This window comes from Oncorhynchus nerka, linkage group LG16 (genome assembly GCF_034236695.1).
Source record: "Oncorhynchus nerka isolate Pitt River linkage group LG16, Oner_Uvic_2.0, whole genome shotgun sequence".
Lineage (NCBI taxonomy): Eukaryota > Metazoa > Chordata > Actinopteri > Salmoniformes > Salmonidae > Oncorhynchus > Oncorhynchus nerka.
Window position 1 is genome coordinate 26,419,137 of NC_088411.1, and position 576,716 is coordinate 26,995,852.

Below are 576,716 nucleotides of genomic sequence, written 5' to 3' on the forward strand. Positions count from 1 at the left end.
GTGTGTCATGTTTAAAAGAGAAACATTTAATTGGCATGATGACTACTAGGCTTTAAATCTAACTCCAATTTTTGAATATTTTTTTCATTTGAACACACACAGGTAAACGCATATTCTGCGTTGTATCGCTGCTGTATTAAGTGTGTGTGTGTGTGTAGCACTTCAGTACCATTATCTTGGTTTTGTTGTAGCTTGTTGCATATGCTTTTGGAGATGGTGGTGCTGGCTGGGGAGTTGTGCATGTTTATCAAATGTAATTTGTACAGTACTGGTCTGACTCTTAGTAATAATCAAATAAGGTAATATCAATGACAAACTTGCAATACAAATCTAGAACAAGATTCAAACTAATAAAAACATTGTAAATGTCAGTTTATTTATCTATAAGAAATTCATCCGCGTATTTCTTCGAGGGAAATATTGTCTTAACGGTTGCTGCATAATCCATCACAATCGCCCGTGTACCTCATTACATGTCCACCAGGGGGAGACATTTACCTTGGAATAGTATTTCATTTGTTAAATTGCGATACGCACTGCTAGCTGAGAATTAGACAACTAAATGGGATAACGGATAGTTTTATATTAATCATTGAAGTTCGCACTATCAATGAGGATTAATAATGCCTATAAGAGAGGCAGTACCAACTCTTTCCTCGTGTATTTTATTCAATTTCATTGTCTACTTGTTATCAGTAGTGGTCATGCTAATTTGACTACATCTAAATAAAAACAGTTATTCCAGTCATGGAGGGTGAAACCTCAACCAGGGATAGGACATGGATAAGAACAGCTGATCATTGCCCATACAAAGAGGTATGTATCACCTTCATAAAACAAGCAGCTCGAGCTACTACACAACACAGAGCATTGGTGTCAAGTTTAGGCCAGCCAGCCTTCAGCTCATCTCCATTGTGTGACAAGTCACGGATAGACCATATCACACAGCAGGCTGTTGCTTCTCTTTCCGGTTTAGAAAGGAACAGTTTACCGTTTACACTAGGAACAAAACGAAAGCTAACGGTAAACGAAACAGGGAGGGTCCCACCTGAATTTGTCTAATAGAAACTTGTTTAAGTTGCAAAACGATTTCCATTTGGAGTAAGCTTTCTGTTGCATAAGGTTTTGCAACCAAGTCTGTCTAATGAATACATCCCAGGGCACTCTACTCTGTTTGCCCTTCATATTTGAATCCTTGTGTAAGGCCTCTGTTTGCCAGCCACCACTGTATTATACTAGAGGGTTAAGCAGATCCAACAGACATCCAAATTAGTGCTGCGGGAACCAAGACAGTTTGTTTGCCTTTCACCTGTGGCCTAGACACAAATAATGCTATAGAAGCCTGGGGATGTGCAGTTACACCACCAAATAAAACCTGTGTTTAGCTTATGGTCTTATGGTCACTCGCTCTGCAGTTTGGACAGAATTTACAGTTTTATAGCTTCATCTAACTGTCTACGCGTTCCTCACAGCCATAATACAGTATGTGTATTGCATTGCTTAATTGTACGTTCTCTATGGTCACCATCTACAACCTAGATTATACAGGTCCTACTTGAAAGTGGTTTGAGGTTACGAGGTTCACACTTCGCACTGCATCCGTTCTCGCCACATCCCATTGACAGAAAAAAGCACACGCCCAAAAGCATGCCCCCCCCCTGTTTAGAATACACACAAATGGGTCTCTCGCTCTCTCTCTCTGGCCTGATGGTCTGGTCAGTATAAGTGCTAGGGTCACGAATGAGCCATCACCAGGCAGTGGGCGAATGGGCCAGCTTCCCAATCCAAGTGTGGTAGGCCTGTAGCCTGGGCCAAACAGGACCAGGCCAGGTGGCCCATAACGGTCTCATTAGAGCAGATGTGAGGCTGTGGCCGTCTGCTGTGCTGCTGTGGCTGTCTCTGCCCTCCCCTTCCTCTGCTGCTTCTATTGGCCTGAGAAGCCCAGCAGCTGTTTACTGAGGGGCAGCCTAGGCCAACGCCTGCCTGATCCCTGACCCTCACCCCCTAATGGGGGTAGGGAGGCAGCAGATGGGGGTGGGTCGGAGGAGGGGTGGGCCTGCCTTGGGTAGAGTGAGGCTGGGTGGAAAGGGGGAATTCATGAGGGAGTAGTAGTGGTGGCTGTTGCTCTGACTGGGTGGAAAGGGTTCGAGTTGATTGGACGTATGATGGGGGGTAGGGGTTGGGGGGGATAGGGGTTGGGGGGTTCACCGCAGCCAGGGTCTCTGACAGTCAACACAAGGGCAAAAGACCTGGGGGTGAAAAAGCCTTCTTGTTGAGTTTGAGTGACTGGAAGCGTCCATTAGTCATTGCACATGTGTATCTATTTGTTTTCTGTGGATGATAATGAGACAGATTGGTAGAAAGCCTGTCTACAGCAGGGGTTGTTGTGCACAGTAGCTTTGAAATCCTGCCTGATACAATATCTCCTGTCAATATATACTATGTCAATGGTTTTATTTGATGGTAAATAAAACAAACTGTACAACAAAGAAACATTACAAAATCAGGATTTCCAAAACTTTCACAGCATTAGATTTACATTTGAGTCATTTAGCAGATGCTCTTATCCAGTGTGACTTACAATTAGTGCCTTTCCCCTCTAATCTCCATATAGTGCGACTCAGTGGTGGTCGTCATCGGCCAGAAACAGAAACAACATTCTGTCTTGAGTAACAGCAGCAGCATGAGGCTGTGGCTGCATGTGGCTGGACATTTGCCGTCCCTGTGTCTCCAGAACGGACAGGTGTTGGCGTCAGCAGTGTCCAGACTCGTTCCGGCAGCTGCTGCGGCCACAACCCCCTCCCCCCTCTGACAGATGTAGCCACACCACCCGGCAACTTTATGGACCCTGGGCTGTTTTGACTTTAAATATTTGCCCAGGAGGGACAGCCCTGTTTGGGCAAGGGGTTGAAAAGAGCTGGGTGGCTTCTCAGCGTCACGGAAATAAAACCTACAGAAGATACTTAGACAGTTGACTTGACACCACAGAAGGGTGTTTGGGGAAAACACAAATTCCCAAGTCTTTGCAAGTCCATTTTGGAATGTTAACAGGCTTGGAGAACAATTTGATATTGTGGAACAGAGGAAGATTGGCCCACTAGTCAAAATGACAATTATACAGAAGTGACATTTACCATCTAATGTCATCACATTTAGTGCAATGATTATTCTGTTGAAATAGTTTAGTATTGTAAAGAAAAAAATCAGAGAAACGGGAAAAAGTAGCCGCACACTTCATGAATGATGACAGCAGAGTGGATGTACAGTTAAATGTTCTACAAGGCCTGAATTCTACTGCCATTCAAGAATCTTTTTTAAAATCATTTTATAGTGTGCAAATCCTCCTTCCATGAGTCTTGACTCATAATCCTAAACGCCTATGAAGGTGACATCCAACCTTCAGGTTGTTTTTAAAGGCATTATTGAAGTCTCTTAATTGACTCTGTAGATTATACCATTAGAGGAAAGGTATATCTTTATTTTAAAGACACTGTAGACTGGGATTAGAGCTAATTACAGTCAAAAGGGTAGAAATCCGGTGCTGATCTTGGGGAAAAATGTAATCCAGCTGGATTCAAAGTCTCTGAGGGAGATGTGGAAAGCACCTTGTTCCACCATCTGGGACAGCAGACAAACCCTCAGCCCCATTAAGATACCACATTAAGGGGCTGCTGGTAGTTTCAAGATACAGCAGACAGGAGTGCACCTAGCAATACATTTTACTGTCCGAGAGAGAGAGCGGTGGAGGGAGATAAACTTTCTTCGCACAGTGAAATTCATCTTGAAACGTAACTTCTGAACACTGCCAAACAGATGCTAGTACAATTGCTTCCCCCTGCAATCTAAGTATGGTGCCCATATGGTTGCAGCTGATGGGGGTGATTGTTGGTATTGTTCACTTTGTCAGCAATCCTGGGAGATGTAGGAGCTCTAATGATAATGCAATGTGCAGATGTGGTCGGGGAGAGGACGCCGTCGTTAACTCACACAGCCGTCTACAGAGGCCCACTCCTCCTTACATTATGACAGATGCTGTCCAGCCTGCTCAGAGCTGACCTTCTGTAGGAACAAACACTTCTCTGAGGCTTCCACATCACAGCTGTACAGGTGTAACAGAGACCGGTTAGGAGACCGACTGAAACTGAAGCATTAGATTTCAAGCCTTTCTGATCTGAGTTAGTATTGGCCTTTGAGTAAGTTATGGTCTGAGAGGAATTACCAGAGGTGTGAGTAATGGTCTCCCTGGGAGGACTCTGTATACCTGGTTCCAGAAGAATCTTGTTAGATATGCTAATTGCCCCAAGCGGTGGACACTAGTGCATAGTCAATTAAATAAGTCTGAATATAACACAACTAGAGGAGGTGAAGGTTGAGAGCTGATTTCTTATTTTACACAATTCCAGCAACAGAATCATGCTTATATTATCACAATATCTTCAACTTCCATTTGCTCCTGTCAGATGTTGTCTAGGAATGCTATGTACAAAGCACGTATAAGGCCTTTTCCTTATGGACAACATGCATACAGTACCTGTGTTGCACAATGCACTTGCAACCCGATATTGGACAAATCTCCCCATGTCACATTTCAACAGTTCCCTTTGATATCCGACTGATGGTATTATGTTGCCTTAAATAATACAGCAGAATGTGTTGCATTGGCTGTGCCAGGTCCTACAGGCTGGGCCCACGTCTCTCCCTCTCTAACCCAGATCAGGATGCAAGCATTAATCCTGGGAGTGGGCCTGGGGCCACCCCAGCACTGCTGCAGGTTGGGAGGGGGCGACAGATGGGGCCTGCTTTGCCAGAGCTGGGAGGGAGCGGAGAGGTTGGCATCTTGGGGTGAGAGAACATAGTGACACTCCTGTTCCTGCACTGAACCAGGCCTGAACCACACAGGCAGCATCCACACACGCTCAAACACAAACACTATGCAAGGATACATAGGTTACAGGAATTAAGGGCTTACTACTCTCACACACAAACACCTTATCGCTGCTCTGCTTATTACAGTGCTACAGTCTGAGTACACTGTACCTGTCATAGAAAAGCAGTGGAATGAAACTATCTACAACAAGCAGATTAAACAATACAGGTAATGGGTACATTCAGATGACTCATGGCTCATATACAATGGTGGTAGCTCATATACAATGGTGGTAGCTCCCACATGTCACTGTACATCAGAGGTGCTGGTGGGAGGAGCTATAGGAGGACGGACTCATTTTGATGGCTGGACTGGAATAAATGGAATGAAGTCAAACAGTTTCCATATGTTTGGTACCATTCCATTGATTCAATTTCAGCTATTACAAAAATCCCGTACTCTTATAGCTCCTCCCACCAGCCTCTACTGTACATGGAAGGGCATCATTTTGATACACCTGTCCTCCTCCCTGTCTACTGTAACTGTCACTACCTTTGTTTAGCAGTGATTTGTAAAGTTATGATGAACGATATTAGACTGGGAGGAAAGCTGGATTCCTCATCTCCCACAGCTGCCTGCCTGCTCCCTGGAGACGCCCTCTCTCTTGGCTCGCCCCCGTGTGTGTGTGTGTGTGTGTGTGTGTGTGTGTGTGTTGCCTGCTGAGTCACACCTTTGCAGCAGGAGAGGTCTGGAGCAGACTGACGTGTGCAGGGGGCTCTCATTTCAGTCTGTCCAAACCTTTCTCACACACACACACTCTCTCTCTCTCTCTCTCTCTCTCAACACTGAGCCGATCAGTAATCAGTGCCACAACACCAAGGGCATCTACAACACAACAGCTCTGATTGGTTAGGTAGGGATAGGCTTAGGGAAGAGACACGTCAGTATGTTGTGGAGTCTGAATAGTCCACTACGTACTGTTTACTTCGTTGTGTACTAACAGTACTAAATGTTGGTACTAAATTTGGCTATTTTTGACATATTGGCTACAAAGAAAATTCTGCAATAAGCTAAAAATATCAACATAATAAAGCCTCGACCATACTGACAAAGTGCTCTACAGATGAATTGCAGGAGGCTGTGAAGGATTCATTCAGTATTCAAGTGTAAAAGCTACATATTTAGGTTAACAAATATTGTATCGTTTACTGTAAAGATATTCAGTGTTCTGTCAAAATATGTACTGTAACTTCAGTTGGTGTTGAGGGGAAATACATGGAATATATTGACAAGAAGTCAAGCTGTTGTTTCAGACGAGGTACAGTACAAAGTTCTCCCTGGTAAAGGATAGTGACCTCTCTGTCATAGCCATCTGTACAGCACGTTCCCATGCTCACCCTCCTCCTGCCTGTCATAGCCATCTGTACAGCATCATGCTCACCCTCCTGCCTGTCATAGCCATATGTACAGCACGTTCCCATGCTCACCCTCCTCCTGCCTGTCATAGCCATCTGTACAGCAGGTTCCCATGCTCACCCTCCTCCTGCCTGTCATAGCCATCTGTACAGCAGGTTCCCATGCTCATAGCCCTCCTCCTGCCTGTCATAGCCATCTGTACAGCATCCTCCCCTGCCTGTCATAGCCATATGTACAGCAGGTTCCCATGCTCACCCTCCTCCTGCCTGTCATAGCCATCTGTACAGCACGTTCCCATGCTCACCCTCCTCCTGCCTGTCATAGCCATCTGTACAGCACGTTCCCATGCTCACCCTCCTCCTGCCTGTCATAGCCATCTGTACAGCACGTTCCCATGCTCACCCTCCTCCTGCCTGTCATAGCCATCTGTACAGCAGGTTCCCCCTGCCTGTCATAGCCATCTGTACAGCAGGTTCCCCCTGCCTGTCATAGCCATCTGTACAGCATCCTCCCCCTGCCTGTCATAGCCATATGTACAGCAGGTTCCCATGCTCACCCTCCTCCTGCCTGTCATAGCCATCTGTACAGCACGTTCCCATGCTCACCCTCCTCCTGCCTGTCATAGCCATCTGTACAGCACGTTCCCATGCTCACCCTCCTCCTGCCTGTCATAGCCATCTGTACAGCACGTTCCCATGCTCACCCTCCTCCTGCCTGTCATAGCCATCTGTACAGCAGGTTCCCATGCTCACCCTCCTCCTGCCTGTCATAGCCATCTGTACAGCAGGTTCCCCCTGCCTGTCATAGCCATCTGTACAGCAGGTTCCCCCTGCCTGTCATAGCCATCTGTACAGCACGTTCCCATGCTCACCCTCCTCCTGCCTGTCATAGCCATCTGTACAGCACGTTCCCATGCTCACCCTCCTCCTGCCTGTCATAGCCATCTGTACAGCAGGTTCCCATGCTCACCCTCCTCCTGCCTGTCATAGCCATCTGTACAGCATCCTCCCCCTGCCTGTCATAGCCATATGTACAGCACGTTCCCATGCTCACCCTCCTCCTGCCTGTCATAGCCATCTGTACAGCACGTTCCCATGCTCACCCTCCTCCTGCCTGTCATAGCCATCTGTACAGCACGTTCCCATGCTCACCCTCCTCCTGCCTGTCATAGCCATCTGTACAGCATCCTCCCCTGCCTGTCATAGCCATATGTACAGCAGGTTCCCATGCTCACGCTCCTCCTGCCTGTCATAGCCATCTGTACAGCACGTTCCCATGCTCACCCTCCTGCCTGTCATAGCCATCTGTACAGCACGTTCCCATGCTCACCCTCCTCCTGCCTGTCATAGCCATCTGTACAGCACGTTCCCATGCTCACCCTCCTCCTGCCTGTCATAGCCATCTGTACAGCATCCTCCCCCTGCCTGTCATAGCCATATGTACAGCACGTTCCCATGCTCACCCTCCTCCTGCCTGTCATAGCCATCTGTACAGCACGTTCCCATGCTCACCCTCCTCCTGCCTGTCATAGCCATCTGTACAGCACGTTCCCATGCTCACCCTCCTCCTGCCTGTCATAGCCATCTGTACAGCACCTCCCCATGCATCCTCCTCCTGCCTGTCATAGCCATCTGTACAGCATCCTCCTCCTGCCTGTCATAGCCATATGTACAGCAGGTTCCCATGCTCACCCTCCTCCTGCCTGTCATAGCCATCTGTACAGCACGTTTCCATGCTCACCCTCCTCCTGCCTGTCATAGCCATCTGTACAGCATCCTCCTCCTGCCTGTCATAGCCATATGTACAGCAGGTTCCCATGCTCACCCTCCTCCTGCCTGTCATAGCCATCTGTACAGCACGTTCCCATGCTCACCCTCCTCCTGCCTGTCATAGCCATCTGTACAGCACGTTCCCATGCTCACCCTCCTCCTGCCTGTCATAGCCATATGTACAGCAGGTTCCCATGCTCACCCTCCTCCTGCCTGTCATAGCCATCTGTACAGCACGTTCCCATGCTCACCCTCCTCCTGCCTGTCATAGCCATCTGTACAGCACGTTCCCATGCTCACCCTCCTCCTGCCTGTCATAGCCATCTGTACAGCATCCTCCTCCTGCCTGTCATAGCCATCTGTACAGCACGTTCCCATGCTCACCCTCCTCCTGCCTGTCATAGCCATCTGTACAGCATCCTCCTCCTGCCTGTCATAGCCATCTGTACAGCAGGTTCCCATGCTCACCCTCCTCCTGCCTGTCATAGCCATCTGTACAGCATCCTCCTCCTGCCTGTCATAGCCATCTGTACAGCACGTTCCCATGCTCACCCTCCTCCTGCCTGTCATAGCCATCTGTACGGCATCCTCCTCCTGCCTGTCATGGCCATCTGTACAGCATCCTCCTCCTGCCTGTCATGGCCATCTGTACAGCATCCTCCTCCTGCCTGTCATAGCCATATGTACAGCAGGTTCCCATGCTCACCCTCCTCCTGCCTGTCATAGCCATCTGTACAGCACGTTTCCATGCTCACCCTCCTCCTGCCTGTCATAGCCATCTGTACAGCATCCTCCTCCTGCCTGTCATAGCCATATGTACAGCAGGTTCCCATGCTCACCCTCCTCCTGCCTGTCATAGCCATCTGTACAGCAGGTTCCCATGCTCACCCTCCTCCTGCCTGTCATAGCCATATGTACAGCAGGTTCCCATGCTCACCCCCTCCTGCCTGTCATAGCCATCTGTACAGCATCCCCTCCTCCTGCCTGTCATAGCCATATGTACAGCACCCTCCTCCGTTCCCATGCTCACCCTCCTCCTGCCTGTCATAGCCATCTGTACAGCATCCTCCTCCTGCCTGTCATAGCCATATGTACAGCAGGTTCCCATGCTCACCCTCCTCCTGCCTGTCATAGCCATCTGTACAGCACGTTCCCATGCTCACCCTCCTCCTGCCTGTCATAGCCATCTGTACAGCATCCTCCTCCTGCCTGTCATAGCCATATGTACAGCAGGTTCCCATGCTCACCCTCCTCCTGCCTGTCATAGCCATCTGTACAGCACGTTCCCATGCTCACCCTCCTCCTGCCTGTCATAGCCATCTGTACAGCACGTTCCCATGCCATCTCACCCTCCTCCTGCCTGTCATAGCCATCTGTACAGCACGTTCCCATGCTCACCCTCCTCCTGCCTGTCATAGCCATCTGTACAGCATCCTCCCCCTGCCTGTCATAGCCATATGTACAGCACGTTCCCATGCTCACCCTCCTCCTGCCTGTCATAGCCATCTGTACAGCACGTTCCCATGCTCACCCTCCTCCTGCCTGTCATAGCCATCTGTACAGCACGTTCCCATGCTCACCCTCCTCCTGCCTGTCATAGCCATCTGTACAGCATCCTCCCCTGCCTGTCATAGCCATCTGTACAGCAGGTTCCCATGCTCACCCTCCTCCTGCCTGTCATAGCCATCTGTACAGCACGTTCCCATGCTCACCCTCCTCCTGCCTGTCATAGCCATCTGTACAGCACGTTCCCATGCTCACCCTCCTCCTGCCTGTCATAGCCATCTGTACAGCACGTTCCCATGCTCACCCTCCTCCTGCCTGTCATAGCCATCTGTACAGCATCCTCCCCCTGCCTGTCATAGCCATATGTACAGCACGTTCCCATGCTCACCCTCCTCCTGCCTGTCATAGCCATCTGTACAGCACGTTCCCATAGCCTCAGGTTCCCCTCCTCCTGCCTGTCATAGCCATCTGTACAGCATCCTCCTCCTGCCTGTCATAGCCATCTGTACAGCACGTTCCCATGCTCACCCTCCTCCTGCCTGTCATAGCCATCTGTACAGCATCCTCCTCCTGCCTGTCATAGCCATCTGTACAGCACGTTCCCATGCTCACCCTCCTCCTGCCTGTCATAGCCATCTGTACGGCATCCTCCTCCTGCCTGTCATAGCCATCTGTACAGCATCCTCCTCCTGCCTGTCATAGCCATATGTACAGCAGGTTCCCATGCTCACCCTCCTCCTGCCTGTCATAGCCATCTGTACAGCACGTTTCCATGCTCACCCTCCTCCTGCCTGTCATAGCCATATGTACAGCATCCTCCTCCTGCCTGTCATAGCCATATGTACAGCAGGTTCCCATGCTCACCCTCCTCCTGCCTGTCATAGCCATCTGTACAGCAGGTTCCCATGCTCACCCTCCTCCTGCCTGTCATAGCCATATGTACAGCAGGTTCCCATGCTCACCCTCCTGCCTGTCATAGCCATCTGTACAGCATCCTCCTCCTGCCTGTCATAGCCATATGTACAGCAGGTTCCCATGCTCACCCTCCTCCTGCCTGTCATAGCCATCTGTACAGCAGGTTCCCATGCTCACCCTCCTCCTGCCTGTCATAGCCATCTGTACAGCAGGTTCCCATGCTCACCCTCCTCCTGCCTGTCATAGCCATCTGTACAGCATCCTCCTCCTGCCTGTCATAGCCATATGTACAGCACGTTCCCATGCTCACCCTCCTCCTGCCTGTCATAGCCATCTGTACAGCATCCTCCTCCTGCCTGTCATAGCCATATGTACAGCAGGTTCCCATGCTCACCCTCCTCCTGCCTGTCATAGCCATCTGTACAGCACGTTCCCATGCTCACCCTCCTCCTGCCTGTCATAGCCATCTGTACAGCATCCTCCTCCTGCCTGTCATAGCCATATGTACAGCAGGTTCCCATGCTCACCCTCCTCCTGCCTGTCATAGCCATCTGTACAGCAGGTTCCCATGCTCACCCTCCTCCTGCCTGTCATAGCCATCTGTACAGCACGTTCCCATGCTCACCCTCCTCCTGCCTGTCATAGCCATCTGTACAGCACGTTCCCATGCTCACCCTCCTCCTGCCTGTCATAGCCATCTGTACAGCATCCTCCCCCTGCCTGTCATAGCCATATGTACAGCACGTTCCCATGCTCACCCTCCTCCTGCCTGTCATAGCCATCTGTACAGCACGTTCCCATGCTCACCCTCCTCCTGCCTGTCATAGCCATCTGTACAGCACGTTCCCATGCTCACCCTCCTCCTGCCTGTCATAGCCATCTGTACAGCATCCTCCCCTGCCTGTCATAGCCATATGTACAGCAGGTTCCCATGCTCACCCTCCTCCTGCCTGTCATAGCCATCTGTACAGCACGTTCCCATGCTCACCCTCCTCCTGCCTGTCATAGCCATATGTACAGCATCCTCCTCCTGCCTGTCATAGCCATATGTACAGCAGGTTCCCATGCTCACCCTCCTCCTGCCTGTCATAGCCATATGTACAGCAGGTTCCCATGCTCACCCTCCTGCCTGTCATAGCCATCTGTACAGCATCCTCCTCCTGCCTGTCATAGCCATATGTACAGCACGTTCCCATGCTCACCCTCCTCCTGCCTGTCATAGCCATCTGTACAGCATCCTCCTCCTGCCTGTCATAGCCATATGTACAGCAGGTTCCCATGCTCACCCTCCTCCTGCCTGTCATAGCCATATGTACAGCAGGTTCCCATGCTCACCCTCCTCCTGCCTGTCATAGCCATCTGTACAGCAGGTTCCCATGCTCACCCTCCTGCCTGTCATAGCCATCGGTACAGCAGGTTCCCATGCTCACCCTCCTCCTGCCTGTCATAGCCATCGGTACAGCAGGTTCCCATGCTCTCCCTCCTCCTGCTTGTCATAGCCATCGGTACAGCAGGTTCCCATGCTCACCCTCCTCCTGCCTGTCATAGCCATCGGTACAGCAGGTTCCCATGCTCACCCTCCTGCCTGTCATAGCCATCTGTACAGCAGGTTCCCATGCTCACCCTCCTGCCTGTCATAGCCATCGGTACAGCAGGTTCCCATGCTCACCCTCCTCCTGTCTGTCATAGCCATCGGTACAGCAGGTTCCCATGCTCTCCCTCCTCCTGCTTGTCATAGCCATCGGTACAGCAGGTTCCCATGCTCACCCTCCTCCTGCCTGTCATAGCAATCGGTACAGCAGGTTCCCATGCTCACCCTCCTCCTGCCTGTCATAGCCATCGGTACAGCAGGTTCCCATGCTCACCCTCCTGCCTGTCATAGCCATCTGTACAGCAGGTTCCCATGCTCACCCTCCTGCCTGTCATAGCCATCGGTACAGCAGGTTCCCATGCTCACCCTCCTCCTGCCTGTCATAGCCATCGGTACAGCAGGTTCCCATGCTCTCCCTCCTCCTGCTTGTCATAGCCATCGGTACAGCAGGTTCCCATGCTCACCCTCCTCCTGCCTGTCATAGCCATCGGTACAGCAGGTTCCCATGCTCACCCTCCTCCTGCCTGTCATAGCCATCTGTACAGCAGTTTCCCATGCTCACCCTCCTCCTGCCTGTCATAGCCATCGGTACAGCAGGTTCCCATACAACCCCCCCCCGCCTGTGGACCCTTAAGGTCGCACCAAGCGATGTGCCCAGAAAAGTGCTGAGTTGCACACATCAAAATCCTGCCAAGACCCCTATCAACATCACACGCCCTCCTGCCCAGTTATCTGCACTGGACAGAACTGCTACCAACAGCTGGTAAAGTCGAGAGAGCACTCAGCCCGCAATGCCACAATAATGTCTGCACTCTGCACATAGTCTGCCCCATTTTCATAGAATAAGATTTATTTATTAGTATCTTACGTAGTCGCTAACTTAGTATTACCATGCCTGAGACAAACAATAACCATGTATTCTAGGATTGTGTTACATATTACAATATCTGAGTATCATGTATGTCACACAATTTCTACAGATGAAACATGTTTCAACACATACAAATAAACATGTTTCAAAACATACAAATACATGTGTCAAAACAAATACTAATGACACACAATTAACTGCATTCCCATGCAGTCCACTCTTTCCTCTTTCCATCCAATGCCTTAGTTGTGGCACAACAATTTTTCTCACTCCTCGAAAGTCTCACACAAAAGAGATGTAGGGAGTTTAATCTCATCCCATACGAGCCTGCGAAAGAGTTAGTGGGGGCCGTTGTGTGTTTGTGCGTGTGTGTGGAGGGGGGAGGGGTATGGTCTGGGCCCCTCTAACAGAGACACTGACATTCAAGTTCGAATTGCGTCTTCTTTTGTTCATGGGTGCAGTCAGAGCAGATAGCTCTCTGGGACCACATCCCCCCCCCCCTCCCTCTTTCCCCACCAAAACTAACCCCCTTGCACCTCTCTCTGCCAGCCTGCTGGCTAGGAGCACAACTGCATTGTCTGGGTGGAGACGGCGCTTGTTGCTAGCCTTCTGTCTCTATGCTGAGCGCTTGACAATGGCTGCTTTTTAAATACGCAGACAATCGATAGAAAGACACATTCCTCCCTCCTGTCTGTTATTGTAACCTTACAAAAGCTCTGCCCTTGTACACTTCTTTTTTCTGAAGACTTAATGTGTCACTCAATCCGTTTGAATTCCACGGCACAACTGCAAACATTTCATTTCATGGCATTTGGCATTGAAAAATCTGTAAGTTTTAGATTTGTATGGTTATTGGTTAGATCATTTTTATTCCCTCTTTATGTACAATATTTGCTCTCTAGATATTTTACCTCAATTAAAATCCTTCTGCAAAGGTTAAGGTTGTCATCACAATTGAAGGTTTTCTCAAGTATACTGATGCAACAGTATCCCCTGTAGCTTCATTACAATCTATTTATTGCAAGACTTCTAATTCTTTAACCTCAACAGTGGTGCCAAACATTCATCTCAAGCAAATCAGCCTTTTATGGTGAAAAGGTGTCCTAAACTCTTTTACATCCATCCATTTTTGCTTAGTACAGTTAGACACTTAGTACAGTCCTAGTTTGTTCTGATGTTTGTAACTTCACAGCCATAGCTGGCCTTGTAGAAGCATGTGCTTGTCTCTCCCCAGCCCAGGCGCTCACAGCTTGGAAGAGGGCTGGCTCACACAAACTTCTGTGTTTTAGCTGCTACAGACAGTCGCCCAAGCTGGTCGCCGATTCCAACATGTTGAGCCACTACCCTTCGGCACAGCCAAATGTTTCTGCAGCTGCCCTTTTGTCCCCGTTCCTTAAGTAAACAAAGGACAGATACAAATTAATGACCTAAATTCAGAGCAAAACACTCAGCCCCATCTGAGAGCAAATTGTCTTCTTCAAGCAGATGTTCAGGAACAGTGTAGGAAGCAATAATGTTACAGGTTCATTATTTTTCACTTTTAAAACAATACATAGTTACTTAGGGCCATTAATTAATAGGGGTTATATTTTTGTATTTCTAATTACTATTATGGGGAATTGAGTGTCAGCGTGACGTCATTGCTCCTGTCTAAGGAGTGTGACATTCAATTAATTAAATAATGAAAAGGGGGCAAATGTGATCATCAAATCAAATTTTATTTGTCACATGCGCCAAGTACAACAGGTTATCATGAAATGCTTACTTACAAGCCCTTAACCAATAATGCAGTTCAAGATTTAGTTAAGAAAACATTTACCAAATAAACTAAAGTCAAACATAATAAAAAATAACACAATAAAAGAACAATAAAGAGGCTATATACAGGGGGCACCAAGTCAATGTGTGGGGTAATACTACATGGACAAGTGAAAATAGTTAAGTCATTTAAAAAATAAAGGTGTAATGAATAGTTAAACCATTTAGAAAGAATGTTATGCCTTGATATAGTTCTCTTTATAGTTAACATGAATAATTTAAAGAGTTACATGTTTCTTAAACAATATCATGCCTGTGAAAACAGAAGAAAATCTACCAGTAATTAGGAGATGAGGGTGTTAGTCTTGGTGGGGGTGGGGGGGCTTACAGCATATGACCATCTGTAGCGATGCCCTAATGAATAACACTCACGTACTTCAAAGTGGTCAGTCTTTAATGCATCTGTAAGGCCAGGTTTGCAGAGCAGCAAGACATTAGATAAAGCTGATTTGTTTCTTGGAAAACTGTACTTGAGGAGCTTTGGCAGGAGGCTGTATGTGTTGAGGGGGGTGGTTCTCGACAAGCTGCTGCACTTTTTCTCAGGTCCAGCCCACGCCTTACCCAGTGCAACAGCTAGATATATCAGCACCACACACACGCACTGGCCATGCAGGGCACCACACTGTGCCCAACCTGGGCCCAATCTAGATCCACAGCCTCCCCACCCACCCACACACCCACCCACACAACATGGCATAGAAAAAGAAATGATGCCAATGCTTCTCTTACTTTCATTGCTGAAAAATATAGTATATAGAAATGCATTGTACAGAATCATCCACTATAGATACTGTTATGAAGAGCAATGCTAGAATATGTTGAATAACTCATGTGTAGGTATATCTTAGATAACCCATTACATGATACACTTAGGGTTGTGTGTAATTGTAACATTTGATTGAGCTTGTATCTAATACATATAGGCAGGCCTCTGGATTCTAGTCTGTTATAACACAGACTAAATGGGAGAAGAAAAAAAATCTATTTCTACAGATTACATCTTCCTTGTGTTCAAATATGACTGTGGCTCTAAGCTATATTAATAAGCATTTAAGTAATCTTCCAAATGTGCTGTAGTTTTGTGCCTGATAATGCAACACCGACTGAATGGTACCCATGTTATTTACTCGGTGACAAATTAAATACACAAATTCACATTGGAATTGAGTTAAGGTTCTTATAATTTATTGCAGTTTGCACACAATTTGAAAATTTCAACAACAGCACACCAAAAAAGTACAAAACTAAACAGCCTTAGAATTTACTCCCCTTGAGAACATAAAACATACTATGATTGTCAAAGCTAAAATGTCTAAATCCAGAAAAAGAACAATGTCAAAGAAACAAAATCTCGCAGGGAAGCAAATATATTTGAATCAAAATCTGCTTCTTTTTCAGACAGTGATTGTCCTTTTCAACAGATGTATTTCTATTCACCCTCATCTCTTCGTATATCGTCTTCTACATTTATGTTTTTCCCCACTGGACCTTTCCTGTTTTCAAGTAACCAAAGTTGGATTGATGATAAATGGAGATGCTTATCAGGTCATTTCACAGCTTACTTTCTTCTATTTTAAAAATGTCAATAAACAGTCCAGTTACAAACTTACAGTGTTAACAACGTGGAGAAAAAAAGCTGTTTACAGTAGTTTAAGGCGGTCAAGTACAATAAGAAAAGCCATCAATAATTGTAAATAAGTCTTCAAATAGAGTTAATCCACAAGTGATATTTTCCATGATATATTTGTGGTTGCAAACAGATCAATTACCACTGTGCAAAATGCCATGACACTGTGTGCAGTTGGCAAGGAGCACCCATGTCACCAGCTGATGCTGCCACCACCACATCCACTGAAGAGCAAACCAAACCCCCGGGCCAGTGTGGGCATGCCAGTATCTCCCCACAAGTGCGGACATTCATAGCTCTACTTACTATCATCGGAGTTTGGGTATAGTTAAGGTTTTGCTTTTGTTTGACAGTTCTCAAGAATGGGCATTTACTTGATTCCATGATCTTTCTACACAAAAATATTTTGAGTGCAGATTTTTTCCCCCAGAATGTTCATTCATTAAAAACAAATAAAAAATAAGTTCTAAATAAAATATTAAAATAAAAAAACAGTTCAAATTTAATTTAAAAAATGATAAATTATAATTTAAAGTTAATTCAATAATTTCACCTCTTGAATGTAATAGTATCCATGATTTCTTGAATCTATAATTTAACTATAATTTTCATAAAGGCATCTTTTCAGCATAAATCTCAGTTAAATAAGCTTTAAAAGGTGCAGTCAAGCATGCCAATTCTCCCCCTTCAAAAGTAAGGATTGCGCTTTCAGTACAAAACACGCACGCGTGCGTACATACAGTACGTACATAGGAGCATCCAAACACATACACACAGACATAGAAATTAGGAGCGTGATGTTAAGCACAGTGCTGCTCTCCGATTCTTCAGCTTGGTTTTGAAACAGAATAAACCTTCATAAGTACTCTGATATGAGCAGGTGAGTCTCTCTCTCTGATAGAAAAGTGTGACACATTTTCATTGGCCACACAATTAGAAACAAATGAAAATATAAATAAATCAATTACCCACAATGCTTACTTGATGTCAATGAGAGAGCAGAAAATACCAAAGAAGAACGTTAACTGGATAGATACAGCAGTTGGGAACCTTAACTCCCTGACCACCATGCAGCAGAGTAGACGGTGACGAAGTGCTGTGTGGACGGGAGGCAAACACACTAGTGGAGATCTTCTGTAGATGAGTTTGTTAGTTAGGTCACTGCTGGCATTCTGCCCACACTGCCCACCTCTGTCTGACGACAAGCTTCACCTCACATACCGTTACACAAACTCAAACCCAAGACCAGTGCATTGACAAAACAAATCTTCACAGCCCAGCAGAACATTTTAAAGGAGTCCTAACGGACTCTCAAAAGGAGCAGAGAAAAGAAATAAACTACTTAAGAATATAATTAGTTAATTTAAAATACACTCCTCAAATGCAACAAAAAAAACTACAACAAAAGGTCAATAAATCATATTCATGCATTTTCCATAGCTGTAAAATTCACTTTTTTTTTAACAGACTGCACCCTTGGAGTATTCACATAGTCTGTTCTATATTTGTTCAATTACAGTGTACAGTAATACAGCAATTCACATTTCAAATATACAGGTTGGACTTCATGCAATAACAGATCCCATTTTCCAAAAATAAATCCATATAATCACTACAGAAACCGATAGAATACAGCCAACTTAAATTAAATTCTGTTCAACAAAGGATGTTTTAAAGCTGCAGATAGAGATTTAAGAAATTCTAAAATAATCATTTATAAAGGGTTTTAGAAAATACTTCAATTAATGTGAAAAATGAAGCTGTACATTGCATGAGTGCCATTTGTCTTTCATCAGTCAAGTTTCCTATCACAAGTCAAAATGTACAAGAGCTTAAGGAACAGAAGCTTGTAGCTATATTTAAATCAGACCTCTTTGCAGAGTAAAACAATTTAAACGCACACACATTCACACAGATTAAATTTGAAAATGAAATTAGAGTAGTGCACTATACACACATGTATGCATACACACATGTATGTGTACTGGTATATATTCATGATCACAGTACCCGTTTAGTGTATTCTAATAGTCTAACTTCAGTGTGTATTACCTGAACACTTCATATGGTTGTCATTGAAGGTGTGCCTTAGATTAAGGAGTGTATAGACATGTGTATATACACAAGAAATCTAAAAATAACTAAACACTGGCTACTGATTCCAGCGGCCATGTTTACATACATTTTTTTCAACAAAATCAGAACAAATAAAATAGAACAAAACAAAGGACTGGAACAGAAAACAGTAGTAACACGTTCATGTGCTATTAAAGTGCCATTTAACAAGATTTTGCAATGTTACGTACAAGAAACATGACTGATTCAGACCCCTCTCCCACCCATACCCTGCTCCAACTCCCCTTACCTCTCTGCCCAACCTTCACTGACACCTGTCTCATTTAGCTTAAAAACAAAGTCCTGATCATTTCAGCAGGCTTCACTTCCACAGTTCTTGAGAACTATCCTCTATGGCCCAGTCCCTGTGGAGGTTGGGGAGGTTGAGGCCTTCGCTCTTGACAGAGAGCGAGTTGACCAGTTCGCAGTGGAACTTGCGGATGTGGCGGTACAGGTCCCCGGACTGGGTGAAGCGCCGCTCGCACCACTTGCAGGCGTGCGGCTTCTCTCGGGTGTGCACCACAGCGTGCCGGCTCAGGTTGTGGGAGTACTGGAAGCTCTTACCGCACGTGGTGCACGTGTACGGCTTCTCCCCGGAGTGAGTCCGCTCGTGGCGCTTCAGGGTGTACATGCAGGAGAACGTCTTGCCGCAGATGGAGCAGGTGGGCACATTGACATCGCTGGCGGGCTTGGCGCGCACACCCTCCTGCTCGCGAAAGTGTGTGCTGAGGTGGATCTGGAGGATGTGCGGACTGGGAAACACCTTGTTGCACAGGGGGCACATGAAGATCTGAGTGTGAGGAGCGTTCAGCATGTTGGACACGTAGGGCAGCAGGGCGCTGTCGATGCTGGCAGCCTCGACCTGGGCCCGCTCACTCTCTCCCCCCAGCATGTCATCATCACTGACCTTGTCGTCACGCTCCAGCTCGCTGGCCAGGGAGGCATCACGCAGGGCCGAGAGGTGGGCCTCCAGGCCCAGGCGTCTGTGAGCATGGCTGCCGACCCCGTGGTGGTTCAGTCCTCCGTTGGTTCTGGGAGGGGTTGCTTTGGGCCCACTGTGGTCCATCTCATAGTCGCCACTCACCAGGCCCTCATCATCTGAGCCTGTGTTCTTCTCCTGCTTCACCTGGACCAGGGTGCCCTGCAGGCTGTCGGGCGTCACCCGGCCACAGAAATAGGGGTTGTTGGACAAGGCCTCGCTGGGCCCCGTCAGGCTGGACTTCACAGACAAGTCCAGGACACAGTCCGCATCTGCCGACACTCTGCGAGAGCTACGGGAGCTTCGGGAGCCACGGGAGCCCAGGGATCTCCGGGACAGGGAGCCAGTAGAGCTGCTGGGGCTGCCGGCAGGGGACTGCAGTTTGGGGGGACTGACATGGGTGTCAGCCTCCCTTGGGCTGGTGGCGGTGGCTGGGGTGCCCGCGCGGTCAGAGGGCAGCCTCATCCACAGGTTACTGGGGTCCTGCTTGGCCTCCAGGTCCTCATCGTCACTGGGCAGTAGGTCGGCCGTTGCGGGGTGGCCCGTGCTGCCCTCAGAGAAGCTCTCTACTTTGTCAGAGCAGCTGGAGGCGTCTTCCTCCTTCTTGGTGCTGTCTGCCTCCGCAGTGGCTTTGTACTTCAGCTTCTTCTTGCAGACCTTGACTATGTCGTACATATGTAGGAAACTGGCTGCAGCCAGCACGTCCTCCACGGGCAGGGCTTTGAACTGGAGCTTCCCCTCGTACATGAACTCCAGCAGGAGAGCGAACGCCGGGGCTGTAACAATGTCGCTGTTCAGATGAACAATGTCCCTTTTGTCGAGCTGGTCCTTGTAAAAGAGATGGAAGTACATGCTGCATGAAGCCAGCACTGCTCGATGGGCCCGGAACTGGGCATCGCCGACCAGCACAGTGGAATCACAAAGGAAACCCTGATGCCTCTGCTCACTCAGACACTGTAGCAAATGTCTGCTGTGGTCTGGGAACTCCATGCTGTCTTCATAACCTAGAACAGACAAGATGTTAGAGGCACATTATTTTAGAACAGCTACTGTTTTGTTTTCAGCTTGGAGACAACCTGTCTGGATCCACTCATATCTTACTCTCTCACCTCATGCACACACAATTGCACTCACTCACAAGTTAGCCTACACATGAAATCCTTGGCATTTTAAACTATATCTACAAAACTAAATGTTTCTAAAATATCACCAGAGACATTTTCCTTTTAAAGTCTAACATGTTTTACCATCAATAAATTCAAACTTTCAGACACAAACACCAAATAAAAAACTGATAAAGTCTAATTGCGCCATAAACCTAAATGTTTCCAGATTATATTTGGGAGAGGTGTTGCTCTAGACTGCGATCTATGGCCGTTCCACATGATCACAGAGAGGCTTCAACAGCTGAGCTCCTCCTGGTCACACAGATGCCCGCCTGCCTGCTAACTGAACTGCTTCCACGCTTTTACTCTCTCAGCTCCTAGTGTGGTTATTTTTAATAACCCACTTTGGACTGGCCTGGCCAGCCTCTTTAGGTAACAGGCTTTCAGGTACACAAACAGTCCTCACAATACACAAGCTACCTATTCCAGAGGCCTAAGTACACTGAGAATGACGACTGTAGACACGGAATTTAAGGGTTTGAAAAACAAGTTGCCTTGTTGGTAAATTACAAAGGGTATTTATTATTAACTCCCACTGTTCGTTAGATCCAATTAAAAAAAGGAGAATCCTATTCATAAAATATATTTTATTAATATTTCTCTGAAGTTTTTCTAAATAAACTTTCATAATAGCAGATTCAGACATTTGAATGAGACCCCCCCCCACACACCTGTTAACCAAATAGCTTTTTCTTGTCTCAAATAATACATGAGCCTGAACATCAACCAAAGCAGTTAAATAAACCCATTTCAATGTGAGTGAACAAGTGTGCGATCCCCCTCATTGGAGCGGAGTTCAGATTTTCTTTAATGAGAGGCTTACAGGGACAAGGATGTCCAACCCCCCAGCAAACCCCCACCACCCCACGCTCCCCCTCCCCAAATCTTTCAAGAAACTGCACATCCTTCTCAAAGAGACCAGCACTGAAGATTTAGAATACAATCACTCTAAGTGCCCTGAAGTCACATCAATCCTAATCCTTAAAATGTCTAAAAATAAAGATAGCAGGACAACTCACAAGGTAGCAGCGATCAAATTAGGGGTCTGCGAGGACAGAGAGGGACGGACAAGGAGGCTTACAAACATCTGATCCAGCTGACTGGGGCCATATGGCAGCTGCTGCCCAGATAAAGAGATTAAGACTAGAAGGAGTGCGATTACAGCTGTCTAGCCAATTCAGGCAGCTCAAATCTGCAAGTTCTAAATTAGTCACCACCAACAGAAAAAATGAACACAAGCCTGGGAAAGAGGACATTGGGCTTTCAAGTAATTTCACAGCCATTTAGATTTAAGACATTGACTTATTCTTAGTAAAAATGACCATATTGATTTTTTTTTTTACATGGTTCTGGGATGTTTATCCAGAATAACTTTGATGAAAAAGATCAAACATGTTGATAGTAGCAGAAAGTAATAGTGTGTTGACCAGACAATAAAAACATGTTAAATTGCTTTTTTAGTTCACACAAATTAAGAAATATATTTTGGTTGAAACAAATAAAAATAATTTCCCCAAAAACAGATAATAATTTCAACATACATTCAACAATCAAAGGACCAACAATCAACCCCAAGCCCAACCTGCTCACAACAAACCAGAGAAAAACTACCCACAAACAAATGGATCAGTTAAAATCTCACTTGGAAACCTCTTCCTGACAACAAAAAACACCAGGCTCCTGCTTAGCTACAGTACACAACTACTGTACACATACAAATATTTCACTTCCCTTTCCATCGAGTTCTGACTAAAAGTAGCCAGACACTGGGAAAAGCCAGAGCTTCCCGTACAAAACAAAACCATCCCAGTGCCCCGGACCCTTTCCCATAGACAGTACCTGCAGTATGCATCAACTTGATTAAGTCCGCTGTAGTAGAAAAGCTGGGCCGGGCTGCAGCTCTTTTGCAGAATCAATGAGGGGGTAGGAGAGAAAAAAAGCTAACTGTGAGAGACAGATGCAAAGTGGAGGAGATGTTGGAGGGGAATGAGATACCTCCTCCTGCACACAGATCCGCACACACACTAACTCCCAGTCTGTGCGTTAGAATAAAAGACTGGGGGATGGCAGCCTGTCAGCTGCTCTGACATCATGTTCAGATGGAAATGCTACCTCCAGCTGTGCTCCTTTTACAGCCATATGCTACTCCTCTACACTCTTGCCACCAGCCTCTCCTTTATACAACTTTGTTTCTTTTTCTCTCCTCTCTCAAAAAAAGGAGGTAAATGTAGTGAGGTGCTTGTGTGGAAAACGAGCCAACTTCCCCCTACCTCTTTACTCTAAAGTAAAGGAGAACTTTAGAAAATAGGTCTGTGTGAAATCCAACACTTTTTCTAACCTAGTTTCCCAGACTAGTTTCCTGCTCAGTGAATTTAAATACCATCAAGTTTTTTTGCTGCCTGCTCAACTTCCAGTAACCATAAACAAAGGCCAGCACAGCACATTTGCAACTGACAGACCCACGCAGCTGATATTGTTTTCGACTTCTTTACGGTTCACTGCCCTCACCATTACCATCATTCATTTCCCTAACCCTTCATACAATTGACAGAAAAAAAATGAAAAAGTAACAATGGGAACAATAGTATAGACCTCATGAGTGAGATTCTAAACAAAAGCTACACTATTCCTTGTTGGGCCGGCTAAAACTGACTACAGCCTCGGCTTTCTTTGGTGAAAGTATTTCACTCTTCCGTGTGAATTTTTCAGGTGGTCTTTTTATTCCACAAGGAATTAATTTATTTCTCTGCTATGCGAGTGGATCACAACAACGCATCTATATACAGTCAATTATTATTCATATCAAACAATAACAGTAGGCTAAATTACATATTCACATTATTGTGTAGGCTTTATAGATATGAACTTAATATCTATAGATATTCAAGATATTCAACATGTTCCTGTTGACATAAGGGTATTAAAATCCACACGTTTATTATGAATATTTACAAGATCAAAACCTTTAGGAATCAATTGCTATATATGCTGAGTGTAGCCTATACTTAAGAACGAGGAGGAGAAACAGGAATATATAGGCTACAAGAACAAATCTCTGGCCAGATATCTTATTATGTTATTCATACATAACCTTCAAAGTTTCAACGACTCTGCATGCAAAATTGTAAAATTAGAGTTGCAACTAAATAATTAGGCTACGATATTACTGATTCCGGATATGATAACTTTTCACAGAACATGTTCCTTTCACAGAAAATGGTAGAATGCATCATTAAATAGCCCTAGTGAACGTTGGTAACAATGTTGCAACATTAATATTACAACTTGCAACACACACGCACACACACACACATCACTCTAGTCTAGACTATCCAATGATACATCATTCATTTCAGCATTGCATTTTCATTAGGCTATTTTACCATTGCCTTTTATCGTAATAGCTGTCTACAAATAAATATCCAAAGCCAAGAAACAACTGTCAGAAATGAGCCATTACTTCTATAAACTTCATGAAACCGGACATGACACGTTACTCTCGATACGAGCAACTATATCTGATCAATGTGTCTGTCAAGCTCTGTAGACAACTTAGTCCTCGAGGGTGACTATAGGCTGGCTACCAACATGTATCTGTGCTCCTGGTTACAGAATGTAAGACCGTCGCCAGCAACACAACAGAACATTCGCAAGACTACAATATCTCGCGCGCGCACACACACACACACACTGACCCAAGCAATCAAGCTAGCTAGCCATGGTGGCAGAAAGTAAACGTTCGATCAGTAGTATTGCAGTTCTGTAGCAGGCCCCGATGCTATGCAGACCATGGCACTACAGGGTCTCGAAGGAGCTAATATAGCAACTATTATATGAACGCAACACACGCTACAAAGGATTGTTACTTTTTCCCCTTCCATTCTTTAACCCCCTTTCATCACCCTTAATCGGACTCTGGTATTAAAGGCACTTACAGACAACAAGCTCCAATGTCTTCCTGTTTCCTTCGTCAAATCCTCTTGGGGTTGAAAAATAACTAGATTGACTTTCAACAAATTTCCATAACAACCTGCAGTGGCAAAAAAGACGGAGCGAGCGAGCGGAGAGAGAAGGGCTGCGGCAGCCAGATGTTTCCGAGCTGTTGCTACTCAACTCCAGCTACGGGAGAGGCGTCTGACTGGCAGCACAAAAGCCAATAGTGCTCGTGATAAGAAAAATGAAGGCAAATTGGAAGCAGCCGCTGAAGGGGGAAGAGGGAGGGATATCTTCTCGGCGTAGGTTGACACCAGGCAACAGTGAGAAGGCAGAAAAAAGGCTAAGCGAACTGGTTCCCTGAACAGACTGGCGCAGAGCACAGAGTGAGCGCAAGGTGTCGTGGGTACTGTAGTCAGGCTTCGACTAGTGGAGCGTGGAACAGGTGCATTACGTTATTCATATTCTTGAAAGAAAAACTTTTGTCACCGGTAACACAATTAGGACTGCAACGACAAGGTCTGCGAATATAAGGCAGTTGACGCGTATAATGACAGCGTTGTGGAAGCATGCAAAGTAAATCAAGGTATCATTAATTTATTTGAATAAAGTGATTTTCTTTCTAGGCTATTATTTCAGACTATAGTAATGTTTCTATCGCCATGGTGTAGCCTATAGGTTTTGCAAGAATAGTAACTTAGTTAGTCAATGCATACATAACGTCATGATGAATATGGTAGCCTGCCCTAGTAGTCCTGGGCTATATAGTATAATTTAGGCCAGGGGTTCTCACACTTTTTGGGGCCTGGGACCCCTTTTGTTATAGCAAATTCCCCCATAATCAGAACACAACTCGAGTGAGATAAGAAAAAAATGTATACAAGAAATTATATATCGACACCCGACGAACCAAGTTTCGGGCCCTGGGAAATTCGTTTAATATGTTGTTATATTCATTAAAAAATATATAATGTCAAGAAAAAAAAATATATATATTTATATGAGATCACTTTGAGAACCCTTGATTTAGGAAATAATAAACCATCATCAGTTTTATTCGATAGTGATAGTGTGTCTCAGGGACATATAACCATGTCTTGATTTTATGTCGAATACGTCCACTCTCACGGCAATATTTAGCCTAAAGCATTTCAAAACGAATAGGCTACTTTGTATTTTTATTTGTAGTAGGCTATATTGTATGTTATCTTGTAGCCTATAACCCTATAACTTCATTAAGAGAGGGGCAACACTATGTTTAACATGCGTGTCTCCTTTGATGTGAGCCTTGGGCTATATTCTGAGACTTGTGAAAATATTATAGGTAATAAACACGTTATAAAACATTATATACTGTGTTATTAAGGAGGTTCAAACTTCAGTCTATTTCTAGCCTTTTAATTAGTGCATCCAGTTTTGTAAGCAACGTGAAAAGTTGCACTGAGTGCCAGAGCAGTAATCACCCATGCAGGACCGTAAATCTGGGGCACAAGAGAATCAGCTTGGGACTAGAATCAGATCGAATAAAGATGTAGTGCCCAAAAAGTTTATGTATTGACAGGTATTTCCTGAATGTTCAAAGTGGTGTGATGACATGTATTATGTATGTTCCATATGTTTAAAAATACAAATAGCAGGTTGTTTGTGTTGAGGCTTAGTGGAAATCCAGTCTGGACATTTAGATTCCTAAATTCGTCCCAGTAAACTAATTGGCGTTACTAATACAGTTCAAAACCAACCACACAGTCCTACTACTACATGTAGCCTAATGTATTCACAGTGTTGAATCAAAACTAAATCACATCTTTAAATGCAAGTAATGACCTCATTATGTGACCCATTAGTGAATGTTACCAGCATTGTTTGTAACAGATTACAATCTAGTCGTTGTTCTCTCTGGAACATACACAATTCTGAGTTTTGGTATTATTATAGGAAAGTTCTGAGTAATTATCACATAAAATGATGTGATGATATGTCAATATGTACCCTATTTTAATAACTACTTATTTATCTTCTAAAGATTTTAGACAACAAGCAGATAGAGAAAATACCCATTTTTAAAAAGTTTTTCCATATTTGAACAATGTTTTTAAAAAACGTGCTCTTTCTTTTGATAAAGACTCTATTTGTGGATGGCATGAGATGAATGATCTGTATGGATAATTCGGTTTCACTTTTTCACAACTGAAATGTGTATCATTAATAGAGGTACAGTACAAACCAGATGCTGTCAAAATAACTGTTTGTAGTGTAAACCTGAAGCCAGTTGTGTGCTCCTCCATCATTTACAATCCCATGTGATTTACATAAACCTTTTAACTTTACAACTCCTTTTGATCCCAACATTCTTTTTGAGTCAACAGATGCTGGCTGGAACAGTGTTGTGCCAAAAACAGAGATGTTTGATATGGTGTAATACTTTCTGCAATTCCCTGTTCAAAACCTATGTCAAAGATGTGAAAAGATAACTCTGTTGCCCATTCAAAGATTACTTTTCATTGAGCAGTGAAGGATTTTGAGAAACGTCCTTTTCACACCTAAACATATAAAGGATGAAAATGCTTAGATTTGGCACCAGTTTAATTTTGAGCAACATGATGTATGTGAATATTAAACATTTCACAAATGCGTTGCATTTCTTTGCAACTAGTATTGATAATAAAGCATTTATTACCTTCCTATAGGTGTCTTTAATATAAGGTTGGATATTGACATATAGCAGCAAATTCATTTCTCTGCTATTTTTCATTTCAGGAAAAGAGAGAGCGAGAGCTCAGTGAGAAAAGGCCTGTCTCTATCTACAGTTATTATACTACAGCCTTCTGCATTCCTTCCTCTTGGGGTCACTGTGGATTCCATGTTTGGACCCCACTTCTCTCTGATCGTCAAAGTACAGGCAGAACATAATTGATAATGATCGACACTCGCTATTGCAGTCAAATATTCAACATACATTTAGTTAATGATGATAAATTCATAAATAGTGCATCATGATAAATCAATTATTGATTTATTCCAAAAGGTATACCTTTTACTGCAGATGACATAGTGATTTGTCAATGTTCCTTATAAGGTCTTGATTCATTTGTTTCGTTGATGCCAAAAGGCAATGTCTTTTATATACTCTCACAAAAGTTATGTTAGGATTTTGTTATGTAGTTCTATTCGACATTGCAAGCTAAAAGAAGAGGCAACTTGTTCTTGAATTGTGGTGTCATTTGGTCATGGCATTTTGGAAAAAAGCACTTTCTAGATGTACCATAATACAGACAACAAACATCTTCCCATTTTATCAGCTAATATGATAGCTTAATGACATTAAATACTTTTTTTACCATTATGATAACATTGTGCCACCCAATTGAGTAGGCCTAGCAACACCAATGATGGTAACACCAATGACAAAATGTAGGTAATTTAGGATTTTCTTCAATGAAGGCCACAGATGCTCAAATCGATGGTCATTAACCTTTAGAAATCATTTATGCTATGATGATTAATCATTTCATTTAAATTGAGTAACACCAATGACACTTATTATTTACACATCATATGATCAATAGAATCCTTAAATGATTGACATACTAAAAGGGTGTGGTCCTTGTATATCTTTGATAGCAAGTTGGCGCTGCAATGGATGGCAGCTGTCTTACAGAATCGTTACCAATTCTGCTATTTTGTGTTTTTTTTACGCTGATCTTGACTTTATTTTATACATAATGTCTCCGCCATCATTTCCTATAACTAAAAACAGCTTCTGGACTTCAGAACAGCGATCACTAACCTAGATTTAGACTAACATTTCTACTTCAATGAGTTGGCAGCTCTGGATGTTTTGCTTACTCCGGACCAGGCCCTAATCTCAGGGACTCGAAAGTGGAAGCGGCAGTGAAAGAGAGGCAAGTGAACCGGTACCCTGACAAGATTATGAAGGCGAGCAGATAGACCGCCATTGCCCACTGATCTATTGGCCGAACGTGCAATCACTGGAGAGAAAGTTGAATTAGCTCCATTCGAGACTATCCTATCAACGAGATCTGAAAAACTGTAATATTCTACGTTTCTCAGAGTTGTGGCTGAACGAGGACATAGATATACATCTCACTGGTTTTTCTATGCATTGTCAAAACCGGACAGCAGACTCGGGTAAGAAAAAGGGAGGAGGGGTGTGTCCCTTTGTTAACAACAATTGGTGCGCAATCTCTAATGTTAAGGATGTTTAGAGTTTTTGCTTGCCTGAGTTAGAATAGCTCATGATAAACTGCAGACCATACTATTTACAAAGATAGTTTTCATCTGTATTTTTCGTAGCTCTATTAACCACCACAAACCATTGCTGGCACTAAGACCACACTCAACAAGCTGTATAGGACCATAATCAAACAAAAAATGCATATTCAGAGGCAGCGTTTCTCTTCGCCGGTGACCATAAGTCTATCCTCTTGCTTCCTGCTTACAAGCTAAAACTCAAACAGATTAATCCAATAACATTGAGGAGTTTACCACATCAGTCACCGGCTTCATTAACAAGTGCATCGAAGACAGTGACCGTACATTCATACCACAACCAGAGGCCATGGATTACAGGCAACATCTGTATTGAGCTAAAGGGTAGAGCTGCCGCTTTTAAGGAGCAAGACACTAATCCAGATGCTTTTAAGAAATCCCGCTATGACCTCCGACCAGCCATCAAACAGGCAAGGTGTCAATACAGGACTAAGATCAAATTCTACTACGCGACGGATGTGGCAGGGCTTGCAAACTATCACGGATTACAAAGGGAGACCTAAATAGTGCTAAATGCCTTCTATTCTTGCTTCGAGGCGAGCAACACTGAGCCATGCATGAGAGCAGCAGCTGTTCTAGACGACTGTATGATCTCGCTTTCCGTAGCCAATGTGAGTAAGACCTTTAAACAGGTCAATATTTGCAGGGCTGCAGAGCCAGATGGAATACCAGTACAGGTACTAAGAGCTAAGAGTGTCTTCACTGACATTTTCAACCTATCCCTGACCCGGTCTGTAATGCCAACTTGTTTTAAGCAGACCACCATAGTCCCACTGTGCCTAAGAACGCCAAGGTAACCTGCCTAAATGACTATCGCCCCGTAGCACTCACATCTATAGCCATGAAATGCTTTGAAAGGCTGGTCATGGCTCACATCAACACCATCATCCCAGACACCTTGGACACACTCCAATTCGCATATCGCCCCAACAGATCCACAGATGACGCAATCTCTATTGCACTCCACATTGCCCTCACCCACCTGGACAAATGGAATACCTATGTAAGAATGCTGTTGATTACAACTCAGTTTTCAATACCATAGTCCCCTCCAAGCTCATCACCAAGCTCAGGACCCTGGAACTGAATAGGTCCCTCTACAACTGGATCCTGGACTTCCTGATGGGCCTCCACCAAGCTATCAGGGTAGGAAACAACACATCCGCAACGCAGAACATTATCACGAGGGCCCCTCAAGGCTTTTGTGCTTAGTCCCCTCCTGTACTCCCTTTTCACCCACGACTGCATGGCCACGCACAACTCCAACATCATCATCAAGTTTGCTGACGACACGGCGGTGGTATGACTGATCACCAACGATGAATGAAGCAGCCTATATGGAGGAAGTCAGAGATGTGGCAGTGTGGTGCCAGGGACAACAACCTTTCCCTCAACGTCAACAAGACAAAGGAGCTGATCGTGGACTACAGGAAACGGAGGGGTGAGCAGGACCCCATCGACATCGATGTGGCGGTAGTGGAGCGGGTCGAGAGCTTCAAGTTCCTTGGGGTCCACATCACTAAGTAATTAACATGGTCCACACACACCCACACAGTTGTAAAGAGGGCATGAGAGAGCCTCTTTCCCCTCAGGAGGCTGAAAAGATTTGGCATGGGCCCTCAGATCCTCCAAAAGATCTACAGCTGCACATTTAAAAAAAAATTAAATCTCTTTTTTTGGGGGGGAAATATAAGTACAAAGCAATAATGAAACCCATATAAACAGAAACACAATACAACCACCACACTTGATACACACCACACCTACCCACACCTGCCCATGCCTGCCCACACCTGCCCACGAACACACAAAAATACACACTAGCTTCCCCTATCCATACACATACATACATCAAATTCCCCTCATATGGAAATGTCACAATCCTCAAAATGGTCAATATAAGACTTCCAGACCTTATAGAACACATCCCTTCTCTGCCCAAATTGATAAAACACAGAATCTAATGGAATATAACTACTGTACATACTTCAGCCCTCCAGATCGTTATTGATGGTCCTCCAGTTCGTTATTGATGGTGAGTATGATACTTTCCAATTAATAGCTCTAATTTTTTTCTGCAGCAATTAGACCTACATTACAAAACGTTCTTTGATAATGGTCACCAATATTAACATTTCCCAACAGACATAATCATGGAGATGGATGGGTATAAATGACTAGACACAATGATATGATAGCACAGACGTACTCCCAAAATGGTATCAGTTTGTCACAGGGTCACAGCATATGTAATAGGACTCCTTTTGAGTTTTTTTGCATCTCCAAAGCAAAAATGAAACCCATTTCTGGGTGCATTACATACATGCATTCTGGCATGAGCGTGGTAAGTCCCAGTGTTGTGGTACTCGAGACCGGTCTCGAGACCACATAGTGAGTGTCTCTGTCACAGATTCCCCCGGTACTTCTGCTCATTCCGTTCACCAGCTCCGGAGGTCTACGTCACCGGCCTTCTAGGCGTCATTGAATTGGATTCATTACCACCAACCCCGGACTGTCTTGTCTCATTATGCACACCTGGTTCCCCATTTCTCCTAATTTATATGTGTATATATGTACCCTCTGATCCCCATTGTCCTTGTCGATTATTGTCACATGTCCGTTGGTCTGTTTTTGTGCACTTGTTATTATGGGTCTCGTCTCGTGTATTATTCATAGGTTTACACCTCACTCTTTTGTTTGGGTTATATCCCTGTGTTATATACAGTACATAGCTATCTCAATTATCTTGTACCCTTGCAAATTGACTCAGTACTGATTTTTTATCTTTAACTCCGCATTGTCAGAAAAGGACCCGGATGTAAGCATTTCCCTGTTAGTCTACACCCGTTGTTTATGAAGCATATGACAAATATTTGATTTGATTTGTAGTGAGCGATTTTCAAGGCTCTAACATCAATTACATATAGCTTAAGGACACATATTAGTAACAGGAAAAGTATTTTAATAGCCTTTTTTATTTATTTTTATTGAATTATACAATATATTTGTCACGAATCCCGTTTCCTGAGTGTTTTTTTGCCTGGGTTCTGTCCTGGAGTGTTTTTTCCGGTGTCCTGGAACGCACCCTGTCTGGTTGCCGGGCAATGTGGCCAGTTGGGAGTTCTGATTACCCGCACCTGTATCCCATCAGCTATCTGCACACCTGGTCCTGATCATCATCTCTCCTCTTCATAAGCCCGGACCTGACATCCATTCCCTGCCGGATCGTTAGCCATGAACATTACTCACCCGGATCATTTACCCCATTCCCACCTGGTCGTCGGATGATTCCGCTACCCCATTGGATCCACCTATTTACTCCCATCAACTCACCACCGCTGCCCGCTACGCCACCTGGATATATCTACCCATTTACATTCACTTGTAAATAAATACTCACCTTCTTCCTACTCTCCTTGTCCTGGTCTGCTTCTGGGTTCGATTTTGAAAGAACGTGACAGAACGATCCGGCCAAGGATGAACCCAGCGGACCTGGACTCCGTTTGCCATGCCATTACCCAGCAGGGGAAGACATTGGGACAACACAAGACGGCGCTACAGGAGATAGCGGGTTCAATCCAGAATTTATCTGCAAGCTTGACACAAATCCAGGATCAGCTCAGTTTGCCGGCGATTCATTCACCACCTGTTTCACCCATCTCACCTGCCGTGTCTGGTGCGGTTTCCTTCCGTGAACCCAAGGTACCGACGCCTGATAAATATGAAGGGGATTTGGGAAGATGCCGTTCGTTTCTTATGCAGTGTGGGTTAGTTTTTGATCTGCAGCCCCATTCCTACGCCACTGACAAGGCTAGGATAGCCTTTGTTATTGAACTGCTGCGTGGAAGAGCTCTGGAATGGGCTTCAGCCGTTTGGGAACAACAGGAGACCTGCATGGCTTCATACCAGGAGTTCACGGGAGAGATGAGAAATCTTTTTGACCATCCAGTCCGAGGTAAGGACGCAGCTAAACGTTTGTTCACTCTTCGCCAAGGAGCTCGCAGTGTGGCAGACTTTATGATCGAGTTCAGGACATTGTCTGTGGAGAGTGGTTGGAATGAGGAGTCACTACAAGCGGCTTTTTACCAGGGGTTGTCGGAGCAACTCAAGGACGAGCTGATATCCTATCCAGAGCCTAGTGACCTAGACAGCTTGGTCACTTTATCTATTCGGGTAGATAATAGAGTCCGAGAGAGAAGGAGGGAGAAGCAGTGGGGCCCATCCAATCAATCAGCAACTCGGTTACCATTCGGTTCAGGAAGTGAACCAGAACGTATTGATCGTTATTCCCCACACGGGATTAGTGGAGGGGTCTTGCCACCAGATCCTGAACCAATGCAAGTGGGGCGACACGGGCTAACTAAGGAGGAGCGCCAACGTAGACGTGAGACCAACAGCTGTCTCTACTTTGGTAGCTCGGGACATTGCATCTCCGCTTGTCCACAGCGCCCGTTAAACTGCCCGGCTCGCTAGTTTTGGGAGGAATTTTAGCGAGCCAGTTTCAACCTCTCAAAGATCCTGTCAGACCCCGTTTTCCTGCGACCCTTATGAATAAGGATCAGAGCTTAGAGATGAACGCGTTTATCGATTCAGGTGCCGATGGCAGCTTTATTGATGCCGACCTGGTGGAACAGCTGGGGCTTTCCAAGGAGCAATTGCCGGAAGCCATTGAAGCAACCACTCTGAACGGCAGTAGTCTGGCACGGATCACTATGAGGACTGAACCGGTTAAGATGTTGTTGTCGGGGAATCATTCAGAGTTTATCTCCTTCTTCATTCTGTCCTCGCCCCATGTTCCTCTGGTTCTTGGTTACCCCTGGCTGAAGGAACACAATCCCTCGTTTGATTGGGTGACGGGTAAGGTAACTAGTTGGAGCATTGATTGTCATGCTAACTGCCTTAGGACTGCCTGTTCTCCTGCCGTTTCCAGTCAGGTCAGTGACTCTGCTCCTCCTGATTTGTCCCTGGTTCCAGAAACATATCACGAGTTGGGTGAAGTATTCAGTAAACAGAAGGCTCTGTCCCTTCCTCCCCACTGACCTTATGACTGTGCGATTAATCTGTTTCCTGGAGCTGCCTTTCCCAAGGGACGGTTATACAGTATCTCTCGACCTGAACGTGAGGCCTTGGAGACCTACATCAAGGAGTCTCTAGCTGCAGGTCTCATTCGACCCTCGTCATCACCTCTGGGAGCAGGATTTTTTTTTTGTGAGCAAGAAGGATGGCTCTCTTCGACCGTGTATTGATTATCGGGGTTTGAATGATATTACGGTCAAGAACAAGTATCCCCTGCCCTTGATGAGCTCGGCTTTCGATTCTTTACAGGGTGCTACGGTTTTTACGAAGCTTGATTTACGTAATGCTTATCATTTGGTTCGGATCAAAGAGGGGGACGAGTGGTTGACTGGGTTCAATACTCCGATGGGACATTTCGAGTACCAGGTGATGCCGTTTGGACTGACCAACGCTCTTGCTGTGTTCCAAAGTATGGTGAATGACGTTCTGAGAGATATGATTGGTATTTTTGTGTTTGTTTACCTGGATGATATCCTCATCTTCTCGAAGGAGCTTTCTAGCCACGTTCAGCATGTCAAGCAGGTCCTGCAGCGGTTATTGGAGAACCGTCTGTTCGTGAAGGCTGAGAAGTGTGATTTTCACGCCCACACAACGTCCTTCCTCGGGTACATCATCTCCAGGGGAGAGATCAAGATGGACCAAGAGAAGGTTCGGGCGGTTCGGGATTGGGTCCAGCCCGGTACAAGATTGCAGCTCCAGAGATTCCTGGGGTTTGCGAATTTTTATTGGAGGTTTATCCGTGATTACAGCCGGGTGGCCGCCCCTTTAACTGTACTGACGTCTTGCACCAGAGAGTTCTGTTGGTCTCCTGAGGCAGACCGAGCATTTCTAGATTTGAAGAGTCGATTCACCAACGCCCCGATTCTTTCTCAACCTGACACTTCCCGTCAGTTCGTTGTGGAGGTGGATGCGTCTGATGTGGGGGTGGGCGCTATCCTGTCCCAGCGTAGCTCCACTGACGGTAAACTCCATCCCTGCGCCTTCTACTCTTGTCGTCTTTCTCCAGCTGAAAGAAACTACGATGTGGGTAACCGGGAGCTTCTCGCTGTGAAGCTTGCCTTGGAGGAGTGGCGTCACTGGTTGGAGGGAGCGGAGCAACCGTTTGTGGTCTGGACTGACCACAAGAATCTGGCTTACGTGCAATCGGCTAAACGTCTCAACTCCCGTCAGGCCCGGTGGGCTTTGTTTTTTGGACGCTTCAATTTTTCCCTGACGTTCCGACCTGGGTCGAAGAACGGGAAGGCGGACGCCCTGTCCCGGATGTTCTCCAAGACGGAGGAGAGTGGGGCCAAGACTGAGACGATTCTTCCCCAGAACATTGTCGTGGGAGCCGTTACATGGAGGATTGAGGAGGAGGTGATGGCGGCTCTTCGGACACAGCCCGGGCCCGGTAACGGTCCACCCGGTCGGTTGTTCGTGCTTGAGTCGGTTCGTTCTGCTGTCCTTCAGTGGTCCCACGCCAGCAAGATAGCTTGTCACCCTGGTGTTGCTCGGACTATAGCGCTACTGCGCAGACGATTTTGGTGGCCTGCCATGGGAGAAGATACCCGAGGTTTGTTGCCGCTTGTCCTGTTTGTGCGCAGAATAAGAGTACCAATCGGGCCAGCTCTGGGCTTCTTCACCCCCTACCTATTCCCCGGCGACCTTGGTCGCATCTGGCCCTGGATTTTGTCACGGGGTTGCCCTCTTCTGTTGGTAACATGGTTATTCTGACCATTGTGGATAGATTCAGCAAGTTTGCCCACTTTGTTCCCCTCTCCAAGCTGCCTTCTGCCACTGAGACGTCCGAGATCCTGGTTAGGGAGGTGTTCAGGGTCCACGGGTTGCCCTGTGACATTGTTTCTGACCGTGGTCCTCAGTTTACCTCTGCTGTCTGGAAATCCTTCTGTTTGGTCATTGGAGCTACAGTCAGTCTCACATCTGGATTTCACCCCCAATCTAATGGTCAGGCGGAGAGAGCCAACCAGAAGATGGAGTCCACGCTGCGCTGTCTTGTTTCCTCTGATCCCACCTCTTGGTCATCTCAATTACCCTGGGTCGAGTATGCTCATAATACTCTCCCTTCATCTGCCACTGGGATGTCTCCCTTCCAGTGCCTGTACGGTTACCAACCTCCCTTGTTTCCTTCTCAGGAGCGGGATCTCTCGGTTCCTTCTGTCCAGACCCACATTCGTCGTTGCCACCGCACCTGGCATCGGGCCAGGAAGGCCCTCCTCAAGGTTTCTGACCGGTATCAGATCCAGGCGAATCGTCGCCGTATTCCTGCTCCCGCTTATACCGTCGGAGATAGGGTTTGGTTGGCTACACGGGATCTTCCTCTACGGACTGAGTCGAGGAAACTGTCACCGAAGTTCATTGGTCCGTTTGTAGTGGAGAAGATCATTAATCCTGTTGTGGTCCGACTCAAGTTGCCTGCTACACTAAGAGTACATCCCACCTTTCATGTCTCCTGCCTCAAGCCGGTTCTCCTCAGTCCTCTGTTGCCCCCTCCTCCTCGTCCTCCTCCTCCTCGGATGATCGGAGGTGGTCCTGTCTACACGGTGCGCCGCATCATGGACTCCAGACGGCGAGGTCGAGGGTTCCAGTATTTAGTGGATTGGGAAGGATATGGTCCTGAGGAGAGGAGTTGGATTCCTCGGTGTCAGATCCTTGACGATGACCTGCTTCGTGACTTTTACCGCCTCCACCCTGGCGCTCCGGGTAGTCCGCCCGGTGGCGTTCGTCGGAGGGGGGGTACTGTCACGAATCCCGTTTCCTGAGTGTTTTTTGCCTGTGTTCTGTCCTGGAGTGTTTTTTCCGGTGTCCTGGAACGCACCCTGTCTGGTTGCCGGGCAATGTGGCCAGTTGGGAGTTCTGATTACCCGCACATGTATCCCATCAGCTATCTGCACACCTGGTCCTGATCATCATCTCTCCTCTTCATAAGCCCGGACCTGACATCCATTCCCTGCCGGATCGTTAGCCATGAACATTACTCACCCGGATCATTTACCCCATTCCCACCTGGTCGTCGGATGATTCCGCTACCCCATTGGATCCACCTATTTACTCCCATCAACTCACCACCGCTGCCCGCTACGCCACCTGGATATATCTACCCATTCACATTCACTTGTAAATAAATACTCACCTTCTTCCTACTCTCCTTGTCCTGGTCTGCTTCTGGGTTCGATTTTGAAAGAACGTGACAATATTATATACTTGTTTACTCTCTAGGATTCAAATATCTCTAAATCCCCAAAATATTTCACGACAACTCCACTCATCACTATTGGGACAAGCCAATTTAATTGCCTTACATAAACAAAGTTTTGCAGTATGAAGGACTTGCAATATGTTCTATCATTGCTAAACAGTTTAATATAAACAAAAAGACGTATTATGTGTAACTATTTGCTTTTTAAATTGTTATTCATGGCGAGGGACGCAAATGCCACCACAATTCAAAAAAGACCCAAGAGCACAAAAAGAAAATCGCATTTTAAGCAAGGACAGTCTGTCAGAGGGTCTCTTCACATGAGTACACAACATCCTCCTCAATGTCCTTCAGACCTCCAGAACACTTTCCAAAGAGGGTTCTGACATGGAACCCAAAAGGGTTCTTCCTGGAACCAGAAAGTGTTCTCCCTTTACCATATGAAACTTAACATATCATCATGAATGGAGTGTCTCGGATGTACGTACAGAATAATACGAAATGCTCTGAGACCAGGCTGCTTAACCTAGTAGGCCTCCACTCAACATCCCATTTGCCCAGGGCAGGGCAGGGCGCCCATGATAATTATGCTAATAGATATAGCTTGGAGGTAAGAATGTTATGGGTGGCGCCTGCCTGCCTGCCTTTGGATAGGATTAGGCAGATGTTGATACACAGCCACCTTTGATGAGATTAGCTTTGGTTGCATCCACCAACACAGCTGGCCAGCCTCTCTCTCACAACCAGGAAGCTCTTTCAGAGAGCCAGTGGATCCTCACTACCAAGCCCAGGATAGAACCAAGCATCAGGCCATGGATGCCACTGGAGAGTCAAATATGTATTACATCTACAGACTGGAGAGGCAGCTAGGAAAAAGAGATAATATTACATATATATTCCTTCAATGGAAAACATGTAGTAAATTGGAATGAAAAAGGGCATTTAATAGTAAAAGTATTACTTAATAGCAGTTCACTATAAGAAAATTGAAGGTGGTGTTGAGAGAGAAAGAGGAGCTCTTCAGAGAAAGCTATCCCTCAAAGGACAGTAGAGAGCAGAGTTGTTTTTCTCATGACAAGCCTCTTCTGAGAGGACCGAGCCATGCCAATTTCAACAATCAACGTTCATAACAATTAACATTAAGCACCAGGCCATATGGTGTGATCCACTTTTACCCTGGAAGTACAGGGCCATAAATTAAGGTTTACAACTCAATGATGGAGAACAGGAGAATACATGCGGGCAGCACATTACTGAGGTCTTGTGTCTGAATACTTCGACTAACTTTAATGTCTATTTTAATGTCTGCCTGTACAGTAGCCTTCAATCTTTAATTATGGTTGTTTTTCTCTGAAGTGTCTTGCAATGTTTAATGTCCTTACAAGAAAGCTAGATTTGATTTCGACTTGGTCTAAGTACATAGAGAATACACAGAATATTTTATTTCCATCTTTTAGTGGAAGTGTCATTTCATTTCACACTGAGCCCCAGAGCTGAGCTTCAGATGAATAGACTGTGCTGAGCATAAAGTGACCTGCCCTGAAAAACACCTGGCTGCCTGCCCCACTGCTCCCCAACATAATGGCAGCCATACAGCCACCATGCTTTCTAATATATTGCTATGCCACTGGCCACAGTCTGTGTGAAGCCTCAGAGCCACACAGGCCAAACCATTTTCTCTTGTGTTAGTGGATAAGAGGATCACTTGTTTGAATGTGATGGATACTCCTGCCTCTTTCTCCATAGGGATGATGGATGGTACTACCGTATACACTGGGAGGTGAAAGATTCCCCAAGCCACCTTCCATATTGCACCAACATAGAGCCCTTCCTTCGCGGTTGAGGGTGAGTGTGTCTGGAATGAAACAAGAACAGGAAAACCACCAGAGGAGAGAGGAAAGTGGACTTGTGTCACATGTGAAACGAAGAGTTAATACAATGCATATGAAGTTTTGTATAATGGATGGATGTGCTGGTAAAAGTACAGGGATGGTTGAATCATGATGGGAAGCTTATAGAAAGAGAAAATATAGCCTTAAAATAACCTAAAACGAATGTTCAGGTAACCAGTCATGTTGAGCTGGGGGAAGTTGGGAAGAAGAGCTGGGCTTGGGGAGTTGATTAGCACCCACTAAAGACAATATTGCAGATTGTAAATAATTCATGAATTATCCATTTCGAAGGCACCCATCTCATTGGGCCAGAGGAACAGCTGCTGTCTCCCAGAGCCCAGAGAAAGCCTCTTGAGGTGCAGCATCTGTTTAGGGAGGGGGGGGGGGGCTCTCTGGGGTGTAGGCATCAGGAGACACAACTGTGTGCTTAACTTGTTTATCAACAGATGGCGGGGCCCATTTTTTTAGACATATCTGTTTTGGATTAACGTTTGTCAATCAAGCATCTCTCATGATGACAGCATGGTGCTGGTGAAATTTACAGCAACGTTTAACTCTGTAATGGACGGCGGCTTTGTGGTTTGATTTATTGTAAGATTAGATGGGTCTAGTTGATAAACCCCATCTAATCATGCATTTGTGATGTGTGTTTTGGATTCTCTTTCTCTTTAATATGAAGGTATTACAAATGTTAGCCTCCGAGCTAATTTCCTCACACAGCTGTTGTCTAATTCCGACATCTGGACAGGGTGCAGTGTCCCATGCCAAATGTAGGCCCTGTGGGCCCTTTAGAAACTTTAACACTTTGAAGTGGCAACAGTGCTTCATTATGTGACAGTGCAGTACAACCAGGTGTTTGCAAATTCTAGCCAAGATTGACATAGCGCAGCAAGAATGTTGTTAAAAGGTTAAAAATGTCACAGTCCTTACTTAAAATCGCAAAGGTACCCAATTAATTTCTAGCTGTCTATATCTTCAAAAGTTGTATTGGAGGAGAGAATAGTTTACTTCAGAGTTATAACGTCAGACACTGCCTTACTCTGAGGGAGTTGACCAACCGATGTTCAAGATCTGTGTCCTCTATCCTCACTGCCACATGGCATGGAAATTTCCATTGACACAGCAGTCCCAACGATGTCCCCTCTGGAAATGTGGCTATGGATAAGCCAGCACTCCCCTCTCATCTCCCTGCCCAGTATGGCCTTCAGGGGGGATGTTTTCCAGGGGTAGGCAGAGGACAGATGCGGCGGCAGCCCTCGCATTGCTGGAGGAGGAAATGGCTGACTACCTCTTGGCTTGGAGGCGCCATTAACCAATTTGCCTTCCAGATGTCCATCAGTGGGCAGGGGCCAGTACTGCACAGCTCTGTCTGTCTGAGCTGCCTAGCCACGAGAACACCATACATCTGGTCCAGTTCTTTTAGTTCAGTCAGGTAGTCACTCACTGACTCACTCACTCACTCACTCACTCACTCACTCACTCACTCACTCACTCACTCACTCACTCACTCACTCACTCACTCACTCACTCACTCACTCACTCACTCAAGCACTCACTCAAGCACTCACTCACTCATGATTACTGTATCTAATCGTATCACATTGAGTAGCTTCTGTATGGTGCCACAAGATGAATCCCAAATAAAAACAGCTTTCCAGTAGTAGTCATACAGTAATGGTGGCTCCATGTGGGGAGTGCCAAACAAGAGGGGGGGCTGTGTAGGAGTATTTTATGCTCTTACCAATCTGTCTCCTCCTACACTGATTGATGAAAGGCCTACCTATGCTGTTTGTGTGTGGGTGGGTGGGTGGGTGGGTGGATGGATGTGTGTGTCATAGCCACAATCACAACCTCAGCCAGTGTGTGTGAACATTTGCATTGTGGAATGAATTCCCAGGAATGCCTAACCTGCGCCAGCTGTTGGAGACAAGCTACCTTTGCCAACAGTGCCGGCTCTGCCCACTGGATCATCAGTTCCAGCACTTCCATCTGTATCATTTGTACCAATTCTACCCTCTCTGCATCTGGACCTTCTATAGAAAGCCTTCCAACATTGCTGGCCATGGCTAGCCTGCCAACTGTGCCAGATGTTCGAGCTGTAAGCCCCAGGCTAAATGAATGTAGTTCTCTGCTCATTATTCAGGACAGGTAAATTGCAAGTGCCCCTGTTTTTAGGTTTCTCCCCAACAAACCATCCATCAGTGGGAAGACTTCAGTTTATGTTAGTGGTTGAAGGCATTTAGGAAGGGGGTGGGAGGCAGATGTGGCTTTCATGAGGCCTTAGATTTCAACCTCAGATGTGTTAGAGTGGGTTTGCAAGGACAAATATATGAAACTTATATAATAAACATTTAGTAAACATGAGACATGGCCATTTGTGGAAAAACATGTTAATGGCATAAACAGAGTCCGAAAATGAGCTTCATCATCTGCATCGTTTAGGTATTGGGCGGATTGGGGTATGTTTTGCTGTGGTGCCCACTAAGATGGCATCTGCCAGGGTTTATCAGCATGGCCTCCATGTGCAGGGCTGCACGCGGCTTAGAGCCTCCTGACAGATGGTGAGAACCTCCTGGTCTGGACATCCTGCATGGAACTATCTTCTACTGCATGGCAACCATTGTCCACTGTCCAATGACACCAACGTAAACAACAACTGGACAACATCCAAAATGTGGCGTGGGTTAGTGATATAATCAAAAATAATAATAATTAGCAAATTCAGGTCATTTGCAAATGATTACAAAACAATGACACTAAAATTTGTCTAATTTCTAAATCTACATTTGAATGAGAATAATAAAAACATTAAAAAAAATATAATCCACTGTTCCATTTCGCAAGCATATTTCTGAGAGAATTGCCAAGAGACATGCTCTCAATCACACTGTTGATTCCACATGGCATTTTTCTGTGACACTGGTGGAACTTACTGTAAATACTCTCTCAGTGGGTTATACTGTGAAGGCTCTTCCCAAGGTACCTCCAGAGAGTTCAGACCTCAACAGTGTGCTAATTCCATGAATGCTGATGACCATATGGAGGGCATATACCCTCTGCTTTCTAACCACACCTGCAGCATTAAACATACCTCCTCTACAGGATCTTAATTTGATCACCCTTTTGGAGGAGAAATAAAACACTAGTTTGAGTTTTAAAAGGCTTCTGAAGTTTGTAGTTTCCACTTGGAAATTTCAGACTTGATTTTTCTTACGGAAAATGTATCAACCCCTACGAAAATGTCCATTAATTATAATCCACATAATTATTCACATTTCCTGTTGCTGCAGGATTATTTTCCTGCTGAAGTAAACTGGCTCAAAAAAATAATATCTGTAGACATGTTCTCAAAAAACATAGTGATGCTTCAACTAATGTGCAACATGAAGAAAGTTTTCCATATTAATACTTGGATACAATGCTTTCGGGATGTATTCAGACCCCTTGACTTTTTCCACATTTTGTTACGTTACAGCCTTGCTCTGAAATGGATTAAATCATTTCCCCCCCTCATCAGTCTACACACAATAACCCAGTAATGATGATGCAAAAACAGGGTTTTAGACATGTTTGCAAATGTAATAAAAAAGAAAAACTGAAATATCACATTTCCATAAGTATTTAGACCCTTTACTCAGTACTTTGTTGAAGCACCTTTGGCAACGATTACAGCCTTGAGTCTTCTTTGGTATGGCTTGGCACACCTGTATTTGGGGAGTTTCTCCTATTCTTCTATGCAGATGCTCTCAAGCTCTGTCAGGTTGGATAGGGAGTGTCGCTGCACAGCTATTTCCAGGTCTTTCCAGATATGTTCAATCGGGTTCATGTCCGGGTTCTGGCTGGGTCACTCAAGGACATTCAGAGGCTTGTCCTGAAGCCACTCCTGCGTTGTCTTGGCTTTGTGCTTAGGGTAGTTGTCCTGTTGGAAGGTGAATCTTCGCCCCCAGTCTGAGGTCCTGAGCGCTATGGAGCAGGTTTTCAACAAGGATCTCTCTGTACTTTGCTCCGTTCATCTTTCCCTCAATCCTGACTATTCTCCCAGTCCCTGCCACTGAAAAATATCCACACAGCATGATGCTGTCACCACCATGCTTCACCGCAGGAATTGTGTCAGGTTTCCTCCAGATGTAACGCTTGGCATTCAGGCCAAAGAGTTCAATCTTGGTTTCATCAGACCAGAGAATCTTGTTTCTCATGTCTGAGAGTACTTTAGGTGCCTTTTGGCAAACTCCAATCAGGCAGTCATGTATCTTTTAATGAGGTGTGGCTTCCATCTGGGCATTCTACTAGATCAATGGAAACAGGATGCACCTGAGCTCATTTTAAATTCTAATAGCAAAGGGTGTGAATACTTATGTAAATAAGATATTTCTGTTTTTTATTTGTACTACATTTGCTAAACATTCTAAAACCCCTGTTTTTGCTTTGTCATTATGTGTCATTATTTCTTGTGTGTAGATTGAAGAGGGATATTCATCCATTTTAAAATAAGGTTGTAGCGTAACAAAATGTGGAAAAATGGAAGGGGTCTGAATACTTTCAGAATGCACTAAATAACAACTGAAAAATATATATAGTGTTTAAATATGTTGAATCTACAACAGTATTTTGTGGCTTTGCGTCGTGGTCATATCGTCCATCTACATCAACCAATGGATGGCCTACATCTTTTCTCTTGTCTCTCTCTATACCACAATCACAGTGTCAAAGGTAGTGCCACTATTGTCAATATTGTTCTTTGGGAAATAAACATTTTGATTTAAAGTTTTATTTGACTCAAGAGAGGTTATAACACAGACAAATTGTTGTCTGGCAACTGTGCTCCCTCACGCCTCATGCATAGGAAAACAGATATTTGTTTCCAAGTTTGCAGTAAGACTTTGGGAAGATTCCCCTAGCTTCCCTAAGGACACTGTGGGCCATAGGAAGAATGCCTTGAGGGGGACCAAAGACAAACAATGCAGGCTTCAAGACAGAGACAGAACCACCACAGAGGCGAGTGGTGGTGGTGGTGGGAGGAACGGATGTTATCCAGTTGTTGAAAACTAAACACAGTCTGGATGTCCAGATGTGTGCACCACAGCCACTATTCCCCAGTGAGAGGTCATGATGGCCCCACCGGAACCGCAAAGTCAACAATGTTCCCAAAAAACAACACATGATAATAAAGTATTGAGGATGTGAGGGACTCTGGGGCGTTCCAGCTGTGTGTGTTAGTGTATAGGAAGTCTTATCCAGCCGTGTTGACTCAGGAGACTGACGGAGGTCCCACAGCGGTGCCGAGGCAGCTGGGAGACCCAGGGGACTGGGAGTCGGGACAGCACAGTTCTCCCTAGTGACCCCCCACATGTCCCTAAAGAGTGGAAACTGTTCATTTTGCTCTGCCAGGGGTGGCGGTGGAGGACACATACCCTTTAAAGTGTCCATGAAAGATAGAAAGGTCAAAGCCAGTGTCATTATAAAAAGCAGCGATGTGGACATACCATCTTTCAAAAATCTCACTCACTAGGTTGGCCTTATGTTTTCCTCTGTTGTCATTATCATAGCATTATGGAGTCTTTAGCTCTGGATCAAGCCCCCATGGTGAGGATATGCAATACAGTTCATTTATCTTCATTCTCTTCCAGAGAAGAAGGTATGCCTGCCTGTGCCCACCATCACCTAAGTATAACCTTGACACATGGCTTGGTTCCCAGACGTTGCACCATTGACTAGAGGACCAATGTGTGATGAGATTTGATGGCACCCAGTGGCACGACAGCATGCAGCTGAAAGCAGTGAAAACGGGAGTCACGGGGAGAGCATACAGCAGCCCGCTGCCTCAGGATCTTTGTGGCACCACTTGCAAGATGACACTCCAAATGCCTCCTTCATGTAACAGCTGCATTGGCCAGAGGCAGACACGGAGAGGTCGACCCTCTGGTTTGTCCAGAAGACCTGCCGCGGGCCACTTTGTCTGGAAACGACTCCGTTAATGGAAGTTAGGTAACATTTATGATATGTCAAGATTGGTGTAGTTTAGCAATACATCTATCTTTCATTGATTGGTGTCTCCCCACAATCATATTGTGCCGATATGCACCATATGCAGTGGCTATATGATTTGTTATGTTTGATTTGATGTGTCAGTGTGCCATGTGAGAAATAGGGAGTATGTAATATGCCAGGCTTACTAACAGACGCTGTCTTACATTGTAAAGCTCACGTCATAGCAAACATATAGAGCACAGCAATCTGTGGTGAACGTAGTAATAACAGACACAAACATATGTTTAGATGTTTTAGACAAGTACTTACTGTATGTATGGGTTTAATCTCAAACCTAAATGATGTAACTAAATCATTACTCTCATTTATGATCATCCAAAAGATAGGACGTTTGAACGTTTGCCATCTGAAAGTATTTGAACCGTTCCAACATGGAACTAAATTGAGGGCAGAACAGAGGAGAGGGGGCTGCAGCTGCAGTCAGACCCAACCTGTGAAGGCCAGATTGTGCTGGCCTTGGGGAGAGCAGGGGGATGCAGGAGGACAGGGACAGCTTGAAAAGGAATAGAGACTCTCTGCAGTGGAGACCTGAACCCTTCTGTTTCTCTGGCTCTGGCCAGAAGTGTCCCTGTCATGTACAGCGCGCGTGCACACACACACACACACACACACACACACACACACACACACACACACACACACACACACACACACACACACACACACACACACACACACCCTGGAGTTACCTTCCTGAGATGTCCATCTCTCCATCTCTTTTCTCTCTTGTCATCTAGCTAGATCTGAGCTTTCTGATTAATGAGTATCTTGGACAATCATTAGTCTTAATTAATGCCTTTAAAAGTGATCTCACGGCCTGAATACTCAGGTCTGACGTTCAAGGGGGATTTAATGTCTAAGGAGGTTGGCTTGTTCTTACCTGTGCCAATAAACAACCCTGGGCAGCTACTGCATTTCAAAACAATATACAAGAGTTAATTACAACGTGTACTTGGATTGTCACAAGTAGAAAGAATCACATCCCCTCTTTACCTATACTGTATGTATTTGCATCATAGGTCAGTATCAAAACACCTCTAAAGAACCTCAAGGGCTGGTATTCTGAGAGAAGTACTTCATGTTTCAGAAAATAACCAACTAGTTGACAATTTTAAAGAAATTAAAGCTATAAGCTACATTCCATATTCTATGAGAGAAAACATGTTAGGAAAACAAGTGGAATTCTCCTGGTGCGGTCTGTTCATTAAAGCATGCTGTCAAATGTGTCCCACATGGTCCTTATCTCTACCTCCAACCCAGCCATGACACAAACATACACACACACTACCCAGCTAGCACATTTGGTTCCTTGGAAGTTGTGAGAACTGTTTTTGGTTTCCCATTGGTTCTGGGAACGAAGCCATAAGTTTCCTGACTGGTAAAACAGATGATGTTGTTTTCTCTATACATGGAGTGTCACACCCTGGCCATAGAGGCTTTTATTCTCTATTTTGGTTAGGCCAGGGTGTGACTAGGGTGGGCATTCTGTTCCTTTTTCTATGTTTTTGTATTTCTTTGTTTTTGGCCGGGTATGGTTCTCAATCAGGGACAGCTGTCTATCGTTGTCTCTGATTGAGAACCATAGTTAGGTAGCTCTTGCCCACATGGGTTTGGTGGGTAGTTGCTTTCTGTTTTTGCACCTGACGGAGCTGTTTCGGTTGTTCCTTTTGTTACTTTATATTTAGTGTTCAGTTCTATTTAATTAATGACGAACACGTACCACGCTGCTCTTTGGTCCTCACCTTCTTCCACTGTGCCTCCAGGATGGAGCAAGCATGCCATGTCATTTTTTTTTACTCATAGAAAGCTGTTCATTTTTGTCTATTCAAACAGACCCCATTTCAATGGAAACAAGAGCTAATTAAGGCACAGCTAACACACCAGAACACAAGATAGAGGATAGAGTTTTGTTGATGCTGTTCTTTGAACGTTACAAGTGTTTTCTTATGGTTTTTATGGAAAGTTTTATTCTTAGTGTTCTGAGAACATTACTTTTGTAACGGTCGTCGTATGAAGGAGAAGAGGACCAAGGTGCAGCGTGGTATGTATCCATATCTTTTAATAAAGAACTTGAACACTGAACAAAAACAATAAACCGGCAACCGAAAACAGTTCTGGCTAGTGCAGACACACAACAGAAAACAGTTCTGGCTGGTGCAGACACACAACAGAAAACAGTTCTGGCTGGTGCAGACACACAACAGAAAACAGTTCTGGCTGGTGCAGACACACAACAGAAAATAATCACCCATGAAACACAATAGAAAACAGGCTACCTAAATATGGTTCTCAATCAGGGACAACGATTGACAGCTGCCTCTGATTGAGAACCATACCAGGCCAAACACAGAAATAGCAAATCATAGAAAAACTAACATAGACAACCCACCCAACTCACACCCTGACCATACTAAAACAAAGACATAACAAAAGAACTAAGGTCAGAACGTGACAACTTTAAATAGAACAATGAGGAAACCTGCAGAAATCGTTTTGCTAAAGTACTGAAATTCCTACAGCACAACATTGTTTCTTAATGTTCTGAGAACATGACTTTAAATATAATCATGAAGAAGCCTGCAGAAAACGTTATGATGAAGTACTGAAATTCCACAGAATGTTGTTTCTTAAAGTTCTCTGAACGTTCTGGAAATATGACTTTAAATAGAACCATGAGGAAACTGAAACTGAAAGTACTGAAATTCCCCCCAAGAAGCACATGGTTCTCAGAACGTTATGTGCTACCTGGGTAGGGTTTAATAGCGGGAACTGGGTTACTGAGATATACAGAGATTTCCTGCCCAAACCCATTCTCGTTTCCGGGATAAATAATGGCGAGAAACTGGTAAATTATAGGCTGATAAATTATTTCAATGAACAGCATGACGGGAAATGGAACTGTCTATACAGATCAGTGCTCAGAAAGATGGCCAAAGCCTACCCTTCTCAACAATCCGTTGAACATATCACAACTGGTGAGAGGATATGCCGAGAAACAGAACGGTAAATTAGCCAAGATGCAAAAATACAAAATATGCACGTGCAACATATCAACTCTCTGGCTTCATTCATTTACCTTGACATTTTAGTCATTTAGCAGAAGCTCTTCTCCAGAACGACTTACAGTTAGTGAATTAATCTTAAGATTGCTAGGTGGGACAACCAAATCTCAGTCATAGTAAGTACATTTTACCTCAAAGTAGCTATCAACAAAGTCAGTGCTAGTAATGGGGAAAAAAGTGTTAGTTCACAACGAGCTTCTTTTTTTATAGGGTGAGGGTTGAGGAGGAGGTGCGAGGGGGGTGCCGTGAGGTTTTTTAAGATACTCTTTGAAGGACCTGCGCTGTTTCCTGTGTGAGGTAGGGTCGTATTCTACGGATGTTGTAGATCATGAACCTGCATGAGTGAGTCACTGCAATGTTTGCAGAGAACTACAGGGTGTTAACCAGTGTCACGCCAAGGTTCTTTGCACTCTGGGACGGGGACACCGTGGCGTTGTCAAATGTGGTGAAGAGGTCTTGGGAGGAAGGAAGAGCAGCTCCATCTTGTTGAGGTTGAGCTTGAGGTGGTGGATCGACATCCAAACTGAGATATCTGCCAGGCACACAGAGATGCATGTCGCCACCTGGGTGTCAGAAGGGGGAAGGAGAAAGGTAGTGAGTGTCATCCGCATAGCAATGTAAGGAGAGACCATGTGAGGATATGACGGAGCCGAGTGCATTGGTGTATAGAGAGCCCTGGGGGACACCAGTAGTGAGAGTACGTGGTGCAGAACCAGCTCCTCTCCATGTCACCTGGTAGGAGCAGCCTGCCAGGTAGGATGCAATCCAAGAGTGTGTAGAGCCTGATACGCCCAGCCCTGAGAGGATGGAGAGGATCTAATGGTCCACAGTTTTCAAAAGCAGTGGTTAGATTTAGGAGGATAAGAACAGAGGAGAGAGAGTCAGCTCTGGCAGTGAGGAGAGCCTCCGTGACACAGAGGGGAGAGAGTCAGCTCTGGCAGTGCAGAGAGCCTCCGTGACACAGAGGAGAGAGAGTCAGCTCTGGCAGTGAGGAGAGCCTCCGTGACACAGAGGAGAGAGAGTCAGCTCTGGCAGTGAGGAGAGCCTCCGTGACACAGAGGAGAGAGAGTCAGCTCTGGCAGTGAGGAGAGCCTCCGTGACACAGAGGAGAGAGAGTCAGCTCTGGCAGTGAGGAGAGCCTCCGTGACACAGAGGGGAGAGAGTCAGCTCTGGCAGTGCAGAGAGCCTCCGTGACACAGAGGAGAGAGAGTCAGCTCTGGCAGTGCAGAGAGCCTCCGTGACACAGAGGAGAGAGAGTCAGCTCTGGCAGTGAGGAGAGCCTCCGTGACACAGAGGAGAGAGAGTCAGCTCTGGCAGTGCAGAGAGCCTCCGTGACACAGAGGAGAGAGAGTCAGCTCTGGCAGTGAGGAGAGCCTCCGTGACACAGAGAAGAGAGAGTCAGCTCTGGCAGTGAGGAGAGCCTCCGTGACACAGAGGAGAGAGAGTCAGCTCTGGCAGTGAGGAGAGCCTCCGTGACACAGAGGAGAGAGAGTCAGCTCTGGCAGTGAGGAGAGCCTCCGTGACACAGAGGAGAGAGAGTCAGCTCTGGCAGTGAGGAGAGCCTCTGTGACACAGAGAAGAGCAGTCTCAGTTGAGTGACCCGTCTTAAAGCCTGACTGGTTAGGGTCAAGAAGATCGTTCTGAGAGAGATAGCGAGAGTTGGTCAGAGACAGCACGCTCAAGTGTTTTGGAAAGAAAAGAAAGAAGGGATATCGGTCTGTAGTTTTTGATGTCAGAGGGGTCGTGTTGTTTTATTGAGGAGGGGAGCAATTCTGGCCATTTTGTAGTCAGTGGGGATGCAGCTAGTGGTCAGGGATGAGGTTATGAGGGAATTAAGGAATGGGAGAATGTTTCTAGAAATGGACTGGAGAAGGGAGGAGGGTATGGGGTCGAGCGGGCAGGTTGTCGGGTGGCCGGACTTTACTAGTCACAGGATTTCATCTGGAGAGAGAGGGGAGAAAGAGGTCAAGGTGTAGGGTAGTTCTGTGTGAGTGGGACCAGTCGGCTCATTAGGTTGAGTGAATGAGAAGTGGATGTTGTCAACCTTCTTTTCAAAGTAGTTGACAAAGTCGTCTGAGAGAGGGAGGAGGGAGGGGGTGGAGGGTTGAGGAGTGAGATTTGATTTGATTTTATTAGGACCTCTTTTAGTCCTCATTTGGACTAATCTTCCAAGAGTCCTTAAACATTAAAATACAATTTATAATACGATCACATTTTCACATAAAACACACGGTTACAAACAGACATAATACACTGACATACTGACCAGATAAATACTCTAACAGTCTAAAAAGATAGATTGATTCTTCATCTACCATAGTCCAGCACAACTTTCCTATGTATTATATTTAAATGGTTTTCAAGCATTGTTTGAATTTATATTTTGAAAGGTTTCTGGTTTGCTCAGATAAATTATTCAATTTCTTTATTGCTCTAAATCAAAATGTTATTTTGCCTAGTAGTGAAGTCTACTGACACCATTTGTAGACTAAAAGAGCAGCTTTTTTGCTCATAATATGAGCATCAATCCATTTGACAATAGCTTATTTGGAAGAATGGGTGTTTACATTATCGCTCAGTAAATGAATTTGCTTTGTAAAAAAATCTGCAAAATGATTGGCAATATCAGCTGGTTTTGTTATTGTTCTCCTGCCAACCTCCACACTACATGATGGGTATGATGAAATAGATGTACAAAGTAAGCCCTTAACTGTATTCCATACTTTTTAGAATATTGTTTTTGTTGTCAAATACAATAAAAATTCTTACGATTTCATTTAACTGCATAATTACGTAGTGTTCTATAACTCTGTTCATCAATTTCTAGTTCTGATTTGTCTGCTAAGACTTTTGCCATATTTCTTTGAGAAAAAGCCTCACCCAGTTCATCATCAATCCATGGAGATGGACTATCCCCAACTGTACTCTTTCTTACTGGGGCATGATGGTACATTACCTCAGTGAGCAAATCAATAAAAGATTCTGTAGCGTGATTTAAATCATCCTCTAGATAAATCAACTCCCAGGGTACAGCAGCCAAATAATTGTTCAATAGCTCATGTTTAAATGTTTTAAAAGAATGGGGAAAATAGTTTCCTATTGTTAGAGGCACAGGCTTGAAATTTAGAGTGGTAGAAAGTGGCTTTAGCAGTGGTTACAGAGGAAGAGGAGGGAGTGAAAGGATGATAGGTCCCCCAGAAGTTTAGATTTCCTCCATTTTCACTCAGCTGCCTGCAGTCCTATTCTGTGAGCTCGCAATGGGTCACACAACCATGGAGCAAGAGGGGAGAGCCGGCCGGGAGGAAAGGGGACAGTGCGAGTCATAGGATGCAGAAAAGGAGGAGAGTAAGGTGGAAAAAGGCAGAATTAGGAGACAGGAGGGAGAAGGATTTAGCAGAAGGGAGAGATTATAGGATATAAGAGGAGAGAGTAGTGAAGATTGCGACGGCGCATGAATATCTTGGTAGGGGCTGAGTGGGTAGGGTTGGAGGAGAGGGAGACAGAAAAGGAAACAATTGCCTGCCTTGTGAGTGGGAGGGGACTGGGAAAGAGTGAGGTCAAGAGGCAAGGAGGAGAAAGAAAGAGTTGGAAGGAAATGAATCGAAATCAGACGTTGGGAAGTTGAAGTCACCCAGTACAAAGAGTGGTGAGCCATCGTCAGGAAATTAGCTTATCAAGGTGTCAAGCTCATTGAGAAACATTAAGGGCACCTGGTGGGCGATAGATGACAACACTTAGGAGAAATGAGTAGCCCTGTGCCACCACCATGACGACCAGATGCTCTCTGACTATGAGAGAACACGTAGTCAGATGAAGAGAGAGGAGCTGGGGTAGTAGTGTTCTCTGGAGTGATCCATGTCTCCGCCAGGGCCAAAAAGTATAGGGACTGAAGGACAGCATAGGCTGAGATGAACTTGGCGCTCTTGACCACGTATTGGCAGTTCCAAATGCTGACAGAGACCAGGAATTCCACATGGGTTGTACGAGCAGGGCACACTAAATTAGAAGGGTTGCAGCCAAGGGATGTTGAGTGTCTGTAACGCTTACAGGGAGAGGAGCGAACAGGTATAGAAAACACATAGTTGACAAAGTTACAAAAGAGCAAAACAAGATTATCTGAAAATTACTAGGTAAGATACTCAAGGGAGAGAGTGGTGTTGAGCCTTCCTCTCTTTGCTTCCTTGAATAACTCCGCAGAACAACTCGGCAGAACCGTCTTTGTTTTGGCGATAATCTTAATTTTGAAGACGAAACTGCTGCTGACACTGCTGCCGCTGAGAAAACAGGGGAGACTGAAGTACTAATACTAATTGCTCATTTCCTAGCAAAGGTTGAGAGCACACCTTCCATACTCTCCCTCCAAAACAGCCAATGATTACTAAAACAACAACAGTCACAAATTGCCCTGCCCCTTATTCCTGGTTGATGTCCCAACAATCAACTGCAAGTTATGAGCACTCAGAAATTCACACACCAGAACCAGGAAGACAGACAGGAATTCAAGTAGCTGGCCCTAGCTAGCAAAAAGGCAGTACTAGACAACAACAGAATAAGACAAAAAGTATTCTTATTACTCCTGGAGATATCAGGAGTCCTCTAGTTATAGATTCAGACGTTAGAGCAGTCATCACAGCGCTAGCAGTCTACCATTTATTCAACATAATGTCCCCTATAGAAAACATCCCTTCGGCTACGTGCATGGCTTCTATAAATATAATTGCTTACTATACAGTGCATTCGGAAAGTGTTCAGACCCCCTGACTTTTTCCAGCCTTATTCTAAAATGGATTAAATAGTTTTTTTCCCTCATCAATCTACACACAATACCCCATAATGACAAAGAAAAACAGATTTTCAGAAATGTTTGCAAGTGCGTTAAAAAAAATAAACAAATATCACACTTACTTATGTGTTCAGACCCTTTACTCAGTACTTTATTGAAGCACCTTTGGCAGCGATGACAGCCTCAAGTCTTCTTGGGTATGACGCTACAAGCTTTTCACACCTGTATTTTGGGAGTTTCTCCCATTCTTCTCTGCAGATCCTCTCAAGCTCTGTCAGGTTGGATAGGGAGCGTTGCTGCACAGATATTTTCAGGTCTCTCTAGAGATGTTTGATCGGGTTCAAGTCCGGGCTCTGGCTGGGCCACTTAAGGACATTCAGAGACTTGTACCGAAGCCACTGCTGCATTGTCTTGGCTTAGGGTTGTTGTCCTGTTGGAAGGTGAACCTTTGCCTCAGTCTGAGGTCCTGAGCGCTCTGGAGCAAAATATTTTTTTTATCAAGGATCTATCTGTACTTTTCTCCACTATAGACCACCAAGTGCTAACAATCAGTATCTGGATAATATGTGAAATGTGAAATGCTTGATAATGTATGTGATATCAACCGAGAGGTACATTTTCTGGATGTTTTACATATTGACTGGCTTTCATAAATCTGCCCACTCATGAAAAAGCTTTAAACTGTAACCAGTGCCTGCAACCTGGTTCAGGTTATCAGTCAACCTTCCAGGGTAGTTACAAACAGCACATGAAGGAAATCATCAACATGTATTGATCATATATTTACTAATGGTGCAGAATTTAGCTTGAAAGCAGTATCCAGATCCATCGGATGTAGTGATCACAATATAGCAGCCATATCTAGGAAAACTAAAGGTTTTGTAGTGATTCCTATGTAGTTGACGTAAATTATATTTGTTGGTATGTAATGAGGAGCAAACAGACACTTTACTTGACACATTTATGAAATTGCTTTTTCCAGTTACTATTAAGCATGCACCCATTATGCACCCATTATGCACCCATTATGCACCCATTAAGAACATGACTGTAACAACTGTTCAATCCTTGTGGACTGATGAGGAATTTAAAAAATTGTATGGTTGAGAGGGATAAGGCAAAGGGAGTGGCAAATAAGTCTGGCTGCACAACCGATTGGCAAACATATTGCAAATTGAGAAATCATGTGATTAAACGGAATCAAAATAAATACAAATCTACACTATGAAACAAAGATAAATAACACAAAGAATGATGGTAAAAAAAAGCTTTGTAGCACCTTAAATTATATTTTGGGAAAAAAGGCTAACTCAGCCCCATCATTAATTTAATCAGATGGCTCATTCATAACAAAACTGACTGACATTGCCTGACTACTGACTGACTACTTTAATGACTTTTTCATTGACAAGATTAGCAAACTTTGGCATGACATGCCAGCAACAAACGCTGACACTACATATCCAAGTATATCTGACCAAATTATGAAAGACAAGCATTGTAATTTTGAATTCCGTAAAGTGAGTTTGGAAGAGGTGAAACAAATATTATTGTCTATCTACAATGACAAGCCACCGCGGTCTGACAACTTTGATGGGAAAATACTGAGGATAATAGCAGACAATATTGCCATTCCTATTTGCCATATTTTCAATATAAGCCTACTAGAAAGTGTGTGCAACCAGGCCTGGAGGGAAGAAAAAGTAATTCCGCTACCTAAGAATAGTAAAGCCCTCTTTACTGGCTCAAATAGCTGACCAATCAGCCTGTTACCAATACTTAGTAAACTTTTGGAAATAATTGTGTTTGACCAGATACAATGCTATTTTACAGTCAACAAATTGACAACAGACTTTCATTACGCTTATAGGGAGGGACATTCAACAAGCACAGCACTTACACAAATGACTGATGATTGGCTGAGAGAAATTGATGATAAAAAGATTAGGGGGGATGTTTTGTTAGAGTTCAGTGTGGCTTTTGACATTATCGATCATAGTCTGCTGCTGGAAAAACGTATGTGTTATGGCTCTACACCCCCTGCTATATTGTGAATAAAGAGTTACCTGTCTAGCAGAACACAGAGGGTGTTCTTTAATGGAAGCCTCTCCAAAATAATCCAGGTAGAATCAGGTATTCCCCAGGGCAGCTGTCTAAGCCCCTTACTTTTAACAATCTTTACTAACGACATGCAACTGGCTTTGAGTAAAGCCAGTGTGTCTATGTTTGCGGATGACTCAACACTATAAACGTCAGCTACTACAGTGACTGAAATGACTGCAACACTTAACAAAGAGCTACAGTTAGTTTCAGAGTGGGTGGCAAGGAATAAGTTAGTCCTAAACAGTGCCGATTTTAGCATGTTGGTGGGGCAAAAAAATAAAAAAGTGGGATGCATGCCGGCAGAGCCCATACACAAAACAACACAAAACAATACATTAATTGCACTATAAAAGTGACAAACGGTGCCCATAAACTGTTAGGGCCTACATAAAGCTGTCCCAACAGCAGTCCCAACATCTTACCACTGCTACACCTGGCTATCAGCGGAGCCTTGTCTGGCAGCGAAACAGTTAATTCAGCCTCATTTACTGCCTTTAAAAAAACATAGCTGATACGGCTGACTTGCTTATACAAATGTAGTTTCTAATGACAATTGAGATGTACAACTATGGCATAAGGGGAAAACAAGCAGATAAGAGGCAATCTGTAATTTCGATTAAGACATTCATGAGCGAGCTAGGACGGACGTAGTCAATATAACTATTTGTTTAGCACTTTTGAAATGTACAGCGACAGAATTCAGAACATTGGCTGTTCTTACAGTGTTTTCCCTGTACACCAAGTCAGAAGCTTAGGATAAATAAAGGGGGCATATAAGCAGACAATGAAAGCTCTGACAATATTTGATGATTATATTTCTCTAAAACAGGTTATAGGCTACATGTGCAGCACCAAGTCAGAACAGTAGGCGAAATTAAGAGGGGTAAGTAGACCAAATTATTAGGGTGAGGCATATGGGCTACTAACATCTTACTACACAACATACACTTAGTATTACTTTCTTAGCTACAGTATACACATCTCCCTGGCATATTACATAATTTATGTAGCAGCATACAATACAATTTTGGACTCACGTTGTTGTGCTGTGCTCACTTGAACAGGAAGGTGGCACGTCGGTCCTTTGCGGGCAAATTTTGTCATCAAAGTTTGGCATTCACTGGATTTATGGTGCTTTCAAGACAACTGGGAACTCAGAAAAAAACAAGGTTGAATCATGATGACTTCATTGATCTTCAGGTCGTAGCTCTAGAAAGATGGACGGATTTACAATTCCAATTTGAATGACCATTCAAAACGTATTTTCCAAGTCGGAGCTCATTTATTCCCGACTTCCCAGTTGTCTTGAACTCACTGATGTCAAGTTTTCACAGTTCCGAGTTAACAGTTGAATGTTTATCATTTTAAACTTGGAAAAGAGCCCCTTAATCCCAGATTTGGGACCACACAGCCACTCCACTGAATAGCAGGCTAGTGATTACTTTGCAATGCTTGCATTGCAGTTGCCACTGTCACTGATTCCTTCCAAACCACTCATTGTTGAATTTGCGATTTCCAACTTGTTGTGTAAAGTTTATGTCCAATGGACGATGAGCACCGATAGGTTTTATCTATAATTTCTCTTCATTATTTCTCTTCATATGACAAGGATTAAAAAGGATATGCCAGTAGATTGTCGACTTGATTCATAATGATCACTGCTAGCTAAGATTTTGAAAGTATGATGTTGACAATCAAAGCTACTGTACATACTGTATAACGTGATTCAACGTAATTTTATCTGTGGCCAATGACCTTGTTTCATGCCCTGGCCATCGAGAGGCTTTTATTCTCTATTTTGGTTAGGCCAGGGTGTGACTAGGGTGGGCATTCTAGTTTCTTTATTTCTATGTATTCTGTTTCTATGTTTAGGCCGGGTACGGTTCTCAATCAGGGACAGCTGTCTATCGTTGTCTCTGATTGGGAATCATACTTAGGCAGCCTGTTTTTCTACCTTAGTTGTGCTTGCTGTTTGGGGTTTTAGGCTGGGTTTCTGTACAGCACTTTGAGATATCAGCTGATGTACGAAGGGCTATATAAAATAAATTTGATTTGATTTGGTAGTTGACTTTGTTTGTGTCCTGTATAGCCTTAGTAAGCTTCACGGTCGTTTTTGTTGCTTCTTGTTTTTGTTGGCGACATTCATAATAAAAAAGAAATATACGCTCACCACGCTGCACCTTGGTCCAGTCATTTCCCTGACGACGTTCGTGACACCCTGAGCCTTCTTGGATGGGCACTTCTAATGTAACTGTATGGCAGCACCCAAGGGGCTAGAACTTTCTAGCTCTACCCTTAGACTTGGCGGTGATGTGGTGTTCCCCATGCCAAAATAATATGCAAAACAGGCAACTGCCCCACCTGCCCTGAATGATGGGTCGCCACTTGTCCTAAATATTTCTAAAACTAAAAGCATTGTATATGGGACAAATCATTCACTAAACCCTAAACCTCACCTAAATATTGTAATAAATAATGTGGAAATTGAGCAAGTTGTCATGGTCAAAACATATTGATACAGTAGGTAAGATGGGGAGAAGTCTGTCCATAATAACGTACTGCTCTACCTTCTTAACAGCACTATCAACAAGGCAGGTCCTACAAGCCCTAGTTTTGTCACACCTGGACTACTGTTCAGTCATGTGGTCAGGTTCCATAAAAAGGGACTTAAGAAAATTGTAATTGGCTCAGAACAAGGCAGCCCGGCTGGCCCTTGGATGTACACAGAGAGCTAAAATTTATAACGTGCATGTCAATCTCTCCTGCCTTAAAGTGGAGGAGAGATTGACTTCCTCATTACTTGTATTTATGAGAGGAATTGACATGTTGAATGCACCGAGCTGTCTGAACTACTACTATTCCATATCAAGAAACTGATGCAAGCAGTAAAATTTGATTTAAAAAACAGATAAAATTACACCTCATTGAACAGCGGGACAGTGAAGCAACACAAACATAGGCACAGAGACATACATATACACACACACAACAACATACGCACTATACACACGTGAACACATTCATTTTGTATTGTAGATATGTGGTAGTGGTGGAGTAGGGGTCTGAGGGCACACAGTGAATATATTGTAATGTTTTTAAATTGAACAACTGCCTTAATTTTGCTGGACCCCAGGAAGAGTAGCTATGGGGATCCATAATAAATACAAACACAAATACAAATCTTTCCCTCAATCCTGACTAGTCTCCCAGTCCCTAGTCCTGAAAAACATCCCCACAGCATGATGCTGCCACCACCATGCTTCACCGTAGGGATGGTGCCAGGTTTCCTCCAGACGTGAAGCTTGGCATTCAGGCCGAAGAGTTCAATCTTGGTTTCATCAGACTAGAGAATCTTGTTTCTCATGGTCTCATGCTCCAAGAGGGCTGTCATGTGCCTTTTACTGAGGAGTGGCTTCTGTCTGGCCACAGTACCATAAAGGCCTGATTGGTGGAGTGCTGCAGAGATGGTTGTCCTTCTGGAAGGTTCTCCCATCTCTACAGAGGCACTCTGGAGCTCTGTCAGAGTGACCATCGAGTTCATGGTCACCTTCCTGACCAAGGACCTTCTCCCCCGATTGCTCAGTTTGGCCGGGCGGCCAGCTCTAGGAAGGGTCTTGGTGATTCCAAACTTCATCCATTTAAGAATGATGGAAGCCAATGTGTTCTTGGGGACCTTCAAAGCTTCAGAAATGTTTTGGTACCCTTCCCCAGATCTGTGCCTCAACATAATCCTGTCTCGGAGCTCTACGGACAAATCGTTCGACCTCATGGCTTGGTTTATTTTCTGACATGCACTGTCAACTGTGAGACCTTATGTAGACAGGTGTGTGCCTTTCCTAATCATGTCCAATCAATTCAATTTACCACAAGTTGTAGAAATATTTCAAGGAGGATCAATGGAAACAGGATGCACCTGAGCTCAATTTCGAGTCTCATAGTGAAGGGTCTGAATACTTATGTATAAGGTATTTCAGTTTTTTAAATGTATTTTTAATACATTTGCTAAACATCCAAAAACCTGTTTTTTTACCCCTCTTTTTCTCCCCAATTTCGTGGTATCCAATTGTTTTAGTAGCTACTATCTTGTCTCATCGCTACAACTCCCGTACGGGCTCGGGAGAGACGAAGGTTGAAAGTCATGTACACAACAAAATCAAGGCGTGCTGCTTCTTAACACAGTGTGCATCCAACCCGGAAGCCAGCCGCACCAATGTGTCGGAGGAAACACCGTGCACCTGGCAACCTTGGTTGCGCACTGCGCCCGGATATCCCTACCGGCCAAGCCCTCCCTAACCCAGACACCGCTAGGCCAATTGTGTGTTGCCCCACGGACCTCCCGGTTGCGGCCGGTTATGACAGAGCCTGGGCGAGAACCCAGAGTCTCTGGTGGCACAGCTGGCGCCCTTAACCATTGCGCCACCCAGGAGGCCCCAAAAACCTGTTTTTGCTTTGTCATTCTGGGGTATTGTGTGTAGATTGATGAGATTTTTTAATACATTTTAGACTAAGGATGTAACATAACAAAACATGGAAAAAATCAAGGGGTTTGCATACTTTCCGAAGGCAGTGTATGTGCAGGCTACACACAGCCTCTCCACGCAGTTATGGTAGACAATGTCCAATCTTAATTTCCATGTCCATCTCACATTCAAATCTCCACTAACATGTATTATGTGGCACTGGCAGTGGCTCCAATTCGAACTGTTTCTAATCACAAAATGGCTGATACACTGTTCCCACAAAAAAACGCTTCAGGAAATAGACATTTGCAACATTCTTTCATGATATTATGCTAACAAAAGTGGGAGCACGGTGGGATACTGGTCAGATTCGTGGGCAATTGATCAACTGCTGAATCTCCGCTAACCTAGGCTTGTTTGTTTAGCAGAGAATCTTATGTTCCCTGTGACAGTCACCACAATAAGCAGGTTATCATGAAGTAAAAACAGCCACAACCTTCCCAAATTTCCCCAAAAACCAGGTGCAAATGGAGAGAAAAGGGTCAACAAGCTGCCTGACATCTTTCAGTCCAAGGTCGACTAAAACACATTTTCACTAGACATCTTAAATTTTACCAGTTGGCCAACAGTGTTTCATAGGCCTAGGCTATCTACGCTACATGAACGAAATTAGCCCAAAGGCCAGCAGATGTTGATATTGAGTCATTTCATCTTACTGTCCAAAGGAAATATATGCAGCCGACAATATACTAATTTCCCCCGTGGACCGGTTCGTACATAAACATTCTCCATTCAGGCTGCAAAGGCGTCGATTTCCTCCTTAACTCGATTTAATGTTGAAAAGGAGGGAAAAACCCAAATGTTCCACCGCCATGGTAGGGTGGCTTATGCTACCCTAGCATTCTAATGCTACCCTAGTTCAGACCAAGGGTAAACAACAGACTACTGCAACCTGATTGGGTGAACGCGAACAGCCACATCCGTGACTAGCAAATAGGTGGTGGAAAATGATGTTCCATAAAGAAAGTACGCATATTTTCCAGTTTTTTCCCACTTTATCGACAATAAATTGAGTTAAGGAGGTAATCGACGCCTTTGCAGTCTGAATGGAGAATGTTTTTTGTATGAACTGGTCCAGGGGGGATACGAGTGCATAGCTGGCTCCATACTTTCCCTTTGGACGGTAAGATTAAACAGCTCAATATCACCATCTGCCGGCCTTTGGGCAACAACAAAATAGTGTGAGGAATTTGAGAGAACTTTGAGTTGATTTAAATTGCAATGAATACAAAAATAAAAAGATAGATTAATGTGTATATTTCTCCACTTACAATATTATAATGTCCAATTTTTTTTTGCTGGTATTATATGTTTTTAAATAGCACTTCTGGTTTGAACAGGAATACCGAGATTCCCGGTAATTTCATGCAATTTTCTCAGGAAGCAAAATTGGTAGACTCTCGGGAAAATATGAAACTCTAACACACACACTCTGCTGTCCCATTACCACGCCAATGCCGTGGCCCACCGGGACGATGCCCAACTTCGACCTATGGCCCACTGTGCCCACTTTGCTCTCACCAACCTGGACCCCCGTTTCCCTGTGGGTGGGAGGGCACTCTGCCAGCTGAACCCCTCAACATTCCACAACAACAGCAGCGCTAGAGCTCAGGCGGTCTGCCAGCCAAGGGGCCCCAGTCCAGCCATGCCCAGGGAAGCTTTATCTCTCTGCCCTTTCATGTCTGTCCAAGAGAGGGGTCACTGGGGCCCATGTGGCCCTGGATAGAGGGAGGGAGGGACCCGGTGAGAAGGGGGACAGCTGCAGACAGACAGGCAGAGGGAGCAGAGCAGCTGTAGCCACAGTTAAAGGTGTGCAGCAGGAGAGCTTTCTCAGAGGGGAGAAAATATGGTCAGAATTGTCAATTCTGGGTCAGCTAACAACAGCATTCAAGTGATAAATGTGGCCCCAGAGTGATAGAGGACAAGATGAAAATCTAAATAAAGTGTTGGGCAATTCTACGAAAATGGAATTGCGCTGAGACTAAAAATGTTCACTTTAATATGTACTGTATCCCAAACAAAAAAAACTGATTTCAAAGTTTAACAAACCATGCAACTCTATGCAAAAGGACTACTTTTAACATGTTTTTATTTGACAAAAACACATTTACTGGAAGAACTTTTGCCAATGCAAAATTTGGTAACAGAATTTTAGTCAAATCTCCCTCAGTTTTTTATGTGACCACGTTTTCCAAAAATATCTGCTCTAAAATTCTAAGATGTCTGCTGAAATAATTGGCTGTCAGCTATGACATGACACCTTGACTTTGAAAACATCTATTTTGGTTATTGAATTGAAGTGGATTTACACCCGGAAACTGAATTGCGGTTACAGATTTCATCATGGGTCCCTGATCTGAACTACACAGAAATGCATAATTATGGATATGAATGTCATTCTCTTCATGGTGATGTATACTAAAAAGGTGCACAAAGGTAGAAATATGCAATATCCTCCTTTTCATATTCGGGTATTATTCTACACCCTGGCTATTATTTTAATGAGCACCGCTCATTAAGTAGTACTTTCAAGTATTTTTACTCAAGTAATTTACACCACTGTCTACAGTACAGTACAGGACTGTACTTTACTGTACTTTACTGTACTGAGCAACACTCTACGCAACTTTTTAAAACTTTACTTTGCTGTACTGTGCTCTACTGTACTGTACCATGCTCTCCAAACTTGTGAAACATAGATGTCTATGATTGGTTCAGATTAGTTGAAAAGTAGTTGGAAAATGGTCATTTCGTCCTGGCCTTGATTTCAACGTCCCACAGACATCGTTTTTTGGTACGGTCCGGACTCAATTTCAATGTCCACATATGTTTGGGCCGGACCGTACCAAAAAACAATGTCTGTGGGACGTTGAAATCAAGGCCAGGACGAAATTACCATTTTCCAACTACTTTTCAACGTCCATGGACGTCCGGTGTCGGTCGGTGCTCAGTGGGTAAGGATGCTGGTTACAGGAAATGGAAAGTGAGGGGGCTCATGGGCCGGTCAATAAGAGCCTGGAAAGGTGACATTTACTGGAGAGAGAGAAGAGAGAGAGGCATAGAGAGAGAGGGAGGGCTTGTCCAGACTTGCTTTGACCACCAGATGACAGAAAGACAAAGAAAACAGTTATGAGCAGAACATGCCAGGGAGGACAGTAGCAGGTGACCCTAAGAGCTGAACATAACAGTTTGTCAGTGGAAGGGAGGACTTTAGCAGGTGACCCAACTGTGTTTTGTGACTACTGTGATATCCTATTGTCTCCAATTTAATTTGAATAATTCCATTAATGATTTTTCTGAAATTCTATTACCAATATCGTAACATAATTCATGTTTGAATCACTTAATAACTCAAAAAATTAAATAGATACCAGCAAAAAAACTAGAACTAATTGGTATGTCTACCTTTACTTGTGTCACGTTCTGACCATAGTTCTTTTGTGTTTTCTTTGTTTTAGTGTTGGTCAGGACGTGAGCTGAGTTGGCATTCTATGTTGCATGTCTAGTTTGTCTATTTCTATGTTTGGCCTGATATGGTTCTCAATCAGAGGCAGGTGTTAGTCATTGTCTCTGATTGGGAACCATATTTAGGTAGCCTGTTTTGTGTTGGGTTTTGTGGGTGGTTGTCTTCTGTCTTTGTGTCTATGCACCAGATAGGACTGTTTTGCCCCCACCCACCCACCCATTTTGGTCCTCCTCTCCTTCAACGGACGAAAACCAATACAACTTGTTACTTCTGTGCGGTTATCCTCCCTTCTCATGAGGGAGAGAAATTAGAAAATGTCTTAAAGATACAGAATTAGTTGGCAGGGATCTTTACATTTTAGTGTTCTGATGTTTTTCTACTACCTTAAGACTTTTTCTCATAGATTTCCATCTGTTTGACTAGAAATCAAAGTATTTGCTTATTCCTAATATTTAGGATAGAAAATGGTTGAAACATTTGTCTTAATAAAAAATTCAAAAACAGAGTCTTAGCATTCATTTGACACCACATTTGTATGGTCCTACGAACTTCACATGTTGATGTTTTGCATGGAAATGCCCTTTTCCAGCCTACATATTCTAACTCCAGATTAATCACAATGGGCCTAATCCCTGATTTAGGAATGTATTCCTTTTCTTACGCACTCTGTTCTCAGTATTTGGTATTCAGGTTTACATTTTTCAGTCGCATAACACGCTCTGCAGGTGTGGTTACCTTGAGCGCTCTAAATAAATGTAATTCAACCCCTGAAAACCCTCCCACTTGCTGGCCAACAGATTTTCTCGTGGAGTTTTTTAGTACATTTATCTTCAGTACATTTATCCCTTTAAATATAGTGTACCTTTAATTAGAATTTTGTTGACAGACACAATAGAATAGATTAAGAGAACAGGGTCAGAATATAGGAATCAATGAAAGAAAGCCATCTATGTATATTCCTCTCAGTTTCAGCACCAACTAGTAGATTTAAAAATACTCTGATCTTGTCGATTATTTAAGCACATTTTAGTGTTAGGAAAGTATGTATGAAAACAAAATGGTTTGGAGAGCCAATTCGCACAAAACATATTGATGAAAAAAGTTACATCGGTTTGATTCTTCCTGAAAGTTTTCATACTAAAGTTCAATCCATAAAATATTGGAAGGTGTAAAAAAAAGTGTACAAATAGGGTTTAACAATAATACTATAAATCTACTCCATTTCAAATATGCTACATGTCCCAAAATATTGCACGTCTCTCTATATGCACAGAGAGAAAAGTGTATAAAAACAGAATTATGTTTCATTTACGCACGCTTATCTCGGGTCAACAAGAATTTACAATTTGGTGTAATTTGTGTGTTTGTGTGAAAAAGATTCCCTTTTGAGTGGATGAGGTATTATGAATTTATGTGTGTAAACATGTTTGTGTATGTGTGTGTGTCAGCATTTTCATGTGTGTGCACGTTCTTGTGTGTGCACGTCTGTGTGTGTGCGTGTTAGTGTGAGAATGTGTTCACATCACATGTCTGTTTGTGTGTAAGTGTGTGCAGGGAGGAACACCCTTAGCCCCTGTGTGGTGGTCAGGTTGAGCTCCCCCCTGAGCAGACGGATGGCAGAGGGAGGGCGTCTGTTGAGCCCATAGCCCTGTGAACACACAATACAGTGTGGCACACTCGCCTCCAGCTCCACCTGTGTAACAGCAGAGCCCCAGCAGGCCTCTGCCCCCTATACTACCTCTGTGTCCTTCCCTCTGCCATCTGGGTCAGTCAGGGAGCCTGGGCCTAAGCCACAGTCTGACCCCCCACACCCCAGGCCTCACGTGGAGTTGTGAGGGGATGGAGTCAGCCTCTGGGACCCAATGCCCACAAGGCTTCCTCTAGCGTACCTGACTGGGACAGTTCTAGAGCAGCTGCTGTCTGTAGCCTATATCAAGCTCATCATCACCACCTGAAAACAAAATTGTTGGACCAAATCATTCAACTTACACTGTCTCATCTACGTATGAGATTGAGCAGAAACTTTGTTTGAATAAAAATATTTAGAATATACTAATAAGACAAGCAAGTGTGGATTGTAAATATAAATATATTTTTTGACAGTATCTATTCATCTATGAATCATTGCTATTAATGGGTGAAATATGTCAGGAGAGAAAATAATTACAGACAACATTGAATGAGAGATTAAGCACCTACCATATCATCTAAGTTAACTTAGTTTTCTATACATCCCCTCTATGAATGAAATCAAGCCTTCATAATATTACAGAATTATAGGCACTAATTTAGGCATGACACATCATGAAACTCGGTAACACTTTCTACACAGTAGTAACTGTAATAACAATATAGTAGTACTATGTAATGCCATGGTAATATGTGATTACGCATCTTAAACTTGCTTTCTAGTAGAGTGATAGATCTATAACCCACATTTCTATGTGAATTTAGTGGGGCCACACAAAAAGTTACATATTGGCACATTAACTCTAAGCAGGGTGCAGTTCAATCTTTCACCACATGGGTGGCTGGTGTACTAGTTTGCACTAATCTGAATAGAATTGTATTAGAGAGAAATCAGATATGAACTACAGGCAGCTAAGGTTATAATATCATGATGAAACTGAGACAGAACAGCAATAGTGATTACATCCAAATGAAAAAGATATTATTGTAAATGTTAAATATGAAACAAAAAGACAGAAAACAAAAACCAATGTACTTCTTGAAGAAAATAATAATAAATAAAAAACTGGGATATAAATGAATGAATTAATGAATCAGCTATAAGCTATAGTTACTACTCTTCTAACCTTAGAAATACCCCCTCAAGCTACAATGGTAAACTATAGCAAAATATACCAAAAGAGACAACCACACAGCAGTTTTCAGCTGTCGGTGCAACACAATGTAGAACTTCAACAGAGCTATTTCCAGATGTTAAGGTGAAACAGATTGATCGTCTGTTAATGTGAATCAGATCAGTTTATGTTGTTTTCACTTCCTGTATGATGTCTCCTCACATGCAGGCACGGAAACCTCCACTACAGAAACAGCAGAGATAAATATAATATAATTTAATAGCTCTATAGTAACATTCTATTATATTATTATATTACTTATGGCAATTGCAAAAACGTTGTTGTAGATTTTGTCGCACTTTGTGAAAACTATGTGTCCAACTTTCTAACTACGTCCAACAAGTGAGTATCAGATGCATATTAACAATGCATATTAACATTACATTATATTTCAGGCAAAGCAATGATCATCATTCATGATTTCACATATTCTTTCACTTACCCTATGTACCTTAGGCTACACGGCACATTACATAATGATAGAATTGCATAATCCTGTATGAAATGTTGGGGATTACACTGCAGCATAGTAAAAGGAAAATAAATAACTCAGTATGTGTGTGTGATATGGGCTGTGTTGGAAATATACAGAGGGATGCGCTTCTTATCAAAGTACCTGATTCTCGCGAGGGTTGGCTTAGCAGAGAGAAACACGGAGGAGAGTGAGCAAAATAAGGAACAGACAACCACCCAGCCAGCCTGGTGTACAGAGCAGACGGGGACAGGGATAGACAGAGCCAGGAAAGCCGTCCGAGAAGTGGCTGGGCGTGACGTCACGAGTTTTCGGAACGTCAACAACAACCTGCAGCATCAGAACCTGCCAGCGGCGGTTCCCAGTGGGCGGTTCCTGGGGTAAGAGGAGTTGCTGTCGCTTTTTTCTGCCACCACAACCTCTCTGTATTGTTTGAAGCCATTCCAGCAGCGACACAGTTCATCCTCTCGTTGTGTTTCCGGCCAAAGCGGCTTCTCTCTCATTTATTCACACGCGCACAAGAAAAGCGCGAGCTTAAAAAAGTACAGGCACGATAGGGGAACCCATTGCTCTCCCCACGACTTCCCGCGCCAGTCAGGTAATATCATTATGACAACAACCATAGTTATGCTACAAAACGGTTGAAAATATACTTCTGATACTGTGTTTATGTGAAGTTAGTAGTATTCAAGAATGGTGGAAGCTATGTCCACTGACAGCTAACGTTAGCCAGAGAGTGTTTGTAAGTGCTTTCTACGTGAAGATGATGCTGATGCTGCAACGAGGCTGGGAGTGCGAGACAGTAGACAGGAGGGAGGTGGAGTGGTCTGGGTCGGGATCTGGCCTAGAGTGTGTGCTTTTTCTCAGCATTGCTTTCTGCCCCCCCCCCCCCTCCCTCCTCCAATAAAAAAAAAAACTATAAATCTCGAGGGAATAAATTGTTTACGTCAGGCATTAAATATTATATACAGTCAAGTATCTGAATAGTTTGGAATAATGTATGCATGCCTGTAAAGTCGATTCTTAATTATTTAGCTCATCTGCTAGCAAGCTATTGGCGTCATGCGTTTGCTTGACAGCTCTTGAGGTGAGATGATGCAGTTGCTACTGTTGTGCTGGCAGGCTATCATTGGGCGCGTTCAAGGAGATTTTGTGAAGTTGGTGTCACCGCCTTTCAAAGTGTGTTGCATTATGGGGTTACAAATTGTCTGACTTGCGCCAACATGTTGACTGCATTGCAGTTGCTCCTCACCAACTTCAACCTGGAGCAATCGCCTGCGTTGTAGGAGGATCTATTTTCAACCAATCGTTATGGTGTTTTTGTTTGAGCCAGCGACGAAACGTGAACAAACTTTTCTTTGATTCATATATACAGTGGATATATACAAATACATAATATTTAAGACCTCTCATCAATTGATTGTACAGACATATGATTTCAGTTTGAGTGTGTGATATGGGGGTTAGAGACATGTTTATTTGGAGAACTACGTTGACACTGCCATGCATCTGAGCCTTGCTGTTGGAAAACCACAACAGTGTCCGACTTTCCACTGTCGCAGATGCACCTCCCCCGACCTCACTCATCGACTTTCGTCTACAGTGGGCTGCATCAGCCTAACAACTGGAACATGCTCATTTTCAAAAAGCAGCCACATTGTTTCCATAAACCCTTTGAACCCTATGTCAATTTGATACTTTGTGTGCCAACAATGTTTGCTAAAGCTTTTGTTTGTTTATGTCTGCATTTCTGCAGCACTCTATAATAATTCAGACTGATATAATTCAGGATGTCTTGACCCACTCAACTATGTGACACTGTCACTTTATAATGAGGACTAACATTTGGAGTGAAGATGGCTTCCCCTAGAGCCCTCATATACCCCTACCACTGCCCATAACCACTGGTACAGTGATAGGCTTTGTCATTTTATGACAACTAGGATTCTAATGCAGCCTCCATGTAAATCATACAGTAGGCTATAAGAGTTGACAAGTGATACTGAGGTAATTCAGTATCTGACAAGATAAGAGGAACTCCTGGAATCCATCAGACATCAGCATCCGCCAGTGTTCAATCACACCTTTTCATTTCCTTAATTTCAAACCCAAACACCGGTCTCGCTCTCTCTTGTTACTCTCTGTGTGATCCTTATGAATTTTCATTCTCTGTTCAGGCACTGTTCTGCTCCTTTGGTATTATCCTAATCCATGTCTAATTCAAAAGGCACAAATACAATAGTATGTTTAGTCTTGTGAGCTAGTCTGTGCAGATGATAATGGCAATAGATTTGTATTTGATAGACAACTCATTTTGACTTGGCTTTACTTCCATATCAGTTTTTTTTCTCCAGAGTTTCTTAGAAGGGAAATGCCTTTGGACAACAGCTGCTGTCCTGGGTCTGTTCTAAGATGTTTGATGCTAAAGGAAGTGGAAGTTAGGAAGTGTGTGGCTAGGCTTAATGTACTAAGTGCTTCCAGAAGCCATCTTGGGTTACAGAGCAGTAGGCCTAGTTTTTATCTGGATTCTTAAGTGCGCTGCAGGAGTCGTGTAGAGCAACATGATATCCCTCCGCTAAGGAATCACTTGTACCCTTGACCAGGGTCTTGTTCATTAGGCACAAATGGGAGCATCATTTAAATGCATTTCAGAACCACTTCAAAATCTATTTGATGCATCTTAAGGAGCTTATGCAGTCTGTTGATAAACAAATTAAAAACATGCCAGCCAGGGCATGTGCATACTGTTTGTTTAGACTATACTGTCTACAGAATACAATAATTCTAATCAAGGCTTTTAGACATAGGTCAGCAATTTGTATCTTTCTATTATTTCAGCTATCTGTCATGTTCTGTATTACATTAGTGATGGGGAAAGATGTATGCGGTTACATATCGGGATATTGTTGGGGACGATATATCCTATAGTTTTGACTAGAGGTCGACCGATTAATCGGAATGGCCGATTAATTAGGGACGATTAATTAGGGACGATTTCAAGTTTTCATAACAATCGGAAATCTGTATTTTTGGGCGCCCCATTTGCAGATTTTTATTTATTTATATATATATATATATATATATATATATTTTACACCTTTATTTAATCTTTATTTAACTAGGCAAGTCAGTTAAGAACACATTCTTATTTTCAATGACGGCCTATGAACAGTGGGTTAACTGCCTTGTTCAGGGGCAGATCGACATATTTTCACATTGTCAGCTCGGGAGATCCAATCTTGCAACCTTAACTAGTCCAACGCAATAACGACCTGCCTCGCTCTGGTTGCACTCCACAAGGAGACTGCCTGTTACGCAAATGCAGTAAGCCAAGGTAAGTTGCTAGCTAGCATTAAACTTATCTTATAAAAAACAATCAATCATAATCACTAGTTAACTACACATGGTTGATGATATTACTAGATATTATCTAGCGTGTCCTGCGTTGCATATAATCTGACTGAGCATACAAGTATCTGACTGAGCGGTGGTAGGCAGAAGCAGGCGTGTAAACATTCATTCAAACAGCACTTTCGTGCGTTTTGCCAGCAGCTCTTCGCTGTGCGTCAAGCATTGCGCTGTTTATGACTTCAAGCCTATCAACTCCCGAGATGAGGCTGGTGAAACCGAAGTGAAATGGCTAGCTAGTTAGAGCGCGCTAATTGTCGTTGTGTTGCTGGTTCGAGCCCAGGGAGGAGCGAGGAGAGGGACGGAAGCTATACTGTTACACTGGCAATACTAAAGTGCCTATAAGAACATCCAATAGTCAAAGGTTAATGAAATACAAAATGGTATAGAGGGAAATAGTCCTATAATTCCTATAATAACTACAACCTAAAACTTCTTACCTGGGAATATTGAAGACTCATGTTAAAAGGAACCACCAGCTTTCATATATTCTCATGTTCTGAGCAAGGAACTGAAACGTTAGCTTTCTTACATGGCACATATTTTACATGGAACATATTGGACTTTTACTTTCTTCTCCAACACTTTGTTTTTGCATTATTTAAACCAAATTGAACATGTTTCATTATTTACTTGAGGCTAAATTGATTTTATTGATGTATTATATTAAGTTAAAATAAGTGTTCATTCAGTATTGTTGTAATTGTCATTATTACAAATAAAAAAAATGGTCCGATTAATCTGAATCGGCTTTTATGGTCCTCCAATAATCGGTATCGGCGTTGAAAAATCGGTCGACCTCTAGTTTTGACAATATCACAATATTATTTGTGCGCTAGTTAGCTGTACCTGCACCAAAACTCCAGTATTTCTCCTTCATAGTTTGTTCTCCATCTAATTTTTAGATATGGAGCCAATTTGTTTTCAGGTCTTTTATTTCCACGACTGATTAAAACATGTTTCTCATGACTCTCTCTTGTCCCTCTGCAGCAGACATATGGTGAGCAACATGTTTGGAACATCGAAGCGCAATACATATTGTATCGGCACCAAAGTATTGTGATATAATTGTATCGTGAGGTCACTGGCAATTCCCAGCCCTATATAATAACACCATGACGTTTCTCTTATGTAGGCTCTGGGAATGTGGATGGTCTGTCTGGGATAGTAGGCTATTTGCTTAATAGGCTCTCAATGGGAGGAGGCTGCGGGCAATTCCACTGTAACTGAGTGATGCTGAGACAGTGCAGATGCAAAATTTGGTAACAGAATGACTGTACAAACCATCATTCTATTACCCAACTTTGCATTTGCACTGTTCTTCAGGAAGGCTAAATGTGTTTTTGTAAAATTTTCTGTGGAAATTGTTAAAAGTAGTCCTTGTGAATAAAGTTGAACTTTGCAATCATTGTTTTTTGTTTGACATATATTTTAAAGTGAAAAAGTGAGTCTCAGCATCACTCTGTTACTGTGGAATTGCCCATTTGGCTCCTGAAATAGATTTAGGCTACTTAATCCTTCTGTAGTGATTCTTGGGGGAACAAGGCCTGTCATAGTTAGGGTTGCAAAATTCTGGGAATGTTCAATACATTCCCTGGTTTTCCCAAAATCCCGGTTGGAGGATTCCCGGAATCAGGAGAGAATAGGCAGGAAATCCCCAGCCGGGATTTCGTGAAAACCAGGGAATTCACAGAATTTTGCAACACTAGTCACAGTGTTTGCATGATGAAGCATTATGTTTTTGCACACTATCTATCTAGTTTAGAGAAAGAAAACATTTGAGTAAATTCAATGTTGTTGTAAATCCCCCAAAACGGAATCAAGCCAGGCATTAGCCAAATAAGTGTTTTTTGTCCAGAAATGCTTGGGTGCTTGTATCATTCTAGGTATTCTTTATTTCCTGAATTTCAGCAGCTGTGAATTAATTGATGTGTACCTAGCCTATATTCTTGCTGCTGTATGCTCCAGCCTCCAGGGCTGAGGGAATTGTAAATGCTTCATGGTGTATTTTTGAATGGAATGAGGCGTTTCAGATTCTTTTTCTGCTTGTATCCTCTAGGTCCACCCCCACAGTGAGAGTCAGGTCAGCCTCTCACTCTATAGTTTACTTAGTAGTTCTGATTTGAAAGTGTTTTATTTGTAGATGTGTTGATGGGCAGTGGGCACTAATTGGCCTTTCATATTGCTATGGGAACTAAGTACAACCCAGTGTTCGAGGTTACATAGTCACTATTGGCTCCATGTGTATGGCTCCATGTGTATGGCTCCATGTGTTCAGTGCCTTGTGAAGATAATTCAGGTTGTTTTTTTACTAGTACAGGGCACCCTGCAGCCTGTAATAATAATATACTGTACTTCTAGAGATTCTGGGCCTATATGTCTACAGAATCTCTAGGAAATCAAATGTCTTCTGTCTGCTATTACCATGTCTACAAACTGGCCTGTTCCTCAGGATAAGCATTGATAGTTATTCATGGTGTATAATGTCTGTTTAATTCCCTTGTGGCAAGTGTGTCTAGTAGTTCACACTGGCCTTATCTGATGCTCACTGCATGCTCTGCAGGCATGTGCTTCATGAGTTGATTTTGCTGTCATCTCACTCATTGGCTGATTCCTTTGTTTTCTTCAGTGGATAGGATCTGTAGTGTGAGTGTTGCCTATAAAGATAGGCTAGGTATGGATTAGTCTAGTGGGTGACAGTACAGTATTGCCCATTGGAGAGTGATCACAATCAACTGGAGTTCAGTGAATTTCCCTAATATTGGTGTGCTGTTCATTTTGATTCAGGGCTGTTCCCTGACATGGCGAGATTGATTAATGGTGTATGGCTGGCTGGTACCTCATACTACTGCACATTGATCAAGTACTGATACTCCCTTCAAAAACTATTTGATGTAGTGCCATTCTTACCTATTTTATTCCTGTTGTTACTATTTTTTAAATATTTTTTACTCTGCAGTAAAGTCTACACTCGTATTCGGCACATATGACAAATGCAATTGGATTTGAGTTGATTTGGCTGGCTCTTTCTGGACCCTCCCTCCGCTCCCCTCTCCATCAGGGCTGCGAATTGGCAGGGACCTCACAATACAATATAATCATGATTCTATAGATATTGTGATTCGATACTGAGATTTTATTGCGTTTCGACGTTCCAAATATATTGCTCTCTATATGTCTGCTGCAGAGAGACGAGAGCCATGAGAAAACGAGTTTTGATCAGTCATGGAAATAAAAGTGCTGAAAAGATGTTGGCTCACTATTTACAAAGAAGATGGAGAACAAGCTATGAAGGAAAAATACTGGAGTTTTGGTATAGGTACACCATCACTACTCTCCATCCCCGTGTGTTAAATGAAATTACTATCTCAACGTTCTCCCTCTGACTACATCAAGACATTGAATTCAGCGTTGTTGGTTTTAGCACAGCTGAAGACTGTTCTGCGGTGACAGGCTTACAACAGCAGGGCTGGGGCTTCGTCACACTGGATCTCAGCTCGCCACCGTGTCTGTCACTCAATCTGTCTGAGGCGGAGGGAGGGTGCAGGGGAACATAGTGGAATGGTGGCCAGCAGCACACAATGCTGCCTCTGCCACACATGAAGAGCCAGGCATGATATCGACAGTCAGCTCTCGGTCCTTCTTCCGTCTCTCTACTACTATAGACTAGTACTACACAGACTTGAGCTATCAGACAGGCTGAGTCACCACATCCTCTATGACTCCTTTTATTATTTTATGTGCTCTGTCCTTTATACTATAGTCATTCATTGACAGGCATATGGAATCCAGCAGCGTTCTGTGCAATGCAATGATTGGGAAGCTCCGTAACCCATAAGGCTGTGGCTGAAACCCCCTCCAGCCCCATCATATACCCATTGTGTACACCCCAGTGATTTTATAGGCTTCAATGTGCTACACAGCCAGCCAATAACAGATCTTTCTGGGAGGCTCCATCTCCAAGTTCACTTTTATGTTTGGGTGATGCCAGGGTGGGTTCATCTTTTATAAAACATGGCACACAATTTGATCTGTTTTTCTCCCTATAGGACTGCTGTTATCTGTGGGCTGCTTTCACAGCTCAGTCCAAAATACATTTAGAATTCTAACCTCACTCATTACGATGCTAACAAACGTTCCCTAAGCAATAGGCTATTACTTCAAGTGTTCAGCACAGCAATTCGGAGACAATGAAATTGAAATATGATCTATTGTCTTGAAATGCAATCTATACATTTTCATGGATTAAAGAGCCTCTAAGGCCCCTTTGATTATTATAAGGAGGCATTATTTGATATTGATCTCAGGATAATAGATTCTGTTATACCACCTAGGAATTTGAAATGAGGCATGCATGCCTTGCTGCCCCTCACTGAACATTTTCTTATGATATATTTTGGTGGAGGATGTTGGCAGTTGTAAAGTACTCTAAGGATACAGTACTCTGGTTGCATGGTGCTACAGTACGGTGCTACAGTATGGTGCTACAGTACGGTGCTACAGTATGGTGCTACAGTAGGATTCTAACACTCTGATCACAAGGTTTCAGTTCAGAGTCTCTCACATTTTTCTCGCACTATCACCATCTATACAGTATGAAGTATAAAGTTACCTGTGGGATTTTCACCTGTAAGAGATGCTGTCAACCAACAGCTACTGCCAAGTGGCTAACGTTAGTACTGCGCGGACCCTGTTAGCCTAGTACACAGTGTCTTTACAAATGACTGACATTTTAAAGGTTATCTTCATTGATGCCTCCCCTCCCTTGCCTGTCCCTTCAACACTCAGCCAGAATCTGGACCATATCAACAGGATAGTAACGTAAATATCTGGACGAGGTGAGCAGGGTACTCACTAATGATTATAACACCCTGCATGTACTGTACATTGTATTCAATAAGGAGGTTCATTTCACTCACCTCGTCAACTCATTGTCCACTCAGTTAGTCGGGTTCATTCATACAATTGGGGTCAAAAGCACCTTTAGTAAGACACAAAGTCAGATACAAGACATTTGCTATCTGGTTTGTCCAGTTATTTGGTTTTCCAAGAAAAAAGGGACGTTCAAGGGAAGTGCTGGCCTGGGTCTTAGAACATACAGTGCCAAGAACAAGGGAAAGGGGACAGTATATTAAATCATGCCAGTACTTGTGATAACCCGAGGCCTACATATCTCCACTCCAGCCAGTGTTCACTTTGAGGACTACATAATGTGTATGTTACTCATGCTGCTGTAGACTGTCTCGTACACACACTTCCATGTCAAATGTTAGGCTATATTGTAATGTACTTGGTGGCATCAGTAGTTTTAAAGAGACTGTAATTGTTAGTCGGCAAAGTATTGTGCATTATACAGTGGGGCAAAAAAGTATTTAGTCAGCCACCAATTGTGCAAGTTCTCCCACTTAAAAATGTTTTCCCTCATTTTGTCTGTCATAGTTGAAGTGTACCTATGATGAAAAATACAGGCCTCTCTCATCTTTTTAAGTGGGAGAACTTGCACAATTGGTGGCTGACTAAATACTTTTTGCCCCACTGTAAATGCGTATCACGTTATATAGGCTACAGAACCTTGGAAACCAGGGTGACATTTCATTAAGTTAGCATCATTTGCACTGCCAATACCACGGTAGCTCTCTCAAATTGACTTAACTAGATACCTAAAGACCTGTTGTGTGACTGTACATCTAAAAATGTCACTGAAGAAAACGAGAGCCAAAACAAATAGCAAATGCATCTGCAGAGGAATTCTGCCAAACAGTTTAGCTCTACTGTTTCCTGTAGCATGTGTCAGTAATCCTGTGTGATTTTGCGATGTAGTGAAGGTGTGAGTTACTCTACTGTGACAGACAGTCCGGTGTGGGAGAGAGAGTATTGGGTGGATTGTGCATACCCCGGCTCTGTGGTAGACACTCGGTGGATCATGTTGATGCGGCTCTAGCTTAATAAATGACTGTGGGTCTTCCGAGTGTTCACCACAAACTGCCGTCAGGAGATTTGCTCTAAAAACCATTGCTTGACTTGGATTGATATCGGTTCCGGTGCTCATTTTGGGTGCCGGTACTGTTTACATTTAGGTGCAGGAACTCCACAATACTTTTTGAGCTAATATTCTATAAGAGGAACAGGAGCTCAAGCAGTAGAACATTTTTAGGTGCTGGTACTCAGCTTGGGTGAGCTCCTACCTAAGTCAAGCACTGCTGATAACTGGCACTTTTGTGGAGTTGTGTGTCATTTATTCCCCAGCCTGATATGACTAGGCTTTTCTTAGATGTGTCAGCAGGTCTGATCTGAATACTGATGCTAGGCAGAGCTCGACAGTGGAATACACTAACTTTGATTTATTAAGCTAGCCTATGGTGAGTCTTTACACAGTACAATGTGGCAAGGCAAGGTTCTATGGCACCGCAATTGACATGCTTGCAGGTTTGATTCTCTCTGGACTGGCTATCGGATTTGGTTGAATTCCTTGTACATTTCACAGTACTCTTCTGGTCCTTGATGTAACATAGACATTCAAAAAAACTATTGTCTGTCAAATCCTTTCTTTGCAAATGAAGTAAACAGGAAGTAACAGGCGACCATGATACATTGATGCATTGTTGCACATTTTGGGGAATATTCAGAGGTGGAAACTTTCCGTGGGAATACATGGAAATTAACTGAAATATATATATATATACAAATTAATATTAATACCATTTAAATTTAGATGTTTTTTTATATTGGATACATTTACCATATCATATGGAGACAGAAACATAAACCTTTTACCTTATCATAAGTAGACATAATAGAAATACAAAAACAATTTGACTCTTCACATGGGATGATTTCACTGAACAACAAAAGAAAGGGAATATTGAATGATTCCCAATGATCCACCGCATCTCCCAAAAACGTTTTCAACATACATCTGTAAAATGATAGTCTAGAAACTAAAGCTTTGGTTGTCTTCCTTTCAGGCTTTCATGTCTTCTCCCTGGACCTCCTCAATGTCCACCTCTTGAACATCAGACTCTGAGGCCTCATCTTCACTGTCACTTTCCAACCCTGTTGAGGATGGCTTGTGGTCAGGCTCAAAAAGCCTCAAATTTGCCCGGTTGGCCACTAATTTTTTAACCCTTGTATTGGTCAGCCTGTTGCGTGCTTTGATGTGTGTATGTTCCCAAACAAGGACCAGTTGCGATCTGAGGCAGCTGATGTTGGTGAGATTTGGAGTTTGATGGTGGCAACAGGGGAAAGAGCCTCAGATCCACAAAGTCCCTTCCAGCAGGTGGCTGATGAGATATGTTGGCACGACTGCCATATTGCATCTCCATCCCAAAGCCCTTGCTTGGAAGTGTCCTTCGCCAGACTGCCAAGAACCTTGCCCTCATCCAGGCCAAGGTGGCGAGACACGGTAGTGATGACACCATAGGCCTTGTTGATCTCTGCACCAGACAGGATGCTCTTGCCAGCATACTTGGGGTCCAACATGTACGCTGCGGTGTCTATGGGCTTCAGGCAAAAGTATTCACACTTTTTGCTATATTTCAGAACTGCAGTTCCTCTGCTTGTAGCAATAGTGAAGTGGGCAGGGCTGTACGGATTTCTTCACTTACATCTGCAAGCAGAGTCTGAACAAAATACATAATCCGGGAGGATCCTCTTGATGGGGCTGTCCATATCGGCAGACTGTGATATGGCCATTTCTTGGAGAGACACTTTCCCCTCCATGAGACTGTCAAACATGATGACAACACCACCCCAACAGGTGTTGCTGGGCAGCTTCAATGTGGTGCTCTTATTCTTCTCACTTTGCTTGGTGAGGTAGATTGCTGCTTTAACTTGATGACCCTTCACATACCTAACCATTTACTAGGCTCTCTTGTAGAGTCTATCCATTGTTTACAGTGCTATGATGTCCTTGAGGAGCAGATTTAACGCATGAGCAGCACAGCCAATGGATGTGATGCGAGGGTAGGACCTCCACTTTAGACCAAGCAGCCTTCATGTTCGCAGCATTGTCTGTCACCAGTGCAAAACCTTCTGTGGTCCAAGGTCATTGATGACTGCCTTTAGCTCATCTGCAATGTAGAGACCGGTGTAACTGTTGTCCCTTGTGTCTGTGCTCTTGTAGAATACTGGTTGAGGGGTGGAGATGATCTAGTTAATTATTCCTTGCCCACGAACATTCGACCACCCATCAGAGATGATTGCAATACAGTCTGCTTTCTCTATGATTTGCTTGACCTTCACTTGAACTCTGTTGAATTCTTCATCCAGCAAATTAGTAGATAAAGCTTGTCTGGTTGGAGGGGTGTATGCTGGGTGAAGAACATTCAGAAATATCTTCCAATACACATTGCCTGTGAGCATCAGGGGTGAGCCAGTTGCATACACAGCTCGAGCAAGACATTCATCAGCATTTCTCTGACTACGTTCCACCACTGTGTAAAAAAAACATCTGATTTCAGAAGGACCATGAACTGTTGCTTTGTCTGTCACCAGTGCAAATACCTTCTGTGGTCCAAGGTCATTGATGACTGCCTTTAGGTGTCTGATTCATAATTTTCACCCTGAATAGTAGTAGAGGGACTTTTGTCAGTGGTTGCTTGTTGTGAGCGCTGAGGGAACTTTATGCACTTGGCCAGATGATTCTGCATCTTTGTTGCATTCTTCACATATGATTTGGCACAGTATTTTCAAATGTACACAGCCTTAACTTCTACATTAGCTGCAGTGAAATGTCTCCACACATCAGATAGTGCCTGTGGCATTTTCCTGTAAAGATTAGGAAAAAAATCGTAAAAATCCCCCAAAACAATTCCATGTAGATAAATAGTTAAGCAGTTAGATTAAACAACTCCTTTGTAAGATAAATGTTTTAAAATGAAACATGTATGGAAACGGCTGAATTAATACTCCTCAGTTAGCAGGCTAAGGAATGCTAAAACCCACATGGTAGCAAACACTAACTAGCAGAAATTGTTAACAAGTTCAAAATTATTTAAACACACTTTGCTGTAGGCTACTATTTACAAAAAAATCATGTCATGAAAAATATGTTCACCCCACCCAGTATTGTAATGAAATTTTACCATAAAGCATGTCATCCTTGGCTCAGACAGTGTAGTAGTGTGGGCTCAATAGCATCTCATTAGTGTGCAAGATCTTGAGAATACATGTGATGGAAGAAAGCACTGTGCATGCAGAGGGTTGCAATTCCATTGAATTGGGGATAGTTTAACCAAAATATGCCACAAGACCTAGAATTGCCTTGTGTGTATCCCACAAAAAAAGGTTCACTGTTATAAGCTTTTTTGATGAATTTAAGCAAAATTCCCCATATTCCCTGGCTTAACGTCCCATTGTTCTTAACTGACTTGCCTAGTTAAATAAAGGTAAAATAAAAATAAAAAAATGCAAAATTTCCAGAAGAATTCCGCGAATTTACCAGAAAGTTTCCGACCCTTTGCAACCCTAGTTATGACACACACATAAAATAGCATTTGTGTATAGTTTAAGGCTATGACATACTGTCCTGTATATTATGTAGCCTACGTTTACAGTACAGTAATCCAATGAATGAATATTGTCTACTGGTCAGACACTTCTGAATTGGTGAACGTCAGAGTGACCACTGCTTCTAATACTGTTTGGAACAATGGTTATGTTGCGTCTCCAGTGAAGACCAGGCACACTACTGTAGCAGTACTAGAGATCGTCACATGACTCTCTGAGGCTTCTGTTGTAGCTGGTCATTAGGTCGATAGGTTAACTGGCGCTTTGAACTCCTCTGTGTCGAACAAATTTGATTGAACAATTTAGTGGGTCTGTAATGTTTTGAGAACATGCTGTTTTCAGAAGTAGTAAGTAAGTAACCACTCTGGCAAAATCAATACTGGTCTAGTGGTCTTGGGAAATCAACTCCTGCTGTTGAACATTAAACACATAACCTAGTTAAAGGGATACTTCAGGAATTTGGCAATGAAGCCCTTTACTTCTCCAGAGTCAGATGAACTCATGGATATAATTTACATGTCTCTACATGCAGTTTGAAGGAAGTTGCTCACTAGCATTAGTGCAATTGCTAACTAGTGCACAATGACTGGAAGTCTATGATAACTGCTAGCATGCTAGACTTCCAGTCATTCTGCTAACCCTAGTTAGCATTGGCTTACGAATCAAAGTTCCTTTTCGATAAGATGATAGCTTAGATAAATCAGACTTGAGTCTCCAGCTGGAGACGTGAAGAAGAGGCTCACTCAACAGCCTATTCGATGGAAGTTTTGAAAGGTAGCATAGGGTCATTGACAACAGTGTTATTTTTAGGAATGGCGTATCGTATCCTAGAGTTTCAGAGGTCAGTGATGTGCCCCCACAGCCCACACAAGCCTCTCCCCGGCCACTACAGCCTCCATCCTGTTCTCCTGGCTTCTCACCAGAGGCTCCAGCTGCCCACCCACCACCCCCTCCAATACTACCACCGTTTATGAATGAATCCTCAGGCCTTAGCTCAGATCAGATGAGAGATGAAGTAACTGAGTGTCGTACTGTTTTACTCAGGTTTTTAATTTAGCCCTCTAGTTAAGGTGCTGGGGGGTTTGAACTCTAATAAGGAAGAATGTTTCCTCTGAGTGTGCTTACTAGTCTAGTCATTAGTGGAGTAAAGTCAGCAAGGTATTAGATTATATAGCATAGGTGAGAAGAGACACTTTGTTTGTCTTTCCTGTTTGTCTGTTTCATCAAATCCGGGGTCAGCTTGATCTTCACCCTGTTCATCCTTGAGTCTAAACCGGGTGAGGGGGGGATTGTTTTAAGATGGTCATACCAAGGATCATTTAGCTATTTGATTTTGAATTGTAGGACCCCCTTAAGGTATAAAACATTTATATATATTTTTGGGGGGGAGGAAACATATTGAATTTGTCCTTACTGCTATTTGGCCATAGAAACGCATTGAATAACAGCTTCCTACATGGATAAATAGATAGTCCAAAAAATGATCAAAAGTAAGTTTGTTCTGTAGTGTCTGTCCTATACCTGAGAGATAAGAAAGATCAGAAAACTATTTTTTCTGTATTTATTACATGTATTTAACCCCTTGTACTTCCATACATCTTTTTAACAGGTACTTGGCTACCTTCAGATTGTGTTCGTGAGAGTCTCATCTTTCGTTAGAGGGGTCATAATAGTTTGTAGGCAAAACCGTTCGTTTGCTACAGATGTTTCCTTGAGAATACCTTTTTTTAAATGTTATCATGGTCTGACAAACCCGGTGGATTGAGATGTAGCCCAGGTCAAACCGTTCGTTTGCTACAGATGTTTCCTTGAGAATGCCTTTTTTAAAGTGTTATCATGGTCTGACAAACACGGTGGATTGAGATGTAGCCCAGGCCAAACCGTTCGTTTGCTACAGATGTTTCCTTGAGAATACCTTTTTTTTAAAATGTTATCATGGTCGGACAAACACGGTGGATTGAGATGTAGCCCAGGTCAAACCGTTCGTTTGCTACAGATGTTTCCTTGAGAATACCTTTTTTAAAATGTTATCATGGTCGGACAAACACGGTGGATTGAGATGCAGCCCAGGCAAAACAACTGATCAGTTTAAACTGATGGATTTTGATGGGGATTTTTTTATTAGCGGACATCGACTCTATGGGGTTAATAGCATAATCAATACCTTTTTTGATGCTTGATTGACTTTGTTTTATCTTATTGGCCATTTAGACTAGAGGGAACATTTAGGTTAGATGTTTGTCACTTTCTTTTATCCTGTTTTGAAAGAATATACGGATATAAAAAGACCAATAAAGACAGGAACATTGCAATATAGCTATTTAATAATAAACAGCATAGGAATGTGGTCCAGGGAAGAATAGGAAGTATCAACAGGAGAGTCCAACTGCTGAGGGGAAAACAATGCAACAAGGGAAAAGCTGCTTTGGTGGGATGGAGGGATGTTATTTGGCTTCACAATGACTGCTGTTTGTCATGTCAGATTGTGTAAGAATGAAGGGGGAACGACAAGGAGAGAGAGAGAGAGAAAATAATCCATGTATTATTTCCCCCCCTGTTACTTCCTTCCAGGCTGAGTCACCACTGGAGAGTGGGAAGGTCTGGAGAGAGAGAACGAGAGAGAGAGGGGAGGGAGAGAAGAAACAACCACGAGAGGAAGAGAAGACGCGACACACCACTTGTATGTGAGTGTGTGAGAGAGAGCGAGAGCGACTGAGCGAGCTGCCGGGAGAGCGCGAGTAAGGGAGGACGAGAAACACCGCCGGCGTCGAGGCTGGGAGGCACCATGAGCGATGTCACCATCGTCAAAGAAGGCTGGGTGCAAAAAAGGGGTAAGTAGTACCTCTCCTCTTATGGGCTGTTTTGTAACCGACTGGGATGAGTGAGAGTGAGAGAGAACATGGAGATGTGTGTTTGAGAGTGAGAGAGAGAAAATGGTAAACACATGGATGGGTGATTATTCTGTGTGTCTCCCCAGAGACAAGTCTCTTTATTATGGTTGGCTGGCTGCATTACGCCAGGGCATGGCTTCAGTCTGATTGTGTCTGAAGAGAACAGTGTGTGTGGGTGTATGAGAGGAGGGGAAGTGGGAGCACACAGCATGTGCCTGTAGTATGTACATGGTTTTCTGAGTGTCTGTCTGAGCTTAGCTTGCTGTGGTTGCGTGCGTGTGTGTGCGTGCGTGTTTGGCTGCTGTTGTTAAATGAAGGGGAAGGAGTGCCCCAGTGTTGATGTTGCAAGGCTGTTTTACTCCGATTTGACTTGGTCTCCCCTACTGTGTGTGGAATAGAGGCAAAATTGTATTTGCCTTAAGCTGTTGTCTGCTGCCGGCTTCTGCTTCTACTAGACATGAAACAACCTCCCTTGTCCCTGACTCAATGCTGGTGTCCCTTTCTGGTCCTAGTCCTTCAGGGGTGCTGTGCTGAATCTGACATAAACCCTGAGGAGAGGAGAGAGAATTAATTTAATTCAGTTAATTAATTAATCAGTTAATTTAATAAAGTTTGTGTTAGATTTAGTTTTGAAATATTTCAGCTTTTATTTTCATTGTTTTTTATGATCTTTTTCCTGTAAAGCACATTGCGTTGTATTCCATGTCTGAAATGTGCTGTATAAATAAAGCTTGATTTGATGTTATGCACTTGGCCTGTTGCACAACAGCTCTGACATGTGAGGAGCATGTCATCTCAGGGTCGTGGGTCACTGGCCGGTTTCTCTGTTGAGATCTTTTGATGAAGATGGACAAGACATCACCCCTGGTCTACACTGGTCTTGGTGCCTTGCTCACTCTCTGTCTCGGTCTCTGTCTGTTTGATGGCCTTCTATATCCCCTCAGTCTGTGCCCTGAGTGGGTGCCCTGAGTGGGTGCCCTCTCTGACAGATTGTGAGTGTTCAACATTTTTCTCGAACCACCTAAAAATTCTCAGTGCTGTACTAAATTAGAGACAGCCTTAGTTTGCCTTACATCCTTAGTTTGTGTGTGTGTGTGTGTGTGTGTCTATCCAAGCATGTGAGCAGCAATGGCACTGGCTGGCTCCAGTCACTCTTGCCACCCCATTTGGTTGAATTATGAGCCCCTAGTCCATGTCTGACACACTTGAGTTGATTTAGAAGACTCCAGGTACACTCCTCCAGCTCCTGCTCTCTCATTGAGCTGCTGCCTAAATAGATTTTTATGGACAAAATACAAGTGGTGAAGTGGATGGTCAGTGGACCTTAATGTCTGATGTGATTTGTGGGGTTTCTGACCCCTAGGGCTTCGGCTACAGACTACAGACTTATTATAATAGGATCTCTAGCTGTCTTGGTCCTCTGTAGCTTAGTTGGTAGAGCATGGCGCTTGCAACGCAAGGATAGTGAGTTCGATTCCCGGGACCACCTGTATGTAAAATGTATACATACATGACTGTAAGTCACTTTGGATAAAAGCGTCTGTTAAATGGCATCTATTCTAGATGTGATGAGCCACAGTCTGTTCTGGGGTTTTAGGCCTGCAGCACAGTCACATTGTGTTCTGTCTCTAAAGCTCCCAGAGCTCATGTCTGTCTATCAAAATGGAATGCAGCTTTTTAGGAGGCGTCTGCATGCAATTTTCCAGACCATAGTACAGAACCATTATTCCAATGCTTTTGTGGTCTTACACAGTGTCAAGGCTTGCAGTTTAAGTGCTATTTGATGGTATTGAAGTATTGATCCACTCAAAGCAGAATTAGCCTAAACCAAGAAATTAGCTTAAGGACAAAGCTTGTTTTTCATCAGACATGATTGAATCAAGGCTTTAAGCTCTGCAAGGGATTCCAGTGAAATGCATTGGGGGGGAGCAACCAGAGGCACGGGTGGGAGCGAGAGTGCTGTTGAGTTATCTGGGAAATGTCTGAACCTTAGAGCTTTATAATGCTAGCTGTGCAGAGGTCATGTGAGTGTGCAGCCGTTGCATCGGTTTCAATGCAAATCACACGGGTAGGTGAGTGAAAAATAATGTAGTGTATGACACAACACCGTTTGAGCACACTAGTAAGATTAAGCATAATCACACCGTGTGTGTGTGTGTGTGTGTGTGTGTGTGAGTCAACTTCTCGGATCCTCCCAGATGTGCACATGCTCCAGCGCTGTCCATTCCATCCCATATAAAGCCATGTGGGAACCTGGGGGATCCGTTCAAACTTCCCTCCCTCCCTCCCTCCCTAGGAGGGGAGGGGCCACGCCTTCCTCCAGCCATGCAGCCTGCAGATGGGGAGACGAGAGGAGCCTCGGCCCTAAGCTGCCTGGGAAACAGAGCACGTTTGTTGGGCTTGGACTCCGGCCAACATGACCTTGTTCACCCTCTCTTTCTCTGCCCCTCCCTCTCCTCTCTCCATCCTTCGCTCATCTATTTTCCCTCCGCGCTCTGTCCCACTCCATTCTAACCGCCTGCCTTCCTGCTTGTGTTTCCCTTGCTGCAGTAAAGTTATTTTGTCCCTGGCCTGACACAGGCTGTGTCTACTGGGTGAGTTTGTGAAAACAGAGCTGTGATACAAGGGGAAAGGGGGGCGTCTGGCGGTGACATAATTTCCTGTTTACGGACCAGCTGAATGGGTCTCTCTGAGAGGGGGCCAGCTGAAGAGAGGATGATTGACCAGCTCCTCTGTCCTCCTCCCTGCATTACATCCCTCCATCCATCCATGCTCTCACACTCAATTCACTAAGTGCTGATTGAACTCTGGGCCAATGATGTCCTCATCCCCTGGAAGCAGCAGATCGGAGACGAAGGTAGAACAATACACTACTAGGCTCTATTCAGTCCAAATCTGTAAACGGGTTTCCCTGTTCAATCAAAAGCAGCATTCTTCCATGTGTGTATTATTGCAACCCAAAGTGAATTGTTTTCAGCTACTTCCTGAAATCCGGTCACTGGGTTTGATGGAATAAGTCCAACTGCTTCTGGGGCTCACTTATAGACATGTATTAATATAATTCGATGACTTTTGCAGTGTGGATCTCCTAGATATCTCCCTCACAGATCTACATGGATTCTCTCTAGCATATGGTGAAGCACAGAGGGAAATGGATGGCATCTGCACCATTCAGATAAGCATCCCACATGGCCCCCTTGGATTGGTTCTGGATGGCGTGTCTGTGTCATCATCTCTGGTTAAGAGCAGACCTCCCTGTCCCTGTGTGTGTGTGTGTGTGTGTGTGTGTGTGTGTGCATAATGAGTGCTCTGGGGCTGCTGGGATCACATGGCTGCTCTGCTGCGGTCTCAGTCAGAACAGTGATGGAACACTGTGTACTGCAGGCGTTATGACTGGGGAAAAATGGGAGTGGGGGTGGGAGGGGGTGGAAGCTGTGCGGAGGCATGAATGAAGCTCTGTCTCACGCTCTCTCTGACTCTGACCTTGGTGGTACCAGCTCTGCTGACTGTGCTGTACCTTCAGTCACCTCTGGCAGGGAGAACCCATCTGACCCCACACAGAGCAACACTTCAGTGGCCATTGCACCACTCCTCTGGCTCCCCTCTCTCCCCTTCCGCCCAGGCCTCATGGTGGGGTGGGGGCTGCTAGTGTGAACTCCTTGGAAATCTCCTCCATGACTCAGAAGAAAGTGAGACACAGACAGCAGCCAATGTGATGTGACCTGTCTGGTCTGTTTCCATAATTTGCTATCAACTTATCACACTTATGGTACATGTCTAGCTGCTCCTCCCCTCTCCAAGAGCACTAGTAGATAATACAGTGTGGCTTCACTACTATCAGACCTGTCTGCCTCCAGTCTTGTCCTCATGATGGGCCCCAGCGTGCGTCTGCCTGCCTGGTAGCGTGTTCCATCTACGCATATTAAGTGGAGGAGTGCAGCCTCCACAGTCACGACTCAGCCTTTCGTGCATGTCTGTGTGATGCATCAAGGACACACACGCACACAGACAGACTTACTGTATATACAGAAAATTGTCTGTCTGGCTGTCTCTCTAGCTGGCTGGCTGTCTGTCTGGCTGGGAGAGGTCTTGCTTGCTGACTGGCTGGGTGGCTTGCTGGCAGTCTTGTATGTGACTAGCTGGCTGGGAGAGATCTTGCTTGCTCACTGTCTTTCTGGCTGGGTGGCTGGCTGGTTGGCTGTCTGGTAGAGTTCTTACTTGCTTGCTGTCTGGAGAGGTCTTACTTGCTAGCTGACTGGGAGAGGTCTTGTTTGCTTGCTTTCTCTGATTAGCTGGCTGACTGGCTGGGAGAGGTCTTGCTTGCTGACTGACTGGCTGGCTGGCTGGCAGTCTTGTCTAACTAGCTGGCTGGGAGAGGTCTTGCTTGCTTACTGTCTTTCTGGCTGGCTGGGAGTGGTCTTACTTGCTGGCTGGCTGGGAGTGGTCTTGCTGGCTGGCTGGGATTGGTCTTACTTGCTGGCTGACTGGGAGAGGTCTTGATGCTGGCTGTCTGTCTGTCTGACTAGCTGGCTGACTGGGTGAGGTTTTGCTGACTGTCTGTCTGACTGGCTGGGAGAGTTCTTGTTTGCTGCTGTCCAGGGAGGGGTGCAGGCCAGAGGAACAGGGTTAGGGTGCTGCTGACTCACGGCCCAATCCAGAACCATGACTGCAGTGTGTGTGTGTGTGTGTGTGTGTGTGTGTGTGTGTGTGTGTGTGTGTCTGGATGGCCCAGGGCCGGCCTTCTCTAATGATTGTGCTGCATTATTATTAGTCATCAGCCTGCTGACTGATGTGGTCCATGTGTTCTGATCCTCAGATAGTGGATCACATAGTACTAGACTCAGTGCTCTTCATGTTGCTCTACCCTCATCCATCCCTCAGTCCAAACTGCACTCTGTGTGTGTAAATGTCTGCTGCGTGTCTTGTCTGTGTGTTGAGCCCTGTCTGAGCAGGAGAGAGGAGGACTAGGGAGGTTGAGGTGTGATGCATTTAGACTCTAAATGCTATTGCCATGTCTGTGTTGAGGGTTGAAGTGCTTGATCTTTACCAAATGTGAAAATGCCCAGCATGTGCTTACTCTTACTTTGTACTTGTAACCTGTAGCAGGAAATGTATAGGACAGGATCAATATCAATATGACATGTAATTTAATGTCTGTAGGCTACATGTTTCAAACAGACCACCATAGTCCCTGTGCCCAAGAAAGCGAAGGTAACCTGCCTAAATGATTGCACTCACGTCGGTAGCCATGAAGTGCTTTGAAAGCCTTGTCATGGCTCAGATCAACACCATCATGCCGGGAAACACTAGACCCACTCCGCTTCAGATACCGCCCCAACAGATCCACAGAGGACCCGATCTCAATCGCACTCCACACTGCCCTTTTCCACCTGGGCAAAAGGAACAGCTATGTGAGAATGCTGTTCATTGACTACAGCACAGCGTTCAACACCAGAGTGCCCACAAACTCATCACTAAGCTAAGGATCCTGGGACTAAAGCTCTCCCTCTGCGACTGGATCCTGGACTTCTTGATGGGCCGCCCCCAAGTGGTAAGGGTAGGCAACAACACAGCTGCCACGCTGATCCTAAACATTGGGGCCCCTCAGGGGTGTGTGCTTAGTCCCCTCCTGTACTCCCTGTTCACCCATGACTGCGTGACCAAGCACGACTCCAACACCATCATTAAGTTTGCTGACGACACAACAGTGGTAGGCCTGATCACCGACAACGATGAGACAGCCTATAGGGAGGAGGTCGGAGAACTGGAAGTGTGGCCAGACCAACAACCTCTCCCTCAATGTGAGCAAGACAAAGGATCTCCCTGTTTATCCCATGACTGCGTGGCCAAGCATGACTCCAACACCATCATTAAGTTTGCTGACGACACAACAGTGGTAGGCCTGATCACCGACAACGATGAGACAGCCTATAGGGAGGAGGTCGGAGAACTGGAAGTGTGGCCACACCAACAACCTCTCCCTCAATGTGAGTAAGACAAAGGATCTGATCGTGGACTACAGGAAAAGGAGGGCTGGACAGGCCCCCACTCACATCGACAGGGCTGTAGTGGACTGGGTTGAGAGTTTCAAGTTCCTTGGTGTCCACATCACCAACAAACTATCATGGTCCAAACACACCAAGCCAGTTGTGAAGAGGGCACGACAATACCTTTTCCCCCTCGGGAGACTAAAAAGATTTGGCGTGGGTCCCCAGATCCTCAAAAAGTTGCACCATCGAGAGCATCTTGACTGGTTGCATCAACGCCTGGTATGGCAACTGCTCGGCATCTGACCGTAAGGCACTACAGAGGGTAGTGTGTACGGCCCAGTACATCACTGGGGCCAAGCTTCCTGACATCCAGGACCTATTGTCAAAGACTCCACAATCACCCAAGTCATAGACTGTTGTCTCTGCTACCGCACGGCAAGCGGTACCGGAGCGCCAAGTCTAGGACCAAAAGGCTCCTTAACGCTTCTACCCCCAAGCCATAAGACTGCTGAAAGCCATACATTGACCCCCCACCCCCACCCCACCCCTTTGTTTTTACACTGCTGCTACTCGCTGTTTTATATCTATGCATAGTCACTTTACCTGGACTAACCTGTACTCCCGCACATTGACTCGGTACCAGTACCCCTTGTATAATAGCCTCGTTATTGTTATGTCATTTTATTATGTTACTTTAAAAAAAGAAATCACTTTAGTTTATTAAGTAGATATTCTTCTTAACTCTATTTCTTGAACTGCATGGTTGGTTAAGGGCTTGTAAGTAAGCATTTCAAGGTAAGGTCTACACTTGTTGTATTTGGCACATGTGACAAATAAAATGAGATGTTTGATTTGATTGATTAAGGCTTACTGAATCAAAAGCTTGCTTTGATAAAGTTGGCTTTATTAGTTGTAACAGTCTAATGATAATGGAAGAGTTATTACTGGCCATACACTAGATAAGTAACAGAGCATTCCTCCCAAAAGGAGCCTCAAAGTTAGTTTTTTCAGAGAAACACTCTCTACTTTTTAATTAGCAAATGGTTGTTTTCATCTAGATAGTCAACATAATTTCCCATTATCTCCTTTCTCTCCTCTCTGAATGAGACTGTAACTCTCACTGAAGACATATTTCACTGTCTGCAGTCAACACATTTATCAAAGTAGTCAGAACAACAACAGGGACGCATCGAGCAGCTTAAATTACTTCATTAGAACATTCCTCTCCCTCATTAAACATTCCTGGAATGTTCTGTCTGCTTGCTATCATCACTGGCACTCAATCATCTTCCGCCTTCCGTCATACCATCCAGAGAGTCTTCTCACTCATTCTCTAGATCCAGTATCCTCCTGCAAGGCTAATATCCACAGCATAGACCAGCTTAAATGTCAAGATGGTACATGCTGGTCATGCTGGTGTGACCAACATGGCCTAGCTAGTTAGGCTGGCTGACCAGCTGGTGATGCTGGTGACCAGCTCATGCTGGTATGCTTGTGACCAGCTCATGCTTGTACTAGATGCTGTTGATGCTAGTATGCTGTTGACCAGTTTATGCTGGTATGCTGTTGACCAAGCTGGTCTATACTGGTCCAACATGGTCTAGCTCAGGGATGGGCAACTTTAATGGGAGTGGGGCCACAAAAAAGTGAACTCATGCGGGGCCGCAGTGGCTCACGTGTCTGAAAACCCGCATCCATACCCACACATGCAGTCAGAACCGGCCCTAGCCTTTTGGGGGCCCTAAGCAAAATTTTGTTGTCCCCCCCATTTGACCATGATTACTACAAATGGATATGGTCTAGTGGCCAGCTAACATACCAATCTAAAAATGTTTTGCTTTAATGGGCTAATTGAGTGACAGTCAGTGACTGACATAACGTAACTGCTGATGCACAAACAAATTTCGAAATTGTGCCTTGTGTATCCTACTATTCTAACTCTAAACAGTAAGTTGAGAGCAAGACTGAGTTCCCTTTTGTTCCGTGGGCTTACAAAAGGGGGGCTGCCAGTTACCCATCCCAGGTCTAGCTGGTCAAGCTGGTCTGGCAAAACCACACCTATTATCATATTTCCCAGCATGCTCTATTGCAGTTAGATTTTTCAATATCTTTTTGGTTTGTTGTGTTTTTGCATGTACATTGATTTGATGAATTAATCTTATTCTACACAAAGATAAATAACATACATTTTGGTGGACTTATTAGCACACGGTACTGAAATGGTTGTTCCCATTTTGATGGTTTCGGTAGTCTTATTTACTCCTCTTTCTAACCCTGGCAGTCATTCTGAATGCAGATTGTGGGCGAATAAAAGTTTAAATAGTTGGATACCAACATTTTAATAGGAATAAAACATGACTTTGCAAGCCAGCAGAATGTGACTTGCAGGCCTGTTTTGGCCACTGTATTAGGTAAAAACGAAGCCCTCAAATGAAGGCCTTATGATATGTCATGTACTGTCTTTAAATAATAAAGCACTTAGATGCTGGTCACCATTGTCCAAAACCCATCGAAGTCACCAGCGTAGGCACCAGCAAAGGCACCAGCAAAATCACAAGGCACCAGCGAAAACCCAGCGAAGGCAGGTGACCAGCATAATCAGCCTATTCTGGTCTATGCTGTTTTTTGTTCTATAGCAGGGCTGCCCAACCGTCTTCCTGGAGATCTACCGTTCTGTGGGTTTTCAGTCCAACCCTAATTTAACACACCTGATTCTACTAATTACCTTCTCAACCAGACCTTAACTAACTGAATCAGATATGCTAAATTAGGGTTGGACTGAAAACCTACAGGAAAGTAGATCTCCAGGAAGAGGGTTGGACAGCCCTGTTCTATAGGGTTCCATTGGTACGTATTACCAGGCCCTTGTTTCTCTGCTCATATGCTGGCTCAAACTTGGTGTTTGGTGTGAAGAGTTGCAGGATCATAGAGTTCACTCCTGTAATGATGAGCTCAATGTCAAGAGTCTGATGACTCAAGAGTCAGGAGGAAAGAGGAGTGAGTGGGGGAGAGAGACCACTCAGCCATGTCTGTCTGTGCTCTTTCCCCGTCCAGTGCTCAGGTTTCAGGGCAGACAGGACAGGACCTCTGTTCAGGGTCTTATCAGGGACGGACATCTTGGCTAGTGTGACCGTGTCAGCTGCCACCCGCTTGAATGTTGCCATTGAAGGGGAAAAGGAGCAGGGGGTGGCCCATACCTATGGCACTGTTAGGCTGATCCTCGGTCTGGGGGGCAAGGCTTAGAGGCGAGCTGTAGGAATGGAGGCTGGTTTGACTCAAGATGTTATTACTTTTTTGGTTCAACCTCTGAGGAACACTCTTGGTATTGATTGGCTTTGGCTAAACTCATGGGTGTCGATCTGAGAGAACACGTTGTACCCCGGAACGGGTCTCTTGCTTGAAACGGCCTTTTACACAAAGCTCAATGACTTTAAATGGAACCATGAGTAAACCTGTAGGAAACGTTTTACTGAAGCAGAGAGGGAATGTTTTTTACTGTTCTTCAACAACGTACAACTGTCAGCCTGTGTTAAAATATGCTTAAAATTATTAAAAGGCAAACAAGTGATTGCATTGAGTTGTTTTTGGGAAATTAACATAGACATGGTTTTAAAAAGGTAGTGGTAATATCAAATCAAATCAAATGTATTTATATAGCCCTTCGTACATCAGCTGATATCTCAAAGTGCTGTACAGAAACCCAGCCTAAAACCCCAAACAGCAAACAATGCAGGTGTAAAAGCACGGTGGCTAGGAAAAACTCCCTAGAAAGGCCAAAACCTAGGAAGAAACCTAGAAAAATTCAGTTCCTAAATTCCTAAATTCAGTTCCGAAATTTGTAGGAGCCTTAACTTACCCTGTCCTACAGCTCAACTTAACTTACCCTGTCCTACAGCTCAACTTAACTTACCCTGTCCTGCAGCTCAACTTAACTTACCCTGTCCTGCAGCTCAACTTAACTTACCCTGTCCTGCAGCTCAACTTAACTTACCCTGTCCTGTGGCTCAACTTAACTTACCCTGTCCTGCGGCTCAATTTAATAACTTACCCTGTCCTGCGGCTCAACTTAATAACTTACCCTGTCCTGCGGCTCAACTTAACTTACCCTGTCCTGCAGCTCAACTTAACTTACCCTGTCCTGCGGCTCAACTTAACTTACCCTGTCCTGCGGCTCAACTTAACTTACCCTGTCCTGCGGCTCAACTTAACTTACCCTGTCCTGCGGCTCAACTTAACTTACCCTGTCCTGCGGCTCAACTTAACTTACCCTGTCCTGCGGCTCAACTAATAACTTACCCTGTCCTGCGGCTCAACTAATAACTTACCCTGTCCTGCGGCTCAACTTAATAACTTACCCTGTCCTGCGGCTCAACTTAACTTACCCTGTCCTGCGGCTCAACTTAACTTACCCTGTCCTGTGGCTCAACTTAACTTACCCTGTCCTGCGGCTCAACTTAACTTACCCTGTCCTGCGGCTCAACTTAATAACTTACCCTGTCCTGCGGCTCAACTTAATAACTTACCCTGTCCTGCGGCTCAACTTAACTTACCCTGTCCTGCGGCTCAACTTAACTTACCCTGTCCTGCGGCTCAACTTAACTTACCCTGTCCTGCGGCTCAACTTAACTTACCCTGTCCTGCGGCTAAACTTAACTTACCCTGTCCTGCTGCTCAACTTAATAACTTACCCTGTCCTGCTGCTCAACTTAATAACTTACCCTGTCCTGCTGCTCAACTTAATAACTTACCCTGTCCTGCTGCTCAACTTAATAACTTACCCTGTCCTGCGGCTCAACTTAATAACTTACCCTGTCCTGCGGCTCAACTTAATAACTTACCCTGTCCTGCGGCTCAACTTAATAACTTACCCTGTCCTGCGGCTCAACTTAACTTACCCTGTCCTGCGGCTCAACTTAACTTACCCTGTCCTGTGGCTCAACTTAACTTACCCTGTCCTGCGGCTCAATTTAATAACTTACCCTGTCCTGCGGCTCAACTTAATAACTTACCCTGTCCTGCGGCTCAACTTAACTTACCCTGTCCTGCAGCTCAACTTAACTTACCCTGTCCTGCGGCTCAACTTAACTTACCCTGTCCTGCGGCTCAACTTAACTTACCCTGTCCTGCGGCTCAACTTAACTTACCCTGTCCTGCGGCTCAACTTAACTTACCCTGTCCTGCGGCTCAACTTAATAACTTACCCTGTCCTGCGGCTCAACTTAATAACTTACCCTGTCCTGCGGCTCAACTTAACTTACCCTGTCCTGCGGCTCAACTTAACTTACCCTGTCCTGCGGCTCAACTTAACTTACCCTGTCCTGCGGCTCAACTTAACTTACCCTGTCCTGTGGCTCAACTTAACTTACCCTGTCCTGCGGCTCAACTTAACTTACCCTGTCCTGCGGCTCAACTTAATAACTTACCCTGTCCTGCGGCTCAACTTAATAACTTACCCTGTCCTGCGGCTCAAGTTACCCCATACCCGGGTTGTGCCAAGATACTTTTTTGCAGAAGCTATGTGTTCAAAACTGCGATGTTTACATTAATTTGTATTATTTCCAGGGATACACAGCATCCTGAAATATATGTAGATCTTTGTCAGAAATAAAATGATATTTCCCTTGATACAGTGATGCTGCCCCTAGGCACCATGGCAACTATAGAACCATACAGTATAGAAGTACTGACATTTCCCAAAATGAATGTTGGTTCTTAAAGTTCTCAGAACTTTCCCAATGTCAAACCATTTGGGGAACATTCCTAGAATATTGTAATTAAACGTAACCATGTGGGAAACATTCTGTTAAAGTAATGAAATGTTTTTTTGTCAAGTTCTTTAAATGTGGTGAGAGTATTCCAAAGCTAAGCAAATATCCTGCACCATTCCCAGAAAGTTGTGGGAAGGTTCCATGCAACATGTAACATTTTACATTGTCGTCATTTAGCAGACACTCTTATCCAGAGCGATGTGCAGTTAGTGCATTCATCTTAAGGTACCTAGGAAAGACAACCATATATCACAGTCATAGTAAGTACAACATATAAGTGCTTTAAATACTCATAGGACAACAACACTCTCACCAACCTCTAAGAAACATATGGTTCTTAGAACATTTTGTGCTAGCTGGGTTGTAGAGCATTTGGACTCTGCCGGTCTATGCTGCATTGACATACGTATGGTGTCTTCCATAAGCCTATCCCTACCTAGCCAATCAGAGCTGTTGTGTTGTAGACTCACTCGGTGTTGTGGGTGTGTAGGACCTCCTTTGTTTTTCATCCGAGGATATAGTGGCCATGCTCATAAATATGTAATCAGCTGTGAGCCATTAGGAACATTGGGATACCATGCCAGAAGTCTTCATGGTTGATGCCACACACGCATGCAGTATCTGCTGACCTGAACTATCAGTTTAGGCAACAGATACTGATCAGTCGTGGTGATGACGCGTTTGCCTTTAGCAGTGGAACATCCAAACTATACGCTCACTTTTCATTAAGTGTCCCACTCCGGCATCAGTATGGAATCAGACGTGTGCACGCTGTTCTGTGAGGAGCAGTTGGTTGGGACCATACAGTATACTGAACAAAAATACAACATGCAACAATTTAAAATATTTTACTGTGTTAAAGTTCATATAAATTAATCAGTCAATTGAAATAAATTCATTAGGCCCAAATCTATGGATTTCATATGACTGGGCAGGGGCACAGCCATGGGTGGGCCTGGGAGGGCATAGGTCCACCCACTGGGGAGCCAGGCCCAGCCAATCAGATTGAGTTTTCCCCCACAAAAAGGGCTTTATTATAGACAGAAGTACTCCTCAGTTTCATCAGCTATCCAGGTGGCTGGTCTCAGACGATCCCGCAGGTTAAGAAGCCGGATGTGGAGGTCCTGGGCTGGCGTGTTTACACGTAGGGCTGTGGCGGTCATGGAATTTCGTCAGCCAGTGATTGCCAAGCAAATAACTGCCGCTCTCACTGTAATTGACCGTTCATTAACATAAACACATTCAGCATCTCAAGCCACTGACGCAGACCTTTGGAACATCTACATTTTCAAAAGTCTAATAATAATGTAATATAGCCTACACCTTCACAATAAATCCAGAATTTAGACCGGTCTAAAGAAGCATGATATGAAGTAAATGGAGTCTATTTCAGAAGAACAGAATAGATACTCTGAGTTGTCCTTATGTTAGGTCCTCATCTGGCTGTTGGCTACGCTAGTTCATTTACCAGACAAGATTTGCTTGCAATTCCCCTGCATTATTTGATGTAATTTTATGGTATGAAGAATACAATTGAACAAAGCTGAATAAAATAGATAGGATGTTTTCTCCTAACGATTTGAGGGAGTGAGCACACACTGCTATTCTGTGTTGAATGGTTAACAAAGAAACAGGTCCTCCTTTACGCTTAATTTAGAGTTATTAATGTAACTTTAGTTGTTCTACAAATTTTGGGCTATATGTTTTGATTTTTTTAATACATTCTAATTCGGCATGATACGACTCTAACAATGATTTGAAAAAAGTTGCATGAAAGGCGTGAGCTCTGTTTTTTTGTGCAGGCTTTACACACTTCATCAGCCTCTCATTCACAATTTGACAAGCACTTGATAATGCCTCAAACTTTCTGGCGTCATCCCCTTTGTGTGGCTGTAATGCCCCTTAAAAAAAATCCATGTCTTTTGCTGCCAGTGGCTGTTGTGCGCTTGGGCTGAATATAATAATTATAATTCACTTCTCTCTGAGTGCTGTGTGCTCCAAAGCACCTCTCACTCATATGGCTCTCCATCACGTGATCGGGTCTTTCTCACAGGCTACAAGTGGAGACCGACACATTGGGGATGCAACTGCACGCATCCTTATCCAATTCTGAGGTGCATATTGAAGATATTGGAAGAACCGTCCACATTTACTTGTCGTCAGCCAACAAGATGAGTAGGCCTAACGAACAGCAAAAGCACTAGCCTACATTAATCTACTATCCCCATAGTATAAAAGTTGACCTATTGTGTGCAATAAATAAATATTTCAAACATAATCTGGGACAGTTGTGGTATGCGATAGATCCCAAATTAATACAACCACTATCATCAAAAAACCTAATTTACGCAATGAGGCTGACGCACCAGATCAGAACGTTAGTTGTGATACAAACCTTATCAAAACATATAGGCCTATGGGCTAGACTACATGAGGTGTGAGACTATGATTTGAAAAAGTCACAAAAAAAGGCATTGTTTCTTTCCTTACGCTGGGCATCATTCACAAGTGGTAATATATAATTCACAAGCAATAGGCTAATATTGTCACCCATCAGACTATTCTTTATTTAATCTTGTCTTTGCAAAATTTGTTTTGATTTAGAATGGACCATTATCAGGCACCTGTCTCGAAACAGGGTTATGGGAAAAAATACAGGTCATCTATGCACGTAAATAGCGAATGGAGGATGCTTTTTCCATGATCATTTTTTTAATGCCAGCCAGGTAGGCTTTACTCCTGTTGTAAAGAGAAGCAATGTGCTTAATATTAGGAAAGTTGAGAAATAAATATTGTAGGACTACCTCATAGAAAGCTGATGGGATCCTTCTCTTTTTAATAGAGGCCACCATTGTTTTCTCACGCAATTGCCTAGCCTATAGAAATGTTGCACATCATGAGTTTATGGGCTCTCATGAAGTGTTTCATGAGATTTTCGATTACGTTTGCATTGATGTCAGAGTGGTTAGAGGGACAATAGAATGCTGAGTACCAGGCAGTTAGCACATTTGGTAGGCTACTAATGACCAACAGCAGCGTCAGAGCTTGGAGAAACCTAATTGATCACGTGGAATTTGACTGCCTTCATGACTCGTGACCACTGGTGTTTTGTGGTAATATGGTCACTGTAATAGCCCTAGTTACATGTGGCCTGCGGTTGTGAGGCCGGTTGGACGTATTGCCAAATTCTCTAAAACAACATTGGAAGCGGCTTAAAAAAAGGGCCCGACAGACAGGGCTGCCGTGCTTCTAGCTCTTAGGAAACTTTGCAGTATTTAGTTTTTTTAATGTGTTATTTCTTACATTATTAGCCCAGGAAATGTTTCATGTTATTACATACAGCCTGGAAGAACTCTTGGATATCAGAGCGGCGGTAACTCACCAGCATTACTACCAGGAATTTCCCAAATCGGATCCTTTGTTCATACCCTCCAGTGCATTGTAACTGATTCCAGAGGCTGTTCCAAAACACCGCCGGTGGAAAAGAGGTACTCGGAGTGGACTTTTAGTCTGACTCAGGAGGTGTGCACACCACCTACCGATCTGAGCATATTACTCGCTAATGTTCAGTCTCTGGATAATAAAGTTGACGAGCTCAGAGCGAGGATTTCCTTCCAGATCGATATCAGGGATTGTAACATACTCTGTTTCACGGAAACATGGCTCTCTCGGGATATAGTGTCTGAGTCCGTTCAGCCAGTTGGGTTCTCAGTTCATTGTGCAGACAGGAATACATATCTCTCTGGGAAGAAAAAGGGCAGGGCTGTATGTTTCATGGTGTGATTGTGATTAGAAGTAGACCGATTATGATTTTTCAACGGCGTTACCGATTATTGGAGGACCAAAAAAAGCCGATACTGATTAATCGGACGATTGTTATATATATATATGTACGTATGTATATATATGTACCTATGTATATGTATATATATATATATATATTTGTAATAATGACAATTACAACAGTACAGAATGAACAATGAACACTTATTTGAACTTAATATAATAAATAAAATAAATAAATAAATAAAATAAATTTAGTCTCAAATAAATAGTGTGTCTCCTTCCTGAGCGGTATGTCGGCTGCGTGGTCCCATCGTGTTTATACTTGCGTACTATTGTTTGTACAGATGAACATGGTACCTTCAGGCGTTTGGAAATTGCTCCCAAAGATGAATCAAACTTGTGGAGGTATTTGGCTGATTTTCTTTTGATTTTCCCATGATGTCAAGCAAAGAGGCAGTGAGTTTGTAGGTAGGCCTTGAAATACATCCACAGGTACACCTACAATTGACTCAAATGATGTAAATGAGCCTATCAGAAGCTTCTAAAGCCATGACATCATTTTCTGGAATTTTCCAAGCTGTTTAAAGGCACAGTCAACTTAGTGTATGTAAACTTCTGACCCACTGGAATTGTGATACGTTGAATTATAAGTGAAATCATCTGTCTGTAAACAATTGTTGGGAAAATGACCTACCTACCTACCTACCTACCTACCTACCTACCTACCTACCTACCTACCTACCTACCTAAATACATTATTTTTTAATATACCTTTATTATTCCCCGCAAACCCTACCACCCTTCCCCCAATTGGAGTAAGAAACAATAACACTTACGCTTCTACCTTCATTTTATACATATTATACAGAATTTACTGGCACAATCTATTTTACAATAGTTATATTATATTTTTGTTCAGTATTTGAACTGTAGACAGCATCCAAGATGGCCAACGGTTGTTTTCAAAGTGTGCTTCTATTACTTAACCCTAGGGTCTTGGTTGGGACCCTGGGGCCTTGGCTCTCACTCACATTCATCATAGTTAGGCTGTCAGATGACTGCCATGTATGTAGCACATCTGACTACTGTATGATGCTGGACTACATTCGACTAGGCAGGCAGGCAGGCTGTGCTGCTAACAGCCCAATGAGAATATGCAAAGTCAACTAAGTCTTCAGCGGATGTCATATGAGGAAGAAGGGAAGAAAAAATATCCTGTCATCTTTCCCTTTTTTCATGTGTTCTAACTTTCTGTGTGAAGGTAGTCCTTTCTGTGTGAAAACAGCTATGCATCTCAAGCTTCCCCTCAACTGCTAATCTTCCGGCAGCAGACCGGAGAAAAGCCACATTTTCAATGGCAGAGAGCTGCTGCTCATTTCTATTTGGAAGAAGGCAGAACAGAGAAGTGTTTGCATCTGGCAGGTAGGCACTGGAACTGGAACCCCAGAAAGACCAGTCATTTCTAACTGAAGGAAGGAAGGAAGGCATTTAGACTCCTGTTTAATTCAACTTTTTTTTTAAACCATAGATTTTCGTCTGGGACGAGTTAGGATGGGACATTGATACACCAGGTATATGATTCGATATGATTTTAGAATGGTAACCCAGGAGATTAATGGCTGTGTGGGTTGAGGTGAGGCTTCCTGTCGAAGGTCACATCCACACTTTCCCACATTAGCACTTAGGCTACACAGAGTTCTAAACTGTATAGGCCTAGTATCTCAGAAAAGGAAATCCTAGATGCATATTATCGATGTCTCTAAGACATGCTATAATGAGAGGCAGTAGGATGTTAAAATACATAAACCAAAATGATGATCCACACTTCTCTTTAATCATGGCCAGAAGATGCACTATAGCATGTGTAGAATAAATGGATGTGTGGGTGGGTGTGTCTATGCATGGGAATGCCACTGTGCTTACCTGTCAGTACAAACCCCTCAGCAGTGTTGAGACATCAGTGATGAGCGAGTGGGCATTGGGCTGCTGTGCACCCATCCCCTCGCTTCCAGCTGGACGGCCATCTTGGCTCGGTGAGTTCAGTGAGTTCAGTGCTGCTGGAGCCGAGTGGATCAGGTGGCAGTGCCAGACCGCTCTGATATCAATCACCCGCTGCCGCTGTCTTTGTGTCGCCCATTTCTCTCCCTCTCGACTGCAGCACAGAGTAGACAGTCAAAACACTCGTCTCTTTCTCCTCTTTCCTTACCTCTCTGACTTTCTTCCTCCCTTTCTTCTTTTGCATCTCTCTTTTATTCTCTTCCTCTCTCATTTACATACAACAGTGATAAACATGCGCACTCACAGCCAGCTTGCGCCAGCCACACTCACAGCCAGCTTGCGCCAGCCACACTGACAGCCAGCTTGCGCCAGCCACACTCACAGCCAGCTTTCGCCAGCCACACTCACAGCCAGCTTGCGCCAGCCACACTGACAGCCAGCTTTCGGCAGCCACACTCACAGCCAGCTTGCGCCAGCCACACTGACAGCCAGCTTGCGCCAGCCACACTCACAGCCAGCTTTCGCCAGCCACACTCACAGCCAGCTTTCGCCAGCCACACTCACAGCCAGCTTTCGCCAGCCACACTCACAGCCAGCTTGCGCCAGCCACACTGACAGCCAGCTTGCGTCAGCCACACTCACAGCCAGCTTGCGCCAGCCACACTCACAGCCAGCTTGCGCCAGCCACACTCACAGCCAGCTTGCGCTAGCCACACTGACAGACACTGGGGGCTTTTGTAGTGAATGACATCCACACCCACATCCGGAGGAAGGGATACAGTGCGGTTTAACAAACTGTGTACATTGTTGAGCAGTGACTCACTCACTTCCAACTGTGTGGAGGCAGTCACCAACAGAATGTTGTATCCTTCTATCTGTGACAATCACAACAAGGCCCATACCCATCTATGTAGGCCCTTGTGACAGACCTACATTAAAATGTTACTGTAAATTGAGTTCCTGGCCAGTACGCCAAAACTACCTCAATACTGTCTGTGGTGGTTAGGGACACATTCTGAACCACACATAATGTGCACTTTAAGCTGCATCTTCACAACCCTCACAAACTCTTTTTAAGATGTCAAAAGGGCAAAGCTTAGACTTAAAGCCCTGACAGGCCAAAGGGACTGCCTACTGGTGACGTGATGACCACCTTCCATCCACTTCAGCTGCATTAGAAAGCTCCTTTTGACTGATCCCCTTGTTGTTCCCTGTTTTTTTGTACACTGCATTTTTAATCATCCTCTCACCAGCTCCATTCCAGAGGTGATGCTCTCTCAGGTACATCTAGGGGAGGTATGTAGGTAGGAAACCAGGTAACCTGGCGGTCACAGCTTTGGGCCAGTAGCCTAAAGGTCACTGGTTCGAATACCTGAGCCGACAAGGTGAAAAATCTGTTGATATGCCTTTGAACAAGGCACTGAACCCTAATTTACTCCAGGGGTGCTGTACTAATATGTCTGACCCTGTAAAACAACACAATTCGCCGCACCTATCTGGTGTATGGAACAATAAAACATATTTAAAAAAAACTTTGAACCTTATACAGTCAGTGCATGTGGCAGTAAAGCAGCCAAATCCCTCATTACCTAGTTAATGTTCCTAAAGGCCACAGAGCCCAGGATGTTAATGTGATTATGTGGAGCTCAGGGCTAGTAATCTAAGATTGTGACGTTATTGAGGCTGCTTACCCTGTGTGTGTGCTTTACGCAAGACAAGCTTTCTCCCTGCAGCCCATCCCCAGCCCTGCCGACGCAGCACAGCTTCCAGCCACTCCAGACGTCTCAGTCACAGCTTCCACAAGCCATGTTGCCTCTGTCATCATGCCACCAGCCACACTAAATAATGTTTAGCCCCCACTCCTCTTCTACTAACTGGTAATAGAACTTAGATATTGTTCTTGACCATATGTAGAATTGAACAATCACAGTAGGCTGTGGGAGAAAAATGCCTACAACTGGCTGACATTAAGTGTCATCCCTTTAACGACAGTGGAGGATTCAGGTCACTGTATTCCTGCTGGTCTCTCTCTCTCCTGTATCAGCCTCTGGCATTAAATCTACATGGCGGGTGCTCTAAAAGGTTAGTGCTCCATAAAAGCAGCAGGGAAGGCCTCTCTTTTTAAAGGGCGACAGAGAGGGACAGGCTGGCCCGGCCGTCGTCATCAGCATGCAGACAGTGGTGGGCCACATCGATTGATGGTGCTGCTCGGCTCGCTGCTGGCTGGAAGGGTGGATGAGCGAGACAGTGGTGGCAGAGGCTGCCGGGGAGGGTGGGAGGACAGAGGAGACGAGAGGGGAGGAATGGGTGCAGGGCTGGATACGCGCCCCACCACCAACCAGCGGGCCTGTCAACTTGTTTACGCACCAGCTGAACTGATGACCAGAAGCAAAAGGACTGGCTGGGCTGAGACCACTGCTGCTTTAACGTGACGGGAAAACACTGGGAGTCTAGCAGGCAGGCACACACACGGACGCTACATGTACACACACACACACACACACAGGTCTGCCATACATCATCAGTCAGGCCTGGTGGGGGGTTGTTTGGAGATCTTTCAGGGTCACCCAGGATGGAAGCACCTGTCAAAATAGGGATGTTTTCTCATGTTTCTTCAGCCAAGCGTCACCTGAAGTATTGGGGACCTTGGACATGACTGGTATTCACACAAACTCTGCATTGGTGCAATGTCATCAAGCTTTGCCTTTTATAGCCAATGTACAAAGTAAACATTTCCTTGGTAATACTTTGTTGGTTACATTTCTTTGTGTCTCCCAGTATACTGAAAGCTGCAAAGAGGGTGTTTCAGTGTTGTCTGACAGTGTTGTCAACTAACTAGCTTGTTTGGAGAATCCATAAAGGGACCCGATATACAACCCAGGGATGTTGAAGCTAGAGTCTTCAATTGAAACAATAACAAAGTGGACACCCAGCCTCTGTTTTGGTGAAAAGCTGAGGAGAAAGCCTGGAGAAATGTAACCACTCTTAAATTCCGAGACCAAGCTATGGATGCAAGGGCTGTTATATCAAATGCAAGGACTGTGATATCAAAATGATAGATTTAACCATGTTTTGAGGCTATACAGGGTTTGTTTACATATACATTGTTTACATTAACATTAAAACAAGCTTATATTTTGAGTTCTGATTGGGTACGACAGTTGAACTAAGCTCCTAAGGCATTTATATGTTATATTATTCAAGAATAAATGGATGTATATCACTAATTTAACAAAAAATGGATGTAGCAACTATGGATTTTAATGAGTTATAGCTGTTCTGTCTCCTCTGTGTAGGAAGTGCTGCTGGACAGGAGTTACAGCTGTCAGTGACATGCTTTACAGCCATAGCCCGGCCTAGAGCATAGCCACCTGCATCTCTGTAAGCCTTAAGGGAACATGTGATCTCATTATGTTCAACATATTTACCCTCACATCCCTTCCTGCACTACAACATTATGCAATATATAGACTACTAGATTAGTGTGTGGCAGTGTATCACAACCCCCCCATCGTTGTTTACCTACAGTCATTGTAAGTCAGTTATTGTGAAGGCTGTCTCATGTTCTGTGAAATTGGGTCTTGAGTGACTTTTAGAGAAATTGCCTTTGTGTTTTAAGCTGGTCGCATCAGAATTAGCTAAACTGGCTACCAAGCTCTGACCCATCTCCCGCTAAGACAAAATGGGGGGTTTCCCCCACACTTTTCTCACCTCCGTTGAGGTGTCATTTCCTCACCCAGCTCACCCCTCAGCTCAGCTAGCCTTCCCCTCCATTCCCACACCCTCCTGGAAAACCCATCAGAGAAGGGGAACGCTGTGACATTACTGCTGATGAAGCTTCCTCCGGTCTGTACATTAATAGTATCACAGTATCAGCATCACATTACATGCTTTACATTATTCAGTATCAAGGGGAAATGGAGGGACGGTATCCTGCTGGGATGTGACCAGGAAATGACAGTGTTAACTGTCTTAGCCCGTGGTGCTGAAATGTTCTGAACACTACTCCCTCTGCCAACAATAGAGGGGGAGGAGAGAGCAGAGCTGTCACTCTTCACTTCCTGTTAAGGCAGGAAAGCCTGTATTTGTTCCCTCGGCCTGTAAGCCCTAGCTAATGAAAATGAATGGCTGATTAATGAAGGCAAATTATTCTGAACAGACAGAGGGATTGTATGTGCTCGTCTTTGAGTGTTTCACATCTTGTTCTATCTTTTCATAGACAGACATTTTCTTTATTTCCCCTTTTAATTTAATTATCCATGTACTTTCATACTTATGCAAGTTATTTTAGAGAGTATATTTGAGTTTACAATGTTGTCGAGGAAACTCATTGAGATTGTCCTCCGTTGCAGAATAAATTCCTAATCTTTTCTGTCCGTGATGCCTTCCTGAAGTAGCCATACAACAAATGACCACGCTCATTATTTATTTCATGGGGCCTCGTGATTAGATAGGGCTACAGCAAAACTTGAAATACATAGCCTATGCGATCCCATAGGCAGCGTGGTTTATAACAGCCAAATTCAACAGGTGAACAGACAGTTGATATTTTACATTGTGTTCTGTATGCAACTACTGTAAGTATCCTAATCTAATGTCAATGTTTTTCAGTAGGCTAGTCAATGTTTCAGAATTTGCAGGTAGTCCAGCATATATGAAGGTTGGGGGTAATGTCAATGCAAAGCATTGTTGAATACAAACATTCTGCTGACAGGTCCACAACAATTAGCCTTGGTTTTCTTTCAGAAACTGGCAGTCTTTCGCCAAATATGGCATGCATTTTTACCTCAGGTCTGATTTATAACAGGAAACATGCATATGTATGGCATGTACCAAGTTTATAAATCTCAATCCTTTTAGACGTACAGTACCAGTCAATAGTTTGGACACACCTACTCATTCCAAGGTTTTTCTATTTGTGTCCAAACGTTTGACTGGTACTGTACGTTAGTGGGGGCTCCTCAGAGGAATTTCCTAAAAATAAAACCTGTGAAACATTAAAGTTAGCCTTTTTAGATAAAACTATACTGAATATATTCACATCACCAAATTATGGATTAAAATAGGTCTACAGTAGCCTCAACAGCACTCTCTGGAATAGCACCTTGGTGTAGATTGAGGGCAGCTAGTTTCCATCCTCCTCTGGGTACATTGATTTCAATACAAAACCTAGGAGGCTCATGGTTCTCACCCCGTTCCATAGACTTACAAAGTAAGAGTAACTACTTCCAGAGGATGTCCTCCAACATACCAGAGCTCTTGCAGCAGTATACCATATTGTACTATATACTGATATTGATGCATGGAACTGTTTGTTTTATTTGTATTTCAATGTTTGGTTTGTTAAATGTGATCCGCAACTCTGGCGTGTATAATGTCAGTTTGTATAGTTCACTCCGTTTTCTACTTGAGTCATTTCCCTTTCCTCCTGCTGCTGCATGCCAACAACCACACCAAGCCCTTCCCGCTGTCGCCCAAGGAGTTAGCAGTTGCTCGACAACGGAGTCACGAGCACTTTCTTGCCGTTCACTCTGCATGGTCAGGTTGATGCTCCGATGTTGGTGACATGCTGATTTCCACAAGTGTTCAATACACTATTAGTTTGTGTATCTTACTGTCTGCAAACTACTATCCTGTAGTTTGTCTTTACTTAGCAAGGTGTTGCTAATGCTAATTGCTTGTTAGATGGCTAGCTACCTTGCTAAATGTATTAAGAGTCAAAGCAAACATAGCTAGCTAGCTAATACTGCCTGGTACCAGTGCTGGCGTAGGCCTAGATAATCATGTTTGTGCAACGGTATCTTATCAGAGAGGAATAGGCAAAGCATGAATATGTTGTCCAACTAGCTAGCTACATGAAGTGAGAAAACATGTAATGTAACATCTAATTAGTGACACCTGGAAACACTGACCAACACTTGGGTTCCTACCCTGTCAATTATTCCTCCTTGGTTTATTAATTCGTTGTCATGTCAAACAAGAATCTATTCAAGGTGCTGCCCACTATATTCCAACTATAGAATTAGCATACTCGTTATATTTCCATGAGTCCAACAGTTCATCAATTAACTAAGCCTATATTTTTTGGCCCATATCATGCTGTGTGGCACAGTGTGGAAATAGTAATAAAAGTGCAGGAAATGCAGAAATAGTTGAAAATGGTGAAGATGATTTTTGCTTGGAGTTGGATTGAACAGTATAAATGGAGAAAGCCCCATTGAAATAACTTATAATAGGGTCATGAACATTTAGAACTTTAAAATACCGTAATTCTGTCAAAAATGTTAAAATATCGTGATATGATATTTTTCCATTTCGCCCAGCCCTATGTCCACCCAATCAAAGGATCAGAGAATGAACTTATACTGAAAGCATAAGCTACAGCTAGCTAGCACTGCATTGCATAAAATGTGGTGGGTAGTTGACTCAAAGATTGAGAAAGAAAATAGTTGAACAGTTTTAAACAAATTAATTTCTTAAATGAAGGAGTGAGAGAGGGAGGGAGGGAGAGAGCTAGTTTTATTTAATTGTATTTATTTTAAAAAACGTACTTAGCTAGCGAATGCAGCTAGCTATTTTAGCCTACTCAAACACCTGGCTCAAACAGAGAGGGATGCTATGTTAGCTATCTGGTTAAGGCTATCCAAAACTGGAACTCTTCCAAGTCAAGTTAAGCTTATGGTTTTATAAAATTATTGCCACCAGGGCCCACCGGTGTAACTGCTGAACTGCTTGCTGTACACTGTACTGCATGATTGTAGCAGGTTTACTAGCGCGTTAGTTATAGTAGCTGTGTTGACTATGACATAAGCTAATATGGTGACAACGATGTAGGCTGTCTGTAGCGGTTAGCGAGTGATCAGGGGTGTATTTATTCCTCCGATTCTGTTGAAAACCCTTTCTTAAATGGAGGCAAACAGAACGAAAACAGGGATAAACATACTTGAATTTGTCCAATATAAACACTTGTTTGCAATGGTTGGACTAATGATCACACCCTAGATCAGCTAGATGCAGGCAAGAGTGTGCAAGGTGGTATTTGTCACCTTGATGTCACTGTCTATCACCTTGATTACTCAAATTCTTCTCTCAACCCGTGCACCTACTTTGTAAACTTTAATTTATATGCTAGGTTGTAGCAACCTCATGATGGGCATATGGAAAATTTGAGTATAATGTAATAGCCTAAACCCATCGATGTTACATTGAACTGGGTGAATGGAATATGAATGACAGTCATCCAATATGTTGTAATAGAAATAAGGCCATGCCCATAAAAAAATGTTCGTCCTCCCTAATTTTAAACATCACCGACTGCCACTGAAGTACGTATTCTTTTCAGAAATGGCACAGGCAGATATTTAGTGTAAAATTTACGCAACGGTTATAAACGAGGCCCCAGGGGTGGTGATTGTCACTGTAGCGTGAGCTAGAAGAGGTGCGGCGTGTCCCGGATTCACCCTGCTGTATTCCCCAGCCAGTCTGAGTCGACAGCGGCAGAGGGAGGCAGACGCACAGCGCGGGGACGGTGGCGTGAGGCACGGGCTGCACCGTGCACGACTTTCCCTTGCCAGTCCCCTCAGAGCCAGACAGACGGCACTCGGTAGCCGAGCAGGGATCTAGCTGGGATTGTTATTGTCCTTGAGGTGTGTTTCACAGACAGAAAACAAAACAATCGGATGGGAGTGCTGCGGCAGAGGCACCTCAATGGGAATGAGACCTCAGAATAGTAGCTACCTGGCACTCACCCTTTCTCACAGAAATCTGTCACTAGGTATACAGTCTGGCAAAACGTTTAACAAGGCAGCATTTTACAGACGAACTGTAGTTCATCAGTGGTTCCCTGTGTGACTTATCCACACCCCTCTTTGTGTTCTAAGCCTTAGTGACAGTACATAAAGGACATGAAACTACTGTACATAGTATCCAAAACCACTTCCAGTACTGTCAACATTGACAGTGGCACATATTGTTGGACCCACCCTCTATTGGCAGTATGTTTTGAACCTTTCACCTCATTGAACACAAGTCATTAGATTGGATTGTCTTTAGTTTGTTGATAGCTTTTGGGCACAGGGAGCTCCTGGCCAGGTTACCCGCCACCCCTCAGACACTCCAGAAATTCCTAGTCAAAGGGGGTGAAGCGGGAGGAAGCGGGTCCATTAAGCAGCTAGAGAGGGCAACAGGGCCACCACCAAATCCATCCCACAGAACGATGCTCTGGGGAGCCCCACCTCCCTGCACTCTACCACTCTACCAATTTCATATGTTGGACAGAGGGAGAGAGGGTGGGAGAGAGTGAGAGAGATGTAGAGGAAATGAAATGCACTCAAGCCATCTCATCTGTAGGAGGGAGGGAGGTAGATAGGAAAGCATGTGAGAGAGGGATAGAGAGGAGAGAAGTCTAGAGAGAGACGGAGGAAGTGCACTCATTCTGAAAGCTATCAGGAAACTGTTTTCCCCCTTGCTGCCGGAGATGAGACGGAAGCTTTCAAAAAACATTTTACTATGTCTGTTTGAGTGGAGGATGTTTTTTTCCCCCAGCTCCTTTGTCTGGCGTTTAGACAGCATGTTTCTATTTTCTTGTTTACTCGCTAGGCAAAGCCATTGTAAGGTTTGCCACACTGCTTTTGCGTTTCTTTAACAGAACTGATTTTCAGGTAAAGTAAAGCTAGGGTTTGTCTTCTAAAAAGGCTTTCCCTTGATTGTACCTGTGTCCTAGTGTATACTGTGCCTAACTATTCATCTTCAACTCACATGTCTTCTTCCATCACACATTTATTGAAGTCCATTCATTTGTTTAGAGGGGACAGTTCTATGCTAATTTTACAATGAAAAGTAGTAGGCCCAGCGTTTGCCAATCACATTGAGCTTATCTTAGATTCAACACTGACACCAACCATTCCCCAGTACAGTAATGGTAAACCAATACCACCCTCTCTCTTGCCGTTTGAGTTACTAGTCCTAGCATATTAACCCTGCAGCGCTTACAGTATAGTACAGTGTAGCGTTGACCCTGACTATCCCTGACCAGGCAACATGTTTCCATCCCAGCAGGTAGTGGGCCCTCACACAGCGTCAGGTAGCCCCCCGAGAGTGTTAAACTCACTCCACCGTAGGGCTGTGACGGTCTTGGAATTTGAGGTTACGGTAATTGGCCAGGCAATGTACATGGTCACTGACATAACTGTTCAGGGGAGGTCACAAGGATGCTTGTTCTCTTGTTTACATGGATATGCTTCTTAATTAAAACCTCCTTGAAACAAGCCATTGTACTTCGTTATTATCATGGCATTTCATTAGGATTATTCAGGTTATTACTTAGAAATATAAAATCAACAAATGAAGGAATACCAGGTTGGAGAGCATTTGTCCCATTTTTGTATTGACACATGAACGGAGTGAAAATAAGGATATATGCCTACCTTGTCCTTGAATGGTTTTTCTGCGTAAAGAACAATTCAATACAGATCCTATTTCGACACACAAAGCCATTCAAATGAAGTCCGATGGGTTTCCCCAAAATATTTGCATAACGTCACAAACCCCTAATGATGCGGTCATTCGATGTCAGTGGCATTGACATCTGTTCTTCAAAGAGAGAACGGCGTAATGAGGGAATGTAGCCTAAGCTACTGAAAACAGACCTTTTATAAGATGACATCATGACCTTAACATGTGATTCGTTTTAAAGAGATGGAGTCCAGACAGGCTAATTTCGTCAACTTTCTGAATGCACATGCCCATAAAAGCACCCGTCAATCAAAGCCACCAGTGTATGTCAGACACGAGCAAATATTTCTCCTTTCCTTTAAACATATTGAAATATCTTGGCCTACTTTAGGCTTTCCTGAAAGTAGGCTATAACATTGACAAGGAAAGTATGAAGGGGACAGCTATGCTATAGTATGAAGATGAAATTCATCCCTGACCTCATCAACTCAACTCATCCCTGACCGCTGGCTACGTCCCTTCTGTCTTCAAGAGAGCGAGAGTTGCACCCCTTCTGAAAAAACCTACACTCGATCCCTCCGATGTCAACAACTACAGACCAGTATCCCTTCTTTCTTTTCTCTCCAAAACTCTTGAACGTGCCGTCCTTGGCCAGCTCTCCCGCTATCTCTCTCAGAATGACCTTCTTGATCCAAATCAGTCAGGTTTCAAGACTAGTCATTCAACTGAGACTGCTCTTCTCTGTATCACGGAGGCCCTCCGCACTGCTAAAGCTAACTCTCTCTCCTCTGCTCTCATCCTTCTAGACCTATCGGCTGCCTTCGATACTGTGAACCATCAGATCCTCCTCTCCACCCTCTCCGGCGTGGCCCACGCTTGGATTGCGTCCTACCTGACAGGTCGCTCCTACCAGGTGGCGTGGCGAGAATCTGTCTCCTCACCACGTGCTCTCACCACTGGCGTCCCCCAGGGCTCTGTTCTAGGCCCTCTCCTATTCTCGCTATACACCAAGTCACTTGGCTCTGTCATAACCTCACATGGTCTCTCCTATCATTGCTATGCAGACGACACACAATTAATCTTCTCCTTTCCCCCTTCTGATGACCAGGTGGCGAATCGCATCTCTGCATGTCTGGCAGACATATCAGTGTGGATGACGGATCACCACCTCAAGCTGAACTCGGCAAGACGGAGCTGCTCTTCCTCCCGGGAAGGACTGCCCGTTCCATGATCTCGCCATCACGGTTGACAACTCCATTGTGTCCTCCTCCCAGAGCGCTAAGAACCTTGGCGTGATCCTGGACAACACCCTGTCGTTCTCAACTAACATCAAGGCGGTGGCCCGTTCTTGTAGGTTCATGCTCTACAACATCCGCAGAGTACGACCCTGCCTCACACAGGAAGCAGCGCAGGTCCTAATCCAGGCACTTGTCATCTCCCGTCTGGATTACTGCAACTCGCTGTTGGCTGGGCTCCCTGCCTGTGCCATTAAACCCCTACAACTCATCCAGAACGCCGCAGCCCGTCTGGTGTTCAACCTTCCCAAGTTCTCTCACGTCACCCCCGCTCCTCCGCTCTCTCCACTGGCTTCCAGTTGAAGCTCGCATCCGCTACAAGACCATGGTGCTTGCCTACGGAGCTGTGAGGGGAACGGCACCTCAGTACCTCCAGGCTCTGATCAGGCCCTACACCCAAACAAGGGCACTGCGTTCATCCACCTCTGGCCTGCTCGCCTCCCTACCACTGAGGAAGTACAGTTCCCGCGCAGCCCAGTCAAAACTGTTCGCTGCTCTGGCCCCCCAATGGTGGAACAAACTCCCTCACGACGCCAGGACAGCGGAGTCAATCACCACCTTCCGGAGACACCTGAAACCCCACCTCTTTCAGGAATACCTAGGATAGGATAAAGTAATCCTTCTCACCCCCCTTAAAAGATTTAGATGCACTATTGTAAAGTGGCTGTTCCACTGGATGTCTTAAGGTGAACGCACCAATTTGTAAGTCGCTCTGGATAAGAGCGTCTGCTAAATGACTTAAATGTAAATGTAAATGAAATGGACAATTATTCAAATACACACAAACCATGTCCATAGCCTGTTTATCAGCGACACTGATTATTGATGAGGATGTTTTTTCAAATACTGTGAGGAACTATTATAATTTGAATGGATGTAAAACCACTTACTGTGTGAGGTGAACAAAAAATGACTGAGAAGCCCAGCTGGGCACTTTCCTACATTTGACATTCGCAAAGCAGGACAGGAGCTTCTATGCAGGCTGGTTTCTTTGTCAACATTTAACAGGACAGAGAAACCAGACACATGCTCATTGCTCACATGGAGCGTGTAGGTCTAGATGATGGTATGAAATAAACCAAAACTTGTTTCTCACAAGTGTAAGAGGTTGGTTTACTAAGAGAATGAGAATGGTAAAGTACTGTAATTAATACATGCAATTAACCAAATATAATGTAACCAAATGAAAGGGATTAACTGTAAATTGCCTGTTTTACAAATAGTAGGCTAACACATGGGCATTCATAAAAGGGCATTGTGGGCCGACACTGTATTAGGGTTGGGCGGTATACCGTATTTTACCATTGATGCACAGACTGGTTTGGGTTTTTACTTTACCTTCTATAATGGTATTTTAATATTTTTAGTTTGTTAAATGTGATAGGCTGTGTGTAGTAGTTTACTTATTGGAGGTGTACCTGTGGATGTATTTCAATGCCTACCTTCAAACTCAGTGAAACCTCCCTGTCACACAGTCCCTCCCTGTCACACAGTCCCTCCCTGTCACACAGTCCCTCCCTGTCACACAGTCCCTCTCTGTCACACAGTCCCTCTCTGTCACACAGTCCCTCCCTGTCACACAGTCCCTCCCTGTCACACAGTCCCTCTCTGTCACACAGTCCCTCTCTGTCACACAGTCCCTCCCTGTCACACAGTCCATCTCTGGCACACAGTCCCTCTCTGTCACACAGTCCCTCCCTACTCCACAGTCCCTCCCTACTCCACAGTCCCTCCCTACTCCACAGTCCCTCCCTGTCACACAGTCCCTCCCTACTCCACAGTCCCTCTCTGTCACACAGTCCCTCCCTACTCCACAGTCCCTCTCTGTCACACAGTCCCTCCCTACTCCACAGTCCCTCCCTACTCCACAGTCCCTCCCTGTCACACAGTCTCTCCCTACTCCACAGTCCCTCTCTGTCACACAGTCCCTCCCTACTCCACAGTCCCTCTCTGTCACACAGTCCCTCCCTACTCCACAGTCCCTCTCTGTCACACAGTCCCTCCCTACTGCACAGTCCCTATCTGTCACACAGTCCCTCCCTACTCCACAGTCCCTCTCTGTCACACAGTCCCTCTTTACTCCACAGTCCCTCCCTGTCACACAGTCCCTCCCTGTCACACAGCCCTCTCTGTCACACAGTCCCTCCCTACTCCACAGTCCCTCTCTGTCACACAGTCCCTCCCTACTCCACAGTCCCTCTCTACTCCACAGTCCCTCCCTACTCCACAGTCCCTCTCTACTCCACAGTCCCTCCCTGTCACACAGTCCCTCCCTACTCCACAGTCCCTCTCTGTCACACAGTCCCTCCCTACTCCACAGTCCCTCCCTGTCACACAATCCCTCCCTGTCACACAGCCCTCCCTGTCACACAGCCCTCTCTGTCACACAGTCCCTCCCTACTCCACCGTCCCTCCCTGTCACACAGCCCTCTCTGTCACACAGTCCCTCCCTACTCCACAGTCCCTCTCTACTCCACAGTCCCTCCCTGTCACACAGTCCCTCCCTGTCACACAGTCCCTCTTTACTCCACAGTCCCTCCCTGTCACACAGTCCCTCCCTGTCACACAGTCCCTCCCTGTCACACAGTCCCTCTCTGTCACACAGTCCCTCCCTGTCACACAGTCCCTCCCTGTCACACAGTCCCTCTCTGTCACACAGCCATCTCTGGCACACAGTCCCTCTCTGTCACACAGTCCCTCCCTACTCCACAGTCCCTCCCTACTCCACAGTCCCTCCCTACTCCACAGTCCCTCTCTGTCACACAGTCCCTCCCTACTCCACAGTCCCTCTCTGTCACACAGTCCCTCCCTACTCCACAGTCCCTCTCTGTCACACAGTCCCTCCCTACTCCACAGTCCCTATCTGTCACACAGTCCCTCCCTACTCCACAGTCCCTCTCTGTCACACAGTCCCTCTTTACTCCACAGTCCCTCCCTGTCACACAGTCCCTCCCTGTCACACAGCCCTCTCTGTCACACAGTCCCTCCCTACTCCACAGTCCCTCTCTACTCCACAGTCCCTCCCTGTCACACAGTCCCTCCCTACTCCACAGTCCCTCTCTGTCACACAGTCCCTCCCTACTCCACAGTCCCTCCCTACTCCACAGTCCCTCTCTACTCCACAGTCCCTCCCTACTCCACAGTCCCTCTCTACTCCACAGTCCCTCCCTGTCACACAGTCCCTCCCTACTCCACAGTCCCTCTCTGTCACACAGTCCCTCCCTACTCCACAGTCCCTCCCTGTCACACAATCCCTCCCTGTCACACAGCCCTCCCTGTCACACAGCCCTCTCTGTCCCACAGTCCCTCCCTACTCCACAGTCCCTCCCTGTCACACAGCCCTCTCTGTCACACAGTCCCTCCCTACTCCACAGTCCCTCTCTACTCCACAGTCCCTCCCTGTCACACAGTCCCTCCCTACTCCACAGTCCATCCCTGTCACACAGTCCCTCCCTACTCCACAGTCCCTCTCTGTCACACAGCCCTCCCTGTCACACAGCCCTCCCTGTCACACAGCCCTCCCTGTCACACAGCCCTCCCTGTCACACAGTCCCTCCCTACTCCACAGTCCCTCCCTGTCACACAGCCCTCCCTGTCACACAGTCCCTCTCTGTCACACAGTCCCTCCCTACTCCACAGTCCATCCCTGTCACACAGCCCTCTCTGTCACACAGCCCTCTCTGTCACACAGTCCCTCCCTACTCCACAGTCCCTCTCTGTCACACAGTCCCTCCCTACTCCACAGTCCCTCCCTGTCACACAGCCCTCTCTGTCACACAGCCCTCTCTGTCACACAGCCCTCTCTGTCACACAGTCCCTCCCTACTCCACAGTCCCTCTCTGTCACACAGTCCCTCCCTACTCCACAGTCCCTCTCTGTCACACAGCCCTCTCTGTCACACAGCCCTCCCTGTCACACAGTCCCTCCCTGTCACACAGCCCCTCCCATACAGTCCCTCCCTGTCACACAGCCCCTCCCATACAGTCCCTCTCTGTCACACAGTCCCTCCCTACTCCACAGTCCCTCCCTGTCACACAATCCCTCTCTGTCACACAGTCCCTCCCTACTCCACAGTCCCTCCCTGTCACACAATCCCTCTCTGTCACACAGTCCCTCCCTACTCCACAGTCCCTCCCTACTCCACAGTCCCTCCCTGTCACACAGTCCCTCCCTGTCACACAGTCCCTCCCTACTCCACAGTCCCTCCCTACTCCACAGTCCCTCCCTACTCCACAGTCCCTCCCTGTCACACAGTCCCTCCCTACTCCACAGTCCCTCCCTACTCCACAGTCCCTCCCTGTCACACAGTCCCTCCCTACTCCACAGTCCCTCCCTGTCACACAGTCCCTCCCTGTCACACAGTCCCTCCCTACTCCACAGTCCCTCCCTACTCCACAGTCCCTCCCTGTCACACGGTCCCTCCCTGTCACACAGTCCCTCCCTACTCCACAGTCCCTCCCTGTCACACAATCCCTCTCTGTCACACAGTCCCTCCCTACTCCACAGTCCCTCCCTACTCCACAGTCCCTCTCTGTCACACAGTCCCTCCCTGTCACACAGTCCCTCCCTGTCACACAGTCCCTCCCTACTCCACAGTCCCTCCCTGTCACACAATCCCTCTCTGTCACACAGTCCCTCCCTACTCCACAGTCCCTCCCTGTCACACAATCCCTCTCTGTCACACAGTCCCTCCCTACTCCACAGTCCATCCCTGTCACACAGTCCCTCTTTACTCCACAATCCCTCTCTGTCACACAGTCCCTCCCTACTCCACAGTCCCTCCCTGTCACACAGTCCCTCCCTACTCCACAGTCCCTCCCTACTCCACAGTCCCTCCCTACTCCACAGTCCCTCCCTGTCACACAGTCCCTCCCTGTCACACAGTCCCTCCCTACTCCACAGTCCCTCCCTACTCCACAGTCCCTCCCTGTCACACAGTCCCTCCCTACTCCACAGTCCCTCCCTACTCCACAGTCCCTCCCTGTCACACAGTCCCTCCCTACTCCACAGTCCCTCCCTGTCACACAGTCCCTGTCACACAGTCCCTGTCACACAGTCCCTCCCTACTCCACAGTCCCTCCCTGTCACACAGTCCCTCCCTACTCCACAGTCCCTCCCTACTCCACAGTCCCTCCCTGTCACACAGTCCCTCCCTGTCACACAGTCCCTCCCTGTCACACAGTCCCTCCCTACTCCACAGTCCCTCCCTACTCCACAGTCCCTCCCTGTCACACAGTCCCTCCCTGTCACACAGTCCCTCCCTACTCCACAGTCCCTCCCTGTCACACAGTCCCTCCCTACTCCACAGTCCCTCCCTACTCCACAGTCCCTCCCTGTCACACAGTCCCTCCCTGTCACACAGTCCCTCTCTGTCACACAGTCCCTCCCTGTCACACAGTCCCTCTCTGTCACACAGTCCCTCCCTACTCCACAGTCCCTCCCTACTCCACAGTCCCTCCCTGTCACACAGTCCCTCCCTGTCACACAGTCCCTCCCTGTCACACAGTCCCTCCCTGTCACACAGTCCCTCCCTGTCACACAGCCCTCTCTGTCACACAGCCCTCTCTGTCACACAGTCCCTCCCTACTCCACAGTCCCTCTCTGTCACACAATCCCTCTCTGTCACACAGTCCCTCCCTACTCCACAGTCCCTCTCTGTCACACAATCCCTCTCTGTCACACAGTCCCTCCCTACTCCACAGTCCCTCTCTGTCACACAGTCCCTCCCTGTCACACAGTCCCTCCCTGTCACACAGTCCCTCCCTGTCACACAGTCCCTCCCTGTCACACAGTCCCTCCCTGTCACACAGCCCTCCCTGTCACACAGTCCCTCCCTGTCACACAGCCCCTCCCATACAGTCCCTCCCTGTCACACAGCCCCTCCCTGTCACACAGCCCCTCCCATACAGTCCCTCCCTGTCACACAGTCCCTCCCTGTCACACAGCCCCTCCCATACAGTCCCTCCCTGTCACACAGCCCTCTCTGCTCAAGGTTAATCACCACATGTGGCCCCCCCTCCGCCTCAATTTGTATGTTTTTATATTTCCTCCTATAGCGTGACATTGTCATGTACAGAGACTGTGAAGTGTCCGAGGGCAAGAGGGCAGGCAGGGAATATATTTTTAGTCCTAGCAGCCCACCAACAGGGCCCAGGCTGCTGTAACTAGTTGTAGCTGTAGCTGGGTATATGTGCATTTGGCTGCAAGGCTGACAGAACTAATAATGTCTCTGTAAGCAGCCCTCTCATCATCATACCTCTCCTCAGACACTGATGGGCCTTCTGCCTACAGAGTCTCCCAGCACCACTCCTTCCCTCACCCATAATGCAGCACTCCCAGCCCTGGCTTGTCCCTTTTATTACATTTTGTCTATTGGCCAGGCTTGACTCTTCTGTGATGGCCAAAGCCATTCGACTCATTCATTTATGGTGCTTTGGCAGGGCCTGACCCGCACTCAAACAAGGATCAATTCATGGATTCTCATCGCCCACATAAACAGTATTGTGCTAGTTAGTGAACCTGACATTCTAATCTCAAGTTGTCGTTGCCTATAATGTCATACATATGTTTGAATATACATTGGCCTGGCCAATGGCTGCAAACACCTATTTCTATGAAATAAAACAGTCCCTTGCTTAGAAATAGAAATGTGTACTTTAGTACCCTACAGTATCTAAGGGTGTATGTGGTGTACAATAAGGTTTCTGTTCTCTCCTGACATTGTGCCGAGAACGGATCTATATTCTCTGGTTTCTGTGCTGTGCTTGTCAGGGAGTCAGCTTCATGATAGGGACAGTAACCCTAGTCACAGCCTCTATAGGCCAGAGGTCATGTTGGGTCATAGGCTGAGGACAGGGAGGAACGGAGCAGGGAAGGAGAGAGGACAGGAAGGGGTAGATGGAGGAGCGAGGGGGAGAGGACTGGGAGGAGAGATGGAGGAGGGGGAGAGAAGACAGGAGGGGTAGATGGAGGAGCGAGGGGGAGAGGACTGGGAGGGAGAGATGGAGCAGGGAGAGGGCAGGGAGGAGAGAGGACAGGAAGGGGTAGATGGAGGAGTGAGGGGGAGAGGACTGGGAGGGAGAGATGGAGCAGGGAGAGGGCAGGGAGGGAGAGAGGACAAGAAGTGGTAGATGGAGGAGGAGGGGGAGAGGACAGGGAGGGAGAGATGGAGCAGGGAGAGGGCAGGGAAGGGAGAGAGGACAGGAAGGGAGGGATGGAGGAGCGAGGGGAGAGGACTGGGAGGGAGAGATGGAGCAGGGGAGAGGGCAGGGAGGGAGAGAGGACAGGAAGGGGTAGATGGAGGAGCGAGGGGGAGAGGACTGGGAGGGAGAGATGGAGGAGGGGGAGAGAAGACAGGGAGGGGGTAGATGGAGGAGCGAGGGGGAGAGGACTGGGAGGGAGAGATGGAGCAGGGAGAGGGCAGGGAGGGAGAGAGGACAGGGGGAGGGAGGGATGGAGGAGGAGGGGGAGAGAAGACAGGGAGGGAGGGATGGAGGAGGGGGAGAGAAGACAGGGAGGGAGGGATGGAGGAGGAGGGAGAGAAGACAGGGAGGGAGGGATGGAGGAGGGGGAGAGATGACAGGGAGGGAGGGATGGAGGAGGAGGGAGAGAAGACAGGGAGGGAGGGATGGAGGAGGGGGGAGAGATGACATGGGATGGAGGAGGGGGAGAGAGAGGACATGGAGAGAGGGATGTAGCAGGGACGGAGAGGACAGGGAGGGAGGGAGAGAGGACAGGGAAGGAGGGAGGGAGAGAGGACAGGGAAGGAGGGATGGAGGAGGGGGGAGAGAGGAAATAGAGGGAGAGATGGAGCATGGAGAGATACTTTCATGCTCTCAGGTTCCCTGAAGAAGTTGTTTCAGAGACCACAGATGTTTGCAGTGTAGTGGAGCAAAAATCTCAGTTTTTTTGGACCACAGGAGGCTGCTGGAACAGAGCGAATGGAATGGTATAAAACACATGGATACCAACTAATTCTGCTCAAGCCATTACCATGAGCCCGTCCTCCCCTTATTAAGCTGCCACCAACTTCCTCTGTTCTGGACATCCAGTAAGTTAACATTTTAGAACAACACAGTCATAAAACATTCACCACCAAGCGAGTACACTGGTCCTCTTTTAGAAAGAGAGGAATGCCACAAGATGTCATGTAAAACATCCTACCTTGTCTCAATGAATAGTGTAACAAGATGGGATACTCAGAATTGTAGATTCACATAATTGTAGGACATACTCTAAAATATTCTTACTGTCTCTCATACTGTAGCAAAGAGTTATTTTCCTCTGTGTTTTCACGCACCTAAGCAGATCCTCCCTTCTGGGTTTTAGGAGGGTGAAGTGGCACCTCAGTCACTCTCCTCAGGTGAGAGGAGCTAACTCTTTGCTATGAGTAGCTCACTGTCTGCAGGCTGCTATTTTTAGCTGGGATTATTACTACTTACTCCATGACTCTTTCCCAGGCAGCCGCTCGCCCAGTGCTGAGATTGAAGTGTGTAGCATCTCGTTCTAACCGGCTCTGCCTCCGTGTGTGTACACCCTTAATCAGGAAGTCTCTAGGAGGAAGACGGCATTATGGATTAACACAAGGGGAATGCTGCGACATAAGCTGTCCTCCCCTCGTCGGCTAGCACAGCATTTCCCCCCTGTTTCCACTGCCTCGTCAGAGCAGCGCGTCGACTGATAAAAGATTATCTTGATGATAGACAGCCAAGGCCGCCCGCTCATTCAACAGACACAACAAAAGCTATAGAAAGCTAGTCCACGACTAATCTTGGAAACCCAGTATGAGAATCTTGCGTATTTGCGTTGGATCCTCAATTAAATTCTGGGGGCAGATGTTAAGATAAATATACTAATGCGACTTGTGAAGTATCAACCCCCCTAAATGGAAACACTCTGTAAGTTCCAGGCAATTCTATGGCAAAATGCCCCCTCTCCTTCCAAAATTCGAAAGATGCAGGCATCTGCAGAATTGTGATTTGTCCAAATGATCAGTGATGAAAAAGCAGCATACCTAAACAAAGATCCTTGTTAGTTGTCGCATCACACAGTCTGTTGACAGACGCTATTACCATTGATATGTTACGTGTGTCTGTCCACGAGAGCCATAACAGATGCCATAACCACTGACGACTTGGTTTCCTCAATCAGTTGTTCTTTTATTCTCTAGCTAGCTAGCGAACTTGCCCCTCTAATCCTCCTGCTTTACTAAACCTTAGATTATTCAGTCAGGGTGGGGGAAGTCGCCCTCCTCTCTGACCCTGGGGGCCCACCACCCCGCATGGTGTCCCCAGCTGCAGTACAGGGGGACTGGCTGTTTGTCTGGGTCCCCAGCATTCAGCACTGGTTTTGGCAGCGAGTGCGGCAGCTGCACAGCTGTGGCGGGCTGTAGGGAGGTGAGTGTGGTGAGGGAGGGCAGGCAGGCGGGTGGTAGTGGTGCGCTGGTCAGTTGCTTATTCACCTGTCCGCAATTGCTAGTAACCCATCCGCAACCGCCCGACTATATGCGATAAAGATCTGAGGCCCGCACCCGACGTTAACCCTTTAATATAGAAAAAAACGCTCTAGGCTACAGTCAGATTTTTTGGCAGAGGGTAGAGGAATTTTCTTTTGCCTGATTTAGATATATTTATGCTTATAATTTCCAACATTTTGGTAGACTATTTGTTAGCCTACAATTAGTTACATGCAGCTTCACTTCTGTCACATGTTGCCCTAGAAGACTAAATAAACCCTTGCTCACCAGAATAGTTATACAGTTTTTTACAGTCACTTTGGCACTAATATCAGAACCTTGTGGTCATTTTTCAAAACTCTAGACACAACTCAAAACAGTCATCACTCGTAACACAGGCTGTCCAATGTTCAAAACATTGCACATTGCATTGTGCATTCATATATTTAAAGATACCTTGCACTTGCAGAATCATTAGTTCAAATAGCTAATTTATTATGAAATACCATAGAAATGTGAATTCAGATCAGCCACACACAAGATACGGATAGTTTCACCGTGTAGTTGTTCGTACATTCATTAAATATTGTAGTATGTGATAAATGTTTCATTATGGTACTACACGTAAATACATCACTGTAAAATAACTAGCATAAAGTAACTAGCATAAAGTAACAGAGAGAATACCTCAGACACAGTGGAATCATTGAACAAAATCTGAAATGTATTGTTGAAATACAATAAAATCACAACAGGTTTCTTTGAATTAAAGGAAAAATAATTAGCTACAAAAAAAACTACAGTGCTCCTCACCTGACTTACTGTAAAAAGCAAAACAAAGGATTGATTACTGTACTTCTATATTTCCATCAACCCTGTCTTGTGGATTTGGCCACAGGTTCTCATCCACATCACAATGGATGTTTTCATTAGCCAAACATCTTGGGAAGAATCTTCGGCAGGGTGAATCCAGGCCTGACACTGGTCTGCCGTGATGTCATTGCATGCGTCATCCATGGCCTGGAGAAGGGCGGCTTGTTCGTGAGGGTGCCCGTCATATACCTTCCACCTCCATGTGGAGAAAAAATCCTCAATCAGGTTAAGGAAAGGAGAGTATGGGGGTAAGTACAGGGTGGCAAATTGTGGATGGGCCTGAAACCATGCTTGCACCATTTGAGCATGGTGGAACCTGACATTATCCCACACAATGACATAGGTCACGCCATCAGCTCTACAGACCTGATTTGGCTCATCAAGGAAGGTCACAAGGAGAGCTGCATTATATGATCCAATACGAGGTCTGTGTCTCACCACACCATCTTCTGATATAGCCTCACACATGGTGACGTTGGCCCCATGTTGTCCAGGTACTTGGATGGTATCGCGCTGGCCAATAAAATTCCGACCTCACCTCATTGTCTTGGCCAGGTTGAAGCCTGCCTCATCCAAAAAGATGAATTTGTAATGGTTTTCATCAGCATCCAGCTCCATCATCCTCTAAAAATACATTTTGGAAAGAGAATTACTGATTACAATGATGTAGAATTTTTGGGCAATTTTTTTCACAACGGGCATCTTGAAACTGAACACGCCTGAACATACTCAGTCCTCAGTTGCGTCACTCTGTCTGCATTTCTTTTCAAAAGGCACACGGTATAGCTGTTTTAGAGACACCTGGTGCCTTTTCAGCGTGCGTGCAATAGTTGACAAGCTTATGGCTTCCACATTGTTGAACATGTCGTCGTTGTCCAAGATATGCTGCCGAATTTCTGTAAGGCGAATATCATTTCTGGCCCGAACCAAATTGACCACAGCCATCTCTTGTTGGTCAGTCAGAATTTTGCAACTGCCTCCCCTAAATGGCCTAGTCTCAATTCTGTTGGGAAAATTACAGTCGGAACACATTTAGTCACATCACACACTCTGTGGTACACATTGCCATGCAGTATATAGTCATTTGACAATTGAGAGTAACCTAAAGTTTAGTGCATGCTGAAGACTTACCGGTTCTCATTGCGGAAAGTTCTGATGATTGAGGCCACGGTTGATCATCTGAGGTTTGGTTGAATCATTGTAGCTGCCTCAGTCATTATCCTGTCATGATTTACAACATTACATGGTCTACAACTATTGCTTGGATTTCATAGGACATTCTTTGCTGTTGCTGCCTCTGTCTTGATCCATGGCCTTGTCCTCTACCACATTTCCCCACAACTCTCAAACGAGGCACACGTCCACCTCTCAGAAGGGGTGCTTGTCCCCTGCCATTCCTTTGACCACCATGTCTTCCTCATCTTCCTCCTTCCACTGCTTGACCTCTTGTGACCTGGATCACCTACTGGCTCCGTGTTATTGCTATGTTGTTGTAGGTGGATACCACTCATTTCACTATATACTCGTACCACCAATATGAATTCAATCAATATTAGGTACACCTGCGTGTTAACACAAATAGTCTGCTCCTTCGAACAGCGAATCATGTGGCTGCCTGCAACTCAATATATAGAGTATATAGAGTAGAGAGCTTTAGTTGTTTTTCGACCAAACAGAATGGGCAAGATGCGTAATCTAAGCAAGTTTGACCGTGGTATGATTGTTGGTGCCACACATGGTGGTTCCAGCATCTCAGAAACAGCTGCCTTCCTGGGATTTTTACGCACTACAGTCTCTAGAGTTTACAGAGAATGGTGCGATAAACAAGACACATTCAGTGAGAGGTGGTTCTGTGGACAAAAACACCTTGTTGAGTTGATGAGAGAGGTCAGAGGAGAATGTCCAGACTCATTCAAGCTGACAGAAAGGCCACAAATGCTCAAATAACAGCCATTTAAAACAGTGGTGTGCAGAAGGGCATCTCTTAACGTACAACACCCGTGAATAATTCAGGCTGTTGTGGAGGCAAAAGGGGGGTCCTACCCAGTACTAGATAGGTGTAGCTAATAAAGTTGCCGGTGAGTGTACAGTAATGTGAAATCTGAAAACATGGTCTGGAAAAGTGGTACATGGGACCATGGAAACAGTGTCTGATAAAGAATGATGATGAAATATCCATAGATAACGTGGACCAATTGGTTCATGTTCCACAGTAATTGGTGTCAGTGGATCTCATTATCCTGAAACTTTCATGATCTAAACATGGAATATTGTTTGTCAGTTTCCATAAAACTCTGCATTAAGAGTAACGCAACAGTTACTTATCATTTTGAACAGTTGTGTCAATTGATAGTTAGATCGTTGTAATGAAATTAATAGACAGTCATCTCAGATGTAATGTGTGAATTGCATTTTGAAATGGTAATACATTGATGTTAAGTTTTCATTTTGAACAGGTGATTTTAGTTCAATGAACAAATTATCTTAGCTTTATGTGTATTGTATCCAAGCAATTGGAAAAAGTGTTAAGAGTTTTTTGAAAAGTTTTGTGTCTAGAGTTTTGAAAAATGACAGCAAGGTTCTGAAGTTAGTGCCAAGGTGATTGTAAAAATGTGTAACTCGATAGAATGAATGCTTCAGTCTAGTTTACATCTGGAAAGTTCTCTGTCATCTCTGCTTCCTTCACGGCGCAAAGACGTTTAGGTGACAAGGGAGAAAATGAAATAACTTTTTTATTTTTTTTACGGTAAGATTTTCTGTGCAACATTTCCAAATGACATCAGTTTGACCGGTTATAAGGAAATGGAAAGCTCTGAAAATGACCCAACATATTTCTGATAAGATTTAAGCATGGCTTGGATGCATATTTTATCTAGTTGAAATACTATCAGGTTTTATGATGCTGATAGATACCGTCTGTAGAGGTGCTGTCTTTAACTGCACATTCACATTCTCCCAAGAGGCTGAAAGAAAGAAATCATATTCCTCCACTGCTGTTCCAGAGTCAAAATGTAGCCTTCATTTTGCTGCAAGAAATGCTGAATTCTGTAGGAGTTAATATTAAGGCTATGTGAGAGGTAGTTCCCTTTACGTGCCATAGGTCTATTTGAAGTCACAGTTTTGTAACTGTCGAATTTGTATAGAATTAGACATTTATTTTTTGAAGGTATTATTTTCTCTTTATTCAACCCGCTCAGGTATATAACCACGGGGAATGCGGGTTATGAGTCAACGCGCGCATCACTAGCGGGCGGGGTATGGAGTCCCAGAGGGGATAGAGAGAGGGCAGGGCACAGCCCCCTTTAGGAGCTGAAGGGTCTCCACTGCTCCCTACTCCTCTCAACCAGGCCCCCTTCCCCATTGTAACAGAGCTCCTCCTGGTAACAAAGCTGGCCGCAGGGCACACAAAGCCCCCAGATGGCACTCAGAGATGGGGACATATCAATAATAATGGAAACCAAACAAAAAGGCTGGCCAAGCCAGTGTGAGGATTAGGGCGCTACTTGGCCCTCCTTTACCCTGCCCAGTGTGACTGCGTCTGGAAGGGTGTTAACCCCCCTTTGAGTGGGTGGCAATACATCTGCACTCAGCCATGTCCTCATGCCAAGTGTATGGATGAAATGCCTGGTACAGTACGTGTGCATTAACAGGGGGGACACACTCATTGTAATCCGGGCAGACATTTGATCCATTTAACAATTTAATACTTGGATAGACAGTTTAGTTAAAAACAGGCAGATTATGAAAATGAAGGAAGTGTTTTTTACACCATTAGCTTTGATCCATTCTTCATCATCCATCCTTTGTTCTGTTGATGCAGATGGTACCAAGTCAGAAGTGAGGGAGGCGCCTCCTCCAAGTTGAAAACACACAGTCAGAAAGGAAAGATGAAAACACACAAATGTGACCGGATCTTCTGTCACCATAGAGGGGACACAAAGGGGGACCAAGAGGGGCAGGGTGAGGGCTGGCCAGGTGGCAGGTGGAGCTCCCTGGGGACGTGAAGCTGATCTCGTCGCAGCACGGAGGGGCCTCACCCCTCTCCCTCTCTTTGTCTCTGAGAGATAGGTTATTTTCTTCCTTCTCTTTCTTCTCTTGTCTTCCAGTGGATTTGTTTCATACAGCTGGTCTGGCCCTCATCGTTAATGAGGGAGTGACTGGAGCCACACAGCTGCCCCACTCCCACACCACAACGACAGGTCTTATCTGGTATAACTAGCACCAATCAAAGAGCATGTAGCATCTATGAGGGGCACATTCATATCTGTCTCTATCACCCCACAGCAGAGAGAGGCTGGTAAATAGACTAACATCTCACCGGTTTAATAGAAATTGACAATGAGCAATAGTTCATATTCCCTTGACGGAAATTCTTTTTTTGTTTGTTATTATCTTAGTATTAATATGAATGCTAATGTCAATGCTAAGGTACTGTAAGGTTAATGTACCTTAGCTGATGTGCTTAGTGGGTCTAGTACGCTATGTTAGACTTTACTTGACAAACCTCTCTAAAAGAAGCTCTGCTTTCCCATCTGGTCTAACATCTACTGGCTGGCTGACTGGCTATCACCAAGTCCATTAATCATCGTCCAATCTCAGGGGAAATATTTCACTTAAGTGACTGAGCCCAGAGTACATTCACATGCAGACAGACAGTCACACATGGCAACTGTACTTGCACACGTATCATCTCCTAGCCACATACAAATATTGGAACAGTGACCAATGAGATTGTGCGTGAAGCAAAACAGTAAACTAACTTTGTACGTTGCTTGTGTCTAGGGCTGGCAAAATTACCGTAGAACCATGTAACCGACAGTTATGGATGAAGACTATGAAAATAAAATAACCCTCAACCATTTAAAAATGTACAGTACCAGTGAAAAGTTTGGACACACCTACTCATTCAAGGGTTTTTCTTTATTTTTTATTTTCTACATTGTTGAATAATAGTGAAGACATCAAAACTATGAAATAATACATATGGAATCATGTAGTAACCAAAAAAGTGTTAAACAAATGAAAATATATTTTATACTTTAGATTCTTCAAATAGCCACCCTTTGCCTTGATGACAGCTTTGCACACTATTGGCATTCTCTCAACCAGCTTCACCTGGAATGCTTTTCCAACAGTCTTGAAGGAGTTCCCACATATGGAGCACTTGTTGGCCGCTTTTCCTTCACTCTGCGGTCCAACTCATCCCAAACCATCTCAATTGGGTCGAGGTCGGGTGATTGTGGAGGCCAGGTCAACTGATGCAGCACTCCATCACTCTCCTTCTTGGTCAAATAGCCCTTACACAGCCTGGAGGTGTGTCACCAGCAAAGCATCATCACACCTCCTCCTCCATGCTTCACGGTGGGAACCACACATGTGGAGACCATCCATTCACCTACTCAGCATCTCACAAAGACATAGCAGCTGCAAACAAAAATACAAACATTATCAACTCATCAGACCAAAGGACAGATTTCCACCGGTCAAATGTCAATTTCTCGTGTTTCTTGACCCAAGCAAGTCTCTTCTTTCTGGTGTCCTTTAGTAGTGGTTTCTTTGTAGTAATTTGACCATGAATGCCTGATTCACACAGTCTCCTCTGAACAGTTGCTGTTGAGATGTGTCTGTTACTTGAACTCTATGAAGCATTTATTTGGGCTGCAATTTCTGAGACTGGTAACTCTAATGAACTTATCCTCTGAAGCAGAGGTAACTCTTGGTCTTCCTTTCCTGTGGCGGTCCTCATGAGAGCCAGTTTCATCAAAGCGCTTGATGGTTTTCGCGACTGCACTTGAAGAAACTTTCAAAGTTCTTGCAATGTTCCATATTGGCTCACCTTCATGTCTTAAAGTAATGATGGACTGTCGTTTCTCTTTGCTTATTTGAGCTGTTCTTGCCATAATATGGACTTGGTCTTTTACCAAATAGGGCTATCTTCTGTATACCCACTCCTAACTTGTCACAACACAATTAATTGGTTCAAATGCATTAAAAAGGAAAGAAATTCCACAAATTAACTTTTAACAATGCACGTCTGTTAATTGAAATGCATTCCAGGTGACTACATCATGAAGCTGGTTGAGAGAATGTCAAGAGTGTAAAGCTGTCATCAAGGCAAAGGGTGGCTACTTTGAAGAATCTAAAATCTAAAATATATATATATAACAACAAAATAATTTGGTTACTACATGATTCCATATGTATTATTTCATAGTTGTGATGTGTTCACTATTATTCTACAATGTAGAAAATAGTACAAATAAAGAAAAACCCTAGAATGAGTAGGTGTGTCCAGGCTTTTGACTGGTACTGTATATCTTTATTTTTACATTTTTTATGAACCGCTGACTGAAGACAGGACCGCTGGGCATTTGTGCGGTTGAGTCAGTTTCTGAGAACACATGGACTCTTACCAACGTGATTAAGCGTTGTTGCCCTTGCTAAAACAAGCAAGGTGTTGTAGCAAATTATGAATAGAATGGGCTTAGAACATCTAACCCTGGCAATTTGACTGCTAAACTCATGGGTTCACTTGCAAGGGCTGCCTGATATTGTGATGCAATAAATTCCATGGTAATGTAGAATGTCCATTCAAATGATGTTAACTGATGTAGCTCATGCAATGGAATGTATTTTATGTTATGACAGTTGAGTTGAATCAACAAATCAACCAACTTCCTGCTTTGCTCCTATGGGTATACTCGCAATGGCCGCCAGTCCACCCATTATGGCATCATTGACTTGAATGGGGACGGCCGTTCTATTCATTCTATTTCTATGGCAGCACATGCAAGAAATGAGAAAATGTGCGTCTTTAAATGTATATATTTTCTATTTGAACGGTTATTACGGAGACAGCAGACATTTGGCTGGCCAATTACAATCATCCACAATTCCATGACCATCACAGCCCTACTTGTGTCATACTCCTAAAGAGGTAATTTTGACATTACCAACGGCTTTATGGCTCAATGACTTCTCTTCCGTGTACATGACAGAGAACCGGAACCAACGGTTGAGTGGTGTAATGTTGAAATGTGTTGTTGCAACCAAGACACTCTTTGCCTCTTGTTTCTCTCTTCCCTCTTCCTACTCGAGCGGTCTCTTCTGGGCACGCTCCCCAGACCTGAACCCAGAACTTCACTGGCTGATAGACAGGAAGTGAAAGTGCCATGGGAATACCAGCCTTTCAGGAGCGCTGAGGAGGAAGTCAGGACTAAGTAATAGCAACAAAACACAACAAAGCCTTTTGTACAACACTAGGGAGGTGACAGGAGAACTAATGTCAAGGTAGTAACATGGTGCTGTTCAACTGACCAAATGTTGTTATGACACCTAGGCACATTGTAGGTCCTCATCCATGTTTGTATCTTCCTGCTTGTAGGATGTGTCCTTGCTGTGCTAGATTAAGTGGAGAACTGAAAGATAGTTTGAAAGCATCTTAATGGTTCAGGCTTCCTGGCAGTACAACTGTCCTGACATCAGGGCTTAGACAGAATTGTAAAGTGTAAATAAGGACTGTTTTATGTTTGTGTACAAGTGTGTACCCTTGTGACGACCCTCCCACTCTGTCTGCCATATTCTCTCTTTGTTCTTGTTTTCTTATTAGGATGCCGGTGGGCGGAGTTGGGAGGGTCGTCAGCTACATGGGAAACACCTGGGCCCGGTGTGAAAGTGACTTAACAGATCAGACAGGTCATGATGTGACCCAGGAGACAGGACAAGGGACAGTCAGTTCTATTAATAGGGAAAACCTGATCATCCTGACTGGATTAAGTCAGTGTAATGATTCTACCTACAATGACGGAACTGCCGGAGCAAGGAGGTACATGATAGTTCATACAGTGGGGCAAAAAAGTATTTAGTCAGCCACCAAATGTGCAAGTTCTCCCACTTAAAAAGACGAGAGAGGCCTGTAATTTTCATCATAGGTACACTTCAACTATGACAGACAAAATGAGAAAAGAAATCCAGAAAATCACATTGTAGGATTTTTAATGAATTTATTTGAAAATTATGGTAGAAAATAAGTACTTGGTCACCTACAAACAAGCAAGATTTCTGGCTCTCACAGACCTGTAACTTCTTTTTTAAGAGGCTCCTCTGTCCTCCACTCGTTACCTGTATTAATGGCACCTGTTTGAACTTGTTATCAGTATAAAAGACACCTGTCCACAACCTCAAACAGTCACACTCCAAACTCCACTATGGCCAAGACCAAAGAGCTGTCAAAGGACATCAGAAACAAAATTGTAGACCTGCACCAGGCTGGGAAGACTGAATCTGCAATAGGTAAGCAGCTTGGTTTGAAGAAATCAACTGTGGGAGCAATTATTAGGAAATGGAAGACATACAAGACCACTGATAATCTCCCTCGATCTGGGGCTCCACGCAAGATCTCACCCCGTGGGGTCAAAATGATCACAAGAACGGTGAGCAAAAATCCCAGAACCACACGGGGGGACCTAGTGAATGACCTGCAGAGAGCTGGGACCAACGTAACAAAGCCTACCATCAGTAACACACTACGCCGCCAGGGACTCAAATCTTGCAGTGCCAGACGTGTCCCCCTGCTTAAGCCAGTACATGTCCAGGCCCGTCTGAAGTTTGCCAGAGAGCATTTGGATGATCCAGAAGAAGATTGGGAGAATGTCATATGGTCAGATGAAACCAAAATATAACTTTTTGGTAAAAACTCAACTCGTCGTGTTTGGAGGACAAAGAATGCTGAGTTACATCCAAAGAACACCATACCTACTGTGAAGCATGGGGGTGGAAACATCATGCTTTGGGGCTGTTTTTCTGCAAAGGGACCAGGACGACTGATCCGTGTAAAGGAAAGAATGAATGGGGCCATGTATCGTGAGATTTTGAGTGAAAACCTCCTTCCATCAGCAAGGGTATTGAAGATGAAACATGGCTGGGTCTTTCAGCATGACAATGATCCCAAACACACCATCCGGGCAACGAAGGAGTGGCTTCGTAAGAAGCATTTCAAGGTCCTGGAGTGGCCTAGCCAGTCTCCAGATCTCAACCCCATAGAAAATCTTTGGAGGGAGTTAAAAGTCCGTGTTGCCCAGCAACAGCCCCAAAACATCACTGCTCTAGAGGAGATCTGCATGGAGGAATGGGCCAAAATACCAGCAACAGTGTGTGAAAACCTTGTGAAGACTTACAGAAAACGTTTGACCTCTGTCATTGCCAACCAAGGGTATATAACAAAGTATTGAGATACTTTTGTTATTGACCAAATACTTATTTTCCACCATAATTTGCAAATAAATTCATATAAAATCCTTCAATGTGATTTTCTGGATTTTTTTTCTGATTTTGTCTGTCATAGTTGAAGTGTACCTATGATGAAAATTACACGCCTCTCATCTTTTTAAGTGGGAGAACTTGCACAATTGGTGGCTGACTAAATACTTTTTTGCCCCACTGTATATATAGCCTACTGTTGGTCATTTGTTGGTTTGTTTTCCATACCCTGCTAAACAACAGTAAGTTTACATGGTGCCAGGACAACAACCTCTCCCTCAACGTCAGAAAAACATAGACCACAGGAAATGGAGGGCCGAGCATGCCCCCACATCACTAAGAATCTATCATGGTACACACATACCAGCACTGTCATGAAGAGGGCACGATAATGCCTCTTCCCCCTCAGGACACAGAAAACATTTGGCATGGGCCCTCAGATCCTCAACAAGTTATACAGGTGCACTGTTGAGTGCATCTTGACTGGCTGCATCACAGCTCGGCATCCGACCGCAAGGTGCTTCTGAGGGTAATGCGTACGGCCCAGTACATCACTGGGGCCGAGCTCCCTGCCATCCAGGACCTCTATACCAGGTGGTGTCGGAGGAAGGCCCAGTACATCACTGGGGCCGAGCTCCCTGCCATCCAGGACCTCTATACCAGGTGGTGTCGGAGGAAGGCCCTAAAAATGGTCGAAGACTCCAGCCACCCAAGTCATTCTTTTTCAATAAGGCCAATCAACAGTTTGTAGTAATGAGTCTTCTTGAATAAGACAGGATGAGTTGAATACACTTCGGTTCTAGATAGTACCTTGTCTTTTCTAACAGGGTTGTTTGGCTTTCCCCATAGGAGAACCCTTTGAAGAACGCCATTTTGGTCATCTTTTTCGAAACCCTGGGTTCTACCAGGAACCAAAAAGGGTTATCTTATGGGGACTGCCAAAGAACCCTTTTGGAACCCTTTTTTCTAAGAGTGTAGATTCAGTATGAGCTAAGGTAAACGGTCATGTTGAGGACAGGACACCACACTGATGTACAATGTATCCCGATGCTCTCCACTCTTCCTTTGCTTTTTCATACAGTAGGCTGTCAAAAAATGACACTATACAAGACTAGCCAGCTCAATGAAAAAGGAAAGAGGAAGTCTCTTCAGAGCAGTATGTTGTAGGTTGAAAGAGGGGGTGTGTTTATTTAATGTGTCTCAATGTGAGAGTTTGTGGCTGGGGATTGGGAAAGGAAGGATGTGTGTCTGGCAGGCTCTAGCTTGTGTTCCAAATGGTACCTTATTCCCTATATAGTAAACTACTTTTATCACGGCCCACAAGGCTCTGGTCAAAAGTAATGCACAATGTAGGGAATAGGGTGCAATTTGGGATGTAGTGCTAGACTCGGGCCCCCGATGTGTCTGTAAACGGCCCAGACAGTGACCTTTTGAGTCTCGGGCTTGTCTGATAGTGAGTCAAGGCTTCACTAATTGGTATGCTGGGTGCTGGGCCGGAGCACAGTTAAGCATTTTTCTAGCAGGACAAAGGCAAGGATTGTTTGGGTCCGAAGCAAGTCTTCATTGTGACCCCCCTTCTCTTCTCTCATCCAATCCCCCTTAAAAAAAGACAACTGTCTTAGTGTTCGGAGAGTTTCACCATTGGGATGCAAATTTGGAAGTCTATGGTGCCACTAACCCGATAAAACAAACATTTCTTTATAGGCTTCCGTCATCGCTTCCTGTTTTCACCCGGTTGCTTCAGTACTAGGCAATGACTGCCTACTGTAACAACCAAGAACAACAGCGACAAGAAACTCGTGACTTTCTATTTTTCTTTATGGTTTGAAGTGTCCGTCCAACTGTATTGTCACATTCGCTGCTTCTGCCAAGACAATGCACTCTCTTGTGTCATTGCTCTTGCTTTTACTTTATGGCTTGAATAAGTGTGAAGTCCTGTGATATATTGGTCCAATGTCTAAAGGGCTTGTCTAAGATTCACCTCTGTGTCAGGCCATTGAGGGCAGGTTGGGTAGTTGGGACTTGCCTACTGCCTACCAGCAATGTCAGAATTGGATGGACACAGTATTTATCCATTCACAGACGAGCTTTATAGAGGGATCAGATATGGACATGTGTTGCGGGAACCACAAAGTGCACAGCTGTTTGAGTCTCACAAACAGGACAGCCCCATCTGAAGCAAAGGAAGTAGGACAGACTTTATTCCACCATATCCCACTGAGACTGTAGTTCCTAGAAGGAGGTAGATGTCCTGAATGACTTGGAACATTTAGTCTGGGTTGATTCTTGGGCTGTGGCAGTCATGACATTTTGTTCGCCGGTAATGCAAATGACTGCCGTTCTCACAGTAATTGACTGATAATTAACAAACATGTTTAGCATCTCTGTGCCTCCACTCATATAAGCTGCTGATGTTTTTTTATATTTTTTAAACAACCTTTATTTAACTAGGCAAATCAGTTAAGAAGAAATTCTTATTTACAATATTGGCCTACCCCTGCCAAACCCGGACGACGGCCTACCCCTGCCAAACCCGGACGACGGCCTACCCCTGCCAAACCCGGACGACGGCCTACCCCTGCCAAACCCGGACGACGGCCTACCCCTGCCAAACCCGGACGACGGCCTACCCCTGCCAAACCCGGACGGTGGCCTACCCCTGCCAAACCCGGACGACGGCCATCCCTGCCAAACCCGGACGACGGCCTACCCCTGCCAAACCCGGACGACGGCCATCCCTGCCAAACCCGGACGACGGCCATCCCTGCCAAACCCGGACGACGGCCATCCCTGCCAAACCCGGACGACGGCCTACCCCTGCCAAAACCGGACGACGGCCTACCCCTGCCAAAACCGGACGACGGCCTACCCCTGCCAAAACCGGACGACGGCCTACCCCTGCCAAAACCGGACGACGGCCTACCCCTGCCAAAACCGGACGACGGCCTACCCCTGCCAAAACCGGACGACGGCCTACCCCTGCCAAAACCGGACGACGGCCATCCCTGCCAAACCCGGACGACGGCCTACCCCGGCCATCGTACACCATCACAACACACCCATTATTTAAAAAATGTATTTAACCTTTATTTAACTAGGCAAGTCAGTTAAGAAGAAATTCTTATTTTCAATGACGGCCTAGAAACAGCGGGTTAACTGCCTTGTTCAGGGGTAGAACAACAGATTTGTACCTTATCAGCTGGGGGATTTGAACTTGCAGCCTTTCGGTTACTAGCCCAATGCTCTAACCACTAGACTACCTGCCACCCCATTATATAGTTAATTTAGCAGAGAATAGATGTTTATCCATCCCATTCCATTATTTTCTATTCTATGATTTTATAGTAAGGAGAATCCGTAGCGGTGCATGGGTACTGGGGAAGCCAAGCCTCTGATAATTGTGTTGTTTACTCTATAACCTGTTAATTCATATGCCCTGCGACTGTGAAATATAGACTTAAAGGCAGAGACAATAAGAAGACAGTGGCAGTATAAATCGAACCACACCTTTTGTTTTATGACAAAACCAGATAGCAACCTCTGTCCAGTGAAGTCCAAAATACATATTGCATGTACAGTAATACAGTTACCTGACCTACAGCATGGTCAAGCAAGTTAATGTTTCCAACATTTTCGGACTACTAAACAACTATTGATTTAGAACCTCGGCTTAGTCTAGTACAGTGACAACTGAAAGATACGAAAAACAATTTAGTCCAATCAACGTGAGCTAAATATGATGTGGCTGTCCATGGTCCTGATTTCTGTGTGCGTATTGTGTGCACGTTCATGCAAGTAGAAAAACATGTTGACTCACCTTACTTGTAGAGAAACACAAATGCCATCCTCTCTTTCATGTTCACTCTTGTCATACAGTGCACGCTTTAATTTGTTGTTGTCCTAGGTTACCTGGCTAATGCTTGCTCACTAGCCTGACTTCCATTCATGGGCAACGTTAGCTAGTTAACATTAGCCTTCTACATCTAGATACATATCAAACTTCCATCTTCTCAGGCCAGTGGCATGATGTATGAATGTATGGTTGGATCAGAATCGCTGTTTTAATCATTGGCCAGTATGGAGGTTTAAGTAAAACCACAAGCCAGAATCCCTCTCTCCTTCCATTAATAAAAGGGAACGTCCCATTTTAGCTAGCTGGCTAGCGAAAACACCAAGAGATGCAACAATTCACGTTTTTCTGTCAATGACGTATGCTCTCAATGGGATTTGATAGGATGCTCGCTGGCTTCCCTTGCCTTCAATGCTACGGTTGGCAACAATGTCATACTCGTTTGGACCAGACAGCATCAGATAGATGGTCTACAAGTAGAGAGACAGAGGGGCTCTGTTTCGCTCGCTCGGATGCTTTCTCCTGTGAGATACATTCAGCCTCTTTTGAATTGATGGAAAATTATGGAACACCGAGAGACGAAAGCTAATTTATTGGTACATTTTTGGGGGAGGCTTGGCTTCCCTTGGCATCCATGAATACACAGAGAAGAATACAATTGAATAGAAATTATATTTTTCCCATTCCCGAGCGAGTGTGCATATGAAGTGGCTATGTTGAGCGTGAAACTATAATTAGAAATAGATTCTATACACTAGATTTAAAGTTATTTGGCAACTTTAGTTGTGAGTGATACAAACCTTAGAATGTCTTAGAAATCAAAACATATATGGCCTGCATGATGCAACTACAGTGCATTAGTAGTTCAATGCCACAGACATTTTTTTGGTACCCTTCCCCAGATCTGTGCCTCGACACAATCCTGTCTCGGAGCTCTACAGACAATTCCTTTGACCTCATGCATTGGTTTTTGCTCTGACATGCACTGTCAACTGTGGGACCTTATATAGACAGGTGTGTGCCTTTTCAAAATCATGTCGAATCAATTGAATTTACCACAAGTTGTAGAAACATCTCAAGGATGATCAATGGAAACAGGATGCGCCTGAGCTCAATTTCAGATCTTATAGCAAAGGGTATGAATAGTTATGTAAATAAGGTATTTCTGTGTTTTATTTTTAGTAAATTTACACACACATAAACTGTTTTCACTTTCTCATTATGGGGTATTGTGTTTATAGAGATGAGGAGAAAAAAATATTTAATCAACTTTAGAATAAGGCTGTAACGTAAAAAAAATGGGGCAAAAAATGGGGAACATCAATAGTAACATGCTTTCATAACAAAACATATTTAATTAAACTGTTGACAGCCCCTCTCTCTGCGTGCTCCAGAAAGGAATGGAGAAAGAAGGAGATGGAAACACACAGTGGTGAGATATTCTGTAGCTAAATGTAATGTCAGCCTATTTAATTATGAAAATATAATATAAAATACAAATTCACTATAATTGTAGGCTTGCTAGCCTACTCTGCAAGCCATCCTGCAAAATCAATGAACCAACCGCATCGCCTAGGCCTATATGTTCTCTCCTTGCCAGAAGATACCGACCCTACCGATACGCTTGTGTAAACTGAGCTGTACTGGTGTCAGAAAGCTATCATGATTACATTAACTTAATGAACAAAACGGAAGCGTTTATCCCGCTTATACCACAGTTACCAAAGAAAACAATACTAAAGCACACATTTACTGGTTGAATTCTTATGATTTAAAATATTTTTATAAGCAAATTCATACTATATCTCATCTTCTCATCTTTGGTTGCTAGAGACGCTACCCAGTCGTTTGTTCGATTAGTTCTATATTTAAGGACGCGACCCAGTCGTTTGTTCGATTAGTTCTATATTTAAGGACGCGACCCAGTCATTTGTTCGATTAGTTCTATATTTAAGGACGCGACCCAGTCATTTGTTCGATTAGTTCTATATTTAAGGACGCGACCCAGTCATTTGTTCGATTAGTTCTATATTTAAGGACGCGACCCAGTCGTTTGTTCGATTAGTTCTATATTTAAGGACGCGACCCAGTCGTTTGTTCGATTAGTTCTATATTTAAGGACGCGACCCAGTCGTTTGTTCGATTAGTTCTATATTTAAGGACGCGACCCAGTCGTTTGTTCGATTAGTTCTATATTTAAGGACGCGACGCAGTCGTTTGTTCGATTAGTTCTATATTTAAGGACGTGACCCAGTCATTTGTTCAATTAGTTCTATATTTAAGGACGCGACCCAGTTGCTCGTTCTATATGTTCCGTTGCCATGCTCACCAGCAACGTTCTTATCCCTTGCTTGCTTGCTAGGTAGAAGACTAGCTACGGCTAACACAGTCACAGCCTCTGCAGACAGATTAACAGCAAAGTAGCTGCATTTGCATTTGTTTAAACTGTTTTCTATTGATATTCATTTGGATACATCCATGACAATGAGCTAATGATGCCCAATTTTGCCTGGCAAAGTGCCTTCTCGTCAGGACACTTGCCGTCACTGTTCATTTTGAGATCACATTGCATATCAAACACTAGGCTAGAAGCTAGCTAAATAGTTTGTTGCCAATATGACAACCAAATTCAAAATGTCAATTGCTGGAAATAGCTGGTCAAACTAGAAATGTGGGAGGATTTGACATCATAGCGCCACTTGTGTCATGACTACAGTAGGGCCCAGAGAAATTCATTTTCATCACTCACTACGTTAGGTCATCAGATGGTCCAAAAAATGATGTTTCTGAAAAAAACAAATCAGTTGCTAGCTAGCTACGTTTTATTCGTTGGACCTGCGCTTATCCAATTTTGGTTTGTGGGATTGTTGGTTTAGCTTTCTGTAACTTTGTTGCAAGTACGGTCTGCATGTGCACATGCATATTACGTCATGATTGCAAGGTGTCCAGGTATCTTTTCCAACTGTCCCATCATCTGGTTTTAATGTCCATTCTAGAATCACCTTCTAGCCAATCAGAAATGAGTATTCAACAATGCTGTGGTATAATTGTTGTATAATGGAACAATCATTATTTTAATTCAGGCTTGTTTTTCAGGCTTGGGCTCATATAAAGGCCTATGCGTATGCATAACCTCTAATATGCATATGGGTGTTCTACATGCAACCTCTTAAATGCTTTGAATGAATCATCACCTTAGAAAGCACTGTCCATTTCGTTGTGTTTGGCTCTGAAACAATATCCACTACGTCTATGCTTTCCACTCAGTTTCAACCTGTTATTGACTCATGACTGCTGGTGTAGCGATAATAAGGTCACCCCAACAGGCCTAGTTGATTCCATCCTGTTTGACTTTAGATCTCCTTAGGCCACCAAGCATTAGCAGGGGAGGGATGCTTAAGGGGGATGCTTGTAGCTCCTTGGCAAATTACAATTATGTCTACAGTACACCACAAAAAGTCCAAACATGGTTCTCTTTTATATAGGCCTATATGCACAGGCTATATGATTTCTCAGTGCATTACTGGACTATTTACATCAACCACAATCTCTGTTTGTGACAGTTGTTATCAGAAAGCACTTTTCCATCTGACACTTGTAGTTATGCCTCCAGGATATATATGTACAGTTATTTTAGAAGTGGGAAAAACCCTAGACCAATCAATCAATCAGTCAATTTATCATGTAGAAATCCCCTTCCATGCCCTTATTTTATAAGCCATGACTGGACTAACTTGTGTAGGCTGTCAGAATCTTTTAACATGGTGGATTAATTATTTAATGGCTTTTTGGGCAAGAGGGCAGTGGACGCAAGAGAGGCACTGAAGGGCTCAGCAAACACTTGCGCACGCCCCGAGTGTGTGGCCATTGAGGCAGCACGCCAAGCGCACGTACGTCAGGACACAGGGTCAATGTGCTTTTAATGGCTCTTAAGTGTAAGGAGACAAGCAGGCTTTTGTGGGGAGAGGGCCTGAACAACACACTTGCCTCTTTTCTTCAGGAGCTTTGTCAGGAGCTTTGTCTGTCATGGTCGGGTGGATGTGGAGAGAAGTGTGTGTGTGTGTGAAGGAGAGATGAGTGTGGCTGTGGAAAATGGACACTGGGCAGTTTGCTCACCTACCTATGGACACACAAACACACACTGATTTGTTCTCCCATGTATGTACTGTATATAGTTTCCAGTTCTATGATGATTCTTTACATTTCTCTAAGCATCTCTCTCTTTCTCTTCTTTCTCCGGCGCTGCCTCTTCACCCTCACCAACTCTGGGCCTGTTCATAAAGGTAAGTGATATGAACATATATATTTCTGGGTGAAGGTGATTTCCCCTGGTGCACCTAAAACCCCTTCATAGCCTAGCAACCCGTCACAGAGATGTATCCATTCACATCCAGTCCACAGCTCATCTGTTGTAGTCCACAGCTCCTCTGTTGTAGTCCACAGCTCCCCTGTTGCAGTATCATCCAGTCCACAGCTCCGCTGTTGCAGTCCACAGCTCCTCTGTTGCAGTATCATCCAGTCCACAGCTCCTCTGTTGCAGTATCATCCAGTCCACAGCTCCTCTGTTGCAGTCCACAGCTCCTCTGTTCCAGTATCATCCAGTCCACAGCTCCTCTGTTGCAGTCCACAGATCCTCTGTTGCAGTATCATCCAGTCCACAGATCCTCTGTTGCAGTATCATCCAGTCCACAGCTACTCTGTTGCAGTCCACAGATCCTCTGTTGCAGTATCATCCAGTCCACAGCTACTCTGTTCATTCAAATGTGCTGAGGGACTTTTTAAAAATAGTTTCCTCGTGTTATTGCCTAGTTCTTACTGCTTTGTCTCATCTTGAGTAGGGCTCAGTTCAGTAATAGCTGTGGAATGGGGACAAGCTGAGGTGTATTGTGGAGAGAACAGGCTGTTCTGTGCAACAGAGGTGATGGCTGTGCTCTGTGAATAAGATAGGAAGACTATGTTCCTGATCAGACACTGCATGGTGGTGTTGAGGTGCCATGCCCTGGGAATATAATGGCACAACAAAATGCCTCACTTCTCCACCACTAAATCTTGTCCCAACTCATGTCAGCAAGAACTATAGGCAGAGACGAAAGAGGTATTATGTTTCACGCTATGGGTACTCTTACTTCAGCCCACTATTGATTCCTCTGTCATACAATTCTCTACTGATTCACACATATACACACATTCACCACATAGTCACACATGGCTTTCCGTTCTCAGCCGGGGAGAGATGACTGTGTAGTAGACTGACCCCTATTGGTTGCCAATCAAATGAGGGAACCCCTAGGTAGACAAGTCAATTTGACACATATTTCGTTGCAGGGCTCTTTGACACATAGATGGAGGGGTAATCAGCAATCCAAACACAGTTCTGCCAATACACATTTTAACTGTGGAGCGACAGAATGTAAGGAAATAGGAATTATGGTCTTCCATAATCATTGCTCCACAATCACCTCGTATCTGGTTTAATGTAAACCATGCTAAATATTATCGGTATAGTACAGTCGATATGACATAACTGAATACAGGCAGGCTCACTGGGCAGGTTCCCTGAGGTTGTCCCTTTTCCTCCTCCACTCTCCCGTTAGTATCACCATCAGCACATAGACAGAAGCAGGCTTTCCTCTGAGCACGATCCCCCATCCATAATTCATACATCCCCCCCTGACTGCACTGCACGTCTCAACTCCTAACACAACTTTATACAATGGCAACAGGAGCGCTCTCCTCTCTGCAGCAGCAGCAGCCGCCGCCGCCGTGGCCCACTGGCTAATTATAGCCGCCGCAGCTGCTTTCAGAGCAGAAAGGCCTCCCTAACAGTTTGCACTAGGGTGGTTGAGAGAGGGAGGGGAGAGGAGGGGGAGGAGGTTGTGAAACGGAACACCTGTTTGTTATGGGGAGAGAGGGCCTCCAGATGACTGCTGTCAAAGCCCCTGGATCCAGGGAGGGGGGAGAAGGGGGAGTGGGGGAGAAGGATGGTGTTTACTCTGGCTTCCTGGTGAGTCTGATGAGGTCTTTATTTATTACAACTGCACACTCATCTACATTATAGCTTGTTGTATTTGACTTCTTGAGTCTTTCTCTCTTTCTCTCTTCCTCTCCCCCTCTAATCCCCCCCCTCTCGCGCTCTTTCTCTGTCTCCATTTCTCTTGCACTCACATCCCCTGATAGTATAGGCCAAAACACTTGAGTGTGTGTAGTACCAGTCAGTGGCTGTACTTGGGTGGGGTTGGTTTTAGGCTTGGGAGAGGTGTATTAGTCTTATCCCTCCCTCTGTGGTTCACACTGCCCTCTTGCTGTGGCTGGGGGTGGTGGTGGGGTTGTCCCTACCCCCTCTGATGGCAGGCTGGCTGTGTGAGGAGGGGCGGGCCAGGGGAGCGGACAGGTTGATTAGCACAGGCGCCCCCTGGGGGTCAGGCCTCCTCAGTAGTGGAGCATCTCTCCCGGTCGGTCTGCCCTCACCAGCCCCCCACCCACCCCCTCACCCCAACTGGCAGCAGCACAAGGCAGTGCAGCTGTGGAGGTATGCACAGTTAGAGAGCCTCCCCCTGAATGAGCCAGGTGGTATATTATAACAGGCACTCTGTGAGGTCTCTGAGATCTAGCCTAGTCTAGGCTATTACAGTTACCACTGCTGTGTTCAGGCCATATAAAACCACCAGCACTGGTGAAAAAGGTGGGATCATCTAGCAGGATTTTAAGGTGCAGGCGCAAGGCCTATAACAAAGAGATTTAGTTGTTTAGCTGTCTAGTTGTAGAGTGCTGTCACATCTGTTTTTATGGGTCATATCCAGTCAGAGAGGAAAGGTTGAACAGAGTGTCACCAATGATCAGAGGAAGTAGAACCCTGAAATAGCCAGTGAAAAACAACTAGCTCACAGTAACATCCGGACAGACAAGTCATCTGACATTCATAGTTCTATAACTTTTCAGGAAACATGCTGTACAGCTGAGCATATCTACTGTCTCAATATTGGATATACTGTACAGTACACCAACCACTCCAGGAAGTACAGTACACCAACCACTCCAGGAAGTACAGTACACCAACCACTCCAGGAAGTACAGTATACCAACCACTCCAGGAAGTACAGTACACCAACCACTCCAGGAAGGACAGTACACCAACCACTCCAGGAAGTACAGTATACCAACCACTCCAGGAAGTACAGTATACCAACCACTCCAGGAAGTACAGTACATTAACCACTCCAGGAAGTACAGTATACCAACCACTCCAGGAAGTACAGTACACCAACCACTCCAGGAAGTACAGTATACCAACCACTCCAGGATGTTTTTAACCTGCTATAAAGTGGCCCACCACATTGAGCAGCACAAGCCTTGGCTTGTGTGACCCGGAACAGCTCATTGGAACGGGTCATTGGCTTATGCGAGCCAGAACGGGTCATAGTGCGAGCCGGATCGGCTGGAGCAGCAGAGCCACACTGGTAATCCCCCATGAATTTCAGCATGCTAATCACAGGCCGGCCTGGCGGAGAGTAAATGCCAGAGGCCAATCAGTGAGACCGCTGGGGTGAGGGGGCGGGGCCGCGGAGTCTGGGGCCGGAGGACTACTAAGCCTTAGCTAGGGACAAGGGGTTTGAAGGGTTCTGGGGATTTCAGGGGTCTTAAGAGTATTGCTGGGGAGCATGTGGCTGGGTTTTTCAGGCATAGGGGAAAGCTAGGAGGGAGAGAGAGAGATGGAGAGAGATACTCTGCACTTTGAGCCCCGGGGTGGGCAGGTGGATAATGGAAAAGTGTCATGGGCGGATGAAGCTACGGCTTTCCAATTACCATGCTATTGTGGGCACAAATACAATTACATTTACCATATGCCTGTGCAGCAGCGAATTAGGACCTGTTCCTTACCACGGTGGTGTGCGGTTGTGGCCCTAATTCCACCACCAGCAAAATATTGACTTTGACCCCCCTCCCTACCCTCGGTCCCAGCTTTCATTTTGATTTGATTCAGTTGGAAGGTAGATGGGGTGTTTCATGAGGACATAGTACACTAAAGTGGCAATCTGGGATTCAAACAACAACAGAGGCCACCAACCACATTTTTGGTAAACAGAGATGGGGCTGGAGAAATGTAACCACTCTCAAATTCATAGATGGAGCAATGATTGCAAGGACTAATCATCCATGAGATCAGAATGATAGTTTAACCATGTTTTCAAGCTTTAGAGAGTTTGTCTACAATCACATTGTTTAGAGACGATGGAGTAAAACAAGGCCATTTTGGGGTTCTGATGGAGTAAGACAGTTGAACTAAGCTCATGAGGCATTTCTAAGATACAGTGCCCTCCGTAATTATTGGGACAGTGAAGCATTTTTTGGGTCTCTATACTTCCAAAAGTTTTGATTTGAAATGAAACAATGACTAAGAGGTTAAAGTGTAGACTGACAGCTTTCATTTGTGGGTATTTTCATCCATATCGGATGTATCGTTTAGAATTTTACGGGAGATATTGGAACAAATTGACTTCTGTGTATAAAAGTAGTAAAACGTGAAGTATTTGGTCCCATATTTCTACCACACAATGACTACATCAAGCTTGTGATTAAAAATACATGTGTTGTCACTGTTATTGTAACTAAGAATTTAAACACTTCTACATTAATGTGGAATTCTAAACACTTCTACATTAATGTGGATGCTACCATGATAACGGATGATCCGGAATGAATCATAAATAATGATGAGTGAGAAAGTTACAGATGCACAAATATCATACCTCCAAGACAAGTTAACCTCTCACAACTACAAAAACAGGGGAGGTTAGCATTTTTTGGAGGAATGATATTTTTGCGTCTGTAACTTTCTCACTGATCATTATTCACGATTCATTCAGGATCATCCGTAATCATGGTAGCATCCACATTAATGTAGAAGTGTTTCGAAATATATTCTATTATTATTTACAATAAAAGTGACTCCAAAATGACACCAATATTTACCATTAATTTCTATTGGGCACAAAATCATCTGAAACCCAACCAAAACAAACAGGAAATGCATCCAACCTATTTGTAGAGTCACAAGCTTGATGTAGTCATTGTGTGGTATAAATATGGGACTAATAATACACATATAAGTGAATTTGTCCCAATAGTTTTGCTCCCCTAAAATGGGGGGGGCAATGCACAAAAAGTGATGTCATTTCTCAACGACACACCCGATATGGTTGAAAATATCCTCAAATGAAAGCTGACAGTCTGCACTTAACCAAACTTTTGGAGTATACAGCCAAAATAAGAAAAGAAAATTCGCTTTCCAAATAATTATGGAGGGCAATAATCAATTGCTATATATCATTAATTTAAAAATAAAATAAAATGTATGTACCAATTGCAGATTGCCCCTTTTAAAAGGATAAGCTGAAAACATCTAACAAACTTACATTTTGGAGTTTGCCAAACCAATGGTAGGTAGAGCAAACAGGCTGCTGAGATCTAGAATAGGGTGCTATGATTGTCTTTGAGAAGAGATCGTACTGTATGAGTGTATTAGGGGACCCAATCCTCTATCTGCTGCGGTTTTGTTCCAGCCTGCCTCTGCTCTCCTGCCATTACAGCCCTTTCAGATCAGACAGCCGCAGCAGCAGTCACCGGTCACCCTGACACACAGTATCTCTCTGACCGCTCAGCCTGCCACTGTAGGTAGCCAGCGCTGAAAGGGTGCTCTCACTCTCCCCATAATGGCCTTATTGGTTCCTGTGAAGAGGAGGAAGTTATTAATAATGTGCTCCTGCCTACCAGAGAAATGGTTTTTCACAGGGGTTCTGGTAACTGAGCTCCCTGACAATTCACACTCAGAGCCCTAATAGTTCGTAGTATGAGCTGTTCTGAAGACATGGATGGACCGAGTCTAATCCGGTTCTGATTTATCTGTCTGCACAAGATGACATTGTAGTTGGAAATGTGTTCTATGCTCTGACATTTCACACAAAGGTAAATGGAGCCTGAGTGTAGTCTCATACAGCAACAGGTGTTCGTAGTACCTCTCCTGTCTATACAAGGGCAGAGATTGCTCATGCACCTATAGAATGATAGCATCTGGCAAACAATGGACTTCTTGTCTACTGTGCCAGTGCTTCTGGCTCATATGCAGAGGGTGTATTTGATTACAGACAAATTATTGCCATATTATCTTATCCTTGGCTGAAGTATTTGTCTGACGCTAACCTTACGTTACTCTTTAACAATGATACATTCTTCACAGGGGACTAAAATATGCCGTCCGCTGTGCCAGCCAGGCTGCTGCACGCTGTCGTGGGCAGAGTTGGAATCTACATCCACAGCTTGTGCTCATAATGTCACTTTGACCAATGTACAGTAAAGTGACCTGAGATTCAGAAAGCATTAATAATGTTTTCCTAGAGAACCAGCTGGTCCTCACTCTACATACAGCCAACTCTGTTGAACTCTGTTGAAACGGTCTCTTGATCTCAGAAATGATCATGTCCAACTAATGATAAACCCTACCTTCAACATCAACCCCTCTCAACCCCATCTCTGCACGCCTCTCTCTCTCTGCACCTCTCTCTCTATGCACCTCCCTCTCTCTCTCTCTCTCTCTGCACCTCTCTCTCTCTCTCTGCACCTCCCTCTCTCTCTCTCTCTCTCTGCACCTCTCTCTCTCTCTGCACCTCTCTCTCTCTGCACCTCCCTCTCTCTCTCTCTCTGCACCTCTCTCTCTCTGCACCTTTCTCTCTCTCTCTCTCTCTCTCTCTCTCTGCACCTCCCACCTCTCTCTCTCTCTCTCTCTCTCTCTGCACCCTCTCTCTCTCTCTCTCTCTCTCTCTCTCTCTCTTTTCTCTCTCTCTCTCTCTCTCTCTCTCTCTCTCTCTCTCTCTCTCTCTCTCTCTCTCTCTCTCTCTCTCTCTCTCTCTCTGCACCCCTCTCTCTCTCTCTCTCTCTCTCTCTTCTCTCTCTCTCTCTCTCTCTGCTCTCTCCCTCCCTCTCTCTCTCTCTCTGCACCTCCCTCTCTTTTAACATATATGCCTGCTAGCTGCTGGGCTACAGCTGTCTCCTGCTTTGTAAATGATTTGTTGAAAGGTCTATCTGCTCTTTTGGCATTTGCAGTATGCAACAGTGGTTCTGGTGGCTATAGCAGATGCCACCATGTGTCCATGTGTTTGAACACAGTCAACTCCTACTTCACACACAACTCCCAGTCAACTTTTCAGAACTTTGTATCTGAGAGAGTAGTGGAATCTGCTTCAGAAATTAGAACAGCTCATAGCCTGGTATGTGGAACACCTTTCAGTCACATTTGCAGTAATTAGGCCTACTGAAAATGCATGTCATTTTTCTTTTTTTACGTAAAGAGAATTTTGAATCTGGAGACCTTGGACAGAGAAAGAAAATAAATAAGTGAAATTCACGCTTCTCCATCTCAGTCACCACCATACTCTCCAGTTGCCAATCAGACACTTATTCATTTGCTTTCCAGGAAAAAGCCCTGACAAAAATCATGTAAGTGACGGTTAGCATGGCTTTCAGAAGGGATAAATGCCTCCCATATGGTCCACTGGCAGGGTCCAAGTTTTACAATTAGCAGCACTCATCCCCTCATTACTGGTGTTCTTAATGGGGGGGCCGTGCTCTGTGCTGTGGCGTAAGGTAGAGACAGACACACCGCACACAACTAATGACTGGCCCAGGCCCACACTTTCTGAAAGAGAGGAATAGAGAGAGCGAGAGAAGGATGGGGGTTGAGAGAGTGAGGGGGGGGGGAGAATGCTGAGCACATGCAATAAATGACTAGATAAGCTGCCCTGGCTCTTATTCACACTGGATGCTCCAGAGATTCTGGCAAGCTGGCAGACTTCCTCTCCTCTGCCTCCCTCGCCGCCTCCTCTCTCCTTCTGTTTAAATTGGAGTTATGGCAATCAGATGAGATGGGTTCACTTCAAATATACACCATGTGAAAGTAAATGGAACTCAAACTGTATACTGTAGATGTGGCGAGTGAGGGCATGACTGGGGTCTACAGTTCTACACTATTCTGCAGTGGGGTGTTGCGCAGCTGCCTGTTCAGGTACCAGAGAACAGCCTGTCACTGTAGAGATATGTAGGAGAGGATTGTAGGGTATTCACAGAGGTGTTATGAGCAGGTACTGTAGAGCACACACACACACGCACGCACACACACTCTCTCCCGATCACTCAATGAAGTTGCTGTCTCTGTCATACTCCATAAACCCGGAAGCATAAAGGCCAAAACCCAGATTAGATCAGATTAGCAGAGGAAGAGAGGATAGAGCAAGAACAAGACTTTAGATCATCCTATAATTTGCCAGATTATGTATTTGTTAAATATTTTAAAGTACAGGAATAAATAGTAAATTGGCTTTGAGTATATAAAAATAAATATATAATAGAAATGTCAACTTTCTCCTTTTTTTTTTACAGTACCATTTTATACTGTACTGCCCTCCGTGCAGGGTAGCTCAGAAATGTGCTTCAGGTCCCTCATGGTTTCACTTCATGCGGCTGTGAATGAAAACCCAGTTGAGCTCCTGAGCAGAATTACAGTGAGATGAGCTCTCAGGCTGCAGAACTGTCTGTCTGCCAGTGCTGCTGCAGCTTTGGGTGGCCCTGTCACCCTGCCTGTCACCCTGCCTGCCTGCCTGCCTCCCTGCCTGCCTGTCACCATGCCTGCCTGCCTGTCACCATGCCTGTCACCCTGCCTGCCTGTCACCCTGCCTGCCTGCCTGCCTCCCTGCCTGCCTGTCACCATGCCTGCCTGTCACCCTGCCTGCCTGCCTGCCTGTCACCATGCCTGCCTGCCTGCCTCCCTGCCTGTCACCCTGCCTGCCTGCCTGCCTCCCTGCCTGTCACCCTGCCTGCCTGTCACCCTGCCTGTCACCCTGCCTGCCTGCCTGCCTGCCTCCCTGCCTGCCTGTCACCATGCCTGCCTACCTGTCACCCTGCCTGCCTGTCACTCTTCCTGTCTGTCACCCTGCCTGCCTATCACTCTGCCTGCCTGTCACCATGCCTGCCTGTCACCTTGCCTTCCTCCCTGCCTTTCACCCTGCCTGCCTGTCACCCTGCCTGTCACTCTGCCTGCCTGCCTGTCACCCTGCCTGCCTGTCACCCTGCCTGCCTGCCTGCCTGCCTGTCACCCTGCCTACCTGTCACCCTGCCTGCCTGTCACTCTGCCTGCCTGTCACCCTGCCTGCCTGTCACCATGCCTGTCTGTCACCATGCCTGTCTGTCACCATGCCTGCCTGTCACCATGCCTGCCTGTCACCCTGCCTGTCTGTCACCATGCCTGCCTGTCACCATGCCTGCCTACCTGTCACCCTGCCTGCCTGTCACTCTTCCTGTCTGTCACCCTGCCTGCCTATCACTCTGCCTGCCTGTCACCTTGCCTGCCTTGCTGACTCGCTGACTGCCTGTTTGTCTGCTTCACAGTCTGGGGTCAGGCATTAACATCCTCCCTGCAGCTACATATCTACCCACCAAAACCATCAACACCACAGCACACAGCCTCACCTTCTACATCTCTCCTCCTCATTCTCCCTGCTGGGAGCCTGCTGCTCTGCCCCTGGGTGGAGTGAGTGTTTTTAGGGTGTGGTGGGGTGGGGTGGGGGGCTGTTAGGGGTGGTAGACAGACAGACAGAGAGACATTGGAGATGTGGAAACTGGATGGATAGAGTTGTGACAGCCAGACAGACCAAAGAGGTCAGACGATGGAAGCAGATGAACAGTAGGACATGACCATTAGGCTATGTGCCCTGACTGTAACACCATATTCCCACAAACCTAAGACATAGCAGCGTGCCTTGTGCTGGTCTCATGGGAATATAACCCCAGCACTATATGAATGACATTGGTGCTGACATAGGCTTGTTTATTTGAATCATACCATTTCATAAGCATGTTGATACACCCACAATAACGTCTGCTAAATATGTGTATGTGACCAATACAATATTATTAGATTTTTCAGTAACACCGCTGTCTGGTTTAATTCAGTCTGAGTTAAGCAGAGCTGACCGTTAAGTGTTAAACTGATAAATCCACACACAGACGAGGACACTTAAGTTAAATGGTGAGCTGGACACCTGCCACTGGCAATAAAAAGAGCAGGGGGCAGAAAGACAGTCGGCTTCAAGAAGGTTTAGATTGTGTCCTTCTTATTTTTTGTCTGATTTAGCAACGATGGAGTGTTGTTGAATGCAGAAACAGTGTTCTACCACTCTACCCTGTTAGTGTTCTACCACTCCACCCTGTTAGTGTTCTACCACTCTACCCTGTTAGTGTTCTACCACTCTACCCTGTTAGTGTTCTACCACTCTACCACTCTACCCAGTTAGTGTTCTACCACTCTACCCTGTTAGTGTTCTACCACTCTACCCAGTTAGTGTTCTACCACTCTACCCTGTTAGTGTTCTACCACTCTACCCTGTTAGTGTTCTACCACTCTACCCAGTTAGTGTTCTACCACTCTACCCAGTTAGTGTTCTACCACTCTACCCTGTTAGTGTTCTACCACTCTACCCTGTTAGTGTTCTACCACTCTACCCTGTTAGTGTTCTACCACTCTACCCTGTTAGTGTTCTACCACTCTACCCTGTTAGTGTTCTACCACTCTACCCTGTTAGTGTTCTACCACTCTACCACTCTACCCAGTTAGTGTTCTACCACTCTACCCTGTTAGTGTTCTACCACTCTACCCTGTTAGTGTTCTACCACTCTACCCTGTTAGTGTTCTACCACTCTACCCTGTTAGTGTTCTACCACTCTACCCTGTTAGTGTTCTACCACTCTACCCTGTTAGTGTTCTACCACTCTACCCTGTTAGTGTTCTACCACTCTACCCTGTTAGTGTTCTACCACTCTACCCTGTTAGTGTTCTACCACTCTACCCTGTTAGTGTTCTACCACTCTACCCTGTTAGTGTTCTACCACTCTACCCTGTTAGTGTTCTACCACTCTACCCTGTTAGTGTTCTACCACTCTACCCAGTTAGTGTTCTACCACTCTACCCAGTTAGTGTTCTACCACTCTACCCTGTTAGTGTTCTACCATTCTATCCTGTTAGTGTTCTACCACTCTACCCTGTTAGTGTTCTACCACTCTACCCTGTTAGTGTTCTACCACTACCCTGTTAGTGTTCTACCACTCTACCCTGTTAGTGTTCTACCACTCTACCCTGTTAGTGTTCTACCACTCTACCCTGTTAGTGTTCTACCACTCTACCCTGTTAGTGTTCTACCACTCTACCCTGTTAGTGTTCTACCACTCTACCCTGTTAGTGTTCTACCACTCTACCCTGTTAGTGTTCTACCACTCTACCCTGTTAGTGTTCTACCACTCTACCCTGTTAGTGTTCTACCACTCTACCCTGTTAGTGTTCTACCACTCTACCCTGTTAGTGTTCTACCACTCTACCCTGTTAGTGTTCTACCAGTGTTCTACCCTGTTAGTGTTCTACCATTCTACCCTGTTAGTGTTCTACCACTCTACCCTGTTAGTGTTCTACCACTCTACCCTGTTAGTGTTCTACCACTCTACCCTGTTAGTGTTCTACCACTCTACCCTGTTAGTGTTCTACCACTCTACCCTGTTAGTGTTCTACCACTCTATCCTGTTAGAGTTCTACCATTCTATCCTGTTAGAGTTCTACCATTCTATCCTGTTAGTGTTCTACCACTCTATCCTGTTAGTGTTCTACCACTCTACCCTGTTAGTGTTCTACCATTCTACCCTGGTAGAGTTCTACCACTCTACCCTGTTAGTGATCTACCACTAACCTAGGTCCTGTATATTTTTCTCTACAAACAACAGGCACCTGACCAATCATAGTTCCACAGCAGCAGAAGTCCAACCCTTTTCTCCTTGTGCTCAGTCATACCTCCTATAGGGTTAATATGCAAGCCTGCCTGCCTGCCACCCTCCGCTATGCAGCTGTGCCTCTGCCTCTTCAACACAGCACCTTTTCTTTAAACCCACTCGACAGCAGCGATCGGAGAGTGTGTAGGAGTGCTCCTGTGTGTGTTTTAGAGTGCATGTGTTTTAACAAGAGAGAGGCTCTCGTACCCGCAAATGGTTTATGCAGCTGTATTGTGGGGAGAGACAAACAAAGGGGTCATTATTGTGTCTGTGAAGAGATGGGAGATGGGGGAAGAGGGACGAAAGAAATGGGCAAATAGAGAGGGGGGAGGAGGAGGATAGGGGAGGGGGTGTATGTATGCTTGTGTTTTGGGGGCCGCCGATTGGGCGATGAGGCACCGCTGCTGTTGGTTGGGCGATTGTTGACTTGCCATCTGCCGGCAAGAAAAGCAACTCCAGTGGGTGTATTGTGTGTGTGTGTGTGTGTGTGTGCGCGCATGGAGGAGAGAGAGAGATGGAGAGCTTGTGAGGGAGGGAGGGGGTGGGAGGGAGGGAGGGAGACAGAGACAGAGAGAGACAGACACATAAACATGTGCAGATGTCGTGCAGCATAATGACTGGAACTTGAGACGCACTCAGTGCCAGGCTGCTGCTGTGGGTGGGGACAGTCTGAGTGTGGTTTGGAGTAGGGAGGGGGGGAGGGTGTTTGGGTTAGGTAGACAGTAGTACACACTCTCACCTCATCTCTGTCTCAGATCACATCCACAGTTCCCGCTGGGTTGGCTCATCCCTGAGCTCCAAGGCTGAATCTGACAGGACAGGAGCAGTCGTGACTGGGAGAAACTCCCCTGTAGAAACCACTCTGTCATCCAACTCTGGGTCTTGTTATTGGGGTGTGGAGGGATAGGGGGGCAGCTGTGGTCTCTTCCAGGTCACGCCACCCCCTAACACCCCCCAGTAGTGTCCTCACAAAGCGGCTGGGCTGGGCTGGGCTGACCGACAGAGCCCATCCTCGCTCACTGTCTACCCCCAGGGAGAGCAGTTTACCAGGGTCAAGTCAGGATGCGCTTGGGTTGGCAACCTGTCAAGACGCTGCAATAACTTATTAATCAGGGGCAATAAAAGGGATCACAAGCTGGATCGTTGATGATTCTCCTCAGCATTTCTTTCTTCTCTAAAAGAAAATGTAGTTCAATGTCCTCTTATGCACCTCTTACCTACTCAGTGGCTTTGTGGTTAGAGTGTCCGCCCTGAGATTGGAAGGTTGGGAGTTCGATCCCCGGCCGAGTCATACCAAACACTGTAAAAAGCGTCTTTGCTTGGCACTCAGCATTAAGGAGATTGTGGTTAAGGCCCTGTGATAGACTAGCGTCCTGTCTATGGGGTGTACTTGTACATCAAGCTGCCTCACGCTACAGAAACAGGAGAAGGCTCCTGCTCCTACAGTATGAGCCTTTGCGTCTCGCACAAGCCAGGGTTCGTGCAAGGCTACTTATGTAATGGAAGGAAATGAATAGGGAGCTCTGTTGTAAGAAGACTTGTTGATGTATTTTTCATAGCTTCCTGAAAAAGCAGTAGAGTGTGCTAAGTTGTAATGGTGTGATATTATTTGTCTTAAGTGTGTATGAATTATGGTTTGATGAATTCTGAAGTGGTTCTGCTACGGTGGATGGAAAGTCAATGACAGACAGTGTTTGTCTTTCTGCTCTATCTTCTTTGCTTGCCAAGAGCAATTAAGGGAGAAAGAGAGGCATCTTGGTCTGGGCCAAACTGCTCGTCTTCCTGACAGCACTGCTGTATTGATCTTTTACTCAAGGCAGGATGGAACAAAGGGCAGTGCACAGATATACATCCACCACAGCCCAGCTGGCAATATTAGCATCCTTTCTATTCATTCATCTGGGCAAGCTATTAACAATACAGCAAAAATCAATGCAGATTTGCTGCAGATCAACACAGAAGTTGGTTAAGGAGAGGGAGACATATCTCTCTGTCTTTTTAGCTCTGTTTAAAGGTCTCCAGTGGCTGCACGGGGTTCGCCAACTCCAAAAAGACGTTGGACACCCACTACATCATAAACACCAGCTCCACTTTACACACAGCAGTTTGTGAGCTCAAGTGCTCTAACTGTCTGGGCTTCAATGAGCTCTCTGAATGGGCCCATTTAAATGAGTTTGGCTAGGGTTGGTGGCACTGTTAGTCTCAATTCATTAGTGTTGAGTACAGGGGTGTGGCGTGGGAATATGGGTGGTAGTGGATTTGGTGTGTGTGAGTGTGGGGAGACGCATATGACAGTCCCTGGTTGTTTACTCTGCGGTGTGCTGGGGTACAGGGGATTATCAGCTGCTGTGTGTGTGTGTGTTTATGGTTTGGGGGGGGGGGGTTAGTTTACTGGAAGAGAAGGACAGGACACAGCACAAAAGCGGTGGTGGAGGAGTGGGGTGAGGAGTGGGGCGTTGTTGGGGTATGAGGGGTGGTGGACAATGGGGCAGGGGGGATCCTGTATTGTCCCCACTTCGCCAGCTGCCTCCCAGAGCCCTGGTACTGCTCAGCACAGCACTGCTGAATAAATAATAGAATATAGCCCCATCCATCCACTCTGGATATAATGGCCATTCAGGGCCTCTACCAAATGCACAGAGCCAGGCAGACAGGCACGGCCACAGCACAGCAGCACAGAGCCCTGAGTCCTGCACCTGTCCACCACTGCTGTGCCTGGCCTGTACTGTACAAACTCCGCTCAGACGGTTGGTTCTGCCTTACACTGCACTGTGGTTACAATTTGTGTGATTCTGTTGTTCTGTTATGAACAACGTCCACTTTCCTTTCTGCTCTTTAATAGAAGATTTAGTCCAACATAACCGACGTGTTTGAGTTAGCCTGAAGTTAGCCCAAGTTTAGCATATTTGTTACGTACAACTTTGTATTGAGTTTTAGCACTCATTCACACAGCACATTTAATTGCCTAATTGTTTGACTGTATCAGTTCCTGTTAGTAACATATTGAAGGTGACTCCAGGTCCTCTCCATAATACATGGCTGTGTCCAGTCCAGGGGCCCAGTGAAACATGTGGGAGTCACCCTGTGACTGGGATGAATTAATAATGACAGTTGTGGTGATGGTGACAGTCTCAGCACACTGACACCCTCTGAACCCGTCAGTTCTCTAACCCCCGAGTTGGCTCTCTAACCCCCGAACATCCGGGCCGGTCACCCTCTGAATATCTGAAATGGCTTCTAGGCCTGTACCACCAAGTGTGGCCATTAGAAGAGATGACCATTAGAATATAGTCATTCAGTCTAGCTAATTCACCTCTACTACTGCGTCTGTCAGGGAAACTCATTATTGAAATGTAGGCTAAATCATGATACTTTTGGTATTGATGTTCAGGTTCCCTGTCAGAGGAATGCAATCCGCTACTTTAAATACTATGAGCAGCAGCAGCAGTGCACTCTGACCTTAAACAACCCCTTTGTCTAATACCCTTCCTCACTGTTTTTTGGGAATCCTGACTTCCACTCAGGGAAGCTCCCCATCAGTCCTTAACTAAAAGTGAATTCCCTGACCTCTGTCTGTGTCCTCGCCTCCCCTTGTCAGTTCTATTGACAGCGTTGGTCTACCCTGGCCTCTACGCGCTGTTTGATTCAACCATGTGGTCTCTGAAGAACAGGAGGATTATCATGTTAAATGAAGGGAGGAGCTTGTATGAATTTCACACTATGAATGAGACCACTGTTGAAATATTAACACGGTGGTTCTTACAACAGTGCTGAGGCATAAAAGTGATGAACTGCTGTCCAAACTGTTATTAAGAGATGTTAGGTGTTTCACAGGACTGTGTTTCTGTATAGTATGACATTTATTATGTGTTCTTCATTACTGTCACTATCTAGCAGACACCCATGTAAAGACTGGTTTCAGTGGTAGTTTCAAATCATTCCCCAAGCTTTTACTTGGTTTCAGTGGTAGTTTCAAATCATTCCCCAAACGATTACTTAGTTTCATGATTTATTTGAATTGTAATTTATTCTCAACAAAGAGAAGGCTGGTCAAGGTCATTTATGCAGTGACATCAAGGGAAGGATAACGTCAAAAGGACAGCAAAGGCAAGGACATTTAAAATGCCAACCGTGTGTACATCAGATCCAATCTGGTGAAATAAGTAAGCATATCATCAACCATCACATGGTGCTTATTGATGTGGAACATTATGCCTACGCATTACACCTTTAAATGATGCAGTGACCTTCCATTACATACAGCACTGCTCAAGTCTATCTACACAAGTCAATTAATTAGATTGGAAAACAGATCGAGGCAATAACAGCAATTGAGGCTATTTGATTATGAGCTCTAATTGGGTCACAGTTCCTTAGATAATCATATTAATTATCCGTGTTTTCATAGCAAACACAATCACAGGCTTACAGACAAAATACGACAGGCTAACACAATGTAGCACAACACCAACTCAATTAGCCTGTTACATTGGTCATCGAATGTGTCAAGTCGTGAATTTAACCCATTTTCCGTGTGAATTTGTATTTGTGTTGGGAATTTGAGGGCATTAGGTTGCACTGGCACATTGTTTTGAGTAATGTCTTCAGACATTGTCTGTCACTCAATACAGTGGGTACGTACGGGACATTGAGCTGAGCACTGTGTATTTGAGGACATCGGGGCATTACTAGTCAATAATGTCCTGTGTAGGGTAAAGAAAAGGCTCATTCGGAGGACCAACGTTACCCATGTGACCAAACTTTACCCCCTCGCTTATTGACGGCCTGTCTGCAGAATCTTCTAGAAACAGTATAGAGAGCAGGAGATCAGTAGGTACAGTAGCTCAACGAACCCCTGTCCCCCTCCCCTCCCAGGTTGTGTGTTTAGTAAACCGACCTTCATCCCTCCCCCGGGGTCTCGGGGACGGACCCGCCTCTCCATAATTCAGGTTGGGATTAGGAAAGTGGGTGTTTGCATTTTAGCTGGAGGGGTGGTGCACTCCATAGCCAAGGTGCCACCTGTGCCAGTTGGGAGGATCCCCCCCCCACACACACACACATGCACACACCCCTCGTGCTCCAAAGAGGGAAAGGGGATTAGGGAGAGAGGGCCTCTTGGCTGCAGTGTCTCTGTCACTCACCAACTACTGTGGCCCTCTGTGCTGAGTGTGAAGCCAGCCAGGCAGGCAGCCGGGGAGACAGTGAGCTTGCTCTAGGGAGCCAGCGCCATCTAGTGAGCACTGCTAGTTTTACAGGGACTGACCAATAGGAGAGGGGAGGCGGGGAAGGGGAGGGGAGAGGCGCTCTGTGGGAGACAGGGAATGGGATTACATAGTCATTAGTCTCTCAGTCAGATCTAGCTAAAGGTCTAAGGATGGAGCTTCTTAAGATTTTGAATGTGGACATTTGTGACAGCTGCTTTGTTACACATGAGAAGATTTCTGTAATATAGCCTATTTCAATCAAAATCAGAAGTTGTACATAAGACGAATGATCCATCATTGCTTGGTAATACATAGTAGGGCTGCACAATTAAACATTCAAATCTGAATCGCAATATTGACATGTGCAATATCTATATCACAAGAGATCCATATCGCATGCAATATTTTGAAACAAATCTCAGCCGCCTGTAATGTCAGTTTTTATAGTTTACTCAGTTCCTCCTTCTCACTGTTAGAGTCACGTTAAAGATGCACTCCAGGATCTTAAGCACAAGAAATTCGTAACATATCACACGAAATGGATGATGTAGTACACAATTGGATGATGTAGGACATTAAAACGGTTACCCATTTTGGCTCATGGACACCACTTTCAAAATGACTGGATGTAATTATATAAAAGTGTGAGAGTGCATCTAATAGTTGAAAGTCATCCTTACTCTCATCCTTTACTACCAGTTGAAAGTATCATCCTTACTCTCATCCTTTACTACCAGTTGAAAGTATCATCCTTACTCTCATCCTTTACTACCAGTTGAAAGTATCATCCTTACTCTCATCCTTTACTACCAGTTGAAAGTATCATCCTTACTCTCATCCTTTACTACCAGTTGAAAGTATCATCCTTACTCTCCTCCTTTACTACCAGTTGAAAGTCTCATCCTTACTCTCATCCTTTACTACCAGTTGAAAGTCTCATTAAGTCTCACTAAAAAGTTTCACTAATGTAAACCTTTTTTCAGAAGTCAATAGTTATCCTCATTGCTCCTGTTGCGTATACAAACAATGTCATGAGAGTAATCATCCTTACTCTCACACTGTACTACCAGCTGTACTATCTATCAGCCTGAAAGCTAGTATGTGTAATGCCAGTGTTGATCTGAGCTGTATTGCTTGGCTACAGTGACTGTTGTTTTTGTATCCGGCCGCCTGTGTATGTGTCTCTGTACACGTATGTGTGGCTATGGTGGCCCATGATCTGACCTCTCTATCCGCAGCACGCTGCACCAGCTGGGGGGGGTAGAGAGGGGCACCAGGAGGGCGAACTGTGTGCAGCTGGCGGGGCTGAAATCTCCCTGGGCCCCAGGGGACCCCACTCAATCTGCCTGTGGCTGCCGGCCCCCAGAACCAGAGCCACCCTTTGTCTGCTGTTGGAGGAACCCACCACCACAGTACTACTCATCATGACAGTACTACTCATACATCTGGGCTGTTCTCGGAAATTAAATCGCTGTTGGAATCTTGTCATATGCCAGGAAGGGAGATATTCTAGTGAAGTGAGAGCACTGATGTCATTGTGTCCCTAGAATGGATAGCATGTAGTAGAGGTCGACCGATTATGATTTTTCGACGCCGATACCGATTATTGGAGGACAAAAAAAAAGGCCAATGCCGATTAATTGGCCGATTTAAAATAAAAAATAAAAAGCCATGTATTTGTAATAATGACAATTACAACAATACTGAATTAACACTTATTTTAACTTAATATAATACATCAATAAATGCAATTTAGCCTCAAATAAATAATGAAACATGTTCAATTTGGTTTAAATAATGCAAAAACAAAGTGTTGGAGAAGAAAGTAAAAGTGCAATATGTGCCATGTAAGAAAGCTAACGTTTAAGTTCCTTGCTCAGAACATGAGAATATATGAAAGCTGGTGGTTCCTTTTAACATTAGCCTTCAATATTCCCAGGTTTAAAAATATATACTTCTCTGTATTGATTTTAAGAAAGGCATTGATGTTTATGGTTAGGTACACGTTGGAGCAACAACGGTCCTTTTTTGAGAATGCGCACCGCATCGATTTATATGCAACTTACCTTGGCTTCTTACTGCATTCGCGTAACAGGCGGGCTCCTCGTGAGGCAGGTGGTTAGAGGACTAGTTAACCATAAGGTTGCAAGATTGAATCCCTGAGCTGACAAGGTACAAATCTGTTGTTCTGCCCCTGAACAAGGCAGTTAACCCACCGTTCCTAGAATGTGGGTTAAGAATGTGTTCTTAACTGACTTGCCTAGTTAAATAAAGGTGTAAACGGCAAAATCGGAGTCCAAAATGACCGATTTCCGATTGTTATGAAAACTTGAAATCGGCCCTAATTAATCGGCCATTCTGATTAATTGGTCGACCTCTAGCATGTAGTGCAGTGGACTTTTATGTGCTTTTAGTCCATCGCTATGATTAATACCACTGCTGCTATTACTACACTTAACGAGCCTAATAATCTTGAGTTGATATTCACGCCATAAGAAGGTATCGACCATGCCCACAAATTGGGGAGAACAAACATTGTTTCCCATTGACCCCGAGGGCTCAATTTTCGGCTGGCGTTAAGGCGGCTCTAGTGTCAAAAGCACATTAGTTTGCCATTTAGTCACGTAAAAACTGGCACACTGGCATTTTGCAGCCCTAAGGCCAGGTTTGACATTTTACCTGTCTAACATCAGCGAGCTTGCGCTCATTTGGGAGGGGTTGGAAATATTTTAGGAGTGTCCTTAAAAACATGATCCAAAGTGCTAATTTTAGGCAGTGGAAACGCAGCCTATCCAGCGCTGTTTAGATTTGTTTATTTGTTCTCTTTTTTAGGCCTTATCAATAATGAATTTAATCTTGCTTATTGACAATGTTTGGCATGTCCATGCTCAGCCATAATGCAATTTACAGTAGGCCTAGATCCTATATCATTGTGAATGCTATTGAAGCCATGCAATTATACTGAACAAAAATGTAAACATGCAGCGCGACACATCTCCTTCGCATAGAGTTGATTAGGCTGTTGATGGTTGCCTGTGGAATGTTGTCCCACTCCTCTTCAATGGCTGTGCGAAGTTGCTGGATATTGACGGGAACTGGAACACGCTGTCATACACATCGATCCAGAGCATCCTAAACAGGCTCAATGGAGGCGGCTAATGGTAGAGAAATGAACATTCAATTCTCTGGCAACAGCTCTGGTGGACATTCCTGCAGTCAGCATGCCAATTGCATGCTCCCTTAAAAAATGTTGTGTGAATTGGAATTGATTTCAAGGCAATACATAGAATACCGTAAATACACAACTTGAAGCAACCACATAACCATCTCTGCAGCACTCCACCAATCAGGTCTTAATGGTAGAGTGGCCGGACGGAAGCCACTCCTCAATAAAAGGCACATGACGGCCCACTTGGAGTTTGCCAAAAGGCACCTACAGACTCTCAGACCATAAGAAACAAGATTCTCTGGTCTGATGAAACCAAGATTGAACTCTTACGCCTGAATGCCACGGGCCAAGTCTGGAGGAAATCTGGCACCATCCCTACGGTGAAGCATGGTCGTTGCAGCATGATGCTGTGGGGATGTTTTTCAGCAGCAGGGACTGGGAGACTAGTCAGGATCGAGGCAAAATGAACGGAGCAAAGTACAGAGAGATCTAGCAGCATTGTAAAAATAAAGGGTGGGTGTCAATGGAAATAGTCAGGGTGGCCATTGATTAATTGTTCAGCAGTCTTATGGCTTGGGGGTAGACGCTGTTAACGAGCCTTTGGACCTAGACTTGGCGCTCTGGTACCGCATGCCGAGAACAGTCTATGACTTGGTTGACTGGAGTCTATAACCATTTTTTGGGCCTTCCTAGTATATAGGTCCTGGATGGCAGGAAGCTTGACCCAAGTGCCAATTCTTTTCAGTCTCCTAAGGGGGAATAGGCATTGCCATGCCCTCTTCACCACTGTCTTGGTGTGTTTGGACCATGATAGATTGTTGGTGATGTGGACACCAAGGATCTTGAAACTCTCAACCCGCTCCACTTCAGCCCTGTCGATGTGAATGGGGGCCTGTTTTCCTGTAGTCCATGATCAGCTCCTTTGTCTTGCTCACGTTGAGGGAGAGGTTGTTGTCCTGGAACCACACTGCCAGGTCTCTGAAGTCCTCCCTATCGGCTGTCTCATCGTTGTCGGTGATCAGGCCTACCACTGTTGTGTCGTCAGCAAACTTAATGACAGTGTTGGAGTCGTGCTTGGCCACGCAGTCATGCGTGAACAGGGAGTACAGGAGTGGACTAATTACGCACCCCTGAGGTTTCCGGGAAGATGATGTGAGCCATGACCAGCTTTTCAAAGCACTTCATGACTGCTGAAGTGAGTGCTACGGGGTGGTAGTCATTTAGGCAGGTTACCTTTGCTTTCTTGGGCACAGGGAGACTGTCAGGGAGAGGTTGAAGATGTCAGTGAAGACACTTGCCAGTTGGTCCGCACATGCATTGAGTACACGTCCTGGTAATCCATCTGGCCCCGCGGCCTTGTCAATATTCACCTGTTTAAAGGTATTGCTCACATCGACCACAGAGAACGTGGTCACACAGTCATCCAAAACAGCTGGTGCTCTCGTGCATGCCTCCATGTTGCTTGCCTCGAAGCGAGCATAAAAGGAATTTATCCCATCTGGTAGGCTCCCATTACTGGGCAGCTCACTGCTGGGTTTACCTTTGTAGTCCATTAATAGTTGGCAAGCCCTGCCACATCCGACGAGAGTCAGAGCCACTTGGAAGACCCACTTACGACCAAGCTTTAACTTCCTGACTGATGTTGCTTCAATATAGCCACATAATTTTCCTTCCTCATGATGCCATCTATTTTGTGAAGTGCATCAGTACCTCCTGCTGCAAAGCACCCCCCACAACATGATGCTGCCACCCCCTGTACTTCACGGTTTGGATGGTGTTCTTTGGCTTGCAAGCCTCCCCCTTTTTCATCCAAACATAACGATGGTCATTATGGCCAAACAGTTCTATTTTTGTTTCATCAGACCAGAGGATATTTCTCCAAAAAGTACGATCTTTGTCCCCATGTGCAGTTGCAAACCGTAGTCTGACTTTTTTATGGCGGTTTTGGAGCAGTGGCTTCATCCTTGCTGAGCAGCCTTTCAGGTTATGTTGATATAGGACTTGTTTTACTGTGGATATAGATACTTTTGTACCTGTTTCCTCTAGCATCTTCACAAGGTCCTTTGCTGTTGTTCTGGGATTTGCACATTTTGCACCAAAGTACGTTCATCTCTAGGAGACAGAACGTGTTTCCTTCCTGAGTGGTATAATGGCTGCATGGTCCTATGGTGTTTATACTTGCGTAGTATAGTTTGTACAGATGAACGTGGTACCTTCAGGCATTTGGAAATTGCTCCCAAGGATGAACCAGACTTGTGGAGGTCTACCACTTCTTTTTCTGAAGTCTTGGCTGATTTATTTTGATTTTCCCATGATGTCAAGCAAAGAGGAACTGGGTTTGAAGGTAGACCTTGAAATACATCCACAGGTACACCTCCAATTGACTCAAATGATGTCAATTAGCCTATCAGAAGCTTCTAAAGCCATGACATAATTTCTGGAATTTTCCAAGCTGTTTAAAGGCACAGTCAACTTATTATATGTAAACTTCTGACCCACTGGAATTGTGATACAGTGAATTATAAGTTGTATAATCTGTCTGTCAACAATTGTTGGAAAAATAACCGACTTGCCAAACTATAGTTTGTTAACAAGACATTTGTGGAGTGGTTGAAAACCGAGTTTTAATGACTCTGACCTAAGTGTATGTAAACTTCCGACTTCAACTGTATACTTAAATGGGCAATCTGAGATTGGTATATCAACTGGGGACGACGTCGTCGATGCACTTATTAATAAAGCCGGTGGCTGAGGTGGTGTAATCCTCAATGCCATTGGATGGATCCCGGAACATATTCCAATCTCTGCTAGCCAAACAGTCCTGTAGCGTAGTATCCTCATCATCTGACCACTTCCGTATTGAGCGAGTCACTGTACTTCCTGCTTTAGTTTTTGCTTGTAAACAGGAATTAGCAGGATAGAATTATGGTTAGATTTACGAAATGGAGCCTCCCGAGTGGCTCAGCGGTCTAAGGCACTGCATCACAGTTCAGACCCGGGTTCAATCCAAAGCTGTGTCACATTTGTGCGGCTGGCTTCTGGGTTAAGCGAGCGGTGCGTCAAGAAGCAGTGCGGCTTGGCAGGGTCATGTTTCGGGGGACGCATGGCTCTCAATCTTCACCTCTCCTGACCCCTTAGGGGAGTTGCAGCGATGGGACAAGACTGTAACTACCAATTGGGGAGAGAAAGGGGTCAAAGTTCCCCCCCCAAAAATGATTTGACAAATGGAGGGTGAGGGAGAGCATTGTATGAGTCTCTGTGTGTGGAGTAAAGGTGGTCTAGAGTTTGTTTTCTCCCCCTCTGGTTGCACTAGAAGTGCCACTCACAACTTGTAGCTGTATAGTCCGTTTTTTTTTATGCTAGCATTCACTCATGTGGCTGCTAGCACCATCATGAAAAGGGACATGAGGGAAGCCCTACAATATTACGTCACAGAGTTTCTAAACCCAGAGGCGCAACATCCCGAGACTTCCGGGAACGCTTGTGAAACAGACCAAACAGACCAGGCCGGAGTTTGAGGTATTGAAAAGTCAATGAGAGAATTAATTTTCTTGAAATCGAAAGGCACAAAATAGATTTGTGTCAATGTCTTTAGTAGTTGAACATGTCATTACTCCAACCTCGTGACATAGGTTAACACATATTAATTTTCATGAGAAACTACTTTTTATCAAAGGGGTGCTTTTGATTTGATGGCCTGCACATGTGCATTTTGGCGCAAGACGACAGACTTGTTTCTACGCATGAGCTCAGTTAGCCAACGTTGCAATGACCTACAAGTGTGATCGGCAATTTCTATTGGAGAAGCAGTTTTAGCCTATCTTTATACTGTACTGTCTTTTGATGACGTTTTTCTAAGTAGTGAGAAAGCTCGGGAGCAGGCAATGACGACAAATAATCTTTAGACATGTTGCACTTTTCTTAAATGTAGTTTGTAATTGAGTAAAACAAGCAGACAACAAGTACATTGCATTATGAAAAAAAAGTTTGTGCTGTGAGCTAATGGACTAGGTACCGGTAACCACTGGTTGTTTTCCCCACGGGTTGTTTTCCCCACGGGTTGTTTTCCCCACTGGTTGTTTTCCCCACGGGTTGTTTTCCCCACGGGTTGGCGGGGAAGTCAAATCAAATTTATTTATATAGCCCTTCGTACATCAGCTGATATCTCAAAGTGCTGTACAGAAACCCAGCCTAAAACCCCAAACAGCAAGCAATGCAGGTGTAGAAGCACGGTGGCTAGGAAACTCCCTAGAAAGGCCAAAACCTAGGAAGAAACCTCGAGAGGAACCAGGCTATGTGGGGTGGCCAGTCCTCTTCTGGCTGTGCCGGGTGGAGATTATAACAGAACATGGCCAAGATGTTCAAATGTTCATAAATGACCAGCATGGTCGAATAATAATAAGGCAGAACAGTTGAAACTGGAGCAGCAGCAAGGCCAGGTGGACTGGGGACAGCAAGGAGTCATCATGTCAGGTAGTCCTGAGGCATGGTCCTAGGGCTCAGGGCTCAGGTCCTCCGAGAAAGAGAAAGAAAGAGAGAAAGAGAATTAGAGAGAGCACACTTAAATCACACAGGACAGGAGAAGTACTCCAGATATAACAAACTGACCCTAGCCCCCCGACACATAAACTACTGCAGCATAAATACTGGAGGGGGAAGTGTTCTTCTGATCATTCACGGTAGTTCACTGTGGGAGGAACAGTTAAACAGAGGGCATACAGAGTCAGTCTGGCTTTCACTCCTGTACTACCACAGTCACCAGCCACCACCCCCGCGTCCATTCCCAGAAGCCAAGTAGTCTCCTGGCCACCCCTCCCTTCTGGGCAGCCTGGTAATGACACTAATACACTGTAAGTGGATTGGCTTGAGCCAGCCCTGGATTTCACATAAGATGTCTGAGAGCCTCTGGGTTGGAGCAGCAGGGCAGCTGTGCCTGGGGCTACTTCCCGGTCACAAGCCTATGGCAGGGGGCATGGGAACACAATACACACACACACAGAGTCTGAACTAAATAAAATAGAGAATGTCTTTCATGGTCTGGAAGAACTGAACAGTGTACAGGATCTCTTTCTAATGGCCATTATCGTTTTAGTGCCCTCCTCTTATAACTTCACTTCTTCTTCATTTTCACACGTAGAGGAGTAAAGGACGCACCTTCCTCCCTACCCCTGTATTTACCCTGCGTGGATTAGCTGGGCATCCCAGGTTGATGGTAGGGGAATCTGTCCATGCAGGAAGTAGCCCACTGTTTACTCCCAGTTATCTAGGCATTCCAGAGGATCAGAGCTCAGACCACCTTGTTGTGTCTGAGTGTCTTAACTGGGGACATGACCGTCATCTCTAAGGGATCAACTCCTAAGTCTTTCTGGGCAATTCAGGTAGAAAATACAGCAAATCCCTGTAGCTTTGCATCACTAAAGGATCACCCCTTGACTTCTCTGGCCTCCATTGATTTTAGTCACCCGTATTTTGGCAGCCATTGTGGTCAGGGAGAAATTCAAACCAGTCTAATTGGAATCACCCATTGACTGAATGAATGGCAGTAGAGGCACAACCCTGATTTTACTTATGCAGGAAAATAAAAGTAAGGCGTGATATATCAGAAATTATGTAATATAATTATTTTCAACCTAAAAGATTGTCATGTAATTATAAATACAGTACAGTTTATACAGGTTTTTATACACATTGAATAAATAGCCTCTAAATACCTATAAACTAAGCTAAATTATGTATAATTTGGTCATATATTTATTAGTGTCTCCATTCTCAGTTAAACAGTGTAAAAAGAAGATAACATGAGGTACTTTTGTGCTATTGTCAGAGAGCTTCCTCTCCTGTCAGCTTGGCCAAATTGACAAAGTGGGTCCAGCCGCTCTCCCTCAGCAAGCTGCCATGGTACACAACCTACATGGTGAGGAGAAACAGCAGATCCCCAGGTACAGACAGATTTCTCCCTCTCTATCCTCCCTCTCTTAATCTCTCTCTCCATCTCTCTCCCCTTCCATCCATCCCTCCCTCCGTCTGGCCAGGTCTGGTGCTGCCCATGTCTCTGTGCTCATGTCGGTGCCTGGGCTGGGGGCTGGGGCACCGTTTGCCGGAGCGGCTGTCTCTGGCGGTGCCCAGACAAGCTGGTTGGAGGTTTGGAGCGCCCAGCCCTGTGTGCTGGAACGTGGCAGCCCGCCGGTCCCAGGGCTCCCGTCACAAGCCCATCTGCAAATCAGGCCCGGCTCCGGCCAAAGCATTAAATTAAATACTTGTTTGGGCTGATTAACAAATGGGCTGTGTTTTTTTTCTTCTTCTGAAAAATAAAAACCTGATTGCGTCAAATGAACAAGAAGATGGAGGTGTGGGTTCTTAGAATGGTCTCAGGAGCTGTGACGGTGTTGGACCGCTGAAAGTTTTTTGGTGAAGAACTCATCTGTCGGTGGAAGTGGCCCATCGAAGTCCATTCCCAGATTCATACAGCCACCTGCCTGTCTCAGTCCACTGACAAATGAACAATTAATCTGGTCTTGTAATTGAGTGGCATACAGTATGTTGCTTTAATTGTGCAATTGGATCTGTTGGAACAGTCTCTCTCAGAACTGATTCTGTGGGTGGCTGAGCTGAATTTTTATTTCAACTGTTTGCATCGTACTGCAAAAAAACAGTATTGTGTTGAATGCAGGACATTTTCTAAATCTGCCCAAAATATAACATGGAGTATCTGCCTACAGCAGCCCATTCAAGATGTTCAGAATTTGAGCTAGCAGAGTCATTATGACCAGGGCCAGCGTTGAGAGTTTGATAGAACACTATTGGATCAGTTGAGACTGAGAGTTGGAACTATATGTGGGTGTAACTGTCCATCCCCTTCTGTTCCACCTCTGGCTACCCCCTCTACATAGTCTGGTTCCCAGTTTGGGTTAACCCCCAGTCCAGGATATTGGACCATTTGCCTCACTGCAAACCCAGCACCACAGACTGAATATTGCAATGACCAAATACAGCTACACTCACACACTAAGTGCAATCTGGTGGGACACCTATTTGTAGCATTCATTAAAGACCACCCTGTCGGTCTTAACACTCTGTTACCTTCTGGCTTAAATCCAGTACATTTGATTAATTCAAAAGCTAGACATCTCCCTCTCAGTGACTTCATGCAATTAACTGTGTCACGCCCACTCTTCCGTCTGGTAGCAAATGTCTATACTTACATTTATGTCTTGTTTTGATCAGGAATAATTTATAGGCCTAATTTATTTATCTACCAAGTGTTAGTGGTGAGATCCTGTGACAGGCTGTGTGAGCGAGTCGGAGGAGAGACCTTGCTACCTATGGTGGCTCCTGTCCCCACGGCGTACTGCAGTGCGTTCAGCTGCTCTCCTCCCCTCCTGTCCTCCCCTCCCACAGACCCCAGCCTCACAGAGGCATACCGGCAAAGACCTCCGTCTCCTCAAATTAACATGAGCAGGTGTTTTTCTCTGATGTGTTAATTAAGAAAAGCTGCTGTCATTATGCTTTAAGTGGATGTTACAAATAGAACATGTTGTTTATTTTCTCTTCCCGGTGTAGAAAAAAAAGAAGTGATCAGAGCTGTCACAGAGGCGTGCGTGTCAGCCATCAGGATGGTGGGCTAATTACCAGGAGTTGGAAAACACAAAGTGCACGTTTTAGGATTTTCACGTCTCGTCCATTATAGAGGATTTCAGTGTGTCCATCCACACGAATGAGGCTGGAGCAGAAATGGCCTGATGCTGAAACTAAATGGAACTGAATATTGAACATAATGGTTATATTAGTATTATATGAGGAAGTGGAAGGACTTAAGAATGGTACTTTTTAGATCGTTGTTTGACTGTCGGTCTCATTGAAAATGTCCATCTTCCTGCCTACAGTAAAAATCTATTATAAAATGGAAAATATCAACAAGAAGAAATTAACAAGAAGAAGCACATTTGCATATGATTGTTTGCTACTTTTTAAAAACTCCATTCAAGTGCTATGACTTGTATCTTGGCAGACATTAGTGTAGTACCTTCCCTCTCAAGTCAAATTCCAAACGTCTTCCATTAACAGTTACCATAGCTTCTAGTATGCACCTTACACAGTAGTTGTAATACTACAGAACAATACACTGAGTATACCAAACATTAGTATCACCTTTTTGTCGTCAGAACAGCCTCAATTTGTCAGGCAAGGACACCGCAAGGTGTAGAAAGTGTTCCACAGGGATGCTGGCCCATGTTGACCCCAATGCTTCCCACAGTTATGTCAAGTTGGCTGGATGTCCTTTGGGTGGTGGACCATTCTTGATACACACGGGAAACTGTTGAGTGTGAAAAATCCAGCAGCGTTGCAGTTCTTGACACAAACCGGTGTGCCTGGCACCTACTACCACCACCTACTACCACCACCTACTACCACCACCTACTACCATGCCCCGTTCAAAGGCACTTAAGTGTTTTGTCATGCCCATTCACCCCCTGAATAGCACACATACACAATCCTTGTCTCAAGGCTTAACAATCCTTCTTTAACCTGTCTCCCCCTTCATCTACACTGATTTGAAGTGGATTTAACAGGTGACATCAATAAGGGATCATAGCATTCATCTGGATTCACCTGGTCAGTCTATGTCATGGAAAGTGCAGGTGTTCTTAATGTTTTGTCCACTCCGTGTATGTTAAAAAAGCAGATGTGCTGCCTATGCTCTCCAGTATCCTGTGTTGAACCCAGTGCTGTGCGTATGATGTAGCGCTGTGAGCTGAGATGTTGACACCCTTGTAATCCTGCTGTTGGTTATTAGATGGAGCAGGCTGTTGCACCAGAAGTTTTGTTTGGTAATGCGGGATAACCAGCTGCTTAGCAGATGTTGTTTTTCAGCTGCTGCCGCCCGGGAGGGTTAAAGGTGTCCGCTCTGGCCCCCTGATGGAGATTTGACCTCCCTCTCTACAGGGCTAGCCTAAATCCCGGGGCAGGAGGTTAGGGGTCCCCTAGTCTAACCCAAAATGAGGCAGATGATCGTTGGGGAGTGATTTCAGCCCTGAGATCGTAAACATGTTTTTATCATTTTGATCATGTTAATCCCAAAACATATCAAAGCCATATGATGAGAGTCTAAAAGCTATTGGTGTGAATGGATATTGAAACAGTAGCCACTTTAGAATGATACTGATTATAGGGGTAAGCTGTGTTACTGCACTTTAATGTAAAAACAATCATGTCTGCACTAAACACAATTGCGCATAGAGCTCAAAATAACTTTTAAACATGTTCCATAAAACCATTTCAAAATGTAATAAGTGGTTTTAACTGCTTTATGAGTGCCTACCTTACTGTTTTTGAATATATGGACTGGCAGGTGTCATGCACTAACAAAGAAACTCTCTCTCTCTCTCTCTCTCATATTCTACAGGAGAATATATCAAGAACTGGAGACCACGCTACTTCCTGCTGAAAACGGACGGCTCGTTCATAGGTTACAAAGAGAAACCACAGGACGCAGACCTACCCTATCCCCTTAATAACTTCTCTGTTGCAAGTGAGTCATCCACTGTGCTGGCTTCTAGTACGTCAATTCATCTAAATCAATAATATGCCACAGTGATAAGTAGGCAATGAGGACTCTTTCCCAAGGGATACCTACAGTTGAAATCAGAAGTTTACATACACCTTAGCCAAATACATTTAAACTCAGTTTTTCACAATTCCTGACATTTAATCCTAGTAAAAATCCCCTGTTTTAGGTCAGTTAGGATCCTCACTTTATTTTAAGAATGTGAAATATCAGAATAATAGTAGAGAGAATGATTTATTTCAGGTTTTATTTCCACATTCCCAGTGGGTCATAAGTTTACATACACTCAATTAGTATTTGGTATCATTGCCTTTAAATTGTTTAACTTGTGTCAAACGTTTCAGGTAGCCTTCCACAAGCTTCCCACAATAAGTTGGGTGAATTTTGGCCCATTCCTCCTGACAGAGCTGGTGTAATTGAGTCAGGTTTATAGGCCTCCTTGCTCGCACACGCTTTTTCAGTTCTGCCCACAAATTTTCCATAGGATTGAGGTCAGGGCTTTGTGATGGCCACTCCAATTGGACTTTGTTGTCCTTAAGCCATTTTGCCACAACTTTGGAAGTATTCTTGGGGTCATTGTCCATTTGGAAGACCCATTTGCGACCAAACTTTAACTTCCTGACTGATGTCTTGAGATGTTACTTCAAAATATCCATATAATTTTCCTACCTCATGATGCCATCTATTTTGTGAAGTGCACCAGTCCCTCCTGCAGCAAAGCACCCCCACAACATGATGCTGCCACCCCCGTGCTTCACGGTTGGGATGGTGTTCTTCGGGCTTGCAACCCTCCCCCTTTTTCTTCCAAACATAACGATGGTCATTATGCCCAAACAGTTCTATTTTTGTTTCGTCAGACCAGAGGATATTTCTCCAAAAAGTACGATCTTTGTCCCCGTGTGCAGTTGCAAACCGTAGTCTGGCTTTTTTATAGCGGTTTTGGAGCAGTGGCTTCTTCCTTGCTGAGCGGCCTTTCATGTTATGTCGATATAGGACTTGTTTTACTGTGGATATAGATACTTTTATACCTGTTTCCTCCAGCATCTTCACACGGTCCTTTGCTGCTGTTCTAGGATTGATTTGCACTTTTTGCACCAAAGTACATTCAACTCTAGGAGACAGAATGCGTCTCCTTCCTGAGCGGTATGCTGGCTGCGTGGTCCCATGGTGTTTATACTTGCGTACTATTGTTTATACAGATGAACGTGGTACCTTCAGGCATTTGGAAATTGCTCCCAAGGATGAACCAGACTTGTGGAGGCCTACAATTTTTTTTCTGAGGTCTTGGCTGATTTCTTTTGATTTTCCCATGATGTCAAGCAAAGAGGCACTGAGTTTGAAGGTAGACCTTGAAATACATCCACAGGTACGCCTCCAATTGACTCAAATGATGTCAATTAGCCTACCAGAAGCTTCTAAAGCCATGACATTGTTTTCTGGAATTTTCCAAGTCATTTAAAGGCACAGTCATCTTAGTATATGTAAACCTGACCCACTGGAATTGTGATACAGTGAAATAATCTGTCTAAACAATTGTTGGGAAAATGACTTGTGTCATGCACAAAGTAGATGTCCTAACTGACTTGCCAAAACTACAGTTTGTTAACAAGAAATGTGTGGAGTGGTTGAAAAACAAGTTTTAATGACTCCAACATAAGTGTATGTAAACTTCCGACTTCAACTGTATACTTAAAGGTGCAATCTGAGATTGGTATATCAACTGGACTTTTAAATGAATGATATACATGTACACCCATTGATTCTTGAAGAGGATAAATGATAAATGACATCAAAACCCTAAATAAATAAGCTTGTTTTACTCCACCTCAAAGCCTCAAAACATGGTCAAAAGTATCATTTTCATCTCATGGATAGTTCATCCTTGCATCCATATCTTTGTCTATGAATTTGAAAGTGGTTACATTTCTCGAGCCCCATCCCTCAGCTGTTTACCAAAACAACTAGACATACGCTGATAGCCACTAAGCTGGTGGAAACATTTGACTCCTTGGCACAGTTCCTACAACAAAGGCCAGAGTAATTACATGGACATGAAACAACTACAACAGTTTCCTATTGTCCCAACACACAACAGAAACACACAATGGCCTCAGATTTTCCTTATGATTGGCTGCTGGATAGTTTTTTTAGGGGAAAGAAAGGACAGTTTAAGGGGGTGGATCCATCCATCAATCCATCCGACCTTGCTGTGTTACCACTTGGACACATGGAGGGAGCTTTCTTTCTCACTCTCACTCTCACTCTCTCCTCTCTCACTTTCTCCCTCTCCCCTCTCGCTTTCTCTCACTCCATCCGTCAGGAAGCTAGCGCGGCCAGGTTTTAATCTAAAGGCTGGGGGAGAGAGGGTGGCCATACATCCGGCCCCGGCTGGCTTGGCAGCACTACAGTATTGCCACATCTGTTGTCCAAAGCTGGGAGGCCAGGTGGTGCTGGGACGCTGGCTGCTGTAGTCAAATGGGCCAGTGAAATGGAATGGTGCAGCCCCGCCTGCCTGCCTGTCTGTCCGTCCGTACTGTCACCAGAAGACGACAGACAGACAGACAGAGACAGACAGACAGACAGACAGACAGACAGACAGACAGACAGACAGACAGACAGACAGACAGACAGACAGAGAGACAGACATAGCCTGAGACACTCCCTGCCTGCCTACTTGCCTCCCTGACCAACGGGCTACAGTCTAATGTCAAACACTAAGTACGTCTCAGATAACTCACCTAAATGACTAGGAAACAATGCTATGGTACCTGATGAATATTTTTCCTTCTCCAGAGCCCCATATTTCTAATATATAGCATTTGTTAATTACATTTCAATATAGTTTGGAAAATTGAAGTACATAAATATGTGGAGAGTTCAAATGAAGATATAATGTTATATAACAATAATGCAAACTGATGAACTAATAGATACAGTAGGTGGTGGCCCTATCCCACTAGGGATTTCAGAATAGGGAAATGATTGCATATTACAGTAAACACTCCAATATAAATGCCTATTGATTGATGGCAGGACAGTTGCTGGAGCTCTCTCCTAGTATGTTTAGCTGAAGCAAAACAATCTCCTCTGTCTGTATTCCCCCTAAAATGACTATGTTGTGTCCAGCGCTACGACCTACTGGAACTCCGTCATGACCTTGTTTTCTCTGCGCTCAGTGGGAGACTCCGTTTTATTAGCGGAGCAGGAAGAAAGAGGTAGAGTGCGCCTGCGACCTTAGCCGTGTCGTCATTAACCTTCCCGCCTATATTTAGGCCGTCCCGCCGTTTGGTGGAGGCAGAGATGAGGCCAGCTGAGGGAGGGAAGTCATTACCTACTGGCACGTACAGGCTCAACACTCTGTTTCAGCTGTCATCTGACTGAACATTGTCCCCAATAGCTGCTGTAGCGGTGACAGTGGAGCACACTGCAAAACTTTTCCACAGTTGGCTTGAAGCCCCATCTGGCTGTGTCTGTTCCTGGATGGAATGAGACAGCTTTAACTTGGTGCGAAGTGTTGTGTTTTCTGCAGTACAGTCCATCTACATTGAGTGTACAAAACATTATGAACACCTGCTCTTTCCAGGACATAGACTGACCAGGTGAATCCAGGTGAAAGCTATGATCCCTTATTGATGTCACCTGTTAAATCCACTTCAATCAGTGTAGATGAAGGGGAAGAGACAGGTTAAAGAAGGATTTTTAAGCCTTGAGACAATTGAGACATGGATTGCGTATGTGTCATTCAGAGGGTGAATGGAGAAGATAAAATATTGAAGTGCCTTTGAAAGGGGTATGGTAGTAGGTGCCAGGCACACCGGTTTGTGTCAAGAACTGCAACACTGCTGGGTTTTTCACGCTCAACAGTTTCCCGTGTGGTTCAAGGATGGTCCACCACCCAAAGGACATCCAGTCAACTTGACAACTGTGGGAAGCATTGGAGTCAACATGGGCCAGCATCCCTGTGGAATGCTTTCGACACCATGTAGAGTCCATGCCCTGACGAATTGAGGCTGTTCTGAGGGCAAAGGTGGGGTGGAACTCAATATTAGGAAGGTGTTCTTAATGTTTGGTATACTCAGTGTATGTACATACTCAATAACAAAGCTAACCTACTCTTTCATCACAATTAACTAGTATCAACAGCAACTAGTGATCTTTACAGTTACATAACGCAATATTATTTTGGGATGATATTATATTGATATTTGACTCCAAGTATTGATTTGTAAATGTTTTTATGTAGTTTTAGTTGTATTAGCTACTGTAAGTAATGGGCTGTACCTATATGCCAAAACTCCTGTATTTCTCATCCTATAACTTGTTCCCCATCTTTAAAAAAAAAAAAAATTGTGAGCCAACACATTATTTGCACTTTTATTTCAAAACTATTTTCCTCATGGCTCTCCGTTGTCCCTTTACAGCAGACACTATAGTGAGCAATATGTTTGGAACATCAAATCGCAATAAGATCGCAGTATCAAATTGCTATACATTGAGAATTGTGAGAATCACAGTACATATCATATCGGCACCTAAGTATCGTGATAATATCGTATCATGAAGTCCCTGGCAATTCCCAGCCCCATCAGCAACTGAAGCTCAGACACAAGATTTGACATCTAGTAAATCTGAATATTCACAGACGCTCCTCTATCTGTCCTCTCTCTGTCTCAGAATGCCAACTGATGAAGACAGAACGACCAAAGCCCAACACATTCATCATCAGATGTCTACAATGGACCACCGTCATAGAGAGGACCTTCCATGTGGACACGCCAGAGGAAAGGTAGGCTCAGTCCTTAGTCTGCTTATCTATGACTGACTGCTTTTCCTCTACCCAGTACCCAGTATATCTATGAAAACAGTACGTCTATGAAAACAGTACATCTATGAAAAGTTATAGTGTAGCTCTCAAGTCAGGAGGTCATGTGAAACTGAGATAAATTGTTCACTAGTTCCATTTTTAAATGATGGTTTACTATGATAATCTGTAAGAGGGATGGTCAACTTTGATGGGAGTGGGGCCACAAAACAATCTGAACTCATCATGAGGGGCTGCAGTGGCTCGTGGGTCTGCGTACCCACATCCATACCTACACATGTAGCCAGAGTCGGCCTTAGCCTTTTGGGGGCCCTCCTGCCAACGGATAGAAGAAATTTAAGTTAATTACCTGCAATTCTACACATTTTGCCATTGGGTGGATAGAAATGTTTGCAGTTTTGAATATGATATCTGAGTGAGAATGACTAAAAAAATCAATGGTGTTCCCCGGTCCAAAATTTGACCATGATTACTACATGTTTAGATAGCAGGGTAGACTAACTTACCAATCTAAAAATGTTTAGCTGACATGGCTAATTGACTGACATAATAAGAGTAAAACTGCTGATGCACAACCATTTTTCGAAATTGCACCTTGTGTATTCTACCTCACAACATTAAGTTGAGACCCCGACTGAGTTCCCTCCTCCCAAAAACGAAATTGATCTGCGGTGGCGGGCCGCCAGTTGCCCATCATCACTGGCCTATAATATGACTATGAAATGACTTTATACTCAATGGTATTTCAGAGATAATGTTGTGTGAACGTTTTCTGCGACAAACATATTTGTCCTCAGTTTCAAATCCATTTGAAATTAGAGCAGTGTGTCATTTAACAAAGATGAATAGAAAACACAGATCATGCATGCTCCGTTCCAGTAAAACCAACCAGGTGATCAGCAGAGGGGGTTGTGGGGGGTTTGTATGTAGGCTAGAAAAGAGACCTTTCAAGTATAGTAGCACTGGAAATAAATTATCCAGCTGTCCTTCTTCTAGGAAATGGAGATGTTTATCTCTCTCCAGAAAGAACAGTGTTTGCCCATAAGACTTAAGATAATAAGCTGTGCCTGTTCACAGTTGGCACACATACAGACGATCCTCTCTTCTGTCTCTGGGGAACAGGCAACTGCAGGCAGCGACCTGTGAGAGTGAGCTACGGAGCAGAGCTGGGTAGAGGAAGCAGCACTGGCAGATGTTATGGTCTTCAACTCTACTTTCTGCTGGTGAAGTGAAGAGAATTTGAGTTCGAGCTGTAGCCTCACTAGACAGGCCAGGGGTCGAGGGGAAGTGCAGCCAGAGGTTAAGAGGAAAGGTTAAACGTATTTTCCAGTTCCTGTCTTAAACCTTACAGCCACTGTACTGTACTGTGTCTCTGGCTGGCTGGCAGCAGCATTTACTGTACTGTACCCGCCTGGCACGGGCCCAGCATCGGCAGGCCCACGAGTGAGGAGAGGGGAGGCACCAGCTGGCATGTCGCCCGACTGTAGTCAGGCCCATTATCTCTCATTAGCGAAAAAATCTCATTATACGTAAAAAAATAAAAAAATGGAGGGGGTAGGGAGAGATGGCTCGGCTCGCATTCATCTGCACGACCTTGAGAGGATTCCCGTTGCTTTTTATGTGTACACTGTGCCGTTTGATTGTTCAAATGGAACACAACTTTTCTTTGCCCTTGTTCGGAGTCACATCCGATATATTCAGAAACCTGAGTGAAGCTGGGAAAAGGTGTTCAGAAAGAGTCTTTTTGTGTTGGTATGGATTTGCATCTTGTTCAATCCCTCATTGGAACATATGGGCCTCTCAAAGTCCAAACAAAACATGGAACAAAAAACCCCACACTGATGCTACTTTGTGAGTCAAATGTTCTGTTTGTTTTATCACGTTACCACATGTGCTAGATGTCCTGTTTTACTTCTGGGGAGAATGCCATTAACAATTGTGATTGCGTTTGTGTAAAGGAAGGAAGCGAAGTCTCCTCCCTCGCAAACGGAAACTCTAGTTCAAACCCCTCCCTTCTGCTAATTTCACCTGTATTTATCATGGCCCGAAAGGACATTTTTGGTTTCATGAATTTTTACAATATAGCCAATTTTGACTGGGGATGTGGAATCTAGTGGAAACCGTTTATCATCTGCACAAGGGCTTGAAAATCACTACACGAGTTTAAGCATCGCCTTCTCCCCAATCCTGATCTTTGATAATCAAAGACGAAAAACCAAAACCAGGAACTACTACTGCTGCCCGTAATCATATAATTCTACGTGAACCTTGACAGATTCTCACCGTTTCATTTGTCCACAAGAATCGGTCCATGAGAGATTAACGTACTGTAAATGAAAGTTTCCAAATGCTAACGATCCCCTCCTGTGGAATGTTGATGTAGCAGCAGTACAACCCAGAGGGAAGCACAAACCACACACGGATATATTCATCATCATTAAATACACACGTGCTCACAAATCCAAATGCATCACTCTTTTAATGCAACAGATGTTGTATTGCACAACAAATGAAAACCCAATGGGGGGTAAAGCCATTTGCAAACACGCAGTAGTTCCCATTGACATAAACTCATTTGTGAACATTTGTTTTCTTTTAAAGTGACTGATCATTGACGATTACATAGATGATTGCATAGATTAGCCTAGGTTGAAAGTTCCAGTTTTACCCCATTGTGAAGGTGTAATGAATAGATTGCACTGTCTAAAGATCATTCTTAACTTAGCAGAATGTCATTGATTATGCATAATGGTGTCACATTAGACATCAAACAAGTAGCTACATTTCATTGTGAAATACCACTGTTACCATGCAGAAGTTTGTCCATGTGTCTGTGTTACAGCTGCTGTATGGTATGAGTTAAAATAGGCTATCCATACTCCAGACTATTGTTATACTGTATATGTAACTTTACAGGTGTACATATCCTGACAGGGACAAGTGGACAGGGCTAACCAGACTATAGACTTTTAAGACACTATACCTACAGTTGCGGTCAAATATATTAGTACCCTTGCAAGATTCACTATTTCTTTTCAAATCAGTTGACATTGAAAACACTTTTGGTGTTCACACATGTATTTGTTTGATTTCCAACTTCACAGGACAAAAATATATATAAATAATTTCAAATTCAAATGAACTTGGTTGGAGACAAGTCATTTACTGTGTAATTTATCACATGTGGTAAGTTGCAGCTGCCTACTGGGTAAATATTGCCATTCAACCAGTTTGAAAAGAGAAACAGAACATTCTGCTCCATCGCAAGCCATGGTAAAGTGCAAGGGTGCCAATATATTTGACCCCATCTGTAACTAGAGGTTTGTGTTCTGCTCTGTTTTGCAAACAGGGATGAGTGGACGGAGGCGATCCAGATAGTAGCAGACAAACTCCAAAGACAGGAGGAAGAGAGGATCCAATGCAGTCCCACGTCTCAGATGGACAACATCGGAGAGCTGGAGGAGATGGACACCTCTACCAGCCACCATAAACGGAAGGTAAGAGATACATCTGGACCACTGACTTTTTTTGTGATAATAATTGTCAGCAAACATGAATAGATACATACAAAATTAAGTTACATCCCAATCCCATCCCGCCCGAGGACCTAAGGGATGAAATGAAATAAACATACAAATTCTAAGCAACACGTCGTGAAGTATTTCAGTGGCAAGAAGCCATTGGTTCAAAGTGTCTTCTTTAGCTCCACTGACTAAAGGATGACCACACCACAGGAGACATATCCTGATTGACTGATACAGAAACACTGATAGAATCATTTTGCGGAGCTGTTAAATGATGTGTTAAGTTTCCCATCAGTCTCTAAAATCAGACACAAATTCTGCTTTCTACAACTATTATAACTGCACTGACTTGACCTACGGTTTCTTTCAGACAATGAATGACTTTGACTACTTAAAACTACTGGGAAAAGGCACATTTGGTAAAGTGATTCTAGTGAGAGAGAAGGCTAACGGGAAATATTATGCAATGAAGATTTTGAAGAAAGAAGTCATTATTGCAAAGGTACGTTTCACTCCATGTTAATTACTTCATCAAACTAAACCTAACTGCTAGCAAGTTGAATGAGGATCTATAAAGAAATGACTGTTATATTCATATGCTGCGCTGTCTCAGAAGCACTGTTCTATTCTCTACCTTATGTCCCACAGGATGAAGTGGCACACACACTCACAGAGAGCAGAGTATTAAAAAACACCAGGCACCCTTTCCTAACTGTGAGTACGCATCCCTACACACACACACACACACACACACTCACAGAGAGCAGAGTATTAAAAAACACCAGGCACCCTTTCCTAACTGTGAGTACGCATCCCTACACACACACACACTCACAGAGAGCAGAGTATTAAAAAACACCAGGCACCCTTTCCTAACTGTGAGTACGCATCCCACACACACACACACACACACACACACACACACACACACACACACACACACACACACACTCACAGAGAGCAGAGTATTAAAAAACACCAGGCACCCTTTCCTAACTGTGAGTACGCATCCCTACACACACACACACACACACACACACACACACACTCACAGAGAGCAGAGTATTAAAAAACACCAGGCACCCTTTCCTAACTGTGAGTACGCATCCCTACACACACACACACACACACACACACACACACACACACACACACACACTCACAGAGAGCAGAGTATTAAAAAACACCAGGCACCCTTTCCTAACTGTGAGTACGCATCCCTACACACACACACACACACACACACACACACACACACACACTCACAGAGAGCAGAGTATTAAAAAACACCAGGCACCCTTTCCTAACTGTGAGTACGCATCCCTACACACACACACACACACACACTCACAGAGAGCAGAGTATTAAAAAACACCAGGCACCCTTTCCTAACTGTGAGTACGCATCCCTACACACACACACACACACACACACACACACACACACACACACACACTCACAGAGAGCAGAGTATTAAAAAACACCAGGCACCCTTTCCTAACTGTGAGTACGCATCCCTACACACACACACACACACACACACACACACACACACACACACACACACACTCACAGAGAGCAGAGAATTAAAAAACACCAGGCACCCTTTCCTAACTGTGAGTACGCATCCCTACACACACACACACACACACACTCACAGAGAGCAGAGTATTAAAAAACACCAGGCACCCTTTCCTAACTGTGAGTACGCATCCCTACACACACACACTCACACAAAGGCATGCATGCACGCACGCTCACATGTACCCATGCATACAATAGACAAAAGCAGTTAGCAGCACATTGAGCCTATATGTACCTGAACCCCCAGAGACTCATTATAATGCAGTGGATAAACTGTTAGAAATGAACAGCCCGAGTCTAGCTTTACATCTGTCGACAAGACACCACTGAGAGGTCATTTCAGTGATACTCCAGATGCTGTTGTTCGCTGCAAAACACACACAAGCAAAAACACACACACACACACACACATGCAGCAAAACAATTAAGGTTCATATGACATCACGGTAACGTTCCACCTTGTTTCTCTTCTCTCACATCTGCAATCAAGGCTTAAGAGAGTCAAAGAGCAACTGTTATTTTGTTTAATGTGCACTCCCTGGATAGAAAACGTACTTCTCTCTGAAAAACAACAAGAATATACATATGTGCTAGGTGTGAAAACCATCCTCAGGTTGTGGAGCTGATGGTTGTGTTTCTGTTTCTCCTGTTTCAGTCTTTGAAGTATTCCTTCCAGACTAAAGACCGCCTGTGCTTTGTAATGGAATATGTGAATGGAGGAGAGGTAAGCCCTGACCAGTATCTGTGTCTCTCTCTCTCTCTGCCTGTCTGTGGCTCTCTCTCTCTGTCTGTCTGTGGCTCTCTCTCTCTGTCTGTCTGTGGCTCTGTCTCTCTCTCGCTCTGTCTCTCTCTCAAAAGTTACCCATACACTCACACACAGAGGAGTACAGCACAAGGTCAGTCCTGTGTAGGTCCTGTCTGTGGAATGTAAGATTCATGTTGTACTTTTGAGTTTGCAGGATCATTCTATACTGAAATAATTCAGATTGACCAATGAGCATTGTATGAATGTATCATGGTCTAATACATTCCTTCTGTCGCTTCCACAGTATTTCTTTCTGGTAAAGTTGGATATTTTCTGCTTCCAGAAAACTGGTCTCCACCTGTCACCATTCCAAACCTTTTCCCAATTTATGTCCATTTGAACACACCTATGGGTGATATTACTGAAATGACATTCTGAAATGATTTTTGATTCACAAAAATTTCGATTTACGGCATTTTTAATCGGGATGCTTTGCAATCTTGCGTTCATTCCCTCAGTCTAAACATCACCTGCTCCCTCCATCAGTCCAGCCAGCTCCAACCCAGAACCCCCTCACCTTAGTGGGCCGATCTGTCTGCCTACCTCCCTCCCTCATCTTTACAAACCTGCCTGCCGCATTCACAGCTGCCAGTGCTCTGATGAAGGCCCACCTGTCCTCACCCATAGCCCCCCCTCTACCCCACACCTCCCCTCTCCTCCCCACCTGTCAGGCTGGTCAGGCTGATCAGGCAGGCCGTTAGCACCGCCCCAGCGGCCATATGCAAACCTCCCTCAACAATTAATGGAAGATGTGCCGCCCCGTGTCCTCCTGGGTAATTTGTACAAGAGGAGCTCGGGCAGGGAGACAGGAGGGGGAGAGGGATGGCAGAGAAATTACAGAGAGCCTTGACATCTGACAGAGAGAGAGAGAGAGAGAGAATGGAGGAGAGGGTATTCCCATACTCACTCTTTCAAAAATGAAAAGATGATTGCAGAAAAGGGCGCCGGCCTCTTTAATGGGATGTTAGCCCATGAGCGGCGCCGATTGCCTTTAACAAGATTGGTGTATTGATTAAAAGGCTGATTTAACAGGCCGCACCGGCTACCCGGTGGAGAGATGGGGATGATGCGCCAGCTGCTGTCTAAGTTTGCCGGGCGTCCTCCAAGGGCCCCACCATCCATCATCTCAATATGGCGATGGGAGGCAGTTTATGTTGTGTTAATTTCCTCCAATAAATCAGTAATTATTGCAATCCTGTCCCTGCTGTTTATCCTGCAGCTGTTTTTCCATTTGTCGAGAGAGCGGGTGTTCTCTGAGGACCGCACACGCTTCTACGGTGCCGAAATAGTCTCCGCTCTGGACTACCTGCACTCCGCCAAGATTGTGTACCGGGATCTCAAGGTAAACAAAAAAAGCGGGAAAGTAATCAGATATTTGGGAAGTTGTTGTTTCCCTCACCTAATGTGGCCCATTATCCTGTGCGAGTGGCACGGGATGTGGGGAATGTATTAAAAGCTCCAGAGTTTTCAGTTTTGGGAGAGAGGGGCTTTTTGAAAAACATCAAAATTCTCTCGGGTGTGTGAAAGATGACACAGCGTTTTGCTTACAGCCTTGGCCCAAGCCTGCCTGAAAGGAGCCAAGAAACATGAAAAAAGAAGCGTTTGCCATTAAAATTAAAAGGTTGAACGGCTTGACTAGCTTGAGGTTTCTTTCCCTTCATCTGCTAGGAACTGTGAACAAGAAGGAGACTCGTTTACTTTCCTCCTGGTTATTAACGTGACTCTGGTCAGACCATTCAACTTCCCTCACAATGTAAAGTGAAGTGTCTCCACAACACATTTTACTGGCTGAGACATGAGTAGAGGCAGAGGCAGACAGTACATTTACTGTACTTGAAATGATCAAATAAACTTGGGGGACATAGAGAGGAATCACAGACTGCCTTCTCTTGTGCAGCTCAGCAGTACAGTATGTGTTGTCAGAGTCGTTGAGTTTGCTGTACATCCCTGGGCTTTTATAAGCCTGTTTCTCTAACTGTGTTGCACTGCAGTGCTTGTCTGGCCTTGTGGCATTGTTCTGCCCACACACTGGCTCGGCCTTCAGTGCTTTCAAAGTTGTGTCCTGTTCCCCTGCAGCTGGAGAACCTAATGCTAGACAAAGACGGACACGTCAAAATCACAGACTTCGGGCTCTGCAAGGAAGGAATCACAGATGCTGCTACAATGAAGACTTTCTGTGGAACGCCGGAGTACCTAGCTCCAGAGGTACAGTACTGTCCCTTCTAAACCCACATTCCCTGTCTGGTATATTCACCCCTTCAAACCCCTGACATACAGTACAAAACTCACCCGAGCTTTAGAACTCAATTGTATTAGGTCTACATCCTTATTATAGTTGTGTACCCCAGTTCACTTTGATTTAGAACTAAACATCATAAACCCACTACAATAACCAGTCTATTGAGATACTGTAGCCTATTTATGGCCAAGACTTTAAGATTCATCTGCCAAATAATGCTTGCAGCTATGGCAGCAGGTTTACATCATCCTCATGGCAGAGTCCCATAGCTAATGACGCCATTGGGACTCACACTGCCTCTCACAGTGAGCATAATGTAAACCCCCTCACATGCTCTATAGGAGACACTGTCCCTGGCGCCAGGCTGACAAACAAGTGGATGTGTGAAGTTGTAAGATTGAAATTGAGGAATCTAGTTATATCAAACACCGTTCTGCTGTGATTTCTCATTGGCCAATTTGTTTGATCTTTCTTTATTTAAAGCTAGAATGTTTAGTTGTTACATCCATTTTTGGACTTATAAATGAATGATGTATGCTCTTTGATTCTTGAACAATATAACTTATAAATGGCTCATGAACTTAGTTGAATTGTCAAACCCCATCAGAACCCAAAATATAATCTGGTTTTACTCCAATGTTTGTAAACAATGTAAATGTAAACAAACACTGTATATCCTCATAACCTCAAGGAGGGTACTTGCATCCATAGCTCTGTGTATGAATTTTAGAATGGTTGCATCTTCCCTGACACATCTCTCAGCTTTCCACCAAAACGGAGGTGGGGTACTGCAGATTCTAGCTTTAAGTAGTCACTTTAATGTTCAATAATGAACTGCTATATTTTGGTCATTAACAACAGTAAAGTAGATGTACAATATTTTACAACTCAATAACAAGTATTTGGTGTCCTTTCTGAATTACAAAAAAAAAACATTTAAAAACTTACCACATTGCAAACCATTTTTTCCCCTTTAATCAATGCTTAAACATAACCAACGTTATGGTGTCAGGTTTTTACTACAATGCATATTTATGAAGTGCAGAGGAGTGAGGACTGTGGGTCGGGTGGGGGAAGAAAGGCATGGGATAGAGGGGGGCATAGATCCCACTTAAAAAAGTATGGAGGACAATTTGGCGCTGGATTTTGTTTTGCTAAGGCCCTCCGCTGTGCCAGGAGATGATTTGAGTGTTGGTTATTTTTCACAAGAGTATGTGATTGCACAAAAAAGTACATGCTAAATAGAGGCAGATGGTGGCAGATGGGGGAGGTTGGAAGAAGGTGGCTGGGAAACCTGGAAATCTATACCGCCGCACTGGTGTAAAAATAACAGAACACACTCAGCGCCAAGTTCCAGAGATGCAAAGTAGCTGGGATTTAAAAGAGGGAAGTTAAAATATTCCAATGCTTTGGGGTTATAAAAATTACATTTACATTTAGTTTTTCTTTTTATTTATGTGTAAAATATATTTGATTTGCCTTGTTTAGAAAGGGCAAATGAGAATACCAAAAATATTTTTTCTTAATACATTTTGTACAAATACTCTCCTAGTTTTGGTTACTTTAGCCTTATTGAAATAACTCAGTGACATCTTTCTCATTTTCATATGCATTTATTTTTTACAAAGTAAAAAAATGTGCAGGTTAAATACTTTTGGGAAGATATAACCAAATGATTTGGTAACTCAGTAAAAATATTAAATTGTTTATATTGTAGTGTTTCAATGCACATTTATGCACCATGTGTATATGTACATTTTGACTATTATGTTTCTTTATGTGTGTGTGTGTGTGTGTACACACGCTAGGGCAGGCTGGGCGGGCGGAGCTGTGTGTTTGTTCCCTGTGCCCCGCTGGGTAACTGGGCTGGTGGAGCCAAAGGCTCTCTCTCTCTGTCCCTGCCCAGCCAAGCCTGCCAAGGGCCCCAGTCAGTCCTGGGAGCAGCAGCCCCGCCACATGGCTGTCCGAACGGGGCCTGTTCCTCCCCTCCAGGCTTGCCTCTCTGCCTGTGGCTCTGGAACAGGGGGGACCCCAACTGGCTCTGTGTGTATTAATCGCATCCCTGCCTGCACCCGAGCTGCTCCTGTTACAGTCCCAGGACAAACTCCCAGTCCCAGCTCTCCCTGCACACACACATGCATATGTACAGACACACAAACACACACACACACACACACCTCTGGCCCTAGGTGATGAAATGGCATTAAACATGTAACTCTTTTTTTCTCCTAACTTTTGGTTTGATGAGGGGGGAAGGATATTCCATCTGCTGTGCGTGGTAGCATTCCTCCTCAGGTTTTTACTTGGTAATCCAGTGTTATCCCTCCAGCATTATGTTCAAACCCATGAATAGTTCATCTTTGACTGTACCACTGTTTCTCTCAGTGATGCCGATTTCCATCCAGCCGGTTGCCCGTCTTGATAAGCTCAATACGTGTTATTACCAGCAATTTGCTTCCAGTGTTATTTAGTTTGATAATTCTCAGCTTTTTGGGATTACATGTAGTGTACAAACACAGTAACTTGTTTCAGTCATTTAAAGTTCAGTCTAACTGAATTCTTAGTGATTAGGGCCTGTATTCATAAAGCATCTTGAGTAGGAGTGCTGATCTAGGATCAGGTCCTCCTTGTCTTCTTCAATATAATCTAAATGGCAAAACTTATCCTTGATCAGCACTCCTACTCTGAGATGCTTTATGAATACGGGCCCAGAAATTCAGAATGTTTTTTTGGAGGTTTTCATGATGTCTTGGTTTATATTTTCTGGTTAGGACTACTCTTTAAGACAGCGGAGGAGGATCATTGCGTTGACACGTCCAGGTTCTACTTCCCATTAAGATTAGAGACAAGACATTATTATTCTAGAGATTCAGAGCATATGCTTAACTGGCCTCTCTCCAGCGCCACTTGTCGTTAGGTAGTCATATTAATTAGGCCTTTCCTCAGCGACGGTCTGAAATGAAGCCTGTACTCCCTCCATCTCTCTTCCTCCCTCGCTTTTTCAACAAGGTGAACGGCAGCACACCTGAGACGATGTAAGAGAAGGGGAAGGAGAAGAGCAGGTTGATTGTGTATTAGGACAGCAGCCCAGATATAAGGCTTTGATTCAGCCGTGGCTCCTCTGGCTCCATGCTTCCCGTAGCCAGGTATCCACCTCTCTTTCTCTGGTGGGGCTGCCCTTGAACCAGCGGGTCACATCATGATGGCGAGGCCCTCTATGTCCATCCAGGAGCGTTTCCTGTCTGCCCGTGCCAGGTAGGGCCTCCAGCGCCAGCCACTTGGCTTGGCCAACAGGGGCATCTGTGACACGCAGCAGCAGCAGAGTGACAGCCATCGCAGTCTATGTAGTGATGCCACTGCATGATGCTGTTGGGTTCTCATGTCACAGGAACACCGTACCGTGGAATAGGGCTTTGTGTTAGTCATAGTAAACCAGCTGGACCTGGAAACAGAAACTCGCAACGGTCAAATGTCCACCAGGTCGTTTGTTAACCAACTTTGCGTCAAAAGTCGGTTGTATGTAAAACGCTTGGCGAAATAACAAATTTGATGTGCTTCGTGTGTGTGTTGTTGGCAGGGGTGATTGGACCAGTTTGCAGCAGTTTGTTCCTCTGAACTGCAATGTTGAATAGAGGAGTTAGTGCCTGTCTCATAGGGATACCATACAGTTCATATTAATAATATGTTCTTATTCCATGATCTGTGTGTCTGTCCAGGTGCTGGAGGACAATGACTACGGCCGGGCGGTGGACTGGTGGGGTCTGGGCGTGGTCATGTATGAGATGATGTGCGGTCGGCTGCCCTTCTACAACCAGGACCACGAGAAGCTGTTTGAGCTCATCCTCATGGAGGACATTAAGTTCCCCCGCACGCTGTCGTCAGACGCCAAGTCACTGCTGTCAGGACTACTCATAAAGGACCCCAACAAAAGGTATAGGCCAGCTATACTGTACACACCCTGGACAGCCATACACACCCTGGACAGCCATACACACCATGGACAGCCAGACTCCAAGCAGCACTGCTCACCATCCAATAATGCCCCATTGGAAGTGACTATACACTAGTGCTATTTAAACTAACTATCAGTTTGAGGTCAATTCAATTTTACAGTCAGTTAACCCCAACCCTGCTAACTTTAAAAAGCTTCAAGTCAATAATATCTATTCATCAAATTCAAAGTACTGTAACACTAATGTCTTGGTGGCAGACAAACCTTTGAATAATTTGTGATGTTCTTACTTTTCACAGACTTGGAGGAGGTCCAGATGATGCTAAAGAAATCATGGGACATAGTTTCTTTACTGGAATCGAGTGGCAAGATGTTTATGATAAGAAGGTAATGCCTGTAATACCAGTTCTATAATACAGTGGGGCAAAAAGTATTTAGTCAGCCACCAATTGTGCAAGTTCTCCCACTTAAAAAGATGAGAGAGGCCTATAATTTTCATCATCGGTACACTTCAACTGTGACAGACAAAATGAGAAAAAGAAATCCAGAAAATCACATTGTAGGATTTTTTTATGAATTTATTTGCAAATTATGGTGGAAAATAAGTATTTGGTCATTAACAAAAGTTTATCTCAATACTTTGTTATATACCCTTTGTTGGCAATGACAGAGGTCAAACGTTTTCTGTAAGTCTTCACAAGGTTTTCACACACTGTTGCTGGTATTTTGGCCCATTCCTCCATGCAAATCTCCTCTAGAGCAGTGATGTTTTGGGGCTGTTGCTGGGCAACACAGACTTTCAACTCCCTCCAAAGATTTTCTATGGGGTTGAGATCTGGAGACTGGCTAGGCCACTCCAGGACCTTGAACTGCTTCTTACGAAGCCACTCCTTCGTTGTCCGCGCGGTGTGTTTGGGATCATTGTCATGCTGAAAGACCCAGCCACGTTTCATCTTCAATGCCCTTGCTGATGGAAGGAGGTTTTCACTCAAAATCTCACGATACATGGCCCCATTCATTCTTTCCTTTACACGGATCAGTCGTCCTGGTCCCTTTGCAGAAAAACAGCCCCAAAGCATGATGTTTCCACCCCCATGCTTCACAGTAGGTATGGTGTTCTTTGGATGCAACTCAGCATTCTTTGTCCTCCAAACACGACGAGTTGAGTTTTTACCAAAAAGTTATATTTTGGTTTCATCTGACCATATGACATTCTCCCAATCTTCTTCTGGATCATCCAAATGCTCTCTAACAAACTTCAGACGGGCCTGGACATGTACTGGCTTAAGCAGGGGGACACATCTGGCACTGCAGGATTTGAGTCCCTGGCGGCGTAGTGTGTCACTGATGGTAGGCTTTGTTACTTTGGTCCCAGCTCTCTGCAGGTCATTCACTAGGTCCCCCCCGTGTGGTTCTGGGATTTTTGCTCACCTTTGTGATAATTTTGACCCCACGGGGTGAGATCTTGCGTGGAGCCCCAGATCGAGGGAGATTATCAGTGGTCTTGTTTATTTTTTTATTTTTTTATTTCACCTTTATTTAACCAGGTAAGCAAGTTGAGAACAAGTTCTCATTTACAATTGCGACCTGGCCAAGATAAAGCAAAGCAGTTCGACACATACAACGACACAGAGTTACACATGGAGTAAAACAAACATACAGTCAATAATACAGTAAAAAAAAAAAAAAACAAGTCTATATACAATGTGAGCAAATTAGGTGAGAAGGGAGGTAAAGGCAAAAAAGGCCATGGTGGCAAAGTAAATACAATATAGCAAGTAAAACACTGGAATGGTAGTTTTGCAATGGAAGTATGTCTTCCATTTCCTAATAATTGCTCCCACAGTTGATTTTTTCAAACCAAGCTGCTTACTTATTGCAGATTCAGTCTCCCCAGCCTGGTGCAGGTCTACAATTTTGTTTCTGGTGTCCTTTGACAGCTCTTTGATCTTGGCCATAGTGGAGTTTGGAGTGTGACTGTTTGAGGTTGTGGACAGGTGTCTTTTATACTGATAACAAGTTCAAACAGGTGCCATTAATACAGGTAACGAGTGGAGGACAGAGGAGCCTCTTAAAGAAGAAGAAGTTACAGGTCTGTGAGAGCCAGAAATCTTGCTTGTTTGTAGGTGACCAAATACTTATTTTCCACCATAATTTGCAAATAAATTCATTAAATATTCTACAATGTAATTTTCTGGATTTTTTTATTCTCATTTTGTCTTGTCATAGTTGGAAGTGTACCTATGATGAAAATGACAGGACTCTCTCGTCTTTTTAAGTGGGAGAACTTGCACAATTGGTGGCTGACTAAATACTTTTTTGCCCCACTGTATGTACACATTCATATTGTAGAATCATGTTGAGAGTCCTACAGGACTCCTACTCTTTCCTCCCCTCACCAGTATGCATTCCTGATCATAGTTTGCTAACTCACTGTCTAGATAGAGGAAAGTTATCCTTGTTCTGTCAGTGCTTTACCATCACAGACACAGTGCACACCTAAGATGATGCAACCCTGGTAGCAGAGGGAGGTGAAATGCATTGTGGGAGGTGTAAACTCGTTGCCTCCAGTCCTGCCTGTGTGCTACAACACCTCTGTGACACAAGTGCTGTGTGTTTCCCTCCCCTCCTACCTAGCTGATACCGCCCTTCAAACCTCAGGTGTCGTCAGAGACAGATACCAGGTATTTTGACGAAGAATTCACGGCACAGACAATTACAATAACTCCCCCTGAAAAATGTGAGTGAAACTTTTTCTTATTCTTTTTTGCTAATGTTTAAAAGGTGAGACACTGTCACTTGACACTTTACTCAGGCTATGTTAGATGTGCAAGTGGTATAACAGTGTCGTTCCATATGTTAGACGATCATGTCTTATTTTGGGTCTAGATTGTATCAGGGCCACGCTAGCCGACAGCGGCATAGCAGTTGTTTTAGCAGTGTTGGAGGTGGAACTGCTGCGTTAGGGCTGTCAAATTCACAAACGGCTCCTGGAATTCGACCTAAATTTAAACTTCAATCAGTATAGATGAAGGGGAGGAGACATGTCAAATAAGGATGTTTGGCCTTGAAACAATTGAGACATAGATTGTGTGCCAATCAGAGGGTGAATGGACAAGACAAAACATTTATTGTGCATTCGGAAAGTATTTAGATCCCTCGTCTTTTTCCACATTTTGTTACATTACAGCCTTGTACTAAAATTGATTAAATAAAATCAATCTACACACAATACCCCATAATGACCAATCAAAAACTGTTTTTTAGAAATGTTTGCACATGTAAACATACAGTTGAAGTCGGATGTTTACAGACACGTAGGTTGGAGTCATTAAAACAAAGTTTTTCAACCACTCCACAAATTTCTTGTTAACAAACTATAGTTTTGGCAACTCGGTTAGGACATCTACTTTGTAAATGACAAGTCATTTTTCCAACAATTGTTTACAGACAGATTATTTCACTTATTCACTGTATCACAATTCCAGTGGGTCAGAAGTTTACATACACTAAGTTGACTGTGTCTTTAAACAGCTTGGAAAATACCAGAAAATGATGTCATGGCTTTAGAAGCTTCTGATAGGCTAATTTACATAATTTTAGTCAATTGGAGGTGTACCTGTGGATGTATTTCAAGGCCTACCTTAAAACTCAGTGCCTCTTTGCTTGACATAATGGAAAAATCTAAAGAAATCAGTTAAGTCCTCAGAAAAAAAATGGTAGGCCTCCTCCACAAGTCTGGTTCATCCTTGGGGGCAATTTCAAAACGCCTGAAGGTTTTTTATTTTATTTTTTATTTCACCAGGTAGGCTAGTTGAGAACAAGTTCTCATTTACAACTGCAACCTGGCCAAGATAAAGCAAAGCAGTGCGACACAAACAACAACACAGAGTTACACATGGAATAAACAAACATACAGTCAATAATACAATATAAAAATTCTATATACAGTGTGTGCAAATGAGGTAGGATAAATGAGGGAAGACTATAAATAGACCATAGTGGCAAAATAATTACAATATAGCAATTAAAAACGAGTAATAGATGTGCAAGTACAGATACTGGGGTGCAAAGGAGCAAAATAAATCAAATAAATAACAGTATGGGGATAAGGTAGTTGGATGGGCTATTTACAGATGGCCTATGTGCAGTGATCTGTGAGCTGCTCTGACAGCTGGTGCTTAAAGTTAGTGAGGGAGATATGACTCTCCAGCTTCAGTGATTTTTGCAGGTACTTTGTAGGTGCCACATTCATCTGTATAAACAATAGTACACAAGTATAAACACCATGGGACCACAGACCTGTCATACCGCTCAGGAAGAAGATGCGTTCTGTCTCCTAGAGATGAATGTACTTTGGTACAAAAGGTGCAAATCCCAGAACAAGAGCAAAGGACCTTGTGAAGATGCTGGAGGAAACGGGTACAAAAGTATCTATATCCACAGTAAAACTAGTCCTATATCGACATAACCTGAAAGGCTGTTCAGCAAGGAAGAAGCCACTGCGGCAACTCAATATTAGTAAGGGTGTTCCTAATGTTTGGTATACTCAGTGAAGGTTGTAATCTCATTGATCAACGGCTCAGCCAAATATTACCCAATAATCCACATTGAAATGACGCGTTGTGCCCAGTGGGTCGTTTACAAATTCGAACACTGAAATATGATGTAATCTACATCTCATTTGGCTGATATAAATCCTCATTATTTTGTTGAATGATTTTCAATTTGAGCATCATTATTTCTATATAGCCTACACCTTCTCATTATGAACTTCTAACTCGAGTGGGACGGGTGTGGCTTCGTGACAACGATCACAAGAGCAGCTGCTCACCGATTTGACAGCTCCAGCGCAGTTACACCTCCGTCAGTGCCAAAACATCAGCGACGAGGGTGTCGACTATTGCCAGTTAACACTTGATCTAAATGACTATAGGCCTTAAACATGCTCACTAGAGCATCAGAGGCTTAAATATAATCACTGTAAAAAGGTTGAATTGCATGATTGAAGTGAGTAATGTCCTGTTTGTCCCTCCCAGTTGATGAAGACGGGATGGATTGCATGGACAACGAGCGGAGACCACACTTCCCCCAGTTCTCCTACTCGGCCAGTGGGAGAGAATGACCGCTGTATCCAGACTGTACTGCACCACCATCAGTACCAATGGAAGGTTACAGTATAAAACCAACCTAGCCTGAGCTAACCCCTCCTCTCTCCATTTGGGTCATTCCATAGTGAGCATGGAGATCCATCACTGTATGTTTTATGTGTCTGTTTTTTCATGGGGATTTTGCATGTGTGGTTAGACAGAAGTTCAGCCCTGTTGGTAGTTCCCAACAGTTAAAGGTGCATTTCTTATGGAATGCTCCTTTTAAAGCCTTGAAACTGACTCAAGAGGGCAAACGGGTTTGCTGTGTTATGTGGCGTGTCATTAGATCCCTTGGTCATTGACTTCTGCGATCCAGTTCTATCTACTGTAGGAGACTGACATTCCTGGTAGGGAGAGCTGCTGTCTTTAGCATTCTCATTTCACATAGGACAGTATACTATAACTCGAGATTCACAGGAGATTCTCCATTTGTTTGCTGTGTCATAATCTGCAATGGTCCTCATTCTTCTCTTGATGATGTTTGGTTAGCTAACATCTGTGTTGTGTGTATAGAATTAGAATTATAGGATTAGAGATTTTTGCTTTCAGAAGTCAAAAACTGCCAGAAAACGGTTCACTCAGGCTACACAGAGATCAATCTGTCTTCACCTCAGTATACAGGTCACCGGTACTGCTATCTTTACTCTGCAGGTCAAGCTACAAGCGCTAACTATACAAACCACCTCCACCACTTCTCATGGACACTATGACTGTAGTCTCACATATTATACTGTTACGTCATTTTGTCCCTTATTTAAGGTGTGCAACAGTAAAACTCTAGTCTCGTCTGCTATTTGTTGATAAGCTGTGATTTTTACTTTCTCCTCTCGCCTGTGAAATCAGTCATTCGAATAGTGTGAACGCTTTGGGATGTTGCTCTGCCAATGTTATGTATGAATGGGAGTAAATGTTTGTGTACTGTGTAGAGATTTTAAGGAGCCTAAAGGCACAGCATTGTTGGCTGTAACCTCCTGTGAATCCGAGCTGTGCGTTAGCTGTCAGGAACAGCAAGGTTCACCTCAACCTGTCTAACAGTGAGGATGAGAGGAAGAGCATTCTAGGTATGTGTGTCAGGGTTATCTGGCTGAAGGTAGATGCTTCCCACAACTGAAATTATGAAAAGCTTTATTTCAGACATATCATCATAGAAAATAAAAGCATTCAAAAAGTAAAATGTATAAATGTAAATGAGAAATGCAAGATGGTGGCTGTTTACTGTCTAATGGGGTTTGGGGGTGGGGCTAAACCTGTAAGAAGGGTGAAGGAATTTGAATTATCTGACCGGGGTGGGGGACATACTGTATAACTATGATTCAATGGGGACAAGAGGGAGGTATTGGCATTGTTTGATTTGGACCACAGCAATGGCTTCCTGTTGTTTTATTTATTTGTTCTTCTTTTGTATAACGGTTCTTGTTATAGGATTAATCTCCAGTCTTTTGTTCTGGATGAAAAAGGCACCTCGAATAATGGCTTAAGAATGTAGAAGCAAAGCCATCATGTTTTTGTTTTTGCTCAATTTTTTAATTTTTTTTGTTGGTTTGTTTCTTTGTTCTCTTACCAAAATATGACGACAATGAAAAAGACAGAGCAGACAGCATATTAAAGAGTTTTATCAGTACCAAGGTATTATTATTATTAAATATTTTCCATAAGACTTTTCACGGGCATCTAACCTGGAATGTCTAAGTGGTATTAAAAACCTTTAAGTTCTCTTCTCCACATACAGTATATAAGGGCTGCATAAGCTTCAACTCCCTTTCCAACTGGTATGACTCTACTGTTGTCTTCTAGCATCTGATCATTCCTGTAATACATGTAAATACATGAGAATGACACAGAACAAGCTTCCTCAGTCTAATTCACTACATTTTAGTTGCTTAATAACACACTGCATGTTTAGGCCTTTTTCTTTAGTGCTGCTTTTTAGAACAAGAAAAATATGACATTAGAATGAATAACTTAAGCATTTACAAAGGGAATATATTCATTGGCTCTACGGTTTTAAAGTCAAGAGATTGTAAGAATAGGCGTAGATGGAGAAGTAATGAGTATTATAGACTCAGTGACCAATGTTCCCAGGGTATACACACTGTATAATTCACTTTATCTTGTGGCTGACTACTTTGGGATCTTGTAACAGCCTTCAATGCTACATAGAATGTAGTTAACATTATGGTGTTGTATTACCGTTTTACCATAGCTAATAGTCAATCATCATTTTATTGAAGTGTACCACAGTCAGCATAGGAATCTTCAAGTGATAGTCAAGTCAACCACCTACTCTATGCTGACTGGCATCATTTGATTTATTCTAAAAGTGTACAACATTCAGTAACTTTAGCTCTGTGGATGAAGAGCCATAGTATTCAATGGTACGTAACACACCATTCTGTATATCTATATATTTTTTTGCTATTTTAAAGCTAGTTTCCTTCAATTCTACACATTCTGCCATGTTTTATGTGTGTTCATGTCATATGAGTGACTCAAACATTACAACATAATCAATGGGCTAAAACAACATTAGTTGATCTGGACATTTTTGACAAGTTATAAATAGGTCTCTAAGGTCTAACAATGACAAGAGGAAAACTACTGATGTACTACCCAATTTTTAATTGCACCTTGTGCATTCTACTAAGTTCCTAGGGGAACCACTAAGGCACAAGTCCTATCCACTAGTCATAAGTTAGCCTTGCTTAGCATCAATGTGACCTACGATTATCCATTGAAAGGACAATCAGAGTTTACACATTCCTGATTTACAGGTTACAAGTTCCATTTCAGATGTTTGTGATATAATTTAGGTTCAGTATATTCCACCAGTGGTTTGCAAAGCAAGGAGGACGTAGCCTATCATGCTAATGTCAGAGCAGAAGACAAACCATTGTTGTAGCAAGAGATATCCTGTCTGTGAAGGTATGAAAAGAGTTAGAGTGAATGTAGTGATGTGGACCAAAAAGACCAAAGCAGATGTAGTGACATTTCTCAGATTATTACACATTCCCAAAGGATGAATGATTGGTCTTATATTCATTGTAGTTGATGGGGTCCAATAAGAGGGAAAAGAGGAAGTTGCGCAAGAGAGAAGTATATTATGTATGAGTACAATATACTTGTACATTACTAGTTCAGAAAGTGACTGTGGTATGGCTTTGATAAGAGGACGAGTAGTCGTTTGGTAGAACTAATTTTGAGGTGGCTCGATATAGTGAGTCTATTGAAAAGGTATGATGGCCATTACTTCAAAAAGTGTGCCATGATTGGTCCATATTTAAGTCACTTGAGAAAGTATATATTTTTTTGCATGGAACAAGTGTGGTTTTGAGATTATATTGCAAAATGAGCAATGGTGAATCTTGTTCAGTTGTGATACAAGTAGGAAGTTAACTCTTCTCATAAGAGAAGACTGAAATATGAGAAAGACATTTTGTCTTAGCAGTTAATTGTTCATGATTGAATGTCAGTCTGTTGTTTTATTAATATGGCCAATGTATCGTAGAAGAATGTGGAGAGAAACTGAACAACTGTGCTGTGATCACTAACCCCCCCTAGGCTTTCAATTGTGTGGTTGTCTGTTATGGTTGAGTTTTCCTCTTTGTCTTCCAAGATGCATTCCTTTTTTGTTTTTGCTGGTATGTGTTTTGACTAAAAAAGAAACATTTCACCATGTATGATTAAGAGGCTTTTATTGCTTAATGTGATTTTGAATCATTTTTATTTAAACATTTAAAAAAAAAAAAAATTCATCAATGGACAACTTGAATTTGTTTTGTTTATTTTATTTTTGAATTGAATATGGTTGAGTAATGTTTTGGGGTATTTAGCAGTCATGTTATGGTCTTTAGTACTGCAGCTGATTATGGACGTCGGGGAAGAAAGGGAGAGTTACTGTCTTTCGCCTTTTCGGCATTACTATTATTTTTTCTGTGAAATTCTGTTTTCTCCACTATTTGTCAAAGACACACAAAGAAATACAATCTTGCATTATTATGTCAAATGCTTGATTATGTCCCTGGGGGAGAAGATGTGCGTTAAAGCTTGATTTTAAATGTAAAGGCAATGTTCCCGCATTGTGGAAACAGCATTCATGTTAAATGCTGCATATGTTGGCCCAATCGGAAATTGTCTTTACATTTTAACGCAGATCTTCAACGATACGGATTGAATCCAACCCTTAGCCCCCCTTAACGGAAACTCCCATTCCAAATTGTTAAAAAAATGCAAACTGAGAAATCGTGATCAGTGGTGAAAATATTGTTAGTCGTCGCATCCCGCGGTATGTTGACAGACGCTACGATACCATCCTATGTTATGTGCATCTAATAACGAGAGATTAGTGGTACTGCTTCAGACACAGAAGACGTCACATTTCGCTTGGCTGAACTGTGACTATTGCTGGCTTCACGTGCTTGTGGGAAATAGGAAACTGGGATGTCAAACATGACTGTGTTCAAGAGAAGTGCTTTTGAAGTTGGAACAATTCTTCAACCAATAAGCTTGCCTACATTGCTAATAATAAAGTTGGCTAGCTTGCTTTATATTGACAATATGGTCAGACTTGCTACATTATTCACATTGATAAGGTTATTGTAAAAAAAACGTATGTTGTCATCTTTTGGTTGAAAAGGTGAGTGGTAAGACGTGGCAACTCCGGGAACAACCTTTTCTCTGAGTTTCCCACTTGTAATTCCGACTTGGAGGGTCATTCAAGTGAATTTTCACACTGGGAATTAGGATCTTCTGAACGCGGCAATACTTCCATTTCATCCATATGAATATGCACTTATAAAAACAGTCTTATTCCTTTTTTACAAGGACATATTTGAGAACAGGGAATTTCAAGGGGGAAGCTAATGTCCTTATTGACGTTGCAGTGCACTCTACCAAGGGCAATTGGCAGTACTGGCCAAAACGAAAATACGCTTGTTTTTATTACATAAAAACTGCTTTCATGTAAATTGCTCCTTTTATGATTTCAGAGAACTGAAAATTGACCTTAAATTTTTTTTTTTTTTACTTTTAAAGAAAAATAAGAGGATTACTTGAAAGCACAGTCCCCTCATGCAGTCCATGCTTAAATGAGTTTATTGTTAAAATATTGTCATAATGAAGTGTGATAATAACAAGGCCAGGAGAGGTTGCTGAGAGACAACTTCAGCAGAGTGACACTGACGAGGTCTTACCTTTCTACTGGACATGTCTTACCTGTTATTCTAAGAGAGCTCAGTTCCACGGGAAGGTTGGACCTTGGCAGTTGCACTCAGTCTCAACGATTCAATTTAGAACTCGCAGATTTAAAAAAATATATATATAATAATAATGTAGCTATATGTGAGGAGGATACGTAGAACATCCACCTAGGAATCCCAGATGTTTGTTTCTGTGGGTCATTAACATAGTGATGTTCAGTTCCACTGGGTGAAGCATTCTAGTGCCGTTGGCCATCTCCAGGGTCAAAGGTCTGGGGTGAGCTGTGTGATCACCTCCAATCCGACCAACGACAATGTGGGTTCTATCCTTACTAACTGCAGGGTCTATATATAAATCTATTTTACACCTCAGTGTACACACTTTGCTGCTACTGTTTGTAATGTCTACAACAGATTTTCTTGTCATCTTGCTCCTGGTAGTGATATGAACGAGCATGAATTGTAAAGTATTTATTGAATAACAAATCGCTGTCAGATGAAAACCTCATCTCCAAAACTAAAAACTGCCATATTTTCCCATTAACGAACATACAATTATGAACTTTCAGAAGCTATTTTAAATACATTTTATTGGTCCTAGAGTCAATGTTCAGAGTACATTGAGTGGACTTACTGCTTTCAATACATGTAAAAAATAACAATTTAAAAGGCAAAAAGTGGAGTTACGAGGTTTTCATCCAACAGCGACGTAATAATAACTTGTAATTAATTTGATGTCCATGTAGCTTTGACATTGACATTTTCTTGACCTTGCTAGCTCTGTCATTAGTTCCACGTTAAGAGATAGTCGTGTGGTTAAGGATTTGAAGCATCAGTAAAGAGAACAGTTGTAGTACTCCCTGTCATTAAAGAATACAAAACCTTTTCTTTCCCCTTGTGAATAGGACCCATAAGGATGTGAAAATTATCTGATCTGCAAGAAAGTGTTTTTGTACACTGTACGTCCTTAGTATTTTTACACGTAAATGTATATGATAGGGATACACATTATTTTCCTTCTTACAGACCGCTTAAATAAAGCACCTTGTCAATCTGCTATCTTTGTCACTTACTTCTGACTACTCGTCATACTGTATTTCTCAATGAGGAAAAAAAGATAGTTATCACACTCAATAACTCAGATTGAGCAATATTTTCAACACTGTATGCAAAATATTTATTGGAATTTTAACTGAAGTTTATCAAATATTGAAATGACATTTACAACATGCAGCTTTAAAAAAAAAACTCATCTCTATATAAAAACATTAAACATTACTATTTAGGAACAATACAAAAACGGTCAAATCTGTCATTCCAAATGCAAATTTTGTCTATAGAAATAGAAAACCCTCATGAATCTAAACACACACACTCAGCAGGGCTGTGGAGCTGTGCTGCTGCTGTTTCTGCATGGCTGAGGCAGTGTGTTTGACCATGAGTATCCATGACATGAGGCATTCTCCACTGTGGTGCTCTCAGTCAGAGATGCTCCCCACACTGAGTCCTGAGATCACCCAGACCTGCTCTCTACCATCAGCACCGTCATTAACCCTACCTCTACTGCTGCCCATTACACACATACAGGGCATTCAGAAAGTGTTCAGACCCCTTGACGTTTTCCACATTTTGTTACAGCCTTATTCTAAAATGTATTAAATTAACATGTTCCTCGTCAATCTACACACATTATGACAAGGTGAAAACATGTTTTTACATAAGTATTCAGACCCTTTGCTATGAGACTCAAAGTTGAGCTCAGGTGAATCCTGTTTCCATTGATCATCCTTGAGATGTTTCTACAACTTGATTGGAGTCCACCTGTGGTAAATTCAATTTAGTGTACATGATTTGAAAAGGCACACACCTGTCTATATAAAGGTCCCACAGTTGACAGAGCAAAAACTAAGCCATGAGGTCGAAGGAATTGTTCGTAGAGCTCCGAGACAGGATTGTGTCGAGGCACAGATCTGGGCAAGGTACCAAAAAATTTCTGCAGCATTGAAGGTCCCCAAGAACACAGTGGCCTCCATCATTCTTAAATGGAAGAAGTTTGGAACCACCAAGCTCTTCCTAGAGCTGGCCGCTCTGCCAAACTGAGCAATCGGGGGAGAAGGGCCTTGGTCAGGGAGGTGACAAAGAACCCGATGGTCACTCTGACAGGGCTCCAGAGTTCCTCTGTGGACATGAGAAAACCTTCCAGAAGGACAATCATTTCTGCAGCACTCCACCAATCAGGCCTTTATGGTAGAGTGGCCAGACGGAAGCCACTCCTCAGTAAAAGGCACATGAGAGCCCACTTGGAGTTTGCCAAAAGGCACCTAAAGGACTCACATACATTTACATTTAAGTCATTTAGCAGACGCTCTTATCCAGAGCGACTTACATGAGAAACAGATTCTCTGGTCTGATGAAACCAAGATTGAACTCTTTGGCCTGAATGCCAAGTGTCATGTCTGGAGGAAACCTGACACCATCCCTAAGGTGAAGCATGGTGGTGGCAGCATCATGCTGTGGGGATATTTTCAGGGACTGGGAGACCAGTCAGGATCGAGGGAAAGATGAACGGAGCAATATACAGCGAGATCCTTGATTAAAACCTACTCCAGTGCGTCAGCCCCAGTATGAGGTCCTAAGGTTCACCGTCCAACAGGACAACGAACCTAACCACACAGCCAAGACAACACAGGAATGACTTTGGGACAAGTCTCAATGTCCTTGAGTGGCCCAGCCAGAGCCCGGACTTGAACCCAATCGAACATCTCTAGAGAGACCTGAAAATAGCTGTGCAGCGACGCTCCCCATCCAACCTGACAGAGCTTGAGAGGATGTGCAGAGAAGAATGGGAGAAACTCCCCAAATGGGCCAAGCTTGTAGCGTCATACCCAAGAAGGCTGTGCGCTGAGTAAAGGGTCTGAATACTTAAGTAAATGTGATATATAAACTCAGCAAAAAAAGAAACATCCCTTTTTCAGAACCCTGTCTTTCAAAGATAATTCGTAAAAATCCAAATAACTTCACAGATCGTCATTGTAAAGGGTTTAAACACTGTTTCCCATGCTTGTTCAATAAACAATTAACGACCGTTCCACAGGTGCATGTTCATTAAGACACTAAAGGCTTACAGACGGTAGGCAATTAAGGTCACACTTCATTATGGAAACTTAGGACACTAAAGAGGCCTTTCTACTGACTCAAAAACAGGATCCTTGCTAATCTGCATGAACGTGCCTTAGGCATGCTGCAAGGAGGCATGAGGACTGCAGATGTGGCCAGGGCAATAAATTGCCATGTCCGTACTGTGAGAAGCCTAAAACAGCGCTACAGGGAGACAGGACAGACAGCTGATCGTCCTCGTAGTGGCAGACCACGTGTTACAACACCTGCACAGGATCGGTACATCCGAACATCACACCTGCGGGACAGGTACAGGATGGCAACAACAACTGCCTGAGTTACACCAGGAACGCACAATCCCTCCATCAGTGCTCAGACTGTCCGCAATAGGCTGAGAGAGGCTGGACTGAGGGCTTGTAGGCCTGTTGTAAGGCAGGTCCTCACCAGACATCATCGGCAACAACGTCGCCTATGGGCACAAACCCACAGTCGCTGGACCGTTCTGGTAAAAAGTGCTCTTCACTGACGAGTCCCGGTTTTGTCTCACCAGGGGTTATGGTCGGCGTTGCGTTTATCGTCGAAGGAATGAGCGTTACACCGAGGCCTGTACTCTGGAGCGGGATTGATTTGGAGGTGGAGGGTCCGCCATGGTCTTGGGTGGTGTGTCACAGCATCATCGGACTGAGCTTGTTGTCATTGCAGGCAATCTCAACTCTGTGCATTACAGGGAAGACATCCTCCTCCATCGTGGTTCCCTTCCTGCAGGCTCATCCTGACATGACCCTCCAGCATGACAATGCCACCAGCCATACTGCTCGTTCTGTGCGTGATTTCCTGCATGACAGGATTGTCAGTGAAGAGCCCGGATCTCAAACCCATTGAGCACGTCTGGGACCTGTTGGACCGGAGGGTGAGGGCTAGGGCCATTCCCCCCAGAAATGTCCGGGAACTTGCAGGTGCCTCGATGGAAGAGTGGGGTAACATCTCACAGCAAGAACTGGCAAATCTGGTGCAGTCCATGAGGAGGAGATGCACTGCAGTACTTAATGCAGCTGGTGACTGTTACTTTTTATTTTGACCCCCCCCTTTGTTCAGGGACACATTATTACATTTCTGTTAGTCACAGTTGTTGAATCTTGTTATGTTCATACAAATATTTACACATGTTAAGTTAGTTTGCTGAAAATAAATGCAGTTGACAGTGAGAGGACGTTTATTTTTTTGCTGAGTTGATATAGATATATAGAGATAGATATTTATTTATTTTTGTACCAGTTTTTGCTTTGTCATTATGTGGTATTGAGATAGATTTGAGGACAAATAACAATTTAATCCATTTTAGAACAGGGCTGTAATGTGAAAAGTCAAGGGGTCTGAATACTTTCTGCATGTATGTATAAATAATACACAGGATGTGGCCCAAAACCAACCCGAGAGAGGCATGCGTCTTCACTCACACATTCATTTTTATAGAATAATAACTGAATTGGTCATATACCCTATTTCTACAGTAGGAATCCATCATTATAAGGAAAGGAGGATACCTAGTCAGTTGGACAACCGAATGCATTGAACTGAAATGTGTCTTACGCATTTAGAGGTGCAGGGGGCTGCCTTAACATCCACGGCGCCCGGGGAACAGTGGGTTAAAACGACAGATTTTTACTGTCACTGTGCTTCAGTCAAGATGAAGAGGATGTCATGTGGACAAGGTGTCAGGTCTCCTAGAACCAGCAGGTAACTGGGGAAACAAAGAGGAAATTAAAGAGCAAAAACACACCTCGACACAGGCCTCTAAATTGGGACTATTTTGTCTGCATATCCTCCTAAATATTTGGCTGTGCGACCTGGAATTTGAATTTGGGAGGACCAGTGCCTAGAAAAAAAGAACAACTGGCCAGATAATTACTGTTGTAATGATTAGGCTTCACTGTACTGCTGTTTCCGATTGCCCAAGAGAAAAACCTATCTGTTACCGTTGTGGTTGCACCATTACTATAGACTAAAGGGCTTGTTTCTATCCCAAACCCTTCAGAAGTTACCCCATAGTACCACCACTACTCTTCTTTATTTCCCTGAAGCAATGGCAGGCCGCATTTCACATTTTAGCAGACGCGCTTATCCAGAGAGACTAACAGGAGCAATTATGGTTAAGTGCCTTTCTCAAGGGCACGTCAACAGATTTTTCACCTGGTCGGCTCGGGGATTCGAACCAGCGACCTTTCATTTACTTGCCCTTAAGCGCTAGGTTTAACCTTAAACTGTCACAGGGCATTAATCATTTGTTTACACGTTGTTCAGTCATGTTACCTCATTAACAACCTGGTAACTTCAGTATATCCAAACTTTTGGGAGCACAGAAAAAAGGAAAAGGGACAGCTTCTTCAGGAGAGCAATGATTGAATGACAGATCTCTTGCATGTCATCACTCATAAAACGTTCAATGTAAAAACCTAATATTACCAAAATGACTCATTTCAATAACAGGCATTTGTATCAACATTGTAGATTTTATCATCAAAAATGTCTTCACAGGTTTGCATATTAGTCTCTAGGGTACAACATTTGTTTCAACAGTAGCTAGACTTCATAATATAGGCCCAAGAAGAAAACAAATCTGATTTTCTGGGGCTCCTGGATTTTCTGTTGCTCCTAACTAACTAAATTGGGAGCACCAGTGATACAATTTGTTTAAAAAATGTAGAGCCATGACTGGATACATTGCTGGAGTTCACATATTACTAGAGCCTCAGCCAGTATTGATTCAGGTTTTCGCCCTCAGTTAAGATTGACTCAAATGGCACTATCCTGGAATGACTGTGCGGTTCTGTTCAGCAACACATTGGTGGTTCTTAGAGTAATGCTCAGAGGGGAATCCAGAAGTGCTAACGCTGATAAAAACAACAGCCTGGCAGCATTAGAGCAGCTGAGAACAGAGGCACTCGGCAGGGCTCTCCTCCATCTCCTTAAGCTCTTAAGAATGTCAGCCTCTGTCTCTCCCTCTCTGTCTGACACGCCTTTAGCAGCAATCTGGAAGAGCATCTGTGGAGCGCCTAGTCTTGCGTGATGTGCGGCCCTGGCTACCAGCTGTTGTGGCGCTTGTGTGCCTTCTTCTTCTCTCTCACTCACTCTTGCCCTCTCTCGCCCGCTCTCTGAGTGATAGTGTGGCCTCGTCTCTGTGGTTCGGGTGCAGGGGTGAGCTGTACCCAGCACCATCTATAGAGATGAACAGTAAATTCAGTGTAGATGACAACCATGGTTCTGACTGTACCTGTATGCGTAGGTTCTGCATCTCTCCAGTGAGGAGGTGGCGCTCCTGCATCAACAGGTTCTGTTTGGCAAGCAGCTCCATCACCTGCTGGGCACTGGACTGACTGTGCTGGTCCAACTGCTGCAGTCTACAGGATACACACACACACAGTACAGACACAGTGAACACACAGCACAGTAGTCAATGCAACACCTTGTATAATGTACAATTCAACACAATCTTTTCCGACACGTATGATGAACAAGATTAATATGATAGACAAAGTAGATTGATAAAAATAATAGAATTGAGCAACAGATCCAGTTATTTTATTTTTATTAAACTAGGCAAGTCCATTAAGAACAAATTCGTATTTACAATGACAGCCTACCAGAAGGCAAAAGGCCTCTTGCGGTGACAGGGGGGGGGGCTAGGATTAAAAATACAAATATAGGACACACACATCATGACGAGAGACACCACAACACTACATAAAGCGAGACTAAGACAACACAACATTGTAGCAACACCACATGACAACAGCACAAAATGGAGGACTCATATTGCTTCTCACCCACAAAAAAGATTGCAAATATATTTGATGATCTTTGTCATCAGAGGTATATGATGTATAGTTATAAAACTAAGGGGCAAGACAATGCCAAATACCCCTCAGAAGAAGAGGCCTCCCTCTTCCCAGTGTGTCCCAATACAAAGGGTCCATTCAACTGAGGCTGGAGAGGCCCTCAACGTCCAACAAACACATCAGATCAGCCCAACTAAACATGGCCCCTCCCCCATAACACAGAGCTAACTCACACGCGAGGAATGCTTTACATTAGCATAAGTGGACAGCTATACACAGGATAGGCTATCCGTAGAGTAGTGAGAATGGGATGGCTATAGCTTATTATTTGACTGTCCATGGGCTATAGTTTATCCACCATCATGGGTCCTTGGATCAGATGAGATCCAGGTCAGGTCCCAGTGTCCTAGATCCCACAGGAGGGCACGTCGCCAGGGCCATGGTGGAGCTGAGGAGGGGCCCGGGTACCCAGGGAGGGGATGTACTCCTTGAGCACAGTAGGCGCCATGCGAGGGGAGGCCTCTAGCTGTTGCTGAAGGGGGGAGACAGATGCCCTTCTCCTTCTGGCTGGGGCAGTGCCGTCTGTGCAGTGGGAAGGAAGGCAGAGCAGGCGGCCCCCGCTTCCCCCCCGTGAGAGCTGGAGCACGCGGGCCCTCCTTGGCCCTCCCCGTCCCCGGCTGCACTGGCCAGCTTGTCCCGGGCTCAGGCCCTGCTGCGCTGGAGGCTGGAGCTGCTGCCTCCCCCTCGCCTGGCCTCCAGAGCCTGGCAACGAGCTGTCAGATCTGGGGATGCAGCCTGCGTCAGCCGGCCCCCGCCCCCACACGGACACACAGCAGGGAGGACACCGCCACGTTAGACACCCAGCTCCGGAGCCCCGCAGAGCCATGGATGGAAACACTCCACAGGACTGACGTGGGGGAGGAGAATGACTTTTCAGAGGTTTTCAAGAGGTTTGACGCAGTGAGATGTCTAGATGGTAAACTTTGAAAACGGGTACATTTTGTAATGAAAATCTATTTTTTATGATGCATCTTGCTGCCATTTGAGTCGTGATGACGAGGCCATCAAATGGACATAACAACATTCTTATTATGGATGACATTTGATGTTTTTGCATATCATTCAAATGAGTGATGAACATAACGCTGGACTGTACTGTACTGCAAACGTACTATAGGAGTGTGAGGGACATTTTGAAATGCCACAAGACAAGCCGGTTAATAGGAGCAGCTAAGAAATTGAACATAATTCTTGTAGAGACCTTGGTATTATTTTAAAGTGGTTAAAAAAAACATTTCCCATAAATATGATAAATGATCAATTTTGTTACATTTTCCAGAGGAATTTGAATTTCCTTCAGGTGATAAAAGGTCATGACCCTGTTATAACAGCACTCTTGTGAAAGGCCAACCTGCAGCAGCAGTCAAGAGTGGTAGCCAAGATGTATTTTAAGATGTCAGTGAAAATGCCATGCGTATTAAACCACTTAAACAGGTTGTGTAATTCTGTAACTAATGCTTTCACCAACACAACACCTTACCTCGCCACTTCAGGAACCCTGCTGTTTCAATCTGACACATTAGCCTATTAATTACACAATCCTCCTGACCTTAATCCAGCTCCAAAACCACCTTTGTCTTCACCCCCAAGCCCAGCCCCTCAACCCCAACCCAGCCGCCTCAACCCCAAGCCCCACCGCCTCAACCCCAACCCAGGCGCCTCAACCCCAACCCAGAGCACTGGGGAGGGGTGAGGCAAGAGCTTGAAAGGGGGGGGGGGTTAAAGCTCAAACTGAAGAAAAAGGCGAACTCCTCCTCCGAAGAAGCAATCACAATGGGGGTCTGATTAAATTAGGGGCCCGTCCAGCAGCCAAAGCAGCAAATCCAATAACTGCCCTACATTTACTGGCACACAACTTAATTAGGTTTTTAATACAGCTTAGCGCTGGGCTCTCCCCCTGCCCAGGCTGGCTGGCTGGATGACTGGCTGGCCAGTGCCCACTGCTGCCTGTGCTCTGCCCACTGCTGGTTGGGTGGAGGGGCGGGTGGATGGATGGCAGAGATGGCCGAGCTCAGGCCTCCCCGCTGACCTGGTGAAAGGACACCATCTGCTGGCTCCCAGGCTAACTGAAGACAGGATGGATGCACTGAGAGACACACACACGCGCACACACACACTCCCTAAAAGCAACAGCAAATTATCAATCTGTCTTTTTACTTTTTAAATATGAAACCAAACTTTTTGAAGCTGATCTGCCAAACATGCCTTGATTTACAAGCACCTTCCAATGTGTACACTTCCATCCAGCCAGCCAGGCAAAATCTGATTATCGCTCTTATGGACACTTAATCTCACACACCACACACACACACACACACACACACACACCTCTGCAACAGAGACCTGCCGTCGCCCACAGCTTGTGCCTAAGTTCCCAGGTGATGCTGTTTGTTTGTTTGTTTACAGGATGGAGGCTAGCGGTGGAACAGAGGAGACTCTTCAGGTTTGTATAACAAAGTGTGGAGCAGCACTGCTGTGTGGCCTACAGCGATGTTCCAGGGGGGAACCTAGTGTCTGTGTTTCTGTGTGTACTGAGGAACCTGCAGACGGCACACCGGCTCAGCTCGAGGAGCGGGGAGCGTACGGTAAGCCCAGTCTCACAGGCTGAGCCTGGCCCTGCTGTGGCCTGGGGATGTGCGGCTGGCTCTAGTCTACTCTCTTCATTTACCCAGCTCTAGTCTACTCTCTTCATTTACCCAGCTCTAGTCTACTCTCTTCATTTACCCAGCTCTAGTCTACTCGCTTCATTTACCCAGCTCTAGTCTACTCTCTCCATTTACCCAGCTCTAGTCTCTTCATTTACCCAGCTCTAGTCTACTCTCTCCATTTACCCAGCTCTAGTCTCTTCATTTACCCAGCTCTAGTCTACTCTCTTCATTTACCCAGCTCTAGTCTACTCTCTTCATTTACCCAGCTCTAGTCTACTCTCTCCATTTACCCAGCTCTAGTCTACTCTCTTCATTTACCCAGCTCTAGTCTAGTCTCTTCATTTACCCAGCTCTAGTCTACTCTCTTCATTTACCCAGCTCTAGTCTACTCTCTCCATTTACCCAGCTCTAGTCTACTCTCTCCATTTACCCAGCTCTAGTCTCTTCATTTACCCAGCTCTAGTCTCTTCATTTACCCAGCTCTAGTCTCTTCATTTACCCAGCTCTAGTCTACTCTCTTCATTTACCCAGCTCTATTCTCTTCATTTACCCAGCTCTAGTCTACTCTCTTCATTTACCCAGCTCTAGTCTACTCTCTTCATTTACCCAGCTCTAGTCTCTTCATTTACCCAGCTCTAGTCTACTCTCTTCATTTACCCAGCTCTAGTCTACTCTCTCCATTTACCCAGCTCTAGTCTCTTCATTTACCCAGCTCTAGTCTACTCTCTCCATTTACCCAGCTCTAATCTACTCTCTTCATTTACCCAGCTCTAATCTACTCTCTTCATTTACCCAGCTCTAATCTACTCTCTTCATTTACCCAGCTCTACTCTCTTCATTTACCCAGCTCTAGTCTCTTCATTTACCCAGCTCTAGTCTCTTCATTTACCCAGCTCTAGTCTCTTCATTTACCCAGCTCTAGTCTACTCTCTTCATTTACCCAGCTCTAGTCTACTCTCTTCATTTACCCAGCTCTAATCTACTCTCTTCATTTACCCAGCTCTAATCTACTCTCTTCATTTACCCAGCTCTAATCTACTCTCTTCATTTACCCAGCTCTAGTCTACTCTCTTCATTTACCCAGCTCTAGTCTACTCTCTTCATTTACCCAGCTCTAGTCTACTCTCTTCATTTACCCAGCTCTAATCTACTCTTCATTTACCCAGCTCTAGTCTAATCTCTTCATTTACCCAGCTCTAGTCTCTTCATTTACCCAGCTCTAGTCTACTCTCTTCATTTACCCAGCTCTAGTCTACTCTCTTCATTTACCCAGCTCTAATCTACTCTCTTCATTTACCCAGCTCTAGTCTACTCTCTTCATTTACCCAGCTCTAGTCTACTCTCTTCATTTACCCAGCTCTAATCTACTCTCTTCATTTACACAGCTCTAGTCTAATCTCTTCATTTACCCAGCTCTAATCTACTCTCTTCATTTACCCAGCTCTAGTCTCTTCATTTACCCAGCTCTAGTCTACTCTCTTCATTTACCCAGCTCTAGTCTACTCTCTTCATTTACCCAGCTCTAGTCTAGTCTCTTCATTTACCCAGCTCTAGTCTAGTCTCTTCATTTACCCAGCTCTAGTCTACTCTCTTCATTTACCCAGCTCTAATCTACTCTCTTCATTTACACAGCTCTAGTCTAATCTCTTCATTTACCCAGCTCTAATCTACTCTCTTCATTTACCCATCTCTAATCTACTCTCTTCATTTACCCAGCTCTAGTCTACTCTCTTCATTTACCCAGCTCTAGTCTCTTAATTTACCCAGCTCTAGTCTACTCTCTTCATTTACCCAGCTCTAGTCTAGTCTCTTCATTTACCCAGCTCTAGTCTAGTCTCTTCATTTACCCAGCTCTAGTCTAGTCTCTTCATTTACCCAGCTCTAGTCTAGTCTCTTCATTTACCCAGCTCTAGTCTAGTCTCTTCATTTACCCAGCTCTAGTCTACTCTCTTCATTTACCCAGCTCTAGTCTACTCTCTTCATTTACCCAGCTCTAGTCTAGTCTCTTCATTTACCCAGCTCTAGTCTACTCTCTTCATTTACCCAGCTTTAGTCTACTCTCTTCATTTACCCAGCTCTAGTCTCTTCATTTACCCAGCTCTAGTCTACTCTCTTCATTTACCCAGCTCTAGTCTAGTCTCTTCATTTACCCAGCTCTAGTCTACTCTCTTCATTTACCCAGCTCTAATCTACTCTCTTCATTTACCCAGCTCTACTCTCTTCATTTACCCAGCTCTAGTCTACTCTCTTCATTTACCCAGCTCTAGTCTACTCTCTTCATTTACCCAGCTCTAGTCTACTCTCTTCATTTACCCAGCTCTAGTCTACTCTCTTCATTTACCCAGCTCTACTCTCTTCATTTACCCAGCTCTAGTCTACTCTCTTCATTTACCCAGCTCCAGACTCTTCATTTACCCAGCTCCAGACTCTTCATTTACCCAGCTCCAGACTCTTCATTTACCCAGCTCCAGACTCTTCATTTACCCAGCTCTAGACTCTTCATTTACCCAGCTCTAGACTCTTCATTTACCCAGCTCTAGACTCTTCATTTACCCAGCTCTACTCTACTCTCTTCATTTACCCAGCTCTATTCTCTTCATTTACCCAGCTCTAGTCTACTCTCTTCATTTACCCAGCTCTACTCTACTCTCTTCATTTACCCAGCTCTAGTCTCTTCATTTACCCAGCTCTAGTCTCTTCATTTACCCAGCTCTAGTCTCTTCATTTACCCAGCTCTAGTCTACTCTCTTCATTTACCCAGCTCTAGTCTACTCTCTTCATTTACCCAGCTCTAGTCTACTCTCTTCATTTACCCAGCTCTAGTCTACTCTCTTCATTTACCCAGCTCTAGTCTACTCTCTTCATTTACCCAGCTCTAGTCTACTCTCTTCATTTACCCAGCTCTAGTCTACCTCCTGCTTGGCACAACCCAATATCACCTGAGAAGGATGGTTTTTCAGAGGTGTATTGGCTCGGCTTGTCCAACAGTTGAGAAAACACACACATGTCCAGGAATTTACAAACCGGTTTAATAAACAGTGTGGGGGGGTTGCCTAAGGCCGGTTTAGACAGCATTAATAAGAACACCACTCTTTCCCCATATCAGAGGAGTGTCCTGGAAATAAATTATATCCTGGAAACTTCTTTGGAACTGAATACTATAGTATAACATTAGGACCATCCGAACAACTCCAGTTAAACCTATAGAATACAACTTGGTGAAGATAGAAGTCTGAATTTGGCATCACTTTGCACTAACATAAGGGACATTATACGGTCACAGGAAAACGCATATCTCCTTAGCTAGAGTCTGACCCATGTTCAATCTGTCATTATGCAATATTCATTTGAATGGGAGTAGATGAACCACCACTAACAACCCAGCCCAGATTGGGGATCATGGGGGATAGAGGGTGAGGAGAGGGGGTGAAGAATGAAGGCAGACTGCCTTGGCTTGCCTGGTTAAAACCATACCGCCAGGGGCAGCACGGCTACAGCTGCTCAGCACCCCACCTCACCCCCCTTAAAAGAAACCTTACCCACCCCAGCTCAGTCCGACCCGCCTAAGCCTAAACCTGGCATGGCACAGGGGTGGGTGGAGTGTATGCCCGGAGGCCATGATGAATATCATACCCCCAACCTGTTAGGAATAGACTGGCCCGTTGTTGATCATGGTACCCTTTATTAGTTTGATTTAATATCTTTAATCCATGTAATTATTGGCATGATGAATAGCTCACGTAGACAACAGAACAGTGGATTTGCTGAAACAGTCCTGGTCTCCAATAGAACACAAGCTAAACACAGCATCCAGTCTTCCTAAATAAAAAAAAAAGACCTTAGACCTTTTTTAGATACTCCCAATAAAAACAATGTCTGGTGGTAAAAATGAGCCAAAATAACCACAGTAATGTAACGACAAACTGTTACACAAAACAAAACTCCAAAATAACAAACTAAACCAATGAAAGTCATAGTTCTAAAAGAGCTAATGTTGCTGTTTTAGTTGGTTTTGTGGACGGTGTAACGCTGAGAGGTCTGTTGATGTGATGCTCTGGTTAGTAACACAGCGCTCCAGCTTGCATGCCTCTGGGAAGCGGCCCGGCGTACAGCATCGGAGCTGTAAAGCCACCGTTTGACAATGCTATTTCAGCAGGCCGCCCAGCCTCAGCCCCAGGCTACACAGGCCAGCTGGGTGAGACAGAGAGGCAGAGCAAGGGATGGAAGGATGAAGAGAGAGAGAGGGAGCATCAGTGCCACCCAGAGGGAGAAAGGAGAACAACGAGCCCATACTGAAGAGTAAAGGGAACTCAGGCTGGAGGACTGTCCTGATATAGCCTCTGATATGCTGATTGTATTCCTATCTCATATTTTCACAAACGTGAACATTGTATGATTATTTCGATTAAGGAAAAACATGAAGGGTGAAAAAAACCACATGGTCTAAAATTGTCTTGCTGTACTGTACCCCCCCATTCTGCTCACACCGTACTGTACCCCCCCATTCTGCTCACACCGTACTGTACCCCCCCATTCTGCTCACACCGTACTGTACCCCCCCATTCTGCTCACACCGTACTGTACCCCCCCATTCTGCTCACACCGTACTGTACCCCCCCCATTCTGCTCACACCGTACTGTACCCCCCATTCTGCTCACACCGTACTGTACCCCCCATTCTGCTCACACCGTACTGTATCCCCCCCATTCTGCTCACACCGTACTGTACCCCCCATTCTGCTCACACCGTACTGTACCCCCCCATTCTGCTCACATATTAGTGAATTACTGAAATGGGGGTCAGATTCATCAAGAATAATAACCACTCCTCTAGATCCCCCCCCCCCTCGCGCTTCTCTCTCTCTCTCTCACACGCAACCCCTTCTGCATCTTCCTTACCTCTGCCAACTTCATTTGCAAATGAAAAGTTTGAGGAGTGTCTTCTTGTTTTGGGGAGATGGCAGCACAGTGTGTGTTGGGGGGAGAAGATGGGGTGGGGGAAGATGGGGTGGGAGGAGAAGAGGAGGAGGGGGTGGGTGGCAGAGAACCAGATGAAGCAGCCCTCGCCTGGGGGCCTTCGGTCTCCCCCAGCAGCGGCAAGGCTGTTCCCGGACCGCCGTCCACCGTTTGTTCTATTATCCAATCTCCTGGAGCCTTTTGCCCAACACAGCTCCAACAACTGCCTGCACCTCTTCCACACATAGCCCTCCATCGCTCTCTCTCTTCTACTCCAGTCACGCACACACCTTTCTTTATGGGGCCATATGGCTGACAGAAGCCAGTAGATTTAGCGGCACATCTGCGTATACATTACTGCTCTCCTTAAAGGGCCGTGATGCAAGACGCCAGTGTGTGTTTGTCAGAGTGTTGGTGATAATTGCTGAAGGAGCATGCTGGCAGGGGGTGAAGGGACGGTGTGGCACTTGGTGCAGACGGGCAGAAGTGCGGTTATAACAACAACTGAAGCAACGGGGCAGAGCAGTGGTGTACACACCACATTTTAAAGTGTATTGGTGTACAACCTAAACCCTAAACAACTTTTCAATTCACTTATGTAGCTTAGTTTCTTGAAGATAATTTCTATACACATGTCAATGTAATGATACATGTGTTTAGAGTTGGATAGATTACACGGTGCACAGGTGTCAATAGGACTGGAGTGCTTGATTAAGCTAGAGTTGTAACTCCCGGACTTAATTGCATTCCTGTTGAGGAAGGAAAAATCTGCCTGCTGCTGAATCTCTTCTATCATCCAATTATTGCTTTCTATAGACACTCAAACATTAGGAACAGAATACATGACGATACTGAAACAATTCAAACATGTCATTATATTATTTACCCAATTACTTCATTACAAAGATGCTCACCAGGAACTTGTTTTTCTCTCTTGAAAGAATAATTCACAATTTGGCAATTTGATAACTGACTCCATACTGTGTAAACCTATCCAATTCAGTAATCTATCTATTCATTGCATATAATTCAATTCAATATATTGATTGAATAATTTGATTCATCTTCAACTACACATCACACAAATGCTTCAGAAACAAGTTTTCCTTATGCAATTTATAGGATACATCTGCTGTCAGTTAAAGTCCAAGCCTTACACTAAAATATTGCTTTACATGAGAGTCCTTGGATCATAAGATAGTCATTTAGGAAAATTACATCTGGAATACTAACTAAATCAAATTCTCTGAATAGATAATACCTACTCCAATAAAATGTTTTACTTTTAATTCAATGTGGTTAACCCTTTATCACAACAGTGTTTTAATTAGTTATACTATTCTATTCTTGATTAATCACTTTGATTATGATATCATTTTCATCAGAATTAAAAACAGAGCCTCAAATCAGGAGCTGCGTTTAAAATGTGTCTTGAATAAAATGACAAATCAAATATCAAACCACAATGCAACATGTTAGTTCCTGATACATTCTCTGAACAAAATGTTGCTATAGCCAGATAACTAGGCTGTGTTTCAAATCATTCAATTGTGTTCCTTACAATATATATCATGTTGCATACTTTGTGTCTCGGACATCTCTCCCCAATCTCCGGGCAAAAAAACCACAGAAATACTATAATAAATAAATAAATGCAGGAGCGAAAACATTGTGTGCTAAAACCCCTGTGTAGCTTGGCATTCTCTCCCCAAATGTAAAAATAAATCAAGCTGATTTTCCAAATGTTTCATACGCGCCACGCTGTTGCAGCTCTTCACAGCACAGATTGCGCTCAATGTAGAATATGTGAGAGTGGCAGAGCCTTGGTTATTTGCATGTTGGGTGAACCCATTTGCACCTGCTTGTTAACACGTACACCTTAACCCCGTGTGCCAGGGCAGCATGCCCGCTGTGCCACCTATTCCCAGAGCACTGAACACACAGGAGAATCACCCTTAGCATAGTGCTGCTGGGATTAGTGAGGAAGGGAACTTGGCAAAACACCAGAATCTCAAACTAAATGCCTCACGCGTCATAATGGTTCTCATAATTGTACGCAGCCACATCTCCACTTCTTTAACAACAGAGATCTTGTTTTACATTTGTGAGGTAGGTACATTAAAGATTAAACCAGGCTCCAGATTTCTCTCGATCCTTTCAATGCAATCACAACAGACAACTGCCATCACTGTAAATAAGTACCTATACGTCTTCGCAGTAAAAATTAAGCTAGCCTTCAAGGTTCAATTACAGTGCTCAAACAAGATTCACCAAACATAACTGATAGTACATCTTAATTGGAAAGAAAAAATGACACATTTTAAATGTCTACACACCTGTAGAAAACAGAACTCTATTCTCCCACTGTGTCTCCTGCAATATGGGGATTCACAACGTGAACAACGTCACAGACCGTACAGCTGCGATTCTCTCTCAACTTCTTTTTACCTATTGTTTTTCTTCCCGGCACGTTTTGGACAGTGGGTGTTAAACAATATGTAGTGCTACGTTGGGAGCGGGGGTGGGGGGCGGGCGGGGGGGGATACAGGCTCCTAGAAGAATCCTCAGTGGAGCGCCGAAGCACGGAGCTGACGCCCACACACCCTCACCCACGTGGCACTGCCAGGCTGTGTGCCAAGCGGCCCTGGGCTCAGCGCTGTGGGCCGTATAGTAAGTTCTGTATACCCTCCCGAGTCAGATGGGAAGAGGCCCCCGCAACACAACAGTCTTTAAAAAGACTACTGTAGACCAGATACTGTGCTACTGTACTGACCACTAGTGCGTACACTGTACTGTATCTCTACCGCCGGGATGTTTAGACTTCTTCTTCTCTTCATCTTCTCCTTTCAAAATGTCCTTTAATCGCTACAGTACTCCAACATGAGAGCGATTGATCCTAGATCCTAGAAAATCAATTCGCACTTCATGGCTTAGCAATATCCTTCCATAATCCACATCAGCTATCCCTGTGCTTGTGTAGACCAGGGTGTGTGTGTGTGTGTGTGTGTTCGCGAGTTAATACCTGTTCTTCATGCGCTGGTGCATCCTCCCATGTTGTACACACTGCTCCTCCATCTCTGTACAGCGAGCTCTCAGCTTCCCAACACTCTCTTCCAGATGATCTTTCTCCAGGGAAAGCTGCTCCACCTCACGCCTGTCAACCACACATACAAATACATTTTTACAATTGTTGCTTTTAACGGCATTGAGTGTTCAGCTATCAGTCTTGCCAGAGATTTAATTTTGTTGCCAACCAGGGGTGTGTTCAGTTTGTTTCAATAATCTGCTACGTTGCGTGACAGTTGGTATTGAATGACACGTTTCCCCAAAACAGTGTGCACTGTTCTTCAATAGCACGTGAAGTACGTTTGCTGTAGGCTGTAGTGGAGCAGGTGGAGAACTTCAAGTTCCTCAGTGTCCACATCACTAAGGAATGAACATGTTCCACACACACCAACACAGTCGTGAAAAAGGCACGACAATTTCTCTTCCCCCTCAGGAAGCTGAAAAGCTTTGGCATGGGCCCTTAGATCCTCAAAAAGTTCTACAGCTGCACCATTGAGAGCATCTTGACTTGGGTTGCAAAAATCCAGGAACGTTCAATAAATTCCCTGGTTTTCCAGAAATCCTGGTTGGAAGATTCCGGATTTCCTGTTTATTCCCTCCTGATTCTGGGAATCGTCCAACTGGGATTTCGGCCAAGTTATCATTGACTCAGTACTGGTACCCTGTGTATACAGCCAAGTTATCATTGACTCAGTACTGGTACCCTGTGTATACAGCCAAGTTATCGTTATTCATTGTGTATTTACTCCTTGTGTTATTATCTTTCTATAACTGCTCTATTTTCTCTCTGCATTGTAGGGAAGGGCCCGTAAATAAGTATTTCACTGTTAGTCTACAACTATGAAGCATGTGACAAATACCATTTGATTTGTACTGAATGCACACTAAGTGAATAAACGGTTTTACCACCATTTTTATTTTTTGCAAAGCTTCCAAAAGGTGAATAGCCAGGTTGTTGAAACCTTAAGGATTATCTCATAAACAGCAACAACAGTGCTCCAACTCTGCCAAGTCTACCCCATTAGGTGATAGCGATAGCTCATTTCTCCAACTGTGTGATCCGAGAGAAGGCTGCTGCCATAGCTATGAATGACATTTAGCCAGTAAGTTGTTCTTTGAAAGATAGGAGCCATTGACACACTGCATTCCAAGTAAGAAATGAGAGGAGAGAATGAGAGGAGCTGTAGTGTTAACCGACATCTACAGTTGAAGTAAGAAGTTTACATACACTTAGGTTGGAGTCATCAAATTATAATTTTTTTAACTCGTTTTTCAACCACTCCACAAATGTATTGTTAACAAGCTATAGTTTTGGCAAGTTGGTTAGGACATCTACTCTGTGCATGACACAAGTAATTTTTCCAACAATTGTTTACAGACAGATTATTTCCCTTATAATTCACTGTATCACAATTCCAGTGGGTCAGAAGTTTACATACACTAAGTTGACTATGCCTTTAAACAGCTTGGAAAATTCCAGAAAATTATGTCATGGCTTTAGAAGCTTCTGATAGGCTAATTGACATAATTTCTGTCAATTGGAGGTGTACCTGTTGATGTATTTCAAGGCCTTCCTTCAAACTTAGTGCCTCTTTGCTTGACATCATGAGGAAACAAAATTAAAAAGACCTCACAAAAAAAATGGTAGACCTCCACAAGTCTGGTTCATCATTGGGAAAAATGTCCAAATGCCTGAAGGTAGCACGTTCATCTGTACAAACAATAGTAAGCAAGTATAAACACCATGGGACCACGCAGCCGTTATACCGCTCAGGAAGGAGACGCGTTCTGTCTCCTAGAGATGAACGTACTTTGGTGCAAAAAGTGCAAATCAATCCCAGAACAGCAGCAAAGAATCCTGTGAAGATGCTGGAGGAAACAGGTACAAAAGTATCTATATCCACAGTAAAAACCAGCCCTATATCGACATAACCTGAAAGGCCGCTCAACAAGGAAGAAACCACTGCTCCAAAACCACCATAAAAAATCCAGACTATGGTTTGAACTGCACACGGGGACAAAGATTGTACTTTTTGGAGAAAAAATATAACTTGGAGGAAAAGGGGGGAGGGTTGCAAGCCGTCCACCCCAACTGTGAAGCACGGGGGTGGCAGCATCATGTTGTGGGGGTGCTTTGCTGCAGGAGGGACTGGTGCACTTCACAAAATAGATGGCAACATGAGGGAGGAAAATTATGTGGATATATTGAAGTTAAAGCTTGGTCACAAATGGGTCTTCCAAATGGACAATGACACCAAGCATACTTCCAAAGTTGTGGCAAAATGGCTTAAGGACAACAGAGTCAAGGCATTGGAGTGGCCATTACAAAGCCCTGACTTCAAACCTATAGAAAATTTGTGGGCAGAACTGAAAAAGCATGTGCGAGCAAGGAGGCCTACAAACCTGACACAGTTACACCAGCTCTGTCAGGAGAAATAGGCCAAAATTTACCCAACTTATTGTGGGAAGCTTGTGGAAGGCCACCCGAAACATTAAACAATTTAAAAGGCAATGCTACCAAATACTGAGTTTATGTAAACTTCTGACCCACTGGGAATGTGATGAAAAAAATAAAAGTATGTAAACTTCAGACTTCAACTGTATGTACAGCAGTGGTTCTCAAACCTGGTCCTGGGGACCCAAAAACAGGTGCACATTTTAGTTTTTGCCTTAGCACTAACACCTGATTCAAATCATCAAAGCTTGATGATGAGTTGACCATTAGACCTTAACTGTGTAATGCTATTGCAAAAAACTAAATGTGCACCCCTTTGGGTCCCCAGGACCAGGATTGAGAACCACTGATGTACAGCTCTGTGGCAATCGAGACTTTCAGGTAAGGAGCTCCATCCTTTTCCCAAGTTGAGGTCTACGAGAAGGAGGAGGCCTTTGCCTTGTTTACTGTTGGGTGTAGTGTTGCAGATGAACGCAGTGCATTCATCTGGCTAGCAGGCCGGCAGCGCTTTAGCTGGCACATTGAGCATGAGGCATCGGGAGCTGAAACAGCCTGCAGACACACAACAAAAGGCCACCGCAGTGCAACACTGAATGAGGGCTACGCAGCGGATGTCGTGGTTTTACAATTGTGTGTATGTGTGTTTAGGAGAGAGAGAAAGCGAGAGCATTTAAACGTTGGCTTACAAGCTGCTGTCCTCTGTGTTAGCATTACTGAGTATGTATCTGTGTGTATGGGTGTATTCTCTTCTAAGATGAGAGTGTGTCGTCCTGTATATGGGGTTGGTAGGACCTAGGCAGGTTGGGCGGTCTGGCTGAAGCAGATTGGGGGCTGTGATGTGACTAATGTGCTTTACACTGTTTTAACAGCTGACTGGCCCAAAGGCCTGAGGTGACAAACGTGTGTGTGTGTGTGTGTGTGTGTCTGTGGACAGACTGGCGTGGCCCACTGCATAATGACAGCAGCTCTGATACAGCACAGTGTCGTGACAACATTGCAAAGGAACAGTGCCACGGAGAACAGATTTCACAATCTGGAGGTATGCGCAATGGTTCTTCTCATCCAATGTCATATCTGACATTATGGTCAAAGACAACAAAGGTCGAGGTCTTTCGCCGGCAACGCAATTCCAGGTTCCATCAGGCACTGAAGTCGGGCAGTGAAAATATGTCATGCTTTGAATTGCTTTTTGAACTGCTGGTTATCATGACCGCATTAAAAAAAGTCTGACAGAGTGACATAAATAGTATTAAATAAGTGATAAACGTGTCTGAAGAAGACTGGCCACTCTTCCGAGCCTGGTCCCTCTAGGTTTTTTCCCTGGTTCCTGCCTTTCTAAGTTTTTCCTAGCTACTGTGCCTCTGCATCTGCATTGCTTGTTCTTTTGGGGTTTTAGGCTGGGTAGCTGTAAATCACTCTGTGACAACTGCTGAAGTAAAAAAAGGCTTTGATTGACTGATAAATGTCCAGTAAATAAGTGTTAATGTCTAGTGTGGGTGTGTTACCTGCTAGTCTCTGTCAGCGTCTCTAGCTTGGTCCCCAGACTGAGACATTCATCCTTCAGTTTCCCTATCAGGGCATTCTGGGATCTGAGGAGGGCCTCCAGCTCACCCACTGCAAGAGAACATGGGATAGCAGGGTCAGTGACCAGTCATGATACATACTGTACATTCACTCAACATCAAATATCTTGCATCCTGGACAGGTACAGGAAAAAGATGGTGAATTACATACAATATGTTTATTTGTGCCTAAATTCATGCAATGAATGAAGTATAGTATCTTGGTGCAGATTCACCATGCAATAAAGTTGTTTACTGTTTTTAACCTTGTTGTCATGTATAATAAATACAAATAATGACATGTTTTATTGCCACATACACCACACACAGTAGGTGCAGTGAAATGTGTTGTTTTACAGTGCCCATAGACTGACTCGCGACTCTTTTGGAACGATCCAACGCTCGACTTTGATCAGTCTTTGAAATGTTGTGCGGCGGTATCATCACCAACATATGTCTTTTTAAAACAATGCCGCAAGTTTGGAATGTTGTCCATTCCACCTGCTCTACCATTCTGTCACAATAGAACTCATGAAGGACTCCAGTCTTTTGAAAAGTACCTCAGATTTATAAAGAGCCTTTCAACTATTTACTATTCTGTGAAATAGCAGCCGAGTGGATATGCAGATGACTCTTCCAGGCTTAGATCTCAAGTGCTTCATGCAGGAGAGCTTATGAAGTGTTTTACCTCACCTGGCATTCACAGGGAAATTGGTAGAACTAGACTTCAACATTGTACATTCTGGCTGAGTAAGGGTAGTTTACAGTAAAATGTTCTAGCTTCTGCAGTGCTGAGACATGCTAGTCAGATTCCTTTCATTCAGAGGAAGCGAAACAAGCTGCTATTCAGACGAGGTTGGATTCCACTAGTCGGGTTATTTACCACTAAACTAGGAGAGCGACTTAAGGGATGATGCTCAGGGGTGAAATGAACTGTGACTGTACATAAAGTAGGGAGCAATTACTAACTCCACACAGCTAATCTGGTCAAGAAAACAGAGCTGGTTTCATGTTCTTTCTAAAATGATTTTGTCATGGTGGCTTATCGACATAGTCTGCCAGTGTACAGAGGAAAAGACTCCAGAAAGCTCTGTGCTAGCCATTTGGACATAAATAGACAAAGCACACAGCATGGACACACAAAGCAAATACAGATATTTGGGACGTGGTGTGGAAATCTTTTTTTTTTATGTTGCGAAATTAAACTTTACAAAAAAAAGTTGGGTCGCAGGCTGGGAGCAGTAGAAAAAAACTTGCCCAAAAGAATGGTAATTAGCTAACAGGCTTTGAAAGCGGCTGGGCATGCGTAGGCCACAGAGACAAACAAGATACAAAGACAAACAAACTGGGAGTAAAAACAAACAGCGGAGAGAGAGAAGGAAAAAAAACATATCGTCTAGAGGCTATTCTGTCTACAACTACTAAAAACCAAACTGTTTAGAAAGCGAGGGAGGGGGAGGGATGGAGGAAGAGAGGGATGGAGGGGGTGGTTGGGAGAGAGAGAAAACTAATTAGCTGGTGAGAGTGGCCATTATACGCTTTAGAGAAGGAAGTGGTCTGTGGTATTAAAGGACTAATTCCATAGGCCCAGAGAGCTTCCTGCTGAGCTTCTGATGCCATCTCTCTTTAGACAACATGTGTGCCGCCGAGCTGCGCCAAAAAGAAGCCCTTTGTTTTCCCGAGGCTTTGTTCTGGCAATCAGCATGCTTCAAGTTTCTCAAAACACAGGTAAATAAACTCGCTGGATCCAGATGGTGCAACAGATGTGAGAGCAGCACTCTGAAATCTACAAACAGTGGGCCCAGAACACGGCCCATTTTTCCCTTTCTAAACGATAACTAATATGTAATGGCCAATCTCTGGAGTGCCAAGCATCTGCTCCCTTCGGCCAGCCAAAGGTTACAGGTGTTCCTGATGCCGTCCCTCACAGTGTGGCATGGGCCGGGGTGCGGATGGGGGCATGGATGGTGGAGAAAGGTGGGGGTGTTCTTTTGGCAGGCTGTGGCGGCGCCACCGGACACCCACCGCTCCGCTCGTGCTGCGCCTCCATTTGCTGGAGCCTCTGTGTCAGCTCCTGCTCGCGCTGCTGTGCAGAGAAGGTCAGAGCATCCATGTCCTCGCCCCGGCAGCGCTCCGCACTCTCCTTCTCCTGCCTGAGCGAGAGAGACGGAGAAAAGATAGAAAGAGAGAGAAGAGAGATAGAGAGGAGGGAAATAAAAAGACAGCTCATGAGGGGTGGAAGGGTAAAAGTGTCACGCCCCAGACAATAGGCCCTTGGGTGTTGAGGCAGCTGTCCACTACACAATGCAACAGAACACAGTGTACACCGAGGGGGTGAGAAGTACTGTACATGTGATGGACTAATGGTAAACAATAAAGCAGTATCGTGTGTTTCCCCTATATTATTTTAGCAGCGGTGGGTTTTATTTTTGTTTATATAACATGTAGTTTATATATATATATATATATCATGTAGTTTATATATAAACATGTAGTATAACATGTAGTTCAAAAGAAGTTGCTAACTAGCATTAGCGCAATGCCTGGAAGTCTATGGGAACAGCTAGCAAGCTGGAAGTCTAGCTGCTCTCCTAGACTTCCAGTCATTGTGCTGACGCTAGTTAGCAACTTCCTTCAAACTGCATGCAGAGACATAAAAATGGTATCCATGAGTTAATCTGACTCTGGAGAAGTAGAAAAGGGGCTTAATTGGCAAAATCTCACGCTTTTAAGGGGATAGTGCATCTCTATATATTAGATACAGTACCAGTCAAAAGTTTGGACACACCTACTCATTCAAGAGTTTTTCTTTATTTTTTTACTATTTTTCTACATTATAGAATAATAGTGAAGACATCGAAACTAGGAAATAACACATGGAATCATGTAGTAACCAAAAAAATCAGTTGTGTTGTGACAAGGTAGGGGTGGTATACAGAAGATAGCCCTATTTCGCAAAAGACCAAGTCCATATTATGGCAAGAACAGCTCAAATAAGCAAAGAGAAACGACAGTCCACCATTACTTTAAGACGTGAAGGTCAGTCAATACGGAAAATTTCAAGAACTTTGAAAGTTTCTTCAAGTGCAGTCACAAAAACCAAGCGCTATGATTAAACTGGCTCTCATAAGGACCGCCACAGGAAAGGAAGACCCAAAGTTACCTCTGCTGCAGAGGAGATGTTCATTAGAGTTACCAGCCTCAGATTGCAGCCCAAATAAATGCTTCACAGAGTTCAACATCAACTGTTCAGAGGAGACTGCGTGAATCAGGCCTTAATGGATGAATTGCTACAAAGAAACCACTACTAAAGGACACCAATAAGAAGAAGAGACTTGCTTGGGCCAAGAAACACGAGAAATTGACATTAGACCGGTGGAAATCTGTCTTTTGGTCTGCTGAGTCTAAATGTGAGTCTTTGTGAGACGCCGAGTAGGTGAACGGATGATCTCTGCATGTGTAGTTCCCACGTGAAGCATGGAGGTGGTTTTGCTGGTGATACTGTCTGTGATATATATAGAATGACAATACAGTAATGAAAATCGCAATCAAACTACTAATGTTGCTCATAGAATACAATGTCATGTTGTGCTTTTTACCGCCATCAAAAATGAGATCTCGTATCAAGACTTATCTTTACATTTCTAACAAAATAAACTAAAACAAATATCAATCAATCTATAGCAAATTCAATATGAACAAAACATCCATTTGAAATCTAACGACAACGGCAACCCCCCAAAAAAATATCAATCAATCTATAGCAAATTCAATATGAACAAAACATCCATTTGAAATCTAACGACAACGGCAACCCCCCAAAAAATTGCACAAAAGTTTTTTAAAAAGTGTTAATTATGGTAGAGAACGAAAGAAAGCGACCAAACTTTTCTCCCACACTGGGTTTTGGAACAGGGCTCCAAAGTGACCGTCTCTCCAGGCCTGCTGTCGTCTGGAGTGTGAACGCAGGGGGGCGGGGTGTTGGGTTGTGGTGGTGCGCCTGCCTAGGAGACCAGGAGAGAGAGAGCGGCCACCCGCCCGGCCCCCTGCAGTGCTTGAACAGCGGCCTAAAACACCATCCATCCCCACACCAGCGCCCAGCGTGGGCTTGCAGAGCCCTCACAGCCAGCCATTTGTTACTGTTTGTTTCCAGGGGGGCCCCAGCCTCCCAGCCTCGCACCGGTGGTGTTTATCCACCAATTAGCATGAGACAGCCGGCCAGAAAGTTTCAGAGAGGACTGATGACGACTGACGAGAGTTGGAAGTTTTGAGCCAGAAGGCCAAGATGAGCCATGGTCAGAAGAGAGCGAAAGAGCGGAAGTTCAATTTGTTCTTTCTGAAGCTCTAGTGAAGATGCCCCTGAACCTTATTTCCATTTCTATAGTACAATATGATAGTAAATGATGATATATTGTAAGTAGTGCTTTTATATCGGAGATGCACTTCAGCACATAACATGTACATGTAGCCTAGGCGGCAGGTAAAGTAGCGTTTAGAGTGTTGGGCCAGTAACCAAAAAGTTGCTAGTTCGAATGCCCGAGCCGGCAAGATGAAACACCTGGCGATGATCCCTTGAGCAAGGCACTTCACCCGAATTGCTCCAGGGTCGCCGTTGATCATGGCTGACTCTGGACGTGACCCCACTCTCCAAGGGTGTTTGAGGTAAAGCTGGGATATGCAAAAAAACGAAATGTCCAATTCACAAATGCGTATAATACACACTTGTACATGTGTGAAATAGGACAGATATACGCACCCACCTAATTAATAATAAATATCCTTTACTATCTTTTGTTGTTTTTAAATATGTAATTTCATGTGTAAAATGAAATATTTTGCTGCAAAACAAATGGCCTCATTTTCTGAACCTGATTTAGGATGACTTGAGACCCATTCCATCGGTATTCCAACCCTACATAGAGAGCAACCGCCTAGAACTCCCCTAACAGAGATTTCTCACAGTTCCATATCTCTCAGTCCAGGGTCACTTTCTGTTTGCTCACTGGCTATAATTACGTGAGTGAGCGAGGCCTAATGGTCAGTGAGTCAGTCAGGAGACAGGGCAGGGTCGACCAGCCTGATAGGGGGAACTATACTATCCCGTCCCAGCACCAGGCTCTGTGGCTAGGTCCTGGGTGCTAGAGCACTAAGTGAGGGCCCAGGGCTGCCTAAGTGGGTACTAGTCAAGCTGTTGCCCATTTGATTTGGAATACCACAGCCCATTCGAGCGCAGAGTTTGCAGCACCCCGCGGTGCTCCATGATCCACAGCCAGGAATGACCAAATGCTACGGTTCCTAAAACGAGCGCAAATTGGAGTCAGCCGCTTGGCAACACCAGCTACTGTTTAGTGTGATAATGCGTCAACCTCTCTCAAGACTAACTTTGTGAACATGTTGGTCAACTTAGATAACATCAAATTCTACACTTTTACAGTGAAAATGTAAACTGAAAACCATGGTATAGTACATGTGGAACTAGGATTTATTTGAATATGAGGAATAGAAGCAGTATTCAATGAGCACAGTAGGCCTGATGTTCCCACCCAGCCCAAAACAGAACAAATAAACAATATGTGATAACAGTGGCCATATAGCACTGCTCAGTGCAAAACAGATGGCATGTTCCCAAGCAAATTCATCCATTCAATGACTTACCCAACTCTGAAAACTGTAAACACTCATCACAACAATACTCTATTGCAATTACATTATACCTGGAAAACATATATTGAACCAGTTGTGGTTCACTATTCTCATTCATCCCGTCATTCATACATTTACATTGATGTCAAATGATCTCTAAATAGATAGATCCTGAGGCTAAGAATAACAGTATAAAGAGAACTAATGAATGCTGATTTGGTGTGGAACTGCCAACTGGGGGTATTTGTGGCATATTGGGTGCTTGCAAGAAATGTGGTCTAATGACACCATGTACTCAGCTCAGGGAAGAATAAAGTTCAGAATCCACACACAGACACACTTTAAAGTACACCTTGTATATTTTAACACATTTATTCAGCCGCTGTTGTGTCAATTGCACTCCATTCACCCATGTCCTTCAATCTAACTAACACATCTCCCCCTCACTCTCTAAGATAGAGAAATATCAAAAGCAGTCCCTTCTAGCCTGGCTATCACTTACATAGCACAGCACAGTTTGCTCTGTGCATTATTCCACTCTCTCCTCCGCTCTTCTCCGTCCTGGGGGCTCTTATCTCTGCTCCTATCCCTTTTTCTCTCATTCCCCTCCATTCCTCGCTCCCCCTTCCCTTGCTCTCCCTCCCACCCTTTTTCCTTTAACTAAACTGGCTCTGGCTCTCTCCATCTGGTCCCTCTTCCTTCAGCAGCCCTGCACCTGTTCACACCTCCTCTCCTGTTGGACCGCATTGAACATTTCCTCCGCTGCCAGGGCTATTCTGGCACCCGCAACCTCTCTGTCATTCAATCCATCTGTCAGAAGTGAACTTTGTTTACCGCCAGCTTCTGCTTTTCTTCTTCAAGGAGCAGCAAAGCCCCCTCAAGGTCACGGGCAGAGCGAAATGCAGTCGCCACCAATTTAACAAATACTCCCCTGATTCAGGACAGCTACACACACCCCCATATTCACAACCCACGGAGGGAGAGTGCACATTCTTTTGCAGAAACATATTTCACTCCTCTGCAAATGTAAAACTATTTTTCTTCTCACGGTTGTAAAGTTAAACAAATCTTAAAAGCTTAACCCAATGAGTCCCACCATAACGCTGGCACGTTTTGGACTTCCAGCCCCTTTAAAACATTGTGTTTGAGCTACAGACTTTGAGCTACAGACTGATGGGTTGTACCATTGGATTATTCTATTTCTTCTGCATCTGTAGATACCATTAGTCTGTGTGATTAACGGGGCTGAGATAGAGCGGTGTTTGTGAGGCGAATCCCGAAAGGGCCCGGGGCGCTATGACACTCAAAAGCTACACAAGAGCCATTAGAAGGTAAGGGGTTCTTCTACATAGAAGATCATAGGAAATCCCAGGACATAGTGTTTATAATACTGTAGTAAGCTCACATACAGTTCCTTCCACATTTTGTTGCGCCCGAATTAAAAATTGATTAAATTGAACAAAAAATTCCACTGGCCTACACACAATACCCCATTATGTCAAAGTGGAATTACAGTTGAAGTCAGAAGTTTACATACACTTAGGTAGGAGTCATTAATTAAAACTCATTTTTCAACCACTCAACAAATTTCTTGTTAACAAACTATAGTTTTGGCAAGTCGGTTAGGACATCTACTTTGTGCATGACACAAGTCATTTTTCCAACAATTGTTTACAGACAGATTATTTCACTTATAATTCACTGTATCACAATTCCAGTGGGTCAGAAGTTTACATATACTAAGTTGACTGTGCCTTTAAACAGCTTGGAAAATTCCAGAAAATGATGTCATGGCTTTAGAAGCTTCTGTTAGGCTAATTGACATCATTTGAGTCAATTGGAGGTGTACCTGTGTATGCATTTCAAGGCCTTCCTTCAAACTCTGTGCCTCTTTGCTTGACATCATGGGAAAATCAAAAGAAATCAGCAAAGACCTCAGAAAAAAAATGGTAGACTTCCACAAGTCTGGTTCATCAGAAGGTGCCACGTTCATCTGTACAAAAAAATGCAAATCAATCCCAGAACAACCTTGTGAAGATGCTGGAGGAAACATGTACAAAAGTATCTATATCCACTGTAAAACGAGTCCTATTCTGATGAAACAAAAATATAACTGTTTAGCCATAATGACCATCGTTATGTTTGGAAGAAAAAGGGGGAGGCTTGCAAGCCGAAGAACACCATCCCAACCGTGAAGCACGGGGGTGGCAGCATCATGTTGTGGGGGTGCTTTGCTGCAGGAGGAACTGGTGCACTTCACAAAATAGATGGCATCATGAGGTAGGAAAATTATGTGGACATTTTGAAGCAACATCTCAAGACATCAGTCAGGAAGTTAAAGCTTGGTCGCAAATGGGTCTTCCAAGTGGACAATGACACCAAGCATACTTCTAAAGTTGTGGCAAAATGGCTTAAGGACAACAAAGTCAAGGTATTGGAGTGGCCATCACAAAGCCCGGACCTCAATTCTATGGAAAACTCCACAATACTAACCTTATTGACAGAATGAAAAGGAAAAATATTCCAAAACATGCATCAAGACACTAAAGTAATATTGCAAAATGTGACAAAGCCGTTAACTTTTTGTCCTGAATACAAAGTGTTATGTTTGGGGCAAATCCAATACAACACATTACTGAATACCACTCTCCATATTTTCAAGCAGTGGAGGCTGCATCAAGTTATAGGTATGCTTGTAATCGTTAAGGACTAGGGAGTTTTTCAGGATAAAAAAAATAAACAGAATGTAGCTAAGCAAAGGCAAAGTCCTAGAGAAATCTGGTTCAGTCTGCTTTCCACCAGACACTGGGAGATGAATTCACCTTTCAGCAGGACAATAACCTAAAAATCTACAAGGGAGTTGCTTACCAAGATGGTGAATAAAATAAAATAAAATGTATTTGTCACATAGACATGGTTAGCAGATGTTAATGCGAATGTTCCTGAGTGGCCGAGTTACAGTTTTGAGTTAAATCTGCTTGAAAATCTATGGCAAGACCTGAAAATGGTTGTCTAGCAATGACCAACAACCAACTTGACAGACCATGAAGAATTTTGAAAAGAATTATGTGCAAATGTTGCACAATCCAGGTGTGGAAAGCTCTGAGACTTACCCAGAAAGACTCACAGCTATAAATCGCTGCCAAAGGTGATTCTAACATGTATTACATTTGGGGGTTGAATACTTATCTAATCTAGACACAATATATTAGTGTTTAATCGTTCAGAAATGTTTTACAAAATGTTAACATTTTTCTTCCATGTATTTTGTGTAGATCGTTGACAAAAAATACAATTAAAAACATTTTAATCCCACTTTGTAACAACAAAACGTGGAAAAAGTCACCATCTCCAAACAGTTGTCACTGACTTTAAAAAATAAACATTCATATTAAAATCAGGTTTTTGCGGTGTCAACATTTGTCAATAAAACTAATGAATGCAACTGTTTATGTAAAATTGTTGTGTTCTACTTGTAGCCCTGGTTGTCCTGAAAAGAACATGGTAAAACACTTCATTTTGAGGCTAAATATAAAGGGCTGGATATGCAGATACAGTGCCTTGCAAAAGTATTCATTCCCCTTGGTGTTTTTCCTATTTTGTTGCATTACAACCTGTAATTTAAATGGATTTTTATTTGGATTTCATGATGGACATGCACAAAATAGTCCATTGGTGAAGTGAAAAATAACTTGTTTAAATGTTTTCTTTTTTAAAACAGAAAAGTGGTGTGTGCATATGTATTCACCCCCTTTGCTATGAAGCCCCTAAATAAGATCTAGCACAAACAATTACTTTCAGAAGTCACAATTAGTTAAATAGATAGCACACAGGTGGACTTTAAGTGTTACATGATCTCATGTATATATATTTTTTTATTTTTTATTTCACCTTTATTTAACCAGGTAGGCTAGTTGAGAACAAGTTCTCATTTGCAACTGCGACCTGGCCAAGATAAAGCATAGCAGTGTGAGCAGACAACACAGAGTTACACATGGAGTAAACAATTAACAAGTCAATAACACAATAGGAAGAAAAAAAAGGGGAGTCTATATACATTGTGTGCAAAAGGCATGAGGTAGGCGAATAATTACAATTTTGCAGATTAACACTGGAGTGATAAATGATCAGATGGTCATGTACAGGTAGAGATATTGGTGTGCAAAAGAGCAGAAAAGTAAATAAATAAAAACAGTATGGGGATGAGGTAGGTAAAAATGGGTGGGCTATTTGCCGATAGACTATGTACAGCTGCAGCGATCGGTTAGCTGCTCAGATAGCAGATGTTTAAAGTTGGTGAGGGAGATAAAAGTCTCCAACTTCAGCGATTTTTGCAATTCGTTCCATTCACAGGCAGCAGAGAACTGGAACGAAAGGCAGCCAAATGAGGTGTTGGCTTTAGGGATGATCAGTGAGATACACCTGCTGGAGCGCGTGCTACGGATGGGTGTTGCCATCGTGACCAGTGAACTGAGATAAGGCGGAACTTTACCTAGCATGGACTTGTAGATGACCTGGAGCCAGTGGGTCTGGCGACGAATATGTAGCGAGGGCCAGCCGACTAGAGCGTACAAGTCGCAGTGGTGGGTGGTATAAGGTGCTTTAGTGACAAAACGGATGGCACTGTGATAAACTGCATCCAGTTTGCTGAGTAGAGTGTTGGAAGCAATTTTGTAGATGACATCGCCGAAGTCGAGGATCGGTAGGATAGTCAGTTTTACTAGGGTAAGTTTGGCGGCGTGAGTGAAGGAGGCTTTGTTGCGGAATAGAAAGCCGACTCTTGATTTGATTTTCGATTGGAGATGTTTGATATGAGTCTGGAGGGAGAGTTTACAGTCTAGCCAGACACCTAGGTACTTATAGATGTCCACATATTCAAGGTTGGAACCATCCAGGGTGGTGATGCTGGTCAGGCGTGCGGGTGCAGGCAGCGAACGGTTGAAAAGCATGCATTTGGTTTTACTAGCGTTTAAGAGCAGTTGGAGGCCACGGAAGGAGTGTTGTATGGCATTGAAGCTCGTTTGGAGGTTAGATAGCACAGTGTCCAAGGACGGGCCGGAAGTATATAGAATGGTGTCATCTGCGTAGAGGTGGATCAGGGAATCGCCCGCAGCAAGAGCAACATCATTGATATATACAGAAAAAAGAGTCGGCCCGAGGATTGAACCCTGTGGCACCCCCATAGAGACTTCCAGAGGACCGGACAGCATGCCCTCCGATTTGACACACTGAACTCTGTCTGCAAAGTAATTGGTGAACCAGGCAAGGCAGTCATCCGAAAAACCGAGGCTACTGAGTCTGCCGATAAGAATATGGTGATTGACCGAGTCGAAAGCCTTGGCAAGGTCGATGAAGACGGCTGCACAGTACTGTCTTTTATCGATGGCGGTTATGATATCGTTTAGTACCTTGAGCGTGGCTGAGGTGCACCCGTGACCGGCTCGGAAACCAGATTGCACAGCGGAGAAGGTACGGTGGGATTCGAGATGGTCAGTGACCTGTTTGTTGACTTGGCTTTCGAAGACCTTAGATAGGCAGGGCAGGATGGATATAGGTCTGTAACAGTTTGGGTCCAGGGTGTCTCCCCCTTTGAAGAGGGGGATGACTGCGGCAGCTTTCCAGTCCTTGGGGATCTCAGACGATATGAAAGAGAGGTTGAACAGGCTGGTAATAGGGGTTGCGACAATGGCGGCGGATAGTTTCAGAAATAAAGGGTCCAGATTGTCATGCCCAGCTGATTTGTACGGGTCCAGGTTTTGCAGCTCTTTCAGAACATCTGCTATCTGGATTTGGGTAAAGGAGAACCTGGAGAGACTTGGGCGAGTAGCTGCGGGGGGGGCGGAGCTGTTGGCCGAGATATATACAGTGCCTTGCGAAAGTATTCGGCCCCCTTAAGTTAATACTTTGTAGCGCCACCTTTTGCTGCGATTACAGCTGTAAGTCGCTTGGGGTATGTCTCTATCAGTTTTGAACATCGAGAGACTGAAATTTTTTCCCATTCCTCCTTGCAAAACAGCTCGAGCTCAGTGAGGTTGGATGGAGAGCATTTGTGAACAGTAGTTCTCCGTTCTTTCCACAGATTCTCGATTGGATTCAGGTCTGGACTTTGACTTGGCCATTCTAACACCTGGATATGTTTATTTTTGAACCATTCCATTGTAGAATTTGCTGATGTTGTGGATCATTGTCTTGTTGGAAGACAAATCTCCGTCCCAGTCTCAGGTCTTTTGCAGACTCCATCAGGTTTTCTTCCAGAATGGTCCTGTATTTGGCTCCATCCATCTTCCCATCAATTTTAACCATCTTCCCTGTCCCTGCTGAAGAAAAGCAGGCCCAAACCATGATGCTGCCACCACCATGTTTGACAGTGGGGATGGTGTGTTCAGGGTGATGACCTGTGTTGCTTTTACGCCAAACATAACGTTTTGCATTGTTGCCAAAAAGTTCAATTTTGGTTTCATCTGACCAGAGCACCTTCTTCCACATGTTTGGTGTGTCTCCCAGGTGGCTTGTGGCAAACTTTAAACAACACTTTTTATGGATATCTTTAAGAAATGGCTTTCTTCTTGCCACTCTTCCATAAAGGCCAGATTTGTGCAATATACGACTGATTGTTGTCCTATGGACAGAGTCTCCCACCTCAGCTGTAGATCTCTGCAGTTCATCCAGAGTGATCATGGGCCTCTTGGCTGCATCTCTGATCAGTCTTCTCCTTGTATGAGCTGAAAGTTTAGAGGGACGGCCAGGTCTTGGTAGATTTGCAGTGGTCTGATACTCCTTCCATTTCAATATTATAGCTTGCACAGTGCTCCTTGGGGATGTTTAAAGCTTGGGAAATCTTTTTGTATCCAAATCCGGCTTTAAACTTCTTCACAACAGTATCTCGGACCTGCCTGGTGTGTTCCTGGTGTGACCTCTGAGACTATCACAGTGCGGGTGCATTTATACGGAGACTTGATTACACACAGGTGGATTGTATTTATGATCATTAGTCATTTAGGTCAACATTGGATCATTCAGAGATCCAACTTCTGGAGAGAGTTTGCTGCACTGAAAGTAAAGGGGCTGAATAATTTTGCACGCCCAATTTTTCAGTTTTTGATTTGTTAAAAAAGTTTGAAATATCCAATAAATGTCGTACCACTTCATGATTGTGTCCCACTTGTTGTCGATTCTTCACAAAAAAATACAGTTTTATATCTTTATGTTTGAAGCCTGAAATGTGGCAAAAGGTCGCAAAGTTCAAGGGGGCCGAATACTTTCGCAAGGCACTGTATATCACTGCTCAAAAAAATAAAGGGAACACTAAAATAACACATCCTAGATCTGAATGAATTAAATATTAAATACTTTTTTCTTTACATAGTTGAATGTGCTGACAACAAAATCACACAAAAATTATCAATGGAAATCAAATTTATCAACCCATGGAGGTCTGGATTTGGAGTCACACTCAAAACTAAAGTGGAAAACCACACTACAGGCTGATCCAACTTTGATATAATGTCCTTAAAACAAGTCAAAATGAGGCTCAGTAGTGTGTGTGGCCTCCACGTGCCTGTATGACCTCCCTACAACGCCTGGGCATGCTCCTGATGAGGTGGCGGATGGTCTCCTGAGGGATCTCCTCCCAGACCTGGACTAAAGCATCCGCCAACTCCTGGACAGTCTGTGGTGCAACGTGGCGTTGGAGGATGGAGCGAGACATGATGTCCCAGATGTGCTCAATTGGATTCAGGTCTGGGAAACGGGCGGGCCAGTCCATAGCATCAATGCTTTCCTCTTGCAGGAACTGCTGACACACTCCAGCCACATGAGGTCTAGCATTGTCTTGCATTAGGAGGAACCCAGGGCCAACCGCACCAGCATATGGTCTCACAAGGGGTCTGAGGATCTCATCTCGGTACCTAATGGCAGTCAGGTTACCTCTGGCGAGCACATGGAGGGCTGTGCGGCCCCTCAAAGAAATGCCACCCCACACCATGACTGACCCACCGCCAAACCGGTCATGCTGGAGGATGTTGCAGGCAGCAGAATGTTCTCCACGGCGTCTCCAGACTCTGTCACATGTGCTCAGTGTGAACCTGCTTTCATCTGTGAAGAGCACAGTGCGCCAGTGGCGAATTTGCCAATCTTGGTGTTCTCTGGCAAATGAAAAACGTCCTGCACTGTGTTGGGCTGTAAGCACAACCCCCACCTGTGGACATCCGGCCCTCATACCACCCTCATGGAGTCTGTTTCTGACTGTTTGAGCAGACACATGCACATTTGTGGCCTGCTGGAGGTCATTTTGCAGCTGGCAGTGCTCCTCCTGCTCCTCCTTCCACAAAGGCGGAGGTAGCGGTCCTGCTGCTGGGTTGTTGCCCTCCTACGGCCTCCTCCACGTCTCCTGGTAGCGCCTCCATGCTCTGGACACTACGCTGACAGACACAGCAAACCTTCTTGCCACAGCTCGCATTGATGTGCCATCCTGGATGAGCTGCACTACCAGAGCCACTTGTGTGGGTTGTAGACTCGGTCTCATGCTACCACTAGAGTGAAAGCACCGCCAGCATTCAAAAGTCACCAAAACATCAGCCAGGAAGCATAGGAACTGAGAAGTGGTCTGTGGACACCACCTGCAGAACCACTCCTTTATTGGGGGTGTCTTGCTAATTGCCTATAATTTCCACCTTTATTCCATTTGCACAACAGCATGTGAAATGTATTGTCAATCAGTGTTGCTTCCTAAGTGGACAGTTTGATTTCACAGAAGTGTGATTGACAACATTGTGTTGTTTAAGTGTTCCCTTTAGAAGTTTTGAGCAGTATATATATATATATATATATATATATATATATATATATATATATATATATATATATATATATATATATATATATATATATATATATATATATATATATATATATATATATATATATATATATATATATATATATACACACACATACACACACACCTGTTCCGAAAGGCCCCCCAGAGTCTGCAACACCACTAAGCAAGGGGCACCACCAAGCAAGCGGCACCATGAAGACCAAGGAGCCCTCCAAACAAGTCAGGGACAAAGTTGTGGAGAAGTACAGATCAGGGCAGGGTTATAAAAAATATCCGAAACATTGAACATCCCACTGAGCACCATTAAATCAATTATTAAAAAATAGAAAGAATACGGCACCACAACAAACCTGCCAAGATAGGGCCGAACTGACGGACCAGGCAAGGAAGGCATTAATCAGAGAGGAAACTAAGAGACCAAAGATAACCCTGAAGGAGCTGCGTAGCTCCACAGCGGAGATGGGAGTATCTGTCCATAGGACCAATTTAAGCCTTACACTTCACATCGCTGGGCTTTATGGAAGAGTGGCCAGAAAAAAGCCATTGCTTGAAGAAAAAAAATAAGCAAACACGTTTGGTGTTTGGCAAAAGGCATGTGGGAGACATATGGAAGAAGGTACTCTGGTCAGATGAGACTAAAATTGAGATTTTTGGCCATCAAGGAAAACGTTATGTCTGGCACAAACCCAACACCTTATCACCCCGAGAACATCATCCCCACAGTGAAGCATGGTAGTAGTAGCATTATGATGTGGGTATGTTTTTCCCCATCGGCAGGGACTGGGAAACTGGTCAGAATTGAAGGAATGATGGATGGCACTAAATACAGGGAAATTCTTGAGGGAAACCTTTTTCAGTCTTCCAGATATTTGAGACTGGGACGTAGGTTCACCTTCCAGCATGACAATGACCCTAAAGCATACTGCTAAAGCAACACCCGAGTGGTTTAAGGGGAAACATTTACATTGCCAAGTCAAAGCCCAGACCTCAATCCAATTGAGAATATGTTGTATGACTTAAAGATTGTTGTACACCAGCAGAAACCATCCAACTTGAAGGAGCTGGAGAAGTTTTAGTCCTAAATATTTCTACACACTACCCTCTGTAGCCCCTTACGGTCAAATGCCAAGCAGTTGCCATACCAAGCGGTGATGCAGCCAGTTAAGATGCTGTCAGTGATGCAGCTCTAGAACTTTTTGAGGATCTGACGGCCCATGCCAAATCTTTTCAGTGCCCTCCTCACTACCTTGTTGGTGTGTTTGGACCATGATAGGTCCTTAGTGATGTGGACACGGGGAATTTTAAGCTCACTACAGCCACGTCAATGTGAATGGGGCGTGCTCGGCCCCCGTTTCCTGTAGTCCACGATCAGCTCCTTTGTCTTGCTGACGTTGAAGGAGAGGCTGTTGTCCTGGAACCACACTGACAGGTCTCTAACCTTCTCCCTATAGGCCAGGAATGGGCAACTTTGATGGAGGTGGGGACCACAAAAAAATCTGAACTCCTCATGACATGCAGCATCCTTTGCATACCCACATCCATACCCCCCACCCCTTACATTGCAAGCAAAACATTTTAGCGGCCCCCTTCTTGACAGCAGAGATACGTTTTTTTGTGTTTTAGTGGTAATTTCATGAACGTCTACACACTTTTCCATGCGGCGTAGAGAAAATGTTGCAGTTTTAAAGCAAGTTTGCTGCAATTCTGCACATTATGCCATGGGGTGGAGAGAAGATTTTCCAATTTTATAACTCATTTCTTGCAATTGTACTCCATTTGCCATAGGGCAGAGAGGAAAATGAGCTGTAAATTTCTGAAAATTCTACACATTTTGCCATACAGTAGGGTGGAGAGAAATATTTGCAGTTTTTTAATACGATATCTGAGTGAGTAACAATAACAAAATTAATGTGGGCCCCCCGGCCGGTAATTTGACCAGGATTACTAAATTTAGATAGCTAGACTAATTTACCAATCTAAAAAAAATTATCGATCAAGTGTATATTGTGTATTCTACTATTGTAACTTGCAACAGTAAGTTAAGACCCCAATTTAGTTTTTATGGGGGGCTTGATCTGAGGGCCTTCAAAAGGGGGACCAATTGCCCACCCCTGCTATATATATATATGCGGTCTTATTGTCTTTGGTGATCAGGTCTACCACCGTTGTGTCGTCTGCAAACTTAATGGCCTGCGCGGCCACCTAGTCATGGGTGAACAGAGAGTAACGGAGGGGACTAAGTACACATCCCTGAGGGGCCCCCGTGTTGAGGGTCAGCTTGTCGGATGTGTTGTTGCCTAGGCGGCCCATCAGGAAGTCTAGGATCTAGTTGCAGAGGGATACTATATGTCACACATTGGCCTCAAGTATGCTGGAATGCATAAGTGCACCAGCTGTTTTTGGTTTGTGTGTGTGAGTTGAAAGATGAAATGGGGAGAGTGAGTATATTTGAAAGACAGTCCGAGAGGTATCATCTTTGTGACTTCACATAGCCCTGTCTGTCTGTGTGGCAGGCAGCATCAGTGGCTCTCTCAGCCCTGCGGCCCAGTGGCCAGTGCTTTTATCCAGAGGAACAACCTCTCTTCCTCCCTCTCTCTCTTTCAATCTCTCCCTTTCTGTACTGGCCTTGCCTGGGCTCCCCTCCGTCAGCCCAGCGCTGGTACCACACAGAGCAGATGGCATCAGGAGTTGATCACAAAGAGAGGAGCCCACACAAAGAGGTGGTACTGAGAGGGATGAGTTGGGCACAGCCCCCGCGACCCTCCAGCTCCCATCTCCTGTCGCGTTTAAACACACTCTTTGTTTTCCTCCATTCAATGGCCACTGCTTCTGTAGAAGGTTTTTGATTCCTGACCATTAGAGCTGCGGCTGTGTTTTATGTTACAGAATGGTGTTGATTTGTGTGACGCTGAGGTGGGTTGAATGGCAACAACCCTCTATGTTAGCGTAGGGGGCACAGGTAGGGGGCACAGGTTGGGCTCTGACAGAGGCCCTCCAGTTTGGAATGGGGCGGGGAGGTGGGGGTGCAGTGCGTCATGATGTGGGTGTAAGTCACAATACAGGTGTTACAAGCTCGTTTCGCAGTGGGAGAAACTATATTATTTCTGTCTTTGGTCTCGCTCCCGCAATCTTTCACTCAGTAGCTTACTCGATGTGGCTATTGTGCTAATTGTTTATCTTATCGTGCCTTTTCAATGAATGAAATGGGATGTTTGTATAGATGGAGTAAAATTGTTACAGTTTTACATAACCCATAGTGGATTCCTATTATTTCCGAACCCAACGAAAATAAATAACATGATAAAAGGGCAAATGCATTTTCATTAGATAGAGTTGCAATTAATATCAAAATTTAAAATGAACAGGCTTATTTATGCATGAGGTCGTCAACACTATCACCTTTTTGTTGAAATGAGACCACAGACATCCATACAGAAATTCTCTCCGCTTACAAGAAAGTGATCATCGGTGTCCTTTAACCCCATCGGTACTGAGACCCCAGCCAAAAAAAAAAAAAAAAAATTGTTTTTTTAAAAGTGGCTTTTAATTTGACTTTCACTTACAGTGGCTTGCGAAAGTATTCACCCCTTTGGCATTTTTCCTATTTTGTTGCCTTACAACCTGGAATTAAAATGGATTTTGGGGTGGTTTGTATCATTCTATTTGCACAACATGCCTACCACTTTGAAGATGCAAAATATTTTTTCTTGGGAAACAAACAAGAAATAAGACACAAAAAAACCAGAACACTTGAGCGTGCATAACTATTCACCCCCCCCCTAAAGTCAATACTTTGTAGAGCCACCTTTTGCAGCAATTACAGCTGTAAGTCTCTGGGGGTATGTCTCTATAAGCTTGGCACATCTAGCCACTGGGATTTTTGCCCATTCTTCAAGGCAAAACTGCTCCAGCTCCTTCAAGTTGGATGGGTTCTGCTGGTATACAACAATCTTTAAGTCATACAACAGATTCTCAATTGAATTGAGGTCTGGGCTTTGACTAGGCCATTCCAAGACATGTAAATGTTTCCCGTTAAACCACTCGAGTGTTGCTTTAGCAATATGCTTAGGGTCATTGTCCTGCTGGAAGGTGAACCTCCGTCCCAGTCTTAAATCTCTGGAACACTGAAACAGGTTTCTCTCCAGAATTTCCATGTATTTAGCACCATCCATCATTGTTTCAAATCTGACCAGTTTCCCAGTCCCTGCCGATGAAAAACATACCCACAGCATGCTGTTGCCACCACCATGCTTCACTGTGGGGATGTTATCCTCGGGGTGATGAGAGGTGTTGGGTTTGTGCCAGAAATAGCTTTTTCCTTGATGTCCAAAAAGCTCAATCTAACCAAAGTACCTTCTTCCATATGTTTGGGGAGTCTCCCACATGCTTTTTGGCTAACACCAAACGTGTTTGCTTATTTTTTTCTTCAAGCAATGGCTTTTTCTGGCCACTCTTCCATAAAGCCCAGCTCTGGCTTAAAGTGGTTCTATGGACAGATAGTCCAGTCCAATCTCCACTGTGGAGCTTTGCAGCTCCTTCAGGGTTATCTTTGGTCTCTTTGTTGCCTCTGATTAATGCCCTCTTGCCTGGTCCATGAGTTTTGGTGGTCGGCCCTCTCTTGGCAGGTTTGTTTGCCCTATTTTTTTGTACTGACTCTCTTGCACCGGCTCTATGCACACTGACTGGACTTTACCCACACATACTACACTGACACTCCAGCACACACACGCATATTGATGCCACACACGCTGCTGCTACTCTGTTTATTATCTATCCTGATTGCTTAGTCACTTTTACCCCAACCTACATGTACATATTACCTTAACTACCTCGTACACCTGCACATTGACTCGGTACCGGTACTCCTTGTATATAGCCTCGTTATTCTATTATGTTACTATTTCATCTTTGTATTTTGCACATTTTTCTTTAACTCTGCATTGTTAGGAAAGGGTTCGTAAGTAAGCATTTCACAGTACCATCTACTCTTGTTGTATTCAGCGCATGTGACAAGGAAAATGTTGAGTAAAATGGATTTAAAAATGGCAAAACTTGCATCACATAACTTGCTTGCTCTTTAGTAAACCTTTAGGATCTGATGCATAATATTGCATATTTATAACATATTCTGAGGAATTTCAACTGTGGGGTTAGAGTGTAACCGTTAGATGTACACTAACAACAAAATCATGTAAATAATTGAACTAAATAAGTGTATTCTAGCTGTATTTAAAGAGTATTTAGCGAATATCTGTACCTGTAACAACCAGATTCTGTCTACCTGCACCACATGATAGAAGAGAGATATTGACCAGGGAGTAAATGGAAGGAAGAGTGTGCCTGTGTCTTGGTGAGAGAAGGGAAGCAGGGATGGTAACCCATCTTCCAGAAACAGTAAGTAGGGCACTCTCTCTGGACAGAGTTGGCCCGAGCGGGAACAGTTGCACCCGACAGATTTGCCTCCATTTTGCCTGAGGACTCTCAGCGTTCTATTATGTACCACCCGGCAACATGAAGAGATGGAGGAATGAGGAATGGAGAGACGGTGGCATAGAAACACAGGAAAGGGACTGTTGCCCTATCTGCGGAGGAAGAGTGGTACTGTTCATTGATACTTTGTCACTAGAAAATGCATGTGTTTGGTCAAAAGAAAGTCTGGGCCTGAATGGAGGCTGCCTGCAATGAAATGCTTCCTAAAAATGTATTTTAAACATTTAAAGAATTAAAGTAAGTATGGTTATGTCAGCACCAATTTCAAGACGTGTGTGTTAATTACAATGTATATGTTTTATAGATACACTCTGAAATGTAAGATATGGCTGTGATTGGAATTTCCTTGCTCGATTCTGAAAGAATAGCCAATTATTTTGTGATGAGAAAAAAAAAAGCATCGTCACCAAACCCCATAAAATACCATTATCAATATACTCCATCTGCATTCAGTGACCAGTACATAAGTCAAATAATACAAGGAAAATGGAAATATTAATCTTCCATTTCTATGTGTGGTTATACTGTAGCACCTATAAACAGTTGACTTGACATGAGGCACATCCTAAAACCTGACTCAATATCCCAACAAATAGCTGTGATGCCCTCTGTACCTTCCTCGCAAAGGTTATAAAAAGAGGGGGGAGAGACACGTTCTCTGGAGCAGGTTGGTCTCTGTACCTTGACACGTGAGAGGGCCGGGCTGGCCGAGGCACGGTGGCAGGGAGAGGGGCACCCAACAGCGAGGCGAGAAGACACGGCAAGGTCTCATCCCAGGCCAATGGGCACACCACTGTCAACATCATGACACTCTGCGGTTCCCCTGCACACTCCCGCCTGGCCGCCAGCCTTCCCAGCTGCCCTATCCGTTACTGTCTGATTAGTTCTGCTAAGCAGCCCCTCCCCTGCCAGCCTTGCCGCCATCTGCTACCGAACAAGATGGCTGCCGCCCAGCTCCCGCTCAGTGCCTGCCCTCCTACCTGGCAGCGCCGGCGCCTGCGCTTACCCCAAAGTGCTAACACAGGTTCTCTCGGCTGGCAGCAGGCTCAGCGGACGAGATTTCATTACTACTACTTTGACAAGAGCGAGGCCTGTGTGCCACTGGCTCTTTTATCCTGCCTCTGATTGTACAACCACCTCCCACTGACTTGGTTTGCAGCAGTTTGATTCTCCACATAAATCTCCCTCTGGCATCTAGCTGCATCTGCTCACTATTTTATTCATTTTCAGATTCCCACCCTTTCAGGGCCTGTTTCCCCCTCTCTGCACTAACAGGAGAGAGAGCGAGAGTGAAAAACAGAAATAGGGAGGGTAGAGAAGCGTGTCGTGTTTAATGGGATTTTGAGATCAAATGATAAACTTTTGATCCCAGGCACAGTGGTGGTCGCAGCTTTGTTTCTGTAGCCCAAATGGTTCCCTGATGCTGTGTGGGTGAAAGGCCACATGAAGGAGAGGGGGGACTCTCAGACAGTTCATAGTGTATCGAAGGTGTCTGTCATATCAATTGCCACATCCAACTCAATGGAAAAGGTCATTGAAAATATCAGAACCAAACCGAGCCAGCGAATGAATGTCCTTGCAATGCCTGTGGGTTCAAATGTCTGTATGTTATTCTCACTACTGTAGCGTTAATTTGAACAGGACCCAGGTACAGTCAGCCATCTGAAATAGGTGAATACTATCGCTATGTCTGTGGCAGACTGGCAGCAAAGGAACAGAATGGTCAAGGTACACGGAACCACACAGTCACGTAGTTGCCTCATCAATTCATCCACACAAACACTGATCTACCAAGTGAACTGGCCAGATGACCATTCCTTCTTTGGGAGTATTGTGATGTATCTAGAATGTTCTGTCCATCCGTTCACCACAAACAGATGGAAGGCTTGTCTGGGTTTGCTTTGACAGAGGCATCATTAGTATTTGGGAGTTTGATGTGTATGTCTACGCCTGCAGGTTCCTCCTTCGAGCAGGGACATGCTTATCAATCTATCCAAACTTTGGGCCCCACATTGCCAACGACAGTTCTCAAACACCATCATTAAAATGGATGCAGAATTTCATGTGGATGAAATGTGGATGAAAGCCTATTTCCCTTCCAAGCCTCAGTATAGAGCATTGCCACCAAACACAAAGTGGACATTTTGAGGTTTTGAATATCTGGCAAGTGATGGGAATGAAAGAATGCTGTTTAATTTTTAGGCATGTTTTTTTGTTTCGCCCTATTGGGTCCCCTGAGTAGAGCAGAGGAGGGAAGGGGAGAGGGAGGGGAACGACAAAAAGACAGGAGCAAACAAACCAACAAACAATGGGACTAAAGCCCGGGCTCAAAGGCGTCAGAAGGAGCTGAACAGAGTGGGGGGGATTAGGACATATCCTCGGCTGCCCAACGCACAGCTGGCTGATGATCCAATGCTGGAGCTGACGGGGGGCTCATTTTCAGTGCCATCCGCCACAGGGCCTGGGGGGTGCTCTGTGTGTGTGTGTGTGTGGGGGGGGAAGAAGAGAGCTCCCAAAAAACAAACAAAAGGCAAAAAGTGCTTCATGTCCCCCCCCCATTTCAAGGGGAGCTGTGATCATTCGGCCCGTGAGATGAAGACACACAAAAAGCATGAATCAAAGGCCCGTCTCAGAAGCCTGGTCACACAGATGCCTGCCTTCCAGCCCCCTCTTCCCCTGGAAGTGACACAGAGAGGGCGTCCCCCTCTACAAAGGCCCCGTACCTCCCAAAGTGAACAGCGGGGGCGCCGCACTGACTGACACTCACAGAGACCACCCCCGAAAGGGATTTAGATGGATTTGTGTCTGTAGTGTGGTAGAGTTTGCGTTAGGGGAGAAAGAGAGAGCGGCCTGTTAGATTGGCCTGAAGGAGGAGTGTGGCCATGGACAGATGTCTGCTGCATCTGTGCTCCGTTGCTGGCCCTCTCTCGCCAACCTCCCCCTGTAGTTCACATAAACACCCCCTGCCTAACAAAAAGCCCTCCACTGCCAACGGCTGGCTGCACTGGTCACTGGCTCACTTAAAGGGCCAGTTCAATGAAAAGCAACAATGTTGAATGTTGTTCTTCCTCATAAGAAGAGTAGAATGGAGGCTTTCGTTGCCTTCTGTGTTCTGTGTTTAGGCCTCTCCTTGAGCAGACTAGTGAGCCACAGTAAGGCCAGACTGGAGAATACCAACCATCCTTCTTGTTCAGGTCATCTCAGCTTTTACAACAGAAGGAAGGAGCTAACAGGAAACTCTGATAGATGGAGCACAGTTTTAACGTACTTCTCGCTAGATCACAGAAGCTTGCTGTATGACAGAGGAAAGCACCAGAGGTCTCAGTGCACCACAGTACAGTAGTCAGAAAGACACACATGGTGGAGCATCACGTCCATCTCCACAGCTGTCTGGATTAAACAAGCCCACTTAAAGACAGATCAGAGCTCCACAGCGTCGGACAGGGGATGAGACCACGGTTCACTCTGTACCACTCTGTCTCTCCTCTGCATGGCAGCGGGGCACATCTGTGCCTGGCTCTGATCTAACACCTCGGCCGGGGGTGAGGAGGTGGCGGGAGGAGGAGACTGAACTGAGCGGCTGGCAGGCCATCGGAAGAAGAGAGAGGCGCTGATCCTACCCGCCGTGTGCTGGGCGGACGGGCACAGGGCACAGGCAGGTGCCAGCAGGGCCAATCTGCCGCTGACCGCCAGCCGACCCAGTGCCACACGGAGGAGAAACAAAGGAAGCAGAAACTGTCGGCTGCTGCTATCCACTGCTACACGCCATTTTGAGCTAACGAAAAGACTTGTAAATCTTCTAGTCTATTGTAAAGAGGATGGAATGTAGCATACTGTATGTAGGTGGAGCTGGAACGATGAGCAAATGTGCCAAAAATAATTTATGGTGGTCCAAGGCAAGTTGCATTTAAAAAACTAGATGTCACGATGACAGCAGCTGCTAGAATATTCCAAAATATTTTTAACACATTTTTGTATTAACTTGTAAATTGGCTTATAGTTTTTGAAATGCAGAAATAGAAAGAACAAGAACATACTGTAGCTACAGCCTGATTCCTTTTATGAGCTGGTAAAACATCTAGACACTGTGTGTGTCATTGTCAATGTAAGACAAACATCAGTTGCTATTGAAACAGGTTTATTTTTATCAACATCATCGATAGATTGCTACACATTATGAATGAAGCATATCCCTTCCATACTGCTATCTCTGTCCCCGTCCCTATCCCTGTCCCTACTGCTATCTCTGTCCCCGTCCCTATCCCTGTCCCTACTGCTATCTCTGTCCCCGTCCCTATCCCTGTCCCTACTGCCATCTCTGTCCCCGTCCCTACTGCTATCTCTGTCCCCGTCCCTACTGCTATCTCTGTCCCCGTCCCTACCTCTGTCCCTACTGCTATCCCTGTCCCCAGTCTCTGTCCATACTGCTATCCCTATCCCTACTGCTATCTCTGTCCCCGTCCCTACCTCTGTCCCTACTGCTATCCCTGTCCCCAGTCTCTGTCCCTACTGCTATCTCTGTCCCCGTCCCTACCTCTGTCCCTACTGCTATCCCTGTCCCCAGTCTCTGTCCATACTGCTATCTCTGTCCCCGTCCCTACCTCTGTCCATACTGCTATCCCTGTCCCCAGTCTCTGTCCCTACTGCTATTCCTATCCCTGTCCCTACCTCTGTCCCTACTGCTATCCCTGTCCCCCGTCTCTGTCCCTACTGCTATTCCTATCCCTGTCCCTACCTCTGTCCCTACTGCTATCCCTGTCCCCGTCCCTACCTCTGTCCCTACTGCTATCCCTGTCCCCGTCCCTACCTCTGTCCCTACTGCTATCCCTGTCCCCGTCCCTACCTCTGTCCCTATTCCTATCCCTGTCCCCAGTCTCTGTCCCTACTGCTATGTCTGTCCCCGTCCCTACCTCTGTCCCTACTGCTATTCCTATCCCTGTCCCTACCTCTGTCCCTACTGCTATCCCTGTCCCCGTCTCTGTCCTTACTGCTATCCCTGTCCCTGTCCCTACCTCTGTCCATACTGCTATCCCTGTCCATACTGCTATCCCTGTCCCAGTCTCTGTCCATACTGCTATCCCTGTCCCTGCTGCTATCCCTGTCCCCAGTCTCTGTCCCTGCTGCTATCCCTGTCCCCAGTCTCTGTCCCTGCTGCTATCCCTGTCCCCCATCTCTGTCCCTGCTGCTATCCCTGTCCCCCATCTCTGTCCCTGCTGTTATCCCTGTCCCCCATCTCTGTCCCTGCTGCTATCCCTGTCCCCAGTCTCTGTCCCTGCTGCTATCCCTGTCCCCAGTCTCTGTCCCTGCTGCTATCCCTGTCCCCCATCTCTGTCCCTGCGGTTATCCCTGTCCCCAGTCTGTCCCTGCTGCTATCCCTGTCCCCCGTCTCTGTCCCTGCTGCTATCCCTGTCCCCCATCTCTGTCCCTGCTGCTATCCCTGTCCCCAGTCTCTGTCCCTGCTGTTATCCCTGTCCCCCGTCTGTCCCTGCTGCTATCCCCGTCCCCCGTCTTTGTCCCTACTGCTATCCCTGTCCCTACCTCTGTCCATACTGCTATCCCCGTCCCCGTCCCTACCTCTGTCCATACTGCTATCCCCGTCCCTACCGCTGTCCATACTGCTATCCCTGTCCCCCGTCTCTGGCCATACTGCTATCCCTGTCCCCCGTCTCTGTCCCTACTGCTATCCCTGTCCCCGTCTCTGTCCATACTGCTATCCCTGTCCCCGTCCCTACTGCTATCCCTGTCCCCAGTCTCTGTCCATACTGCTATCCCTGTCCCCCGTCTCTGTCCATACTGCTATCCCTGTCCCCCGTCTCTGTCCATACTGCTATCCCTGTCCCCAGTCTCTGTCCATACTGCTATCCCTGTCCCCAGTCTCTGTCCATACTGCTATCCCTGTCCCCCGTCTCTGTCCATACTGCTATCCCTGTCCCCAGTCTCTGTCCATACTGCTATCCCTGTCCCCCGTCTCTGTCCATACTGCTATCCCTGTCCCCCGTCTCTGTCCATACTGCTATCCCTGTCCCCAGTCTCTGTCCATACTGCTATTCCTGTCCCCAGTCTGTCCATACTGCTATCCCTGTCCCCCGTCTCTGTCCATACTGCTATCCCTGTCCCCCGTCTGTCCTTACTGCTATCCCTGTCCCCACCTCTGTCCAAACTGCTATCCCTGTCCCCGTCTCTGTCCATACTGCTATCCCTGTCCCCAGTCTCTGTCCCTGCTGCTATCCCTGTCCCCCGTCTTTGTCCTTACTGCTATCCCTGTCCCTACCTCTGTCCATACTGCTATCCCTGTCGCCGTCCCTACCTCTGTCCATACTGCTATCCCTGTCCCCGTCCATACTGCTATCCCTGTCCCCCGTCTCTGTCCATACTACTATCCCTGTCCCCCCGTCTCTGTCCCTACTGCTATCCCTGTCCCCAGTCTCTGTCCCTACTGCTATCCCTGTCCCCCGTCTCTGTCCCTACTGCTATCCCTGTCCCCCGTCTCTACCTCTGTCCATACTGCTATCCCTGTCCCCCGTCTGTCCCTACCTCTGTCCATAATGCTATCCCTGTCCCTACCTCTGTCCATAATGCTATTCCTGTCCCTACCTCTGTCCATAATGCTATCCCTGTCCCCGTTTTTGTCCATACTGCTATCCCTGTCCCCCGTCTGTCCCTACCTCTGTCCATACTGCTATCCCTGTCCCCAGTCTGTCCCTACCTCTGTCCATAATGCTATCCCTGTCCCCAGTCTCCATCCCTACCTCTGTCCATACCGCTATCCCTGTCCCTACCTCCGTCCATACGGCTATCCCTGTCCCCTGTCTCGGTCCCTACCCCAAGCCCCTGTCCCCTGGCACATAAGGAGAAACGGAGGTCTGTATGAGAGGAGACAGCAGCCGGTCTGAGTGAGTTTAATATAAGGTACGGTGCTTCCTGACTGTGGAGCTGGCGCAGACTGGTGCCCGGGCTGGGCGCTGAGGGGCTGAGCACTGGCGCAGTGGCGGGCGGCAGCGGAACAGAACAGGGCAGTGTGGCGCGGGCACGGTGGTGTTGTGGCATGTATAATAGGATTAGGGGTTACCTGGTGAGGTGCAGTTGGTGCTCAGCTCGGCCCAGCCGCTCCGTCAGGCTCAGAGCCTCCGCCTGCAGTCGGCCCGCGTCCCTCTGGGCCTGGTCCAAACGCTGCCGGCAGACGCTCAGCTCCACACCCAGCTTCTCCACTTCCTGCCCCCAGCGAGAGAGAGACGGAGGGAGTTATATGCAATACATCACCCGCGTCCTTTTTCGCTATAATATTTGCCTGTAAATAATAGAGGCAACACCATGCAACCTCAAATATGCTACGTTCTCCAACCTGAAAAAATGAATAATATTCCCATGTTTTCAACATGACAAATATGGATGAATAATAAATCAATCTCATAAAAGAACAGACATACTGAGACTCAGAGTTGCTTGAGAGGGGCTGCCCATCTTTTACACAAATACCTGAGAAAAGTACATTTTCTAAAACGTTCCTGCATAAAAAGTGACACCAGCACAGTCAATAAAAAGATTGTGGCTTTTTTCACTATCCCTGCCATGCCCGGCCTCCTCACCTGTTCAGTCATCTGAAGCTGTCGTGTTGTCTTGGAGCTGCAGTCTCGGAGCTCCCTCTCTGCCTCCTCTCTCTTCAGCTGAACCTGGCTGAGGCGGTAACGCAGCTCCCCACACACCTGGACACACAGGAGACAGGACAGGATAAGGGGTCACAGTAGAAATTGACATTGTGTCTGCTTCTAGTTGTGTTCTACTATAGCCCTTTCATTAGAATCAGAATAACCTTACCAAATACATTTGCATATACAGGAATTTGACATATAGTACTAAATTTTGTTGGTCAGTAATAATAAACAGAATTAAGATGTAAATAAAGCTCAATGCACAATCTTCATTCAGAATCAGTAGCTAATGATTGGTTGTAATGACATACCCCTAAATGCACTCAACTGCAAGCCATGACACCCGCCATCTCAGTTTGTTCAGAAATTGTTTCGGTAGTTAGAAACAGATATTAGCATTCCTGTAACAATATTTTTTTTAAATGTAATTTGATCTCTGAAAAATTAAGCTAATTGATTACACCCAAATTGGCCATTATAATTTATAATATTCATATAATATTATCCATTTTGGACCAAACTTTTTATAACAATCAGTAAGAGGTGATGAATCCAAAGAAACTGTCAAAAGCCACCTACAGACCCCCCACACCAACCAGTGTACAGTATCAGTTCTCTAGTTCACCCAAAAGCCACCTACAGACCCCCCACACCAACCAGTGTACAGTATCAGTTCTCTAGTTCACCCAAAAGCCACCTACAGACCCCCACACCAACCAGTGTACAGTATCAGTTCTCTAGTTCACCCAAAAGCCACCTACAGACCCCCACACCAACCAGTGTGCAGTATCAGTTCTCTAGTTCACCCAAAAGCCACCTACAGACCCCCACACCAACCAGTGTACAGTATCAGTTCTCTAGTTCACCCAAAAGCCACCTACAGAGCCCCACACCAACCAGTGTACAGTATCAGTTCTCTAGTTCACCCAAAAGCCACCTACAGACCCCCCACACCAACCAGTGTACAGTATCAGTTCTCTAGTTCACCCAAAAGCCACCTACAGACCCCCAACACCAACCAGTGTACAGTATCAGTTCTCTAGTTCACCCAAAAGCCACCTACAGACCCCCACACCAACCAGTGTACAGTATCAGTTCTCTAGTCCACCCAAAAGCCACCTACAGAGCCCCACACCAACCAGTGTACAGTATCAGTTCTCTAGTTCACCCAAAAGCCACCTACAGACCCCCCACACCAACCAGTGTACAGTATCAGTTCTCTAGTTCACCCAAAAGCCACCTACAGACCCCCACACCAACCAGTGTACAGTATCAGTTCTCTAGTTCACCCAAAAGCCACCTACAGACCCCCACACCAACCAGTGTGCAGTATCAGTTCTCTAGTTCACCCAAAAGCCACCTACAGACCCCCACACCAACCAGTGTACAGTATCAGTTCTCTAGTTCACCCAAAAGCCACCTACAGAGCCCCACACCAACCAGTGTACAGTATCAGTTCTCTAGTTCACCCAAAAGCCACCTACAGACCCCCCACACCAACCAGTGTACAGTATCAGTTCTCTAGTTCACCCAAAAGCCACCTACAGACCCCCACACCAACCAGTGTACAGTATCAGTTCTCTAGTTCACCCAAAAGCCACCTACAGACCCCCACACCAACCAGTGTACAGTATCAGTTCTCTAGTCCACCCAAAAGCCACCTACAGAGCCCCACACCAACCAGTGTACAGTATCAGTTCTCTAGTTCACCCAAAAGCCACCTACAGACCCCCACACCAACCAGTGTACAGTATCAGTTCTCTAGTTCACCCAAAAGCCACCTACAGACCCCCACACCAACCAGTGTACAGTATCAGTTCTCTAGTTCACCCAAAAGCCACCTACAGACCCCCACACCAACCAGTGTACAGTATCAGTTCTCTAGTTCACCCAAAAGCCACCTACAGACCCCCACCAACCAGTGTACAGTATCAGTTCTCTAGTTCACCCAAAAGCCACCTACAGACCCCCACACCAACCAGTGTACAGTATCAGTTCTCTAGTTCACCCAAAAGCCACCTACAGACCCCACACCAACCAGTGTGCAGTATCAGTTCTCTAGTTCACCCAAAAGCCACCTACAGACCCCCACACCAACCAGTGTACAGTATCAGTTCTCTAGTTCACCCAAAAGCCACCTACAGAGCCCCACACCAACCAGTGTACAGTATCAGTTCTCTAGTTCACCCAAAAGCCACCTACAGACCCCCCACACCAACCAGTGTACAGTATCAGTTCTCTAGTTCACCCAAAAGCCACCTACAGACCCCCACACCAACCAGTGTACAGTATCAGTTCTCTAGTTCACCCAAAAGCCACCTACAGACCCCCACACCAACCAGTGTACAGTATCAGTTCTCTAGTCCACCCAAAAGCCACCTACAGAGCCCCACACCAACCAGTGTACAGTATCAGTTCTCTAGTTCACCCAAAAGCCACCTACAGACCCCCCACACCAACCAGTGTACAGTATCAGTTCTCTAGTTCACCCAAAAGCCACCTACAGACCCCCACACCAACCAGTGTACAGTATCAGTTCTCTAGTTCACCCAAAAGCCACCTACAGACCCCCACACCAACCAGTGTACAGTATCAGTTCTCTAGTTCACCCAAAAGTCACCTACAGACCCCACACCAACCAGTGTACAGTATCAGTTCTCTAGTTCACCCAAAAGCCACCTACAGACCCCACACCAACCAGTGTACAGTATCAGTTCTCTAGTTCACCCAAAAGCCACCTACAGACCCCCACACCAACCAGTGTACAGTATCAGTTCTCTAGTTCACCCAAAAGCCACCTACAGACCCCCACACCAACCAGTGTACAGTATCAGTTCTCTAGTTCACCCAAAAGCCACCTACAGACCCCCACACCAACCAGTGTACAGTATCAGTTCTCTAGTTCACCCAAAAGTCACCTACAGACCCCCACACCAACCAGTGTACAGTATCAGTTCTCTAGTTCACCCAAAAGCCACCTACAGACCCCCCACACCAACCAGTGTACAGTATCAGTTCTCTAGTTCACCCAAAAGCCACCTACAGACCCCCACACCAACCAGTGTACAGTATCAGTTCTCTAGTTCACCCAAAAGCCACCTACAGACCCCCACACCAACCAGTGTACAGTATCAGTTCTCTAGTTCACCCAAATGACATTGGGTTCCTTACCCTGTAAGCAGCCTATTGACAAGATGACTGCAGCCCATGGTTTGGTTTTATAGGCCACTGTTTCATCAATGTATACAAATGACATTTTACTTTATCTGAAACAGAACAGTCTCTGTCATTTATTTGACTAATGTTTGACACATGGTGCTGTATCAGGATTCAAAGTGAATTGGGAGAAAACTGAAATAATTCCCATTTGTAATCATGACAAATCAAGCTTATAAAGTAGATTTCAGTGGAAATGGACAAAGACATGAAATACCTGGGTCTATTAATACCATGCAATCTGGAGGCATATAAAATAAAATGACTCTCCTTTCATAGATAGGATTGAATTTGATGTTCAGACAGAAATAGGGAGAGTTCTCTATCTTAGGTAGGGTCAACATAATCAAAATTAATATATTAGGTTGATGTATTTATTCCAGGCCATTTTCAATTCCATCCAACTGTTTAAATAAAATAAATGGTCTGCTCTTCCAACTTTATTTGGAATGGAAAGCCCTTAAGAGTCAAATGGACTGTTCTCTACTTAAACCATAAAGCTAGAGTACCTCATATGAAGATGTATTATTGGGCTGCACAACTGTGCTCACTTAAACAATGGACAGAAAACTATCCTTGTGCATGGAGGTGTATTGAAGCCTAAAATATAATACCTTATGATCTAAAATATATATTCACTACTTCAGGTCCAAGGCATGGAAGAAAAAAATCTGACAATCCAATGATTCTCAATCCCATTCGTGTTTGGGAAAATGTACATAAATTCACGAGGTAGAAATGGGGCTGTTGCGGTGACATATTACCGCCACCCTGGCGGTCACGAGTCATGAAGGCAGTCAAATTCCACATGACTGTTTAGTCAGTGTAATTAGGCTTCTCCAAGCTCTGATGCTACTGCTGGTCATTAGTAGCCTACCAAACCTGCACTCAATAGTCCCTCTAATCAGTCTGATACCAACGCAAATGTATTTGAAAATCTAATCAAACACTTCATGAGCTCATGTTGCTCAACATTTCTATAGGCTATGCAATTGCGGGAGAAAACAGAGTGATAAAAAGTGATAAAAATAAAAAGCTTTCTGTAGGCTAGACATACTATATTTATTTCTCAACTTTCCTAATATTAAGCACATTGCTTCTCTTTACAACAGGAGTATAGCCTACCTGGCTGGCATGAAAATAAACCACGGGGAATAGCATCCTCCATTCACTATTTAAGTGCATAGATGACATGTATTTTTTCCCGCTTCCCCATTTCGATACAGGTGCATGATAATGGTCCATTCTAAATTAAAACAAATGTCACACATATATTATTTAGTATATATAAAGGAAAGATTAAATCAAGAATAGTCTGATGGGTGACAATATTAGCCTATTGCTTGTGAATTATGTCCAGCGTAAGAAACAATGCCTTTAAAAAAATATATATTTTTAAAACTTTTTCTAAATCATAGTCATGTAGCCTAGCCCATAGGCCTATATGTTTTAATAAGGTTTGTATCACAACTAAAGTGGCCAGATAACTTCTTAAAATTAAGCACATTATTCCACTTTACAAGGTGTATAGAGCCTAACTGGCATGTGAGAGCCTAAGAGGCATGTGAGTATTATAATGTACCACTATAATAAAAGCATTACATGCATAATCACATTTGCGGTATCTTTTGATAAGTGTTTTCCGCTACATACTGCCGTGTGCTCACTGCTGCCCTTATAATGTGAAGAAATAGACTAATAGTTTAACAACATAAACCTTCTGATCTGTTGCGTCAGCCACATTGCATAAAAAAGTTGTTTTGTTGCTAGTGGTTGTATTAATTTGGGATCTATCTTATCCCCACAACTGTCCCAGAATGGAATATTTATTTCTCGCACAGAATAGGTCGACTTTTTTTTTTACTATGGGGGATAGTAGATGGACATAGGCTAGTGCTTTTGCTGTTCGTTAGGCCTACTCATCTTGTTAGCTTACAAAAAGTAAAAATGTGGACAGTTTTTCCAATATCTTCAATATGCAACTCGGAATTGGATAAGGAAGGACACAGTTGCATCCCCAAAGTGTCTGTCTTCAATTGATGCCTGTGAGAAAGACACAATAAAACATGATGGAGAACCAGCACACTCAGGGAGAAGGGCACTTACCGCAGCACACTCAGGGAGAAGGGCACTTACCGCAGCACACTCAGGGAGAAGGGCACTTACCGCAGCACACTCAGGGAGAAGGGCACTTACCGCAGCACACTCAGGGAGAAGGGCACTTACCGCAGCACACTCAGGGAGAAGGGCACTTACCGCAGCACACTCAGGGAGAAGGGCACTTACCGCAGCACACTCAGGGAGAAGGGCACTTACCGCAGCACACTCAGGGAGAAGGGCACTTACCGCAGCACACTCAGGGAGAAGGGCACTTACCGCAGCACACTCAGGGAGAAGGGCACTTACCGCAGCACACTCAGGGAGAAGGGCACACACCGCAGCACACTCAGGGAGAAGGGCACACACCGCAGCACACTCAGGGAGAAGGGCACACACCGCAGCACACTCAGGGAGAAGGGCACACACCGCAGCACACTCAGGGAGAAGGGCACACCGCAGCACACTCAGGGAGAAGGGCACACACCGCAGCACACTCAGGGAGAAGGGCACACACCGCAGCACACTCAGGGAGAAGGGCACACACCGCAGCACACTCAGGGAGAAGGGCACACCGCAGCACACTCAGGGAGAAGGGCACACCGCAGCACACTCAGGGAGAAGGGCACACCGCAGCACACTCAGGGAGAAGGGCACACCGCAGCACACTCAGGGAGAAGGGCACACCGCAGCACACTCAGGGAGAAGGGCACACCGCAGCACACTCAGGGAGAAGGGCACACCGCAGCACACTCAGGGAGAAGGGCACACCGCAGCACACTCAGGGAGAAGGGCACACCGCAGCACACTCAGGGAGAAGGGCACACCGCAGCACACTCAGGGAGAAGGGCACACCGCAGCACACTCAGGGAGAAGGGCACACCGCAGCACACTCAGGAGAAGGGCACACCGCAGCACACTCAGGGAGAAGGGCACACCGCAGCACACTCAGGGAGAAGGGCACACCGCAGCACACTCAGGGAGAAGGGCACACCGCAGCACACTCAGGGAGAAGGGCACACCGCAGCACACTCAGGGAGAAGGGCACACCGCAGCACACTCAGGGAGAAGGGCACACCGCAGCACACTCAGGGAGAAGGGCACACCGCAGCACACTCAGGGAGAAGGGCACACCGCAGCACACTCAGGGAGAAGGGCACACCGCAGCACACTCAGGGAGAAGGGCACACCGCAGCACACTCAGGGAGAAGGGCACACCGCAGCACACTCAGGGAGAAGGGCACACCGCAGCACACTCAGGGAGAAGGGCACACCGCAGCACACTCAGGGAGAAGGGCACACCGCAGCACACTCAGGGAGAAGGGCACACCGCAGCACACTCAGGGAGAAGGGCACACCGCAGCACACTCAGGGAGAAGGGCACACCGCAGCACACTCAGGGAGAAGGGCACACCGCAGCACACTCAGGGAGAAGGGCACACCGCAGCACACTCAGGGAGAAGGGCACACCGCAGCACACTCAGGGAGAAGGGCACACCGCAGCACACTCAGGGAGAAGGGCACACCGCAGCACACTCAGGGAGAAGGGCACACCGCAGCACACTCAGGGAGAAGGGCACACCGCAGCACACTCAGGGAGAAGGGCACACCGCAGCACACTCAGGAGAAGGGCACACCGCAGCACACTCAGGGAGAAGGGCACACCGCAGCACACTCAGGAGAAGGGCACACCGCAGCACACTCAGGGAGAAGGGCACACCGCAGCACACTCAGGGAGAAGGGCACACCGCAGCACACTCAGGGAGAAGGGCACACCGCAGCACACTCAGGGAGAAGGGCACACCGCAGCACACTCAGGGAGAAGGGCACACCGCAGCACACTCAGGGAGAAGGGCACACCGCAGCACACTCAGGGAGAAGGGCACACCGCAGCACACTCAGGGAGAAGGGCACACCGCAGCACACTCAGGGAGAAGGGCACACCGCAGCACACTCAGGGAGAAGGGCACACCGCAGCACTCAAGGCTGCAAAAGGGATTTTTAGGGTGCATTACGGCCACAAAGGGGATGCCGCCCTGAAATTTGAGGCATTATCAAGTGCTTGTCAAATTGTCAATGAGAGACTGTTGGATTGTGTACAGCCTGCGCAAAAAACAAAGCAGAGATCATGCCTTTCAAGAGACATTTTTAAATCATCATTAGTCTCATCATGTATTAAAAATCAAAACATATAGCCCAACGTTTGTAGAACTACTAAAGTTCCATTAATACCTCTAAATTAAGCCTATAGGAGACCTATTTCTTTGTTAAATCGCTCAACACAGAAAAGCAGCATGTGCATACTCCCTCAAATTGTTTGGAGAAAGTATTCATATTTCATTCAGCTTTGTTCAATTGTATCCTTCATTCTATAAAATAATGCCACGGAATTATAAGCTAATTTTGTCTGCCAAATTAACTAGTGTCGCCCACAGCCATTTGGCATAGCCACATAAGGACAACTCAGAGTTTGTGATTCTGTTCTTCTGAAATAGACTACATTTTCTTCATATCATGCTTCTTTAGACCGGTCTAAAATAAATAATGGATTTATTGTGAAGGTGTCGGCTATATTACATGGATGAATTAGACTTTTAAAATGGCTTGTAGGCTATGTGTGGAAGCCAGGAGATGCTAAATGTGTTTATGTTAATTAAACGGTCAATTACCGTAAGGCCGAAAGTTATTTGCTTGACAATAACGACTGACCATTTTCAAGACCGCCACAGCCCTATGTGGAAAGAACCTATATCACCAGACACCCCTGTTTGGAATAACCCCACCTTACCTCCAGCGCTTCATGACAACACCTTTAAGTCCTGACTCCAAAGTGGCATTGTGAATTTTTAACATGTGTACTATGATGATCTCTACTGTCATTGAATCAATTACAGGAAAGATTTGGATTTTCCAAGGCCCATTTCTTTAATTTCCTAAAACTCAGAAACCTTATTCAATCGCATCAACAGAATAAGCATAGAAAAAATACTGAAAGACGTTTCTATGCCAAAGAAGTTGATTGCCAAGTTATATAAAAGGTTGATTGAAACACTACCTGATGGTTCAGAACCTATAAAGAAAAAATGACAAACAGATCCAAAGGAAGAATTTGAGGAGAATCACTGGTCACAGATATGTGAAAATGTTCAAACCTGCTCTTAAAACCTCAGAGATAAACTACTGCAATTTAAGATCATTCATAAGCCTTAATACACTCCTGCCAAAATGCATGTACTGCACCCAGAAATGTCACATCTCTGTTGGAGAAGCAACAAGCACAAAGGAACCATATTACATATGCTGTGGTCTTATGATAAACTGACACCATTTTGGGATAATGTATGCGCTATCATTTCATTCAGTCCAGGAATGTAGTATATCCTTCCATCTCCATGATTATGTCTGTTGGGAAATGTAAATATTGGTGATGAGAGAAATTTTGCAATGTAGGTTTAAATTGCTGCAAAAACATATATAGCCATCAAATGGAAAGTCTCATATTTACCCTCAACAACAACTATCTATCTAGATACATACATCCTGTTAAATTTGGTATATTATAAAGTTAAACAGAAACTAGAAATATTTGACAGAATTTTGAAAAACATACTGTATGTTGATCACCTTAAAATATGTTTTGTATAGTGGCCATTTTGTTTTTGTGAAGTCCTGTAGAAAAACATTTTTTTTAAACAAATTTTCGAAATATAGATTAGGTTTATGTCCCATCCTACATCCTGATATTACCAGATTCTGACCACTAGATGGTACTGTTCCTGCTATTAGGTGATACAAAAAAAAATACAAAATTACAAAATGACATTGGGTTCCTTACCCTGTAAACAGTCTATGGACCAGGTATGACAGAAACCCATGCTTTGATTTTGTTTACCTGGCCACTGTTTCAAATGCTAACTTTTTAGCATTTGTGCCACAAATCCAATGCAAGTCAATAATACCTATATTAAAATCTATAAGTACAAAACTAATTTTGATCATTTTAACATGAAGCATGATAATGCTAACATAGGTACCATTGACTTGCATTGGATTTCTGCCACAAATACTAAAAATGTTGCACGTGAAACAGTGGCCAACAAAACCAATGCATGGGTTGCTGTCATATCTTGTCAATAGACTGCTTACAGGGTAAAAACAGCGAATTATCCCTTTAACATTGAGTGAAGATTCTTTTTTTGTATCACCAAATAGCAGAAACAGCACCATCTAGTGGTCAGAATCTTGTAATATCAGGATGTAGGATGGGATATAAACCTAACTTCAATGACAAATTTCTCCGAACAGGGGGAAAAAAACATCCTCAAGTTCACTGGGAACACATGACATAGGAAGAAGAAACAATACTCAAGAGACGCAGCTCCATAGTTGACAAACACAGAAAAACTGAAAAACTATATACTCGTTGTTGACATGGAGTGTGTGTGGGGGGGGGGGAGATGGTGGGTGTTGAAATCCTATTTTTTGTGCTTTTGAAGTGGAATGACCTAACTGCCTCTTAGAACTGGAATGGGTAGATCTTGAAGCTTACAAATAAAATGCTGATATAGACAAGGCTTTGGTGCCACCCAGTGGCTTTAAAATGCATTAAAAAGATGTCACTGAAATCCTTCTCCTCTATGGACTGCAGTAGTGTGTACTGTGTCTGTAACTGCCAGTTCAACACCTTAGACACTATACCAACAGGCTCAAACCTGGAACCTCTCTAGGTGTTGTACAGTAGTAAGGTGGCTCCAGTACCTTGCTGGTGTCCTGCTCCTGTGATGTGAGTTTGCGTAGGGTCTCATCCAGCTGGGTGCTCAGGGAGCCCCTCTCTCTTTCCTCCCTGGCCAGTTGACCCTCCAGCTCTGCTACCCTCTGGGATAGGCTGGCCACCTGGGAGTGGAGACAAAGAAATTGATCAAACTGAAATCCTACTGTGTGGAAGAACGCTCCATACGTTTTGCATGGGTGTAATTGTGTAGTTATTCCACTAGATGGTGGCAAGTATGAGAAACATCTTCAATATATTTTATGCTTGCTGCTATTGTATTACCTTAATAAAACATTTAATTAGTGACTAGGATAAATAGAAAAAGTTGAACATATCTCAATTTGAGCTTTAATGAAAGTTTCAAAGGCTGAAGGACAGACCGTTTGGGCCAGTGTCTCCTTCTGCTTGAGGGCCTCGTTGCGTACCACCTCTCTGGCCTCAGAGATTTTCTCCTGCTCTGCAGCCATCTCAGTCTCCAGCCTCTCTCTCTGTCTGGCCAGCTCCCTGGCAAATGCCTCGCACTGCACCACCGCCTGTAGGAAGAACAAAACTAGTACACACAGACACGGGCGGGTACACACAAGTGTCAGAGGGAGGAGAATACAGAAAAATATATATTTCAAGTGTCTCAGAAAAAAATATCTTTCTTATGTTTACCACTTCTATATCTTGAAAACATGCACAACATCATATAAACCTTTCAGATTCACTGTTCTAATAAGGTACTGTACTAGTCTCGAAAAGCCGACCCTAGGCAACAGCAGTGACTAGAGTCTGCTAGATATGACAGACTCTCTTGGTCAGTCTGATAAGAGAAAAAAAGGCAGACATGCCAGAACGTTGCGATTCTAATCATACACACAGGGTAAAGGGGATACCTAGTCTTCCACAATTAACCCAACCCCTCAAAATCAGAGAGGTGCTGCCTTAAATCAACATCCTCAGCTCAGGGATTCGATCCAGCACGAAAGTGATTTTAGTGAAGGTAGCTCTTGTGAAATGCAGGAATTAAAAATAACCTCTGATCTCTATCTTGCTAGCTACTATTTTGTATTTTATTCAAGCAGATGAGATAGATGATGTGACATAGTTACTCTATGCAAAACTGATGTTCTGTTATGTACAGACGTGTTAAGCCGGAACATTGTGGGAGGCAACCCGGATGTCTAGAGAGACTAATCACGTACAAAAGGGTCCAAGCAAAAACATTAAAACCAGTATAGCGATAACGCTGATGTCATCCATTCCTATGGAAAACTCCAGATGGTGCATGAAGCCGGAAGTATTTGAAGTGGCCATAACTAGCAAAGGATCACGTCAATGTAGTCGTTTTCATCCTGACTAAGAGTCAACCTTAATGTCTATGGCGCCTCCTCGTAGCGTGCTGGCCTGTGATTGGTCTGTTTCAGCATGTACTCCTGTGTGACGACAAATGTAGTAGTCAGAATGGATCACTATTTCATTAAATATCTTGATTTGTAGCCAACTTTAAAATAATTCACTATGGGGATCCAACTTGATCATAATAAACACATTTTAGAATCTAAAACGGCCATCAACTATTCTATTTTGTTATCATTTGTCATTTACATAGGCTTTCTAGGGTAGACCAGGGCTTTTGGCACCAGTATGTTGCTATATGCAGGTAGCCGACCAGCAGAGCTTGTGACTTCACGCTCCAGACACTGGGGGCCTGGTTCCAAGCCATTAAAGTGTGTAGTTGAGCAGCCTGACCAGTAGATGTCACTGCTGCTCAATAATGTTCCACAAGTGAGTGGTTGTCTGATTCACCCTGGTCTTCTCCAGGTTGGCCTCCTCAGCCATCTCTACAGCCTGTTTGACCTGCTGGTAGGCTGCCCACTCTCTCTGCTGGGCCTCGCTCTGACTGGCCCTCAAAGAGCACAGCACACTCATCAGCTCATCACGCTCTCTGTGGGACACACACACACAGATAAACACACATGCTCATTTCAATGTGGGCAAATAAAAAGCTATTTTCATCAATAATCATTTTGGTGTAAGGATACTAATTTTCACAGTCACTTGTAGACATGCCATGCCCAAACAAAGCCAGATTTGTCATTTGTGATTGACATGGAGACTGAATTACTGACAACCTTGCTAAAGGGGATGGAAAATGGATTGCTTTGTGTCAGAATATGCCAACTGGATTGATTGAGATGACATCTCAATGTGAACATTCTTCCTTTGACATAGCTCAGAGGCACTGACCAACCAATGAACAAGGGAATAAATAAAGTGTAATCAATGGCAAAGCCTTAGGCATACTGGAAAGGAAAGATGTCCCTTGGTATGGTGTGGGGGGATGAGGCCTTGTAGGAACCCAACTCCTCTAATCAATATAGGACAAAATATCAGAACAAAAGGCGACAAATGCATGATCACTGACTTGGTGAGTCTCTCAATGGCCTGGATGTGCATGTTGGAGTGTGTCTCTGCCAGCACGGCCTCATTCTGGGCACACTTCAGACAGAGGCCGCCTACGCACTGCTTGGCACTGCCCGCCGCTGCCATTGCTTCCTTATGTCTCAGACGACCTTTGACTTCTTCACACTCCTTCTGACTGCTGGCCAGGTTCTTGCTGAATGGAGGTCATCAAAACAACAGAATATCAGGAAAAACAGGATGCAAGAGGATGAAAAATTCAACCCTGATTAATCACATATGCAAGATCTCTGTGAATTAATGCTGATCTATAAAGTTATACAGTTCACTTACTTCAGTGACCTTACTTGAGCTTCCAGTGTCTCTGTCTGGGCTAGATAGAGGGATTTGAGCTGCTCCTGAGGCCAAGTTGATAATGTGATGTTGGAGAGGAGATTAGCTGTCAACATTACTCTCTAGTCACTTAAAAATGTCAAAGCTAGGGTAATAAAAGAATGCATCTACACGTAGAAATGCTGTCAGCTGCTGTACTCAGTACGGAAGGTTAGGTGACCATAGTCATACACGCCTACCAGTTCTTTCTTCCACTTGTGTTCTTCTGCTTGTTGAAAGACAATATGAGCTGGTATGAAAGCTGTTCTTTGAGGATTGTCTTCTCTGGGCGGCTCGGAATTCACCTAGGAGAGAATAGGAGAGAATACAATGATGAAACTTCTGTCGTGTCTGCACTTATCTCCACAATGGAATTTTAACCCAGAACCATCATTGTGAAAACCCATTACCGTGCCATCTAAGAGAGTGTAGTCTTTTAGGGTGTCTTCCACCAGTTTGGACTTGATCTCTCCATGTAGTTTCTCATTCTCTACCACCACCACCCTTATCCTCTGTTTCATCCCCAGAAGCTCCTCCTGCCAACAACATCAACGAGCAGTCACAAACAACAGATACACAGACATACACACAGTTGTGCTTAGGTCAGTAGATGCTGGTAGAATTTTGGCGGGTTACAAATGTCCAGCAAGATGAACATCTACCACTGTAATTCATTCCATGTAATGAATATCCATTGGTGAACAAATTGAATAAGAACTTTAATGAGTCATTGGTAACAAGACTCTGTGGAGTCATCATACAGACAAACCTTGCAGAACTTGACCTCAGCCTCCAGATGCTGGATGTACTCTGACTGGTTGTGGAGAATGGGCACCAGGTCTTTAACGGCAGGCATGCTAGAGCTCACATCATCTTGACACCTCTTGATAAAATGGATTAAAGAAGGATGGTCTCTGTTAGTCATCAACAAACTTACAATCGGACAACAAAAGCGTTGCACCCAAACAAATTGTGCAAAAAAAACAACTAGTCTGCCACACCACCAGTGTCAGAACTCAATAACTACATGGTTATTTCCAAGAGTTTTTTTGGTGATCATATTACCGTAGGATGGAATTGATGAAGTGGAGTTGATCTGAACTAAGTAGGCTGATAAAGGGAAAGGACATCTAGACATCTGTGTTGTGTTAATTGTCTTAAATCTTAACATAGATCCTTATGCACGGTCTTGAGGATAGTACCTTTGGAGAAGATTTTCTCTTTGAAGGAGAAGTGAGTGAACGTGTCTCTTTTTGCTGCTTTTGCAGGAGTGATCGCAGCTGATTGACTGAAAAGCAAAATAACCCATTAGCATATGTAGCAGTGCAAATACAGAGGTAAAACTGATTGCAAAAAAATATCCATGGGGATGATAATGAAGTGTGCATGTTATTTTGGGAAATCAGTGCTGATGTATGAAGATGTGTCTCTACGGCAGGGTTTTCCAACTTTAGCTGCTGATTGTACGCCAGATATGTGATAACTATGTTTCCACTTAGTATCTTATTAGAATCCACATTAGCTGTTGCCAAGGCAGCAGCTATTCTTAGGGTTCAAACAGAAATAAAACATTACATCATACACATCTGTGTTGCTTCATTATTACATAACAAGTGTACATTGCTACATTTTTTCATTACAATTTTACATGACTAACAATAATGTGTGTGTGTGTGTGTTGCAGGGAATTAAAGGTTAGCTTATACAAAACTCTGACCTGTTCTCAAGTTGGAGAAAAAGGCATCATATACAGTGCATTCAGAAAGTATTCAGACCCCTTGACTTTTTCCACATTTTGTTACATTACAGCCTTATTCTAAAATTGATTAAATATATATATTTTTCTAATAAATCTACACACACAATAACCCATAATGACAAAGAGAAAATACGTTAAGACATTTTTGCAAATGTATAAAAACATACCTTAATTATTTACATAAGTATTCAGACCCTTTGCTATGAGACTCAAAAATGAAATCAGGTGCATCCTGTTTCCATTGATCATCCTTGAGATGTTTCTAAAACTTGATTGGAGTCCACCTGTGGTAAATTCAATTGGTTGGACATGATTTGGAAAATAACATGTTTACAGTTTACAGTGCATGTCAGAGCAAAAACCAAGCAATGAGGTCGAAGGAATTGGCCGTGGAGCTCCAAGGCAGGATTGTGTCGAGGCACAGATCTGGAGAAGGGTACCAAAACATTTATGCAGCATTGCAGGTCCCCAAGAACACAGTGGCCTCCATCATTCTTAAATGGAAGAAATTTAGAACCACCAAGACTCTTCCTAGAGCTGGCCGACAGGCCAAACTGAGCAATAGGGGGAGAAAAGCCTTGGTCAGGGTGGTGACGAAGAACCTGATGGTCACTGACAGAGCTCCAAATTTGTTCTGTGGAGATGGGAGAACCTTCCAGAAGGACAACCATCTCTGCAGTTCTCCACCAATCAGGACTTTATGGTAGAGTGGCCAGACGGAAGACACTCAGTAAAAAGCACCTAAAGGACTCTCAGACTATGAGAAACAAGATTCTTTGGTTTGATGAAACCAAGATTGAACTCTTTGGCCTGAATGCCTAGCATCTCATAACCTGGCGGCATCCCTACGGTGAAGCATGGTGGTGGAAGCATCATGCTGTGGGGATGTTTTTCAGCGGCAGGAAGACTAGTCAGGATCGAGGGAAATGTCAGTGTACATTTGCAAGTAGCTCTACATAAACCAGAGAACTCAGAGAGATATTAAAACCATGTTTTGTATCGAGTGAGAAATGCCTCTTGCAAGTTGTTTTGAAGTTGTTTTGGTCTTACTGTGTGTCACGCTGTCATCTACTTCACGCGGCCGCATAGAAATGACTAATCCTGCAAATATGCTGGGAAACGCTAGATGTGTGGCAGCTAACATGGTGAGGAACCTCCTTGCGCAGTACAAAACATTGATTTAATATCTTTCTGAGTTCTCATTTTTTGGGGGGGTGGGGGCAACAGCAAATGGACACAGAGACGGTATCACCAAGAGCAGGTTAGTTTCAACATCTATGGCTGTGTTTTATATCAACTAATCTGTAACGCCCAGTAATGGAAACATTGTTATCACACAACTGGTGTACAATTTATAGCTACTCCAACTCCAGTCCTGGACAGCAGCTAGTGGGGAGCAGGTTTCTGCTACAGCCAGTCTCTTATGTGCCAAAGTATTCAACTAACCATAGTCCTGAGACTGGAGTATGAGAGTCATCAATCTGGACTATAATTAGTCAAAATCAGGTGTGTTACTGCAGGGGTGGAATGAAAGCCTTCACACCCAGTAGCTTTCCAGGACTGGATTTGGAAAACCCTGGTCTATGGGACCCAAGTGATGACATTGATGGCAGGCTCAAGTACCAGCTTCACTCTGTTGCCTTTGGTTCCACGAGTCCTCTCCAGTCGTGCTGTCTGTGTCTCCAGCCCTGCCTGTGTCTCCAGCCCTGCCTGGTTCCATGCCCTCTGCATCTGAGCTGGGCTCTTCCAATGCACTGCTGAGCTGCTGGATGCTGCGGTTTGCTCTCTCTGGGGGTCAAATAATCATGTTGAAAGGTTTACTGTGTAACAGATATGACTGTATTTGTAAGGCTGAATAACAAACTAATGACAACGTATCTCTCTTTTGAGAAGAGACAGACTAGAGAGTAAACGTGGGGATGTTGTCTTGATTATTTAGCCAGGTCTTGTCCGGAACACTTGAAGTAGGTATATGGCTAATGTTAACTACGAAATAGAACAAAATACAGCTAGCTAGCTAGTTATTGTGCATAATTGTCTGGCTAAACTCAACCCTTATCTTAAGCTAGCTAACTAGCCGAATGTCGTTACCTCTGAGTTTCTTTTGATATGCTCCCAACTCTTCTTCCTCCTCATCAGAATCCAACAGTGGCTTCATGGATAACTTGTGGACGTATGTGTGTGTGTTCTTGATGTAGCTAGCTAGCTTCACATTTAAAAAAATATCACACCAAAAACGTTGCTATCATGTACATAACAAAAGAGACCACATAGATGTATATGTAGCTATGCCTAGTTTCACCTCAGATGGCAACCGTTGAAATGAGCAGCTTTACAAATACTTCCGTAAACCAAGCAATGAGCCTTGGGACTTGTCGTTTCATTCTGGACGCGATGTCCAACTTTTGAATTGCACAGTTGAAAATAAAAACTGTAGCCACAAGATCGCGTTGGTAGGCCTATCAGATCGGTATGATCGCGAGATCAGCCTTCGTAATCACCTAAAGTTGCTTTTATTCGGCCAAAACAATGCACACTAATACATGTTAAGCGAATTTATTTGCAGAATTTCACAAAATTGTAGTACATATTTGGTTTTAATCGTTGCATTTATTTTATCCCATCCCCATTCGACCGCACATTTGCCAATCAATCTGGAAGAACACGCCCACTGGGTCGAGCTGGAACTGCAGACGTTGGCGTGGAGGATGTAGGCAACTCTCCGCTATTTGTAGTGGAATAGCGTTATTGCAGCGCAACTGAGGGAAGACCAAAGCGCATAAGGACAGGGCTGGGCACCGACATCAGCGTACAGTTCCAGTGGATATAGCAAGCCTCCATAACAGCCAGCCGAAAAGAGCAGCAAAGAAAGGGTAAGAGAAATGCATGATAATAAAACGTTTTCCACAGCTGTGTGATTGTCTTGGGGAGAATGTTTTTTATTGCAACTAAATCTTCCAAGTAAACCAACTGTACAAATGAATACATAAATGCAGTTTCTGTTTTTACTTTCTGTCAATGTAACTAGAAGATTTGGAACCATGATAAAATAGGCTACAACGTTTTAATTCCAGGGCATATTGGTCAATTATGAAATAATAGATGAAAGTAAGGCCTAAATGATAAATCTCATAATTCACAATGGGCCAATGCAGAATGATTACCGTAGCCCATAAAGTCTGATGTCTTATTGGTTAACGATATATAGAGTGAGAGAAAGAGTAGTGAGACTGGCTTGGCTAGTGGCAGTGTATTGTAATGCTGCATGCATGACTACTTCTCCAGCCTTTGTGGGCTTGCTACATTGTTGCAAATATTCCTTGCCATGTAATCGGCTACTGTGTATCCGAGAAGCAATAAAGATAACGCTGTACTGTAGCTACAGTAGCGTTTGATTATTTGCTACATTTTCTTTAGTTGATACAATTTTGATAGTCTAATGCTCGCCTTTAGCTTTAGCCAACCAGGCTATGCTCAGGCTAGGCAGCGCTGGACCGGTCAGGATGTCCAGTTGTTCCCCGTTAATCAGTGGAGGCTACGGGCTTTCATCCGATTAGTTCCTCTATTTGTAATGTTTGGAGGGTTTTTTATGCGAAAAGCTATGCCTTTCGTTTTGGTTTAGCTGTTTTTTCTTTCCCGAAGATGTACCCCTTACCCGAAGATGGGGGGCTTTGTTGTGACGCCAGACAGCTGGCCTGGTTTGCATCCGCTCTCTTTGTGTAATGTGCAGATTTTTTCACAACACAAGACTTTAATTTTAAAAAGTGCTGCCAGTACATCTGAATAATTTGATATGTTTGGTTTAATTGGGAATGCAGAAGCCTCTCAGTAGGGAGGTAATTAATGCTCGAATCTCTCAAGATGTCACCTAATGTCAAACTCCCATTAATTAATTAGAGCGGTGTTTTGCTTAGAGCTCTCTTTTTTTAATCAGAAAAGCTCGATATTCTGCTTTTTCCTTATGCTCATTAAAAGTTATAAACGAATGTGAATCAGGCATGCGGTGGTCAGTGCAATCATAAGTCTTTATTAAATATTTATAGGCAGGCAATTTTGCTTATAATAGCTAGAACATTAAACCTATGTATGTACATTAAACAGCCTTTTGTCTGTGTGAAAACAGACTGGTATTCTTTGAGAGCGGGCCAGTGTACTACATTGACCGTTTTCTTTTGGATAGTTGTCTCCTCCTCCTGCAGGAATTCAAGTTTTGGACCTGTGCCACTGATAATGATAGCCAGCACTCCTCCAACTGTAACCGCTGGCTGTAGGCAGCTGCTTATTGGGAAGTATGTCACAGTCATTGTATGACTGGACAGGCAGCACACAGAACTAGCCTACGCCTAAGTACTGACACATTTTATGATGCTGTAGTTAGAATAGTTCAAATATAGTTCTGCATCAATTATACAGTATACTGTACCTTATTATCAAGGTCATAATGTCACTCATTAAGCTTCTTTTTTTTGTCTAGTCTCAATTACCTCCTGGTACCAACAAGGTTTATGGAGGCGGGGTGTTTCCTTTGAATAATAACTGTTTTGTTTGTTTGAAGACTTTGTTGTCCTGCCCTGCCATTGTATCCCAACAGCCACTGGGAAGCTTGGGAAATATGTTCACTTTACAATGGCATTTTGTATATTGTTCATCATGAGACCCTGCCTCCTTCACTCTAATACAGAGACTGCCATGAGGCCAGTTCCCTTTTCAGTGTTGTTATAATACTGTTATTATACACACATATAGAACTGAAGCTCCTACCAGGCCTGTTTTACTAGAGGTTTATGGTTTAATGGCCTGAAAGAATAATGGCCTGTTTTGTTTTCAAGGAGAGTGATCATTTTTGGCATACCATAGGTAGACAACTTTTCATCTATTTCATCAGCCAGTCCCATGTTATAAAAGAACATTGGTGTGTCAACTTTTTCAACATGTAGAATATGTGTCTCAAACAACATTTAATCTTCTCCACATCTGTTTTGGGGTGTGACCAGTAGTTTATATTTGTTCAATTGACTCCTATTATCTTTTCCAGTATGGATGATATTTTTCCAAAGGCCAGTCTCTGTTTCTGTGTGAGAGAGACATGGCTATTTTTATCGTGATGTGAAAATAGGAAGGTTATCTCTGGATAATATTAGAGGTGGTGTCATAGTCAACATGGCATAGCTAGTGCTAATGTCACTATTAAGGCCAGAGGTAGAGCCAATGTTTCAGCCTCACAGGCTATGGTCAGTGTATTTACTAAACCCGACATTTGCTTTACTTGCTCTATAATCTGTATGTTTTCTATAATCTGCTTTTCTAAAATAAAACATACATTTATTTATGTGTCTGGATACATTTAGCCTCCTTTCCCTGCTACTGCCCTGAGTGGAACAAATCCTAACTGGTGCATGACTGTAACCAATGCATTCAGTGTCCCGTCTTATCTACATATTGATCAAATAAATTCTTGATGTCCAAATTTATCCTTGCCTGGCACAAGCCAGTAGGGTCACCATTAGTGCAGGGTCCCCATATCCATAGAGAATGTTATGGTTAAATCCAGCATGACAATGTGGCATGTGTGCTACATCACCTATGACCTATATCAATATATCTTAAAATAATAATTGTAATAATAAACATTCTAATATAATATATAGCTTATTATAAACTGGATGGTTCGAGCCCTGAATGCTGATTGGACGACAGCCGTGGTATATCATACCACGGGTATGACAAAACATTTATTTTTACTTCTCTAATTACGTTGGTAAGCAGTTTATAAGTCAATAAGGCACCTCGGGGGTTTGTTGTATATGACCAATATACCACAGCTAAGGGCTGTATCCTAAGAACAGCCCTTAGCTGTGGTATATGGGGCGGCAGGGTAGCCTAGTGGTTGCAAGTTCAATTCCCCGAGCTGACAAGGTACAAAATCTGTCGTTCTGCCCCTGAACAGGCAGTTAACCCACTGTTCCTAGGCCGTCATTGAAAATAAGAATTTGTTCTTAACTGCCTAGTAAAATAAAGGTAAAATAAAAAATATTGGCCATATACCACACCCCCTTGTGCCTTATTGCTTAAATATATAGCTTGAGGCCGTATGTTATGTTAAACAGTTGAATTAGGGATTTCTATGAAAATCTATCAATGACATTGTAAAAGGACAATGAGCATCTATTGTTTGATGTTGAATGAATGCAAATGGTTTCCCAAACGGGATTCACTTGAATATATGTTTTCATGGCTATTTGTAATGTAAACAATTAAGCCATGCTATACCTAAAACATGTACTGTAAGATATTTTAGTATCAGTAGTACTACTGGCATCAGCTACAGTCTATACAGTGAAGCCCATCTGAGTAAAAAACATATGGCCAGCATTGGGTGGCAAGTAACCTAGTGGTTGAGAGCGTTGGGCCAGTAACCAAAAGGTCGCTGGTGTGAATCCCTGAGCCGACTAGGTGAAAAATCTGTCGGTGCCTTTGAGCAAGACACTTAACCCTAGTTGCTCTGGATAAATGTGTCTGCTAAATGTAAATGTATATGTAGGTCCTATAGATCCTTATGTGCAGTACTTCTTAACTTTGGCTTTACATACTGATCACAATCAGGCTTGATGCGGGATTTTTGCAGGGTTTTGTTTTTCAAACCAACTGCTCGTGTGGTAAATGTGCTGACTATATTTCCGGACCATATGGTCTTTTTGTAGCACCTCCAAAAATATTTGACCCTTTTTTCTCCCCAATTGGTAGTTACAGTCTTGTCCCATCGCTGCAACTCCCGTGCGGACTCGGAAGAGGCGAAGGTCGAGAGCCATGCGTCCTCCAAAACACGATCCTGCCAAGCTACACTGCTCGCTTAACCAGGAAGTCAGCCGCACCAATGTGTCGGAGGAAACACAGTACAACTGGCCAGCGTGCATGTGCCCAGCACCTGCCACAAGGAGTTGCTAGAGTGTGATGGGACAAGGACATTCCTGGCGGCCAAACCCTCCCCTAACTCAGATGACGCTGGGCCAATGGGTCTCCCAGTCTCGGCCGGCTGTGACACAGCCTGGGATCAAACCCAGGTCTGTAGTGACACCTCTAGCACTGCGATGTAGTGCCTTAGACCTCTGCGCCACTCAGGAGGCCCCTCTATGCATTTTTAACAAACCAATTTACCAAGCCTCAGAGATAACTTCCCCCAGTTGTGTCAAATTAAGGAAAGCCATTCATGATTTACAACAAAATACAGTATGCTGATATTTTTGTTGTATAGTTTCTGCTATCAGTACTTATTATTGGATATGTGCAGCCAAGGTAATAGAACAATGTCTGAATGGCAAATGCATTTGTCCCCTTGAATGTTCTTGGTCTGTCAGACTGACAAGGGCAGAGAACAATGCTCGTCACTTAACCTTCACCCAGAATGGCCTAATGTTCACATTAGGAATAGGAACTGCTAGTAAGAGCTAACTATTGAGTCGTTACAATAACCATGACCTAATTCACACTGTGGGTGATTAAACTAGAGAGCAGTAGTTAAATCACTATTTTAGATTAGATTAACGTTGTATGTTTTAAGCCTAGTAAGAAAGAGAGTTTCCCAGACTGCTACCCAGACTGAGGCACACGACTACATGTAGAGAGGCTTTCCATCAACATAATCTGTCTGCTCTGTTGGTTTCAAGCATCCCTCAGTGGAGTTTACCATGTCAAACAAGGTTCATCACTAAAACTATGACAAGCCTTGACACAAGAGACCCCAACTACGAACTATTCAAGAGTTTAAAGGGTCTTCCAACCTCCACTTACAAGATAATGTTTTGTAGGGCTATGGGCTCGTTGAGTTTATTTAGTCAAACAGAGTTGGTCTGTAGCCATTCTCCCTATATGTTTTTCTGTCCCCATAGCACCCAGCAATATGGTTCAATAACAGAGGGAGACTGTTAGCTATTGTTAAACTTTGCAGTCAGCCCAGATAACCATATCACCTAGACAACCATCTCCCCTAGACAACCATCTCCCCTAGACAACCATCTCCCCTAGACAACCATATCACCTAGACAACCATCTCCCCTAGACAACCATCTCAGTGCTGAGTCCTTGAAGATAATTATTTTGATCACCAAATTATTCTGTCACCAAATAATTATTATCAAATTAATGAATATAGATAACAATGTTATTATGGATCCATAGACCAACTGATATCATATAAGGATATGCAGATTACTAAATTATGTCAATACAAATACTAGCCTATTCTATTTGAGCAATTAGCATAGTGACGCATTGTGGTTAGGTAAATGAGTGACACATCAATATCTTTTTCATTGATGTGCACAGGAAAAGTAGGCCATTCTGGTGCAAACGTCAAAGTAAATTGTCTTCATACAGATTTGACAGTCAGCATGAAACTGCAACACTCCCCTGGGAATAAGTCATTGAACCCTCAATGTATGCCCAGCACTTAAGTTTGAAGTTTTCCTATTGCATAGTCAAATTTCCCACCAACTGACCAGATAGTGTCTGCGATAGCTGTTAAAATTGTAATCAGGTCTAATACTAGCAAGGGATGTTGTCTGAGGCCATGACGCCTTCAAGCTTTCCCTGACGAAAGCCTATTTCTGGAGGAATGGATACACAAGATCAATCGATTGTGTGGTTATATCAAATGTTGCCTCCTAGTGATGAGTAACTACTCCTATACCAAAAACGTAAGATATTTAGATGGCAGCCTAGCTGTAAGTCATTTAAAGAAAGAATCCTTGTGTCTGACCGCTCCTTTTGTGTAGGGTTAGATGTATACCTCTATGTCTGCTGGGCCTGGTCCGATCTGTCTGGCTGTAAATAATAGTGCAGTCATCTGGGACCAGAATACTACTGTCTTATCCTGGGTGATACAGACCTTTTTGTTGATTATTGCCCTGGGCTGTTGTCTTGCCTCCCTATGCTTTCTGACTGTCTGGATGCAGCCATGTATCAAAGTAATGGGCTCTCATTAGCTTTGGGCCATTGCCTGCTGAAGCAAAGAAGAAGATCAGACAAGCGTACTGTAATATGCCATTTACTTTATGAGGTTTTACAGCAAACAATCTAGTTCATTTAGTGCAAGTTGACAGTAGGCCACATTTTACATCACAGCCCAACCCTTTGCTGAAACACTTGCCTCTACATCTTGAAAATAATGTGGGAGTGCTTGCACAGATTGCCTATGTGTAGGTGCATTTGTGCAGCTGTGTGTTTGGTTGCAGTTTTGGTTGCAGTTTGCTGTGATAGGTGGGCTGAATCAGTAGCTCTGGCCTATGTTGGGATAAGGAGGCAGAGGGATGGGCACTTACACAGCTGTTGCATCATCTGGTCATGGCGCTACGTGGAGGATCCATGGTCACAGGAGGGAAACACATTAGAGACAGCCGGAAGGGAACGCCCCGTTCATCTCTGTCACTTCCTTACAGAGGGAGCCTGGGATCTGATTGGCTTAGAGAGGAGGGAAGGATTTTGAATGGCTGGAATGAGAGCACCATATTAGTCATACTATTCGGTATGTTGTATTTAGACTAAGTAATGCTAAAGCTTAGAAGGGATTAGTCAAAGAGCTGATTATGCTAGATTCACTTTAGCTTTCTCTCTAATTATTATTTTTCTCTTTTAACAGCTAATCATACACATTGTGAAATCTCATGAGAGTAACTGGCTCAATGGAAAAGAGGCTTGTGTTGCCTTCAAGAGGCTTCCGTGTGAGTGTTTGTCGCCACACGGTACTGTTTCGTTCCTGTTCACATTTATTGTTTTGTATTTCATAGTGTTCAGTTTATTTATTAAAGTAATCATCATGAACACTTACCACGCTGCATCTTGGTCCGATCCTTACTCCTCTTCAGACGAAGAGGAGATCTGCCATTACATACTGTTAATGTATGAGAATCTGTTTAAAACACGAAGCAGTTTTTCAAATCACACACACAGTGTAACAATCTAACTTCCTGTCCAAGTGAATTCAAAGATGAGTGCAGGCCATCTTCAGGAAGCATTGAGCTAACTTCCTGCTTTGCAGGCCTTCACCTCCTCACAAAGCATGCACAGTCAGCTAAGAACAATCCAGCTCTTTGACCTAGTGGGGGTGGGGTAAAGGGTCTCTGCCCAGCCAAAACCATGATGTCATCTCTTAACCCACAACAAGGATGTTAGAGGATAGAGATGAGGATTTTGCAATAACTCATCTGTTTTGAAATGGCATGAAATTGTTTACCAATCCACAGTCCTCACAGGACATTACAAACAAGACAAACATATTGTACAGTATCAGTGCCATAAGTTCTGCACTGTAGAGGAGTACTCTGCCAGAGATCCACCTGGCTTGCAGGCCTGCCTCATGACTCAACCTTTGAAACATTCTCCCCCTCAGATCCAACCATTTGAAGCCAATAACAAATGAACATTGGCATGCATGCGGTGGGTTGTGGGTTGTAGGTTAGTCGTTTAGCAGGGATTGAGTCCTGTCAGAGCTACATGTGTGCTGCAGGAGCGATACAGACAGACAGACCTAACCCAGTATATTCCCCAGCTGGGAATATGAAGACTGTGAAGACTCTTTTATGTGGGATTAATTGAAGGCTTTTTCTTTACACTGGTTGGCCTGTACTGAGACTCCTGGCTGTGCTGTGCCACGTTACGTTCTCCATATCCCTGGATTCTGCAGCGGTTTCTCCTGGACTAATAACTCCACTGTGGCTAGGCCTCTGATTCCTCTGATATCCTGCTACAGTCGTTCTATTCATGTACAGAAAATGCTCTTCCTTCATTCTTAATCGCAATTATTTTGTGATTTGAATCTTCTTTTTTTACCAAATAACTTTGAACATTGAAACATACTCTAACAAGGATATACCTTTTATATGGTTTAAAGTTGTTTTTCGTATGTACAGGATACACATGCTTACTTGGGCTGTTATGCAATAGATTTGGGGGGAAATTTCAGAAATTCATTCAAATGTTGTGAAATGGGAGACAACTGGCAAGCGGATGCGTGCACACATATTCTTCTTGATCCAAAGCCATGTGAAGGCCTCTTAATACAGAACAAAATGTTGAACGGCAGGTAATATTACAATAAAACACTTTCTTGTGCAGGATGTGCACCCAATAAGCTCTATGCCTTTGGTACAGAAATTCAAAACCCATCCCAGATAAAACCTAGAACACTATTTCATTCTGTGGAATAATCAGTGTGTCCAGGGGTTTGTCTGTGAAACATGATCAAATATTAATGCCACTCTTTCATGAACACACCACCAAATAACAATACAATTTCAGAGGTCATGGGAGAGGCGTCATATACACTAGTGTCTGTGAGAGGCAGGAGAGGGGAGGGAGAATAGTTTACAGCAGGGGTCCTCAACTGGCGACCCGTGGAAGATTTTATTTGGCCCTCCAAGTTTTCTTTAAAAAATTATATTGTTAGACATAAAACTCTAAAAACACCAGCTATTACGCTCCAAGTGATTTTCATTTTGGAAATATGTTCCAAAGTATTACCACTCATAATAGAGAGATATACACTCAGTAGACAGTTTATTAGGTATGCCCATCTAGTACCGGGTCGGACCCCCCTTTGCCTCCAGAACAGCCTGAATTATTCTGGGCATAGCAACATTGCTCAATTGGTATCAAGGGACCTTACGTGTGTCAGGAAAACATTCCTCACTCCATTACACTACCGCCACCAGCCTGTACCATTGTCACCAGGCCGGATGGGGCCATGGACTCATGCTGCTTACGCCAAATCCTGACTCTGCCATCAGCATGGCACAACAGGAACCAGGATTTGTTGGTCCAGGCAATATTTTTCCACTCGTCAATTGTCCAGTGTTGGTGACCGCCTGCCCACTGGAGCTTCTTCTTCTTGTTTTTATCTGGCAGGAGTGGAACCCGCTGTGGTCGTCTGCTTCAATAATAGCCCATCCGTGACAAGCACTGACGAGTTGTGCGTTCCGAGATGCCATTCTGCACAACACTTTTGTACTGCGCCGTTATTTGCCTATTTGTGGCCCACCTGTTAGCTTGCACGATTCTTGCCATTCTCTTTCGACCTCTCATCAATGAGCAGTTTTTTTGTTTATAGTTATTTGTTTATTGTCGCACCATTCTCGTAAACCCTAGACCCTGTCATGCGGGAAAGCCCCGAAGGCCGGCTGTTTCTGAGAAACCGGAACCGGCGCGCTTGGCACCGACAATCATACCACGCTCAAAGTCGCTTAGGTCACTTGTTCTGCCCATTCTAGCGTTCAATCGATCAGTAACTGAATGCCTTGCTGCCTGTCTGTCTGATTAACATAGCAAGCCACGGCTACGTGACTCACTGTATGTAGGCGCAAGCAATTTTCGTTAACGGGCTGGTGTACCTATTAAACTGGTCACTGAGTGTATGTGATCGTATACAAATGTAGCCAAGGTTTTAAATGATTTATGTTTTGGTAAAATATTATATTTGTTTGGCCTTCTTGCGGTCAATTGGCAAATGACTTCTAATTATGTTCTAGCCCTATGAACATCCTCTCAATAAAAAATGGTCCTGTGGCTGAATCTAGTTGATGGTCCCTGGTTTACAGGCTAATCTGTACGCGGACATAATATAATCTGTTCTCATGTTCTGCAGACACTCTGACGTGGGAGAGGCACTCATAACTCAGACACAATATGTTCTCATAATTATACACCATTAATGTGTGCACAGGGGACTGAGGGATTGTGAGGGAGAAAGATCTACCAGTTTTAGCACCCAAGAACACAATACAATATTTGGCAGAGCAGGAGAACAGTGTCTCTTCTCCAAGTCCTTTTTTGTGTATGGCAACAAGCCATGTGTATCCAAAACATGAAGTGTGAAGAGAGACTGTCACGTTGTCACAGCCACTTGGCTCTTGTTTCAATGCCTTTGTTTATATGCATGCGTGCATGAAAAAAATCATTTTGGTCTTGCTGCGCTCATTGTATTAGTCCTTCGTGCAGCATTGCCTCATTGCCTACCACAAGAAATGTGTGTGCAAGTCAAATCTTAAAGTTTGTTGAATAGGCATTTATTAAGTATACTTACTTAAGAGATCAGAGAAATAACAGTTTAGCTCCTTAATCTGTGTTTAATCTATCCTCTAATCTATCCTCTGACGTTACTTAAAGGCTGCAAAATGGCACTGAGCTCTTCCAGTTTCTGGTGTCAGCATGCAACACTCTGTAGCCTCACATTTCTATTTAAACAAGCAGTTAAATGCAGCGTATTGGAGTACGGCACTAACAGCGGTATGTAGGATACTTTTTCCATAGCCATGGTAAATTGAATGTGATTCACAGTGTTGTGACTTTTGTGACACCTTCAAGAGGTTATGGAGGAGCAGGTCTGTACGTCAGGCAGTTATGCAGCTTGATTATTTTCTCCAGCTCTGAGCAGTTGGAACTTGGAACTGCTCTGTTTGACCTCCTTTTTAGCCCAACAGAAGAAGAAGAAAAATATATATTTTAGGGTGGGTTGCTCATGCTCAGCCAAGATTCTTACATCACTTCCTGTAGCATCTGGCAATGATCAGGACCAGCCAGGGCAGACACAGCTAGGGAGGATGTAGCTTTCCCAGACTGTGCAAGCGCCCGTTAACACACAGCTACTCCAAACCAGACAGCTACTCCAGATGCAAGAACATTTTCAAGAATAGCTGTTTTGTAAATACATTTAACTTCTTCTTTCTTAGTTCTTTCCTCAATCACTCTTTTTCCACCCCTCTGTCTCCCTTTCTCTTCCTCATCCACCTTTTCTTTCCTTCTCTCCCTCTCAGGATGACGTAGGGTTGGAGGTGGGAGTGAGTAGCATCGAGCCGTAGCAGAGCAGAGATGAGTCTCACATCATGGTTCCTGGTGAACAGTGGGGGCACTCGCCACCGTCTGCCCCGGGAAATGATCTTTGTCGGCCGAGACGACTGCGAGCTCATGCTGCAGGTGAGCACAGCTCCAACTGCTAGAACATAAACGTGATTCAACACAACACAAGCCCAGTCACTGTACTCACACTGTTAGACATAGAGCATACCTGAATGAATGACTACTTGGGATTCACAGACTGTTTGCCGAAAGTATCATAGTCTTTTATTATTTTTCTCCGTTATATGCTAGCTCCCAGGAGTGATCTGACCATTTTGATAAACGTTGATATGTTGGGCGGGGGCTGTATCTAAGGAAACACCATGCAACATAATCAGACAATGGCAATATGATATATCCACAGGCAGCCTGGTTTAAATAGACAACTTCCTTTGTTTTTAGTGGAGCTGTTGGTGTTTCCAGAGGCTACGCCTGGCGCAGCTGAGCAGGCTGCTGCCGCTGTGAAAGTGATATGGCTGAGAGCACCTTCTTTATATCACACGCATGACCTCTAACCCCTGAGGATTAGGTCATGTGAACAGCTAGTGACCCCTATGTTACTTTGTTTTAGGAGGAAGGGAATGCATCAAGCTCACTACCTTTTGGACAACCCTGTTGTTCAGTTTAAATGTGATATGTGCATTTTTATAATGCTATTTTACAAAGCTTGTATCTCCTGAGGATAATGTATCTGAGCTTTGCAGGTTTTGAGACGGGTCAAATATTTAATTTATGCATGAATAGCTGTGTCATTCTTAGTACTATTTCATCTAGGGTCTCGTTTAACCACCCCATGGAGTACCAGCCCTGACATCTACGCAGGACTCAGCAGAGTACCAGGCTTGACATCTGAGCAGGGTTCAGCAGAGTACCAGGCCTGACATCTGAGCAGGGCTCAGCAGAGTACCAGGCCTGACATCTACGCAGGACTCAGCAGAGTACCAGGCTTGACATCTGAGCAGGGTTCAGCAGAGTACCAGGCCTGACATCTACGCAGGACTCAGCAGAGTACCAGCCCTGACATCTACGCAGGACTCAGCAGAGTACCAGGCTTGACATCTGAGCAGGGTTCAGCAGAGTACCAGGCCTGACATCTGAGCAGGGTTCAGCAGAGTACCAGGCCTGACATCTGAGCAGGGTTCAGCAGAGTACCAGCCCTGACATCTACGCAGGACTCAGCAGAGTACCAGCCCTGACATCTACGCAGGACTCAGCAGAGTACCAGGCTTGACATCTGAGCAGGGCTCAGCAGAGTACCAGGCTTGACAATTGAGCAGGACTCAGCAGAGTACCAGGCTTGACACCTGAGCAGGACTCAGCAGAGTACCAGGCTTGACACCTGAGCAGGACTCAGCAGAGTACCAGGCTTGACATCTAAGCAGGACTCAGCAGAGTACCAGGCTTGACATCTATGCAGGACTCAGCAGAGTACCAGGCTTGACATCTAAGCAGGACTCAGCAGAGTACCAGGCTTGACATCTAAGCAGGACTCAGCAGAGTACCAGGCCTGACATCTGAGCCGGGCTCAGCAGAGTACCAGGCTTGACAATTGAGCAGGACTCAGCAGAGTACCAGGCTTGATATCTGAGCAGGACTCAACAGAGTACCAGCCCTGACATCTACGCAGGACTCAGCAGAGTACCAGGCTTGACAATTGAGCAGGACTCAGCAGAGTACCAGGCTTGATATCTGAGCAGGACTCAACAGAGTACCAGCCCTGACATCTACGCAGGACTCAGCAGAGTACCAGGCTTGACATCTATGCAGGACTCAGCAGGGGTGTCTTCTAAGGAGAAGCCCTCCTTGAAAACTCTCATAACGTGAATATTCACATGAAACCTGATTATATAACCTCTTATCTCCCTCTATTCTGCCTCTTTGGTTCTGTGTTGTTACATTGCCTCATGAGGTAATTCAGACAATTGGAGAATTGTGAACCACTAACCTCACACAGACCTGCATTTGTTGTTATCACAGAAGTCAGGAGTAATAGTATAAAGACTGATAGTAACTGAATGGGCTTTGTTTAGGAGTACTCAGGGAGGGCATGCTGCATGGGAATGGTAGTCTACCTCACTCTAGGCTGTGTGTGTGTGTGTGTGTGTGTGTGTGTGTGTGTGTGTGTGTGTGTGTGTGTGTGTGTGTGTGTGTGTGTGTGTGTGTGTGTGTGTGTGTGTGTGTGTGTGTGTGTGTGTGTGTGCGTGCGTGCGTGCGTGCGTGCGTGCGTGCGTGCGTGTGTCCACGCATGAAAGTGTGAGAGAGAAAGTCCCAGACAGAGATATTTATAGAAAGTGGGGCAGATACCTCCTGAGTTAGATCTATCCTGACTGAACTGGCTCCATAGGAAGTAGAGTGGCTGCTGCATTGCCAAGTGTAGCGCAGAGAATGGGTGTGGCATAGTAACAGTATATCATATAATACTTATGAGAAAACGGCTCAATTCAATCTGTATCGCGGAAGATTCAATTCACGGTATAGCGCAATTTAAATGTAAAAGCAATGTTCCCGTGTTTGCGGAGACTGCATTCACAGTAAGCGCTGCATATGTTGGCTCAATTGGAAATTACTTTTCAATTTCAATCGCGCTTCAGCGCGGATCTTCAGCGCTACGGATTGAATCTAGGCCTTAGGCATAGATTTTAAAGCAACATAGATTTCAAAGCAACGTCAATGGTTGTACAACTATTGGTTGTAGAGCAATCCTTCAAAAAGTGTCACAGTACAACGATACAAATGTCCATTCTGTGCTCCTTGATGTCAACTCTGAGGCCAGGAAACACTGTTACAACCGACAAATCCACTATAATTGAGAATTTCAATAAGCATTTCTCTATGGCTGGCCATGCTTTCCACCTGGCTACCCCTACCCCGGTCAACTGCCCGGCACCCTCCACAGCAACCCGCCCAAGCCCCCACCATTTCTCCTTCACCCATATCCAGATAGCTGATGTTCTGAAAGAGCTGCAAAATCTGGACCCCTACAAATCAGCCGGGCTAGACAATCTGGACCCTCTCTTTCTTAAATTATCTGCCGAAATTGTTGCAACCCCTATTACTAGCTTGTTCAACCTCTCTTTTGTATCGTCTGAGATTCCCAAAGGGAGACACTCTAGACCCAAACTGCTACAGACCTATATCTATCCTACCCTGCATCTCTAAGGTCTTCGAAAGCCAAGTTAACAAACAGATTACTGACCATTTTGAATCACATCGTACCTTCTCCGCTATGCAATCTGGTTTCCGATCTGGTCATGGGTGTACCTCAGCCACACTCAAGGTCCTTAACGATATCATAACCGCCATCGATAAGAGACATTACTGTGCAGCTGTATTCATCGACCTGACCAAGGCTTTCGACTCTGTCAATCACCACATTCTTATTGGCAGACTCAAGAGCCTTGGTTTCTCAAATGATTGCCTCGCCTGGTTCACCAACTACTTCTCTGATAGAGCTCAGTGTGTCAAATCGGATGGCCTGTTGTCCGGACTTCTGGCAGTCTCTATGGGTTCAAATCTCGGGCCGACTCTCTTCTCTGTATACATCAATGATGTCGCTCTTGCTGCTGGTGATTCTCTGATCCACCTCTACGCAGACGACACCATTCTGTATACTTCTGGCCCTTCTTTGGACACTGTGTTAACTAACCTCCAGACGAGCTTCAAGGCCATACAACTCTCCTTCCGTGGCCTCCAACTGCTCTTAAACGCAAATAAAACTAAATGCATGCTATTCAACCGATCATTGCCCGCACCTGCCCGCCCATCCAGCATCACTACTCTGGACGGCTCTGACTTAAAATACGTGGATAACTACAAATACCTAGGTGTCTGGCTAGACTGTAAACTCTCCTTCCAGACTCACATTAAGCATCTCCAATCAAAAATTTAATCTAGAATCGGCTTCCTATTTCGCAACAAAGCTTCCTTCACTCATGCTGCCAAACATACCCTCGTAAAACTGAACATCCTACCGATCCTTGACTTCGGCGATGTCATCTATAAAATTGCCTCCATCACTCTACTCAGCAAACTGGATGTAGTAGTCACAGTGCCATCCGTTTTGTCACCAAAGCCCCATATACTACCCACCACTGCGACCTGTACGCTCTCGTTGGCTGGCCCTCGCTTCATACTCGTCGCCAAACACACTGGCTACAGGTTATCTACAAGTCTCTGCTAGGTAAAGCCCTGCCCTATCTCAGCTTGCTGGTCACCATAGCAGCACCCACTCGTAGCACATGCTCCAGCAGGTATATCTCACTGGTCACCCCCAAAGCCAATTAATCCTTTGGTCGCCTTTCTTTCCAGTTCTCTGCTGCCACTGACTGGAACGAACTGCAAAAATCACTGAAGCTGGAGATTCCCATCTCCCTCACTAGCTTTAAGAACCATCTGTCAGAGCAGCTCACAGATCACTGCACCTGTTCATAGCCCATCTGTATACAGCCCATCTATCTACCTCATTCCCATAATGTATTTATTTATTTTGCTCCTTTTGCACCACAGTATCTCTACTTGCACATCCATATTTTGCACATCTAACATTCCAGTGTTTAATTGCCATATTGTAATTACTTCGCCACCATGGCCTATTTATTGCCTTAACTCACTGTATATAGACTTTGTTTTCTTTTTTTCCTACTGTATAATTAACTGTATGTTTTGTTCATTCCATGTGTAACTCTGTGTTGTTGTATGTGTCAAACTGCTATGCTTTATCTTGGCCAGGTCGCAGTTGCAAATGGGAACTTGTTCTCAACTAGCTTACCTGGTTAAATAAAGGTGAAATAAAAAAAATAAAAAAACTCTGTGAATCTAACAAAATTAGAATTTCCACATCAACTTAAGTAGTTTATTACTCACTGGCTAAGTTTACTTAGTGCCTGTCTCTTTGTCAGCCAGGACTCTGTACAACGAGTACATTGTCGAGTACATTTATAAGTAACTGAATTGCCTGTAGTGTATGTGTGGCAATACCGACAATGCTTCAGTCCTTAACAGTGATGTAGATAGTGGTTAAAACAATGGTGGGTAAACTCAGATCACACGGTGAAAAAACTAACAATGTATTTTTCTGCAAAAGCTGGGTAAACTGTTGGGCAAAAATAAAAGTTGGGTACCCTCCACTAGACCACTGCTCCTTAACTCTGAGACACTTGAAACCCAGGCTTCACTTCACTTTCTTGGAGACACAAATCAAGAAGTCCTCCTTCAACCTCAGCAATCCTCAGTTTGTCCCTGTCTACTAATGAGTCTATAATTAAGCAGCAGGTCATTAATACATCAGCACATCCCCAATAGAAGTTAGAAGGTACCGTGCTAAACGGCTTCTAAAAAACAAACAGTTCAGAGTGCCAGCAAGATACTTAAACGTTTTACTGCTGAAATCATCAGGGTTGGAATGAAGGGAACAAGGAGGCTGTCTTTTAAAGGGATCGTCTTTTCTTGTGTGGGTCTCTCTGATGACCTGGAGGAAAGAGAGGAGAAGACTGGGTACTTTGTTTAGTGTGAGTCTGCCAACGGAAAATACGCCTAGAGGTCTGGGCCATGTGACTGTTTTTACGGCCACAGTCTTGTTGTCACATGGGTATCTCAGCAATGTACGGGTTAAAGATCCGTTGCATGGCTTCCCAACTCAAGGGTATCAGACTCAAATATGGACCACTCCCAACTAGGCCTCTTGTAGTTAGTAACAGTCAAATCAAAGCGTTATGTTTATGTTTGAAAAAATAAAAATCACGAAGGAAACAGTCTCTCATGCTGTGTTCTCTACAATACTGTATATACAGTATATCTACAATAGGTGTATGTGAGTGTGAATGGTATGTTTTATTTCTCACTTATATAACAAGTCATTTTCGCCATGACACTTAGTTACTTCAAATTCCTCAATGACATGCATGATTTTGTAGACAATCGCTCTCCCTTCCTTCTCCTGAATCACATAGAATGTTTTCATGCTCTGAACAGAGATGGAAAAGACGAGATTCCAGTATGCCTATGTGTGGGTGCTTTAGCTCTCTGTCTCTGTATGGATACTCGATATGGCTCGTCTCCTCTGTAGTGTGGGAACTGGGAGATATTGTTCTGTTGTAGGTGGGCTGTATCTCTACTACAGAGTCAAGCCAGATCAAACAAGCCCTGTTATAAGACATGCAGTGTGGCACACAGAGATTAGGTGCATGGGATTGGAGATGAGGCTCCCAGCAGGCCACCTCTCACTTTCACTCGCTTCAGGGGAGAATCTTCATTCGAGATCTGTGCACTTACAATAAGTTGACGATTGTGTAAATCATGCATTGATGTCAAATCAAATCAAATTGTATTGGACACATGCACATGGTTAGCAGATGTTAATCCGAGTGTAGCGAAATGCTTCTAGTTCCAACCGTGCAGTAATATCTAACAAGTAATCTAACAATTTCACAACAACTACCTTATACACACAAGTGTAAAATAATGAATAAGTACATATAAATATATGGACGAGCGATGGCCGAACGGCATAGGCAAGATCCAGTAGATGGTATAGAGTACAGTATATACAGTGGGGCAAAAAAGTATTTAATCAGCCACCAATTGTGCAAGTTCTCCCACTTCAAAAGATGAGAGAGGCCTGTAATTTTCATCATAGGTACACTTCAACTATGACAGACAAAATGAGAAAGAAAATCCAGAAAATCACATTGTAGGATTTTTAATTAATTTATTTGCAAATTATGGTGGAAAATAAGTATTTGGTCACCTGCAAACAAGCAAGATTTCTGGCTCGCACAGACCTGTAACTTCTTCTTTAAGAGGCTCCTCTGTCCTCCACTCGTTACCTGTATTAATGGCATCTGTTTGAACTTGTTATCAGTATAAAAGACACCTGTCCACAACCTTAAACAGTCACACTCCAAACTCCACTATGGCCAAGACCAAAGAGCTGACAAAGGACACCAGAAACAAAATTGTAGACCTGCACCAGGCTGGGAAGACTGAATCTGCAATAGGTAAGCAGCTTGGTTTGAAGAAATCAACTGTGGGAGCAATTATTAGGAAATGGAAGACATACAAGACCACTGATAATCTCCCTCGATCTGGGGCTCCACGCAAGATCTCACCCCGTCGGGTGAAAATTATCACAAGAACGGTGAGAAAAAATCCCAGAACCACACGGGGGGACCTAGTGAATGACCTGCAGAGAGCTGGGACCAAAGTAACAAAGCCTACCATCAGTAACACACTACGCCGCCAGGGACTCAAATCCTGCAGTGCCAGACGTGTCCCCCTGCTTAAGCCAGTACATGTCCAGGCCTGTCTGAAGTTTGCTAGAGAGCATTTGGATGATCCAGAAGAAGATTGGGAGAATGTCATATGGTCAGATGAAACCAAAATAGAACTTTTTGGTAAAAACTCAACTCGTCGTGTTTGAAGGACAAAGAATGCTGAGTTGCATCCAAAGAACACCATACCTACTGTGAAGCATGGGGGTGGAAACATCATGCTTTGGGGCTGTTTTTCTGCAAAGGGACCAGGACGACTGATCCGTGTAAAGGAAAGAATGAATGGGGCCATGTATCGTGAGATTTTGAGTGAAAACCTCCTTCCATCAGCAAGGGCATTGAAGATGAAACGTGGCTGGGTCTTTCAGCATGACAATGATCCCAAACACACCGCCCGGGCAACGAAGGAGTGGCTTCGTAAGAAGCATTTCAAGGTCCTGGAGTGGCCTAGCCAGTCTCCAGATCTCAACCCCATAGAAAATCTTTGGAGGGAGTTGAAAGTCCGTGTTGCCCAGCAACAGCCCCAAAACATCACTGCTCTAGAGGAGATCTGCATGGAGGAATGGGCCAAAATACCAGCAACAGTGTGTGAAAATCTTGTGAAGACTTACAGAAAACATTTGACCTCTGTCATTGCCAAAAAAGGGTATATAACAAAGTATTGAGATAAACTTTTGTTATTGACCAAATACTTATTTTCCACCATAATTTGCAAATAAATTCAATAAAAATCCTACAATGTGATTTTCTGGATTGTTTTTCTCATTTTGTCTGTCATAGTTGAAGTGTACCTATGATGAAAATTACAGGCCTCTCTCATCTTTTTAAGTAGGAGAACTTGCACAATTGGTGGTTGACTAAATACTTTTTTGCTCCACTGTACATATGAGATGAGTAATGTAGGCTATATAAACATATAAAGTGGCATTGTTTAAAGTGACTAGTGATACATTTATTATATCCAATTTTTTATTATTAAAGTGGCTAGAGATTTGAGTCAGTATGTTGGCAGCAGCCACTCAATGTTAGTGATGTCTGTTTAACAGTCTGGTGGCCTTGAGATAGAAACTGTTTTTCAGTTTCTCGGTCCCAGCTTTGATGCACCTGTACTGACCTCGCCTCCTGGATGATAGCGGGGTGAACAGGCAGTGGCTCGAGTGGTTGTTGTCCTTGATCTTTTTGGCCTTCCTGTGACATCGGGTGGTGTAGGTGTCCTGGGGGGCAGGTAGTTTGCCCCCGGTGATGCGTTGTGCAGACCTCACTACCCTCTGGAGAGCCTTGCAGTTGTGGGCGGAGCAGTTGCCGTACCAGGCGGTGATACAGCCTGACAGGATGCTCTCGATTGTGCATCTGTTAAAGTTTGTGAGTGTTTTTTGGTGACAAGCCAAATTTCTTCAGCCTCCTGAGGTTGGAGAGGCGCTGTTGCGCCTTCTTCACCACGCTGTCTGTGTGGGTGGACTATTTCAGTTTGTCCGTGATGTGTACGCAGAGGAACTTAAAACTTTCCACCTTCTCCACTACTGTCCCGTCGATGTGGATAGGGGGGTGCTCCCTCTGCTGTTTCCTGAAGTCCACGATCATCTCCTTTGTTTTGATGACGTTGAGTGTGAGGTTATTTTCCTGACACCACAATCCGAGGGCACTAACCTCATCCATGTAGGCCGTCTCGTCGTTGTTGTAATCAAGCCTACCACTGTAGTGTTGTCTGCAAACTTGATGATTAAGTTGGAGGCGTGCATGGCCACGCAGTCATGGGTGAACAGGGAGTACAGGAGAGGGCTGAGAACGCATCCTTGTGGGGCCCCAGTGTTGAGGATCGGCGGGGTGGAGATGTTGTTTCCTACCCTCACCACCTGGAGGCGGCCTGTCAGAAAATCCAGGACCCAGTTGCACAGGGCGGGGTCGAGACCCAGGGTCTTGAGCTTAATGATGAGTTTGGAGGGTACAATGGTGTTAATTGCTGAGCTGTAATCGATGAACAGCATTCTTACATGGTATTCCTCTTGTCCAGATGGGTTAGGGCAGTGTGTGGTGTGATTGCGATTGCGTTGTCTGTGGACCTATTGGGGCGATAAGCAAATTGGAGTGGGTCTAGAGTGTCAGGTAGGGTAGAGGTGATATGATCCTTGACTAGTCTCTCAAAGCACTTCTTGATGACGGAAGTGAGTGCTACGGGGCGATAGTTATTTAGCTCAGTTACCTTAACTTTCTTGGGAACAGGAACAATGGTGGCCATCTTGAAGCATGTGGAAACAGCAGACTGTGATAGAGATTGATTGAATATGTCCGTAAACACACCAGCCAGCTGGTCTGCCCATGCTCTGAGGACGTGGCTAGGGATTCCGTCTGGGCCGGCGGGCCTTGCGAGGGTTAACACGTTTAAATGTTTCACTCACGTTGGCTGCGGTGAAGGAGAGCCCGCTGGTTTTGTTAGCGGACCGTGTCAGTGGCACTGTATTGTCCTCTAAGCGAGCAAAGAAGTTGTTTAGTTTGTCTGGGAACAAGACGTCGGTGTCCGTGACGGGGCTTGTTTTCATTTTGTAATCCGTGATTGACTGTAGACCCTGCCCCATAGTGTGTCTCTTGTCTAAGCCGTTGAATTGCGACTCTACTTTGTCTCTATACTGACACTTAGCTTGTTTGATTGCCTTGCGGAGGGAATAGCTACACTGTTTGTATTCTGTCATGTTTCCGGTCGCCTTTCCATGAATAAAAGCACTGCTTCGCGCTTTCAGTTTTGCGCGAATGCTGCCATCCATCCACGGTTTCTGGTTGGGGATGGTTTTAATAGTCACCGTGGGTACAACATCACCGATGCACTTGCTAATAAACTCGCTCACCGAATCAGCATATACATCAATGTTGTTGTCTGAGGCTATCCGGGAACATATCCCAGTCCACGTGATTGAAGCAATCTTGAAGCGTGGAATCAGATTGGTTGGACCAGCGTTGAACAGACCTGAGCACGGGCGTTTCCTGTTTTAGTTTTTGTCTATAGGCTGGGAGCAACAAAATGGAGTCGTGGTCAGATTTGCCGAAAGGAGGGCTTTGTATGCGTCTCGGAAGTTAGAGTTAGCAATGATCCAGAATTCTTCCAGCCTGGGTCGCGCATTCGATATGGAAGATTTGTGTGAAGTTAGGATATCTGTCACACATCACTTAGCCATACCGGCAGTTAAACATATAAACATGCAAACATACACACTTGTTCCCTTACAGCTTCGAAATGGACTGGTATTCAAAACAGACAATATTACTCAGACCTAGGCTACTTGGCTAGAGCGATATCAGAAATGTTTTGTCTCTATACTGTATTGTATGTGTCTAGTCCCTGTGCTGTGGTATGTACTGTGTCACAGACACTAGTCTCTTGGTCTAATCTGGTTTGATCTTGTTTGATCACAAACCTAATCTACAGGGGAAGGTTTGCCCTCAACAAATGTGTATATGGCATCAGAATACAGTATCTGCTCTTTGAAATAATTCCCCATGTGTCCTTTATCCATAGTCCGATCATGATAGTGCCATTTTATAAATGTCATCACTCATGACAATTAGAATTATGACTGGAATTTGGCATTGAATCCAGAGATGCTGAAAGTGTTATTTTGTTTTAGAGTACATCCCTGATACATTCCCTAAAGTTTGCAGTATCTAGAAATCATATCAAACTCTATAGAGCTCATAGGATGCTCTCGGGAGATGGTAAAACATTGAAACTATCTATCTTGCTTCCTCCCTCCACACCCCCCTACATATTGTGTTATATGTATGTGTTTGTGCTTCCATTTCTGTCTGTTTGAGAATAATACAGGGCCTAACTGTCTTGTAAAAAAGGGTGGCAGGTAGCCTAGCCGTTAGAACATTGGGCCAGTAACCGAAAGGTTGCTGGTTTGAATATCAGAGCCAGCAAGGTGAAAAATCTGTCAATGTGCCCTTGAGCAAGGCACTTCAACCTAATTTGCTCCAGGGGCACGGTACTACTAAGGCTGACCCTCTAAAACAACATGTTTCACTGCACCTATCTGGGGTTGTGATTATTTAAAAAAGTAGATATAAAAAATAAAAATAAGAATGTATTATGAATGGAAATATACAGTACATACCTCTGTGTTTCAAAAATGTAATCTGACTTTAACAATGCATGTTATTCCTCCTTCAAACACTGACATTGCTGCACGATTGGATGTTGATATGATAATGCACACTCTGTTATCTCATGTCAAAAACATTTCAAGATCAACATTGATGTCAAGTTATAATTTAACAATGTGTAACACCATTACTGTTGTGTTTGTGTTTACAGTCGCGGAGTGTTGACAAGCAGCATGCAGTCATCAACTACGAGTTATCCAGCGATGAGCACAAAGTCAAGGACCTTGGCAGTCTGAACGGGGTGAGTGAGAGGAGGGTGATGGGGTAGGGGAGGAATAGAGAAGAGATGTAAAGGGGTCAGGGGATAAAGGGACATTTCACCGCTGCTCCATTTCACTATATATGTCCATTAATGTGCTATTAACATATCATATGTGTCATAAACATTTTGAATTTCCTCACTACACACAAATACGAGCGTTTCTGCATCTCACCAGTAGAAACGGGCCAGCTACATTTCCGGGCTGTAAGCAAACCACAATATCCAGAATTCATATCGATTTCAGGACGTAGTACCACCCGTGGAGGTGTATCCAGTTGATGTGAGAAATATCAAAACATCTGTGTTTGTAGCCAGCACTTTCAGCCAGATGGTTTCGAAACGGAACTGAAGTCTCAACTAATGGGGTTGCCATGTCGACCGAATGTTGAAAAGTGATGCTATTCCATCGATTTTCCCCTTCGCTTCAAAGAGGAGGGCATCCGATCCGCCAACATCAGAGCAGCAGAAAAGAGGTCAAGCTGAGGTAATGTAGCTAACGATAACTAGCTAACTAGCTAGCATTGAACTGCATTTGTTTATCTAAACCAAACACTAGATGACTAGCTTTCATAATACGCTGGCTAGACATTCCAAAATATATCACTGTAGTTAGCCAGCTGCTATCTGGTGATGTGATTTGTAACTTTGCAAGTAAACGTTAGCTTCGTTAGTTTACGTTAGCTAACCATTAGTTAACTAACTAACTACCGCAGAGGCTAATGTGACTGTGTTCTATTTAGAGTCCCATCAACATATGCAGAGGCATCAACATCAAGCTCAGCACCCGGAACTAGTGTAAGTCACTTTCTAAAATCTACTAAATATTTCCATGACTCCATGATGTCGTCATAGTTGGTGCGTTTACAAGTACTGTAGGCTGCAACTTCTACTGTATGGTGTGAGTGACTGACTGGTGTCAGTTGGGAGTGGGTATTGTGTGTGAAGGCATGATCTATTGACATGAGGGATGTGGGTGGATGTAGTACCTTGTTTAAGTGTGTATTGGTAAATAAACTGGTAAAGAAAATGTTGGCTAATCACTGACTACTGTGTGTTCTACACACTAATCCTGCTGCGGATGACAGACCTTGACACCAGCTTTAGTAGTACAGAGCCTGTAGACCCATTGGAAGAAAGATTTTAGCCTTGAAATAGCTCAAACTCATCATGATCTGACTTTAAAACAAGCCAGGACAGCCAAAGGTATTTATGAAAGCAAAATCACCAATAGACTGAACTGTCTACAAGACAAGTGCTCTTAAAACGTTTCACACTCTTGCAGTCCGTTCTTTGGCATGGGGAGAGGGGCTGTTAGTATACTCTTCTAGCCTATTCACTCTATTGTTGGCAGTGCTTTTATACCCAATAGCACAACTGTTGGTGCTCATACACAACAATACACGACTAGACTGTCTACAAGTCAAGCCTCCCCCCCCCACACACACACACATATTTGCTAACAGCCTATTTCAATGCCCCATTATTGACTCTGAGTGTAACAAATGTTATTCTATGGTTACACATCCCCATGATCAGTCTTCATATATTTCCAGGAGACTTAAACAAATCTTCTGCAAGAGGTGGAATCAGTGGGTGGTGAAGAAAGTGTATGAGAGGCTAGTCCACCTGGCTGTGGAGTGCAGGAAGAACCAGATGGTTGTCTACAAGGAGCCAGAGTCACAGCCCCACAAACCCAACATCGCCACAGCGCAAAAGCCTGCAAAACCAGCTGCCATTACCCTACACAAGAAGAGGTTCACCAGCTGAAGAACATTCTAGAACCTGCCTGGAACATTCAACCAACACAACATCCATATTCAGTTAGACTGATGTTGTAGTATAATATAGAATGCCCAGTATGCGCACAACTGCATTGTGGTATAGATATTGCTACAGTAGCTGTTGTACAGTATGTATATAATGGTGTTTTATATATATTTTAAACTGTACTGACAAGTGACTAAATTATTCCAGCTGCATAAGAAACCAATAAAGAGTTGACTTCTGGAGCAGTTCATTCTAATATTCATGAAATGTATTTGGATCAACTAGCTTCAGTCTTACTGCTAAAACAAATTATGCAGGGAGTTGGTGTAGCATTTGAACTTACATTTGTTGGCAAGTTAACATGTTTCAATAAAACAGTAGATTAGTCTGTCAATGTAGCAAATACTGTAAGTAGACATGGCTTGTATTCAAGACAAAGTTTATTTGCTCAGGAGATCGAGGTGAGTTTACATAGCAGTATGCAGGAACAGTTATGGAAATGTATGACATATACAGTATAAGAAAAATATACCACTAACGCTTATAATATATACTACAGATCTACAAAGGGAATACATGCATATGGTGTGTTTGGGTGGTGCAGTGAGGTATTCGGAGTGACTTTGGTACAACGGGAGATTGTTGTCATGGGACCTTTCACATCTCTTCAGAGTCATCATCTTTGTATCCAAGCGGTATTGTCTTTGAGAGAAATAAGAAAATGCTATCACACATTCATGGGAAATCATTGTGCACTATCTATATTCATATTGTAGCAGCATGGTGTAGAATATGAGACATTCAAAAAAAGGTGTTAGCTAGCTAGCTACAACACACAGGTATAGTTACTCTAAGACTAACACGAGTCATAAAACCAATGTCATTCCTTTACCCTCCGCCATCATCAAAACATTTATCCAGTTTTGCTCCTAATGAGAGGAACTGAGGCTAGCTAGCTATAACATTAGATTACAATACATTTTAGGTATTGCAAATGCACAACTAGTTTGGCAAGCTTGCCTTGTAGTGGGACTAGCAAGCCGAAGCATGACCTGAAAAACATTGCCGCGTGTAAGAAGAGAGTTTATATTGCTAGCTAGCTACCGGCAGCAAAACAGCTTACTCGTTTGTCAATTGCCCTCATGAGTCCTGGTCTAGCGGGTCTAGGCTGCCACCGCTGCTATTTGGTCTTGCAATTATTTGTCTCACTGTCTCAACTCCTCTTCAGTGTATTCCAGCTCAAATAAATAGGCATCTATGTTCCTATGTAAAATAACATTAAAACATGTTTTTGTCATCCTGCCCTTCTTGAAAGGAGGAATCATCAGAAGCAACCACCGTACCTAATTATTTAGCAATCCCAGATAGACGGTAACATAGCTCCCATTTGGAAAAGCCTGCCTTTAAGGGTGGGAACAAGGAAGTAGGGCTCCCGTTAGGCTGTAATATTTACAAAGCCAGGGAAACGGAAAATTAGTCAACCTAAATATCCTGAAATGGCCTGGCAGATAGGCACATGGTTGAGACAAGTCCAATGGCTTTATTGAACAAGCACAACCATATCTACTCGCTGCTAGCTTGATTGTACAATCCGCGAAACCCAAAGACCACGATAATTGCTACAAAACATGACTCCATTCATTTTGAGATCAGACAGCAGGCTCAAACAACCAATGACATCATTGGTTGAACTCTCCCAGTGCGAAAATAGAAAATACAGCTAGAGTGCATAATTATGTCTGAAACACAGTCTTATCATTCATAATTATGTAGGGAGACTGGAAAAAACACCCCAAAGTGTTGAGCGGGGAAGTTTCCCTTTAAGTTCTTCATCTCTAGGCTAATAGAATTTGCTCCATATTTGACTTGAGAGGGCTGGGTTTATTACCTCATCTGTAAATGTGTGTCATATGGCATTAACAGAACGTATTCTCATATGATGTGCCCATATTCTACACCATGATCTTTTCACGGCAGAGTAAAACCATGTTGAAGTGCTCTTCCCGCCACATGGTGTGAGTAATGTGTTAGTTAGGCCTAGTTCTGCTGATGACTCAGTGTGTAAATCACTCAGTGTTTAGGCTAACCCACTAGCTTGGAACCACTGTGACACATTATCTCAGGCAGGAAGCTGAAATCATAACCTCTTTCTCCTGAATCATGCTCCAGCATTCCTCCCCCACAGTCCAAGGGCCCGTAGCGACAGGAAGTAGCACTCCATCCCACGCTGGGCCAATCAGAGCCTGACTGCTGAATGACCTGCACATCTAGCTCATCTTTAGGATAGATCTTGAATCATAAGGAAAGTCAGCGGTATGACTTATTAGGTGTATACTCAATCTGTCTCTCCAGGACACTGTTCTGATAAATCCTGATAACAACAACAGCTAGTCTATAGTCATAACTAATAATCTCCTAAATAGACACTGTAACAACCTCTAAGCAAAGATTTCAATTACCCAATTTAACCCTGTTTCTCTTTTAGAGTGACATTAAATAGTGGCCTTCTGAGTGGCGCAGGGGTCTAAGGGACTGCATCTCAATGCTTGAGGCGTCACTACAGACCCGGGTTCGATCCCAGGCTGTGTCACAGCCGGCCGTGACTAGGAGACCCATGAGGCGGCGCACAGTTGGCCCAGTGTCATCTGAGTTAGGGAAGGGTTTGGCCGGCCGAGATTCCCTTGTCCCATCTTGCTCCAAAGCCTCCTTGTGGCTGGCTTCCGGGTTAAGCAAGCAGTGCGGCTTGGCAGTGCTGTGTTTTGCATGGCTCTCGACCTTCGCCTCTCCGATTCCATACGGGAGTTGCAGCGATGGGACAAGAATGTAACTACCAATTGGGGTAAAAATAATAAAAGAGGGACTTAAAATAGAGAGCTTGTGAGGCGTCTGTTTATCAAACTAGGCTCTCTAATGTACTTGTCCTCTTGCTCAGTTGTGCACAGCATTGTACCAGATCTTCAGTTTCTTGGCAGTTTCTCACACAAAATAGCCTTAATTTCTCAGAATAAGAATAGACTGACGAATATCAGAAGAAATTTATTTGTTTCTGGCCATTTTGAGCCTGTAATCGAACTCACAAAGGCTGATGCTCCAGATACTCAATCAGTCAATCAATAAATCAATCAAATGTATTTATAAAGCCCTTCTTACATCAGCTGATGTCACAAAGTGCTGTACAGAAACCCAGCCTAAAACCCCAAACAGCAAGCAATGCAGGTGTAGAAACACGGTGGCTAGGAAAAACCAGAGAGGAACCAGGCTATAACAGGTGGCCAGCCCTCTTCTGGCTGTGCCGGGTGGAGATTATAACAGAACATGGCCAAGATGTTAAAATGTTCATAGATGACCAGCAGGGTCAAATAATAATAATCACAGTGGTTGTAGAGGGTGCAACAGGTCAGCACCTCAGGAGTAAATGTCAGTTGGCTTTTCATAGCCGATCTTTCAGAGTATCTCTACCACTCCTGCTGTCTCTAGAGAGTTGAAAACAGCAGGTCTGTCCGGTGAATTGGTCAGGGTTCCATAGCCGCAGGCAGAACAGTTGAAACTGGAGCAGCAGCACGACAAGGTGGACTGGGGACAGCAAGGAGTCATCAGGCCAGGTAGTCCTGAGGCATGGTCCTAGGGCTCAGGTCCTCCGAGGGAGAGAAAGAGAGAAAAAGCAGAGAGCAGTGAATTTACAATGCAAACCAAGTCCCAAAAGTTTTTCTCTCTTTACTCAATTAGTCTAAGGAAGGCCAGTTTTATTGCTTCTTTAATCAGAACAACAGTTTTCAGCTGTGCTAACATAATTGCAAAAGGGTTTCTGTACGCCTATGTAGATATTCCATATAAAATCAGCCGTTTCCAGCTACAATAGTCATTTACAACATTAACAATGTCTACACTGTATTTCTGATCAATTTGATGTCGTTTTAATGGACAGAAAATGTGCTTTTCTTTCAAAAACAAGGACATTTCTAAGTGAACCCAGACTTTTGAACAGTAGTGTATATTCAAAATATAAACACGCATACAAAAGTTGTCTTTCCTTTTATAATGTCACTTTGGCTGGTTCTTATGGGGGTAATGGAGAGACCTGCAAGAAAACCAGAAATGACATTTACTTATTATTTTTACTGTCCTGATCTAATACAACCCTGATCCAGCCATCACCCTTTTCCTTTACGTTTTTGATGATTTGTATCTGAGAATGAAAGGTGATATGATTGTATTCTGGGTTAAGTGTAGCCTGAAATGAAGTGTGCTGGGAACAGTTTCCCTAAATTCATGATGTATTTACCCGTGGGGGTTTTAAGCAATGAGAACTGGGCTGGCATGCCTGGCACTGGAGAGAGTCAGAGAGCACTGAATTTACAATGCAATCCATGTTCAAAAAGGTTTTCTCTCTTTTCTCTCCATACAGACATTTGTGAATGATGTTCGAATCCAAGAGCAGATGTATATCACTTTGAAGATCGATGACAAGTTAAGGTTTGGATATGATATCCTTTCAATCATTCCGTCATTACAACCTTAGTGACACAACAGTACTTCAATCCCTAAAAACATGTACCATCTGTTAATTTAATTGCTCTCGTCCCACTGATCATTTGTCAAGCTGTAGAGTTTTTAAGTGTCAAGCTGTCATTCACTCTATTGTGGTTTTGGCCTTGAATGACTGTTATGTTTGTATAATGAAGTGGCTGTAAGGATAGTTGCAAACAGTGATAGATACAAACAAGTGTCTTTCCTTAACCTGTCTCACATACCAACCTGTTCACGGTGGTGCGAGGCGAGATGACTGTCCCAGACGAGGCTCTGCAGGTAAGACACTTCCTGCCTTGCTGAACTCCAGACACAACACACAACACACATTACACAACACACACCACACAACCCTTTACATGTTGTGCGAGATGGCGTGTATGCAACCTTCACTAGACACAGACCTACATGTACAGTGCCCCCAGAAAGTATTCACACCCCTTTACTTTTTCCACATTGTTGTGTTAAAGCCTGAATTTAAAATTGATTAAATTGAGATTTTTTTTGTCACTGGCCTCCACACACTAAACCATAATGTAAAAGTAGAATTATGTTCTTTTTTTTGGACTAATTAATAAAAAATGTAAAGCTGAAATGTCTTGAGTCAATAAGTATTCAGCCCCTTTGTTATGGCAAGCCTAAATAAGTTTAGGACTAAACATGTGCTTAACAAGTCACATAATAAGTTGCATGGACTCACTCTGTGTGCAATAATAGTGTTTAACATGATTTCTGAATGACTACCTCATCTCTGTACCCCACACATACATACATACATACATCTGTAAGGTCCCTCAGTCGGGCAGTGAATTTCAAACACAGATTCAACCACAAAGTCCAGGGAGGTTTTCCAATGCCTCGCAAAGAAAGGCACCTATTGATAGATTGGTAGAAATAAAAAGCTGACATTGAATATCCCTTTGAGCATGGTGAAGTTGTTAATTACACTTTAGATGGTGTATCAATACACCCAGTCACTACAAAGATACAGGCGTCCTTTCTAACTCAGTTGCCGGAGAGGAAGGAAACCGCTCAGGGATTTCACGATAAGGCCAATGGTGACTTTAAAACAGTTACAGAGTTTAATGGCTGTGATAGGAGAAAACAGAGGATGAATCAACAACATTGTACTTACTCCACAATAAACGACAGAGTGAAAAGAAGGAAGCTTGTACAGAATAAAAATATTCCAAAACATGCATCCTGTTTGCAACAAGGCACTAAAGTAATACTGCTAAAAGCAATTAACTTTTTATCGTAAATACAAAGTGTTATGTTTGGGGCAAATCCAATACAACACATTACTGAGTACCACTCTCCATATTTTCAAGCATAGTGGTGGCTGCATCATGTTATAGGTATGCTTGTAATCGTTAAGGACTGGGGAGTTTTTCAGGATAAAAAATAAACAGAATGGAGCAAAGCACAAGCAAAATCCCGAAGGAAAACCTGGTTCAGTCTGCTTTCCACCAGACACTGGAAGATGAATTCACCTTTCAGCAGGACAATAACTTAAAACACAAGAGTTGCTTACCAAGAAGACTCAGAGTTACAGTTTTGACTTAAATCTGCTTGAAAATCTATGGAGAGACCTGAAAATGGTTGTCTAGCAATGATCAACTACCAATTTGACAGAGCTTGAAAAAAAATGTTCACGCCCTGACCTTAGAGAGCCTTTTTAATTATCTATTTGGTTAGATCAGGGTGTGACTTTGGTGGGCAAATCTATGTTTCTATTTCTTTGTTGGCCTAGTATGGTTCCCAATCAGAGGCAGCTGTTTATCGTTGTCTCTGATTGGGGATGACACTTAGGCAGCCCTTTTTCCCACCTTCAGTTGTGGGATCTTGTTTTTGTACAGTTACTGTGTAGCCTGCAGAACATTACGTTTGTTTATCTTCTTTTTTTTGGTGTTCATCAAAATAAAGAAAGATGTGCGCTTACCACGCTGCGCCTTGGTGTCATTCCAACAACGGACGTAACAATATGAAAAGAATAATGGGCAAATATTGTACAATCCAGGTGTGCTAAGCTCTTAGAGACTTACCCAGAAAGACTCACAGCTGTAATCGCTGCCAAATGTGATTCTAACATGTATTGACTCAGGGGGTTGAATACTTACAGTATCTAATCAAGATATATTAGTTGTTTATTTCTTTTACATATGTTAGAATTGTTCTTCCATTTTGAGTCATTTGTGTAGATCGTTGACAATTAAATACATTTTACTCCCACTTTGTAACACAACAAAATGTGGAAAAAGTGAAGGGGTATGAATACTTTCTGAAGGTACTGTGCACGATATCTATTTTGTTCTCAATATTGTGCTAAATATCCCATTTCTGCTAAATAGGAAAATAGCACCGGTTATATCATAGTATAAAAAAAGTGTTTGTACAGTCGTGGCCAAAAGTTTTGAGAATGACACAAATATACATTTTCACAAAGTTTGCTGCTTCAGTGTCTTTAGATATTTTTGTCAGATGTTACTATGGAATAGTGAAGTATAATTACAAGCATTTCATAAGTGTCAACGGCTTTTATTGACAATTACATGAAGTCCACCCGCCTCTTGAGGATTGACCACAAGTTCTCAATGGGATTAAGGTCTGGGGAGTTTCCTGGCCATGGACCCCTGAGCCACTTAGTTATCACTTTTGCCTTATGGCAAGGTGCTCCATCATGCTGGAAAAAGGCATTGTTCATCACCAAACTGTTCCTGGATGGTTGGGAGAAGTTGGTCTCGGAGGATGTGTTGGTACCATTCTTCGGCGCCGACAGAGATGGCCGCCTCGCTTCGCGTTCCTAGGAAACTATGCAGTTTTTTGTTTTTTTATGTGTTATTTCTTACATTGGTACCCCAGGTCATCTTAGGTTTCATTACATACAGTCGAGAAGAACTACTGAACATAAGAGCAGCGTCAACTCACCATCAGTACGACCAAGAATATGACTTTCGCGAAGCGGACCCTGTGTTCTGCCTTTCACCCAGGACAACGGAATGGATCCCAGCCGGCGACCCCAAAAAACGACTTCGAAAAAGGGGGAAAACGGCGGTCTTCTGGTCAGACTCCGGAGACGGGCACATCGTGCACCACTCCCTAGCATTCTCCTCGCCAATGTCCAGTCTCTTGACAACAAGGTTGATGAAATCCGAGCAAGGGTAGCATTCCAGAGGGACATCAGAGACTGTAACGTTCTTTGCTTCACGGAAACATGGCTCACTGGAGAGACGCTATCGGAGACGGTGCAGCCAGCTGGTTTCTCCACGCATCGCGCCGACAGAAACAAACATCTTTCTGGTAAGAAGAGGGGCGGGGGCGTATGCTTTATGGTTAACGTGATGTGGTGTGGCCAAAACAACATACAGGAACTCAAGTCCTTCTGTTCAACTGATTTAGAATTCCTCACAATCAAATGTAGACCGCATTATCTACCAAGGGAATTCTCTTCGATTATAATCACAGCCATATATATTCCCCCCCAAGCAGACACATCGATGGCTCTGAACAAACTTTATTTGACTCTTTGCAAACTGGAATCCATATATCCGGAGGCTGCATTCATTGTAGCTGGGGATTTTAACAAGGCTAATCTGAAAACAAGACTCCCTAAATTTTATCAGCATATCGATTGCGCAACCAGGGCGGGAAAAACCTTGGATCATTGCTATTCCAACTTCCGCGACGCATATAAGGCCCTGCCCCGCCCTCCTTTCGGAAAAGCTGACCACGACTCCATTTTGTTGATCCCTGCCTACAGACAGAAACTAAAACAAGAAGCTCCCGCGCTGAGGTCTGTTCAACGCTGGTCCGACCAATCTGATTCCACACTCCAAGACTGCTTCCATCACGTGGACTGGGATATGTTCCGTATTGCGTCAGACGACAACATTGACGAATACGCTGATTCGGTGTGCGAGTTCATTAGAACGTGCGTTGAAGATGTCGTTCCCATAGCAACGATTAAAACATTCCCAAACCAGAAACCGTGGATTGATGGCAGCATTCGCGTGAAACTGAAAGCGAACCACTGCTTTTAATCAGGGCAAGGTGACTGGAAACATGACCGAATACAAACAGTGTAACTATTCCCTCCGCAAGGCAATCAAACAAGCTAAGCTAGAGACAAAGTAGAATCTCAATTAAACGGCTCAGACACAAGAGGTATGTGGCAGGGTCTACAGTCAATCATGGATTACAAAAAGAGAACCAGCACCGTCACGGACCAGGATGTCTTGCTCCCAGGCAGACTAAATAACTTTTTTGCCCGCTTTGAGGACAATACAGTGCCACTGACACTGCCCGCAACTAAAACATGCGGACTCTCCTTCACTGCAGCCGACGTGAGGAAAACATTTAAACGTGTCAACCCTCGCAAGGCTGCAGGCCCAGACGGCATCCCCAGCCACGCCCTCAGAGCATGCGCAGACCAGCTGGCTGGTGTGTTTACGGACATATTCAATCAATCCCTATCCGAGTCTGTTGTTCCCACATGCTTCAAGAGGGCCACCATTGTTCCTGTTCCCAAGAAAGCTAAGGTAACTGAGCTAAACGACTACCGCCCCGTAGCACTCACTTCCGTCATCATGAAGTGCTTTGAGAGACTAGTCAAGGACCATATCACCTCCACCCTACCTGACACCCTAGACCCACTCCAATTTGCTTACCGCCCAAATAGGTCCACAGACGATGCAATCTCAACCACACTGCACACTGCCCTAACCCATCTGGACAAGAGGAATACAGCTCGGCATTCAACACCATAGTACCCTCCAAGCTCGTCATCAAGCTCGAGACCCTGGGTCTCGACCCCGCCCTGTGCAACTGGGTACTGGACTTCCTGACGGGCCGCCCCCAGGTGGTGAGGGTAGGCAACAACATCTCCACCCCACTGATCCTCAACACTGGGGCCCCACAAGGGTGCGTTCTGAGCCCTCTCCTGTACTCCCTGTTCACCCACGACTGCGTGGCCACGCACGCCTCCAACTCAATCATCAAGTTTGCGGACGACACAACAGTGGTAGGCTTGATTACCAACAACGACGAGACGGCCTACAGGGAGGAGGTGAGGGCCCTCGGAGTGTGGTGTCAGGAAAATAACCTCACACTCAACGTCAACAAAACTAAGGAGAGGATTGTGGACTTCAGGAAACAGCAGAGGGAACACCCCCCTATCCACATCGATGGAACAGTAGTGGAGAGGGTAGTAAGTTTTAAGTTCCACCGCCTGGTACGGCAACTGCTCCGCCCACAACCGTAAGGCTCTCCAGAGGGTAGTGAGGTCTGCACAACGCATCACCGGGGGCAAACTACCTGCCCTCCAGGACACCTACACCACCCGATGTCACAGGAAGGCCATAAAGATCATCAAGGACAGCAACCACCCGAGCCACCGCCTGTTCACCCCGCTATCATCCAGAAGGCGAGGTCAGTACAGGTGCATCAAAGCTGGGACCGAGAGACTGAAAAACAGCTTCTATCTCAAGGCCATCAGACTGTTAAACAGCCACCACTAACATTGAGTGGCTGCTGCCAACACACTGACTCAACTCCAGCCACTTTAATAATGGGAATTGATTGGAAATGATGTAAAATATATCACTAGCCACTTTAAACAATGCTACCTAATATAATGTTCCCTACATTATCCATCTCATATGTATACGTATATACTGTACTCTATATCATCTACTGCATCCTTATGTAATACATGTATCACTAGCCACTTTAACTATGCCACTTTGTTTACATACTCATCTCATATGTATATACTGCACTCAATACCATCTACTGTATCTTGCCTATGCCGCTCTGTACCATCACTCATTCATATATCTTTATGTACATATTCTTTATCCCCTTACACTTGTGTCTATAAGGTAGTAGTTTTGGAATTGTTAGCTAGATTACTTGTTGGTTATTACTGCATTGTCGGAACTAGAAGCACAAGCATTTCGCTACACTCGCACTAACATCTGCTAACCATGTGTATGTGACAAATACAATTTGATTTGATTTGATTATTAATGGCTGTGTTCTTAGGCAAAATTGTGAGTGAGCCCACTCCCTTGGCTGAGAAGCAACCCCACACATGAATGGTCTCAGGATGCTTTACTATTGGCATGACACAGGGCTGGTGGTAGCGCTCACCTTGTCTTCTCAGGACAAGCTTTTTTCCGGATGCCCCAAACAATCAGAAAGGGGATTCATCAGAGAAAATGACTTTACCCCAGTTCTCAGCAGTCCAATCCCTGTACCTTTTGCAGAATATCAGTCTGTCCCTGATGTTTTTCCTGGAGAGAAGTGGCTTCTTTGCTGCCCTTCTTGACACCAGGCCATCCTCCAAAAGTCTTCGCCTCACTGTGCGTGCAGATGCACTCACACCTGCCTGCTACCATTCCTGAGCAAGCTCTGTACTGGTGGTGCCCCGATCCCGCAGCTGAAGCAACTTTAGGAGACGGTCCTGGAGCTTGCTGGACTTTCTTGGGCGCCCTGAAGCCTTCTTCACAACAATTGAACTGCTCTCCTTGAAGTTCTTGATGATCCGATAAATGGTTGCAATATACTTGCCTGTGAAGCCCTTTTTGTGCAAAGCAATGATGACGGCACGTGTTTCCTTGCAGGTAACCATGGCTGACAGGGGAAGAACAATGATTCCAAGTACCACCCTCCTTTTGATGTTTCCAGTCTGTTTTTCGAACTCAATCAGCATGACAGAGTGATCTCCAGCCTTGTCTTCAACAACACCTGTGTTAACGAGAGAATCACTGACATGATGTCAGCTGGTCCTTTTGTGGCAGGGCTGAAATGCAGTGGAAATGTTTTTTGGGGATTCAGTTCATTTACATGGCAAAAAGAGACTTTGCAATTCATTGCATTTAATCTGATCACTCTTCATAACATTCTGGAGTATATGCAAATTGCCATCATACAAACTGAGGCAGCAGACTTTGTGAAAATTAATATTTGTGTCATTCCCAAAATGTTTGGCCACGACTGTAAGTAGACTCATGAGCTCATAGCTTGCCCCATGCAAATATAACTTTGGGCTGTGTGTGTGTGTGTGTGTGTGTGTGTGTGTGTGTGTGTGTGTGTGTGTGTGTGTGTGTGTGTGTGTGTGTGTGTGTGTGTGTCAGCATTAGATGAAAGATTATATTTTTGACCATTATACTCCGTCCCTCCCTCTTTTCCCCTCCATCAGCATGAGAAGTTCACCAGCCAGCTCCAGCTGAGTAAGAAGCCCTCCAACGGTGAGCCCACCAAGTCACCTGCCAAATCTCCTCCCAAGTCTCCTGCTAAGACCCCCAAGTCCTCCAGCTGCAGACCAGCCGAGAGCAAGGCAGCCGAGGGGACCATGGAGCCATCAGCCAAACCTGCCGAATCACACAAGGGTGATGACAAGATGGCAGGTGAGAGCAGGAAGCACATATAAGAGATGACATGTATGTTGTACATTACGGTATGATCCAGTCATTTCAGGGAATAACTTAATGGGATATTTCATTGTTGATCTTCAAGTGATTCAGTCATGACACAGTATTTGGAGATTTGGCCCTTTCTGCATCCAAGTTGTGACTAGATTCATAATTCCATTTTATACCGATAAGCATTTTAGAATCAGTATTCTAAATGAGTAAGCAACGATTGTCATGATCCCACCGTAGATGATACAGTATAGATAGACATGTCATCTGAAAAGACTAATAAACCTCTACTTTTCACTGCCTGTCTCTTCTGGAGCCTTTCCTTTTCATTTATTGCCTGTAATAAAAGAGTAAGGGCTTAGGGCGGATGTTTAAATAACACATTGTAAATCCAGCTGAATCTCATAAAGCAACCTTAAAAACAACACAATAATCTGAACAACTGTCCCTGTACCACTGGAGGGTCTTATCTGATTGGCCAGCCTAGCATGCTCCTGGGCCCACTATCAGTAGCTGAATGAGTATTATTCCAATCAAATAGCTATAATTATCTACAGGAGGCAGTAGAGTGTCTGCAGCTGCTCCCGCTCTCCTCTCTCTCTGTTTCTGTTTCTGTCATCTCTCCCCTGTGCTTTTGGCAGGAGGAATGTCCGCTACACTTGCATCGTTTACACGCTCAATAGTCAATTCACTCAGCTGGAGTGGGAGCTTATGCTGGTGTTGGTGTAGGTAACAGTGGATATTTTACTGATGTTAGTGTCTCTTACAGTAGTTGGTACAGATACTGGATACTCTGTGGGAGGCTGAGGGGATGTCTTGAGTTGAATAGCTGCTGTATTACAGATGGCACAGTATTTTTGTCTAGCTTTTAACAGGGGAACCATGGCTTTTGCATTGTGACAGTACATGGTTCATTGTCATTACATTAGGAATCTCAGAGGGAGTTTTTGCTATGCACTGGCCTTTTACAGTAGGTTACCTGGGGCGGCAGGTAGCCTAGGCTATCGAAAGGTCGCTGGTTCGAATCCCTGAGCCGACTAGGTGAAAAATCTGTCTACATAACCTTGAGCAAGGCACTTAACCCCAATTGCTCCTGTAAATTGCTCTGGATAAGTGTGTCTGCTGAATGACTTCAATGTTAAGCTGTTTGGTCCCTATGGATTGAGTAGTTAGTTCTGAAATATGAGAAGATGTCCTTAATGAATGGCTTTAGCCGTTGTCTATAGTCTCAGGATCAAAACAACAGATGTTCTAACACTGTCATATGGGGCATCAGGCTTAATCCATGAGTCGAGTGTACCAGCATTACATGCAACCCTGCTTGCCACCCACTATGTGTTTAATTACAACATCTGCAGTGGGGCCCTTCAGCAGAAGGCCTCCATTACCCGACGGCCCTTAAAAAATAGGAGGCAGGAAGCGTTTACATGTGTTTCTCCTTTGCTGCCACCTGGATATTTTAGCCTGTTAATTGTCAGTTTGATGCTAATGTGTTGGTTCCCCCTGACGACTCAGGGAATCACTGTATGTTCCCTTTCCTCTCTGCAACACACCACCATAGGTTCACTGGAGATATTATGCAAGCAGGCATAGCTCCTCACCAAGCTTGCAGCATTTATAGGCTCCTCACCAATCTTGCAGCAGTAATAGGCATTTATAGGCATTTTTAACACAAGCATCTGTAAGTATGTGCTGCAATTAATGCCTTCTCTGGGTTTTGTTCAACATATGTAGGATCTTCATTTGAGCTAGTTTGCCACAGCAGAAAAATGATCCTGCAGCAACAGGAAATTGGGGCGGCAGGGTAGCCTAGTGGTTAGAGCGTTGCACTAGTGACCGAAAGGTTGCAAGTTCATATCCCTGAGCTGACAAGGTACAAATTTGTCATTCTGCCCCTGAACAGGCAGTTAACCCAGGCCGTCATTGAAAATAAGAATCTGTTCATTAACTGACTTGCCTAGTTAAATAAATAGAAATGTGGATTGTAATTCATGGTTGTTTTTGTAGGGGTTGATCGGAAAAATCAAGTCTGAAATTTCGAAGTGGGATTTGCAAACTTCAGAAGCCTTTTAAACCTCAAATATACAACAAGTTTTAAATGTCTTGCATTTCAGAAAAGTTGCCCTGCAACAGAGTGATCAAATGAAGATCCTGCATCTGCATGCAAAGTCAGTGCTTACTTAAACTTGAAGTGATTATGTTCCATTTAGCTATTGTGACTTTATTTGTAGTAAATTAGCCTACACATGTCCCGACCTGGGTTCAACTAGCAACATACTATTGGGCTTGACTTGGACTGAAATAGATGCTGGTACTCATTTTGGGTGCCGGTACGGTTTATATTTAGGTGCTGGCACTCTACAATACTTTTGAGCTAATATTCTATAACAGGAACAGGAGCTCAAGCAGTAGAACATTTTAGGTGCCGGTACTCAGCTCTGGTGAACTCCTGCCCAAGTCAAGCACTGGTCATCTGTAACACAGAGAAATGTGTCCGTTGGTTCAAATGAGGATCAGACAAAGTCCAGGAAGAGATTCTCCTCTTAAACATTTCAACCGATAAACACAGCCAACCTCCAGCCAGTCTGTTTGAAGTCAGAATTGCCATATGTGTTGGTTGTGTGTTGACTTAAGCTCATTGGTGAGGGATCAGAGCATGGTGTTGATGGGCTTGTCCCTCTGTGTCCTGCTGACTGGGTTATGTAGGTCAGTGGAATGGCTAAAGCCAAATCAGTGCTCCATGACCCATCATCCTGCTTTAAGACAGAGGGATTCAAAGACACTAGTGCAGCTGTGCTCAGGAAGTATTGCATGACCATCACAGTAACTACTGGCCTGTTACTGTGTCCATTGATTTCATTCATATACATGCATGTTTCACAAGCACAATGGGTAGATTATTCAATCTAAATATAGTGAAACGTCTTGTGTTTGTGTTATAGGGGACATAGCAGCATTGCACCGGGGAACCCCTCTGTATGGACAGCCATCTTGGTGGGGGGATGGGGACGCAGACGATGAGAACTCCTTCAAGCAGGAGACCAAGACGTGTGGGAAGAAGCATGACAGCTCTGCAGCAGGTAAGAACCTCAAAAAATGACCTCATCATATCTCAAATAAAAACAAATGTGTACATGTCTAGATGTTCAGATACATGCATACTGTACAGTATACTCTAAGGCCTAAAGAACATGATCCAATGACATTCCTGATGGCTTGAGGTCAAATCAAGATAAACTGATCTGCTGTCTTTTTTTTACTTGTGTTCAGTTTTTATGAATTGGCAGGGAATTTGAGCTGGCAATTTTTTTGTAGACGTTCCTGGTTGATCATTGTACTCTATGCAATGTTTGTTCTGAAATATTCCTGTGGTTATAACAGAACTATAGCATGCCAACGTTGGAACATAAAGCACAGAATACTTTCTGTAAGTAGTGAAATGGTGGCTTTATGTTCATTCCCAGGCTTATCCTGTCTCTGTGTATTGAGGGTAATGGCCATCCGGACTCGCAGTACACAGTGTGTATATACACTGTGTGTGTGTCTGTGTTGGTCCGGAGGACTGGGATCCCATTAACTTGTGCTGGGCAGGAGTAACAGGATTAGAGATTAGACCAGGCTTGGACGCAGCAGGACACCCAATGGGTGCTGGGGTGGACTGGGGGAAGGCCGACCAGACCTCTTAGACTATTAGATCATAGAGCTGTCCTTACACTATCAACAGTCAGAGCTGGACAATAGCACCAGTGCAGTGCATGTCCTCGGCAGCTCTTAGGAAAGCCAACATTTTGGGATAAACTGAGGCTTGTGATCGGAAAGCCTGGAGGACTTTTATTTTAATTCAAGTATGGGAGAGGTTGCATCTATCATGGAACTCAGTAAGTTGAAGCAATTTAACAGATTCTTTGTGTGACCATTGACATGTGTAGAAAGTATAGTGTAGGCTACTTTTGAATTACAATTCTATTAAACAACAGTCGATTAATGTAAGGATATTTGTATTATGACCATGTTCATTTTGGGGGGAAAATGTACAGTTGAAGTCGGAAGTTTACATACACCTTAGCCAAATACATTAAAACTCCGTTTTTCACAATTCCTGACATAAAATCCTAGTGAAAATTTCAGAATAATAGTAGAGAGAGTGATTTATTTCAGCTTTTATTTCTTTCATCACATTCCCAGTGGATCAGAAGTTTACATACACTCAATTAGTATTTGGTAGCATTGCCTTTAAATTGTTTAACTTGGGTGAAATCTTTCGGGTAGCCTTCCACAAGCTTCCCACAATAAGCTGGGTGAATTTTGGCCCATTCCTCCTGACAGAGCTGGTGTAACTGAGTCAGGTTTGTAGGCCTCCTTGCTCGCACACACTCCTTGCTTGCACACACAAGTATTAAAACCATGGGACCATGACACAAAGCCCTGACCTCAATCCTATAGAATTGTGACCTCAATCCTATAGAAAATTTGTGGGCAGAACTGAAAACTTTTTTTTTCAGTTCTGCCCAGACATTTTCTATAGGATTGAGGTCAGGGCTTTGTGATGGCCACTCCAATACCTTGACTTTGTTGTCCTTAAGCCATTTTGCCACAACTTTGGAAGTATGCTTGGGGTCATTGTCCATTTGGAAGACCCATTAACAACCAAGCTTTAACTTCCTGACTGATGTCTTGAGATGTTGCTTCAATATATCCACATAATTTTCCCCCTCATGATGCCATCTATTTTGTGAAGTGCACCAGCCCCTCCTGCAGCAAAGCACCCCCACAACATGATGCTGCCACCCCTGTGCTTCATGGTTGGGATGGTGTTCTTCGGCTTGCAAGCCTCCCCTTTTTCCTCCAAACATAACGATGGTCATTATGGCCAAACAGTTCTATTTTTGTTTCATCAGACCAGAGGGCATTTCTGCAAAAAGTACGATCTTTGTCCCCATGTGCAGTTGCAAACCGTAGTCTGGATTTTTTATGGTGGTTTTGGAGCAGTGGCTTCTTCCTTGCTGAGCGGCATTTCAGGTTGTGTCGATATAGGACTCGTTTTACTGTGGATATAGATACTTTTGTCCTTGTTTCCTACAGCATCTTCACAAGGTCCTTTGCTATTTTTCTGGGATTGATTTTCTCTTTTTGCACCAAAGTACGTTCACCTCTAGGAGATAGAACTTGTCTCCTTCCTGAGCGGTATGATGGCTGCATGGTCCCATGGTTTTAATACTTGTGTACTATTGTTTGTACAGATGAATGTAGTACCTGAAGGTATACAGATGAATGTAGTACCTTCAGGCGTTTGGAAATTGCTCCCAAGGATTAACCAGACTTGTGGAGGTCTACAATTTTTGAAGGTATGCCTTGAACTACATCCACAGGTACACCTCCAATTGCCTCAAATGATGGAAATTAGCCTATGAGAAGCTTCTAAAGCCATGACATAATTTTGGGGAATTTTCCAAGCTGTTTAAAGGCATAGTCAACTTCGTGTATGTAAACTTCTGACCCACTGGAATTGTGATACAGTGAAATATAAGTGGAATAATCTGTCTGTAAACAATTGTTGGAAAAATGACTTGTGTCATGCACAAACGACATGCCAAAACTATAGTTTGTTAACAAGAAATTTGTGGAGTGGTTGATAAACGAGTTTTAATGACGCCAACCTAAGTGTATGTAAACGTCCAACTTCAACTGTAAAATCGCAATATTATTGTGAAAGCAGTGCTCTTATGTACAGTAGATGGTATGTAGTGACCACTGACCTGTCCTTATCTCTGTTATTGAGAGGCCCACAGTAGAGGGCAGTTGACTGGTCTGTCAGCCGTTGTTAATATGGACAGCATCCCCAAGGAAAGTGTCACAAACAGTGGGCCTTCCTGACCAGTCTTTAGTGACAGCCCCAAGCTTCAACAGAGTGCACTGGCGTGTTATGTATGTAATTGTAAGTCTCTCCGGCGGCATTAAAAACAGATCCGGGGTTATATTCATGGTCATTCAATGTAAGTGATACGTGTGCAGTATATACAGCTTGCAGTGAGTGTGGGTGGTAGGCTGGTAGTGGGTGCTGAAGTCTATAGGGTGTCCATATAATGTTATGGAGTTCTATGTGATTATGTAGAAACTGCTCCTTCTTCTCATTCAAACTGGCCTGAATCTGAAAGCACTCACACCCTCCGCTTCGAATGCCACTTAAGGGAAGTCACTGAGGACAACACTCTCTCTGTTCAAAACAAGACACCATATCCACCCTCCTCTCCTCAGCGTCCAGCTACACTCTCTCTCTCTCTTTCTCTTTCTCTCACAGGGGCATACATTGTGAGTTTATCTAGCCAAGGAGCCTTCAGCTTTGAATAGCATTATCTGCAGGCATTCTTTAGTCAACAAAGGGAACTTCGACTGGTGTGGAGGAGAGATAGAAAACCTTTTTAATGAATCAGCATTATTTTCCTGAAAGCCTAGAGTCTCTTGGGAGCCCAAAGAAGGCACATAATAAGGGTACGCCAATAAGGTGTACACACAATACAGTTCCCCACATCAAAGAGCCAATTTATAATCTAATCTCCTCCCATAGCTATTTCTGTAGTGTGGAGAGGGCATACTACCCCCACTTGCCCTAGTAGAGAGAGGCTAACTAACAACAGAAGGTAGCAGTGGAGGGGAAGTGAGATAGTTTAGAGGAACAGTCTCATGTACTATTGAATAGATTCTGTTGTAGCCGCCCCCAGCCCCCTTCCTTATGTATTGTCACTCAGGGCTATTGGGTTACGCCATTGCACCAGCTCTCACAGAGCGCTGAAACAAACCGCTTTCTCCAACACTGAAACTCTTATTCGCTATCTAGTCTATAGTAACTTGCTAAAGTAGTAACTTGCTAAAGTCCTTATATATATTGTTTTGCTAATTACTCAATTTAAGGACATAGTTTACTGGGAATCCGAACTGAGGCTTTCATTTTGAAGAGGGAACCACCTCTGCCTGAACTTGCACTTTCTTTGGCCACCTGTGTCTTTTCAGGAGGATATTCAGTCAGTCAGGCCGTTTCAGCTATGAGGTATGTGTTCTCACTTTTAAAGGCACTCTGGTCACTTCAGGGCGGTGGATTAATGAATATAAAACACCTAAAGTCCTGCCAGATTACTTAGATGTATTATATTGTTAAGTATACATTTGGTTCCTGTCATGAATATGTAATGACATGGGTGTTGTTAGTAATGCTTTGTATGTCTCATGGACTCTAATGTACAGTACACTGAGTGTCCATGTTAAATGAATGGCCACCATGACCCTCAGTGCTTTTGAGTTGAGTTTTCACATCAGTCACATGAGTCTTAATGTGATCATTAGAGGAAGGGTGGTAGTATTTATAAAAAAGGGAAGTTCTAGGCTTAAGTTTTGATTTTCTTGTTCGGGGAAGCAGTGGGTGTTATTGATGCTTGGATAGGATGAAACCACAGCCTTATTTACTGCCAGACTTGTTGGTGACTATAATCTAGGACCTGATGCAAGTGGTACCAGTTTGAATGTACAGTGCCTTCAGAAAGTATTCAGACCCCTTTAATTTAAAAACAATGTTGTTACCTTACAGCATTATTCTAAAATATATTAAATTGTTTGTTTTCCTCATCAATCTACACACAATAGCCCATAATGACAAAGCAAAAACAGGTTTTTAGAAGTGCTTGCTAACTTATAAAAAATTGGAGCAGGTTTTCATCAAGGGTCTCTCTGTACCTTGCTCTGTTCATCTTTGCCTCGATCCTGACTGGTCTCCCAGTTCCTGCCTCTGAAAATAATCCACACAGCATGATGCTGCCACCACTATACTTCACCGTAGGGATGGTGCCAGGCTTCCTCCAGACATGACGCTTGGCATTCAGGCCAAAGTGCTAAATCTTGGTTTCATCAGACCAGAGAATCTTGTTTCTCATAGTCCGAGAGACTTTAGGTGCCTTTTGGCAAACTCCAAGCGCGCTGTCATGTGCCTTTTACTGATGAGCCTTTTACTGATTTACTCCCCAGATTGCTCAGTTTGGCCGGGCACCCAGCTCTAGGAAGAGTCTTGATGGTTCTAAACTTCTTCCATTCAAGAATGATGGAGGCCACTGTGGTCTTGGTGTTTTGGTACCCTTCCCCAGATCTGTGCCTCCACACACAATTATGTCTCGGAGCTCTAAGAACAATTCCTTCAACCTCATGGCTTGGTTTTTGCTCTGACATGCACTGTCAACTGTGGGACCTTATATAGACAGGTGTCTGCCTTTCCAAATCATGTCCAATGAATTGAATTTACCACAGGTGGACTCCAATCAAGTTGTAGAAACATCTCAAGGATGATCAATGGAAACAGGATTCACCTGAGCTCAGTTTAGAGTCTGATAGCAAATGGTCTGAATACTTATGTAAATAAGGTATTTCATTAAAAAAAAAACATTAAAAAAAAAAAACATTTCCAAAAGTGTCTAGAAACTTGTTTTTGCTTTGTCGTTATGGGGTATTGTGTGTAGATTTTTTTATTTAATCAATTTTAGAGTAATGTAACAAAATGTGGAAAAAGTCAAGGGGTCTGAATACTTTCCAAAGGCACTGTAGTTCTCTATATGGACAACATTATGTCTCATTTCACTCAATGTTTTACTTTGTTGAAAGCCCCTGTTCGTTGCAGACATGGGGACTTTATCTGTTTTCAAAAAGAGACAAAAAGTACTTTTAAGTTGAAGTGAAATATATAACTTTCAAGAAAGATTTTGTAAATCCCTGTAAGTATTATATCTTCAATATTTGACTTTGATATAGTTCCTTTACTCTGTTAGGGAGGAAATGTGCAAAGTTAACTTTTTTGCATGTTACATGAACAACTAAGCTACTCACTTTGTCATACATATACACCAGATGGTCTCTCCACTGTCCAATCAGATCATCCATCATCTCCACATCCCATAATGCCTTGCCACTTAATGTAATCAAATTAAGTTACACAATCATTATTAAGTAATAGCCTAAAGGGGTTTTGATTGGCTTCCTCATCAGTTATTGTCAAAGTGGACACTACATGGCTTTGTGCCTGTCTGCCTGGGCCCCAGCTCAGCCTGACCTGTTTTGTTTAGAGGGCTGTGTTCTGCCAGGGCCTCAGACACTGATTCAGACTAATGGTGAGACTCAGACACAGCTGAACGGCCCATGTGGGGCCAATGACCTCTGACCTCTAGATACTGATCCCCAGTGTTCTCCTCTCTGTGAACCTACAGACGGCAGAGAGCCTAAGAGGAGTGAGAGGCCTAGGGAGGACGGCCTGGGCCCCGAGCCGAGCTACTTTGAGATACCCACCAAGGAGGCTCAGATGGCCGAGGACAGCATTCATGAGATCCCCACCAAAGACACTGAGGGGGCTGCTGCTACCGCCAGCGCTCAGGGCCACGCCTCACCTCATGCCTTCACAATCGAGTTTGACGACACCTCCCCTGGCAAGGTCACGATCAAGGACCACGTGTCCAAGCTGACTCCGGACCACCGGCCCCGGCCTAAGAAGGCCTCCCATTCAGGCAGCAAGGACCTCAGCACCCTACAGGCCGCCATGATGGTCTCTGAGAGCAAGGTGGCTGATTGGCTGGCCCAGAACGACCCCCCTACGGTACGCAGTGAGTCCACGGAGGACAGCAAAAGCATCAAGAGTGATGTACCTGTCCACTTCAAGAGGCTCAAAGGTGAGGGCCATAGCCTGCCTGCTCTCCTCCCTATATCCCTGCCTGTCTTTCTCTCTGTCCCCCATCTGTTGCCAGATCAGCGAATGCACTTATTCCTCCCTATAGCTACAGTACAGTATCTTCTACTAACTGCTCTACATCTGGCCTTGCTAACCTCACAGTTAATCTGATCAACATGTGTTTTACTGCTAAAAACCATGAGTGTTTGAGTGTTATTTTGGGAGGTTTTTGGGGAGATCCTGTAAAATGCATCCTCTTAACAAATCTCTTACTCTCTACTAACAGATCCTAAAATGTTGGTCAATCTGATCCTCTAAAATATGACTTGTGTTGGACCCAGAAACTCCTAGGGCGCTATTCAATCTGTATCGCTGAAGCGTTACAGATTGCCCGCTAGAAATTGAAAGGTAATTGACTATTGAGCCGACATATGCAGCGTTTACTGTGAATGCCATCTCCACTAACACGTGAACATTGCCTTTAAATTGCAATCACGCTGTAACGCCGAATTTCCGCAATACGGATTGACAACAATAACAATGATACAGTGGGGCAAAAAAGTATTTAGTCAGCCACCAATTGTGCAAGTTCTCCCACTTAAAAAGATGAGAGAGGCCTGTAATTTTCATCATAGGTACACTTCAACTATGAGAAATGAGAAAAAAAAATCCAGAAAATCACATGGTAGGATTTTTTATTAATTTATTTGCAAATTATGGTGGAAAATAAGTATTTGGTCAATAACAAAAGTTTATCTCAATACTTTGTTATATACCTTTTGTTGGCAATGACAGAGGTCAAACGTTTTCTGTAAGTCTTCACAAGGTTTTGACACACTGTTGCTGGTATTTTGGCCCATTCCTCTATGCAGATCTCCTCTAGAGCAGTGATGTTTTGGGGCTGTTGCAGGGCAACACGGACTTTCAACTCCCTCCAAAAATGTTGGCACCACATCGTTAGAGTGCCTACCTCATGTCCGTAGGCCGTCTCGTTGCCGTTGGTAATCAGGCCTACTACTGTCGTGTCGTCGGCGAGCATGATGATGAAGTTGTAACTGTGTGAGGCCATGTAGTCATGGGTATACAGGGAGTACAAGAGGGAACTGAAGTCGCACCCTTGTGGGGCCCCCATGTTGAGGATCAGTGTGGAGGAGGTAATGTTACCTTCCAGTAGAAGCATGTCTTCTACTTTGCTAATGCCGGTAGCAGCAGTCGTACTCTAAACTACAGTAGGCAGGCAGACAGGACAGAAGGCAAAGAAAGGCCATTGCGTGTTTACTCCCCCTGTAGCCTGATCTGACTTTCATCCTGGGAGAAGGCTTTCCTAGTGGTTTATCTAGCTGTATGATTATTCTCCTCCAGGAAACTCTGCTCAGACAAAATTCCCTATGAAGTCACACCATCTCCATGAAATGATAGGTGGCCGTCTGCACTCTTTAAAGGTCCTTTATCTCAAATAGTGTCTGATTATGTAATTCTATGAAGGTCATTTATCTCAAATAGTGTCTGTTTATGTAATTCTATAAAGGTCCTTTATCTCAAATAGTGTCTGATTATGTAATTCTATGAAGGTCATTTATCTCAAATAGTGTCTGTTTATGTAATTCTATAAAGGTCCTTTATCTCAAATAGTGTCTGATTATGTAATTATATAAAGGTCCTTTATCTCAAATAGTGTCTGATTATGTAATTCTGTAAAGGTCCCCACCCTCAAGCAAATAGATGTTGAAGTCCTTTTGTGTACTTCATATCACTGACAGAGACACCCACTTATCAAATCAAATCAAATGGCTCTCAGACCCTGGCCATGACCCCACTCTCCGAGGGTGTCTCAGGGAGAGTTGGGATATGCAAAAAACACATTTCCAATTCACACATGCAAATAATACACACTTGTACAAATATACAGTAAATATAGGACAAATATAATCACCCTCCCACACACTTACGGATCTTTATGTACAACCTATCACTCTGACTGGTGATTCTTCATACTTAAATCTCTCTGCCCTACATAATCCCAGAGACTACATACAGTATGGCTCTCTGCCCTACATAAACCCAGAGACTACATACTTTATGGCTCTCTGCCCTACATAAACCCAGAGACTACATACAGTATGACTCTCTGCCCTACATAAACCCAGAGACTACATACAGTATGACTCTCTGCCCTACATAAACCCAGAGACTACATACAGTATGACTCTCTGCCCTACATACATTACATTTACATTACATTTAAGTCATTTAGCAGACGCTCTTATCCAGAGCTACATAAACCCAGAGACTACATACAGTATGGCTCTCTGCCCTACATAAACCCAGAGACTACATACAGTATGGCTCTCTGCCCTACATAAACCCAGAGACTACATACAGTATGGCTCTGTTAATGGCAGTCAGAATATTTGCTATTTCCTCGGGATTAGTCACCAGTACTTCTAAATCCCCCAGCCGTCTCCCAGCTCTGACACCCATTGTCTGAGCTTAGCATGGATGGCACAGTGGGCTACCTGCCTGTCTACTTCCCCCATTCTCCATTCTCCCTGCCTAAGGCACTCATTTTCTGCTGAACACCAAGGAGCCAGGCCACATCATCCCATCTCCATGATGATTCATCCACATAGTGCTTTAGCTGTGCTTTCCCTTTGTTTCATATTTTAATTGGAGCCTGGACACTATCTTTGTCTGCATCTTTATTACCATCACTGGGCCTTTTGTAATGCACTTTTTGGGTACGACAACATGAATCTCTTTCTCTCTCTCTCTCTCTCTCTCTCTCTCTCTCTCTCTCTTTCTCCCTACCTCTTCTACCTGCTAACTGCTGAGTAGGGTTATTTTGCTGTGGGATGCTATTTGACAGGACTCAGGAGAGAGTGTGGGTTTGGCGCTAGCTACTCTTTGGAGCTGGCTAATTAAATGGCTGCTAATTTATGGTGTGCGATAGCTGTGTCTGGGGGTGGGGCACAGACAGGATGGTATGAATAGAGATTTATGAAGCACATAGCATGTATGAAGGTGAAGTCAGAGGCTGAGCTGCTGAGTGCTACAGTACATACAATGCTGCTGGACAATGCAGTCTTTCCAGTTTTAGGTGTGGCTCCTGTACTCGGTTTCTGTGGTTTATTCTGAAGCTGTACCTTCCAGAGGCTGTGGTGAGAGTCTAGCTGTGGGACCGAGAGGAGGGAGAAACAGGGGTCGGTGTTGAGGTTGGAATTGTCATGCTGCAGGCGGTCAGGACTGGGAGCTTAGCAGCCTGGTGTGTGTATAAACCATACATGTGTGTCTGAGTCGTGCTCAATGGTGCTCAGTGCTGCCGTCAGCCCCAGGGACAGAGAGCTGTGTGTGTGCCGTCAAGCGTGAGGACGGGAAAGCGAGACGAGCCAGAGGCTGCTGTGTTAATATTCATGTTCTCAGGTGGGTCTCTGAAACACAATGGATGGAGAGGCAGGCGGTGCACGGGGTGCATGGGGATCGCCTGGAGATACTGTGTAGCTTTTACACTGCAAAGTAAGGGTTAACTTTGTTGTTTGTGATGTAAATTAACCAACAGTTTAATAATTATGTTACGTTTTGGTGGTTTTACTCACTTACTGTAGAAGGTTATGAATGTTCTTGTGTGTTTTTACACTGTGTGAGGTTTGGAGGTTTGACATTTGACATTTGTCCGTGTGTAGTAGGGTTAACGCTGCTGTGTAGTAAGGTTAACGCTGCTGTGTAGTAAGGGTAATGCTGCTGTGTAGTAGGGTTAACGCTGCTGTGATGTAGGGTTAACGCTGCTGTGATGTAGGGTTAACGCTGCTGTGTAGTAGGGTTAACGCTGCTGTGCTGTAGGGTTAACGCTGCTGTATAGTAGGGTTAACGCTGCTGTGTAATAGGATTAACGCTGCTGTGCTGTGTAGTAGGGTTAACGCTGCTGTGCTGTGTAGTAGGGTTAACGCTGCTGTGTAGTAGGGTTAACGCTGCTGTGCTGTGTAGTAGGGTTAACGCTGCTGTGCTGTGTAGTAGGGTTAACGCTGCTGTGTAGTAGGGTTAACGCTGCTGTGTAGTAGGGTTAAGGCTGCCGTGTAATAGGGTTAACGCTGCTGTGCTGTGTAGTAGGGTTAACGCTGCTGTGTAGTAAGGTTAACGCTGCTGTGTAGTAGGGTTAATGCTGCTGTGTAGTAGGGTTAACGCTGCTCTGCTGTGTAGTAGGGTTAACGCTGCTGTGTAGTAGGGTTAACGCTGCTGTGTAGTAGGGTTAACGCTGCTGTGAAGTAGGGTTAACGCTGCTGTGTAGTAGGGTTAACGCTGCTGTGTAGTAGGGTTAACGCTGCTGTGTAGTAGGGTTAACGCTGCTCTGCTGTGTAGTAGGGTTAACGCTGCTCTGCTGTGAAGTAGGGTTAACGCTGCTGTGTAGTAGGGTTAACGCTGCTGTGTAGTAGGGTTAACGCTGCTGTGTAGTAGGGTTAGCGCTGCTGTGTAGTAGGGATAACGCTGCTGTGAAGTAGGGTTAACGCTGCTGTGTAGTAGGGTTAACGCTGCTGTGTAGTAGGGTTAACGCTGCTGTGTAGTAGGGTTAACGCTGCTGTGTAGTAGGGTTAACGCTGCTGTGTAGTAGGGTTAACGCTGCCGTGTAGTAGGGTTAACGCTGCTGTGCTGTAGGGTTAACGCTGCTGTGCTGTAGGGTTAATGCTGCTGTGTAGTAGGGTTAATGCTGCTGTGTAGTAGGTTTAACGCTGCTGTGTAGTAGGGTTAACGCTGCTGTGCTGTAGGGTTAATGCTGCTGTGTAGTAGGGTTAATGCTGCTGTGTAGTAGGGTTAACGCTGCTGTGCTGTAGGGTTAATGCTGCTGTGTAGTAGGTTTAACGCTGCTGTGTAGTAGGGTTAACGCTGCTGTGCTGTAGGGTTAATGCTGCTGTGTAGTAGGGTTAATGCTGCTGTGTAGTAGGGTTAACGCTGCTGTGCTGTAGGGTTAATGCTGCTGTGTAGTAGGGTTAACGCTGCTGTGTATTAGGGTTAACGCTGCTGTGCTGTGTAGTAGGGTTAACGCTGCTGTGCTGTGTAGTAGGGTTAACGCTGCTGTGTAGTAGGGTTAACTCTGCTGTGCTGTGTAGTAGGGTTAACACTGCTGTGTAGTAGGATTAACTCTGCTGTGCTGTGTAGTAGGGTTAACGCTGCTGTGCTGTGTAGTAGGGTTAACGCTGCTGTGTAGTAGGGTTAACTCTGCTGTGCTGTGTAGTAGGGTTAACGCTGCTGTGTAGTAGGGTTAACGCTGCTGTGTAGTAAGGTTAACGCTGCTGTGCTGTGTAGTAGGGTTAACGCTGCTGTGTATTAGGGTTAACGCTGCTGTGCTGTGTAGTAGGGTTAACGCTGCTGTGCTCTGTCGTAGGGTTAACTATGTTGTTTGTTCTGTATTGTGTAGTAGGGTTAACTATGTTGTTTGTTCTGTACTGTGTAGTAGGGTTAACTGTGTTGTTTGTTCTGTACTGTGTAGTAGGATTAACTGTGTTGTTTGTTCTGTACTGTGTAGTAGGGTTAACTGTGTTGTTTGTTCTGTACTGTGTAGTAGGGTTAACTGTGTTGTTTGTTCTGTATTGTGTAGTAAGGTTAACTGTGTTGTTTTTGCTAGATGTGTCTATGTGCTGTGTGTGATGAGGTGGAGGAGTTGCAGTCTGACTCATGTAGTCACTCAGAGACAGGCAGCGCTCTGAGGCTCCTAACAGTTCCTTTGTCTGGGGCTGCTGCATGAAAGGCCTCTGTCTCCAGAGCGGCCTGGTGATTTCTGCCTCTGAACCCACCACTGTCAGGTCTGATTTCATGCTATTTCCTGAGCCTCCGCTAAAGAATACCCACTTTCCCTCCTCCCTCCACCCTTCCTGCTCCTGCTCCTTCCTCCAACCCCCTCCTCTCTCCCCCTCTGCCCACTGAGGAGGCAGGGCTGGTATTACTGTGGCTGGGTGAAGTCTGGTGTGCTGCCGCATATTGGATTGCATCATAGATGGCTATGGAGGCCTGTCCTTCTCGCTTTCTCACTCTAAGTCATAATTAGCAGTTGAATGGTCAGAGGTTAGATGTTTAGTGCTTCCTGTATGCACAGTAACTCAGGTATGTGCTCTCCTCTTTTGGCCCTCCCAGGCAGCAAGCATGAGGATGGCACCCAGAGCGACTCCGAGAACGGAATTGGTCTGCGCTTCGGCAACCGAAGGCTGGCTTTGGAGGAGAGGCTGAGGGTGGCGCAGGGAGGACAGGGGGTCAGGGGTGCCGGAACACCAGCAACAGGACCTCCTTCATGATCGAGTTCTACGATGATGACAACTCCCGCAAGCGACGATCCTACTCCTTCTCGCAGACTGCACCGCTGCTTGGGGGCGCGGCCGGGGAGACACTGTGCCCCACGCCCCCCTCCCACCCTAAGTCCCCCTCTACCACAACCACAGCCACAGACTTCAGCAAGGCCCCGTTATCAGCGGCCCTGATAGCGGGTGCCCCCACGGCCGCCCGGGTCCTGATGAAGCAGAGGTCTGAGGACCAGAGCATAGGAAGGAGCTCGGTCAGTACAGGTCACCAGACAATTGAGCCCAGCCCCAGTGAGGAGGGTTTGAGGACCCCTCGGTCTCAGGGGGACAGGGACAGGGAGCAGGAGGATGACCAGAGCGATAAGGGAACCTACACCATTGAGCTGGAGAACCGCAACCCTGAGGAGGAGGAGGCCAGGCGCATGATAGACAAGGTATGGTCAGCTTTCTGAAGTATTTTCACACACCTCAAGGATTTATCTTTATGGGTTGGGTTGCTGTGAATATGATTTTTATTTGAAAAATATATTTTCTGAATTGCAGGTAGGAAAGCTGACCTGGTTTGAATGTAAGAATGGCCAAGTTCTATGTGTCTTGAATTAACTGTATAAAAGGTCATGTTGTTTTTCTTCAGTTTTCTAAAATGTCCGCCATAAATAATATCCACTAAGCATGCTGAGCTTTTGAAGCTGTAATGACCTGTCATAATGAATTATTACATCGCTATTTCCCGAATGAAAAGCATTTTACTATGTCCTCTGATGCTCTGTGACCCATGGGTAAAAGTACATTAGATTTAATTTTGTAATGTATTTTATTTCCAACTGAATGTGGTCGTTGCGAGACCAATTTAAAAAAAATTCATTGTACAATATGTAGTCTAAAGCTTTTATACACTGAAGGTCTTGATCGGGTACTCAGTAATATACACATTTTCAATGGTATATTAACAAAGAAATGTTACTGTCAGGAAATGGTACACCCACCAGCATAGGTCTTTGCCCTGATGTGGTGGTCAATTTCCCTTAAGTCTCTCTGTTCTAATTAGCTCATATAAACAGCCACACACAATGAGAGAGTGAGCTATATAACCTGCTGCATAACCTGGCTGTCACAATTTAGTGCAACAGCGTCTATAATAAAAACCACAGTTAACACAGCACAAGACTCATTCATAAGACTCACGCACAAGACTCATTCATAAGACTCACGCACAAGACTCATTCATAAGACTCACGCACAAGACTCAATCATAAGACTCACGCACAAGACTCAATCATAAGACTCACGCACAAGACTCATTCATAAGACTCAGGCACAAGACTCATTCATTAGACTCACGCACAAGACTCAATCATAAGACTCACGCACAAGACTCATTCATAAGACTCAGGCACAAGACTCATTCATAAGACTCACGCACAAGTCTCATTCATATAAGACTCACGCACAAGACTCATTCATAAGACTCACGCACAAGACTCATTCATAAGACCTTACGCACAAGACTAATTCATAAGACTCACGCACAAGACTCATTCATAAGACTCACGCACAAGACTCATTCATAAGACTCACGCACAAGACTCATTCATAAGACTCACGCACAAGACTCATTCATAAGACCTTTACGCACAAGACTCATTCATAAGACTCACGCACAAGACTCATTCATAAGACTCACGCACAAGACTCAATCATAAGACTCACGTACAAGACTCATTCATAAGACTCACGCACAAGACTCATTCATAAGACTCACGCACAAGACTCAATCATAAGACTCACGCACAAGACTCAATCATAAGACTCACGCACAAGACTCAATCATAAGACTCACGCACAAGACTCACTCATAAGACTCACGCACAAGACTCACTCATAAGACTCATGCACAAGACTCACTAATAAGACTTACGCACAAGTCTCATTCATAAGACTCACGCACAAGACTCAGTCATAAGACTCACGCACAAGACTCACTCATAAGACTCACGCACAAGACTCACTCATAAGACTCATGAGTAACTCCCTTAACCATACACAATTTAGAAAAGATGAGCAGAAGTGTCATCATCCATCCTCGCCTTCTTCCAAATGAACTGTTCTATTGACACCTAGGGACTAGTTTATGATCATAATACCTTTGCTGCAAAACAAGGTTAGCCTTTAGCTAGCGCTCACTCTGAACACAGCATTCCACATGTTACATACCGCTGTAGAGCGAATCTAATGGGGCTCACCATCGAGCTCTCTCCATTATTCCATCGTCCTCCAGGGAGTTTAGAAAACCACCAGTTTGCTTATGTGACAGCTGCCTGCATGCTTTCTCATGCTGAATGAAAATATTTCTCAAAGGGCGAGTCTCAGAAGTAGAGAAGTAAGTATTTACTGCCGGTTTAAGATTCCCCCCAAAAAGCTGTTTACACTCTTAAACATGTAGCCCTGAGATGTCATTTTTTACTCATTAAATATTTATACTTTGTACTTAAAAGATGGCAATTGGGGCATGGAGTAAGTGGAGAGGGGGTGGGGCATTGGTTGTCAGATTTATTTAGAGCATAGGCTGGGAAGTCTTCTCTAAACTAGAAGTGTGATGATGGTAATTCCTATAATTAGCTGACACAGTAATTGGCACACTGCTCCCTGTCTTTTTACATGGCCGTTATGGATGTGTGAAGTGTGTGGGGGCAGTGCTTTGATCCAACTGGCCCTCATGTTGGTCCAATATCAGCCACCTTTGTCTATGTAGTAGACTACCGTGAGTGGCAGTGATGAGTCATCAAGCTCTTTATTTTCTTGATGCTCAGGTGTTTGGGGTGGAGCAGAACCAGGATCCGTCTGTCTCAGGACCAGTAGAACACCAACAGGGAGAAGCAGGGAAGGAGAAGAAGGAGAGGAAGAAGACCACAGAGACGGGAGAAACTGAAAAACCAAGCTGCCTTCCATCTGAGGTAAAACACCCCTTCCATGGAGACACACATTATTATACCCAATCTCTCACAGCTTTTAGTCATCGTAGTCACCATAGCATCTACAGTTGAAGTCAGAAGTTTACATACACTTAAGTTGAGGTCATTAAAACTTGTTTTTCACCCACTCCACAAATGTCTTGTTAACAAACTATAGTCGGTTAGGACATCTACTTTGTGCATGACACAAGTAATTTTTCCAACAATTGTTTACAGACAGATTATTTCACTTATAATTCACTGTATCACAATTCCAGTGGATCAGAAGTTTACATACAATAAGTTGCCTTTAAACAGCTTGGAAAATTCCAGAAAAGGATGTCATGTCTTTAGAAGCTTCTGATTCTGAGGCTAATAATAATAATAATAATAATAATAATAATAGCTAATAATAATAGCTTCTGAGGCTAATAATTTGAGTCAATTGCAGGTGTACCTGTGGATGTATTTCAAGGCCTTCCTTCAAACTCAGTGCCTCTTTGCTTGACATCATGGGAAAATCAAAAGAAATCAGCCAAGACCTCAGAAAAAAATTCTGGTTCATCCTTGGGAGCAATTTCCAAACACCTGAAGGTACCATGTTCCTCTGTACAAACAATAGTATGCAAGTATAAACACCATGGGACCACGCAGCCGTCATACCGCTTAGGAAGGAGATATGTTCTGTCTCCTAGAGATGAATGTACTTTGGTGCGAAAAGTGCAAATCTATCCCAGAACATTTACATTTACATTTAAGTCATTTAGCAGACGCTCTTATCCAGAGCGACTTACAAATTGGTGCTTTCACCTTATGACATCCAGTGGAACAGCCACTTTACAATAGTGCATCTAGGTCTTTTAAGGGGGAGAAGGATTACTTTATCCTATCCTAGGTATTCCTTAAAGAGGTGGGGTTTCAGGTGTCTCCGGAAGGTGGTGATTGACTCCGCTGTCCTGGCGTCGTGAGGAGTTTGTTCCACCATTGGGGGCCAGAGCAGCGAACAGTTTTGACTGGGCTGAGCGGGAACTGTACTTCCTCAGTGGTAGGGAGGCGAGCAGGCCAGAGGTGGATGAACGCAGTGCCCTTGTTTGGGTGTAGGGCCTGATCAGAGCCTGGAGGTAGTGAGGTGCCGTTCCCCTCACAGCTCCGTGGCAAGCACCATGGTCTTGTAGCGGATGCGAGCTTCAACTGGAAGCCAGTGAAGAGAGCGGAGGAGCGGGGTGACGTGAGAGAACTTGGGAAGGTTGAACACCAGACGGGCTGCGGCGTTCTGGATGAGTTGTAGGGGTTTAATGGCACAGGCAGGAGCCCAGCCAACAGCGAGTTGCAGTAATCCAGACGGGAGATGACAAGTGCCTGGATTAGGACCTGCGCCGCTTCCTGTGTGAGGCAGGGTCGTACTCTGCGGATGTTGTAGAGCATGAACCTAGCGGGCCACCGCCTTGATGTTATTTGAGAACGACAGGGTGTTGTCCAGGATCACGCCAAGGTTCTTAGCGCTCTGGGACGAGGACACAATGGAGTTGTCAACCGTGATGGCGAGATCATGGAGCGGGCAGTCCTTCCCGGGAGGAAGAGCAGCTCCGTCTTGCCGAGGTTCAGCTTGAGGTGATGATCCGTCATCCACACTGATATGTCTGCCAGACATGCAGAGATGCGATTCGCCACCTGGTCGTCAGAAGGGGGAAAGGAGAAGATTAATTGTGTGTCGTCTGCATAGCAATGATAGGAGAGACCATGTGAGGTTATGACAGAGCCAAGTGACTTGGTGTATAGCGAGAATAGGAGAGGGCCTAGAACAGAGCCCTGGGGACACCAGTGGTGAGAGCACAAGGAGGCGGATTCTCGCCACGCCACCTGGTAGGAGCGACCTGTCAGGTAGGACGCAATCAAGCGTGGGCCGCGCCGGAGATTCCCAACTCGGAGAGGGTGGAGAGGAGGATCTGATGGTTGTATCGAAGGCAGCCGATAGGTCTAGAAGGATGAGAGCAGAGGAGAGAGAGTTAGCTTTAGCAGTGCGGAGCACCTCCGTGATACAGAGAAGAGCAGTCTCAGTTGAATGACTAGTCTTGAAACCTGACTGATTTGGATCAAGAAGGTCATTCTGAGAGAGATAGCGGGAGAGCTGGCCAAGGACGGCACGTTCAAGAGTTTTGGAGAGAAAAGAAAGAAGGGATACTGGTCTGTAGTTGTTGACATCGGAGGGATCAGTGTAGGTTTTTTCAGAAGGGGGTGCAACTCTCGCTCTCTTGAAGACGGGGAGGGACGTAGCCAGCGGTCAGGGATGAGTTGATGAGCGAGGTGAGGTAAGGAGAAGGTCACCGGAGATGGTCTGGAGAAGAGAGGAGGGGATAGGGTCAAGCGGGCAGGTTGTTGGGCGGCCGGCCGTCACAAGGCGTGAGATGTCATCTGGAGAGAGAGGGGAGAAAGAGGTCAGAGCACAGGGTAGGGCAGTGTGAGCAGAACCAGCGGTGTCGTTTGACTTAGCAAACGAGGATCGGATGTCGTCGACCTTCTTTTCAAAATGGTTGTGAAGTCATCTGCAGAGAGGGAGGAGGGGGAGGGGAGGAGGATTCAAGAGGGAGGAGAAGGTGGCAAAGAGCTTCCTAGGGTTAGAGGCAGATGCTTGGAATTTAGAGTGGTAGAAAGTGGCTTTAGCAGCAGAGACAGAGGAGGAAAATGTAGAGAGGAGGGAGTGAAAGGATGCCAGGTCTGCAGGGAGGCGAGTTTTCCTCCATTTCCGCTCGGCTGCCCGGAGCCCTGTTCTGTGAGCTCGCAATGAGTCGTCGAGCCACGGAGGCGGGAGGGGAGGACCGAGCCGGCCTGGAGGATAGGGGACATAGAGAGTCAAAGGATGCAGAAAGGGAGGAGAGGAGGGTTGAGGAGGCAGAATCAGGAGATAGGTTGGAGAAGGTTTGAGCAGAGGGAAGAGATGATAGGATGGAAGAGGAGAGAGTAGCGGGGGAGAGAGCGAAGGTTGGGACGGCGCGATACCATCCGAGTAGGGGCAGTGTGGGAAGTGTTGGATGAGAGCGAGAGGGAAAAGGATACAAGGTAGTGGTCGGAGACTTGGAGGAGTTGCAATGAGGTTAGTGGAGGAACAGCATCTAGTAAAGATGAGGTCGAGCGTATTGCCTGCCTTGTGAGTAGGGGGGAAGGTGAGAGGGTGAGGTCAAAAGAGGAGAGGAGTGGAAGGAAGGAGGCAGAGAGGAATGAGTCAAAGGTAGGCGTGGGGAGGTTAAAGTCGCCCAGAACTGTGAGAGGTGAGCCGTCCTCAGGAAAGGAGCTTATCAAGGCATCAAGCTCATTGATGAACTCTCCGAGGGAACCTGGAGGCGATAAATGATAAGGATGTTAAGCTTGAAAGGGCTGGTAACTGTGACAGCATGGAATTCAAAGGAGGCGATAGACAGATGGGTAAGGGGAGAAAGAGAATGACCACTTGGGAGAGATGAGGATCCCGGTGCCACCACCCCGCTGACCAGAAGCTCTCGGGGTGTGCGAGAGCACGTGGGCGGACGAAGAGAGAGCAGTAGGAGTAGCGGTGTTGTCTGTGGTGATCCATGTTTCCGTCAGAGCCAAGAAGTCGAGGGACTGGAGGGAGACATAGGCTGAGATGAACTCTGCCTTGTTGGCCGCAGATCGGCAGTTCCAGAGGCTACCGGAGACCTGGAACTCCCGTGGGTCGTGCGCGCTGGGACCACCAGATTAGGGTGGCTGCGGCCATGCGGTGTGGAGCGTTTGTATGGTCTGTGCAGAGAGGAGAGAACAGGGATAGACAGACACATAGTTGACAGGCTAGAGAAGAGGCTACGCTAATGCAGAGGAGATTGGAATGACAAGTGGACTACACGTCTCGAATGTTCAGAAAGTTAACTTACGTAGCAAGAATCTAATTGACTAAAATGATTAAAATGATAGAGTACTGCTGGGGTAGGCTAGCTGCGTTGTTGACACTACCTAATCAAGTCGTACCGTTGAGTGTGAAGTTTCTACAATGCTGCTTATCGGGAGCTAGCTGGCTAGCTAGCAGTGTTGGGTTACGTTACGTTGCGTAGGAGAACGACAATAGCTGGCTAGCTAACCTAGAAAATCGCTCTAGACTACACAATTATCTTTGAAACAAAGACGGCTATGTAGCTAGCTATGTAGCTAGCTACGATCAAACAAATCACACCGTTGGGACTGTAATGAAATGAAGTGAAAGAGTGATACTACCTGTGGAGCGACGCGGAATGCGACCGGAATGCGAAAGTTCAATTCAGTAGGCGTTGGCTGGCTGTTGGCTAGCTAGGAGTGTCTCCTACGTTAAGGACGACAAAATAGCTGGCTAGCTAACCTCGGTGAATTAAGATAATCACTCTAAGACTACACACTCTAAACTACACAATTATCTTGGATACGAAGACAGCAAGGACAACTATGTAGCTATCTAATACTACACTAATCAAGTCGTTCGGTTGAGTGTGATAGTTACTACAGTGCTACGGTAGCCGGTGAACGTATGCTAGCTGCTAGGCAGATAGGAGGGCGACGAAATACAATAATAACGCAATTATCACTCTAAGACTCCACACTCTAAGCTACACAATTATCTTGGATACGAAGACAGCAAAGACAACTATGTAGCTAGCTATGTAGCTAGCTAACACTACACTAATCAAGACGTTCAGTTGAGTGTGATAGTACTACAGTGCTACGGTAGACGGTGAACGTGTTGGACAGATAGGAGACGACGAAATACGATAATTACGCAATTATCTTTGATACAACGACGACTATGTAGCTAGCTAAGAGGAAATTGCTAAGATTAGACAAATCAGACCGTTGTACTATAATGAAATGTAATGAAATGTAATGAAAAAGTTATACAACCTGCAGACCGAAGCGCGGATGCGACCAGATCGCTCCAACCCGGAAGCACAGAACAACAGCAAAGGACCTTGTGAAGATGCTGGAGGAAACAGGTACAAAAGTATCTATATCCACAGTAAAACGAGTCTTTTTTGAAAGGCCGCTCAGCAAGGAAGAGCGGCCAGCACTGCTCCAAAACCACCATAAAAAAGCCAGACTACGGTTTGAACTGCACATGGGGACAAAGATTGTACTTTTTGGAGAAATGTCCTCTGGTCTGATGAAACAAGAATATAACTGTTTGGCCATAATGACCATTGTTATGTTTGGAGGAAATAGGAGGAGGCTTGCAAGCCGAAGAACACCCATCCCATCATGTTGTGGGGGTGCTTTGCTGCAGGAGGGACTGGTGCACTTCACAAAATAGATGGCATCATGAGGGGGGGAAATGATGTGGATATATTGAAGCCACATCTCAAGGCATCAGTTGGGAAGTTAAAGCTTGGTCGTTAATGGGTCTTCCAAATGGACAATGACCCCAAGCATACTTCCAAAGTTGTGGCAAAATGGCTTAAGGACAGCAAAGTGTAGGTATTGGAGTGGCCATCACAAAGCCACAAACTCAATCCTATAGAAAATTTGTGGGCAGAACTGAAAAAGCATGTGCGAGCAAGGAGGCCTACTAACCTGACTCAGTTACACCAGCTCTGTCCGGAGGAATGGGCCAAAATTCACCAACTTATTGTGGGAAGCTTGTGGAAGGCTACCCAAAACGTTTGACCCAAGTTAAACAATTTAAAGGCAATGCTACCAAATACTAATTGAGTGTATGTGAACTTCTGACCCACTGGGAATGTGATGAAAGAAATAAAAGCTGAAATTAATCATTCTCTCTACTATTATTCTGACATTTCAGATTCTTAATATAAAGTGGTGATCCTAACTGACCTAAAACAGGGAATTTTTACAAGGATTAAATGTCAGGAATTGTGAAAAACTGAGTAAATGTATTTGTCTAAGGTGTATGTAAACTTCAACTGTATCTCATTCAGTGATGTGATGCTTGAGAAATGTAAACATTACTGAGATTCATTACTATGACCCTGACGTACTTGGGTGGAGTCGCTCGCTGTCTTTTTCTGTGACCCTCAGATTCCTTCTCAGGGACGGGACAGCCTCTGAAGACTGTTGAGTGTTAATATGCCAAAATAGCATTTATTTTCCAGTGGAACTCCCATTGTTTTCGCGTTCTGAGGGGAATGATGCACAAAACAGAAATGAGTGACAGAGGCCTGTCTAAAGTGGCATATCTATTTACTCTAAATGGAGGAAAGCAGGAGCTCCTGATTGAATTAAGATGACTCTGTTGGAAGGGGAGTAGTGGACTAGTTGTGTCAGCCAGGCACTCCCTGACTTGACCACTTCCTTGTTATTGACAGAGTAGGCCACTCAGGACCTGACCTAGTTCATAGAGCGATGAGAAATGACACTTTTCCCCCTCCAGGCAAGTTCCATTCAAGCACGAGGGGAGGACGGAGACTGTATATACAGTAGGCTACAATAGTCTATGTGGATCCCTGATCTCGATATTCTGTTCAGTACTATTTCTTCTATTCTGTTCAGTTACTATTTCTGCTTTAGCTTGTGACTTTCTGATAGGACTCCATGCAAAGGAATACACTTTGGCTTTGTGAAAACAATATATTCTCCTCAGTAGCACTAGAGTGTACTAATAAAAACGGATATAGCCAGAGACCGATCATTGCTTAGACCATGCTTAGTTTAAAATATGAATCAGCTAATACATAATGAATATGATTGAACTCTTCAGGCTCATCACTGAAACATAAGACCATTCAGAGGTGAATGAATGGCAGCAGAGTTGTGTTCTGTGTCCTCCCTGCTACATGTGGATACTCCCTCCAGCTCTGTGGCCAGTAGCAGGGATGTGTTGATTTGCTAGGTTAACTGTCTCTTCCCATAGCCGCTGTATCTCTGAATGGGGTGAAGTGCCATGAGTCTGTCAAGAGAGACTAGGATAACTGTCTCTCTCTCTCTCTCTCTCTCTCTCTCTCTCACTCTCTCTCGTCAGAGTGTGTCTGAGAACCCGGTGGCAGTGGGCAGTAGTCGCTGGGTGTCTCAGTGGGCCAGTCTATCTGCTAACCACACCAGGACTGACCCAGAAGGGTCTGGGGCTGAGTCACCTGCCTTCGTCCATCAGCAGAGAGGTACAGTAGGGCTCCTATATTTATCAAAACCAGGATCATGTGGATCTGCATCTGTATTTGTGAAGGTGTATTTTCTTCACATAATAGCAGAAAACTAGAAATGTTGCTTTACTATTTTTGTTTATTTCTGCCAGAAGCGGATGCCTTTGAGTCGGGCGTGTCCATCCGAAGCGCCAGCTCTGCCACCTCCAGTCTCACAGAGCGCAAACGCAGGACCCTCCCCCAGCTCCCTATCGACGACCCCCGGGCTAAGCCAGGGAAGAGCTTGTCCGGCCTAGGCCTGCATCGCTCAGAGATCGGAGAGAAACAGGACACGGAGCCCCAGGAGAAGAGCCAGGTGGAGCATAAAGGAGACGGGGCGTGCTTTACCTCCATAGAGGAGGGGGATATGATGAAGGGCAAACAGAAACAGACCAAGTCCCCGCTACAGGCCTCCTCCAAGCCCCCTCTTAGACCTATGAGCAGCAGTGAGAAGAGGTCCGAGGAGAGAAGGAGGCGGGCGGAGGACAGGATTCAGCACCACATCAAAGAAGGAGTGGACGGGGGGGAGAAGTCAGGGGGCAAACCTTTGGTTCGCCAGGGCAGTTTCACCATCGAGAAGCCCAGTGGTGTGGTGCCAATTGAGCTGATCCCCCGGATCAAATGTGGTGCTGGTGTCCTGGGCCGCGAGCGCAGCGACTCTGTGGGCAGCATGGACACAGCCACCCTGCTGAAGGACACAGAGGCTGTCATGGCCTTCCTGGAGGCCAAGCTGAGGGACGAGAACAAGCTGGACAGAGCCAACCGGGCAGGTTCCATCTCCCCCGAGTCAGACGTGGACACGGCCAGCACCTATAGCCAGGTAGCAGGGGAGGGAGAGAAGAAAGCAGCCCACCAGAAACGCCGCTCCCTAAGCAGCCTGCACAAGGAGAAGAGCAACCTGAGCTCAACCTCCAAAACCGCTGCCAGCACCAACGCCCGCGAGCGCCTGGAGAGAAAGACCAAGACCAGAACTGATCCCAGCCGGCCAGATGTCCGCCGCTCCGTCCAGCCTGCCTCCTCGCGGGCACGCCAACCATCCCAGGACCTCACGGATGACGATCAGACCTCGTCTTTCCCCATCTCCGACATCCTCTCCTCTGACCAGGAGAGTTTGTATAGTCGCTCGTACGGCCGCAGCCACTTCACCTCTACGGATGACCTGCTACATTCAAAACTGGAGGCCAAATCCAGCAGCAAGACCAGCTCCAGTAAGTCCAGTAAGACCCTCCAGGCCGCCACAGCTTCCTCTCTGGGGAAACAGGCCTCTCTGCCCCAGCCACGGCCTACCAGAACGTCCCTGCTCCGCCGGGCCCGGCTGGGGGACACGTCCGACACGGACCTGCCTGATGCAGACAGGATGTCTGTGGCCTCCGAGGTGTCCACCACCAGTTCCACATCAAAGCCTCCGTCTGGTCGTAAAGGTCCCTCGCGGCTGGACATGCTGGCCCAGCCCAGGAGGACGCGGCTGGGCTCCATCTCGGCCCGTAGTGACTCAGAGTGTACTGTGGGCCGGAGCAGCACCTCCTCCCCTCGCCTGTCTGCAGAGACCGCCCTGCGTCTGGGACTCCGCTCCTCCACCCCCACCGACAACAAAATGGCTCCTCGCATGAGGGCCAACAGTGTATCCAAGCTGACAGAGGCCAAGTCCAGAATCAGCCCCTCCATCCACAGCACTCCCTCAGGTGAGATCCTGCTCTCATCTCCGATACATTCCCTCTGATATAAGGTACAGCTTGAAACATTCAGTATTCTATTATTTAATGTAAAAAACAGTTAAGGGGTAAAGGAGCAAGTCAAATGCTATGTGTGTTCTTTTCCCAGCCCTTTGTCTCCCCGCCATTCTGGTGTAAAGGAATGTTTCGAATTTTTCCACTATTACATCATTACAGTTTTTGAGTAGCTTCTTGTCCTTTCTTGGTCATTGTTTGTCCTTGTCCATGTGTGTGTTGTGATCAGTGTAAATCACTCTCATTGTCTGGCTGTCTGTCCTGTTCAGAGAGCCCTCAGCCTGAGCCTGAGCCTTCAGAGGAGGAGCTCATGGGTACTGTACCAGAGAGAGCTCTGTGTGTGTGTGTGTTTAGTGTGGTGTGTTTATTAGTGTGGTGCGTTCAGTGTGGTGTGTTTAGTGTGGTGTGTTCAGTGTGGTGTGTTTAGTGTGGTGTGTTTAGTGTGGTGTGTTTAGTGTGGTGCGTTTAGTGTGGTGTGTTTAGTGTGGTGTGTTAAGTGTGTGTGTGATGTGTCCCTCTCTTCAACCTGCCACTACAATGATAACCCTAATGCTCTACTCCAACCTTATATCTTATTGGAACTGTTTATGTCTGTTAGATGTAGAGGTACCCTAAATTACTATGGACACACGTTTCAAATTGGATAGAAGTGAATTGTTATTTGCCCAAACCCGCTGACCAATCTTTTATTCAGTCTTAATTGCCAATAAGCTAAGAGTTACAGAGCCAAAATGATTACATCGTGTTACTGAGCCAACCTAACATCATTGCTGATGCAAGACGAGCAAATGTTGTGGGCAGCGCTGGATTGTGTTACTAGGTGGCTGTACTCCGCCTAGTGGAAATATTCATTTAAGACATTGTCATAGCATTTTAGAACTTGTCATGTAGTTAAGTAAAATGTTATTGCAGTGAATCCAATTGATATATTTGAAATCTAGAGAGAGAGCATTAGGTCATCCATGTACAGGCTACATTAGGCCATTAGGCGCAGATGTAACATTGTGATCCCACTGGGTACAGACATCAGTTCAACGTCTATTTTTAATTTTACATTTGATTGAGTTGTCAGCTAACGTGAATTCAATGTGAAATCAACAAACAAACAAAATATCACTGTGTTATTGGATTTAGGTTCAAAGTTGGGGGAAAAAAGACTTTTTGTAAATCTAATCAGTTTTCCATGTTGATTCAACATTATCACACCGATTTTTTGTTGTTGAAATGATGAGGAAACAACGTTGATTCAACCAGTTTTTGCCCAGTGGGATGGCTTAACACATTCCCTAAGATGAGTAACTAATCAACCATGAGTGTGGCAGTAACCTCACCTTCTAACAGAGCAGTACACTCTTAGGAGAACCCTTTTTGGTTCCAGGTAGAACTCTTTTTGGTTCCAGGTAGAACCCTTTTGGGTTCCATGTACAATATAACCCTATGTGGAAAAGTTTCTACAAGGAACCCAAAATGGTTCTACCTGGAACCAAAAATGGCTCTTCAAAGGGTTCTCCTATGGGGACAGCTGAATAACCCTTTTAGGTTCTAGAGAGCAACTTTTTTTTAAAGAGTGTCGTCACTGGAAACAGGAAACTGAGACAGTCAAGCACTGGATTCAGGCCTACCTAGGAAGATACATTACAATCAATCAAATGTATTTATAAAGCCCTTTTTACATCAGCAGATTTCACAAAGTGCTTATACAGAAATCCAGCCTTAAACCCCGAACAGCAAGTAATGCAGATGTAGAACCACGGTGGCTAGGAAAAACTCCCCTAGAAAGACAGGAACCTAGGAAGAAACCTAGAGACTAACCAGGCTCTGAGGGATGGCCAGTCCTCTTCTGTCTATGCAGGTGGAGATTATAAGATTACCTGGCCATTAAGGCCGGATTGTTCTTCAAGATATTCAAACGTTCATAGATGACCAGCAGGGTCAAATAATAATCACAGTGATTGTACAGGGTGCAACAGATCAGCACCTCATAGCCAAGCATGCAGAGGTCGAGACAGCAGGTGTGGTAGAGAGAGAGAGGGAGAGGGAGAGTCAAAAACAGCTGGACCGGGACAAGGTAGCATGTCCGGTGAACAGGTCAGGGTTCCATAGCCGCAGGCAGAGCAGTTGAAACTAGAGCAGCAGCACGACCAGGTGGACTGGGGACCGCCATGAGTCATCAGGCCAGGTAGTCCTGAGGCATGGTCCTAGGGCTCAGGTCCTCTGGGAGGGGAGGGAGAGAGAAACAAAGAGATAATTAGATGAAGTATACTTAAATTCACACAGGACACCAGATAAAACAGGAGAATTACTGACCCTAGCCCCCTGGCACATAGACTATTACAGCATATATACTGGAGGCTGAGTCAAGGGGGTCGGGGGACACTGTGGCCACTTCCGACAATACTATAACTTACTATAACAATATATGTTAATATTGTCTAGCTAGAGGGAGAGAGCAAGTAGTATACCTTGATTATGTGCCACTGTTAAAACCATATACATTTCCACTATCAGACCACTTTCCATCAGCCTACATTCCACCAGCCTCATGTCAGGCTATCAGCCTACATTCCACCAGCCTCATGTCAGGCTATCAGCCTATAGAATATATTGTCTATGATTTGTCTAGAGGTCAGAGTTACAGAAATCTGCTTGGCTTTAACTTTAAGATAGAATGCTTTAGACACTGTGAGCATCCGGTGCTTTCTGAGTGAGTGAAATAACTTCAAACAAAACAGAAATGATCTCTTGATAACTATATCTTTCTCCCTGACCTTAGCCTCTAACAGGTGGAGACGGCTGCCCCCAGAGTACGGATCCACCTCAGAGGAGGAGTTTGGCTCCAACAGGAACTCCCCCAAACCTGGGCGCACCCTGCGCCCCCACTCGGTCCTGAGGGGTACCAGACTAGGGGGCTCCACCAGCAGCCTTAACTCTGGTCAGGTTGGCCCTGGAGGCATGGTCCTCAAACACCGCATGAGAGAGCAGGAGGAGTACATCAAGGACTGGACTGCTCACAGCGAGGAGATTGCCAGGTACTCATCTTCTCCGACTTACACATACTCACACATGCATACACAAGACTGCACGGGTACATACACAAACACATATACACACACCTCAGCTAGCGCATAATGTTCAAGGAGCCATATGTTTCTTAGAGCTTGGTGAGAGCGTGGCTATCCTATGGTTATTTTGCATACAACCTTCCCACAACGTTCTGGGAATGGTACAGGATACCCAGCTAGTACATAATGTTCTGAGAACCATATGTTTCTTAGAAGATAGAAAGAGTTTTGTTGAAGCTGAGAACGGAATGCATATTTTTAAATAACATTCTTAGAACGTTCTTTGAACGTTACTAATGTTTTTTGTGTTCTGAGAAACTTGCAGAAAACATTATGCTGAAGAACTGAAATTCCCACAGAAGAAAGGTGTTTCTTAACATTCTCAGAACAATTTGAGAACATGACTTTAAATAGAACCATAAGGAAACCTGTAGAAAACGTTATGCTGAAGTACTGAAATTCCCATCTATGTTGTTAAGTGTGTTCAGGTGAGTTCGCTGCCCCCACTAATTGGCCACGCCTGATCTCAATGAGTGATTGTTTCCTTTAAAATGGGGTCTGTTTGAATAGACTAAAATTAACAGCTTTGCATGAATTGAAAAAACATGACATGTGAGCGCCATCCTGGTGGTGCAGTGGACTAATTCCATGGATAGATAATAGAAGATCCTAGGTTTGAATCTCACCGACACAGTGCCACAATAAAAAATCAATATGACTGATGCCTTAGCAAATTCATTTCCATGTGCCCTATCTGTACATGGAGTTCAAAACAGTTAACCCAAACTAAGCTAGCAGCATTATTAAAAGCATTATTGAAACATGTTTTCAGAACATTATTTAATTACCTTTTTCATTTCTGTTCTCAGAACGTAAACTTTCAGGGAACCATAGTAAATAGTTGTCAGAACCTCCCTGCAACCTAAAAATGTACACTCCCAGAACAGGCAAAATGTTAATTTAAAAAACGTTCAGTTTTACCAGTCTGGAAACGTATGGCTTCATTCCCAGAACTAATGGGAAACAAAAAACACAAGTTCCCACAACTTCCATGGAACCAAATGTGCTAGCTGGGGGACACACAAACACACACACAAGAATCCATCTACTTTTACTCATTCATATCACAAATATTTGTTATTTGAATCCACAAGGAAGTTCAGTTCAGTTTATATGCCTCATGGACATGGCACAATTGGTAAATAAGATACTATCTGTAGATAGGGCTTCCCAATGAATGGCTTAGTGTTTTCTCTCTGATCAAACAACGGTCATCTTTAGTAAGTCCACTCTAACGGACTCTGTTCTGTGAAGCTGTAATAAATGGTTCCCGACTCAGCAGGGACTTTCACACAGTATGGTGGTCATGAGATAGAACCATACCATCTTAGACATAGAGCTCGTGTGTTCTCCTGCATGGAAAGGTTGGTTTATCATCAGTCACTGTCTCTCTCCTCTTCCATGCACCCCTCCTCTTCCTGCATATCTTCCACTTGACCTAGTAGTCACAGGGAGACTGAACTGAGCAGACAGCAGTGAGAAAAGGATTGATTCAACCAGCCTCATAGAGCAAGCACAAGGACTTTCTTACGCATCAGACAAGGACATTTAAAGTAATGGAGGACAATATTAGGTTATCGTAAGCAGCTCTTAGTGAAGCATTTTTGAAGTTCAGGTTCCTTGCATAAAATGCTTGTAAAGGATGTGATCATTTACAAGTGAATATTGTTAATTCACATTGAAAATGGTCCTACCTCCATCTAGTGGACAGTATGTAGAATGGTTCTATGAGTTGTGCTGTGTCAGTTAATTATACATTAAACTAATTGCTTTTTGTTAAGCCTGACATGCAGATGTTTCTCAATGTCTAATGAGTAGTCTTGGTTTATATCATTGTGAGGCATCTGTTTGTGTGTACTGATTTATTGAAGTGTCACTCTCTGCCCAGTTCCAGCAGCCCGTCTGATGTATCATAGGTTATTTCCCTGTGTGCGTAGGATCAGTCAAGACCTGGCCAAGGACCTGGCCATCCTCGCCCGGGAGATCCACGACGTGGCCGGAGAGATCGACTCGGTCAGCTCCTCTGGAACGGCTCCCAGCACCACGGTCAGCACCGCCGCCACGACGCCCGGCTCCGCCATCGATACCCGCGAAGAGGTAGGCCGCACGCAGGAGGGCAAGCAAAAGGTGCTTGACATTTACTTTATTCTCTCCTACCTTCCTTCCTTCCTTTTCTAAACTACTAACGCTCAATGGCTTCTGCTTCAGCGTCGCTTTGTCTTTGATCTGCTGCCGAAGGTGTGGACTGTGAACTGGCATTTCTTGTATCCCATTTTGAGTATACCTGCTGTATACTGATCAGATATGACTAAAAGGTGTATTTGCATTCTCTTAACAAGCTTTCTTTGATCTTTCCCTGCCAACTTCTTTAATACCTAATTCATAACTATGTAAGTCATAACTATGATAACCTAGTTAATCTGTAGCATGGCCATAGCATACATACATTCATACAGAGAAGATACAGTATAAAAGTTCCATTCATGGTTAACAATCATATAGCTGCCCCATATAACTAACAAGGTCTTCCTCTGCCCCTCACAGCTGGTTGACCGTGTGTTTGACGAGAGCCTCAACTTCAGGAAGATCCCTCCCATGGTGCAGAACAAGGCCCCTGAGATAAACGGACGCCCTGTGGAGCTCCGTCCCCGCGCCCCAGACAGCCTGGACTCCCACTCTGCCCTCCGCAGACGCACATGGAACAGGGATGAGGCGGTGGTGGACAGTCTACTGCTCACATCTGTCTCTCAGCTGTCAGCTAAAATCAGGCAGTCTGTTGACAAAACAGCAGGAAAAATACGGTAACAATCAAGCTCTTTAAGTTGTTCATATCTGAAGATCTGACATTCACAAGAGATCAAGGAGATATTAAGCAAAGCAACTTTATGGTCTATGATTTTTCCAGAATATTGTTCAAAGACAAGGACAGGAATTGGGATGAGATTGAGAGCAAACTCCGATCTGAGAGCGACATACCACTTCTAAAAACCTCTAACAAGGTAAGGAAGAAACGGGTTATAAATTTATTTTTTCCTTGTTTATTTTTATAAATAAATTGTCATAACGAAGCAACCTTTTATTCCTCTCTCGTGTCCCTGCCTTCCCCTTTTCTCTCCTGGAACAGCAGATCTCCTCTATCCTCGTGGAGCTGAAGAGAGTGGAGAAGCAGCTACAAGGTAAGATAGCATGGTAGACCACCACTAAGAAGACTCTGTGGGCAGTAGTATTGCAAATAGATCCAGACTTATAAACACATTAGGTTTCACTATATACATTCCACTTGCTTTATCATATACTGTATGATCCCAATCAAACACAAGCTCACCCATTTGAACCAATCTCCTGTATTTCTCATTCAGTGATAAATGTAATGGTGGATCCTGACGGCACCCTGGATGCCCTGAGCAGCCTTGGCCTGACCAGCCCCCTTACACCCAAGCCCACTCCTGGTTCTCAGGGGCCCCAGGAGGCCCTTCCAGGCCCCACAGCCTCAGCCAGGGGCAACACCGCCTCCTCAGCCCCCACTGAGGGGTCAGGGTCTGGGTCAACCAGAGACCTGGGAGGCCTGCAATTCAACCGCATCCACCCCGGTGGAGAAGAGAGTGCCATCCCCCAGAAGTGACATTCACACCCTCTGTGCAGCTTCATATGTAGAACACCCGCCTCAAAGAACAATTTCCCCTCTTTCTGAATTTTTCTGAATGAAGATCCACCACCCTACAGTCTACTGTATGTCAGAACCTAACAGGACAGGCCTTAAGCAGGATTTCTTCCCTTCTCTTTAGACGTACAGTCATGCACGCATGACTAAGTGTCTGCTAAATGGCATATTATTTATTAATGTCAATGGACATGAACAACACCACTAAGTCAAGCAGCTCGCATCAATTGATACACACAGAGGAGTGGCAGTCAGCAATGTGTGTGGTCGAACCCTAGCCAGGCATATTTGCATTCTGGAGTTTGGTTACCATCCTCCTCTATGCAAACTGGCCACAGACACACGCTGTGGTAAAGACAACTTCTAGAGTGCCTCCCCATCTTTCTTCTTACCCTTCGTACTGGCACCAGCTAAACAGTGAACACTTTGTATTTGTGTCGCAACAAGTAGCATTGACATTTAGGAACAAGATCGACTGAGTAGAGCGTTCTCTTTCGGAAAACTTGTTTGTGTCATCGTAATTAATCATACTAATTTAGTAGGAGTTGTCGATTGTATGAAAACAATTGCTTTCAGGAAACAAATGTTCTTCTTTTACTATAGTAATTAAAACTTACCAAAGCTAACAGTACAGATTTTTTTTTTTATGTGAGCCAAGTTTCCTGAAGTGAAATAACTGTACTGTGGAGCAAACTCAAGAAATGTTACGCATTGTATTTTGAATGGCAATTTATCTGTTTTGCTGGTAATATGTTTTCTATCTGTTTTCTGCACACATTTGACTAAAATACTGAATTTAAACTTTTCTGAGCAATTATGTACCCAGCGAATCAAATAGATTGTTATGGTGATATGCAATTCACACAAAACCATTTTGATACTGTTTGAAACGGTTTTAGACTATATTACAGTACAATTTTAAACTATGTTACAGTACAGTGCTGCTTGTATGTAGCCTAAGCCTGGTCCTTGACCTGAGTGACATATTTCATATGATTTGCATTACTTGATATGTGGTGTCTTTGCAAACTGGAAGTGGAAACGAAAATCTGACTATGACCCTATTTGTTTCAGCTTGGGCTGTTTTGAATCAGCCTTATTTACTGTAACACTTCATACAGTAACATGCTCTTGTTCTGGACTCCATAATAGTTTACAAGATGTCCACCCTGAATGGCCTTGGTTGGAGAAAGCTGGTGGGTCTTCTTTCAAAGGGGCCTCTGTCTGTTTAGTGTTTATTTACAAGGACTTTTTGAAATTGTATCAGACAACATGACTGCAAAGAGCTTTACTGTCAAAGCGTCATTCGCTGTGGCCACTGTCATTACTTCACGTATGAATGATGATCATAAAGTCATTTGATTTCTTTCGCAAGCCTTTTACTGACATTGAATCGCTCACTCTTCTACATTTCCATAAGGGAGGATGTTTTTATGTACTCATACGCTATGTGTGTATAGACCTAGACCTCCTCGTTGAGTTTGCTGCTTCTCTGTAGTTCCTTTTGGAGGGTTAGCCTGACCATTGTACAAGCCTTTCCATGTAAAGTTATGTGTTGTAGTATAAAATAATTCAAGATAGTGCAACGGTATTTAGACACTTAAGCAATAGTGAAGTTAGGTACCAGAAGACATGCTCTCCATCTTTTCTGCTTTGTATACAGACTTTTTGTCACTAAGTGCCCAGTTTGAATAGTAGAATGGCATTCTTTTTAAATTATGAGTAATCATCAAGTAGTGGGCTGAAATTATATAATTTTGCACATATGAAATGTGTCAAAGGCTCTTCAAGTGTCACCACGAGTGGTTTTTGGATACAAAAGGACAAAACCAAAAACCTAAATTCAACAACAGATATCAGAAGTAGATGCCTTGCCTCTGTGTAGCTATTCTCAGTACACTATCTTAACCATAACCTTCATGTTTGTCAGTATATGACATTTTTTTAAAGAAAGCAATGGTAAGAATTAAGTGCTCAGTACACTTTTTGGGGGGTTATTTTTAAAGTTTACACATTTGTTATCTTATCAGTGTTTTACTTTTCTGTTTCATGTTTTGTATAAACCACAACTTTATTTATTTTGTTGTTCATTCAATGTATTTTGTTGTTGCAATTCATGTGTTTTATGTTTTTTGTTATTTTACATATGTTACTTATTTTCAATAAAATAAAAAGTGTTGATCCATCCCCGATTGACATTTCTTTTATCTGGAGAAACAAAACAGGTTGGTATCCAATTAGTTAAGATAGAAATGCCATTCAAACTTTAAAACAGGCAGAGCGGTCTGGAATACTTGAGGTGTGGTTGTCCTTTAAAGGTCCTTTACAAACACCAAACCAACTTCTACAAATGAACTGAACATAGATTGTTGATACTGTTTTTACTTATTGAACTATTACCATTTTATTCCATGGACCCAGTTTTCCTTCAATGAAAATGAAGCAGTGACTAGGACTGGCCAAGGGGACCCCAAATAACATATGTATCAAATAAATAAATAAACACACCTAGCAATAGTTATGCAATGTGACCTATATGTCACATCTGGTAGAAAGGGGAGCAAACAGTTTCAACAATTTGTATTTCTGCATTTTGAACTGTCATTAAGGCGGCTACTTAGAATCATCTCAAATATAAAATATATTTTGATGAGTTTAACACTTTTTTGGTTGCTAGATAAATCCATATGTGTTATTTCATAGTTTTGATGTCTTCACTCTTTTTCTACAATGTAGAAAATAGTCAAATAAAGAAAAACTGGAATGAGTAGGTGTGTCCAAAATTTTGACTGGTACTGTATATTCATTTTACCCTAGCCAGTTGATAGTAAAACTAGGACGAATGTCAGAGAACAGCTTGTTAACACTGGTCTGAAGTTCGTCTGAAATGTACCATTATATTCGACATGATAAACAAACTACTGCCATGCCTTTTCACACACAAAAATGGATGTACACAGATAAAAGAGACGAATACTTTCAAGTAGATAGTTTTCGTTTAATTTGCCTCATCCACTCTTGCTCATATTTGGAGCTACTTCCTGAGATTTGATTGATGGAACAATCCAGCCAATGGTTAGGCAGTTTCGGCAGAGGGGAGTGATTGGTCAGGAGTAAAAGATCCAGAGTACCAATCACATTTCCACTTGCAAATATCTACAAATTTACAAAACATTTTACAAATTTAAATATCTCTTGGTAACGTGACAACAGTGACAGAACTCTGAGCGCTCGTAGATTCTAAATCTGCAAGTGTATTTTTGATTCACAGCAGAATATTCATACTCGTAAATGGATTTAATAATTCTGATTCTGAAAATAAATTATACTTGCAAATCTTATTTAATATATTCAAATATCAAGTTACGAGTTTTCGACCGTTGTTAACTATTTCACACATCATGACACAAGCTTGCAAAAATGTAATTACACATTTGCGAATTGTACTTGCAACAACGCATCTCAATGTGGACCACGAATTTCAAAATACAAACTCAAGTAGTTCTGTCTTCATTCTAATCCCATACATTCCACCATGAAGTTGCATATTTCCATTAGGGAACGCCTACTCTGTGAAGTGCGCGTGTACAATAACTCAGTTCAGCCTTACACTCTTTAGACCGCAAATTTTTTGAAACTTTGGCAAAAGTTAAAGTCTACAAAACCTAGTCAACTCTGTTCATGACAGATTCTAGTTATGGAAACAGAAAATTGTGTTGAGATCAAATGCTTCGGAGATGAGAAAATTAGCTAAATGTGGGCCAAAATGAAAATACTGAGTTACAGCTCAAATAAGGAAATCAGTTAATTGAAATGAATTCATTGGGCCCTAATCTATGGATTTCACATGACTGGGCAGGTGTGCAGCCATGGGTGGACCTGGGAGCCAGGCCCAGCCAATAAGAATTTGTTTTTCCCCACAAAGGGCTTTATTACAGACAGAAATACTTCTCAGCACCCCCTCCAACCCCCTCTTAGTCAATCCTGCAGATGAAGAAACCAGATTTGGGGCTCCCGAGTGGCACAGCGGTCTAAGGCACTGCATCTCAGTGCTAGAGGCATCACCTCAAACCCTGATTCGATTCCAGGCTGTAGTTCAACCGGATGTGATTGGCGAGTCCCATAGGGCGATGCACAATTGGCCCAGTCGTTAGGACGGAGAGCTGATCAACCCCTTCTCTGTTCCACTGCTGATTTTCGGCAGCAAGTTTAATATCTTTCAGGTGAGATGTGTTTTATACTTCTACCACTCAGCTTAAAGGCATTGAAAAACAATATTCACCCTGAAGAATCTAGTTCAATTGTCGGCTATTTCTATTGATTTCATGTTTTGTGAAAAGTGATCATATTGATGGATAAATACATCTTCTCTGTAGGACTTTGACTCCGAGGAGAGGAAAGTGATCTGCAAGACCCTTCGGTTTATTGCCCATTACTACACAGCTTCTTTGATGGTAAGACCTGTAGGCCTAATAGTCATCAACCCCATTGCCAATGTGTCTTTGCATATCAGTATTTCACTGTAGGCTATATCAAACAAGTATCTCAAATGCAATGAATATTTTGGTACAGTTTGTTTAATCACACAACGCTGTCTTTAAATCTACTGTTCATCGGTCTATTCTCTTTGCCTCGACATCTGTCCATCCTTCCACCTGCTGTTCAACAGTAGCGAGTCTGAGAGCTTAATGTCCAAAACTAAGAGCTTATTCACACAACTAGCATTTGGGACAGAAAATGGGTAAGATAACTTTATTTTTATTTTTTTCCCCTCCGTCTATCAATGCCACAGTTGGTCAATGTTTCAGAACATTTGAGAGCACAATACTTAGGCCCAGTATATTGAATTACAACTGTCATTCAACATCAACACAGATTTACATGTTTCCTGCTATTCTGACAGGAAATCCATGTCCTCCGATCTCAGTAAGCCTCAGATCATTCCTGCTGGAATGGACTCATCAGCCAGATATGTGAACTGTGTTGTGTCTAGCCTCCCCTTGTGGTAACATTTAGTACTGCAGTGTTAGTGCTGTACTGTTCAAATTTTATTGGGCACATACACATTTTTAGCAGAGATTATTGCAGGTGTAGCGAAATGCTTGTGTTCCTAGCTCCAACAGTGTTCATGATAGTTTCAAAGTTTGTTCGCCACATGCACGGGATACAACGGGTGTAAAACAGTACTGTGAAATTCTTACCTTGAGAGCTCTGTCCCAACAATTCAGTAATAGTGTTAATGATATAGATAAGAGAAAATAGGAGGGGAAAACATTTTAAAAATGTGAATATAGACAAGTCGGAGCCAGTACCTTATTCAGTGTGCAGGGGTACTCGAGTGGTTGAGGTAGGTTTATACATAAAAAGTGACTGGTAGTAGGATATACATGTAAACAGGGCTGAAAAGTGACTGGTAGCAGGAATATATAAATACTTATGGTAATATTACTATATATACATATAAACAGGAGTAATAGTGAACAGTAGCAGGAGTGGCGCAGCGGTCACTGGCGGTGTGTGTGTGTGTGTGTGGGGGGGGGGGGTAGAAACCTGTGAATGGGCATAGAGTCAGTGTGGATAGTCTGTGAGAGAGAGAAAGCAGTAGTTGTCAGCCATCTTATGGCCAGGGAATAGAAGTTGTATAGGAGTTGGTCTGAGCCTTGATGAACTAGCACAGGCTGCCGGACGGCAGCATGGAGAACGGTCCATGTCTGGGGTGGCTGGGGCCTTTCTCACACACCACCTGTCATGTACGTCCTGTATGGCTAGGAGCTCGCCCCCAAGGACGCACTGGGCCGTCTGCATCACCCACTGTAGGGCCTTCCGGTTGAGGGCAGTGCAGTTGACATACCAGGTGGTGATAGAACCAGTGCTATCGATGGTGCAGCTGTAAAAGTTCCTGAGGATCTGAGGGACCATGCCAAATTGCGGCCCTGTTTGACGTGGATGGGGGTGTGCACCCCACGTAGTCCACGATCAGCTCCTTGGTCTTACTGTATCTGTTATTTTAATATGATACACTTGATCTAACTCTACTTCCCAGGTTCTCCCCCAATTACTGATGTCGACATTGGGACTCTGCATGCTAAAAACCCTCTAGATCTGTGGAAGAAAGTGTTCACGGTCGTTTTTCCTCCTGAGGTCATTTCTGCACTATGGACAAACACACATACACTCACTACTGCACACCCACACACAATCACGTTACAATGTGTGTGATGCTAATCCATTACTCCTGTCTTGCACCAGTGAGCACCACAGAGAGCTGAAGAACCCAGCCAAGGACCTACAGTACAGTGAACTACATATTGTCTCCATGAGGGTCAAGAAAGACATGGTATGAACCTTGTCTCAACTCCAATGGCCCCAGTTAGCCTGGTGGTCCAGTGTGTTTGTGCTTTAGCCAACTTTCTGTGTTTGTTATGCTGCGTTTACACAGGCAGCCCAATTCTGATCTTTTGCCCAATTATTGACAGAAGAGCTGATCTGATCGGTCAAAGGAGCAATTAAAGTGGAAAAAGATCAGAAAATGATCAGCCTGTGTAAACGCAGCCCTAGGGTTAGAAGAGTTGGCTACAGCACACACTGTATGGGACCAGTCAAGGTCCATGGAGATTGTCAATAGAGCCAACCGATATATCGGTTCACCAATATTATCATTTTGTCCCCCAAATAATTGTATCAGACCCCAAAAAACATATCGGTTCGGGCTGTAATTGTCAAGATGATCATGTTCTTCTAATCTAGCTCAACCATCTCTACTTGTCTTCTAGTAACCCCAGTTACATTGCATTGTGGTTGCCCTGTAATAATCCATGTGTAATTGTCTGATCATAACTGTTTTAATGTGCAACGATAACCCTTGGAATGGCTGCAGCCAGATACACATGTGGCGCTTGAACTAAAATAACCTCTGCTGTGTTTCTGGCTCCAGCCAAGTGTCCACATGATGTTTTATTTATTGTCCCTCACCTGATTCAGCTCAGATAATACTCCTATTGGACAGGGATCATATGGTGGGTGGAGTCAGCCAATAGGAGTTGAGAGACTAGGGTACTGACTCCATGCCAATATAGAGAATGTGAATACTAAAGACTCAAACACGTGCCTTGATAGTCTAGAAATCCAGACAGAGCCATTAGCTGGAACTTGGTTCAGATGTACCCTTGATAGATGGATTTTTACGAGGTCAGAATTCCGTTCTGGCCTGGGTCACACTGAGCTTATATGTTTTTACCAGCACTACTGATTGAGTCTTTGTAATAAATGTCATACATGGCATGTGTCAAGTTTATCACCTAAATGAATCTGTGTCAGTTGGACCCTGAGCTCAGCATCCAGAACAGCGTTCTCTTATACCAGGTAACATCGTTTGACAGCCATCTTGCATGCTATTGTTAGGTTCTGAACAAGCTGAGTAAAAACTCAACCGGACAACTAAAAAAAGCTCAAACCAAGTTTATTAACCCACTGGGTCATACAGCTGCAAAAACAAGACACGGTTACACAAGCACATATTTTTATAACCTTATAATAGGTGTGGTAAACCCCTTATCTAGACAACCAATATATCTCTGTTGCTAGGCAGGAATTGAATTGGTTCCTCTCACTGATGTAGCCACAGCGCTGCCTGTTACTTAAACCTTTGTGGGCGTGGACTGTATGTGTGAGATAATACTGCAGCAGGAGAGACATTGTGGTGGGCCTCTCTGGCCCCCCTCCAGAGGTTTCTTCTCAATGTATCTATTGATTTGACCATGAGATGCATTCCTTACTCCTCCCCTTTTCTGCAGCCTGCCTTGTCAGAGACTAACAATTGCCTTTCACCTCTCTTCTCAGAAACATGGAACAGAATATGAAGCTTCTACTCTCAGTAACCTTCCATATTCTTAGTGCAATCTGTCTTTCATTGATTCCAACATATATACTTTCTTTATACAGTCATGAATGTGTTCTAGTATGGTAACATGATTACAGCTCAGCGTTCAACACCATATTGCCCACAAAGCTCATCACTAAGCTAAGGACACTGGGACTAAACACATCCCTCTGCAAATGGATCCTGGACTTCCTGTTTGTTTTTACAATGCTGCTACTCACTGTTTTACATCTATGCATAGTCACTTTACCCATACCTACATGTATGCTGCATTACAAATGACCTTGAGTAACCTGTACCCCCGCACATTAACTCGGTACCAGTACCCCCTGCACATTAACTCGGTACCGGTACCCCCTGTATATAGCCTCGTTGTTGTTATTTTGTGTTACTTTTTAAAAATTATAATTTTTTGTTTATTTGGTAAATATTTTCTTAACTATTTATTGAACTGCAATGTTGGTTAAGAGCTTATAAGTAACCATTTCACGGCAAGGTCTACCTGTTGTATTCAGCACATGACAAATAGTTTGATTCGATTTGAATTAGTACATTTCAAGCTAGAGTCTAACAGTATCCTTACATGGTTTTAACACTATACAATCTATACAATTGTGTGAAAACCATTTAGGATGAAGCCAAAACAATGATAACATTGTCATCTCTTTCTTGTCTAAAGAAACTGGACCAGTACAAGAGGAACGTGTCCAAGTCTTAGAGCTGGACACCTAACTTAATAGACTCATCACCTCTCAGCCAATGAGAACATCACAACAGAATGTTCTGGAGCTTAGACAGACTTTACCCTCTACTTCAGACTTGGCAGACACCTGTACGGTCATTTAAAATATACCCAGAGAAATGCTCTGATTACGATATACTGTAGAACTTACTATTTAATACATGTTTCAGATCAATTGTATTGGATTCAAACATTGATTTTCCTATTCACATACACAGCACAACAGTTTGTATTGTATGTTCATTAGAAACATTTATTTAGAAAAATACATTTACTTGGCATTTTTACAACAATATGGAGATCCAACACATCCCATCATACTGGCATGTCACTTTCTGCAAGCGTAGAAAACACAGATATCCAACAATATACCTTATTTCTAAAGTAAAAACAGTATTACAGTAGTATTACTTCTTTACAGTGTGTCAGAGAATCATTCACTAGATTTGTTGCCATACCGACATCACACCAATCACTTTCTTTGCTCATGACACTCCTAGTAAATGTGATAGTCCAACTCAAGAACCACGTCCATGGCTGTCTTTACAGGACAGACTTTACCACAGAAGTCCAGGATTCAATAACAGCAGAAATGCCCCAAATGGGCAGGGAATATAACTCCATTCCTTATTTGTGTTTCTTACTTTCAATTAGACAGTTTGAAGACAGATGGAAGGGGATGAACTGCATAGAAAGTGGTGGACCAAGGGTTCAAATCCCTGCTATTGGGGAATGTACCTTCATTGGCCTGTCTACCTGCTTTATATAGCAAGCTACGTGACTCACTCTCTGTAAGAGCGAACCATTTTCGTGAACGTGGTGGTGTACCTAATAAACTGGCCGCTGTGTGTATGTGGTATATTGTGCAGGTTTTGCTTACAGTACCACTAGACCAAACTACAGCACTCCCACACTCCTTTCTGTCTCCATGTTGGTGTCTGTTTCAGTGTTGGACGAGGCAGTCTCTGATCTTGTAGCTGATCACTCCCAGCAGCACCAGGGCAGGCAGGAAGGAGTAGAGCAGGAGGAAGTCCAGAGTGTAGCGGTCCAGGGCTCCTGGGTAACCCTGGTCTATGATGTCATCTCCATCTGTCATCAGACAGGCACCTGGCAAAGGTATACTGCCTGTATCTGCATAGAACATAGACAGAAGTAATCAACCCCAGACTCATTGTAAAAATCGGCCGATATACAGTACTCATGAGTCTTGACATTGGCTTTCTAGAGCAACCTGATAGGGATGTTCCAAACTGTTACAGTGCACTGATCACAGAATCTCCTTCATTTGGACACTGGTATCACTAGCTTTGTTAACTGGAGAAAGATTTGGTATGAGTCTTACTGCATGTGAAGTTGAGGCCATGGAACTCTGTGACGATGAGCAGCTCACATCCGTACTTCTGAAAGGTTAGGTAGCTGAGCCACTGGAACACCACAGGCATCTGCTGGTAACTCCTATGGAGGGAGAAAAACAGAACAGGACCAAAGTTTATAACTTTGAGAGTGGTTATGGGAGCCAATGCACAAACACATAACTTCACCAGTACCAATCATTTACAAAATGAATTGTTAAAGGGAATTGTTAAAGGATATGTAAAACAATAGCATGACAATTAGACACTGAAAACACAAGTCCATATTTCCTAGTAGTGGTCTGACCTGAGGAATCCGGAGCCCACCATGATTCCAGCTACGTTGAGCAGCGCCACTCCTGTGTTGACCATGTTGGGGTCCTGCACCACTCCCATCAGCACCAGGGTCAGCAGCTCACCCACCAGATGGGGCACCAGGATCACCGCCGAGAAACACAGGAACCTCCACATTTCTGGGTTCATCCCCACCGTCCTGAGAGAGAGTGACACACCCATGCATGGACACACAGTCACGTGTGAGAGACTATGAATGCAAATCTACAGTGGAGAGAACAAGTATTTGATACACTGCCGATTTAGCAGGTTTTCCTACTTGCAAAGCATGTAGAGGTCTGTCATTTTTTATCATAGCTACACTTCAACTGTGAGAGACTGAATCTAAAACAAAAATCCAGAAAATCACATTGTATGATTTTTAAGTAATTCATTTGCATTTTATTGCATGACATAAGTATTTGATACATCAGAAAAGCAGAACCAAATATTTGGTACAGAAACCTTGTTTGCAATTACAGAGATCATACGTTTCCTGTAGTTCTTGACCAGGTTTGCACACACTGCAGCAGAGATTTTGGTCCACTCCTCCATTCAGACCTTCTCCAGATCCTTCAGGTTTCGGGGCTGTCGCTGGGCAATACGGACTTTCAGCTCCCTACCAAAGATGTACTATTGGGTTCAGGTCTGGAGACTGGCTAGGCCACTCCAGGACCTTGAGATGCTTCTTACAGAGCCACTCCTTAGTTGCCCTGGCTGTGTGTTTCGGGTCGTTGTCATGCTGGAAGACCTAGCCACGACCCATCTACAATGCTCTTACTGAGGGAAAGAGGTTGTTGGCCAAGATCTCGCGATACATGGCCCCATCCATCCTCTCCTCAATACGGTGCAGTCGTCCTGTCCCCTTTGCATAAAAGCATCCCCAAAGAATGATGTTTCCACCTCCATGCTTCACGGTTCTTGGGGTTGTACTCATCCTTCTTCTTCCTCCAAACACGGCGAGTGAAGTTTAGACCAAAAAGCTCTATTTTTGTCTCATCAGACCACATGACCTTCTCCCATTCCTCCTCTGGATCATCCAGATGGTCATTGGCAAACTTCAGATGGGCCTGGACATGCGCTGGCTTGAGCAGGGGGACCTTGCGTGCGCTGCAGGATTTCAATCCATGACGGCGTAGTGTGGTACTAATGGTTTTCTTTGAGACTGTGTCCCAGCTCTCTTCAGGTCATTGACCAGGTCCTGCCGTGTAGTTCTGGGCTGATCCCTCACCTTCCTCATGATCATTGATGCCCCACGAGGTGAGATCTTGCATGGAGCCCCAGACCGAGGGTGATTGACCGTCATCTTGAACTTCTTCCATTTTCTAATAATTGCGCCAACAGTTGTTGCCTTCTCACCAAGCTGCTTGCCTATTGTCCTGTAGCCCATCCCAGCCTTGTGCAGGTCTACAATATTATCCCTGATGTCCTTACACAGCTCTCTGGTCTTGGTCATTGTGGAGAGGTTGGAGTCTGTTTGATTGAGTCTGTTTGATTTTCTGGATTTTTGTTTTATATTCCGTCCCTCACAGTTGAAGTGTACCTATGATAAACATTACAGACCTAGTAGGAAAACCTGCAAAATCGGCAGTGTATCAAATACTTGTTCTCCCCACTGTACATGGTAAACACACACACACGTTATGTTCTTCTATCCTCATCAGGACATAAAATAAATTTACATTCAAAATACAATTTTTCCATACTATTCTCACACACACACACACACACACACACACACACACACACACACACACACACACACACACACACACACACACACACACACACACACACACACACACACACACACACACACACACACACACACACACACACACACACACACACACACACACACACCAGTACAGGAAGGAGGAAAAGATGAACACGCTGATGATGCTGAAGGGGAGGATGTGGAAGATGTAGGCCAAGAACATCTGCCACTTTTGGTACAGGCCATCCTTACTCTCCTGGTCAGCCATGGCCCTCAGAGCAGGAACTAGAGATGACAACATCATTAGGGCAGTGGTGATTATGATATGAACACAACCCCTGCTATTGCATCCAGGTAAATATTCCAAGGATACCTTGAATTGTTTTACCATTAAACTATTACACTGATTGTATTCGTTTCTCTTGTATAATGTCATTTCAGCACAGAGATGTGTGTGCTAAAAGTAGCTTTGCCTATGGGCTACTAAATATCCCAAAGTTCAAGACAGATAAACGTTATAAACCCACTGCCGCTATCTACAGCTGTTTCGGTGCTTATTGACTCGTGGTTGCCCTTAAGTCGCTTGGCCTAGTCCCTTATCTCCTTCTATATCCCTTATCGCTACTCCGTGAGATAGGGGATGGAAGGAGACGGGGTAAAATAGGAGGGTTCATTGAACTTTCCATTGAGATCTGGAGAAAAGTTCCTAGTCAGGGGCCTCTCACCAAATAAGGTCCAAGAGACTTACTGAGTGATTATCTACTACTCTAGAGCAAGCAAACATAGTGCACTATTACAGGGAATAGGGTGCCATTTCAGACATAGACCATGCAGAAACAACAAGTTAACTCACACAGAGCTACAGCGTTCAGCATGTCAGTGTAAGAAACAACAATCTAACTCACACAGAGCTACAGCATTCAGCATGTCAGTGTAAGAAACAACAAGCTAACTCACACAGAGCTACAGCGTTCAGCATGTCAGTGTAAGAAACAACAAGCTAACTCACACAGAGCTACAGCGTTCAGCATGTCAGTGTAAGAAACAACAATCTAACTCACACAGAGCTACAGCGTTCAGCATGTCAGTGTAAGAAACAACAATCTAACTCACACAGAGCTACAGCGTTCAGCATGCCAGTGTAAGAAACAACAATCTAACTCACACAGAGCTACAGCGTTCAGCATGCCAGTGTAAGAAACAACAAGTTAACTCACACAGAGCTACAGCGTTCAGCATGCCAGTGTAAGAAACAACAATCTAACTCACACAGAGCTACAGCGTTCAGCATGTCAGTGTAAGAAACAACAAGTTAACTCACACAGAGCTACAGCGTTCAGCATGTCAGTGTAAGAAACAACAAGTTAACTCACACAGAGCTACAGCGTTCAGCATGTCAGTGTAAGAAACAACAAGTTAACTCACACAGAGCTACAGCGTTCAGCATGTCAGTGTAAGAAACAACAAGTTAACTCACACAGAGCTACGGCGTTCAGCATGTCAGTGTAAGAAACAACAAGTTAACTCACACAGAGCTACAGCGTTCAGCATGTCAGTGTAAGAAACAACAATCTAACTCACACAGAGCTACAGCGTTCAGCATGTCAGTGTAAGAAACAACAATCTAACTCACACAGAGCTACAGCGTTCAGCATGCCAGTGTAAGGCGACGCCCCCATTGCTTGGTAGATGATGCCAATCCGGTCCTGTACCGCTCCCTTGGTGATGTCATCATCCAGCCTCATGACAAAGAAGGCCACAAACAGGCCATAGATGAGGTTCTGTGACAGACGCATCAGGACACCCATCCTGTCTCGAGACAGGTTCCTCACAGTCCTCCTACAGAAAGAGAGAAAGGTTAGACCATTGTCTTCCTTCAGGTGGCGTCATTCTAACACGACACGCGTTGCCAGAAGCCAGATCAGTGCAGACAGCACTGGAGACGATGGAGGTCAGACAGGACTGAGTCAGACAGTAAATCAGGGGTAGTGGCATCATACTACCACGTCATAGGCTACTATACCCTTAGGAAAAAAACATAGACTTATTTTACCTTCATAATCAAAAGCAGCACAGTAGTTTGACCTCTGACCTGAGAAGCACAGCCAGCTTGGCCAGGCCGCTGGGTGACTCTTTGCTCTTGAAGGGGATGCTGGGTTTGTCTGTTCGCTGGCAACTCTGCTCAATCTGTCTCAGCATGCTCTGATTGATCTCTGAGTCCTGATAGGCCGAGGTGATCTTGTGCATGCGGCTGTAGGTGGTGGCCTCTCTCTCACTGCAGCGTGTGTCCACTGACGTCAGATCCACTGTTGGTCAATCCATTGGGCAGGTTCGAGGGTCAATAGAGAGATAGGGGTGGTACATGAAAACATTGTGTGAAGTTAATATATTACTGTACCATAGATATCAAAGGGGTTGCAGTATTCTGGACAGTTGTAGCCACATGCGCTGAAAAAGTCCACCATCTCTCCAGGCTGGCCACAGAACACCAGCTCGCCTTTACTCATTATGGCTATTCTACTGAAGACCTAGGAAACACACATAACAGAGAGTATAATGCATCAACAGACAAATCTCAGGGATGAAAATAATCTGTCAAATTGACATAATCACTGAACGTAAGGGAATAACACAAAGCAGCTTTCTCTTTCCCTCACCCTGAAGAGTTCAGAGCGTGGCTGGTGGATGGTCACTATGACAATGCGGTCCCTTCTGGCCAGCTCAGCCAGTAAAACAACAATCTGATTGGCCGTCATGCTGTCAAGGCCCGTGGTTGGCTCGTCCAGAAGGATGACCTCTGAAACGACATCACATGTCCCAAAGTAACACATCGGAATATTTAACATAGAAAAAACTTCCACATCAATTTTATTCTAACTTTTAAAAACAGTTGAACTTTTTTAAATGGCACAGTCCCCCTCTAAGGGGCAACTATTTGAGATAAGTGTGTTCTTTTCTGTTAATTTATCCAATTACCACAATTAAAAGATTGCCTTTTTAAAAAGGATGAGTGGAATTAACAGATGCATTAATTGTGTGATGATTAATTCATTTCCTGGTTGATTGGCGAGGCAGCGGATGGGAACCCTTCATTAATGTGGCCTAGTGTTTGGGTGGAGAGTGCTCCCTCTAATCCGAATGAGGACTGAGACCCCCTCACCCCCTGTGGGTCCTCAGGCCCTGATAAACTCCACCTGGGACACCCCCACATGATTCACTCAGCTTAATACTGAGTGTGTAATAACCCTGTCTTTCATTACCCCCCCATCTCTCCCTCTCTTATCACCCCTCTGTCCATCCCTCTCTGTTTCTAGTCTATTATTAGACACAGGTCTCATTGTTAGCCGCTCAGAAGTGGTTGAACTTTGTGATGATCAACTTTTTCCTTCGCTCAAGGTGACATACTCTTATTCTAACAAGGCACAGTATAATCCATGATATTGAAAATATGTTTTCTTGGTTTTGTAGAATAACCTGTATTTTCCTACACATATGTTAGTAATGTATGTATGTGTTTGTTTAAGGGGTATTTACATGCTTGTCTCCTGAAATTCTGCACAGGCAGTGACCAAAGACAGCTTCTTTGTACTCACTAGGGTCCTGAAGCAACTGCATGGCAATGGACACTCTCCTCCTCTCTCCCCCAGAGATCCCTGGGAAGATGCGTCCTCCGATCACACTGTGGGCCACTTGACCTAGACTCAGCTCCGCCATCACCGCCAACACCTGCAGGCCAGGCCAAGTAGTCAGGGGTCAACAACTTATCACAGTTGATACCAGAATAGCTTGAGAACATCAAAGATATCTTAATGTGTATCTGTTGTAGGCCAGCCCTGGTCTAGAGGTTATCTATAGTCTGTACGATTCACACCTTCTTGTGGATGACGTCTGCTGAGTCTCGTCTCAGGGCCAACTGGGCTGTGTATGTCAGAGTCTCCTCCACTGTCAGGTAACTCAGCAGGTTGTCACTCTACAGAGGGAAGACAGAAAGCCAGGGATTAAGACAGATCGAAGGCATGAGATCAAAATATTAGTAGTCCATGTATTGTGTATGCACTGTATAGTGAACTCTATGTTTTCTACTCAGAGCACCATGTATCTTTTGTAAAATGGTCAACTGATGTCAAACAGTTGTAGCTGTTACCTACCTCTGCACAGACATAGGGGACTGTCTGTTACCTACCTCTGCACAGACATAGGGGACTGTCTGTTACCTACCTCTGCACAGACATAGGGGACTGTCTGTTACCTACCTCTGCACAGACATAGGGGACTGTCTGTTACCTACCTCTGCACAGACATAGGGGACTGTCTGTTACCTACCTCTGCACAGACGTAGGGGACTGTCTGTTACCTACCTCTGCACAGACGTAGGGGACTGTCTGTTACCTACCTCTGCACAGACATAGGGGACTGTCTGTTACCTACCTCTGCACAGACGTAGGGGACTGTCTGTTACCTACCTCTGCACAGACGTAGGGGACTGTCTGTTACCTAAGTGATCCGTGTTAAAGGTGAGGTGAACTGTGAGAGTTTTGTGTGTATGTATTGAAGTTGTATAATGCTGTCTTTCTCTTTCTGTTTACTGTGTGCCCCTAACATAGATTGAATGGTCTGAGCTTTAATGATTGACTGACAGCAGAGCCCTACTGGATTATGGAACTTTGATGTGCTCACGCACCATGGGTATGAGCGTGGATGCATGAGTGAGTGCGTGCGTGAATGAACTCTCCTGCTCCTCTTCTTAATTACTGTGCGATTTAATATCACCATCTCATCCAAGGCTTAGGAGGGAAATTTAATGACTGGATTAGTTTATGGCCCCGGTGAGCAGGGAGGATTTTATCTGCAGTAAAAGGAGAGATTATTTCAAAGGACTGGGTTCTAAACTCAGTGATTTAATTTAGCTGTGGATACACATGAACATCCCAGAGAAAGATTACTGAATGTAGAAACTATCTGTAACTCCTGTTAATTCCACCCTGGCTGACCACCCATCCCCTACTTGAAGTGAGTAGAGTTGATGGAGAGAGTGTATTTGTGGACTCTTTACCCAACGCCACGTATTTCACCCACTCTCTCTCACTTTCTCATGCAGCAGTTTACGGACAAAGCTCAACGTCATGTCAGCCAGCTTGAACTTTATACTGCTAGCAAATATGATAAGCTAAGAACAATATTTATGGCGGTCTGTGAATAGTGAGTGAGAGGTGAGACTGTATTACTTTGTTTGTGTGTGTTTACCTGTAGCACATAGGAGAAACAATCCTGGTACTGCTCTCTTTTCAGCTTCCTCCCGTTGACAGACACATCTCCCAGAAGAATCCCTGAGTTCCCAATCCTCCCAGAGATAGCATCCAGGAGAGTGGTCTTCCCTGAGCCTGGCACACACAGAACGCAGCACAGGATGAGACAAATATGATTGTGCGGTAGTAGAATTACAGTATTTTACATAGATTGCATGGTAAGAGGAGGCATTGTACTATAAAATGTACTGTAGGTAAATATTTTATGTTACTGGTTATGTTAGAGGTCTCGGCACCCAGAAACAAATTACTCTGACAGTCTGGTCTCAGAGCAAAACATATTATATGTTACTAAAATCTATGCCACTTCATTTAGTATAATATATGTTGCGTTATGTTACATTATTTTACATGTTTATTATGATTTACTGAACAAAAAATATAAACGCAATATGTTAAAGTGTTGGTCCCATGTTTCATGAGCTGAAATAAAAGATCCCAGAAATTGTCCATATGCACAAAAAGCTTGTTTCTCTCAAATATTAGTGAGCATTTCTCCTTTTCCAATATAATCCATCAACCTGACAGGTGTGACATATCAAGAAGCTGATTAAACAGCATGATCATTACACACAGCATGATCATTACATAGGTGGACCGTGCTGGGGAAAATAAAAGGCCACTCTTAAATGTGCAGTTTTGTCACACAACACAATGCCACAGATGTCTACATTTTGAGGGAGCGTGCTGACATGCTGACTGCAGGAATGTCTACCAGAGCTGTTGCCAGATAATTCAATGTTCATTTCTCTACCATAAGCCACCTCCAAAGTGGTTTTAGAGAATTTGACAGCATGTCCAACCAGCCTCACAACCGCAGACCACGTGTAACCACGCCAGCCCAGGACCTCCACATCCGGCTTCTTCACCTGCGGGATTGTCTGAGACCAGCCACCCGGACTGCTGATGAAACTGAGGAGTATTTCTGTCTGTAATAAAGCCCTAATTCTGATTGGCTGGGCCTATGCCCTCCCAGGCCCACCCATGGCTGCGCCCCTGCCCAGTCATGTGAAATCCATAGATTAGGGCCTAATGAATGTATTTCAATTCACTGATTTCCTTATATGAACTGTACCTCAGTAAATCAAAGACATTTTTCCATGTTATGTTTATATTTTTGTTCAGTATATATTATGTACGATAAGATGGTAGGTTACTTAAAGCAAAAATGAGAGGGTGGTGGTTGTGGGGTAGATGGGTGGGTGTACAACGCAAACGTCTAGCAACCCAAATGTTGTGAGTCAAATCTTATCACAGGCAACTTTAGCATTTTAGCACAAATTGCATTTTGTAACAAATCATCTGAATTGTAATTCGCAACATACGATATGTCTTACAATTCATATTATATTGTACGACTGCTATTACATTGGTAGGCCAATGTAACATAACCTAACATACATTGGCTTGTGAAAGTATTCACCCCCTTTGGCATTTTTCCCATTTTGTTGCCTTACAACCTGGAATTAAAATAGATATTTTTAGGGGGTTTGGTATCATTTAATTTACACAACATGCCTACCACTTTGAAGATGCAAAATATTTTTTATTGTGAAACAAACAAGAAATAACACAAAAAAACTGAAAACTTGAGCGTGCATAACTATTCACCAATTTATAGAGCCACCTTTTGCAGCAATTACAGCTGCAAGTCTCTTGGGGTATGTCTCTATAATCTTGGCACATCAAGGCAGAACTGCTCCAGCTCCGTCAAGTTCCCCTTAAACCACTCAAGTGTTGATTTAGCAGTATGCTTAGGGTCATTGTCCTGATGGAAGGTGAACCTCCGTTCCAGTCTCATATCTCAGGTTTCCCTCAAGAACTTCCCTGTATTTAGCCATCATTCCTTCAATTCTGAATAGTTTCCCAGACCCTGCCGATGAAAACATTCCCAAAAACATCCCCCATGATGCTGCCACCACCATGCTTCACTGTGGGGATGTTGTGCTTGGGGTGATGAGAGGTGTTGGGTTTGTGCCAGACATAGCATTTTCCTTGATGGTCAAAAAGCTCAATTTTAGTCTCATCTGACCAGAGTACCTTCTTGCATATGTTTGGGGAGTCTCCCACATGTCTTTTGGTGAACACCAAACGTGTTTGCTTATTTTTTCTTTAAGCAATGGCTTTTTTCTGGACTCTCTTCTGTAAAGCCCAGCTCTGTGGAGTGTACGGCTTAAAGTGGTCCTATGGACAGGACAATTTCCGCTGTGGAGCTTTGCAGGTCCTTCATGGTTATCTTTGGTCTCTTTGTTGCCTCTCTGATTAATGCCCTCCTTGCCTGGTCCATAAGTTTAGGTGGGCGGCCCTCTCTTGGCAGGTTTGTTGTGTGGCTATAGTCTTTCAATTTTTAATAATGGATTTAATTGTGCTCTGTGGGATGTTCAAAGTTTCTGATATTTTTTTATAACCCAACCCTGATCTGTACTTCTCCACAACTTTGTCCCTGAGCTGTTTGGAGAACTCCTTGGTCTTCGTGGTGCCGCTTTCTTGGTGGTGGCATTTGCTTAGTGGTGTTGCAGACTCTGGGGCCTTTCAAAACAGGTTTATATATACTGAGATCATGTGACAGATCATGTGACACTTAGATTGTACACAGGTGGACTTTTTTTTACTAATTATGTGACTTCTGAAGGTAATTGGTTGCACCAGATCTTATTGAGGGGCTTCATAGTAAAGGGGTGAATACATACACACACATCACTTTACCATCTGTTTTTTTAAATTAATTTTTTAACAAATCGTTTCTTTCATTTCACTTCACCAATTTGGATGATTTTGTGTATGTCCATTACCTGAAATCCAAATAAACATTCATTTAAATGACAGGTTGTAATTTAACAAAATAGGAAAAACACCAATGGGGATGAATACTTTTGCAAGGCACTGAATCATACTAAACGGAGTGGCACAGATGTTAGTAGCATATAATACGTTTTGATCTGAGACCAGATTGACTGAGTATTTGGTTCTTCATTGGTGTGTTTGTGTTGCCCACCTGAGTTCCCCAGTATTCCCATGATCTGCCCACTGTTCACATGGAAGGAGACGCCATTGAGAATCTGTCTGGTCCATTTCTTTTTGAAGGTGGCGAGGTCCCACCAATGCCCCACGCGCTCACTGACAAGGGCACATGCATGCACACACACAAAGGGCACATGCATGCACACACACAACGTTTACTGAATCTGTTATGAGTATAATTGGCTCGTTCCACAAAATGGGTCCCATTTAATATCAGAAGTACAAATTGTGCACCAATATTGAATTTTAAAATATAATTTTATTATTAAATTAAGTACCTTTTAATATAGACCACATGGAACATTTAAGAAATAAGATTTTGAAATGAATAAAGGTGAATTATGGTTGACTAAAGATGCAATCGTCAACCCTGATAGGTTCAACCCTGTTACTTTATTTGGCACTTAATAAGCACTTACTATAGTCATTTGAAATGGGAAAGCATGTTTTTTATTAGGTTGAACATGTGTTCTTCATTACAGAATGTAAAAATGAGGTGAAATCGACCCCAAAAAATCAAGTTAACACCACCCATTTCGTGGAACGACCCAATTCATGTAATGTTCTGCACAGTAGATACAGAGATGCAGCTGCTCTGCTTTAGATGAGCAGATACAATGTTTCCATTTTTACCTCCCTGTTACTGTACCAGAATAGTATGTTCAAGTACAAAATCTTGCCGCTTGATGCGATTACTGGTATAACAAGCCCTATCTTTTGTCGAGTAGGACCTAAATGTAATATTTAAAGGCACAATCCGTAATTGTTGTAACAGTTCATTCACAGTACCAAACAAAGGGACAGTGATATCATGCATCACATTCGTAACACATCTTTCCATCTTGTCAATAGCATTAGCTTACCTGACGCTGTAGGAGACGTGGCTAACGCTCAGGCAGCAGGAGGGTTGCGGTTGGTCAGAGGGTCCTGGTCCAGACCTCTTCACCACGCTCTTCTCCGACACAAACTTAAAAGATTCCTTAGACCTGCTCTCTGTCCCCTCTGGTGTTACTTCCATAGAGTAGGACCCATTCATCATGGTTTCACAGCTCTGCTCATCCAAGCCACAAATATATGTTGTCTCTATGTGCGTCTTCTTTCTGTAGTCATCTGTTTGTGGCCATTCAGCATTACGTTGTGACAGTGGCGCCGGCACCATTAACACAGCGCTCTTATCAGTGGAACTTTGCTCTTGGGCTGTATAAAGAGAAAGGTAACAATAAGTCACAGGTCTCCCCTATGCTGTGCAGTCAGTCTATGTCAGCCTGGGAGAGGAGAGGAGAGGAAAGACCAGGGAGACATACAGACTCAGAACCAACCAGGCACATGGGGCACTGACCCCTATATCAGAACTTCCACCACCGCCTACAACTCCACAAATCATGTATACTGGAGGGACAGACAACAGGCCAGATCCAGAGACAGGGATCGTTACCGGTGGCCCCCCACAGACGGTGAGTCAATGACGATCTACAGATCAGCTCTGACCTTCAACACAGGTATGGTGACATGGGACAGGACACACAGAGGCCGAGAAACAGACTGGGAAAAGATTAGTTCTTAGGTTCATTCACTTGTTTTTTTTCTATATGTTTGGGTTTAGTTTGAGTTTCTATGATTTCCGTCTTTGACTCAATGAGCTGTATAAGGCCATAAGCAAACAAGAAAATGCTCATCCAGAAGCGGTGTTCCTAGTGGTCATTGACTTTAATGCAGGAAAACTTAAATCAGTTAAACCTCATTTCTACCAGCATGTCACATGTGCAACCAGAGCAAAAAAAACTAGAGACCACCTTTACTCCACGCAAAGAGATGTATACAAAGCTCTCCCTTGCCTTCCATCCGGACACTAATCTGGACGCTTATAAGAAATCCCGCTATGCCCGCAGACGAACCATCAAACATGCAAAACGTCAATACAAGTCTAAGACTGAATCCCACTACACCGACTCTGGATGTGGTAAAGCTAGCAAACTATTATGGACTACAAAGGGAAACCCAGCCGCGAGCTGCCCAGTGACGCAAGCCTACTAGACGGGCTAAATGCCTTTTATGCTCGCTTCGAGGCAAGCAACACTGAAGCATGTACGAGAGCACCAGCTATTCCAGATGACTGTGTGATCACGCTCTCAGTAGCCAATGTGAGTAAGACCTTTAAACAGGTCAACATTCACAGGGCTGCGGGGCCAGATGGATTACCAGGATGTGTACAACATTTTCAACCTCTCCTGGACCGGGTCTGTACATGTTTCAAGCAGACCACCATAGTAACTGTGCACAAGAATGCCAAGGTAACCTGCCTAAATGACTACTGCTCCATATCACTCACATCTGTAGCCATGAAGTGCTTTGGAAGGCTGGTCATGGCTCACATCAACACCATCATCCCGGAAACGCTAGACCCACTCCAATTCGCATACCGCCCCAACAGATCCACAGATGACGCAATCTCAATCGCACACTACACTGCCATTTCCCCCTGGACAAAAAGAACACCTATGTGAGAATGCTGTTCATTGACTACAGCTCAGCGTTTAACACCATAGTGACCACAAAGTTCATCATTAAGCTAAGGAGCTTGGGATTGAACACCTCCCTCTGCAACTGGATCCTGGACTTCGTGACGGGCCGACCCCATCTGGTAAGGGTAGGCAACAACACATCTGCCACAAGGATCCTCTACACGGGGCCCCTCAGGGGTGCGTGCTTAGTCCCCTCCTGTACTCCCTGTTCACCCACGACTACGTGGCAAAGCATGATTGCAACACCATCATTAAGTTTACTAACGACACAATGGTGGTAGGCCTGATTACCGACAATGATGAGACAGCCTACAGGGAGGATGTCAGAGACCTGACATTGTGGTGCAAGGACAAGCACATCTCCCTCAACGGGAGCAAGACAAAGGAGCTGATGGTGCTACAAAGGAAAAGGAGGGCTGAACACAAACCCATTCACATTGACGGGGCTGTAGTGGAGCGAGTCGAGAGCTTCAAGTTCCTTGGTGTCCACATCACCAACAAACTATCGTGGTCCAAACACACCAAGACAGTCGTGAAGAGGGCACGCCAACGCCTATTACCCCTCAGGAGACAAGATTTGTCATGGCTCCTCAAAAAGTTCTACAGCTGCACCATCGAGAACATCGTGACTGGTTGCATCACCGCCTGGTATGGCAACTGCTCGGAATCCCACCATAAGGCGCTACAGAGGGTAGTTTCGTACGGCCCAGTACATCACTAGGGCCATGCTTTCTGCCATTTGGGACCTCTATACTGTATTGGGCAGTGTCAGAGGAAGGCCCCAAAAATTGTCAAAGACTCCAGCCACCCAAGTCATAGACTGTTCTCTCTGCTACCGCACGGAAAGCGGTACTGGAGTGCCAAGTCTAGGTCCAAAAGGCTCCTCAACAGCTTCTACCACCAAGCTATGAAACAGTTGAACAATTAATCAAATGGCTACCCGGACTATTTGCATTGAGGCCCACACACTGCTGCTACTGGCTGTTTATTGTCTATGCATAGTCACTTTACCCTTACCTAGATGCACATATTACCTCAATTACCTCGACTAACCTGTACCCCTGTACATTGACACGGTACCGGTACTCCCTGTATATAGCCTTGTTATTGTTATTTTATTGAGTTACTTTTTTTACTTTAGTTTATTTAGTAAACTCTTCAACTATTCAACTCTTTCTTAAAACGGCATTGTTGGTTAAGGCTTGTAAGTAAGCATTTCACGGTAAAATAGTATTTGAATATTCATGCTACTCTAGAGAGGTGGCAAGCATCTGCCTATCTATCTCTAGGCTTTTTAAATGACATAATGGTGACATGTAGCTCTGTTTGAGTGGACCCTGGACAGGCTGGAGGTCTCCTACACGGTTTACCAGTATGCTATATAACCAGTATGCTATATAACCAGTATGCTATATAACCAGTATGCTATATTACCAGTATGCTATATAACCAGTATGCTATATAACCAGTATGCTATATAACCAGTATGCTATATAACCAGTATGCTATGTATGCTATATAACCAGTATGCTATATAACCAGTATGCTATATAACCAGTATGCTATATAACCAGTATGCTATGTATGCTATATAACCAGTATGCTATATAACCAGTATGCTATATAACCAGTATGCTATATAACCAGTATGCTATGTATGCTATATAACCAGTATGCTATATAACCAGTATGCTATATAACCAGTATGCTATATAACCAGTATGCTATGTATGCTATATAACCAGTATGCTATATAACCAGTATGCTATATAACCAGTATGCTATATAACCAGTATGCTATGTATGCTATATAACCAGTATGCTATATAACCATTTACATTTACATTTAAGTCATTTAGCAGACGCTCTTATCCAGAGCGACTTACAAATAACCAGTATGCTATGTATGCTATATAACCAGTATGCTATGTATGCTATATAACCAGTATGCTATATAACCAGTATGCTATGTATGCTATATAACCAGTATGCTATATAACCAGTATGCTATGTATGCTATATAACCAGTATGCTATATAACCAGTATGCTATATAACCAGTATGCTATGTATGCTATATAACCAGTATGCTATATAACCAGTATGCTATGTATGCTATATAACCAGTATGCTACATAACCAGTATGCTATATAACCAGTATGCTATATAACCAGTATGCTATATAATCAGTATGCTATATAACCAGTATGCTATGTATGCTATATAACCAGTATGCTATATAACCAGTATGCTATATAACCAGTATGCTATGTATGCTATATAACCAGTATGCTATGTATGCTATATAACCAGTATGCTATGTATGCTATATAACCAGTATGCTATGTATGCTATATAACCAGTATGCTATGTATGCTATATAACCAGTATGCTATATAACCAGTATGCTATATAACCAGTATGCTATGTATGCTATATAACCAGTATGCTATATAACCAGTATGCTATGTATGCTATATAACCAGTATGCTACATAACCAGTATGCTATATAACCAGTATGCTATATAACCAGTATGCTATATAATCAGTATGCTATATAACCAGTATGCTATGTATGCTATATAACCAGTATGCTATATAACCAGTATGCTATATAACCAGTATGCTATGTATGCTATATAACCAGTATGCTATATAACCAGTATGCTATATAACCAGTATGCTATATAACCAGTGTTATTATATAACCTTTTATCAAACACCGCTCAGTTTAGGATCCGTTTATCTGGAATCAGAACTCATCACTTTTATACAGGAGTCATCAGAACCGTCCGATAAAGTGGTGATTAAATCCATCGTACGTTGCATTGGTGGCCAAAAGAATGAAGCCTCTAAAGATACACCAGTATTCTTAGATTTGCTGAGACAAATGTCTGGCAGAATATACTAAGAGAAATACAAGGGTTTATTTCCATAGTAAATAAGGTAAATGGATGCCAGTGAAGATATAGTTACGATGTGTGAATGGCCCTCTGATAAGTGAATGGTATGTGTACACAGTACAAAACTGAGTAACTTCTTTACCACTTCCTCACTCAGTAACCTACAGTAACCTCTACTCCTTCCTTAGAGAGGAGACACTGAGCTGTTCTCCTCTTCTGAAGAGGACAGTAGCCTGTACTTCACCTACAGTGGAGGTCGCAATGAGATAGAGGTCAGCAACCTGCACTATGAGGTAACAACACCTTTCTCCCACTCTATTCTTTCTCTCTACTCTTCCCAATGTCCCTATGCTCCTTATCACTGACTGGATCAGTCTCAGTTTTGCCTGCCTTTCACATTCTGTCAGCATTGTAATAAAGCTCGCTAGACCACCTGAGAGGTGGGGCAAGTACTGGATAGAGCAGAGTAGCTGTGAAGCTGCCACCACCTTTGTTTGACCGGTATGGTCCGTCGTCAGAGGATAAGACAACAAAACTCAACACAGATATAGCAGATATATCTTTATTAAATATACAATTTCATATTTTTATGAAATGCTAGGCTACCTGTTAAATTCCTGTAGTCTCTGTAACCCAATCAGGATTGCTGCAATGACCCTAATAATGTGCAAGGCACACAGGCTATTAAGTGGGGAGGCAAGTAGCCTAGTGGTTAGAGAGTTGGACTAGAAACTGAAAGGTTGCTATAGATTGAATCCCCGAGCTGACAAGATAAAAATCTGTCGTTCTGCCCACTGATCCTAGGCTGTCAATGTAATTAAGAAGTTGTTCTTAACTGACTTGCCTAGTTAAATAAAGGCAATTTTTTAAAAGAATGTGCGATAACGCACTAAAACGTGACACTACACACACACTAGTGAGATATATACGTTAAGGAGAACTAATTGGGTTACAAGGTTTTAGTACTACTTCACTGCAAACCGGGCCAAGCCCAATGAAATGTAATTGTACAAACATGCAAATTCTTTGCACACAGGGTCATAATAGCCTACACACAGTCCAGAGACCCAGAGTCACAGTCCAGAGACCCAGAGTCACAGTCCAGAGACCCAGAGTCACAGTCCAGAGACCCAGAGTCACAGTCAAGAGACCCAGAGTCACAGTCCAGAGACCCAGAGTCACAGTCCAGAGACCCAGAGTCACAGTCAAGAGACCCAGAGTCACTGTCCAGAGACCCAGAGTCACAGTCAAGAGACCCAGAGTCACAGTCAAGAGACCCAGAGTCACAGTCCAGAGACCCAGAGTCACAGTCAAGAGACCCAGAGTCACAGTCCAGAGACCCAGAGTCACAGTCCAGAGACCCAGAGTCACAGTCCAGAGACCCAGAGTCACAGTCCAGAGACCCACACCTGAGTCACTGTCCAGAGACCCACACCTGATAATAAAGACATAGAACCTTTAGGGGAAGGCATCATCCTAACACTGCCCTGAGCACCCGCCAACTTTCCTTTCTAATTCGCAAGCGGCTGAAACAGAGATCTGTATATGATGACAAGTTGCTCATGTCTCCACCCTAACAATGCAAGTAGTTGTCCCAAAGGCGGTAATACAGGCGGTAAGCTTAGGTCTGCATATGATACCCATAGAAACACATTGGACTTATTCAGGACCGATTTTGGCGAGTGAGTCCTCTCGCTTCGCCGCTTCCTCTCTGCTGAAACTCGCGAGTGAAACAGCGCCCCTGTATCTGATGCTGTCTGGACAGAAAAAGTATGACATGCTATACCCTTTGTGTCCGGACAGCATCAGATACAGGTTCTATACGGAGACAGAGGGGCGCTGTTTCACTCGCTCGGATGCTTTATCTGAGATTGATACGTCTTTCTGTCGGGCGTGCGTCTTAGTCAATCTTTCTTTCCGCGTGCATCTCGGCCAAATAAATTATGAATATTTTATTTGGATGGGCAAGGAGGTACAGTAAGGCGGTCCAGGCCCCGTCCATTATGCCGGCCCCGCTCTGCGAGCAATTAGTTTACATTTACATTCTTGTAATTTAACGGACGCTCTTATCCAGACTTACAGTGGTTCATGATTTAGTGATGTCCTCCCTTACAAGCAGTCCCACAGCTTCACCACAGTATCAAAAAGTCTAATGTGTGTGTGTGTGTGTGTGTGTGTGTGTGTGTGTGTGTCAGGTGGACACAGCTGCTCAGATCCCGTGGTATGAGAAGCTCTCAGAGTTTAAGATGCCCTGGGAGATGAAGGGAGACAAGCAGACAGCCATAAACAAACTCAACCTGAGAGTCTGCAGTGGCCAGATGCTGGCCATCATCGGCAGCTCAGGTACATACACAGCTACTCTCCACAGGAGGCAGCACTAATCTTAGCTCTGTTTCGTCAACAACTGGCTGTACTTCTACATGAGAAAGATAGGATTCAAGATCATTTACTCCAAATGATAGACAGCACAGTAGGCCTAAAAAAAAGTGTTTTAGGTAAGGGGTTAATTGTTACAAATAGTACAATTTGCCCCAACTACAAATCTCAATTATTGTCATCAACTATACCAATCAAAAGACCTCTTCTTACTGATAAAAATGATATATTATTAGATATATGATGAATGTTCCACAGGTCAATATTCAAAAAAGAGAGGCGGCAAGAATATTTTGAATTCAGCCCGAAAAGCAACAGACATATTTATGGATTTAAGCAAAACTTCCTAGGCATGTAGATACACTAACCAAGCAGAAGCACATTGAATAAGAGCTTTCTAAGCGGTTTCTTATGTGAGTTATTTAGTTGTTGCTTTGTACACTGTGTTACTTTGTGCCCAGTCTCGCCTAGTTACAGTTTGTTCCAACATCCAAACTAGCATATCACTTCGAATGCATTCCCAATACATAGCTTAATCTAGTGTGGATATTCCCCAAACAGTTATGGTCTGATGATGACTATGCAAAGATATCCTGTCCCTCCACAGGTTGTGGAAAGACCTCACTGCTGGACGTCATAACGTGTCGTGATGAGGGTGGCTCCATGACGTCTGGCCAAGTGCTTATCAACGGGCAACCTAGCAACCCAAAGCTGGTGAGGAAGACCATCGCCCATGTCCGCCAGGACGACCGCCTGCTGCCTCACCTTACTGTGAGGGAAACACTAGCCTTCGTGGCTAAGCTACGGCTACCCACAAACTTCAGCCAGAAACAGAGGGACCAGAGGGTAAGCATTGGTAAACTTCCCAGGTCATGTCACATGGGAAGATATAGCAGTGTTCTTTCCAATCCCAGGGACTCAGAGGGTGTACAGGATTTAGTTCCAGTCCAGGACTAACAGACCCGATGTTCTGTTCCAGTCCAGGACTAACAGACCTGATGTTCTGTTCCAGTCCAGGACTAACAGACCCGATGTTCTGTTCCAGTCCAGGACTAACAGACCCGATGTTCTGTTCCAGTCCAGGACTAACAGACCTGATGTTCTGTTCCAGTCCAGGACTAACAGACCCGATGTTCTGTTCCAGTCCAGGACTAACAGACCCGATGTGCTGTTCCAGCCCAGGACTAACAGACCTGATGTTCTGTTCCAGTCCAGGACTAACAGACCTGATGTTCTGTTCCAGTCCAGGACTAACAGACCCGATGTGCTGTTCCAGCCCAGGACTAACAGACCTGATGTTCTGTTCCAGTCCAGGACTAACAGACCCGATGTTCTGTTCCAGTCCAGGACTAACAGACCCGATGTTCTGTTCCAGTCCAGGACTAACAGACCCGATGTTCTGTTCCAGTCCAGGACTAACAGACCCGATGTTCTGTTCCAGTCCAGGACTAACAGACCCGATGTTCTGTTCCAGTCCAGGACTAACAGACCCGATGTTCTGTTCCAGTCCAGGACTAACAGACCCGATGTTCTGTTCCAGTCCAGGACTAACAGATCTGATGTTCTGTTCCAGTCCAGGACTAACAGACCTGATGTTCTGTTCCAGTCCAGGACTAACAGATCTGATGTTCTGTTCCAGTCCAGGACTAACAGACCTGATGTTCTGTTCCAGTCCAGGACTAACAGACCTGATGTTCTGTTCCAGTCCAGGACTAACAGACCTGATGTTCTGTTCCAGTCCAGGACTAACAGACCTGATGTTCTGTTCCAGCCCAGGACTATCAGACCAGAACAAAAGCCTGCACACCATGAGGACCATCAACGTTATCCAACAATGTACACTGAACAAAATTAAACGCAATGTAAAGTGTTGGTTCCATGTTTCATGACCTGAAATAAAAGATCACAGAAATGTTCAATACGCACAGAGCTTATTTATCTCAAATTTTGTGCACAATTTTGTTTACATCCCTGTAGGTGAGCATTTCTTATTTGCCAAGATATTCTATCCACCTGACAGGTGTGTGGCATATGAAGAAGCTGATTAAACAGCCGGATCATTACACAGGTGCACTTTGTGCTGGGGACAATAAAAGGCCACTCTAAAATGTTCCGTTTTGTCACATAACACAATGCCACAGATGTCAACATCGTTTTAGAGAATTTGACAGTAGGTGCAACCGTGCTCACAACTGCAGACCACGTGTAACCACGCCAGCCCAGGACCTCTACATCCGGCTTCTTAACCTTCGGGATCGTATGAGACCAGCCACCCGGACAGCTGATGAAACTGTGGGCTTGCACAACCGGTGAATTTCTACACAAACTGTCAGAAACCATCTCAGGGAAGCTCATCTGCATTCTCGTTGTCCTCACCAGGGTCTTGACCTGACTGCAGTTCGGCATCGTAACAGACTTCAGTGGGCAAATCCTCACCTTCGATGGCCACTGGCATGCTGGAGAAGTGTGCTCTTCAAGGATGAATCTTGGTTTCAACTGTACCGGGCAGATAGCAGACAGAGTGTATGGCCGTCGTGAGGGCAATCGGTTTGCTGATGTCAACGTTGTGAACAGAATGCCCCACGGTGGAGGTGGGGTTGGTATGGGCAGGCATAAGTTATGGACAACGAACACAATTGCATTTAATTGATGGAAATGTGAATGGACAGAGATACCGTGATGAGATCCTGAGGTTCATTGTCGTGCCATTTATCCGCCGCCATCACCTAATTTTTCAGCATGATTATGCACAGCCCCAGCCTCAGTTCTCCCATGGCCTGCACACTCACTAGACATGTCACCCATTGAGCATGTTTGGGATGCTCTGGGTTGACGTGTACAAAAGTATTTTCCAGTTCCCGCCAATATCCAGCAACTTCGCACAGCCATTGAAGAGGAGTGGGACAACATTCCACAGGCCACAATGAAAAGCCTGGATCAACTCTATGCGAAGGAGATCTGCACGAGGCAAGTGGTGGTCACACCAGATACTGACTGGTTTTCTGATCCACGCCTCTACCTTAAAAAAAAAAGGTATCTGCGACAGATGCATATCTGTATTCCCAGTCATGTGAAATCCATAGATTAGGGCCTAATTTATTTATTTTTATGACTGATTTCATCATATGAGCGATAACTCTTGTTGCATGTTGCTTTTATATTTTTGTTCAGTGTAGAACTTAAGTGAAATCATAAACAAGCTCCATACACTCTTAGAAAAAAGCGTTCTTCAGCTGTCCCCATAAACCCTTTTTGGATAACCATGGGATAACCTCTGTGGAAAGGGTTCTACATGGAACCCAAAAGGGTTCTACTGGGAACCAAAAAGGGTTATTCAAAGGGTTCTCCTATGGGGACAGCCAATAAACCCTTCTAAGTTCTGGATAACACTTTTTTGTCTCTAAAAGTGTGGGAATTATGTTAATAACACTTCAGCTGTTTGTCATGTGACTGTGGCTGCACTGCCTGTATAGGTGGATGACGTCATTGCAGAGCTGCGTCTGCGACAGTGTGCCCACACCCGGGTGGGCAATGACTTGGTGAGAGGGGTGTCTGGGGGAGAGAGGAGGAGGGTCAGCATTGCTGTGCAGCTGCTCTGGAACCCTGGTGAGATCTAGAATGAGGGAGGGCAAGTAATGAAGAATGCACCAATATGACTTATTTTGAAATTGGTGGATATGCGTTGATATAATCCAGATGGAGATGTTTGCTCCCCTCAGTACTGTAATTAACATAGGTACATTTCCTTTATGCAATGTTACTGTACCTGTACTTTTAACTACTTCAGAGTATCATTGTACCCAGATCCCTGTATTGAGCACAGTAAAAGGCACTAATCTTATATCATTCTCTGTGTGCAGGTATCCTGATCCTAGATGAGCCCACGTCGGGGCTGGACAGCTTCACGGCCCATAACCTGGTGATCACTCTGTCCCGGTTGGCCCGGGGGAACCGCCTGGTACTGCTGTCCATCCACCAGCCACGCTCAGACATCTTCCAGCTCTTTGACCTGGTGGTCCTGCTCTCCTCTGGCTCAGCCGTCTACTGTGGGCCCGCTAAAGACATGGTTCCATACTTCACAGCCCTGGGACACCCCTGCCCCCGCTACTGCAACCCCTCCGACTTCTATGGTAGGTTAAGGTAAGGGATATACTGTGTGTAGGGTATACTGTATCAACGGGGCGGCCGTGGACACCTCAGCATACACATCTCTAAGGATCTGAAATGGTCAAACCACTCTGACACCATGGTGAATAAGGCTCGACAGCGACTCTTTAACCTCAGGAGGCTGAAGAAATTTGTGCTGTCCCAGAGGGCTCTCACAGTGTTGTACAGGAGCACCATCAAGAGCATACTGTTCTGTCGGGCTGCATCACAGCCTGGTATGGCAACTCCGCCGTTGACCGCAAGGCACAACAATGGTGCGTTGGACTGAGCATACCACTATGCTCAGTCCAACGCACCATTGGGTGCCTGTCCTCGAGGACACGTACAACACCAGGTGTTGCAGGAAGACCAAGAAGATCATCAAGGACCTCAGCCACCCGAGCCACGTCCTGTTCTTCCCGCTTCCATCACTCAGTATTAGAGCATCAAGGCAAAAGCTAACAGACTGGCCAATAGCTTGTACTCCCAGACCATCAGGCTGCTGAATAGTCAGCTATGTGTTCCCCATGTTCCTCCCCCTTTTGACACAGAGGTTTACCCTGCCAGAAGCCCAATGGACATGTATCATGCTGAATAGCCACCACTACTCCCTTCTAATCTAGAAAGGGGAAATTGTGAAGTCAGTTGAGTATATCTGAATATGTGTGTGTACCTGTGATCATGTGTGTGTCCATCCCCTCAGTGGATCTGATCAGTATAGACCGGCGCAGCCCAGAGAGAGAGGCTGAATGTCTGGAGAGGGCCAGGGTGCTGTCAGCCCAGTTTGTGGAGAAGGTGAGAGGGACAGATGACTTCATGTGGAAGCCAGAGGAGCCAAGCACAACCTTGGAGGCCATCACGACGTGAGTCTCGCTTATGAAACCTTCTGAGACCTTCTCAGAGACCTTCTTAATGTGCTCTTTTTAATGCATTACATTAAACATCTTCTTTTGCTTTACATCATTGTAACAACCAAGTGATTTTGTTTGTCTGTCCCCGACACAGCACTCAGTCCGCAACTCAGGAGGAAGTGATCACTATATCCAAACAAAAGGACCGCCTGCCAGGCCGACTACACCAGTTCACCATCCTCATCAGGTAAGATGATGATTCACTTGGGACATTCTGTCTCAGTTTTCTGAGAAATCTTCCATTCACATGATTTACGCAAATGGCCGAGTTATGTGCATACATCTTAAAATAGGATTAATCCCAGTGATCTGAGAGGAGAAACTGCAGTAACGGTGAAAGTGCTTCCTCCTCACAGGCGGCAGGTGCACAATGACTTTAGAGACCTGGTCACTTTGCTGGTGCACGGCTTCGAGGCTCTGCTCATGTCTCTGCTGATTGGATTCCTGTACTTCGGGGCGGGGGAGGAGCGTCTGTCAATCCAGGACACAGTCGCCCTGCTCTATATGATCGGAGCTCTCACCCCATTCGCTGTGGTCCTGGACGTCATAGCAAAGTGTGAGTGTCAGCCACAGTGACCAATCAGAGTGCTCAGTTGAGAGTGAAAGAATCCATCATGAGCCAATGAGTGTTGTTCCTTGTGTAATTTTGGACATCCGCAGGTCACACAGAGAGAGCCATGTTGTACCATGAGCTGGAGGACGGCATGTATAACGTCACATCCTACTTCTTTGCCAAGGTAACAGTTCACACCACTACCTCTTCACACTATGTCAGGGTTCCCCAATTGGTGGCCCGTGGGAGATTTTATTTGACCCCCCCAAGTTTTCTGAGCAAAAAATAATTACATAAAAAAAATATACTAATAAAATATAGATATATAAATCGTTTTCGTTGTTGTAAAATCACCAGGAACTCAATTCAAAGTGATTTTAATTTATGACTTTTTATTTATTTTACTAGGCAAGTCAGTTAAGAACAAACTCTTATTTTCATTGATGGCCTAGGAACAGTGAGTTAACTGCCTGTTCAGGGGCAGAATGACAGATTTGTACCTGGTCAGCTCGGGGATTTGAACTTGCAACCTTCCAGTTATTAGTCCAACGCTCTAACCACTAGGCTACCCTGCTGCCCCTGGGATTGAATCTGTTCCCAAGTATTCCCACGCATAAATAGAGAGGTGGGACCATATCCCACCCAATGTGGTCAAGGTTTGAAATGATTCCACTTCCAAGTCAAATACCCTATCTGTTTGGGCTTCTTGCAATTTACAAATGATTTCTAACTATGTTCTGCCCCCTGACCATCCGCTCAAGAAAATAATCGGCCTTCGGTTGTCCTGGTCCTCTGTAGCTCAGTTGGTAGGGCATGGTGCTTGCAACGCCAGGAAAGTGGGTTAGATTCCCGCTACCACCACGTAAAAGATTTATGCTAAATGCCAAAGAAAGAAAGAAGAATTTACAGTGGTTCTCAAAATGTTGGTTTACACATGAACCAGTAGGGGTCAGTATAGGACCATGCTTGCCTGACCTCAGTGAGGATTTCATACTGTTGTGTAAAAACCCTGCAAACAGGACACACATTTTTCACAGTGACAAAAGCAATGTAGCCACAGTATTTACATGCTATGTAAACTGTGGTCCAGTGTAAGCAGTTGTTAGTGAGCATATCAGTTCATGTGAAGCAGAAACGTAAATGTGTGCGTATGTCTCACCCAGGTCCTGGGGGAGCTTCCGGAGCACTGTGTGTTCACGTTGGTCTACGGCCTACCCATCTACTGGCTGGCTGGCCTGAACCAGGCCCCGGACCGCTTCCTGCTCAACTTCCTGCTGGTGTGGCTCATGGTGTACTGTAGCCGCAGCATGGCTCTGTTTGTGGCTGCAGCCTTACCCACCCTGCAGACATCAGCCTTCATGGGCAATTCTCTGTTCACTGTGTTCTACCTTACTGGAGGCTTCGTCATTAGCCTGGAGAACATGTGGTTAGGTGAGGAGGCCACAAGTTTCTGCTTTGGTCCTCGTACATTTGCCGCATTCTAGGCCTTTTTTTAATGAAGATTCTATAGGGCCACATGCAATACCAGCAATCCCAATCCCCTAGAAACATATGACAGTTTACATGAGCATGACCATATGGGACCCTCTATCTTGTGTGTAACGTGTTCTCTGCAACATCTGTGACCTCTGACCTGTGTCTCTCTGAACTGTGTGTCTCTCCTCAGTGGCGTCCTGGTTCTCCCATGCCTCCTTCATGCGCTGGGGCTTTGAGGGCATGCTGCAAGTCCAGTTCAGGGGACTCAAGTACCCTGTCTCCATCGGCAACTTCACCTTCAACATCGATGGCATACATGTGAGTCATTAGATATATAGCTCTCCAGTGTGAAACGACTACACTTCCATCATAACTGTAGATACATAGATCGTACTGATCTTTTCTCATCATTACAACTCCCAACGGGAGTGACACAGCCTGGGATTGAATCCAGGTTGTAGTGACGCTGCAACACTGTGACGCAGTGCCTTAGACCACTGTGCCACTCAGGTGGTCTTAGCAGATGCTTTCATCCAAAGCGACTAATAGTCTTTTTTTTAAAACCTTTATTTAACTAGGCAAGTCAGTTAAGAACAAATTCTTATTTACAATGACGACATAACCCGGCCAAACCCTAAAGACGCTGGGCCAATTGTGCGCCGCCCTATGGGACTCCCAATCAGGGCCGGTTGTAGTGATGCCTCTAGCACTGAGATGCAGTGCCTAAGACCACTGCACCACTCGGGAGTCCATAAGTGTACATGCACTTATGTATGAGTGGCCCTGGGAATCAAACCCAATATCCTGGAATTGCAACAACATGCTCTACCACCTGAGCTACAGAGGACCAACCATATAGTATAATGAAATCTTTGACCTTTTTTTTCTGTCCAGGTGGTGGAAGCTATGGATATGAACCAGTACCCTCTCTACTCCTGCTACCTGGTTCTCATTGCTGTCGTAGTGGGCTTCATGCTGCTCTACTACCTATCACTCAAATTCATCAAGCAGAAGTCCAGCCAGGACTGGTGAAACCATGGTTACAGAAACCAGTCTCTGGCCTCATCCTAAACGGACTGTAAAACTAACCAATGCTCGTTTCAGTACCACCCTCTGCCATTGGATGGCAGCAAAGTACTGCATTCTGTGTAAATTAGTTTCAATGAGGGATTAAAAAAATAATATTGGCAAATGATTTGAACGCCACTCAAGCTTTCGCATGTTCCATTTTTTTCTCATTTTTGTTTTTACAGTGCTTAATCTTTTCTGTATATGTAAGGTTATTAAGCTTAACAATATGTGTACCAGTAGAAAGTCTAGTAAAAGTTAGTGAGAGGTTTAGTAAAGTCACACTGAAAAGGGGTTGGTGTTGTAGTTTGGTAGATTATGTACGTTTTGCACGGGTGCAAAAGCCTGATAAATGTACAGCGGCCATGTTTTAGATTGAAGGATTAAATCAACTGAAGTACATCCGCTTGAGGTATGTTCACATTGTGCCCTTACTACGATTCCAGCCATGTAATCATACCCAGTCTAATACTGCCGTGGAATTAACCGGTCCTCCTTACATACATGTATGCAATTTAAGGGTCAAGAGTTGAGATCTGAGGGATATTGAAACTTGGCATAAGAAAAAACTAATATTCTTAATGCAAGTTGATAAGAGGTCAGTGAGTATCTTAGACTAGTCATAACTGTGTGTGTGTAAGCTTTGCACATCTGGATTTGGGGATTTTCTCAAGCTCTGTTAAATTAGATGGGGAAGCGGCAGTGAACTGCAATCAAGTCTTTCCACAGACTTTCAATGGTATTCAAGTCTGGTCTTTGGCTGGGCCACTCAATGATTTTCACATTCTTGTTCTGAAGCCATTCCAGCATTGCTTTGGCTGTATGCTCAGGATTACTGTCATGTTGGAACCTAAATCTTCGCCCTCCAGTCTAAGGTCGTTTGCACTCTGAAGCAGGTGCTCAAGAATTTGCCTATATTCAATGTTGCCTTTATCCTTACCAGTCTCCCAGTCCCTGCTACTGAAAAGCATCTCCATTGCAAGATGCTGCCGACCCCATGCTTTACGGTAGGTATTTGACAGGTGGTGAGCTGTGCCTGGTTTTCTCTCAGACCACAATCTTTTACATGCCTTTTTAGCAAACCCCAGGCATGCTGTCATGTGCCTTTTTCTCAGGAGTGGCTTCAGTCTGGCCACGCTCCCATTAAGGCCAGATTGGTGAAGTGCTGTAGTCTTGTCCTTCTGGCAGCTTCTCCCATTTCTGCAAAGGAACTTGTTCAGTCTCTACAGCACTTGGGTTCTTAGTCACCTCTTTGACCAAGGTCCTTGTTGCCCGGTTGCTCAGTTTGGTCATACAACCAGCTTGAGGCAGTCTGGGTAGTTCCACATTTTTTCAATGATGAAGATTCCAAAGATGAAACTTTCAACACAAGAAATTGTTTTATAATCTATAGTTTCTGCTCTTACATGCACTTTCAACTGTGGGAACTTGGACCAGTGTTTCTAAATCATGTCCAAACAATTTAATTGGCCACATGTGGACTTCAAGTTCTAGTGAAATATCAAGGATGATCAAGGGAAATTGGATACACCTGAGCTCAATTTGGATTGTCATAGCAAAGGGGTGTGAACACCTATGTAAATTTGATATTTCCTCTTCAATACATTAGCAAACATTTCTAAAAACATGTTTTCACTATGTCATTATGGGGTATTGTGTGTAGATGTTTGAGAAAAAAAACACATTTTTAAATTCAGGCTGTAACAACAAAATGTGGAATAAGTCAAGGTGTATGAATACTTTCTGAAGGAACTGTAGATGGATACCTACATGTACACCGTTTCCCTTTGAGAAGTGTCTCCAGGAAGGAACTGTAGATGGATACCTACATGTACACCGTTTCCCTTTGAGAAGTGTCTCCAGGAAGGAACTGTAGATGGATAGCTACATGTACACCGTTTCCCTTTGAGAAGTGTCTCCAGGAAGGAACTGTAGATGGATAGCTACATGTACACCGTTTCCCTTTGAGAAGTGTCTCCAGGAAGGAACTGTAGATGGATACCTACATGTACACCGTTTCCCTTTGAGAAGTGTCTCCAGGAAGGAACTGTAGATGGATAGCTACATGTACACCGTTTCCCTTTGAGAAGTGTCTCCAGGAAGGAACTGTAGATGGATACCTACATGTACACCGTTTCCCTTTGAGAAGTGTCTCCAGGAAGGAACTGTAGATGGATACCTACATGTACACCGTTTCCCTTTGAGAAGTATCTCCAGGAAGGAACTGTAGATGGATACCTACATGTACACCGTTTCCCTTTGAGAAGTGTCTCCAGAAAAAAAAAGTCAGTCTAGTTCCTAACATTTATTGCATAAATACTTCTGTACATCAATTTTAATCATCATAAATCAACATGGAGGACAGACTAACATCCAGTAATACTTCCACAAGATCTGTTTTCACAGCTTATAAAAAAAAAACCCAACAAAACAAAAAGGACAGAATGAAGAAGAGTAGCGACAGTCTTATTCCTCCACTGCGATGCTCGGCTGTGATCCCTTGGATTTCTCCTTCAGCTTTTCTGCATAAAACTTAAACGTCTCCTGGAAAGAGGGAGTCAAAGAAGAAAGGTCACCCAATAGTTGCAGTTGAAGTCGGAGGTTTACATACAACTTAACCAAATACATTTCAACTCCGTTTATCACAATTCCTGACATTTAATCCTGGTAAAAATTCCCTGTTTTAGGCCAGTTAGGATCACCACTTTATTTTAAGGATGTTAAATGTCAGAATAATACTGGAGATAATGATTCATTTCAGCTTTTATTTCTTTCATCACATTCCCAGTGGGTCAGACGTTTACATTCACTCAATTAGTATTTGGTAGCATTGCCTTTAAATTGTTTAACTTGGGTCAAAAGTTTCAGGTAACCTTCCACAAGCTTCCCACAATAAGTTGGTTGAATTTTGGCCCATTCCTCCTGACAGAGCTGGTGTAACTGAGTGAGGTTCGTAGGCCTCCTTGCTCACACACACTTTTTCAGTGCTGCCCACACATTTTCTATAGGATTGAGGTCAAGGCTTTGTGATGGCCACTCCAATACCTTGACTTTGTTGTCCTTAAGCCATTTTGCCACAACTTTGGAAGTATGCTTGGGGTCATTGTCCATTTGGAAGACCCATTTGCAACCAAGCTTTAACCTCCTGACTGATGTCTTGAGATGTTGCTTCAATATATCCATATCATTTCCACTCCCTCATAATGCCATTTATTTTGTGAAGTGCAGAAAAGCACCCCCACAACATGATGCTGCCAACCCCGTGCTTCACGGTTGGGATGGTGTTCTTCGGCTTACAAGTCTCACCCCTTTTCCCTCCAAACATAACGATGGTCATTATGGCCAAACAGTTTTATTTTTGTTTCGTCAGACCAGAGGATATTTCTCCAAAAAGTACGATCTTTGTCCCCATGTGCAGTTGCAAACCGTAGTGTGGCTTTTTTATAGCGGTTTTGGAGCAGTGGCTTCTTCCTTGCTGAGCGGCCTTTCAGGTTATGTTGATATAGAACTTGTTTTACTGTGGATATAGATATTTGTGTACCCGTTTCCTCCAGTATCTTCACAAGGTCCTTTACTGTTGTTCGAGGATTGATTTGCACTTTTCGCACCAAAGTACGTTCATCTATAGCAGACAGAACGCGTCTCCTTCCTGAGTGGTATGACGGCTGAGTGGTCCCATGGTGTTTATACTTGCGTCCTATTGTTTGTACAGATGAACGTGGTACCTGCAGGCATTTGGAAATGCCAGGCTTGTGGAGGTATACACATTTTTTTCTGAGGTCTTGGCTGATTTCTTTTGATTTTCCCATGATGTCAAGCAAAAAGGCACTAAGTCTGAAGGTAGGCCTTGAAATACATCCACAGGTTCACCTCCAATTGACTCAAATGATGTCAATTAGCCTTTCAGAAGCTTCTAAAGCCATGACATTTTCTGGAATTTTCCAAGCTGTTTAAAGGCACAGTCAACCTAGTGTATGTAAACTTCTGACCCACTGGAATTGTGATACAGTGAATTATAAGTGAAATAATCTGTCTGTAAATAATTGTTGGGAAAATGACTTGTCATGCACAAAGTAGATGTCCTAACCGACTTGCCAAACTAACAAGAAATTTGTGTGATTGAAAAACGAGTTTCAATGACTCCAACCTAAGTGTGTAAACTTCCGACTTCAACTGTATATGGCAATTTAGCAGACACAGTTCATAGTAACAGATATAGTCAGTATATGACAGGAAACAACCAAAACCAAAGTGGGTACAATCTACAAATTAACAGTGTGGGTGTGGACTGTGTATTTGTTTGTGTGTGTGTGTGTGTGTATCGCAATCGTAGCCAGGGCTCACTCCCCTTTCAACAAGTCCACCGCACCCCTGGGTCTAACTAATAGACTTCTCCATCCAATCACGGGCTCTTGTTTCATCTCCAAATCCTGATTAATACACAAATAAGGGATTTACACTTTTCCTCCCCTCCCACTAGTCCGCCTAATTAAGCCCTGCTTTCAGGCTGAAAAAAGTGGGGCTTTTTAGAGAAGGTGAGTGCTTTCAGGAGATTAATGTTGCTGTAACATTGTATATTCCCCTATTAACCGTGTAATTAAAGTCGATAAATAGCCGTGTTGGCGGGAGGGGCCTGACGCGGGCCGCGCTTCAAATCTCTCCTTATCTGCTCTCAGGAGACTGCTTTGTACTCCAGCTAGAACAGCAGTCTGAAAACAGAAGGGTAGAGGAGGGTGTAGAGAAGGGGGGCACTACCTGAGATTGGTTTGTTGAAACTTTAAAGGTGATTTGAGAGCTCTGAAGATTGTTCTCAACAAAAAAAAAAGAGGGGGGGGGGGGGTTATGTTGGACCCCCCCCCCCCATCTCTACTCTACTGTGGCAGTTTTGGAACGTGGCTGTACCTTTCCCACAGGTATTGAATAATACAGTGAGCCTGTTATGCGAGTTCTCTCTGCATCTCTGTGGGTGGGGTGGGGGGTACGGCATCGACAGAGCTTGCTCTGCAGGTGTGTGCGTGTGATTGCAAGGCAATGTAAACAGCTCAAGTGGTTGACCTAGTTAGTGAGAACTCCTGCAGTGCAGGGTGACTACTTTGGCTGATTGCCAATTTGCCGGTGTTGTGTTAATGTACTATATTGTCCGATGATTCAAGTGCTGTAAATCTCTACCTCTCTTACCAGCTCATTACAGCCTCATAGTACACAACTCACTAACATAATTCTGTGCCAAACAAACCTATAGACTTACACCTAAAAAACAAACAAGACCACTGCAATCAAAACCGATATCACTGTAATACATAGTAATGTGTAGGTTATGACTGCAGGCATAATCCAATACAAGCCACAGAAAACCCAGATAAAAGCAGAAACATGTAGAGCATGGAGCAGAGGCCTTCTGAATGGAGGCTCCCAGAGCAGGCAGACTGTTGGCTCTGATTACACCCAGAGCTCCCATCAACACACACACCCTGACAGACATTAGGTCACCAGTGGAAAAGATGCCAACCCCAGTTAGGGCTGGGGTGTGTGGGGCCCGGTACACTGCATGTGTGTGTTTTTGTATAGAGTGTGACTTGTTGTTCTGTAGCCCAGTAGACAACACAAGCCCTCAGGACTAGGACAGTCTGGTGGGCATGACATTGCTCAGGTTTGGATCTTCTTTCTAACAACCAAATGATATTTCTAGTCGAACACTCATGACAGACACACTGCTATACCATTGAGGTGGCAAGCAGAGCAAAGTGTGTGTGTGCGCGCGCTCACAGGTGGCTCAGTAAAGGGGACGGTCTCTCCTGCGTTCCTGTACAGCACGGCAAGTCTCTTCAGACACAGCTCATCAGCCTCCACTCCCTCCGTCTGCATCTGCTGGTACAGGGCTTTAGCCGACACCAGGTCGTTGTCCACACCTGGGTTTGTGTGTGGATGCATTTGCAGAGTGAGACAAAGTTGATGCATGAGGTCAAAAAGTGTTGAAGAAAGCAGAAGACAGAAACATGAAAACAGTGTTAATATTACCACTGATACCTCTGACCTCTTCTTGACCAGGAGGAGAACAATGTTAATGAAATAGTCAGGTTCCCTGTAAGGCAGGCAGAACAGCAGACCTGAAGTACTTCAGAATGTCGCGTTTAGCACGCCACACTGGCTGAAGCAGAACCAGTCATTAGTGAACATGTGTTCCTGTTCTCCAAAAACACCTCTCAGGTTCCAGCAGACGCCGTCTGCTCCCTCTCGCCTGATGCATATTTGATTTGCTAGCTAATGACGACTTAGCTACAGGCCAGCAAGCTGAATGACACACCCTGCTGAAGTTGCCTCACTACAGCCTAGACAGGCCAGGGAGCCGAGCACCTAACTGAAAAACCATTATCCTGACCTCTTCACAATGGGTGGCGTACTCTACCCAACGTCACTAAATTGTGTGATTGGACTGTATCGTACAAAAAACAGTTAGCAAAATTACAGTAAAATACATAAGTTGGATCATTTATATAGAGTATTTCCTAAGTATGAGTGCATTATGTAAAATGCTCTAGTCCAGAGGTCGCCAGTATTATATATATATATATATATTTTAAACACTACATTTTGGAAATCTATTTCAAAGTATTCCCACGTATAATAGAGAGATATGTGATCGTATACAAACAAAAACAAGGTTTGAAATGATTGTGTTCAAGTCAATTATCTGTTTGGGCTTTTTGCATTACATTTGCGCTCTACAAGCTATTTGTAATTATGTTCCAGCCCCCTGACCATTCATTCAAGAAAAAAAAGGTCCCTCAGGTGAATCTAGTTGAGGATCTCTACTCTATTCTGAGCGTGGCTTTAAACAACGTTTTACCATAGCACTTCATCAGGTAGGGATACAACGTCTCCTTCTCTGTGAAGTCAGGGATGAGAGTCATCAGGGTCTTGATCTTGCCCACCTATAACAGATAAACAGTTAGATAGATGCCACCAAGTCATAACACTCCTTAAAATGATAATACGATAGGGATTCAGGTAACCTAGCGAATAAGAACGTTGGGCCAGTAACCGAAAGGTCGCTGGTTAGAATCCCTTAGCGGACTAGGTGAATAATCTGTCGATGTGCCCTGGAGCAAGGCACTTAATCCTAATTGCTCCTGTAAGTCGCTCTGGATAAGTATGTTTGCTAAATGACTCAAGTGTAATGATTATGCATTTCTCCAGGCACTTTAAATGAAGGCTAATAACAAACAAGCCTTTGGTTCAGATATGATATAGTAGGGTTGAAGGAGATGGTTGTACCTGGCCTGGTTTCTGGGCCAGCCTGGACATGTAAGAGACCAGAATCTCCTTCTGTTCAGCCACAGCATTACAGCGCTAGAGAAAGAGAAGAGGGGCAGGAGAGATCAGAGTCGTGACTAACCAGGTTTCCATCCAACCTTTTAATGAGAGTAAAGTACATGTTGAATAAAAAAAAGAATGTTACGACAGGAGTGATTGAAAATGATCAGTTGCTGGTAAACTTTCCATAGGTCAACAAAACCGAATACGCAAGACAAGGTGGGATCTTTTTGTGTTTGTAAAATTAATTATGCGAGAAATGGTGGTGGATATAATGGCCATCATATCGAAGTAAACTTCAGGTCATGCGATATGGCGTATAGTCCTCCCACTACTTGGGAGACCATGCAGTTTATTAGGCTACATATAACAAGAGTCCTCCCACTACTTGGGAGACCATGCAGTTTATTAGGCTACATATAACAAGAGTCCTCCCACTACTTGGGAGACCATGCAGTTTATTAGGCTACATATAACAAGAGTCCTCCCACTACTTGGGAGACCATGCAGGTTATTAGGCTACATATAACAAGAGTCCTCCCACTACTTGGGAGACCATGCAGGTTATTAGGCTACATATAACAAGAGTCCTCCCACTACTTGGGAGACCATGCAGTTTATTAGGCTACATATAACAAGAGTCCTCCCACTACTTGGGAGACCATGCAGTTTATTAGGCTACATATAACAAGAGTCCTCCCACTACTTGGGAGACCATGCAGTTTATTAGGCTACATATAACAAGAGTCCTCCCACTACTTGGGAGACCATGCAGTTTATTAGGCTACATATAACAAGTTATGATGAACTTGATGCTCCTTTCCAATGAATATCCAGGGTCTTATTCTGGTGACATGATGATCGATGCTCTTATCCATATTCTCATGTAGGGAGCCTACCCATACGGTCTGCAATATGTTGGATAGAGCACAAGTGCCAAGACCAGTGGGCACATTCGCTAGAACGCAACATTTGTGACAAAACCATCAGTAGAGTTGAAAATGCGATGGAAACCCATGTAACTTGCTTTTTTGGTGGGGTAAATTGAACCGCAAAAGTTATTTTTAAGTGCACTACGTTGCCACACACAGCCTTTCCTCAACAACAAGCAAATTTGATGGAAACATGTCTTTGGCTGGAAAATGCAGGATTTAGGAATATTCACCAATTGGATAGAAACTTAGCTAATGACTGTGCAGAAACAAATGCAGACATGCAAATGTGCAACCACACAACCACACGAGGGTACATGTACTGTAGGAGAGCATCTCTGCTTGTGAACAGGGTTCTATTTGCTGTGCCGTGCGCGTTTTGTGTCTTAAGTGTTTTTGAATTGCTTTAGGCCTTTTATTATATGCCCTGCACTCCAGACAGCGCTCTGCAGTTCTAGGTTCATTACACCGCCAACAGGGTGTCAGCCAGATAACTACTTATTTCTTTATCAAATTTAAAAATGTACAGTGCCTGTTCACTTTAAAGTATAATTATCTACACTTAGCAACATAAAGGGGCTGATTGGAATCTGTCCTGCGCTGTAGCATTCTAGGGGGTAATTTACTTCACCACCTTTACTTTCTATCATTAGTCAATTACCAGAGGCAGGAAGTGAGGTAGGGGAAGTAGCTCTCATAACGAGGAGAGAATGAGTGAAACCAACCAAGGTTCAAACCTACGAAAGAATGTATGTAAACAGGCTCTTTATCACAAAGCAGCCATTTTAAATTCAGGGCTTCGATTTAGAAATACTTTTTTATATAAAATAATTAAGAGGGATTTGCTTTGGGCTAAAGATGTAACCTTAAAAAAAATTGGTAAGAAGTAAAGACTATGAAAAGTGTGAGTGCCGCATTAAACCCTGCCGTGCTCGGAGTCTTCTCTGGGTTCAGTGGCAATGAGGTCACATTACAAGCCATTCGTGAACGCTGTGTTTCTTTCCTTGGGTGGAATTAAAAGCGGCAGCCTCGGAGGCTTTTAACCGCAGCGCGGAGTAGCAGCGTATTAAACAGAGGGCCAGAGTCACTCAGCGGCAGAATGGCTTTAGTACAATCAGGCAATTAGAACAACACTCCTCCACTCTCCTCTTCTCTCCAGTCGCTCGCTCTCTCCGCTAGGACCCGTTTTATCCAGAAGCCAGACTGGCCGTGACGCAACCCCCTGTATCCCTGATCCCAGACGAGCATACTCCCTCACGGCTGCTTAAAAGCTCTGGATAAGCAGGGAATGTCAGAATATCTCTACCCCCAGCACCCCACCTCCCAGAGCAGGTCTAGGAGGACCCTGCCTCACTGACTTCTGGTCCGACTCACTTCTTAATGACTTCATTCAACACACTTGTCATCTGCCTGGTTAAAAGCTTTTCAGAGTTTAGCTAACAGTTTCTTATAGGATAGAATTGTTCCTCCGTTACAATAAACCTGGGAGAGGCCTGCAGAAATACCAGCCAAGCTGCTAAATATGCTCAAGTAGATGCATATTACACGAAACACGGATTCTTCTAATTTGGCTTTAATTTCTTATGAACTTAAGAGTATCTGTGTTCATTTTCATGTCTCCGTTGGAATCAAGCATCTTTGTTAATCATTGAGCAGCAGTATAATTACATGTGAATTCAAGGGGAACATGATCTGGAGGAGAGGGGCACCAGAAGGTCTCTTTTGATCCTTCTCCCTCTCAATGTTCATGTGGCTCGAGCTACATTTAAATTACATATAACTGAGCAAACCGATCAATCTTGCATATGTTCAAAGTACATTATACTCATCGACCTTTGTGATGCGAAGGTGATCTATATTTCAATGTGACTGAGGGTGATTTGAAGTCAAAGTATGCTAGATAACCTTTGCCTTTATCCAGATTGTGGATTTATCGATATGTGCACGGAAATCAAAATACAGTTATTAACACATTATTATACAACCTAAATTTGTCGGTTGTCAAAAGCGTTCCACAGGGATGCTGGTCCATGTTGACTCCAACGCTTCCCACAGTTGTGTCAAGTTGACTGGATGTCCTTTGGGTGGTGGACCTTTCTTTATACACACGGGAAACTGTTGAGCATGAAAAACCCAGCAGTGTTGCAGTTCTTGGCACACTCAAACCAGTGCACCTGGCACCTACTACCATACCCCGTTCAAAGGCACTGTTCAAATATTTTGTCTTGCCCATTCAATTGTCTCAAGGTTTCAAAATCCTTCTTTAACCTGCCTCCTCCCATTCATCTACACTGATTGAAGTGGATTTAACAAGTGACATCAATAAAGCTGGGTGTAGACTACACAACTTTCAAAATGCTAAAAATGGCTGAGCCTCTTACATTAAAGGACCAGCTTTCCTGTAGTGTTGCTCACTTAACATAGCTACAACAAGATCTGGCTCAAATCAGCCGCAAACGTTTTCAGTCAGATATTCACGCTTTCCATACGGAGTTCAAATATATAGCCAACATTTTGAATGGAATAACATTGCTTGTGAAACGTCAGAGCTGTAACGATTTGACACTTTGGCAAGAACAAAACGCACACTAGTAGTGGTCATCGCTCCTGCTCAAGAGTCTACACATTCTGGGTGATGAAAAACAACATCCCACTGGCTTCTTCTCTGGCAAGCTCTCATTGGCTATTGCTGATCATCGTGCTCAAAACGTGTCATTGCACATCTCACACTACAAGAGCACTGTTTGAAAATATGGGGATGTCTGAGACTGCTCAAAGACTAGATCGGTAGCGCTCAGATTGAGTGTGACCCGCTCACATTAAAGGAGCGTTGGTGACGACCGCGCACCCCGAGTAGGCAACTACATGGGCATTTTGTCCAGGAGCTCAAAAACTTGTCTGGGACTGCTAAATCCAGGCAAAAATCGTGTTTGCGCACACATTAACCGACACACACACACAGAGAGAGAGGAATAGATAGAAAGCCAGCCACGAGAGCAACACCCACAGATTTAAGGAATCATAGCATTCACCTAGTCAGTTGATGTCATGGAAAGAGCAGGTGTTCCTAATGTTTACCCACACATGAACACACACACAGAGACAGAGAAACAGGCAGACAGACAGACAGACAGACAGGCAGCCAGCCAGTCAGCCATGAGAGCTACACACAGAGACAAATAACTCAAACTGATTGAATGTAGTGGCTGATGTCACTGGGTGAGTGGGATACATACGGCCAGCATGAACTTGGCGTCCTCTACCATGTTAGCCTCCAGCAGCTGTAGGAAGAGGTCTGAAGCAGCTCTGTACGATGAAAAGTGATTTGCCAGCCTCTCTGCCATGGCACTTACTACACAGAGACAGGATCACAATCAACACAGATCTCACTCAGCAAGGTAAATGAGAAGATTGATCTTATAGGGTATACAGGTTGGTACACTGCTTGCTGATGGTCTGTTCCAAGAGTATCAACTACTGCAGTAAATTCTATATGAAAGTGGGGACCATGTTGGACATTAAAGACACATTGTCTGAAGGTGGGCGGGTGAGGTTATACAGGTGTCTGTGTTCCTTACATTTATCCAGAGCAGCGCCATTGTTCTCCTCCAACACCTTCCTGAAGACAAAGGCCATGCTGGCAGCTGGACCCTGAGGCCCATCACCCTGTGTGTAGACAGCCTCCAAGCCCTCCACTGCAGAGTCCAGGTCTCCACTGACAGAGACAGAGAGACAGAGAGAGAATATAGGCATTTCGCTAGGTCAAAAACAATCTCTTCACTGAGACCTCAATGTATCCGCTGGGGGAAGTAGCAGCAGAACTTTCTGGGAAGGAAATAACCAGTAAAACACGATAGTAACAGAGATAGAGAGGTCGATGAGGGCGTACAGGGAGGTATGATTAAATATTCTCTAAATATACGAGGAGTGTCCCCCTCATCATTCATCCAAACACAGAAAGAGAAAAACAAAGTGCATCAAACTATTATCGGCCGCATTAGCATTCTCTCCGCTAACAGTGGCGTGGGGGTGTCATCCCAACCTAGCTCCCAGGGCCAAGACGCAGGACGATAGGATAGCGGAAGTGAAAAGGCGCTCATGCCCGATTGGGCAGCACTCCCTGCTCTCTCGCCTGCCTGGGCCTGTCAGGAAGAACTCTGACCCCACCCCCACCACGATTGGCCTAAGCAGCTGTGACACGTGCGGGGCGGCACGATTTGAGCCGAGCTGACTGGTTAAGAGGGAAGGGTCCAGAAAGGAGTGCCACATTTAGAGATGGACCTCTGTAAATTATTCAGACTCAGTCAGAGCAGTCACAGTGGATTCAGACACAGATTAAATATTCATGTGGGCTGGTGGAGAAGGAGAGGGAAGGATGTAGAGGGAGGGGGGGGAGAACTAGAGGAAGGGAGGAGGGACAAGGGTTAAGTGTTAGCTTGTTGGGGTCCCAGGTTAGGTTGTTCATATTTGGTGAGAGTTTAGACTATTTGGTAGTGGCAACCTCTTCATAAACATTCCTCTGTGTGACATTGTGTGTGCTGTATTCCCCTAGGGTATTGTTAACCCTCTGGGTATTGGAGGCCAGGGTCATTCAAAATCCCATTTGTAAGATTAGGGGTTTTCACACTGGTGTCATGGCTAAATTCCCAACCTGGCCACATTCCATCATGGTTACCTGATCATCCCCCTCATTCCTAATTGGCATACAGTGCATTTGGAAAGCATTCAGACCGTTTTACTTTTTCCACACTGTTACGTTACAGCCTTATTCTAAAATTGATTTAATCCGTTTTTCCCCTCATCAATCTACACACAATACCCCAACTGACAAAGCAAAAACAGGTTTAGACATTTTTGCAAATGTATTTAAAACAAAGAAAACTTAAATATCACATTTACATAAGTATTCAGACCCTTTACTCAGTACTTTGTTGAAGCACCTTTGGCAATGATTACATCCTTGAGTCTTCTTGGGTATGATGCTACAAGCTTGGCATACCTGTATGTGGGGAGTTTCTCCCATTCTTCTCTGCGGAGTGGCTGGGCCACTCAAGGACATTCAGAGACTTGTCCCAAAGCCAGTCCTGCGTTGTCTTGGCTGTGTGCTTAGGGTCGTTGTACTGTTGGAAGGTGAACCGTCACCCCAATCTGAGCGTCCTGAACGCTCTGCAGCATGTTTTCATTAAGAATCTCTGTGCTTTTCTCCGTTCATCTTTCCCTCGATCCTGACTAGTCTCCCAGTCCCTGCCGCTGAAAAATATCCCCACAGCATGATGCTGCCACCACTATGCTTCACCTTAGAGATGGTGCCGGGTTTTCTCCAGATGTGATGCTTGGCATTCAGCCAAAGAGTTCAATCTTGGTTTCATCAGACCAGATAATCTTGTTTCTCATGGTCTGAGTCCTTTAGGTGCCCTTTGGCAAACTCCAAGGGTCTGTCAGGTGCCTTTTACTGAGGAGTGAAATCTATCTGGCCTCTCTATCATAAAGGCCTGATTGGTGGAGTGCTGCAGAGAAATGGCGCCGACAGAGGGCTGCCTCGCTTCTAGCTCTTTTATGTATTACTACTTACATTATTAGCCCAGATTTGTTTAGTGTTATTACATATAGCCGGGAAGCTATCAGAGCGGCGGTAACTCACCAGCACTACGACTTTCTCGAAGCGAATCCTTTGTTCACACCCCCCAGGGCAATATCCTGCTAAAACACTTGACCACTGATACTCCAACTTCCGGGATGCATACAACGCCCTCCGCATCCTCCTTTCGGCAAATCTGACTTCGACTCCATTTCGCTCTTCCTTCCCTATAGGTAGAAACACACAGGAAGTACCCGTGCTAAGGACTATTCAACGCTGGTCTGACCAATCAGAATCCACGCTTCAAGAATGTTTTGTTCACGCGGACTGGGATATGTTCCAGTTAGCTTTCGAGAATAATATTGAAAAGTGAAGTTGCAATTCAACGGCTCAGTCTTCAGACAATTACGGACTACAAAAGGAAAACCAGATGTCTTGCTTACCGACAAGCTAAACACTTTCGCCCGCTTTGAGGATAACACAGTGCACCGACGCGGCCCCCTTCCAAGGACTGTGGGCTCTCCTTCTCCATGGCCGACGTGAGTAAGACATTTAAGCGTGTTAACCGTCGCAAGGCTGCAGGCCCAGACGGCATCACTAGCCGCGTCCTCAGAGCATGCCAAGACCAGCTGGCTGCTGTGTTAACAGACATATTCAATCTCTCCCGAACCCAGTCAGCTGTCCCCACATGCTTCAATATGGCCACCTTTGTTCCTGTACCCAAGAAGGCAAAGATAACTGAACTAAATGACTATCGCCCAGTAGCACTCACTTCTTTCATCATGAAGTGCTTTGAGAGACTAGTCAAGGATAATTTCACCTATACCTTACCTGACACCCTAGGACCGTGGTGGAGAAGGTGCAAAGCTTCAAGTTCCTTGGCGTACACGTCACTGACAAATTTAAATGGTCCACCCACACAGACAGTGTGAAGACAACAGCGCCTCTTGAACTTTAGGACGCTTGGCACCTAAAAGTCTCAAACTTTTTATACCACATGGTATGGCAACTGCACCGCCCGCAACCGCAGGGCTCTCCAGAGCATGGCGTGGTCTGCCCTCCATGACACCTACAGCACCAGATGTCACAGGAAGGCCAAAAAGATCATCAAGGACAACAACCACCCGAGCCACTGCTATCATCCAGAAGGCGAGGTCAGTATAGGTGCATCAAAGCTGGGATGTTTGTCCTTCTGGAAGGTTCTCCCATCTGGTCACCTCCCTTACCAAGGCCCTTCTCTCCCGGGCCGACAAGCTCTAGGAAGAGTCTTGGTGGTTTCAAACTTCTTCCATTTAAGAATGGGGACCTTCAATGCTGCAGGTACCCGTCCCCAGATCTGTGCCCCCACACAATCCTGTCTCGGCACTCTACGGACAATTCCTTCGACTTCATGACTTGGTTTTTGCTTTGACATGCACAGTAAACTGTGGGACTGGTGAGCATGCCTTTCCAAATCATGTCCAATTAATTGAATTTACCACAGGTGGACTCCAATCAAGTTGTAGAAACATCTCAGAAACTCCCCAAATACAGGTGTGCCAAGCTTGTAGCGTCATACCCAAGAAGACTCAAGGCTGTAATCGCTGCCAATGGAGCTTCAACAAAGTACTGAGTAAAGGGTCTGATTACTTCTGTAAATGTGATGTTATTACAAATAAAAACTTTGCTAACATGTCTAAAAACCTATTTCTGCTTTGTCATTATGGGGTATACTCGGCCTCGTCTCAGGATGGTAAGTTGGTGGTTGAAGATATCCATCTAATAGTGTGGGGGCTGTGCTTTGGCAAAGTGGGTGGGGTTATATCCTGCCTGTTTGGCCCTGTCCGGGGGTATCGTTCAGATGGGGCCACAGTGTCTCCCGACCCCTCCTGTCTCAGCCTCCAGTATTTATGCTGCAGTAGTTCATGTGTCAGTAGCTAGGATCCGTCTGTTATATCTGGAGTATTTCTCTTGTCTTATCTGGTGTCCTGTGTGAATTTAAGTATGCTCGCTCTAATTCTTTGTCTCTTTCTTTCCCTTTCGGAGGACCTGAGCCCTAGGACCATGCCTCAGGACTACCTGGCCTGATGACTCCTTGCTGTCCCCAGTCCACCTGGCCGTGCTGCTGCTCCAGTTTCAACTGTTCTGCCTGCGGCTATGGAACCCTGACCTGTTCACCGGACGTACTACCTGTCCCAGACCTGCTGTTTTCAACTCTCTAGAGACAGCAGGAGCTGTAGAGATACTCTGAATGATCGGCTATGAAAAGCCAACTGACATTTACTCCTGAGGTGCTGACCTGTTGCACCCTCTACAACCACTGTGATTATTAATATTTGACCCGGTTGGTCATCTATGAACATTTGAACATCTTGGCCATGTTCTGTTATCTCCACCCGGGACAGCCAGAAGAGGACTGGCCACCCCTCATAGCCTGGTTCCTCTAGGTTTCTTCCTAGGTTCTGGCCTTTCTAGGGAGTATTTCCTAGGCACCGTGCTTCTACACCTGCATTGCTTGCTGTTTGGGGTTTTAGGCTGGGTTTCTGTACATCAGCTGATGTAAGAAGGGCCTTATAAATGTGATTTTATTGTGTACACTCCGAATGCACTGTACATAAAGCGCCAGTAGGCAGAAAAGTGCTATATAAATTCAATCAATTGTTATGAATTATTATTTGTATACAATCACCTCCATTATGCGTGGGAATACTTTGGAACAGATTTCCAAAATTAAAATGAATTGGAGCTGACTTCCTGGTGTTTTTACAGTGTTTATGTACAACAATGAACATTTTTGCTCAGGAAACTTGGGGGACCAAATAAAACCACCCGCAGGGTGCCAGTTGGGTAACCCCGCTGTGTATTGGAGGCCAGGAGATTTTTAACCCTGAGAGCATTGAGAAACAGGTTCACTACAATGCTACTGAAACCCTTGATAACAGCATGACAATACCCCTTCATAAAGCTGGGCGCGATTGAGTGCCAAGTAGGTGAGTAGATGAACCTTACTTTTTGATGTGTGCCATGGCAGTGTTGTTGAGAAAGACCATGCTTGACAGGTTGAGGGGCGTGCCCAACCCCTTCATCAGAACCTCCACTTCCTGGATGCCTTGGACATCCCCATGGCTACCGAGGGATTGGACCAATCGTGTGACGGACAGTTTTGAGGGCACCTGGTCTCCCTGCAGCATGGACTTGAGTGTGGACATGCCATCTAAGGGTGGGAGGAAGGCAACAGAATGTATGCAACAGAATGTATGCAACAAAGAAACTCAGTGTGTGTGTTTGAGCACGTATCACGCAAAAACCCACCTTTGGCTAGCCCTCTCTTAACCTGTGTAATGATGAGGAGGCTGTTGGCTATGTCATTCAGCTTGAACCCTGGGACACGGCCTACGGCACTGAGGAACAGACAGACAGAACAGACATAAGTCAACAATCTTCAACCTTACAGCAGAGGTGAACAACCCTCCACTCCACTGAAATGGGAATAGAGAGAAGAGGGAGAAAATAAGACTGAAACAGAGGGACAGAGTGAAAGTGAGTCCGACTGACAATCAAGTCTGGCCATAGAAGTATTACAAAACAACCGGGTGTTCAGACTACTCCCTCTGAGGTCCTCTCCAGCTCCGAGTGTGGGGGGCGGTGAGTCTCCTCTGGGGCTGGGCAGGGAGAAAACAGCTGCTGCAGTGATGAGACCCTAGGTAATGTCCCTTTCCCTCCATCCCTCAGTCTATCCCCTTGTCCTTTCAGACATCTTTTTTTCCCCATTTCAGAGCCACTAATACCTCAATCAATCTCCCTTTTATTATTACAGTCTCCGACCGGATTAATCTGGCTGCTCAATTGAGCGTTGGCCTCATGCTCCTTATCGCCGCGCCGACCAACCACCAGCCCTCTGCACACTCGGACAGATTGCTGCGGAAACCTTGGTCAGAGTGATTCTTATCAATTCCAAGGAAAGAAAATCCCTCCTGTCGCTGCCCTCTAGCCTCCCCATCTCTTGCACTCTTTTCACCCTCTCTCTGGGGTCTCCCCCCTCCACCCAACTTCCGCTCTGACCCTCCCACATTTCTCTCCATCCCAATCCCCTTAATCTCTGCTAAGCGCCCCACTGCTCAGTTATGATGCAGCCCCTCCTCCTCTCCCCAACCCAGCCTTGGGCCCATCTGGCTCCAGCCCTGTCTAAGTCATCCGCACGCAAGAGACTGGGCTTTATACACACTAGGGGAATTATTACTGGCGTCTTGATCATCTTCCCACATGATTAAACCAACCCCCACTGCATCCCTTCTCTGATAAATTCAAGGTCCCTCACAGGACTAAAAAACCCTGGGTTAAGTCATGCCCTATACTGGCCTGACGTAGGGGTACCTAAAGTTCTGGAGCAAAGGGGGTCAGGTGGGGATGTGGTGTGTGTAATGTGGAAGGTATGCGTTGAGTCCTTGTGGTAATTCTACTAACTGTTCATAAACACACAGACAGACACACACAGGGAACTTCAACAGCCACCCGAGAGCAGTGAGCGAGGGAAGAGGATTATACAAAGACTCTCCTGCTCGAAGGAGACAGATCATCAGTCATGTGTTATGAGCGATGAGAACCTAATTTCGCTCTCGTTTTTTAAAAGGGATAACTCCCGCTACTAAGATCCCAGGACAACCAAAAAACACACACGATACATTACTAATCAGCAGAAGATTGTCATTTTTGTGCAAAGTCATCCGCTTCCCAGAAAACCAAATTAATCTGTGGCGATAGGAAGGGGCTCAAGCGCTTCCGAGGCTTACCAGACCACTGCTGTTCACATCCAGCAGGGTTAAGGGTCAATTCACAATCACTTGGTAATCTCAAACCTAATTCAAGAACCCTGGCTGCCCTGTATACTGTAAGCTTAACCTGTGACAAACCAGAATTTGACTCAGAGTGTGGAAGTAGCCCACTGCAAAAGTGTGTGGTTTCTTTGTCAGGACCACTGGCAGATAGAGAGGGTGAGTGAGGGAGAGGACACAGGACGTACTGACTAGTGAACACACACAGACAAACTCACATCTCTTTGACCACCATGGCGTTCTCCATACTACCCTCGGCCAGCAGAGCCCGGATCAGACTGTCGTAGGGGGCCGGGCCCAGGGTCACACCCTTCCTATCAATATCCTTCAGCATATCATAGGCCTCTGAACAGACCAACAGAGGGAGAGAGGATGAGAAATGTAGCAGGAGAGAGGGATTGATAGAGATCACCATCAGGAAACATATGAAAAGCATTCAACAATCCACCATGTCAACAGGACAACCAAACATGTTTCGTAAAACATGTCTCAGTGGTCATGGGACATTCTGTATTAATATTACCAATGGAGGTCTGGCAGCAATACCTTTAGCCTTGCCCTTCTTGCAGAGGGTGAGCAGTCTGAACTGGTAGTCAGCAGGGTTGTTCTCTGCAGTAGCAGCCTGGGTGCTGGCTGACTTGGTGGCTTTGCCCTTTGACCCTTCAGGCTTGGTCTCTGACTGTGCTTCTCTGTCTGCAGCCTGCTCATACCACACCTATGGAAAGGTAGAGTACAACATACTGTGAATAACTACTATCAAAACAGTCACTGGTAAAATATGGGTCAATATTCACACGATACAAAAACAACGGCCCCTATGGTACACAAATGATAGGCACACAAGAGCATGCTTATCCCATAGAATAGTGTGTGCGTGCGCAAGTGAATCTGTGTTTCAGAATTCTACAATGAAGCATAGAAACAGAGAGTCGCAAATTACATATCACAACCTTTTCACAACATATCTGGGTGATTGGTACATGTCTGTCGAGTTCAATGTAAAACTGATTTTAGTACTTCACTTAATTTCACTATTTTTCTTTGTCGTGGCAATTCTGAATCATGAAAACACAAAATCACTCAAAGCAAAGTAGGTAGAATGTTTGTATTGAGAATGCTTGGTTAAGAGCCACAGCGTTGATTTGAAACTCAGTTTTGGTTGCAACAACCCCAAGACTAGATGACTTGCTTCTGCCATCGAAGATTCTACATTTTTCTAAAATGAGCTTTTACACCCAGCAATTTCATCAGTCCGGACCATGGATGGCACATCAATATCTCCTTGCAAGACCATCAAATATATTGACATGGGTAAGAATGAAATAGTGTATTCTCACCAGGATTTGGTTTATTGCCATTTGTGTATTTCTCAACATTCCATGTTTAGAATGCATTATGGTACATCTAGAACTGGTTGAACATGTGGCTTTGGGTCAGGTCCTCCCGAGTTTCTCAGAGATCTGGGATTGTGAGTGGTACTGGAAGTCTGTTCCACAAGCACATGGAAATGAAGCGCAAGGTGGAGTTTCACAGGAGAGTGAGGAGGGAGCTTTATGAGCTCAGTTACCCAATGGCTTTTCACTGACGGAGAGACAGAAACTGGATGCCATGTTTGTAGCCCAAAACGGTTTGGATGCTACAGACAGAAGCTGGCACATCAGCGTTACTGACTTATGGGGGTCTTCGAGCAAAACGGAGAACAGTGTTTGTGAGAGTCCTCATCTTTCCATATTAGTTTGTAGGCCAAACCGTTCGGACGTGTTGTGGAAATTCTTACACAGGGACACTCAAAGTCCATCTTAAATGGATCATTGTTAATTATCCATACACTGGAGAGGTTCCAAAAAAATAACCTCTTATTATCCAAATATCAATCAGCTTATTGTCCAAATTTCAAAATCAGCTTTACATGTCATATCTCACAATCACACAACTTCACATCCACTTAGTACCATTCCCAAACACACTCGGTAATCTCCCTTATTACCCATGTGCATCTTCAACTATTCTCTTGTTGTTACTTGCTATTAACCTTATGTAGCGTCAACAGTTCTCTTGCCACTACTTACTATACATATAAATAACACCTCGTATTAAAAAATACCTTGTGTTATTTTGTAGTCGTTGTAGACCACAGACATTTCTTCTAAATGCCTACAGACAGCTGTCATGAAGGCTTTCCATGGCACCATTACACCCTTGACTAGTGAATAGTCTTCTCTCTATAAGACTGTAAAATATTTGTTACTTTTTAAATGATGAATTCTCTATCAGTGCGCTGGACAATTGGTTCTTCATGAGTGGATGGTCGTGCAGCCGGTACATAATGAAAAAACAATGCCAGAATGTTTTAGTTATGTTCGATATCACCTCCTCTTGGTGAAACTTGGACGTGTTCTATGGCTACAAAGAGCAGCGAGGAAGGTGAGCCATGGTTGGCTTCGATGCAGTGGCACGCAATAGCATCATCTGTTCTTATTTCTAATAGCAGCCTTAAGTTCTGCGATGCGACGTTTCAATGCTCGCTTAGTTTGACCATTATAAACAGCAGCACAGAGGCATTTCAACATGTATAGGACTTTTGTGGTGCTACAATTAACGAAGCTTTAGATTTTATATTCTTTACCTGTTCTTGGGTGGGATTTTTGTTGTTGTATCGGTCATATTATCAATGTACAGTGGCCACACTTGTAGTTTCCATTGGGAGGGCCTGGGAGCCTAGCGTCACGCTTCTTGGTTTGCTGCATGCTGTGCGTAACGGAATCGGCAAGAATGCGCGCACGGCGAAAACAAATTAGAGGGGGACATGTTGTGAACTCTGGTAGATTTGGATCACATTTGAGGATGTTCCAGAGTTTCAATACAATGGATTTGACCCGACCGGCACATGGGCTGTACTCCGTGGAAAAACACAAACTTGGGGGTGTTTTGTGCTGGTTTCTATTCGTGCTAGTGACTAGGCTTTGTCATTCAGTCTCTCTAGCACGGGTATAGGCCTGTTTAATGACACTAATTACAACCACGTTGCAGGAACCTTTTGCGCATGTCATGAAAAATGTCCCTTTATGTATAAGAATTGCGATGTGTCTTTTTTGAGTGAGGTGTGTGTGTGTTAAGTAGACTGTTGTAGGGCCCCTCAATCTTCAGTCACCCGTTCAGCGACCGGGGGAGGGGGTTAAGCTACGCTGGCCTGGGGTAAATTAGGCTAGGCATACGGGCCGGGGAGGCTAAAAGGGGGTGTGGGGGTTGACAACTCCAGGGAGCCTCAGGTCACAAGGGTCATCTCCAAGGGCTAAAGCCATCACTTTGAGTCTCATCTCCCTCCAGGCCTCCCCAACAAGCCAAACAAACATGGACACAACTGGAAGGAAGCTGGAAAATAATGTATTCCAATGGAGAAATAATATATTTTGATTCAATAGAGGAAATGGGTGCAGTCAAGCAGAGGGAATGCTGGGTAATTTGGTCACATCTTTCCAGTAGCCTAGTAGTAGAGTCCTCTAGAGACTTGTGCTAAAGTCCACTAAGCAGCAGAAGACATGGTGTTATTTAGCAGTGGCTGAATTATTTGGGCATTAGGGGCTAGTATTAATTCCTGTCCCAATGATCATCCCAAATTCAAATTTACCCTAGCTGTAGCTAAAATACAACGATTTGTTGTTTCAGACGGACTGTCGCCAGAGGTGCGGAGAAATCAGACTAGTTCAGGGATTTCACCCAACTAGGAGTCAACCAGGACAGAGGGGGCACCATGGCAAGCCAATGATAATGAAGCCTATAATAAACTCTGAGGTACTAAAAGGTAGCGTCCTACCCGCGATTCACTGTGCAACAAACTGAACATCAGCAGAGAGGATGAGCTTTAATGAAGCAAACACTGAATTGGGAAAATGACGGATTTGATGGAATAGAAATAAAAGGAGAGCTGTGCTTACTAGTGGTGGCAGAGCAGTAAGTGATGTCAGAAGGCTTTTTTTTTTTACCTCAGGCACCTCGAAAGGCACCTCCTGTCCATTACTCTTGAGGATGTCAGCCAGTATGCGCAGGGTCCTCTCTCTTGGTATCACATTCTCCTCCTGCATCTTGGTCCAGGTGGCCTCCGCCTTGCGCCAGTCGTTTGTGTCCTCTGAGGGTGAGAAAGAGCATGATCACATGTACGCACACACACACAAACTCTTCAAAAATGTATTTTATAAACGAGACTACTTGGTTAAATAAAAGGTTAAATAAAAAACATAAAACATAAAACATGCACACGAACGTGTATACGCACACAGACATCAAGATTCCTTGTTGACACTCATGCTGCTTAATGCTGAGAGCGCAATCAAGGTAGAAAAGGCCTAATCTGCTCATCCTCCTCAGCCAGACACTTAACTCTGGGCTGATTTGATTTGTATCCGAGCAGGCTTTATCTGCCCCGGGCTGAACTGGGCAAACAGTTCCAAAAAAGCTCAATCTTCACGAGATGTAATCTAGTCATACACTATCTGTGGATACTGGGATTCTGAACCCATTCTCTCACACACAAAATGGCCCTGGGGTTACGCCACTGTTCACGCCACATTGCTGCCAGGGATTTGGGGGGGCAAAGGTTAAACGGTCATATGAGAAGAGGAGATGGAGGAAAGTAGTAGTGACTTCAGGGATAGTTGGGGGGGCTTAATATAACCAGTCAGGGGTAAAGTGAGGTTCATAAACTTGGAGAATGTAGATCCAGTCAGTCCATCCATACAGCGATGGTGAGATACAGGAAAGACGTTAGAATCAGGGTTGGGCTCTATTCGAATTGAAGGGAGTCCATTTAGGAAGTGATTTGACAAATATCATATCCTTTTCATTTTATCAAGAAGCCATTAAAAATAGATGCCCCTTTTTCAATCATTTCGTTGAAATTTCAGTTTACTTCCTGAATTGACTGCCTTTGATTCGAATTGAGCACAACCCCGATTAGAATACTAATTGAATAGTAACTTAATAGGATGTCGACAGGAAAGCCACCCAGTCAGAGAAGAGTAGGGATGGAGGTTGAGGGGGACTTACTGCAGAGCCGCAACACGTAGTGATACAGCTCATCGCGGTCACATTCAAACAGCTTGGCTGTCATATCCACCATGCTCTCCAACGACTCCATCTACACAGGGACACAATACTTTAGACGTGGTGCGTGTGCATGTGTGTGTGCGCGCGACTGTGTGTGGTCTCTCTCTCACCTGGTTGCCGTTGATGCACTTCTCAGCGTACCACTGCAGGCGTCCTGGTCTGGCCCTTAAACCTGGAGTCTGTGGGACCAGCAGAAAGGACTTATTTAAAACAAATACAGCGTGGTTTATGTTAAATCAACTAGTGCCTGATAAACCTTTCTGTATTGCATACTGTACAGAGTACATCAAAAATCCAACACGTTGAAACATAGTGATCTCCATTTCATACCTCATGATTGAGTATATGATTTAACACACATTAAACCCATACATTCCTGTAATTTCCCAAAGTGAATATCTGAATATCTCAACTCTAGAACAATCCCCCTGTGAGTTATCCAAGAAAGTAATATCCAACAGGCTCAAAATGACCAGAAACGGAATCACATGAAAAAGATAGAAGATGAAGGGTGTATATGGATAATACCAGAGCCATATAATAATGGTTCTGGATAATACTATGGTATGATGCCCTTTGGACACGCACACTGAGAGGGTGGCATAAGCACACTGTATTTTTGGAGTGATATGTGTTCATAAAGGCTAGGGAGGGTGGGGTGGAAGGGGTTAGAGATGGGATAGCATTTCATCAGTGCTCCAGTCAATCAGAGTGAGATAGTCCCTTGGTTCTTCCACTCTGCCCTGACATGTTAATCTGTCTATGACCAAGATCTCTCAATCCCCCTGTGCTGCAGGACCATGGCTACTTGATCAAAAAAAAGACTACGCATTATAGTCTTATACAACCAGCCAAAGGACAAATTACAATTTGTTCTGTTCTCCGCCACCGCGTCTAATCTGCTTAGTAAATAAGGCCGAGCGCAAGTGGTACATATTTTTTCTACAGCAAACAGGAAATCCCCCCGCCCCGCCCCCAGCCCAGCTTGCTACCCCCCACCCCTCCAGCCAGGGATCTAAGCCCCCCGAGGGCAAATCTTCCCGGGCATAAAATCCATGGTGATAAGTCCCTCTTCCTCCCGCTTCACACACACACTCTCTACTTTTCACTTCCAGCACATATCCCAATCCCCAAAAGGACATCTAGGTCAGATTATTAAGACAATCTCCTGCCTGCTGCTTTGTGGTTTATGAAACTCAGCCCCTTTGACTATGCTGTCTGGACTAGAGTGCCACAACAAGCTCACATCACACACCCACAGCAAAGACAATGCAGTAGTGACTGTTGCACAAACTCACATAGCCTTTCTATTCTCATCCTCATGTAGTCATACTACCCTCTCACAAATTATGCTCAACAATCTCCATTTCTTGTATTTGACACTTATAATTAATACTCCCCACTTACACAAAACCCACACACACACACACACCTAATGGTGCCCACCCCTTAACAAAACCACCTAACCTTAACCATAACCAAAAAGTGGTACCCATTTCTATTGTATTTCATTTAATTACCTGCAATTAAACACCTTGCAATTATACAAAACAGAGTCAGCGGCGAGCCTCTCTGTTCTGACACTTGAAGCTCCACTGAAGAGGAAAGGTCTCTGTGATAGATCTCAGTCATCCATCTGACCTCCCAGATATCACTCATTTTAATTAGTGGGCAGAGTTAGGGGGCAGAGTTCACATGGAGAGGATATCTGGCTGGGAGAACGAGAGCTTTTTCTGATTCTGACCTACCGGTCCGACATGAGACCACTTCGCAGCTATTTATACACACAGACCAGGTAGAGAGTTCTCTTCTACGTTTAGCCTCAATACAAAGTTCTGCACAATATGGAGACATTAAGCACAGTACACAACAACATGTAGTGAGTCACAAGTTCACAATAGACCAGAAAGGAGACCCCTTTTAGGCCTAAATCCAACTGCCCACATTTGAAACAGATTGTCACAAACATACAAAACCAGAAGAATGTCAATGGAAATGAAGAGCATTTCATGACAAAACAAAAAGCCAAAAGAAGATATTGAATTTGAAATGAAAAACACTAAATGTTTTGTGTTGGTCTGGTATCATCTGAAGCTTGTCGGAACCTCCCCCTCTAAGACGATATGGAACAGGGACTGTACGTTCCATTCTTAGAGGGGTATTAGTACACAATAATAGCATGTCAATATTTAAGAGGGTTTGCAAATCATAGTTCATGTCCTAAATCCTCCTTATAGAAACTCAGAGGGGACAAGCAGCTTTTGGCGAGCCCTGTCACAGGGCCAGGACACCATGATACATAGATGATCTGGTAAAGTTGAGAGAGAGAGAGAGAGTGCGAGAGCCACACAGTTCCAGCAGATAGCATTATTCTCATCCTGAAGAATCAGGATATTAAAAGGCGTTCAGGGCCAAATAACTAAATCGCCTGCTCCCCTCCTTATCGAGTGACCGTCCCTCTACTGTCGATCCATCCTCACCGACATCATTTTCATCTTATCCCCCCCGGACCAAAGCCTCCTCATCTGATGAGTTTTTAATAACCAGGAAGAGGCTTAGGATGGGCGCTGCCAGCCAGCCTGCTGCAGCCCAGAACAACAATAACAACAACCACTACATCTACCTAACTTTAATAAGGATCGTATGAGGGCACAGTTCTGGAAATGGTAAGGGTGTAATCCTAAACGGCATGGATTGTGTCTATGGTCAAATTAATATCTGCATTAAGACACACACATATGGTTATAGCATCTGCGTTCCAGCTTCCGCCCCACATACAAGACACGGTACACAAATACCCCCATTTGACTTAAAACAAGAATACGCACAGACACACACCTCATGGCACTAATCCGTACTAACTGGTATCCATCCAGTCATGCAAGTGGACAGAGTAGACAGGGGAATTGAGCTGGGAGATTAGGATGGTTGGATAATTAAACATCTGAATGGTTTTGTCTAAATAAATGTTCAGTGAGGAAGAATAGACTCCTGAGCTGCAAGCGTTTGGAGTGTGTGTCGGGGGAACGGCCTGAAAGCAGAGACGGCGGATGGACTGACACGAACAAAAGACACAGAAAACGAATCAGGAAAACAGGACTTGTACAGAGCGCTTCTTCCCTAGGTACCTTCAGCTAATAGAAGCTCTTCTCCACTCCAGCCGCAAAACATCTTCAATATGCAGCTCTGCTGAACCCTAACCCTGCCCCCAGAATGATGTACCCCCTCAAACCTAACGAATAACCACCTTACAGCCCAATTAGCATCCCTCTCCTGAAACAGTGTTCGCTGGCCATCTCAGAAGATGGCTATATCATAGTAATGTGGTTGCTGAGATGTTTAACACCTCCCCAGAGTTTTAGGCATTAACCTACCCCTTAACGCCACAGCGATATACAGCAATGTGTTCAGGAATGTGCCTGTCCTCTCTAGCCAGTTAATATGCAAATACAAAAACGCAGTCAATCCCTCAAATCAGAACTGTAGCTTAACCCCTGACCTGTTAGCTCCCAGGAAATTCAGAGATAGGATTGGCTCCAATCTGTTAATAGAAATTGGAAATAAGTGACTGCTTTTCATATAAACCACTGGCCACATCCAGCACGGAACACACACAAACACACACTCCTCTGCTTCCCCCACCTGTTCCATTGTGTTGCTGGGGAATGGCATTAGTTCAGATTTAGACCCAATCTAATTTAAAAAGAGGGAACTTATTACTGCCGTGTAATTAAGTATCTTTAAAATAGCGGTGTGCTGCATGCAAACACAATGGGAGGTTGGGTGGTGGTCCCACCTCAATGATTTTGCGGGCCTCCCGGTGGCGGCCAGTCTGCATGAAGGCGAAAAAGAGGTCGTACAGCATTGTCATCTCGCCTCGCTCCTGGCTCACAAAGTCCATCGCTGTGGGAAGAAGAGAGGGAGAGCGAGGAGAGAGAGGTATGAGAGGCTAAACAAAACAACACACACACACACTTGCAGAAAGCTTTTTCCCACATTCTTCCAGTCCCATTAGAATGGCTATAAGCTGCTTGGCTTTCAGAGCTGAAACTTCTCAAAGAGCTGCTCTCAGCAGTCTGCTGCCAATCTCCCTCTATCAGGCACTGGCCAGGTGGAGATGTGGGGGCTCATCTGCATACACACCAGCACACACACACACACTCGATCCATAGAGACACTCAAAACTAATACCAATGCAAACCTCACACTCTTTAACAATCTGTACATTTGAAAAAAGGGACTGACACACAGAAAACTATTTCCATCCATTCATAAGTTTGCTGAGGGATAGAAATGAAGTGAATTTTTGATAACCGACACAATATGTGGTTTCCAGGCAGGGTGAGAGGACAGAGCAGCACAGGGGTGTGTGTTTAAGGGCAGGCCCTGTCTGACCCTGGGCAGGGGCAGTGTCACTCACAGGGTGAGAGGACAGAGCAGCACAGGGGTGTGTTTAAGGGGAGGCCCCGTCTGACCCTGGGCAGGGGCAGCGCCACTCACAGGGTGAGAGAAGAGGGCATAGGGCCAGGGGGTGTAGAGTGGTGCTCAACAGGGGGGGGGGGGGCACTCAAACGCACTCACCTACAGCACACAAAGGACTTAACCCCTTCACCACCCATTTGTCAAGAGGAGGAGCCATTAAAATCATGATCGCCAGCATCCTCCACAGTGACCTGGGGCCCGTTGTCAATGGTGGGCTCTTAGTAGACACTACACAGTGACTATGGGCTGTCTTGGGAGAGTGCACATTGTACATCACACACACATTGTTGCACTACACTACATGTCATGAATGTGAGGGTGTAGGGAGGAGGGATGGATGAAGAGTTGAGAGACAGCCAAGGACACTGGGGACGAGCTCCCTGCCATCCAGGGCCTCTATATCTGAGGAAGGACAGAACATTTGCCCAAACTCCAGTCAGCCAAACATTAGACTGTTCACTCTGCTACCGTCTGGAAAACGGTACCGGAGCATCGACTCACAGACCAGCAGTCTTATGGCTTGGGGTTAGAAGCTAAATAGTCAACTAATGATACCTGAACTATCTGCACTGACCTAGACTATAAGCAGGGACTGTGAAGTAACAGAAACATACGCACTATACACACACGATAACATACGCACTATACACACACGATAACATACGCACTATACACACACACGATAACATACGCACTATACACACACACGATAACATACGCACTATACACACACACACGATAACATACGCACTATACACACACACGATAACATACGCACTATACACACACACACGATAACATACGCACTATACACACACGATAACATACACAATAACATACGCACTATACACACACACACGATAACATACGCACTATACACACACACGATAACATACGCACTATACACACACACGATAACATACGCACTATACACACACACACACACACACACGATAACATACGCACTATACAAACACACGATAACATACGCACTATACACACACGTACGCATGGATTTTGCGTTGTAGATATGTGGTAGTGGAGTATGGGCCTGAGGACACACACTTAGTGTGTTGTGAAATCTGTTATGAATGTAATGTTTTTAAAATTGTATAACTGCCTTAATTTTGCTGGACCCCAGGAAGAGTGGGGATCCATAATAAATACAAATATGTACACATTCACTAGACACAGATACACACAAACTACACAAAACCCTCACACATTCACTAGACACAGATACACACAAACTACACAAAACCCTCACACATTCACTAGACACAGATACACAAAACCCTCACACATTCACTAGACACAGATACACACAAACTACACAAAACCCTCACACATTCACTAGACACAGATACACACAAACTACACAAAACCCTCACACATTCACTAGACACAGATACACACAAACTACACAAAACCCTCACACATTCACTAGACACAGATACACACAAACTACACAAAACCCTCACACATTCACTAGACACAGATACACACAAACTACACAAAACCCTCACACATTCACTAGACACAGATACACACAAACTACACAAAACCCTCACACATTCACTAGACACAGATACACACAAACTACACAAAACCCTCACACATTCACTAGACACAGATACACACAAACTACACAAAACCCTCACACATTCACTAGACACAGATACACACAAACTACACAAAACCCTCACATTCACTAGACACAGATACACACAAACTACACAAAACCCTCACACATTCACTAGACACAGATACACACAAACTACACAAAACCCTCACACATTCACTAGACACAGATACACACAAACTACACAAAACCCTCACACATTCACTAGACACAAACTACACAAAACCCTCACACATTCACTAGACACAGATACACACAAACTACACAAAACCCTCACACATTCACAAACGCATCATTTGCTGCTGCTTCTCTGTTCTTTAATTGTACTCGTATTATCTACCTTGATGCCTAGTCACTTTACCCTGCCTTCATCTACATATCGATCTGAAATACCTCGTACTCCTGCATATAGCTCCATTCTAGTGTATTCCTCGTGTTAGTTACTATTTCATTTTGTATTATTATTTTGAAACTGACTCGTTGGGAAAGGTACGTAAGCAAGCATTTCACTGTAACGTCTACACCAGTTGTATTTGGCGCATGTGATCAAGAAATTTGATTTGTGGTGGTGGCATTCACCTTTCTGTAGGAGCTCCGTGTCTCCCCTCTCCACCAGGCCACAGATGACGTCGTGGATACGTGGGAGTTGTCCATACTGCTTCTGACACTCCATAGCTGCCTCCAGAGCCCCGCCAAGGTCCTTACTGGTGAGACACACAGAGAGAGAAAGAGAACATTCATTTCAAATCAAATCTATATGGCTGAGCGAAAACAAGACTACTCCAGGCCTTTGACCTCCGTCACAAATGACTGACCTCACAACAATGGAGCCCTTTTCAGCCCTGACAGGTCAACCAGGAGATGAGGCAATTGGCCACGTTCCTTTGACAAATCTCTCTGGTAGAACAAATGATTAAAAACATTGGGTTTTTCCAGGGTGAATGGATGAATAGACGAGAAACAACCTCTTTTGTGATCTTTAGCCTTCTCTCCTGTTCTCCAACGCTTTCAGCATCCCTCACCCCCCTCACCTCACCCCCAGCTGCGCAATTTAGAGGAATATGGCAACAAAATTAGAGCGCTCCCCGTGCCATCTCCACCCTCCTCCCGCTCCTCCCCCTGAACAAAGAGCCTGGGAGTGGGGCTGACAGAGGGCTGACGGAGAAGACAGAAAAACACCACTCCAATCCCTTCTATTGTGACTGCGCCGCCATCAATCTGTTGATTGGGTAATTACCATGCCAATCACACAGAGGTCACAGAGGATAGGGCACTGTTGGGAGGGGTCAGGTGGGGTGGGATAGCGAGCCAGAGAGCGGGGAGGGAGTGAGTAACAGGTATAATTTCTGTAGTGTTTTGTACTCTTGAAGATTATACAGCCGCCGGACAAGGAAATGTGCCTCCCACCCAAAAAAAGTCTGACCTTGGTATGGGCAGAATGGAGAGGAGGGAGAGGTGGGTACGGGCAAAACACAGGATGTGATTGAGCTTGGAACACAAACTGGGCTCAGGCAATCGGTTTTAATTGAAATGAAGAGCGACAACATTATTCATCAAGCAGGAGTCAAGAGGCAATTCAACCACTCGCTTCCTGATTGAACAGCCACTCTCCAGAGAATGAGAGAGCAGCAGAGAGATGGAGAGAAGAGATGGAATTTATTCAAAAAAAAGTGAGGGAGAAACTTTTACTGGACAGGAATATAGTGACCTGTGATCTACCTGCCAGTCATGTGTGTATGAATCCTCAAACTGGAGTTAAGTTGCAGCCATACATACACTCAGTCAGTGTTACCTCATTCCAAAAGGTATTCTGTAAAATTCTACAGAATAATTTAATACCAAGACGGTCGATCAGACATTTACACCACCCTCCCTCCATTTGACGACACCTCCATCCCGCCCACCCAAATACCCCAAACCCCTTCTCACAGGAAGAAACGTCTTTAGAAACTCCCGACCAGCATCGCAATTACAGCACCCTCTCCTCCCATCTCCAACCAAAAAGAGAATTAACCATGTTGAAGGCTTCATAATTTCCCTAGGTACAATTTAGCTGTCACTTGCGCTCCGATTTACTCAAACACGTTCCCCCGTTAATGTCACCAACTTTGCATGTCAAGCACTTTCCAGCCAATTAAGTCCTGAAAAAAGATGGTGGCAGCGAGTGCTTTACGCACAGAACCTGAAGGATTAGACAAGAAAGATCACTTCTTTCCATCCTTTCATTATTTCTTTGCACGCCTCTCCTTCCCTCCTTCCTCTCCTCCGTCCCACTCTTTTGTTCCACAGAGATTGGCATTCACGTTATCACACCACTGTCCCCTGGAAGGAAGGGGGGGAGGGCCGAGCAGAAGAGGGTGTGTGTAGGGGAGAGTGTGTGTGTGTGTGTGTGTGTGGTATTTGATCGTGACACCTCTAGCCTGCTGTTATGAGTTACATTAGGACACGGCTGCAAAGCCACAACATACAGTATACTCTGTACACACAGTGACAGACATATTGATTAATCTGTGGTCAAGTCCAATTTAATGGCTAGTCTGTCTCGGTTCCACATTTGTGTTGTACAGCTGCACTTACATACTCCATTCCCAATTTGTCCCTCACCCCCTCTCTCGCTCACGCACACACACTAGGAGTGAATCCAGTTCTCCATCTCAGGCTGGAGCCGCCTGACAGCTCTCCTCTGTCTCATCTCCAACTGTAATACCCCCCCCCCCACTCCTCTCCAAGACTTGTCTCTCCCACCTCCCATTGTTAGGCTCATTAGCATTGCAGGGGTGCTAATCAAGGATATGGATCCAGTAAGGCAGTTAGCTAGCGGTTAGCGTCTCAGAGAGAGAGCCAGTGTGTTGGAGCGGTGCTCGGCGGCTAACTGGCTAGGCTGACGGGCTGTCAGCGTTAATCTGGGGGAGAAGTGTTCATTAAGTCATTACTGCTGACACTGTGATGAGACAGCGTCGCCAGAATGACACGTAGCGCTTTGTCCTCCGCCGCCAACGCCTCCCTGACTGACGGCACCAACAGAGAGAAGAGAAAGAGGAGGGGATGAGATAGAGAGCGAAAAGGAGGGATGAATAGTGGAGGAGATGGGAAGGGATAAATATGGAGAAGAAAGGGGAAAGAGATAGATGTGGAAAAGATAAAGGACAGAGACGTGAAGAGAACGGGAACCCTTATTCTGGGGATGGCAAAAAATAAGACAAAAATCCTTATCTTACATCTCTAAACTTTGTCTTCGTGCCAAGAAGAGGTCTAGGCTATACTACGCCACAGAGAGACCTTTACAGGTCTAGAAATCCCTCTATAAAGCATTCCTCACCCTGGGTTTTGTATTGTGAGCTCAGTGAACCCCAGTGATTCAGTGGTGAACATGGCTCTGCTCTGTGCAGGGAGAAGAGAGATCCCTTGTTTTCACTGCTGCTAATGAACCTGGGGAAATTACCAAGCTAATCTCAGAGTAGGCAGCAATTAAGGCATGAACCTCCACGGTGTGTTTGTGTTGAGCACTGACTGACAGCAAACAAACAGCCCCAGGGGGGCGCTTGCAGCACACTGTTGTGTATGTCAAACGTCCATGTGTGTAAAGGTACACCCTTGGTACACCCTCTCCCAGAGCATGTTGGGGGAAAAGGGTGTGTGTGTGTGTGAGTTTGTGAGCGAAGGGGGGTTGTTTCGAACAGTGCGCCGCATGGCTGTGGCAAATCCAGCAATTAGTGCTCTGTACATAATTAACATGCAAATGAGCTGATCTACTTAAAAGCTGTTCTCACAAATAGACCTGAACAGGGGCTGAGGGGTGGGGCAATGGGGCCGCGGCTCCCAGAAACACAGGTTTTTCCCTCGGACTGATTTGCATATTACATTTTTAGCGAGAAGGCATCGATAGCCATCTCAGAGAAGCGGAGCGTGAGTCAGAGTTATGTAAATAGGGGTCAGGAGGGGGAGGCTAGGGTTGTTAGGGGTACAGCAGCTGGCCGATCCCCAAACACACACACACAAAGCCTCGCAATCTACCCCCCCCACCTCTGTTAGAAAGACACACAAACACAAAAATTCATGCACAGCCCAGCCCCAGATCCAAACCCTCCCTGACTGAACCAATTCCCCAGAATGCTCCTTCAAGCATGATCAGGAACTCTGGCTCACATGACCCACCACAGCCAATGACGAACAACGAAGCAGTGAGACACAGGAAGTCCTTTTCACAGAGAAAATGTTCAGGTACCCTGTTGGGCGTTATCATCTGGGCTCTGTTCCATTCCACCACTTAGGATGACAGACACACACACACAATGTAAATAGTCTGGGTAGCCATTTGATTACCTGTTCAGGAGTCTTATGGCTTGGGGGTAAAAGCTGTCGAGAAGCCTTTTGGTCCTAGACTTGGCGCTCCAGTACCGCTTGCTATGCGGTAGCAGAGAGAACAGTCTATGACTGGGGTGGCTGGGGTCTGACAATTTTTAGGGCCTTTCTCTGACACTGCCTGGTGTGGAGTTCCTGGATGGCAGGCAGCTTAGCCCCAGTGATCTACTGGGCCGTACGCACTACCCTCTGTAGTGCCTTGCGGTTGGAGGCCGAGCAGTTGTCGTACCAGACAGTGATTCTAGCTAATCAAACCTGGGTTCAAATACTACTTCAAAGTAAATATTGAGATGTACCCAAATACAAATAAATACTCCCATGCATTTGAACCCAGGTCCTAGGACTATTTAAAATATTTTCAAATACCATAAAACTTATATATAAGAACAGTCTCAAATAGTATAATAAAACAGTCTCAAATAGCCGCTTGTCCCTGTGCCTGGCAACAGCACACATATCAGCAAATAAACAGCCGTTTCAAATAAAACACAGGGCCTAAATGAATTGTTACATTAAATCATTCAGTAATGACTCGAAAAAATGGCAATTATCAGTATTTAAATCGGCAGTAAGAACTGCTAGCCAATGGCTGCTAACAGCGGAGAACTGCTAGCCAATGGCTGCTAACAGCGGAGAACTGCTAGCTAACTGGCGAGTTCAAACAGTCAACAACTTCAGAGTACAGACACCTAGACAATTGGGAAATCACCATCTATTAACAAAACTAAGAACAGCCAAAAATGGACAGTCAAAGTGGAGAATAATAATAATAATAATAATAAACAGTAGCAGTCAAGTTGACACACCTACTCATTCAACCTACTCTACATTGAAGACATCAAAACTATGAAATAACACATATGGAATCATGTCGTAACCAAAAAAGTTCAAACAAATCAAAATATATTTTATATTTGAGATTCTTTAAAGTAGCCACCCTTTGCCTTGATGACAGCTTTGCACACTTGGCATTCTCTCAACCACACTTGGCATTCTCTCGTGAGGTAGTCACCTGGAATGCATTTCACTTAACAGGTGTGCCTTGTTAAAAGTACATGTGTGGAATTTCTTTCCTTCTTAATGTGTTTGAGCCAATCAGTTGTGTTGTGACAAGGTAGGGGTGGTATACAGAATATAGTCCTATTTGGTAAAATAACATAATATGGCAAGAACAGCTCAAATAAGCAAAGAGAAATGACAGTCCATCATTACTTTAAGACATGAAGGTTAATACAGTTGCAAAAACCATCAAGCGCTATGATGAAACTGGCTCTCATGAGGACCACAACAGGAAAGGAAGACCAGAGTTACCTCTACTGCAGAGGATAAGTTCATTAGAGTTAACTGCATCTCAGATTGCAGCCCAAATAACTGCTTCACAAAGTTCAAGTAAGAGACACATGTCAACAACATAAACTGTTCAGAGGAGACTGCGTGAAATCAGGCCTTCATGGTCAAATTGCTGCAAAGAAACCACTACTAAAGGACGCCAGTAAGAAGAAGAGACTTGCTTGGGCCTAGAAACACGAGCAATGGACATTAGACAGGTGGAAATGTGTCCTTTGGTCTGATTGAGTCCAAATTTTAGTTTTTGGGTTCCAACCACCATGTCTTTGTTAAACAGAGTAGGTGAACGGATGATCTCCGCATGTGTGGTTCCCACCGGGAAGCATGGAGGAGGTGTGATGGTGCTTTGCTGGTGGCACTGTCAGTGCTTTGTTTAGAATTTACATTTACATTTACATTTAAGTCATTTAGCAGACGCTCTTATCCAGAGCGACTTACAAATTGGTGCGTTCACCTTAAGACATCCAGTGGAACAGCCACTTTACAATAGTGCATCTAAATATTTTAAGGGGGGTGAGAAGGATTACTTTATCCTATCCTAGGTATTCCTGAAAGAGGTGGGGTTTCAGGTGTCTCCGGAAGGTGGTGATTGACTCCGCTGTCCTGGCGTCGTGAGGGAGTTTGTTCCACCATTGGGGGGCCAGAGCAGCGAACAGTTTTGACTGGGCTGCGCGGGAACTGTACTTCCTCAGTGGTAGGGAGGCGAGCAGGCCAGAGGTGGATGAACGCAGTGCCCTTGTTTGGGTGTAGGGCCTGATCAGAGCCTGGAGGTACTGAGGTGCCGTTCCCCTCACAGCTCCGTAGGCAAGCACCATGGTCTTGTAGCGGATGCGAGCTTCAACTGGAAGCCAGTGGAGAGAGCGGAGGAGCGGGGTGACGTGAGAGAACTTGGGAAGGTTGAACACCAGACGGGCTGCGGCGTTCTGGATGAGTTGTAGGGGTTTAATGGCACAGGCAGGGAGCCCAGCCAACAGCGAGTTGCAGTAATCCAGACGGGAGATGACAAGTGCCTGGATTAGGACCTGCGCTGCTTCCTGTGTGAGGCAGGGTCGTACTCTGCGGATGTTGTAGAGCATGAACCTACAAGAACGGGCCACCGCCTCAGAATTGAAGGTACACTTAACCAGCATTGCTAACACATCATTCTGCAGCGATATGCCATCTCATCTGGTTTGCACTTAGTGGGACTATATATTTTTTTCAACAGGACAATGACCCAACACACATCCAGGCTGTGTAAGGGGTATATGACCAAGAAGGAGAGTGATTGAGTGCTGCATCAGATGACGTGGCCTCCACAGTCACCCGACCTCAACCCAATTGAGATGGTTTGGGATGAGTTGGAGTGCAGAGTGAAGGAAAAGCAGCCAACAAGTGCTCAGCATATGTGGGAACTCCTTCAAAACTGTTGGAAAAGAATTCCAGGTGAAGCTAGTTGACAGAATGCCAAGAGTGTGCAGAGCTGTCATCAAGGCAAAGGGTGGCTACTTTGAAGAAACTCAAATATAAATCTAATTATATTTTAACACATTTTTGGTCACTGAATGATTCCATGTGTTATTTCATAGTTTTGATGTCTGCACTACTATTCTACACTAAACTTTTGACTGGTACAGTATAATATATATATATATATTTTTTTTTTATAGAGGCATACTAAGACAAAAATAAAAGTGACAATGTGTAAATAGTAACACATTGCATGAAATGAAGAAATTCATAAAAAATGTTGGAAGTGAAAACTGAAAATAAACAATTAACTATGCAAATGAGCCAAAGCTGTGTGCATTATGGAAAAAGACACCTGGCTCAAATAGAAGCCCGTCTCTAATAAGCGCCTGTTGTAATCAGTGATTTAAACAAATAAACGCCCAAGTTATTAATTGAAGGACATGTTTTAAAGGACATCATTTAAAAATTGCCACATTATTTGAAAATACACTATAAGTTAATATTTAAATAAGAAATAATTAAATACATGTATTTGAACACAGGTCTGATTCTAGTATGATGCTAGACTGGAGTCTAGCCCACAAGTCCTATAGAGTACCTGACAGCTGTTAGGACAGGAGGAGGGAGTACTACTCACGTCTCCAGGTGGGCTGAGACCAGGGGGGAGCAGAGGTTGGCGGTGGGCGTGGCCAGGCCCAGGGTGAAGATGGTGTCTTGGAGCCTGCGGACAGCTACCACATCCCCCTTCATGGCCGCAGCATTGAGGACATGGAAGAGCAGGGTAACTGTGGTGTCCCTCACAACCACCTCCTTCTCCTTCATTTCCTTCAGCATGTCCACCGCCTCTGTGATTTGGGGGGAGAGATGGAGAAGAGAGAGGGGGAGATGGATGGAGGGAGCGGGAGAAGAGAGAGAGGGGTAGGGAGAGAAAGTTAACATTGGAGCTGGCCAAATGCATGTTGATAAAACTACAATGCCAACATCTGACACAATTACTCAATAAATGTCAGCTAGTATTACAGTCAGTTACTTGTGGTTTAACTGCCTTGCCCTAGAGAGACTTAGGGGGCCAGGAACTACAATGGGGTGGTTAAAATAAGTAGTCAGCGCCCAATCTCACTTGATGGGAAGACTCCAAATGAAAGAGGGAGGGAAGGAGGAGACAATGTGAGAGAGAATGAGAGCGAGATGGGGAGAAGGTGATAAAAGGCCCCTTAGATAATTTCATGTGGGGAAAACAAACCGCTATTAAAACAGCATTTTACACCCAGCAGGAATGCAAATCGGCCCGTATAATGCCAATTTCCTGCTAATTGCTACTTGCATTTCTAAACGAGACTACAATTACCGGGCCGCTTTTTCCCCGTCCCTGTGCCGAAAGCGATGGGGCTAAATTATAGGTGTGCGGCGAGTGCCCGGCGTGCCCTGGCCCCGGGTCCTACAGAGGTAATAATGGAGGCTTTTCAGCAGGCCGGGCACCCATCTGGCTGACTGGGCTGTGCGGAGTGAACACTCTCCTCTTCTCATCTCTCTCCCCCGGCAGCAGTCAGCTGCTCTGTGGCAGGGCCAGACAATTAAGATGTGTTTACACTGTGTTTAGAGGCGTGCTAATGGGCTGATACCGATAGGGTCTGTTTACACCGGTGATACTAATCATCACAGCCTGGTCAGAGATAGAAAACATCTAGCTCGCCAGTACCCACCCCATGTAAACACACACAAACAAACTAACTTTTATTGGCTTTGGCCCTCAACTACCACGCATATGTGAGTTCTGGCCTCATTTGGGCTCAAACCTCAATTGCTACTCACAGTGTGAGTGCTGTGGCTAGCAGACTCAATAACAGCCAGAATAGAAAGGACCCTGTGTTGACCACTACAGGTGAGTGCAGTCGTGTCCCACCATCCCTTCAGTTCTGGCAGTCTAGTTCTCTGGCTAGCTATTATACCTCTTCAACCCGAGTGTTCTCTCAGGGATGAACACTCCAGTGACACGACAGCACACACACACACTGGTGTGTGCTTTGGCATCCAAATTCCAGTCTGCCTCTCAATCTCTCCCTCCCCCCTCATTTTCATGCGTTGTTATGCAAATGAAGCACAGTCTGTGACTGTCACAGATTTAATGAAGCAAAAAGGGAAATTGGAAAGGGGAAGAGGGGTGGGGGGGTTCATGTGGGTCACACTGGGTTTCTAAGAGGCAGCTTTTGTTTTGTGTCTGGGGCTCATTCTGTTCTCTCCCCGGGGCGTCAGGACGGGGTGGATATGGATCTGAACAGGGCCCAGTTGAGCCATGTCCCTCTGGGGTTGGGGTGACCCTACATGTACCTGTGGACATCCCCTTCACTGGATCTCTGAATATATTTCTCTGTAGGATGATACTGTGGAGAGGAATCAAAGCCTTGACTAATGACAAAGAAAGCCTTGGATGCTGTTCCCCAGAATGGTTGGGTTTTCTGCCTTCAGGCTACGGCCTCATTGTGATTGAATGGTATTGGATGAAAACCTGCAGACAACTGACGAAGAAAACATGGAAAACCAGCTGTGTGGTTCTATGAAATCGATTGATAAATCAAGCACCAAGTATGAAGGGGTAGGACACCAGCAAACACGGCAGCCCTTGTGAACTAAGAGGCTAGAGTTGAATTCATTAGCTGTAGGTGTGAACTCACTGGGCACAATTTAGTATTAACACTGGAGTGATAGATGTGCAGACGATGTGCAAGTAGTGATACTGGGGTGCAAAAGAGCAAAAATAAATAGCAATATGGGGATGAGGTAGTTGTGTGTGCTATTTACAGATGGGCTCTGTACAGGTGTAGTGATCGGTAAGCTGCTCTGACAGCTGATGCTTAAAGTTAGTGAGGGAGATATAAGTCTCCAACTGCAGTGATCTTTGCAATTCCTTCCAGTCATTGGCAGCAGAGAACTGGAAGGAAAGGCAGCCAAAGGAGGAGTTGGCTTTGGGGATGACCAGTGAAATATACCTGCTGGAGTGCGTGCTACGGGTGGGTGTTGCTACGGTGACCAGTGAGCTGAGATAAGGCAGGGCTTTACCTAGCAAAGACTTATAGATGACCTGGAGCCAGTGGGTTTGGCGACGAATATGAAGCGAGGGCCAACCAACGAGAGCATACAGGATGCAGTGGTGGGGAGTATATGGGGCTTTGGTGACAAAACAGATGGCACTGTGATAGACTATATCCAATTTGCAGAGTAGAGTGTTGGAAGTCAAAGTCAAGGATCGGTAGGATAGTCAGTTTTACGAGGGTGTGTTTAGCAGCATGAGTGAAGGAGGCTTTGTTGCGAAATAGGAAGACGATTCTAGATATAATTTTGGATTGGAGATGCTTAATGCGAGTCTGGAAAGAGAGTTTACAGTCTAACCAGACACCTAGGTATTTGTAGTTGTCCACATATTCTAAGTCAGAACCGTCCAGAGTAGTGATGCTAGTCGGGCGGGCGGGTGTGGGCAGCGATTGGTTGAAGAGCATGCATTTAATTTACTTGCATTTAAGAGCATTTGGAGGCCACGGAAGGAGTGTTGTATGGCATTAAAGCTCGTCTGGAGGTTAGTTAACACAGTGTCCAAAGATGGGCCATAAGTATACAGAATGGTGTTGTCTGCGTAGAGGTGGATCAGAGAATCACCAGCAGCAAGAGCGACAATTTATATTTACAGAGAAAAGAGTCGGTCCGAGAATTGAACCTTGCGGCAACCCCATAGAGACTGCCAGAGGTCCGGACAACAGGCCCTCCGATTTGACACACTGAGCACTATCAGAGAAGTATTTGTTGAACCAGGCGAGGCAGTCATTTGAGAAACCAAGGCTATTGAGTCTGCCAATAAGAATGCAGTGATTGACAGAGTAGAAAGCCTTGGCCAGGTCGAAGAAGACTGCTGCACAGTACTGTCTTTTAATCAATGGCTGTTATGATATCGTTTAGTACCTTGAGCGTGGCTGGGGTGCACCCATGACCAGCTCGGAAACCAGATTGCATAGCGGAGAAGGTACGGTGGTATTCGAAATGGTCGGTGATCTGTTTGTTAACTTGGCTTTCAAAGACTTTAGAAAGGCAGGGCAGGATGGATATAGGTCTGTAACAGTTTGGGTCTAGAGTGTCTCCCCCTTTGAAGAGGGGGATGACCGCAGCAGCTTTCCAATTTTTAGGTATCTCAGATGATACGAAAGAGGTTGAATAGGCCAGTAATAGGGGTTACAACAATTTCAGCGGATAATTTTAGAAAGAGGTTCCAGATTGTCTAGCTGATTTGTTGGGGGTCCAGATTTTGCAGCTCTTTCAGAACCTCAGCTATCTGGATTTGGGTGAAGGAGAAGCGGGGGAGGGACTTGGGCAAGTTGCTGCAGGGGGTGCAGAGCTGTTGGCCGGGGTAGGGGGTAGCCAGGTGGAAAGCATGACCAGCCGTAGAAAAATGCTAATTGAAATTCTCGATTATCATGGATTTATCGTTGGTGATAGTGTTTCCTACCCTCAGTGCACTGGGCAGCTGGGAGGAGGTACTCTTATTCTACATGGACTTTACAGTGTCACACAACTTTTTGGAATTTGTGCTACAGGATGCAATTTTTAGTTTGAAAAAGCCAGCCTTTGCTTCCCTAACTGACTGTGTATATTGGTTCCTAACTTCCCTGAAAAGTTGCATATCGCAGGGGCTATTCGATGTTAATGCAGTACGAGACAGGATGTTTTTGTGCTGGTCAAGGGCAGTCAAGTCTGGAGTGAACCAAGGGCTATATCTGTATTTAGTTCTCCATATTTTGAACGAGGCATGGTTATTTAAGACTGTGAGGAAAGCACTTTTAAAGAATAACCAGGCATCCTCTACTGACGGGATGAGATCAATATCCTTCCAAGATACCCGGGCCAGGTCGATTAGATAAGGCCTGCTCGCTGAAGTGTTTAAGGGGGGGTTTGACAGTGATGAGGGGTGGTCGTTTGACGGCGGACCCATTACATACGCAAGCAATGAGGCAGTGATCGTTGAGATCCTGGTTGAAGACAGCAGAGGTGTATTTAGAGGGCAGGTTTGTCAGGATGATATCTATGAGGGTGCCCATGTTTACGGATTTAGGGTTGTACCTGGTTGGTTCCTTGATAATTTGTGTGAGATTGAGGGCATCTAGCTTAGACTGTAGAACGGCCGGGGTGTTAAGCATATCCCAGTTTAAGTCACCTAACAGTACAAATTCTGAAGATTGAAGGGGGGCAATCAATTCACATATCGTGTCCAGGGCACAGGTGGGGGATGAGGGGGGTCTATAACAAGCGGCAACGGTGAGACTTATTTCTGGAAAGGTGGATTTAAAAAAAAGTAGAAGATTCAACTGTTTGGGCACAGACCTGGATAGTATGACAGAACTCTGCAGGCTAACTCTGCCCCCATTGGCAGTTCTATCTTGGCGGAAAATGTTGTAGTTAACCTGTTAGTACTCTAGGGGTAGTATTTCATTTTTGGATAAAAAGACGTGCTCGTTTTAAGCGCAATATTTTGTCACGAAAAGATGCTCGAATATGCTTGGAATTGATAGTTTTGGAAAGAAGACAGTCTTACGTTTCCAGAACTGCAAAGATTTTCACTGTGAGTCCCTTAGAACAAATGCTTCGGGCAAAACCAAGATGTATGACCGACCAGGAAATGCACAGGATTTCTGAGGCTACGTTTTCCATGATCGCCTTATATGGCTGTGAATGCGACAGGAATGAACGGACTCTTTATCTTGTTTCCCCAAGGTCTCTGCAGCATTGTGACGTATTTGTAGGCATATCATTGGAAGATTGACCATAAGAGACTACAATTGCCAAGTGTCCCTCTTGGTGTCTGCGTGGCATTTGGTGCGCAAAACTCAGCTCCCAGTATTTTTCCATTCGAATCTCAGAACAAACCAGGCTACAAGGACGGTGCTTTCAATGGAGAGATATATGACAAACCACCTTCAGGATTGATTCAAACAACGTTTTCCATGTTTCAGTCGATATTATGGAGTTAATTCGGAAAAAAGTTCGACATGTAGGTGACTGAATTTTCGGTTAGTTTCGGTAGCCAAATGCATAGTAACAAAAGGGAACGACGTGTCCTACACAAGAATCTTTCAGGAAAAACTGGACATCTGCTATGTAACTGAGAGTCTCCTCATTGAAACATCTGAAGTTCTTCAAAGGTAAATTATTTTATTTGATTCCTTGGCTGGTTTTTGTGAATATGTTGCGTGCTAAATGCTAACGCTAAATGCTAAGCTAGCTATCACCACTCTTACAAATTATTGATTTTCTCTGGTTCTAAAGCATATTTTGAAAATCTGAGACAACAGGATTGTTAAGAAAAGGATAAGCTTGAGAGCAGGCATATTTATTTCATTTCATTTGCGATTTTTAGAAATCGCTAACGTTGCGTTATGGTAATGAGCTTGAGGCTGTAGTTACGCTACCGCATACGGGTTTGGGCGGACTATGAGGTTAAGGATGGACATTTCTGAATATTTGGTGGGGGTAATCTGACAGAGTGTGTGTGTGTGTGTGGGGGGGGGGGTTAGGGGGAAAAAAGGTTACCCATGCCCCGACTGTCTATCAGCACGTTACACACACTAGCAGAGTCGTACTGGGGGAAGGAACATGTTAGCTAGCCTGCGAGGGAATGAGCACCCATCAGAGGAGAGAGACAGCTCATCTCTTCTTCCTGACGGCACCACTAATCACCACGACCAGTGGCTCGGCGCTAACATGACCAAATGGAGGCTAGGCGTCCAAGCAGACGGAGTGGTATGTATATCAGCCAAGCCAGCCAGCCAGCGATCTGAAACTCATCCAGCCACATACTGCCACGGCCAGGTAAACAAATATCACACAGGCCATTAATCCCTCTAATTTCCCTGCCTTGTGTTCCACTAGGCCCCTGCACACCCAGGGCTGTGTTTACCGGTGGACCCCACAGAGGCTTTAGCTATCCCTATGCAGGGGGATGAAGGGAAAGGTGGAGAGGTGAAGGTGGAGGTAAAGGAAGGAAGTAAGGAAAACAACAAAGCCATTAAAAGCGGGGAGCCAGTGAGCGGTCCTGCCACAAGTCATGATCTTCAGTGCGGGCCTAGCTGTCTGTAGCGCGGCCCGGTAGACCGGGGCAGTGAGGTGTGCTAATGTGGATGACAAGCCGCCGCCGCACTCACTGGGGCTAATGGCCAGCTAACCCCCCTCCCTCCCTCCCTCCCTTCACAGCACCTCTGCTTGAATTCACATGCAAATTTGTGTGTGTGAAATGTTCAAGCACTTTCCCGGACATGATATGCCATTAGTATCAGGACGGATTTCTGTAATTCTGTTAAAGTAGCGCGAGTCCTGTAATTTTCTCTCGCTCTCTCTCTGTGACGGGGGGAGACAAGGCGGACAGAGGGGGGTGAGAGTGACACACATCTTGAAGGAAAGAGAGAGAGGTAGCGTGAGAGAGACGGGGCACACATTTACGCTGTCACTGTGTGCACAAAGCAAAGAAGAAACACTTTTATTGTAATTGGGTCTTACATGGGCAGGCAGAAACCCACCGTGGCATTCAGATAATGGCTGGTTAATGTGGGCGTCCTGAGAGTGAGAAAAAGGCGGCTGCTGCCTGCTCCTCGCCACATGCATACAGCCTGCTCTCTGAGAAAATAATTACTCCTTCAGCAGACATTTAACTGCATCAAACACTTCCTTCACTCAGGAGTTGAACTTTGCTGTTCTTTCATATGGCGTATGGATATAGGCATCTTGTAAAGAAAGATATACAGTTGAAGTCGGAAGTTTACATACATTTAGGTTGAAGTCATTAAAACTCGTTTTTCAACCACTCCACAAATTTCTTGTTAACAAACTATAGTTTTGCATGACAAGTAATTTTTCCTAACAATTGTTTACAGACAGATTATTTAATTGTATCAAAATTCCAGTGGGTCAGAAGTTTACATACACCAAAATGACAGAAAATGATGTCATGTCTTTAGAAGCTTCTGATAGGCTAGACATCAATTGTGTCAATTGGAGGTTTACCTGTGGATGTATTTCAAGGCCTGCCCTCAAACTCAGTGCCTCTTTGCGTGACATCATGGGAAAATCAAAAGAAATCAGCCAAGACCTCAGAAAGAACATTGTAGACCTCCACAAGTCTGGTTCATCCTTGGGAGCAATTTCCAAACGTCTGAAGGTACCACGTTCATCTGTACCAACAATAGTACGCAAGTATAAACACCATGGGACCAACGCAGTCGTCATACTGCTCAGGAAGGAGATGTGTTCTGTCTCAGAGATTAACGTACTTTGGTGCTAAAAGTGAAAATCAATCCCAGAACAGCAGCAAAGGACCTTGTGAAGATGCTGGAGGAAACAGGTACAAAAGTATCTATATCAACAGTAAAATGAGTCCTATATCAACATAACCTGAAAGGCCGCTTTTTCAGGAGGAATGGGCAGAAATTCACCCAACTTATTGTGTGAAGCTTGTTGAAGGCTCCCTGAAACGTTTGACCCAAGTTAAAACATTTAAAGGCAATACATTCAATTAGTATTTGGTTGCATGTAAACTTCTGACCCACTGGGAATGTGATGAAAGAAATAAAAAGCTGAAATAACTCACTCTACTATTATTCTGACATGTCACATTCTTAAAATAAAGTGGTGAACCTACTAGGGTAAAATGTCAGGAATAGTTAAAAACGGAGTTTAAATGTATTTGGCTAAGGTGTATGTAAACTTCTGACTTCAACTGTAGATTTACAGGCTTAACAAACCACACATTTATCCCTAAAATATGACTGACCAGGAACAAGTCTGGTGTTAGCCTGCTGAGCTAAAGCCAAAGCATTAGCTCGGGAGCTAACGGAAGTCTTCAGGTCTCAAGCGTGGTGACTTTTCAGGCAAGGTTTCTCAGCAGTCTGGACAAGGAACCCTGAAAGGTTTTCTTTAACAGAAAGCAACTTCCCTCGACTATGTTGCCCTGACAGTGTCTAGTGCCCACTCACCTTCCAGTCTGCCCTGCTTGGTCAGGACCTTGACTAGAGCCACATACTTGCTGGAATCCAGAGACACAGAGGAATCCTTACGGCTCCTAGACATGAGGGGTTGAGAGAGTTAGACCATAGATTAGAGAAATATACATTTAAAAAAAAAAATGTAATTTGTGTGTGAACGTGGCTGATGCAGTTCATGTCACAATTGTAACTCCCATCTCCCTACAATTCAGATTCCTCTACCCCCCCCTCCCCCTCTGATGAAGCAGCGCATGGGAAAGGGACAGAGATTGGAGCTGAAGTTGAGTGCAGCACCAATGCCTTTCTGTTACTGAAAGGTTACAGATGCAGGGTGTGGGGCAAGGAGAAGAGATGGGGGTACGTACGCACCGGATTCATCAGAACACCCCTGTCCACTGCTCTGGCCCGGCCAGTGCATTAACGTCTCTCCTAATCCAGCTCATGTTCAACTTTAATGCTAAGCTGGACCGAGTATAGGGGAATGTGTGTGTGTTTCCCCAATCCACTTACAGCTCTCTTTTCAAGTTCAGTGCCTCTTCCACATTGTCATGGCGACAGCAGAGGTGGATGAGGGTGGCGTAGCTCCCGGCAACCATGTCTGCCTCGTGTTGTTTCTTCAGCTCCAGAGCCCTGTCCAGTTTCTGTCAGAAAGACAAGACGTCTTTAAAAATCAACCTTCATCTCAAATGCTTAATCCTAAAGCTGGACTCATAGCTCACAACTGCAGAGCCGCAATAGTCAGCCGGCCCAGTAGGACATTAATAACCCTCATTTAATTGTCTCTTACTGTTGAGCAGCAGACTATCACTCTGGAACTGAACCAGGTTTAAGCTTAGCAAACATTAGCCAAAAGACAGAGGGCATGTGTGGTGAGACTGTACCTCCTCGGCACACAGAGTGAGGATGAGTTGTTTCAGGGTAGCGCCTACTGGTTTACTGTCAGCCTTCAGCTCAGCCAGCCTGCTCTCCAGCGCCAAAACCTTGCCATCCAGAATCTGAAAGGTAAACAGGAAAACATTACACGCACTCTCCCTAAATGACCATCACCTACAGTGGGGCAAAAAAGTATTTAGTCAGCCACCAATTGTGCAAGTTCTCCCACTTAAAAAGATGAGAGGCCTGTATTTTTCATCATAGGTACACTTCAACTATGACAGACAAAATGAGAATAAAAAATCCAGAAAATCACATTGTAGGATTTTTAATGAATTTATTTGCAAATTATGGTGGAAAATAAGTATTTGGTCACCTACAAACAAGCAAGATTTCTGGCTCTCACAGACCTGTAACTTCTTTAAGGGGCTCCTCTATCCTCCACTCGTTACCTGTATTAATGGCACCTGTTTGAACTTGTTATCAGTATAAAAGACACCCGTCCACAACCTCAAACAGTCACACTCCAAACTCCACTATGGCCAAGACCAAAGAGCCGTCAAAGGACACCAGAAACAAAATTGTAGACCTGCACCAGACTGGGAAGATTGAATCTGCAATAGGTAAGCAGCTTGGTTTGAAGAAATCAACTGTGGGAGCAATTATTAGGAAATGGAAGACATACAAGACCACTGATAATCTCCCTCGATCTGGGGCTCCACGCAAGATCTCACCCCGTGGGGTCAAAATGATCACAAGAAAAACCACACACAAAAATCCCAGAACCACACGGGGGGACCTAGTGAATGACCTGCAGAGAGATGGGACCAAAGTAACAAAGCCTACCATCAGTAACACACTACGCCGCCAGGGACTCAAATCCTGCAGTGCCAGACGTGTCCCCCTGCTTAAGCCTGTACATGTCCAGGCCCGTCTGAAGTTTGCTAGAGAGCATTTGGATGATCCAGAAGAAGATTGGGAGAATGTCATATGGTCAGATGAAACCAAAATAGAACTTTTTGGTAAAAACTCAACTCGTCGTGTTTGGAGGACAAAGAATGCTGAGTTGCATCCAAAGAACGCCATACCTACTGTGAAGCATGGGGGTGGAAACATCATGCGTTGGGGCTGTTTTTCTGCAAAGGGACCAGGACGACTGATCCGTGTAAAGGAAAGAATGAATGGGGCCATGTATCGTGAGATTTTGAGTGAAAACCTCCTTCCATCAGCAAAGGCATTGAAGATGAAACGTGGCTGGGTCTTTCAGCATGACAATGATCACAAACACACCGCCCGGGCAACGAAGGAGTGGCTTCGTAAGAAGCATTTCAAGGTCCTGGAGTGGCCTAGCCAGTCTCCAGATCTCAACCCCATAGAAAATCTTTGGAGGGAGTTGAAAGTCCGTGTTGCCCAGCAACAGCCCCAAAACATCACTGCTCTAGAGGAGATCTGCATGGAGGAATGGGCCAAAATACCAGCAACAGTGTGTGAAAACCTTGTGAAGACTTACAGAAAACGTTTGACCTCTGTCATTGCCAACCAAGGGTATATAACAAAGTATTGAGATAAACTTTTGTTATTGACCAAATACTTATTTTCCACCATCATTTGCAAATAAATTAATTAAAAATCCTACAAAGTGATTTTCTTGACCCCCCCCCCATTTTGTCTGTCATAGTTGAAGTGTACCTATGATGAAAATTACAGGCCTCTCATCTTTTTAAGAGGGAGAACTTGCACAATTGGTGGCTGACTAAATACTTTTTTGCCCCACTGTATATCTCTAAAACCCAATGAATACACTCACAACAACTCTGTTGTCTGAGAAGTTCAGAGGTTCTTGGCTGTCCACCAGGGCGATGACATCCTAAAAGAAACCAAAAGAACCACGTAAGAAAGAAACCAAAACTGCATCATTAAGAATACCTTCACATACAGTAGCTGTGAGTCAGTGATTTAGGACAGGTACCTTGATGAGCTCAGGCACGTGATAGGAGTCTAGCAGGTTTCTGATCCCTCTGTAGATGTTCCCTGGGATGATGATACCCTGCAGGTCAAACACAGGAGAACAGGATTAAAATAAATTATCTTTCACCTGGGGTTGTTCATTTTAGGAGGGGGCAGATTGCTAATCTGAAATTTGAGATTTGGGACATGGGTAATCTGAATCTCATTATCCGCATAGACAACTCTTAATCTGAGATCAATGTGTGTAAGCCTGTCAGAGAGGTTGTATTTATGAATGGGATGAGTCAAATATCTGTGTGTGTGTGTGTACCATGCTCTTCAGCTGGTTGAAGTACTGCCTGAGCTTGTCCTCCTGAGCCTGCACCTCTGCCTCAGTCATGCTGTCCATCAGGTTATAGAGAAAGTAGGACACAGCCTCTGTACAGAAGGAAGAGAGGAGTGATGTTATACGTGCACACACACACACACACACATAGAACGTGGTCCCAGGATAATGGCTGTGTGTGTGTGTGTGTGTGTGAGAGAGAGTAGTGCTGACGGTATTCTTTGAGTGAAGCGAACAGTAATGCGTGTCGGGCGGGTGGCAGTGGGTGACAGCCTCGCACTCTGGGGCGGCCGTGCGGAGGACACAACGGGAAGTGACACGGATAACTGTCTCCATCTCTCCCACCAGCACTACAGCCCGGTCAGACCACACACACACACACACTGACACGGAGAGACACAGCCGCGCCACACACACTGAAAGACACACATTCCTGACAAACTAGACGGAGACGCAGGCTGTTTGTTCAGCACTGTGTCAGCAGCCTGGGCCCATTTTCCCTGACAGACAGGCTGTCCCTCTGGCCAGGTCTCACACCCACCCTATATCTAGGGCAGGACATGAACGTGCAAACCGTCTTCATAACGCAGAGTGAGCGCATCAGCAGACTCCTGCAACGGAGACTGCAGATATATACACAGTGAACGCACAGACAGAGACACAGATACAGTGCCTTCAGAAAGTAGTTATACCCCTTGGGCACCCACCACCTTTTGTTTGTTACAGCCTGAATTTAAAAAGGATTCAATTGAGATGTGCTACTGATCTACACACAATACTCCACAATGTCAGTGGAATTTTGTTTAAGAAATGATTACAAATGAATATAAAATTTAAAGCAGAAATGTCTTTAGTCAATAACCTTCAACACCTTTGTTAAAGAAAGCCTAAATAGATTCAGGAGTAAACATTTGCTTAACAATTCCAATAATAAGTTGCATGTACTCACTGTGTGCAATAATAGTGGTTGACCAAATGTTTATATGAGTACTCCATCTCTACCCCACACATTCAATTATATGTAAGGTTCCTCAGTCGAGTAGTGAATTTCAAGCACAGATTCAACCACAAGGGAGGTTTTCCAATGTCTCGCAAAGAAGCGCACCTATTGGTAGATGGGTAAAAGATTTAAAAAGCAGACATGGAATATCCCTTTGAGCATGGTGAAGTTATTAATTACGCTTTGGATGGTGCATCAATACACCCAGTCACTACAAAATCACCGGTAACTGAGTTAGGAAGGACGCCTGAGAGGACGGAAACCACGCAGGGTTTTCACCATGAGGCCAATAGTGATTTTAATGGCTGAGAGAGGATGGAACAACATTGAAGTTGGTCCACAATACTAAGCTAAAATGACAGTGAAAAGGAAGTATGTACAGAATAAAAAATATTCAAAAACATGCATCCTGTTTGCATTAAGGCACTAAAGTAATACTGCACACAAAATGAAATTGCAAAGAAATGTACTTTTTGTTCTAAATACAAAGCATGATGTTTAGGGCAAATCCAACATATCACGGAGTACTACACTTCTTATGTTCAATCATGGTGGTGGCTGCATCATGTAATCGATATTCTCGTCATCGGCAAGGACTTGTTAAAAAAAAACATAATCGAGATACGCACAGCGAAACTCCTAGAGGAAAACCTGGTTCAGTCTGCTTTCCAACAGACACTGGGAGACAAATTCACCTTTCAGCAGGACAAGAAAACAAAAACACAAGGCCAAATATACACTGGACTTGCTTACCAAGAGGACATTGAATGTTCCTGAGTGGCCTAGTTACAGTTTTGACTTAAATTGGGATGAAAATCTATGTCAAGACTTGAAAATGTCTAGCAATGATCAACAACCAACTTGACAGAGCTTGAATAAAAATGGGCAAATATTGTACAATTCAGGTGTGCAAAGCTCTCAGAGACAGATCCAGACAGACTCACAGCTGTAAATCGCTGCCAAAAGGTCATTCTAACATGTATTGACTCAGGGGGTTGAATATCTAAAAGATATTTTCATGAATCTTTAAAAAATGTAAAACATTTTCTTCCACTGACAGAATTGTGTAGATCGTTGAAAAACAATTCAATCCCAATTTGTAACAACAAAATGTGGAAAAAGCCAAGGAGTGTGAATACTTTCTGAAGGCACTGTACAGACATGCACACGAACACCTGACTGTCCCATGTGGCTCAGTTGGGAGAGAATGGAACTTGCAAAGCCAGAGTTATGGGGCACCAGCACAAATAAATAAGAGTATAAGAGTATGATAAATGACTCCAATGTAAAACTTTTTTTTTTTTTTTGTGTTATGGCCACATTTTCATCCATTCACAAATGATCTTACCAGCAGATCCTGTAGCTCCCTGAGAGAAACGCTCATCTTTGTACAGCAGCTCAGTGATCTGAAAACAAGCATGATCTTAAGAGATGCATCTCATACAAAGACACACCTACATACAAATCGCACAGCATCACACCTGAATAGTGAAAACTCATGCCCCAGAATTATATAGCAGTCATATTGTTGCCTTTTAAAATGCATCAATACAATCAACAGGGGAACGTTTAGAAAAAAAACATTGCAGAAATAAATATCTATAAAACTGGTAATAGTCTATAGGTCATCCAAATTACAAATCAAGATTTTATATGTCATATATTTCTACCTGCAAATATTCTGAACCTTCCACCCGCCTCAAACCCCTGACAGTTTCACCCAGCCGATTATGAACAGAGCTGAAACCAAGAAGCAGTGCGGTGCATGGTCTTACCTTGGCCATGCTCTCCAGATCGTCAGACCTGTAGGGGGCAGCAGAGGACAAGACATCAGGATACAAGGACACCGACAGAAATCAGCACACAGAATCAGGATACTTAGGCTGCATTCACAGAGGCAGCCCAATTCTGAATTTTCTTTACCCAATTGTCAAAACATATATCTGATGTGATTGGTCAAAGACCAATTAGTGGCATTTTTAAAATCAGACACCTACTCATTCATGTGTTTTTCTTTATTTTTACTATTTTCTACATTGTAGAATAATAGTGAGGACATAACTATGAAATAACACATATGGAATTATGTAGTATCCAAAAACGTGTTAACCTAATCAAAATATATTTTATATTTGAGATTCTTCAAAGTAGCCACCCTTTGCCTTGACAGCTTTGCACACTCTTGGAATCCTCTCAACCAGCTTCATGAGGTAGTCACCTGGAATGCATTTCAATTAACAGGTGTGCATTATTAAAAGTACATTTGTGGAATTTCTTTCCTTCTTAATGCTTTTGAGCAAATCAGTTGTGTTGTGACATTGTAGGGTTGGTATACAGAATATAGTCCTATTTGGTAAAAGACCAGGTCGATATTATGGCAAGAACAGCTCAAAAAAGCAAAGAGGAACGATAGTCCATCATTACTTTAAGACATGAAGGTAGTCATCTTCAAACACCCAGAAAAGGCTACTCTCCTCAATGTTATCCTCACAAATAATCCTGATAGGTATCAGTCTGGTGTTTTCTGTAATGACCTTAGTGATCAGTTTTACAGCCTTTGTTCGTAATGGCTGCTCAGTGAAAAGACCGGTCCTGATTTGTCATAGACACTTGCTAAAAAACTTTAATGAGCAAGCCTTCGTTCATGACCTGGCCTCTGTAAATTGGTATAGAATCAGCTTGATCCCTTCGGTCGAAGACGCTTGGATATTGATATTTTGATATTGTTAAACACACCCCCCTCAAGAAAATGATAATTAAAAACAGGTTCAGCCCCTGGTTCGACCGTGATCTTGTGGAGTTACTCCACCTCAAGTTGCATTTGGCGAAAGGCTCGGCACACTCATATTCAGGCTGACTGGCTATTGTTCAGGCTATCCGGAAGGCCAAAGTTAGTTACTTTAAGGAGCAGTTCTCTCTCTGTGGGTCTAACCCAAAGAAGTTCTGAAGAACGGTTAAAGACCTCCTCCTCACAGCTGCCCATGCCCTTAAGGTTGATGATGTGGTTGTTATTGACAAATACATGGCTGAGCTCTTTAATTATCACTTCATTAAGTCAGGATTCAAATTGGACTCAGCCATGCCTCCCTGCCCATCCAACATTTCCTCATCTCCCACCCCTTCTAATGTGATAATCGATGCTTCTCCCTCTTTTAGTTTACCCCTGCAGGCAGTCACTGAGCACCTTAAACTTTACACCAAAAAAAACATCTGGGTTAGATGGTTTAGACCCTCTTCTTTAAAAATTTTATTTTTACCTTTATTTAACTAGGCAAGTCAGTTAAGAAAAAAAATCTTATTTACAATGACGGCCTACCCCGGACTCCCAATCACGGCCAGATGTGATAAACCGCCAAGCCTGTCTCTCCTTTCTGGAGAGGTTCCCATTGCTTGGAAGGCAGCCACAGCTTGTCCTTTATTTAAAGGGGGAGATCAAGCTGATCCTAACTGTTATATGCCTATTTCTATTTTGCCCAGTTTATCAAAAAAAAGTGTTGGAAAAACTTGAAAATAATCAACAGACTGGCTTTCTTGATGTCTATAGCATTCTCTCTGGTATGCAATCTGTTCTCTGCTCAGGTTATGGATGTGTCACCGCAACCTTAACGGTCCTCAATGATGTCCTCATTGCCCTCAATTCTAAGCAATATTGTGCTGCTATTTTTCTTGACATGGCCAAAGCTTTTGATACGGTAGACCATTCCATTCTTTTGGTCTGGCTAAGGAGTATTGGTGTCTAAGGGTCTTTGGCCTGGTTTGCTAACTACCTCTCTCAAAGAGTGTAGTGTATAAAGTCAGAAAATCTGCTGTCTCAGCCATTGCCTGTCACCAAGGGAGTAGCCCAAGGCTCAAACCTAGGACCCACACTCTTCTTAATTCACATCAACAACATAGCTCAGGTAGTAGGAAGCTCTCTCATCCATTTATATGCAGATGACATAGTCTTATACTCAGCTGGCCCCTCCCTGGATTTTGTGTTAAATGCTCTACAACACAGCTTTCCTAGTGTCCAACAAGCTTTCTCTGGACTTAACCTTGTTCTGAGCACGTCCAAAACAAAGGTCTTGTGGTTTGGTAAGAAGAATGCCCCTCTTCCCACAGGTGTGATTACTACCTCTGAGGGTTAAGAGCTATACGGCTAGACGGTGCACTGTCCTTCTCTCAGCACATATCAAAGATGCAGGCTAAAGTTAAATCTAGACTTGGTTTCCACTATCGTAATCGTTCCACTTTCACCCCAGCTGCCAAACTAACCCTGATTCAGATGACCACCCTACCCATGCTAGATTACGGATACAAAATGCATAGTTCGGCAGGTAAGGGTGCTCTCGAGCGGCCAAGATGTTCTTTACCATTCGGCCATCAGATTTTCCACCAATGCTTCTTATAGAACACATCATTGCGCTCTATACTCCTCTGTAAACAGGTCATCTCTGTATACCTGTCGCAAGACCCACTGGTTGATGCTTATTTATAAAACCCTCTTAGGCCTCACTCCCCCTTATCTGAGATATATAGTGCAGCCCTCATCCTCCACATTCAACACCCGTTCTGCCAGTCACATTCTGTTAAAAGTCCCTAAAGCACACACATCCATGTGTCGCTCTTCTTTTCAGTTTGCTGCAGCTAGCGACTGGAACGAGCTGCAACAAACACTCAAACTGGACAGTTTAATATTAACCTATTCAACCTATGGGGGCGCTATGTCATTATTGGATAAAAAAACGTGCCCGTTTTAAGCGCAATATTTTGTCACGAAAAGATGCCCGACTATGCATATAATTGGCAGCTTTGGAAAGAAAACACTCTGACGTTTTCAAAACTGCAAAGATATTATCTGTGAGTGCCCCAGAACTGATGCTACAGGCGAAACCAAGATGAAACCTCAAACAGGAAATTAGCTGAATTTTTGAGGCTCTGTTTTACTATCGTCTCCTTATATGGCTGTGAATGTGCCGTGAACGAGCTTATGCTCTCTGCCGTTCGTCCAAGATGTCTGCAGCATTGTGACGTATTTGTAGGCATATCATTGGAAGATTGGCCATAAGAGACTACATTTGCTAGGGGTCCGCCCGGTGTCCTTTGTCTAAGTTGGTGCGCAATTCTCAGGTGCAATCATTTTACCATGCCATTCAGAGGGAGAAGCACACTTCCAGGAACGATACATCATTGAAGAGATGTAGAAAAACACATTGAGAATTGATTCTAAACAACGTTTGCCATGTTTCAGTCGATATTATGGAGTTATTTTGGAAAAAGTTCTGCGTTTTTATAACTGAATTTTCGGGGTTTTTTGGTAGCCAAACATGACGCAGAAAACAGACCGATTTCTCCTGCACAAATAATCTTTCAGGAAAACGGAACATTTGCTATCTAACTGAGTCTCCTCATTGAAAACAACCGAAGTTCTTCAAAAAGGTAAATAATTTATTTGAATGTTTTTCTGGTTTTTGTGAAAATGTTGCCTGCTAATGCTAAATGCTAACGCTAAATGCTAGTTTGCTATGGTTGAGAAGCATATTTTTGAAAATCTGAGATGACAGTGTTGTTAACAAAAGGCTAAGCTTGAGAGCTAGCATATTGATTTCATTTCATTTGCGATTTTCATGAATAGTTAACGTTGCGTTATGGTAATGAGCTTGAGGCTGTATTCACGATCCCGGATCCGGGATGGCTCGCCGCAAGAAGTTAATCTCTTCATTCAAAGACTCATTCATGGTCACTCTTACTGACAGTTGTGGCTGCTTTGTGTGATGTATTGTTGTCTCTACCTTCTTGCCCTTTGTGCTGTTGTCTGTGCCCAATAATGTTTGTACCATGTTTTGTGCTGCTACCATGTTGTGCTGCTACCATGCTGTGTTGTCATGTGTTGCTTTGTTCTGAACGGCTGAGCTCTGTATGTGTGGTTCCCACCGTGAAGCATGGTGGTGGTGGTGTGATGGTGCTTTGCTGGTGTCACTGTCAGTGATTTATTTAGAATTCAAGGCACACTTAACCAGCATGGCTACCACAGCATTCTGCAGTGATATGCCATCCCATCTGATTTGAGCTTAGTGGGACGATCATTTGTATTTCAATGACCCAACACACCTCTAGGCTGTGTAAGGGCTATTTGACCAAGGAGAGTGATGAGTGCTGCATCAGAGGACCTGGCCTCCACAAATCACCCGACCTCAACCCAATTGAGATGGTTTGGGATGAGTTGGACCGCAGAGTGAAGGAAAAGCAGCCAACAAGTGCTCAGCATGTGGGAACTCCTTCAAGACTCATGAAACTGGTTGAGAGAATGCCAAGAGTGTGCACAGCTATCATCAAGGCAAAGGGTGACTACTTTGAAGAATCTCAAATATGTTTTGTTTTTTGCACTTTTTTGGTTACTACGTGATTCCATATGTGTTATTCTATAGTTGATGTCTTCACTATTATAGAACATAGTAAAAATAAAGAAAAACCCTTGAATGAGTAGGTGTCCAAACTTTTGACTGGTATTGTACATACACACAGGAATCAGCAGACATAAAGCAAGCTTCTATAAGAACAATATGACAGATTACTGACATATGAGTCCCAATGGAACATGACAACTCCGTTAATGTCACATGGCAAACCACCAGTAAACAGACAGGGATGACAAGAGCCTGGGCCTTCTGAAGGAGCAAACTATCAATTCTGAAAGCTCTAACAGAGATACATGATCACTGAAAACAATGCAACAGGAATGTATATACACACACACACACACACACACACACACACACACAGAGAAGACTGCCACTTTGCCTTGACAAATCATCTGAGGAAAAGAGAGGAACTTGACTGAAGGGAAGAAGAGGCACCCTACACAATATTTAGATGAATAGTCACCCGAAAACCATGTCAGACACACGCACCCACACAAAACGATTCCTAAATTATGATGACACAGCCGTGCGTATGTGGCGTTGTCAGCTGGTTTAAGAGAGGCATAGAGACGAGAAGAGGGTGGAGGGGGAGTGGGGGTCTTTAATGATTAAATTATCCCTTGACCTTGCTCTGACAGAAGCAGGTTGTGGAGTGTAGTGACATGGCTCTGACACAGCACACCCTCCCCAGTGACACCCCCCTCTTCTTTGGCGTCAACCCCAATTATGGGCGTTACAGGCCGCCTGGCAACGGCAACACCGCAAGGCTCACAGCTGAATCTATAGCAGACGGCCATTCTACCAGGAACATCATCCAGAGACCAGTGAGAAACGAGTGCAGATGTAGTCGAAATCTTTCACATGACATTCATCTAGAAACTTATCAATCTTCCTCCTGAAGAGGTGATGATGTTTCTGACATGTGCAATATCAGCCCCTTGAACTATGATTTTATAGTCATAACTAACAAGTGTGTGTATATTGGTGTGAGGGGAGGACAGTACAACAGCGTAAAAACACCAGTAAGTATGCCAGGACCTCTGGGCTCCCTGGGGGGGGTCAAGTCAGATGAGGGCAGGAGGAGTGGGTGTACAGCGTACAAATTTACATCATTGCCCTCCTGCCTGTAGCCTGCCTACAGACCTCAGGCTGGGTAGGGTCAGGGCAGAGCCTTGGGGGCAGGGCTCAGAGTACCCTCATTAACACATATCCCAGGGTGCTCCTGGGCCAGGGCTGCAGGTCAGGACCACTGACTGACTGTGTCCATATGCATGAGGCAGCCAGGGCCTGGAACTGGGTGACCTGTTACAGGGAGAACAACACTGCAGTGTAACTCAGCCACTGACAGTGGGGGGGGGAGACGAACAGAACACTCTTATTCTAGAAACAGTTACCACGTATGAGAACTCACCGTCTGAAGCCCTGGATGAGACTTCCTCTGAAGGTACTCAGGTCCAGGGCAGGGAAGGAGGGAGCAGACACTGGAGAGGGAGTGAGAAACAGACACATTCTGAGGAGTACACTAAGGATGTTTGGTTTCCCAAAGCCTTTATAGATAGAAGTGACATGTCAAAGTGGTGTGAAAGACCAATAAGACTAAAGATAAATATCCAAGCAACCAGATGGACAAAAAAAGAGAGGTGTGTGACAGATTAAGTGAATGAGAGCAAGCGGGTAGAGCGAACGAGCATCCATTATTAAACACCCCTCCACCTCATCCCCTCCCATCGCTCTTCACCTCCACCAGTTTAGGCGCGTTGCTCCCTCGATCTCCCGCTCCTCCAAACATATTCACACACACTAATCACTTAAAAGCCCTGATGAGCTAGGAGTGTACGCGGAGCAGAGAGAGAGCGAAAGAGAGAGAAGAGAGGGCGAGAGACCGCTCTCTGATGGGGCAATTAGGCTCCAGGCAAAACAGAGGCCAGATGCTGATGACGAGAGTCAACTCCCCGGTGCATCCTCCAGAACCCAACCCTGGGCCCAGAGAGTTACGCTCGCTAGATAGTGCCTCTTGGACGTCTCTGAACTATGAGTGACTAGGAATGGGTCCATCATGAATGTATGTTGGTGTACATAAGTGAACAAAGAAGGTGCATTAGACATGATTACGGGCATAACGACCTGTAATAGATGTATGTTGGTGTACATGATTGAGGATAACAACTAATACAGTAACGATAGTGATGAAAACAAGGGAAGTGCATTAGACATGATTATCGGCATAATGACCTGTAATAGATGTGTGTTTTTACATGATGAATGGACAGAGGAAGCCATTAAGACGGAGTTGAAATACAGGTAGATACTCACTCATAACCAACAGTCCTGCCAGGTTCCCACTACTAGCCTCAGAGCGCATCTCAGAGGACAAGAAACCCTCAGACTCCAAGGAGCAGCCCATTTCCTTCAACAAATACATACCATTCACATGAACACAGAAAAATATATAAAATGCAACCGTACACACACCAAGACAATCAGAAATGAGCAACACACATACACATCTCATCTTGGCTGTCCATTGAAGACAATGAGGAATGCTCCTCTTGTGCATGGGTGGGGTAGCGCTTCAGGCGCTGGTGCCACTTCATGTGGAGGCCACCCACCCTACACACCCACCCTACACACCGTACCTTGAATGCATCCCGGGCAGCGTCTATGTTCGGGAAAGCAGGCAGAACGTAGAAGGACATTGTCTCTACATCAGCTGGTACATCCAATTCCTGCATGCCCTTCAACACCTCCATGATCCCTGGAGGAACATCAACACAGACTAGCATACCCAGCTCTGCTACAGCACAGACTAGCATACCCAGCTCTGCTACAGCACAGACTAGCATACCCAGCTCTGCTACAGCACAGACTAGCATACCCAGCTCTGCTACAGCACAGACTAGCATACCCAGCTCTGCTACAGCACAGTCTAGCATACCCAGCTCTGCTACAGCACAGTCTAGCATACCCAGCTCTGCTACAGCACAGTCTAGCATACCCAGCTCTGCTACAGCACAGTCTAGCATACCCAGCTCTGCTACAGCACAGTCTAGCATACCCAGCTCTGCTACAGCACAGTCTAGCATACCCAGCTCTGCTACAGCACAGTCTAGCATACCCAGCTCTGCTACAGCACAGTCTAGCATACCAAGCTCTGCTACAGCACAGACTAGCATACCCAGCTCTGCTACAGCACAGACTAGCATACCCAGCTCTGCTACAGCACAGACTAGCATACCCAGCTCTGCTACAGCACAGACTAGCATACCCAGCTCTGCTACAGCACAGTACAACACAGCACAACAGTGGACATCAGGGATGGGGTCAATCCCATTTCCAATTCCAGTCAATTCAGGAAGCACACTGAAATTCCAATAACAATTTCCTTTAATGCTTTTGAGTGAGGGACATTTGGAATTGGGTTTACTTTCGGAGTTGACGGGAATTTAAATAGAAATGGACCCCAACCCTGCAGCATCCAGGGGTTGAGGGGCCGGGCTCCAAACCTATAACCACCACCCTGCTCTCCTCGCAAGCCTCTGCCCCAGGTACACCCACCCCGGGAGCAGACACATGCATATGGAACAGGCACCCTGCTGCCTAGGCCTGGACGGACATATGAGGCCAAGAGTGGAATGAACCAGTGTGACTGTGTGCACGCTTTTCTTAGGGTGAGAAATACCTAGCTATGTTTTCATGTACGTTTCCATGCAGACTTCAGCAAATGGGCAGGCTAAGTGTTTCAGTGCTGTATGTGAGCGCACAGACACATCCTGGCTCCCTCAATCTGTGTGTGTGTGTGTTTACACTCCACTCAGGCCCACACAGCTCTCTGTATCTCAGTCCTCTTGGGAGGGTCTCTGTTCACCTGGTAATACCCTCCACCGCCCCAAAACACACCTGAATAAAAGATAAGGACCTGCTTTTATCCACCATTAAAACCTAACTTAGGAGCCCCAGCCGGGGGTGGAGGTGAAGGAGAGAGGGAGAGGGGTAGCATTAACCAGGTAGGCACCTGGCTCACTCAGGCCACTCCATCATGTGTCCTTCATTCACCTCTCTCTCCTTCACAGCTCACTGCCCTCACTGCTTTCAAGAAAGAAAAAAAAAGTAGATCTGATGCTTTCTTCTCAATGGAGCCTGTGAGTGTCCTCTCATCCTTTCTTCATTTTTTCATTTTTTTATGAAAGGAGAAGAGCACCTGTTTTTCTGTTGAATAATCTATGATCCATTTCTGGGCGAGCCAGACTGATAGAAAACATGTCAATGGAGCTGGTAAGTGTCGGTCCCATGTTTTATGAGCTGAAATTTTAAAAAGCCCAGAAATGTTCCATACGCACAAAAAGCTTCTCGCTCTCAAATGTTATGAATACATTTGTTTACATCCCTGTTAGTGAGCATTTCTCCTTTGCCAAGATAATACATCTACCTGACAGGTGTAGCAATTGGCATGTTGACTGCAGGAATGTCCACTTTCTCTACCATAAGCCACCTCTGTCATTTTCAAGAATTTGGCAGTACGTTCAACCGGCCTCACGTATACCCACGCCAGCCCAGGACCTCCACATCCACAGACCACGTATACCCAGCCCCTCCACATCCACAGACCACGTGTAACCAGCCCAGCCCAGGACCTCCACATCCACAGACCACGTGTAACCACGCCAGCCCAGGACCTCCACAGACCACGTATACCCACACCAGCCCAGGACCTCCACATCCACAGACCACGTATACCCACACCAGCCCAGGACCTCCACATCCACAGACCACGTATAACCACGCCAGCCCATGACCTCCACATCCACAGACCACGTATACCCACACCAGCCCAGGACCTCCACATCCACAGACCACGTATACCCACACCAGCCCAGGACCTCCACAGACCACGTATACCCACGCCAGCCCAGGACCTCCACAGACCACGTATACCCACACCAGCCCAGGACCTCCACATCCACAGACCACGTGTAACCATGCCAGCCCAGGACCTCCACATCCACAGACCACGTGTACCCACGCCAGCCCAGGACCTCCACATCCACAGACCACGTGTAACCATGCCAGCCCAGGACCTCCACATCCACAGACCACGTGTAACCAGCCCAGCCCAGGACCTCCACATCCACAGACCACGTGTAACCAGCCCAGCCCAGGACCTCCACATCCACAGACCACGTGTAACCAGCCCAGCCCAGGACCTCCACATCCACAGACCACGTGTAACCAGCCCAGCCCAGGACCTCCACATCCACAGACCACGTGTAACCACGCCAGCCCAGGACCTCCACATCCACAGACCACGTGTAACCACGCCAGCCCAGGACCTCCACATCCACAGACCACGTGTAACCAGCCCAGCCCAGGACCTCCACATCCACAGACCACGTGTAACCAGCCCAGCCCAGGACCTCCACATCCACAGACCACGTGTAACCACGCCAGCCCAGGACCTCCACATCCACAGACCACGTGTAACCAGCCCAGCCCAGGACCTCCACATCCACAGACCACGTGTAACCAGCCCAGCCCAGGACCTCCACATCCACAGACCACGTGTAACCAGCCCAGCCCAGGACCTCCACATCCACAGACCACGTGTAACCACACCAGCCCAGGACCTCCACATCCACAGACCACGTGTAACCACACCAGCCCAGGACCTCCACATCCACAGACCACGTATACCCACACCAGCCCAGGACCTCCACATCCACAGACCACGTGTAACCACACCAGCCCAGGACCTCCACATCCACAGACCACGTGTAACCATGCCAGCCCAGGACCTCCACATCCGGCTTCTTCACCTGCAGGATCATCTGAGACCAGCCCCCCAGACAGCTGATGAAACTGAGGAGTATCTCTGTCTGTAATAAAGCCCTTTGGTGGGGAAAAACTCATTCTGATTGGCTGGGCCTGTCTCCCCAGTAGGTGGGCCAGTCATGTAAAATCCATAGGTTAGGGCCCTATTAAAATGATTTAAATGGACTGATTTCCTTATATGAACTAACTCAGTCAAATTGTTGAAATTGTTGCATTGCTATTTATATATTCAGTATATACTGTATATGACCTGGTTCTCACGTGAGATTCTAGAATCAGCACTTTTTCACTAATGCAAGTGTGCGAGGGAGTGAGTTGCTTTTAAAAGCAGCAGGGTGGGCGCTGGTTCAGTGGTTACTTGGTGAACGCTAAATATCGGGGTTTCAAACAGGCTTCATATACATGGTTCATAAACTCACTGCATAAAGTAGAACAAATGATCCTTTTGATATTTAGGTAAAAGGTGTTAAGACAGGTTAGCTAACTTTTCTTTTTAGCTTTTTCCAAGTGCACTTCATCTTACAATTGAAGCAGGTGTATCTAGCCCTCTAATATTGCACAGGTGAGGCATGAGGCTGGCTGGAGCACAGCAGAGGAACTTAACAGTGACTGACAAGACTGACTCATTGGGACTGAAGGCTTAATCCTCACCTTAGACATCCTGGTACATGCGCAGGTCAGACTATAACTACATGTCCACTGAGGCAGAGGAGACTAGATGAGAAGCCCTCTGAGTCAAGAGATTGACAAATAGAAAGGGAAAATGAAAGAAGAGAATAGCAAGGAGAGGACCAGAATTAACTGGTTGCCATTTCTTACACTCCTCCTCTGTCCTTGAAATGAGTACCTGTACCTTCTGCCTCGCTCTACCCCTCCCTCCCTCCGCCCGTCGCTCTCGGTTTTTGTCTCTAGGAGTACAGGTGGCTGTGACGATGTCAGATGGAATCACTTCTTGTTCCATTAATTACCACACTAGCACTCACAGGGTGGACTGAGGGATGGCAGGAGAGGAAGTGGTGAGAGCTGGGTTAGAGGGAAAGGGGGCATTTGTTGAAGAGGTCGAGGAGAGTTGGTTGGGGGGGGGTAGACTGGATGCCTGGTGGCAGACAGGGGGGCTTTAATCTGCACCTCACAAAACATAAAAGCCTCTTCGTAAAGCAGAGGCGGCTCGCCGCACCACTTTCTCGCTCTCTCTCTCACCGTTGTCACAAGTGATAAGCGAGCTCTCCCCGTTCGGGAGTGACAAGCCGGCCGTGGCTCACGGCTGGTGGGAACAAAAGCAGAGCATATGCTTCCTCAAACTCGCCTGCCCAAATCCACACCTCATCAAAATGCTAAGTTTTTTTGCCCCCGTTCCTGCCCGCCAGTGACACCTGTGGACAGAAAGTGACATGGCGCTTAATATTTCATGCCGGTGCACAGTGGTGCGGGTAATCCAAAGTGAATTCCCTCAGAGCGCTCGCATTTACATGAAATCAAGTCACTCCGCATCAGTCACATCACCTCCACCACGCTGACCCCGAACGCTTTTTACACACACACACGAATGGACACAAACACGCCCCTCCTGCAGCCAAACAGCGGCTGCATCATTCATGAGGGTTAACGCTAACAACACAGGGACAACCAGAGTATAAAAGAAAGAGAAGTTTCTTTGTTTCCGCTAAGCGGTCTGACAACTAAATGGATGTCCGATATGTTCAAACCAGGGTGGAGTCTGCTAGCACGATACTCTGAACCTCCTGAAGCAGCCATTCTCACCTATAACTAAGACTCCAAAAACAAAAAGACTATCGCTTCTCAAAGGCAGAACATTTTGTGACATGACAATGTCCAAATACGGTCATTATGACACGAGTTTGAACTCGCCTTGGACCATTTCAGTCTAGCCATTTATCTTTTTGAAATAAAGTAGCAACACAATTAATCGTTTTCTATATCAGAATATGAAAACAGGAAGGATGAACTGCTCCTAAACCCCCTTCTCCCATGAGGCCCTGTAGTTTCTCCAGGGCTGAAACTGGACTATAGGAAACTAGAGGCTTCCACAGCCACTGTAGCAGAATGACCTGTGACCCCTACGCCCACAGGAGTAGGTAGGGGGTGGGGGATTAAACCTCTCAGGCTACCGTCCCCCAATCCGCACCAAAAAGGGGGACCCCATCCTTTCCCCCTCAGGGCAGGGTAGAGGTCAAATCAGCCTGCTCCTCATATGAGAGAGAAGAGCATCGCTTAGATAAACCTGCCATTATGCTAATTCACTGAGGGACGTTGAAAAGGAGTGAGGTAGCACAAAAGCTGGAGAACAGCAGAGCAACAAAAGGGAAGAAAGGAAAGTACAGTTTGACAGTCAGACAACCAAAACAACTTCCAGTCCTGGGCCTGTTTTAGTCTAGGAGAATAAGAACGTACAGTAGTTATCCTGCGACCTTCCTTGACCTTTACTAAGATCTATTCCGAGAGGTCCCCTGAGAGAAACGGGGGGGGGGGGGGGGGGGGGTGTCATCATCTGTTCCGTTCTGCCTGGAGTGCCCTCTCTCCATCTCAGGCTCAGATCCGACCTCTTTCCCCCCACTTGCCCCCAAACTAGTGAAATCGTTCCAGGGTGGACCACTCTGGCCCATAAATATTTGACAGGCCCTGCTACTTTAAAAGCCCCTTACAAAGGAGTGGTCTGGAGAAGTCATAACCTGGCCAAGGCCTGAGTATGCTGTGGGCTCCGAGAGTCTCTCTATCCAGAGAGTACTACATAAAGCCTATATCTCTAGAGTAGACAGACACACAGCAGCATTGGCCCTCAGGGCATCACATTAGGCTCTCACATACACATATGCCTTTCTACCATAGTGACTTAAAACCAATACCTTAACTATCTTCAATCCCTTCTAAAAATGCACACATTTTATAACTATTTCAAGCATCAGAGCATCTAGTTCCAGGAGTGCCTCTCTCATAAAATATATTTATGGTATTGGAGCGAGAGAGAAGTCTGTGGGTGTACGTCATGTGAGTGACCTCTCAGACAGTGACATCAGACAGGTCCCATCATGCCCTGTGGTGGGTTAGGGATCAGACCCGGCGCCCACCAGGGAGTGGCATGGAGGCGTCACCGTCCACAAAGCTGTGACGGACAGCTTCCTCACTCATTCTGAACCCTGTCACTCTCTGTGTTAGCCCAGTGAAGAGGGGAGAGTGACCCAGGGACACCCTGGCAAGTGAAGCGAACATGGGTGGTCAACTTGGAACGTCAATCTACTACAATGGCTAGCCCAGAGGGTGGTACTGGTTCATATCTGAATCTCCAACCACAAAGCATGAATGGGCTAAACAAATGGAGATGGAGGGTTCTATCGAGAGAACACTAGAGCTGAAATTACCCATTCAATCCCTATTTATCAGTATTTTATATCAAATGGTTTCGTGTTTGTAGGTTTTAATCACATTTCCATACCTGTTGTGTTCTGGTCCTTGGCATGTTGTGTGAGGAGGGGCCAGAAGTAGTGAGGTCTGATGGGTTGCCCCTGTTCTTTCATCATCTTCATCACCTCCACTGCAGTAGCTGGAGAAAAGAAGGAATATTAGAGAGATGAAGAACTCCCTGGGCTGTGTTGCCTCCTACTCCTTCCTGTGCATTTCTCAGAAGGATGTAGCGTACCAGTCTTCTTGGCCTCCAGGCAGCAGTAGAGGGTGAACTGCAGGGGAGTAGCGTGGTAGCTGGAGTCCTGCAGCTCCTTGCAGTAGCGCGCCACCTTATCCACTGGCTAAAAACACAGACAGATGGACATTTCATTTGTAGAATCTGGTGTAGTAGATAAGGGTTGGAACTAAAGTGTGCAGAAGGGTAGCTCTCCAGGAGGCGAGTTTGGGCAATCCTGGTCTACAACAATTGTTTCCCCTAGGATTTTTTTCAACAGGCAAAGTTAGCGGGGAGGGGCGTGGTGGCGGCCGTGGCCAATGGTGCGGTTTTAGAGGCCCCCCTCTTGATTGCAGAGGCAATTTTGTTGTTAAAGCTAATTTCCTGCAATTCCACGCATGTAGCCATGGGGCAGAGACAAAAATTGCAGTTTCAAAGCTAATTTCCTACAATTCTACACATTTGGCCATGGCTTACGTCTTGTTGTTATGCTATCTGAGTAACTCAAGCATTATAACAAAGATTCTCCGACTGTCTAGTTTTCATTTAGGTAATTGTTCTCAAAGTATATAGCTCCATTATCTTTTGCACATATATGGTTGAAATTGTTTAAGTTTACACTAAAAACTTTTTGTTGTATTTTCTGCCGTGGAAACACTAAAGCCTTACCTTGTCCATGTTGACACAGTGACGCAGGAAGAAGTTGCCCAGGGTGGGGGAGTCTCCACCCTGCGTCTCTTGCTGCAGGGTGGGGAAGGTCTTGAGCACGGTGAAGGCTGTGTCTTCCTGGCCCTGGGTGATCAGGCTCAGACACAAGTTCATAGCATCTACAGGGGGGAGAGGACAAGAAAGATTGGGTTGACTCATCCAATTGACATTCAATATCATAATATTTGTTATCTCAACAAGGCATAACCAGAATGTTCAGGGGTAGTTTCAGTCCCTGCACCGTCTAGTACAGGACTCAACAATAAAGTGTTCAACCTTCACTTGCATTGCAACTTCCTGAAAAAAATATGTTTTTTTTTTTAAATAAAAAATATCACTGTAAAAAGTGTTAGTCCTCCAGAGCTGATCATACCTGGAACATATCCTCTCTCGTGTCTCATACGCTCCACTATCTCTGGTACGTGCTGCTGATGGCCTGCCTTGGACAGGCTGAATACCACCTGCATCAGGTCTCTGTCCATCAGACTGGTGTCTGTGTTCTCCACAGCCTCCAGAGTCTGGGGATGGGACACACGGGAGGGTCAGTTCACACTCACACACTAGGGTTTCTGTTGACCGACAACATTTTAATTTACCGGACCCATGGTTCTCAGAATGACAAATCCCAGTTAGAATATGGTAATTAACAGAACATGCAAGTCGAGGATGAAAACGATGTGCGGTCCTTCTTATTGAATTCTTATGTGCACTTTAGACATGTTAGACTGTCCACATGGACTTTTCCTCAGTCAACAAGATGAGTAATGAACAGCAACATCACTAGCCTGTCAATCTACTATAGTAGAAAAGTTTAAAGGTAATTATTCTATTGGTCAGCTTGTCAAGAAAGAAATAGCCTGGGAAAAATCATTTTGAATGGTCATCCAACTCGGGATTCCAACTCGAGAACGCAGGCCTCTTTCTATAGCTCGGACTTTCCGACAATGATCACTGACGTCATGATTTGACCTAATATTTTTCAGAATTGCCAGTTGTCCAGAAAGCCTCATTCTAAAATGGATTAAATCGTTTCTCCCCCCCAAATCAATCTACACACATAATGACAATGCAAAAACTGAAATATCACATTTACATAAGAATTTAGACCCTTTACTCAGTACTTTGTTGAAGCACCTTTGGCAGCGACTACAGCCTCAAGTCGTCTTGGGTATGACGCTACAAGCTTGGCACATCTGTATTTGGGGAGGTTCTCACATTCTTCTCTGCAGATCCTCTCAAGCTGTCAGGTTGGATAGTATCGCAGCAGTGTCGCTGCACAGCTATTTTCAGGTCTTTCCAGATGTGTTCGATTGGGTTCAAGTCCAGGCTCTAGCTGGCCCACTCAAGGACATTCAGAGACTTGTCCCCAAGCCACTCCGTTGTCTTTGCTGTGTGCTTAGGGTCATTGTCCTGTTGGAAGGTGAACCTTCACCCCAATCTGAGGTCTGGAGCAGGTTCTCATCAAGGGTCTCTGTACTTTGCTCTGTTCATCTTTTCCTCAATGCTGACTAGTCTCAGAGTCCCTACAGCTTAAAAATATACCCACAGCATGATGCTGCCACCACACTTCACCGTAGGGATGGTGCCAGGTTTCTTCCAGACGTGAAGAATGATATTCAGGCCAAGTAGTTCAAGTTTGGTTTCATCAGACGAGAGAATCTTGTTTCTCGTGGTCTGAGAGACTTTGGGTGCCTTTTGGAAACCTCTAAGCAGGCTGTGCCTTTTTACTGAGGAGTGGCTTCCGTCTGGGAACTCTAACATAAAGGCCGGATTGGTGGAATGCTGCAGAGATGGTTGTCCTTCTGGAAGGTTCTCCCTTCTCCACAGAGGGACTCTGGAGCGCTGTCAGAGTGACCATCGGGTTCTTAGTCACCTCCCTGACTGGGCCCTTCTCCCCAGATTGCTCAGTTTGGCCGGGTGACAGCTCTAGGAAGAGTCTTGATGGTTCCCAACTTCTTCCATTTAAGAATGATGGAGGACACTGTTCTTGGGGACCTTCAATGCTGCAGAATGTTTTTGGTACCCTTCCCCAGATATGTAATTATGTAAATATGGTATTTGTTATTTATTTTTAATACATTTTCACAAAAAAAGACCAGCAACGGGTTTTGCCTTGTCATAATGGGGATTGATAAGATTTATATCAATTTTAGAATAAGGCTGCAACGTCACAAAATGTGGACACGAGTCAAGGGGTCTGAATACTTTCCTAATGCACTGTACATAATGAAAATACTCCACACACGCGCCAATTTAATTCCACTAAATTATGCAAATTAACCTATAGACCGATAAGCATGATCAGCCAAATCTATTTCCATCAATGAATAGGCTAAGAAGCATTATTTCACAAAATGATGTTTTCTTCTCCCGGATAATTGTCAGGCTACAATTTTCTTTATCAACATTTTTTTTAACTGGCTAATGGAAACCCCGACATGCACACTACATGGTGTCACTTACCTACTAGATCTTATCCACTCACACAAAGCCAATGGTCCACTCACCTGTTTGATCTTGTCCATATCCCCTCTCTCTGCATAGGCGTTGAGCAGTGCCACATATGTGTCAGGGCCCGGCTCGATGCCTGCCCCCTTCATGACTTGCAGGATGCTCTCTGAACTCTCCATGTCACTGTATGGGCACGAGAGACACACAAGTCAACACAATAAGACTGATGGGTTCAGATTTGTAAACGTGACAATTTTGTTAATCACTAGTTATACTAGAGACATGAGGGGTGGCATAGTCTAGAGCAGTGGTGCTCAACAGGTTTTGCCTGGGGACCCAAATTTGACAATGACAATTGAGCCGCGACCCAATATTACATTTTGTAATGTATTGCAGCTGCATTCTTCACTTGCAAAATAGACCGTCTCAATGGCCTACTATTATGGTATTAAAGAAAGTCATTACACAGCCATGTTAACTGAGAAAACATACATTCAAGAGAATAAGACATTTTAATTAGGAGAACCATTCAGGAGTGGGGTGTAATACATTATCAGACTCAGAACACGACATTAAAACCAGTCCAATAATGTTAATGAAGAGTAACACATACCAGTCCAATAATGTTAATGAAGAGTATCACATACCAGTCCAATAATGTTAATGAAGAGTAACACATACCAGTCCAATAATGTTAATGAACAGTATCACATACCAGTCCAATAATGTTAATGAAGAGTAACACATACCAGTCCAATAATGTTAATGAACAGTATCACATACCAGTCCAATAATGTTAATGAAGAGTAACACATACCAGTCCAATAATGTTAATGAACAGTATCACATACCAGTCCAATAATGTTAATGAACAGTATCACATACCAGTCCAATAATGTTAATGAACAGTATCACATACCAGTCCAATAATGTTAGTGAAGAGTAACACATACCAGTCCAATAATGTTAATGAACAGTATCACATACCAGTCCAATAATGTTAATGAAGAGTAACACATACCAGTCCAATAATGTTAATGAAGAGTAACACATACCAGTCCAATAATGTTAATGAAGAGTATCACATACCAGTCCAATAATGTTAATGAACAGTATCACATACCAGTCCAATAATGTTAATGAAGAGTATCACATACCAGTCCAATAATGTTAATGAAGAGTATCACATACCAGTCCAATAATGTTAATGAAGAGTATCACATACCAGTCCAATAATGTTAATGAAGAGTATCACATACCAGTCCAATAATGTTAATGAAGAGTAACACATACCAGTCCAATAATGTTAATGAAGAGTATCACATACCAGTCCAATAATGTTAATGAACAGTATCACATACCAGTCCAATAATGTTAATGAACAGTATCACATACCAGTCCAATAATGTTAATGAACAGTATCACATACCAGTCCAATAATGTTAATGAAGAGTAACACATACCAGTCCAATAATGTTAATGAAGAGTAACACATACCAGTCCAATAATGTTAATGAACAGTATCACATACCAGTCCAATAATGTTAATGAAGAGTAACACATACCAGTCCAATAATGTTAGTGAAGAGTATCACATACCAGTCCAATAATGTTAATGAAGAGTAACACATACCAGTCCAATAATGTTAATGAAGAGTAACACATACCAGTCCAATAATGTTAATGAACAGTATCACATACCAGTCCAATAATGTTAATGAACAGTATCACATACCAGTCCAATAATGTTAATGAAGAGTAACACATACCAGTCCAATAATGTTAATGAAGAGTAACACATACCAGTCCAATAATGTTAATGAAGAGTAACACATACCAGTCCAATAATGTTAATGAAGAGTAACACATACCAGTCCAATAATGTTAATGAACAGTATCACATACCAGTCCAATAATGTTAATGAACAGTATCACATACCAGTCCAATAATGTTAATGAACAGTATCACATACCAGTTCAATAATGTTAATGAACAGTATCACACACCAGTCCAATAATGTTAATGAACAGTATCACATACCAGTCCAATAATGTTAATGAACAGTATCACATACCAGTCCAATAATGTTAATGAACAGTATCACATACCAGTCCAATAATGTTAATGAAGAGTAACACATACCAGTCCAATAATGTTAATGAACAGTATCACATACCAGTCCAATAATGTTAATGAACAGTATCACATACCAGTCCAATAATGTTAATGAACAGTATCACATACCAGTCCAATAATGTTAATGAACAGTATCACATACCAGTCCAATAATGTTAATGAACAGTATCACATACCAGTCCAATAATGTTAATGAACAGTATCACATACCAGTCCAATAATGTTAATGAACAGTATCACATACCAGTCCAATAATGTTAATGAACAGTATCACATACCAGTCCAATAATGTTAATGAACAGTATCACATACCAGTCCAATAATGTTAATGAACAGTATCACATACCAGTTCAATAATGTTAATGAACAGTATCACATACCAGTCCAATAATGTTAATGAACAGTATCACATACCAGTTCAATAATGTTAATGAACAGTATCACATACCAGTTCAATAATGTTAATGAACAGTATCACATACCAGTCCAATAATGTTAATGAACAGTATCACATACCAGTCCAATAATGTTAATGAAGAGTATCACATACCAGTCCAATAATGTTAATGAAGAGTATCACATACCAGTCCAATAATGTTAATGAACAGTATCACATACCAGTTCAAATAGAAAAAACAACAATCATTAGGAATTCTTAATCATCAATTACCATGTGAATAGTTTCACAACCTTAAAGTTTTTTTTTTTTTTTTAAAGGTGTAAGTTTAACCAGTTCAATAACATGTAATATGAATGTCAGAATTAGTTAATAATAATTACCCTAGTGAACAATAACTCATGAACCTGTTTATTTATTGTGTGTGTGTGTGTGTGGCCTATCAGTGGGAAAGCTGGGGGTGTTTCTTCAGTTTGAGGTGATGGTTGACAGGGCAGCTCGGAGGTCATGCTGGCTGTCCAGTTTATTTCTGCTTTTAGAAAGTGAACACACTTTCAAACAGATAGGTAGTGCTGAACTGTAGCATGAATCTGATTGCATGGCAGACGAGAGCAGGATACTCTCCCACTAAGCCTCACCAGAACTGTGGCAGTGTCATTTCCGGGATGCGCATGCTCAGTCCGCGATCAAATGACAGCTCCACCAGCAGATTCCCATCTCTACTTGAAAGGGGTCCCCGTATCCAGACGTCGTCTCATGTTCTCCTTCGGGAAGTAGTCACACAATTTTCCCTGCAGCCTGACAAGATGCTGTTCAACGCCCCCAAACGGTAAGCATCACCTTGAAGGCATCCACTTTGTCTCTCTGTTCAAATCGATTGTGCCCCCTACCTTGCATTGACACATTGAGCGAATTCAAATGATCAAAAATATCTGCCAGGTGGGCAACCTATGTGAGCCATTCCTCACAATCAAAATGTTCGGGCAGAGATGACATTTTCCAAAATAAACGCATAAAAATAAATGCATTTTCCAAAATAAGCTCATAAAAGCGACCCGGCACTTTACTCCTGGAAAGCCAGCAGACCTCTGCATGGCGCCCACTCCCCACAGAAGGCCTGGAAACACCTGTTCTTTTTGATATAGTTGACACACATCTTGGATAGTGTCGTGGAGGTCAGGCACCACGTCCTTCGCTGCCAATGCCTCCCTGTGTAGGAAGCAGTGGTTGCACTCTGTGCTTCCTCCAGGATCTGCTTCACTACTTCTAAGTGCTATCCCATCATGGCAGCTGCCCTATCAGTGGTCACACCGACGCACCCATCCCAGACCAGTCCCTCGGGGCCCAGGTGCATATCAATTGTGTTAAAAGACAGCCTTTGCAGTGGTATGCAAATCAGCACTAAAAAGGAACTGCTCCTCAAAAGTTATTATCCCACACGTGTCTGACATAGACCATTAGAATTGCATGGTTAGCTACATCTGTGGATTCATCAAGCTGCAGTGTGTAATGGCCATTTTCACTGAAGCGCTCTGATGTCCTCAGACACGTCCTGGATTCTCCTCCTCATGGTGTCATTGGATAGGGGTATAATTTTAAGTTTGTTGGCGGCTGACTCTTCCAAGATTTCAGTGAACAAATCAATCGCAGCAGGGAGTATGAGATCCTCTGCATTGCTATATTTATTTATTTTTTAAGTCAGTGGTCTTATCTTTGTGACTTAGATGCTTGGTGTCCAGATGCCTTTTCATTTGAGAGTTTCATTAGCTGACAGTCTGTCTTCTAAAACCATAATTGATGAAGTCGGGGTCGTATTTTCTCTTCTTGACAGGGACCGGGTTATCTGCCTTGTTGTTGACATTGGAAGCAGAAGTAGATGAAGAGGGAGCCGAATGTTTTAAAAACTTGCCCATGATTTTACTCTGACAGCTAGCCTACATGAGTTAAATGACAGCTAACTATCCACATGTGGGGGGGGGCTAGTCATTTCAACACTGCTGACGCACTATACGTGTAAAGTCAGCAACAATAAGAGGTGCAGCGGTGTGTCACGGTAACGTTGTGAAAGTCAGCAACAATATGCGGCGAGGCCGTATCCTTTCAATATAAAAGTTTCAGTGCGGGGGTTACCTTTCTAAATATGAATTACATTTTTATATTCTTGCAAAAGTCCCATGACCCCTTAAAATCATCCTACGACCCCCATGGGGAGGGGTTGCGACCCACCAGTTGGGAATCCCTGGTCTAGGGTCTACACCAGAAGTTAATGGTTATCTGTAGTAGGAAGATGATCACATGTTGGCAGGCACTGATAAGGGTGGAGAGATGTGGATTAGTGAGGAAGGGGGTTCGAGGTAAGGTCACATGAAGGGAGAAGGAACAGTTTATTGCCCGTATCACTTAACTTCCTGCCTAGCAATAAAGATGTAATGTTTAGAGGAGAGACTACCCAAATTGGGGTATATACATACTATCACTGGTGAAACCATGTCTTTGTCTTATGCAGCTGTATTGACCCAATGGGTGAATAAACTTGGTTGGAGCTTTCATACTGTCTGTCAACTTCTTACTCTGATATTTACAACCTAACAAGACCAAAACACATTAAGAATTAGGCGGTAGGGCCACATTTATACTTATCATTGACATGCATTATAAATACAGAACCTAGAACACAAGCAAGGATTCAAATGTGACACTCACCCTGCACGTGCATGACCTGTCACTAAGGAGTTGAAAACAGCCTCTGTGATTGGCAGGTCCTTGCTCTTCATGAAACCCAGGATTGTACTGAAAGGGAGTGTGATGAGGACACAATAAACAGTCCTTCACTTCACATTACTCCGATATCAAGTCTCTGTCTTAATAAACTGGTAAAAGTCTGTCTTACCTGGCACCCTCAATGTCCCCATCATGGCAGTAGGCTGCAATCAGTCTCTGAAAGGTCACCTAAACAGGAGGAGAGCTGTCATCTCAAGCTTTCATCTACATCGAAGACCATCTTATCATGACGTAAGTGCTAAGTTACAATATACAAAGAAAGACAGCTAAAAAAGAAAAGCAAGAACAAAGTTCCAGTTCATTTTCCCCCGTAAAAGTCATAAAGAACATCAAGATAATAGATAAGATGCAGTGACTCTACTCACTCTGTTGGGCTGCACGCCGGCTGCCTCCATCTTGGCCAGGAACTCTGTGGGGGAGAACTTGAACTCGTTCTGCAGGTATACCTTGAGCAGTGCGTTGTAATGACTGGCATCGTATGAGGCACCTTGACAGTAAAAAAGGAACATTTACTAATCACCAACATGACCACAAACTAGTCAGCCAATTAATTTTGTCATCTCAATACCCTATTTTTCTTCCTACAGCACTGTAGGAAGACCTCCATCCACCCTCCATTTTCATCGTCTTCTGACCCTCCTACATCCACTGATAATTTTTTCCCCTAGTGCCCTGTCCCAATAATGCCCTCTGGGTTTGGGTTCTATGCCCGCAGCCTTATACCCAGCTCCTGTAGCTTGTCCCAGATTCGGTGGGCCAGCTCAGTGCGTTCCGCCAGGGGCATCTCAGGCAGTAGAGAGCCACAGCTCCGCAGGAGGAGCAGGGCCTGGTTCCCACTAGGGTAGCCTTGAGAAAGAGAGAAAAAAATATAGAAGTACAAGCCATGTGTTAGTTGGAGGGTAAAGCATGTCAAAACGTAGAAGAAAAAAAATCAACAAAATAGGAGTGAGGTGCTAGTCTGAGATTCTCAAAGGAAGGAGGAAAGTGGTCAAGTTGCTTAACCTGTTGAGTGTAAGGGGCAGTATTTTGATGTTTGGATGAAAAACGTACCCAAATGAAACTGCCCATTTCTCAGGCCCAGAATATGCATATAATTGTCCGATTAGGATAGAAAACACTCAAGTTTCCAAAACTGTCAAAATATTGTCTGTGAGTATAACAGAACTGATATTGCAGGCGAAAACCTGAGGAAAATCCAAACAGGAAGTGCTGTTTTTCCCGAAAGCTCTCTGTTCCATTGCCTGCCTTCGCTCCATTTAAAGGGATATCAACCAGATTCCTTTTCCTATTGCTTCCACATGTTGTAAACAGTCTTTAGACATAGTTTCAGGCTTTTATTTTGAAAAATGAGCGAGAAAGATCTCATCGCGTCATTGTATGGCTGGGTGCCAGCAGCGTTTTGCATGCGCGACAGCTTGGAGCAGACATTATCTCTCTCCCTCTTTCCTATTGAAAAAGCTACGGTCTTGTTGAAATATTATCGATTATTTATTGTAAAAACAAGCTGAGGATTGATTATAAAAACCGTTTGGCATGTTTCTACAAACTTTACGGATACTATTTGGAATTTGTCTACCCCGTCGTGACAGCTCGAGCCTGTGGATTTCTGAACATAACGCGCCAACCAAATGGAGGTATTTTGGATATAAAAATAATCTTTATGGAACAAAAGGAACATTTATTGTTTAACTGGGAGTCTCGTGAGTGCAAACATCCGAAGATCATCAAAGGTAAGCGATTCATCTTATTGCTTTTCTGACTTTCATGACCAATCTACTTGGCTGCTAGCTGTTTGTAATGTTTTGTCTGCACTGAGAGATGTCCTTACATAAAACGTTTGGTATGCTTTCACCGAAAAAGTTTTTTTGAAATCTGACAAGCCAGATGGATTAACAACAAGCTAAGCTGTGTTTTGCTATATTGCACTTGTGATTTCATGAAAATTTAATATTTTTTGTAATTTAATTTGGCGTCCTCTGCAATTCAGCGAATATTGACAAAAATGATCCTGCTAACGGGATGGGTGCATCAAGAAGTTAATTATACCTGTGCGGCAGATGTCGTGGAAGATGCGCAGCAGCAAGGTCTTGGTGATGCGTCCCGTCCTCCTCACTGAACTGTCAAGCTTTGCCAGGGCCCAGTCAAACTGCTGGGCCTGCTTAGATCGCACACCCAAACTGGACTCATCAGTGGGTAGCCCCCGCTGCTCTGTAACCATGGCGTAGTCACGTACCCCTGCATAGGGCCACACACACCTAGCAGAGGGAAGACCGGGCAATGGGTTATATATGGTTTATTGCAATAGGCTATAAGGTTTACAGCAAAGATAACGTTTTGGATCTCCCATTAAAGGCCACGGTACCACAAGAATGACCTTGACCTGAGCATCCCTGCTTCCTTGCTTCACCCTATACAGGCCTGTGGGCCTAAGTGTAGTCAACAACTCCTTCAAATCACATAATCGAACCCCTCCCGGGCTTGCTAACGTTATTTCAATGGAGCAGAAGATGGCGTCAAGCCCTCAGATTGTAGCCATCAGTTCTTTGTATATTCATTGTGCAGAATCAGGGTTACTAGTTTAAATACAATTAGTTTAGTCGTCCCATACAACATAGATAGCTAGCAAACGTTAAATGATTTTGTTATAATTAGCTAGGTGAATTGAACGTCATTAGGACTTATGCAAGAAGGCCAAATTTTTATTACATACTAGATTGTTAACTAAACAATACAGGCTAATACCAGTATATAACATACATACACACACATCAATACGTTTGCTCTCATGATAACCGGCCATATTAATGTTTAGGTACATTACTATGACTGTCATTGAAGCTCAATGACAACCGTAGGATGCCAATCCAGCATGGACCGGCTAGCCAGCATTACGCTACCTGTGTACACTGTATGGGCCTGGGACGATTTGTCTTGAACAGACTCCAGAGCCTTTACCACCGATCGCTCCACTGTACAGTCGACTGAGTTGCGGTCCATTTCTGTTCGTCCCTGTTCTTTGAAGAAAGCCCGATGGCGAACATTTCAGAAGTCGTGCAGATCTCAAGAGCGCAGCCATGTTTAACCTAAAGTGCGAGGAATGGAAGGGCATCCGCACCACGTGACGGGTTCAAAGGCTAACGGTCGGGAACAAGAGATCAGTAGAGGGGTTTTTGCTTATTGTCGAGTTATATTATTCCCCCAGTTTTAACCAATCTGAGAAGTGTTATAATTTTACATGATAGACATTTGCAAATGTACATATTATGACCATTACTTGCCTATTTTCTATCTTACATTGCATTTTATAGATTTATTATACGGCAACACCCCCAACGATACAGTTATTCACCTCCGTTTCGTTACATGAGCACAATCACGAAGCGTCTTAGTCTAGTCATGAATGTATACTGAACAAAAATATAAATGCAACATGCAACAATTTAAAGATTTTACCGAGTTACAGTTAATACAAGTTAATCAGTCGATTGAAATTAATCAATTAGGCCCCTATGGATTTCGCATGACTGGGAATACAGATATGCATCTGTTGATAACAGATTTAAAAAATAAAAAATAAAGTAGGGATATAGATCAGAAAACCAGTCGGTCTCTGATTTGACCACCATTTTGTCTCATGCAGCACAACGCCTTCGCATAGAGTTGTTGATTGTGGCATGTTGTCCCACTCATGGCTGTGAGAAGTTAAAGGATATTAACGGGAACTGGAACATACGTCGATCCAGAGCATTCCCAAATGTTTTTATTTAACCAGGCAAGTCAGTTAAATAACGAATTCTTATTTACAACGACAGCCTACCGGGGAACAGTGGGTTAACTGCCTTGTTCAAGGGCAGAACGACACATTTTTCCTTGTCAGCTCGGGGATTCAATCCAGCAACCTTTCGGTTACTGGCCCAACGCTCTAACCACTAGGCTACCTGGCGCCCCGAACGTGCTCAATAGGTGACATGTCTGACGAGTATGCAGAACTGGGCCATTTTCAACTTCCAGGAATTGTGTCCTTGCAACATGGGCCTGTGCACTATCATGCTGAAACATGAGATGAAGGCAACGGATGAATGGCACAAAAATGGGCCTCAGGATCTTGTCACGGTATCTCTGTTTATTCAAATTGCCATTAATAAAAAGCAATTGTGTTTGTTGTCCGTAGCTTATGTCTGCCCATACCATAACCTCACCGCCACCTTGGGACACTCTGTTCACAACGTTGACATCAGCAAACTGCTCGCCCACACAATGCCATGAACGTGGTCTGCGGTTGGGAGGCCGGTTAGACATACTACCAAATTCTCTAAAATGACATTGGTTAATTTCTCGTATTGTAGAGAAATTAACATTCAATTATCTGACAACAGCGCTGGTGGACATTCCTGCAGTCAGCATGCCAATTGCACGGTCCCTCAAAACTTGAGACATCTGTGGCATTGTGTTGTGTGACAAAATGGCACATTTTAGAGTTGCCTTTTTTTGTCCCCAACACAAGGTACACCTGTGTAATGATCATGCTGTTTAATCAGCTTCTTGGTATGCCACACTTATCAGGTGGATGGATTATCTTGGCAAAGAATAAATGCTCCCTAACTGGGATAAAAACAAATGTGTGCTCAAAATTGGAGAGAAATAAGCTCATTGTGCGTATAGAGCATTTCTGGGATCTTTTATTTCAGCTCATGAAACATGGGACCAACATATATTATATTTTTCCTCAGTGAAAACTGGGAGTTTATACATAAGTGTATATGGAGTGTGCGACTCTTTGTTTTATAGCTAAAAGTATACTTGAAACACATTATAAATACACTTTTTTTGTAAAGAAAATACAGGAATTCTAATTCAAATACCATTTTAGTATACAGTTTTTCTAATTTATGAAAAATACACATAAAAATATATATTTTATATATACTTAAGTAAATAAAAAGTGTCCCAATTTAGATCATTTTAATAATTGTAAATGTATTTAATATACTTCATGCTAATAAAATACAAATAAAATTGACATAAATACATTAAATGTAAAATATGTTACTGAAGTATGATTTTTTTCATCCACTTGGGTGGGGTGGCAGAGTTCCATTTGGTCATGGCTCTATTTAATACTGTGTGTTTCCCAGCCTCTGTTCTGGACCTGGGTACTGTGAAGAGATCTCTGGTTGCATGTCATGTGTGATACCGATGAGTGTCCAAACTGTGTGCTAAATGCTTGAACAGACAGTTCGGTACCTTCAACACCTCGCACCTGAACTTTGAGCCCGGAGAGATTGACATGCATGTCATTGACATTCGCCTTCCATGTACATCTAAGTGCAATACGTGCTGCTCTGTTTTGGACCAACTATGTCCTTCTTTGCCGCACCTGACAACACAACTGGACAGTAGTCCAGGTGCGACAAAACTATGGCCTGTAGCACCTATATGGCTGACTGAGATATCAAGAAAGCAGAGCAACACCTTATCATTGACAGACCTCTTCCCATTTTAGTAACCATTGAGTCTATATGTTTTGACCATGATAGCTTGCTATCTAGGGTGACACCCAGCAGTTTAGTCTTCAACTTGCTCAATAGCCACATTATTCAAAAATAGATCCAGATGAGGTTTAGGGTTCAGCGAGTGATTTGTTAAAAAAATTATGCTTTTATTTTTTGAGATATTTAGCACCAGCCTATTGCTAATTTCCCATTATAAAACTGACTGGAGATCTATGTTAAGTTATTTATTTGACTGTTGCACACAGGCTTTATTAAAGGTCAGTGGAAGGTCATTAGTAAGCACAGACAATAATAATGGTCCAAGCCGGCTGCCCTGCGGTACACCACACTCAACCGAATTTGCATTACAGAAATTGCTCTGTGTTCTATTTGATAGGTAACTGTACATTCATGAGGGTGTTAATCCATAAAACCTACGTTTTGTCAGCAATAAGTTATAATTAATGATATCAAAGGCTGCACTGAAGTCTACCAAAACAGCTTCCACAATCTTATTATCAATTTATTTCTGCCAATCATTGTGTAAGTGTTGAGCATGCATAGCATGTTGAGTGCCCTTCCCTATAATCATGCTGAACGTCTGTTGTTAAATTGTTTTCTGTAAAATAAAATGTATTTGGTCGAACACGATTTTTCCCAAAAGTTTATTAAGCTCCGGTAACAGGCTGATTTATCTGCTGTTTGAACCATTAAAAGGTGTTCTGCTATTCTTGGGAAGTGGAATTACATTTGCCTCCATCCAGACCTCAGGGCACACTCCGTCTTCTAGATTTGGATTGAAGATGTGGCAAATAGGAGTCGCAATGTATTCCCCTACCAACCTCAGTAATTTACCATCCAAGTTGTCGGTTCCAGGTAGTTTGTCCTCATTTATAGATAGCAATCAGTTCACCTCTTCCACACAAACTTTGCGGAATTCCAAGCAGTGCTTGCCTTTCATTATTTGGTCCGTTATACATGAATATGAAGGTTCAGCATTTGTTGTTTGCATGCCATGCCTAAGTTTGCTAATCTTGTCAACAAAAAAGTAGTAAAGTGGTTGGCATCTTCAAAAGGTTTTGTTATGAATGAGCCATTCGCCTCAGTGAAAGATGGAGCTGAGTTAGCTTTTCTTCCTAGAATTTCATTTAAGGTACTGCAGAGCTTTTTACTATAATTCTTTATATAATTTATCTTTGTTCCATAGTATAGTTTCTTCTTCTTTTTGTTTAGTTTAGTTATGTGATTTCTCAATTGACTGTATGTTTGCCAATTTACTGTGTTGCCAGACTTATTGGTCATTCCAATAAGACAAAGTTTTTCAATTCATCATCTCTCCATGGGGATTTGGAAGTTTTAACAGTCAGTTTCTTTATGGGCCCATCGCATGCTTGTCAGTAACTGGAAGAAGCAATTTCCTAAATGCTTCAAGTGCAGTGTCAGGATTTTCCTCACTACAGACATCAGACCAACAAATATATTTCTTATCTTCAACATAGAAATAATTTTTTATTAGTTTTTTCTTGTGAAGCACATTGCGTCGCATTCCATGTCTGAAATGTGCTGTATAAATGAAGCTTGATTTGATTGTAAAACCTCTTGTATGATTGCTTATATACTATTTTAGGTCCAGTCTTTGGAACTTTGGAATTTTCCTAGATATGTCTATTATATTATGATCATTACATCCGTTTTGTCACTAAAGCACCTTATACCACCCACCACTGCGACTTGTATGCTCTAGTCGGCTGGCCCTCGCTACATATTCGTCGCCAGACCCACTGGCTCCAGGTCATCTACAAGTCCATGCTAGGTAAAGCTCCGCCTTATCTCAGTTCACTGGTCACGATGGCAACACCCATCGGTAGCACGCGCTCCAGCAGGTGTATCTCATTGATCATCCCTAAAGCCAACACCTCATTTGGCCGCCTTTCGTTCCAGTACTCTGCTGCCTGTGACTGGAACGAATTGCAAAAATCGCTGAAGTTGGAGACTTTTATCTCCCTCACCAATTTCAAACATCAGCTATCTGAGCAGCTAACCGATCGCTGCAGCTGTACATAGTCTATTGGTAAATAGCCCACCCATTTTCACCTACCTCATCCCCATACTGTTTTATTTATTTACTTTTCTGCTCTTTTGCACACCAATATCTCTACCTGTACATGACCATCTGATCATTTATCACTCCAGTGTTAATCTGCAAAATTGTAATTATTCGCCTACCACATGCCTTTTGCACACATTGTATATAGACTCCCCTTTTTTTCTACTGTGTTATTGACTTGTTAATTGTTTACTCCATGTGTAACTCTGTGTTGTCTGTTCACACTGCTATGCTTTATCTTGGCCAGGTCGCAGTTGCAAATGAGAACTTGTTCTCAACTAGCCTACCTGGTTAAATAAAGGTGAAATAAAATAAATAAAATAAAACATCCGATGGGCGTGGATACTGCTTTAGAGCAGATTTCTGCAGCATTAGTTATGATGGGGTCAATACAAGTGGATGATTTAGTTCCTGTTCTGTTTGTATGTACCATGGTAGGTTGACTGATAACCTGAACCAAGTTGCAGGCACTGGTTACAGTCTGAAGCTTTTTTTTGAGTAGACAGCTTGACGAATATAACCCACTGTCGCATTTCCAGGGAACTCCAGTTGGGGACGCTCTTGCCCCATAGAATTGGGTGAGGTGAGTGATAAGACAGAGGCCCTTCAGTGAGACCAAACTACAAGGTTGGCAGTGAACAATGACAAGTTACAATTCTTAAATTACAATTGTAAACAAAAGTTATTGTTCCTTGTGTAAAAATGGCCTCAAATAATAATATTTATTAAAATAATACATGTTGAAAATCTTGCTCTCACAACCCTCCCCTAGTTTTATTTAACCTTTGTATAGTCAGGGAGTCATGTGGAAACCACAGTTTCTTTTGTAGATGAGCCCTGCATGAACACATCAATAAACAATAATTACACTATAAATATCTATACAAAATGAATTTGCAATGACTTGTTTGAACGGTACAGAAATTGAGCTAGTTCCTTCCTACAAATATCTTAGTATCTGGCTTGATGACAAACTGTCATTTAAAAAACATGTCACTGAGCTGGTGAATAAGTTGAAGTTCAAGGTTGGTTTCGTTTACAGAAACAAGGTGTGTCTGACTTTTGTTAATAGGAAGGAAATTGTCCAGGCCACATGTAGGTCTATTTTATCTTTATGCATGCAGCAGAATCTACACATAACTAGATGCTGTTTTCAATTGTGCCATTAGGTTTATTACTGGTGATGGTTATAGAACTCACAATTGTGTTTTGTATCAAAAAGTGGGTTGGGCCTCTGTATGTAAGGAGAGAGCAGCATTCTCTTATGTTTATTTACAATGCATTCATGCAGAAACAGTATCAATCATCATTAATTAAATGTACACTTACAAATGACCAAACACAGTCACAGGCTTGGATAACACTGGAGGCCCCTTCGGTCTCCCCTTACACTGAGCAAAAATATTAACGCAACATGTAAAGGGTTGGTCCCATGTTTCATGAGCTGAAATAAAATATCCCAGAAATGTTCCATACGCACAAAAAGCTTATTTCTCTAAAATGTTGTGCACAAATTTGTTTAAATCCCTGTTAGTGAGAATTTCTCCTTTGCCAAGATAATCCGTCCACCTGACAGGTGTGGCATATGAAGAAGCTGATTAAACAGCATGATCATTACACAGGTGCACCTTGTGCTCAGAACTTGAAAAGGCCACTTTAAAATGTGCAATTTTGTCACACAACACAATGCCACAGATGTCTCAAGTTTTGAGGGAGCCTGCAGTTGGCATGCTGACTGCAGGAATGTCCAGCAGAGCTGTTGCCAGAGAATTTAATGTTAATTTCTCTACCATAAGCCGCCTCCAATGTCATTTTAGAGAATTTGGCTATACGTCTGACTGGCTTCACAACCACAGACCTTGTGTATGGCATCGTGTGGGCGAGCAGTTTGCTGATGTCAACGTTGAAAACAGAGTGCCCCATGGTGGCGGTGGGGTTATGGTATGGGCAGGCATAAACTACGGACAATGAACACAACTGCATTTTATCAATGGAAATTTCAATGCCTAGAGATACCGTGATGTGATCCTGAGGCCATTCAGCTACCGCCATCACCTCATGTTTCAGCATGATAATGCACGGCCCCATGTCGCAAGTCTCTATACACAATTCCTGTAATCTGAAAAAGTCCCTGTTCTTTCATGGCCTGCATACTCACCAGATATGTCATCTATTGAACAAGTTTGGGATGCTCTGGCTCGACGTATACGACAACATGTTCCAGTTCCCGACAATATCCAGCAACCTCTCACAGCCATTGAAGAGGAGTGGGACAACATTCCACAGACCACAATCAACTTTATGCGAAGGAGATGTGTTGTGCTGTGTGAGGATGATGGTCACACCAGATACTCACTGGTTTTCTGATCCACCCCATACCTTTTTTTTAAGGTACAGTATATGTGACCAACAGATGCATATCTGATGCATATATCATGCCCTCCTCTCTCAGCCTCCAGTATTTATGCTGCAGTAGTTTATGTGTCGGGGGGCTAGGGTCAGTTTGTTATATCTGGAGTACTTCTCCTGTCCTATCTGGTGTCATTTGTAAATTTAAGTATGCTCTCTCTAATTCTCTCTTTCTCTCTTTCTTTCTCTCTCTCTGAGGACCTGAGCCCTAGGACCATGCCTCAGGACTACCTGACATGATGACTCCTTGCTGTCCCCAGTCCACCTGGCCGTGCTGCTGCCCCAGTTTCAACTGTTCTGCCTGTGATTATTATTATTTGACCATGCTGGTCATTTATGAACATTTGAACATCTTGGCCATGTTCTGTTATAATCTCCACCCGGCACAGCCAGAAGAGGACTGGCCACCCCACATAGCCTCTCTAGGTTTCTTCCTAGGTTTTGGCCTTTCTAGGGAGTTTTTCCTAGCCACCGTGCTTCTACACCTGCATTGCTTGCTGTTTGGGGTTTTAGGCTGGGTTTCTGTGCAGCACTTTGAGATATCAGCTGATGTACGAAGGGCTATATAAATAAATGTGATTTGATTTGATGCATATCTGTATTCCCAGTCATGTGAAATTCATAGATTCGGGCCTAATTCATTTATTTCAATTGACTGATTTATGAACTGTAACTCAGTCAAATCTTTGAACTTGTTGCATTTTGAGTTGTTCAGTATGGTTGGATAAAGCTGCTCTGACTTTATGTGGAAGATGTCACATAGATATCTGAAAGGAGATGATCTGGTCCCCCTTGGTCAATTCAGAGAAATGATCAGAGACCAATATGTTGAGAAATGTGTCTGTTCGTCTTAATATGTTTTGTCATTTTGTATATTGTATGTTGTATATGTGTGTGATGTATTTATGCAGGGCTCATCTGAAAAAGAGACCCTAGTCTCAGGATTACTTCCCTGTCAAAATAAAGGTTTAACAATACACATCAATTACACAATACATGAAAAGCAAGCACAAAACATGAAAGCAAAACACAATCATGTGAAACAAACGCATTCATTAGTAGAAAGGCATCTGCCTGAATTGCCCTAAAGGCACCGACTCCACAATCTTTAAAGATTTATGGAGATCATTCTACATGAGGCGCAAAAAACAAAAAGCAGATTTACCTAACTGGGTGGTGATTGAAGGGATCTCCAGGGTCAGCCATCCCTGAGTCCGGGTCTGGAAACTTATACGTCTGAAGGTTAACAATGAGGTAAGGTATGGCGAAAGTTTATGCAATAGGCCTTTATAGACAAAAAGAGCGCAATGCATCTATCTATGAGACTTCAAAGAGGGCCTACTTTCAGATACAAAATGCAATGATGTGTTCTGAACCTGAAATAAAGCGCAATGCGCTTTGATGAACTGAATGTCAATTTCTTCAATACAGCTGCATTCATATAGATGAATATCAACACATCACCAGGGACACACTGCCTGCCCTCCAGGACACCAACAGCACCCGATGTCACAGGAAGGCCAAAAAGATCATCATGGACATCAACCACACAAACCATGGCCTGTTCACCCCACTATCATTAGTATCTAACAGTTCACAACAATACACACCAATTTCAAAGTAAAAGAAAGGAATTAGGAAATATATAAATATTAGGATGAGCAATGTTGGAGTGGCATTGAGTAGAATACAGTATATACATGTGAAATGAGTAAAACAGTATGTAAACATTACTAAAGTGACCAGTGTTCCATTATTAAAGTGACCAGTGATTCCATGTCTATGTATATAGGGCAGCAGCCTTTAAGGTGCAGGTCGAGTAACTGGGTGGTAGTCGGCAAGTGCTGGCTATTTAACAGTCTGATGGCCTTGAGATAGAAGCTGTTTTTCAGTCTCTCGGTCCCAGCTTTGAGGCACCTGTACTGACCTCACCTTCTGGATGCACTGTTGGAGTAAGGAACACAAGCATTTTGCCACACCAGCAATAACATCTGCTAGATATGTGTATGTGATCAATAACATTTGAAATGATTTGATCACCATAGTCAGTAACCAGAATGAATGTTGTCTGAATGATTCGTTTTCTGCTATATTTAACGCAAGACAACCTGTTCTTATAGAAGAAGCCTATTTGAATTCTTCATTTCTTAACTAACTCATCAGGCTTTTTGAAAGATAGCTTTTCATCAATCCAGATCACAGGAGGTTGGTGGCACCTTAATTGGAGAGGACGGGCTCATGGTAATGGCTGGAGAGGAATGAATGGAATGGTCAAATATGTCAAACACCTGGTTTCCATGTGTTAAATGCTGTTTCATTCGCGCCATTCCAGCCATTATTATGAGCCGTCCTCCCCTCAGCAGCCTCCTGTGTTCCAGATATTTATAAGCGGGGACGCGGTCAATGAGGCTATGCATTGGAGCCCTCTAAAATATGTGTCAACAGCATAGAGCATTCTCAAGTCAGATTGTCATTACCGATACGATTTACCACAATACCCCCTCAGTGGTAAATGCTCAACCTGTCTGACGTCAGCCGCAAGCTGCTGCTGTTTGTTTTTAAAGTGGCATGTTTACCATGGGGCTGTGAGCAGAAGCTAATTGGCTTCTACTAGGGGTCAAGTTGGGTAAAGGTCACCCAGGTGGTGTGTTGGCAGGCGTGGGCCGACGCCCTGTGGGTCGCTGTGGAGCGTCAGAGCCGGTGGAGGTCCGGTGAGGTTGACGTGTGCCATGCCTTCCCCGGCTCACCAGGGTGACATTTGCCCCCGGTAGTCACAGCCCCCATCTCCCCCCACCCCATGCTGTATGGCATGCCACCTCGCATGGTGTTACCCAATTGACAGGTGACAGTAAACAGGCTCTGCCTGCCAGGCACGTCCACCCCTGCTGGAGCTGTCCTCTCTCTGTCTGAGCCTCTGCCCGTCTAGACCCACCCGTCTGCCCACCCAGAGAGGGCCAGGGGGAAGAGGGGGAGGGCGGTTTGGCAAGGCATGGTGAGGCAGCTCAAACTGATGGCACAAATACCAACCAACACACAGCCTTAGTCACCATGCCTTATCTTGAGAGGGATTAAACCAGAGTCACACCATGGACAGGTCTAGTCGTAGAGGGATTAAACCAGAGTCACACCATGGACAGGTCTAGTCGTAGAGGGATTAAACCAGAGTCACACCATGGACAGGTCTAGTCATAGAGGGATTAAACCAGAGTCACACCATGGACAGGTCTAGTCGTAGAGGGAAATTGAACTCTTTTGAATGATGAATGTGTTTCCTAATGGCCCAGTGAGTGTAAGTGATGCTGCTGTGTGCCATGTGGTGACATGAGCATATTAGAACATTTGAGCTGCCTGTATTTCCCCTCTAGCAACTAGAGCACATCTTTCCCCCAGGATAGGTGCAGCTCCTATTCTTCAGTTTGTTTATGCTCACTGTGTTTTGCCCTATTCCCTGTGTATCCCCTATCAGTGCTGTACTGTGAGATAACAGCGAACAGCCTCAAACATACACCACCGGCTTCCTTGTCTCTCCTAGATCACACCGCCTCACTCTTTTATAATTTAGCCAAAGAAAATATTCCTCCTGATCATGCATTAAAGATACACTGGTTTTTAACTGGCGGGTGAGAACAGTACAGTATGTGCGAGGGAGCTTTTTCTCCCTCGTCTCTTGAAACTGTCTTCCTGTCTGATGGCAGTAAGCATGACAGGCAGCTACTGTACCACAGACAGGGGGATGGAAAGATTTTGGCAGAACCATAATAGATGATGTTATTAATGTTAGTTCACCAGTAAGGTGCTACAGATGTAGGATCTTAATATGATCACCCTGTTGCAGGAGAACTTTGCTGCAATGCAGGAAATGTAACACTTGTAGTGTATTTGAGGTTTTAAAAGGCTTCTGAAGATTGTAATATTTCAGACTTGATTTTCCTTTCACACAGAAATGTATCAAACACTACAAAAATGTCCATTAATTATGATCCACATAATAATTCACATTTCCTGTTGTTGCAGTATTGTTTTCCTGCTGCAGCAAAATGGCTCAAATTAACCCTTGTGTTGTCTTAAGGGTAAAAAATGCCCCGCCACTATGTTTAACAGCAGAGAAAACCCCCTAAATTATATTTTTTTAACTTGAAATTTTATGACTTTTTCTAGAGTGATCTCAACATTAGAAAAAGTGAAACATCGCTTTTGTTCATATTTCCATGAAAGCTGTACACCAGCAGGGTACAAAGATTGTCTTAGGGTCCTTTTTGACCCAGCAGTTATAAAATAATTTACACACCACAAAACAACAAAGACACACACACACACACACACACACACACACACACACACACACACACACACACACAATAAGAAATTAAGATTGTGTGCTACTGATTGAACTCAGACAAAACTAAAACATTCTTGTGCATGTGCAGCATCTCCTCTCTTACGATCCCACACATGACTCAAGTTCACATACAAAATAAAAACTATTTCAGACAAAATAAACAACATTTCAGACAATGCCCAACAGGTCGTAGATCTGATTTTTTCAGATGTCCAGGAGGAACAAGAGAACAATGATTTAGAAGAGGAGGAGGTATCTGAAGAATACAACCCAGAGCACGATGCATCAACTTTAGATGAAGAAGAAATCCCCAAAGCTGAAAGAGAGACATTTTTGTCAAAGAACAGCAAAATAACACGGTCCCTGTCACCATATGACAACCAGGGAATAATGGCAGCACAAAATGTCATAAGGATGACCTCAGGGCCCACAAGACATGCAGTTGCCCATGCCCAGGACATCGCCTCATCATTCTACATGTTCATCACACTAGCCATCGAATAAATCATCCTGGAGATGACAAATTTGGAGAGTTTCCGTAAATATGGAGACAACTGGAAAAGGATGGATGAGATTGACCTGCATGCCTACACAGGGCTGCTAATCTTAGCGGGTGTGTATATGTGCCAAGACGAGGCTACATCTAGTCTCTGGGATGCAGAGAGTGAAAGGGTGATTTTCTGTGCCACAATGCCACTGAAAGTCTTTCTCACTTTCTCAAGAATGACACGATTTGGTAATTGTGAGTCAAGACCTGCAAGATGTGTGAGAGACAAACTGTGAGAGGTCTGGGAGAAGTGGGTGGAGCATCTGACGGTCATAAGAAAAGTCTGGGAGAAGTGGGTGGAGCCATACCTCTACAACCCTGGGCCTGAAGTAACAGTGGAGGAGCAACTGGTTCCATTCAGAGGTACATTTTTATTTTCACATCTGTAATGTAAGTGATTTTCACTGTTCATTTTATTATGTATTACTGTAATATCATTGATTTATGTGATTGTTTTCTGTGACACTGATACTAATTACTGATAGTAATCTCTTTTGCCAAAAGGTCGCTGTCCTTTCCGGCAGTATATGCCCAGCATGTGATGCACAATCCAGCTACGCATGGAATATGCAAGTCTACACAGGGAAGCCGACCGGTGGCGGCCCGGAGAAGAACCAGGGGATGCGGGTTGTGCTTGATGTGACCGATGGACTGAAGGGGCACAATGTCACGTGTGACAATTTCTTCACCTCTTATGAACTTATGAGCTCCCCCCTGCACTCCACGCAACAAGGGTGGAGAGGCCTTCTCATCAAAGTTTGATGAGTTTCTTACCTTACCAAAGAGGAACAAGAACGTGGTCCTCCTGAGCACACTGCACAAAACGACTGATATCGTGAGGACAGGGAGCCAGCAGTCATCCTGGACTACAACCACAACAGAGGAGGAGTGGACAACCTGGACAAGGTGATTTGAACTTACAGCTGCAGGAGGATGACCGCCCGCTGGCCCTGGTCATCTTCCATAACATCATTGACGTGCCCTCATACAATGCCTTCGCAATATGGAACAAGATCAACCCTACCTGGATGCCTGATAAGTGGAACAAGAGGAGGGTGTTCCTGGAACAGCTGGGAAAGGGAGCGCCTCCCCCGTACAGCAGCCTCTGCAGTGCTTGTGAAAGCTGTTCAGGGGCTGAATCTTGATCCACCCGAGGCTGCAGCTGGTGCAGGCAAGAGGAGGAGATTCCAATTCTGCCCCCCAAAGAAGGACTGTAAAACAAACACTATGTGCTGCACATGTGAGAAATACATCTGCAAAGTCAAGGCACACACACTTGCATACTTTGTGCTAATCAGAGTTGATCGATTTATGTTCTTCATGTTTTTGTTTTGTATCTATTATCTTATTTTATTCTTATTTATTGTTGTTGTTTATATACCTTGTGGGTGAGGGCAATGGTAAAAAAAAATGGGAGAAGACTAGTATTTTGTAGTTTAGTTCCTCATTGTATAGTATATAAGAATATATCACTATGTTGCCAAAAAAGTGCAAGACATTGTTTCCCTTCAATAAAATGCAGTCAGAACTACTTTCTGCACATTTCTGCTACTTTCTTAGGCGAAACAAGTGCTCTCATCCTAAAAAAATGTATGTTTACACCTATGCAGTACCTTTAGCAATAACAATAATAATAAAACTCTACTTTAGTAAAGAAAACCATTATGGCAGGTGTGTTATAAAAATATAAAAATGAGTGGTGTCCACTGATTGAATGCAGTCTTTCTGCATTGTGAAGTGGGAAAACCCAGATATTCACAAAGTTTGTGATGAATAACAGGTTGTTTCTTCATGCAAAAAAATATTTGGGGTTTAACATTCAATTAAGCTGCTTTATTTTAGGGGTTTAGTGAAGGTGGGTCATTTTTGACACTTAGGACAAGGGGAGTATACAGAATGTTAAGACTACACAAGGGTAAAGATCATACATCTGTAACTGTGGGACTGAAGTAGTAGCTCATGCTGTCCTGTAGGAGCATCTCTCTATTTACTCGTGTTTTTACTGGCCTGCTTAAGAATTGATTGCTGCCACCACCACCTGCCCTTCTCCTGCTTCAGAACGACGAATGAGCGTGTGCAACGGCTCCGAAGTGAACATGCCAGGCAGGCTCCAGGGTCCAAAGTGAACATGCCAGGCAGGCTCCAGGGTCCAAAGTGAACATGCCAGGCAGGCTCCAGGGTCCGAAGTGAACATGCCAGGCAGGCTCCAGGGTCCAAAGTGAACATGCCAGGCAGGCTCCAGGGTCCAAAGTGAACATGCCAGGCAGGCTCCAGGGTCCAAAGTGAACATGCCAGGCAGGCTCCAGGGTCCAAAGTGAACATGCCAGGCAGGCTCCAGGGTCCAAAGTGAACATGCCAGGCAGGCTCCAGGGTCCAAAGTGAACATGCCAGGCAGGCTCCAGGGTCCGAAGTGAACATGCCAGGCAGGCTCCAGGGTCCAAAGTGAACATGCCAGGCAGGCTCCAGGGTCCAAAGTGAACATGCCAGGCAGGCTCCAGGGTCCGAAGTGAACATGCCAGGCAGGCTCCAGGGTCCAAAGTGAACATGCCAGGCAGGCTCCAAGTGAACATGCCAGGCAGGCTCCAGGGTCCGAAGTGAACATGCCAGGCAGGCTCCAGGGTCCAAAGTGAACATGCCAGGCAGGCTCCAGGGTCCAAAGTGAACATGCCAGGCAGGCTCCAGGGTCCGAAGTGAACATGCCAGGCAGGCTCCAGGGTCCAAATTGAACATGCCAGGCAGGCTCCAGGGTCCAAAGTGAACATGCCAGGCAGGCTCCAGGGTCCAAAGTGAACATGCCAGGCAAGCTCCAGGGTCCAAAGTGAACATGCCAGGCAGGCTCCAGGGTTCAAAGTGAACATGCCAGGCAGGCTCCAGGGTCCAAAGGGCCATGTGAGCTAAAAGTATGATGCAGAGGGGGAGAAGGAGGATATCTCAAGGTCACTGAATAATGAAGGAGGGAGGGCACCACAGAGCAAAGCCCCCACTCTACTCTCCTCCTCTTTCTTTTTTTTCGCTGAATGAACTTGGGAAAGGCCTGTTCTATTTTTCCACAGCATGAATGCATTTGTGTAAGTGATCTATAATTCATCACTATTATCCATTATTTACTGATTATTTTATTTTATTTTCTAAAAGAGTTTTGCCCTTAGTCTTACTTTTGCCCGGCTGTCCCCTAATTGATAACCTGGGCCAGTCGATTCATATAAACAAACCCCTTTCCCTCCTGCCCAGGACCGGATGTTTTCCCATCTGTGTAGTGCAGCGTGAACTGTGCTAAAACACAGGTAGATGGAGCACTACCCTCTAAGTGACCTAAAGTATGTGTTGACAGGCTCTCCTGTTCAGGTGAGGTCCCAGCACTCTGCTGCTTGTCGGTTATATCCAAAAGGATTCAGCGCCCCTGTTTCTGTCCTGTGCCTACGCCAGCGCTTTCCTGCCTGGTGGTGGCAGGTGTCTGAGAGTATCCATCCACCATCACACCATCCCCTCGAGACCAAACCTTGACACTACTATATCACATGACTCAATGTCACCCCCGCACCCCGTCCCCCCACCCCCAAGAGAGGGAGATGGAGATATGGAGAGATGGAAGGAAGGAGGGAGAGGGACATGGAGCACAAACAGAAATGGAAAGAGAGAAGTGTGTCTCCCTAAGGAGGGGTTGCTGTCCATCTGCATCAGGAAGTGTGAATGTGAAGGCAGCAGGAGAACTTTCCCCAGTGTGAGGACAGTTGTTATCCTCAAACCCCAAAGAGCTCAAGTGTCACATATGTGAAGATCGCAGGTTGAGCTGGTGGCAAATCAGACACTACAAGCAGAGTGTGTGTGTGTGTGTGTGTGTGTGTGTGTGTGTGTGTTTGAGTGTGTGTGTGTGTGTGCGTGAGTGTATTTATGTGTCCTGTGAGACATTATTGGGGTACAGTCAGTATTCTTGTTTTTCTATGGTGATTGTGGAAATTGAGATTGTAACAAGTGCTGTGGGTGGACCAAAAAATGGACAGCTGTGCCATATAGATTAGTTGGGAAGATTATTTTTATATAGTTGGGAAGAGATTTTCAATGTACAGATTCCATGGCACTTGGTTTATGAACTATATGCGAAATGACACCAGATTCAAAACGTTGAATTTTTCAATTTAAATTGTTATACAACATTCTTGGAACCAATAGAATGTTATATACATGGGGATACAACCATCCCAGATCTACAGATTTTGCTGTGAAGAGACAGAGTCATTAGATCATTTATTTTGGTACTGTCCATATGTAGCTTGTTTTTGTTCACAGCTCAAGGAATGGCAGAATAATTGTAACATTTACATGGAGCTAACGTTGCAAATAGCAATACTGGGTGATTTGAAAAGTCGTAGTCAATCGATCAATAATATTATAATACTTTTAGCAAAAATGTTTATCTTTAATTTATAATCTGTAGAAACTGTGAGAATAGAAAGGTTCAGAACATTTGTGAAGCATCACAGCACAGTTGAAAAATATATGGCAAATAGAAATCCAATATGGATGGTGTTCAGAGATAGATGGGAGGAGATGAATTGAGCTGAAGGGAAGGATGGGCCTAATAATAACAAGATGACCATTTTAAAATATACTGTGTCCGTAAAATGTATATAGTTTCAGAGCTTTTGTGAAACAGCACAGTTAGAAATATATGGCAAATATAAATCAAACTGGATGGACATCAGAAATAGATGGGAGAGGTTGAGGGTAGAGGAAGGACTAAAAACAAACTAAATATAACTATTGTAAAATAGATTGTGTCTGTAAAATGTATATAGTAGGTATAATCTGGAAGTAGAAGACTAAGTGTTGTTGTTCATTAGTTCACTCCAATTAGGGGAGGTTGGGTTCGTGGAAAATAATAAAGGAAAATATATATTTTAAAAGATAAATATATATAGTACCAGTCAAAAGATCAGAAACACCTACTCATTCTAGGGTTTTTCTTTATTATTATTTTTTTACAATTTTCTACATTGTAGAATAATAGTGAAGACATCAAAACTATGAAATAACACATATGGAATCATGTAGTAACCAAAAAGTGTTAAACAAATCAAAATATATTTTATATTTGAGATTCTTCAAAGTAGCCTCCCTTTGCCTTGATGACAGTTTTGCACACTGTTGGCCTTCTCTCAACCTGCTTCACCTGGAATGCTTTTCCAACAGTCTTGAAGGAGTTCCCACATATGCTGTGCACTTGTTGGCTGCTTTTCCTTCACTCTGCGGTCCAACTCATCCCAAACCCTCTCAACTTGGTTGAGGTTGGGTGATTGTGGAGGCCAGGTCATCTGATGCAGCAAATAGCCCGTACACAGCCTGGAGGTGTGTTGGATCATTGTCCTGTTGAAAAACAAGTGAAAGTCCCACTCAGCGCAACCAGATGGGATGGCGTAGTTTTGATATCTTCACTATCATTCTACAATGTAGAAAATGATAAAAATAAAGAAAATCCCTAGAATTAGTAGATATATAAATGTACAAAAAAATTGATGAGGGCCTCCCGGGTGGCGCGTCGTCCAGGCTAGGGAGGGTTTGGCCGGTAGGGATATCCTTGTCTCATCGCGCACTAGCGACTCCTGTGGCGGGCCGGGCGCAGTGCACGCTGACCAGGTCGCTAGGGGCACAGTGTTTCCTCTGACACATTGGTGCGGCTGGCTTCCGGGTTGGATGCACGCTGTGTTAAGAAGCAGTGCAGTTGTCTATCCCGAGCCCGTATGGGAGTTGTAGCGATGAGACAAGATAGTAACTACTAAAAACAATTGGATACTATGAAATTGTGGCGAAAAAGGGGGTAAAATAAAAAATAAAATATATATATGTGGGATTGGAAATGATGCAGACAATTACATTGATGGAAGCTACAATCTATCTGCAATATGAAAGCTGATCTACCCCCCCAAAAAAAAAAAAAAATAAAGTGCTGTGGTGTGATATCTTTGTGAGGATCGTCATGGCAAAGGCATTTGTACAGTAACTCCCACTTGCCCAAGGCCCAGCAAAGCCATACTGACAAATGTATCAATTCCTCTATTATAAATATACTGAATACAGTATATACTGAATACAGTATATTTGTATCTCACCGTTTCTCCTGTTTCCCTCTAGCACATGCTATCTTTTCCTCTCTCAAGTACATTTTCTTTACATGCACATTCTAAACCATATATTTATATTTATCCTGTGGATTTCTACTTTTTATTCTCCCTCATCTCCCTCTGTGTGCTCCTATGCGAAGAGTGACTCACATCTCTGTCTCGGTGGAGTGGAGGTGGAGTTGTCCATCCTCCACTGATCCCAAAACACAGTGACATTCAGCCCCATGCAAGTATCATTAGCACCATCATTATATCGATATTAGCCCAGTGGATCAGTTCACGCTCCACCACCTAGCATCCTCACCGCGTGGCGTCCGCGCTGTCTATGTCACCACTCATCAGGGTCCTCAGAGACTGCACTTCTCTCCCGCCCTGCGGAGCGTGAAGGAAGGATGGCAGAGGGGAGATATGTTTTATCCACACCTCTGTCTTATAGCCGTGCCAGCCCTGTGCCATCTTGGGGATCGTGTAACCCTGGGTTGTTCTCCTTATTAACTCAGCAGAAGGGGTGGTTAAGTCGATCTTGAGTGTGGGAGAGGGAATCAAAGGAGGATGGAGGGAGGCTGGAGGGGGCAGTGTATGCCCATTCCAATGATGCCCCAGGGCCCAGGCCTGGCTATAATCACCTGAGGATTAAATCTGCCTCCCTGGTCAGCGGCTCTCGCTCGTCTCGCTCCCAGTGCTATATCCAGCTCACTTTTGATATTCTGTGAGGCAATCCAGCATGAAGGAATTCCTACACACACTTCCTCGCCATCTCACCTTAGTCTCTCTCCGTGTGTGCAGCGGTTGTGAGCAAATACAGTTCATGGTTGTTACACTACGGGAGAAGTGAGTTGTAGTGGTGTTAAGCACTTGTCAAACTCCTTCCATGGAGGGCCGAGTGTCTGACTGAACCAGCCAAAAGAGGATTGGCTCCCCTTCAAGGGAGTTTTTTTCCTTGCCACCGTCGCTTCTGCTTGCTCTTCTGTGCTCTAAGGTTGGTTCACTCCGTGGGTATCTCGTCCGTATGCCTGTACTACCTCAACTATATCGCCAAGCATTCAGCACCTGCAGCTCACTTCTTCTCAAGGGTCCAACTAACTTACTGTTCTTTTTTGGGGGTGGATTTGCCTTAACCGCAGCAGTGATGTCTACCTTAGTCTCCAAGCTAAACCCTACAGCACGTAAAACTCATTCCACGGAGGTCTGTGGGTTTTTTGCTCCTCCTTTGTACTTGATTAATTGAATTAAGGTCACTAATTACACTGAACAAAAATATTTACAGATCATATAAGGAAATCAGTCAATTTAAATAAATAAATTAGGCCCTAATCTATGGATTTCATATGACTGGAAATACAGATATGCATCTGGTCACAGATGCCTTTAAAAAAGAAAGGTAGGGGCGTGGATCAGAAAACCAGTCAGTATCTGGTCTGACCACCATTTCCCATTTCTCCTTCACATAGAGTTGATCAGGCTGATTGTGGCCTATGGAATGTTGTCCCATTCCCCTTCAATGGCTGAGAAGTATTGTATTTATTTAGCAAAATTAAGGCAGTTATACAATTTTTTAAACATTACAATACATTCACAACACATTAAGTGTGTGCCCTCAGGCCCCTACTCTACTACCACATCTTCAACACAAAATCTGTGTGTATAGTGCATATGTTATTGTGTGTGTGCCTATGTTGTCTGCTTCACAGTCCCCACTGTTCCATAAGGTGTATTTGTATCTTTTTTTAAATCTAATTTTACTGCTTGCATGAGTTACTTGATATGGAATACACTTATCAAGGCACAAGGCGAGACCCAAATGCAGACACAGATGGTTGGAGTCTTACAATGTTTATTAATCCAAAGGGGTACGCAAGAGAATGGTTGTGGACAAAACCAGATCAGAGTCCAGGAGGTACAGAGTGGCAGACAGGCTCGTGGTCAAGGCAGGCAGAATGGTCAAGGCAGGCAGAATGGTAAGGGCAGGCAGAATGGTAAGGGCAGGCAGGTACAAAGTCCAGGAGGTACAGATTGGCAGACAGGCTCGTGGTCAAGGCAGGCAGAATGGTCAAGGCAGGCAGAATGGTAAGGGCAGGCAGGTACAAAGTCCAGGAGGTACAGATTGGCAGACAGGCTCGTGGTCAAGGCAGGCAGAATGGTCAAGGCAGGCAGAATGGTCAAGGCAGGCAGGTACAAAGTCCAGGAGGTACAGAGTGGCAGACAGGCTCGTGGTCAAGGCAGGCAGAATGGTCAAGGCAGGCAGGTACAAAGTCCAGGAGGTACAGAGTGGCAGACAGGCTCGTGGTCAAGGCAGGCAGAATGGTCAAGGCAGGCAGAATGGTCAGGCAGGCAGGTACAAAGTCCAGGAGGTACAGAGTGGCAGACAGGCTCGTGGTCAAGGCAGGCAGAATGGTCAGGCAGGCAGGTACAAAGTCCAGAAACGGGCAAGGGTCAAAACCGGGAGGACTAGAAAAAAAGAAGAATACAAAAAGCAGGAGAATGGTAAAAACGTACCATAACCCCATGATCATGCTGTTTAATAAGGTTCTTTATATGCCACACCCGTCAGCTGGATGCATTATCTTGGCAAAGGAGAAATGCTCACTAACAGGGATGTAAACAAACGTATTCATAACATTTGAGAGATAAGCTTTTTGTGTGTATGGAACATTTCTGGGATATTTTATTTCAGCTCATAAAACATGGGACCAACACTTCACATGTTGCATTTATATTTTTGTTAAGTGTAGTAAAGAACCCCCCTCACCTGGTTTTAATTGAAAGGAAAAAACAAAAACCCACAGACACGAGGCCCTTCATGGAATGAGTTTGACACCCCTGCCCTACAGTCAACCCCCTAGATCTTCATCTGTAGCCCTCGGCTTCATCCGGTCCATTCTCATTCCCCCTGAATCCTCATTCTCACATCCATTTCATTTCCTCAATAAATATTCTAAACCCATGTAATGTCTGGTCCTTAAACTTGTGAAATGGTGTTAAGGATTAACAACATTCAGGAGAGCTGACCAGACTCGAACGTAACACTTAAATTGTTGCCTTGAACGCAGCTCCTAGCAACTCAACAAGCACCAGCTACTTACCATTGCCAATTACCCTCCACTACTGTTTGCAACACTTCACTAGTTGCCTGGAACGCAACTCTTCAAACAATCTCCAGCTGCTACAAACTGCTAATTAGCCTCCACACCTCACTCTCCTTTATCACCACTTCTACCTTTAGACCACTCCCGAGTGCTGCAGCGGTCCAAGGCACTGCATCGCAGTGCTAGCGGCGTCACTACAGCCGGGATCGTGAGTCCCATAGGATGGCGCACAATTGGCCCAGCGTCGTTCGGTTTAGGGGAGGGTTTGGACGGGGTCATTGTAAATATGAATTTGTTCTTAAAGGATCTAACCCTTTTTTTCAATTTTCGCCTAAAATGTCATACCTAAGTCTAACTGCCTGTAGTTCAGGACCTGAAGCAAAGATATGCATATTCTTGATACTATTTGAAAGGAAACATTTTGAAGTTTGAGGAAATGTGAAATGAATATAGGAGAATGTAACACATTAGAACTGGTAAAAGACAATACAAATATATATTTATATATATATTCATCATCTTTGAAATGCAAGAGAAAGGCCAATATAAACTCAGCAAATAAAGAAAACGTCCCTTTTTCAGGACACTGTCTTTCAAAGATAATTTGGAAAAATCCAAATAACTTCACAGATCATCATTGTAAAGGGTTTAAACACTGTTTCCCATGCTTGTTTAATGAACCATAAACAATTAATGAACATGCACCTGTGGAACGGTCGTTAAGACACTAACAGCTTAGAGACAGTAGGCAATTAAGGTCACAGTTATGAAAACTTAGGACACTAAAGAGGCTTTTCTACTGACTCTGAGAAACACCTAAAGAAAGATGCCCAGAGTTCCTGCTCATCTGTGTAAAGGTGCCTTAGGCATGCTGCAAGGAGGCATGAGGACTGCAGATATGGCCGGGGCAATAAATTGCAATATCCGTTTTGTGAGACACCTAAGACAGCGCTACAGGGAGACAGGACAGACAGCTGATCTTCCTCGCAGTGGTAGACCATATGTAACAACACCTGCACAGGAAAGGGTACATCCGAACATCACACCTGCGGGACAGGTACAGGATGGCAACAACAACTGCCCGAGTTACACCAGGAACGCACAATCCCTCCATCAGTGCTCAGACTGTCCGCAATAGGCTGAGAGAGGCTGGACTGAGGGCTTGTAGGCCTGTTGTAAGGCAGGTCCTCACTAGACATCACCGGCAACAATGTTGCCTATGGGCACAAACCCACCATTGCTGGACCAGACAGCACTGGCAAAAGGTGCTCTTCACTGACGAGTCTCACAAGGGGTGATGGTCGGATTTGCGTTTCTCGTAAAAGGAACGAGCGTTACACCGAGGCCTGTACTCTGGAGCGGGATCGATTTGGAGGTGGAGGGTCCGTCATGGTCTGAGGCGGTGTGTCACAGCTTCATCGGACTGAGCTTGTTGTCATTGCAGGCAATCTCAACTCTGTGCGTTACAGGGAAGAGATCCTCCTCCCTCATGTGGTACCCTTCCTGCAAGCTCATCCTGACATCCTGCAGGATCCAGCATGACAATGCCACCAGCCATACTGCTCGTTCTGTGCGTGATTTCCTGCAAGACAGGAATGTCAGTGTTCTGCCATGGCCAGCGAAGAGCCCGGATCTCAATCCCATTGAGCATGTCTGGGACCTGTTGGATCGGAGGGTGAAGGCTAGGGCCATTCCCCCTAGAAATGTCCGGGAACTTGCAGGTGCCTTGGTGGAAGAGTGGGGTAGCATCTCACAGCAAGAACTGGCAAATCTGGTGCAGTCCATGAGGAGGAGATGCACTGCAGTACTTAATGCAGCTGGTGGCCACACCAGATACTGACTGTTTCTTTTGATTTTGACCCCTCCCCCCCTTGTTCAGGGACACATTATTCAATTTCTGTTCGTCACATGTCTTTGGAATTTGTTCAGTTCATGTCTCAGTTTTTGAATTTTTGTTATGTTCATATAAATATTTGCACATGTTAAGTTTGCTGAAAATAAACTCATTTGACAGTGAGAGGACATTTCTTTTTTTGCTGTTTATGACTTAAGAATCTAGGCACAATTGTGATTTTGGCCACTAGATGGCAGCAGTGCATGTGCAACGTTTTAGACTGATCCAAAGAACCATTGCGTTTCTGTTCAAAATGTTGTATCAAGACTGCCCAAATGTGACTAATTGGTTTATTAATACCTTTTCAAGTTCATAACTGTGCACTCTCCTCAAACAATAGCATGGTATTATTTCACTGTAATAGCTACTGTAAATTGGACAGTGCAGTTAAGATTAACAAGAATTTAAACTTTCTGCCCATTTCAGATATGTCTATGTCCTGGGAAATGTTCTTGTTACTTAAAACATCACGCTAATCACATTAACGCACGCTAGCTCAACCATCCCGTGGGGGGGGACACTGATCCCGTAGAAGTTTTAACTGACCTGCCTAGTTAAATAAAGGTTACATCAATTTATTTTTTTAAACCTGACCAAACAGTTATTCATCCTCTCTAGGGGGGGATTGTCTTCACCACAGCAGCCTAACTACCTCACCCTGACAGTGATGTTTACCTGAGACTCCAAGCCAAACCTTACAGACTCCACCCCCCAAGTCCTTCATCTGCAGCCCGCGGCTTCCTCTGGTCCATTCTCATTCTCACAGCCATTCCATTTCCTCAATAAATATACTAAACCCATTTCATGTCTGGTCCTTACCCGTTAACTGCCAAACACAAAAACGACATTCACTCATTACTTTAATGCACAAGTGACATAAGACCACGTCAACAGTGGTTAGGGAATATAGTCGATTTATTATAAACTCTATGAGGACAAGCGCAATGTAAATCCTGGATGGCTGTTGCAGACAGAGAGAGGGGTGTACTTGTATTTTGGGGCTCTGGAATGCACACACACATACACACAGTGTTCCTCTCACAATATGTTAATGGGAGCTGGAAAAGGTTGTGGGGAAGCTGGTGTGACAGCAGTAGGGCCCTGGCTGTGCCCCTGACACAGGAGGTATGGGGCACATCCAGACAGGTTTGGGGAAGGAATTAGGAGGTGTGATATTGGGTATTGCCCCAAGCTCTGCAGGTGAGAGGGCTGGTGTGTGTGTGTTGTGGGGGTTGGTTCTTCTATCCTTGCCAGGACCTAAAATCCCCAAAAGTCCCCACAAGGATAGTAAAACACATCCCCATGAGAACAAAGGCTATTTGAAGTTTGGGAAGTTTAGTTAAGGTTTAGGGGTTGGGTTAGGGTTATGTGTTATGTGTTAAGGTTAGGGTTAAGGTTAAGGGTTAGAGAAAATAGAATTTTGAATGGAAATACATTTTTGGTCCAAATGAGGATACAAGAGATAAATGTGTGTGTGTCACTTTACCCTAGTCACTTTACCCTGTCTTCATGGACATACAGTGCCTTGCGAAAGTATTCGGCCCCCTTGAACTTTGCGACCTTTTGCCACATTTCAGGCTTCAAACATAAAGATATAAAACTGTATTTTTTTGTGAAGAATCAACAACAAGTGGGACACAATCATGAAGTGGAACAACATTTATTGGATATTTCAAACTTTTTTAACAAATCAAAAACTGAATAATTGGGCGTGCAAAATTATTCAGCCCCCTTAAGTTAATACTTTGTAGCGCCACATTTTGCTGCGATTACAGCTGTAAGTCGCTTGGGGTATGTCTCTATCAGTTTTGCACATCGAGAGACTGAATTTTTTTCCCATTCCTCCTTGCAAAACAGCTCGAGCTCAGTGAGGTTGGATGGAAAGCATTTGTGAACAGCAGTTTTCAGTTCTTTCCACAGATTCTCGATTGGATTCAGGTTTGGACTTTGACTTGGCCATTCTAACACCTGGATATGTTTATTTTTGAACCATTCCATTGGTAGATTTTGCTTTATGTTTTGGAGCATTGTCTTGTTGGAAGACAAATCTCCATCCCAGTCTCAGGTCTTTTGCAGACTCCATCAGGTTTTCTTCCAGAATGGTCCTGTATTTGGCTCCATCCATCTTCCCATCAATTTTAACCATCTTTGCTGTCCCTGCTGAAGAAAAGCAGGCCCAAACCATGAAGCTGCCACCACCATGTTTGACAGTGGGGATGGTGTGTTCAGGGTGATGAGCTGTGTTGCTTTTACGCCAAACATAACGTTTTGCATTGTTGCCAAAAAGTTCAATTTTGGTTTCATCTGACCAGAACACCTTCTTCCACATGTTTGGTGTGTCTCCCAGGTGGCTTGTGGCAAACTTTAAATGACACTTGTTATGGATATCTTTAAGAAATGGCTTTCTTCTTGCCACTCTTCCATAAAGGCCAGATTTGTGCAATATACGACTGATTGTTGTCCTATGGACAGAATCTCCCACCTCAGCTGTAGATCTCTGCAGTTCATCCAGAGTGATAATGGGCCTCTTGGCTGCATCTCTGATCAGTCTTCTCCTTGTATGAGCTGAAAGTTTAGAGGGACGGCCAGGTCTTGGTAGATTTGCAGTGGTCTGATACTCCTTCCATTTCAATATTATCGCTTGCACAGTGCTCCTTGGGATGTTTAAAGCTTGGGAAATCTTTTGTATCCAAACCGCTTTAAACTTCTTCACAACAGTATCTCGGACCTGCCTGGTGTGTTCCTTGTTCTTCATGATGCTCTCTGCGCTTTTAACAGACCTCTGAGACTATCACAGTGCAGGTGCATTTATACGGAGACTTGATTACACACAGGTGGATTGTATTTATCATCATTAGTCATTTAGGTCAACATTGGATCATTCAGAGATCCTCACTGAACTTCTGGAGAGAGTTTGCTGCACTGAAAGTAAAGGGGCTGAATAATTTTGCACGCCCAATTTTTCAGTTTTTGATTTGTTAAAAAAGTTTGAAATATCCAATAAATGTCGTTCCACTTCATGATTGTGTCCCACTTGTTGTTGATTCTTCACAAAAAAATACAGTTTTATATCTTTATGTTTGAAGCCTGAAATGTGGCAAAAGGTCGCAAAGTTCAAGGGGGCCGAATACTTTCGCAAGGCACTGTATATACATCAAATACCTCATAGCCCTGCACATTGATCTGGTACTGGTACTCCCTGTATATAGCTCCACATTGATCTGGTACTGGTACTCCCTGTATATAGCTCCACATTGATCTGGTACTGGTACTCCCTGTATGTAGCTCCACACGGATCTGGTACTGGGACTCCCTGTATATAGCTCCACATTGATCTGGTACTGGTACTCCCTGTATATAGCTCCACATTGATCTTGTACTGGTACTCCCTGTATATAGCTCCACATTGATCTGGTATTGGTACTCCCTGTATATAGCTTCACATTGATCTGGTACTGGTACTCCCTGTATATAGCTCCACATTGATCTGGTACTGGTACTCCCTGTATATAGCTCCACATTGATCTGGTATTGGTACTCCTTGTATATAGCTCCACATTGATCTGGTACTGGTACTCCCTGTATATAGCTCCACATTGATCTGGTACTGGTACTCCCTGTATATAGCTCCACATTGATCTGGGTTTGGTACTCCCTATATATAGCTCCACATTGATCTGGTACTGGTACTCCCTGTATATAGCTTCACATTGATCTGATACTGGTACTACCTGTATGTAGCTCCACATTGATCTGGTACTGGTACTCCCTGTATATAGCTCCACATTGATCTGGTACTGGTACTCCCTGTATATAGCTCCACATTGATCTGATACTGGTACTCCCTGTATATAGCTCCACATTGATCTGGTACTGGTACTACCTGTATATAGCTCCACATTGATCTGGTACTGGTACTCCCTGTATATAGCTCCACATTGATCTGGTACTGGTACTCCCTGTATATAGCTCCACATTGATCTGATACTGGTACTCCCTGTATATAGCTCCACATTGATCTGGTACTGGTACTCCCTGTATATAGCTCCACATTGATCTGGTACTGGTACTCCCTGTATATAGCTCCACATTGATCTGGTACTGGTACTCCCTGTATGTAGCTCCACACTGATCTGGTACTGGTACTCCCTGTATATAGCTCCACATTGATCTGGTACTGGTACTCCCTGTATATAGCTCCACATTGATCTGGTACTGGTACTCCCTGTATATAGCTCCACATTGATCTGATACTGGTACTCCCTGTATATAGCTCCACATTGATCTGGTATTGGTACTCCCTGTATATAGCTTCACATTGATCTGGTACTGGTATTCCCTGTATATAGCTCCACATTGATCTGGTACTGGTACTCCCTGTATATAGCTCCACATTGATCTGGTACTGGTACTCCCTGTATATAGCTCCACATTGATCTGGTACTGGTACTCCTGTATATAGCTCCACATTGATCTGGTACTGGTACTCCCTGTATGTAGCTCCACATTGATCTGGTACTCGTACTACCTGTATATAGCTCCACATTGATCTGGTACTGGTACTCCCTGTATATAGCTCCACATTGATCTGGGTTTGGTACTCCCTGTATATAGCTCCACATTGATCTGGTACTGGTACTCCCTGTATATAGCTCCACATTGATCTGATACTGGTACTCCCTGTATATAGCTCCACATTGATCTGGTACTGGTACTCCCTGTATATAGCTCCACATTGATCTGGTACTGGTACTCCCTGTATATCGCTCCACATTGATCTGGTACTGGTACTCCCTGTATATAGCTCCACATTGATCTGGTACTGGTACTACCAGTATATAGCTCCACATTTATCTGGTACTGGTACTCCCTGTATATAGCTCCACATTGATCTGGTATTGGTAATCCCTGTATATAGCTCCACATTGATCTGGTACTGGTACTCCCTGTATATAGCTCCACATTGATCTGGTATTGGTACTCCCTGTATATAGCTCCACATTGATCTGATACTGGTACTCCCTGTATATAGCTCCACATTGATCTGGTACTGGTACTCCCTGTATATAGCTGCACATTGATCTGGTACTGGTACTCCCTGTATATAGCTCCACATTGATCTGGTACTGGTACTCCCTGTATATAGCTCCACATTGATCTGGTACTAGTGCTCCCTGTATATAGCTCCACATTGATCTGGTACTGGTACTCCCTGTATATACTCCCTGTATATAGCTCCACATTGATCTGGTACTGGTACTCCACCTATAACTCCACGTTGATCTGGTACTGGTGCTCCTGTATATAGCTCCACATTGATCTGATACTGGTGCTCCCCTGTATATAGCTCCACATTGATCTGGTACTAGTGCTCCCTGTATATAGCTCCACATTGATCTGGTACTAGTGCTCCCTGTATATAGCTCCACATTGATCTGGTATTGGTACTCCTGTATATAGCTCCACATTGATCTGGTACTGGTACTCCTGTATATAGCTCCACATTGATCTGGTACTGGCACTCCTGTATATAGCTCCACATTGATCTGGTACTGGTACTACCTGTATATAGCTCCACATTGATCTGGTACTGGTACTCCTGTATATAGCTCCACATTGATCTGGTATTGGTACTCCCTGTATATAGCTCCACATTGATCTGGTACTGGTACTCCCTGTATATAGCTCCACATTGATCTGGTACTGGTACTCCCTGTATATAGCTCCACATTGATCTGGGTTTGGTACTCCCTGTATATAGCTCCACATTGATCTGGTACTGGTACTCCCTGTATATAGCTCCACATTGATCTGATACTGGTAGCTCCACATTGTATCCAAGATGGCATAGCAGTTACGTCTTTTGTCCTCGCCTTGTCCTTTACAACTTTTTTTCACATACATTTTATTTTTATTTTCCATCAACTCATCTTCAATACACTCTCCTGCTGCCTCCACATTGATATGTATCTGTATTATTTACTCAAATCTGCAATCAAATCTGCAATCCTCCAAGAAGCTAGCCAGAAGCTAGTTAGCTTTACTGGCAACTCCTGTATTCAGCTAACCACGGTTTGTGGTCATTAGCTATCCTTTAATCTCCATCTATTGATTTGGTACATTGAACGGAACATACCGACTCCCTGATTTAGCTCTCCATGTCCCTGATTTCAACTGCTCTCTGGACATTCACCCCGGATCTCACAGCTAGCTGGCTGCTATATAGCTGCACATTGAGCAAACATCAATTACTCCGGAGCTAGCGAGCTCCACAACCATCCTGAGCTCTGCTGCAGTCACTATCCGGGTACTGCCACACCTCCGGGCCCTCACAACTGACTATCTAACCCAAGGAGCTCCTCCTCCACATTGAATCTGGCTACTGCTGTCTTACCGGATGCTCTCAGAATAGACTCGGACAATTTATTTATTTTTATTATTAACATGTTTCTTCTGGGCCTCTATAACTATATCATTGTTTTTATTTTTTTGTTGTTGTGTGATTTGGACTCCTCTACAACACGGAACTCCACTAATCTACTGACGGAACGCAAGAGGTGGCTAACAACAGACCTCCATCCTATGCTAGCTTGCTGATGTCTGGTACTGTCTAAATCGTGACCCCAAACCAACTCTCCACTCCTGGTATTTGCTCACCGACATTGCCTCTCCTTAATGTCAATATGTCTTGTCCATTGCTGTTCTGGTTAGTGTTTATTGGCTTATTTCACTGCAGAGCCTCTAGTCCTGTTACTATACCTTATCCAACTTATTATTTCCCACCCATTGCAATGACATCTCCTGATGTTTCTAGAGACAATATCTCTCTCTTCATCACTCAATACCTAGGTTTACCTCCACTGTACTCACATCCTACCATACCTTGTCTGTACATTATACCTTGATGCTATTTTGCCCCCAGAAACCTCCTTTTACTCTCTGTTCCAGACGTTCTAGACGACCAATTCTCATTGCTTTTAGCCGTACCCTTATTCTTCTCCTCCTATGTTCCTCTGGCGATGTAGAGGTGAATCCAGGCCCTGCAGTGCCTAGCTCCACTATTCCCCAGGCGTTATTCTCTTTTGATGACTTCTGTAACCGTAATAGCCTTGGTTTCATGCATGTTAACATTAGAAGCCTCCTCCCTAAGTTTGTTCTTTTACTGCTTTAGCACACTCTGCCAACCCGGATGTTCTAGCTGTGTCTGAATCCTGGCTTAGGAAGACCACCAAAAATTCAGAAATTTTAATTCCAAACTACAACATTTTCAGACAAGATAGAACTGCTAAAGGGGGCGGTGTTGCAATCTACTGCAAAGATAGCCTGCAGAGTTCTGTCCTACTATCCAGGTCTGTACCAAACAATTTGAACTTCTACTTTTAAAATCCACCTCTCTAAAAACAAGTCTCTCACCGTTGCCGCCTGCTATAGACCACCCTCTGCTCCCAGCTGTGCTCTGGACACCATATGTGAACTGATTGCCCCCATCTATCTTCAGAGCTTAGGCGACCTAAACTGGAACATGCTTAACACCCCAGCCATCCTACAATCTAAACTTGATGCCCTCAATCTCACACAAATTATCAATGAACCTACCAGGTACCCCCAAAGCCTTAAACACGGGCACCTCATAGATATCATCCTAACCAACTTCCCCTCTAAATACACCTCTGCTGTCTTCAACCAAGATCTCAGCGATCACTGCCTCATTGCCTGCATCCGTAATGGGTCAGCGGTCAAACGACCTCCACTCATCACTGTAAAACGCTCCCTGAAACACTTCAGCGAGCAGGCCTTTCTAATCGACCTGGCCGGGTGTCCTGGAAGGATATTGATCTCATCCCGTCAGTAGAGGATGCCTGGATATTTTTTAAAAATGCCTTCCTAACAATCTTAAATAAACATGCCCCATTCAAGAAAATTAGAACCAGGAACAGATATAGCCCTTGGTTCTCCCCAGACCTGACTGCCCTTAACCAACACAAAAACATCCTATGGCGTTCTGCATTAGCATCGAACAGCCCCGTGATATGCAGCTGTTCAGGGAAGCTAGAAACCGTTATACACAGGCAGTTAGAAAAGCCAAGGCTAGCTTTTTCAAGCAGAAATTTGCTTCCTGCAACACTAACTCTAAAAAGTTCTGGGACACTGTAAAGTCCATGGAGAATAAGAACACCTCCTCCCAGCTGCCCACTGCACTGAAGATAGGAAACACTGTCACCACTGATAAATCCACCATAATTGAGAATTTCAATAAGCATTTTTCTACGGCTGGCCATGCTTTCCACCTGGCAACTCCTACCCCGGTCAACAGCACTGCACCCCAACAGCAACTCGCCCAAGCCTTCCCATTTCTCCTTCTCCCAAATCCATTCAGCTGAAGTTCTGAAAGAGCTGAAAATCTGGACCCCTACAAATCAGCCGGGCTAGACAATCTGACCCTTTCTTTCTAAAATTATCTGCCGAAATTGTTGCCACCCCTATTACTAGCCTGTTCAACCTCTCTTTCTTGTCATCTGAGACAAAGATTGAAAGCAGACTGCGGTCATCCCCTCTTCAAAGGGGGGACACTCTTGACCCAAACTGCTACAGACCTATATCTATCCTACCATGCCTTTCTAAGGTCTTCGAAAGCCAAGTCAACAAACAGATTACCGACCATTTCGAATCTCACCATACCTTCTCTGCTATGCAATCTGGTTTCAGAGCTGGTCATGGGTGCACCTCAGCCACGCTCAAGGTCCTAAACGATATCTTAACCGCCATCGATAAGAAACATTACTGTGCAGCCGTATTCATTGATCTGGCCAAGGCTCGACTCTGTCAACCACCACATCCTTATCGGCAGACTCGACAGCCTTGGTTTCTCAAATGATTGCCTCGCCTGGTTCACCAACTACTTCTCTGATAGAGTTCAGTGTGTCAAATCGGAGGGTCCTGTATCTGGCAGTCTCTATGGGGTGCCACAGGGTTCAATTGACCGACTCTCTTCTCTGTATACATCAATGATGTTGCTCTTGCTGCTGGTGAGTCTCTGATCCACCTCTACGCAGACGACACCATTCTGTATACTCCGGCCCTTCTTTGGACACTGTGTTAACAACCCTCCAGGCAAGCTTCAATGCCATACAACTCTCCTTCCGTGGCCTCCAATTGCTCTTAAATACAAGTAAAACTAAATGCATGCTCTTCAACCGATCGCTACCTGCACCTACCCGCCTGTCCAACATCACTACTCTGACGGCTCTGACTTAGAATACGTGGACAACTACAAATACTTAGGTGTCTGGTTAGACTGTAAACTCTCCTTCCAGACCCATATCAAACATCTCCAATCCAAAGTTAAATCTAGAATTGGCTTCCTATTTCGCAACAAAGCATCCTTCACTCATGCTGCCAAACATACCCTTGTAAAATTGACCATCCTACCAATCCTCGACTTTGGCGATGTCATTTACAAAATAGCCTCCAATACCCTACTCAACAAATTGGATGCAGTCTATCACAGTGCTATCCGTTTTGTCACCAAAGCCCCATATACTACCCACCATTGCGACCTGTACGCCTCGTTGGCTGGCCCTCGCTTCATACTCCGCCAAACCCACTGGCTCCATGTCATCTACAAGACCCTCTAGGTAAAGTCCCCCTTATCTCAGCTCGCTGGTCACCATAGCATCTCCCACCTGTAGCACATCCAGCAGGTATATCTCTAGTCACCCCCAAAACCAATTCTTTCTTTGGCCGCCTCCTTCCAGTTCTCTGCTGCCAATGACTGGGAACTACAAAATCTCTTAAATTGGAAACACTTATCTCCCTCACTAGCTTTAAACACCAACTGTCAGAGCATCTTACAGATTACTGCACCTGTACATAGCCCACCTATAATTTAGCCCAAACAACTACCTCTTTCCTAACTGTATTTAATTTATTTATTTATTTTGCTCCTTTGCACCCCATTATTTTTATTTCTACTTTGCACATTCTTCCATTGCAATACTACCATTCCAGTGTTTTACTTGCTATATTGTATTTACTTTGCCACCATGGCCTTTTTTGCCTTTACCTCCCTTCTCACCTAATTTGCTCACATTGTATATAGACTTGTTTTTTTTTACTGTATTATTGACTGTATGTTTGTTTTACCCCATGTGTAACTCTGTGTCGTTGTATGTGTCGAACTGCTTTGCTTTATCTTGGCCAGGTCGCAATTGTAAATGAGAACTTGTTCTCAACTTGCTTACCTGGTTAAATAAAGGTGAAATAAAAAAAAATAAAATAAAAAATTGATCTGGTACTGGTACTCCCTGTATATAGCTCCACATTGATCTGGTACTGGTACTCCCTGTATATAGTTCCACATTGATCTGGTACTGGTACTCCCTGTATATAGCTCCACATTGATCTGGTACTGGTACTACCAGTATATAGCTCCACATTTATCTGGTACTGGTACTCCCTGTATATAGCTCCACATTGATCTGGTATTGGTAATCCCTGTATATATCTCCACATTGATTTGGTACTGGTACTCCCTGTATATAGCTCCACATTGATCTGGTATTGGTACTCCCTGTATATAGCTCCACATTGATCTGATACTGGTACTCCCTGTATATAGCTCCACATTGATCTGGTACTGGTACTCCCTGTATATAGCTGCACATTGATCTGGTACTGGTACTCCCTGTATATAGCTCCACATTGATCTGGTACTGGTACTCCCTGTATATAGCTCCACATTGATCTGGTACTAGTGCTCCCTGTATATAGCTCCACATTGATCTGGTACTGGTACTCCCTGTATATAGCTCCACATTGATCTGGTACTGGTACTCCCTGTATATAACTCCACGTTGATCTGGTACTGGTGCTCCCTGTATATAGCTCCACATTGATCTGATACTGGTGCTCCCTGTATATAGCTCCACATTGATCTGATACTGGTGCTCCCTGTATATAGCTCCACATTGATCTGGTACTAGTGCTCCCTGTATATAGCTCCACATTGATCTGGTACTAGTGCTCCCTGTATATAGCTCCACATTGATCTGGTACTGGTACTCCCTGTATATAGCTCCACATTGATCTGGTACTGGTACTCCCTGTATATAGCTCCACATTGATCTGGTACTGGTACTCCCTGTATATAGCTCCACATTGATCTGGTACTGGTACTCCCTGTATATAGCTCCACATTGATCTGGTACTGGTAATCCCTGTATATAGCTCCACATTGATCTGGTACTGGTACTCCCTGTATATAGCTCCACATTGATCTGGTACCTGTACTCCCTGTATATAGCTCCACATTGATCTGGTACTGGTACTCCCTGTATATAACTCCATTCTAGAGTATTTTATTCCTCTTGTGTTACTATTTGTATTTTTTATTATATAATTGTTTTACTCTGCATCGTTGGGAAGCATTGTTGTTTTCGGCACAATTTGATTTGTCTGTATGTTGCAGGGAAGGAGGATAAGGTCGTCCTTATGGACATTGACAACGTCTTGATGCCCCTCCTGTCTGTATGATGGCCAATATCACTATGAGGATATCTCTTCTACTGAGAACCATTAAATATATTAGACAAATAAAACCTTATGACACAGAACAGAGATAATCAATAGAGGAAAATAAACTGTAAGCAATATGATAATGCGATAATGTGAGATATTGAGTTTGGCTCATTATTTTTACTGTTTACTGAATAGTATGAATCAGGTTCATTCAAATGATTGTACCTCAATGTTTAATGCCACGAGAGGAGCAGGTTATTCTCAATTATTGATTGTGTACATGTACACGTTGTTTATAATGGATGTACATATCTAGTGTGTAGCCTATGTGTGTATAGCTATAGTATTGGTGTGTTGCTGGGTTTGTGCATTATACAGTGTATGTTACACACACACGCATGCACAAACACACACGCACACTCACAAATATACATTCATTCCTACCTCCAGCCTTTCCCACCCTGCATTAGCATAATATTTTAATGGTGTTGATTACTAATAAGTAATTAAAGGGAGTAGTGGAAGGGAGTGAAGAATGTAAAAGAGGGAGAGAGGGAGAAAGGAAGGGTAGGCCAGGGGGAGATGAGTGTTCAGTCATGCACAGGCAACAGAGTGTCTGACATCAGTGTGAAAAAGCCCTGTGAGCAAACACACACGCACATGCACGCGCACACACACACACACACACACACACACACACACACAGAGAGAGAGAGTCTCACAAGACCCTGAAAGACCTCCTCTGGCAAGGCCTGGAAACACTACACACATTTGCATACACACACACACTCATCAGCATACATACCCACACAACCACTCATGTCCATCTGCTTAATGTACAATGTGCATTCACTTTGATACCACAGTACTATTTGCTGTACGTTTGACACCCTATCCAGGGTCTGTTGACACCCATTTGTTCGATGGCTGACTTTTGGCAGCCATTTTACCTATACAGCTAAAAACCTGCAGGTCTCAAAGGGTTCTCTTTCTCAGGTGACAAGGTGACGTTCCTCAGACAGTATCCTCACCTCCCCATCTCTCTCGCTTTTTTCTACCTCTTCTTCCCTGTCACAGATTTCCCTCTCTCTCAAACACAATTCCTCAAATGTTCCACACGTCTCTCTGCACCTTTGACCCCCACAGCCCTGAGCTAAATGACATTTGGAAAACTGTCCCTTTATGTTCCTTTTTCAATTTCACTATTTCGGCTTTTGCCTTTGTCCTTTTCTCCCCCTCCATATCTTGACAACATTTTGGGGAGGTGAGGATCGCCACCTGATCTGACCTTTTCCCACCTTCCACCACAGCCAATAGCAGCAAGGCTTCTTGTTCTGTCCTGCGCCATTAGAAAGCGTGACCTTTAGAACTTCACCACCAGGATGGCATTTCTGTTAATCCATCTCTCCAGCTTCATAAACTGGTAATGTCTAGAAATATGTGGGGTAAATTGTTCAATTGAATTAGAATCACAGGTGGCTCTTCAAATGGATGAACATAGAATATACTGTAAGTAGTATCTGAACATTCCCCCACAGTGAATGAAAGATCCTGTTTGGTTGCTGTTTATTCTGCATCCATATTCAACTCCAACTATCTCTAATCTCTAAGTCATTCTGTGCTCTGATTGGCTTGAGGATGGAGGAAAAATAATAGTAAACAAACAAACAAATAAATCATTAAACACAGCTATAGCCATTATAATCCAAGGAACAACCGGGCGCATAATCAAATTGCCCCACTGAGAAACGAAAAAGCAAACAAAAATAAATTGGGAAAGATGAGAGAGAGAATGTACCCTTGACCTGTACAATCTTTGTGGCCCCTGGCCCCTTGAACTGTACCCTGTCTGTGGCCCCTGGAGAAGGATAGGTGCATTTCGATATTCCCACTGAGGCCTCTCTCTCCCTCTCTCTTTCTTTCTCTTCCTCTACCTCCCTCTCGCTCTGCAGTCAGACTGTGAAGTCCTCTCTGTGATTTGTGGCGGTGTGTAATGTCAGTCGTGTCGCCTCGCATTACTTTTCTGCGCTGTGAGGAGACGCCGCGTGCCATCGCGCTCCGCTGAAGACGCCCCTGACAGAATCAGTCCCCCCGCTCTGTGGCACTTATCAGTTAGAGTCTGCGTTCCCGGGGGGAGGGAGATTACTGTTGCGCTGCTTCTGCATTCTGCTGCGTTGTGAAAACAGGGCCCTGGGGGCATTTAGCGGCGGAGGTGGGGGGGGGGGGTTGTGTTTTTAGGAGCTCATGGAGAGATACCTTTATTTTTTGGAGGCAGAGGAGGCGAGGATAAAACCCATTATTCTGTGATCTGGCTCATACATATCACCACTTCTACATCTCCTGCTTCGATATGATCAACACATTGGCCCCAGAATAACCCTGATCATCACAGTACCCATCTCTCGTATAATCTTAGTGAACCAAGAAGTAAAATATCTAGTAATCACACATAATCTGTCCTCGTGAGATTAATGTACGAAAATCCCCCCTTTCTTTTTCTCTCTCTGTCAGATTGTTGCCCTTTACACAATGTCCATCCCCTCTTTATTTTTCAACATCTGTCAAATAGTTCCTCTGCTCTTGTTTTCTCCCCTCCCTGTCTCTCCCTTCCACCTTCTCTTCTTCTATCCCCTCCCCTCAGACTTTGGAGTGTTCACTGAATCTCATTAGCTAGAGATTGAACCCTCTACTCATGTCATCTGTCTCGTCTGTCAGAGTAGAGCACTCACTCCCTCACTCAGCCTCTCCTAAGGGACGTCTCAAACTTCATCAGCACTCCTCTCGTCCTATTCTTCTCTTCCTCTTCCTGTGTTTCTCTTACAACTCTGAGCTGATTTACATTCCACCCCATAGCACAACACAGCAGACCTGTCCAAAATGGCCACCACCATCTACACCCTCCACCTGGCCTTAGGTGCCTTGTCCAACCCTGTATCTGTCTGCCCTTTAGCCTCAAGTCAATCTCTCTGTCCCTCACTCATTTCATCCATCCATCCACCCATCCATCTATTCCTCCATCCCTCCATCCATGGGCCCAGTGGCCAGACAGATGTGTTAGGCCCCTGACAGGATGGCTGTCACTCAGGGTGTGGTGGGGGTGTGAAGGGAGCCGTCACGCTCTTTCAGGATCATATGCTGGGTGTCAGCCACATCGCAAGGGGACCCAGACCCCCCTCTCATGACCCCTGCTGCATCATATCCCCTATGCATACACACACACGTGCGCAAACACACACACGCGATCACACCCACGAACACACACACACACACACACACACACACACAGGCTATACACTCCCTGACACATTCACACCCCCACACACACCCAGAGAAACCCTCACACCCCAGTGCCCTGAAGAAGAACTTTCACACTGATACTCCCCTGGTGGAGAAGCTCCATGTGAATGATGGGACAGTGGTTCACTCCATTACAGTGAGGGAGTGTGAATGATGGAACAGCGGTACACTCCATTACAGTGAGGGAGTGGGTCTGTGAATGATGGAACAGTGGTACACTCCATTACAGAGGGTAAGTGGATCTTGTTTTTGTCTCCAGTCTGTGAGGTCTCTCTCTAGAGATGGTCAATGTCCCTGGTCTCAGACGTCTGGGTAAAGAAGGCCATAACAGATTCACACTCCAGTGATCATGGCATCGATCCCTCTCCCTCATCAACACACCCCCACCTCCCTCCCTCCCACCCCCCCTGCCAACCAGCCAAACCATACATCCCATGGGGGCTGTGTGTGTTATGACTGCACATCAACATTTGAAGAGAGGGTTTAGTGTGTGTGTGTGTGTGTGTGCCCACGTGTATGTGTGTGTTTGCCAACGTGTGCATGCATAGTGTTTTTTATAGATTTTTTGGGGGGGGGGGGCTAGGTTTAGTCCAAGGAGACAGACGAGATGGAGAGGTCCTCGTCAGACGGCCAGCTGTCGTTTCGGGTTAGCCTGGGTGAGAGGTGGACAGAGCAGAAGACAGAGCAGAGGATGAATAAGTAAAGAAGCAGCAGGCTTGGCTCATGTTAAATGTAGAAGTGGTAACAGATCAGACTGCTGCCCAGGATGCTGAGCCTGTCTCTGGGTGAGTATTAGACAGTCCGGGGGCAGGTTGTGGTAGCGGTGGCCGGGGCCTGCTCTAGTGGCGTGTGTGCTAATTGGGAGCTCAGCGGGACAGGGAGCAGTTCTGGCGTAATGCAGCATAGAGTGCTCCAGTCTCCGCCCTCCACACTGGGCCAGGACCCCAGAGAGTGCCCTCAAACCTGCCTGTCAGCTGCTGTTAGATCACAGCTGTGATCGCAGCTATGCACCGCCACACACACACACACACACACACACACACACACAGGTTCATTTAGACACATGGAAAACTCCATCAAATTTGCATAACCCTCTGATGAAATACCTTTACATGTTCACTCACCCATAAATTCCCATATACATGTTGGCAAACTCACTAAGAGTCATCACTCCCTCACAGAAACTCCCTCACAGAAACTCTCTCATAGACATCACTCCCTCACAGAAACTCTCTCATAGACATCACTCCCTCACAGAAACTCCCTCATAGACTTCACTCTCTCACAGAAACTCACTCAGATCAACAAGTGTACAGTGACACACTGACTGCACCTTAAACAAACAAAGAACTACAGCATGTAACTTACAGTAATTCACAATGTTTTGTCAATTATAGAGAAATTATAATTGTGTTGGAGCAGAATTTATAAGAAGAAGTTTCAGTGTCTCTCATCCTCTCTTATTTCAGTTCTCACGTTTTTGGGAATGAGAAGGGAAGGAGTGCTAGTGACACAGCGGGTGAAACATGCTCTGCCGCCTTGCCTGTTTTGTCCTTGTGCATATTTAAATGACATCATCAATAATGGACGGGCCCTATCAGTGGCAGTGCAGGCTGAGATCAGAATGGGAAGGGTTCATCTCAGAATCCGCTCTATGTAGGTCAGACTGCAGTCTGAATCTTTAATTAAACCTACAGCTCATTAGGCCTTGTCTGCCTCGCCGGCCATGGACCCTCAGAGGGCTCCAACTCACTCACCACTCTGCATTTAAGGGAGTTGTGACGCATGACAAGATGCCAACTCTTTGCATGTTTTATGCAATCATGAAGAATGCACAAAGAGAGCATGTGTCCATTTGCATTTCTGTCTGTATATCTCAAAAAAAGCAGCACATATCTTATAATGTTAACTGAGATTACCTAAGTGATTATTATGAGAATAAATTGTGTGAATATTTGTTTCAGTTTTGCGCAACTACTTTCAACATTTCGAGAGCAGAATTCAGCTTCACATAGTTTAACATACTTTATAAACTGTCCCTTTCCACCCACTGCTCCCATTCCACCCAAGGGTCAATGTTACTGCTGCTCACTGCTGTGAGGTGGATGAGAGAAGACAGAACCTGTAGCTATTCCTTGGAGATCACTCTCTGTATCGGTCTTTGCCATCCCATTACTCCTGGTCCTCCCTGGATCTTTACTCCTCTCTCTGTCATTCCCCCTCTTCGTCTCCAATGGCTCTCCTGAACTCTCCCTGGTGCTCCATCCCCACGCAGACAAACAAATACGCCGTGTTTTCCTATCCAGATCAATACACAGTGAAATGTCATGGTGAGACAGTCAGAGGTGGCCCTGTGCATGCTTAGGCAAAAAGGCTGCACATGCTTTGTTAAATTATTTCTTCCGGCTGAACCATTTTCAGTCGGAGAGGCCTAGATACCATAGGTACAGTATAGAGGTTAGAGTTCCCCAGAGTTCCCAGGTCACCTTGGCATCCTACTCCTGGTCATCACTTCACCTCCCTGTCATTCCTGTCCTAGTCATCTCCTTCCGTCAACCCTGTTCTGATAATACTCTTAAAACATAATTAGAACCGTTAGGTAACCATTACACTACCGTGCTGGTATACATGGCAGTACTACCTAGTACCACTAGATGGTGCTGTAATGCTGCTGATAGATACTGTAAAACATATTCTATTATAGCAGGTCAGACCAACATTCAGCATGCCATTGTGGACTATTTTACTTTTATTTAACTAGGCAAGTCAGTTAAGAACAAATTCTTATTTACAATGATGGCCTAGGAACAGTGGGTTAACTTGTTCAGGGGCAGAACGACAGATTTTTTACCTTGTCAGCTTGGGGATTCAATCTAGCAACCTTTCGGTTACTGGCCCAATGCTCTAACCACTAGGCTACCTGCCGCCCCATGTCCCACACTTTGGGTAAATGTATCCTTGTGTAAGTTACTTCTAGTAAGATTGACTGTAAAAATAGATACACTTTCCCGTTGGGGTTTGTCTTTCAGGGTCTGGTTGGTTTCATTGAAAGACCCACAACTGAAACAATGGGAGTCACCATGACAATGGCATTCAGTCAGATCATAGTCACACCATGACAGTGATTGGTGACATCCTCATTTTGTAAAGTTCTGTCGTGATTTTGATAGCTGTGCTGCTTATAGGAAAAACAGAGCTTATGGCACACACATATAAGCCACTCTGTTAACGCAATCTTTATAAACCTTTCCCAGTTTAACACGTTATGAGAGTGGGTGTGTCAGAACATATGTCGGTGAATGTGACATACAAGCAAGTGCTTTTTCGTGGGGAGCCCGTCCTCTCAGAGTAATCCTCTCGCCTTGGGAAGCTGTGCTCGTTCCTATTCAACCCCACAGAACTAACCCAGGCCCGCTGATTACGGATCAAAAAGGTCTGGAAAAACCCTGGGAATGACACAGAGAGGTCCACTGCCATTTAACAAACAGCTGTTTAATGAGTGTAATCCCATTATGGAGGGGAAGCAGCCATTAACCAATGGAATGAAAAAAGCCCCATAACATCAGACATCCACCACCTTGTTTTAACATGGGTATGAGGTACTTTTATGCATATGCTTCTGTTTTTCAATGACAAACCCACTACTGGTGTGTGTGGCCAAAGAGCTCTATTATCATGTCATCTGACCATAGGACAAGTTCCAGCATTTGCAGCATATGCAGCATTTGCACAAAAGTACCTCATACCTACAGTAAAATATGGTGGTGGATCTTTGATGTTATGGGGCTATTTTGCTTCCACTGGTCCTTGTTAAGGTCAACGGCATAATTAACTTTATCAAGTAACAGGACATTTTAGTCAAAAACCTGGTTGACTCTGCCAGGAGGCTGACACTTGGCAAGTGGCTCTTCCAGCAAGACCACTAATCAAAATCCACATAGAAATTGTTAATTGACCACAAAATCAACAAACAGCCTCTAGATTTGAACCCCATTGAAAACCTGTGGACAAAAAACAGATGAAGGATATCAAGGATCTGGAAAGATTCTGTATGGAGGAATGGTCAAAGATCCTTCCCAACGTGTTCTTCAATCTCATGAAACATTTTAGAAAAAGGCTGTGTCCTTATCCTCGCAAATGGAGGGTGCTAGAGTATTGAAAACAAGGGCGCCAAAATCTCTTTTTGAAATCTCTTTCTCTGAGCAATTGAATTAGTGAAAATAATATCATTTCCACATTTTTTGGATCATACAATATAGTTTTTGTTCATCATTATCAAGGGTGCCAATAATTATGGACCTGACTGTACATACATGTAAAGAGTCTTCACCCTATATAACTAATAAGAATGTACACTGAGTGTATGAAACGTTAAGCCTCAATTCATCAGGGCACGGACTCTACAAAGTGTGGAAAGTGTTCCACGGGCATACTGGCCAATGTTGACTTCAATGCTTCCCACAGTTGTGACAAGTTGGCTGGATGTCCTTTGGGTGGTGGAACATTCTTGATACACATGCGAAACTGTTGAACGTGAAAAACCCAGCAGCGTTGTAGGTCTTGACACAGTCAAACCGATGCTCCTGGCACGTACTACCATACCCCGTTCAAAGACACTTCAATATTTTGTCTTGTCCATTCACCATCTGAAAGGCACACATACACAATCCATGTCTCAATTGTCTCAAGGCTTAAAAATCCTTCTTTAACCGGTGTCTTCCCCTTCATTTACACTGATTGAAGTGGATGTAACTGATGACATCAAGAAGGTATCATAGCATTCAGCTGGATTCACCTGGTTAGTCTATGCCATGGAAAGAGCAGGTGTTCTTAATATTTTGTACACTCAGATTAAAGTGATTATATATAGTCTTGTGAGTATGCATAGAGTCAGTACAAGATAACGTCAATGCAGATAGTCTGGGCAATCATTTAATGAACTATTTAGCAGTCTTATTAAGCAGTCTCATGGCTTGGGAGTGGAAGCTTCCTCGTAGCCTGTTGGTCCGGTACCGTTTGCAGACAGTAGCAGAGTGAATAGTCTATGACTTGGATGGCTGAAGTCTTTTTCTGCCCTTCCTCTGACACCACCTGACATAGAGGTCCTGGATGTCAGGGATCTCAGTCTCAGTGATGTACTGGGCCGTCCGCACCACTCTCTGTAGCGCTTGCGGATGAGGGTAGTGCATTTTCCATACCAGGCCGTTATGCAGCCAGTCAAGATGCTCCCTATGGTGCAGCTGTCTAACTTTTTGAGGATCTGAGGGCCCATGCCAAATATCAGACTCTTGAGGGGGTAGAGGAGCTGTTGTGTCCTCTTCCTGACTGTGTGGGTGGGTGTGGACCATGTAAAGTCCTTAGCGATGTGGACACCAAGGAATGTGAAGCTCTCGACCTGCTCCACTACAGCCCCGTCGATGTATTTGAATTTGTATTTATTATGGATCCCCATTAGCTGCAGCCAAAGCAGCAGCTACTCTTCCTGGGGTCCAGCAAAATTAAGACAGTTTATACATTTTTTAAAACATTACAATACATTCACAGATTTCACAACATGCTGTGTGCCCTCAAGCCCCTACTCCACCACTACCACATATCTACAGTACTAAATCCATGTGTATGTATAGTGCATGCAGTGGGGCAAAAAAGTATTTAGTCAGCCACCAATTATGCAAGTTCTCCCACTTAAAAAGATGAGAGGCCTGTGCCTTTCACTGAGTGGCTTCCGTTTGGGCACTCTACCATATAGGCTTGATTGGTGGAATTCTGCAGGGATAGTTATTCTTCTGGAAGGTTCCACAGAGTAATTCTGGAGCTCTGGGTGACCATTGGGTTCTTGGTCACCTCCCTGACCAAGGCCCTTCTCCCTCGATTGCTCAGTTTGGCCGGGGGCCAGCTCTAGGAAGAGTATTGATGGTTCCAAACTTCTTCCTTTTCTGAATGATGGAAGCCACCGCATTCTTGGGGACCTTCAATGCTGCAGACATTTTTTGGCACCCTTCCCCAGATCTGTGCCTCGACATAATCCTTTTCGGAGCTCTACGGACATTTCCTCATGACTTGATTTTTGCTCTGACATGCACTGTCAACTGTGGGACCTTATATAGACAGGTATGTGCCTTTCCAAATAATTTCCAATCAATTGAATTTACCACAGATGGACTCCAATCAAGTTGTCGAAACATCTCAAGGATGATCATTGGAAACAGGATTCACCTAAGCTCAATTTTGAGACTCATAGCAAAGGGTCTGAATACTTGTGTAAATAAGGTGTTTCTGTTTTTTATTTTTAATACTTTTGCAAACATTTCTTACAACCTGCGTTCACTTTGTCATTATGGGGTATTGTGTGTAGATTGATGAGGAAATAAATGATTGAATACATTTTAGAATAAAGCTGTAACATATCAAAATGTGGAAAAAGTAAAATACTTTCCAAATGCACTGTATCCCCAAACCCAGCATCGGTTCCAAGGCAATTTGTCAATTGTCAAGCTCTTGATTGTGCCTGTATTGTATGGCTAAGTGAAGGGCAGGTAATGTGGATTGAACCCTTACGCTCTCGTTCCATAGGAAAGTAGGTCTCAATGTAATATGTATGCCTGTCTCTCTTGTATGGTGCTCTCCACTTTCCTCCTCTACAGCTAGATGGACAGCATACACTGTGGGGTCCATTAGTGACTGCCATTAAACAGACATTGCTATGGAGACCATGGAGTGAGAGCCTTTCATTGCTATGGAAACTGTGAAATGCAGTCTCTAGATCTTTATTTTTCACAAAACCCTCTGCTCTCCACAGCAGCCTAAGCTCTGTAGCTCTGACTGCCTGTCCCTCTTCATGCATACTATTCTTTCAGATAAAGTTCTTTTTTTCTCTGAATTTTGCAGGAAATCAGTGCATGAAAATGTGAACACAGTAGGGAGAGTGGAGTAAGTTGGTCATAAAGTCAGTCTCATCTAAAACTGAGTTTGGAGCCTCAGTGTGTCACAACGAGTGAATAAAGGCTGGTTTTGAATTACAATTACATCATGTCAACAAATCATGCCCCCTTTTCCCAAGCTCCACGTGCAAACTCCACATATAAAATCGCCCCTCCGCCCACTTCGCTTCCCATCATTGAGTGGGCGACGGTTGTTTCATGTTTTCAAGCAACACGTTCAAAGAATAACGGCCGTTTGAGTCTGAAAAGCCCTATAAGGATTGACCATGCAATGCATGCGTCCAGCAGGATGCACAGCCAACAACTATGGTTTGCATGACCTGACGAATGACCCTATAATGCAGAATAGGTGGTTGGAGTTTGTTGGTCCCCAGTAGTGGTGAGTATACCGGTAGCTAGACCATAGACTGCTGGTTATCTATCTGGTTATGTATATTTTGATAATCATTATCACTATCATCGCTAGCATAGCTGATGTTTTCTAGCTAGCTACCAACTATCAAGCTAGCTAGCTATCAACCAAACTAGCTAGTTACCTAGGTAGCTAACATTAGTCTATCTCAGTATAATTCAGATTTGGCTTGGAAACACGACAACAATTCAAAAGAAAGCAAATAACAGTGTACTAACTTGCAGCAACAAACTCAGGGCCATAGCAAAACGGCAGAATGGCGTCACCTGCCTGAATCAAATGCAATCTGGAGCCATTCAGTCTGTAAAGCATAGAATTAGCTTCCAAACAATTAAGTTATTTCTCAAGCTATGTTTATAATTGAGGGATTATGAGAATCGTTGACCCTGTTTTTCTGTTAGATAAAGTGCACAGTTGGGTGCCAGACTGATCCCCTGGTCAGGAACGGATGCCGGGACCTACCAGGAGGAGCAGAAGTGAGTATCATAACATGTCCAGCAATGTGATCGTTCAGCGACCTCCAAAAATGATTTAATTCACTGTTCACTTGCTATTTTCACATCTTTTCAGGCAAGACAAAGGAATAAAAGTTTGTCTTACGACACAAGTACCCTTGTGACACCTCCTCCGTTCTTGTCAAAGACTCCCTCGACTCCTATGAAAAGCACACTCAACTTTGATAGTGACCCGAGTTTTATTGCCCTGATGACATTTATTTTTGTGTTTTAGTGCGCAATGGGACAAGGACATCCCTGCCGGCCTAACCCGAACAACGCTGGACCTAGATGACTTCATCAACAACGACAGGTAATGTGTGTTATGTGAATAGTTGTATTAAAAAATACCAGGCTTGATAAAATAGTAGGCTAATTCCCCAGATTCCTAGATTAGGTGTAAATTTGACAAATGTGGTTTAATATCAATATTATTTGTCTATATCTGTCATGTAACTGTGAATAATGATAATGTATAACTAATAATATTAATGTACTCTTAACATCAGTTTAATATTTATTCTAGGATTTTTTTCTTCAAGTGTCCAAACAAATTATACAAAAACAAAAAGATCACATTTTATACACATACTCCCAATAAATGTAACCCATATTTTTAGACTTGTGTATGACATATGAGGACTCAACAATGAATTGGAAACTTGACCCTGTCTTTCACCAATAAGCTTTGTCAATCATGGGGGCAGTGTGGCAACAGCAATGATCAGGCTTTTTTTCAAGTCGGGAAAGTTCCTGTGCTTGATCTTGATTAGGGCCATGGATGAAAATGTCACTTCACATAAGTACAGTATGTAGATCCAAAGGGCAGCAGTTCATTCAGTGAATGTTTCCCCAGGATACGTATCCTCGGGATATTCCATCTCCACATCACACCACAACTGTGACATTCTTGTTTCTGAGTACCAGGCCACAGTCGAAGGACATATCCATATCCAGAATGTTGTTGTTGGTACTGTCAGTCATGAAAGGATTACGCACCCAGACAAGTTTGGCTTCTTTGTTTTCAACGTCAGGGAAGTAGGAGTTGAACTCACTATTGAGTTTGGATAAATGTGAGTTTACTATTTGCGCCATAGCAGCACTGTGAACATCACCTGTAGAAAGGTAGATGTCAAGCTGCTGGAAACAACTTATATCTTTACATTTCCTCTCCCACAGTTTGATCTTCTTCATGAATCCACACACCTTATCATACAGGTATAGAATGTGTGTGTCTTCACCTTGCAGAGTTGGATTCAGATTGTTCAGTTTGCTGAACACATCAGCAAGATAGGCAAAGGAGGGCTAGTGGCTGTGTCCTCGAACACAACCTAAAGGGGGTGAGAGTGCTCAGCAGTGGCGAAGCGTCATTCAGAGGCCCACCAGTTTAGCAAAAATAAACTCAGCAAAAAAATAAACATCCCAGGACCCTGTCTTTCAAAGATAATTTGTAAAAGTCCAAATAACTTCACAGATCTTCATTGTAAAGGGTTTAATCACTGTTTCCCATGCTTGTTCAATGAACCATAAACAATTAATGAACATGTACCTGTGGAACTGTCGTTAGCATCACTAACAGCTTAGAGACGGTAGGCAATTAAGGTCACAGTTATGAAAACTTAGGACACTAAAGAGGCCTTTCTACTGACTGACAAACACCAAAAGAAAGATGCCCAGGGTTCCTACTCATCTACGTGAACGTGCCTTAGGCATGCTGCAAGGAGGCATAAGGACTGCAGATGTGGCCAGGGCAATAAATTGCAATGTCCATACTCTGAGATGCCTAAGACAGCGCTACAGGGAGACAGGATGGACAGCTGATCATCCTCGCAGTGGTAGACCACGTGTAACAACACCTGCACAGGATCGGTACATCCGAACATCACACCTGCGGGACAGGTATGATGTCTCCCTGTAGCGCTGTCTTAGGCGTCTCAGAGTATGGACATTGCAATTTATTGCCCTGGCCACATCTGCAGTCCTTATGCCTCCTTGCAGCATGCCTAAGGCACGTTCACGTAGATGAGTAGGAACCCTGATAACATGGAAAAGTAGTCGTTAGAGCGTTGGGCTAATAACCAAAAGGTTGCTGGATCGAATCCCCACACCCCTCTGATTCAGAGGTTTAATGCAGAAGACACATTTTGGTTGAAGGCATTCAGTTGTACAACTGACTAGGTATCCCCCTTTCCCTTTATATATATATATACAGTACCAGTCAAGTCTGGACACACCTACTCAAGGTTTTTCTTTATTTGTAAAATGTCCTACATGCAGAATAATAGTGAACATTTACATTTTACATTTAAGTCATTTAGCAGACGCTCTTATCCAGAGCGACTTACAAATTGGTGCATTCACCTTATGACATCCAGTGGAACAGTAGTGCATCTAAATCTTTTAAGGGGGGTGAGAGGGATTACTTTATCCTATCCTAGGTATTCCTTAAAGAGGTGGGGTTTCAGGTGTCTCCGGAAGGTGGTGATTGACTCCGCTGTCCTGGCGTCGTGAGGGAGTTTGTTCCACCATTGGGGGGCCAGAGCAGCGAACAGTTTTGACTGGGCTGAGCGGGAACTGTACTTCCTCAGTGGTAGGGAGGCGAGCAGGCCAGAGGTGGATGAACGCAGTGCCCTTGTTTGGGTGTAGGGCCTGATCAGAGCCTGGAGGTACTGAGGTGCCGTTCCCCTCACAGCTCCGTAGGCAAGCACCATGGTCTTGTAGCGGATGCGAGCTTCAACTGGAAGCCAGTGGAGAGAGCGGAGGAGCGGGGTGACGTGAGAGAACTTGGGAAGGTTGAACACCAGACAGGCTGCGGCGTTCTGGATGAGTTGTAGGGGTTTAATGGCACAGGCAGGGAGCCCAGCCAACAGCGAGTTGCAGTAATCCAGACGGGAGATGACGAGTGCCTGGATTAGGACCTGCGCCGCTTCCTGTGTGAGGCAGGGTCGTACTCTGCGGATGTTGTAGAGCATGAACCTACAGGAACGGGCCACCGCCTTGATGTTAGTTGAGAACGACAGGGTGTTGTCCAGGATCACGCCAAGGTTCTTAGCGCTCTGGGAGGAGGACACAATGGAGTTGTCAACCGTGATGGCGAGATCATGGAACGGGCAGTCCTTCCCCGGGAGGAAGAGCAGCTCCGTCTTGCCGAGGTTCAGCTTGAGGTGGTGATCCGTCATCCACACTGATATGTCTGCCAGACATGCAGAGATGCGATTCGCCACCTGATCATCAGAAGGGGGAAAGGAGAAGATTAATTGTGTGTCGTCTGCATAGCAATGATAGGAGAGATCATGTGAGGTTATGACAGAGCCAAGTGACTTGGTGTATAGCGAGAATAGGAGAGGGCCTAGAACAGAGCCCTGGGGGACACCAGTGGTGAGAGCACGTGGTGTGGAGACGGATTCTCGCCACGCCACCTGGTAGGAGCGACCTGTCAGGTAGGACGCAATCCAAGCGTGGGCCGCGCCGGAGATGCCCAACTCGGAGAGGGTGGAGAGGAGGATCTGATGGTTCACAGTATCGAAGGCAGCCGATAGGTCTAGAAGGATGAGAGCAGAGGAGAGAGAGTTAGCTTTAGCAGTGCGGAGCGCCTCCGTGATACAGAGAAGAGCAGTCTCAGTTGAATGACTAGTCTTGAAACCTGACTGATTTGGATCAAGAAGGTCATTCTGAGAGAGATAGCGGGAGAGCTGGCCAAGGACGGCACGTTCAAGAGTTTTGGAGAGAAAAGAAAGAAGGGATACTGGTCTGTAGTTGTTGACATCGGAGGGATCGAGTGTAGTTTTTTTCAGAAGGGGTGCAACTCTCGCTCTCTTGAAGACGGAAGGGACGTAGCCAGCGGTCAGGGATGAGTTGATGAGCGAGGTGAGGTAAGGGAGAAGGTCTCCGGAAATGGTCTGGAGAAGAGAGGGGATAGGGTCAAGCGGGCAGGTTGTTGGGCGGCCGGCCGTCACAAGACACGAGATTTCATCTGGAGAGAGGGGGAGAAAGAGGTCAGAGCACAGGGTAGGGCAGTGTGAGCAGAACCAGCGGTGTCGTTTGACTTAGCAAACGAGGATCGGATGTCGTCGACCTTCTTTTCAAAATGGTTGACGAAGTCATCTGCAGAGAGGGAGGAGGGGGGGGGAGGATTCAGGAGGGAGGAGAAGGTTGCAAAGAGCTTCCTAGGGTTAGAGGCAGATGCTTGGAATTTAGAGTGGTAGAAAGTGGCTTTAGCAGCAGAGAGAGAAGAGGAAAATGTAGAGAGGAGGGAGTGAAAGGATGTCAGGTCCGCAGGGAGGCGAGTTTTCCTCCATTTCCGCCGGCTGCCCGGGCCCTGTTCTGTGAGCTCGCAATGAGTCGTTGAGCCACGGAGCGGGAGGGGAGGACCGAGCCGGCCTGGAGGATAGGGGACATAGAGAGTCAAAGGATGCAGAAAGGGAGGAGAGGAGGGTTGAGGAGGCAGAATCAGGAGATAGGTTGGAGAAGGTTTGAGCAGAGGGAAGAGATGATAGGATGGAAGAGGAGAGAGTAGGGGGGAGAGAGAGCGAAGGTTGGGACGGCGCGATACCATCCGAGTAGGGGCAGTGTGGGAAGTGTTGGATGAGAGCGAGAGGGAGAAGGATACAAGGTAGTGGTCGGAGACTTGGAGGGGAGTTGCAATGAGGTTAGTGGAAGAACAGCATCTAGTAAAGATGAGGTCGAGCGTATTTCCTGCCTTGTGAGTAGGGGGGAAGGTGAGAGGGTGAGGTCAAAGAGGAGAGGAGTGGAAAGAAGGAGGCAGAGAGGAATGAGTCAAAGGTAGACGTGGGGAGGTTAAAGTCGCCCAGAACTGTGAGAGGTGAGCCGTCCTCAGGAAAGGAGCTTATCAAGGCATCAAGCTCATTGATGAACTCTCTGAGGGAACCTGGAGGGCGATAAATGATAAGGATGTTAAGCTTGAAAGGGCTGGTAACTGTGACAGCATGGAATTCAAAGGAGGCGATAGACAGATGGGTAAGGGGAGAAAGAGAGAATGACCACTTGGGAGAGATGAGGATCCCGGTGCCACCACCCCGCTGACCAGAAGCTCTCGGGGTGTGCGAGAACACGTGGGCAGACGAAGAGAGAGCAGTAGGAGTAGCAGTGTTGTCTGTGGTGATCCATGTTTCCGTCAGTGCCAAGAAGTCGAGGGACTGGAGGGAGGCATAGGCTGAGATGAACTCTGCCTTGTTTGCCGCAGATCGGCAGTTCCAGAGGCTACCGGAGACCTGGAACTCCACGTGGGTCGTGCGCGCTGGGACCACCAGATTAGGTGGCCGCGGCCACGCGGTGTGGAGCGTTTGTATGGTCTGTGCAGAGAGGAGAGAACAGGGATAGACAGACACATAGTTGACAGGCTACACAAGAGGCTACGCTAATGCAAAGGAGATTGGAATGACAAGTGGACTACACGTCTCGAGTGTTCAGAAAGTTAAGCTTACGTAGCAAGAATCTTATTGACTAAAATGATTAAAATGATACAGTACTGCTGAAGTAGGCTAGCTGGCAGAGGCTGCGTTGTTGACTATGTAGGCTGGCTGGCAGTGTCTGCGTTGTTGACACTACACTAATCAAGTCGTTCCGTTGAGTGTAATGGTTTCTACTGTGCTACTGTGCTGCTATTCGGGGCTAGCTGGCTAGCTAGCAGTGTTGATTTACGTTACGTTGCGTTAAAAGAACGACAATAGCTGGCTAGCTAACCTAGGAAATCGCTCAAGACTACACAATTATCTTTGATACAAAGACGGCTATGTAGCTAGCTATGTAGCTAGCTACGATCAAACAAATCAAGCCGTTGTACTGTAATGAAATGAAAAATGTGATACTACCTGTGGAGCGTTTAAATGCGACCGGATTGTTGAGTGCGGAAGTTCTGTTACGTTAAGGACGACAAATAGCTGGCTAGCTAACCTCGGTAAATTAAGATAATCACTCTAAAACTACACACTCTAAACTACACAATTATCTTGGATAAGAAGACAGCAAAGACAACTATGTAGCTAGCTAACACTACACTAATCAAGTCGTTCAGTTGAGTGTAAGTTGTGCTGCTAATCGGTAGACGGTGGACTAGCTAACGGTAGACGTTAGCTAGCTAGCTGCAGGGCGGTGTAGACTGCGTTAGGACGACGAAATACGATAATTACGCAATTATCTATGATACAAAGACGGCTATGTAGCTAGCTAAGAAGAAAAATTGCTAAGATTAGACAAATCAAACCGTTGTACTATAATGAAATGTAATGAAATGTAATACTACCTGCGGACCGAGTGCAGATGCGACCGCTCGCTCCAACCCGGAAGCCCAGGACAGTGAAGACATCAAAACTATGAAATAACACATATGGAATCATGTAGTAGGAAATGCTTCAGAGTTCAAGTAACAGACACATCTGAAAATCAACTGTTCAGAGGAGACTGCGTGAATCAGGCATTCATGGTAAATTTGCTGCAAAGAAACCACTACTAAAGGACACCGATAAGAAGAAGAGACTTGCTTGGGCCAAGAAGCATGAGCAATGGACATTAGACCTGTTCAAATCTGTCCTTTGGTCTGATGAGTCCAAATTTGAGATGTTTGGTTATAACCTCTGTGTTTTTGTGAGATGCAAAGTTGGTGAACGAATGATCTTCTCATGTGTGGTTCCCACCGTGAAGCATGGAGGAGGTGTGATGGTGTGTTTTTTGGTGTTGTGGCTGGTGACACTGTCAGTGATTTATTTAGATTTCAAGGCACTCCTAACCAGCATGGCTACCACAGCATTCTGCAGCAATACGCCATCCCATCTGGTTTGCGCTTAGTGGGACTTCCATTTGTTTTTCAACAGGATAATGATCCAACACACCTCCAGGCTGTGTAAGGGCTATTTGACCAAGAAGGTGAGTGATGGAGTACTGCATCATATGACCTGGCCTCCACAATCACCCGACCTCAACCCAATTGAGATGGTTTGGGATGAGTTGGACTGCAGAGTGAAGGAAAAGCAGCCAACAAGTGTTCAGCATATGTGGGAATTCCTTCAAGACTCATGAAGCTGGTTGAGAGAATGCCAAGAGTGTGCAAAGCTGTCATCAAGGCAAAGGGTGGCTACTGTGAAGAATCTCATATATAAAATATATAGAGATTTGTCTAACACTTTTTTGGTTACTACATAATTCCATATGTGTTATTTCATCATTTTGATGTCTTCACTATTATTCTACAGTGTAGAAATAGTAAAAATAAAGAAAAACCCTGGAATGAGTAGGTGTGTCCAAACTTTTGACTGGTACTGTATATATATATGTATTTTGTTGTTGTTGCCTGTTTACATGTTATATTGGCAATAATACGTGTCACATATCAGTTTGTAAACAATGTAAACAAAACAAAAATTGTGTTATTAAAGCCGCATACAAACATGGTCTCTTTTTTTGCTTTCTTTAGTAAGGCAGCTCCAAAATGCAGATGTTTCAGTGTCACGGTCGTCGTATGGAGTAGACCAAAGTGCAGCGTGGTGTGAATGCATACTTTAATGATTGCCGAAAAAACACGAAGTACACTAAACAAAACAAACAAACTAACAAGACAACCGTGACTGCTATAGAAACACTGTGCTAACATGCAACATAACATAGACAATAACCCACAAACCACAATACAAAACAGGCTACCTAAATATGGTTCCAAATCAGAGACAACAACAAACACCTGCCACTATCCTTCCTGTTTGGCCCTGTCCGGGGGTGTCCTCGGATGGGGCCACAGTGTCTCCTGACCCCTCCTGTCTCAGCTTCCAGTATTTATGCTGCAGTAGTTTATGTGTTTGGGGGGCTAGGGTCAGTTTGTTATATCTGGAGTACTTCTCCTGTCCTATTCGGTGTCCTGTGTGAATTTAAGTGTGCTCTCTCTAATTCTCTCTTTCTCTCTTTCTCTCTCTCGGAGGACCTGAGCCCTAGGACCATGCCTCAGGACTACCTGACATGATGACTCCTTGCTGTCCCCAGTCCACCTGGCCGTGCTGCTGCTCCAGTTTCAACTGTTTTGCCTTATTATTATTGGACCATGCTGGTCATTTATGAACATTTGAACATCTTGGCCATGTTCTGTTATAATCTCCACCCGGCACAGCCAGAAGAGGACTGGCCACCCCACATAGCCTGGTTCCTCTCTAGGTTTCTTCCTAGGTTTTGGCCTTTCTAGGGAGTTTTTCCTAGCCACCGTGCTTCTACACCTGCATTGCTTAATGTTTGGGGTTTTAGGCTGGGTTTCTGTACAGCACTTTGAGATATCAGCTGATATACGAAGGGCTATATAAATAAATTTGATTTGATTGAGAACCATATCAAGCCAAAACACATAGAAACAGACTAACTAGACATGCAACATAGAATGCCCACTCATATCACACCCTGACCAAACAAAACATAGAAACAAACAACGCAAATAATGGTCAGAGTGTGACATTCAGCCTAGCTCAGTGCTTTCTGTGGTGGTGGGGCAGCCAGCGGAAAATATGGAGGGGTTGGTAATGTTCTCTAGTTGCGCCGTGATTGGCTCAGTGTTCTGTCACTCATGGGAACACTACATCACTGCAAAATCTACAGGTAGAGCTTGAAAATTCAAACACCTTGGGTGCTGCCATAGAGTTACATTAGAAGTGCCCATCCAATAAGGCTCAAGGTCATTGGCCACAGATAAAATTACGTCAAATCACGTTATATCTACCATAGCTTTGATTGGACTGATCATGTCAACGTCATACTTTCAAAATCTCAGCTAGCAAGCTAGACAAGCAGTCATCATCATGACTCAAGTCGACAATCTACTGGCAAATCCTTTTAAATCCTTGTCATATGAAGAGAAATTATAGATTAAACGTGTCGGTGCACAAAGGCCATTGGACAAACATTACACAACAAGTTGTGTGCACTAGTGACTACTTGTGGTGAGCCAGGCACCTGCAAGCTGACTTCAGGCGTCAGTTCGACTGTACTTCCTCCAACACATTGGTGCTGCTGGTTTAAGCAGGCAGTGTGTCAAGAAACAGTGCGGCTTTGCTCTCGACCTTCGCCGAGTCCGTAGGGGAGTTGCAGCGACGAGACAAGATAGTAACTTCTGGCCCATGGCGTTGCATGTGAATGTTTAATAAAATATTATTATTATAATAATTTGGTCCCTTTCCCCCCTCATAATTTAGCCTACTGTTCTGACTTGGTGGTGCACATGTAGCCTATAGCCTGTTTTAGAGAAATGTCATCATTGAATATTGTAAGAGCTTTCATTGTCAGCTTATATAACCCTTTTATTTATCCTTCAGTTCTGATTTGGTGTACAGGGAGAATACTATAAGAATGGCCCATGTTCTGAATTCTGTCGCTGTAAATTTCACAATTGAACAAATAACAAATCAACGCCCATGTTATCATAACATGTGCTAATTCATTTCCAACATGTCTATATATCGCACAAAAGCAATCAATTGGGCTTCCCCACTGACATCAGTCGATTCGTCCAAATGCAGAGCAAATGGAACGCAATTTTTTAACTTTTCCACCACTTGATCAACAATATCAACGCCCATGTTATCAATTCTAAGACACACCGTGTTTTCTGACAATGGTACAGTCTTCAGTGTATCAGCTGCTGTCTTATCAATCATACTTCCTGCTAAGATAACAGCGGAAGGCAAAATTAGCTCTCAGTTATGGTGAATGGCTTTTTTGATAGAGCCACACGTAACAATGCAGCATATGAAGCTTCCAATGCTTTTGTTGACACCGTAGTCACTTTCTTTAATTTCTCTTGACTTTCTTACCTGTCTTACCCACACAGGAAAGATGCTTGGTACTGAGGTGCTGTTTTAAATGGGCTGGTTTCATGCTATTATTTGAGAGCTATTATTTGCTGCAGAGGAAACACATTGGCTTAGGCGGCTCCGTAGGTGTTGAGGTGAAACCGAAAACAACATACTGTTCATGAAATTGACAGTACTTTAACTTGTTAAACTTTCTTTTTTCCATGGGTTCACTTGAGCTGGTGCTAGCGCTGTTACCGCTGCTTGGAACAGTGCGTTTCAGCCATGGATCCATAGCTAGTTTCTACTGAAAGCTAATTGAAATGGTGAGCCACTCTAGCTCGCGGAGCAGAGGATCAATACGCACACACTGAAACTAAAGTAAAAAAGCAGGCTGGAAATAAACTGGAAATTTCACACCAGTGACCTCAGTAAATGTTTACTTGCCTATTAAGATAGAATTAACATGAACATATAAATATATATTTTTTGTACATTTAAAAAAAATCTTCCCATGTACCCTCTGGGGACTGCCCACATAGCTCTAGGAGTATGTGTACCCCCAGTTGGGAAACACTGGCCTATTATCTTCCCCTATCACAGTGCTCTCCCAGTCAACACCACCTCATAAGATTGCTTGCTGCTGCCGTAGTTTGAGAGATTTTCATTTTGCAGCCCAACATGCAGCGTAGAGAAGACCAGCAAGTTGAGCATTCCCATGAATATAACAGACAGCCACATGTTGGCAAGTATCTGGCCAGCAACCTTCACCTATCAGTAGCAACAGCTTTCACAGGCTCATCATTTGTACAAATACAGAAGGTAACCCACTTCATTAATTTGGTACATTTGATAAACCAATTGTGAAACATAATTTATGTAGTCTGACATTAGGGCTCCCGAGCGGCGCAGCAGTCTAAGGCACTGTATTTCAGTGCTAGATGTGTCACTACAGCCCCTGGTTTGAACCTTTATTTAACTAGGCAAGTCAGTTAAGAACAAATTCTTATTTACAATGATGGCCTAACCCTAGCAAAACCCTAACCCGGACGACGCTGGGTCAATTGTGCGCCGTCCTATGGGACTCTCAATCATGGCCGGTTGTGATACAGCCTGGAATCAAACCAGGGGCTGTAGTGACACCTATAGCACTGAGATGCAGTGCCTTAGACTGCTGCGCCTCTCGGGAGCCCTAATGTCAGACTAGAGTGGCTCACGTGCCTTAGATCACTGCGCCACTCGGGAGCCCCCTAGGGCACTGGCAAAGACCTCACCACTTGCCTGCTCACCAACGATCGTTGATGGGGAGAACAGAATTAGGTAGGGTTAGTCTGACTTGTTTAAAATTCAATATAGGATAGTTAATATCTGACACAAGCATACACTAACTGCCATTGGTAATAGAACAGTGACTATGTGTATCTGTGTTTACAGAAACATGTATGGAGCCAGCAAATGGAGACATGCAAGATGATGTGATGAAGTCCAGACTGACAGAAGGGCTTGATACTATCACGTTTCAGGAGAAGACCCAAGGCAGACAGTGTCGAAGTAACAAAAGTTTATTACTAGAACAGGGCAGGCAAAACGACAGGTCAAGGGCAGGAAGAGGTCAGTAATCCAGATCAGAGTCCATAAGGTACAGAACAGCAGGCAGTCTCGGGGGCAGGGCAGAAAGAGGTCAATAATCCAGGGTGACAAGGTACAGAACAGCAGGCAGGGTCAGGGAAGGCAGAATGGTAAAAACCGGGAACATTAGAAAACAGGAACTAGAAAAAGACAGGAGCAAGGAGTGAACCGGAGGTCGGCTTGACAAACAAAATTAACTGGCAACAGACAAACAAAGAACACAGGTATAAATACACAGGGGATAATGGGGAAGGTGGGCGACACTTGGAGTGGGTGGAGACAAGCACAAAGACAGGTGAAACAGATCAGGGCGTGACAGATACTGATGTCGTTGAATGGAGAGAGACCTGGCATTCGGTATAAACATTTGACTAGACACAACTTTTACTTGTATTGCCTTTTTTTATTATTGAATTGAATGGTGTCATTCAATATCGGGAGGGAGAAACTGCACCAGGATCAGGGAACTCCTGTTGTATATGGGACACAACACAGGAAGGTATGACCTCTCTGACATGTTTGCCAAGGTACAGTGCCTTCAGAAAGTATTTACACCACTTTACTTTTTTCAAATTTTGTTGTATTACAGCCTGAATTGAAAATGTATTCAATTGAGATTTGTTTTGTCACCGGCCTACACACAATACCCCATAATGTCAAAGTGGAATTATGTTTTTCAAATGGTTTACAAATTAATAAAAGATGACAAGCTGAAATGTCTTTAGTCAATAATTATTCAACCCCTTTGTTATGGCAAGCCTAAATAAGTAAACAGGAGTAAATATTTGCATAATAAGTTACATGGACGCACTCTGTGTGTAATAATAGTGTTTAACATGATTTCTGAATGACGACCTCATCTCTCTACCCCACACATACAATTATCTGTTAGGTCCCTCAGTCGAGCAGTCAATTTCAAACACAGATTCAACCACAAAGACTAGGGGCATTTTCCAATGCCTCGCAAAGAAGGGCACCTATTGGCAGATGGGTAAAAAAAGCAGACATTGAATATCCCTTTGAGCATGGTGAAGTTATAAATTAAACTTTGGATGGTGTATCAATACACCCAGTCATTACAAAGATACAGGTGTCCTTCCTAACTCTGTTGCCGGAGAGGAAGGAAACTACTCAGGGAATTCACCAACTGACCAATGGTGACATTTAAAACAGTTATAAAAACAGAGTTTAATAACGGCTGTAATAGGAGAAAACTGAGGATGGACAACAACAATGTAGTTACTCCACAATACTAACCTAATTGACAATGAAAAGAAGGAAGCATATACAGAATAAAACTATTCCAAAGCATGCATCCTGTTTGCAACAAGGCACTAAAGTAATACTGCAAAAAATGTGCAAAGAAATGAACTTCTTATCCTCAATACAAAGTGTTATGCTTGGAACAATTCCAATACAACACATTACATTACAGTACCACTCTCCATATTTTCAAGCATAGTGGTGGCTGCATCCTGTTATGGGCATGCTTGTAATCGTTGTAAAAGCAAGGACAGGGGAGTTTTTCAGGATAAAAAAAAGAAATGGAATGGAGCTAAGCAAAGCAAAATTGTAGAGGAAATCCTGGTTCAGTCTGCTTTCCACCAGACTCAGGGGGTTGAATACTTATCTAATGATGATTCCTGAGTGGCGCAGCAGTCTAAGGCACTGCATCTCAGTGCTCGAGGTGTCACTCCAGACCGTGGTTTGATCAAATCATATTTTATTTGTCACATACACATGGTTAGCAGATGTTAATGCGAGTGTAGTGAAATGCTTGTGCTTCTAGTTCCGACCATGCAGTAATATCTAACAAGTAATCTAACCTAACAATTTCACAACAACTACCTTATACACACAAGTGTAAAGGAATTAATAAGAATATGTACATACAAATATATGAATGAGCGAGGGCCGAACGGCATAGACCAGATGCAGTAGATGGTATTGAGTATAGTACAAACATATGAGATGAGTAATGTAGGGTATGTAAACATTATATAAAGTGGCATTGTTTAAAGTTAAACTTGTAGCTGTGTGGGCTAATATAGTCCAAATGTTTACCTTGAGGTAATGTGAACCAATGGCCATGGGGTAAGTCGAGCCAATGGCAAGTTGAGCAAATTGAAGTGTTTTCTTCCCAGGCGTAATTGCAAAGCATTATCGCTGGTATATGAGGTACCAACGGGACCTGGCCTGCGTTAAAAGTTTGTTTAAAAAAGTACAAAGAGTTTGTTAGGTGTTAAGCCTGTGTTAAAAGATACTTTAAAGTATTAAAAGACCAAAAATGATTGTGATTGTGTTGAATTTCGTTTGGGAATACAGATAGACGTGGTTTTAAAAAAGGTAGTGGGAATATTTAATTTAGTACAGAAATTTGTAGGCGGCTTAATTTACCCTGTCCTGCGGCTCAACTTACTCCATATGTTGTGCCAAGTGACTACGTTTTTGGGACAAGCTATGTTTTAAAAACTGTTATGTTTACATGAATTCAGATTTTTTACAGGGATACACAACATCCTGAAATATATGTAGATATCTTTGTTAGAAAGAATACTATATGGTGTCCCGAGCAGCGCAGAAGTCGATCCCGGGTCTGTAGTGAGGTGTCACCACAGACCCCGGTTCGTTCCCATGCGGTGTCACAACCGGCCATGAACGAGAGTCCCATAAGACGGCGCACAATTGGCCCAACGTCGTCCGGGTTGGGGGAGGGTTTGGCCGGGGAGGCTTTACTTGGCTCATCGCGCTCTAGCGACTCCTTGTGGCGGGCCGACCGCCTGAAGGCTGACTCCAGTCGTCAGTTGAACGATGTTTCTTCCGACACATGTGCAGCTGGCTTCTGGGTTAAGCGGGCGTGTGTTAAGTAGCGTGGTTTGGCCTCCCGGGTGGCGCAGTGGTTAAGGGCGCTGTACTGCAGCGCCAGCTGTGCCATCAGAGTCCCTGGGTTCGCGCCCAGGCTCTGTCGTAACCGGCCGCGACCGGGAGGTCCGTGGGGTGACGCACAATTGGCCTAGCGTCGCCCGGGTTAGGGAGGGCTTGGTCGGTAGGGGTGTCCTTGTCTCATCGCGCACCAGCGACTCCTGTGGCGGGCTGGGCGCAGTGTGCGCTAGCCAAGGTGGCCAGGTGCACGGTGTTTCCTCCGGCGCATTGGTGCGGCTGGCTTCCGGGTTGGATGCGCACTGTGTTAAGAAGCAGTGCGGCTTGGCAGGTCATGTTTCGGAGGACACATGACTCGACCTTCGTCTCTCCCGAGCCCGTAGGGGAGTTGCAGCAATGAGACTGGATCACAATTGGAAATCACGAAATTGGGGCGGAAAAGAGGGGTAAAAAAAAACATTATTATAATAATAAAGAATACTATATTTCCCTTCCCAGAGTGATGCTGAATGTATAAAATTACTCAACTTACCCCACTCTCCCCTGTTATCTTGGACCAATTGGATTGCTGACTAAAATACAGTGGAATCTGTGAAGAATTTCCTGCTCCTCAGGAGCTTGGAGGCATGTCACTCCTACACCATTAAACCATTATTTAATTATTGTGGTACCTGACCCACTAACCATTGATTGAAAGAATGTAATTATTAAGAAGTACTCCAGATATAACAAACTGACCCTAGCCCCCCGACATATAAACTACTGCAGCATAAAGCACTCTTCTACTCTCTGAGCACAGCTAACCACCAGGATGCCAGGCATCCATGCAGCGTGCTGCTCTGCCCTCCACACCACTCAGAGCAGCTCCAATGGCTTTCCCCATGGTTCTCCAGCAGCCTACATCGTCCAGAGCCCAGCCGCCACGATGGAATCCAGCCTCCAAGGAGTCCATGGATGAACCTTCATGCCTTACATCATCCTACTCTACACTGTGCATCATCCTGGTCCACAGCCTGCTCCACAGCCTCACAGCCACCCATGGAGTGACACCAGTCTAGAGCCTTCCCAACCCTCTTCTCCTGACTCCCATGTCCATGTTGCCCGTCATGGAGGAGTCTGTTTCTACGTCACTGATCCCCAGCCGGTTGCTACCGCCTACACTGGAGCCTTGACTGGTTGCCCTGGAACTCGTCACTCCTACATCAGAGTCCCAGCAAGTTGCTGCTTTTGCTCCTGCCACCATTGTGTTAACAAATCCAAGTTGACCATTTTAAAAAGCTTATTGATCATTAGAAAACCCTTTTGCAATTATGTTAGCACAGCTGAAAACTGTTTTCCTGATTAAAGAAGCAATAAAACTGTATTTCTTTAGACTCGTTGAGTATCTGGCGCATCAGCATTTGTGGGTTCGATTATGATTTGACCTCATTTAGCTTTTCAACCTTTTTGCAGATGTCTTCAATACTATTGCGGATAATCATGCTCCCTTAAATAAATTAAGGGTTAAAGGTAGATTGAATGCCTGGTACATTCTGAAATGATCAGAAGTCATTCATAAAAGAGATGATGCTTGGGTCAAAGCCAGGAACACAGGCTTAGGCCCGGACTGCCAAGCTTTTAAGCAATCGAGGAATCCTTGTGTAAGACAAATCAGAAAGGCTAAATCTGATTATTATGTAACCGCTCTTTCGGATTGTAATGGGAACCCGGCTAAATTCGGGAAAACTGTCAAATCCCTGAAGGGTTCTACTTCCTCCTCTCTGCCACAACAAATTAATTCAAACACGGGTCTCATTACAGAAAGCATTCCATCATTGATGCATTTAATCACCATTTTATTTCAGCGGGCTATCTATTTGAAATGACTTCTAAGCCTATTTACAATGATATTGGGCTGGATACTGATATGGGAAACTTGCTGAAGGATCAGAGAAACTATATTCAAACCATTTATTTTAGGCTATTATCATAAAAATATGTCCTGGTTGCTTTGCTAACAATAGACAACAAGAAATCCACATGGCCTGACCAATTGGATCCTGGTCTGCTTCAGTGTGCACCGCCCATCATTGTTGGCTCAATACCAGAGTATTTTTTATTTGTTTATTTAACCTTTATTTAACCAGGCAAGTCAGTTAAGAACAAATTCTTATTTACAATGACGGCCTACCAAAAGGCTTCATACGGGGATGGGAGCTGGGATAAAAAAATAAAAATATAGGACAAAACACACATCACAACAAGAGAGACAACACAAAACTACACAAAGAGAGACCTAAGACAGCAACATAGCATGGTAGCAACACAACATGACAACAACATGGCAGCAGCACAACATGGTAGTAGCACAAAACATGGTACAAATATTATTGGGCACAGACAACAGCACAAAGGCAAGAAGGTAGAGACAGCAATATATCGTGTGAAGCAGCCCACAACTGTCAGTTAAAGAGTCTTTGAATGAAGAGATGGATATAAAACTGCCCAGTTTGAGTGTTTTTTGTTGCTCGTTCCAGTCGCTAGCTGCAGCGAACTGAAAAGAGGAGATGTGTGTGCTTTAGGGAGCTTTAACAGAATGTGACTGGCAGAACAGGTGTTGTTTGTGGAGGATGAGGGCTGCAGTCGGTATTTCAGATAGGGGGAGTGAGGCCTTAGAGGGTTTTATAAATAAGCATCAACCAGTGGATTTTGCGATTGGTAAACAGATATTACCAATTTACAGAGGAGTATAGAGTGCAGTGATGTGACCTATAAGGAGCATTGGTGGCAAATCTGATGGCCGAATGGTAAAGAAGATCTAGCCGCTCGAGAGCACCCTTACCTGCTGAGCTATATATTACATCTCCGTAATCTAGCATGGTCAACTGAATCAGGCTTAGATTGGAAGCTGGGGGGAAAGAGGAGCAACTATGATAGAGGAAACTAAGTATAGATTTAACCTGAGCCAGCTAAGGGAGGAGGAAAGTGTAGCCATACTTCCAAGTACTTGTATGAGGTGACTACCTAGAGCTCCTAACCCTCAGAGGTAGTAATCACACCGGTGGGGAGAGGAGCATTCTTCTTATCAAACCACATGACCTTTGTTTCGGAGGTGTTCAGAACAAGGTTAAGGGCAGAGAAAGCTTGTTGAACACTAAGAAAGCTTTGTTGTAGAGTGTTTAACACAACATCCGAGGAGGAGCCAGCTGAGTATAAGACTGTGTCATCTGCCTTCTAAATGGATGTGATACAGTGCTTGCAAAAGTATTCATCCCCGTTTGCATTGCAACCTGTAATTTAAATAGATTTTTATCTGCAATGGACACACACAAAATAGTCCATATTGGTGAAGTAAAATGAAAAAAACTACTTGTTTCAAGAAAATAAAAAATAAAAACAACCGGAAAAGTGGTGCATACATATATATTCACCCCCTTTTCTATGAAGCCCCTAAATAAGATCTGGTGCAATCAGTTACCTTCAGAAGTCACATAATTAGTTAAATAAATTCCACCTGTGTACAATCTAAGTGTCACATGATCTGTCACATGATCTCAGTACATATACACCTGTTTTGAAAGGCCCCAGAGTCTGCAACACCACTAAGCAAGCGGCACCATGAAGACCAAGGAGCTCTTCAAGCAGGTCAGGGACAAAGTTGTGGAGAAGTACAAATCAGGGTTGGGTTATAAAAAAATATTCAAAACTTTGAACATCCCACAGAGCACCATTAAATCCATTATTAACAAATGGAAAGAATATGTCACCACAATAAACCTGTCAAGGGGGGCCGCCCACCAAAATACACAGACCAGGCAAGGAGGGCATTAATTAGAGAGGCAACAAAGAGACCAAAGATAACCCCGAAGGAGCTGCAAAGCTCCACAGAGGAGATTGGAGTATCTGTCCATAGGACCACTTTAAGCCAGACACTCCACAGAGCTGGGCTTTACAGGAAGAGTGGCCAGAAAAAAGCCATTGCTTAGCGAAGAATATAAGCATACACGTTTAGTGTCGATTTTGCAGGTTTTCCTACTTACAAAGCATGTAGAGGTCTGTAATTTTAATCATAGGTACACTTCATCTGTGAGAGACGGAATCTAAAACAAAAATCCAGAAAATCACATTGAATGATTTTTAAGTAATTAATTAGCATTTTATTGCATGACATAAGTATTTGAGAGGCACACCTGGCAACATCCACAGATGATGCCATCTCTATTGCACTCCATACTGCCCTTTCCCACCTGGACAAGAGGAACACCGACGTGAGAATGCTATTCATTGACGACAGCTCAGCATTCAACACCATAGTGACCTCAAACCACATCACTCAGCTAAGGACCCTGGGACTAAACACCTCCCTCTGCAACTGGATCCTGGACTTCCTGACAGGCCGCCCCCCCAGGTAGTAAAGGTAGGTAACAACACATCCACCACGCTGATCCTCAACACGGAGGCCCCTCAGGGGTGCGTGCTCAGTCCCCTCCTGTACTCCCTGTTCACTCATGACAGGCATGACTCCAACACCATCATTAAGTTTGCTGACAACAGGACAGTGGTAGGCGTGATCACCAACAATGATGAGATAGCCTATAGGGAGGAGGTCAGAGACCTGGCTGTGTGGTGCCAGGATAACAACCTCTCCCTCAACGTGATCAAGACAAAGGAGATGATTGTGGACTACAGGAAAAGGAGGACCGAGAACTCCCCCATTCTCATCGACGGGGCTGTAGTGGAGCAGGTTGAGAGCTTCAAGTTCCTTGGTGTCCACATCACCAACAAATTATCATGGTCCAAACACACCAAGACAGTCGTGAAGAGGGCATGACAAAGCCTATTCCCCCTCAGGAGACCGAAAAGATTTGGCATGGGTCCTCAGATCCTCAAAAGTTCTACAGTTGCACCATCGCCAGCATCCTAACTGGTTGCATCACTGCCTAGTATGGCAAATGCTCAGCCTCCGACAGCATGGCACTACAGAGGGTAGTGCGTACGGCCCAGCACATCACTGGGGCCAAGCTTCCTGCCATCCAGGACCTCTATACCAGGCAGCGTCAGAAGGCCCTAAAAATTGTCAAAGACTTAAGCCACTCTAGTAATAGACTGTTGTCTCTGCTACCGCACTGCAAGCGGTACTGGAGCGCCAAGTCTAGGTCCAAAAGGCTTCTCAACAGCTTCTACCCCCAAGCCATAAGACACCTGAACAGAATAAAAGTAAGATAATAATGTTTTAAAATATACTGTTCTGTAGATGCAGCCGATCTTTCCAAACCCAACTATTTCTATTTGGAAAATGTTAAATAACATATAAGGGGGGGGGGGGGTTATATACAGTTAATAGCCTAGGCAATCAATGAAACAATGTTTATATAATATTTCGCCTCAAAGGGTAGGTCACAATGTAATTTGACTGACAAATTTAAATACCAATCTCAGCTCAAATTTGTAGTAGACTTTGACCAATGACTGTAAAGAGTGGAGAGAATGTCACTCCCCTGGAGCTGGATATCGAGCAGAGCTCTTCTGTGCTTTGGCCCATCAATGGAGGAAAGAACGTCATCTGTTTCATACATTTAGTTAGCTGCCAAATCAGTTCAGTTCTTCCATAAACTAGTATTTTTATCCTACAACACATTGTTTTCATAGCGCTGTCTCTTTTGTGTGCCAAATATGCATAAAAAAGACAACAGTCAGTGCCAAGAAATGTTGAAAAGGGAATTCGTGTAAAGGCAAGTGCTAGCCTTGCTATCTTGGTTAGCTAGATAGCTACAATTCTGATCAGCTAGCTAGTTCAAGAAACCGAAATAAAACCCTAAATTAATATCCAAGTAAAGAAATATTCAATTGCAACCAGACGAGGGGCTATTTGAAGCAAACTCGATTTCTGCTAAAACGTAAGTAGAGAACTATTTCACTTTTAGGTGGATTGGATTTAGCCAACTTGCTAGATAGCATGTTAGGTAACTAGCTAAGTTAACCAGCTAGCTAACGTTAGCTAGCTAGTAACGTTCACTAGTCAAATTGAAGTCACACTCAATCATGACTTTCAGGCTAATTATGTGCTAGTAATGTGTGTAGTTAGTTATGGCTACCATAGTTAATTTCATTTATGTAGAGAAAACAATACATGGCCATTGATTGAAGTCGACCGTTGCTTGTAGGTAACATACCGGTATTTGGCTAGCTGTTGTTGACAACATAGAAAATGTCCCAACAGTACATTAGTTAGATACATAACTAGCCCATTGCCACAGGGGCCACACTGGTCCAGTATTTACTTGTTGTTGGCTACACAAAGCTAGCCAGCTAAAAATACACGCTAATTTGGTCGCCATCCATGTTGGACATAGACAGCCAGCAAGCTAGCTTTAATTGTGGTTACCGTTACACTAATTTACTCTGTATATAGCTGTATGTAAGTGACAGTAGTTGGTAGTGTGCTATAACTTAACTCAAATAAACAACATTAGCTAACTACAAACATTGGTCGACTGCAATTATCCTGGTAATTTAGCGGACCCCCCCGCCTAAACTATAATGAGGGGTTTAAACCCTAAATGTAACATTAAACCTCCGAGATTTAGCCTCTGGCAAGTTGTTTAACATCAGGAACAATCGTGATTTTATTGTTCCTCATTAGCTATCCCAGGATCAACAGTGCCAGGACAGGTGAATATAGCTAGCTAAGCTAGGACTACAACCAAATGCAAACGGACATGGTGTGTTCTGTATCCTTGACTAACTTGTTGACCTTTGTAACTTGTGTGAAAGCAGTGGCCTTCAGTGGAACTCCTGTTGCCGGGGCTGTATTTATTAGTTGGACACCATTGCTAAACGTTTTACTCCAATCTGTTTGGTTCCAGGTGAATACACCCCATTTATGCAACACAATTGTGAACTGCACTTGTTGTCACACAGGTGTAGTCCCTTCATTCCATCTCAGAGAGAAAGTATTATTTCTAAAAACAAACAGGTGCAACTAAAGACATAGTTTAGGCTTTACTGGTAGTTATATATATTGTACAACTATTAGGCTAAGTGCAAGTACTGGCAGGACCAGAAATGTTTAATTGTAGGCTAACTCTTCTCCACCGCGTGAGATCTGAATGGTCACACCTGCTTAGATTATGGATGGGTGCACCATATGGTTCCCCCCTTCAGGTTTCAGTGGAGGTGACAAGGGCTGTTGCCGTGACCGTATTACCGCCACACCGGGCCATCACGGCAGTCAAATTCCACAGCTGTTCATTAGTAGTCTACCAAACTTGCTTAACTGGCTGGTACTCAGCACTCGATTCTCCCTCAAATCACTCTGATACCAATGCAAATGTATTTGAAAATCGAATCAAACACTTCATGAGAGCTCATGTTGCTCAACACTTCTTTAGGCTATGCAATTGCGGGAGAAAACAGAGTGATTGCCACTAATAAAAAGACAAGGATCCCATCAGCTTTCTATAGGCTAGACCGACTATTTATTTCTCAATTTTCCTAATATTAAGCACATTGCTTATATTTACAACAGGAATATAGCCTTTCTGTCTGGCTACGGGGAAAAACGTACTCCGTTTGTTATTTAAGTGCATAGATGACATGTATTTTTTCCCGCTGCCCCGTTTTGATACAGGTGCATGATAATGGTAAGTTCTAAATACATTTTAAAAAGTGATGACAATATTCCATCGAAAATAGTCTGATGGGTGACACAATTAGCCTATCACTTGTGAATTATATACTATCACTTGTGAATGATGTCCAGCGTAAGAAACAATGCCTGTTTAATTTTGTATTTATTTTTTTCATCTTTATTTAATCAGGCAGGCCAGTTGAGAACAAGTTCTCATTTACAACTGCGACCTGGCCAAGATAAAGCAAAGCAGTGTGACACAAACAACAACACAGAGTTACACATGGAATAAACAAATGTTCAGTCAATAACACAATAGAAAAAATAAATAATCATAGTCGAACACCTCATGTAGCCTAGCCCATAGGCCTATATGTTTTAATAAGGATGGTATCGGAATTGAATAAGGACTCACGCAGTTGCGTCCCCGATGTGTCTGTCTTAACTTGTAGCCTGTGAGAAAGACATGATCATGTGACGTAGAGCTGTGTGAGTGGGAGACACTTCGGATTGCGCAGCACACTCAGGGAGATGGTCACAACGCAACTCCAGGCTGCAAAAGGCATGGATTTTTTTGTGTGCATTGCAGTCACGAAGGGGATGCCACCGTGAAATTCGAGGCATTATCAAGTGCTTGTCAAATTGTGAATGAGAGGCTGAAAAAGTGTGTAAAGTCTGCGCAAAAAAACAGAGCATGTGTCTTTCAAGTTACTTTTTTCAAATCATCATTACTCATCATGCAGCCTCACAATGTATTATAAAATCAAAACATATAGCCCAACGTTTGTAGAACTACTAAAGTTACATTAATAACTCTAAGTTAAGCATATAGGAGTACCTATTTCTTTGTTTACCTCTCAGCACAAAATAGCCGCATGTGCGCACTCCCTCAAATTGTTTGGAGAAAATATATGTGATTCAGCTTTGTTCAATTGTATTGTTCTTTCTATAAAATAATGCCACGGAATTATAAGCAAATCTTGCCTGCTAAATGAACTCGTGTCACCCACAGCCATTTGGCACATCAGGACCTAACATAAGGACAACTCAGAGTATGCTATTCCTTTCTTCTGAAATAGACTACATTTTTTCATAACAGCTTTAGACCTGTCTAAAATAAATAATGGATTTATTGTGATGGTGTAGGCTACATTACATAGATGTATTAGACTTTTTAAAATGGGTTTGTAGGCTATGTGTGGTAGCCAGGAGATGCTAAATGTTTTTATGTTAATTAACGGTCAATTACCGTGAGATTGTCAAGCAAATAACTGTCAATCACCGGCTGATGAAATTTCGTGACCGCAACAGCCCTAGAGGTGACAATGACTTATTGTGTTGTTGGTACTGACCACCAACAAACACCCTGGGGGAGGATCAGCTTTGTGGATGAAATTGAATCATCATTGACATGTTTATATTGACACTTTGGTGCAAAATGCTGCCCCTTTCTCACTGTAAACATCACTTCTTTCAGCTAGAGGGGAGGGGGAAGGGACATTTGTTGGTCAGAAGCTCTCAACATCCTTGTGCTAGATGTAAACGTGACTGACCAGTGCCATCCTGTCACTGCCAACACAACAACCAAGTAGAATTCTGTTTGGTCTGCCAGTGTCAACTGTTAAATGTGTTGATGTAGCCTGAACCTTTCCAAGACAAAGCTGGGACATTGGCAGACTTTCATGTGTGTCAGATGGGAGCTATTACATTGATTATTATTCTGTTGAATCCACTTGCCTTTACATGAGTCAATAAACAGGCCTAGTCTATTGTAATATCCTTTTATACAGAGGTCACTGACAAGAGGAGGGAGGAGAAAGGAAAGTAGCCCACATAGTTGCTGACAGTGATAAGTAAGTGGTGCGATCATGGTCTGGAATGAAGGGAGAGAGCGAAGTCTGATGTTCACGTCAATGACATCTTTTGAAATGCCATAAGCCTGCCGTTCAAGAGGGCCAGAGGCCTCATTCATTCTGCTGCCCTGTAAAGTGAACTGAGCACTGTAGGTCTTTCTGTTGTAGCCCCTGAATATGTACACTGCTCAAAAAAACAAAGGGAACACTTAAACAACACAATGTAACTCCAAGTCAATCACACTTCTGTGAAATCAAACTGTCCACTTAGGAAGCAACACTGATTGACAATACATTTCACATGCTGTTGTGCAAATGGAATAGATAACAGGTGGAAATTATAGGCAATTAGCAAGACACCCCCAATAAAGGAGTGGTTCTGCAGGTGGTGACCACAGACAACTTCTCAGTTCCTATGCTTCATGGCTGATGTTTTGGTCACTTTTGAATGCTGGCGGTGCTTTCACTCTAGTGGTAGCATGAGACGTCTACAACCCACACAAGTGGCTCAGGTAGTGCAGCTCATCCAGAATGGCACATCAATGCGAGCTGTGGCAAGAAGGTTTGCTGTGTCTGTCAGCGTAGTGTCCAGAGCATGCGCAGAGCAGGCGCTACCAGGAGACAGGCCAGTACATCAGGAGACGTGGAGGAGGCCGTAGGAGGGCAACAACCCAGCAGCAGGACCGCTACCTCCGCCTTTGTGCAAGGAGGAGCAGGAGGAGCACTGCAAAATGACCTCCAGCAGGCCACAAATGTGCATGTGTCTGCTCAAACGGTCAGAAACAGACTCCATGAGGGTGGTATGAGGGCCCGACATCCACAGGTGGGGGTTGTGCTTACAGCCCAACACCGTGCAGAACGTTTGGCATTTGCCAGAGAACCCCAAGATTGGCAAATTCGCCACTGACGCCCTGTGCTCTTCACAGATGAAAGCAGGTTCACACTGAGCACATGTGACATACGTGACAGAGTCTGGAGACGCCGTGGAGAACTTTCTGCTGCCTGCAACATCCTCCAGCATGACCGGTTTGGCAGTGGGTCACTCATGGTGTGGAGTGGCATTTCTTTGGGGGGCCGCACAGCCCTCCATGTGCTCGCCAGAGGTAGCCTGACTGCCATTAGGTACCGAGAGGAGATCCTCAGACCCCTTGTGAGACCATATGATGGTGCGGTTGGCCCTGGGTTCCTCCTAATGCAAGACAATGCTAGACCTCATGTGGCTGGAGTGTGTCAGCAGTTCCTGCAAGAGGAAAGCATTGATGCTATGGACTGGCCCGCCCGTTTCCCAGACCTGAATCCAATTGAGCACATCTGGGACATCATGTCTCGCTCCATCCTCCAACGCCACGTTGCACCACAGACTGTCCAGGAGTTGGCGGATGCTTTAGTCCAGGTCTGGGAGGAGATCCCTCAGGAGACCATCCGCCACCTCATCAGGAGCATGCCCAGGCGTTGTAGGGAGGTCATACAGGCACGTGGAGGCCACACACACTACTGAGCCTCATTTTGACTTGTTTTAAGGACATTACATCAAAGTTGGATCAGCCTGTAGTGTGGTTTTCTCCAAATCCAGACCTCCATGGGTTGATCAATTTGATTTCCATTGATAAAGTGATTTTGTTGTCAGCACATTCAACTATGTAAAGAAAAAAGTATGTAATAAGAATATTTCATTCATTCAGATCTAGGATGTGTTATTTTAGTGTTCCCTTTATTTTTTTGAGCAGTGTGTATTTTTATGTTGGTGTAGATGGGCCACATTCATGATGACTGAGATTCTCTATGATTAAGTGAAAGTGATTAGGCCTTAATAGCCCTAGGGCTTCATATGACCTCAGGTGAGGTGGTGATGGAGTCAAAACAAACAGTGATGTCTACTTCCAAGAAAGAGCCTTTCACATTCTTGGAAGGAAGGTAGCTCTCTGTTTGTTTTGATCCTGTCGCCTCAACTGCCATAGAGAATTAGTGGAAAGGGCAAGGGTATGTCTAGTCAGTTGCACAATTGAATGCATTAAACCCAAATGGGTCTTCTGCATTTAACCCAACCCCTCTGAATCCGAGAGGTGCAAGGGGCTGCCTTAATCGGCGTCATCGGTGCCAATGGAGCAGTTGTTGTTGTTGGGTTTTACGGCTTTGCACAACGGCAGAACAGCAGATTTTTCTACCTTGCCGGCTTGGGTATTCAAACACTCTTAACCTCTAGGCTACCTGAGGCCTCAAGGTGTCGTAACATCCTGTTATCCTTGGTCTCCGTAGTCCCTCATGAAGGGTGGAGGTGGGGCTGATAGCCCAAATAGAGAGGATGGGACGTGGGAGATATTATTTTTTGCTGGCCTCTACTGATGGAGGAGAGGTTCATTGTTGATGCTCTTGACTCCTGGTCCTGGTTCTTATTGGTTAAGATGAAGTAGCCTAGTAGGTCTAGGCTTGTTCTCTTTTCACTGTATTTCAAAACATGTCATCCTTTTTTGTTGTTGCACAGATCCAAACACAACCCAGCTGCTGATTCAGTCTGTTATTCCCACTTAGCTGTAGAGCTGGTGTTTACGCTGGACGCGCACACATTTGGTCTCATTAATGGGATATGGAAAGCCAACCTGTAGGTCTGACATGTTCATTGAACAGTATGGTTATTACCAGTGGTGTAACGTTTCTCAGTGTAGACTCTCGTTAGTTTTTTATCTTCTGAAAAATGTAGGGATATGGTCCCCAGTCTTACCAACTGGGTGAGTGTGGGTTTATGGGTGTGTGCATAATGCAAAGAAAGTAATCAAATAAAATTCATTTAAAGCCCTTCTAAATCAGCAGATGTCACAAAATGCTTACACAGAAACCCAACCTAAAACCCCGAACAGCAAGCAATGCAGATGTAGGAGCATGGTGGCTAGGAAAAACTCCCTAGAAAGGCAGGAGCCTAGAAAGAAACCTAGAGAGGAACCAGGCTCTGAGGGGTGGCCAGTCCTCTTCTGGCAGTGCTAACCTAATCAGTGATGTCTGTGTGTCACTAATTAAGTCATAGCGTGTTGAGAGTAGAGGTCGACCGATTAATCAGAATGGCCGATTCATTAGGGCCGATTTCAAGTTTTCATAACAATCGGAAATCTGTATTTTTGGGCTCGATTTAAAAAAAAAAAAAATGTAATTTTAATTATTATTATTATATATTTTTTTATATACCTTTATTTAACTAGGCAAGTCAGTTAAGAACACATTCTTATTTTCAATCACTGCCTAGGAACGGTGGGTTAACTGCCTCGTTCAGGGGCAGAACAACAGATTTTCACCTTGTCAGCTCGGGGGATCCAATCTTGCAAACTTACAGTTAACTAGTCTAACGCAATAATGACCTACCTCTCTCTCGTCGCACTCCACAAGGAGACTGCCTGTTACGCGAATGCAGTAAGCCAAGGTAAGTTGCTAGCTAGCATTAAACTTATCTTATAAAAAACAATCAATCATAATCACTAGTTAACTACACATGGTTGATGATATTACGAGATGTTATCTAGCGTGTCCTGCGTTGCATAATCTGACTTGAGCATACAAGTATCTTAAGTATCTGACTGAGCGGTGGTAAGCAGAACCAGGCGCGTAAACATTCATTCAAACAGCACTTTCGTGTGTTTTACCAGCAGCTCTTCGTTGTGTGTCAAGCATTGCGCTGTTTATGACTTCAAGCCTATCAACTCCCGAGATGAGGCTGGTGTAACCGAAGTGAAATGGTTACACCAGCCTCAAGTAAATAATGAAACATGTTCAATTTGGTTTAAATAATGGAAAAACAAAGTGTTGGAGAAGAAAGTAAAAGTGCAATATGTGGCATGTAAAAAAGCTAACGTTTAAAGTTCCTTGCTCAGAACATGAGAACATATGAAAGCTGGTGGCTCCTTTTAACATGAGTCTTCAATATACCCAGGTAAGAAGTTTTAGGTTGTAGTTATTATAGGACTATTTCTCTCTCTACCATTTGTATTTCATATACCTTTGACTATTGGATGTTCTTATAGACACTTTAGTATTGCCAGCCTAATCTCGGGAGTTGATAGGCTTGAAGTCATAAACAGCACAATGCTTGAAGCACAGCGAAGAGCTGCTGGCAGATGCAGGAAAGTGCTGTTTGAATGAATGCTTACGAGCCTGCTGCTGCCTACCACCGCTCAGTCACACTGCTCTATCAAATATCAAATCATAACACACAGAAATATGAGCCTTAGGTCATTAATATGGTCAAATCTGGAAACTATCATTTCGAAAACAAAATGTTTATTCTTTCAGTGAAATACCGAATTGTTCCATATTTTATCTAACAGGTGGCATCCTTAAGTCTAAATATTGCTGTTACCTTGAACAACCTTCAATGTTATGTCATAATTATGTACAATTCTGGCAAATTAATTACGGTTTTGTTGGGAAGAAATGGTCTTCACTCAGTTTGCAACGAGCCAGGCAGCCCAAAATGTTGCATATACCCTGACTCTGCTTGCACAGAACGCAAGATAAGTGACACAATTTCCCTAGTTAAAAGAAATGCATGTTAGCAGGCAATATTAACTAAATATGCAGGTTTAAAAATATATACTTGTGTATTGATTTTTAGAAAGACATTGATGTTTATGGTTAGGTTCACATTGATGCAACGACAGTGCTTTTTTCGCGAATGCGCTTGTTAAATCATCACCCATTTGGCGAAGTAGGCTGTGATTCGATGATAAATTAACAGGCACTGCATCGATTATATGCAACGCAGGACAAGCTAGATAACTACACATGGTTGATGATATTAGTTTAACTAGTGATTGTTAAGATTGGATGTTTTTTTTATATGACAAGCTTAATGCCTGCTAGCTACTTACCGTGGCTCCTTGCTGCATTCGCGTAACAGGTAGTCAGCCTACCACGCAGTCTCCTCGTGGAGTGCAATGTAATCGGCCATAATCGGTGTCCAAAAATGCAAATGACCGATTGTTACGGCACCTCAGTACCTCCAGGCTCTGATCAGGCCCTACACCCAAACAAGGGCACTGCGTTCATCCACCTCTGGCCTGCTCGCCTCCCTACCACTGAGGAAGTACAGTTCCCGCGCAGCCCAGTCAAAACTGTTCGCTGCTCTGGCCCCCCAATGGTGGAACAAACTCCCTCACGACGCCAGGACAGCGGAGTCAATCACCACCTTCCGGAGACACCTGAAACCCCACCTCTTTCAGGAATACCTAGGATAGGATAAAGTAATCCTTCTCACCCCCCTTAAAAGATTTAGATGCACTATTGTAAAGTGGCTGTTCCACTGGATGTCTTAAGGTAACGCACCAATTTGTAAGTCGCTCTGGATAAGAGCGTCTGCTAAATGACTTAAATGTAAATGTAAATGTTATGAAAACTTGATATCGACCCTAATTAATTGGCCATTCCGATTAATCGTCCGACCTCTAGTAGCAATATAAGGATATAACATCTATAGAAGAGACAGAAATGCTTATGGGGGAGGTGTTACTGTATATATTCAGAGCCAAATCTCTGTAATGCTTAGAGAATATCTTATATCAAGTGTTATTGATGTGTTGTGGTTGCAGGTTCACTTGGCACATCTAAAGCTTTTTCTTTTGTGGTGTTGCTGTAGGCCATCAAGTGCTAACAGTCAGTATCTAAATAAGGTGTGAAAGGCTTGATAGTGTATGTGATGTAAATACATTCTTGGTGACCTGAATATTGATTGGTTGTCATCGAGCTGTCCACTCAAGAGGAAGCTTTTTACTGTAACCAGTGCCTGTAATCTGGTTCAGGTTATTAATCAACCTACCAGGGTGTTTACAAACACTACAGGAACAAGATCATCCACATGTATTTTTGTGTTTTTTTATATTTTTTCTACCCCCTGTTTCTCCCCAATTTGTCTTTCTTATCCAATTGGTAGTTATTCTTGTCCTATCGTTGCAACTCCCGTACGGACTTGGGAGAGACGAAGGTCGAGAGCCGTGCGTCCTCCGAAACCCAGCCAAGCCGCACTGCTCCTTAACACAATGCCCGCTTAACCCGGCCGTATCAGCATGCTTTGCACCCGCACCTGCCACAGGAGTCGCTAGTACGCGATGGAACAAGAACATCCCTGCTGGCAAGACCCTCCCCTAACCCGGACGATGCTGGGCCAATTGTGCGCCGCCCCATGGGTCTCCCGGTTGCGGCCGACTGCGACAGAGCCTGGACTCAAACCAGGATCTCTAGTGGCACAGTTAGCATTGCGATGCAGTGTCGATCACATTTTTACTAATACTGTAGAACTTTGCTCTAAAGCTGTATCCGTACCCATTGAATGCCATGATCCAAAATAGTGGCTATATCCAGGAAAGCCAAAGTTCCAACAGCTGGACCTAAAATAGTGTATAAGAGATCATACAAAAGATTTTGCTGTGACTCTTATGTGGATGATGTTAAAAATATTTGTTGGTCTGATGTGATTAATGAGGAGTATTGCTGCACTTGATCAATTTATGAAATTACTTCAAATTATTGATAAACATACACCTGTTAAGAAACTGACTGTTAGAACTGTTAAGGCTCCATGGATTGATGAGGAATTGAAAAACTGTTTGGATGAAAGAGATGGGGGGGAAAAGGAGTGGCTAATAAGTCTGGCTGCACATCAGACTAGCTGATTTACTGCAAATTGAGAAATTGTGACTAAATTCAACAAAAATAAGAAACTGTTTCATGAAGCCAAGATCAATGATATAAAGAATGATGGAAAATAACTTTGGAGTACTTTAAATGAAATTATGGGCAGAAAGACAAATTCAACTCAGTCTTTCATCAAATCAGATGGCTTATTCATCACAAAACCATTTGATGTTGCTAAATTACTTGGCGTTACCTTAGATTGTAAACTGTCATGGTCAAAACATATAGATTCAATGGTTTTAAAGATGATGAGAGGTCTGTCCGTAATTAAGAGATACTCTGCTTTTTTGACAACACACTCAAAAGCAAGTTCTGCAGGCTCTAGTTTAGTCTAATCTTGATTATTGTCCAGTTGTGTGATCCAGTGATGCAAGGAAAGACCTAGTTTAGCTGCAGCTGGCCCAGAACAGAGTGGCATGTCTTACTCTTCATTGTAGTCAGCGTGCTGATATAAATACTATGCATACCAGTCTTTCTTGGCTAAGTGTTGAGGAGAGACTGACTGCATCACTTCTTTTTATAAGAACATTGTTTGCATAGTCAACTTACATACAGCTCTGACACACACACTTACCCCACCAGACATGACACCAGGGGTCTTTTCACAGTCCCCAAATCCAGAACAAATTCAAGAAAGCGTACAGTATTATATAGAGCCCTTATTGCATGGAACTCTGATCCATCTACTATTGCTCAAATAATCTGTAAACCCGGTTTCAAAAAACAAATAAATCAACACCTCACGGCCTCTCCCCTATTTGACCTAGATAGTGTGTGTGTATGCATTGATATGTAGGCTACGTGTGCCTTTTTAAAAACAAATGTATGTAGTTTTGTTGTCTATTTAATGTTCTGTATTATGTCATGTTTCATGGTTTGTGTGGACCTGATGCTTTTGCAACAGCTAATGCTTATCTTTATAAAATAGCCCCAAAATACCATGTCCATGACACTGTCACACAGACAGTCCTTTGGAGTTGAGTTTATTCAGGCAGCCTGCAAATCCATTTTTGGTCGTGCCAAAAATATAATGTTTGTTTATTGTATGGTTCACAAGAAAATATGAATGGCTTCTACCGGGTCACGATGCAACAATGTTTGTCAAACAATTACTAGTTAACGTGATCGTTGATGAGGTCACCAACGGAAATGGTGTCAACTGTGAGTAACTCCGCTCTGGCTGGCTCTCTATCCTCCTCCGAATCTGATAGACCCTGTCTTCTCTGCCCATATGTGTCGGCACACGGAGTGTTGACTGGAGGGCTCAGAATAATTCTCCGATAAGTGTCAAGTGCTGGGTTACTTATAATGTTGAACAGGGTGTCTGTGTAAAGAGTGTTGTGTATCTGTGGGGAAAGAGATGAACGGGTCGAGAGGTCAGATAAGTGAACTCAAAATCAATATAAAGTGAAGCCCTAACTTAACACATTTAAAAAAAAAAAAAACATTTTTATTTCACCTTTATTTACCAGGTAGGCTAGTTGAGAACAAGTTCTCGTTTACAACTGCGACCTGGCCAAGATAAAGCAAAGCAGTGCAACACAAACAACAACAGAGTTACACATGGAATAAACAAACATACAGTCAATAATACAATAGAGAAAGTCTATATACAGTTTGTGCAAATGAGGTAGGATAAGGAGGGTGAGGCAATAAATGGGCCATAGTGGCGAAATTATTACAGTATGGCAGATTAAACACTGGGATGATAGATGTGCAGAAGATGAGTGTGCAAGTAGCTGTACTGGGGTGCAAAATAAATAACAATATGGTGATGAGGTAGTTGGATGGGCTATTTACAGATTGGCTATGTACAGGTGCAGCTTGTTCATTTGCTTTGAGGGTTGTGCACCATCTATGAGTGTGTGCTGGTGTATGTGCAATGTTGGGTGTTTTAGTGTGGAGAGCCCAGGGAGTCACTCTGATATTCACACCATATCACAATGAAGCCCCTGAGGACCCAGGTTTTCCCAAAGAGGATAATTATTTATCCTGGTACAAGTGTTGATTTAACTTTTTGCCCTCTGAAAAACATTCCATCTAGCCTAATATTCAAGCCAGTTGAAGCGGTTCCAGCTTTCTGCATGGGAGAGAGACCTGCCTCTGGCCCGGTCATTCCTGGGAACACTTTTTACTGGACCATTGGGAGCAGTTCACTTATTACTGTGTAAGAATGTGAAGTTTTCATGGGCTTGACTGTAGATTTGTTTGTGCGTGTGTGTGTATAGGCCTATATTTGGATGATGAAATTAGGATCTGGTCTTCATCTAAGGCCAGACTGTGATTTCATGATTAGGCTAGTTAGTGCTCTGCAGGGGTGTTTGTTCTGAAGGAGTGACTGAGGATTTAGAAATAGCTTTCTTCATCTTACCATGAAGATGTCTACTTTGTTGGGGGGAAAAAAGGGCTGTGATTCACCTCAAATAAGCTGACTGCCGTTCAACATCATAGTGCCTTCCATGTTATTCACTAAGCTAAGGACCCTGGGAGTGAACACCTCCCTCTGCAACTGGATCCTGGACTTCCTGGCGGGCCGCCCCAGGCTGTGAGGGTAGGCAACAACACATCCCCCACACTGACCATCAACAAGAAGGCCCCTCATGGGTGCGTGCTTAGTCCTCCTGCACTACCTGTTCACCCACGACTGCGTGGCCACACAAGACTCCAACACCATCATTAACTTTGCCGACAACACAACGGTGGTCGGCCTGATCACAGACAACTATGAGACAGCCTATAGGGAGGCGGTCAGAGACCTGGCAGTGTGGTGCCAGCACAACAACCTCTCCCTCAACGTCAGCAAGACAAAGGAGCTGATCTTAGACCACAGGAAACAGAGGCCCGAGTACACCCCCATTCACATCAACGGGACCGTACTGGAGTGGGTCTAGAGCTTCAAGGTCCTCGGTGTCCACATCACTAAGGATTTATCATGCTCCACACACCAACACAATTTTGTGAAGAGGACACGACAATGCCTCTTCCCCTTCAGGAGGCTGAAAATATTTGGCATGGGCCCTCAGATCCTCAAAAGTTCTACAGCTGCACCATTGAGAATATCTTGACTGATTGTATCACCTCTTGTATCAACTGCTTGGCATCCGAACTCAAGGCGCTACTGATGGTAGTGCATACGGCCCAGTACATCACTGGGGCTGATCTACCTGCCATCCAGGACCTTTTATACCAGACGGTGTCAGAGGAAGGCCTTAAAAATTGTCAGACTCCACCCATCCTAGTCATAAACTGTTCTACCGCACGGCAAGCGGTACCGATGCACCAAGTCTGGAACCAACAGGACCCTGAACAGCTTCTACCCCAAGCCAAAACTGATAAATAGTTAGTTAACCGGACTATCTGCATTAGCCCTTTTTAACACTACATTTGACTTATCACATATCCTGCTGCTATTGTTTTATCTGTCACCTTAATTCCTAGTTATGTGTACATACAGTGCCTTGCGAAAGTATTCGGCCCCCTTGAACTTTGCGACCTTTTGCCACATTTCAGGCTTCAAACATAAAGATATAAAACTGTATTTTTTTGTGAAGAATCAACAACAAGTGGGACACAATCATGAAGTGGAACGACATTTATTGGATATTTCAAACTTTTTTAACAAATCAAAAACTGAAAAATTGGGCGTGCAAAATTATTCAGCCCCCTTAAGTTAATACTTTGTAGCGCCACCTTTTGCTGCGATTACAGCTGTAAGCCACGTATCTCCGTGGTCTTTTATGGTGGTTCTGAATACATCATGGGGCCAGTCCTAAATCACATTTTTTGTTAGGCTAGTCTCCCATTGACCTCAATGCATGACTAAGTGAAATTTCATTTAAGTCAAAGTTATGATTTCCCCCCATGAGAGCTAGAGAAGAGCAGTGCCATGCATCCCTCCCTTTGGGCCGGCCACTGTTCAGAGGCTAATTTGGCACTGCATGGATCCAATGAGTAGATTACCAAATCTAGTTACCTTGTTAAAAGACACTCTGAAGTCCCCCTGGCCAGATATTTTTGCTTCTCCCAGTTAGAGTGAGGAAGTGGACATTTTAAAGCTGGTCCTTCTTATATGTTCCTGGAGTGGGTGTGTGTCTGTCTTTGTGTTGGCTGTGTGTGTGTCTGTGTTGGCTGGGTGCAGGAAAACAACACAAATGTGATGGTACTGAAAGGAAATAGTAGGGGATTGAGCTGTCCCACATGCTGTGAATTTAGAATGTCTCTCAGTAGTCCAGTGAGAATCCATACTACTGACAGAGAGGGGATAAACAATTCCAGGTCTGCGTTCTGTTCTATGTCTGGTCTAGTCTACCCCAGTCCACAGGCCGTGAGATGGGCCTGTACCAAGGACATGGACTGGAACTCTACCTCTTTGAGAGGGACCAGAAAGTCATGGACAATGGACCGCAGCTCAAACACAAAGTCCGGGATATCAACTTCAAATCAATTTTGTTGAAATTCTATACAGAGAAATTAAATGTGATTTAATTATACCTCTATTTGAGGGACATGGACAATATCTACTTTGAAGACTACAATAAGCCACTGAGTATCATGAAAATAGCAGTGTAGCATGACATAACTTGGGGGCATTGTTAATTATGAGGCACTTCTCTGTATCTTGGCACCCTTCGAGTGGCTGCCTGCCCCTGGGGGGTGGGTGTGGTCTGGGGCTGCATGGTGGTCACTTGTGGCCTTGTCCTGTTATGGGATACCCTCACCATCTTATCACATGGTGTTCATGGGACAGCTGGTCTGGATGATGCCATGCAGGCTCTAAAGAGGGGATCTCTGAGTAGCTTGGAAACGCCTCTCTGTTTATCTTTTATTTAGCATGGATTCCCCCTGGCATGGCCCATTTTTAATATGGTATAGAACTGAAGCCACCGGTGAGATGCTGTCTGGCTGCTAGCTAACGCTTAGATCTGCATGACCCTGGTGGGGATGTGGTGAGCATATGAATGGGCTCGGATTAGAGTGTGGTAATGGGAATGAAAGGGCCAAATCAACGTTTATTTGTCACATATGCAGAATACAGCAGGGGTAAACCGTACAGCGAAATGCTCTTAGTCAACAAATGCGGAGTTCAGTATTGGTGTGTATAGAAGAGGATGAGAATACTTATTTTGCATCATGACTTCATAATCCTATGAAAGGTCCTCTAAGCACCCAAACCCAGTCCAAATCCCTCAGCAGGTCCTCAGTTCTGGGTCTCCAGGGGGGACCCTGTGCTGTAGCCAGCCCAAGTCTGGCTCACCCTACCATAGCCCAGCCCCGCGGGCCAAGCCCCATCAACCCAGCAATGAAATAAAGAGCGGGCGTGTACACTAAGAGATCACGGCTCTGCTGAGCGGCAGCTGGGCCCGCTCTGCCAATACCCTGCCCTCACTGACTGACTGACTCTGACCTTATGATTGACTGACTGATGCCTAGGAGATTAAATCAACTCTTCATTGGCAGCGCTCATCACTGTAGGAATTGCCCTAAGGAAAAGAGGTATATCTGAATCTAAAAACCCATCTTTGGTAATAAATCCCACCAAGCAGGCTATTCCTTATATTCCTGGGGACATTTAATTGAACGTGCTGTGATTAATTAAATTAAATTAAACTGTGCTGTGATTAAATTAAATTAATTGATATCCAGGTGACTCACTGAGAGCTGTGTAATATGTTTGGGGGAGGTGGGACATGAATCCAAGCTGAGAGGTGTTATTACCTTACACTTGTTGTTGAAATACACTGGCTTACACTTAAACACGAGGATTCATGGGGAGATAGGGTGAAGACTGAAGTGTGTGTGTTGTTTATTTCCACAACACTCCTGTCATTTCAGCAAAGGAACAGTGCATGGTCAGGGGTTTGCTATGCAGCACTGCTGGAGCCCTCTGTTGAAACCACTTGGCTGCCACTCCAAGCCCTGTAACCATAGAGATGGAACACATGACATCAGCCCCAGAGCTGAAGCAGTTGTGTGGTTACATCACTGCAGTGCCACTGACTTCAAGGGCTTTCTGTAGTATTGTGTGGGAGAGCGAGAGAAAGGAAACATCTTGTAGTATGGGAACAGCTTTCAATTCATACACCATTTTATATCATATGTTTAGCAAGATAAGAATAACTTAATCAGGACAGTATGATCTGCTTTTTGAGATAGTAGCATGTTCTTGTTTACCTATCTGATTTGAGCTTACATGTTTCAAGGATGCCTTGCAGCAGAGCTCAATGCTGACCTTTTTTGTTGTTGAAAAATGTAGGCGCGCACAGAAATGTAGGAGCACAATGCAAAATATTAAAAGTAATAAAGCTAGAATCCTTTAAAAAATGTTGGCGCACTGGTGCTCCTAAATAAAAATTCCAGGTCACACAGCAATATATTTAGGTGCATATGTGAGTTAAATGGCCGCACTGTAGAGTCCTGTTTGCAGCCATTTACAGTACTGTACAGCCTGTTTGCATTAGTCTTGTAACTGTATCCAGTCTACCTGCTGTGCAAGCAAAGGCTGATTGGAGAGTAATAGAAATCTATATTAGAGTATTATATCAGTGACCCTATTCACCGCTCTGATTCAACAGGGCTTGAGGCTTTGTTGTCATTGCCGTAACAACAAGGGAAAAAAAGAACAAGCTATAAATGGACAAACATGAGAGGATGAAAGTCAGAGTGGGTGTTTGCTGTGCAACAAAGCCCTGTGCTGCTGGCCCCAGACATCAGAGGTTTGTAAAGCCCAACCGTTTTGTCCCGGCGATGCCCGTCGTCAAAGAAACACACTTCAAACGGACAACACCGTCGCTCACTTCCTCCCCTTGACATTGCCTGATTAAGCGGTGTGTGTTTGGTGTTTGTCACACCACACACACACACACACACACACACCTTCTCATACTCGCGCACACACACACATCCATAAGCAATGAGCAGAGCTGGGTTATCAAATCCAATTTTTTCGTCACATGCTTCGTAAAGAACAGGTGTAGCCTAACAGTGAAATGCTTTCTTACGAGCCCTTTCCAACAACGCAGAGAATTTTTAAAATAAAATAAAAGTAATAACACATAATAATACACAATGAGTAATGAAAACTTAGCTATATACACTGGATACCATTACCAAGTCTGCAAAGGTACGAGGTAATTCGGAAGTTTACATACACCTTAGCCAAATACATTTTAAACTCTTTTTCACAATTCCTGACATTTAATCATAGTAAAAATGACCTGTCTTAGGTCAGTTAAGATCACCACTTTTATTTTAAGAAGGAGAAATGTCAGAATAATATTAGAGTGATTTATTTCAGCTTCTATTTCTTTCATCACATTCCTAGTGGGTCAGAAGTTTACATGCACTCAATTAGTACTTGGTAGCATTGCCTTTAAATTGATTAACTTGGGTCAAACGTTTCAGGTAGCCTTCCACAAGCTTCCCACAATAAGTTGGGTGAATTTTGGCCAATTCCTCCTGACAGAGCTGGTGTAACTGAGTCAGGTTTGTAGGCCTCCTTGCTCGCACTCGTTTTTTCAGTTCTGCCAACAAATGTTCTATAGGATTGAGGTCAGGGCTTTGTGATGGCCACTCCAATACCTTGACTTTGTTGTCCTTAAGCCATTTTGCCACAACTTTGGAAGTATGCTTGGGGTCATTGTCCATTTGGAAGACCCATTTGCGACCAAGCTTTAACTTCCTGACTGAGATGTTGCTTCCTCCCTCATGATGCCATCTATTTTGTGAAGTGCACCAGTCTCTCCTGCAGCAAAGCACCCCCACAACATGACCCTGCCACCCTCGTGCTTCACGGTTGGGATGGTGTTCTTTGGCTTGCAAGCCTCCCCCTTTTTCCTCCAAACATAACGATGGTCATTATGGCCAAACAGTTTTATTTTTGTTTCATCAGACCAGAGGACATTTCTCAAAAAAGTACGATCTTCGTCCCCATGTGCAGTTGCAAACCGTAGTCTGGCTTTTTTATGGCAGTTTTGGAGCAGTGGCTTCTTCCTTGCTGAGCGGCCTTTCAGGTTATGTTTATGTAGGACTAGTTTTACTGTGGATATAGATACTTGTGTACCTGTTTCCTCCAGCAGCTTCACAAGGTCCTTTGCTGTTGCTGGATTGATTTGCACTTTTCACACCAAAATACGTTAATCTCTAGGAGACAGAACGCGTCTGCTTCCTGAGCGGTATGACGGCTGCGTGGTCCCATGGTGTTTATACTTGCGTACTATTGTTTGTACAGATGAACGGGGTACCGTCAGGCGTTTGGAAATTGCTCCCAAGGATGAACCAGACTTGTAGAGGTCTACAATTTTTCTTCTGAGGTTTTGGCTGATTTCTTTTGGTTTTCCCATGATGTCAAGCAAGGAGGCACTGAGTTTGAAGGTAGGCCTTGAAATACATCCACAGGTACAATTGACTTCAAATAATGTCAATTAGCCTATCAGAAGCTTCTAAAGCAATGACATCATTTTCTGGAATTTTCAAGCTTTTTAAAGGCACAGTCAACTTTATGTATGTAAACTTCTGACCCACTGGAATTGTGATACAGTAGGTTATAAGTGAAATAATCTGTCTAAACAATTGTTGGAAAAATTACTTGTCATGCACAAAGTAGATGTCCTAACCGACTTGCCAAAACTATAGTTTGTTAACAAGAAACTTGTCAGCGCATGCTCTTAGTACGAGTCCCGGTAATCCATCTGGATTAAAGGACTTTCTCAAATCGTCTATGGAGAGCGTGATTTTCTGGAACATTTGGTGCTCTCATGCATATTTCAGTGTTGCTTGCCTCGAAACGATCATAGAGTGCATTTAGATTGTCTGGTAGGCTCGCGTCACTAGGTGGCTCGCGGCTGGGTTTCACTTTGTAATCCATGTTAGTATGCAAGACCTGCCACATCTGATGTGCTTCAGAGCTGTATTGACGCTTTGCCTGTTTAATGGCTCGTTGGAGGTCATAGTGGGATTTATTACAAGCGTCCTGATTAGTGTCCTGCTCCTTGAAGCGGCAGCTCTAGCCTTTAGCTCTTGGCGGATGTTGCCTGTAATCCATGGCTTCTCTTTGAGATATGTATATACAGTCACTATGGGGACGACGTTGCCGGTGCACCTTTTTAATGAAGCCGGTGATTGATGTGGTAATCTCCTCAATGCCATTGGATGTATCCTGGAACATATTCCAGTCTGTGCTTGTAAAACAGTCCTGTAGCTTAGCATCTGCTTCATCGGACTACTTCCGAATTGAGCACATCACTGGTACTTCCTGTTTAAGTGTTTGCTTGTAAGCAGGAATCCAGAGGATAGAATTATGGTCAGATTTGCCAAATGGAGGGCGAGGGAGAGCTTTGTATGTATTTCTGTGTGTGGAGTAAAGGTGATCTAGAGTTTTGTCTCCAGTTGCACAGGTAACATGATTTTTTGGGGGGGAGGATAATGTTCTGTCATCAAAATGTCAGCATGGGATCAAAGCAGGCAGAGGAGGATGGAGTCAAGGACCAGGTGTGTGAAGTAGCAGGTGTTATTATTTTGTTTCTTTTTTATACCCCCTTTTCTCCCCAATTTCGTGGTATCCAATTGTTAGTAGTTACTATCTTGTCTCATCGCTACAACTCCCGTACGGGCTCGGGAGAGACGAAGGCCAAAAGCCATGCGTCCTCCGAAACACAACCCAACCAAGCCGCACTGCTTCTTATCCTCTTGAGTGTAGGTGGCATTATTTTGATGTTTGGATGAAAAACATACCCAAATGAATCTGCCTATGTCTCAAACTGCCTATGCCCAGAATCTAGAATATGCATATAATTGTCAGATTAGGATAGAAAACACTATAAAGTTTCCAAAACTGTAAAAAATATTGTATATTTTATAGCAGAACTGATATTGCAGGCGAAAACCTGAGGAAAATCCAACCTGGAAGTTCTGTTTTTCCATTGCATGCCTTCCCTCCATTTAAAGGGATATCAACCAGATTCATTTTCCTATGGCTTCCACATGGTGTGAACAGTCTTTAGACATAGTTTCAGGCTTTTATTCTGAAAAATGAGCGAGAAAGATCACATCGCGTCATTGGATGGCTGGGTACCAGCAGATTTTTGCATGAGTGAGCAGCTTGGAGCAGACATTTTCTCGCTCACTCCTATTGAAAAAGCTACGGTCTTGTTGAAATATTATCGATTATTTATTGTAAAAACAAGCTGAGGATTGATTATAAAAAACGTTTGACATGTTTCTACGAACTTTACAGATACTATTTGGAATTTTCGTCTACCCAGTCGTGACAGCTCGAGCCTGTGGATTTCTGAACATAACGCGCCAACCAAATGGAGGTATTTTGGGATATAAAAGGAACATTTATTGTGTAACTGGGAGTCTCGTGAGTGCAAACATCCGAAGGTCATCAAAGGTAAGCGATTCATTTTATTGCTTTTCTGACTTTCGTGACCAATCTACTTGGCTGCTAGCTGTTTGTAATGTTTTGTCTGAGAGAGATGTCCTAACATAAACGCTTGGATAGCTTTCGTCTAAAAGCTTTTTTGAAATCTGACACGCCAGGTGGATTAACAACAAGCTAAGCTGTGTTTTGCTATATTGCACTTGTGATTTCATGAAAATTAAAATATTTTTAGTAATTTAATTTGAATTTGGCGCTCTGCAATTCAGCGGATGTTGACGAAAATGATCCCGCTAACGGGATGGGTGCGCCAAGAAGTTTTTTAACACAGCGCGCATCCAACCCAGGAGCCAGCCGCACCAATGTGTCGGAGGAAACACCTTGTACTTGGCGACCTGGTTAGCACACACTGCGCCCGGCCCACCACAGGAGTCGCTAGTGCGCGATGAGACAAGGATATCCCTACCGGCCAAACCATCCCTAACCCTGACGACGCTAGGCCAATTGAGCGTCGCCCCATGGACCTCCCGGTCGCGGCCGGTTGCGACGGAGCCTGGGCTCGAACCCAGAGTCTCTGGTGCCTTAGACCACTGCGCCACCTGGGAGGCCCTAGCAGGTGTTATTCTGTGAGACTGGAAGAAAATTTTGGAAAAGCCACAATACATAGTAAAGAAAAGGTGTTGGACAAGCAGGTCATAGCTGCTATACAAACAAGAGGCACCCCTCTTGGAGTTATACAGGGAGGTTGAGGGAGGGCTCTGAGCTACCTTGAACATAACTGTTGCTTTTTTAACTACAGTGTCAGTGATGTAATTTCTAAGCCAGTCACAGTCTCCTCCCTAGGTACCCCAGCTCCAGGGTTAATGTCTCTGCCTTGGCACACTACTCTGCTGGGGGACCAGGGATGTTGCAGTAAGTGTCTTCCTCTGGGCCTGTCTGTCGGTACACTGGGTGAAGGGGACATGAGTGTGGAGTGTAACCCAAACCCTGTGGTATTAATAGCCTTGTGTTAGTGAGGCGTTGTGGACACAGACAGGCACGGTGCTCCCTCAGTGACACCATAGGACAGACCACAGACAGAACAGGCACGGTGCTCCCTCTGTGACACCATAGGACAGACCACAAACAGGCACGGTGCTCCCTCTGTGACACCATAGGATAGACCACAGACAGGCACGGTGCTCCCTCGGTGACACCATAGGACAGACCACAGACAGGACAGGCACGGTGCTCCCTCGGTGACACCATAGGACAGACCACTGACAGGACAGGCTAGAATTGGCTCAGCCTTGCCCACTCAACTCAACTAATACCCTTTTTCACACTATCGTGCTGACCTGAACTGTACTCGCTCATATAGACTATTTTTCTTTCACATTGTACTGCTTGTTATTAAACTGGTACAGTGAGGGGGAAAAAAGTATTTGATCCCCTGCTGTTTTTATATGTTTGCCCACTGACAAAGAAATTATCAGTCTATAATTTTAATGGTAAGTTTATTTGAACAGTGAGAGACGACAACAAAAAGATCCAGAAAAACGTATGTCAAAAATGTAATAAATTGATTGTTATAAATGTAATAGTAGTAAAGTAGGTGTGTTACTGTGTAGGGGAACTAGTAGCCTAGCTTACGCTCGGTATGCAATGCCATTTGTGAACATAATGTTCTTCTACCCGTGTGAGTAGAATAACCCGTCTTCTGCAGTGGATGGCAAGTTTTCATTTAAGCCTCCGATACACCAAGGATACTGAGAGACGAGAGATACTTGGCACCTCTGCCCAGGGTGTCGGGAGTACTTTTTCTGTTGATCACATAGCACAGTTCATCAGCCTCGTTAAAATACTCCAGACCAGAAGGTGGCAGTAACGTTTCTTTCTTAAGCTATGTTTGACTTGTGCCTGCTTTCTAAATGTGTAGATAGCCAATGTTCGCTAACTAGCAAGCTGTGCTAATATTTTTGCTAGCTAGCAATAATTTGTAGGAAGCCCATGTTTATACCAGTCAGATGGCCACAACTAGTTCAATTCAATGGCTCAGACACAAGAGGCATGTGGCAGGGTCTACAGTCAATCACGGACTACAAGAAGAAACCCAGCCCAGTCACGGACCAGGATGTCTTGCTCCCAGGCAGACTAAATAACTTTTTTGCCCGCTTTGAGGACAATACAGTGCCACTGACACGGCCTGCAACGAAAACATGCGGTCTCTCCTTCACTGCAGCCGAGGTGAGTAAGACATTTAAACGTGTTAACCCTCGCAAGGCTGCAGGCCCAGACGGCATCCCCAGCCGCGCCCTCAGAGCATGCGCAGACCAGCTGGCCGGTGTGTTTACGGACATATTCAATCAATCCCTATACCAGTCTGCTGTTCCCACATGCTTCAAGAGGGCCACCATTGTTCCTGTTCCCAAGAAAGCTAAGGTAACTGAGCTAAACGACTACCGCCCCGTAGCACTCACTTCCGTCATCATGAAGTGCTTTGAGAGACTAGTCAAGGACCATATCACCTCCACCCTACCTGACACCCTAGACCCACTCCAATTTGCTTACCGCCCAAATAGGTCCACAGACGACGCTATCTCAACCACACTGCACACTGCCCTAACCCACCTGGACAAGAGGAATACCTATGTGAGAATGCTGTTCATCGACTACAGCTCGGCATTCAACACCATAGTACCCTCCAAGCTCGTCATCAAGCTCGAGACCCTGGGTCTCGACCCCGCCCTGTGCAACTGGGTACTGGACTTCCTGACGGGCCGCCCCCAGGTGGTGAGGGTAGGCAACAACATCTCCTCCCCGCTGATCCTCAACACGGGGGCCCCACAAGGGTGCGTTCTGAGCCCTCTCCTGTACTCCCTGTTCACCCACGACTGCGTGGCCACGCACGCCTCCAACTCAATCATCAAGTTTGCGGACGACACAACAGTGGTAGGCTTGATTACCAACAACGACGAGACGGCCTACAGGGAGGAGGTGAGGGCCCTCGGAGTGCTCAACGTCAACAAAACTAAGGAGATGATTGTGGACTTCAGGAAACAGCAGAGGGAACACCCCCCTATCCACATCGATGGAACAGTAGTGGAGAGGGTAGCAAGTTTTAAGTTCCTCGGCATACACATCACAGACAAACTGAATTGGTCCACTCACACTGACAGCGTCGTGAAGAAGGCGCAGCAGCGCCTCTTCAACCTCAGGAGGCTGAAGAAATTCGGCTTGTCACCAAAAGCACTCACAAACTTCTACAGATGCACAATCGAGAGCATCCTGGCGGGCTGTATCACCGCCTGGTATGGCAACTGCTCCGCCCTCAACCGTAAGGCTCTCCAGAGGGTAGTGAGGTCTGCACAACGCATCACCGGGGGCAAACTACCTGCCCTCCAGGACACCTACACCACCCGATGTTACAGGAAGGCCATAAAGATCATCAAGGACATCAACCACCGAACCACTGCCTGTTCACCCCGCTATCATCCAGAAGGCGAGGTCAGTACAGGTGCATCAAAGCTGGGACCGAGAGACTGAAAAACAGCTTCTATCTCAAGGCCATCAGACTGTTAAACAGCCACCACTAACATTGAGTGGCTGCTGCCAACACACTGTCATTGACACTGACCCAACTCCAGCCACTTTAATAATGGGAATTGATGGGAAATGATGTAAATATATCACTAGCCACTTTAAACAATGCTACCTTATATAATGTTACTTACCCTACATTATTCATCTCATATGCATACGTATATACTGTACTCTACATCATCGACTGCATCCTTATGTAATACATGTATCACTAGCCACTTTAACTATGCCACTTTGTTTACTTTGTCTACATACTCATCTCATATGTATATACTGTACTCGATACCATCTACTGTATGCTGCTCTGTACCATCACTCATTCATATATCCTTATGTACATATTCCTTATCCCCTTACACTGTGTATACGACAGTAGTTTTGGAATTGTTAGTTAGATTACTTGTTGGTTATCACTGCATTGTCGGAACTAGAAGCACAAGCATTTCGCTACACTCGCATTAACATCTGCTAACCATGTGTATGTGACAAATAAAATTTGATTTGAGTTAGCTAGTTAACAATGTTGTAGCTAGCTAACTATGTTGTGCTAACTGGCAAATGGTGATACTAACCGCTTAGCTAACTTTAGCTAGCAAGTAAACTGGCACTGGCAGTATGGGATAATGGAGACTGAATTAGATGATGTATTTATCATCGTGCTAGCTTGCTAAAACATTTAGTGCTGTGTGCATTTTTTGCACTTACCAGCCCATTCATTTCAAATGAAGTTTGTTTGTGACTGCCTGGCTCAGTTGGCAAGCTAACATTAGCTAGTTAACTAATGAGCAAGTGCACATTTATCAAATCTAACAAAAAAGCTTCTTTAAGAGCACAACTCCTTAGCTAGATGTATAGACTTGTTCCAGAAAAATATGTATTAGGCAGCTTTGTTTTATTTAGAACAATTCTGATGAAAATGGGGTGAATTACACAGTGAAAAGTGCCTTAACCTTTTGTTGTCACTCCTTTCGGCTCCCCTCTCGCGGCGGTCCTTGCTCTCTGATTTTCCTTAAGTCAAGTTGTCGGCCAGGCCGATTCTACATGTAGAAACGGCCGGCTCGACCCTACCAGTTAGGTACCCAGCAGGCGGTGTCTTTTTTGTTTTAGCAAGAGAAGGAACCGCCTGCCACTTTGCTAATTACCTCTCGGCCATCAGTTTTCTCGGGTGTGTCTGACCTCTTAAGCCTAGCTTATACATAATTTTGGAAGGAAGGCTAGTTCACATGTCTATTCTTGGTGTGTGTAATGTTCTTACCGGTCAGGTTTCGCCAAAGGAGCTTAAAGCTGCTCCATTCATAATCTTGGAGTAGGCCTGTGACTGTCTCTGGATATCACTAACTTGGAGAGAGGATCATATGTTTTTACAACAATGGGTCTACACCATATTGTAGTGGTAGAGACCTGGAACTGCTGCTGTATGCCCACAATAATGCAGGTCCAGTCGAAGATGGCCTACTCTCCTGACAGGCATAATGTCTAGTCTTCTGAAAAGAACATTCAGGCAAAACTACGATTGGAGGCACTGCTTGGGTCCTCTACTTCAGATGGAAGGATTTAGATAGTTTGGCCTTGATGCCCCTCCAACAACATTGTTGCCTCCAAAACAGAATCGTTTTGACAATCGCATATATATTTTTTGCGCTAGTTGGTTGTATCTGAGACTATTTGTTTTCAGCAGTTATTTCCATGACTGATTAAGACGTGTTTTCTCATGACTCTCTCTTGTCCCTCTGCAGCAGACATATGGTGTGCAATATGTTTGGAACATCGAATCGCAATAAAATCGATGTTGCATCTTTATTTATTTATATTTAACTAGGCAAGTCAGTTAAGAACTAATTCTTATTTACTATGACGACCTACACCGGCCAAACCCGGACGACGCTGGGCCAATTGTGCACCACCCTATGGGACTCCTAATCACGGCTGGTTGTGATACAGCCTGGAATCGAACCATGGTGTCTGCAGTGATGCCTCTAGCACTGAGATGCAGTGCCTTAGGACCGCTGTGCCACTCGGGAGCCCATCGCAATACATTGTGAGAATTGCAATATATATTGTATTGGCACCATTATCATGATAATATTGTGAGTTCCCTGGCAATTCCCAGCCCTATTACATACCCAACTTCAGTGTGTAGGTACAATTTTTATTTGAATTCAAAACAGCATTTATAAAGAACAACAGATGAGCAGCAGGTGGTTCTAATCAGGGTTGCTACTCACCTGCCAATCAGGCATGTGGCTTTTCTGGCCTACCTGTATGCAAATGATTCAAAAAGAAATACAGAATTATAGGGTATGGGAGTGGGCACGAAGAGAAATTCACGAATCAACCACCCCAGGTGTCCGCTCAACTAAATATATCATATCAATTCACGAGAGAGGACATCAGGCAAAGCCGTTCATAAACGTGGGGCCAACCTATAAATGATATGTAAAATCTGATATGGACAGTGTTCTTGTATAACAGCCTAAATGTGGCTTATAGGAAGGTGGTTAGATCTAGTTCTTTGTTTAAACCGTGTGGAGATACACAATTGAATTGATATATCCACATGGCTTCTCTTTGAAAAATGCTGTTGTCATAGTCACCAACTTTACGTGGTGGATTAACTTTTTAGATATCATCGCAACTCAGTTCATTAATAGAATGTTCTATAAAGTGTCTCTGATCTGGCGAGGTGATATCTTGACGTCTAATGGTGGATTCACGTTCTCCAAGACTTTCAAGGTGCAGGATGTTTTTCCTTTTCACACTATCGTATTTTATCAATGGCAATTTGAATGCACAGAGTTACTGTGACAAGATCCTGAGACCCATTGTCGTGCCATTCGTCCGCCGCCATCACTTAATGTTTCAGCATGATAATGCACGACCCATGTCACAAGGATCTGTACACAATTCTTGGAAGCTGAAAATGGCGCAGTTCTTCCATGGCCTGCATGCTCACCAGACATGTCATCCATTGAGCAAGTTTGGGATGCTCTGGATCGACGTGAACATCAACGTGTTCCAGTTCCCGCCAATATCCAGCAACTTCTCACAGCCATTGAAGAGGAGGGGGGGACAACATTCCACAGGCCACAATCAACAGCCTGGTCAACTCTATGGCAGGAGATTTTGCGCTGCATGAGGCAAATGGAAGTCACGTCAGATACTGACTGGTTTTCTGATCCAGTCCCCTACCGTTTAAAAAAGTTTTCTGTGACCAACAAATGCATATCTGTATTCCCAGTCATGTGGAATCCATAGATCAGGGCCTAGTGAATTTATTTCAACAGACTGATTTCCTTATGAACTGTAACTCAGTAAAATCTTAAATTGTTGCATGTTTATTTTTGTTCCATATATAAATCAGATTTCTACATGATAAGGGTACATTTCGGACTTTTCCTCATTCATTTTTTATTTAATTTAAATTTAATACTGAGAGTAACACTGAATGCAGTCTGGCATTAATGCCAACTAAGTCAATGTGTTGTAATCTCATTGTGTGGGTTTAGTTGTTGGTTGCTATAAAGACGTGTTCTGTTCTGAATAGACATTCTCCGTAGACACCACAGCAGATGCAATGTGAGAGGCATCAGGAAATAAACTCTGTTAACTCCTATAGTGGTGTTTTTGTCTTTCACTTACTGTTGCCATTTAACTTTTATCAACATGAATTGAATACAATCTGTTTGCAGTTGCTCTGTTTGGATAGGCCCATCTCAGAAGTGAAATGAATTATGTGTTAATATTTTTGCAAACTAACCAGTCTCATCATTCCATCCCCCTTTCTCCTCCTCTTCTCCTGTCTCCTGTCCCCAGGTGGTGGCCTAAGCCATGGGGGCGTTCCTGGACAAGCCCAAGACGGAGAAGCACAATGCCCATGGTGAGGGCAACAACCTCCGTTATGGCCTGAGCAGCATGCAGGGATGGCGGGTGGAGATGGAGGACGCCCACACCGCTACGGTGGGTCTACCCCATGGCCTGGATGACTGGTCCTTCTTCGCTGTCTACGACGGCCACGCCGGCTCCCGCGTGGCTAACTATGCCTCTAAACACCTGCTGGGGCACATCATCACCCACAGCATGGGTTCCCCGGGCCCTGAAGGTGTCACCCCAGCCCCCACTGTGGATGTGGTCAAGACGGGCATCCGCACCGGTTTCCTGAACATCGACGAGCACATGAGGAACTTCTCAGACCTGCGTAACGGCATGGACCGCAGCGGCTCGACAGCCGTGGCCGTACTGCTCTCGCCAGAGCACCTCTACTTCATCAACTGTGGTGACTCACGGGCCGTGCTCTACCGCAATGCGCACGTCTGCTTCTCCACGCTTGACCACAAGCCCTGCAACCCACGGGAGAAAGAGAGGATCCAGAACGCAGGTGGCTCTGTAATGATCCAGAGGGTGAATGGTTCCCTGGCCGTGTCCCGGGCCCTGGGAGACTACGACTACAAGTGTGTGGATGGGAGGGGTGCCACGGAGCAGCTGGTGTCCCCAGAGCCCGAGGTGTTTGAGATCGAGAGGGCCCCAGAGGACGAGTTTGTGGTGCTGGCCTGCGACGGTATCTGGGACGTGATGAGCAACGAGGAACTGTGCGAGTTTGTCAAGTCCCGTCTGGAGGTGTCCCACGACCTGGAGAAGGTCTGCAACCAGGTGCTGGACACCTGCCTGCACAAGGTACAGTGAGGCTAGTGTGGGTGTTTGTGTATGTCCGTGTGTGTGTTTTAACATGTAGAAATGTAAATGATTGTGTAGCGTGTTTTGTTGCACTAATTAAGGAAGTTAATTTGGAAGCTCTTTCTCTCATTTTGGCATCAGCGTTAAGAGCCCCCACATGTAATGATTCTCTCTCCATCCCTCTCCCCCCTCCACCACAGGGAAGTCGGGATAACATGAGTGTTGTGTTGGTGTGTTTGCCAAACTGCCCTAAAGTGTCAGAGGAGGCGGTGAAGAAAGATACAGAGCTGGATAAGTTCCTGGAGTCTCGCGTGGAAGGTGAGAATGATTGTACACATGACTCCCTTCCCCTCCATCCTGTTGTCTTCATCCAGGCTGCCGTCCCATTCTCTAGTATCATTCTGTAGTACCATTCTCTACAACTGTGCACTCGTTTCCTCCCCCTTACGGCTTTAAAAAGCATTGATTTAGGATTGGAGGGCGTTTACAGCATATTTCAGACTTGCTTTTAAATCCATGTGGGGAAGTGAAGGAGTCAACACACACAGGGGAGAAGGTAGGAGAATCCGACCGCAGCCCCAGTCTAAATGTATTACACTCCCATCCGGGACACAATTCCAATCAGTGTTGTAGTACTCGAATCCGGTCTCGAGACCGCATATTGGGTGTCCGTCTTGACTCTGTTTCGGACAGTGAAGACTCGTAATTTCTTCCCGAGACCAGCGGAGTAAAAAACATGATTATCAGCTTACATTCAGTCACTGCTTCGCCAAGCCAAATATATCCACTCCTTTCTTAAAACATAAATACAGTATCTTAACAGCCTTTATATCTATTATAGACAGGTTAGTACAGTGGTGAACCTATAAACCTTCAGTCTATCATAATACCAGCGCTCAGGTAGGAGAGTGCACTTCTTGTAAAACACAAAGGGCCAGTGGTGTAGAGGAGGGTATAAACCGTATACCCACTTTTTTTTCAGTGGGCATTGCTTATACTCACTACTTAATCCCTACTGATGCGTATCAAAATAGTGTAGTTGAGGTATACGACTTATCGATTATGTAGTACAATAGAGAAATCACTCACAAAGTAGCCTACACAATTGCAAAGCACGTGAAACATATTCACCTGCACGCTGCACACACAACCTAGTTTCAGCAGAATATCATACGCAGACAGCAAGAGTGTGCAGTTCTCCACTGGTTATTTTATGGAGCAGCTCACAGAAGAATGACATCAATAGGCGGTAAAGTAGGAAAGACGTTTCAACTTATATCTACCAGTCAATTGCTAACTAAGGCAACAATGGGTATGCCAAGGTGTCATTGTACGCTGATGATTGTTTTCTTTTAAATCCACATTTTGGATCCCTCCAGCCTCATAGAGGATCTAGATACTTTTTATAACCTCTCTGGATTATAACCAAATTATGATATATGTACTAAACTCAGCAAAAAAAGGGGGCCCTGTTTTACAAAGAACCATAAACAATTATATAACATGCACCTGTGGAACAGTCGTTAAGACACTAACAGCTTACAGACGGTAGACAATTAAGGTCACAGTTATGAAAACGTAGGACACTATAAAGAGGCCTTTCTACTGACTCTGAAAAACACCAAAAGAAAGATGCCCAGGGTCCCTGCTCATCTGCGTGAACATGCCTTAGGTATGCTGCAAGGAGGCATGAGGACTGCAGATGTGGCCAAGGCAATAAATTGCAATGTCCGTACTGTGAGACGCCTAAGACAGCGCTACAGGGAGACAGGACGGACAGCTGACCACGTGTAACAACACCTGCACAGGATCGGTACATCCAAACATCACACCTGCGGGACAGGTACAGGATTGCAACAACAACTGCCCGAGTTACACCAGGGATGCACAATCCTTCCATCAGTGCTTAGACTGTCTGCAATAGGCTGAGAGAGGCTGGACTGAGGGCTTGTAGGCTTGTTGTAAGACAGGTCCTCACCGGACATCACCAGCAACAATGTCTCCTATGGGCACAAACCCACTGTCGCTGGACCAGACAGGACTGAAAAAAAGTGCTCTTCACTGACTAGTGGAGGTTTTGTCTCACCAGGGGTGATGGCTGGATTCGTGTTTATCGTTGAAGGAATGAGCTTTACACTGAGGCCTGTACTCTGGAGCGGGATCAACTTGGAGGTGGAGGGTCCGTCATGGTCTGGGGCGGTGTGTCACAGCATCATCGGACTGAGCTGTTGTCATTGCAGGCAATCTCAACACTGTGCGTAACAGGGAAGACATCCTCCTCCCTCATGTGGTACCCTTCCTGCAGGCTCATCCCGACATGACCCTTCAGCATGACAATGCCACCAGCCATACTGCTCTTTCTTAGAGTGATTTCCTGCAAGACAGGAATGTCAGTGTTCTGCCATGACTAGCGAAGAGCCCGGATCTTAATCCCATTGAGCACATCTGGGACCTGTTGGATCGGCGGGTGAAGACTAGGGCCATTCCCCCCAGAAGTGAATGGGAACTTGCAGGTGCCTTGGTGGAAGAGTGGGGTAACATCTCACAGCAAAACGGGCAAATATGGTCCAGTCCATGAGGAGGAGATGCACTGCAGTACTTAATGCAGCTGGTGGCCACACCAGATACTGACTGTTATTGACCCCCCCCCTTTGTTCAGGGACACATTATTCAATTTCTGTTAGTCACATGTCTGTGGAACTTGTTCAGTTTATTCTCCGTTTTTGAATCTTATATTCATACAAATATTTACACGTTAAGTTTGCTGAAAATAAACGCAGTTGACAGTGAGAGGACGTTTCTTTTTTTGCTGAGTTTATAATATGTATTGGAAAATGGTCTGGTGACGTGGACATACTCGGTATATCCCGAAAGAAAGAATAATTTCACTTCATTTTAATAGAAAGTTAGCAAAAATAGATAAGCTCTAGCTACCATGGAAAGGAAAATACATGTCTGTCTTTTGAAAAACTCTTCAGTCATATCCGAGTTTATGAGAAAGAAATATTAAATTTGATTTTGAACGGCAAACCTGACCAAATTCAACGGGCCTACTTATTTAATGAATATGAATTCGGAGGGCAGACATGACTAAATATTAAAGCGTTAGACCTCACACTAAAGGCTTCAGTCATACAAAAGTTATACTTGAAGAGAATGCCAAGAGTGTGCAAAGCTGTCATCAAGGCAAAGGGTGGCTTCTTTGAATAATCTCATATAACATTTACTTTGATTGGTTTAGCAATTTTTTGGTTACTACATGATTGCATATGTGTTTTTTCTTAGTGCTGATGTCTTCACTATTATTCTACAATGTAGAAAATAGTCAAAGTAAAGAAAAACCCTTTAATGAGTAGGTGTGTCCAAACTTTTGACTGGTACTGTATCTCACTAGCAAGCCTGCCAAGTTTAGCCAGTTAGCTTGGGTGCTTGGTTGGGACAAACATGCATTGGCAGGCAAGCTACAGAAGGACAAGGAGGCTCCAATTCCCCATTGTTTATCAGTGCAAGTTTGACGGCTGAAAAAGATAGAGGTTTTATGTAATGTTTCTTTGTTAGATTTTAGCTCATCTTGCTCTGGCTAGCATTAGTTGTTGATCTTGTTGTTGTTGAGGTGCAACTGAGGGAGAGAGAGCCTACCTGTTCATTGTTGTTTGATCAATAGGACTGTAACGTTCCGAAGTGTAAGCGGACTCCCGTGGTGTTAACATATTTGCAGAAATCCATTCAGGTGTATTTTGTGGCATTTGACAAATGCGTTCTAATGATCTAAAGTCGCACTGTTTGCAACTGCCTGTAAACACACAATCCAGTTCAAAGGGAATGATGGCAGGTCCTTGTGGCAAATGGCTTGTTTGTATAAAGGCCTACTGTAGCTCTGATTGGCTACAGCGCCCCGGTCTGTGTAGACTCCGGTCCTGGACAAGACAGATGTTTATGTTTGGTTTTGTTTACTGGAGTGTCTATTCATTTTCCAAAAGCACGGCCGCTTTCCCAAGATATATTTCTATAGATTTTTCTCAAATGGCTTAGAATACAGTGCATTCTGAAAGTATTCAGACCCCTTGACTTAAAATTGCTTCATGTTTTTCTTGTCATCAATCTACACAGAATACCCAATAATCCAAAGTAAAAACGTGTTTTTAGAAATATCACATTTACATAAGTGTTTAGACCCTTTTACTCAGTACTTTGTTGACGCAGCCTTGAGTATTCTGGGGTATCACGCTACAAGCTTGGCACACCTGTATTCGGGGAGTTTCTCCCATAATTCTCTGCAGATCCTCTCAAGCTCTGTCAGGTTGGATGGGGAGTGTCGCTGCACAGCTGTTTTCATCTCTCCAGCGATGTTAGATCAGGTTCAAGTCTGAGCTCTGGCTGGGCCACTCAAGGACATTCAGTGACTTGTCCTGAAGCCACTCTTGTCTTGGCTGTGTGCTTAGGTCTGAGGTCCTGAGCGCTCTAGAGCAGGTTTTCATCAAGGATCTCTCTGTACTTTGCTCTGTTGATCTTTCCCTCAAACCTGACTAGTCTTCCCGTCCCTGCCGCTGATAAACATCCCCACAGCATGATGCTGCCACCACCATGCTTCACCGTAGGGATGGTGCCACGTTTCTTCCAGATGTGACACTTGGCATTCAGGCCAAAGAGTTCCATCTTGGTTTCATCAGAACAGAGAATCTTGTTTCTTATGGTTTGAGAGTCCTTTAAGTGCCTTTTGTTAAACTCCAAGCGGGCTGTCATGTGCCTTTTCCTGAGGAGTGGCTTCCGCCTGGCCACTCTACCATAAAGGCCTGATTGGTGGAGTGCTGCAGAGATGGTTTTCCTTCTGGAAGGTTCTCATCTCCACAGATGAACTCTGGAGCTCTGTCAGAGTGACCATTGGGTTCTTGGTCACCTCCCTGACCAATCCTCTACTCCCCTGATTGCTCAGTTTGGCCGGGTGGCAGCTCTAGGAAGAATCTTGGTGGTTCCCAACTTCTTCCATTTAAGAATGATGGAGACCACTGTGTTCTCGGGGACCTTCAATGCTGCAGAAATGTTTTGTTACCCTTCACCAGATCTGTGCCTCGACACAATCCTGTTTCGGAGCTCTACGCACAATTCCTTAGACCTCGTGGCTTGGTTTTTGCTCTGACATGCACTGTCAACTGTGGGACCTTTATCTATCTTCTGATGGCTTTGCTTATGGCTGACTTAGCTAGCTAGATTTGTCTCCCCAGAAACCAGCAAAGAAAAATCCTGATTGGATATTTTTTTCTCTTCAGTGTTAACCCTTTCCTTTCTAACAAAAACTGAAGAAATTAAATCAGAACATCATTGAAAATAATATAATTATCATTGTTATATTATTATATATTTTTTCTAAATCCTTAGGCCTCCTCTGAAGGTGTAGAAGGCCCATTGTTCCCTACTGTGTTTGGTTTAGTAATAATTTGTAGATTGGCTCTATTTGCCCTCAGCCTTCCTTTATTCACTATTCTGAATGTCTAAAGAATCCATATGTTATGAAATATTATTATGGTGGTGATATGACAAAATTACAATCATGGTCTTGAATTGGACTCGCATCTTTCTTGACTCTCGGTCTCGGACCAATTGTCCCCCTCCAGGTCTTGACTCGGGCTCTCATTTTTCTCCGGTCTTGGTTTTGAATCAGTCTCGCTTTAGGTGGTCTCAAACACAACACTGCCTCCAATCCATCACACACACTTAATAAACCTCAACCCGCCTAGTCCAAGACAGCCAGGTAGACTGACTGGCTGGCTGACTTAGGCCAGCTGGAGCTCAAGCGAACACCTATCATCTCCCACTGCAGCACGTTACTGTCCTGACCCTCTTTCCAACTCCACATTCCCTCTCTTCCTCTCCTTCACTCGCTGCTTTTCTTCCAACAGTCTCCCTCTCCCTTCTCCTCCTGTCTCCATCATTCTTCTCTTCACCCCGTTTTAGAATACTGTCTGTCTCTCCGTCTGTCTCTCCGTCTGTCTCTCCGTCTGTCTCTCCGTCTGTATCTCTCTCCCTCTCTCTTGCAGTCTTGACAAATGACCAACTCTGTTTCTCTCTTATCATCTTTTTCGGCTGTCTTTTGGACATTTGACATACTCTAGCAAGCAGGCGAGAGTTTTCTAAAGTCTTTGAGGATTATGTAAACTCTTCTCCCTGGAGTTAGCCCGGAGCACTGTTTGGTTGGAAGCGCAGGCGGGAGCTGCTGCCAAGCAGAGAGGAATGCTCTGCTTAAGAGAGGAATGCTCTGGCGGAACATCTAACTGGCACCTGGCCTAACCAGTCCAACTGGGCTGCAAGGGTTTCCTTCTCCCGCCTCTTCTCTCCTCTTGTCTGCCTCCCCCTCTCTCTCTCTGACCTTTGTTCCTTTGTCTCATGCACACACACACACACACACACTAAACATTCTCAAACTCACTCGTCTCACAGCAGTTGTGTTTTTTTGAAGCAATCTTAAATGAATCCCAACTTATCCCTCTTATATCTCTAACTCTCTCTCTGTCTGTCTCTCTCTGTCTCCCTGTCTCTCTCTGTCTGTCTCTCTCTGTCTCCCCCTCTCAGAGATCTTAGAGAAGGCAGGAGAGGAGGGTATTCCCGACCTGGTGACGGTCATGAGGAACCTGTCCTCAGAGAGCATCCCTAACCTGCCACCAGGGGGAGGCCTCGCCAGCAAGTAAGAGCCCGTCACTTTACTCTTGTCTCTCTGCCTTCCCTGTAATCACACACAGTCCTTAGACTCACATGGTGAATAGCTCTTGTGTAAATGTCATCCTTGGGTAAATGGTTTAGTAAAAAAACATCAAAAGTTAGACAATGAACGTATGGGCCATGTCAAGGAGTTAGAGGGATTGATTTAATGGGTTAGTCCTAAACCTGTTAGGTTAGTCCTAAACCTGTCATTTGTACTTCTTGACTTCTAGAGGGTGTGTTTACTTCTCTCACTGTGTGTGTGTGTGTTCACCACTCAGACGCAGTGTTATCGAAGTAGTGTACAACCGGCTGAACCCACACAGGGAAGTGGATGGGGTGAGTATCAGGATGCTTATTTTCTTTTCTTTAATGTATTCTAGAAGATATATTCCACTATTGAACCTCTTTCATACCCCTGTCTTTCCTCCAGTATGTTTCCCCTCTCATCAGACTACCGTAGCCATACACTAGGCCTACACTAGGCCTACACTAGGCCTACACTAGCCCTACACTAGGCCTAGCCCTGCTGGATACTCCACTTTTTACTCCTTTTGCTCTGTCACTGAGATTGTTTTGTTGTCTAGCAGTCTTTAATAGATGTTTTTATTCATAGAGCACAAGCTACACATAAAAGACTTATCCATTCTGGAGCTCAAGGATGTCACAGCCACAGAACTAGAATGATCACTGTTTCTATGGACACAGCCCATCATTCTATACATGTGCTGGTACTGAAATTTGGAAAACACGTTTGTTTTCATAATATTATTTTGAATAGTGTTGCACCATTTTTCTAGCACAATATAGGCTAACCTTATACAATGTAACCGTCAAAACTTCCTTTCAACGCACAGCATTTAAATTAAATCAAATTGTATTTGTCATTTATTTGCTTCAACCACCGGCTTTTATTAGAGACTGGTGTTTATTTGCTCAAATGTGGAATTCTGTTTTCTTATACCATGATAAAGGCATTAAAGTTATGGCCCGGTTGTTGTGGCCAAATAATAACATATTCTGTAGATTAGAACCAGCAGGGCAGAAATGGGACAGTCAACGAAAGCCAGCAAGACACGTCGGGGACAGGTTTTTTTTCTTCTGCTTATGTCTTTATACAGTCTAAGATGAAGTTGTCCCTACACAGACTGAGAATCAATCAAATGTATTTTATAAAGCCCTTTTTACATCAGCAGTTATTGTTGATAGATACCCAGACTAAAAGCCCAAAGAGAAAGCAATGCAGAGGCAGAAGCACAGTGGCTAGGAAAAAAACAACCCTCCAGGTGTGATATAGGGGCAACATTATTCTACATCCAGAAACTCAAAAGAACTATCTATTTCTATGGGAATCTGTTACACCCCATTTCCAAACCCAAACCTCTTCATATAATCATATCCACATGCATGCAATGCTGTGATACTAACACACAGTAGCAGTCCTCTCCATGGATGACACCCAGTTCCATCAATTAACACCTAACATCTATAACCCATTATCTTATGCATGACTAGTAGATTCTGTCCAGCTGCCAAAACGCTACTGGCTGTGCTGTGTGCAGATGTTTGACTCATGATGATGATGTCATGTCCTCTGATGGTTTGGTTGATATAGAGCAGCTGCATGGTGGTGGGGAAGGTGCATGACATGCTGTGGCCTTGCTGTATAACAGTCTGACCTGACCGTATGTATTCTGGCACACTGAGACCCCTAGGACCTTGTGTGGGCTGAAGTCTATGATGGGGATGCCTGTGTGAGGACATGAACTGGATACATAACTATTGATTTGCGTGTGTGTTGGAGTTATGACAACTAATCCAGGGTTTGGGTTCTGAAACGGGACCCTCCAGACCGTGTGTGTTTCTGTGTGTATCCTGTTGGATAGTGTGCTGTACTAGGTGCATGGGATTGGCCCTTTGACTCTCCTGTGATATGTTGTGGTGTCTTGGTTTGTCTTGTGTAAAGAGAGCTTGCGGTCTTTGCACGCCCTTAGCAAAGAATGGGTGTTTGTGTGTGTGTTTAAATCTTATACACACACACACAACTGCTCTCCCTCTCTTCCTTGTTGCCCCTGCTTCTTTCTCTGATACTGACATCATAGAAAACAACTTAAGACTTGTCTGTGTAACGTAGTAAGACGTCTACACACACACTTTTATATGGAGGCACACACATTCAAAGCAAGTGTGCGCATGTCCTCAGATAATGTCATACTTTACACACTCTTGACAGACACTGAGGGTTAGCTGGTGCGTACTTGTAGATCTAACTGTGTGTTCACTCTGATTAATGCAGCCCTCCTGTATCATTTGGTAAGTTCACACATACAAATACATTCCTACAGTACTCACGCCACCTTTACCCTTAACTCTTTGCTCAGTAGTGTCGCCTTCAGGTAAAGTGTTCAAATTGGCACATTCTTAATCTGACTTGTTTTATAGGCTACCTCCTTTGGGGATGTACCAGATGTGATTGTCGAGCACTTCAGGAGAGGTGCTTATCTCTGAGATCTGGGGAGCGATCCCTGCTTGTCTCCTTGGAGTGGAGTTGGTTTTGTTGTGTAGGGGGCCATTTTGGATTGGTGTGACGTAGACAAGCCAGGACTGTATGATGAGTCTGTCATTAGGTAATATGGATTTACTTGTCATGCTGTTTGTAACAATGTATTTTCTCTTCTTTCACTTTGCCTCTCCTCTACTCCATCTCTCTCTCTTGCCGTCCCACAGACTGGAGCAGACCTTGAGGACCCCTGGTAACTGGCCATCAGAACTGCCTGTTCCTACAACGGGACTCCTTTATACACAAGACATCTTTACTCACTTTATTCCTTTTTATTTTTCCTACGATACCAAGAGATCGATTGGACCATAAATGACGATTTAAAAAAAATCACACACAAAATCAGTTAACACACAACACAAAGGATTGCAAAACATTTTTGATTAGAAAAGGGTGTTCAAAAAGCACTCACACATCTGAGCTGTCTTTGCTGCAGGTGCATGCTAACAATTGAATAACATGAGAAAAAAGAAGAAACGCGCACACGTTAGAGCTTTGTTGAAGGCCTTGAGGCCGATACGTAAAGCTTCATAAAGAACAGCGATACTAGCAAGAGCAGTGTGCAGGTTTCTTCTTTTTTCTCATATTAAAAAAGGGGGGAAAGAAAGACTGCGATGGTAGTATAAACGATGTATACAAAATATATATACTAGACAAATTAAGACTTGTTGTTTTTTTTTCCTTTTTATAGCTTTTTTGTGGTTTTTCTTTTTGTGCTGATGAAGAGACACGAGGGCCATAGTTGGGACATTTTGTGGCCCATCCCTGTGCAGTCTGGGGTGCCTTTTTCCCCATCGCTGAGGATGGAGGAGCTAGCAACCAGCTGTAAACTGACCAGGCCCCAAGTCCCTGCTTCCTAGACACAAGGGGCCCTACAGAGGACCACCACTGGGTCAGGGACTCACTGGCCTGTGGCTGCCTGGCTGGACATTGCTACTGGGATTTCAGATAGACAAACCCAAATGTGTGGACAGGATAGGACTGACTGGCTGCATTCTATGGCATTACTTGTGTGGAAGGGTTTGGAGACTGACCGCTTTTTGCACCTTTTCTCTCCAACCAACAACAAAAAAAACAACGGAGACCCAGCTAATGTTTGCATTGACAGACACTGCCTCAACTTCAACCATTTCACTTCCATAAGCTTTCTAGCCTGCTGTTGATCAAGAAAAATTTAAAATATATATAAAATCCATATATTTTTGATTTATGTAAAAAAAAAAAAAAAAACTTTTAAAAAATGTGTCCTGTGGCCTACTGTGTGTGTGTAAAGATGAGGAAGTTGCTGGTTTGTTGACTTTAGGAGTCAAACAGAGATCTTGATTGACATGTGAGGAGATCTACGTGAGTGTGTACATACCAGCCACCCAAGGACTCTGTGTTTTTGGGCTAAAGGGATTCTAACTGTCCACCAAAGCCTCACTACTCGTTTCTCCTTGCACTTCTCTCTCTTTCTTATTAGTTTCTCCTATGTTCTGTCTTTCCTCACCCTCCTTAAAATGCAGAAACGGACTCTTGCAACAACTTGCCTTTTTTATTAGATTTTTCTCAGATAATACGTGTTATTTTTTTCCGTTTAGCAATTAGAAATTTCTAGGCAATGATGATGTTCACCTTTAGTTTATTTTTCAAATGCCGTGTTAATAGTGTAATATGGTTGTTCCATTGCGTTCTCTAAATTTCAATAGAAATTGCTTGTATGAAAAAATGAAACCGATGAAATGTGTTAAAAGGAGAAGTCAAGCATGATTTAGTGTGCCGGAGAGGGATGAGGTGGCTCTCGGCCCAGGTTTCTGGCTTGGCTATGATCTGGTACACAAGCCTTGGTGCCATGTGACTTAGGTACTTGAATGTTGGGTGTGGTTCTATTTTTGCAATATTGATTTTCATGAGATTATTAAAAAAATAATTGTGGGGGGGTTTAATAATTTTTTTAGCTGTGCATGTTTTGTGTTGGAGGAATGCGTGGTGTGGGATGGGGGTCAGACGGGTGGGGTGGGGGTGATGGTCCTGGTTAATGGGTATGTTTAAGCTATAGTAGACACTGGGTTAAGAGGGTGTGGGGCTGCTTTGAATGTAATTCACCTTCACACTACACTGCACAGGCTGAGCGGAGGCTACAGATGCTTTCCTCCCCCTGGTTATTTGATGACAGAACTTATCCTGGCATTTAGTTTTCATTGTTTCATTGGAATATATAGGCTATAGAGTCCCACGTGGGGTTATATTAATACAATCTTTATTCTCACTCATCTTCCTCCCTAACTGGAGCAATTTGCTGGTCCCGCCCCCTATTACTAACTGTAATGATTGAAAAATGAGAATGTTTGTGATGTTTTGGGGGCTGGAAATGAACTTGGTGATTTAGTGCCCATGTTATTCATCCTGATTTTCCTTTTTATCTTTTTTTGTGTATCTACAAGTATTGATATATAGAATGGTGATCATTTCCACATTTTATTTATTCCTGATTTTAGCCTTTAACATGAGGTGCTGTATTTGAGAATGGTATACGGTTATGATGTGTGTGGCAGGGTTTGTCCCGCCCCCTCTGCAGGGTCACCTGAGTGATGAGGGGGTCAGGGGTCGATCGTGAGTTTTCACCATACCTCCTGATAGTTCCCAGTATAACATTGTGATGTTTCAGACCATACCGTGAGCATAATCTTCAATAAAGGATGGATACATTTAGATGAAATTATGTTCTGTGTGTTATTGTTCAGTCCTGCATGGGTGTATACACACACACACACACAATTTAGTGTTGGGATTTTGGGTTGTCCTGTTATCAAACTGATAAAATGGTGACTTTATATTAATGACATCTGTTTTGTCATAGTGTTTATAGTACAGTTGTGCCAGAAGAAATTGCACATAAATCATAATCTAAAGATGTATCACTCACAATTCTAATCTTCTGATTCTAGGGAAATGTTAAAGTTAACTCTGTATTCAAGCCCATTGCATTCAAACCAACAAATAGAGCAAGAGGATAATCTCTGACCACACGTTTACAACTCTCCAATTTCCCACATTCCGGGGGAGTTGTACTATGGACCCTGTGACTAGTGCTACCTTTTAGAGTGTTGTTTGAACGAATGATTACAAGGAGTCAGTTAATCTCAGCAAAGGATTTAGAAGTAGACGGGCACATGTTCCAAGACATGAGCTCCGGTACAGCCAACGGTAGCAGTATGGAACTGGGGGAGTGCATCCAAAACACGGGCTTCCATGAGGATGACGAGACAGAGGATGCTGTTGGTGGAGACGAAGAGAACAGGACTTCGACGGTCAAGATGTCCCCGGGCAAAGAGGAGGATACTTATACCCAAATCAAACCTTACGCGGGCATGCCTAAAGAGGTCCTCCTTTTATATTCAGTCCAAGCTCGCTACCGACTGCCCCGGGAGATCCTGTTCTGGCTGACCATTGTGTGCACCTTGGCGCTGGTCGCACTGACCATCACGGTGATCGTTATGTCGCCCCGTTGCCTCAGCTGGTGGCAGTCGTCTCCTGTGTACCAGATATACCCACGTTCCTTCAAGGACTCAGACAGCGATGGTATCGGAGACCTCAAAGGTAGTATATTCCTAATTATTTAGAGTAGTCTATTTTCTTGTAGCCTACTTGGTGTTCATATTCATTCCTAATTCATAAAACTTTGGTTAGCACCGTGAGCACTATCCAACTCCTATGAATTATGGTGCATATTACTAGGCCTATGGCTACACCATTCTATTTGATGAGTCTATTTAAGAACATAATAAGTGCTTTCATGGAGTCATTACCACCGGGTATTGAAGTCAGAGGATTGTTGTTCCTGCTTTGAATTGCACTTGTTTTACGCATCACTCGTTTTACAGGCTTACATTACGTGGTCATTAACATCAGTCTCCAAACATCCCCTCATATTTCCCGTAATCAAGGATACATAACATCCTGAGCAACAAACCCGTTACAGGCCCAATACTCTTACTGTAGCCTTCCTCTATAAGAACTACCACAGCTCCAGCTAAGAGGTCTGGTCCTTTATGGTACAGTAGATATTGGGCTCCTGAGGGGCGCAGCGGTCTAAGGCACTGCATCTCAGTGCTAGAGGCATCACCACAGACACCCTGGTTCGAATCCAGGCTGTATAACAACCGGCCGTGATTGGGAGTCTCGTAGGGCGGCGCACAATTGGCCTAGCGTCGTCCATGTTTGGCCGGTGTAGGCCGTCATTGTAAATAAGAATTTGACTTGCCTAGTTAAATAGATTAAAGCCAAACCTTGAATATTGCACAATAACTATATAGATAGTTAGTGTCAAATTTCAGATAGCTAAGAATTATGTGTGTCAGAGTTCTAAGGTTCATGCACAGACATTTAGTTTAGCCACTGTTGATTAACATTGCTGCACCTTATGTTCAGGCATCTTGGATAAACTGGATCACTTTCAGTACCTGAACATCAAGGCCATCTGGATCAGTCCGTTCTACAAGTCTCCCATGAAAGACTTTGGCTATGATGTGGAAGACTTTAGAGACATCGATCCACTCTTTGGCTCCATGCAAGACTTTGATGACCTCCTCGCTGCCATGCATGACAAAGGTGAGCAATTTGGACAAAATATGTATATTTTAATAACTGTAATAGTAGTACAATTCCTCACTTATTTTCCACCGCTCTGCTAAGTGTCACCTTTGACCTCTCTTCCCCCAGGGTTGAAGCTGATCATGGATTTTATCCCTAACCATACCAGTGACACGCACCAGTGGTTCAACCTCAGCAGTAGTGGACATGCACAGTACAAAGACTACTATATCTGGGCCAACTGCAATACTACCCACGCCCCCAACAACTGGGTGAGGATCATTTTCACTCTGTCATTGATTATCATTATTTAAGTTCTATTTGTAGAGGGATGACCAGAACAGAGTATTAACCAAATAACTGTACTCCCCTGTGTGTGTGTGTGTGTGTGTCTTCGACCCAGGTGAGTGTGTTTGGGAACTCCTCCTGGACGTATGTTGAGGAGAGGCAGCAGTGTTACTACCACCAGTTCCTCAAGGAGCAACCCGACCTCAACTTCCGCAACCCACATGTTCGGAGAGAGATGACTGTAAGATATTACTCATGCACACACACACAATATGTGGCCGATCTAAATACATGTTCCGAACTTTGGCGACTAGTAAGTATTTTTGAAACCTCTCGCTTTGGGCTGGATGTGTCTGTGTAGTTTATACATGCATAATCTATGAGCAGAATTACTGTGTTACCTCAATTAGCCACAAAATCCCTAGTATGAAAGTGACAAGTTTTTTGGAAGCTGTGCTGCGCCATTTTCCCTACATTTACCCCTATGTGGGCCAGCCCTAGAACCCAAACAATTCCAGTTGTAGACAATGAGCTTCAGCCCCTTGCCATTTAAGTGACAGCAAGCAAGATACAAACAGCAGAGCGAGAGCAATGACACGGTGCACATATCTGCACATATGTGATGTAGTACGCCATTTTTGGGGACCACTTTTGTCTCATGAGCGCTACTTTCAGAACTACTGGCAAAAAAGTATACAAAATAATCTCTTTAATCAAATAATGATACATTTATCATGTTATAGACATGATTTATTTCCTAGCTATAAGACCCAGTTTCCAAAGGAATGATAGAGTGAGAGGGGGGGGCTGAGTGATGAATGAGAGTGAGAGTGGCCTAGCCCTGTTTTAGGTGATGATTGACGTGCTGTGTGAATTAGGAACAGAGAGGAGTTGTTTTCAGCCCCATTCACCCCCTCTAGTCTCTTCTCACGTGAGTCTACCTAGGCCGGGGGAAGAGGGAGTCTGGTGTCCCTCTCATGTCACAGAGAAGCCTTTATACTCAGTTAGCTGGCATAGTAAGGTTTACCCGAGAGAAAATAATCCAGGCCATCTCCTATGTTCACGCAAGTACAAAACTGGGATCTCAGCAGCCTTTACCAATGTGTTGCTACATTTGCTGTGGTTATTGATTGATGTTATATCCTCTGCTTTAGTGGCCAGGTTACTCATTATCTCTGAGTAGTTACTATGGTTTTTACAACTGGAGACCGAGTCAGAGAGCCCAAAGTGCAGGACACGGACCATGTATAACCAGTGTATACCTGTGTTTTATCTATTGATGAGTGACTAGGTGTGCCAAGTGACATCTGTGGACCTTAGTTATGAGAACAAGCAGACATTATACTGGACATGAGTTACAATCAGTTAAAATTAGTTACAATCAATACATTCATGTTGAAATGACTATCATATGTACACTGAAGAAAAACAAATGCAACATGCAACAATTTCAAAGATTTTTACTGAGTTACAGTTCATATATGGAAATTAGTCAATTGAAATAAACGCCATACATGCTGTCTCCCATTTGCCCGGTACAGTTGAAACCGGAATTAATACTTGAAGAGCACACTTCTCCAGTGTGCCAGTGGCCATCGAAGGTGAGCATTTGCCCACTGAAGTTGGTTACGATGCAGAACTGCAGTCAGGTTAAAACCCTGGTAAGGACGATAAGCATGCAAATGAGCTTCCCTGAGATGGGTTTCTGATAGTTTGTGCAGAACTTCTTTGGTTGTGCAAACCCACAGTTTCATCAGCTGTCTGGGCGACTGGTCTCAGATGATCCAGCAGGTGAAGATGCCAGATGTGGAGGTCCTGGGCTAGTGTGGTTGTATTATTTTATTTTTTTCACCTTTATGTGGTCTGCATTTGTAAGGCTGGTTGGACATACTGCTAAATCCTCTAAAACGGTATTGGAGAGGCTGCTTATGGTATAGAAATAAATATTAAATTATCTGGCAACAGCTCTGGAGGACATTCCTGCAGTCAGCATGCCAATTGCATGCTTCCTCAAAACTTAAAACGTCTGTGGCATTGTGTTGTGACAAAACTGCACATTTGAGTGACCTTTTATTGTCCCAGCACAAGGTGCACCTGTGTAATGATCATTCTGTTTAATCAGCTTCTTCATATGCCACACCTGTCAGGTGGATGGATTATCTTGGAAAAGGAGAAATGCTCACGAACATTGATGTAAGCTTTCTGTGAGTTTGCACAATTTCTGCTGTGTTTTATTTCAGCTCATGAAACATGGGAACAACACTTTACATGTTGCATTTATATTTTTCATTCAGTATATACAGTTGAAGTCGGAAATTTACATACACTTATGTTGGAGTCACTAAAACTCGTTTTTCAACCTCTCCACAAATGTCTTGTTAACAAACTATAGTTTTGGCAAGTTGGTTAGGACATCTACTTTGTGCATGACACAAGTAATTTTTCCAACAATTGTTTACAGACAGATTATTTCACTTATAATTCACTGTATCACAATTCTAGTTGGTCAGAAGTTTACATACACTAAGTTGACTGTGCCTTTCAACAGCTTGGAAAATTCCAGAAAATTATGTCATGGATTTAGAAGCTTCTGATAGGCTAATTGACATCATTTGAGTCAATTGGAGGTATTTCAAGGCCTTTCTTCACACTCAGTGCCTCTTTGCTTGACATCATGGGAAAATCAAAAGAAATCAGCCAAGACCTCAGAAGAAAAATTGTCTGGTTCATCCTTGGGAGCAATTTCCAAATGCCTGAAGGTATCACGTTCATCTGTACAAACAATAGTATAAACACCATGCACCCACGCAGCCGTCATACCGCTCAGGAAGGAGATGCGTTCTGTCTTTGTACTTTGGTGTGGAAAGTGCAAATCAATCCCAGAACAGCAAAGGACCTTGTGAAGATGTTGGAGGAAACAGGTACAAAGTATCTATATCCACAGTAAAACGAGTCCTATATCGACATAACCTGAAAGGCCACTCAGCAAGGAAGAAGCCACTGCTCCAAAACCGTTATAACAAAGCCAGACTACGGTTTGCAACTGTACATGGGGACAAAGATCATACTTTTTGTAGAAATGTCCTCTGTTCTGATGAAACAAAAATAGAACTGTTTGGCCATAATGACCATCGTTATTTTTGGAGGAAAAAGGGGGAGGCTTGCAAGCCAAAGAACACCATCCCAACAGTGAAGTACGGGGGTGGCAGCATCATGTTGTGGGGGTACTTTGCTGCAGGAGGGACAGGTGCACTTCACAAAATAGATGGCATCATGAGGGAGGAAAATTATGTAGATATATTGAAGCAAGACATCAGTCAGGAAGTTAAAGCTTGGTCGCAAATGGGTCTTCCAAATGAACAATGACCCCAAGCATACTTCCAAAGTTGTGGCAAAATGGCTTAAGGACAACAAAGTCAAGGTATTGGAGTGGCCATCACAAAGCCCTGACCTCAATCCTATAGGACATTTGTGGGCAGAAATGAAAAAGCATGTGCAAGCAAGAAGGCCTACAAACCTGACTCAGTTACACCAGCTCTGTCAGGAAGAATGGGCCAAAATTCACCCAATTTATTGTGGGAAGCTTGTGGAAGGCTACCCGAAACATTTGACCTAAGTTAAACAATTTAAAGGCAATGCTACCAAATACTAATTGAGTGTATGTAAACTTCTGAACCACTGGGAATGTGATGAAAGAAATAAAAGCTGAACTAAATCATTTTCTCTACTATTATTCTGACATTTCATATTCTTAGGATCACCACTTTATTTTAACTGACCTAAGACAGGGAATTTTTTCTAGGATTAAATGTCAGGAAATGTGAAGAAAAAAAACTGAGCCCTGCTTTCTTCACGCTGCAGATTTTCTATGTGATTTTAAAAGCCATAGGCCCTGTATAACTGCTTCCGTTCATCTCTCTCTTCAGGAGATCGTTCGTTTCTGGCTGGAGAAGGGAGTGGATGGATTCCGTATGGACGCTGTGAAGCACATCCTAGAGGCCAAGCACCTGAGGGATGAGCCCCAAGTGGACCCACAACAAGATCCAGTAAGCATAATTTCAGCCCATATACATCTGATCGTGGGGTAGGCTGTACCAGATTTCCCCCCGAATCACTCTTGTGAATTAGATACAGAGAAAAGGTCTAAGGAAGGCACTCAAAGGCCTGACAAAATGAGTATGTTTTAATGTAAAGTGACACCTAACAACATTACTTCATCACAGAGTAATAGCATGGGCATACTATAACAGGCTACCAGATTGTTCAGCATAGGGGAATGAACTTTCCCCTGGAGAGAACGAGAGGCCAGGCTTTCTGATAGGCTACGTTCCCACAGTGAAGGGATTACTAGGAGCATATTTCTCTGGATTTGAGAGTCACCGTTATTTTCCTCAATCGGCACAATTACACCAAGCCTCAGCGGTAGCACAGTAACTAGAGAAGGATTGTGGAGGAAGTAACCTCCACTGATACCATCTCTCCCGTCTTCTCTCTCCCCCCTCTGGCCCTGGTTTTCCTCTTTCCTCCCCTCTCTCACCCATTTCAGGATACAATTGACACAGAGTTTGAGCTCCACCATGACTACACCACCACTCAGTTAGGGCTGCATGATATCCTGCAGGCCTGGAGGGGAGAAATGGACGTCTACAGTAGAGAGCCAGGCCGATACAGGTATCCCACTATCCATTTCACATTCCATAATTTGTCAGTAACCCTTTATACATGTGTAATACTGCTGTTATTGGCCTCCCGGGTGGCGCAGTGGTTAAGGGCGCTGTACTGCAGCACCAGCTGTGCCATCAGAGTCCCTGGGTTCGCGCCCAGGCTCTGTCGTAACCGGCCGCGACCGAGAGGTCCGTGGGGCGACGCACAATTGGCCTAGCATCGTCCGGGTTAGGGAGGGCTTGGTCGGTAGGGATGTCCTTGTCTCATCGCACACCAGCGACTCCTGTGGCGGGCCGGGCGCAGTGCGCGCTAACCAAGGTTGCCAGGTGCACGGTGTACCCTCCGACACATTGGTGCGGCTGGCTTCCGGGTTGGATGCGCGCTGTGTTAAGAAGCAGTACGGCTGGTTGGGTTGTCTATCGGAGGATGCATGACTTTCAACCTTCGTCTCTCCTGAGCCCGTACGGGAGTTGTAGCGATGAGACAAGATAGTAGCTACTACAACAATTGGATACCACGAAATTGGGGAGAAAAGGGGTAAAACAAAAAAAACAAAAATACTGCTGTTATGACTCCAGTAACAACATGTTGTACATTGTACTACCTAGGTATAATGGAAACTTAATATTAAGTGCTACAGATTTTTCATATTCTGACTCACCTTGAAGTTAGTGGTATATTTCAATTTGTATTGTCCTAACGTCCAACAGGTTTATGGTAGCTGAGTCCTATGACTATGAGGAGACTGACAAGACCATGATGTACTATGGGACACCCTACGTTAAAGAGAGTGACTTCCCTTTCAACTTCTATCTGATGGACCTGCCAACTAATCTGACTGGAACTGGGGCTCAAGGCCTGGTCAATCTGTGGATGGCCAACATGCCAGTAGGGAAATGGCCAAACTGGGTGGTAAGTGGTTAGAAAAACAGAACTTGTCAACATCAGACATGTAAAAATGCAGTGTAACATTATGAGATAGCAGATACAAAGCTGTATTGATAAGAATTGCACATCAAAAACAGCATTTCCCCCTGAGGAATGGTTCCATTCTGTCTTTAGGTTGGGAACCACGATAAACCTCGTATCTCCTCCAGTGTTGGCCAGGAGTACATTAAAGTGATCAACATGCTACTGCTCACCCTGCCCGGCACACCCACCACTTACTATGGAGAGGAGATAGGCATGATGAACATCAATGTGACCATTGACGAGATCCAGGACCCCTTTGGAAAGTTTAACCCTGTAAGTGTACCGAACCTAGAATGCATCCACTGAAGTCAAATGTTTTGACCGTTGATAGAAATGTCATGGCTGACATGATTCCATATTCTACATGACAGACCATTGTAGCTCTTTCTACACAATATATTTATATTGGAACATTCTGTAACAGTTGAACATTTTATTGAACAAGCCCTTGGTCTACAGTAGGATCAGCACTCAACCTGTTCTGGGCCTGCTTGTACAACAGTCAACATCCAGGACTCTAATGCTGACACATGTGCCTGTTCCATGCTGTAGAATGCCAGTCGTGACCCTCAGAGGTCCCCCATGCAGTGGAGTGATGGGCCGAATGCTGGCTTCAGTGATGCCAATCATACCTGGCTGCCTTTGCACCCACACCACACAACAGTTAATGTGGAGGTAGAGTACACTCCTCTTTTAGTGATGAGATCTGGGTTATACTCCTGAGTGAAACAGTCATGACCGCAGTGGAACATTGAAACAACAGTCTCTCCAGGATTCCGTGTTCCGTGTAAAATCAACAATTCCCTGCATATTATTACCGTTTTATATTTGAGTCATTTAGCATTGGGTTTCCCAAAGTCGGTCCTGGGGCCTCAGCTTTCGGTTTTTGCCCTAGCTCTTACACAGCTCATTCAAGAAACCAACTCATCAACAAGCTTTGATGATTTGAATCAGCTGTGTAGTGCTAGGGCAAAAACCAAAACGTGCACCTGGGGGAATCGAGTTTGGGAACGTTGATTTAGCAGACGCTCTTATCCAGAGCGACTTACAGGAGTAGTTAGAGGTAAGTGCCTTAAGGGCACAGACATATGTTTCACCTAGTTGGCTCAGGGAAACGAACCAGCAAACCTTCGGTTACTGGCCCAACGCTCTTAACCGCTAGGCTACCTGCCACCCCTATTATGAAAGGGCATGCTAATTTGACCAATCACTGCACCATTTCTGCATTAAACAGGCAAATCGTCACAATATCGTCTCATAAAAATGACCCATTACCGCAATACAAAAAGAGGCCTCGCAATTTCAACTAATCATTGCACATTTACTGCATGGTATGGTTCAATCAAGCCACACATCAACAAACTTTTCCCCTCGTCAGCGCATTTTCGCGACAAATTGGACAAAATCATTGCATATCACCATGCAAAATGTCAGAATTGCTGCAGCAAAATCAAGCAGTTTTGCACACAAATACAGTATCATGAAAACCTGGTGGGACTGAAAAGAACAGTATTATGAGGTTGTCTGTATAGTAGTTCACTGTCATCAGATTGATACAATCAATTCTCTGTTCTATTCTCCATGCCCTCTCCAGGCTCAGCAGAAAGACCGTGTGTCGGTTCTGTCTCAGTACCGGGCCCTGAGTCTCCTGCGACAGGCCCAGCTGCCTCTCCATCGGGGTTGGATGTGCTACATCTGGAGCGATGCGGATGTCTTTGCCTTTCTGAGGGAGATAGACGGCTTGGACAAGGCCTTCCTCGTGGTGCTCAACTTTGGAGCGGACTCTGTTATAAACCTCTCGGCCATAACAGAGTTGCCAGAGCAGCTAACACTTCATATGAGTACCAAGCAGGAAAACTATGGGATGCCGGTGATTAAATCTTCAATTGCCACGGCGCGAGGGGAGGGGCTGCTACTTGAGTACTCCACCCACATGCGGTTCAACCCTGGCCACGCCTCCCAGTGTTTTGTCTCAGAGAAGGCCTGCTATCTGGGAGTCTTGGACATTCTGTATAAGTGCTGAGTACTGCAGCCTCAGAGTGGGAGGAGAAATCACCATGTCCTCGACAATCAAATGTGTTATGATGAGACTGGCTGTGATTGAGTCAGTGTATGTTCAAATAAGTTGACTGTTTGTTCAAAAAGTTGATTTGTTCTCATTAAAAACGGCATTAATTTTCCAAATGTCATTCTCTTCTCACCACAAATATGCAGATGAAACAACTTACTTGCAGTTCTCACCCTTCTAATGTCACAACTGTCATACTGCAGATCAGGGGTGTCACTCATTTGTCCCCGGGGGCCGCATTCGGTCTTAACGAGGTCCGGGTGCTGCATTGAAAATGTGTTATTTCCTCACTGTCAAAATGAGCAAAAGATAGTCCTCTATCCAGTGAGTTGGACACAATCCAGAAACTATATAAATGTAGGTCTGTTATCATTACTACACTGTTTTGATTTGGTTTTAGTCATTTTAAAGTATACTGAACAAAAATATAAACGCAACATATAAAGTGTTAAAAGATCCCAGAAATGTTCCATCAGCACAAAAAGCTTATTTCTCCACAATGTTGGGCACAAATGTGTTTAAATCCCTGTTAGTGAGCATTTCTCTTTTGCCAAGATAATCCATCCACCTGACAGGTGTGGCATATCAAGAAGCTGATTAAACAGCTTGATCATTATACAGATGCACCTTGTGCTGAGGACAATAAAAGTATTTTGTTACACAACACCACAGATGTCTCAAGTTTTGAGGAAGCATGCAATTGGCATGAATGTCCACCAGAGTGTTTAAATGTTCATTTCTCTACCATAAGCCATCAACATCATTTTAGAAAATTTTGCAGTGTGAACAGCTGATAAAACTGTGGGTTTGCACAACCAAAGAATTTCTGCACAAACTTTCAGAAACCGTCTTAGGGAAGCTCATCTGCATGCTCCTCGTCCTCACAAGGGTCTGTAACCGACTTCAGTGGGCAAATGCTCACCGTTGATGGCCACTGGCTCACTGGTGAACTGTGCTCTTCACGGATAAATCTTGGTTTTAACTGTACCAGGTAGATGGCAGACATCGTTATGGCTTTTTTGTGGGTGAGCAGTTTGCTGATGTCATCGTTGTGAACAAAGTGCCCCATGGTGGGGTTATGGTATGGGCAGGCATAAGCTACAGACAATGAACACAATTGCATTTTGAATGCACAGAGATACAGTGACGAGATTCTGAGGCCCATTTTTGTGCCATTCATCCTCCGCCATCACATGTTTCAGCATGATTATGCACAGGCCAATGTTGCAAGGATCTGTACACAATTCCTGGAAACTGAATTCTTCCATGGCCTGCATACTCACCAGACATGTCACCCATTGAGCAAGTTTGGGATGCTCTGGATCGACGTGAATATCAGCGTGTTCCAGTTCCTGCCAATATACAGCAACTTCCAACAGCCACTGAAGAGGGGGACAACATTCCACAGGCCAAAATCAACAGCCTGATCAACTCTATACGAAGACGATGTGTCACGCTGCATGAGGCAAATGGTGGGTACTGACTGGTTTTCTGATTTTTTCCCCTAATTTTTTTAAGGTAACTGTGACCAACAGATGCATATCTGTATTCCCAGTCATGTGAAATCCATAGATTAGAGCCTAATTAATCATTTCAATTGACTAATATGAACTGTAACTCAGTAAAAAAAAATTGAAATTGTTATCTTTATATTTTGAGTTCGTACCCCCAAAATGTTTATTTTATTTTACTCAATCCTCCATGGGTCAACCACACATGTATCTCTATATGGCTCTGATGAGTTCTCCTACTTCCGCCTGTTTTTGGTCTTCTGCTGGTTCAGGCCCAGCTCTGTGTGGAGAAAGGCCAGCTGTCGAGCACTCTGAGTGGGGGAGGGAGAGAGACAGGAGTGGGCTGTCAGGTCAGCCTGAGAACAGCAATGTATAATAGTGTAATCCTCTTACCTGAGTCCATATCAACAATGCCAACATGTTTTATAACTCAACAACCTTGGTTGGCAGGTTAGTGACGCTTATTACAGTGTTTATGATTATGTAGTGTTCATAAATCTACACTAACTCATGCACTATATATGGAATAGGGTGCCACTCAGATGGTTTATGGGTCAGAGATTGATCAGTTCATATTGTTGTGGACTCTATAAAAGAAGGGATATCATGAGAGAACCCATAGATACCTCAGTCAGAGACCGTTCAAAGTCCCCTGGGCCAAAGTGGTCTGCTCCCGGTTGAAGGTCCAGAATGACACTGGGTGTGGGCTCAGATTCTGGATACAGAGATGACAACACACAAACAACAAATTAGCAAACAAATCAGCATGGTTCATCATGTCCAATACAAGTGGCCGATCTCTGTCAACATGACCACATCAGAGGTTGTCATTAGGGATGAAGGGTTCTGATCGGAATGTGCCATCAGTCAGGCGGGGTGCAACAATATCCAGTCCCTCTAGTAGCAAAATGGTCATTTAATATATAGTAGCGAAGATATTTTAGGCTGGGTACAACAGCAATAGATGTTTCCCCTATAATGTAGTGAGTGTCTGGTGTGTTCTGTAGTGTTTCCTCCTGTGATCACAGCTTGATGAGAAGAGCAAAGGAAACAAGAGGAGCTCTAATTCTGAAAAGTCCTCAGTCATTTCTCTCTAATCTGACTACTGCTCTCCTAGGCTCCCTCCCTCCCTCTTGTCCTCCCTCCCTCTCTCCTCAATGCGCTGTGTTTCACAAGCCTCCTCCTGACCTTGCCAGAGCCCAGTGTATTGTTCCTTATCTCTCCTGCTGATACACTATCTCATAAACATGCTAATGAACCCGGCTGTGGGTGTGCGATCAGCACTTTATCAATGACAGAGGAGAGAGGTAGAGATTAGTGAGAGACCCTCTCTGCCTGTGCACACAAGTGTGTGTATGTCTGTGAGTGACAGAAAATTAGACTGAGTGAATGTGTGTGTGAGCAACAGAGTAGGAGACAGTGTGTGGTTGAGAGAAAGATGTACAAAGACAACCCACATTTATGTCTATTTATTTTCCCTTTTGCACGTTAACTATTTGCACACCGTTACAACACTGTATATAGACATATGACTTTGGAAATTCTGTGAGTGTAATGTTTACTATTCATTTATTTATTTCACGTTTATCATCTACTTCACTTGCTTTGACAATGTTAACATATGTTTCCCATGCCAATAAAGGCCTGATGTGAGATTATTAAGGAGCGGTAACGAGCTAGAGTAAGTCCCTCACTGTGGGAATCAGTATGATTTGCTGACGCTGATTCACATAGAGCTGCTGTGCTACAAGGTGACCTCTGCTCTGTACTGGAAATAAACTCTTACACTTCTAGCAATGATCTATTACAGCAGTCTCCTGAGAAACACATACTCCTCTAGTGGGACATGAATCTGACCACACTGCTGCTCTTCAGGAAGAACAAAACTATGGACAATTCTGGGACAATGAGCCTTCATTGGAATGTGCTTTAGGTAGAGGAACTGTTTCATGTCCATCCACTCACCAGATACAGGGTGAGCATTGAGGTGTGTGTGAATTGCTTCCTGAAGTCTCTCCTCGTACTTGTGTACTCCGGCTACAGGCACTCTGTTGTCTTCTATGTAGGCTGTGAGCAGCATGGAGGGGTAGTGCTGTGGAATACACACATACCAAACCGCTCATTTATATTATGAAGCCCTTTTTATCTCAGCAGTTGTCACAAACTGCTATACAGATACGCAGCCTAAAACCCCAAAGAGAAAAAGCACAGAGTTTAAAAGTTGTTTAGGCAATGTTTGCATATTATTTTATGGTTTTGTGTTGTGTACATTAAGGTTAATAAGCAAACCTGAGGTGTAATGTTATGACAGGGGCAGTAGGAGGCGATAGTGTCCCTTTGGCAGGGGTCTGACATGGGGTCCCCCCATTCCCCCCTCTCCTCCAGCGTCAGGGGCAGACTGGGGTCCTGCATAGTGCCCAGCACATCAAGGAAAGGTGCCTGGAGATAGAAGATATCACCTAACGAGTGACTTGTGAGGGTGAAGGCCTAATCCTTACTCAAGATATGTGGCCATACTGTAACTTGAACTATTTTCATCCTTTATTTAACTAGGCAAGTCAGTTAAGAACAAATTCATTTTAACAATGACGGCCTACTGGGGAACAGTGGGTTAACTGTCTTGTTCAGGGGCAGATCGACAGATTTTTAACTTGTCAGCTCGGGGACTCGATCCAGCAACCTTTCGGTAACTGGCCCATTGCTCTAACCACTAGGCGACTCCGAGATGCTGGCCTTCTAGACAGAGTTCTTCTGTTCAGTGTCTGTGTTCTTTTTCTCATCTTAATCTTTTATTTTTATTGGCCAGTCTGAGATATGGCTTTTTCTTTGCAACTCTGCCTAGAAGGCCAGCATCTCTGAGTCGCCTCTTCACTGTTGACGTTGAGACTGGTGTTTTGTGGGTATTATTTAATGAAGCTGCCAGTTGAGGACTTGTGAGGCGTCTGTTTCTAGACACTCTAATGTACTTGTCCTCTTGCTCAGTTGTGCACTGGGGCCTCCCACTCATCTTTCTATTCTGGTTAAAGACAGTTTGTGCTGTTCTGTGAAGGGAGTAGTACACAGCTTTGTGCGAGATCTTCAGTTTCTTGGCAATTTTTCGCACTGAATAGCCTTCATTTCTCTGAACAAGAATAGACTGATGAGTTTAAGAAGAAAGGTATTTGTTTCTGGCCATTTTGAGCCTGTAATCAAACCCACAAATGCTGATGCTCCAGATACTCAACTAGTCTAAATAATGACAGTTTTATTGCTTCTTTAATCAGGACCACAGTTTTCAGCTGTGCTAACATAATTGCAAAAGGGTTTTCTAATGATCAATTAGCCTTTTAAAATGATTAACTTGGATTAGCTAACACAACGTGCCATTGGAACAGGAGTGATGGTTACTAACAATGGGCCTCTGTACGCCCATGTAGATATTCCATTAAAAATCAGCCGTTTCCAGCTACAATAGTCATTTACAACATTAACAATGTCTACACTGTATTTCTGATTATTTGATGTTTTTTTAATGGACGAAAAATGTGCTTTTCTTTCAAAAACAAGGACATTTCTAAGTGACCCCAAAATTCTGAACGGTAGTGCATATATATTTTTTTACATTGTTTGCAAACTGATATGTGACACAGGCAAAACAGACAAGCCCCCCCAAAAATGATATTAAAATATAAAAAATGTCTTGTTCACAAACTATAGTTTTGGCAAGTCGGTTAGGACATCTACTTTGTGCATGACAAGTAATTTTTCCAACAATTGTTTACAGACAGATTATTTCACTTATAATTCACTGTATCGCAATTGCAGTGGGTCAGACATTTACATACACTAAGTTGACAGCCTTTAAACAGCTTGGAAAATTCCAGAAATTTGTGTCATGGCTTTAGAAGCTTCTGAAAGGCTAATTTACATTATTTGAGTCAATTGGAGGTGTACCTGTGGATGTATTTCAAGGCCTACCTTCAAACTCAGTGCCTCTTTGCTTGACATCATGGGAAAATCAAAAGAAATCAGCCAAGACCTCAGAAAAAACATTGTAGACCTCCACAAGTCTGGTTCATCCTTGGGAGCAATTTCCAAACGCCTGAAGGTACCACGTTCATCTGTACAAACAATAGTACGCATATTGCTCAGGAAGGAGACGCGTTCTTTACGCATACTGCTCAGGAAGGAGACGCGTTCCTGGAGATTAAAGTACTTTGGTGTGAAAAGAGCAAATAATTCCCAGAACAACAGAAAAGGACCTTGTGAAGATGCTGGAGGAAACAGGTACAAAAGTATCTATATCCACAGTAAAACGAGTCTTATATCGACATAACCTGAAAGGCCGCTCAGCAAGGAAGAAGCCACTGCTCCAAAACCGTCATAAAAAAGCCAGACTACAGTTTGCAACTGCACATGGGGACAACGATTGTACTTTTTGGAGAAATGTCCTCTGGTCTGATGAAACAAAAATAGTACTGATTGGCCATAATGACCAGCGTTATGTTTGGAGGAAAAAGGGGAGTCTTGCAAGCCCAAGAACACCATCCCAACTGTGAAGCACAGGGGTGGCAGCATCATGTTGTGGGAGGGACAGGTGCACTTCACAAAATAGATGACATCATGAGGGAGGAAAATTATGTGGATATATTGAAGCAAGACATCAAGACATCAGTCAGGAAGTTAAAGCTTGGTCGCACAAGGGTCTTCCAAATGGACAATGACCTCAAGCATACTTCCAAAGTTGTGGCAAAATGGCTTAAGGACAACAAAGTCAAGGTATTAGAGAGGCCATCACAAAGCCCTGACCTTAATCCCATAAAAAATATGTGTGCAGAACTGAAAAAGCATGTGCGAGCAAGGAGGCCTACAAACCTGACTCAGTTACACCAGCTCTGTCAGGAGGAATGGGCCAAAATTCACCCAATTTATTGTGGGAAGCTTGTGGAAGGCTACCCGAAACGTTTGACCGAAGTTAAACAATTTAAAGGCAATGCTACCAAATACTAATTGAGTGTATGTAAACACCTGACCCACTGGGAATGTGATGAAAGAAATAAAAGCTGAAAGAAATAATTCCCTCTACTATTATACTGACATTTAACATTGTTAAAATAAAGTGGTGATTCTAACTGACCTAAGACAGGGCATTTTTACTAGGATTAAATGTCAGGAATTGTAAAAAACTGAGTTTAAATATATTTAGCTAAGGTGTACGTAAACTTCCGACTTCAACTGTATGTATATATATATATATATATATATATATATATATATTACATTTAATTAATTAATTAATTTCTACTCAAAATGTGGGGCTCAAAACCCCACCGTCTCTACCCCACCTGCCCTGAATTACAGGTCGCCACTGTGTATTTCAATAGGGTATTTGCACGGAAAGTTAAGTTACTCTTTTGACAAGTAAAGATTCAGGCCTGAGAGAGCAGAGAAAATAGGGGTGGAAATGTGTGTGTGTGTGTTTTTGAAGGCTGCAGGTAGGTTTTACCTGTAGTGTGACAGCTCGTATGAGGTGGGGGTGTAGGTTGCAGAGCGCCCCCACCAGTACGGCCCCAGCGCTGCGAGCGGTGAGGGCGGTCAGAGAGGGTCTCGACACCCCCAGGTCATAGAGCCTTTGGATACAGGCAGCCAGGTCCTCCACTCCTCTCGGTTTGCCCTCCATACGACCCTGTCTATGCCAGCCCAGGCCACACTCACCTCCACCCCTACAACCACACATGTAGTCTGAGTGGTAAAACATTCAGAAGTGCTGCAAACTCCTTTTTTTACAAGACAGATAATAATATACAGTATCAGTAAAGTTTGGACACACCTACTCATTCAAGGGTTTTTCTTCATTTGAACTATTTTCTACATTGTAGAATAATAGTGAAGACATCAAAACTATGAAATAACACATATGGAATCATGTAATAACCAAAAAAAAGTGTTAAACAAATCCAAATATATTTTAGATTCTTCAAAGTAGCCACCTTGATGACAGCTTTGCACAATTGGCATTCACTCAAACAGCTTCATGAGTCTTGAAGGAGTTCCCATATATGCTGAGCACTTGTTGGCTGCTTTTCCTTCACTCTGTGATCCAACTCATCCCAAACCATCTTAATTGGGTTGAGGTCGAGTGATTGTGGAGGCCAAGTCCTCTGGTGCAGCACTCCATCACTCTCCTTGGTCAAATAGCCCTTACACAGCCTAGAGGTGTGTTTTGGGACATTGTCCTGTTGAGAAACAAATGATAGTCCCACTAAGCTCAAACCAGATGGGATGGCGTACTTGCTGCAGAATGCTGTGGTAGACATGCTGGTTAAGTGTGCCTTGAATTCTAAATAAATCACTGACAGTATCACCATCAAAGCACCATCACACCTCCTCCTCCATGCTTCATGGTGGGAACCACACATGAGAAAATCATCCATTCACCTACTCTGCATTTCACAAAGACATAGGTTGGAACCAAAAATCTCAAATTTGGACTCTGTCCAAAGGACAGATTTCCACCGGTCTAATGTCAATTACTCGTCCATTGCTCGTGTTTCATTGCCCAAGCAAGTCTCTTCTTCTTTTTGGTGTCCTTTAGTGGTTTCTTTGCAGCAATTAGACCATGAAGGCCTGATTCACAAAGTCTCCCCTGAACAGTTGATGTTGAGATGTGTCTGTTAATTGAACTCTGTGAGGTGCAGTTGCCGATTTCTGAGGCTGGTAATTCTAAAGAACTTATTCTCTGAAGCAGAGGTAACTCTGGTATTTCCTTTCCTGTGGCGGTCCTCATGAGAGACAGTTTTATGGTTGATGGTTTTTTCAACTGCACATGAAGAAACTTTCAAAGTTCTTGAAATTTGCCAGATTGACTGACCTTCATGTCTTAAGGTAATGATGGACTGTCGTTTCTCTTTGCTTATTTGAGCTCTTTTTGCCATAATATGGTCTTGGTCTTTTACCAAATATGGCAAATATCTTTGTATACCACCCCTACCTTGTCACAACACAACTGATTGGCTCAAACGCATTAAGGAAAGAAATTCCACAAATTAACTTTTAACAAGGCACGCCTGTTAATTGAAATGCATTCCAGGTGACTAGATGAAGCTGGTTGAGAGAATTTTTATTTATTTTTTTACCTTTATTTAACCAGGCAAGTCAGTTAAGAACACATTCTTATTTTCAATGACGGCCTGGGAACAGTGGGTTAACTGCCTGTTCAGGGGCAGAACGACAGATTTGTACCTTGTCAGCTCGGGGGTTTGAACTCGCAACCTTCCGGTTACTAGTCCAACGCTCTAACCACTAGGCTACGCTGCCGCCCCAGGATAAAGAATGCCAAGAGTGTGCAAAGCTGTCATCAAGGAAAAGGGTGGCTACTTTGAAGAATCTCAAATATAAAATATATTTTGATTTGTTTGAACTTTTTTGGTTACGACATGATTCTATATGTGTTATTTCATAGTTTATGTCTTCACTATTATTCTACAATGCAGAAAATAGTAAAAATAAAGAAAAACCCTTGAATGAGTAGGTGTGTCCACATTTCTGACTGTTACTATATGTTCTACAGAAAACATTACAATGAAAGCACTAACAATTAATATAGCCACCCACAACAACAGACTTTATCCTGTAGGAATAGTTTTTCTGTGGCGCAAAGGCTTTTGGGAGTTGTAGCGCTACCTGACATGGCAGTAGGCCAGAGCCCAGCCATCCTCAAGCAGCAGTCTTCTGTCTGGGCTGAAGTCCATGTTAAGGTCCATGCCATAGGCCCCATACACATGCACCAGCAATGGAGCACCCCTCAGCTCCTCCAACATAGGTCTGTGGAAGAGAGTCAGTGGCACCATGGTACCATCCTACAGGCCGAGAGAGAGTGTAGTAATCACTATACACACACAAAATATTACATACTGTTTTCAAAAAGAAAACTGTGCTTGCGTGTGAGGGAATTTAACGTGTGTGTGAGCTCCTAGACTATGGTGTTTCATGAGCCTATGGTGAACCCTTACTGCAGGCTGGTAGGTCATCAGTGGATTACCAAAATACAGTCCACACCCATCATTTCGGTATTGTATTCTTGAGGCTTTCCTCTCTGAGTGTGTGTGTGTACGATTCGGATCCAGTCTACCTGGCTGGGGGCCTCTAGTCGGGTGGTTTGATACTCCTGGGGGGTTCTGTGTTCCTCTGTGTCCTCCTGTAAGAGGAGCCTGTACTCCCTGGGGGAGTAGCGGTACAGGACAGGGGGGTGGACTGGAGACGACAGGAGGAACTCCAACCAGCCACTGTCCGTCAGCCCAGCCCTCTTGGTCTCTATGGCACAGGCCCACGGTGGCAGCTGAGAGATGGAGGACAGTTCTGGTTAAAGGGATACTGCTAGATTCTAGCAATTAAGTTGTGGATGTCATTTTTATGTCCATGCGTGCAGTATGAAGGAAGTTAGAGGTCGTTTCATGGCTTTGCCGGAATTTCAGTATTTGTTTAAGGCCTAGCTTTCATGGTACAGTATACTACCAGTACACCTGGCTAGGCAGTGCAGTGTTAAACATAGTCATGGCCATCAGAATGATAATCAACTGCCTTAGCAGGAGGAGAAATAGACAAGTCTCTTGACTTGTATCCTCTGTCTGGTGTAACATTTTATGTATTTTAAAACTGCGGAATAAAAATTATACTAATCAAATAAGAGAGATGTCTTCATATAGCTCTTTCTGTCACCTGCAGGGTGGATGTGGTTGCTGGCTGAGATAGTGGGACCACCTGGAGAGCTAGCAGGCCTAAGGGGTCTCTGGTGGCCAACACACAGTGGTCCTGGAGCACCTCCATGTCCTTCACAGCTGTCCCAGGACCAGGGCTACACACTGGGACCCAGTGTTTGATGGAGGGAGATGAGAGAGGTGCCCTCAACACCTGGGACAGCATAGAATATAATCATATATTATATTGATAACACATGCATTTATCACGTCATGTACACACACAAACACAGTGTGCAACTGTGGTTGCTGTTTGTTTGAATGCAGATCCACTGATTTGTCCATAGAGAATATTTTTCCTTCAATGTCTATGGCGTTGTCTGAGGCAGTAGGCTACCTGGTACTCTATCAATGTCTATGGGGTTGTCTGAGGCAGTAGGCTACCTGGTACTCTATCAATATCTATGGGGTTGTCTGAGGCAGTAGGCTACCTGGTACTCTATCAATATCTATGGGGTTGTCTGAGGCAGTAGGCTACCTGGTACTCTATCAATATCTATGGGGTTGTCTGAGGCGGTAGGCTACCTGGTACTCTATCAATGTCTATGGGGTTGTCTGAGGCAGTAGGCTACCTGGTACTCTTGTCCAGGTCCAGTGTTGGCCAAGATGTACAGCTGGCCGTGGGAGTGCTCTACATGGTACAGCAGCTCAGGTAGGCGGGCCTGGACCAGGGTGGGCTCCATAAGGGGCTTGGTGCTGTCAATCAGCCACACCTCAGAGCTCCTCTTACTGCTGCAGTTAACAAGCACCAGCCTCCGGTCTCTGGAAAGACTCACCTCAACAAACACACTGTGGACAAAAGAAAACTTAAGAAAACAGAGCACTTTAACACATGTTCTCTGTGTTTTAATGGCTCGTGTCCTAACATGGCCTCTTCCAAACATTACAGTACATGATGTACACACACACAGGTGTGACAAAGGGAGGTGTGTGTTAGTCTTACTCAGGCTGCTGTTCCTGGTAGACCAGGGTGCTTCTGGTCCCAGTGGCAGTCAGGTCCAGACGGAACACATGGTGACACTGGAGTTTCTGCTGACTGCTGTAGAATAGGATGTCATCTGTAGCCCATTCTATACACACACACACACACAAACACACACCTTATTTTCTGTGTAGAAGAGTCCATACTAAACACGGTGCCTTTGGAAAGTATTCAGACCCCTTGACTTTTCCACATTTTGTTAAGTTACAGCCTTATTCTAAAATGGATTAATAAAAAATTAAAATCCTCAGCAATCTACACACAATAACCATAATGACAAAGCGAAAACAGGTTTTTAGAAAGGTTTGTAAATGTATTACCAATAAAAAAACAGAAATAGCTTATTTACATAAGTATTCTGCCCCTTTGCTATGAGACTCACAATTCTGCTCAGGTGCATCCTGTTTCCATTGATCATCCTTGAATTGTTTCTACAACTTGATTAGAGTCCACCAGTGGTAAATTCAATTGATTGGACATGATTTGGAAAGGCACACACCTGTCTATATAAGATTCCACAGTTGACAGTGTATGTCAGAGCAAAAACCAAGCCATGAGGTCGAAGGAATTGTCTGTGGCACAGATCTGGGGAATGGTACCAAAACATTTCTGCAGCTTTGAAGGTACCCAAGAACACAGTGGCCTCCATCATTATTAAATGGAATAAGTTTGGAACCACCAAGACTCTTCCTAGAGCTGGCCGCCTGGCCAAACTAAGCAATCGGGGGAGAAGGGCCTTGGTCAGGGAGGTGACTAAGAACCCGACGGTCAGTCTGACAGAGCTCCAGAGTTCCTCTGTGGAGATGGGAAAACCTTCCAGAAGGACAATCATTTCTGCAACACTCCACCAATCAGGCCTTTATGGTAGAGTGACCAGACGAAGCCACTCCTCATTAAAAGGCACATGACAGCCCGCTTGGAGTTTGCCAGAAGGCACCTAAAGACTCTCAGACGATGAGAAACAAGATTCTCTGGTCTGATGAAACCAAGATTGAACTCTTTGGCCTGAATGCCAAGCGTCACATCTAGAAGAAACCTGGCACCATCCCTATGGTGAAGCATGGTGGTGGCAGCATCATGCTGTGGGGATGTTTTTCAATGGCAGGGATTGGGAGACTCCTCAGGATCGAGGCAAAGATGAACGGAGCAAAGTACAGAGAGATCCTTGATGAAAACCTACTCCAGAGCACTCAGGACCTCAGACTGTGGCGAAGGTTCACCTTCCAACAGGACTACAACAATAAGCACACAGCCAAGACAATACAAAAGTGGCTTCGGGACAAGCCCGGACTTGAACCTGATCTAACATCTCTGGAAAGACCTGAAAATAGCTGTGCCGCAAAGCTCCACATTCAGCCTGACAGAGCTTGAGGATCTGCAGAGAAGAATGGGAGAAACTCCCCAAATACAGGTGTGCCAAGCGTGTAGCGTCATACCCAAGAAGACTCACGGCTGTAATTGCTGCCTAAGGTGCTTAGACAAAGTACTGAGTAAAGGGTCTGAATACTTATGTAAATGTAATATTTCACTTTTTTATTTTTGAATAAATTATCAATAATTTCTAAACCTGATTTTGCTTTGTCATTATGGGGTATGTAGATTTAAAGAAAAATATATATTTAATACATTTTATAATAAGGCTGAAAAGTTTCCGAAGGCACAGTATAACACTACATTGTTTATCTCCATGTTATTAACCCTCTCTCTCACCGACGCTGAAAACCTTGTCAATGGTGAGTAGAGGTTGAGGTGGGTCCAGGGTAGGTTCTCTGTCTCCTAGCTTGACCAGGACACACCTGGCCTCCTCTCTGTGGGGGGTCTTCACTGTGGCTGCCAGGGCATGCTCATTGGGGGAGAGACGCAACCTCTGGAGGCTCCAATCTCCCTTCCCCACGGAGTCCAGACACAACACCTTTTCTGGCTCTGGGTCACCTGCAGCCAGTCAGTCACAAACCCACACCTTACATTGTTTAATGTAATTAACCTCTCTTCAGCTCTGGACAGTAGTAGAAAGTGGTGTGATTAGGGAAAGGTGTGTCCAGAAAATTGTGCTTACCCTGCCTGGTGTCCATTCTATAGATGCCATCCCCCTCCATGAAGTACACGTGGTTAAGCCCCTGGATCTGGTGAGACAGCTGTTTGTCAGTAAAATGACTACTTTATTAAACCAGTGCTAGTTGTTTAGACACCTTTGCCAAAACATCAGGCACAACTTTACCGTTGTATTGTCTGGGCCTTCGGAGAACCTCTGGTATATGGCCCTTAATCTTCTCTTGAAAGACCTCTCCAGACTTCTGTATTTCTTATTACGAGAGTTGAATTCCACAGTGGAGCTGGAAGGGTCCTGAAGGACATTAACATATTAGGTGAAATGTATGCACAAATGCTCACAGTGTGACTGTCAT

General features: G+C 44.3%; 10 protein-coding genes and 1 long non-coding RNA gene across 19 annotated transcripts in view; 6 read left to right on the forward strand and 5 right to left on the reverse strand.

The window, feature by feature from the left end:
• Positions 1 to 15,916: 15,916 nt before the first annotated feature.
• On the reverse strand, positions 15,917 to 24,656 carry zbtb18 (zinc finger and BTB domain containing 18). Of its 3 annotated transcripts, none has more exons than XM_029685293.2 (2): positions 24,576 to 24,656; positions 15,917 to 20,478 (listed from the first exon to the last, which is right to left on the reverse strand). In XM_029685293.2, exon 2 carries the CDS (start codon positions 20,462 to 20,464, stop codon positions 18,818 to 18,820), a length of 1,647 nt encoding a protein of 548 aa, XP_029541153.1. In that variant the 5' UTR covers positions 20,465 to 20,478; positions 24,576 to 24,656; the 3' UTR covers positions 15,917 to 18,817. The 3 variants fall into 3 exon arrangements, with proteins under 3 accessions (XP_029541153.1, XP_029541152.1, XP_064858619.1); XM_029685292.2 differs by lacking the exon at positions 24,576 to 24,656 and adding an exon at positions 22,480 to 24,534; XM_065002547.1 differs by lacking the exon at positions 24,576 to 24,656 and adding an exon at positions 20,793 to 21,457.
• Positions 24,657 to 66,733: 42,077 nt separating this feature from the next.
• On the forward strand, positions 66,734 to 196,000 carry akt3a (v-akt murine thymoma viral oncogene homolog 3a). The gene is made up of 14 exons (XM_029685294.2): positions 66,734 to 66,943; positions 81,832 to 82,091; positions 167,511 to 167,636; positions 172,347 to 172,458; positions 175,844 to 175,991; positions 176,389 to 176,520; positions 176,667 to 176,732; positions 178,258 to 178,326; positions 179,627 to 179,749; positions 180,484 to 180,612; positions 184,363 to 184,577; positions 184,898 to 184,985; positions 187,236 to 187,338; positions 189,638 to 196,000. The coding sequence occupies exons 2-14, from the start codon at positions 82,046 to 82,048 to the stop codon at positions 189,721 to 189,723; spliced, it is 1,443 nt and encodes a 480-aa protein (XP_029541154.1). The 5' UTR covers positions 66,734 to 66,943; positions 81,832 to 82,045; the 3' UTR covers positions 189,724 to 196,000.
• Positions 196,001 to 196,096: 96 nt separating this feature from the next.
• On the reverse strand, positions 196,097 to 261,482 carry sdccag8 (SHH signaling and ciliogenesis regulator sdccag8). Its single transcript, XM_029685307.2, has 18 exons — positions 260,977 to 261,482; positions 260,509 to 260,673; positions 258,329 to 258,414; positions 257,896 to 258,009; positions 257,537 to 257,662; positions 257,327 to 257,431; positions 257,088 to 257,152; positions 256,759 to 256,950; positions 256,140 to 256,278; positions 254,729 to 254,881; positions 254,336 to 254,470; positions 244,202 to 244,318; positions 243,685 to 243,827; positions 218,669 to 218,796; positions 216,587 to 216,695; positions 212,583 to 212,714; positions 201,332 to 201,458; positions 196,097 to 199,801 (listed from the first exon to the last, which is right to left on the reverse strand). Exons 1-18 carry the CDS (start codon positions 261,041 to 261,043, stop codon positions 199,760 to 199,762), a joined length of 2,145 nt encoding a protein of 714 aa, XP_029541167.1. The 5' UTR covers positions 261,044 to 261,482; the 3' UTR covers positions 196,097 to 199,759.
• A 100-nt stretch (positions 261,483 to 261,582) lies between these two features.
• On the forward strand, positions 261,583 to 334,901 carry cep170aa (centrosomal protein 170Aa). The gene is given in 20 exon segments (XM_029685296.2): positions 261,583 to 261,758; positions 272,688 to 272,847; positions 284,344 to 284,433; positions 290,627 to 290,705; positions 290,969 to 291,027; positions 297,950 to 298,157; positions 301,115 to 301,252; positions 307,412 to 307,867; positions 313,987 to 314,094; positions 314,097 to 314,581; positions 316,958 to 317,101; positions 324,048 to 324,183; positions 324,318 to 325,886; positions 326,201 to 326,245; positions 328,705 to 328,960; positions 330,970 to 331,180; positions 331,598 to 331,854; positions 331,959 to 332,052; positions 332,178 to 332,229; positions 332,413 to 334,901. Coding segments are annotated over 19 exon segments (4,755 nt in total). The 5' UTR covers positions 261,583 to 261,758; positions 272,688 to 272,742; the 3' UTR covers positions 332,676 to 334,901.
• On the forward strand, positions 284,472 to 286,466 carry LOC115144349 (uncharacterized). Its single transcript, XR_003865805.1, has 3 exons — positions 284,472 to 284,938; positions 285,195 to 285,249; positions 286,008 to 286,466. It is a non-coding gene; the product is annotated as an uncharacterized LOC115144349 (long non-coding RNA).
• A 6,324-nt stretch (positions 334,902 to 341,225) lies between the features above and the next one.
• abcg5 (ATP-binding cassette, sub-family G (WHITE), member 5) lies at positions 341,226 to 354,269 on the reverse strand. Its single transcript, XM_029685308.2, has 13 exons — positions 353,928 to 354,269; positions 353,039 to 353,160; positions 349,982 to 350,118; positions 348,609 to 348,707; positions 348,331 to 348,463; positions 347,395 to 347,534; positions 347,136 to 347,265; positions 346,830 to 347,043; positions 346,371 to 346,576; positions 344,884 to 345,022; positions 342,995 to 343,180; positions 342,678 to 342,790; positions 341,226 to 342,466 (listed from the first exon to the last, which is right to left on the reverse strand). The coding sequence occupies exons 1-13, from the start codon at positions 354,221 to 354,223 to the stop codon at positions 342,279 to 342,281; spliced, it is 2,103 nt and encodes a 700-aa protein (XP_029541168.1). The 5' UTR covers positions 354,224 to 354,269; the 3' UTR covers positions 341,226 to 342,278.
• Positions 354,270 to 354,298: 29 nt separating this feature from the next.
• Positions 354,299 to 369,163, forward strand: abcg8 (ATP-binding cassette, sub-family G (WHITE), member 8). Its single transcript, XM_029685309.1, has 13 exons — positions 354,299 to 354,518; positions 358,679 to 358,783; positions 360,686 to 360,833; positions 361,474 to 361,712; positions 364,340 to 364,472; positions 364,727 to 364,996; positions 365,716 to 365,875; positions 366,018 to 366,110; positions 366,280 to 366,479; positions 366,584 to 366,660; positions 367,640 to 367,907; positions 368,143 to 368,270; positions 368,847 to 369,163. The coding sequence occupies exons 1-13, from the start codon at positions 354,447 to 354,449 to the stop codon at positions 368,982 to 368,984; spliced, it is 2,031 nt and encodes a 676-aa protein (XP_029541169.1). The 5' UTR covers positions 354,299 to 354,446; the 3' UTR covers positions 368,985 to 369,163.
• Positions 369,164 to 371,310: 2,147 nt separating this feature from the next.
• On the reverse strand, positions 371,311 to 446,661 carry lrpprc (leucine-rich pentatricopeptide repeat containing). Its single transcript, XM_029685310.2, has 38 exons — positions 446,456 to 446,661; positions 445,605 to 445,813; positions 444,282 to 444,404; positions 443,924 to 444,045; positions 443,668 to 443,726; positions 443,481 to 443,567; positions 438,300 to 438,426; positions 436,166 to 436,310; positions 435,754 to 435,911; positions 435,106 to 435,211; positions 434,902 to 435,009; positions 428,261 to 428,379; positions 427,938 to 428,031; positions 427,036 to 427,105; positions 420,999 to 421,026; positions 420,572 to 420,629; positions 418,209 to 418,315; positions 417,900 to 417,977; positions 417,738 to 417,797; positions 415,939 to 416,052; positions 415,568 to 415,698; positions 415,049 to 415,134; positions 406,681 to 406,888; positions 399,462 to 399,586; positions 396,555 to 396,661; positions 392,869 to 392,937; positions 392,699 to 392,789; positions 391,639 to 391,781; positions 388,202 to 388,370; positions 387,874 to 388,000; positions 386,136 to 386,224; positions 385,833 to 386,037; positions 380,845 to 380,981; positions 380,503 to 380,618; positions 376,296 to 376,370; positions 375,868 to 375,952; positions 374,787 to 374,929; positions 371,311 to 371,564 (listed from the first exon to the last, which is right to left on the reverse strand). The coding sequence occupies exons 1-38, from the start codon at positions 446,632 to 446,634 to the stop codon at positions 371,487 to 371,489; spliced, it is 4,335 nt and encodes a 1,444-aa protein (XP_029541170.2). The 5' UTR covers positions 446,635 to 446,661; the 3' UTR covers positions 371,311 to 371,486.
• Positions 446,662 to 511,984: 65,323 nt separating this feature from the next.
• ppm1ba (protein phosphatase, Mg2+/Mn2+ dependent, 1Ba) lies at positions 511,985 to 553,216 on the forward strand. 7 transcript variants are annotated; one of them, XM_065002548.1, is made up of 8 exons: positions 511,985 to 512,376; positions 532,866 to 533,024; positions 540,408 to 541,265; positions 541,466 to 541,583; positions 547,833 to 547,944; positions 548,240 to 548,297; positions 550,401 to 550,452; positions 550,686 to 553,216. In XM_065002548.1, exons 3-8 carry the CDS (start codon positions 540,423 to 540,425, stop codon positions 550,700 to 550,702), a joined length of 1,200 nt encoding a protein of 399 aa, XP_064858620.1. In that variant the 5' UTR covers positions 511,985 to 512,376; positions 532,866 to 533,024; positions 540,408 to 540,422; the 3' UTR covers positions 550,703 to 553,216. The 7 variants fall into 7 exon arrangements, 6 of the variants coding, with proteins under 6 accessions (XP_064858620.1, XP_029541174.1, XP_029541173.1 ...); XM_029685314.2 differs by lacking the exon at positions 532,866 to 533,024 and adding an exon at positions 550,255 to 550,271; XR_003865806.2 differs by lacking the exon at positions 532,866 to 533,024 and having other exon boundaries at positions 550,401 to 550,585.
• A 390-nt stretch (positions 553,217 to 553,606) lies between these two features.
• Positions 553,607 to 563,752, forward strand: slc3a1 (solute carrier family 3 member 1). The gene is made up of 11 exons (XM_065002549.1): positions 553,607 to 554,097; positions 554,929 to 555,108; positions 555,220 to 555,362; positions 555,494 to 555,619; positions 556,920 to 557,039; positions 559,305 to 559,424; positions 559,925 to 560,049; positions 560,754 to 560,955; positions 561,106 to 561,288; positions 561,568 to 561,690; positions 562,610 to 563,752. Exons 1-11 carry the CDS (start codon positions 553,617 to 553,619, stop codon positions 563,036 to 563,038), a joined length of 2,232 nt encoding a protein of 743 aa, XP_064858621.1. The 5' UTR covers positions 553,607 to 553,616; the 3' UTR covers positions 563,039 to 563,752.
• prepl (prolyl endopeptidase like) overlaps positions 562,995 to 576,716 on the reverse strand; it is a 14,379-nt gene continuing 657 nt past the window's right edge. Inside the window, exons 2-14 of the mRNA XM_029685318.2 lie at positions 576,530 to 576,655; positions 576,368 to 576,434; positions 576,022 to 576,243; positions 574,273 to 574,399; positions 573,902 to 574,118; positions 573,292 to 573,483; positions 572,705 to 572,911; positions 572,257 to 572,432; positions 570,080 to 570,296; positions 566,884 to 567,033; positions 566,560 to 566,686; positions 565,221 to 565,309; positions 562,995 to 564,905 (exon numbers count right to left, since the gene is read on the reverse strand). Of these exons, the coding sequence (XP_029541178.1) occupies positions 564,831 to 564,905; positions 565,221 to 565,309; positions 566,560 to 566,686; positions 566,884 to 567,033; positions 570,080 to 570,296; positions 572,257 to 572,432; positions 572,705 to 572,911; positions 573,292 to 573,483; positions 573,902 to 574,118; positions 574,273 to 574,399; positions 576,022 to 576,243; positions 576,368 to 576,434; positions 576,530 to 576,655 (1,992 nt within the window). The 3' untranslated portion in view covers positions 562,995 to 564,830. The remainder of the gene's footprint in view (positions 564,906 to 565,220; positions 565,310 to 566,559; positions 566,687 to 566,883; positions 567,034 to 570,079; positions 570,297 to 572,256; positions 572,433 to 572,704; positions 572,912 to 573,291; positions 573,484 to 573,901; positions 574,119 to 574,272; positions 574,400 to 576,021; positions 576,244 to 576,367; positions 576,435 to 576,529; positions 576,656 to 576,716) is intronic.

Excerpts from the sequence above, each read along its gene's own strand:
- abcg8 (XM_029685309.1), top strand. The coding sequence starts at position 354,447 with ATGTATACTGGAGGGACAGACAACAGGCCAGATCCAGAGACAGGGATC. Across the intron at positions 365,876-366,017 it reads ACCTTGGAGGCCATCACGAC|CACTCAGTCCGCAACTCAGG; the intron begins GTGAGTCTCGCT and ends TCCCCGACACAG. Across the intron at positions 366,480-366,583 it reads CCTGGACGTCATAGCAAAGT|GTCACACAGAGAGAGCCATG; the intron begins GTGAGTGTCAGC and ends GGACATCCGCAG.
- lrpprc (XM_029685310.2), bottom strand. The coding sequence starts at position 446,634 with ATGGCTGCGCTCTTGAGATCTGCACGACTTCTGAAATGTTCGCCATCG. Across the intron at positions 417,978-418,208 it reads TCAACCAGCTGAAGAGCATG|GGTATCATCATCCCAGGGAA; the intron begins GTACACACACAC and ends TTTGACCTGCAG. Across the intron at positions 396,662-399,461 it reads CACGGAGCTCCTACAGAAAG|CGATGGACTTTGTGAGCCAG; the intron begins GTGAATGCCACC and ends TTCTTCCCACAG.
- zbtb18 (XM_065002547.1), bottom strand. The coding sequence starts at position 20,859 with ATGTGGAACGGCCATAGATCGCAGTCTAGAGCAACACCTCTCCCAAAT. Across the intron at positions 20,479-20,792 it reads TATAATCTGGAAACATTTAG|GTTATGAAGACAGCATGGAG; the intron begins GTTTATGGCGCA and ends TGTCTGTTCTAG.
- ppm1ba (XM_065002548.1), top strand. The coding sequence starts at position 540,423 with ATGGGGGCGTTCCTGGACAAGCCCAAGACGGAGAAGCACAATGCCCAT. Across the intron at positions 541,266-541,465 it reads TGGACACCTGCCTGCACAAG|GGAAGTCGGGATAACATGAG; the intron begins GTACAGTGAGGC and ends CCTCCACCACAG. Across the intron at positions 548,298-550,400 it reads CACACAGGGAAGTGGATGGG|GCTACCTCCTTTGGGGATGT; the intron begins GTGAGTATCAGG and ends CTTGTTTTATAG.
- abcg5 (XM_029685308.2), bottom strand. The coding sequence starts at position 354,223 with ATGGTGCCGGCGCCACTGTCACAACGTAATGCTGAATGGCCACAAACA. Across the intron at positions 353,161-353,927 it reads CACGTCTCCTACAGCGTCAG|TGAGCGCGTGGGGCATTGGT; the intron begins GTAAGCTAATGC and ends TGCCCTTGTCAG. Across the intron at positions 342,467-342,677 it reads TGGCCTCAACTTCACATGCA|ATACAGGCAGTATACCTTTG; the intron begins GTAAGACTCATA and ends TGTTCTATGCAG.
- sdccag8 (XM_029685307.2), bottom strand. The coding sequence starts at position 261,043 with ATGAAGCCACTGTTGGATTCTGATGAGGAGGAAGAAGAGTTGGGAGCA. Across the intron at positions 258,415-260,508 it reads AAGGCAACAGAGTGAAGCTG|TCAATCAGCTGCGATCACTC; the intron begins GTACTTGAGCCT and ends TTTGCTTTTCAG. Across the intron at positions 254,882-256,139 it reads CCAACCTGGAGAAGACCAGG|GCGGTGGTGCAGTGCGAGGC; the intron begins GTGAATCAGACA and ends TTCTTCCTACAG.
- akt3a (XM_029685294.2), top strand. The coding sequence starts at position 82,046 with ATGAGCGATGTCACCATCGTCAAAGAAGGCTGGGTGCAAAAAAGGG. Across the intron at positions 172,459-175,843 it reads GTGGACACGCCAGAGGAAAG|GGATGAGTGGACGGAGGCGA; the intron begins GTAGGCTCAGTC and ends TTTTGCAAACAG. Across the intron at positions 178,327-179,626 it reads AATATGTGAATGGAGGAGAG|CTGTTTTTCCATTTGTCGAG; the intron begins GTAAGCCCTGAC and ends TTTATCCTGCAG.
- slc3a1 (XM_065002549.1), top strand. The coding sequence starts at position 553,617 with ATGATTACAAGGAGTCAGTTAATCTCAGCAAAGGATTTAGAAGTAGAC. Across the intron at positions 560,956-561,105 it reads GGAAATGGCCAAACTGGGTG|GTTGGGAACCACGATAAACC; the intron begins GTAAGTGGTTAG and ends TTCTGTCTTTAG. Across the intron at positions 561,289-561,567 it reads CCTTTGGAAAGTTTAACCCT|AATGCCAGTCGTGACCCTCA; the intron begins GTAAGTGTACCG and ends TCCATGCTGTAG.